The sequence below is a fragment of the Nymphalis io genome, chromosome 16 (assembly GCF_905147045.1).
Source record: "Nymphalis io chromosome 16, ilAglIoxx1.1, whole genome shotgun sequence".
Classification (NCBI taxonomy): domain Eukaryota; kingdom Metazoa; phylum Arthropoda; class Insecta; order Lepidoptera; family Nymphalidae; genus Nymphalis; species Nymphalis io.
In genome coordinates this window covers 1953256-2529971 of record NC_065903.1, presented here as the reverse complement: position 1 = coordinate 2529971, position 576716 = coordinate 1953256, and the positions used below count along the sequence as shown (strand labels likewise).

Sequence of the window (576716 nt, the reverse complement as noted above, 5' to 3'; positions counted from 1 at the left end):
TTCTCTCGGTCCTCCCACAGCCCCGATGCCCGGGGCTTGAAAGATAGGGCGTAACCCTGGGGCCATGGATGCGTAACGCGGAGGCCTCGCGTGTCTTATTTCAGACGGATGACGGCCGGGATAGCCTCGCGCTGCCGTACTCACTAGCGAGGAGTGCGGGGGGGGGGTATTACCTTTGCCCCCTGAGGAGAGCTCCGCCGAGCCACGAACGGAGCAAAGCACGGGAGAGGCCGCGGAAGCGTTATATCAACACGATCCCGCAGCATCTCCGATCCGTGCTGAGAACGGCCATCGCAGTGGTTTTAGTGGGTAAGAATCCCACATAACCTAGTCCCCCTCCCCATGGGAGCTGGGTACCTTTCGGAAGGTTTCCACTGCGTGAAAAAAAAAACAAAAATGGCCTTGCCTTTCACTTCGGAATAGACCAATACTAAGTATTACTGTTTGGCGGTAGAATATCAAATGAGTGGGTGGTACCTACCCAGGAGGGCTTGCAAAGCCCTACCGAAAAAAATATAAGCAGTAAATGATTACTACGAAGGTTTTTTTTTAAAGCCGATATGACCCGGTGGTTAGAACGCGTGAATCTTAATCGATGATCGAGAGTTCAAGCCCGGACAAGTACCACTGAACTTTCATGTGCTTAATTTGTGTTTATAATTCATCTCGTGATTGACGGTGAAAGAAAACATCGTGAGGAAAGATATCGTCAAATTCAAAATTTCTCATGAAAGAAATATTAAAAATAAAGATATGCAATTTTATATGCCACATCCACAAAGCTACTAATAAACCACGTATTACCAAAGCGAATTCAATCCACAAATAATTTCCGTTGCGGGACCAAACATGTGATTACTTGGAAATCATTACATCGTTTATTATAGATGTATATTAAGTATTAGTAAGTAATCACCCGCATGTTAGGGGAAGACGGTGGGTATTAGGTAAAAGAAGTGTCGTATGTCCGTCCATGGGGTTCAAGCTTCATATCCAAACCAAATAAAGCAAATATCACTTCGGTCTATCTATTTATTATAACATATAGTCCGTTGTCTCAAAGGTTTCCGGGTCAATCGATTATTTTCAAGCGTATGTACTTACTAATATTTGGTTCCTAGCAAGTTTTTGTTTAACTTACTTACAATTTCGTTATTGTTTATAATCCAAAATGAATAATTATACGATGATAATATTTGCACTTCAATATACATTAGTTCGTATGACAAAAATGTGATTGATTAAATTAAAAGATAATAATTAATGTTTTTATTTTTATTATAAATACAATACAAAGAAATATTATTCTGGACTCAGAGGCGGTCCTGGCTCACGTTCTATCCTCTAACGTTTATATCTTAGGTCAGTGCACTCCTAACGCTCACGCACTTAATATTGTAAGGTTGCAAACGTTGAACCTGCAATAAATTCAATAGTTAGAGTAACGTAGGATTATATAGATGTTAAAAAATTATGAAGTTAGTTTCGTTGATTTCCATGCAGGATGAATAATAATTCAATTTTATTTAATTATCTATGCAGTTTGATTGACGAAAAATAGTAACGAGTAAATTTCCTTTACCTTTACCTTACAGTAACAGCCTGTGAATGTACCACTGCTGGGCAAAGGCTGCCTCTCCCTTTTTGAGGAGAAGGTTTCGGAGCTTATTCCACCACGCTGCTTCAATGCGGGTTGGTGGAATACACGTGTGGCAGAATTTCAGTGAAATTAAACACATGCAGGTTTCCTCCCGACATTTTCCTTCACCGTCAAGCACGAGATGAATTATAATCACAAATTAAAGACATGAAAAAAGAATCTTCATCCCAAACCGGTAATTTTAAATTAAATTTAAACTTGTATAATGATGATTCAAAAGTGCTCGCATGACAATAATAAAAAATATCTTGATTTTAATTGATTTGTACTTATAACTCTACTGCTATCAATAATACATGAGTAAATTTATTTATCCTACCGGGTTTTATAGACGACCGAATACAAGCTGTCGCCAACATGAATCAACATATTAGTTTTATTGCGTGAATAATTGACAAAAAATACAACAATATTTAATTTTGATAAATGTTAACCACGTCATTACGCGCCTGTAATAGCAATTTGAGTACGATTTGAATTTGGTTTGGTACCGACGTCGAAAGGTTATTACGGAGAGGGACCGCGACAAATTGGAAAATTGCTCCTTAATGGCAATCAATAATTGTTTCATACCAGTTTGTCACACGTCATTGACAATGTCAGAAAATCGCATTGATTGAAACTTAATTCAATAGATTTCAAATGTGTTATGATTTGGTACAATAAAAATCAAAATATAAAAGTAAAGTAACAGCCTGTGAATGTCCTACTGCTGGTCTAAGGCCTCTTCTCCTTTTTTCGAGGAGAAGATTTGGAGCTTATTTTACCACGCTGCTCCAATGCGAGTTGGTGGAATACACATGTGGCAGATTTTCAAAATTAGACACATGCAGGTTTCCTCACGATGTTTTCATTCACCGTCAAGCACGAGATGAATAAAAATATAAACACAAATTTAGCACATGAAATAAACACAAATTTAGCATATAAACACAAATTTAGCACATGAAAATTCAGTAGTGCTTGCCCGGGTTTGAACCTACGATCATCGGTTAAGAACCACGCGTTCTATCTAACCACTAGGCCATAAAAATCAAAATATTCTCTTTATTCAAATAGACTCTTGTAATTGTATAAGCATTTCAATCTTCACATTACAGGATTGAATTGAACCTGACGCGATAGTGATTTCGAAAGTAGATTCTACCGAAAGGACAGGTAAGAAATTCAGTAGTTAGTCTTCTTTATAAATTAACATAACTATGTTAATTATATGCAATTAAATTATTTTTAATCTGATACGAAAATCGACGAATGCGAACTCTACTTTTCGTATATATTAATGAGATTTCAATTTATTGAAAGGCGTAGTAAGAGCCTAATTGACTTAAAATTAGAAATGTGAATATGAGTTTGTTTGTTACGCTTTCACGTGTTAGTAATTAACCGATCATTATGAAATTTCGCATAAACGTTTTCAGGGTATAAAAATGGGTACAGTAACTAGTATTATATAAAGTACAATTATCAGTAAGCATCGTCTTCACACCACAATACGACACCACTGAGCAAAATTGGACCAAGAAAATGCACCAACATATTCAGTTGACTACCCAGGATGATAAATAATTTATAATTATATATATATAGGCCTCTGCATCTTTGACAGACCATATATATATATATATATATATATATGGTATTATATATGTTATTATATATATATATAATTAATACACACAGTAGTTTATTTAGAAAAACGTATTTATAATATTCTATTAATTATATAACAAAATCTTTTTTTATTTCAACTATCCGTCGTTTTCACTCAGAGTTAAGGATTTTATCTTTATATTATACGTAGAACATTATTAAAGTTATTTACACCTAAGAATTAATAAATATAATAAAAAGATTACTTTTAGCTTACTTGTATGGTCTGGTATATAAAAGCTGTGGTATAAGGGGTACACTTATAGTTAAACTGTTTACAACAACGATTTTTCCTAAATTTTAAGAAAGAATTTAAGAATCAAATGTTAGAGTTATGTCGTCGTTCTGCTTTGATTCACGTGTTAAGCAACTGTGTACCTGCGTGGGTTTTTGAAAAACAATACATACTTTAGTAAGTTTTTATTACAAGTCAGTTAGTCAAGTTGAGTTCAGTCGTTTGTTATTTATAAAGAAAAGTGAAAAGTAGAATGCAATGAAACGTGTCTCTTGCTGAAGAACCGACTTAACACTCACTTCAGACGGTATATTAAACTTTATTTGAGCTTGATTCTCGAAAGTGCAACCCGATACCTTTCTCTGAATAAAATGTCTGTCATCAACATTTTTATTGAGTCAAGACGAATTATTTAAACAGTATATTTGTTTAATATAAATTTAAATCTAAATTAGAAAAAAAAAAATAGTAATTATAAAAATAGATTTTCAATTTACATATTCAAATCATCGATGTAAACGACTCTTATATTAATAAATTCTTGCCTTTATTTTGGTACAAGTATATATATCATGTCAATTAAACGTCAAGCTACCTACGAGATTGACAGCTTTGATAGAAACAACTATTTGCAATTAGAACCAATAATAATTATATTATACTGAATTAAGATATAATCTTATAATAAGTAATTAAGTAATCTTATAATAAATAGTTGCTTGATTACACCCCCTACTTGATATTACTCTGTTTAAGTGAGCCGATATTGTTTCTATGCGCCATTTTTTTCCATTATCGTGTTAACACAAATATGTCAGTATGTTATTCTTTTAAGAACAATCTACCACATGGTGGAGACCATACAAATCTACGATGAACTTCTTATTTATAACATTAATTAAAATCTTTTTCTATTAAAAAATAACTTATTTCTATAATTCTTATCTTAAAAACTCATGTTTAATAGCACAGATAAAAATTAATTTAAGTTAACTCATAAGTCGATTAACATAATGAATATTCAATTTCCAATTCGAAACATAAATAACTAAACAAGTACTGTTCTCGAAAAACATAATTTTAAGATTATTATAATTTCAGATTACAGATTATTAAAATCCTTACAGCATTAACAATGGTGTGATTACTATATATTTAATTGAAAAGTTAACGAACACACCTAGCGTGACAATATATGACGTCATCTTATTGTGAAAATGCTGTCATTACGGAGCAAATGTCGCTAATAAATCCGCAAGGCACTCAACTTTTAAAGGACTTATATATTACACCCACGCCCATTGACCGAGAGTCATTACGAGTTATAAATCTCAAACAGTTGGAGAAAGGGTAGTAAGGTGTCGCACTGGCAGACGACGGAACTCTATTGATTAGTTGACACCTAAAATATATATACTGGTGGTAGGGCTTTGTGCAAGCTCGTCTGAGTAGGTACCACCCACTCATCAGATATTCTACCGCAAATCAGCAATACTTGATATTGTTGTGTTCCGGTTTGAAGGGTGAGTGAGCTAGTGTAATTACAGGCACAAGGGACATAAAATCTTAGTTCCCAAGGTTGGTGGCGCATTGGCTATAAGCGATGGTTGACATTTCTTACAATGCCAATGTCTAAGGGCGTTTGGTGACCACTTACCATCAGGTGGCCCATATGCTCGTCCACCTTCCTATTCTATAAAAAAAAAAATATATATTCCATAATAATTGGTACAATTAATTGTAACCCCCTGGTAGGTACCTTCATCTTGTAAAAAAAACTTCATCTTGTTACACTGTTGTGGTGGTGAAAGTGGGTTAATCACAACAGGCACAAGAGACATAACATCTTAGTTTTCAAGATGCACCAGGTGTGTTGTAAGTAATGGTAAATATTCCCAACAGCGCTAGTGTATATGGAGATACTAGAACTAAAACATATATAAATTAAATAATTCTTAATACCTATATATTTTGAAATGCCAATGGCCGTTAATTGTGGGTTTTTTTTATATCGAAAATTAAGCAATTTATTTATCTATATAGGTGTCTTTTATTAAAAAACGCAATTTATCTAAAAAAATAACGATATTCTTTTGTAGCATATTTTTATTTTCTCGTGGTTTGGCTTTAACAGCAATATTCAGTATTGTTGAGTTCCAGTTTGATGGCCAGTGTAACTACTAGCACAAGGAACATAACATCTTAGTTGCCAAGGTTGGTGGCGCATTGGCGATGTAAGTAATGGTTGATATTATTTTGTTACATCGCCAATGTCTATGGGTGGTGGTGACTACTTACCATCAGGTGGCCCAATTGCTAGTCTGCCTACCTATTTCATAAAAAAGAGCCGATTGAAATTTCGTCACCCAGATATACCGCCTAATATACTGTTATATATATAGCGTATATATAGTATAGCGTCATGCTGTTTGCTCAGGGCATACGAGTTTTACCCCAAGGGCACGTCGATAGGTGTTTCCCAAACATTGTCTCACATATTTTGCAATTTGGTTCATTAGTCTGAGATGTTTGTTTAAACGCGTGAAAAATGGCGAGGGTGCACGTAAGATGTATTACGCCTACGAGCGGCTAGATCGCTTGGCTCAATGCTGATTATTATTAATTGCAGCTTATATTTTGCAATTTGGACCAAATGAAAATGTTTTTTTAGATATTAAAATATATTATTTAAAAAAGGCGAGTTTCAATACTTTTATTTTAAAAACTTCATAAAAGTAACATAAATTTTGATACTTGTAAATTGTATAAAACACAAAAAAGACGCACCAAAACTCTTTCCAGATAATGCGACTGAGGAATTAAGAGAGCACTTGTGTTTGCGCAAACACTTGTGAAAACATGTCTCGCGCTTTTGGTTAGTCTCCCTTAAAAAATGGCTGCCATCGTCAAAATCAGTCAGACCGAAATAAAAGTACAATTCCAAAACGAGACTAAAAACATTTGTGAGAAAGTTTCTTGAACTGTTAACAGTTTTTCACAGTTATACGTTATATTTTTTTTATAGTTTTCTATTAAGTGCATAGCTGCAGGCGGATAGTAGCTCTATACATTTACTCATTCAATAAAAGAGACGAATCTTGAACGATATATTTTATTTTCAATCAATGGATTCGCTTGCATCCTACATTTCTTTACTGCCTCATAGCTTTTACCCAGTGGCTAGATTTTCAGGATGGTTGAATAAAATTTATTGGATTCTTTGTCAAGTTTTTTACAGTAGAGGACAGAGTAAGAATGTTAGCATTGTTATAAACGACGGCGGACAGCATATTTTAAAGCGTTGATAACGTAACCGTAACAGCCTGTGCATGTGTCACTGCTAGGCTAAAGGCCTCCAAAGATTTGCAAAGAAATTAGACACACGCAGGTTTCCTCACAATGTTTTCTTTCACCGTAAAGCACGAGACAAATTATAATCACAAATTACGCACATGAAAATTCAGTGGTGCTTTCTCGGGCTTGAACCCACGATCCTTGGTTAAGATTCACGCGTTCTTACCATTGGGCCTTCTCGGCTATTCGTTACTTGATCACTACATATACACTACTATTAGAAATATAATAAAAAAAAAACTTTAGCAATAACTTAAAATTGAATTCGCTGTTCAACAAATCACTACAAGACCGTAAAGAGTTCAGGAGAAAGGCTTAACGTGTTTTATGAGGTACGGAAGTGTATACACTTCCAACTTCCAGACACCGAGCAGCTATTGAGAATTTTTCGACAGAAAAACTCAATGTGGCCTTATAGCCACTTGACCAACGAGGCTGTTAACCTCCTATAATAAGTGGACACTTAGCTTAAATATTTAATCATGTATTCTTTATTAAATGCAAGTTTATCATATATTAAATTGCTGGAGATCCCTCCAATAATTAAATAAATCAATCTTCAAGACAATTATATTGCGTCGCATGATGTTTCACCTCGTCGGTTCGGAAGTCAAATGAACCGCCATTTCCTTCCGGTTTTCACCTCCGTCTATATCACCTGTCAACCTTGTTATTGTTTCCTTTACAATAGTTAACATCACGTAATATTATTTACACATAACTTTTATCATTGCTTAATGAAAATAATTAAAAAAAAGCCAATATAAATACGAGTTGTCTGTTCTATTAATGCGTGGTTGAAATTCGAACGGTATGGATTTTAGTTTTTATTTTTTATTATAAGAAAACTTTTATCTTTGGTAGTATTTAATGTTATAATATACTTACAGGATTCCCAATGTGTATGTGAATAATTCAAATATGACAGACATCTCATTAATATAGATTATCATTTAGTTTCTCTTTAAATACATCTTGTTTTAGGATGTATTCTATTTGTATTAATCTTAATAAGACACATAAAAAGACAATACGGCCAACTTTTGTTCTGATATACTTTTAATGCCTGCCTTGTATTTTCAATTTCAGAATAAAATAAAACTTTACCTCTAATACGTTGCTAATAAATCCTCAATAGATGGCGTTGATTGATATTTGGTAGTTTCTAAATTACACTGGCTAGATTTTTTGTAATTAATATGTATAGTATCGTTTACAATTTCACCTTCGTATTTTCATTTAACCTCCGATCACAAATTTCGGAAAGAAATTATTGGCCATTACCTTTTATACACGAAATCTAAATATCATAAACCTACAGCGGTAATAATTAAACTTGAAACTTCACCTCACCTTTCATTGAGGTGAACACAAGGAAATCAACTAATTATAACTCCCCACTAGCACCTCGAATTTAGAACATCATAAACTTTCCTCGTACTGTGTTAACTGACTTCACTTGAAGCTATACACATTGCGAAAACGTATTACATTATAACCAATCTACCAACATTTTACATACACTTGTATTTGGCCAACATATGCCAACTGCACTGCCAATAGTTTGGTGGAATGTTTATTGTATAAATATGAATAGAAATGTTGGATGACCAATAAATAAATAAAAATATATCATTGTATTTTTATCTCATAAATATCTTTACGTTGTAGAATATATTGAAACTAACCTTTTATGATATAAAAGTTTCATATCAATAGGATTAGGAGTTTGTATAAATTCGATAAAATAACAAACATACGAGAATTTTCTTTGCATTATTAATATAACTTACACAGTAAACTAAGTAAAAGTTATAGTATACTTATAAACAAGTAAGTAACTTATCGGTTCATCTAAAGAAGCTATCGAACAACTTTGAAGTGATCTCGAAAATTATTTAATATATAAATACTCAAAGGCATATTAATACATAATAAAAAAAGATGTTAGTGAATGAGTCATGATGGCTCATTGATTTAAAGATAAATATTAATTGATGGTTCTGAGTGTATATCTCTGAATGTATATCAGTGAAGGAAACTCCACGGGTGGACGAAAATTTGCCGCGTCTTGAAGCAGCATACGAGAATAAACTGCAAACCTTCTCCTCAAACAGAAAAGGCATAGCCCAGCATTGGCACAATAACAGGCGGTCATTTTATATTATACAGTCGTAGTACCTTGACAACTATAAAAGCAAAAGTGATTTGTTTTGTTACGCTTTAACATTTTACTTTCAATTTCCGAAAATCATGAAATTTTGCATACACTTTGTCTGTTGTTTGGGTTGTAAAGGGCATACTCTAACCCCGCCTAACAATTGGACGAAGCTACGGGCGCAAACTAGTAAAATCTATAAATTGAAATAGACATACATCCACGTCACCTTCATTAGTCCGCGGTTCAGAACTAACCTAATACGTCGTTTGATACTTACGCCTAATTGGTCTGGCGGCTATAACGCATTAAATCATATTACGTGCTACTGGCCTCAGTGTAGCGTAAAATATCAATAGTGAAAAATTGTTAAAAACGTTTTAAAATTTAGTTATAAAATACTCAAGATATTAAAAATATAACGGTTAAAATTTATAGCAGCTGTAACCGCTTTAAATGGAAGGGAAATACGTTGCTAAAGTTTCTTTATAAGTTGGGCACTTTTTTAATTTAACGTGTTTATTCGAATTTTGAAAAAGATTAAAATCTTCGTAGCGATATGTTTAGTCGTTGAAAAAAGCGCATGTACATTATATATTGATATATACCGGATGTCATTAGACTGATAATTGTATTATTAACACATATTCTAAATTGTCATTGGCATTATTGGCAGTTTGGATTTATTTTATTTTAGTTTTGATTGCTACAGTGGATTTTTATTGTGTTTCTATATTATTTATTTATTTTTATAAAATAGGTCGATGGACGGGCAAATAGGCCACCTGACTGGATGTGGTTACCATCGCCCATAGAAATTGGCGCTGTAAGAAATATAATAATCCTTACAAGTTACATCTCATACAAAAAATATAAGTTTATATAAGATTTTTTATTTTAATGGAGAAGCACTGCACCGTATAACTCTTAGAGGTGACTTCATTTAATATTTAATAATACTAATGAATACAGAAATAGATATAAATTATGACAAGAATATATAAAGGTAACCTATTATATATTAAAGTAAAATACCACCTATCATCATGACCTTATTGAGGATTACCAGAATTGACACCTGACACGAACATTGACAAGGAACATTACGAAATAATTAGTTTCATTTTTGTATGCGTTTGTACCTTTTGATACTAATTTTATATAGTGTTGATAAATATAACATCGATCATACTAAGTTTATGTATCAAAGCTAAATTAAGCACCTAATGGTCAATTCAGTTTATAAATCAAGAAGGCCAAAAAAATATATAGATAAACTGTATGATTTACAAGAAGGAATTATCTGAAATTATAAATAGAACAGATGGATGAGGAAAATGTAAACCGTAGACCCTAAATAAATGACAATAGGGCAAACGAATGAATAATGCTGGTACAGATTATATAATATCATCTATTAGTCATATCGTACCCATTACTATATTACTTATAACAATTTCCCTATAATTTATTTAATAACGCCTAACTCGTTGGCTTAGTGGTTGGCTATAAGGCTGCAGATCCCGAGGTCCTGGTATCAAGCCCTGGGTTCACCAATAAAAAGTTATTAGGTTTGTCAGTCGAAGATTCTCAGTAGCAGCCCTGAGTCTGAAAGTTGGGAGTGTGTACACGTAAAGAAGTCCTGCACCTGAACTCTTTTTGGTTGCATCGGATTGCTAACCCATCGGATTATAAGAGGGAAAAGAGGCTAATCTCTCAAGAGATTGGCCGCCGTGGCAGAAATCGATCAAAGGAACACCATCTTCATCACTAACTTAACTCAAGAACAAAGTTAAATGTCAATCTATACATTACGTATTTACGTATTATTTTATGTAATAATAATAGTTCATATATGTTTTAATGGAATAATATCTTTGTTTTTGTGAATTAATCAAATTATAACAAGAAATAAACATACCAATATTGTCTCTTATATTCAATGGTTTATTTATATATTATAAGAGCAAATAACGTGTTTTAAACGTTATTAATGTCTTAAAAAAATATAAAAACAAACAGAATGCAATAATTAAAATTAAAAAACTAAATTATAAAACAAATTACAATGGAATAATTCTAAAAAGGTCAGGAATTCGCAAACCGCAACCGATCAAGCAATCCAACTAGAAGTTGGATAACCTTTTGGTCAAGTGACCAAAAGCTGTTACGTAAATAAATCATTAGCAACTCAACTACAATTGAGGATTTAAATACCGGGCAAGCGATAATTAATTTTCATTGGCATAAATTGTATTTATGATTCATTTCATTTTCGACGGTGAAATGAAGAAAAAAAATATATTGACCGCGACTTTATCCATGTATATAACATTCAGAAATTAGTTTCCCTATATATTGTTTTGTACATCCGACAACGTGTTTGCGAAGCTTAATAATGATCGGCCGAGTAGTTAATACGTGAAAGCGTAATAAACAAATACAGTAACAGCCTGTAAATGTCCCACTGCTGGGCTAAGGCCTCCTCTCCCTTTTTGAGGAGAAGGTTTGGAGCTTATTCCACCACGCTGCTCCAATGCGGGTTGGTGAAATACACATTTGGCGGTTTTTCGATGAAATTAGATACATGCAGGTTTCCTCACGATGTTTTCCTTCATCGAAAAGCACGAGATTATAACAGAAATTAAGCACATGAAAATTCAGAGGTGCTTACCTTGCTTGCCCGGGTTTGATCCCACGTTCATCGGTTAAGATTCACGCGTATACAAATAAACAAATAAATAAATAAAATCACTTTTGAATTTATAATATTAGTTTGAACTAAATACTGTCCGTACTAAAAGCCGTTAAACAGCCGCTAAATATTTTCCTTTTCCCATATAAAAATGATTGGTTTATTTGTATTTAATCTAGAAATCTGATGAGTCACTGTTTGTTTGTTTTGCGGACAGTGATTGATTGTCACTCGACCGATCCGATTGTGTTCGCAGATTCGCATTACACTGTGCCAAATGAATGAGTTTTATTTTATTTTCATTAACTCTGTTGATATTCACAGCTAATGTGAATTTCCATGATACATACGGATGGCATGATTAAAAATGAACTGTTATAAAAATACTTTTTCTTTATCGGATTTGGTAATACTTTTTTACTAACGCCAGTAGACATTGGCACTACAAGAAATATTGAACACAACCCTGAGATATCATGTCCCTTATTACACTGGCCCACTTACCCTTCCAAGCAAAACACAACAATATTTAGTGGTAGAATATGTGATAAACGGATGGTGTCCGCGTATAATGACTTGTCCAAAGCCCTACACTATATACAGACTCAATAAAAATGTAAATATAAAAATTGTTGAAGCAAACTAATTATAACTTGCCTTGAATGTAATTAATTAAAGTCCTTATATTAACTTTTAGCTTAACAAATTCATTTTCAATACACCGCGTTGAAATTAATTCAACGCTTTTTGCATTATATAAAATAAAATTCAATTATTATTTAAATTTTTATATTTTCATTGTTCTTTTAAGCTCTATCATTTTATTTTGTAAATATAGATAACATTTTGCCCATGATTATGGAATTCAATTATGAAAAGATGATGATGATAACGTTCTCCTGACCGATTTGGCCACGATTGTTATATATCTCAAGAAAGACTAGTCGACTACAAGAGAAACTTTATAGTGCACAAGTGTGTGCACTAACACAGATGTACTTTTTATTCCCTCACTCTCATATTGATTTGACGACAGGAGAGAGTTCAGGCGCAGGAACAATGACTTTTCGGACTCCGAGCTGCTATTAAAAATTTCTCGACGAAAAAAACCAAAAAAAATTTTCCTGAGATTTGTACCTAGGGGCTAGGACCTAAGGATCTTCGGTATTATAATTTGATATATATTTTTTTCTCGCATTGGTAACTTTCAAAAAGCTTTTATCCAGATTAGAAAAATCAAAAAAGGAAGTAAAGTTGTACGGAGGTATAATAATCCAAATGGACTTCATCGATACCAAACCTACATACTATTGAACAAATACAGTTAGTATAAAATTAGCACTTGCTCGAGAAAATATAAAAACTCTAACAGTTTCAAACAACTTTCAAGAACTTAAGCGTATAGAAATTCTTATAAAAATTTCCGTAGTTCAATGTTACGTGGAACATAGATTTTTTATTTTATAATATTGTAAAAAGAATAAGTGAATAATTCAACGAGTACGCTTTCAAATAAATTAAACAAGGGTTATTCTGTTAGATCTTTGTATATAATACGGTACGGTATTGTATATAGTAATACTATTAATAATATTATTAGTAATAGTATTCATGCTTATAGCGAACATAAGAAACAATGTTCTTTTGTTTTGTTTCGATGTACTTAAATATATCTTCTTTTAAGTTTTTTTAAGAATTTTTGAATTTGAATTCTTAAGAGTCGAGGTGGCTGAGTGGATAGAATACGTGGTTTGAAACCGAAGATTACAATTTTAAATCACTTAATTTTCATATGCTTAATTTGTTTTTGTTCATCTTATGCAGTGCGGTTAAGAAAAAAATCGTGACGTCCATTCCTATATAACACAGATTTACAATATACTAATAATAATATCCTCGGACATTATTCACACACGGCCTTCTGTTCCCAAACTAAGCAGAGCTTGTAGTATGGAAACCAGACAACTGGTATAATACATATACTACTTTTATTTTGTAAATAAATACTTAAGTAAATAATTACACCCAGACTCAGGACAAACAGACATGTTTATGCACACAAATGTCTGTCCTGGGTGCACATATGCACACATATATACACGCACCATCATTCTTTGTATTTTCCATATAATTTCATTGTTAGATATCCTATAGATCAAATTTAAAAGTAGTAAAGAAGAGGTAGACTTAGATACAGGTTTTTCTTGCCATGTTTGACGGTGTTGTAAATTGACGCATCAATTATAGAATCTTACAATTAATTTCAACGCGTATATTTTTTGTTTCTTACTGTTTTATAAAAGAAGACGAACAAATGGGCATGTAGGTAGTAATGGGCCTCTATCGCGAATAGACACTGTTCTTATAAAATAACATGTATCCATTACGGGACACCGTGACGCCGTTATATACTGAATCAGTGTATAAGTGACGTCAGCACATATTATGATTTCTCATTATATAAACGCTACGTTTAATTGCAAAGCTAGCTGGCTTTGGAAATGCTGAAGACAAATTGAGAACGCTTTTAATCGTATTCATTTCGTCAAGAGTAACCATTATTTGAGGATAGCATGCTCTGATATTATATTACCTAATTTATGTAAATTTTATATCTATATATATCTATTTATATATATTTTTTACACATGGTCGTGTGTTTCTAACGTAGGCAATTTAATGTTTGTGTTATAGGTATCAGCCAACTGATATTCATATAATATAAATTTAAATAAATGTATAAATACATAACACATACTAAATACATTATTACACCCAAACTCAGCGCGGAAATCGAACCTGCAACCCCAAAACGGAAACGCAGGGTCACTACCAACTGAAACAATAGGCCAGTAAAAATATGTTTGCTTAGATTTGTTGCGGAACTGTCCAGATAACCTGACACTACGTGATATCGTCGCCCTTATCCCAAGAGTGTGATTGTTTATGAAAGACTAGCTGTTTGCGCGATTTGATCCACGTCAAACGTAATGGGTCCATGGGGACGGGGCAGTTACGTGGTGTCTTTTTATGTACTTAACCTTTATTTTCAAACACAATATTTAGAATACCTTATAGACTAACAGAATATATATTTAAAAAATATTATTACTACATTATGTTTCCTCAATTGGTAAAGTTATTAGACTAATTCCAGTACCCCATGCAAAGTTCAACTGACGCTGTCAGTGTAATGTGAGTTTGGAGTACCTTTTATGACCCTCTGAGAATACCTTACGTCAGTATTTCGAGTACATACTAGTAGTATAAAATGTTATTTTATTAAGTAGCATGCTTGTTTATGATATATGGTGTGGGGGAGTGGTTATATGACATATTGCTGTGTGTCAACGTCAGCGATCCACATATATATATATATATATATATATATATATATATATATATATATGTCAAAGATGAAGAGAACTAAGCTTTTAACAAGATATGCTCACGGAGACGAGACTTGAAAATAGGTTTTGAGGTGGCTTTCCTTATATGCTCAGGTACTTTGTTCCATAATCGGACTGCTTGAACGGAGTAAGAATTAGAAACGAAACCAGAAGTATGAATAGGAACAGAAAGAAGGTAAGAATCGTTAGAGCGCAGCTGACGATTGTGATTATCGCACAAAAATTTGAACCTGCCTTTCAAATAATCAGGAGAGAGAGGGTCAAAGAGAATAAAAAAAAGAAAAGATATTAATCGGAAGTTTCTACGTTGTCGAATAGTAAACCATTTTTTTATCTCGATACTGAGAAATATGATCGAACTTACGAAGACAGAAGATGAAACGCAAAGAGTTATTTAAGAGGTGGTCAAGTTTATTCAGATGAATTTCGTTAAGGTCGGGATAACATACGTCTGCATAATCAATTATGGGAAAGACCAAAGCCTGCACAAGTAATACCTTAGTCTTGATGGGAAGGAAATTTCGAAGCCGATTGAGGCACCTTAACGTGGCTGTGATTGAGCGGCTGATTTCAGAGATATGCCCGGAGCTAAATGTGGAATCAATATGAAGACCAAGGTATTTTACATGATGGCGGTAAGGAATATCGATGTCTTTGAATAGAACGGGAGGCAAAGATTTTTCTATATGTCTTCATTTAAAATAATTCTTATGTAAATAATGGATATTTTTTGTAGCTTTATTCTAAATCTTACGATTGGAAGAGAGAGAACAGTATTGTATTTTATATTTTGTATAATTAACATATATGCGCGATACCTATTTACTCTAACGATCACTTTACAACGTGATTTATCTATACGGGATATTCGCAATATTGCCTCTAACCAGCATAGATGAAAAATTTTACCTCGAATAGTTAAATTTTGTATCGATTTGGCTTTAAATTGCTGAAATATACCGGCAGTATAGCCATGTCAAGCGATATGAAATTGGTTCCTGCTCTAAAACGAGTTTTTTTTTTACTATTTTTTGAATATTTACAATACAAAAGCAGACTGGACGGATAGTCTGACATTTGCGTCAGGAGAATTATGTACCTGCAACACTAGAATGGAAAACATAGCAGAAATTCTATCGACTATAAAACAAATATCAAAACAGTTAAAAAATATATATAAACATGGGCTATGGAACTTCGAAAGTGACGGTTATTAAAATAAAATTTACATTGCATTAGAGAACGAAGGTTGATATTATTATTATTTATTTATAAGAGAGTGTCATACCATATACCGTGACGGAATACGACTTTACCCCCCCCCCCCTCCAATAAATATTTTACATACAAATATTGATTATTTATTTATTTTGTAGAAACTTCGCTATATTTTCCTTATATACAGTAAGAAGGGTTAGTCATTATAACATGCATTATGCTTGTTGATTTAAGGATTGTGGTGGATTATTACTAGAAAGATACTAACAGTGTTCTTTATTCAAATATTTACTCTGAGCAGTTTGATCTAGCAAAGATATAATATTTACCAAAAATTAACAGTTATTGCGCGTAGTATGTTAACATTTTCAAACTTAATAGTGTATTTAAGAACATTGCATACGCTCGATTTGTATGATATAAACATATATATCGATAGATTTGACTACCTCGTTAAGATCTAGTGGCTAGCTTATAATGCTACAGATCTCGACATAACCCTGGATTCAATCCAAAGGTAGGCCCAATAAATGTTATTTTTTTCCTGAAAAGATATTGTCAGTAACAGCCCAAAGACTGATAGTTGGTAATGTTAAAACTTTCGTGCCTCGGAAAGCATGTAAAAGCTATTGATCCTACGCCTGAACTCTCTCCCCACATCAGATTATCTTGTGCGCGACGGGAATCGGTCAGGAGAACATATTATTGCATAATTGTCAAAAGTTTCAGTAAGTACTAAGTTTTGAAAGAACAAATGAATTATAACGTAATGGAATGCTCTTCTAGTAAACATTATTATTCTTTTATGTATACAAAAAAATAAAAAAGAATAATATCAAACTAATGATTTAGACGACTTAATTAAATTTAATTATATTAGTATTATATTATCTTAAAATATTCAATAGACCATGTCAATAATATATATTTGTAGATATTTGTATGTATGTTTATTGATTCACCGCCATAGATTACGTATTTAATCTCTCTCAGATTGGGTTGACTGCATGACAAGACTATATAGCCATAGCTCCCTTGTACAATCAACTATTAATTCGTTCTAAGCAATTTAATTACTATTATAAAGTCCGATTGTTAAGCTTAATATAAGATCTATTCTGTAAGAACATTTGAAACTAGCCGCAAGAAGAAAAACCGTTGAACGACAGAACGTAATATGAGTAATGTATAATTATAATTTTATTATTTATATAATTTTATTGTATAAATATAATAGTATAATTATTATGAAATTTAAAGCGTATGTTACCGGATCCGTGAGGATTAGTAATGAAGTGAGTTCAATTGCGTCGAGAGATAGCAGCGCTAAGCACTTTCTATCTTTCTGTATCTGCTTCCCCCTTCTTTCATAAGTCTACGCGTGCTGGCTCTTGATGTCACCGCTTTAGCAACTCTTTTCTTTGTCGCAATTCCAAAAAATGGAATTCCTTACCAGCTCACGTGTTCCCCTCCTCTTACAACCCGGGTTCCTTCAAACGAGGCGTGAAGTGGCATCTTGCGGGCCGACAAGGCGGGGGCGGCTAGTGCAGAACATTCTTCCCGTTTGGACTCTACTACCACTTACCATCAGGTGGAGTACAGTCATTTGCCCTACCGGCAAATAAAAAAAAAAGTTCTTACAGAATCGTCTGCACTACCGGCAGGTCCAGTAGTTAAGACTTTGACATAACTTAACGAGCATAACATAACTTTGACGAGCCGGTTGGCGCGCTTGGTATATACTTGCTTTTCACTCCGAATATTGTAGGCATTTGTGTGCATGAACATGTCTGTTTGTTCTGAGTATGGGTGTCATTATCTATTTAAGTATTTATTTACAAAAAAAAAGTAATATATGTAGTATATCAGTTGTCTGGTTTCTATAGTACAAGCTCTGCTTAATTTAGGATCAGATGGCCGTGTGTGAATAATGTCAAATACTAGGATATTATTATTATTATTAACTATGCATTCCATAATATATCGTTAAACTGTTAAGACTTATAATGTTATCATGTAAATCATTAACAAAAGAATGAAAAACAATATGAACGTACTTTTACACGTCATCGCCATACTCATAAGAAAATATTGAAAAAGTTCCTCTATGGATAAAAATAGATCTATTGGTAATTGCGTCAGTACGGTTGACCCAATTCCTAAATAAATATTAAGTACAATAAATTACGTGATCTATAAAAAAATAAGTAAATATCTAAAAAAGTATCTATAGCATTTTATGGAACTGTAGATAAGATACCAAAAATAATGAATATTATAATTATTATAGTTCTTTCTGGATAAGTTTCGAAAAATATAGATATTAATTTATGTATAACTTTAATTTATAAGATTAAATTTGCAGCCATTTTTAAATAAAATTTATATAGAATAACGCGGGCGTCTAAAGTATTCCATAGAAAATTTGCTAGCGAGAGAATTGCTACAATTATTATATTCGTGATAAGTTCATTTTTGTTAAACTCCATTACCGAAGGGTAACATTGAATTATTTTATTGAATTATCATGTAAGCCGATATCGTGATACTACCGTGATAATATTAATGGTGGTATTTTTTTCTGATACTATGGTTTGTTTTGATATTTTTTTTCACTTGTTGAGAAATATCTCGAATATAATACTTATTAAGTTAGTTTTTTTTTTATAGAATAGGAAGGTGGACGAGCATTTGGGCCACCTGATGGTAAGTGGTCACCAAACGCCCGTAGACATTGGCATTGTAAGAAATGTCAACCATCGCTTATAGCCAATGCGCCAATAACCTTGGGAACTAAGATTTTATGTCCCTTGTGCCTGTAATTACACTGGCTCACTCACCCTTCAAACCGGAACACAACAATATCAAGTATTGCTGTTTTGCGGTAGAATATCTGATGAGTGGGTGGTACCTACCCAGACGAGCTTGCACAAAGCCCTACCACCAGTTGTAACTAATATCATTTTTTTATAAAATAGTTAAGTTGTAACGAGCAGTAGACATGGGCGCTGTAAGAATTATTAACCTTTCCTTACACCGCCAATGTGCCACCAACTCAAGAAGTATGGTATGTACCTCGTGCTTGCTCACCCTTCAAACAAAAACACAAAAATACTAAGTATTGCTGTTTGGCGCTTTACTCTCATAGAATGTCCGAGAACGTCTAAAAGACCAGCGTTCTGACGTAATTTTCTTGTAACGTGTACAAAATACTGTGTATTAAATAAATGCTTACTAAGCTTTAACTGCGTTGTTAAAATGGATATAACAGTTCAATTAAAAGGCGGCCGAGCCAATTTCTCTTATCATAAATTACTGCTTGAATTAAAACAAATATATACATACAAAATGTACATTTATATATTACTATATTTCACCAGAACTATTTATTTACAGAATTTATCTGACACAGTTTAGGATAAACTATGTTAAAGTTTCAGTTATATTCACCCGCATTAGTGCCTTGTGAAATGAGGTTTCAAAGAAAAGAGTCTATTAATAGGGTTAAACTATGATTTTTTTCAAAATTCTGCAAATTGCATATTAATCTAATTCACTTATTAATTTGCATAAATCCTTATGAATGTTAGTATAACTAGAATAGAGATTAGGTAACACATGATATAATATACCAGTTACGAAGGTCGTGTAATGACGCGTTCGTGGAAACCAATAAGCTTTCGAATCAGGGTTAGAAAAATAAAATATTCCCTCGTATTTCATCCTTCTACCAACATCAACGTGTTAGTAAAAACAGACATAAGGACTACGCAAACATACAATATTACATTCAGTAACATACAACTTGTAAACTTTTCTACCTACGAATACATTTCTAACTTAAATCTAACTGTTTTCTTTTTAATTTCTTGTCCGTTGCTTGCAAATTTTGTAGGAATATAACTTTTATTTCATTCTCAAGTTGCAATAATGTGCATTTTCACACAGATTGTCCGTATTTACTAGATTGATGTTAACTGATTTTTCGGATCGGGATTGACCGTTGATTGATGATATGACCGTTTTTAGAGTAAAACGCATCAGATAATATGTTTACTAGTCACAACATCATCGTGTGTAAAAAACTAGCTCTGGCGAATAAAAAATTATAAAATTATTGTGTAAAACTAACCGCTTTGTGAATGTAGCCTTATGAGAATTACTTTTCAAAACTTACGAATTAAGGCCGGCTTACATCTGGCGAAATGTAGCTTAAAGTGATTTTTATTGCACATTATTTAGCAACATAATTACCGTTAATGGGTCAACGGATATTAATCTAGTATTTTTATTTGTAGCGTTCGATTTTTTGGTTTTATTTATTTTGGTTTTGATTATTGTACCGTGTCGTGTCAGTGAGAGCTGGATAATTATTTTGTTTAATATTCAGGACAATATATTATTGAAATTACTGACACAAATATAACCAAAATTTTACACATTCTTGGATTCGTATAATAATTGCCAAGAGTCGAAGTTCATTGAATTGCCTTACAATTTTCAACAACAATTTCTTTGATTTCGTGTAAGTAAGTAACTTTCTGAAGAATTACAAACACCTACAAGTTAAAATCTTATCGCATATACCTCTTTTCCTCTTTTTCTTCTATACCTCAATACCTATTCTTCATTATGTAAAGTATATATCCTATAAATTAAATAACCTATTCAAGAGGTATAAAAAAGACCTTTACCGAACAAATGATGATGTCCTTCTGACCGAAACTTGTGGAACACTATAGCAGGACATATTATAGTGCACAAGTGTGTGCACAAACACAGATACTATTCCCTCACTTTCATAATCCAATGGGACAGCATTTCGACAAGACCCGATAAAGTTTAGGCGTACTTTAAATGCTTTACTAGACATGGGAGTGAGAGTTTATACACGTCCAACTTTCAGACTTTTTTTTTACAATTAATAGGCCAGCGTTTGACCGTTGACTTGCCTGATGTTAAGCATCGACACGGTCTAAGATGTAGCACGCTTGCCTATAAGAAACCTGTTTACTCTGAATTTGAAGACACCAACATTGTACCTATCAGGAAATACGGACTCGGGCAAAGCATTCCATAGTTTCGCAGTGCGATGATGAGTGTAGACTCAAAGCGCTACTCCGGGCTGCTACAGAGAATTTTTGATAGATAGCCCCAATATTTTTTGGAACGGAGTTCTTTTACACGGCTTACGATAGAGTGAAACGGCAATGGCCCAAAATCAAGTCACATAAGGAAATTACGTTCATACCGGGCCTATCAAATGCTACAAAATGTGATGCGTTGGGCGTTCGAATTCAGTACTTTTTCTGGAGGTAGGACCTATCCCGAATTTTTGAGCCAAACCACACCAAACGATTGAGCGTGAGCTGTATAGTGCGGCTACCATTTTATTATTAATAAGTTTAAAAAAATAATATAAGTGAACTCAATCGAAATAGTTAATTTTATTTAAGTTACTTACCTAACGTTACCTAACAATAGGGCTACGGCTTACGACCCGCAGCAAGTCCCAGGTTCGAAGCTTCCCATCATAAACTTTGTTTAATGGTAAATTGCTAAAATAATAGTAAATTCCTTAAAGTCGGGGTTGCTATTATTACAAAAAATAGTTATTGAATTTAAAATTAATTCGTTAATGACATTATGACGTTATGTTTCACTTGAGAGAGTTGCAAAAAGGAAGTTGAGGCGCTTTTTGGTGGGACAAAAATACAGAAATATAATAAATTAAAATCACATTATAAAACACATTTTGAAGAGCACAATTTTTTATCAGCCCGACCTAATGTTAAAACCCAGAACCTGGGGATCTAAGGCGGTTAAACAAATACAAATGACCAGTAGACAAAAATTGAAATAATTTCATTTACATCATTATAGTATTTTTCATTTAATTTATGTGTCATTCGTGATCAACCTTAATATGATAGATATCTCCAGGAAAATAAAGAAAAATAAGAGTAATTAGATAATTAGTAATTCGTTATATCTGAATCAACAAGTGCGTTTAACATTTTATTCGCGTAAATCTACAAACAAGACAAACCTTAAATTTTCTTACGTCTTGGTAATAAGAGTTACATTTGTTTGAAGGATTGGTGAAAATAAATTTGTCACATTAGGCAAGGACACAATCGTCTGTGGTTGTCATGGCAACGGCCCCATTAAGTCCGACACATATTAACACAGATAGCTCGTATGTCGTAAATTCTTAATGTAAATCGTACCATGCAAGAAATTTGTTATAGGGAATCCAATTCTTATATTATTTCAAAAACCAAATATTGTACATTGGTTCGAGTTTGCGTTTTTATTCACTTAATCTTACTAATATAACTAATGCGACAGTTGAACAGTTTATATAAATATTTAGAAATTTTGCACACACGTTGCCAGGGATACAGAAGACAGTGAGTACTTAGCAACTGTCTCTCCTCCTAACACGTGGTTAAACCCTTTTGCGGAAACTAGTTTATTAATATAGCAAGGTCGAACCTCTGAATGAATTCTATTAAATTTGGCATAGAAGTCGATTGTCTCGTGGAACAGGATAATATATGATTGGTTTTTAATCACACACACAACCACAGTCATATACATACTTATGTTATACATTGTTGTATTTTTATTTATTTTTTAGTGTTTTTTTATTGAATTTATTTGTATCTCCACAGATATTGCGCGTGCATTTGGTGTATCTTTATGTATTAAATGTGCCTGCCTGCGTGCGTATTACCAGGCAGCGTCACACTGTTTTGATATGGTATTCATATTATGGCGTTTTCCGAATTTAAGCAAAACTTCTATTGTGAAACAAGCGCCTACGTAGTATGACATGTCTACAGATGCTAGTGTTTGCCGTGCCGTGGGCGTTCAGTGGATATTGTAACACAAAGGTACATTATTCGCATTGTTGTACTCCAGTGAGATCAAGCAGATGCAATTATATACACATTAGACGTAACAAAGGGCACACCTGCAGGCTTATGTATCGTAAGCAAAATAGAACCATAGGAAAATCTTAACCGAATAATTAGTTTAAATGCGACCTGCCCACGTTCCTTTAGGTACAAATAGTAATCGTTTGTATTCTTGGGAGAGTGGAGTTATTCTTGGGAGAGTGAACACCTATAGACCTTATAACAATTAGTACTTGTATATTGATATATTGTGTATAGTGTAATGTCAGTCCATGTAGTGTGTGTGACCGACTTTAGAAAGATGTTATAGTGTCACTAGTAGAACACAACACTAACTATTGCTGTTGCTTGCTAAAAATGAGAATTATTTCCATTGATGTTTTTGAACAAATATTTATAATGCTAATATTTATAATAAGAACATAAAACTAAAAAGGAAATTAGCATTTTAATTTCTAAGACATCATTAATTATGTAACAGCACTGGCCATGGGCGTTCTCCCTTCGAGCTTTTGTTAAATGAAACAAAAACATTAAAGTCTTAATAGCACCAAGAAAACATTTCGGGTCGTAAAAGGGAAGTAAATGTCGGCGCAAATTAATAGTAGTAATTCTTACGCACAATTCAATTATGTCCATTATGGTTTATTATTTAAAACATAATTAAATAGAGTAGTAAAAAGAATGTGTAATCCAATAAAAATATATTTTACGAATCTTAAGAATAATATTTACTAAACGTTAAGGTACTAGACGTTCTAATTTCATATTCCGAAATATATATAATTTATTTATGAATATCATGTTCTTTTCTACAAATAAAATAATTTTCTACTAATAAAGTAATTAATATAAGTAATAATCTATGTACGTGTATTAAAATATATACTTTATTCTCTTAAGTAAATTTAAACTGAATAATAGTTGCCTACAATCAGTTAGTATTTAAATAATTTTATTAAGGAAGGCAAGCAAATGGGCAGATGAAATCTGGTTACCTTCGCTCATACAAATGGATACTTTAAGTATAAATCACAATTGATAATCTTTAAGGATGTAAGGTGATATGATGTGCTATTCATGAGTCTCTAAAAACACTCGCTCACGCAACCTCAAAACACGAACACATTAAAATAAAGCATTACGGTACAACCACACCAATAGATTTTTTCCATTGTCTTTCTTAGCGATTTTTTCATTATAATAAACTTATTTCAGAACTGTTTTAGAAAAGTTCAAATGAAATATCAACTTGTCATTTGAATAATAATATTATTTTCTTTACAGATGGATTGGCTCGTTTCCCTACTAAGAAGACCCTTCTACAACTAAAATGCTGTCCACTTACAATGGCAGCTTCGATGATAATTCAATGATCAAATATGCGTCTGCTGCTATGAATCTGAACGGTACATCTTTCGTCGGGGGAGTCCTGATCTTGACAAAAACGCTAACAGGAGAATCAGTTGAAGTGATTGACGAACCTAAATCGAACCTAACAACCGATATCATCGATGTGAAAATTGTCCAAGTAGCTTTCTGCATTCTCTATTCCATAATATTCGTTCTTGGTGTGTTTGGAAACGTTCTGGTCTGCTATGTCGTCTTCCGAAATCGAGCGATGCAAACTGTTACGAATCTCTTCATTACGAACTTGGCTTTATCGGATATACTTCTCTGTGTTTTTGCTGTACCGTTGACTCCTATGTACACCTTTATTGGAAGATGGGTTTTTGGAAGACTACTATGCCATCTAATGCCATATGCTCAAGGAACTAGTGTCTATATTTCCACTCTAACTCTGACATCAATAGCTATAGACAGATTTTTTGTCATAATTTATCCCTTTCATCCAAGAATGAAGCTTAACACTTGCATATTCATCATAATATTTATTTGGGTATTCTCTTTAGTGGTCACATGTCCTTATGGGCTTTTTATGGGGATTCAGATAACAAAAAACAAAACATATTGTGAAGAGAGTTGGCCATCTGATAAGTCAAGAAAAATCTTTGGAGTCTTCACAACTGTGTTACAATTCCTTATACCATTTTTAGTTATAGCGATATGTTATACGTGCGTTAGTTTAAGATTGAACGACCGCGCTCGGTCGAAGCCAGGTGCTAAAAACACAAGAAGGGAAGAAGCAGACAGAGATAGGAAAAGAAGAACGAACAGGATGCTCATATCCATGGTCGCTATATTTGGCATATCTTGGTTGCCATTGAATTTAATAAATATATTTAATGACTTCTACGCTCAGATGACTGAGTGGAATTATTATTATGTCTCCTTTTTTCTCGCACATTCTATGGCAATGGCATCGACATGTTATAATCCGTTCCTGTACGCATGGTTAAACGAGAATTTTAGAAAGGAGTTTAAGCAAGTACTACCTTTTTTTGAATCGACAGGAGGTGTACGGAACAGCTATCACTCAGGAAGAATGCCTACTCATAAAGCTGATAAAATATGCAATGGTAATGAAACAATACAAGAAACTTTATTAGCATCTTCTTTCAATAGAGGACCATCAATAAAACAACGAATATTAGACGGTGGAAAAAAAGATAATGGTGTTGAAATTGAAAACATCTTATTAGAAGAGAAAAATATTTCGGCAACGTTTCAACCTAAGAATGAGAATATTAATTTGCAGTTAATAGACGAAGAATCGCAAATTAGTGAACCGAAGTAATTAAATCAGATTAAGTAAGTATTGGCATTTTTCCAATTAATCATAAAGTTCGAGAAAATTATAATATTTATAGTAATTATTGAAATAATTTCATTCCTCATCGCGGATTGCGTTATATAAAATATTACCAATGTTATATAATTTAATAATTGATAGTTTTACATAAATAAAAGATTTGCGTTTTTGCAAGCACTATGTTAGTTGTTGTTTATATGTATTAAAAGACATTATCATTATTTTAGTTAATTGGAAGATTATTTATTTTGAAAATAATAATCACAAAATAATATAAAATTTTATAAAATATTGCATTTGATGATAGTAACCATGTTTAGTAAATATTAAATGACTCAGTTTTCTTCTTGCTAACGTTCAACTAACGATCTAAGCGTTTTAACCTTTAAGCGCTTTTATAATTCTCGTTTTAAAAAAAAAAACGTAATTTTTCGTGCCTGCACTGAACATTTTTTAACATCAATGTATTTTATTTCACGATATTGTAATTAAGTATTTCAGCCTTTCCATTACTCTGTGCAATGCAATTACATCAACTATGAATTCGCGTACCGCAAAAATGCAGCGTACAGAAAATGCTGATTCAAATAAACGATGACAATATTAGTTTTTGATTCCAAATGATTCCTTTGTACAGCCTTTGTATACCATTAAGTAATAATACAAAATCATCCCGATTTAATGCTCCAACTGGTTAATTTTTTGCCGAAAGAATCAGAATATTACAAGAAACTTAAGTTAGTACCTATTCGTCGATTTCTCACAGAAAATACATTTAATGAACCCTGTAAAATAATTTATTAAAAAATGTAAAAATTAAACTATGATTTATTTGATTTTGATAAACGATTTCTCACACCATTGGAATTAATATGTAATTTCAACGCCTCACTCTCCTATTAAGCCAGAACAAAAAAATACAGTTGTTATTTGGCGATAGAATAATCAATGAATATTAAAGGTATTAAAAATTATATTGTAATATGAATATCTAATAAATATTAATTTTATTAAATTTCATAACAAACTCAAATGTTAGTTAATCTTTGAAACAAATTTAATCATAGAACGGTTCGAGCGAACAAATAATTGTAGAACTATTCGATTAGAACAATTAACAAAATCGTCGAGGAATACGATCCTTAAAATAATTTCAATTAGTGATTTTAACTATAATAAATAATAAAATTACTAAGTATATTTTCAACATTTCACACGTCAGATTCGTATCATTTTATATTTCATTGTTTTTTTATGTAAGACGTCGTAGTTTGTGATTAAATTATCTCGTTCACCGTAAAGGTGAAGGAAAACACCGTGAGGAAACCTACATGTGTCTAATTTCACTGAAATTCTGCCACATGTGTATTCTACCAACCCGCACTGGAGCAGCGTGGTGGAATAAGCTCCTAACCTTCTCCTCAAAAAAAAAAAGAGAATAGTCCAGCAGTGGGACATTCACAAGCTGTTACGGTCGTAGTATATATTGTAACACTACGATGTACAAGTTTTGTTGTATCATTAATCACAACCAATCAAAATCGAAACCAGTATCAATTATATAATTTTTAAAAGAGGTCAAATACCATATATAAGCTTAATATATAGCTTTTAACATAACTAAACCTTATAACGACTACTGCTACACATAATCCATCCACGTTCAATCGTTATGTAGAACAGTTACAATTCCTATATACGTCAATATAACTACGTGTAACCACGTGTGTGTTATACAAGCTTCTACAGACGTGCGGAATTGGCAAAGCCATGTTCGTTAGTAATGTGATACGAGATTTTAAAATCAAAATTCCTATGTTTAAAAATAGAATACGTAATAATAAATTTTAAGGATCGATTTTTATTTATCATTTGCCGATTCGATTGCTTTCAGTTATTAAGAATTTTCAATCTTTGATCTTAGTATCGTAATGTATTTTTTTCTATTCATTTTTACACAAATATTTTATATTTCCTTTAAGTATATCAATTTTATCTCATTATGACTTTTAAATTGATGCAAATAAATGCTAATCTCAAAGAACATAAAAAGACTAGGATGAATATTTAAAATAAACTGTTAAAGAGTAAACATTTTGTATTTTACCCAAAAACAAAAATGTGTCCTGGGAAACAAAACAGTTGGTAACTTTACTTTCAAAGTTCAAATCCTATGTAAATTAGGGTTTAATCTTCAAAACAAACATTTTCAATTGAACTAAAATTGGAAACTGGCATTAATTTGATTGAGTTTACATGTAATTATTGGTATTCAAAACATTTATAGTTAAATAACCAACTTGCTTATAACATTCCAAGTAACTTGTTCTAATATTGAAATTAGTTTGTTATTATTATTATGTTTTAATATGGTTTAATTATACTATTATATGTTCGCTCCAATAAGCGTAATTAAAACATGACTATTTTTATATAATATAAATAAAATATTAGAAAATAAACTTTATTTTTTAATTATTTACAAAAGGTAAGCAGAGTGGCAAATAGGCTATCTGATAGTAATAAATGTGTGTCTATAGATATTGACACTGTAAGAAATATTAACGATGGCTTACATCGCCAATGCGCCACCGACCTTGAAAACTGAGATGTTATGCCTGTAGTAACAATGGCTCACTCATCCTTCAAATCAGAACACAACAATACCAAGTATTGGTGTTCGGTGGTTAAATATGAGAAGAGCGGGTGGTACCTACCCAGGCGGGCTTGTACAAAGCCATACCACCAAGACGTATGCTTTATTTATTCAATATTAATCGCAATATTCAATATTTGTCGCGATCTCTGACTAAAGCTCAACGGACTCCCGCTATGAAATCACATCAATGTACAGCTTACTTGTTGTTATGTATCATTTTTACGATTTTTTTATGATGTCTCTTTATTTATTTATTATTATTATTATTAGTACCTTAGATTTAAGAAATAAGCACTCTAGTTTCAAAGATTAATTTATTTCATTCCATTCTTTTTCTTTTTTGATTATAATATACATTTTTTGTCGTTTCTGTTTCATTTGTATATCTTTAATTAAAATTAGTAATTAAAAATTGAGCGTACACAATTCCCTTAGCAATAAGATTTAATTTACAAATTAATTCATGTTTATTATATATCAGTTGAATTATGAAATTACATTGTATATACTTATTAAATATTTGCTTAGCTCAAAATATATGAACAATATAATATGAATATTATATAAACATAATCATTACATCAGACCATAATCGGATCTAATGGCAACGTAACTTAAGAATTGCTATTTATTAAATAACATTGTTACTCATTATGTTATTTAGTTGTACATAAATTAATTGATTATTATTTTACGATGAGTTACAATGCCACACGAAAGATGACAGAAATAAATTTGAATGAATCATGTATACTAATATTGAGATAACAGATGTTAACAAATGCGATAGAAACTCTGTCTGTGTGTTACCATTTAACGGCTAAGCCACGAAAACGATTTTAATGATATTTGATACAATGCAAGCTTGAACCCTAATGAAGGACATAGGCTTTCCGTGGGTGACATCTAGTTATTAATAAACGTGTTATAACTTAATGAAATTAAAAAACGTAAATAACGCCTTTAGATTGCTGATGGGCTTGTCTAGGTTCTGGAGTGCTTTAGGGATGTTTGCTGAAGCGAATATAGACTGTTTTTAAGCATTAATGTGAAAATGATGTGCATCCTTGGTTCGCAGGGTAAGGGCCAGCTCCAACAAAATCCTAACCATGATTTCTAACAGACGACTGTATAATTATTAACCGCTATTATAAAGTTTCAGCTGGACCATTAAATTTTATTAGTAGTAGATATTAGTTTTTTTTTGTAATTTTGTATATGAGTTCTTACTTAATTAATTATTTATAATAATTACTATTATAAATTATTTAACACCAAGGAAAATTTGTACGAGTAAAACACGTGATAATGTTAAGCCACAGCTTCACCTTTGCTATATATCCTATTCCAATCGATGGAGTAAAGAATAAAAAATTTAAATTTAATGAAATAAAAATATTTCTTGCTTAGAATATAATTATTATTAATACACTATTCCGTTTAACTATTGATATAATTTTTTATTTTACTTCCAAAGTTTCGGTAATAACAGCGATAACATTTAAAATAAATCCATACTAAATTACTCGCAGGTGTAGCAATAACTTTACAATTGATTGATCCTTGTTAACACTAGGCTGTTTGATCCTCCATTTACAAATTTTATTAGTTTAAAACAACATACCGTTAAGTTTAAAGTTACATAAATTTGATTTACTTGATTGTTGAACTAACAATCTTATAACTTGACTATCGAGTTTTCGTATAAATTAAATTTGGATACGATTATCGTAAGCCCCGAGGCTCGGTTTTCTCAATGAGGTAATTACATAGGGTTATTGGTTACTTTAGTTCACAATGGTTTATTTCAGTTTCTAACAGTACAACTTCCCAGAACAGCCTGAAAATGTTTTTGTTTTCTTTCTTCAATATTAAATATGTCATTTGCCGTTCTTACATCACCACCACCACCACCGCCGCCTATCACATTGGCGATCTAAGAAACATTAACTATTCTTTACATCGCCAATGCGCCACCAACCTTGGGAACGGAGATGTTTTGTCCCTTGTACGTGTAGTTACACTGACTCACTCATCCTTAAAATCGAAACACAACAATACTATTGCTGTTTAGCGGTAGAATGATAAGAGGGCGCTAACCTAACCAGATGGGCTTGGAAAAAGTCCCACCACCTAGGAAATAAATAGAATATTATATCATATAACGTATATATTTTTAAACTTTATTTTAAAAAATAAAAAACATTTTCAAATTCAATACTTTTTTCGTTAATTAATAGACTTGTTTATTAATTAACGAAAATAACTTGCAACAGTTCCGAAAAGAAATATCTCAGACCAACGAAGAATGTGGATTATATTTCTTTCATTAATTAAGTATTGTTTACACTGTATATAGTATATTTTTTAATAAATTGAATGAAGAAATAGCCTGTAAATTTTCTACTGTTGGGCTGAGGACTTTTCTGCCCTTGTAGATGGTTAGTGCTCTTTCCACCATGCTATACGATGCGGGTTACTCGTGTGTCAGTTTCTCCGACACATAGAAGTCTCTTGAAGATATTTTCCATCACCGCCGTCCGTGAGACCGTAAATACAAAGTCTTACAATTAATGACTTAAAAGAAAAGCGATTATATCGTTAAGTCTTTACATATTCAACTGCCAAGCGACAATACGTAGTATTGATGTGTTCCGGTTCAAAGGTTGAGTAAGCCATCGAAACTACAGGCACAAGGGACATTACATCATAGTTCCCAAGGTTGGTTGCGCACGACGACGACGACGAAAAAAAAAACACACGTAAGGAATGTTTAATATTTCTAACAGCACTAATATCTATGATGGTGACCATTTACCATAACTTGGCCTATCTCCCCGTCCAACTTCCTATTTTATAAAAAAAAACTTATAAATTATTTTTAACATATATTTTTGTTTCAGATACACCGCTATCATCAGCTCCAAACAACAACACAATACATACTAATATTGTTTTATAATAAAGTTAGTTTTCTGTATAATCTCTATAATATGTATGTATGATAAGTATTTGTACATTGTATAATCCCAATTATAATTATTATTGTATAATAATGTAATTTGAATAATTTTAACTGTCATAACTTTTTATTATGATATGAAATTACCTGCTTAAATATATTTGTAAAAGCATATAAGGTGATATGTAAGCGTTATATAGACTGCGCTAATAGTTAATATAATTCAATTTATATATGTGACCGTAAAATTTTATGTATCATTTGTTTATAATTAATTGAGACAAATTGTAAAATGTCGATAAAATTCGAACGAAGTGATTGCAATAAAAACAAAAAACAACAATAGCTTATTTATATATAATCTTTCGGGTGAAACACACTAATCTAACCTTGATTAGTGTTTTCATAATTTAAACAAAATTTGTATTTAAAATTTGTATTGTTATATTAAAAAAAATTTGCAACATTCATAATTTTTCAATTTTATTAAAAACTAACGATCGTTATAATTATCCGGTAACATATTATATATTGTGTCAATTTGTACGTTGAAATGTGATTGCTTCGCTTATTTCTTGAATTAGTTTAAGGTGTTGATGGATTATAAATATCGTTTGTAAATAAGTAGAATTATAAATGATATAAGAATAAGTTTCTTAGAGTAGAACTTGAATTAGTGTGCAAGTAGGTATCCAAGAGGCCTATTACTTAAATATACAAATTAAGATATTTCAAGTTTAAATTATAAATAAGAATATTTCAGTAATATTGTTTGTGTTTCTTGAATGAACTGTTGAGCCCAATTTTAAACTTGACTGCAAATTTATTAATTTTATTTGAAATTCTTAAATTATATAACAACTTTTTTTTAACTAAATAATTTAAATTTTTTTTTTTCAAATTTTTAAGAGAACAAACTTTGTGGATAAAGTGAAATACATACGAAAAAAAGTGTTCAATCTTGGTACGAAAAGCAATCGAAGTTTAAAATTCAGGTTTATTAAGAAACACAAAACGAAAAAATATTGCATCAATAAATTATAAATAAATTAATTGTACAGATAATCAATGTTAATTAGCTAATACTGTAATGTAAATAGATCATTTTCATTAATATTTAAATGACATTAATTCGAGTAATTTTGCTTATTCGCTTTACAAGGCTTATTAAAGTTAACAAATTAATTATTAGATGAATCTGTTAACATGTGAATGAATAAATGGCATTATTTTCTATTCGTTTGTATTATTTAAAGTATATTAGTACTTTTAATATACGTGACAGAATCATTTCTGTTAGATGCTTCGAATTATTAATATCAATATACCCGTGAAATTTGGGGAAAAATATTAACTAGTAAGATGGCAATCTAACCGAATTATTTAGTCTGTGGTAAAATAATCCTACAAATATAAATTACCTTCCAACATTTGTCAGTATTGATGGTTTAAGATAAATACCTGATAATATTATTTTGGACGTTTTCTACCATTTATACTGTAGGCGGATGTAATTGCTCACTAAACGTGAGATAAGGTGAGGTGAGGTAATGTATAACTTATTCCAATGGAAGAAATAGTAAATATAAACAAACATTAGATTTACGTACAATATGCGATATGCTAATAGCTCTGCACTAAATATTTATACTATTTCACTTAAATACTCCAGATAACAACTTCGCCGACATTCAAAATGCTATTTATTCGCGAGCCAATAATTAGTACCATATTATCATTCAAGATATTATGTTAATTCAATGTCAAAATTGTTTTGTCTTTAGTTTTCCAATGAATAGAATAGTAACATAGCATAGGCGGGATATGAAAAAATCTTGGGTTTAATAATGCCGGATAGCTTGTTAATATTTATTCAAACGATAAAGCTATTTCTGAGAATTCCAAGTGAATTTCTTAAATCAAATTGTTTCATTGATGATGACATTTTAGATGTATTTAGTCTCTGATAAAAAACGTAAGGCATGAATTACAGTCCAACAAATCTAAGGAATATTATACCTTTTTTAGTCAGATTTGGTATTTTTGGACTATATTAATTGCAACTCATACAATAAGTTAGATATCGATACCAGTTCTTTAACGTTGGTAATCAATTAGAATTTCAGCTTGATGAATATCTAAACAAATATCTACAGTGTTGCACAGCTAAAGTCATAGTTTGAATTAAAGTATTTATTAGAACTGCGAGGTTTGGCTATGATTGTGTCTAAACAGAATTACAAAACAGTAAAATAAACAAACAAATTTATTCAGACTTATTTAAAGGAAGCCTTGTATGGGTCCTCGCCAGCATAAATTTCAATTTATTACGGAATCCACGTTTTATATAACCATCAGGCTCTCTTTTTAAATAAAATTACAATATTTTTCCGTCTAATTAGGCAATAAAACTTTCACAAGAACCGATCCAGTGTTTTTTTTTACAAAATGACAATTTAGTTTTAAAATAGTATACACTAGTAATATCACTCAAAAATGAATCAAAAGTTCAACGAAAAAACTAAGCCGAACCAGTGTTCTATTTACAAAATAAAAATTTAGTTTTAAAATAGTATAGACTAGTAATAATTCGAGAATGAATAAGTTTGACTGTTACTCAAACGCTGGAACAACAAAGCTTGTATAAAACATCTTATTATAGCAAGACAAATAAAAATACATCATTTATACCTCGTGTTTCACGAAAAGGGTTGTTTAATAGTTTAGCTCGAAAATTGTAAGTTAATATTATGATTATCAACAAAGATGTTGAAGTTATTTATTAGCTTTAACGTTCTTAAAGTTAGTATAATGTCTTCATACGTAATAATTATCTAGAATAAGTTATCAAGCTTAAAGCTTAGCATAGCAAGCTTAGTAAAGCATATTACAATATTAGATAGATAAAAACAATCAACTGTATATTGATTTATGATTAAAGATATATTGGCGCTTCTTATGGGTAAGGCGCTGTAGTCGTCAATGCATAGCATGACGCTCTTGTACATTCATGTCCCCTCTCCGCCGAAAAACTCCACATTTGTGTGTGTGTGTGGCTCGTAGGATACAATACGACATTTCGTTATATTCAAATTCGTAAATATTTATTTTATCAAGTAAACTCTGTTTCTATTTATTATATAACTCCCAAATGAACGTAGCAAAGTAAAACAAAGTAACTTGTTTCCATATCTTCTATATGTTTTTTTTACAATTTTCTTTGGCCACCTGATGTGAAGTGGTCACCACCGCTCAAAGACATTGGCTCACTCACCTTTCAAGCCGGAACGTAACAATAATAAGTAATGCTGTTTAGCTCTAAAATATCTGACGATGATATTATTGGATGGTTTCGTCGCAAACTTTCCATACAAACGTTTAAAAAGTGGCGTTAAAAACCTTATAATGAACTCATCGCTTTCAAAGGTTAACTTCAAATATAAGAAACTTATGAATTAAATATATAACTCGGAAATTAACGTTGCTAAAATGAAAAATAGTATGTTTTATAAGTTTTGCATAATATTTATAAACCTTAGATCATATAGTCCTAGGTCAATATTTTCCAAAACAGAATAAACTATTACCATACGTTATATTAATATTATATAAAATCGAAATTCATAATCTGTTCAATATTAAATTCAACAGATATCAGTCGGATCTTTACCTTGAATAGTTCTAAATCTCAAGCGAAGTATTTCAATTGTTTCAGTAAGTAAATTGTTAATTTCTATCGACGTTATACTGTGAGAACTTATAAAAGAAATTCATTAAGTGAGTTATCGAAACAGAAGAACCTCTCACGATTAATTTTATATAATTCTTAAGTCGTTTTAAAACTTCAAAATTCACGTGCTGTTATTAGTTTTCAACATATTTTTTTTTTCAAAGGCTTTGGCTCGAAGCTCAATGATACCTAGTGGCTGTTCTATTTAATTTGCTTTATAAGGGTAAAATTAAAAATGTTTTATATCATTCAAATAGTATACTTTAAGCAAATAATATTTATACTCACTTTGGATTTTTGTTTTTTTTTCATAACTACTGAACCAATTGATGTAATAGATGGAAGGCTCACATTATTTTTGCTAAAAATATATTATATATATAATAAATTGCATATAAAAAAATATGCAATTTTTTTGATATAGCTAAATATGCTGATATTGAAGAAGTTCAGGTCGGTTCAGGCATCTAATTAATTGTAAGCAGTTTTAAAAGTGCATTAAAACATTTTTTTTTTTTCTTCCATAAGTCGACTTATGCTTTTGTTTATTTATTTTTTTAATCACATTAAATAAACGCATTTTAAATAAGTCAACGACTGAAGTTTTTACCATAAACTATACAGAACGACAATAAAAAAAAAAGGAATTTAAAAATTTAAAAAAGAATATAAAAATTTAAGCATGTTTATATAATAATAAGCTATTGAGTTGTTCAAATTTTATATCAGTATTGCCTTACTACATAGAAATGGGAAAAATAACATTACAAACATAAGAGCCAGAATGGAGAGAAACGGAATTTGCTTCCGACACTTGGCTTTAACATAATTGCTAGGAACTTGAAAATAACAACATACACACTACATAGAACAAAGTACAGTACAGTACAGTACAAAGTAATTAAATAAAATAGAATACAGTTCAACTTTCATTTCTTCTAGTAATGTTACCAAGCTAAATAATGACGTAACTATTTCCATTCTCTAAGCCTAATTAAAACATATGGAAGTAATGTATAAATTTAATATATTGTAATTTATTACTCTTTATACTATAATTACAAGCTCAATTTAATCGTACCTTAGGTCGGCTGGAAGACATATTTTATAAAGGTGAGCTGTCGTTTGTAACACACTTTTTTTTTAAGAAATATTTTTTTATAAGTTAGCACTCTTGGTAAGTCATTTCACAATATTATGTAGAACATTGCGTTTCTTTAAGAAAGGTACTTATATAGATGTACTTATAAGGCAAAACCTTATTTAAATAGGGAATTTGCGGCAAGTCGCTAGAGCAGTTTTCGCGATATACAAAGTAGATAATGTACGTATATACGTATATATATAAAAGTGCTCATTTAATATTCTAAGATTGTAAAATATTAATTTATAATTACGATTCTATTTTCAAAAATAATTAAATTAATTCAAAATGAGCGTCACCGTTATTCAAGGCCCGTTTCTCGAAACGATGCTGTTACGTTAACCCACACATGCAAGTTAACTGGCGGAAATATGTTACGCTTTACAACCTCGTTCATTTCGTTTAACTGATTCTTTTAAATTAATTACATATTCTTGCTGCTGTCATTTAATTTAGTTTATAAAATGTACTAATTTCCTGATAGTTACTGACAAACTACAATATTTATTTAATTTATTTAAAACAAAAGGAGCCTCTTCTGATTTTGAGGAACTGGAGGGAAGCTTAGAGCTTATCCCCACTGTACTCCTTTGTGAGAGTAAATAAAGACATTGTTATTTATATAATTAAACATACTATTCACCTCAATTATATTCTCAATACATTAAAGAGAAAAACGTCTACAAATCGCCAATGTGAAGTTTTGTTACCTCTTTGTTGAACTAATTATAGTTTTAATCTATTTGTAACATTCATATTATAATTTAAATATTTAAGTTAAAATTTATGAATATATAACAAAATAATATTTATATAATTGTTTTCATAGAACGCGAATGGTAAAGCAGTTAGACATTTTAACCGAAGGTGCATATAAAATCGTAGCAAGCACCAATTTTTTTTTTAAATTTGTAGAATAATATTACAATGCCAATACAATATTATTATTTTTTCATCAAAAAAAAAGCAATCGGGTAATAAATATATATATTAAAAAAAACTGCAGAACATTACAGTAATATATTTACGACTGAAGTATAATTTTTATGCTATAAATTACTTAAATATTACCGAGAAAATATTTTGAGAAAAGAGAAACGTTTTAAGCTACTAAGTAAGTAATACAGCTCATAGTTTTTAACATAGAAAGGTTCTGATCTGAACTGACTTCTTTATCACTTTTACCGTTTATTTAAAAACTACGGTACGGTTTCTCCCGTGCATTGTGTGATGTTATAAAGTCTAATCTATCTCATTGCCTCGTTCATCTAGTGGCTAGATATAAGGCCGCAGATCCCGAGGTCTTAATTTCAAACTCCGGGCAGGGCCGACAAAAAATTATTGGGATTTTCCGTTCGTTGGGATTCTCAGTAGCAGCCCGGAGTCTGGAAGTTGGAAGTGTGTACACCCGTGTCTTAGAAAGCACGTAAAGCCATTGGTCTTACGCCTGAAGTATTTTCGTTCGTGTTAGATTGCGAATAGGGAGTGCACCTGTAGTTGCGCAAAAGTAGTAGTTGCGTTCTTGTGCACTTTTATAGAACGTGCGCAGTTGGTGAATCTCTCTTAATAATCGCCCTTGCCGAAATCGATCAGGAGGACATCATTATGTTTTCAGGTTTTCTACCATATTAATAAAATTCATATTAACGTTTATGTATAATTAATTTTTGAATTTAGAATGGAATTTTGGAATCGAATTAGTATGTACAATTTCAGTGCGAAATATTTCGATATTTTTTTCATAATATTTATATTATATAACAGTGTTTTATTCACTCATGCCTTCATACAAATTATTTATATTGGACATTGTACAGTAAAGTAACAGCCTGTTAATGTCCCAACATGTGCTGGGCTAAGGCCTCCTCTCCCTTTTGAGGAGAAAGTTTGGAGCTTATTCCACCACGCTACTCCAATGCGGGTTGGTAGAATAAACATCTGGCATAATTTCAATGAAATTAGACACATGCAGGTTTCCTCGCGATATTTTTCTTCACCGTCAAACACGATATGAACTATAAACACAAATTAAGCAAATGAAAATTCAGTGGTGCTTGCCCGGGTTTGAAAACACGATCATCGGTTAATATTCACGCGTAACTACTAGGCCATCTCGGCTGTACCCCAAACCAGATATTCTTATCCAACTTTAAGAATATATTGAATATATATTTAGACCATACATAATACATTCAATCAATCAATCAATCAATCCATCAATCAACAGCCAATCGTTGTCCACTGCTGAACATAGGCCTATCCCAAGGTGCGCCAAAGCTCCCTGTCCTCCGCCTTCCGCATCCATTTGGTGCCCGCCACCTTCTTAAAGTCGTCGGTCCACCTGGCTGGAGGGCGCCCTACGCTGCGCTTGCCGATTCGCGGTCTCCACTCTAGGACTCGTCTGCTCCAACGGCCATCGGTCCTACGACATACGTGACCGGCCCACTGCCACTTCAGCCTGCTAATTTTGCAAGCTATGTCGGTGACTCCGGTTCTTTTCCGGATAATCTCATTTCTGATCTTATCCTTCAAAGATACTCCGAGCATAGCTCGCTCCATAGCACGCTGAGCGACTTTGAATTTGTGGACTAGTCCCGCAGTTAGTGTCCACGTTTCGGCACCGTATGTCATGGCAGGTAAGACGCATTGGTTGAAGACTTTCGTCTTCAAACATTGCGGTATAGACGACTGGAGGACTTGACGAAGGTTGCCAAATGCTGCCCATCCCAAGCGAATTCTTCGATCGGCTTCCTTCTCGAAGTTGTTCCTACCGACTTGTATTATCTGTCCTAGGTAGGTATATTCACTAACAACTTCGAGAGGTTTCCCCTCGACGTATATCGGTCCCGGCACGACATGCCTATTGAACATGACCTTGGTCTTGTCCAAGTTTATACCGAGACCGACACACCGGGAAGACTCGCCTAGGCTACGCAGCATTTCGGTGAGTTGTTCCAGCGACTCTGCTATGATGACGATATCGTCGGCAAATCGAAGGTGTGAGATGTACCGGCCGTTTACATTGACTCCATACTCAGTCCAATCCAGCGTCTTGAAAACGTCTTTCAACGCGTTGGTGAACAGTTTTGGGGATATTACATCCCCCTGTCTCACCCCTCTGCGCAGTTGGATCGCCTTCGTCTTACGATCCCCGATTTTGCTCAATCGCAACCTTAATGGCACAGGTAGTGGAGCGTCGGAGATCGCGTCGCGTCAGCGTTTTTATTGTTCGATTTAAGGCCTTATCTGACTAAAACGATGGTAGTTCTCGTCGTTTTCTCATGAGCTCGAATGTCTCAGCAGGGAGTTTTGGTGCGTTGTCTCTTCTCTGTGGCGGAAAACACTTGCGGGATGTGTTTTACAGCATTTTGACCAGCGTGTCAGTTTTTTCATCAATGCTGCTTACGGTTTCCAACGCGGTGAATTGATTTTGAAGTTCCATTTGGAACTTTTCGGAGCCTTGAGCAGCTTGTAGCATGGTAGGTCGGAGAGTAGACTTCATCATTCTCGATCTTTCGGCTTTGAAGTCGATATTTAGAGTGCCTCGAACCAAGCGGTGATCACTTCCGGTATTAAACCTGTTGATCACTGTAACATCTCGTTCGATAAAGTCTATCTCGTTCCTTGTCACGTTATCGGGGCTTCGCCAGGTCCACCTCCTCTGAGGCTTCTTTTGAAAGAAAAAATTCATCAAAAAGAGCCCCTGCGCTTCGCGAAAGCTTACCAGCATTTGCCCCCTGTGATTTCTGCAGCCCAAGCCGTAAGGTCCGACTTTCGATTCACCGCTATCTTGTACTCCCACTTTAGCATTAAAGTCTCCCATAACAACATTGTAGTGGGCCTTCGAGGTGTCTTTGAGGGCCTTTGCGATGTCCTCGTACATCGCTTCGAGCACATCATCAGAGTATGTCGAAGTTGGCGCATATTACTGTACGACCTTCTCCCTAGTACTCCCTAGTACCTGTCGGAAAGTTTTAGGACAAGGTACGCTACCCGGTTCGACACACTACTGATTTCCACAATGCTGCTAATGAGATCCTTTTTGACTAGAAAACTGACACCACCCTGGGAGAGGTTATCACCTTCGCGGAAGTAGAGTAAGTTACCGGACTCTAGGGTTATCGTGTCCTCCCCCCTGTCTTCGGATTTCAGATAACCCCAGTATATGCCAGTTTATATGACTTAACTCTACTTCTAATTCGGCGAGGTGATGGTCCAGCCTCATCGAGCGTCCATTGTACGTTGCCATGTGAAGTCGTCTTATATGGTAGCCTGCCGTGAACCGGTGATTCTTAGCACCCCCTGCCCTGCCGATACCGCGACCGCTACCTTGGTCGGGCCTAGCGGGCTTGCCGGTAACTGGGGGTTTTTTTTGGGCGCATCTGCCATTTAGGAGGGTTTGCCCATACTCGCCGCGCTGGGCAGGCGTGTTGGCGAGCGCAGTAGGCGGGTGAGATGTTATGGAGGGGGACGCTGCTGCCCATCCCCCCTTTTCCCCGTCCCTCAGTCGCCTCTTACGACACCCACGGGATGAGATTGGGAGAGTACTATTCTAAGCCGGTACTCCACGGGTCGGCATAATACATAGATTACACTTAATTATAATATGTTAATCGTGTATTATTTTAACGACGTTTACTTAACCACAGAGCACTAATTTATAAGGTGAGCACTAATTATAATTATAAGGTGAAGGTTTAGAGCTTATTCCAACACGCTGCTTTAACGGATTTGTGGATACATAAGGCAGATTTTCAACCGTCGATAGATAATAATAATAAGGAACTTTATTCACCAAACAGACATAATTAATGTACAAACCATAAAAAAAGTTAAACAATATGATTTTGACAATTGGGTGAAAAGGTCGTAGCCTCAGCTAATCGACGTTTCAGTCTACGTCTACGAGTTTTACTTATACAGTAAAAAGTAAAACTCATACTGTAAATGTTAAAACAAGATAAAATTATTTAAAAAATTAAATTAAAATGTACTTGTAACACATATCTTTATCACACAAAACAGATTAATTGAATGAATTATAAATACAAATTAAGCACACGAACACTCGTTATTGTTCCATTGAATACCTTCGGTTGAGATACAAGTGTTATAGCCATTGGAATAGAATAGAATAGAATATACTTTATAGTACACGAAAAGAGTTACCATTGGATCTCGTCTTTTAGGAAATCTTAAAACGCATATAAAATTACGCGTTTGTGACGCAATCGGTTAAGAAAATGTTTTACATACTCTTTAAGAGCATCAAAGTGGATTATAGTATGATTGAGCGTTTTATCAAAAGTTTTAAGTACAATTATATTTAAACTCCATACAATGCTTTCAACGTTTTGAAAACTGTATTCATTTCTAGTAACGGTAGATTACGTAAATAATAAAAAAAAACAATAAAGAGTAATGATGAAAGGATATGCAAGTATAAATTATTTTAAGTTTTTTACCGATCTTGAGATCTTTTACTATTACTATGATATCTAAAATTTAAACTCTTATCTCATAAAAGAACCTTCTGATTCCTTTTTTTCACTGTCTAGTGACGATAAAGAACTGCTTCAGTAATGGTAATGCAAAATAATTGTAAGAGAATATTTGCGGAATTTATACCCTTAAGCAACAACGGTTGCAACGACTTTAAAAAACGTGCACTGAATATAAAATGCCTCCCGTCTGTCTACCAAGCTGCACCATAAAAATACGTTTCGATACGTGCGTGATTCTTAATCTAAGATGTGCGGAGTACAAAGAGAAAAATATAACTCATTGGTCTAGACTAGCTTTTAGCAAACGTACCACTTGATAGTAAATGGTCAGCACCGTCCGTAGACAATAGTATTGACAAAAAAATGTAAATATCCTTTGCATCTTTACTGTGGCACCGACCTTTGAAACGAATATGATACGTGACTTGTGGATGGAGTTACATGGGCTCACTAATAAATCATTAAATTAATCATAATTCACATTATAAATACAATAACTGAACTGAAAGTCCCTTAACATGATGGTTTTATCACTAGGTTTTTTTTTGTTTTACAAAATATCCCACGAAATTAATTAATCTTTGGTAAAAAATCAGTGATGTATGCCCGAATTTCGATCTACTGTCATCCGCATATTTCGTCAATGATTTCATGGATCGTTAAGCTTTTAGTAATAATATGGGTTAATATCTGCGTGCAAGTTTTATCAATTCGAAAATTACATAAATTTGTCGAAATTATTGTTAAGCTTTTGAAAATAAGGATATACACTTAAAAATAAACTTTATTGTGTCGTCATAGACATCTGTTTCGCTTGAAATGTTATTATGTAAATCAATTTAGGCATCTATTGTGATTATCGGTGGAGTAGGGTGAAATTATTTACAATTTGATACGGCTGGCGCCGTCATGACTTCACTATGCTCGGATCACTTTTCATTTAACCCACTTTTCTGAATCTGATGTGATTTCTCGTTAAAGTGAAAGTTTTAAATAGGAAATTATCGATGTTCGATGAAGGTGTAGTAGATTTATTTTAGTGACAACTATAAATTAAAAAGAAAACTACGAGTACTTAACGTCTCTACTTTATTTCTTTCTCCACAAACTTTTGTGTCCGTTCATATGGAATCAATAAGGTTATGGGATGTTGTCACGAATTCATAAAATACCAGAGCGTTTTTTTTTTATAAAATAGGTAGGCTGACGGGCAAATGACACCTGATGGTAAGTGGTCACCACCGCCCATAGACATTGGCGCTGTAAGAAATATTAACTGCTCCTTACTTCGTCAATGCGCCACAAACCTTGGGAACTAAGATATCATGTCCCTTGTAACTCTACTTAAACTTATCCTATAAACCGGAATACAAAAATACTAAATGTTACTGTTTGGATGGTACCTACGCATATAACCGCAAAAATCCCTACCGCTAAGATCTTTGGCATTGTAACAAAACCAATAAAAATTGCACCTTATATATATATTTTCGAAGACCGTTAGCTTATATATTGATTGGTGGCCAAATATTAATCTTTATATAATTTAATTTGTCGTTTAAATGATTATAATTAAGGGCATATATCGCCATCTATCTGTATCATAAAAATTGTCATATATTTATTTTTTTGTTTTAAGTCATCGCTTAAATAATTTTATTTTATAATGTCTAAAACACGAAATTTATACTTCAATAGTAATTGGAAAATATTAGACCGTTATTTATCAAACTTTTAAGATTTAATTTGTAGAAGACTATTTTGATTGCTTGAAACTTTTAAATACATTTTTGATGTTTAATTTATCGTTAAAGTATTAAATTTACTTTGACAATATGCAAAATAAAATCCGTTAGAATTATTATCATGATTCTAAACCAAATTTAATTATTTTATGCAATAAATAAAACTTAATTCCATTTGAATTATGTACAAAGCTGGTAAACAGACTATGTTAAAATAATGTTTGTTCATATAATTTGTGTAAAATAAATCATCTCGACTTATGTAAAATACAATAAAATATTGACACATAATAAGCAGTAATTCAATTTTTCTTTAATAGAAGCTGTTAGTTGCCAATAATACGAAGGCCGTTTTGAATCGATCGGAAGGCAGGAAAAAGTCGGTTGCATTACTGGAATTATAAAAGGACGGTTTTGTGTAATTGACATAAAGTTAACTTAGTGAAGTTATTTTTTTTTTATTTAAAACTTATAATTAATTATTTTATCATTAATTTTGAACACATTACTATTTTCGTAAAATGTTAAATGAAATTATTTAATTTAAATCCTTACTTAACATTTTTGCATTGAAAAAATAACATAAAATATATAAATTAGAGAGAGATATATAAATTTGAATAAAGGAGAAATTATTATTTATATTACTGTATTATAATCAATAAAAATCTACAATACAATCTACATGTTTTGAGTTGAAAAAAGAACTTGATTCCTGACGGGGGTCCCCCGACCGCAAAATATTTTTTAAACATTTTTATTTTACTGCACAGTTATTACAATTTTACGGTGATGTATATTATATATTATTAATTTAAAGCATGTTGTAATAAGACCTTGCGGAGTGGCTTAGTCCTATAAGGATTTGCATAGTTTTTAAAAAAATATTGAAATATATCTCATCTATAACCTTATTCGTATACGTCCAAAATCGAGACAAGCACCTTTTATGTAATCTGTATCTGTTTACGTTGTTAGATGTATATAAATCAACGTTGTATTCTATGAAAAATGAAAAAAAAACCGTCCAAATCGTTTGAAAGGGTTTAGAAAATTAGTCTCTGTCGAAGCAAAAAAAAAAATCTATAGTGTTCATTAAGTCTGTTCTTTTGGTATGTTTCATTTTTTGTTGCTTTGTTTGAAAAATACTGATTCAAGATAATCGGATACAACGAATTTTAACAAAACGATACCGCTTAATATAATAGGTATTTTTAATAAAAATATTTTAAAGGAGTATTTTTTTATTATTTTTTTTTTTATAGAATAGGAAGGCGGACGAGCATATGAGCCACCTGATGGTAAGTGGTCACCAACGCTCTTAGACATTGGCATTGTAAGAAATGTCAACCATCGCTTACATATCCAATGCGCCACCAACCTTGGGAACTAAGATTTTATGTCCCTTGTGCCTGTAATTACACTGGCTCACTCACCCTTCAAACCGGAACGCAACAATATCAAGTATTGCTGTTTTGCGGTAGAATATCTGATGAGTGGGTGGTACCTACCCAGACGAGCTTGCACAAAGCCCTACCACCAGTAGATAAGCAGTAAATAAGCAAAATTAAATAATTTGATTACATGATTAATTGTTTTGAAATTATAATCCAAATCTAAAAGTACTTATTTTATTAACAAAATAATATACATAAGCTCTCACATGATTTCGATTTAAGCTTAAATATACAATGACGAACTAATAATTACTTTACACTTAAGTATTATATTTAAATAAATATATATTACCTTCCTTGCCTCTCATACACCAATCAATTTGCGCTCTAAGCAAGACAATAAATTACTGATCCCTCTGAGTTGTACTAAAATATACAGCAATTCCTTTACAGTGAAAGCAGTCAAACTATGGAATTCACTGCCTTGAGAAATTCGTCAAGCTGAATCCGTACATATCTTTAAGAGTCGTTTGCATAATTATTATTTATCAATATAACTATAGCATTATACGTATATAGTTATTTATTTCTTATATAAGTTTATATGTATGTATATATAAGTATATAATATATAAATATTTTTCTTTACAGAGGTTGCCTGGAAGAGATCACTGTAGGTCATAAGGCCGCCTTTGCTTGCTATATGTACTACTTGTTATTATATGTTTGTAAATTGTGTGCAATAAATAATAAATAATATATATAAATAATAATAGTAATAATGAATTAATGACTAACAAAATGGCCGTTTAAAATTAGCGCGCATCTTTATCTTTTACAACGCTCTTGTAGTGGTAAAGGAATCTCCTAACTGTATTATTATTTTGTTTTATTAAGAAAAAGTTTAACTCACTAATTAAAACGTTTTATGAAGATCGTAGAAGGTGGTTTGAGAGAAAAATGTTTCATGCATTGTTACAGTTAATTAAAATTCCTTTATTCAATTGACAAGCATTGCGACTTAGAAAAGAAAATAGAAAAAGCGGCATACTCAGTTTTTTTTGTCTAAAATAAAAGTAGGGTACCGAAAAAAAAGCTTGTTGAATGTTCCACATCTGGGCTAAGGCAGGAGGCCTTCTTTTGATAAAGATTTGGAGCTTAATCCAACACGCTGTTCTCATGCAGGTTGATGGATACATGTAGCAGAATTTTAATGAAATTAGACTCATGCAGGTTTTCTCACGATGTTTTCCCTAACTACCACGCACGAGATGTAGAAGATATAGCTTATAATAGGCAAGCATAAATTAAGCACGTGATAATTTAGCGGTGCCTGGGTTTGAAAGAATTTTTTCGTTTAATTTAATAATATAAATACTTTTTATTTTATTAAAAACAGCTATTTAGTACAAATATTGGGCTTTTGAATTAAGACCGTATATTTTGAAATAGTTATTTAAAAGAACTATAAATGACAGGCTTGTGTAATTTCAATCAATCAATCAATCAACAGCCAATCGTTGTCCACTGCTGAACATAGGCCTCTCCCAAGGTGCGCCAAAGCTCCCTGTCCTCCGCCTTCCGCATCCAGTTGGTGCCCGCCACCTTCTTAAGGTCGTCGGTCCACCTGGCTGGAGGGCGCCCTACGCTGCGCTTGCCGATTCGCGGTCTCCACTCTAGGACTCGTCTGCTCCAACGGCCATCGGTCCTACGACATACGTGACCAGCCCACTGCCACTTCAGCCTGCTAATTTTGCAAGCTATGTCGGTGACTCCGGTTCTTTTCCGGATAATCTCATTTCTGATCTTATCCTTCAAAGATACTCCGAGCATAGCTCGCTCCATAGCACGCTGAGCGACTTTGAATTTGTGGACTAGTCCCGCAGTTAGTGTCCACGTTTCGGCACCGTATGTCATGGCAGGTAAGACGCATTGGTTGAAGACTTTCGTCTTCAAACATTGCGGTATAGACGACTTGAGGACTTGACGAAGGTTGCCAAATGCTGCCCATCCCAAGCGAATTCTTCGATCGGCTTCCTTCTCGAAGTTGTTCCTACCGACTTGTATTATCTGTCCTAGGTAGGTATATTCACTAACAACTTCGAGAGGTTTCCCCTCGACGTATATCGGTCCCGGCACGACATGCCTATTGAACATGACCTTGGTCTTGTCCAAGTTCATACCGAGACCGACACGCCGGGAAGACTCGCCTAGGCTACGCAGCATTTCGGTGAGTTGTTCCAGCGACTCTGCTATGATGACGATATCGTCGGCAAATCGAAGGTGTGAGATGTACTCGCCGTTTATTGACTCCATACCTTTTTTTTTTTTTTTTTTTTTTTTTTTTTTTTTTTTTTTTTTCGGGGAGGAAAGGCATTTACGCCTGCCGCCCGGTCCGGGGGGACCGGGACGGGTATGTGGGACTCACAGGGCAGACGGCCCCGTCCTACCCACTAAAACCTCCCCGGATTTCCGCCTCTCCGCAAGGCAGCGGGGTCACGGGAACGTTGTGACTTACAACCGCAACCCCGCCAGCGGTCGTCGCCATAGGCGACCCATCTCGAGAGCGCGCCAGGATGTTAGGGCGCGCCTCCCTCCTCTCTGTGCCTCCGTCCTGTTACGTGACGGACTCCCCCGAGTCCGCCACTGGAGGCTGGGCGTCAGGGCTTGAAGCCCCGCGGCGGATCAACAGACTGGCTCCGCCGCCAACCACACCTTAACTCTGCGGCAGCGTCCGGCCTGCGAAGGCACGTCGCCGTCGAAGAGGTCTCCTTCTTCGTTGCGGGAGCGAGTCCACGTCGTCCTCCCGCTCCCGCTCTGCCTCCTCCTTTTGCGACATGACACATGCGCTGAACCGTGACACTGCCGCCCAGATCTCTTCGCTTCCGGCCATCTTCTCGACGACGGCCGGAAGCGACAGGTCCCCACCTACACATTGACTCCATACCTAGTCCAATCCAGCGTTTTGAAAACGTCTTCCAACGCGTTGGTGAACAGTTTCGGGGATATTACATCCCCCTGTCTCAACCCTCTGCGCAGTTGGATCGCCTTCGTCTTACAGTCCTGGATGTGGACAGTCATTGTAGCGGCGTTGTACAGACATCTCAGTACCTCGATATATCTCCAATCGATATGACATCTCTGCAATGAGTCGAGCACTGCCCAGGTTTCGATGGAGTCGAAGGCTTTCTCGTAGTCCACATATGCCATACACAGCGGCTGATTGTACTCTTCGGTCTTCTGCACAATCTGCCGAACAGTATGGATGTGGTCCACGGTGCTGTAGCCTGATCGAAAGCCGGCTTGCTCTGGGGGCTGGAACTCGTCAAGTCGTCTGGCGAGACGGTTCGTGACGACTCTTGAGAACAGCTTATACACGTGACTCAGGAGGGAGATTGGTCTGTAGTTTTTCAAGAGGGTTTTATCACCTTTCTTGAAAAACAGTACCACCTCACTCCCGCTCCACGTTTCCGGGGTCTTGCCATGTTGGATGACGGAATTAAAGAGGCTTGCTAGCTCTTTCAGGACCGGAGTCCCGCCTGCCTTAAGCAACTCTGTTGTGATTCCGTCATCTCCCGGAGCTTTGTTGTTTTTAAGCTGTTCTAGAGCCGCCCTAATCTCTCCTTGGTCAACGACCGGGAGCTCCTCGGAGTAATGGCGCATAAGAGGGGCGCGCTGGTCATCAATACTGATTCCCACGGGTTTATCCGATCTTGAAGAGAACAACTGCCCATAAAACCTCTCTACTTCTCCGACAATCTCAGGCCTAGAGGTAACGACCCCACCATTTTCAGTTTTAAGTTTTGTCAGACGCGGCCTCCCAAACTTGCGAGCGAACACTTTCGATCCCCGATTTTGCTCAATCGCAGCCTTGATGGCGCGGGTATTGAAGCGTCGGAGATCGCGTCGTGTCAGCGTTTTTATTGTTCGGTTTAAGGCCTTATCTGACAAAAACGATGGTAGTTCTCGTCGTTTTCTCATGAGCTCGAGTGTCTCAGCAGAGAGTTTTGGTGCGTTGTCTCTTCTCTGTGGCGGAAAACACTTGCGGGATGTGTTTTGCAGTATTTTGACCAGCGTGTCGGTTCTCTCATCAATGCTGCTTATGGTTTCCAACGCGGTGAATTGATTTTGAAGTTCCATTTGGAACTTTTCGGAGCCTTGAGCAGCTTGGAGCATGGTAGGTCGGAGAGTAGACCTTATCATTCTCGATCTTTCGGCTTTTAAGTTGATATTTAGAGTGCCTCGAACCAAGCGGTGATCACTTCCGGTATTAAACCTGTTGATCACTGAAACATCTCTAAATATGTGCCTTTTATTCGAAATGATAAAGTCTATCTCGTTCCTTGTCACGTTATCGGGGCTTCGCCAGGTCCACCTCCTCTGAGGCTTCTTTTGAAAGAAAGAATTCATCAAAAAAAGCCCCTGTGCTTCGAGAAAGTTTACCAGCATTTGCCCCCTGTGATTTCTGCAGCCCAAGCCGTAAGGTCCGACTATCGATTCACCGCTATCTTGTACTCCCACTTTAGCATTAAAGTCTCCCATAACAACATTGTAGTGGGCCTTCGAGGTGTCGTTGAGGGCCTTTGCGATGTCCTCGTACATCGCTTCGACCACATCATCAGAGTATGTCGAAGTTGGCGCATATACCTGTACGACCTTCAGGGAGTACCTGTCGGAAAGTTTTAGGACAAGGTACGCTACCCGGTTCGACACACTACTGATTTCCACAATGCTGCTAATGAGATCCTTTTTGACTAGAAAACCGACACCACCCTGGGAGAGGTTATCACCTCCGCGGAAGTAGAGTAAGTTACCGGACTCTAGAGTTATCGTGTCCTCCCTCTGTCTTCGGACTTCAGATAACCCCAGTATATGCCAGTTTATATGACTTAACTCTACTTCTAATTCGGCGAGGTGATGGTCCAGCCTCATCGAGCGTCCATTATACGTTGCCATTTTCAGTCGTTTTATACGGTAGCCTGCCGTGAACCGGTGATTCTTAGCACCCCCTGCCCTGCCGATACCGCGACCGCTACCTTGGTCGGGCCTAGCGGGCTTGCCGGTAACTGGGGGCCTTTTTTTGGGCGCATCTGCCATTAAGGGAGGGGTTTGCCCATACTCACCGCGCTGGGCAGGCGTGTTAGCGAGCGCAGTAGGGGGTAAGATGTTTATGGGAGGGGGGACGCTGCTGCCCATCCCCCCTTTTCCCCGTCCCTCAGTCGCCTCTTACGACACCCACGGGATGAGATTGGGGGAGTACTATTCTAAGCCAGTGCTCCACGGCTAGCCGGTGCTCCACGGCTATATATTGTGTAATTTATACATTTCTTATTACTTAGACTTTCACAGTATTAAAAACTATTCGTTTGACTATTTACTCAAATTACCTACCTACTTAATAATATTAATTACCTTTTGAGAACTTTGCTCTTAACAACAAATCACATCGCTTATGAGGTCGAAGTTTTTTAATTGTCACACAACTCTTCGTGAACTTAGATTTAAGGTTAACGTAAAAGGTTTTTTATTACACATAAAATTATTTTCGTAACGTCGACGCTTTTGTTAAAAGCGTGCAGTATAAGTTATAAGAACTAGCAGGTATTGAATATTAAGTGGTTCATGAAATTGAGAAGAAAAATATTATTAAGTGGCGTCTTCGTTGTAATTAGTACTTTTAGGTACCACCCACTCATCAGACATTCGCTTTGAAGGGTGAGTAAGCCAGTGTAACTGCAGGCGTAAGGGACATAATATCCTAGTTTTTAAGGTTGGTGGCGCATTGGCGATGTAAGGAATGGTTAATACTTCTTACATCGTTCATTCTAGAAAGTTGGAAGTGTGTTCACTCCCGTGCCTCGGAAAGCACGAAAAGCCGTTGGTCCTGCGCCTGAACTCTTTCCGGTCGTGTCGGATTGCCGTCCCATCGGATTATGAGAGTTAGGGAATATAGAGTGCACTTGTGTGTTACACTTTTGCACTATAATATTTCCTGCGTAGTTGGCTAATCTCTCTTGAGATTGGCCGCCGTGGCCGAAATCGGTCTGGAGGACATTATTATTATTACAAGGTATCATGACTCAAAACTGGTATAAGCCACCACCAATAATCAGATGACGGTTTTGTTTTAATAAATAAATAAAAAGATTTATTTACCCTCGCACAATACTTGATTACAAGGCAATATTAAATTCTTGTTTCCAGCACTCGAAGTGTCGGGTATCGTTCAATTTGTTTCATTCCCAAAAAAAAAACCTTCAAATTCAGTCCGTCGGATTAATTACGAGACGAAAAGGAATAAACAGCCTCCAATACATATATAAAAATAGACCTATATAAAACCTATCATAGGCTGTCTAAACAAATACCTTAAATATATTAGCTAGGTGCGAATATAGTTTTCAGTTTTCTTTTTAATTTATCTGCAAAGCAAAAGAGCCACGTCATTTAAATTTAGTTATTATTTATTAATACTTTTTTTTATTTTTTCTTATTTGTGGTGCATATTTAATAATAGAGGTTAGGCTAAGCGTTAATATGTATGTCAGTTATTAATTTATATATATGTATGTATACAGATTAATGATTGCCTGATAAATGATGCGATACTTATCGTAGTCGTACTATATTTCACTTGACTAACTGACTTAAAAACATTCGATACGTGCAGGTTTTTACCCGATGTTTTCTTCGCCACTGAGCCTCATACCATTATAGCAAGCACACATTAAAGCACTGGAAAATTAAATGGAGCTTGAACCCACGACCCTTAGTTAAAATTCACATGTTCCAACCACCGATCCAGCTGATCTCCTAAGCATATTTATTCTCATTTAAGTTTATACTTGTTTAAATTCTTGAATTCTATATTCGTATTCAATATTCAAAGTGAAATCATCTCAAGTAAGCCAAGATGGCCCTGTGGTAAGAACGCGTGAATCTTAACCGATGATCGTGGGTTCAAACCCGGGCAAGCACCACTGAATTTTCATGTGCTTAATTTGTTATTATAATTCATCTCGTGCTTTACGGTGAAGGAAAACATCGTGAGGAAACCTGCATGTGTCTAATTTCACTAAAATTCTGCCACATGTGAATTCTACCAACCCGCATTGGAGCAGCGTGGTGGAATAAGCTGCAAACCTTCTCCTCAAAAAGAGGAGAGGAGGCCTTTAGCCCAGCAGTGGGACATTCACAGGCTGTTACGGATTACGGACGGATTCAATATTCGTATAACAATGCCAAATTCATTAAGCAAAAGTGATCACAATCTAATCGCTTAACTGAAGCTTCTCAAAGTGAACTTGACAATAATTATTTGATATTTTTAACTTCGATTTCGTCTAAATTATTCAATTCAATGCATAAATTGTTAATCACGATAAAGATAAATGCAATACATATATGTCAAACCGCAAAACAACAATGTTACGTATTGTTGTGTTCCGGTTTCTCACAGCGCCAATGTCTATATGTCCACTTACAAGCCTGCAAATGGGCCACGTGATGGTAAGTGGACTTAGTTTCAATAAAAAAAAAACATTTTGGCCTTTCTGTTAGACGAAATCAACATGGCTTTATTTAGCCTGCTGTTCAGGGTTCGATCAAAGCATGTACAATTCCGTTCACTTGACAGAATTAAAACTATTTTGCGTCAAAAATATAATATGTAAGTAAAAACGTCGCACTCACATTGATCTTGAGATTTTACTCTTATTGATATTAACTTTAGTTTTTTATGTGTATTTTTTAACTAATAATAATTTCTACCGTATTTGACTGTTGTGTAACCTATCTCACGTAGTGTATCTATCATCATCATCAGATATTCTAACGCAAAACAGCAGTACTTGGTATTGTTGTGTTGCGATTTGAAGGGTGAGTGAGCCAGTGTAATTACAGGCACAAGGGACATAACATCTTAGTTCCCAAGGTTAGTGGCGCATTGGCGATATAAGCGATGGTTAACATTTCTTACAATGCCAATGTCTTTTGGCGTTGTTGACCACTTACCATCAGGTGGCCCATATGCTCGTCCGCCTTCCTATTCTATAATAAAGAAATCCTGAAAACCCATGAAACTATGTCACAATGTTGATATTAAAGTACGTGATCCATTAGCGCGAATACATTCAGTGATTTTTCTCATATTATTTTTCACATAATCTATATCAAAACTTCATTGTAGAAAAATACATTTTTATATAAAACAGAGGCTCTAATGCCATTGATATTTTTCTAATAATTGTCCTTTGTCTAATTTGAAAGACACATTATGAACAACATGTATCTCAGAGTATCTACAATAGAATGGTCAAAACTACTAAATCCAGAAAGTTGAAATTTGAAACATACGTATGTAGGTTTTATATATAATTGGAAAGGATATTTGCATATTTCAAATATACGGATGGAAAATGGAAATCGGTTACTTTGTATGAATTTTACCCGTACGCAGTTGGTAAGATATATAAGTATATATATTATATTCAATATTTCAAAGCAAATAAAACTAGATTATTTAAAATGAAATCAAGTATTTCAATAATATATTATCTTAGATCTAACTTCGTTTCTCAGAACTAAATTGATTTAATTCTGAGAAACTAAGTTAGATTTTCGTTCTAGGTGGAAAATTTAATTTAAACTATATAAGTGACATAGTCTAAATCTTAAATGGTTTTCGAATCCTATATCTACAAAATATTTTAGATAGATACAGAAATGAATTACATATTCTGTTCCAGTGACCAAAAAAAATTACCAGAAAATATGCTTGCTACCTTTGCGGTGCTTTATTGCTACGTTTTCAATTTAGAGTTAGCTAATGTTATTACAATTAAGATCAAATGAAATGTATTTATTCAAGTAAGCTTTACAATAAAACGTTTCAGTCAACTTACTTTAAAAGTAAGGAGTGCTGTAAGTCATTAGCTCTACTCAACCTCTCAGTATAGTTTGTAATTTATTTATTCAATGTGTTGCCAACTGCTGGCTTTGTAATTTATTTTTCTTAAAATAGTTGAGTGACTTTAGTGGCAACAGTTGCAGACTGACGTCATAAACTGATATTATAAATACCGTTAAAAACCTTCTTGGGGCTCATTCATTTTACTCATCTGCTCACTAGTCTGCGGTTTTTATAAAAAATATTAAATATTATTTTATATAAATATATCTATTTTTGTAAGCTTATCACAGTTTCGGAATGCGATCTCAATCGAGAAAGAACCGTAACAAACTCGAGTAGTTACTCTTTTAAAAAATAAAAAAACAGTTTTAGAATGTAGTTAGTATTCACAAATGTTGTTCCTGATCAGACTTGCATTGGAACCCAAGCTTAAATCCCATGGACGGTGGAAGAAGCCGTTTATATTTCTAACAGCTCGATTATATGCATGTGCAGTGCATGAGTACAAATAGTCACTTACCTCCGGTAACAAATTTGCTTGCTCGACTTTCTAAATAAAAAAATGCACAGCGTTATTATACCAAATAGTATAAGGAAGTGTTCCGACTGCCATGATAATCAAGTTTATTCATCCTTCTTATTATTTTTCTTTTGATCCAGTACTACTCTGTAAATTTCATTTAATTGCAACCGATTACCGCTATTTTGACGCGTGTAAAAGTGAGCAAACAGCCTGTGATTATCCCACGGCTAAGGTCTTGAAGTTTGAAGAGCTTTGTGCAAGCTCGTCTGGTTAGGTACCACCCACTCTTCAGATATTCTACCGTAAAACAGTAGTATTTGGTATTGTTGTGTTCCGGTTAAAAGGGTGAGTTAGCCAGTATAATTACAGGCACAAGTGACTTAACATCTTAGTTCCCAAGGTTGGTGGCGCATTGGTAAACGATGGTCAACATTTCTTGCAATGCCATTGTTTATGGGCGTTGGGGACCAATTACCATCAGATGGCCCATATGCTCGTACGCCTTCCTATTCTAATATAATAAAAAAAAGATTACTTTCCGCATAAACATAAACTCACTCTCTCATTATAATATTAGGATATTATGCTACTTAATAACATCTATTAAACGGAGAAAGCCTTATAATGACAGTAATTATTCATAATTAGATGGATTATAACGTATGTAGTTAAAATATTATGCCAATGAAATTGTTCCGATATGAAAGCACATTTAAATATTAATTACTGAAATAGGGTCGTTATTTCATTATCGCTAATAACATTATTTTAAGGACTTAAGTATAATTATGTACGTGTAATGACAGTGTGACTCTTTTCCCTCACTCTCATAATGTAATGGGACTGCAAATCAGATACGTGCAGTAAGGGTTACAGCGCAGGCGCAGACACGTGTAACAGTGCTAACTTCTAGACTCCGGGCTGCTACTGAGAGTTTCTGGACGTAGAAAGAAAAGTTTTCTAATAGCAGTACTAATACTCAGAACCTAATTGGTATCAGGTTGACGAGGCAGTCGACGTTATGTAAAAACACAGATTCATGAACAATATAATTATATAAATATTTGTAAATGCATATTTATAAGTATTATACTTATAAAGAAATATCACTATATTTACCATTATTTCTATCATTATGTATAGTGCAAACAATAAAATTCGATTACTTACAAGTTTACAAAATATGAACAAAAATTAATTCGCTTCATCTGAAACTACACGTCATAAAGGTCATAAATCTTTCGTTATCTAGGTGGAATACTCGACAATGAAGTTTCGCTTCCATAGCATTGTCGAGCCATAAAAAACTTAAACGATGAGCGTTATTTCCGTGTGACCCACTTCTGAATGTCATGACCACTAGAAGTTATTTTTCGCGATTACATCTAACAAAGAGTAATCTATCGAAGTTAACTTTGTTTCTATATGTTTTATTATTTCAAATTGTGTGTAACTGTGCCAGTAGTGTATGGCTTGCCCGCATAAACTGAGGCTATCCTGATTCCGCGTTTGTGTAATGTCTACTTTATAAGGTACAGATCACAAGGTCCTGTGTCAAACAACACGGTCGGGCAATTAAAAAAGTTATTGGCTTTTACACATGTAAAGCAGCCGCTCGTCCTGCGTTTAAACTCTTCCCAGTAGTGTCCAATTTGTTTTAATTATGAGAATGTCTGAGTGAAAAATAGAGAGAGCACCTATGTTTGCGCACACACTTTTTCCTCAAATCAACTAGGACATTATCACAATACATTTACTGTAAAGTTGCGTAATCTATACGACAAGTCAGCCAACGATAATCGCATTATGCCTTATTTACACAAACTTTATATTAGTATTTCGTACTAATTGTATAATGTTAAGCTGCCTAGTTATAAGTGAGAAGTAATCGCTTACAAGTTGGTATAAGTAAAAAGGTATTACTGGAAATGGAACACCGTCGCATTATTTTGCGTATTGTAATGTCATTTCAATTTGTCACTAAACACAGAAGTGTTTATGGTCAGCAAGTGACATGTGCTTAGTGAACTGTGGTGGGGGTAGTTGACGCTAAGCTCATAGGATCGAAATCTATTCATGAAAATTCACTTTCACTTTCACTAATACTAAGCAATGATTCAGTATTAAACCAAATGTTTATTAGTGTAACTGACAAATACTAAGCATTATTCTCAAAATAGTTACTATAGTATACATAAAATACTTACTTAAAGATTACACTGATGAAATAATAATAAAAATAATAATATAGCAAAATAGATTATTGGAAAGAACATGTTGAAGCTAAAATAATGAATAGACGGAAATCCAATTTCGTTCAAATAAATCGTAATCGCCGGGTTATTTCATAGAACGTGACGTTTTTGTATGACTGACTAGTAACTCGTGACGACAGAATAATCGAAAGTTCGAGAAGAAGTAAACGTTTACCTCAAAATTAATATATAAAATGGATAATGAGAGATATCGTGAGAGCTTTAAAGTTCTTGTTGGTCAGATTAGTCGGTAGCTACTTACTCATCGTAACACGTTTTCATCAAAAACAAACATACAAAAACAATTTACACAGAAGAAATCACCGAATTTGCTTTTATTGTGAGATTCGAGAAATAGAAAGAAAGAGAAACGCAACATACCGTAACAACCTGTGAATGTCCTACTGCTGGACTAAAGGCCTCCTCTGCCTTTTTTGAGGAGAAGGTTTGGAGTTTATTCCACCACGCTGCTCCAGTGCGGTTTGGTGGAATACACATGTGACAGAATTTCAGAGAAATTAGCCACATGCAGGTTTCCTTACGATGTTTTCTTTCACCGTAAAGCACGAGATGAATTATAATCACAAATTAAGAACGCAACATGGACAAGCGTATTATTTATTCATTTTTATTTATATAGATGAAATGTATTAATATTTTTATAAATGAAATCGATAAGTTTTATTTCAAGCTACACGAATTTTTTATAGTGTGAAACGTTGAAACTTATCGAATTATTTCGCAACAGTACAGAATATTAAGGTTAGAATATTAATGATAAAGTTTACTGCTGAAAATATTTATTTGTTAATGAATATTTTAGTGTAACGTATAATGTAAGCTTGTGATGAGTATTGTGTATATGTGTATTCTTAATAAAAAAATAAATAATCGTTTCATTGTTTTATTTAATTTTATGTAAATACATGTCGACTTTGTTCATACCTTTTTTTTTTTTTTTTTGGTCCGGGGGGACCGGGACGGGTATGTGGGACTCACGGGGCAGACGGCCCCGTCCTACCCACTAAAACCTCCCCGGATTTCCGCCTCTCCGCAAGGCGGCGGGGTCACGGGAACGTTGTGACTTACAACCGCAACCCCGCCAGCGGTCGTCGCCATAAGGCGACCCATCTCGAGAGCGCGCCAGGATGTTAGGGCGCGCCTCCCTCCTCTCTGTGCCTCCGTCCTGTTACGTGACGGACTCCCCCGAGTCCGCCACTGGAGGCTGGGCGTCAGGGCTTGAAGCCCCGCGGCGGATCAACAGACTGCCTCCGCCGCCAACCACACCTTAACTCTGCGGCAGCGTCCGGCCTGCGAAGGCACGTCGCCGTCGAAGAGGTCTCCTTCTTCGTTGCGGGAGCGAGTCCACGTCGTCCTCCCGCTCCCGCTCTGCCTCCTCCTTTTGCGACATGACGCATGCGCTGAACCGGGACACTGCCGCCCAGATCTCTTCGCTTCCGGCCATCTTCTTGACGACGGCCGGAAGCGACAGGTCTCCACCTACGGCCGTGGATAGGACCGCGCGAGGCTCCGCCCAAGCCGGGCACTCTACGCGCGTGTGTTCCGCCGTATCCACGGCTCCTCCGCCACAATGATTGCACTCCACCGTCGGCTCCCTACCGACCATCTCACACAGGTACCGGCCAAAACAACCGTGGCCGGTCAAAAGCTGTGTGAGGTGATACGTGGGTGGGCCGTGCTTGCACTCGACCCACTTCCTCAGCACCGGCCGAATGGCCGCAACGAGGTCCCGGCTAGCACCCAGGACACCCAGTCTCTCCGACCACTCGGCGAATACCCTCTCGCGGGCCTCCTCTCGCCACGTCCGAACCTCACGTGGGTGGGGCCGGTTATCCTCCGCTCTCAGTAACGCCTTGATCCGCCAATAGACCCTCGAGTTAGCCTCGGCCTCGAGGTCCCATGGCGGGCTTCCGGCGAGCAGGCACGCCGCAGTATACGACACCGTGCGGTACGCCCGAGCCGCTCTGAGTGCCATCGCTCGCTGCGGACGTCGCAGTGAGGCGACGTTACGGGCGCTCAGAGCGTCCGCCCATATCGGCGCCCCGTAGAGCGCCATCGAGCGCACGACGCCAGTGTACAGGCGCCTGCAGGAGCCTCCTGGCCCACCCACGTTCGGGAGGATCCTCCCTAGCGCCCCGGCTGCAGCCACCAACTTTGGGGCCAAGCGCCGGAAGTGCTCTTCGAACTTCCACCTGCCGTCGAGCACGAGTCCCAGGTACTTCATCGTCGACCCAACGGCGATGGAAGTTCCGCCCACCGTTATCGCCGCCCCCGGAGGTGGCGCGTTCCAAGGCCCGTGAAAGACGAGGGCCTCGGATTTGTTTAGGGCCACCTCGAGGCCCAACGCGCGGATTCGGTGGACTACGTGCGCCACCCCAGACTTTCCAACGCGGACGACTTTCCGTTCTTCCGTCAACAGTGGGCCGAACATCCCAACGAGCCGACGCAGAGACATCGAACCGAATATATCGGTGATCCGACAGTGTCTCCACGCCAGTCTCGACCCTCCAGTTTTGAGCACGGCGGGCCAGGGCGTTGGACGCGAACGTAACGTCCACGATCGATTCGCCCTGCCGCCGCACGCACGTGCTCTCGGACCCACTGTTGAGGACCGCCAGCCCCAACGAGACCGCCCACTCCTCGAGCACCTCACCCCGGGCATCGGCCACAGGAGAACCCCAAGCCGTTGATTTGGCGTTTAAGTCCCCCGCAACCAACACCGGTGCGGGCGCCGCTTGCCCGATCAGAGTCCCGACCTCTGCCGAACGAACGTACCCTTCAGGTTGCCCGACCTGTCGGCAACCTGCAGAACGACGTCGAGCACCTCCTTCACCGCCGCGTCCAGCGCGGCAGACGTCTGCGGCACGTCCACGGTGGCGCCGGGTTGGCGTTTCTCTGCTCGGGCCGCCCTTTCTTCAGTGGCCACCTTGGCCGCCGCACTGTACGCGGCCAGTGCGTCCAGAACGGGGCCACTTCTCGCCCTTCCGCCGACGACAGGCGGGGTCTCTTGAAGAGACCATCACCATGCTGGTGGCCGACGAGTCGGACTCTGAGAGTCGTTCCAATCGGACCACCAGTTCTTTACACACGCCAGGGTCTTTGGTTTCGGCGCGCGCCATCGGAGCGCCCGCCTCCACCGCCATGTTATCGTTGTCCATATGATCGCCGAGTCCGTTGTTGTTTTTGGTATTCATAAATTTTTCCATATTTAATCCCACGAGTATGGGGGAAATAAAAAGTCCACCAAGGCAGTGCCCCCTGTACCTTGGTAACCCTATATACACCGTGAGGTCGGGTGGTATCACGCGATCTACAAACTAATGTTTTTTATTGAGGTTGTCTCCTCTTGGCCCAGCCGGTTAAGGCAAGGCCCTCGGTCCCACCACGGGCTGCGAGACATGTCCACAACACCCGGATGGGGAAACGAGTTTGAGAGGCGGTGACCTTTTAGTCTATCCACCCAGCATCGATACCGACACTGGGCGAACCCGCCTCTCCCACCTCCTTTCTCCGGCAGCCCAAAAGACCCCGGAGACCAACTCTAACTCGACTGACTCCACCATTGGGAGTAACCTCCAATAAATAAATAGAAGACAGGAAAGAAAATAAAAGAAGAAAATAAAACAAAACAAAATTAACAAAAAATGAAACAGAAGAAAAGAAAACGAAACGAAACGAAACAAAACGGAAGAAGAACAAAACAAAACAAAGAAAGAAAGCAGAGAGCTTCTTCCTTCCACCTTTAATTTGCCACAAAGCCGCTCGCACAGTCCAGTCTGCTGAACAGAAAAGTACCAGGAACGGCCCGTGGCATTACCGTCGCGTCAGTCTCAGCCGCGGTCGACAGGCACTCCGAGAAAACATCGGATTACTTGTCGACCCCGTTGCCCAGGGTGCACCACGTGGAGGTGACTGACATGCACCCCACTTTGTTCATACCTTTTTTTTTTTTTTTTTTTTTTTTTTTTTTTTTTTTTTTTTTTTTTTTTTCGGGGAGGAAAGGCATTTACGCCTGCCGCCCGGTCCGGGGGGACCGGGACGGGTATGTGGGACTCACGGGGCAGACGGCCCCGTCCTACCCACTAAAACCTCCCCGGATTTCCGCCTCTCCGCAAGGCGGCGGGGTCACGGGAACGTTGTGACTTACAACCGCAACCCCGCCAGCGGTCGTCGCCATAAGGCGACCCATCTCGAGAGCGCGCCAGGATGTTAGGGCGCGCCTCCCTCCTCTCTGTGCCTCCGTCCTGTTACGTGACGGACTCCCCCGAGTCCGCCACTGGAGGCTGGGCGTCAGGGCTTTAAGCCCCGCGGCGGATCAACAGACTGACTCCGCCGCCAACCACACTTTAACTCTGCGGCAGCGTCCGGCCTGCGAAGGCACGTCGCCGTCGAAGAGGTCTCCTTCTTCGTTGCGGGAGCGAGTCCACGTCGTCCTCCCGCTCCCGCTCTGCCTCCTCCTTTTGCGACATGACGCATGCGCTGAACCGGGACACTGCCGCCCAGATCTCTTCGCTTCCGGCCATCTTCTCGACGACGGCCGGAAGCGACAACTTTGTTCATACCTTTTTTTTTTTTTTTTTTTTTTTTTTTTTTTTTCGGGGAGGAAAGGCATTTACGCGTGCCGCCACGCACGCCTTGCGCAGCCGACGGAGCTCCGGACGCCACCAGTACACCCGCCGACGTTGCGGGTGCGGCTTAGCCCTCGGCATCGCCGCGTCGCACACTCGGGACAGGGCGCCGTCGATCCGGTCGGCCTCCTGGTCGATCCGGAGGACCGGGTCGGAACCGGCCCCCCAAGCTTCGACGATGGCCGCCTCCTTCGCCAACTGTCCGTCGAGGCGGCCCAGGCACCAACGCGGACGACCTTCCGTTCCTCCGACAACAGTGGGCCGAACATCCCAACGAGCCGACGCAGAGACATCGAACCGAATATATCGGTGATCCGACAGTGTCTCCACGCCAGTCTCGACCCTCCAGTTTTGAGCACGGCGGGCCAGGGCGTTGGACGCGAACGTAATGTCCACGATCGATTCGCCCTGCCGCCGCACGCACGTGCTCTCCGACCCACTGTTGAGGACCGCCAGCCCCAACGAGACCGCCCACTCCTCGAGCACCTCTCCCCGGGCATCGGCCACAGGAGAACCCCAAGCCGTTGATTTGGCGTTGAAGTCCCCCGCGACCAACACCGGTGCGGGCGCCGCTTGCCCGATCAGAGTCCCGACCTCTGCCAGCATCTGCTCAAACTCGGCGAGACTCCGACTGGGCGAGGCGTAGACGGCGACGACCGTCACACCGCCGACGACGGCCAGCACGCACCCACGGCCCTGGCCACACCCTCGATGGCCGGAGCGCCAGCGACCGCAGGGGCGACGATGGCCACGACCCGTTCGTGGTCGGAGACCCAGTCGTCCCGCGAGGGAACGAAATAGGGCTCCGATACCACCGCCACGTTGATCTGCCACTCTGCCATGCTTTGGACTAGGAGGTCCTGAGCCCTGGCAGAGTGGTTGATATTGGCCTGGAGGCAGCGCAGGGCCATCACTGCGTGGTCTCCATCGGCTCCGCCTCTGTGCGTGGAGACGCGGCTACCGGGCCTTTCGTCGCCACCTTCCTTGTCTTTTCCTTCTGCGCGGCGCCCTTTCCGCCCTGGCACGACTTGCTGCAGGCGGCATGGGCAGCTGGCTTACCGGCCGCAGTGCAGACCACGCAGCTGGCTACGGCGGCGGAGCACTCCCGAGCCTTGTGACCGGGCTGACCGCAGCGGAAGCACAGACGGCTTCGGTCGACGTCCCGGTCACACTTTGCCCCCATGTGCCCCCGCTCGAGGCACCGGAAACAGTGCAGCGGTCTGGGGTCGAGCAGCATGACTCGCGCCGACACCCACCCGACCCTTATGCGACCTACCTCCACGACCTTCTTCGCGGCCGAAACGGGGCAGCTCAGCCACAGAGAGCCCGAGCCGCTCGAGCCACGAGCGATGATGCCCGCTTTAATGGCCCCGGTAGGGCAGCCGCCTTGTTCAGCGACCGCCGCCACGGCTTCCGCCACCGTCACGGAGTCGTCCAGGTCTAGTACCCTTAGTTCGACACACTTTGTGGGTCGATGGATCTGGACGATCTCCGGGCTGAGGGCCTCGTGGAGCTTTTCCGCCAGGGCATCCGCCGCCTTCTCGGCCTCGTTGGTGCCCGGCGGCACCTCGAGCATCCGCGCTCCCGTCGCCGCGGTCCGGAACCGTACCGCCGTCAAGCCGACCTCCCGGAGGCTGATCCGGCTTTTGGCCAGGGCCAGAGCCTTCTCGTAGCTCCACCCCTTTTCCTCAGCACCAGGCTTCAGCGTCAGCGTTATCGCTGCGGTGCGAGGGGGGCGGAGTTTCCTCCTAACCGGGACCTTCTTGGTGGCCCCGGAAGAAGTCGGCTTCGCCGCCGCTGGCTTGGCGCCCGTCTTCTCTGCCTTCTTTGGCCTGTTCCTAGCGACCACGGCGCTCCACGTGGCCGGAGTGGCGGCCGGCTCCGCTGACGACTGAGGAGCCACCCTCCTGGCTGCCGCCTCTTGGGCAGCCATACTTCTCTTAGGCCGCTTCGGCCTGACAGCAGCAGGATTGGCGGCGCTGGCCTCGACGCCCTCAGTTGCGTGGGAGGCGGCTGGAGCCTCCTTTCCCGCCGCGGCTACGGCCGCTGCCTGCGCTACCCTACGGCGGTCAGCAGCGAGTGGAGGCCGCAGCCGAGGCTCCGGAAGGAGGCGGCCCTCGAGGCCCTCGAGGCGAGCGTTCAGCATCGTGCTGAACTGCTCGCGGTTCGCGCGCAGCGCCTCCTCCATGACGTTTTGGAGGTTCGCCTCCGTCGCCGCCACCGGCCGCTGGCGCATTTCGGCGACTTCCCGGCGCAACTCGGCCAGTTGGCCGGAGAGTCGCGTGTTAGCCGCCTCCAGTCGCGCCACCTCCTCCGTCACCGTGAGGGCCCTTAGATCCGCCACCGCACCTTTAATGGTGACGGCGGCGGACTTCAGGGCCCGAACGAACGTACCCTTCAGGTTGCCCGACCTGTCGGCAACCTGCAGAACGACGTCGAGCGCCTCCTTCACCGCCGCGTCCAGCGCGGCAGACGTCTGCGGCACGTCCACGGTCGCGCCGGGTTGGCGTTTCTCTGCTCGGGCCGCCCTTTCTTCAGTGGCCACCTTGGCCGCCGCACTGTACGCGGCCAGTGCGTCCTCCGCCTCGTACCGCCGCTCCTTTGCCTTAGCGGCTTTTAGCTCCTCGCGAGAGCGCCCGAGGCCGACGTATTCGCCCGTCGTGGGCGGTCGACCACGCCCCCTTTTGGGGGAGGGCTTCAGCCATTTGCTGATGCCTGACCCCGAGAAGCCGCCTTCGCTCATACCCGCGTCGCTCTCGGAGCCGGAGTAGCTCTCCGGCCCAGGACGGGGCCGCTTCTCGCCCTTCCGCCGACGACAGGCGGGGTCTCTCGAAGAGATCACCATGCTGGTGGCCGACGAGTCGGACTCTGAGAGTCGTTCCAGTCGGACCACCAGTTTTTTGGACACGAGAGTGTCTTTGGTTTCGGCGCGCGCTATTGGGGCGCCCGCCTCCACCGCCATGTTATCTTTGTCCATATGATCGCCGAGTCCGTTGTTTTTAAATGTTTTGTTTTGTTTATTCATGTATAATCCCACGAGTATGGGGGAAATAAAAAGTCCACCAAGGCAGTGCCCCCTGTACCTTGGTAACCCTATATACACCGTGAGGTCGGGTGGTATCACGGGATCTACAAACTAATGTTTTTTATTGAGGTTGTCTCCTCTTGGCCCAGCCGGTTAAGGCAAGGCCCTCGGTCCCACCACGGGCTGCGAGACATGTCCACAACACCCGGATGGGGAAACGAGTTTGAGAGGCGGTGACCTTTTAGTCTGTCCACCCAGCATCGATACCGACACTGGGCGAACCCGCCTCTCCCACCTCCTTTCTCCGGCAGCCCAAAAAGACCCCGGAGACCAACTCTAACTCGACTGACTCCACCATTGGGAGTAACCTCCAATAAATAAATAAATGAAAGAAGTAAAGTAAATAAAACAAGAAAATAAAACAAAACAAAATTAATAAAAATGAGACAGAAGAAAAGAAAACGAAACGAAACAAAACGGAAGAAGAACAAAACAAAACAAAGAAAGAAAGCAGAGAGCTTCTTCCTTCCACCTTCAATTTGCCACAAAGCCGCTCGCACAGTCCAGTCTGCTGAACAGAAAAGTACCAGGAACGGCCCGTGGCATTACCGTCGCGTCAGTCTCAGCCGCGGTCGACAGGCACTCCGAGAAAACATCGGATTACTTGTCGACCCCGTTGCCCAGGGTGCACCACGTGGAGGTGACTGACATGCACCCCAACTTTGTTCATACCTTTTTTTTTTTTTTTTTTTTTTTTTTTTTTTTTTTTTTTTTTTTTTTTTTTTTTTTTTTTTTTTCGAGGAGGAAAGGCATTTACGCCTGCCGCCCGGACACGACCGGGACGGGTATGTGGGACTCACGGGGCAGAAGGCCATCGTCCTACCCACTAAAACCTCCTCGTTTCCTTCTCACCGCATGGTGGCGGGGTTACGGGAACGCGTTAGCACACCACCGCGACCCCACCTGCGGCCGTCGCTTTGGGTGAGCGACCCACCTGTTGTTTTTTATTGAGGTTTTCTCCTCTCGACCCGGCCGGTGAAGGCAAGGCCCTCGGTCCCACCACAGGCTGGCGCCTGGATGGGGAAACGAGTTTGAGAAGGCGGTGACCGAAGTCTGTCCGCCCAGCATCGACACCGAAACTGGACGAACCCGCCTCTCCCTCCTCCTCTACTCCTCTACTCCTGTCTCCGGCAGCCCGAAAGGACTCCGGAGACCAACTCCTCCTCTCTCTCTCCGGCGGCCCAAAAGGACCCCGGAGTCCTCCTATTTGCCACGGAGCCGCTCGCTGGTCAACTCTGCGCAACAGAGAAGTCCCAGGAGCGGCCCGCGATACTTCCGCCGCGTCAGTCTCAGCCGCGATCGACAAGCATTCCGGAAAAACATCGGATTGCTGGTCGACCCCGTTGCCCAGGGTGCACCACGTGGAGGTGACTGACATGCACCCCAACTTTGTTCATACCTTTATCAACGTAAGACAACATTTATACTAGTTTTTTGTTTTGTATTTAATGTCACCACAATGATTATTTTTTTTACTATTTTTTCCGAGCCGGAATAAACTTCAAATTAATTGCTTATCAGAAGTTATACTACAAATTTAATCAATTATTTTTATTTTATAAATAAGACAACACAATCCTTAATAACAACATTTTTCTTATTTTTTATTTCTTTTTTGGGTATGAGTTTGAGTATTTTCTTCATTTATAATAGACGAAACGAAACGTTTCTATTGGTTAGACGCGCGACTACAGCGCCACATGCGTTGAACTATTCACTTCAAATCGATATCCGAAATGACAGGTCGATATTTTACGCGCTCTCATTAAAAACTGTAAACTGTATTCTCTGTGAGTTCATACATCTTATATTTAAGTTTCTTTTTACATTTAATAGGAGAGCGTTTGACCGTTGACTTGCCTGATGTTAAGCATCGACACGGTCTCAGAAGTAAGCACGCTTGCCTATAAGAAACCTGCTTAAAATACGGACTCAGGCAAAGCATTGTGAACGACACTGTATGACAAGTGTGAACGACACTGCCTGGTTTCTTTCAGCAATTGGTAATCTATGGAAGACACGTACTGGGATCAGTCTCGTAAGCTGGTTGGTGCTGTTGAAGGTAGGCGCTTAAGCTAAATAAAAAAATTGTACGTAACACATTATTTGTTTTTATTCTGTTATGTAATTTTGTTGTTTTATTTTAAGTAAACAGATTAACCTAGATTAGATTTGACATTCTTCTGACATCAATCTGATTAAATTTATTAATATGTATATACTATATAATCCTTACTATACTATACGATACTTACAGTATAAATGCGAAAATGAGTTTGTTTGTTTGTGGGGAACCTACACACACACAATAAATAAAAAATAAAAATATATTTAAAATAATTAATATTAATTACGACGCAAACTCGAGTGGACGGCGTTGGTAAAAAGTACCGATGGCTTGTGCCTATGAGCCGTCCAAGATCGTCGCAGCGGGCAGTGATTTTTTACTTGCATTGCCCTCCACTAGTGATATATTTCGGTCGCGCTAAAATAATTATGTTCTCGTCTATGTAAACTTATGTTAATGCGATTCCGGATATTCCTTCTGTTCTGGTTACCGTGATTAACTTTATATGTTTGTTAGTGTTCTCCTGACTGTATTGTGTTACGAATTATATGTGTACGTCCGAACCAATTAGTGACTTTTATTTCGTCCCGTAGTGAGACTATCGAACAAATTATTAAGTGTTAGTTGCATTCGAACTGCCTTTACAATCAAATGTTACGATTTCACGTCTTAAATACTCAACCGATCATCATGAATTTACATACGTACACGTAGTGGCGTGGACGGAAAATGATTACTGAATGATTAAGGTTGCGTACAACTTTTGTTTTTTTTATTCACACACACTGAGTCCCGTCTTCGACCTTCAGACTATACGAACTTTAATATTTTAAAAATATATATCAATGAATATTCATTTTACACGTGGAAAGACGCAACGTATAGCTAGTTACATAGTAATATTATGATATCAAAGAAATGATTTTCTGATAGAGATGTACCGTCAAATGGAAAAGCAATATAAGTTAGGAGTTTAATGTTCCACTTTTACGAGCTCAGCCTTGTCTAAGATATTACGACCTTATACTGTTATTATAGAGTTATGAAAGAATTTAAATTCGTTCGAACTATCAGATAAATATATTAAAATATATATAAAATATAAATATATATAATATGTAATAGTATTTATAAAAAAATAAAATATTCACATAAATTAAATTTTGACAAATTAAAAGATGATTGTAAAAATTTAGTTTTAAGTGAGATATATAATATAAATAACAATCCAGATCAGTGCTTGAACATATTTATTAATCTTATACAAAACATTATGAAAAACACAATTACTAATAGACTTCCTCGAAGTAAAATAATTAAAAAACCCTGGATCACCATAGGCTTGCTGAAATGCATAAGATCTAGGGATAGAATGCACTACAAATTAAAGAAATAGGTAAATAATGAGACTGAGAATCACATATAAACGTTACAGAAATTTTTGTAATCAAATTTTAAAAAAATGTAAGATCGACTACGAAAGAAATGAAATTAAAGCCGCTGGAAATAATAACAAAAAAATATGGAACGTAATAAAAAATATTAATAACTTAAATAAAACGGCAAACCCACCTTTTGAACTCCTTAATATAAATAAAACAACCATGTATTCAGTAAACTCAGTAAACAAATACTTTGCAAGCATAGGTGCTGATCTGGCCTCAAACATACCAACCAACTTGACTTACATCTATAGAATCTATGCAAAACTCATTCGTTCTCTTAAGCACCACAGAAGATGAAATATGTAGACTTATAATCGACCTAAAAACAAACTGTAGTCCTGGCTGGGATGGCATAACGTCGAAGGTACTCAAATGTCTAATTGAATTTACTGTGACTCCACTGACCTACATTTTTAATAGATGTTTATGATGATATTTCGAAGTTGGGTCCATGCTGCTATTACTGTCAATGCTAAAGACAGTCTCACTGTAATTAAAACAAAATTGAATTAAAACTAGCCTTGCTTACCAAAAATATATACATTGAAAATAGCCTATATAAAATCAGTTATAGAACTGTATTGCTGACTAACCTACATACTGCATCCAAAATTTATTTATACTAAGTAAATGAAATAAGAAAGCAACAGGTGAACATAATGAAGATATAACAAGTGGTCCAATGAAAGTAAGCGGCACTACACCCGGGAACTCGTTATGATCGTACTGTAAAAAATAGATTATTATAAAAACACAGACAGTGCGCAACATACTAGTCCAAAATTAGAACTTCTTTTATACCTCTGATAAGTTTAGCCGATGATATAAAATATCATGAAATGCTTGAATATTAAAACTTTCCTCGACTTTTGTGAATGGACATAGTAGCACATGCAAGCTGGTGATAATATAAAGTAGCTCAACCATTTCTTTTTATTTATGAAAACTTTTAAATTCACAACTTAAGTCATATCTTAGATTATTTTCTATTCCCAGAGCTGTCTAATACAATACAAGTCAATTGACTATTCTCTAATATCAACGTTCATAATATATTGACAATTTATAATGACAATAACAGGTCATGATTAAAAACGTAGTTTTATTATAGTTTATTTACAAAAAAATCATTGTTTATTATATTCTACAGCGCCTACAAACAATATGTTTTAAGCTACAATCATTATAAAGTATAGAGCTGTGGTTAATTTATGGTATAGTCTAATTATTATTCCAAACGGACAATATTGTTATACATAGAGTATTTTTATTTATGAACGGTTTTGCGTTCAGTTTTTTTTAATGTTTAAGTGTGGTTATTTCAAATATTATAAAATTGAAGTTCTTGTCCCATATATATCTTGTGTAAGGTATTTACTTTTTTTCGCTACAATTATAAAAAATATTTAAGACATTATATTTTGGGCACCACTGTTTTTGATCAAGTATAACCTTGTAACTCTCAAGAAATCCATAGTTATACCCATTTTTAAAGCCGGAGACAGAAACCTTGTATCAAATTACCGTCCAATCTCGATATTACCGTCTCTATCTAAAATACTTGAAAAAAATATAAATAATAGACTTGTTAAATATTTGGAAGATAAAATTTAATTGCAGATACACAATATGGCTTTAGGAAAAGAAAATCAACCTCAGATGCAGTTCATTCTGTTACGGATTTCATAGTAGACAAATTAGACAATAAAGAAAAATGCCTAACTATTTTTATTGATCTTCAAAAGGCCTCGATACAGTCTCTTTTAATAAAATGATCGAGAAGCCAGACACTTTAAGGATTTGAGATAGCCAACTACAACTTTTACAAAATTATCTGCTAGATCGCTCCCAGGAGGTTAAAATAAATAACTAAAAATAATAAGTGATACGCGATAATAATAATAAGTGATACGCGAAATGAGACGAAAGCGACGAGTCACCTTCCGACTTTTGGAGAATACCTGTGTAAGATCGGACGAATCATCGGCGATGTGCCACCACCGTGGTGCGGACCGGGACATCGATCAGCATACGCTGGAGGGGTGCCCCGCGTGGAATGTGGAGAGGGAGATCCTGGTCTGCGAAGTCGGACAAGACCTGTCCCTGAGAGCAATCGTGTCGGCGATGCTCCGCAGGGAATCGGCGTGGAGGGCCGTAGCCTCCTTCTGTGAGACCGTCATGGTCCAGAAGGAGACCGCGGAGCGGGAACGGGAAAGAGCCGATCCTGCTCGGCGGAGAATTCTCGGCCCTCCAACAGCCCCTACGTCCGGGGCTTAAAAGATAGGGCGTTACCCTGGGACCGTGGATACGTGAGGTGGAGTCCCCGCGTGTATTATTCCAGACGACCCTGAGGAGGACGGCAGCTGGGATGGCCTCGCGCTGCCGTACGCACTTGCGAGGAGAGCTTGGGTAATTACCTTTACCCCCTGAGGAAAGCTCCGCCGAGCCACGAGCGGAGCAAAGCACGGGAGAGGCCGCGGATGCGTTATATCAACACGATCCCGCAGCCACTCCGATCCGTGCTGAGGACGGCCATCGCAGTGGTTTTAGTGGGTAAGAATCTCATTGTCAGAATTCCTAGTGCGGTACCAAAATGCCGCAATCCGAGACCTAACAATGTCGAAATAATCAGGTTATTATATTGCACTCTGATGCTACATGCACTTTTTGTGCCGTTGCACCATAGCTGACGCGTGTAAAAACACTGACAATAAGCTCGAAACAGCGTCACCTTTGCCTCAGACTATAACGCCCGAATTGACGTGCAATCATATTACACCGAACAGCCAAAGCCCTTCGTTCACGCTCTATGTCGAGGTTGTCGCGTAGACATAGCACCTCGTCTTATTTCTTGTCATAATTGTTACCAGGAGGGCTTGTCAATTTCTTGCGCAAAGCATTGGGAAATTAAAGCAGTTTGTTTTGCGAGACGATACTTATTCAAAGTAGAATCTTATAAGTGCCGGCACGGACAAGCTATACGGAAAAATATATAATATCTTGGTTGAGCGCAAGAAAAAATATCACAAAATGTAATCGCTGAATGTGGCGTGGATGTTAGATTAATCTTATATTTTCGCTGATAAAGCTGCGACTCGGTTTGATGTTATTAACCCAAAATGAAATCTAATTTCCTTGGATCTTTGTTTATCAAATAACGAACTAATGGAACTGGTCTGTATGTGACATAATCTTTGATAATTTGGTAAGCTAAAAGTATAGAAAATAAAAAGTAAACGTTTCGACTGTCAAATTACAATAAATTCGGAAGAAAAAATGAATTAAAATTTTACTCGACCTTTATATAATAATCTATCTAGCATTTTAATCTGAGCAACGTAAAGAAAGTTTATTTTATATATTTACTATGTAAATGTTGAATAGAGAACATAATTGAAAGTTAAAATAATTGATTTCAATCGAGCGATGGTTTTCCTGAGGGCATTTTTTCACTATATAAATTGCTTTTAACCGGACCACAAAATAAAAGAGGGTAATGTATTTATTATATTTATTTTATTTACTAATTGTTTTTTTTTTAATATTAGGTCCATAACATATGAAATTGGCGTCTTGTACGGGAGGAATATGAAGTCATTTTCTTTTTGTAAAATATATTTAATTAATCAAAGTATGCACCGTTCCTATCTATGTACTTTTGCCATCTCATAGGTAGTTAATTGATCCCTTTACTAAAAAAACCATGGGGGCGAGAATCAATAAACTCTTTGAAGGCGGTGTCGATTGCCGCATCGGAGTTGAATTTTTTCCTTCTAAGAAGTTTACCAAATTCCGGAAAAAATGGTAATCTGTTAGAGCAAGGTCCGGGGAGTACGGTGGATGTCGCAGACATTCCAATTGTAACTCATCTAACTTAGTGGATGTTCGTTGTACAGTGTGTGGTCTTGCGTTGTCGTGAAGCAGCAGTTGCCTAGAGCGGTTGACCAATCTCGGTTGTTTAGCAGCTAGTTCTTCCTTCATGGTTTGCAGTTGTTGATAATAGATATCTGCCGTTATCGTTTGGCCAGACTTGGTCTCCGGCCGTCCACGGGGTTGGTTCTGAAGGTCGAAATTTCCAGAACGAAAACGTTGAAACCAAAAACGTACCATGCTTTTTTTGCGACACCAGCGCCGTACGCAACCTTAATAATAATGAGAAAAAAACAAATGAACTACTGTTTTCAAAACTCAAATGTACCAGCTAAATGAATTTATAAATTTGAATTTGGAATTCTTAACCAAAGAGTAGATATTTCAGATCAAAGTGGTCAGTACGACAAAACGCTAATTTCATATGTAAGGACCTAATAAAACTAAGACTGTTACAGTTCACTAGCATCTACATGTAAAACAAGACTTGTTTAACTTTTAAATTAAAAAAACAATTAAAGAATGGCTTAGGGATCTTGATTATGAGGAAACTGAGCATTTGTTAGACCTAAATTAAACTTAAATAATTATATGTATATACATATATATATATATATATATATATATATATATATATATATATATATATATATATATATATATATATATATATATATATATATATATATATATATATATATATGTAGTCATATATGAATCCACACATAGCCCGCAACCTCACACCCAAACACACATCTACAGTCAAACTCTTAAACGCGTGCTTACATAAAATTAAATAGGTTATTTTCTTAGACTTTACTAGTAATTATAAAAATTGGCTTCTTTTGTTTTTTGTTCGGTATCATAAGGAACAATTATTGTAACAAAAATCTGGGAAGTAACTGACTTCCAAAACAGCGAAAACCTAGTTGGTACTCAGCTTGTATAAGAACTATAACGAAACCGGTGTTTAAATAAAAAAATTTTTTATTTACAAAATTGCTATTACGATTCCGATTACAGAAAAAGCAAAGATAAACAAAGAACTTTAAACTTAAATTGAAATGGCTTTTTCTTAAAGTTAAAGGTTAAAAGTTAAGGAGATGTTTTTGGTATTTTCGGAAGTGAAATTAAAGTGGATATAAGAAGAAGGTAAGTTGTATAGGGCTGTATTATAAATAAAAATATGTTAATCAAAAACTGTTTGTAGATCATAAAATAGCAAAACTTTCAGCAGTCACTATTCCTGCCATTGAATTGTAGTAATTACACGCTATAATAAAGTTTTCCAATTCTTGCGTTGGTTCACTTGAAAATATTACTAATGTCGTCGTGAAATATTACTAATGATACTTATTTATTATTCATAAAAAAACATTAATAAAATTAACCGGTGTATCAATAAACGGCCTTATTTATAAACTTTGCTTAGCGACTGATTGGTTAAATAATATTTTCACCCTTTTCTGTCACAACTGATTTGACATTCGAAAGAAGAAGACAGAACATCGTTTAAGAAATCACCCGCTAAACAACGTACATAAAAAGGGCGGAAGTCAATAGGTGATCTTAATTTATCTTATCTATTATATATATTCTTATTATATAATTCAAACTTAAAATATGGCGATCTGTCAATGACGTGCAGCCATGAGATGGCTGCCCCCTTTGACGTTTCACTAGAGTGGCATAACAAAAAGTATACATTCTCGTCTAAAAATTGATAGTGTCGATTAATGACGGTGCCACAATCTCGCTATCAAATTCATTTTATTTATATAAAAAATATTTTATAGGTCTTATATAACTACATGTCATAATGGGTTTCATTATGACATTCAGTGAGCGAATATGTGGACCTAATCTAATATCACAGGTTCGATTGATTCGTGTTGAAAAATGCGAAAACGTAGCGGCATTGTCACATGTTAAGGGCGCGCAAGTGAAATCTGAATCTTCTGGCATTAGCGCGCTCTTAATAGAAACTTATCACAAATATAAAATTCGCCATTATTACAGAGTAAATATTACCTCCTTATAATATTAATATATTTATCACCATTAAATGTATTGGAGTGCTATTACACGAGTTAATACAATAATGTGAGATCGAACGTCATGCGGCAGGAAATTTAATAAATTGAATATAAAAGTCGCGAAGAACGTTGAAATTGTCCCGAAGTGTATTCTAATATTGTAATAAAACCGTATATATGACATATCGTAATAGACATTTGTAACTTGAATGTCAAAATGAAATATTGACTTTTAAATGTTTTGCAGCTGGACACAACTGTCTTCTTCTATGAATATGTATGTTTCAAGGTTATTTAACAACGCTCGTGATATGTCATCCGATATATGGAATTTCGTAATAACAATATAAATTTCCTTGCGATTTTCTTTGTAGCAATTTGTGGTTACCTGATTGAAAATGATTAATGAATTATTATCGATTAAAAATTAAAATCCAGACAACAATATTTTGAAATTTTTATTCGATAAAACTATTAATAATGGTAAAGCTAGTTCACCGATGCTAATTTGTCAAAACACAGCTATTTTAACTCAAATAAATTAAATTTTAATTATTATTTAAAAAACTGACTATGCTGATAAAGATACGACACATTTAAATAACGACTATAAATATAATGCTATGATGACTCCGGCCTTCTCCTCAAAAGGGAGAGGAGGCCTTAGCCCAGCAGTGGGAGATTAACAGGCTGTTATTGTTACTGTACTGTACCGTTGATGACTCCGTGCTACTACTGAAAATTATTCGATAAAAAAATCCAATAACTTTTTATCGGCCGACCTAAGATTTCCTCCTGAAACCAAGACCTCACAATTTGTGACCTTAATCTGGCCACAAGATCGACGAGGCAAACATAATACTTTACCCAAGAACACGTATGTATGATAATTCGTGTTATAAAAATGGAAGTCGCTGTACTTATTTTTTTCGTTTCATTGTTTCAAACATTTCCAATAATTAATCTTGTAAGCCTACGGATCTAAAAGTAAATTATTGAGGGTAATAAATAAGCTTTTTATGTTTAAGCATTTTACTTTTTTCTTATACGTTCTATAAAATATCTCCAAGCGATCTGGACTGAAAAGCAATAATTTTAAGAGAATATTCCTTTAATGACACAATTAGTCTAAAACGTAACCACTAGTGCTGACATTTTGCTAGGGATTTCTAAGACATTGCCATCTCCAAAGGACATGGGCTCTTTAATATACTAAAGCTCTGTATAATTCATTGACACTGTCACACATTATGTTTTAAAAATATGGTAGTAACGACAAAGACATAGAAGACTAACATCACCAGTTAAAGTTTATAGTATTATTGTATTCCGGATTTAAATTATACAAAAGAGTAACTATTGAGTTCCTTGTCGGCTATTCTAAGTAGAATCTACATTTCAAACCGACGGTAGTTTTACATTTTTATGTAATAGTGTACCATGACGAATTAATAGTGCCTTTATGAGCCTTCTTGAATAAATAATATTGATTCCATTTGAATTAATTTGTAAACACTGTGCAGTGTTATTCTAAGATTGTCACTGTATATTACAGTATTGATTACTGCTATCATCGAATTACTCGCCGTCCTCCAACTAAATTGTATTAGTTATTGACGCTTAAAATAACGCTCGAAAGGCAATTTATTATCAGATAATTCTATTACTCTGAACAAATTAGACACGTTTTCATTTTAACGATAACATCAAATTTCCGTTTAATTTGACGATAACGAATTTGTTTTTTTCATTAATATGAATAAAATTGCTCTGTAATCTACTAACGCTATAATAAAGTGTATTGCTATTTTTATAATCAAATAACAGGTGGCCAATTCTACAAACAAATTGTCACTTTATCGCAATCGAATCGAAAAGTAATCGTGGACGTTCAACCATTTTCCTATTCTACTAACAAAACTAATTACGGTTCGATCGATGTTGGATCGGAATAGAATCGGAAACGTATCGTAGCCGAATATAAATTAGTAGAATCGAAATACATTATACATCTTTATATTTTGTTCATGACTTAATTTGCAGTTATATAGTTCAGATATTATGCAAAGGACGTATCGACAAAGTACTTTTTTAAATTTTAAATCAAGGTAAAATAACAAACAATGGTTTACAGATTCATTGGAATTACTCGCTCTCTTACTTATCTCTAGTATCACACCATGAAACTTAAAAAAAAAAGACAAAATGAAAAAAAGAATAAAAAATAAAAAAAAATTGTCAGTAGTTAAAAGAATAAAAAATAGACAATAGAAATAAAAAAATATATTGACAAACTTAATTCAAATTTCAATACAACGTCAAAAAAAATTGTTAGTGTGGTGGTAATTTTCCATAATAGTTTAATTAGGAGATTCCTTGACACATTCAACAGCGTTGTTAAAAAAAGACACGCGCTCTATTAAAAAAAAAAACCGCCATTTTGCTGGTGAATTCACATCAATTTGTAGGATTTGGTATTTTTTTTAATATGAATAATTTGAGGTTTTTTTATAAGGATGCTTAAAGTTAAATAATAAACGCAGGACTAAATTTAAATGCTTCTATCATCATAATTTTAAAATGTTGTGAAAATTAGTTAACAATTTATTAAAATATGCTTAATATTTATAGAACGGATGCTTCGTATAAGCAGCATATTATCTAAGCTATGCGTGAGGAACGTGTAAATGAGCTAGAGTGTACCGTTAGCATAGAAACACATGAGGTTTGTTTTTGTTTCATAATGTAGGTAAGTTTACATTATAAAAGTTGAATTTTACAAGGATAATATTCATATCAACTTTATCGTCAGTCTTTTCGTCACGGATACCGCAATGCTTGAAGACTAAAGTCGTCAACGAGTGCGTCTTACTGGTTATGACCTACGGAACCGAGACGTGGACACTGACGATGAGATTGGTCCACCATTTTAAAGTCACTCAGCGAGCTATGGAGAGGGCTATGTTTGTCTGAAATTTCTCTGAAGGATCTTAAATGTGGTGATCCGACAGAGAACCAAGGTTATCGACATAGCCCAAAGGATTAAGCTGAAGTGGCAGTGGACTGGACACATATGTCGCAGAACCGACGACTGTTAAAGTAGACGTGTTCTCGAGTGGAGACCACGTTGGCAAACGACCGTAGGACGCCCTCCTGCTAGGTGGAGTGACGATATACGAAAGGTGGCTGACAGTGGATGGAGATTGAGAGCTGAAGATTGAGCTCAGTGGCGTGCCATTGGAGAGGCCTATTTCCAGCAGTGGACGACAAAAGGATGATGATGATCAACTCTATTAGAAAACAAAAACACTCAAAATACAAAAACAGCTGAAATTTCAAGTATGTTTACTAATTGCAGCCATTTTTTTCTGGTTTTTAATGTAACTACATCACTTGTTTAAGAAATTGACAATTACATAGTTTTTTTCTTGTTCTATTTTCAAATTTAAATAGGCTTTTGGAATGGATAATTTTGGAAAATAAATATTATATTCTCGTAATTACATTTTTCAAAAAAGCCGAGATGGCCCTGTGGTAAGAACGCGTGAATCTTAACCGATGATCGTGGGTTCAAACCCGGGCAAGCACCATTGAATTTTCATGTGCTTAATTTGTGATTATGATTCATCTCGTGCTTTACGGTGAAGGAAAACATCGTGAGGAAACCTGCATGTGTCTAATTTCACTGAAATTCTGCCATATGTGAATTCTACCAACCCGCATTGGAGCAGCGTGGTGGAATAAGCTCCAATTCTTCTCCTCAAAAAGAGGAGAGGAGGCCTTTAGCCCAGCAGTGGGACATTCACAGGCTGTTACGGAATTACATTTTATAAAGTTTTTATAATTTAATCTTAACATAAACTCTAATTTGGATAGACAGCATCCATTAGGGCATTAAAAAAATGCAGGTTAAAAGATACGCCAACAGCACGAAAAACACGTCCGTGTAATTTATTTTACTAAAGAAAAATAAATACATAAATTCTATTTAGCTATTGAACAGTTTGTCAGCAGACACAGCTCTGTTATATTAATAATACTAAGCTATTGTCACTAAAGTCCGGTAATTATATTCAATAAAAAAAAACTTTCTTTTATATACAGTAGAATTGCTGACGTTAACGTTTTGTTTATTGAAAAACTAGTACCTGACATCATTATACATTCAACCTAAATCATTAATTTCACAAACGAGTTTGCAATAACAAAACAATTAATAAACTTTATGCACATAACATTATGAAATAAAAGCAATTATTTTTCATAATGCATATAATTTGAAAGAATGCCGCCGAATGCGTGAGTGTGTATGTGTGTTTGTTTAACCGGTTTGTCGCGAATATCCAGTACGCAAAATTTTGTGATTCGTTCAAAATTGCGAATCAAAGTTTTTATCACTTCAGGACTTCCGAATAGTTTCTATATACATATGTATGTATGCACGTATCGTACAAAAATCTAAATTAGACGTATATAGACGTATCGTTTATTTGAACTTGTGTTAATGCAAAAGTTATCTTAATAATATTACAATAGCTTTTTCTAAAGTTAAGTGGATAATACAGTTGTCGTTCTTTCGAAATTTAATTTAATTTTCCATGAAACTAAAACTATATTTAGACATTCATACATTGTATGAAACTCATGAGTAACTTAGAGTCGATCAAACGGAAACTATTAACTTATGTTGTAGTTTATCGTTAAACTCGAGAGCTGTAAATAACTCACGGATAATTTCAACGCTCAAGTCAAAGCTTCCTACGTTAACTTAATAGTTAAACAACATAATCACCTATACTTAGACTTAGCGAATACAGTTTCTTATGTTGGATAAGTTTTTTTTAATATAATTAAATAGCTACAATCATAACTACTATGTTAGGACACTTGTGCCTGTTATGACACTGGATCACTCACCTTTCAAACCGGAACACAACAATACCCAGTACTGTTGTTTTGCGGTAGAATATCTGATGAGTTATATCTGAGTTTACCAACCCAGAAGAGCTTGCATAAAGCCCTATCACCAGTAATCATCTTTTAAGATTCATGTATTCTAACAATTGGGCTGTCTCAGTATATTTTATATTACCTATTATATAATGTTTACTATAACGGAAAGCATACGTATATATTAAAAAAATTATTTCCTATTTCATAGGAGTAAGAATATTCTAGAAAAAGTTTACGTAATTTAATACACGCTGTAATACTTGCTCTTAGAATTGAAGTAGAAAGTAAAGTGCATTCATTTTATGCATACTAAGTAGGTAAAAAAATCTAAGAAATACTTTTTCTTACAATCATAAAGCAAAGCTCATTACTTTATATATCGGATAGTAAAGGAATGCTAATCAGGAATTTCCTAGATTTAGAGTTTTACATAAGATTAATATTTTATCTGCATACATAAAACAGGTACAACAATAAAACAGGTAAAACGGATTACAACAATACTAAGTATTACTGCTTAGCATATAGATTATAGCAGAATATCTGATGAGTGGGTGGTACCTACTTAGAGGGGTTTACTCAAAGCCCCCTAAGACCACCAAGTGTCAAAAATGCCGTAATATTTAGTATTTCAAAACTGCATCAAGTAATTAGCTAAACAACAGCAACTAGATATTATTTATAAAAGTAAATAAGATATTTTGTAAAAATGAAACGTAAATATAATAGTCGATAGTTACGGTCATATTTCAGAAATTAATGACGGTATTGACTTCCGGTTAGTGGCTAAAATATTAAACAAAATAAATTAGCCGAAAGTATTTTTTACATATTTGAGAAAACAAATGCGAAATAAAGCGACCATCAAACGTTAATAACCAATATACCAAGCGATTCTTTAGAACATTCTAGAATCTTAATAAATATAATTCAATGAAAACGACTTCGATATATATAAAAATATTATTTTTTATAATCATGGAAGTAAGGTTTGTTAGATTTTACTTTTGACACTACCCTTTAATATTTCACGTTATAGTCTCAAAGAGGGCCAGAGTTGACGTAAGTAAATAATTGTTCATATATCATTGAGGACACTGCGCCCGGCATAGAAGGAATCAAGACGGCACTTGGTTGCAGCTGTGTTGCAAAGTTATATATACTTATCGCTACCAGCTGTGGTAAACTCCACTTTAGACAGCGAAAAGTCCTGGAAGGCGATGATAACCTTTTTCGATTGTGTCATAAAGCAAAAGGAGCGGGAGAAAGATGAACTCGCAGATCCGATAATTAACTACTAACTACCTCCAACCTCCGGGCAATGAAAAGAGGGAGTTCATTGCCTAAAGTATAGGGTCCCCCAGGTCGAGAAATATGTGAGCATAACCGACACATCCCAACAAGTGTATTTAACATCGAAGGGTTCAACAAAAGAACAGCCACAGGTGGAGGCGCGAAAGAATACGCAAGCGTACCCGCAATTTCGCCTAGTGTGGATCACAGGACCTGACGAGAGCTCTTACGAGCCATGGGAGAGGCCGCGGATGCGTTATATCAGCACGATCCCGCATCCTCTCCAGTCTGTGCCGAAAACGGCCATCGCAGTTGTTTTAGTGGGTTTCTTACCCACTAAAACCCACATAACCCAATTCCTCCCCCCCATGGGAGCTGGGTACCTTACTGAAGGTTTCTACTACGTGAAAAAAAAACGTGTGGATCACAGGAACCGTGGTAGTTTAGTCGGTAAGAGTCCAACATAACCTTCCATGTATCATCCGATACAGAGGACACGAGGATTTCCCCACTATAAAAAAAGAAAAAGTAAATAATTGTTCATAGGTCATTGTCATTTTCCACCATTGTTGGCTTTGTGTATTGCCGAACAATAAACAAATCCGATTTTATTTCGTCCATTCTTATAGAGAATAAATATAAGTTGCATTATATTCGTTTCATTGTACCGTTTTCGATAATAAAAATAAGAGTTAAGTCGATCTCTTTTATTTCTTAATAAAAAGGACAAAAGAACTATGCACTAGACCTTTCCATCGATACTACGAGCTCTTTAGTTAGGTAAAAATATTTCTTTTAATAAATTGAGTTATTTCAAAGGGTACGTTTAGTTAGTTACAAACCTTAACCGTCAACAACACCTCTTAAAACTTGCTGTAGATACCATGTACTCATCATACTACGTGGTAAGACTTTGTGCAAGTCTTTGTAGGCTCCATTCAATCATTGGATACTCTAATACCATGCAACAATAATTAGTTCTTTTTTTTTTTGTAGTATAGGAAGGCGGTCGAGCTTATAGGCCTCCTGATGGTAAGTGGTCACCAACGCCCATAGACATTGTAAGAAATGTTAACCATCGCTTTCGTCACCAATGCTACCAACCTTGGGAACTAAGATATTATATACCTGGTGCTGGCAATTACATTGACTCTTCAAACCGGAACACAGCAATACCAAGTACTGTTGTTTTGCGGTACAATATCTGATTAGTGGGTGGTATCTACCCACACGAGCTTGCACTAAGCCCTACCACCAGTGACGTGTATACATATATTTAACTTTCTGGTTGGTATAATGGCTTGGTTGTGAATCCCAAGGTCCTGAGTTCAATACCCGGTCAATAGAAAGTTATTTTTTTGTCAATAATGTTTCAGTAGCAGAACAAAGTTTGGAAACTGGGACTGTTTACATTCCCATATGTCGAAATGAAGACTGTGGTCACAAGTATTCGATACTTGTGTCCCGTGCACACAAGTATCGAGATGTCCGGTAAGAAGGGTAGTGATATCAAGGCACTTGCCGAGTACACAAGTAGCACACTCGACTGGGACTCTAATATATTTTGACAAGTGGATACTTTTAGCACCCGGAAAACGGAACAGCGTGCCTAGTGTGTTTTTGTACTGATTCAATAGTGTTGAAGTTAAATGGCCACATTATTTTGAGTGAAGATATTAATTTCTTTTTCTTTATTTTTGTGTAATACCCGTGTGTTGCATATAATTATATATATTTAAGTATGTTAATCATGTTTTCTCAAATCTTTAAAGTGAATTGTATTCTATTTTTTTTTGAGATATAAATTGTTAAGCCGTAAATTTTTATAGGATTCCGATTGTTGTCATTAGATGGTGCTGTTTTCATTACATACAAATGTCAACGCTATCGAATAAGTAAAAAACTTACACGAGACACACTGAAGTGGATCCAACATAGTTTAAAGTTTAACTGGGTTAATTTCACCGCATAGTTTTATTATCTTCAAGTTTTAACATTGTTTTCTACTTGGTGTCGTGTTGGTAATATCTTGAAGATTTTATTTTTATACTTATTATATTGTAATAAATAATCTTCTTCTTCTGCCTAGCGTTGTCCCGGCTTAGTAATGCCAGGGTCCGCTTTCCTGGATCTACGCCTCCACTTTGCCCGATCTAAAACGTCAATAAATAATAGATATTGGTAATATATATAAATAATACTAGGTGGTAGGGTTTTGTGCAAAACTGGGTAGGTACCATCCACTCATCAGATATTCTCCCGCCAAATAGCAATATTCATATTGTTGTGTTCCGGTTTGAAGGGTGAGTCAGCCAGTGTAACTACAGGCACGAGACATAACATGTTAACTCTCAAGTGGGAAGTTGTGGGAGTGAGAGTTGGTGGTGCATTGGCGATGTACTAAATAGTTAATATTTTTTACATCGTAAAATATTTTCAATTGATCTTTGTCTTCATTTTCAATTGTATCTTAGCAGTATTCATTAGCATCAACGTTGTAATATAATTGTTATTATTTGCATCAAAAAACATTAATTTTTCGTCTTGAATATGTCATATGTTGGTACGCCTTTGGGTTAAAACCGACCCTTACACCACTCAACTACTGTTCTCTATTCTGCTGTTTGAGTAGCAAGAATACTATACATATATACGCTATTATAATAATGCGGTATTTTACTGCGATTCTTTAAATATATGGTTTCAAAGTAAACATTTACAACAAAGTCTTTAAATGAAACATTAAAACAATAATTTATTTTACAAAAAGTTCATTACCAAAGTTAATTGGATTACTCTCAATAGTATTGATAGCAAAATGCAGTTTTCTCTAATAACGGTGAAAGGACAATTTTATATGTTTATTTGTCTGAATATTACTGCGTCTGTAAACTAAACGCATTGATGAAGAGGGTAAAACACATTTGAACATACAGATGCATATGTGTGTGAGTCGGGTGTATGATAGCACAAGTTTAATAAAATTAAACGTTATATTATTGCAATAATTAAAGTTTTCTATCAATTATTGAAAATTTTTAATTCGTTTTAAATAAGTAAAAAGGTTTTACATAAGTTATGATATTTCTATATTGTATTCACAATTACCGTACCATTAATTACCATCCAGTCATCATTATAAATAAAAAGCAACGCTCTAGTTCTGTCACAGTGTAAAGATAAACTAAAAAAAAAAATATTAATGGAACTCTGTTTTATATTTATCACTGAACCAGAAACTCTTGCATACATATAATATACAGTAATAATATTATTTACTTATACTTAAAAACTAGAATACAAATTGTAATGTTAAATGGTTAATAATCTTTTTACACACTTTACAGTACTGAAGTACTGTATCGGTATTGTACTTCAGTACTGTAAATTGTAACGATAAAACAAAATAAGCTGTAATAAAGGACGACAATATTTCAACTTACCGTACCGTAACCGTAACAGCCTGTGAATGTCCCACTGCTGGGCTAAAGGCCTCCTCTCCTCTTTTTTGAGGAGAAGGTTTGGAGCTTATTCCACCACGCTGCTCCAATGCGGGTTGGTAGAATTCACATGTGGCAGAATTTCAGTGAAATTAGACACATGCAGGTTTCCTCACGATGTTTTCCTTCACCGTAAAGCACGAGATGAATTATAATCACAAATTAAGCACATGAAAATTCAGTGGTGCTTGCCCGGGTTTGAACCCACGATCATCGGTTAAGATTCACGCGTTCTTACCACAGGGCCATCTCGGCTTTATTTCAACTTATAAATAATTTATTATTATCATAGTTTTGAAGTATAACATCCCTTGTATGGAATTATAGAACTTAGTCCGCGGTATTAGAGTATAAAATTCATTGTTTAAAAATAACAAATAATTGGTTTAGATAATGAGACTTCAAAATAACTCGTAAAGCTTATTTTTACGTTAACAATTATATGAAATTTTAGACTAATAAAATATTACCCGTACGAAAACAGGACGCAATATCAGTTAACTATACAACCAATCGATTGACTTTATTGCTTCAGGCTGAATAAATTACAGGTTTAATTGAGTTCAGGACTCGCTACGCTTTTTGATTCCGTCGTCGAATTAACTGGTGTCGTTATTACGAGATTTGATTAAAAACATTTTTAATAAAACGGTAAAAACCGATTAAAAACTTTTTATAACAAAAATGATTAGATCGTAGATAGGTAAATATTTTTTTTTAAAAACTTTAATTTATTTTTTTATTACAGTTAGTTTTATTTTTCGTTTTCAATTTCTTTTTTTATTTTTTTAATAAAAAGTGATTAATATAGACTAAATTAATCACTTACCTACCTTATTTAGTACGTTGCTCAAATGAGACAGCGCTGTTAAGATGGAATATAAAGCAAATTGCTAATCTTTTATTTGATTTTTTATAGTTAAATTCAGGTCAAAGTTCTAAGATATCGCAAAATAATAACCATTTCTTACATCGCCAATGTCTATGGGCGGTGGTGACCACTTACCCTCAGGTAGCCCATTTGCCCATCCACCTGCCAATATATTAAAAAAAAAAAAAATATATTGTATGTATACTATATTATATTTGTCTTCCTCTGATCTTTTTTCTATTTTCTTCTTCCATGAGTGTATATTTTGTCTCTTTTTCGTATTCAGTATTCAGTTCAGTAACTGCCTGTGAATGTCCCACTGCTGGGCTAAGGCCTCCTCTCCTTTTTTTAGGAGATGGTTTGGAGCTTATTCCACCGCGCTGCTCCAGTGCGGGTTGGTGGAATAGACATGTGGCAGAATTTCAGTGAAATTAGACACATGCAGGTTTCCTCACGATGTTTTCGAGATGAATTATAATCACAAATTAGGCACATGAAAATTCAGTGGAGCTTGTCCGGGTTTGAAACCACGATCAACGGTTAAGATTCACGTGTTCTTACCACTGGGCCATCTCGGCTACGCTCTTTTTCGTAAAGATTTCTTTTTCTTTCAGTAACATCTAGCTTAAGTAGATAGACGGACATATGATATCACCCATACAAAATAATAAACAAGAAATATGTGATTTGTAAAAACTACAATTTTTTGGAATTGTATTCCAAAAAATTGTAGTTGTGCAATAGATAAGCGGCACCTAACGACCTATCTGCCAAACTGGTTTCACAGGAAACATCTAGCACGATTAACGTTGAGAGACAGTAAAATCTTGTACATAAAAACTCGGTGGTACTTTCCCGAACTTAAACCTAACCTAACATATCATAACCTCAGTTAAAATATATTTGTATTCTATTCTCATCATCACACATTATTATTAAAGCTACACTTCAAACATATATTGTCGCTTGTAAATATATATTTTAAATGAATTATTTACTGGTGGTAGAGCTTTATGCAAGCTCGTCTGGGTAGGTACCATCCACTCATCAGATATTCTACCGTATTTCTTACAATGCCATTGTCTATGGGCGTTGGTGACCACTTCCCATCAGATGGTCCATATGCTCGTCCACCTTTCTATTCTATAATATATATATATATATTTTTAAAAATGATGAAATTGTTAACATATATATATATATATATATATATATATATATATATATATATATATGTATATATATATATGTTTCTATATATGTTTCTGTTTGTATATATATATTCGTTTCTCGGTAAACGTCTGGATGGGGATTATCAATGATAATCTTATTGGGCCACATTTCCTACCTGATAACTTAAATGGTGAAAGTTATGAAAGCTTGCTTAGAGAAATCCTGCATGAGTTACTCGAAAATGTTTCGCTGAAACTTAGGCAGAGAATGATATTCCAGCATGATGGTTGCTCCGCACACTTTCGAATGTCCGTAAGACAGTGGCTAGACAGCAATTATCGTAATAGATGGATTGGCAGAGGAGGACCAATCCCATGGCCAGCGAGAAGTCCAGATTTGACTCCGATGGACTATTATGTCTGGGGGCATATGAAAAGCCTGGTTTATGATGTTTCACCAGTACAAACAATTGAAGAACTCAAAACAAGAATAATGAATGCTGCAAATTCTATTCGACATAGCTTGATTAGTGTTGTAGTAAAAAGTTAATTAAGAAAAAGAATGCGTATTTGTATACGAAATAGGGGATCTCATTTTGAACACGAATTATAAATAATAAACAGTGTAATTTCGAAAGTATGGAGTAACTAAAAAGATTAAGTATTTTGTTTTTGATTTAAATTCAAAATTGCAATGACAGCTCTGGTTTATCTCTCCTTTTTTACCTATTACCCCTATTAAAAATAATCTTTAACTACTTTGCATTGAGGTCCTTTTGTCTTTGATCCAGATTTAATTTCTTAACAATAGCATTTCTTAGAATTTCCTACCTGGTCTCTTTGTTATCTAATTTTCTCCTGAGTTTATGATTGTTACTGTACTTTTTATGTACCGATGGATAGCTAAGGAAACGCAGATGTTTTTAAAATGATCCGCACGATAAGAGCCATAGTGATTTTTACAAAAAAATTGCGAGTAACTTAAAGAATCAAAATTAAAAATCGAAAAGTTGTACAGTTTTGGATCTGTAATTTAAAAATGCTTGAAGATTGTTTTTGTTTTATAACTGGTTATTATTAACTAGGATGTACCCTAGCAAGAAATACAAAAAAAAATAGGGAAAATACGTTAATTTTTTTTTTATTGAATTTTAGAATCTTAAACATCCTTTAAATAAAAAAAATATTAAAAAATTAATAACTCGAAAACGATACACTTTTGCATGAGCATTTTGGGGGTCATTTGATAGCTATTGTCCTAAACTATAACCCTTTAAAAGGATCGTGACATATTACCCTGTAACCCTGTATATATATATATATATATATATATGTTAACAATTTCGTAAATATTTAAACCATTAAAGTAAAGTAGAAACGGTAGTCTAAAAATATGGTTTTGTTAACTAGCAAATAGCCATTTTAACTTTTAATTTGATAACCAGCATCTGAACAGCAATTTGACTAATTACAAGAATGACTGGGTTTTTGGTAAAAATTTATCGATTATATACGCATACTGCTGTTTGTCAATTTATAATTGACTTCAATCGATAGTAATATGTGAGAAATATGTATATAATGATAAGGAACTTTTAATAGACTCAACTGATTTTGATGTAAGAACGACTAAACGGTACCTCGGAATACTTTTATAATAATTCAGTTATTTGCTTTTGTATTAATTCAGTTATTTGCTTTTGTAATATTTAGCCATTTGAAGATTACCTCGGACAAACAAACAAGCTGACAGATAGAATTTTTTTATCTTATATAAAATATAAATCACAGAGCGATACTTCAATTTTATTTATTTGTATAGATAAACTCTTCAAACAACACCTACTGTCTTGGTCACAAAGAGAAATACATTAATTCTATGTCTAATTTTTTTTACTGTCATAATAATACAAAATTTATTTGCGGCACTGTCGGAAAGGAATGAAGTAGAAAATTCTGGTAAAGCCTTATAAAGCGGCTTTAATAAAAACGGATCTTAGAAAATCTTTGAAGATAAAATATAAAGCCTATTTATGATGGACACATCAAATATTAACAAGCGCCTTACTTACTTATTACCTTTAAATATTCTGTGATCATAGGACTAATATTATATACGTTCTTAAGTCAAAGAAAAACCTTTTTTAAACTGCGGTTGTCACGGGACGACCGGCAGATCTAGATGTTTAAAGAAATTAATCCTAATTAAATAAACCAATAAATTACACGACAGTTTTGCTTATGATGTTAGTAATATTGTCATGCGAGGTTATCAATTTTTACAACATACCAATGATGTGTATAGTATACGTGTAAGAACTAGATCTCAACAAGAAATCCGCAATGCTTGTAAAAAGTATTCAGTCTATCAGTTTCCCGCCATAAACAGTATCTGTCAATGTTCTTGTTGCCAGATTAAAAATATAGATTATTATTGATTAACATAAAAAATGACAAATACTCTTCAGTAATATTTAATAATAATTAGTATCACAACTAATATTATATATTACAATCTGACGTAGTCTTACAAAAATATAAGCTGGTCTGAAATAAGACACAGTTGTCAGTGTAACGTTATTTAATGTCCGATATAATCTTAATACAAAATCACACTATTAATGTCACATAATCCACTTTTATTCACTTCTTATTTGATAAAATTTTAAATTTTAACTTTTATACTGGTGGTAGGGCTTTGTGCAAGCTCGTCTGGGTAGGTACCACCCACTCATCAGATATTCTACCGCAAAACAGCAATACTTGGTATTGTTGTGTTCCGGTTTGAAGGGTGAGTGAGCCAGTGTAATTACAGGCACAAGGGACATAAAATCTTAGTTCCCAAGGTTGGTGGCGCATTGGATATGTAAGCGATGGTTGACATTTCTTACAATGCTAATGTCTAAGAGCGTTGGTGACCACTTACCATCAGGTGGCCCATATGCTCGTCCGCCTTCCTATTCTATAAAAAAAAAAAAAAAACTTAAGTAAGAGATATTAGATATGTTCTGTATCTGTTGGTTGTTCATCCAAAATTTTTAAGCCTCTTACCATGACAGTTGTCATCTCCCACAATGACAGTTAATGGACAGATGTAATTTTATTACAAGTCATATCCAACGGACCGATACAGATAATTAATAAAATGGTAACACAAGGGTGCGGTGGCAGAGAAATGGCATGGCGATATAAGAAAGAGTTATGCCGTTTGTCGCCAAGACATGCGAATCGGTCGTTAGTCCTTAAGGCGCGTCAATAAATATTTTACATCACAAAAGTTTTATTTTAATCCATATACTAAAACATATAATATGTTTAGTATAATAACAACCTGGTATGTATCAGCACCAAAAGAGTGCATTTTTTTAATTATATTATTAAATAGATTTAACTAAGGCACATTAAATGTGTGAGCCGGGATGGCCCAGTGGTAAGAACGCATCCACCAACCCGCATTGGAGCAGCGTGGTGGAATTAGCTAAAAAACCTTCTCCTCAAAAAAGGAGAGGAGGCCTTAGCCCAGCAGTGTAACGTTCACAGGCTGTTACTGTACTGTAAATTAAATGTAAATTTAAATAGAAATCAGACAGTGATTAACGAAATTATCATGGATTTTGTCATATTTATGATATAAGTATAAATTATACTTTTTCAAAATATGATTAGGCCATATAGTATTTTTTTTATTAATAAGTTATTTATTTAATGAGCGCCTTCTATCACTGTATACCTAAACAGTGTTTAAAGATTGTAGCTACTTAGGACCAACACAAAAACTATCACCAATTAACGTTCAAATTTCTTATAATATATCAAAGAAAATTAAAATGTCAGATTGAAATATTTAAATTAGATTCGACTTTGCTTGAGACTTGAGTCTTTGAACTTATTACGAAGCTCTGAAGCGGATGATAATTCTACTCACCCGTCATTTGCATCTCAGTAACACTAACAATGACATTATAAGATGGTTATCTTGTTACAGATACGTCAAACACAGACCCTTTAGCGTTGTTTCATTTTATATTGCACTTATAAATAACTTGATAATTTACATTTTTTGAAACAACAACCTAGGTACGACATTTATGAAGATAACGGTCAGGACTCCACATTTTCAAGGCAGCCATTCTCAAGGAATACTAGACATCAATGCAGGACAAGCAGGATGGAACGGCAAATGCGATAACTTCTAAAAAAAATCAAGTGCAGGACCAACACCATCACGTACTTTAAGAGAGTAAACACGCCCAAGGTACAAAATCCGGGCATTGAGAATTTTTCGCCAAAAACCAATAACTTATTTATAGGGCCGAGGTTTGAACCCCTGACCTCAGCGTCTGCTTTATAAGCTAGCCATTATATCAACGCGACAGTTGACTACATTATTAATAATAATATAAAACAAGATGTAAATCTAATGCTTTGAAATAAAAATTAAAAGAGAAAAACCAAAATAACACCAAATAAAAACGTTTCAATCTCTATTTTTTATTAAAATGTTGTCTGAAAAAGACAGCCCTTAATATTAAGATTAACGTCTTAAGAGCATTATTTTATATTATCTTTTTGTCTCTTTGTCTAGTTTAGGTTTTTATACAGTTATTTATATTCTTATAATAAAAAACGTATTCAATTTAACAACCATTGTGCGTTCTTTTACCAAAGGTCTATAACCGATCGTTTTAAGTTATTTCGATTTAAATTATTATTTAAATCGAAAAATATATAAATAAATAGATATTATTTATTTAAAAAATGTTTTAGTATTAAACTTAATTAAAAATAGCTACTGTATAAATTATGACCACACGGATTGCTAGCCGCATTTCTATGTTGAAATGTAATTCAAATTTTCTATGGTAAAAAATAACCAGCCCTACTATGTCACAACCAGTAGCGGCATTTCTGTATTATGTATCTCTGTATTTGTGAATAGAATCGAGTAACTTCTAATAATTACGAATCAAAAACTTGGATCTCATTTCACTCTCAGAGATCTGATCAAAGATCTATTGATTACAGGCGACCCGACATAATGAGCGCCTCAACTTGATACATTGATGCGATTCTGGGAGATATATGACGTCATTGATTATTTATTACACTTTGTGACGTACGCTGTACTGCAGCGCTTCCTCGTGTAGATTATGTCATACATTGGGTTTTAGGGTTTGTAAAAAAATAATACTGTGTTTAATTATAATGAAAATTTCACAACTCTTATATTAAAGCCGATTGCAACCAAGAGTGAATACAAATACTTTGACTTTGAACTAACGAGATATCATTGAACGAGTCATTCATTATGACTTCGAAAAAAAATTATATATCGGCGTAGTTTTTCCACTTAAATTAAAGTGAATATAAGTAGTAAGGTAGAATAATGCTGTATTATAAATATATTTTTTACCTTACATCATATATTTTTTATCGCATAAAAAATATAGAAAAAACCAGCAGCCGCACTCAAGTCTATTTATTTCCCGCGCAGTGTGTCATAACCAATACGAATACGTACCTCCCGCACCTAACCGCACTTCTTACCAGCTCAATCTAAGCTAGCTTAAAGAGTTATTTATCACTTTTAGGGTAAACATGTATAATATGTTATGAGTTATTATTATAATATATTTGAAGCTTTTATAATAATCCCTGTAAATCCTATGATATTTTATTGGTAGCAATTAATATTCTTACGACCTCACCCATGATTCTTTTTTTTAATACAGGTAGCTAACCTGGCAATTTTTTTATATATTTTTATATAAATGAGATATTATAATATAATCATGTTCGAGCCAGGTATCAACCGCCGTACTATATTACCTTCATTAGCATTTTTTTCAACTTTTTCAGATAGTCTCAGCCCGGCAACATCGATACTGTGCGATTAGTATATTCTGGGGTATTTTCAAATATTCCATTTTTTCAAAATGGCTTCCCAACAAGAAGGCAGATATTTATGAGCGCAAAACATACTCGTATTGTACAAAGGTGAAATCTCTATTCACTCAAACTCACAATCAGATGGGACGGCAATTACAACATCTAAAAGTACACTACTACTCATAATAATAATCGACATGCGACTTATATTCATGTTTCTTTTTGGAACAAAACAGATATTGACTGTTTTGTTTGTGTTAATAATTTTACTTTGTGGTAGGATTTTGTGCAAGTTGGGTAGACGTCATAAGAAATTCTACTACCAAACAGCATTTCTTATAGTAGACAATATTACAGCAGGTGGCTCACTTTCCAGACAGCATACCATCTATAATAAAAAAAAACTTAAATACATACATTAAAATTACATAGATCTCTCTTGCACACAGACACACACACACTAACGACCGCGTGTATATTTGCAGTATACAATTTGTTATAAAATAAATGTACTATACTTATCGGAATAGAAGCAGAGTGTAATTTTGGCATATACTTTGCAGCTAGTCACACGTCATCGAGAATTTTGCGCCTAACGTCATACAGTTCACCTGGTACGGTAATATGAATCGGACTTGGGTTGTTTAGCATTATTATGTACGCTAACGTAGTTAAATTTTTACTGCATTAATCTTGTATTCATTAGAAATAAGCTGAGTTGTAATTTGAATAAATAAATAAATAGATAACTATTATTGTAAACAAAAAAGTGCCGAAATAATACTAAAAATATAAAAGATATCATTTTTATAAAAATAAACTCAATAAATAAACATTAGTATGATAACAAAGGTATCAATAAAACTTATAATTAACTATTATATTATACAAGCTTTAAAGGCCTATAAAGTATGTATACGCTCTTCTTCAAGGTTCCCAAGTCATATATGTATGTTCGAAAAAACTGCTGGCTAATGCAGTTTCCATAAAGTGACCGTGCGAAAGTTCTCAAGGAGAAGGTGTGAAGCTTTTTCCACCACGCTGAACCCATACGAGTTAAATATGTACATATATGTAGAACTTTATCCGACTAATGCAACCTTCATTTCAAGTTTTTAAGCTTGATCGCCGATCGCAATATGAATTATAAACAAAAATTAATGTCATGAAAAATCATTGGTGCTTGAGCGGTTTTAAAGCAATCTTCGATTAAGATTCAACGTGTCAAGGTCAGTGTGGTTATGTTAGTCTTGATATGATACAAAGGAAAACGTAATAAATTTGCCTTATCATTAAGCCGGTATCAGAAAAGGTACGGTGAAAACTAACCCCAAATTCACACGTCTTATAAGATATCTAGTGTCTACATAAATTTACGAAAATATTTCCTGGTTCTTTATCCTAAAATATTTTTTGGTGTAAACGTGATGGCGTCTTTATTTGAAAATCTATAAAAAAGGAAAAATGTTTTGCCCTAGCAGTTATTTACGGCTTCGACGGTGTGAAACAAGCTTATCAATACTTATAATAAATCTAGAAAGCATTAAAGAAACAAAATCGCAAAAATATATTTTGAAAAATCGAATTGCTTATATGTAAAAAACATTAATATCTGTTGTTAGTCGCCGCAGCCTCGTAATGATGTTAGTTAAAAAAATCTCACATAAACCAGTTCCCACCCCAGAGGCCTGGGTGTCGTTCTAAAGTTTTTCACAGCATGAAAAAAAACGCTAGCTTACAATGTTTCAAGAATCCTGCGGTCCTAGTTAAAACAGCATCCACAATCTTAAAAGTTGGCAGTTCTTACACTTCCATGCTTCGAAAAGAACGTTAATCTTGAACTCTATCCAACCGCGTCAGGTTTGTCATCATCATCATCATCATCAGCCCTTCATCGTCCACTGCTGAATATAGGCCTCACCAATAGCACGCCACTGAGCTCGATCTTCAGCTCTCAATATCCTCCGCTGCTAGCCACTTTGCGTATATCGTCACTCCACCTAGCTAAAGGGCGTCCTGCGTTACGTTTTCCAAGGCACGGTCTCTTCACGGTACGGTACTCTACATGGTACTCCAGAACACGTCTACTTCATTGGTTGTCGGTTCTGCGACAAATGTGACCAGCCCACTGTCACTACAGCTTACTAATCCTTTGAGCTATGTCGATAAATTCGGTTCTCTTTTGGATTATATTTGTCAGCAAATCGCATTATGAGAATGGAATAAATAGCGTTAAGTACGTTATTTATTTGCGATATCACTTGTGCGCTGACATCATCATCAACTAATAACTATCTAGTAGTTACTGGTCTTAATATATTCTAAATAATAATTTTCTTATCCAACTGTCTTTAAGGTTTATACCTAGGTTTGGATATAATAATTTCCCAAGAGTCAGGGCGCTGTGACTTAAATATGACGAGACATCCTTAACACCAATGTGTTATAAAGATTTCAATGAGCAAGGTTCAAACTTCAATGTATTATTTTAAATGGATAGTATGGATAGTAAACAAACTTAACAAAGTGGTAACCATCAACCATAGACATTAGTCCAATAATAAATATTAATCTATTTTATATACGTACTTAGCTGTCATCCAGTGCTGATTAATACATTTTCAGCTTGTTGCATTATTAAGTTATGTTTAAAACAATATATATATTATATTTACATACACATACATATATACCCTTTTCTGTACCCCTTAGAATGTGTATGCAATATTTAACGATGATTGATTCCGTAGTAAAACGAGGAAGCGTAACAAACAAATAAATAAACTCACATTCGCATTTATAATATTGGTTAGAACGGTCTATTGTTAAATATAATTATTACACAACTTCATGCGATCTTATTATCTCCTCATTGAAATGCTTTATCTTTTTAATAAAACGTAATATTAGCTTTTAATGTGTCAAGCGCATTTGAACCTTGTTGTAAAACAATAAAATATATAATTTCATGGCAATAATATACCTTAAAGTATTTGAGCACTTTTGCATGTTTATGGTATCCTGGTAGCTCGTGTTTTGGTTTAAACGTGACTTAAAAACCTGGTACTTTTTTGTTCGTTTTCGTCTGAAGTTTTATAGAAAAAAAGCGTTTTGCAGTCGTTTTATCAAGCACCAGGTAAATTTAATATAAGGAATTTGGGTTGTCGTTTTCGCTGTTTTTGTAAGTTTTAAAAACATAAATTTTTCATAAAAATGTAACCAATGATTAAAAAGCGACCATAAATAAAAGAAAATCTAATTTTATTAATTAATAACTTTAAATTAATTTACCTAAATTCCATTTATATTTGAAATAATTTGGCCATTTAAAAATATATATCTTTGAATACTTATGTAATGTTTACCGTTTCATTTAATAAATGCTGTTATTATTATTTATAGCAGCAATGTAATTTTAAGTGGTGATACAATTTTTTTTGTCGATTTTTATTTATTAGTTTGATAGAAACATCTTCAAGATATGCCAGATATGGAAACAATAATAGCCTTAATCGGTTTTCCTCTGAAATTTGCAATAGACAGATTTATATCACTGAACTTCATTCGAATATTGATGGAAAATTATATAAATTCTTAACAATGTTAAATAATTTTAAACCAAACTAGTGAATCAATTATATTGTCTATTTTATTATTTTCACTACTCAAAAAAGTGAGTGCATATCTCTCATACGCTTATGAGAGCCTGGTATCGAATGTTTTGATTTAAACGGTACTTCGTAAATTTGTATTGCAAACGAATTTATAACCCGACCAAATTACTTTATCAATCGAATATTTCCACCAAAACAATATTTTTGTGCATCGTTATATTTACAAAGCTTCTCACAGGCCCAATTATAATTAGCTTTGTAAGTAATGGTTTGGTCTTAGGAGCGAAATTATTTTTCTAATTACTAAGAAACCCTGCGGTGGCAAATAACAATTGCAATTAGTATAACAAATAACAACTTAGGATTAAAAAAATACAAAAAAAATATCTTAAAAATTACGTTTTGACTTCATTCTATTATAAGCTTTTATTTACTTCTCTTGTAACTCTGTGTCGCATGTCTTACAACTGAATTTATATAAACTGTTCTCAATCAGCGTATTAAGGTATATTTTCACCCCTTTTGGTGCTGGTGATAATAAAATAAATTTTAAATAATATCGAGATTGGTTTAAAACTGCTATTATTTATAAATTTTAAATCTCTAATATAGTGAAAAGCCAGGCTTTCGTATAGCAGTGGACGGCAAAAGGCTGAAAAAAAAATAGTGAAATTCTTTTCACACAAAATTGTGTAATCCATCCATAGCTGCGTTATGTCGTTAAACAAACGTAATCGTTTCACCATTCGCATGCAGTACGCTGAAAGTAATATGGTTCACATACGTTAGCGAAGTAAAGTTAGATTACCCTATTATGACTGGATTCATTTGCGCTAAATTAACCGGAAAATTATTAATAATAACGTCAACGTATTCGATTTTTAAAATTCTATTCCGTTATGACAATTTTAGTATTATTCATATATCAGTAAAATTCTGAAATTAAAATATTGTGAGCGATTGTTTAACGCTATATTTTATTTGAATGTTTTGTTAAGTCGTTCGTGTATCAAATGAGAACGGCAGTACAAGTTTGTGACTTGAGATATTTTTCCGTTTATTTTAGGAAAGAAGCCTTGTAAGTAGAATTTGTGGTGGTTTTTTTTTAAATTCATTAATTTATATGGTCTTAGAGATTAATTTACATTACAGTTTTATTTAAAATAAATTAGTGATATTCAATGTTCGATTATCTATAATATCTGCTTACTAGTTTAAATATTGTATCTATCGCATCTATATAGCAAAACCGATTTCGAAATAATTACCGCCCTTGTATTTAATATACGTAACTTTTTCATCGCGTGCTGCCTCTTCATTATGCATTATTTACAATGCCGTTTTTTTGTTACCAACGCAAACAGATTGCGCAGAACATACAGCTTAGTAAAAAGCCAAAACTTCATTCAAGAAAGGCATTCTTTTTAGTAAGTTTTCAGAAATTTAGACTATGATACAGTAATTACCTACCAGTTTTCGTTCACAATGTTAGTGTATAATTAAAAAGCAGTTTGTTAAGTTAATAAAACAAATTATAATCGAAAAATCTTTTAAGTTATGACGAAAATAAATAAATAAAGTTTGACTACTATTACGCTTAGCATATTTTAAATGAACTTGTAGTTACATAATTAAAAGAAAAAAATAAAATTAATAATATATAACTTTTGGTTGGTGATATTTTTATAAATAAATAAATAAAATCTACTGAAACGAGTAATTTTATTTAATCCAATCAAGCTTAAATATATCTCTGACAAGACAAACAGCACTAAAAACGGTTGAAAAACAGATTATAAACAAAAACATTTAATATAAATCGCTGTCCATAAATTCTATGGGAAATTAATGCAAGCCGCTTTCATCCGTAATATCTCTATTAATCTTCATTTGAATTTTTCTCAAATAGATTTATTCCAGGGTAAATATTTTAAAAGTGAATTAATTTTAGAAAATAATGCACGAAATATTAAACAAATGGCACATATTATGGCGATAGAATATGATGAAGAGTGGTTCTTCACCTGAACGAACCAAAACCCTAACAAGATGTGGTTAGTTTTTTTTAATATCTCAAAAACTATAAATCAACTTTATTTTTCATAAGAATGTACTGAAATTTTGTAAAGGAGTACGTAACAGCCTGTTAATGTCCCACTGCTGGACTAAGGCCTCCTCTCCCTTTTAAGGAGAAGATTAGGAGCTTATTCCACCACGTTGCTTCAATGCAGGTTGGTAGAATACACATATGGCAGAATTCCAATGAAATCAGACACATGCAGTTTTCCTTAAGATGTTTTCCTTCATCGTCAAGCACGAAATTAATTATAAACACAAATTAAGCACATGAAAATTCAGCGGTGCTGGTCCGAGTTTGAACTCACAATCATCGGTTAAGATTCACGCGTTCTAACCACTAGATCATCTCGTTTTTTTTGTAAAGGAGTTCTTTAATCAAATAAACATATCGAAATAAATTATATTAGCCGCTCATGTACTTGAATATTTTCCATAAATAATAATTTCATATCGTCATTTATTAGTATTTGTATTGTATGTTCATTTCATTGTTCTATTTTTAAAAATAGGGGTCAAGTGTATCTTTTCTAAGTATTAACATAAGAGACAAAAGAACAATGTACGACCTTGGTTTCTCATATCAAGAGCTCTTTGGTAAGGGTCGAGTGTATTGCTTTGAAAAATTTAGATTTTAGTTTTCAATCAACTGTGACTGCTTCTATTATAGGGTTACGTTTAACAATCCGCTCAGTGTATTTCTTCAATAATATATACCATTTATAATAATAATATCTCATAATATAAAAACTGCAGGTCCGAATCGCGAAGTGTAAAAAGCAATATTTATCTTCTTAAAACATATCATATTATATATAATTCTATTGGTGTTATTTAATGATAATTAAAATAGCAATTTAAACAGAACCTTAATGCATTTTACCTGTAAAATCTAACATCTATACATCACTCTGTCCACTTGTGGAAAGTGTATGACAATCCCTTCAATAGTTCAAACAGACAGACTTGACGTGGTGCCTTTTTTGTAATATGTAGTGATTTTGATACTAGTGAAAATTAAACTAAATAACTGTTGAAGTTATTTTTTATAGTTTTTTTATATACACATATGTATGCTATTGTTATTTTTTCTATAGACACTTTACCGTAACAGCCTGTGAATGTCCCACTGCTGGGCTAAAGGCCTCCTCTCCTCTTTTTGAGGACAATGCGGGTTGGTAGAATTCACATGTGGCAGAACTTCAGTGAAATTAGACACATGCAGGTTTCCTCACGATGTTTTTCTTCACTGTAAAGCACGAGATCAATTATAATCACAAATTAAGCACAAGAAAATTCAGTGGTGCTTGCCCGGGTTTGAACCCACGATCATCAGTTAAGATTCACGCGTTCTTACCACAGGGCCATCTCGGCTTCAGACACTTTAGATACCTACAAATCACTCATACAAAGTTATTTTGTATGTGTTATAATTTTGACAGCGTTTGCTTAAAAATCTCCTGGAGTGCTAATTTTTTTAATATATGAAACATGTTACCGTACTCATTCCTTAAAAGCCGGCAACGCACCTGCAAGCCCTTGGGTGTCGCAGATGTCTATGGACGGTGGTAGTAATTTTCCAGCTAATGAGCCTACTAATTGCTTTTTCAAGAATCCGGAAAAGCTAACAAGCAAAGGTTTCACCTTTATTTTAACATTTATTATTATGATGATAAATCCAGGTCCGGATTTATGTCCAAGCCACGGATCTTGTGGCTGAATGGAGCCCCATTCAAAAATAATATGTATTTCCTCCTACCGCTTTTGGAGTGCGAGGGCCTCGAACTTCAATATATTCAATATATTTCTAGGGGCCTTGAATCTCTAAGTCCGGACCTGGATAGCTCTGGAACATTTACCGGCTGTTACGTTATTTATCAAAACCCAACCAGAAGAATTTCTTACAAGGTTATTAAAAAAATGACAGTTTATAAAGGCAAATTTTATATGACATTATTCTATTAAAAAAATATCTTCCGCTTATTCACGCATGCAAATTAACTCCGCATTTACAAGCATTACAATTTTATCAACAGTAAACAGACATAATTTTACTTAGAACGACGTACAATAAACAAATGTTTCGTGTTAATTTTTTTTCATTTGAATTTAGTTTTTATTCCCTGAACGATAAGATACTAAATGCCTTAATTATGTTTATAACGTTGGCCAATCTCTTGCTACCGATAATCGCTCCAGTTTTGAAACACGTTTTCATAAAGTAGTATTATAAAAATGATTACATTTTATGAAGCCTTACCATCTTAAGAAGTATTAATTAATATTACTTTATTATTAGGCTAAAAAAAATATTCCTTGTTTTTGTGATGCCTTGGGGGTAAGGTTGACTCGTAATTTGATATGGCGAATATCTCCACCGCAGCTCTCTACTCTTTTATATGTGAATGGCGCGTATATCTACTATAACCTGTAGGCGACCTAAGCACGTCCTACTCGATCCAGTCGATAGACTCACCGCTGCCAACATGCACTTGTTAGGGAACACAAACGACACACACTGACCCCGCCGGCGGGGTCGACGACCCTCTTACGTTACGTCCCGTCAACGCTTAGGCGTATGACGGCGCTAATAATGCACACGTCCCTCCCTCCCGATTTCAACGGAGTCCTAAGCTGAGGTCCGGCCTCACAGGAGGCACCCTTAGGACGTCCGTCTCTCTTGAGCCCTGTGTGGCTCCCAATATCCGGCTGAGTTCAACTCGCCCAGCAAGGCCAACAGTATTACTCAATGCGAAAAAAAAAATACCTACTATATACTTTGGCACTATACGTTATAATATTATAATAAATTCTATTCTAAATTTTTATATTTTACAACTGCTGGGTGTTCCGTCACAGGTACGAGTTAATGAAATATTAATATTCCTATTTATCTCTCCATTTAAATTTACAGCTGTGGTTAGTGGAGTGGAGGTAACAATAGCCCATTGGATCAAAAAACTCTACACTAACAAATTCGTGTAAAACAAATAGAGTATATATTTTTTTATTTCAGTGGCCTTCCTTGCCAACGTGTTTGGCTCACTGATATTGTTATTATAATAAATATTAAAAGAAGACACTAATATTGTAGACAATTGTTCTTCGTCGTGACACACTTTTCAGAGCAGTCGTGGTCGCCATGAAGTAGTTATGAATTATGTCGCAGATGTTATTCGCCTCACGAGCCTTCACCATATGTCCCTATTAGTGGTGATCCTGGTACATTAAAGGAAAGAACCGCCAACAGTTGTTTTTATTTGGTCGGTAATCGCATGGACGACCTTCCACGTGGTCTGGTGCCATCCATCTTGCCTTAAATGACAACGCGCTCTATGGAGCCATTTCCTTGCTAGTTATGGACAGTACCTAACGTTGAATTCTTAACTATATGGAATATATGTATATTAAACGTCGGATGGTAAACTTTTTAAGATAATTCAGCAACTCATAAAATATTTTTCATTTCTTTTCAATGGCTGTTTTCAAGGCCAAAATCAATGGAGACTTGCCAATTTTTATTGATCATCCAACGATTAAAACGAATCAAGTAAAAAAAATTTATGTAATAAAGGTTGAACTGGCAAATGGCTTAAGTAAGGTAAGTGGTGGTAGAGCTTTGTGACTGGTGGTAGAGCTTTGTTTACTGGTGGTAGAGCTTTGTGCAAGCTCGTCTGGGTAGGTACCACCCACTCATCAGATATTCTACCGCAAAACAGCAGTACTTATTATTGTTGTGTTCCGGTTTGAAGGGTGAGTAAGCCAGTGTAATTACAGGCACAAGGGACATAAAATCTTAGTTCCCAAGGTTGGTGGCGCATTGGCTATGTAAGCGATGGTTGACATTTCTTACAATGCCAATGTCTAAGGGCGTTTGGTGACCACTTACCATCAGGTGGCCCATATGCTCGTCCGTCTTCCTATTTTATAAAAAAAAAAAAAAAGTGGACACAACCTATGGGCTACATCTATCCATGGGCACTGTAAGAAATATTTTGTTGCAGTTGATCAACAAAAATTGGCTCGTGGGTGAAGATTGTGTAACTGCCGGAATCAATTTCTTTTATACGTCGAGTACTTGATCAAAGCGAATATAAAATAAAAATGAAGTTCAAATTAGAGAAAAACCTTCTCCTCTATATAAAGATCCAGAGATAAATCAAGCAAAAGAGACGCTAATTATATTAGCATAAAGTCATAAAATAAATTCAATCATAAAATAAATAAAATTATTATTAAGGCAATATTGAAGGCACTGACTTATGTCTTGACTGTATTTATTTATTAATGGTCAAACGAATCCTCCCACAAGAATTTGGAGCCAAGCCAATACAAGAGGAGTTTAATAAAAAGGCGGAAAGATTATATGGCAGTTGTAAAAATGAAACACCAAAACGAAAATTAATCATGATTAATGAAACGTATCATTTTATAAGTTTTTCGTAAATAAGCTATATATAAATATATAGCTAAATAATACGATAGGCATAACAGTGTTATATGTTTGGTTTTGTCTTTTTGTTTAGTTAAAAAATTACTGTAAGTCATGACTTCGAAATCGTTTTACTTAAATATATATAAGTTTTTCATAAAAATCACACGATTACATATTCAAATAGAAACGTAGAATTAAAATTTGTTGGATTCATATAATATAATATCATATGAATAGCAAAATATAAGCCAATTAAATTTGCAATCCTGAAACTTGTTTATAAAGCTGTCTAATAATAAAAACATAAGCCACATTAAAAATAATAGAGAGCCACACCAAAGGCACGTACAGCACGTCTGTGGAAGTTTGTTAGCTTAAAATATATGTATAAATACTATATATGAAGATAAACACCGAATTTCAGAATTTCGGAACGAGGGTTTTATTTATAAGTCTGTTGAAAGGTAACAATAAAATTATGAGCGTTATTTAACTTCGTTCAACAATAGACCGGTCGAAGTTACGCAACCTTTAATTAAATTAAACAGAACACCTGACGGAATTCGTGACATAGGGTAAACAATTAATTAGGAAGCTATTTGTTATTCAAATCATCTTTGAAGTAATTTAATTTTCAAACAAACGACGTTCAGAGTACGAAGATAAGCGATTTATAATGAAACCGATGCTCAGCCCCTTACTATATTCGTGATGACGTTATATGAGAAAATAATTGGAATAAACAATAATACTTTCGGCTAGTGTGAAGATTATACATTTACTGGTATATATATATATGTATATATATATATATATATATATATATATATATATATATATATATATTTAGTGGTGGCAGGGCTTTGTGAAAGCTCGTCTGGGTAGGTACCACCCACTCATCAGATATTCAACCGCAAAACAGCAGTACTTGGTATTGTTTTGTTCCGGTTTGAAGGGTGAGTGAGCCAGTGTAATTACAGATGCAAGGGCCATAACATCTTAGTTCCTAAAGTTGGTGGCGCATTGACAATTTAAGCGATGGTTAACATTTCTTATAATACCAATGTCTACGAGCGTTGGTGACCGCTTTCTTTCAGGTGGTCCATATACTCGTACGTCAACCTATATCATAAAAAAAAGATTCATATCTTTTATTCTACTTAAAATTCCGAATTCAAATGTATTTTATATAGTTATGAAATTTATTTTTAAAAATCTTTTACTTTAGCTTTTCTTCGTTTAATTTTTAAAATAATTTCGAACACAAATTAAATTGTGGTATCGACACAGAACAGATTACAGAATCTTCTTACAGAGAATAAGAGAGCTATCCCATTACATTCGTAGGTATCATATATATAGCCAAAATTTACCGCGGAATCCTTTTTCTTTAAGAATTTACCTCAGGAAGAAGGACAAGCAAATAACAATTACATACACGGCATTATATATATATATATATAATACTAGTTCATTTAAATCTAGTTCATCGTTAAACTCGTCGTTATTGGTTATTGATCGACCGCTATACCTATAATAATAGTTCCGAGCAATTAATCTTTTTCAATGAATATTTCATGTACAGTCATGGCTCTGTTGTCATGACGATATTTATGATCATTCTACATAAAAGCTTATTTGGGATAAGCCACGTTATACAGAGTTTGTGTACAGAAAAATAATAAATTGTACTGAAATATAAACTTAATAAAATTAATACCTTCCATATTATTTTGAAATAAATCTTTAAGCGCAGGCGGCATGGTGCACATGTGGATCTTATTGAAAGATTGTGGTTTTATATCCATACAAGTACCAATTTTTCATATGTGTTATTATTGCGCATACTATAAATTCATATCGTATTTGGAAAATAGAACATCTATTTTATAGTTTAGGTAGGCAGAAGAGCATATGGACCACCATTTGACGAGCCGGTTGGCATGGTTGGTGGATGCTTGCCTTTCACGCCGAAGGTTGTGGGTTCCATTCCCACCCAGGACAGACATTTGTGTGCATGAACATGTCTGTTTGTCCTGAGTCTGGGTGTAATTATCTATATAAGTATGTATTTACAAAAGAAAAATAGTATATGTAGTATATCAGTTGTCTGGTTTCCATAGTACAAGCTCTTTACTTAATTTGAGCTTAATTTGAGATCAGATGGCCTTGTGTGAAAAATGTCCCAGGATATTATTATATAGACCACCTGATGGTAAGTGGTCACCAACGCCCATGGACATTGGCATTGTAAGAAATGTTAACCATCGCTTACATCGTCAATGCGCCACCAACATTGGGAACTAATATATTATGTCCCTTGTGCCTGTAATTACACTGGATCATTCACCCTTCAAACCAGAACCCAACAACACCAAGTACTGCTATTTCACGGTAGAATATCTGATGAGTGGGTGGTACCTCCCCTTCACGGTAGTATGCGCAAGCGATCCTGTGGCGCTCCAACTTTAAGACGGAAAGAGTACCGCTGGTTTTTTAGTAGGTATTCCCATGTTCGGGGCGCACTCGGCACCTTGGACACCGGTGATCCCCACATACCCCCCCCCCTGTTCCCGTGGGGGAAACGCGTAACGCGTTTTTCCAGCGATAAAAAAGGGTGGTACCTACTCAGACGAACTTGCACAAAAGCCCTACCACCAGTATAAGATTTATTATATAATATATAAGATTTAATAATCTTCAGAAACCCTGCATTTATCGAAAGATATTGTGTCACATTTATGCATCAACCAACCTTTAGTGCTTCATATTCCAAAACGACGCGAGAAAAAAATAAAAAAATGCTAATGAAATATGACACTGTAAAATAATAAAATCAATTAATTTAATCAAAATATGAATGTTACAATCTCAAAAATAGGTGATTCAAGAAAAAACTAGCCCTTTACCTTCTCATGCCTGGTTTCTAAGGTACTTTTATAGACTATTTTTCTTTTCCTTAGCGTTATCGGTTGAACTTTTCTTCAACTTCAACTTTTGATAGTGCGTTTCAACTTTAACGACGTAATCTTAAGCATTGTTCGTTTAAGCTTAGGTTAACTTATTACTGATAGCCCCAAGTTTTTGGCCACATTGACATTTAATTTACCTCGTAGCAATAGAAGACGAATAGGTAATCTTTTACACAATAGGAACATGTGTAAAAGACAGGACGCAATGAGGAAAAATCACTTACATCCCGTTTATCAGATTTATACAATAGCATTTCAAAACTAGTAGCTGATTTGGATATTTTCCATAATAGTCTGGCTCAGTTGAAACGCAAAATTTTGAATTACCTAAATAGTTGCCCTCATTGAACTATCTTGCAATCGATCCAATTTCACTTATTATTCATTACTTATATAGAATTATGACCTTTTTTATTTTCTTTGTTAAAATTTTATGTAAGTTTATATAAATATTCATATTAATAATAATTTCACAATATCTTTATTTTAATGATGTTAATGTATTTATATTTTTATGGACTTGTTAACGATTAACTTTATTTACTATTTATAATGTGATGCTTTAACGAATGATGTGATAACCTATAATTTGTAGAACGTTGTCAAATAAACCTTTTCAACCTCTATTTAACTGTCTATCTAATGTATCTACTGTTGGTTGTCCAAAACAACATAAATAAATAAATAAATAACTTAACCGACAAATAGGTGCCATTGAATTTATTTGACGTTTTATTTTGTCACCAATATCAACTGCTATTTACGAGTATATCAATTTTCAGTAAAGAATAAAGGTTAAAATTATTAAATTTTTGCTTCGTTTCCCAGATTCCAGTACAGTCGACAAAGGATGAGGAACAATCGACACAAAAAAGGCGATGAATATCAAAATCAAAGCTCTCAAACAAATTTAAATTCCAAGCACAAAAACAGCAACAAAGACATTGACGTTTTACTTTCTATATTAATAAAATATTTTCGGTGACATACTTACTTTCAGAAAAAATATATTATTAATAAAACTAAGTACAAAACTTTGACGAGAGTCATCTTTCTTTCTCAGCTCATCTATTGGCATAATAAAGAACTGACTACTGATTTCATAGTTGTTGAATAACTCGTTGTTTATTCAGAATAGCAGTAACAATTAACCGACTTAATTAATCTTGAATTAATCTTATGAACAATTTTATTTAATCAATAGTTAATGACATTATAACTATGAACTTCAGAAACCGGGCATCATTAAAGTATTATACTTATACTTCTAAAATGTATACATAAACTACTGTCACGTAATTGATTTGAAACTTATTTACCCAAACCGCCTCGAATTCTGCTGGGAAATCATCCCTTAATATCTCATTAGTCATGTCTACGAAGTTACAAGTAGCTACGTTTTGGCGGCCTACGATGCTACGATAATAGTATAAAATTATGTATCAAAATTATTTATATATTGTTAGGTGCAATCGAATGAGAATGAATATATAAAACTTAGTAAATAAATATTAACTATTATAGAACCAATAATGACGTACACAAATTAAGCCCAGCCGTTTTATATTTTAATATCACAGCTTTAAGCTTAGGTCAATTGCACTTATAACACGAATTAAAGATTTTTTTTAATATATAAGCTAGCGCTTGACTGTTATCACACCTGATGGAAAATGATGATACATTCTGAGATGGAGCGCGCTTGCCTAGAAGATGCCTATTCACTCTAGACTTGAAGGTACCCATATCGTAGGTGGTGGGAAAAACGGAGGCCCAACCTGGGTATTCCAGATCTTAGCGGTGCGTATCAGAAACGAGGAAGCAAATCGTTTCGTACGTGTCTTAGATACATCAACTACGTATGGGTGCAGATCTTTACGATGCCTCGCAGATCTATGGTAAAATGGTGACGGAGGAACCAAATTAAATAGTTCCTGGGCACACTCTCCGACATATATTCTGTAGAAAACCGACAGACAGGCAATCTAACGAAGGTGTTCCAAGGTCTGACTCTTGCTGGAATCCCGTCAGGGCCACTGGCCTTATTCACGTTCAAGCAAGTTAGCCGCTAGCAAGTTAGCCTTTTCTGTTGCCGTGAAGTCCAGCGATCCGTCGGGCTTCAGTAGTGGAGGCAGTGATGGACGACTGAAGTTCGTCTCAACCGACTTGAGCAGGGACCAAAATGCTTTACTACCACGGGGATAGGAAGCTAATCTAGTCCCAAGGCGTCTAGTTTGATTGAAACGAGCCTTCTTGAGAACCTTCTTGTAGAACTTGGCAGCCGAGTTAAAGGCTCTCTTCTTAGATATAATGTCCGGAGCTTTGGTGGTGCGGGCTACTACCCACGCTACCACGCTACAAATGCTGAGTTTTTTTATTTAATTTGAGTATTTTTTATCAAATTGTCACTGCGTAGTGGTAGAAATTTTCTCATTTTATCTGTTGCATTTTTTCTTTTTCTCCAAAATATAACGCGTAATCTTAACCGATGATCGTGGGTTCAAACTTGGTTAAGCACCACTGAATTTTCATATGCTTAATTTGTGTTTATAATTCATCTCGTACTTGATGGTGAAGGAAAACATCGTGAGGAAACCTGCATGTGTCTAATTTCAGGATGTAATTTCGGATTTTATTAAGAAAGGAAGCAAGGATATAGAGTAGCAAAATCAAATTCATATTTAAAGCATGTTTGCGCAGTATATCGTAGTAAAAATGCTTACGTAACTTGTTGCTGTGAGACAAATTCGAATTTTGTGTACTTGGTAATATATCGAGGGTATTGGTAAAAAAAGCTTGTTGCCTGCCTATATGAACTTCCTTAATCACTTGAAAGTTTGCTTTAATCAACACATATAATAACGCAACAGAAAACGTGTGTATATTATATATTATACAGTAACAGTACAGTAACAGTAACAGCCTGTAAATGTCCCACTGCTGGGCTAAGGCCTCCTCTCCCTTTTTGAGGAGAAGGTTTGGAGCTTATTCCACCACGCTGCTCCAATGCGGGTTGGTGGAATACACATGTGGCAGAATTTCGATGAATTCGGTTTCCTCACGATGTTTTCCTTCACCGAAAAGCACGAGATGAATTATAACAGAAATATACACAATGATTATTATAACTATATTATACACAATGATTAAATTTATATGAGCGTAGGCGATCAAAAAAATGTAATAGAACACAAAAATGCATTATGTTTTAATATTGGTTGTAACAATATGGATTTTCAAATAGCTCGATACTTTTATATTTTATATATTTTCATTTAATTCGTAACATAAAAGCGCTATGGCAATCGCTACGGAAGTCAATAAAAAATCTAAATATTCAACTATTAATATTATTTTAAGAATATGTTTATATATAAAAGCCAACTTCAGTTAGTTTTCATTTCAACGTGTTATTATTCAAAAACAATTCCGGTCTATCGGGAAATAGTCGAAGAAGTCATTAGGTAGCGAATTACAATGCGCTACGATGTGCTACGAGATTATTTGCTACGAACTACAATAGGTAGACTACATAGCTCATTTCGCATTATTTTTGAATGAAGCATAACATTCGTATTTATTTTTAAAAATATTCCGCAGACACTGAATGTAAAATTCAAGATACTTTTTGTTAAAATATTTTTTTATAATATTTGTTATTTCGAAAGGTTTTTTAATCATATGCATGCATGTTTGAAAACAAATTTTGGATTAAAAATTATTTTATTTTGTTGCTGTTTACACTAAGGTTTTCTTTTATTTTAGTTTTTCTTTTCATTTAAGTTTATATAATTTATGGTATGTAACGAATTTGTTCTAGTTATGGAAGAGCGAGACCTGATACAGATATTTTATAATGTAAGAGAGAAATTAATATACTTATTATTATTTTATACCTTTAATTATTGATTTGTTTGATTGTGATTGAAATATTTGCGGTACTCTTTCATAGTTTCCGTGGTGTAGCGGTTATCACATCTGCCTAACACGCAGATAGTCCCCGGTTCGATCCCGGGCGGAAACATTACTTTTTATAATTAAAATCTCTCAGCTTACACCATCGTTTTTATTTGTTGTCTGAATCAGTTACAGGGCAGTTACGCCCAACTGGACACAGAAATCAGAGAATCGGATTTGTCGCACCTTGGGAAGACCTTTCTAAATATATAGCTTAACTACAATTAGGATTCAAGATCATCTGGTAAAGTCTAGCCTACATTAACAGTAATAATCCGGTCAAAAAAGACGAAAAAAATAGTAATAATCTTGCAATAATTCGCATCGAGCTGAAAATTTGTAAACATTATGACTATGTGTTTGACATTAATAACGGACTCTATTGTATTTAATAAAATTTATTTATAATAATTAAATATATATTTATATATATATACATGAATTTTAGCTTTGTGCACTTATCCATATACATTTTAATTATGCCAAATCTCACAACCCTCTAAGCTTGTATGCTTAAAAAGGGGTACCAAATTTTTTCTTCGCTTATTATTAAGATAGATTAAATAGTATTCATATAAACATATTTAAAACATAGAACGTTATTTCAATATTTTTGATTGTTACTTAAATATTACCTGAAACCTCCTATAGTTTCCGTGGTGTAGCGGTTATCACATCTGCCTAACACGCAGAAGGCCCCCGGTTCGACCCCGGGCGGAAATATAACTTTTGTCTATCAAATAATGTTAGTTTCCGTGTATTCATACTTTTTGTTCCAAAAAATCAATATTTGAGGATTCAGTCTCGTAGTTTCCGTGGTTTGGTGGTTATCAACGCTGCCTAACACGCAAGAGGGCCCCGGTTCAGGGCGGAAACTTACTAAGCCTTCATTGATAAAGTTTACTTGTACTCTCGTGACCTTTCATGAATAGTATTAGTTATATTATTTAAAGGTGACTTTTTTATATCATCTAGTAAGCGCTGTGTAGCGCTTAAGAATCAACCATATTCACAATAATAGTCTACGAAAAGACCAGAGGTCCGCTTACTAGCCTATCTTCGTTAATGATTATGACTTGATATATACGAGAAATTATTTTATAAATAAGACAAATATGTTTTTTATGTTGAGGTCTCTACTCATGGATTGCTAAAAGACTGCTATTTTAGCAATAAGACATTTTGTTTCACATTTTCCGATTTCGTTTTGTTTAATTAGTTTTTTTTATAAAGTAGATTGGCGGACGTACAATTGGCCACCTGATGGTAAACGGACACCAAATTAATTGTTCATACTTGATCAAAATGAAACATGAGTAATCTGAGCTGAGTTCGATAAAAAAATATGAGAAAGCGTGCATGTACTGAAGGTCATATAATAAATGTTTCTATTATAATATCTATAAAATATTAACTAATTACCGGATCAAAGTTTCACGTTAACTGTTACCAATATCGTTTTTGATATTGCGCATTAATTACATATAAAGCACCGCAGTACATAAACTATGTTCACGGGTAAATATATCTTCACTTATAGCAGACCAACGAATATATAATTACCATACTATTACAGTATGATATGGTATTTTTCACTGAAATTGAAAGGCCTTTAGCCCAGCAGTGGGACATTCACAGGCTGTTACGGGCTAAAGGCCTCCTCTCCCTTTTTGAGGAGAAGGTTTGGAGCTTATTCCACCACGCTGCTCCAATGCGGGTTGGTAGAATTCACATGTGGCAGAATTTCAGTGAAATTAGACACATGCAGGTTTCCTCACGATGTTTTCCTTCACCGTAAAGCACGAGATGAATTATAATCATAAATTAAGCACATGAAAATTCAGTGGTGCTTGCCCGGGTTTGAACCCACAATCATCGGTTAAGATTCACACGTTCTTACCACAGGGCCATTTCGGCAATTAGCCCAGCAGTGGGATATTCACAGGCTGTTTACGGATGGTATTTTTAGGAATCAGGATGGAAATAGTTTTTTTTATTAAGATAAATCAAAACTTGTACACAACAATAAAGTAAACGTATATCAACAGGTACAATTTACACAAAAATAGAACAAAGAAATCAAAATTGAGCAACTGAAATATTATTTATGGGATATCCACCACAACTGAGAGTTCAAGCAGAAGTGAGCCTGGCTGACTGATGAACAGCCAGTCCCATCCACGACGACCATCGCGTGATCAAGTAGAGCCACTAGGCAACGCCCCTTCGGAAAATATTGCTAACAGTAAAGTTATTACTGGCGGTAGGGCTTTGTGCAAGCTCGCCTGGGTAGATACCATCCACTTATCAGATATACTACTGCAAAAGAGCAGTACTTGCTATTGTTGTGTTTCAGTTTGCAGGATGAGTGAGCCAGTCTAATTACAAGCACAAGGGACATAACATCTTAGTTCCTAATGTCGGTGGCGCATTGGCGATGTAAGCGATGGTTAACATTTTTTACAATGCCAATGTTTGTGGGCATTGACCACTTACCATCAGGTGGCCCATTTGCTCTACCTATACAAGAAAAAAAAGTATTTTCTTGGTGCATTAGGTTCAAATCGTCTGAGTGTAGCACTCCATCCTATGATGGTTGTTTGAAGATATGAGCCTCATGAGCTTGAATTATTAAACCGTTTAACTGTAATATTCTGTAATAGCATTTGCTTTTAAGTTTAAACGATCCGAAGTAATTACAGCACAATAGAATTAATTATTCATTAATTACCATCATTTTCTCTTTGTTTCGAGTTAAGTATTCGCGTTATTTGGCAAATAAATCTTAATACAAAACAATAATATATTTATTTGCTCTAAATGTAGGTGTGCAAAACAGATGTTATAATTAATATTTTAAAAAGTTTAAAAATATATTTGTTTGTTAATTTTATATTTAATTTTATGCTTATATTGAACGATAGATAAATTAACGTGCTGTCGTTAGAGGGCGTTAGTAGCTACGACACTACTTAGTACTATTGTTGTAACTATCGTACATATGGCTTATGATATGTATTAATTGTTCAAATAATAAATAAATAAATGTTTGTTATCAGTGTACATTCTGCTATTAGGCATGCAAATTGCTAACACTATTTTTTAACCTTGCTACATCTATGTTTTATCTATAGAAAATATATAAAAGAATAATATAATATGCTTTATTGTACACACACACTAAAGAGTTACAGAATCAAACGGTTATAAACACAAAAAAAGCAATTATTAGTGAGTACAAAAAGTGCTCTTATCGATTAGAGAGCGATCTCTTCCAGACCTTTGGGCAAAGGACTTGATAATAATTATTAAAGCCGAAAAATAATAATCACTTATCAATAAGAATGAAGTTAATTGCTTTTTAAAATATTGTAATAATATTTTGATATATATAGCAGACATGCTATACATAATATATATTACCGAACCCCGTTCACCGTTTACCGAATAGTAGAACATGGGCAAATATTTTGCTAAGATGCGAATTACGTTTCAATGAAACCTTTTTTAATTTCTTGTCGGTTAGTACAAGATTTTTACTTATTCGATAGTGCAATTGACGTTATCTGTAACTTGTATGAAATGAAAACAGCGCCGTGTACAATAATTTTAATTCCAAATAAAAAACTCGCATACTGATCGCTATTTTTTAATTATGTACAAAATTTATCTCGATGTATTTCTTAATATTTTTTTTGTGCAGATGCATTCGCGAAACGGTTAAGCTTGTTTATGTTATATAACAGTTAATAATAAAAATCAGTTATATATTTTGTTAATGCACAATGTCGTATAAGTTAAAGATATATTTTTTTTGTTTTTCATCAATTAGAGTTTAACTAAGTGAGCAACAACTTTTTTTGCATGTTCATTTAGACTATAATTGGTATATATCCAAAAAATATCCAATTTATTTTAGTTTCAACAGGAAAATTATAAAATAAATAGCTGGGCTATAAACATTGAAACCTGTAAACCTTTACAGGTTTTATGAGTCTAACAATTTCCTGTAATGAATAAAGTGAAAACTGATATAAAAATGTCTTCTTTGCGTCCGTTTAAAATTTCAAATGATCGTCTTAAAGATTATCTTATTTCCAAGCAACGTTTTACTATCTTGTATTGAGTATTTTTAATTTCATCAAAATTAAACGTAAATTTGATCAAAATATATTTTTTGGATATCTAGTTTTCCCTCGATTCTGTATTTTCTCGAAAATCCCGAAATTTATGTCTTTATTCTTATCTAGGTCCCAGGCTAACTCTATGTCAAATTATATTCGGTTAAGTGGCTTAGATGGCCCAGTGGTAAGAACATGTGAATCTTAACCGATGATCGTGGGTTCAAACCCGGGCAAGCACCACTGAATTTTCATGTGCTTAATTTGTGATTATAATTCATCTCGTGCTTTACGGTGAAGGAAAACATCGTGAGGAAACCTGCATGTGTCTAATTTCACTGAAATTCTGCCACATGTGTATTCCACCAACCCGCATTGGAGCAGCGTGGTGGAATAAGCTTCAAACCTTCTCCTCAAAAGAGGAGAGGAGGCCTTTAGCCCAGCAGTGGGACATTCACAGGCTGTTACATCATTACATAAGTGGCTTAGTCGTAATATATAACTATAAGATAACAAAAATACACAACTGTATTTGCAATCTTTGCATTTTATAATATTAATCTACTTAAAAAAGTACTACTACGTTATTTATATTTATTAAAACATTAAAGGCTTATATATGTACACAAAATTTATATGTACACAAAAACAATACTTAAAAAAATAGCTACTGTACAAATCATGACCGCGTGGAATAGTGGCAAAAGTGTTAGCAGTATTTCTTCTTACAATCGCTATTCCGATCCTCTGGGTAAAAAATAAACTAGCCCTTATATATATATATATATGCCAGTAGAGCCAATAAGACGAGGACTTAGTGACTCACTTGTTTCAAAACTTTGTAGAAATTATTTTCAAAGCGAATAAAGAAGTACGTGTTTTTTAAGACACAATATCGTCGATAAAAAACTTTTTAACTCTACTAGGCGATTACAAAGTTAAAGTGATTGAGAGAACTATATAACATTTTTAACTATTCTATAACAAATAACAAACGCCGTCAATTAAAAGTTTTAATTACTTTTAAAAAAAGGGACTAGATTTTTATTTTCATGGAAGATTTTGCGTAATGGATTTATTCAATGACTCTTTGACGCATAATAGGTAAATTTTAATATAACGTGGAGTGGGCCAGGTATCTATCAAGCAGTTAACGATAAGAACGTGGTGTGGAGTTAACGATAACCACTGATACTAATTATTTATTTTACAACAAATCTTAAGCCCGCCTGGGTAAGTACCAGCCAATTATCGTATATTCCATACCGCTAAACAACTATTTAGTGTTTTTGTGTTTCAGTTTGAAGGGTGAGTAGGCCAGGCATAAAATATAATGCATGTAGTAGGTGGCGCATTGACGATGTATGGGACTGTTTATAAATCTTACAATGCCGAAATTGATAGGTAGTACTGACCACTTACCATAAGGTGGTCCACTTGTTGCACTGCCTATCTAATAACATAAATTTATATTAAATTAAATAAATTTAGAAGTGTATAGATAATACATTTTTAACGTTATACATTAACAACTGGTTGAATTTCTTATAGTTTGATGATTATAATCAAACTTTATACTAAAATTACCTATCTCAGTTGTTTCCTCATAACAACCGTCTCATCATTTCACTGTTATATCTCCGATTCATGAACACATGACAACTTACCCAGATTTGAACCCGTGATCGATAAACATTCTCGTATTATTCCTACTAAACCAATTCCAGTGTGTTAATAAATTTTACATTTACAAGTAAAAATAATCGTACAGATAAATGATAAATATTGTAAATGGACTCACTTCAATCAATTCATTCAATGTTGAAAACATTACACCCTTACTTTTTGTTCAGTCGAAAACGAAATCCGTTATTTGCACGTGAGTACACAGACGGCTGGTGTTGTTTATTTTTTTCAATTTCGATAAAACAATACAAGCAAACGAACCGTAGGATAAACCGTTCGAGGGACCAATTCGCTTTTGTAAACGCGTGTACCGAAACGCATCACGTATTTTAGACTGAATGATAAATCCTTTGTTTTAGTAATAGCAGTAGCGCTTGAAATACATTATAATACTTCGTAAAGTGTATCGTTACTATAAAAAGTTTCTAATTGACAATTAAAAAAGACAAATTAAATTAAGAAAATGAAATACGTCAAAAATCATATATAGTAGTAGTACAGTAGCAGCCTGTGGATGCCCCACTGCTGGGATAAGGCCTCCTCTACCTTTTTGAGGAGAAGGTTTGGAGCTTATTCAATTACGCTGCTCCAATGCGGGTTGGTAGAATACACATGTGGCAGAATTTCAGTGAAATTTGACTCATGATGTTTTCCTTCACCGTCAAGCACGAGATAAGTTATAATCACAAATTAAGCACATGAAAATTAAGTGCTTTTTGCTCGGACTTGAACACACGATCATCGGTTGAGATTTACGCGTTCTAACCATCTCGATTTGTCATTGAAAAATCTTATAATTACAAATAAAATATAATATAACTACATTTATAAAGTATTTTGTGTCTGTAATTCGCGACGAATCACGATAATGAAACGTCAGCAAGTGATATGCGACATTGACTATAATAAATATAAGATTTCAAATATATAAGCATCAAAATAGCATATCGTTTTTCAACATGTCATGAGTGAAATACGATGTGAATTATTACAACAATGCGTAATGCTTCCACCACACATTACGTACACTCCAGTGTGCAAAGTACCTCTTTAAAACTTAAGAGGATGTTTATTACCAGTATTGACTATCTACATATTAGCTTCTCGTTGTAGCGCTTTGTACAAAATGTATACTTCCCCGAAACAGTAGTACTTTGATTGTATTTCGGTTTGAATGGGGAGTGAGACAGTTTCATTTGTCTCTTACAACGCCAGTGTCTATCCTCCCTTTATTATATAAATACAATTTGATAATATCATAAAATGCACTGATAGGTAAAATAACAATTGGATTTTTATAAAATGTTTCATATACACTACAAAACTTGCTTAAGTCTACATACAGTCTACAATTTAATTTTTTTTTTTTATATTCGCCGGGAGGGCAAATGACTCTACTCCACCTGATGGTAAGTGGTAGTAGAGTCCAAACGCGACGACGGCCAGTACAGACGGGAAAAACGTTCTGCACTAGCCGCCTTCGCCTTGCCGGCCCGCAAGATGCCTCTTCACGCCTCGTTTGAAGGAACCCGGGTTGTAAGAGGAGGGGAACACGTGAGCTGGTAAGGAATTCCATTTTTTGGAAGTGCGACAAAGAAAGGAGTTGCCAAATTTCTTTGTTCGCGATGGAATTGATGTCACAGTTAGGCGGTGACATCGAGACCAGCTCGCGTGGACTTAAGAAGGAAGGGGGAAGCAGGAATTAGAGAGAATAATTCCTCAAAGCACTCGCCGTGATACAGTCGATAGAAAGCGCTCAGTGCTGCTATCTCACGACGCAATTGTAAAGGTTCAAGGGTGTTTGTGACCTTTACGTCGCCAATAATGCGTACGGCACGTCGCTGCAACCGGTCCAAGGCCTCAAGTAGGTACTTAGCGGAGCCATCCCAAAGGTGCGAGCAATATTCCACACAAGACCGTACCTGTGTTTTGTACAGCAGGCACAGTTGTTGAGGCGTAAAAAAGCGCCGCACCTTGTTCAGAACTCCGAGTTTCCGTGAAGCTGTTTTTATAACAGCCTCGATGTAATCCCTTGGACTAAGGTCGCAGCGAACGTCAATCCCCAGCATGGCGATTTTGCTTTGCATCATCAGCGGAGTACCACAGAGGGAGGGAAGAGGGGAAAATGTTGACTTTTTCGCCGTGAGAGCGCATACCTGTGTTTTCTTGGCATTAAACTCAACAAGATTATCATAGCCCCATTTGGCGATGAGCTCTAACGTCCTATCGAGTTCAATGACAAGATTTTCCCGCCTCTCCTCAGTTTCCGCCCGCCCAGCCACTGCGCGTCCGTGGTATCCACCATGCACTGTACTATCATCTGCATAGCAATGTATGTTCCCAAGGGAGAGCATATCATTGATATGCAAAAGAAAGAGTGTGGGAGATAGCACAGATCCCTGGGGGACCCCAGCAGTCACTACATAGAATTGTGAAGCGCAACCATCTACTAAAACACGAAGGCTACGCTTGTGTAGGAAGCTGGCAATCCGGTTGCATAGCTGAGCAGGCAGACCATATGCCGGTAGCTTGGAGAGAAGACTTCTGTGCCAGACCCTGTCGAAAGCCTTAGAGATATCGAGGCTGACAGCCAACGATTCTCCATGCTTGTCGATAGCTTCACCCCAGAGGTGCGTTACGTACGCTAGAACATCACCTGTGGACCGTTTTGGTCGAAACCCGTACTGACGATCATTAATCAGACAGTGATCTTCTAGGTAATGGATCAGTTGGTTGTTTAAAATCCGTTCCATCACCTTACAAAGTACTGAGGTGATAGCTATTGGCCGATAATTTGCCGGGTCAGACCGATCCCCTTTTTTGGGAACCGCTTGCACATTAGCTATTCTCCAAGCCTCCGGCACACTTCCCGAAGAGAGAGAAAGTTGGAACAGGCGCGTTAACACAGGAGACAGCTCCGCTGCGCACTTCTTCAGCACTATGGCTGGTATTCCATCGGGACCGCTAGCTTTCCGTACATCAAGTGATTGCAGCTCCGCACGCACATCACGTTGCCTGATTTTAATGTCAGGCATCGTATGGCCACATGCAGGTATTGTAGGTGGCAGTGCACTACAATCATCGATGACGGAATTGTCGGCAAAGAGTTTAGCCAGGAGATCAGCTTGCTCTTGTGGACTGTGAGCTAGCGATCCGTCCGGATTTCTGAGCGGTGGCAGCGAAGGTTGGCAGAAATTGTTTTGCACAGACTTGGTCAGACGCCAGAAGCTACGGGAGCCCCTAGGATGCGAAACAAGGTCATGACCAATCTGTACAATGCGCTGTGCATCCGCTCTCGTGTATGCCTTTCTACAGGACTTGGAATTTTTATTATAGTTTGCTTTCAGTGAGTCAATGTTAGATGCCCCGCTAATATAGCCGTTGATCCACTTGCGATATGCCGCCTGCTTAGATGATACAGCATCGGCACATTCACGAGTGAACCAACGGTTACGCGTACTCCTACTGACGAGATCTGAGCTAGGAATGTAGTATTCCATTCCCAGCATGATCTCGCCAGCAACAGCAGCGGCACTAGCTGTCGGGTCATTCCCACTGAAGCAACGTTCCTTCCAAGGGACCGACGCATAGTAATCGCGCATACCGTCCCAATCCGCCGACTTATAGTGCCAAACGCGACGTTTGCATACCGCTAGTGGCGGCAGCTTGGCCTGTGGCACTCTGGTAGAAATAAGGCTGTGATCCGAAGAGCCAAGAGGAGCCTGAACCATCACCTGATATTCCACCGGGTGAGAAGTCAGCAGAAGGTCCAGTAGACAAGGTGCTTGCCCATCAATGTCTGGGATCCTGGTAGGCTGATCAACCAGTTGGGTCAAGTCATGTGTGAGAGCAAAAGCATGAGCAGTCCTTATAATCCCCAACACAAAAAAAAACCTAAAAATAAAAAATCTAGTATTCTAAATACCGAACTTCGATAAGGATGGTTCTATCGATATCGATCTAGTCGAACCACTGATGGCTCTATTTATATATTAGGAAAATAAAACATATTTTATATATAATAGGAAGGCGGACGAGCATATGGGCCACCTGATGTTAAGTGATCACCAACGCCCGTAGACATTGGCATTGTAAGAAATGTTAACCATCGCTTACATCACCAATGTGCCACCAACCTTGGGAACAAAGATGTTACGTCCCTTGTGCCTGTAATTACACTGGCTCACTCACCCTTCAAACCTGACCAAAAAAATACCAAGTACTGCTGTTTTGCGGTAGAATATCTGATGAGCGGGTGGTACCTACCCAGACGAGTTTGCACAAAGCTCTATCACTAGTAGAAATAACATAAACACGATTAGCAAGCTCTACTTCTTAATGGAATTTAATAGTTTAGATTTTAAAATGCTTATATCATGTGTTAAACTCAATGGTAGAACCAACGCATATATTATTTAGAATAATCTAATATTTATTTAAGTTGATTATAAATTTTGTTTCAATGTTATTTAATTTCGTGATATTATTTTTTTTACAACTACCAACATTAAAAATGACTTTGGTATAAATAGCGATGTATTTACAATGAACGATTATAATTATTGTTGAACTTGAGCAGGTAACCACCCTGCTCAAGTTCAACAATAATCTCTGTCTGTTTAATAAATATTGTTTAAAACCACACAACACTTCTTTCGCTATGCTGGCCCACCTTCTGTTTCACATGTTACAGTCAGTCAGTTTACTAGCCGGTTCAATCTGCTATTTACTTGCAAAATTAGTTAAATATTAGTTTATCTTTTTACTTTTCTTGTAAATTAATAATTGTATCTCCTCAGATTTCAACATTCGTGCTATTTTTCGATTTTTTGTTACTTTGTGTCGTATCGTTTAATTTTCTTGAGTTTTATTCGTATTCTTATTCTAGTTTATTAAAATACAGCAATTATAAAATATCTATTTTGTACCCTCTAGTTGTACAAATATATAGTTCATCTCCCAGTAGAGGTATAGCATGGTCGTATTCTTACAGAAATATACACTACCAATGTATAGTTATAAAGGATCAAAAACACTTTTCAACATATCTTCAGACAAAAGTAGTTTTGATCGGCTAGAGTTATAACTGTAACATATATATGTCATGTAAGCAAAAAGCGATCAAAAGAAATCTCATCAAGCGCTATTCACAGCTGTCGACGCTGTTTTTCATCGGAAAGTTCACACATTTTTAGTGAGTCATGCAGATGAACAAATAGGTCATATGTGCAGCTTGTATAGGAAATTGGCTATAATATTTATCTATAATATATATAATAATATTGTTAATAAAATAAAGACTAAAAGGTATCTTAGTGTGTATAGTAATCGAATTTAAATTTGTATTTTTACCAGTTTCGAAACCATTTTAAAAGATATGTTACACTTATTTATTCCGGATATTCAGTTCCCCTCCTCTTACAACCCGGGTTCCTTCAAACGAGGCGTGAATAGGCATCTAGCGGGCCGGCAAGGCAAGGACGGCTTACTTGCCGTACATTACAATTACAATTACAGAATATTCTTCCTGACTGTACTGGCCGTCGTCGCGTTTGGACTCTACTACCACTTACCATCAGGTGGAGTAGAGTCATTTGCCATCCCGGCGCATATAAATAAAAAATAAAAAAGTTTAAAAGCGTGCATTGGTGACTTTAATTGCTATAGTGATCTTTTCCAGGTAATCCTACTGGCAGAAATAGGATATGAAATAGGGTAGGGCATATAGACAAGAAAAAAGTAACATTACACTATATAATAATTACAAACAGAATGATTGAACAAGCTGTCATATAATAGTTTTAAAAGTGGATGACACTAAGTTCGATAAATAACGAAGGATTTCTATGAACGAATTTATATACGAGTTCAATCTAGATAAAACATTATTAATGGTACTGAATTTGAACAAATCATTATTCAAAGTCACGATTCAGAACGGTGCTGGTGTAATAAAATACCCATATAATCCTTACATTCAATTTTTTTAATGAATAAAATTATATACATATTAAAATCTCAACACGTAATAAAAACATAGCGATTTCATATATTATAGTGCATTGCATTGTACGTATAAAAGGTAAACCACAGCTTTCGATCATAATTCTTTTAAATCAATCAATCAATCAATCAATCAACAGCCAATCGTTGTCCACTGCTGAACATAGGCCTCTCCCAAGGTGCGCCAAAGCTCTCTGTCCTCCGCCTTCCGCATCCAGTTGGTGCCCGCCACCTTCTTAAGGTCGTCGGTCCACCTGGCTGGAGGGCGCCCTACGCTGTGCTTGCCGATTCGCGGTCTCCACTCTAGGACTCGTCTGCTCCAACGGCCATCGGTCCTAGGACATAATTCTTTTAAATAACAACAATTATTCAATCTAAATCTGGGTAATGAAGCATTTACATTATTTATGTGTAAACATCTTAGCGCTCGGTACATAATAGGGGTAGCTAAGACTTCAAGCGTCAGACGAGTAAGTGAAAGGTTTCGAGCGTCAAATGAAGTCAGCGTAGGATTTGTTATTATAGGTACATAATAGGGGTAACTGAGACTTCAAGCGTCAGACGAGTAAGTGAAAGGTTTCGAGAGTCAAATGAAGTCAGCGTAAGATTTGTTATTCTAAGTGTGTTAATGTGTCCGTGAGATCCGTACATACAACGGTACATCAGTGGTGGGGGCTAAGTGAGACTGAGAGCTCACATGTCTACACATCAATTCTCTTGACATCTTGAGTACATTGGCACTCACACCATTTTTATCTATTTTTATTTCTAAATAAACTAACATAAATATCACATATAAAAAATAAAACAATACAACACTAATTGTATTAATGGTGGTAGGGCTTTGTGCAAGCTCGTCTGGGTAGGTACCACCCACTCATCAGATATTCTACCGCAAAACAGCAATACTTGATATTGTTGTGTTCCGGTTTGAAGGGTGAGTGAGCCAGTGTAATTACAGGCACAAGGGACATAAAATCTTAGTTCCCAAGGTTGGTGGCGCATTGGCTATAAGCGATGGTTGACATTTCTTACAATGCCAATGTCTAAGGGCGTTTGGTGACCACTTACCATCAGGTGGCCCATATGCTCGTCCACCTTCCTATTCTATAAAAAAAAAAAAGTATTCTTCTAATTGTAAGCATAGCATGCATATAAAATTAACTTTAAGACACAAGCAACTATTTCAGAATAAATTGAAATTAAAAATAAACGTACCTGTAGATACACTGGCACACTCACCCCTTAAACCGGAAAACAGTAATACTAAGCTTGGCGGTAGAACATATGATTATTATGATACCTACCAAGACGGGCTTGCACAAAGCCCTACCAACAAGTGAAATACATTTAAGATATATAAACATATTTTAATAAAAGTTAGCTTAACGCTTAGATCGTCAGATTACAGGGAAAAACTTATTTCCTATCGTTAATGGAAAACGCTTCTGGTAAATTTTATATTTTAAATATGTCCATCGTTTGGTTGTCGTTGAATATTTCAATAATATTAAACATAAATATGTTAGAATAGTTATATAATAGAATAAATAAAAATAGTTTTTTTGATATAATAGGCTTATTATATAATTGTGATATTTAAGTAACATAATATTCAAAAGAAATAAATTTATTATAATTTTTTTTTGTTAATAATAAGTCGAAATGGGTCGCATATATCGACGTACAACATCAGACGTACATCGACAATAAACGATATTCGATATACGTTTTTATAATTAGTATAAAAGCGTATTTTGACATAATACAGCTTATAGGAAATATACATACTCCCATGCTTGAAATACAAGCTGCTTAATAGGTACGCTTGGTACTAAATTTAATAACGTTGAATAAAACCTTAATTAATCCGTGAGAGAACGAAGTGTGATGTTTTTAACTTTAGATAAAATAAATAAATTTGAATTTTTTATCTATGTCCATCGCCATTCATTCCGTCGTTTCCTTTGAGAGCAGACGCCATTTTAACGCACGATTACATTAAACATTCGTTATATGAAAAAGTACCGAAGTATTTTTTTCATGTTTTTGCAAATATGTTTTAGAATTTTGATTTTATTTAACAAAACTTTTCTCGTAACTATTGTTGTATCTTTGATTAGATCTACACATTATTTTTCAGTTAAAAAACAATGAAGGATTGCTGAAATGTTTGTTTTTTTTTTACAAATCAACAATTTACAATTTTTTTAATTCAATATTATTAAAATTACTTTTTGATAGTATTACACTTACTTTTTAATAGTCGAAGTAAACTACCGCCGGTTCGAAAAAATAAAATATCCTGAACTGGGAAGAACCGGCTTAGTAGGTATTACTTTCTTACTAAAAACATAATCAATCAATCAATCAATCAACAGCCAATCGTTGTCCACTGCTGAACATAGGCCTCTCCCAAGGTGCGCCAAAGCTCCCTGTCCTCCGCCTTCCGCATCCAGTTGGTGCCCGCCACCTTCTTAAGGTCGTCGGTCCACCTGGCTGGAGGGCGCCCTACGCTGCGCTTGCCGATTCGCGGTCTCCACTCTAGGACTCGTCTGCTCCAACGGCCATCGGTCCTACGACATACGTGACCAGCCCACTGCCACTTCAGCCTGCTAATTTTGCAAGCTATGTCGGTGACTCCGGTTCTTTTCCGGATAATCTCATTTCTGATCTTATCCTTCAAAGATACTCCGAGCATAGCTCGCTCCATAGCACGCTGAGCGACTTTGAATTTGTGGACTAGTCCCGCAGTTAGTGTCCACGTTTCGGCACCGTATGTCATGGCAGGTAAGACGCATTGGTTGAAGACTTTCGTCTTCAAACATTGCGGTATAGACGACTTGAGGACTTGACGAAGGTTGCCAAATGCTGCCCATCCCAAGCGAATTCTTCGATCGGCTTCCTTCTCGAAGTTGTTCCTACCGACTTGTATTATCTGTCCTAGGTAGGTATATTCACTAACAACTTCGAGAGGTTTCCCCTCGACGTATATCGGTCCCGGCACGACATGCCTATTGAACATGACCTTGGTCTTGTCCAAGTTCATGTCGAGACCGACACACCGGGAAGACTCGCCTAGGCTACGCAGCATTTCGGTGAGTTGTTCCAGCGACTCTGCTATGATGACGATATCGTCGGCAAATCGAAGGTGTGAGATGTACTCGCCGTTTACATTGACTCCATACCTAGTCCAATCCAGCGTTTTGAAAACGTCTTCCAACGCGTTGGTGAACAGTTTCGGGGATATTACATCCCCCTGTCTCACCCCTCTGCGCAATTGGATCGCCTTCGTCTTACAGTCCTGGATGTGGACAGTCATTGTAGCGGCATTGTACAGACATCTCAGTACCTCGATATATCTCTCGATATATCCTCGATATATCTTTGCCGTGGAGTACCGGCTTAGAATAGTACTCCCCCAATCTCATCCCGTGGGTGTCGTAAGAGGCGACTGAGGGACGGGGAAAAGGGGGGATGGGCAGCAGCGTCCCCCCTCCCATAAACATCTTACCCCCCTACTGCGCTCGCCAACACGCCTGCCCAGCGCGGCGAGTATGGGCAAACCCCTCCCTAAATGGCAGATGCGCCCAAAAAAAAGGCCCCCAGTTACCGGCAAGCCCGCTAGGCCCGACCAAGGTAGCGGTCGCGGTATCGGCAGGGCAGGGGGTGCTAAGAATCACCGGTTCACGGCAGGCTACCGTATAAAACGACTGAAAATGGCAACGTATAATGGACGCTCGATGAGGCTGGACCATCACCTCGCCGAATTAGAAGTAAAGTTAAGTCATATAAACTGGCATATACTGGGGTTATCTGAAGTCCGAAGACAGGGGGAGGACACGATAACTCTAGAGTCCGGTAACTTACTCTACTTCCGCGAAGGTGATAACCTCTCCCAGGGTGGTGTCGGTTTTCTAGTCAAAAAGGATCTCATTAGCAGCATTGTGGAAATCAGTAGTGTGTCGAACCGGGTAGCGTACCTTGTCCTAAAACTTTCCGACAGGTACTCCCTGAAGGTTGTACAGGTATATGCGCCAACTTCGACATACTCTGATGATGTGGTCGAAGCGATGTACGAGGACATCGCAAAGGCCCTCAACGACACCTCGAGGGCCCACTACAATGTTGTTATGGGAGACTTTAATGCTAAAGTGGGAGTACAAGATAGCGGTGAATCGAAAGTCGGACCTTACGGCTTGGGCTGCAGAAATCACAGGGGGCAAATGCTGGTAAACTTTCTCGAAGCGCAGGGGCTTTTTTGATGAATTCTTTCTTTCGAAAGAAGCCTCAGAGGAGGTGGACCTGGCGAAGCCCCGATAACGTGACAAGGAACGAGATAGACTTTATCATCTCGAATAAAAGGCACATATTTAGAGATGTTTCAGTGATCAACAGGTTTAATACCGGAAGTGATCACCGCTTGGTTCGAGGCACTCTAAATATCAACTTAAAAGCCGAAAGATCGAGAATGATGAGGTCTACTCTCCGACCTACCATGCTCCAAGCTGCTCAAGGCTCCGAAAAGTTCCAAATGGAACTTCAAAATCAATTCACCGCGTTGGAAACCATAAGCAGCATTGATGAGAGAACCGACACGCTGGTCAAAATACTGCAAAACACATCCCGCAAGTGTTTTCCGCCACAGAGAAGAGACAACGCACCAAAACTCTCTGCTGAGACACTCGAGCTCATGAGAAAACGACGAGAACTACCATCGTTTTTGTCAGATAAGGCCTTAAACCGAACAATAAAAACGCTGACGCGACGCGATCTCCGACGCTCCAATACCCGTGCCATCAAGGCTGCGATTGAGCAAAATCGGGGATCGAAAGTGTTCGCTCGCAAGTTTGGGAGGCCGCGTCTGACAAAACTTAAAACTGAAAATGGTGGGGTCGTTACCTCTAGGCCTGAGATTATCGGAGAAGTAGAGAGGTTTTATGGGCAGTTGTTCTCTTCAAGATCGGATAAACCCATGGGAATCAGTATTGATGACCAGCGCGCCCCTCTTATGCGCCATTACTCCGAGGAGCTCCCGGTCGTTGACCAAGGAGAGATTAGGGCGGCTCTAGAACAGCTTAAAAACAACAAATCTCCGGGAGATGACGGAATCACAACAGAGTTGCTTAAGGCAGGCGGGACTCCGGTCCTGAAAGAGCTAGCAAGCCTCTTTAATTCCGTCATCCAACATGGCAAGACCCCGGAAACGTGGAGCGGGAGTGAGGTGGTACTGTTTTTCAAGAAAGGTGATAAAACCCTCTTGAAAAACTACAGACCAATCTCCCTCCTGAGTCACGTGTATAAGCTGTTCTCAAGAGTCGTCACGAACCGTCTCGCCAGACGACTTGACGAGTTCCAGCCCCCAGAGCAAGCCGGCTTTCGATCAGGCTACAGCACCGTGGACCACATCCATACTGTTCGGCAGATTGTGCAGAAGACCGAAGAGTACAATCAGCCGCTGTGTATGGCATTTGTGGACTACGAGAAAGCCTTCGACTCCATCGAAACCTGGGCAGTGCTCGACTCATTGCAGAGATGTCATATCGATTGGAGATATATCGAGGTAAAACATAATCAAATCATTACTAATTATTAAATCTTTAACCTTAGCTTATAAACATAAACGATCGCTGAGAATCAGAAATGGCAACTGATCAAATGAATGACCAACTACGAACGCTTATCACCTATCTTCAGTACTCCGTTATTGCGACGCTACTGCTATAGACGCTACGCTATGGACATGACGTGGATATGTTGCCAGTTTTCAGGTCAGGGATAATATCGTGTACTTTATCGAAAAAATATAACACATTCAACAATAATAATATGAATGATATTTAGAAAATATGGTTGAATGAACAGAAGACATGTTTTAAAATTGAGTTAAAAGTAGTGACTCCGCGACGTCAGTACATTATTTCTGAAGGTATTCGATTCTATAACAAAACCTGGCTAGTTGGTCAAACAAAAAATACGTGTGTTATTAAAAAAATATCTTTAAAATATATTTTTTTGATATAAGACAATTATCTATTTTAGTAGATAGATAGAAAATTTCGTAGGGATCTCTAATTTTATTGGAAAATTAATTGTAACTTATGTCACTCGCTGATAACGAAGCTTTCTATATGTGATAGAATTTTCAAAATCGGTTTAGCAGATTTTAATGTTCTCCATTACAAACAAACATAATAAAAATCAAATCTTATCTGTTTATAATATAAGTACAGAAAAGTATTTTCTTATATGGTTATGATTACTTGGAAATGAAAGTTGTCCCATAGGAATTGTTTTTGTTTTGAATCAGTCACGGAAATATGGTGGCCATTTGATCATTTCTTTAAGATTAGCGAAATGATATTGTTCATTATACCAGTCCCTCGAAATTAAAGAAAAATGTTTTTAGTCGAGAATTGTTTTATTTATTTAATACTTAATATACTTAGGTATTCAATAATAACAACGAAATAATTTTAATTATTATCCGTACCGTAACAGCCTGTGAATGTCCCACTGCTGGGCTAAAGGCCTCCTCTCCTCTTTTTTGAGGAGAAGGTTTGGAGCTTATTCCACCACGCTGCTCCAATGCGGGTTGGTAGAATTCACATGTGGCAGAATTTCAGTGAAATTAGACACATGCAGGTTTCCTCACGATGTTTTCCTTCACCGTAAAGCACGAGATGAATTATAATCACAAATTAAGCACATGAAAATTCAGTGGTGCTTGCCCGGGTTTGAACCCACGATCATCGGTTAAGATTCACGCGTTCTTACCACAGGGCCATCTCGGCTTATTATATAATTGATTATTTAGTGGTAGGGTTTTCTTCATGCCCGTCGGAGTAAGTACGACACACTTATATTCTACCGCCAAAAAGCAATACGTACGAGTAGTATTATTGCGTTTCGATTATAAGGATGAGTGCGGCAGTACTACAAGCACAAGACTCATTTGGTGACTCATTGGCGATGTAAGTGTCGGTTAACATTTCTTACAATGCTCATGTTGATTGGTGTTCACCCCATTACCATCAGCTAAATAAATAGGTGACTTTTTTGTGCTTATCTAATAAAACTATTATACCAATAGACATAAAATATATATACATATACCAGAAGATGCAGCGCATATAAGAACTATTAGTCTACTCTTATTGACGTGAACAGCGTGTATTTCATGTTCTTGTATGTAATAATTAATGTTATAAGAAAAAAACATATAGCGAAGTTAGCATTCGAATAGAAAAAAAAACATTATTCAGTTCACGTTCAATTACCGTTTATGAAACGAGGAAGAAACAACACGTAGACAGTGTGACAAATGTACACTCAATTATTTATTTTCTACTCACTTTAACAAGATCTTTTTACAGAATAAACGTAAGGCTGTCACGTTTTCAGTTCCATGATATTCTCATGAGTATAAAGTTATTTATGAACAAATTAAACGAGTTTAGAATTCTTAAATCGTTCCTGGTATTTATATATATAATCAAAATAATTATCACGTGTATCACTCAAGTAGGTAATTATTAAAAACAGAACTTCTTTTAATAAAAAGTTTTTTTTTTGTTTATTTCGTGTAAGTGAAAAATACTAAACAGGTTAGCATAAATTTGCAGCCAATCAAATAGAATCCGGTCATGCTCATCATAAAAATACATTGTCATTGAATCTGAAATACCATGTAACATACAAATTCGTAGGATAAGAGCTCTAATTCACTTTGCACGCAAATCACTTCAACAAACTAACGCACTGTCATTTCAAGCTACTATATTTTTTTAAAAAGAAATTAAGCAATGGAAAAAAATTATAGGGCCATGGATTCGAAGGTTATGGTAAGGAAATACTAAAGATGAAGCTTATCAGTTATCTATATTTATAAACCAAATCGCTACTCGAAGCGCTAATATTTTTTGCTATATCATAAACGTATAATAAACTAGATAATTTGTGTGAAAGTATTGTTTGTATGAGCTTTCATCTTTTTTTTATTTAATGGGATTACAAAAAAACGACTGTATGTACTCGTAAGTGAATTTGAATACGCTGTTTATTTTGATTATATTTTTTTTTATTTGAATTGAATATTTTTACAGATCGCATTTAAAAACAAATCATAAGATCGACTTCTTGACAATTCAATCATTCAACACGAAAGAGCGTCATTATCTCGACTATCATTCATCATTAAATTCGACACATTCAATACGACACAAATACAATATACATATATATGTTTTATTATATAGAATAGGAAGGCGGACGAGCATATGGGCCACCTGATGGTAAGTGGTCACCAAACGCCCTTAGACATTGGCATTGTAAGAAATGTTAACTATCGCTTACATCACCAATGCGCCACCAACCTTGGGAACTAAGATGTTACGTCCCTTGTGCCTGTAATTACACTGGCTCACTCACCCTACCTACCCAGACGAGCTTGCACAAAGCTCTACCACCAGCAAATACCGAGAGCACTCTCATTTCCATGTAATGTATGAAATATATGAAAATATGATACACACACCTATACACAAACATGCATACAGAAGATAATATTACATACATTTACACCGACAAAATAATATATTAATTTTCCTTAATCAAACAAAACAGAAAAAAGTTTTTATGACACTCAACACATAAATAAACATCTTTAATTGTTAAACAATTACAGTAATGAGGTAGTCTAGACTTAGGCAAACAGACTCCAGATGAGAGCAGCCATTGTAACTTTATACATCTCCCAAATTTAACACAAACAACAATTAAGTTATTGTTTCAAGTCCTCGTCAAAATTTGTTGTCTTTGAGTTTTGCGTTCAAAGTGAAAATATATGTAGACATTTTCAAGCCTTGCTAAATAAGTTTTACGTTACAAAATAAGTGCATTAGATGCTAATAAGATATCTCAATATCAATTTGTTATATATCATTGTACTGATTATTCTAGTAATCAATTTGATTAAAGTGTCTGCCTGAGTGTGGCGAATGGGCCATAGATGGTAGAAGATCACCACCAACCATAGACATTGGCACCGTTAGAAATATACCATTCATTCTTTACCTCGCCAATGCGCCTCCAACTTTTGGAACTAAGATGTTACTTCCCTTGTGCCTATAGTTATACTGGCTCACTCACCCTTCGAAACATAACAACGCTGAGATGGTGGCAACCGCATAGACGGGCTTGCATTGATCCCTACCACCAAGTAAATATTTATTACCGAAAGCAACTAAACAACTATTTAGCCAAGCTTTTAATATGAGACAGTTAGAACTCGTACCAGTCAGAATCACTTTTGACTGGCGACATTCTTTAAAGTGTATTTAAAAAATGTCATAGGTCATAGGTCGGGCAAGTTTTGCTTTTACCAGTAATAGTAGTTTTCTAACTGTAACGCGTATTTATAGCACGTGTATATTTAACAAATTAAAATTGTAAAAAAATGTACATATTGTTTATTTATTGGAACGAAAAGACTTGTTTCAAATAGGTGACGTTTAAATATCAAAGTTTTCGCGTTGTAGGGGTTATAACAATATCGCCGATATATCATACGTAGAAGAGCCGCGTTCTGATGCTAAGTTTTTATTTTAGATTATAAGCAATGTATGATTTGGTCCTATTTATTCTACTTCAATATTTAGTATTACTTTTCAAATTTAAGCTACTCACTGTAGAAGATACCGTCTTGTAACACGCAGAAGGCGTCCGATATGATCCCGGGCGGAAACATTGTTCGTGTCAATCGCTGCCTGTCAGTTGTAAGTATTTTTTGCTTATGAGTATGCTACATTTGATTAGTTTTCATATTTAAGCGAGTCTCTCGACGTTTCCGTGGTGTAGCGGTTATCACATCTGCCTAACACGCAGAAGGCCCCCGGTTCGATCCCGGGCGGAAACATTCCTTTTGTCAATCTCTGCCTGTCAGTTTTTAAGTTTTGTTGGTTCCCCATAAGACATATTCGATTAGTTTTTTTTTAAATTTGAGGTACTCGCTGTATAAGTTTCCATGGTGTAGCGGTTATCACATCTGCCTTACAAGCAGAAGGCCTCCGGTTCGATTCCGGGCGGAAACATTATTCGTGTCAATCGCTGCCTGTCAGTTGTAAGTATTTTTTGCTTCTGGCTATGCAATATTTGATTAGTTTTCATATTTAGGCGAGTCCCTCAACGTTTCCGTGGTGTAGCGGTTATCACATCTGCCTAACACGCAGAAGGCCCCCGGTTCGATCCCGGGCGGAAACATTCCTTTTGTCAATCGCTGCCTAACAGTTTTAAATATTTTTTGCTTCTGAGTGTGCTATATTTGATTAATTTTCATATTTAAGCGAGTCACTCGACGTTTCCGTGGTGTAGCGGTTATCACATCTGCCTAACACGCAGAAGGCCCCCGGTTCGATCCCGAGCGGAAACATTAATTTTGTCAATTTAATTAATCCCATTTTAAAATTCGAATCTCATTTCGATTATTATATTTATTTAGAATAGTACATATTTAACATACATATAATTCGTCACGCATTAACTTTTAAGGGCAACACGTTATTTTGTTACGATACGTTTTTGGTTACAGATCATAGTACCAATCTAAACACCTGATTGCTAAAGATCAAAATCTCCACTCTAATTAACACCAACCTTGGGAAAGATGTTATGTCCCTTGTGAATGTTATTACACTGCCTCACTCACCTTTCAAACCTGAACACAACAATACCAAGTACTGCTGTTTCGCGGTAGAATATCTGATGAGTGGGTTGTACCTATCCAGACGAGTTTGCACAAAGCCCTACCACCAGTAAATTCAGTTAAGTCATTATGAGGGATGGGTAATATTTCTTGCAGTGCTAATGTATGTAAGCGGTGGTGACCATTTATCACTAAGTTATCTATTTTTTATTCAATCTATTTATTTTAAATAAAAATAAAACATTTCATACGAATTTAGATATCGTATATTGGGACATTCTTCTTTGGGATAAACAGTGTATTATATGAACATTATATGTTAACTAAGCTAATTATGTTAATCCAGTTTTTTAAATAATCCAAAAACAATTTAAATTGCGTTTCATCGCCTTTACTGGCAGCAGGCTGGTTTTACAGCCCTGTTTTATTATGCGCTCAGATTCAAATGGGCAATGCTGCGACATTCTTGCTATCAGTCCAAGGGTTTATAATTGATATAACTACAATTAAGGGTAACAACCTCTTCTTCTCTCAAAGAAAACTTTTTTATATTATTCAACCATACTACGTCATTGCGGATTAGTGGATACACATGATGTTCGACTAACACAATATGTGGATTTTTTCTTTACGAGTCAGCACTTGATAAATTATATCACAAATCAAATATTTCATGTATTTGAGTCGAAGATTCAAAAACATTTTAAAACTGACAGGCATCGATTGACAAAAGCAATGTTTCCGCCAGGGTTCGAACCTGGGTCCTTCTGCGTGTAAGGCAGATGTGAAAACCTTTACACTGCGGAAACTTATACAACGAGTAGCTCAAATTTGAAAATGAATCGTATAATTCTTCTGGAGAACCAACTAAACTTAAAAACTGACAGGCAGATAAAAGCAATGTTTCCGCCCGGGATCGAACCGGGGGCCTTCTGCGTGTAAAGCAGATGTGATAACCGCTACACCACGGAAACGTTGAGAGAGACTCGCTTAAATTTGAAAACTAATCAATTATTGGATACACAGAAGCAAAAAATACTTATAACTGACAGGCAGCTATTGACAAAAGCAATGTTTCCGCCCGGGATCGAACCGGGGGCCTTCTGCGTGTAAAGCAGATGTGATAACCGCTACACCACGGAAACGTTGAGAGAGACTCGCTTAAATTTGAAAACTAATCAATTATTGGATACACAGAAGCAAAAAATACTTATAACTGACAGGCAGCTATTGACAAAAGCAATGTTTCCGCCCGGGATCGAACCGGGGGCTTTCTGCGTGTTAGGCAGATGTGATAACCGCTACACCACGGAAACATGAAGATAAACTTGCTTAAATTAGAAAATGAATGAAATATTGCAAATCCAGATTCAAAAACATTTTAAGACTGACACACATCGATTGACAAAAGCAATATTTCCGCCCGGGATCGAACCGGGGGCCTTCTGTGTTAGGCAGATATGATAACCGCGACACTACAGAAACCTCGAGAAAAGCTCGTTTAAATTTAAAAACCAATCAAATATTGCATACTCAGAGGCAAAAAATACTTAAAACTGTCAGGCAGAGAATAACAAAAGCATTGTTTCCGCCCGGGATCGAACCGGGGGCCTTCTGCGTGTTAGGCAGATGTGATAACCGCTACACCACGGAAACCTCATGAGAAACTCGCTTAAATATGAAACCAATCAACCATTGCGTACTCAGAAACAAAAAATAAAATACTTACAACTGTCAGGCAGAGATTGACAAAAGCAATGTTTGCGCCCGGGATCGAACCGGGGGCCTTCTGCGTGTTAGGCAGATGTGATAACCGCTACACCACGGAAACCTCATGAGCGAGTAGTGTATAATGTAGTTTTCTGTTAGTGAAAGTATTTTGAAATTGGTTCAGTCGTTTTCGAGTTTATCCATTACAAACAAACAATATTAGTATAGATTAAAAAAGGCAAACTGCCTTGTTTGTCTAGGGGCTATATATATATATATATTTATAAGACCGTTAATCCCCAAGTCCTGAGTTCACCATCAGGTTGGGCCAATAACGTGTTATAATTTTTTTCTATAAAAGATTTTCAGTAGCAGCCCGGAGTCTGGAAGTTGGAATTTTGTACACTCTCGTACCTCGGAAAACACATAAAGCCGTTGGTCCTGCGCACCAATTCTTTCAGGTCAAAAGGAAGTAAGCAAGCAAACAAATAAACAAACAAACAAATAAGCAAGCAAGTAACATTATAATATTCAATAGTGTTGACGGTAACTGCAATGTGTTTGAAATGAAAACAGAACCGTCTAGTAACTATAATCGGAGTTCTATACAAATGTCAGTTAACGTCAACGCTATCAAATAAATAAATAAAAAACAAACGTGGTGTTTGTTTTTTTTCAGCCACACCACTGTCGAGCGACTATTACAAAAACAGTATGACTTACTATTGCAACACAACATCAGGTTAACGGGATCTTAAAATAATTTTCAATAAGACCAGTTTACAATGATTACATTTCTCCTTTTCTTCAAAATAGCAATTACAATATCTCCGCATGCATTATCGTATAACAAACAACTGTTCCTTTTTATACTGTCAATTTTAAAATTAAAATAATATGTTCTAAATTTATTTATAAAGACTTCGAACCAAGAAGTATTTATTACATTAATAAAAATCTGTAATTAAATATAATTCAATAACTAGGAGAATTTTAAACAGGCTATAACGATTCTTTATAATTATTTACAAATATGTTGTTAAATAATATTATAGGTTTATACTATATAGTGCTCATAGCTAAGTTTTTTTTTTTTTAATTAATATAGTCAAACCTTATAGTCAAGGATGGAAGTATATAAAGCCTTTATTTATAGAGCTTTCGTTGCCAGTTTTAGAAAGTACTTAAACATTAAAAGTCAGATTCAGTCAACAATTCGACACAATTGTTTATTTGAGAAATTCTAACAAGAATATGTTCCTTCATAGTTCAGTTGGTTCAGGGATAACAGGGTACCGCTGGTTTTTTAGTGGATATTCCGATGTTCGGGGCGCACTCGGCGCCTTGGACACCGGCGAGCCCTACATACACCCCCACTGTTCCCGTGGGGGGAAAAAAAGGGATAAAACATTACGCACAAGATTGTTGCCAAATTTAATTATATAAGTAACTGAATTATCTTTATTTAATTAATCAGCCAAAATATCATTTTCTTTTAAAGCTTTTAATTTAAATATGAAACGTATTTTAATTTTAAGCCTAATAAAATCTTGCTAAGTTATTCTAATCTCACGCCCGTGTTGAAGTTTGTTTCTGGCTTTACTAAAGTCTGATCTTTGGATTTAAAAGATTAATATTAAATTTAAAGGATTTAATTTGTTTGAATAAGAATCAAAAACGTATTTTGTGCTTCATTAAAATATACAAGCGAATATTTGTCTAAAATTAATTTATATTATTAGCTGATGGAAAATCACTCCTAGCTAAACACCAACATGTTTGAGAGCAGCGATGTGTAAGGAGTGTCACTGATAGAGTATAATTTGGATAACAGTACAATATTTGACCTAATACTGGAAATCAGCATTTTTATTTAGTCGCTAGTGCGCCACCAACCCTGGGAACTAAAAGGTTTTATCCCTTGTGACTGCACTGCCCACTCACCTTTCAAAACGGAACACAGCAATACTAAGTATTGTTGTTTGTCAGTGGAATATGTTATGAGTCAGTACCTACCAAAAAGGGTTGGACAAAGCTCTAACACCAAGTAAACAAACTGTCATATTATGCGTTATAATAGTTTCCACCCGCGGCTCATCCCGCGTATGAGGAAGGTGCTAGGTAGACTATATCCTTTTCTATGCCCCAGACAACATTCAAACCGCCAAACCGGATAAGGTCCGAATGGAGAGGAGGCCTTAGCCCAGCAGTGGAAGCTGTTACTTACAACTATAATTATTTAATTGTTACAAATATCAGTTGCATATTTTTAATTTTCGAAACAGGAGCAACTCTTTGAATCGTCGGAAAAAAATAGTATTATCACGTTTAAGGTGTATATATTTTTTTAATTTGTTTTGAGGCCTTACCTAATTAAAGTATCAGATGCCATGTAACGCTTAGAATTATCTAACGTTACTGATGTAAGGTCTTACTGGAAGAGATCACTACTACGTGATAAGACAGCGTTTTGCATGATTTTGCATAATTCATTCATAATCTTATGTTTTTTCTATTCTTCTATCTCTTGTTTATGTTTGCAATAAAGATTATTATTATTAAGGTTTTTTTTTCACGTGGCTGAATTACACGACTCTTTTTTCATATACCATGTTAATTCATATTTATATTGAAGTCTTAAATATATATAAATAAAAATTTAAAATAGCTACTGCAAAAATTGTGGCAAGAATTCTCGCAGCGTTTCCCCTTTTATGTATTATACTATATTCTACATGATCCCCTCATAAAAGTCATTCTAAGCTTAAACGGTTATTAGCCAAACAAGGCTACGTGCTTGCCGTGTGACCACAAACACGTGTCCCTAACGCTTTACCCGTTGTTTACGTCACCTCGACTAACCAAGTTTCATATCACCGGTAGGCCGAAATAAGGTTAAAGCTTTATTTGTTTTTTCACTTGTTTCTTATAATTGGATCTGGAGATTCTATCTATATAGAAACTGTGTGTTATTTATTTATTTAAGGAAAACAACAGCATGATACAAAATATGTTGACATTAAAAATACAATATACAAACAATAGAGCCAATTACTGTTTTCCATTGAATTAAACAAACCTAATAATAGTTAACAGAAGTAGCAACACATAGTTTAGAAAAGTAAAATATAAATGTAACAAAATAATAATAAGTTAAAAATAAACAGTACAATTCGATTAGGTGACACAGACTATGTTGTGGGTGAGTGTGGCTATGCAATTATAAAATATGAAGGCGGATGAGTGGATGTGCCAACTGATGGTAAATGGTCACCATCGTGAGTTTGTTTGTCCTCCAATTCTTTCACGCAGCAATGGATCATGTTTTGCACAAAGATCGAGAAGTTTATGAACCGGAGAGTTCAAATCAATATTTCAATATTTAAGCAGTTACAATAATATTAATGAAGGGTTAAATGAAGTATAAAGAAAATTTGTAGACGGTAGGCTTATAATGATACATAATATTTGTAGTGCGAAATAATAAAAAAAAATGATTAGGTTTAATAAATTTCAAAAGGAAGCAATCCAAAATCTTACTGCCTTGACGTAAAATAAATCATATCGAATTGGGAAAGTCATATAGACACACTTAACTTTTTATCACTCTTAGAGTGAAGATTAAGTTGAAGAATGAAAACCTGAACCAAGAAAATTTAAACGTTATTTTAAATAGTAAGGTGGACATGGATGAAGGTGTAGATGCCGGAAATGGCATATAAGGTGCGACAATAATAAGTCATCTTAGATAATAATCTACGAATTTACTTAGACAAAATAAATAGGAGCGTAAAATGCAAATACATAAACTTCAATTCGCCACAACCGAAGAGAGATTGGATTCAGATCAAGACAGACTTAATGTGATTCCTCGGAAGTTTTTTCTAAAAACTATCAACTTCTTACCACCAGGCTGTTGGAATTTGTTTGATAGAAAAACTCAATGAGATTATAATGACCCAAGATTTCATAGCAGGATTTCAGATCGACTTCATTACGTCATAAAGTTAATTTTTCTCAGTTTCGAATATAAAGTTAAGTATTAGCGCCCTCTTATTCATATAACTTTTTGTGTAGCACACGAGTTTAGCTGCTCATATGTTTTATGCAACTGTTACTATCGATTTCTTGACAAAGTTATGGTTTCCGCCAGATCTCCATATGAGACAGACACTATTAAAATCACATAAAAACACTTTTAATGGGCTTCAACTCCGTAGGAGTATAATAATGACGTGTTGTATGGAATTTGAGAATTATATGGCACTCTTAATTGATGTTCAGCACAACTGTATGACATTATTAAAACTATTTTATTTTTATTCATTTTTAAATTGTACTTTTCTTATGTATAACAATTAGCTCTTTTCCCGCGACTTCGCTCGAGTCATAACTCAGAGTTGCTAAATACTGTTTTTTTCTTAAAAAATTTAGTATTTTCATATAAACTTTCATTCCCTTTAGTGCAGTAGTGAACATTAGGGGTTAAATTTTCAAAAAATTCTCCCTTTGTGCCTATCTACTGTATATAAAAAACTAGTATGCAAATTTTCATGATGCTAGCCCCAGTTGCTTGGGCTGTGCGATGATATGTCAGGCAGTTATTCTTTTATATGTATATGTATATATAGTTATTCTTTTATATACACCCAAAGATGAGCAGCCTTTACCTTTAAAATAGTGTTAAACGTTCCTTCATATATAAACACAATTTATTATGAAAAATAAAGATAATCAAATGAATTTAAAGTACGAGTAAAGGTAAAGGTAAATAATAGTACACAATAATAGTAATTGTAAGTAGTATGCAAATAATATTATGCATTACGCCTCGGGAAAATTTACAACGACTGAAGGTGCTCTCATAACATTGCTAAGAATTTATGTACACGATATTGTTGCAGGAATATTTTAAGCATAATTTATTGATATCGTTTTTTCATTTTTATATGCTTTCTATTTTTTATTATGATTCATAGTTTTAATCAATTTAAACTGATATAATATAAAACAGCTAAAATTCATTAAAAAAATTGGTGGCTTCAAAAAATTTTTTTGGTTTTTTAGATTATGCTACGCTACAAATTAAGTATAAAATAATCATATTATATACACAATACATTTAAATTAAATATAAAATAATCTTACTATATACACTAACAAAATTATTATAACGTTTATATACAACATGTTATTTTGAGCAGAGGTCATCATAAATTTTTTAGATTGCGAATTGTAATGATACATTTATTTATATACATGGGACAAAGTTATATAATATCATGTACATTGTATAAATAAACAAATAAACAATCCACTGAATGGTTTACCTACTTCAAAAAGTGACAACTGTTATTAATAAATATTGTTGTTCAATATGAAATACAGCTGTGTCTCGAGTTCAATTTGGATTATATGAAAATGAATAAGCTAGCATACATACTCCCCAGCCGTCTCGCTCTTTCTTGGTACTGGCTTATTCGTTTTCTATCTCAAAATATACTAAAATAAAGCATCGCTGTTCCCTCGATAATAGTTTATGTGCGATATTTTCCCATATAGAAGTGCATTGGGCTTTACCTTGCTACAAATATTGAGATATAATGTATATAAGCCTAGGGGTTTTTGCAATAAAACAAGTATAAAAATAATGTTTAGATCTTTTAAAGAAATATGCCACCTGATGGTAATCCTATGGTAAATGCGGTAATAAAACTCTAATAACCCATGTTCTAAATTGTTTCAACATTTAGATTTACAATTCCTTACTAGTTATTTTGCGAACTTTGCTTACACGTTGTCATACGCGATCGAAGCCACAGGCAGAATCTGGTTTATAATAAATGTAAATTAATAAAAATAAAACAGAATGAAAATAGAATCCTTCTATAATGAAATGTTGTTCTATGCACATATCAGATCCATACAATTTTTTGCCATCTCTGTTAAGTTTTAATGGTTAATGTCTTTGTTTATTTTACAACTTATTCTCTCTTCTTTTCTCTGCTTCTATTCTGTACTAATTATAAGTAGAAATTAAAAATTGGAGTCTGCGGCCTCATATCTAGCCACAAGACTACATATACACAAGCCACAAGAAGCAGTCACTTTGCACTTTACTGTACGGGCAAATAGATCGATTAGCGAATGTTTATAGCTTACTAATTAAAAATGCACGTGCATCAGAATGACTGTACAAAGTGACATATCAGTTTTAAAATACTACCAGTATTTAATACCTATGTAGTACTGTTGTTTAAATATTTGATACCTAAATCATTAACAAAAAATTAAATTTTAAAGTATAGTAGTATAATGTCCACACAAAGGCTCCGTATTATGCAATTGTTTTTACACAATCATTTAGCACCTATTTGATACCTAGGTATTGTATGTCCAGACATACATTTTTATTAGATCAATAACTCAAAAAATAAAGATTAGAAATAAAGTATATATTAAGCAATGTCGTACGACTCTGATATTCTATTCAATCGCGTAATATATTTTATTTGAATTTTATTATGGCTTCAATTGCCTGCAAAAATCATTTCATTAAAAGGAGTTCGATTACACGTTAGACTCCCACAACATTATTTACAATCGGTTACGTGATCGGCTTAAGAAAAGATGATTCCATGTGGCGGATGAAACTTCAAGTCATGGTTCCGACAATTTGCAGTGATGGATTATTCTCCGCGGGTATTCTTCATTTTAAGAGGAGAAAAGGTATTTGCTCAATAAAAGGGAATTTAATACTTACTTAATTATAGTGACTGACCGTCTCGTCGATCAAGTGGCTAGGACATAAGGCTCCGAGGTCGTAGGTTTAAATATCGGATAGGGTCAATAAAAGTAATAGGCCCTTTTAGTGTGAATAAATTCTCCATTACAATGCTATAATTTCATCCTGTCCTGCATCAAAATTATCTTATGTAAAGTTTGTAATTTATTTTCATATTATAAAAACGTTTGTAAGTTTGCATTTTATTATAAGTTTTGTTATCTATAACAAGATCATGCGTCCATAGTGATAGGATCCTTAGTCTTTTCGAAACATTTTAAGCATTTCTTGATAAAAACGTCAATGTGACTGGTATACTTAGTAATATTTATACTATAAATAATTAAGTACTATATTTATACAGTCATACTAATCTAAATAATTTAAATCACTAATTGGTAATAAAACAATAGACTCCAGGCCATTTCAAATTAAAAAATATAAATCTGTTATTGTGTATTACCTATGATTGTAAAGAGTACAAAAACATGTCCAGCTTAGTTCCTTTTGCTGGTTCTTTTCAAGTCTGTTCTTTTTAATTCCGAAACGGTGGTAGGTTTATGACAGTCAATAAGTAAATGTAACGCTTCTATATTGAATAAAGATTTTTGACTTTGACATGTCTTTATGGCTTATAATATAGTGTCGTCCGTTTATATTATTATTAATAATTATATTAATTTTGCATTAGGTGTATATAAAATAAAATAACAGCCTATAATTATAGCTATATGGCATAGCTAGGCTAAGGTTTCCTCTCTGTTTCACGAGAAGGTTTGGAGCGTATACAAGCACCATCATCTAATGTCGGATGAAGTTGTGCCGCGTGTGGGATAAACAATACATTTCCTCATGGTGTTTTCCTTACGAATTATAGACACAAATTTATTTACATATTTGTACTCTACTTAGCTTGTCTCGGCTTCTACGAGACTTACTATGTTCGTTAACCGGAAGTACATACTCTGCTTTCCCGCCTGTTTGTAATTATTTTGTGCTATCAGTAACAACTGTTCTTCAAGTATTTATTTAAATAACACGAGGTTAAGTGCCTGTTTGTAGAAAAAAAGTGTTTTATAAAACCTCTACTAAGACATAAAAGACTATGAAATACATTATATAGTATATGAATGTTTATTAAGTTATCTGTTGCTAAATTAATATGGACTTTCATTATAAATACATTAAAATTCAATACAAAATACATAATTTAATATTTACCAAAAAGAAGCGAAATATATAAATAAACAGTACAAAACTTTAATTATAACTAACGACTTTACAATCGTATCATTCTAGAATATCTACTTCACTTCCTGGTAATAAACTATCTCTATGCGAAACATAATACTTTATGGTTAAACAGTGTTTTTTAAACAAAACAGGAAGATCGACAAATGGGCCACCTGATGGTATATGGTCATCATCACCCTTAGACATTGTAAGAAATATTAGCATTCATTACATCGTTAATGCGCCACCAACCCCTTGTGCCTAAATCACCCTTCAAGCCGGAACACAACAATACTAAGTACTGATGTTTGACGGTTGCATATGTGCTGTGTACACGGACAGACGGGTTGCACAAAGCCATCAAGAAAAAGTAGAGTGAGCTAGAGTGAGAAAAAGTAGAGTGAGAGTGAGATAACAATTATTTGTATTTCAATATCTGATTTGTGTTAACAGGCACAAAATATAAAATTTTGGTATTGGTCACTGTTGGTGAATAAAAAAAAAATCTTAAGCTACTAATATCTATATATAACCAATAACAACCCTTCACCTTTTTTTCTATATGTATTTAATAACATTGATTGTGATTTAATGAAGAACACACAAACAAATACAGAAGATCATTTATAATATTAAATAAGAATTAAAATAACAACTTAAGGGGACAATTTAATTTATTCATAATATACATGATAAGTCATACAAATCATTTAATATATATTATTAAAACATCAAAAATTTTAAGTACGAAATCTTCTAGTACATATAATTAATGTATTGCTATGTTTTGAATCACATTTCTTTGACTTTCAGTATGAGATCAAATGAAGTTTTCACCTTAAAATTAATATAAACGCGTTAAAAATGATTTCTTATACAAATATATATTAGTTTCTTTTTAACAATAATACTTTTAAATGGTGGAAGTAATTAGTTATCTCTTTTACATAGAAATAGGAGTTTATTAATTATGTTAATATTTAAAAGTGATGACAATTAATAAATTAAACAAATATTTATGACACTAGTAGAAGTATTTATTAAAAAACTTTATTGATCAAATTATTGAACTTGTTTGTTTACATTCCTTTCATTCAATAATTATCATTCATTCAATTGCAGTTAAGTAAGTCTGATAAAATCGAGTGGTCACAAGTCAATTTTAGTTGATGATCTGCCAAATCAAGTGCGATTTGAATCTTTCAATGAAAGTAAAGCGACAAGAATCGATTCAACAAATATTTTATTTTTTTTAATGTTTTTTTTCTTCTATACAAATAGTAATTTATTTAACGAAAATTGATTCGTGTGAACCCACTATTAGTTTAACTCGTAAAATTCATGCGTAAAATCGGGAATAATTGATAATTTTTAATATGACGTTGTTCTATCTACTGCTACGTCTAACAATAAATCTATATTATGTTCGAGTTTAATTAAATATGGAATATTATTAACGGCTCATGTTCAATAAAAAAATTACCTTGAATTTAAGTTTCACTATTAGTAAAACATCAAACGATACGAAATGCTGATAATTTCCTGCATTGGGAATTGTACTCTAACTTCAGAAATGCCAAAATTGGCGAAATAAGCTCTTACTGTGAAATACAACAACAAATAGACCACGGTGCATTTATGAGATAAACTTCGTAGCTTTTGGCTGTAGGTATCTTTAAATTATATAATATTTTGAAAAATATTCACAGTAGCCTCCAGTATTGATAGGCTTAATAATATTCAATTATTTATATAAAAAGATAAGATGTATGTAAAATATTAATATTTCCTTAAAACATTACTTGAATATATAAATTACGTATTGTAAAATTAAATGTCTCACAGCACTCTAAGCAATACAAATATTATTAAAAAACATTTTTTTTATTTATTATATTATGTATCAATATAATTATCGAAATAACCTGTTTGCAGTTTTAACCCCCGACGTATGTGTCTGTATCTCTGTTTATATGTCTACATGAGATCGTAGCTCTCGAACGGATGAACCGATTTTCATTAAGTTTCTGTTAAAACTTTTAATTTGTTTTTTTTTTTTTTTAAATCGGGTGTTTTTTTTAATTTATTATTTAAGTTTTATTATAACATTAATGAATAAATTTAAAATGTGCGTTAGATATCTATTAAAATATAGTATAGTCCTTTCTTTCTACGTAACTAATAAATCTATGTGCGAGACAAGATAAGTAATATATTTAAACAATTTAAAATACTTAATCGTCTACTCTAATTTATAATTTCATAAGACAGAATTCGATTACTAAATACACTACAAAATACAAAACTACAATACAAACATCTACCGGCTTTAACTTTAAGTATTTAGGGGGTGTTTGTTTAAAGAATGCTGTCTTCATCTGTCGAATGTCAATTCTATGAAGTAAGAAAGAAATAAATCTATCTTTAATTTGTCTAATTAAATTAGCAGCCACACTTATATATAGTCTTTTCGCGCCTGTTCAGATAAACACACATTTATCTCTTTCTGTCATCAATGATTTGATATTTTAAAGAAAAAGACAAGGCATTATTTTACTAATCATCTTAAAATAAAAATAGTGAAAGACATTTATAAATATTATTTTATATTAATAATATAGAATCAAAAGTATTAACTTTTTAAAACTGTACTAACCATACAGTTTTTATAATTAGATAATTTTTCTTCTTATATACGTAACATAGATATTCTTTAAATTACTAAATTCGTGAACTATAATTCCACAGCTTCAAATACATTTATTTGCTTCAAAAGATTATTTATATTAACTGAAATTTTTAAATTAATTCTTAATACTAATACTTCTTAACTCTGTAACGAATGTTACAATAAGCGTTAAAAAAAAAAGAATCAAAAAATGAGTACTAAGTACAGACAGAAGACAACCTCCTTTTTGCAATAAAAAACTTTTCATTCAAAGGCTACTTAGAAGTTCGCATGCAAATTCGATATTTTTGTCTTCCATTTTGCCTAAATAAGTTATAACTATTCTTAATCTTGTTTAGACTATTGAAATAACATTTACATATGAATGATTTTTTATACATAATAATAATAAAATATCAAGTTAGTATGAGTAATAATAACAAAGACCAGCCTGCCAGTGCTATATTCTATAATAACTCACTTTTCTCACTTGTAAAAGGTCGAAAACCAACTTGAGTTGATACGTTATATTGATGCGTTTAGTAATTAACGGTTTTACTAATAAACATTGCGTAGCGGATGTTTAATAAAACACTTATTTCACTTTTTCTGTTGCTCTTATTCATTTGAAATTCGAAAGAAGAAGACATTGCATTTAACTAATGCAATGTCTATTTTTATAAGTGAATCCTAAATGATATGATTTTATTTATGACATATTGTCACTTTATGACACTTCTTAAATATATTCTGCGTCGAGTTTCCATTTTGTTCTTACTGAATATGAAAATTTACAATTGGAGACGATAAAAAAAATTTGGCAATAGTTAACGAATCCTATAATTCCGTTACAAGAAATTAATTTTGAAACAATTTTTATGACGTGAAATTAAGACCTTTTTAAAAATTAAAAAGATATAATATTTTTAATCTGATTGTAATATCAAAAGGACCAAAAGGTTTTTTATTATAGAAATCCGTATCAGTAATACTAGACTACGTAACTATTATAAACTTTTATGGACACGATTCAAGGTAAAGTGGCAGTGGTGCAGATTAAGGACCTATTAAATGTGCTTAAGTTATATTTATAAGAAAAATTATTTTCAACTACAAGAGGTCATCAAAATTCATAAGCGTATTGAAGTTTCCTAGTCGTCAATAAGACAATAGCAAAGATGTCCGGTACAAAAAATATTCTCCAAAAATATTTGCTTCTCTCGAGTCTTCGCTCATTGTCTCAAACTTGGGAACGTTGCCAGTGTCGCGCCTGAAAACAAATAATCTTAACATCTGTTACCATAAGTTTGAATATAGAACTTTTTGTAATACAACACTTAAAATTTGCACTTAATAAATTTGAAGCCTAATGCGTATTATTGGATGAAATGTTCAGCAAATAATAAATAATTGTGAAAAAGAGTAGATACCCGACTTATCTGGTATCTACTCTTTGCTTACATTATGAATACTACATTTACGTTCGCCTTACATTTGATTCATATTAAAAAATATGATTAAAAAATACTCGTAAGGACTAACTTGAACAAAATATAGTTTTAGTTTTTTTAATGAAAATTTTGATAAAGATAAAATTTAAGATTATCGTCATTCTTACCCATGAAACCAAACGTTAGAACTGACTTTGTGACGGTACATCAAAGGATTCTTCATTGATGAGCCTCAGTTTAACGGACTCTCGTCTCAAATTGTAGCTCGTAGATATGTGGCAATGTTTCACGTCCACAGTTAACAAATCTTCATTCAATTCGACCCCACTCTTCTCGACGTCTGCCGCAGCGCTCGGTTTCCTTTTATGTCTAAACGAAGGTACTCTTTGAGAACTCGACCCTACATAACTATCAGTTGCCGTATTCCCATTAAACGTCTTCTCCGATTGACACGCACCTAATTGCTCCATAGGAATATTGCTTCGTAATTGTACGTTTGTGTCAATACAGGGTATCAGCTGTTTAAACTCTTTTCTAAAGTTCTCGTTCATCCACGCGTAAATGAAAGGGTTGTAGCATGTCGATGACATTGCTATCACGTGACAAAGGAAAAATACGAGGAAATAGTATTTAGAGTGAATAGCGTAAATGTAATAGTCATTGTAAAGATTTGTTACGTTTAATGGTAACCAGGATAATCCAAAAATAGTAACCATCGCAATTAGCATTTGGTTTGTACGTCGTTTTCTATTTTTATCGAATTCCTCCTTTCTAGTATTCTTACTAGCGGCCTTCGCTTTCGCTCTGTCATTCAATTTGAAACTGACACATGTGTAGCAGAAAGCAATTACGGTGAACGGCAAGACAAATTGTAGGATCGACGTAACTGAGCCGAATATTCTTCTCATTCTTTCCGTTGGCCAAGTTTCCTCACAGAATCTTCCAATATCTAAATCGTAATAAGTCATAAATATCGCATAAGGAAGCGTTACTGTTATAGAAAAAGTCCATATCATTATAATGACTGTTATACACGTTTCGATTTTCATCCTCGGTCGGAAAGGGTATATAATTACGAAAAATCTATCGATCGCTATAGACATAAGTGTCAAAGTTGATATGTATACACTGCACCCTTGTGCGGAAGGCATCATGTGACACAAGAGTGAGCCCCAGCTCCACGACCCGCGGAATGAATACAAAGGAGTGAATGGAACTGCAAATATACACAATAATATATCAGATAAAGCCAAATTAGTTATGAATAGGTTCGTGACAGTTTGCATTGCTTTATTTCTTATTACGACGAAGCAAACTGTAACGTTTCCCAGCAAACCTAAGACGAAGATAATTGTGTAAATCACGCAAAATATTGCTTGGATCCATTTGTTATCTATGATGTTTTCGTAGCCTGGTATTTGTGGGGATGGTAAAGCTGCATTCGATTCATTTCTGAACTTATCTGTTACATTGAACGCGTAAGGATAATTGAGAGTTGTCTCATTCATCGTTTTAAGCGGATGAGTTTTCGCGTAACAGATGATAGTATTTTCTTCACTGACAGCTGCCAGCTTACGAGCAACGCTGAGGTTTATCGTCTGACCTGTAACAAAATAATACAATTCAAAACAATTCTATTATGTTAAGACAAAATAAAAACAAGTATACAACCTATATTATTGCATATTAATGTTTGTTAGCTTTCAGTAATAAAACTAACAAAGTTTCAACTCGCCTCCTTTCATGTGCTAATACGTAAACACATACTATATTTGAATTTAAAATAATTTCCATTCGCTTTTCTAATTAAATCATAACTTTTTAACCAAATAAAGTATCGTTTAATAATTATAGTTTTAACAAATTTAGCAGCCTTAAAAATATATAAAATCTACTTGAGCACCGAAAACACGGTGAGAATATAAGCATATATCAAATACGCCAAAAGTATGTTAACCAACCCACAATGTAGAGCTCAGTGCAATAAGTTCCAAGCCTCAAGAAAAAATGAGCTATGACTCAGCAGCTGGACATTCACAGATCATTAACCAAATAAATTAAATAAAACTAAATTAATCATCACATCATCATTATCCCTTTGTCATCCACTGCTGGAAATAGGCCTCTCGAATGGCAAACTGGATTAACTACTACGAAATTGTACAGCGGCGATTTAACTGAAAATGTATGCGGTCGAAAGAGATACTCGAGGTCTACCAGATACTAAATAACCAAGCATTCACACACATTCACGATCTTCAGCTCAGCTTAATTAATTTAAAAAAAGTAAAAAAGTAACAGCCTGTAAATGTCCCACTGCTGGGCTAAGGCCTCCTCTCCCTATTTGAGGAGAAGGTTTGGAGCTTATTCCACCACGCTGCTCCAATGCGGGTTGGTGGAATACACATGTGGCAGATTTTCGATGAAATTAGACACATGCAAGTTTCCTCACGATGTTTTCCTTCACCGAAAAGCACGAGATGAATTATAAACAGAAATTAAGCACATGAAAATTCAGAAGTGCTTGCCCGGGTTTGAACCCACGTTCATCGGTTAAGATTCACGCGGTCTTACCACTGGGCCCTCTCGACTTCGAATTAATTTAAAACCATAATTTATTTAATAGTCAATTATATAAATATATAAAAGATATATAGAATTTTCCTATATAATAGTTAAGCAAGGTTATAACTTATAATACTCCATTTGACCTCATCCGTCCACCATTCAAATACTGATGCGATATAGATACGATGTAGTAATGAAATACAGTTATGTATAGTAGCATTGAACAACTTCATTTTATTTACCTGACATCGTTTACTGTTTTAAAATAGTTTAATATTTATCTGTTTTAATTTCAATAAGCTGCAATACACAGTATTGTTGAGTTCCGGTAGGAAGTGTGTTTATATGGGGTGTGATGACCATTTACTATCAGATAGCCCTTACGACAGTTACTTCATAAATGGAGCCTTGATGTTCAATTTATAGTAAAGCAAAGACGAAATTATGCAATAATATTATAATTTTCTCTCATAATTAGCTATATATAGAAATATCCGTACTAATATTTTCTGTGTTAAATTTTACGATACCATAATGTGATGGAAAAAAATAAAAAATAAATGAAATTCACTTCTAAATTTAAAAAGAAAATAAAGATTATTTTTAAGAAATTATGACTATAACGCATAAACTTAAGCCTGTTTCATTATCCCATTGTGCTGGTTTTGACTTATATAAATTTCATGAGACGGCTCTAAGACATCATTCGCAGTTGATTAACGTTACCGAAAAACATAAATCATCGAACAAAGACCAAAAGTTGGTGGAGAAAATTGTTGTCTAACTTATAAATATAAAAATGCTGTCAGGCTTTATTGAATTACGAAGTATTCTTTGTAAAATGATCGTATAAACGTATAAAATATAATCCTATCCTATATCTATACATATAACAAAATTTGTAACTGATCGCCGTCTGTATATGAAAGATATAATAATAATAAAAGAAAAACTCAATAACTTTTTTATTGGCCCAGTCTGGGATTTGAGCTCGGGACCACCGGGTAGCCTTACATCTAGCCACTAGACCAACGAGGCAATCATAGAAAATAAAAGTAAAACTATTATAGGGGGCCTTTATCAACGCTCTATTACCCAAAACAATGATTGTTAGAATTGTTGTGTTTTGTGTGCGTACAAACGCACAGACTAACAGACAAATAGTAACAACAAACAATCAAATGTAATAAACAATCTAATAATCTTAGAAACGACTTTACTGATTTGGGAGCGGTTTTCGCTAATCTATTATGGCAAACTTCACTTAAAATTTAATGTTTTTGTTTTATTTCAATCGGTTTATATAAGTTATGACAATTTAAAGAATCACGTCGAACATTTGATTTAAATGCTATAACAAAACTGTTCAGTTGAATTGGCTGTAACTCTAGCTACCTAAAAATAATAAGTCTGTAAAATGATGTTGATTAAAAGTTTATAAGAACAAAACAAAGTTAAAAAATGGATAGTTTCAGAGATTTAGATAATTCCAATGAAAGTTGAGCTTAGATCTATATGATCAATCATATTAAATAGGGTTCAGCTTATGCTGGACATTCGTTGGGTTAACGCGTGCACGAGTATGTGTAAAGCGCGCCGATTGCCGCGCTTTTTGTCTATATCATGTAGTTAATTGCAGCGAACGCACGTATGTCGGAGACGCACGCTCCTGTGTAACAGAGACCTGGTAAAACTCTGTCTGTATTCGTTTGTAATACTTTTTAATTAAAAATTTAAAAAAAAAATATACATATTATATATTTATCATAGTACATATTAAAAAATATATAATAATATATACACATAATGTAATACACATTTCTTTTGTTTTTCTATACTTCATTCATTCATTCGATATTTTGCTATTGCCCTGCTATTCAGATTAAACAAAACTATTTAACTCACTAAAAACTTTATTTATCCATACTAATACTATAAAGCTGAATTGTTTGTTTGTGTTAACGCGCTAATCTCAGGTACTCGGTGATCGAACGAGAGTTCGAAAAATTATTTTATTGTTGGATAGCCCATTTATCGAGGAAAGCAATAAGCTATACTTTATAAATAACATCACGCTACGACCAATAGGAGCGGATTATCAATGAAAAATGTTGCAAAAACGGGGAATATGTATTCCTTTTGACAGTTTCCATTGCGTGCACTGCGTAAACGAATCAAGTTACACAACAATCATGTATGATGGAATTGTTCCTCTTGGAAAGTTCTAAAATAAGTTCGCAATAACATATGTCTATCATTTAAGGTTAACTATCCTTTTGTATGGTAATCAAATTTGTTCCAAAATAATGCATTATTTGCGAAGTCATTTTTATAAACAGGGCATTAATACTTATGAAAGATATCGAGATAAGATCATAAACAGTTTTTAGTACTTCTTATACTATTGAAATATTTCAACAGGTAGTTAAGTAGGTTCTTCAAAAATACTCATACTTAAGTATTTGTTATCGGTTTGTAAATAACTTACAAAGTATATAATTAAAGTTTATAGGTTAGGTAGGTATTTTGTTTCGTTTTTCTCATTATTTTGTTAAATTTAAAATTAGTCAGTTGATATTAAGTACTTATTTTTGAAATACACAAATTTATCTTTCAGTTTTAAAATGACACAATTTCCTGTGAAGGTATCGTTTGCAGTTACAATAAATAAAGCACACGACATTCAAGTATGTCGGAATTTTATTTTGCCCTATCTAGATCCGGGTGCGATGAAAACACATAAATACTATTATAATATCCCAATGAAAATAAAGTTAAAAATGTTGTATATATACTGAAATATTATAAATCTGCGCTTAGATTTCTTTGAGTTATACGCGGGTGTAACCGCGGTCACAGCTAGTCTACAATATAATTTCTGTGCGACCGACGAATACATTGATTGTCGGAGACGACCGCGGCTATTTGTGAATCTGAGAGATAAGACAAATTGCTCGTCCTCAATCGGGTTGACGAAAAATTTAATTAATTTATATTATATTTAATTTTGTTTATCCTATGAGAACTATGTACTGGTGGTAGGGCTTTGTGCAAGCTCGTCTGGGTAGGTACCACCCACTCATCAGATATTCTACCGCAAAACAGCAATACTTAATATTGTTGTGTTCCGGTATGAAGGGTGAGTGAGCCAGTGTAATTACAGGCACAAGGGACATAAAATCTTAGTTCCCAAGGTTGGTGGCGCATTGGCTGTAAGCGATGGTTGACATTTCTTACAATGCCAATGTCTAAGGGCGTTTGGTGACCACTTACCATCAGGTGGCCCATATGCTCGTCCACCTTCCTATTCTATAAAAAAAAAAAATAACGAATGAGAAGACACTATCGCATTATGATAAAATAAATATTTAATATAAATAATATGTATTATAATAATATCTGTTTACAAGTTTTATAAATTGTTTTATCCAAATATTACATGTCTAGGATATAAAAGGTAATTAACACAAACCAAATTGGTACGAAATTGTATAGAATTCGATCCAGATTGTGAGTAGTCTTTTATCATGCAAATTAACAGACCACGAAGTTTTAGATAGACTCCACGTACAGACGTTGTATACACGTATATATAGTTTTCGTTTGATTGCCTCATTGAACTAGTACCTAACTTATAAGGCCCTGAATTCGCGTTCAACCTCACGCCGGCCAATAAAAAGTTATTGGGTTTTTCTCATTAGAAATTCTCAGTAAAATCACAGCGCTAAGAATTTGATAGTTTTACATATACAGTCACGTGACTTTTCTCCGATTGTATCCATCCTATCGAACATGGAGATTGGAGGAAAAGCCTTTTGATCTTCAAACAATTCATTATCCGTCTGGTATACCACTCAGTCATCAGATATTTTACTGCTAAACACCAATTATATGAAAGTGATTGAAATTAATATATGAATTCATGTTTATATAACATAAAAACCATATCAATAAACAATTTGACATACAAAATCTATTGATATCTACTTTTCAAATATATATATATTTTTTTTGTACTAACAAGCTGAGCCCATGTCAGAGCTTAAGGGCTCAATATATTCAATAGTTGATTTAGCGCTTATGTTTTGTTGTATATGTTATGTTAACGCTATGTTATATTATTTGCTATAAGAGGTGGCTTATATATTTACGAGTAACTAAATATAAAATACAAAATACCGTATAAATAAACACAATACAATACAAATTACTTATTCTGATGACTAGTTATAAGGCTGCGGTTCCTGAGATCCTGTGTTCGAACCCTGAATCGGGTCCTTAAAAAACTATTGCATTTTTGTATTTATAAATACTCAGTAGCAACCCGGAGTCTGGAAAATGGCAGTAGCTACACTCCCGTGAAGCCGAGATGGCCCAGTGGTAAGAACGCGCGAATCTTAACCGATAGTCGTGGGTTGAAACCCGGGCAAGCACCACTGAATTTTTATGTGCTTAATTTGTGATTATAATTCATCTCGTGCTTTACGGTGAAGGTAAACATCGTGTGGAAACCTGCATGTGTCTAATTTCAATGAAATTCTGCCACATGCATGTATTCCACCAACCCGCACTGGAGCAGCGTGGTGGAATAAGCTCCAAAAACCTTCTTTTCAAAAAAGGGAGAGGAGGCCTTTAGCCCAGCAGTGGGACATTCGCAGGCTGTTACGGTTACGGTTACACTCCCGTGCCACGGAGAGCACGGAAAGCCATTGGCCCTGCGACTAAACTATTCCCGGTAGTGTCGGATTATGAGAGAGTGGGAATAGAGTTACATTAAAGTTTATGTTACATTAAAGATTTGGAAACCTTAAAAATTAAATAGCTATTTATTCACTATCTAGTTTTAACGTGTCATCGTGAGTCTATTTATATTTATATTCACAGTCCCGATAATGTCTATTACATTTACAAAAGTATTGGAAAGTTATAAGCGTATGCAAGATGCGTTTCTATAAAATACTTTTTAAAACGCAAAGCTGAAGTTATCAATATACTTGCAAGCACGTTTTCCACTATGAACTTGCGTCATACTTAGCCGAGCTCTAAATATAGCTTTGACATTATAAGGATCTGCTATTATTAAGTTATTTATAACATTGTAAAGTTATCAATTTATCTTGCCACTAATCAATTGAGCTTAGAGAGGGTACTCAAAGGTATAGAGATTATTTTAACCTTTAAGTACAAATAATATATATATATATATATATATATTCCACATATATTATTATATATATATTCCAATCGAAGATAATATACATATCCCATTTGAATTGCTATTAACTCTGCTATATAACGCATTACAAACAGTTATTGACTAATACATCTTTATTAACAATACACTAAGCGGACCCTGGCGTTACAAGGCCGGGAAAACGCTAGGCAGAAGAAGAAGAATAATACAATACTACTACACTTAAATACGTATATCCACTTTAAATTTACTTCCAAAGCTTCGATAACAACTTCGTTGACATTCGAAACGCCATTCTTTCACAAAACCATTATGGATTATATAATCTATGAGGATTATTGAAGATCTCAAAAAATGATATCATGTTAATAATGTCAACCAGATCGATTTCGACCACGGCGGCCAATCTCAAGAGAGATTAGACAACTGCGCAGGAGATATTATAGTGCACAAGTGTGTGCGCAAACACAGGCGCACTCTCTATTTCCTCTCATAATCCGATGGGACGGCAATCCGATACGACCGGAAAGAGTTCAGGCGCAGGACCAACGGCTTTACGTGCTTTCCGAGGCACGAGAGTGTACACACTTCCAACTTCCAGACTCCGAGCTGCTACTGAAAATTTTCTGTCAGAAAAGCCCAAAAACTTTTTACTGGCCCGACCTGGGATTTGAACCTAGGACCTCCGCGTCTGCGACCTTACATCAAGCCACTAAACCAACGAGGCAGTAAGCGCGTATCGCGTGTATTGCGCCTATTGCGTCAATTCAGTTGTTTATTATTTATGTTGAGTAAAGATTAGTTAAAAATGATGTTGGGAAACAAGAAGGCATAACAATAAATTCAGCGATTGGTAATTTCAAAAAAATGTACTACATAATACATAATCGTACATCTTGATAAATATCAAGATGTACGATTTGAAAATGTATTTCCATTAGATAATACATTTATTATTAAAGGTTATTATTAGTCAATATTAGCATTTAGCATAGTATAAGTCGAGCGGTCAACGTAAATATTGGGTCCTAACTATCCTTGATTTGCCTGTTTGATGAAATGATTAAAGTTAACTAAAATTTGAGTTAAAGTTAACTGAAGCAATAAAAATGGAAATATACGTATATGCATGCATCTGGCTTTGTATTTTATTATGAAAACGTTCGATTCGAAATAGTTTTTTTGTCTTGGAACAGCTATTAATTTATATAGTTACGCCTTTTTTTCTTCATGAAAGCCGAGAGGCGAGTCCCGAATTTGAAAGATGTTGTTAGGTGGAGCATTTAATATGGATGCAGCAGCTAGTTTAATATAAAATTAACGTTTTCTTTTAAAACGGTATACAACAAAACGAGACACTATATACTAAAGAAAAGGAAAGTCAAATAAAGATCATCCAATCAATAGATTCAATCATTAGATTTCTTTCGCAGTTACTTCGAGTATTCGAATGCTCAACTAAATTATGACTATCATAAAGTGGAGATTGGTTCCATCGCCAATTCACTTGGCATTGATAGCTTTAATAGCTCGATTCACCAGTCCAACTGGCAACCTTCCAACAACAATCGACCACATTTTCATATCTACTATCACCTTAACACAAAACTGTTGATTTGGATTTGTTTTCTAAAACTCCCATAGAAATTGAATCCTTTTTTTATTGAATTAAAGAACTCTAAACCAAAAAAGATATTAGAAAATGATAATATCAAACCAGATCTTATTCTAATAATTTTAAATTATTATTTTTGTTTCATAAATACATATGTAAAGTCTACACGTAGATATCCCACTGCTGGGCTCATAACGAGTTCAGAGTTTATTCCAACCCGCGGATGATGGATTTTATGGTGGCAAAATTGTTACGGCACATGTATATTTCTTAACCGATTATTAAAAAGACAAATCAAATACATTAGAGCTTTGTGCAAGCTCGTCTGGGTAGGTACCACCCACTCATCAGATATTCTACCGCAAAACAGCAATACTTGATATTGTTGTGTTCCGGTTTGAAGGGTGAGTGAGCCAGTGTAATTACAGGCACAAGGGACATAAAATCTTAGTTCCCAAGGTTGGTGGCGCATTGGATATGTAAGCGATGGTTGACATTTCTTACAATGCCAATGTCTAAGAGCGTTGGTGACCACTTACCATCAGGTGGCCCATATGCTCGTCCGCCTTCCTATTCTATAAAAAAAAAAAAAAAAATTAAAACTCAGTGATGCATGTCTGGACTTAATCTTTGATTTAAATATGTGATACGGAAATATGAAAAATGTATTTTTATTAATAACCTCCTTCTTACACTTTGTCTTTTAAAAACAAACTTGTCTGCTAAATCGCTTATATCGCTTGAATCGTTATATATATTTATCGTTACGTCTGTAAATATATTGGTTCTTTGTTTTGTATGATGTATTATATTGTATTGTTCAGATATATAATTAGCTTGAAGACGTTTTTGCATTTATAGTATTTTCATACATACAATGATTAAAGCCGAAATAAACCAGTTTGCACTAGCTAACACGTCCCACGAATACTCGCATATGTATCGTTGGAAGTGTAATATGATTTGACTTTGATTTATATCTACTAGTGTTTGACCGCGGCTTCGCTCGCGTGTTAGAAAGGAGAAGCTGGTGTAAGATATAAAAAAAATAACCTATGTCCTTCCTCGGGGCTTTAGCTTCATATTGAATTTAATCAAAATGAACCGATTTTGATTAAATTCAGAGGCGTGTAGTGGGTGTCAAAAGCATAACAGACAGACAGAGTTACATTCTTAATATTAGTATAGATTTGTTCAGTATTTGATAAATATTCCTTCAGTATTTGATAAATATTCAGTTGCCGTTCTAGATTGATTTTAAAAAAGTGAATACAAATATTACTCGCTTAATACGCAATTCACATACTCATATCATCTCATCATAAATATATAATATTTAGAATAACTAGACAGTTTTATACGAAACATTTGCATATAAAAGCTTTCTAGAGAACTATCAATTCATTGCTTTAGATTGATTTCAACCTTCAGACAAAATTGACATTTTTATATTTTGGTTGATCTATTTTTTTTTTCTCAATAAAATATGTCAAAATTTGGACAGCTACAATTTAAACATTTATTGAAGTATTTTGCTACTTTTAGTGTAAAAGGTTGTATGTAAAATTTCAGGCGTATAAGTATACTAGTTTCTGTCTGTGGTTTTTCCCGTGTGTGAGAGGAATACTATGAAGGGATATTATGGACCCTATGTCCTTTCTTACACCCCTGACAACGGCTATGCAAAATTTCGCGATAATCGGTTAAGTAGTTCAGAAGTTAACGCGTAACAAATAAGCAAACTCACTTCCACACTCATAATATTAGGATTAGGTTACTTTAAAGCATTCAATTCATAAACAAAACTGTATGCAATTTTTCATTGTTTTAAATTGTCACCGAATGTTTATATACGTCTGTTTGCAGCAGTGATGTGTTGCATATACATTTATTTAAAAATACCCTGGCTCCCTAAAACAGATAGACCCGTATCTCATTACTTTAAGAACAACAATTCTTTGAACAAGAAAACAGCGCCCTTATTTAATTTCATAGACAAATTTTCATATGGAATTAGTATATTTTGTAATCAAGCAAAAGTATAAACTCATTTTATAAAACATTTTCAAAATAATCACACACCGATGAAATATGACATTTAAAAAAAATAACAATATTTAAATTATCTTGCACTTGACAAAGTGCAAAATATTTTTAATACCTGATATAAAACTGTATATATTACAGAAGTGTTATTATTAACTCACACAATAAATTAGTAATAATAATTCACAATGTTTTTATTTTAGGTTTAAAGTTATTACATCTGTTTTTAATTTGTCGTAACGAAAGTCTAGAGAACACGTGTTTATTAATGACTTAGATCAATAAAAGTTATTTAGTCTTGTATGATAGACTAATAATAGATTGAGGCTAACGATTTAGAAGAAAACACACGCCTATAATATGCAATTCAATTGAAAACAGACTAAAAAATGTTGTATGTATCTACTGTTATAATATTTTATCTATATATTTCTGTTTATAATGAATCAAATTTAATTTCAAGCGGCGATCATATTTTACATAGTTTTTGAGGTTAGAACCATAATTACTTACATATTACACTCCATCCGAGTACTTTAAACACCAAAACCACATAACACACATTGTATTATTAACAAAAAATTTAAATAACGTATTACATTGCTTTTGAAATAAGATAAAATGAAATAAACAATATTTTTATTTACTAAGAGTTCGTAACGCAATGCCATGCGCGGGACGGGGTTGGCACATGCGCAGTAAAATATACCCAGGTAATTATTCCCGTTAAATTTCCGTTCCGGCAGCCCTGCATCGACAGCATTAGGGCTTGGCGTCTTTGATGTCGAATTATCGTGAGATGCATATATTTTTAATAACCTTTTTCGACGATACAAGCGCAAAGACTGATTATCATTTTCTTATAAAAACAACGAATTTATTAGAAATCAATGAAAACAATAATTTAGTAATTTATAGGGGTGATAGTTCCTTCTTAATATGAATCTACAATTCTCGTTGTCAGAAATTTTGTTTTCATAAATGTAATAATGAATCACATTTTTTTTAAATCAAAAACACAACATGTAAATTGAGTAGGGCTGTATTTCAATACTATCTGAAATACATCTTTTTGTTTTCAACCATAGGACTAGATATCAATCGTCACGTTTTTAAATTCAAATATCTCTATGATTTAAATATAATCCCTATTTTCCATTCTAGTGATAGTATTTACTAAGAATCTCTCTGCTTTATACGACTTTTCTAAATGTTTTGCCTAGTTTAAGTGGTTCGTTCTACTTCTTATTCTTAGTGGTAGGGCTATGGGCAAGCACGCCTGGAGTGGTACCACCCAATCATCAGTTATTCTACCGCAAAACAGTAGTACTTAGTATTTTTATGTTTCTGAGTGAGCCAGTATAACTACAGGCTTACTTACTTCCCACTTAGTTCCCAAAGTTGGTGGCGCATTGGCGATGTAAGGAAGGGTCAAAATTTACTTTTTGCCAATTTCTATGGGTATGTTCTTGTCTGTTCTTATTGAATTAATTATTTAAAAAAAAATCTATCGATAGTCTATGTACATCACACTGCAAAGTGTTTGCGTGTGCCATTGTGCAGCGGACGCGATACGGAAGCTGCGACAAATGTTTTCCGACACGATATTGCGCTATGATAAGCCCGTGTCCCGCTGTTTTACTTACATAATAATGGCGTCATTTATTTTTCAAATTCCATTTATTTTACTTACATTTTTTTAAATTCTTTTCTTCCCTCATAATTAATGGTCACTACCACCCATACAAACACTCTAAGAAATGCATTTCGATTTAATATATATATATATCTGCCATTTTAAAAAATAGCAATGGGAACGCCCATAGGCATTGGCAAGAACCACAAAGCAACCAGCTTTAGGAACTATGAATATGTGATATGTTAGATCTACCTGTCTACACAGACCTTTATTTTGGTGCCTTTTAATTTTGGCAATATCAGTTTATAACCGAGTCAGTGTAACTAACACACGTGACCTAACACTAATCATAACCAACGATAGCTTAAACGTGTATATTATATCAATCATAAAAATAAACATAAAGAATTTATTTGTCGTATTTTGTCTATATAACATGACGTTGCTCTTAATATACCGTTGCTTGTATAGTCGCCGTTGCAGCTCTTAGATAATATATAATTTATGTACAATATATATACAATATTTTATATAAATAGACTGGTGAGGTACAGCAAAGTAGTAAGTGGAAGCAAAATTCTATTTTCGGTATCAAATTCGACGTTTAATTTAACCTAAAATACATTTACGATTTCATAAGTATAAAAATTCAAAGAAAAACAAACGAAACGATGACAGTGAGGGAATTAGTAAGTCTTAAGTCGTTTAAATTACCTTTTTAAATTTACTTCACCACTACAAACAGGAAAATACACGGCAATGGCTCCATTACGTCACGATAACAGCTTGTCATTTTGAATGGAATGTCCCGGAAGCTTAAAGAACGCGTTAACTAAATAACATTGAAGATCTTAAAAGTCTTGCTTAAACATAAAATTGTAATTATTTTTAGCTTTAGTATTAAAGTTTATTATTCTTTTATTTTTATATACTTTTAAATATTAAACACACTAACAGATGGAGCACGTAAATATTCTACTGGTGGCCAATAGTTACCTCTCACTTGAGGAGAGCTTATTCCACCATACTACTCTCTTTCCCACATTTTCTTTAACAGTCGTTCAATCGTCAATCAATTATTCATCCAATAGTAACTTTGCTGTACATTGGCCTCTCTCAAGTGGTACGAAATCTTCAGCATTTAGTCCGATGCCAGCAGCTTCTTCGGGACATGGGAATTGCTGCATACCCTTGTCTTCTTAAGTCTTCGTAAGGTGTCCGATTTCTGTATGAAGATGCAAGTACTTTGAAATCGTTAATTTACAAGTAAGCTACCACTGGTTACCTAACTTATTTAAAATAGTATATGATATCAGATGAGAAACTTTCGATCATTTTGTTTTCCTTTACAGTAGTAGTAAGTAGTTACAGCCCATGAATGTCCCTCTTTTAGGCTAAGACCTTTTTTGATGAGAAGTTTTCAAGCTTATTCTACCACGCTGCTCCAATGCGGGTTGGTGAAATTAGACACATGCAGGTTTCCTCACAATGTTTTTCTTCACCATCAAGCACAAGATGATTATAAACACAAATTAAGCTCATGAAAATTCAGTGGTGCTTGACCGAGTCTGAACCCACGATCATTGGTTAAGATTCACGCGTTCTAACCACTGGACCATCCCGGCTCTCCTTTATAATTTTTTCCAAAAGCCTTTATCTGAAAAAAAAAGGATGCTGGAATTGTCATTCAAAACTTAATTGAAAATAAACTTGTTTTTAAACGTGACTATAGTTTCCGAAAACTACGATTACTCCGGTTTAAAACTTCCATAAAACGTTTTTAGCTTTAGACGACGATCATTTCAATTTATATTCTCACCTTAAGCAATTTTTATTGGATAATAATAAACAAACGACTTAGGAAGTGTAAAATTTATTTGTGTAAATAGTAAAGTAAAAGCCTATATCCTTTACAGGAGAACGCTTTGAGTGGGTGCGGACATATGGAACATGTGGAAGATTTTCTTCTTATATACAGGTATAAGCATTTAATAATTATAATTAAAAAGTGCCAAAACAAACGAAATAAAAATTTAAAAAATTAATCACATTTGAATATGAAGCCATATTTATATTTTTTTTCAAAAATATAATTGCCAGTGACAACGTAAGATTTAACGACTAACGACGACTAAAACGATACACTATACTTTCAAATCTATTCAGACTTGTAAAAGTTATGACGGAATAAAAAAACGCACTTAAATTCATACATATATATGTATATGATTTTGAAAACACTACACTCCTTTTTTGGGCATTCGTTTAAAAATAAATAGATTTTACTTGTTACCAAAACTTTGGAAATTAATTGCTTAGTTTTTAATTCAATGTCCCAAACAGATACAAATTCAAATTATTTTATTCAATGTCAAGTAGCACAACAACGTGGTAGCTAGTTGGCACGGTGGGGTAGTTATTGACTATCAATACGTATGTAACATATTGATACTCAAAAGAAAAACAACCACCGATTTGGAAAATACTCTGACGTAAGCTTTTAACTTTGCAAATGTGTACAATTTTCAATATAATAAAGAAATAGCCATATATTTATTAATAGTCTATTGATCTCATGGTGCTGATTATGCTAAAAATAGTAATGTATACTAGAGCAATGATCGTATTAAATAAAAACTGACAGCCTGTAAATGCTCTACTGCAAGTAAAAGCCTTCTCTCCCTTTGAAGAAAATTTGGAGTTATCTATATATACATATTGTATATATTTCAAGTATGCTTAGTACTAATAAAAAAAGAACGTTATATCAATATATCATAAAAACGATATTTATTACTAAAAAACCTTATACACATTTAAAATATAAATTTTTCTTCGAAGACAGTAACGAAAAAATTTATCAAGATAAATGCTTAAGCAAGAGACTAATCTCAAAATATATTTTAAGTAAGTTTCCTATTTTTGTTTTTTTTTTAGTTTCATAACGGCACTTTGGCATTACGTCTTGGTTGAAATATGAAAATTTATATAAAAAGACAATTATTATTACACAGGCTTATTATTGAATTCTCCTTAATATAGTGGCTAGCTTATAAGACTGTAAATTCCAAGGTTAGATTAGATATTTCCAAGGTTAGCTTTTTTCTCGAAAAAATCCGAGTAGCATCCCGAAGCATGAAAGTTCGCAGTAACCATTGTACCAAAGTTTGAACTGCCTCAGCGTTTAATCGCCGTCTCATCAGATTATGAGACTGACTGAATAGAGAAAACTTCTGTGTTTTTTCACATACTTGTGCACTATAATAACCCCACTTTAAATAATTAGTTATTTGACTACCGCCTTGTTGATTTTCTTACTTTTTTAATAAATATAGTCAAATAAAAACGATATTTTTTTACACATATAAAAAACAGTATTACCGTGGTCTTGATCATTTAAATATACATAACTAATTAATTTTTATGTCGTTTATCCTTAGAAATATTTTTATATTTACATGAGCCAAGATTAGATCCCAGGGCATACGAATAAAAATAGTCTTTTAAACTGGCCACTAGACTAAAGACTCTATTAGCTATACAACTAGATTGAAATTTGTAAATTATAAAATAAGGTACAATTTGTATGTTCTAATGATATCCATGACGAGAGGATTTGTTGAGGATAAATAATAATGTGTATTCTCTATTGAGCTGTCAAATACACCTGCAGCGCTGTAGCTATCCGACAGTTTAATCGTACGGGGATTATTAGCGCTTTTGTTTAATTTATATAAAATTATTGTGTCCATTTAAACAGCATTCGAGAAATAAATCCGACCGCTCGTGTACTCATCACTCATAGTATTAACGAGCGAAAGCTTGAACAGTAACAAGCAACTGATTTTTTTATATTTTTTGTGAGTGTATATATATATATTTAATTTCAGTCGGTAGATTATAAGGACTCTAAAATTGGAGACACCATTTTTGACCAGGCATTTATAAACCAGTGTTCTTGTTCGAATTGTCGATCTAGCAAAAAGTTTGCATCGCCACAACAGTACTAATTGCAATTAATATATAAATGTAATCAACTATCACGCTGTTTCTGCTTTAAATTTGTAATGTGTATTTTATTTTATTTTAATTTAGTATTTTATAAAAATGTCTGTATATATCTTGTAAAATATATTTAATAAAATTGTTAGACTTCATTTTTATTACATTATAATAAATACAGAATTATACAGTAAAAAAAAAATTCTCAGATATCGGTTATATAATTTAATATACATTTTTTTTATTTCATTCTAAATTGGATACAGTTGCTCATGTATGTGCCACATAAATTTTATTTTATTAATTCTCTTAATAGTATTAAGAGAAATAATTTCAAAATTAACTTCAAAAACCATTTTTATAATAATGTCGTTCTTTAAATCGTAATTACTTTCAACTCAATTTATATTGGAGACAAATAAATCACTCTCTCGAATGGTTTTTCTGGAAGAGATGGCTTAAAAGTAATAAGGCATTAGACCAAATGTATATGTGTTATATTAACTCTAGGAGCATCTGTATATATGTGATACAAAAAATGAAATCATGAAAATATACTTTATTCAAGTAAACAGTTATGAATCGTCATGTTCCAAAATTGAATGAAACTGTCAAAGACAATGAATTGTTTAGTATTTTTCTACTAATTAAATTACATATATATTTAAAAAACACAATTATAAATGCGGAATAAATTTATTCCGCATTTATATCAATAAATACTAACGATTTGATTAAGTTTTTTTTTAATTGAGATTTAATCCATACATTTATTCAAATAAATAAAATTGAGGTCTCATTTCAAAACAACTGCCCCTTTTAAAGTTAAAATGTAATGTTTTATGTGTATAATTTAAAAGGCACGTTAAAATGACTGATTGAAGATTTTTTTTCACAGACAATTACGGGAGCTTTGCTAGTTAAACAATAAAGTGTTTTTATTACTAATAAATACAACGTTTTAAATGTTATAATTGGTTTTATATTATGTACGAACTCAATTTAAATTGAATATTAACAATCTTAACCGACATCAACAAGCTTGCGGTATATCTGAAAATTGAAAGCGATTAATCAAAAATAATGGTCCAAGGTATCAACTGCAGCACAGTATGGAATAAAAGTTTTTTTTAGTCATTATTTATTTATAATCTATTGAATGGATTTACTTAATGCAATATGGCGTCAATATTTCACTGTTTAATGGATTGCTTCCACATATGCGCGTAAATGATTTAAACGTACAAACTTATCGTTTATTATATTAATTTTATTCCAAAGTATATATCATATACTGCGCAAAGTTAAGTTATAAATTTGAAAAAGGGACAATTTAATGCGAAATACTTTTATTAGGTTTTATTGCTGTTAATGGATACCCTATTATAAATTGCTTATTAAACTGTAACGCCTCCTACTGTATATTTTTTGTTATTCTTATTATTTTTATATACAAGAAATTCTTGCGATTTATGTTAAAAGGTTGGAAATACTTTTGACAAATTGCTAGTTAACATCCATGACGCTAAGATATTTCAAGAACAAACAAGTTGGAAGTGCATGAAGGGTGGAGCAAATCAAAGTTTGGTCGTAAGGTAAACTGCAAAGTTTGCTCGGTTTAAGTTAATAGCCACACTGTAACTCACTAACAGGAAGTTCTATAGGAGTTGAGAAAACATAATTTGTTTTGTTTTTTTACAAGTATATCCCGTGACTGTTCTAATCAGTGTTAATCATAATCATAACATTGTAATCAGTTCACAATTCACTGGTGGTAGGGCTTTGTGCAAGTTCGTCTGGGTAGGTACCACCCACTCATCAGATATTCTACCGCAAAACAGCAATACTTGATATTGTTGTGTTCGGGTTTGAAGGGTGAGTGAGCCAGTGTAATTACAGGCACAAGGGACATAAAATCTTAGTTCCCAAGGTTGGTGGCGCATTGGCTATAAGCGATGGTTGACATTTCTAAGGGCATTGATCATGGTCTAAGGGCGTTTGGTGACCACTTACCATCAGGTGGCCCATATGCTCGTCCACCTTCCTATTCTATAAAAAAAAATAAAAAATAAAAGCTAAAACCAACCAACGGTTATCGGCTCCATCCACTAAAAGTCACTTACATTTATATTACATAGCTTTTAAATTTTTGCTTGCCTTCCCAAAATAAATGCTGTACTGTGTTCTTCAATAGCTACCTCTTAATAAAAAAATATATTATATATCTTAATACCTTTTAGTTTCAATTTGTAAGCAAGGTTTTTTTCATGTATGTTTTGGGTAAAACGTTTTTATGTTTCTTCAGATACGGGTTTTGATTGTTACACGTTAGATATTTTGAGCATAAAATGTCACCAACGCAATGTTCAACGGGCGTGTCTAAACAATTACAGTTATAGCGACTTTTACTTTTTTGCAGGTTCTGTCGTGACCCCTTGGGCTATTGACGAGCCGGTTGGCGTGTTTGGGAGATAGTCTTTCACACCGAAGGTTGTGGGTTCGATTCTCACCCAGGATATTTGTGTGCATGAACATGTCTGTGTGTCCTGAGTCTGGATGTAATTATCTATATAAGTAGGTATTTACAAAAGAAAAGTAGTATATGTAGTATATAAGTTATCTGGTTTCTATAGTACAAGCTCTGCTTAATTTGGGATCAAATGACCGTGTGTGAATAATGTCCCAGGATATTGTCATCACTACTGCTGACACAAGCTTCACGCTTAAATATAGGGATAAATAGAAATATTAGTAATTCCTTAAGAAACGGGCATAGCATTTATTTAAAAAATAAATGTTTTTATTTTCTGAGCTGCAGTTGCAGTTTTTATTCTGTGTACATAAATTTCACAAACAAAGAAATAAGATTAGAATAACAATATATATCAGAAAGTAAACAGACTGTTGAAACACGTGCAAAATTGTTGTTTATTTGTTCTTAGTTGAAACATTCCGTTATATAATACGAACCATTCAGTAAAAAAATATGATAAAATATAATTTAAATTAATCTTACTAAGAGAAAGTGTTACTTTACAAAAAGTTTTTTATAAACAAATTCCTTTTGTTATTCTCATTAGTCTCAGTGAATACAAGAGGTTTTGTTTTAATATTAAAAAGCATACTGCACTTCTAAAGCTGCTTCGTTCGTACAGTGGCGGACCAGTAAAAATATATTGAGACATTCCGTTAAAAACGAGTACTAGCAGCTTAGCATAGTAACTCAGAGTTTGGAAGTTAGTAGTGTTCCAGTCTCTTGGAAGCACAATAAGCCTTACGCCTCTCAAGCCGACTAGATAGGTTGGATTGAAGCCACTACGGGTTATATGTATATGCCATATGCAAACCTATGTTTCCACAAACATTTGTTAAAAATGTCCATATATGTATATAATTATATTATCACATTCCCACTTTGAGTCACAATTTATTGTGATTTTAATTTCAGTACTGATCTCCAATTTAGATGTATACCTTAGCCAAAAACTGAAATAACTGCAAAAACCGCAAGTACATTCATTCACAGAGACATGCGCTGAATCTAAACCGTGTAAATAAAAATTGCGCTGTGATTTCTTAGAGCGGTATTCGCCTTATTTGCTCCTTTTATTTTCTATATGTGAAAATGCATGGCTTTATAACAAGTAAACAATATCTTCAGTGCAAGTGCTGTAAAGTGTAGACTTGCACTTCTTTATTAATCGTGTCTGGAACAAATACGCTCTAAAATAGTGAATGCATTTTGATTCAGTTTTCTCAAGAGAATACCATTTTTGATGGAAGAAATAAGTTATAAGAACTCGTGCTATTCGATACCTGTTTATCAATTATAGTATATTAAATATATCATAAAATAATATTATTTTGTCTTTATCAAGATATAGTATAGAAAACAACAACCTTTACATGTACCAAAGCAGGGTTTTTTCACCTGTAACCAAAGAATAAAATTTTAAGATATCACATAGCTTTCCTCACGATATTTTACTTTTAATTATATACAAATCAAAATTTAAAATCATGTTCGTTTGGAATGGAAGTAAAAATACATGCATTACTCGAGTGAAAAATGGACCATTGAGATTGAGTGTATATAGATTTAATAGATTTAAAAATACGTTTGCACTTTTAATCTATGGTCTAAGTGTTCAACTGCAAATTATACAAATATATAAGTAGGTAATTAACTAACATACCACAAACATACACCAAACACAAAATGACTTAAAAAAATAATAAAACACGAGCTAATACTTCCCTAGGTTTCGTTTCTCATTTACGTGTTTTATCTCTGAGCTATAGTTTCATTTCTTTGTCAACAATTAAATAAGTAATTAAGTGAAGTAGTTACAAAAAGACTTAAAAACAGTCACCCAACTGAAGTCTTTTTATGAAGACTATAAATATTTATAGTAATAAGGAAAATATGTTTATTTTTCAAAACTACGATTTTATTTAGAAACAAATTTAATGCTATATTAAAAAATGTAATTCGCATAACATCTTAGTTAATTATAAACATTCACTTGAATGGAACACCGATAAACCGCTGGATAACGCAAAGTTGCTAAGAAATGGACTTAGGACCACAAATTCGCTTTCGCGGCTTTAATTAAATAGCTTAACAGTAGCTAAGTATTGTAGAGAAATTCCTAATTATTGTTAATTTTATATAAAAAAGTGAAGTTATTTTTTGGCAATTTTTGGTCACGTCGGTTATTCTCAAGGAAGATTAAACAATACTAAACCGTACAGGAGATATTAGTCCACAAGTGTGAGAGGAAACAGATGGATTTTTATTTCCTTTATTATTTTTATTATTTCCTCCCTCTAATATTCCGAGAGGTTAATCAGACAGAACCGGAAAGACACCACGCCTTCGTATTTTCCGAGACATGTACTGCAGTATATATCATATCAACTACCAAATACCTAATTACTTTTAAACGGCTCTGGGGTTGCGAAACAAACCCACCAACGAAAGCAATTGTAAAATCTGTCGTAAAATATATCATCTCATATACTATTCCACAATATAAAACAGACGATTTCGCTTAATATGTTAGGAAAAATTTATTTTGAAATTCAACTAAATATTTCATTAATCAATTGTCGTACTAATCACAATAACAATAAAATACATTATTGTATACAAAATAACAGAAAAACTATGTTATGTATACAATCCTAGAGATGTACAAATAGGCGGTCTTATTGTTAGAAAGAAATTTCTACCAGATAAACTAAGATTACATGAAAAATATTACCACGATTAAGAAAGAAAGAGACAGGTGGCATGAATATACAGTTTTATGGAGATAAATAATACCTTTTATTCCCCATAAATCTATCTCTGTAAGATTAAATTGAAATTAACAAATGATATATCAAATAACAACAATTAATTAACGAAAAATTAACTAGTATGAAAGAACATTAAATAAAACGGCATGACACACCTAACGTTACTTATTGCGTCTAACGTTATTATTATGAAAATTCGAGGTACTTAAAAACTGGTGCAGACTGGTTTATTTCAGTTTTAGCCACTATGTGTACTCTTATAACACTACTAAAAACGCAAAAACGTGTCCAGGCTAATTTACCTGTACCTTTACTTAACTAAGTAAAGTAACTAACTGGGTAGAATATCATGATACACCCTTTCCTAAGTAAGTGTAAATAAATGCTACAAAATATTATATTTTTATATTTTTCAGGAACTTATAAGATTTGTAGTGCAATTCTGTGTCATAAGAATGTATACACGTAACTGCTCTTTGTGCATTGTTTCAATTTGTTTTGCAACTGCGTTAATTTTGTTCTGTTCATATCGTATAATTTATAAAATAATTTTATTTAATACTGGTTGTCATCCGTAGCTTCGTCCGCGTGCTAGGAGGAGGGGGGCAAATAGCAGCAAAAAAAAGCTTATGTGACTTGGGAAAAAGGACTGTTATAATTTACTAATACAAAAATACAAATACACACACAAACTAAAAAAGAAATTTAATGTTTGAAACTCAATATGTCCTTGGAAGACAAGTGACACGATAATATTTGCTGAGCCATCACTACGTAAGCCATTGTTTGTTCACATCGTTTGTAGAACAAGCATGTTTTGAAAGAGATTCACAGAATCATCGATAATAGTTACCGTCCAGTCGTCGGAACATATAAAGTTTGATTACAATCGTGGGCTTAAATCCGGGAAAAGCGTCACTCGTTTTCATGTAAGTTCTAAATGTGTTTTAAGGATGAACGTTCTGACAAAACATGCATACATTGGATGAAATTCTGCCACTTAAATAGACACCACCAAGTTATGTCGTGAATAAGTTTCAATTGTAATAGTAAATGTTATAAATTTATTAATTTGTTAAATCTCTTTTATAATTCTTATAATTAATTATTTTCCAAATAAATTATATTAATTTATTTATTGTGATTTCGAAAACTCAGTTTTTTTATTTATTAAATTATAACATTCATGTGTTTTAACATATAATATACATACAAAAAAATCGAATCTATAATTATTATTATATGATAATATTAAGATATATATATTTTACTTATGTATATATTGGTTATTAGCTTTAGTTATTATTTCAGTAGGTATCTAAAAATTGCACGTTTTCATCTTCATTTCTAAAATGAAGTTCTTTAGAATAAAGAGCTTGTTTTCTCTTTGCAGTTATATACTTTGACGCAGTCGAGTTTTTATTTTTAGAGAGCCAAAAGGCAGTATAACCCTGCAACACATAACAGGTCCATTGCCTAGGATTCCTTTCAGACAACCATTGGGTTAGGACATTCGAAAATTGATGTCACAGTATGTGAGTTATTATTTATTTATTTACTTGCCTATACACACATGCACAATTAAGCAAAGATCACTGAAATTTCATGTGATTATTTTTTGTTTATAATTTATCTAGTGTGTTGGTGTGTGTTGGTATCATCGCTCCATTGCACAGTATGAGACAATTTCACCGATGACTCCCACGATGTTACGACTGAGAAAATATGAAACACAAGCAGAGATTGTATGGGGTCATGAAAATATTGTTTGATTATAACGTAGTATATACTAATATTTTTCGTTAGTAGTAGTAGTCCCGAGTATTATAAATTTAACAAGCCCTTTCTGTTAAATTATGTAATGGCATATTGATAGAATTTACTAAAGCTTTGTGGCTTATATTAAAGAAAATATCATATTTATCACTATTCTGCTGTTTAAGCCAAATTCTTTTTAATATTTAAAATACTACCAAGTAGATTCTAGACTATATCCTAAAAAGCATATCAGTCTATCTCTGATTGTAGGGACTTAAAGTAGTTACTATTCATTTAATTTTTCCAAAAACGTTTTCCGTGTCAGCTTAAACAAATTAGCTCATTCTATTTAGCAGTTTTATTTGAAATATTTACAATACGCATGGGTTGTGACCTTAATATCGAAAAGTCAAATCAAAAGATACCACTTAGTTGAATTAGATGTACATCAACATCATTGTTTCGAATGATAAGTCAAAGTAATCTTTGATAAAATGTGTAAGTATGTGTGTAGGCACGATGAAAGTGAAATTTCAAGGTCGAATTTGATTTCAACCTTTGTATGTGTCACATTATATTCTAAATGTTGTACTTCCATCCATGTTCACATTCACAGACAATTTTTAATAAAGTAAATAGTATGTATTATTTAAAAACGAAGAGAAGTATAATCACAAGCTGTAAATGTCACACTGCTTAACAAAGAAAGAAGTGGTATGTCGCTCTTCTTAGAGAAAAGATTTGGAGCTTGATATGAAAAATCTATTGCTGGTCTTCGAAAGTAAGACCGACTCGTACTTAGTTGCTGTATGATATAAAAATAAGAAAAATAAATTTATTTTATTAACGAAATACGATGACGATATACACTCATCAGATATTCTACCGCAAAACAGCACTACTTGATATTGTTGTGTTCCGGTTTGAAGAGTGAGTGAGCCAGTGTAATTACAGGCACAAGGGACATAACATCTTAGTTCCCAAGGTTGGTGGCGCATTGGCGATGTAGGCGAAGAAAACTTGCCTTCTTCTTAATAAAGTCTTCTTCTTTCGATTGTCAAATCAATAATAACAGAAAAGAACAGAAGAACAGTGTTTCACTAAACAGTCGCTAAGCAACGCTTATAAGTAAGGCCGATAGATACAAGTATAAACGTCAAGTTCTCATACTTATACTGTAAAGAGGAAAGTTTTATTACTTTGTTTTTTTCCGGATTCACGTAAAAATACTAATCCATTGTTATAAAACTTTCACATTATAATACAAGGATGAAGTCTATTCACCCTTGTTTGCAGATTCATATGGACATGTAATATTAAATTCTTTCTATTTCCATTTTATATTAACAAACATATTCTGTCTGGAGGACTATTGATATTGATATTGATAACCATATAATAAAAAAACAATTGAGTTACTGTTGTTTTAATTAATTATCTGTTTATGTATTCTTTTGTTTTTTCGTTAAATAATTATGATTATAAAGGATGGAACTATCCTCCATAATTCAGAGTTTTCTAATATGATAGGTAGTGAAAATATTAATTGTGTAAAACATTTTATTGTGTCAATAATTTATTGATTATAATTTATTTTTTTAGTATTTTTAATTTAATCTTTAGATGTCGTCATGTGTAATTTCATTTTACACACTAAAATATAATATAATATAATCAGTCGGTACTGATTATATTATATTTTATTTTATTTTCTTTTGAGCCGGTTGGCGTGGTCGGTAGTTACTTGCCTTTCACACCGAAGGTTGTGGGTTCGATTCCCACCCAGGAAAGACATTTGTGTGCATGAACATCTGTCTGTTTGTCCTGAGTCTGGGTGTAATTATCTATATAAGTATGTATTTACAAAAGAAAAAGTTGTATATGTATATCAGTTGTCTGGTTTCCATTGCACAAGCTTTGTACAAGCTTAATTTGGGATCAGATGGCCGTGTGTGAAAAATGTCCCAGGATATTATTATTATTATTATAATTTTCATCATATCGGTATATGACCCCAAAACAAAATATATCTAGGCTCTATAAAGCTGAAAAGAGTATATACATATACATATATATATATATATATATATGTTTGAACGCCTTAATCTCAGGATCTACTGTTCAATAGATAGCCAAACAACTATATGAACACAAAACCACTGGTATAGGTCAGAAGTAAAAAAACTGTATTAATTTAAAAAACTTATAATTTAATTTAGGGAAAATAAGCCATTACAGCACTTTACGCTGAGCAAACATTTTAGATATTTGCTACGTAGCTACTCTTGTTTTATTTCATACTTCGACAATTTTGTTGTATTTAATTAAGAGATCCAAGTTCAGAAGCAAATTCCTAACAAACTTTATAACGAGATGCCATTCTCGTCGTAGCTGAAAACTATATACAATATATTTACAATGACCACTTACAAAATTACTATTATAGAAACTAACCTCCTACATACTACTAGTAAGTAGTTTGTGTATGTTTGTGTGGATGCGCTAACATAAGTTACCACAAGTGCACTAACACGCATGTTTCCACTATCCTACATTGGAGAAGCGTTGTGTAAAAAACTCGAAATCTTCTCCTAAAAATAAGCCTCGACCCTCCAATGAGATGCATGTTACTTTTTATCCTTAACTGTATTTTAATAATTCTCCAGAAGTTCTTCCAAAAAATTCGATTTCGATTCCGCTATAAATAGCTAAAGTTATATGAGTTTAAAAACTAATGGGAACCCTTCGTAGGACATCAAAGTGATGAAGGAACGGCCATAACAAATTTTCTATCTTATCTCGATCGGCTCTGAAGTATACGATTTGTCACTTTGGGCAAATGGAGCGAAAAATCGGGAACATTTTACATCAATCGGATTGGAATGATAACAACGCGAAATCATTTATCATTGTTGTTGTAAGTTTATCAGTAAATTCAGATACCTCTAAACAGAATTTGACTTTGATATTCAGTTGTTAAAATTTACCTCCGATAATTATTAATAACAATTATAAAATGTTTATGTTAAATCTCAAAATAATCGAGAAGAGCAATCAATTAATGAAAACGGATAGTTATTTTTCACTGTTAAATAAAAATTAAATTCTTACTCTTGGGCTAAAACCTAGCTCACATTGAGGAGAAGGTTTCGTATTAATTCAACTACGCTGCATCTGAGATGAAAGCACAAAAATAACTCTTTGCTTGCTTGAGTTTGAACCCACAAGCTTAGGTTAATATGCACGTATTCTTGTCACTGTCATCGACAACAGCATCTTACTTCGCATATAAAAAATAAAACTTTAATTCTGCTAATTCAGTGGTTTAATTAAAAAATAATATTAATATTGTATTAATTTTTAGCCACTATGTGTACTCTTATAACACTACTAAAAACGCAAAAACGTGTCCAGGCTAATTTACCTGTACCTTTACTTAACTAAGTAAAGTAACTAACTGGGTAGAATATCATGATACACCCTTTCCTAAGTAAGTGTAAATAAATGCTACAAAATATTATATTTTTATATTTTTCAGGAACTTATAAGATTTGTAGTGCAATTCTGTGTCATAAGAATGTATACACGTAACTGCTCTTTGTGCATTGTTTCAATTTGTTTTGCAACTGCGTTAATTTTGTTCTGTTCATATCGTATAATTTATAAAATAATTTTATTTAATACTGGTTGTCATCCGTAGCTTCGTCCGCGTGCTAGGAGGAGGGGGGCAAATAGCAGCAAAAAAAAGCTTATGTGACTTGGGAAAAAGGACTGTTATAATTTACTAATACAAAAATACAAATACACACACAAACTAAAAAAGAAATTTAATGTTTGAAACTCAATATGTCCTTGGAAGACAAGTGACACGATAATATTTGCTGAGCCATCACTACGTAAGCCATTGTTTGTTCACATCGTTTGTAGAACAAGCATGTTTTGAAAGAGATTCACAGAATCATCGATAATAGTTACCGTCCAGTCGTCGGAACATATAAAGTTTGATTACAATCGTGGGCTTAAATCCGGGAAAAGCGTCACTCGTTTTCATGTAAGTTCTAAATGTGTTTTAAGGATGAACGTTCTGACAAAACATGCATACATTGGATGAAATTCTGCCACTTAAATAGACACCACCAAGTTATGTCGTGAATAAGTTTCAATTGTAATAGTAAATGTTATAAATTTATTAATTTGTTAAATCTCTTTTATAATTCTTATAATTAATTATTTTCCAAATAAATTATATTAATTTATTTATTGTGATTTCGAAAACTCAGTTTTTTTATTTATTAAATTATAACATTCATGTGTTTTAACATATAATATACATACAAAAAAATCGAATCTATAATTATTATTATATGATAATATTAAGATATATATATTTTACTTATGTATATATTGGTTATTAGCTTTAGTTATTATTTCAGTAGGTATCTAAAAATTGCACGTTTTCATCTTCATTTCTAAAATGAAGTTCTTTAGAATAAAGAGCTTGTTTTCTCTTTGCAGTTATATACTTTGACGCAGTCGAGTTTTTATTTTTAGAGAGCCAAAAGGCAGTATAACCCTGCAACACATAACAGGTCCATTGCCTAGGATTCCTTTCAGACAACCATTGGGTTAGGACATTCGAAAATTGATGTCACAGTATGTGAGTTATTATTTATTTATTTACTTGCCTATACACACATGCACAATTAAGCAAAGATCACTGAAATTTCATGTGATTATTTTTTGTTTATAATTTATCTAGTGTGTTGGTGTGTGTTGGTATCATCGCTCCATTGCACAGTATGAGACAATTTCACCGATGACTCCCACGATGTTACGACTGAGAAAATATGAAACACAAGCAGAGATTGTATGGGGTCATGAAAATATTGTTTGATTATAACGTAGTATATACTAATATTTTTCGTTAGTAGTAGTAGTCCCGAGTATTATAAATTTAACAAGCCCTTTCTGTTAAATTATGTAATGGCATATTGATAGAATTTACTAAAGCTTTGTGGCTTATATTAAAGAAAATATCATATTTATCACTATTCTGCTGTTTAAGCCAAATTCTTTTTAATATTTAAAATACTACCAAGTAGATTCTAGACTATATCCTAAAAAGCATATCAGTCTATCTCTGATTGTAGGGACTTAAAGTAGTTACTATTCATTTAATTTTTCCAAAAACGTTTTCCGTGTCAGCTTAAACAAATTAGCTCATTCTATTTAGCAGTTTTATTTGAAATATTTACAATACGCATGGGTTGTGACCTTAATATCGAAAAGTCAAATCAAAAGATACCACTTAGTTGAATTAGATGTACATCAACATCATTGTTTCGAATGATAAGTCAAAGTAATCTTTGATAAAATGTGTAAGTATGTGTGTAGGCACGATGAAAGTGAAATTTCAAGGTCGAATTTGATTTCAACCTTTGTATGTGTCACATTATATTCTAAATGTTGTACTTCCATCCATGTTCACATTCACAGACAATTTTTAATAAAGTAAATAGTATGTATTATTTAAAAACGAAGAGAAGTATAATCACAAGCTGTAAATGTCACACTGCTTAACAAAGAAAGAAGTGGTATGTCGCTCTTCTTAGAGAAAAGATTTGGAGCTTGATATGAAAAATCTATTGCTGGTCTTCGAAAGTAAGACCGACTCGTACTTAGTTGCTGTATGATATAAAAATAAGAAAAATAAATTTATTTTATTAACGAAATACGATGACGATATACACTCATCAGATATTCTACCGCAAAACAGCACTACTTGATATTGTTGTGTTCCGGTTTGAAGAGTGAGTGAGCCAGTGTAATTACAGGCACAAGGGACATAACATCTTAGTTCCCAAGGTTGGTGGCGCATTGGCGATGTAGGCGAAGAAAACTTGCCTTCTTCTTAATAAAGTCTTCTTCTTTCGATTGTCAAATCAATAATAACAGAAAAGAACAGAAGAACAGTGTTTCACTAAACAGTCGCTAAGCAACGCTTATAAGTAAGGCCGATAGATACAAGTATAAACGTCAAGTTCTCATACTTATACTGTAAAGAGGAAAGTTTTATTACTTTGTTTTTTTCCGGATTCACGTAAAAATACTAATCCATTGTTATAAAACTTTCACATTATAATACAAGGATGAAGTCTATTCACCCTTGTTTGCAGATTCATATGGACATGTAATATTAAATTCTTTCTATTTCCATTTTATATTAACAAACATATTCTGTCTGGAGGACTATTGATATTGATATTGATAACCATATAATAAAAAAACAATTGAGTTACTGTTGTTTTAATTAATTATCTGTTTATGTATTCTTTTGTTTTTTCGTTAAATAATTATGATTATAAAGGATGGAACTATCCTCCATAATTCAGAGTTTTCTAATATGATAGGTAGTGAAAATATTAATTGTGTAAAACATTTTATTGTGTCAATAATTTATTGATTATAATTTATTTTTTTAGTATTTTTAATTTAATCTTTAGATGTCGTCATGTGTAATTTCATTTTACACACTAAAATATAATATAATATAATCAGTCGGTACTGATTATATTATATTTTATTTTATTTTCTTTTGAGCCGGTTGGCGTGGTCGGTAGTTACTTGCCTTTCACACCGAAGGTTGTGGGTTCGATTCCCACCCAGGAAAGACATTTGTGTGCATGAACATCTGTCTGTTTGTCCTGAGTCTGGGTGTAATTATCTATATAAGTATGTATTTACAAAAGAAAAAGTTGTATATGTATATCAGTTGTCTGGTTTCCATTGCACAAGCTTTGTACAAGCTTAATTTGGGATCAGATGGCCGTGTGTGAAAAATGTCCCAGGATATTATTATTATTATTATAATTTTCATCATATCGGTATATGACCCCAAAACAAAATATATCTAGGCTCTATAAAGCTGAAAAGAGTATATACATATACATATATATATATATATATATATGTTTGAACGCCTTAATCTCAGGATCTACTGTTCAATAGATAGCCAAACAACTATATGAACACAAAACCACTGGTATAGGTCAGAAGTAAAAAAACTGTATTAATTTAAAAAACTTATAATTTAATTTAGGGAAAATAAGCCATTACAGCACTTTACGCTGAGCAAACATTTTAGATATTTGCTACGTAGCTACTCTTGTTTTATTTCATACTTCGACAATTTTGTTGTATTTAATTAAGAGATCCAAGTTCAGAAGCAAATTCCTAACAAACTTTATAACGAGATGCCATTCTCGTCGTAGCTGAAAACTATATACAATATATTTACAATGACCACTTACAAAATTACTATTATAGAAACTAACCTCCTACATACTACTAGTAAGTAGTTTGTGTATGTTTGTGTGGATGCGCTAACATAAGTTACCACAAGTGCACTAACACGCATGTTTCCACTATCCTACATTGGAGAAGCGTTGTGTAAAAAACTCGAAATCTTCTCCTAAAAATAAGCCTCGACCCTCCAATGAGATGCATGTTACTTTTTATCCTTAACTGTATTTTAATAATTCTCCAGAAGTTCTTCCAAAAAATTCGATTTCGATTCCGCTATAAATAGCTAAAGTTATATGAGTTTAAAAACTAATGGGAACCCTTCGTAGGACATCAAAGTGATGAAGGAACGGCCATAACAAATTTTCTATCTTATCTCGATCGGCTCTGAAGTATACGATTTGTCACTTTGGGCAAATGGAGCGAAAAATCGGGAACATTTTACATCAATCGGATTGGAATGATAACAACGCGAAATCATTTATCATTGTTGTTGTAAGTTTATCAGTAAATTCAGATACCTCTAAACAGAATTTGACTTTGATATTCAGTTGTTAAAATTTACCTCCGATAATTATTAATAACAATTATAAAATGTTTATGTTAAATCTCAAAATAATCGAGAAGAGCAATCAATTAATGAAAACGGATAGTTATTTTCCACTGTTAAATAAAAATTAAATTCTTACTCTTGGGCTAAAACCTAGCTCACATTGAGGAGAAGGTTTCGTATTAATTCAACTACGCTGCATCTGAGATGAAAGCACAAAACTATAACTCTTTGCTTGCTTGAGTTTGAACCCACAAGCTTAGGTTAATATGCACGTATTCTTGTCACTGTCATCGACAACAGCATCTTACTTCGCATATAAAAAATAAAACTTTAATTCTGCTAATTCAGTGGTTTAATTAAAAAATAATATTAATATTGTATTAATTTATTAAAAAGACATGTTCCATCAATAGCAGTTCCAGCATTGGCATGCGATGCGCAAGCAAGGCGCAATCACAGTTTAATCAAAACTTTTCGAATCTTACGATCCGTAGAGAAACTGAAACGACCTTGTTTCTCTTTTCTGCGAGATAATAATCAATAACTTGTCCTCTTGAGAATTTTAAAAGTAAATGGAAACGGGTTGAGATCAGCGCATTTAGGAGTAGATATGACATGTTTCCAATTTAAACCTCGATCCAATATGGTTGTCGTATAATGGAATCTCTTTGTCTGATTTTTAACTTTAAAAAGGACATTATAAAAAATTTTTCTCGTATATATATAGTTAACAGATTCCTTGATCCATTCAACAGCGTTATTAAAAAAAACGCGCTCTAATTTTAAACCGTCATTTTGTTAGTGAACAGAAAAGTAAATTAATTAATTCAGTGATTTGTTGAATGTGTTCATATGTTATTTGGATTTTTAAGAGTAATTGAGTGAGTTATTTATATCAATTTGTATGATTTGGTGTTCTATTTTTAAAAAGACCAATTTCCGGTTTTTATAACATCAGTATAACTTCTGGATGTTAAATATATTGTTTGCATTTTATATATTAAATTTATTACAAACATAAAAAGGACTTTTTATTGAATAGGTAGATTGAATGGCAAATAGGCCACCTGATGGTAAGTGTTTACCACTACCTATCGATAATGGCGCTATAAGAAATATGAACCGTTCCTTGCATCGCCAATGCACCACTTTCTGAACTAATATGTTAAGTCCCTTGTGCCTGAAGTTACGCTGACTACAGTTATGTATATTGATTTAGCAGTTTTCTTTTATTCTTATTTGTCAGTATAAATTAAATAAGCAGTGCTGTTATTGATTTTGTTTATCATTGTTTTATTTTAATTAGTGATACTCTATTTTTTTATTTGGATTATAATTGGAAAAAAAATTACAATATGAATTTATTACTTATTAAATTTCTTATAACATTGTAATAAGGTTAGTGGTGCATCGGCAATGCAAGGAATTGTTAATATTTTTTACAGTGCCAATGTCTATGGGCGGTAGTGACCACTTACCATCAGGTGGTCCATTTGTCAGTCTGCCTACCTTTCTTTTTATATATTTGCCGGGAAGGCAAATAAATCTACTCCACCTGATGGTAAGTGGTAGTAGAGTCCAAGCTCGACGACGGCCAGTACAGTCGGGAAGAATGAAGCCACCCCCGCCTTGCCAGCCCGCAAGATGCCTCTTCACGTATCGTTTGAAGGAACACGGGTTGTGAGAGGAGGGAAACACGTGAGCTGGACACACCCATTTAAATAAAAAATAATACAAATTGTCTTATTCCACCATATGTAAAACGATTCTTTCTTAGAAGGAAAATACAGATACAGTCATTACCTACTGAGAGATATCTCCTATCTTTTGTTTATGCTCAGTTAAACAGTAAACAGATCAACCCTTTCTCTGTCCGCCACGATATTAACTTTACGGACGAATAACTAAATGAATGAAACCTTTTATATATTTTATTCATTTCAAATTAAGCCTTAATACCTTGAAATAGAGAATATATTGAATAGGTTATGGTAAAAATAGTTCAGGTCTACGTATAGTAATTGCGTTACGGCTGTATTGTTACGTAAATTACTTTTCCTCTTCTTTCCTCGTAATAAATTATTTATTAGTAATCAATTATTTTATAAAATATATCTATAAATAACGTGTTACGAACGCGATGTTGTAATATAACGCATATTTATATTAGAAAGTCAGTCTAGCAAGTAAGCCACTTGACGGTAAGTAGTGACCACTACCTCCACCACCTTACTTTCTTCCATAAAAACTGTCACTTTAAGAAGTATAAAACTGAATCAGGTGTAATATCTCCTGTTAACTCTGTATAAAAGTGAGTAATACCCACGCGTGCTCAAAGTCCTGCCAGTGAGTAAAATTTTGATTTAAAAAAAAATTTAATCAACTGTTCATTATGCTATTAAGCGTAAGATGAAATTTCTTTGAAGTTAATTACAACATACATAAACACGTATGTATTTGTGTACATACAACACGTAGATATTTTTCTAATAAAAAAAACTAAATATCGATAACGATCTTGGATCTGAAAACGTCTTTCAAATTTGGAATTCAAAAAATCCACGAACTACTTCTAAATTGTAATTTAGGAAGACTTACTCTTAGTTAAATTTGAACGGATTTTTATTAAATAATCAATTTCCATAAATTTATTGCTTGAATATTTTTAAAGATCCCCACTTAGTTTGGCTTACTGAGCACATACTACTATCGACTGTTTTAAAGTTAAAAGCATTGTTCGCAAAGTTTTAGACTAGAGAAATGTTCCCAATAAAAGTTTGGAAGGTTGCCAAGGGCATTAGCACTAATATACTGAAGAAGAATAGAGGAACCTTTTGAAGGATCAACTTAGATAATAATAAAGTATATATAGTCGAATTTTTACAACGCCAATATGTCGAGACAGTCCTGTGATTAGAACGCGTGAATCTGAGCCGAAGACTGAACGTTCGAAACCTGGCAAGCATCACTGAATTTTTGTGTGCTTAATTTGTGTTTATGCTCTTCAATCAAGAAAAACGAGGCGGTCCGTTTGTTGAATATTATAAAAAAAACAATTGTTTTGTATCGTTCGCAAATTATGCTGCGACGAATTATGCTTGGCAACGCCAAACCCAGTGCTTCTGGATCTTAGCCATATAAACTAGCCACGAGACCATCGTTCTTGTTGGTCTAACTATCCAGTCAAAATATATGCATTTATCATTCATAAATTTGATTATCATATTCTAATGTGTGTATAATAAATATTGAGGCATTGCCCTGTGAGGGCTGAACGCTCTGCAAACCGACCGTTAAGATTAATGATATGTCCACCATCATTAATCAAATCACGAATTGTCACAACGAAATTATCCCTAATCCTGACGACCAATTTGTTACCGGATTTTTATAAACGGATATCATTATAATAAAAAAAATAATTAATTAAAAAACCTCATAAAAAAAAAGCTTTCATTTAATCAATGAAACGAATAAAATTTAGTATAAGGATTATATTTTATTGTCACCAGAAAATTTGTTTGCAGATTAAGTGATTTAGTAAATTAGTTCCGTGATTAATTTGTAAGGATTGGGACCCATATTAATAGATGAAGTTTAATAAGAGCTTGTAATTAATGTCGAGATGGCCTAGTGGTAAGAACGCGTGAATCTTACCCGATGATCGTGGGTTCAAACCCGGGCAAGCACCACTGAATTTTCATGTGCTTAATTTGTGTTTATAATTCATCTCGTGCTTAACGGTGAAGGAAAACATCGTGAGGAAACCTGCATGTGTCTAATTTCATTGAAATTCTGCCACATGTGTATTCTACCAACCCGCATTGGAGCAGCGTGGTGGAATAAGCTCCAAGCCTTCTCCTCAAAAGGGAGAGGAGGCCTTAGCCCAGCAGTGGGACATTAACAGGCTGTTACTGTACTGTTGTAATTAAGGAAAAGTTATAGTTTGTTCGCTTTTAGTAAATGCTCATATGCGTTCATAGATTGGCGTTTAAAATAAATTTTATAAATACGCTCTATTCAATTTGCCAGTTCTTATTTGTATATCTACATATACTAGCGAATAATTTATGCGAGAACTTGTACAAAGCCCTACCATCTAGGGCATCATACTAGCACTCACTCATCACATATTCTACCCCAAAATCAAAACAGCAGTATTTAGTATTGTTGTGTTCTGGTTGTGAGAATGAGTGAGAAGTATGACTACAGGGACGAGGTGTACCTCGTAAACATCTTAGTTCCCATGGTTGGTGGCATTGGCGATGCAAGGGATGGTTAATATTTCTTAGAATCCCAATGTCCACGGGAGGTGGTGAGTACGTGTGGTGATTCTAGTAGTGAGTGAATATTTTAGTAATTTTGTCTATTACAGTCACCATAACATACAATACTAATACAAAACAGACAACATAATATATCTAATCTAAAATATATAATCTTTGACAAGATATAAAAAAATTACACTTCCGCCTCCATTTTCCCTGTTCATTAAAAGTAAATAGGTTTATAGTGTAGGATTTTATTAACTCTTTCCACAGCCAAGATGGAAAAAAGATCACTTTATAAACATAGCCTTAGGCATAACTCAAGCTCTTATGAATACCAATGAACTGGTCCAATAAAAGGAAAATACGGTTTTAAGATCACCAAGCATATTAACCTTTAAAGTTTTACAAATTCAAATAAATTATTTATTGTTTATTTTCTATTTCATCAGCTATACATAAATTATCGTTTCTAGTGTTTGATTTCATGGATATTTTTAACTCTGCAAAATTTAAATTTGCTCAGTTTTGCCAAGGAGGATAATAATATCTTTATAGAAAACCTATACCAATTTTCAGTTCCAGTGAATCATTGCAAGTTTACCACTATTTTTTTTATTTAGACCGGACTATTAGTGGTGCTTTTTGTCTTTCAATTTCGTTCTGCAAAAAATTAATATTTTTAATTTCTTATTGTTTATTATATTAATTATAATTAGAATTATATATAAGCTATGTAACGTCAAGCATCTAAACGTACATACTGAGAAAAAGAACTACACATTATTTTTTAAGAAAACGGTTGAATCCTTTTTAAAAAGTTGTGATAGTTTTTTCTATGCAGATTCTTTGTAGTTATATTTTTTATCTCAAACTTTTATTTCCTAATTCCAACGTTTACTGATACAACAACGGAAACGTGTTTGCGATAGCGGCAGTTTACTTTTATGTCCGCAGCATCAAAACGCAACATTTTCAAGAGAAATTACATTTTGAAGATATTGAAATTTCTAAATTTGCTTCATCAAGTAAACACGGATGTACATGTGACACAACTTCATGTGTATGGCACACATGTTTACTAGATCATGGTTCTTTAGGTCGTAACATTTCAGATAATGTAAATCATTAGAAAGTAACAAGAAAACATCTCTTTTTAGTATCATGAAATGGCCGACTTCCATAATGTCGCGCTGGGCATAAGTGCAACCCTTGATATTTTAAGGTTGACCACCCATTTAGGTTATAACTTGACGAAAAAAGTCACATGGAATGGTCCTTTTATTACAGAGTTACGAGGTAAAAAATAACTGGCAGTAATTTTCCGTTTAAAAACACGAAAGAGGAAAAAAAACAAACGCTTACATACCTCTCTGAAAAGTTTATATTTTTAACTATTCTCTTTTTTATGGCTTTAAGTGACGGTGCCTAAAATTTATTGTATTTGTGTGAAGTTTCGTAAGAATCGTAAAAAATCGAACGATTCCAAAATTCCGATTAAGATTAAGTAAAAATAATGTCATAATTCGCTTTTAACCTAAAATAAACTTTTCAATTGTACTCGTACTGTGCCAGGAGCTAGCGGTTTGTTGTAATATTTTTTTAAGTTGATTGTACTATATATACTTTTTTCTTTCAGTAAATTATCAGTATGTTTTATTTATTTTTTATATTTTCCGGGTGAGCAAATGACTCTACTCCACCTGATGGTAAGTGGTAGTAGAGTCCAAACGCGACGACGGTCAGTACAGGGAAGAATGTTCTGCACTAGCCGCCTTTGCCTTGCCGGCCAGCAAGATGCCTCTTCACGCCTCGTTTGAAGGAACCCGGATTGTAAGAGGAGGGGAACAGTTGATCTGGTAAGGAATTCCATTTATTTGGCGACAAAGAAAGGAGTTGCCAAATTTCTTTGTGCGCGATGGAATTAATGTCACAGTTAGGCGGTGATATCGAGAGCCAGCACGCATAGACTTATGAAGGAAGGGGGAATCAAGAATTAAAGAGAATAATTCCTTAGAACACTTGCCGTGATACAGTCAATTGATTGCAGCTCCGCACGCACATCACGTTGCCTGATTTTGATGTCAGGCATCGTATGGCTACACGAAGGTATTGTTGGTGGCAGCCCACTACAATCATCGATGACGGAGTTATCGGCAAAGAGCTTAGCCAGGAGATCGGCTTTCTCTTGCGGACTGTGAGCTAGCGATCCGTCCGGATTTCTGAGCGGTGGCAGAAATTGTTTTGCACAGACTTGCTCAGACGCCAGAAGCTAGCCGGGAGCCCCTACGATGCGAAACAAGGTCATGACCAATCTGTACAATGCGCTGTACATCCGCTCTCGTGTATGCCTTCCTACAGGACTTAGAATTTTTATTGTAGTTTGCTTTCAGTGAGTCAATGTATAATATAAATGTTCATAGCCATAGATCCGATTCGACATAGCAAAACTATTAGTATTTAGTATAGTATTTGTTTACAACTTACTATACTTACAATATAAATAACAAAAAAGCAAATTTCTAAAATGATAAATAACAATTAATTACTATGACAATACAATGACATGGTTTTGAAGAACCTCCGATTACGGGATAAGTAAAATAATATATTTTTTCACGCAATATTCGTCATTCATTAATTATATTTTTTTTTATTATATAAAATCGGTAAAATAGGCCACCTGAAGAAGTGGTTAACACCGGGCATAAATATTGACGCGTAAGAAATATTAACCGTTCCTTACATCGCCAATGAACCGAGATGGCCCCTGGGTTAGAACACGTGAATCTTAACCGATGATCGTGGGTTCAAACCCGGACAAGCACCACTGAATTTTCATGTGCTTAATTTGTGTTTATAATTCACCTCGTGCTTGACGGTGAAGGAAAACATCGTGAGGACACCTGTATTTGCCTAATTTCTCTGAAATTCTGCCACATGTTTATTCCACCACGCTGCTCTAATGCGGGTTGCATTACTAACTACAAAGTAACTACTACTACTAAAAAAATAACCTGTATTTTTTAGTACAAAGTATATTGAAATTTTCAGAATATTATCTTTAAATACAAGTATAATCTGATTAATTTTCCGTTGGATTGGACGATCCCTTACCAAATATTTCTGCTTAGCATAATGCTTTACCGGTTAGCATTGATGCAGCGCGTTGGAATAACAATACCATTCTTTTCGATGAGAAAGCGTTTGTTCAATAGAAGGACGATTTCAGTCGACAAAATTTCGATTGTCAGCAAAAGTTTAACCCATCAACTACAGTAGTGCCGTACGCCTTTGATCGTTTGTAAAGCAAGGGATCTGTTAACCACATTCGTGTGACGGGCTCACTTCAAACGTTGATTGAAACTCCATAAAGCAACTCTATTCGACTATCTTGGTCACAATTGATTTCAACTCGATGTTACAAAGAAACGTTTGATATTATGAAGTTTTTCAGCATGAACTGAATCAATGTTCTAGTCTGACATTTGTATTTTAGCTTACAATACTATATAGAAAATTGATTTTCTTTAAAATATTTCAAATATTGTAGTTCAAAATTACACTTGTAAGTGTAGGTGTAAACTTTAAAAAGATGGTTTTTATTTATTTATTTTATATTGTATTTATATTATATATTTGTAATTTACTGCCTCGTTGGTCTAGTGGCTTGATGTAAGGACCGCAGACCCGGGGGTGCTGTGTTCAATTTCCATATCGGGCCAATAAAAAGTTATAGGGTTTTTCTATCAGAAAATTCTCAGTAGCAGCCCGGAGTCTGGAAGTTGCAAGTGTACACTCCCGTGCCTCGGAAGGACGTAAAGCCGGTGGTCCTGCGCCTGAACTCTTTCCGGTCGTGTCGGATGGCCGTCCCATCGGATTATGAGAGTTAGGGAATAGAGAGTGCACCTGTGTTTGCGCACACACTTGTGCACGGTCTGGAGAACATTATTATTATTATTATTTGTAATTTTAGTATGTATCGATGTCATTTATGTCATATATATGTGTCATTTATATGTCATATGTGTATTTTATATTTTAATTTATTATTATTGCATGCACCACCTACCTCATATCCTATGACTAGTTCCTTACGCCGTTGGTTTCCTGGAAGAAATCGCTATGTAGCGATAAAGCCGCCAAAGTTGTAAGCTAATTAGATTGTATATCCACGTTTTATATAATAAATATTATAGAATACGTTTTATATAATATATATTAATATTTGTGCTGTAGAATAAAGTATATTCTATACCTAAACGCTTACAACAATACGTTTCTAATTTTAATCCATATTTACTTTCACTTACACGAAAACACAACATGTATAAGTAACAAAAAAAGAAATACGATATAACAATCGAACATTATACTGTTAACGTAGAATAAGTTGTGGAAAATGTTTTTACAATGCAATAATTATAACAACAAATGAAAACAATAATTCTACAATAATTTAATGGCCGAGAAATGAAAAAAGAAATGCTAATTTTTATTAGTACAATATTAATTGTTTATTGGCGCGACTTGTGATTTGTAGAATGTGTTCAATTATTTGATTTGGAATAATTGAGTGAGTTATTTACATCAATTTGTATGATTTGGTGTTCTATTTTTAAAAAGACCAATTCAACGCTCTTACAAAAGCAGTTTCACTTCTGGATTTCTTAATATGTTATAAATTGTACTAACAGTTCTTAATAAAATAACGTCTAATTAATATGTATCGTGCTTTATTTACGTAAATATTCTTATTTCTTGCTGAAACACAACTACTACAAAAACTTTTAAAGATAGTCTTAAGTTCAGCATTCGTGTGCCTTATTCAAATAATCCCAAGCGTATTTTTATAGAGTCTGCATTATCTATTCTATGGAACTTGGCATATTACCAAGTAATGCAGATGCAAAGCTGAGGATATTATGTACCATATATGGCTGCAATTGTGAAAATAGGACATATATGTTTATTTACCACGATACTAAAGATTAAAACTAAAGTTACGTTACTGTATGAAATTTTTATAATAATAATATGATCGTGCGATTTTGATATTTGGGGAGACTGCAAAGTGTAGGCCGTACCGTTCTTAATTTTAATAATTGAGTTATTTGGTCTGTTTTTTTTAATTTGTTGTGATAACACTGTTTAGTGTTACGTACATGATATTTATGTTTTCATAATTTTTATTACTTCTGTTTATTAGTTTGCGTATTTTATTATTATATTTAAAATTTGTATTTGTTTATATTTTCTCAGCTCATTGCGAGTTTGTGGATGCTGTCATAATTCCACACAATGAAATGTTTTCCTTAACCGATAAACACGAGATAAGGCACATCATAACTTACTTGCAACCTTCGCCTACAAATCATATGTTCTTACCACTTTTCCTTCCTCTCGGTCATCTTGGTTCACATCATTATTTTATAACGAATTATAAATCTAATATCATTGGTTGATAATCCAATTTTTTTAATACAAAAAGCTATTTCATAAAACCGTCCAAACCTAGAAATGTTCATATAGAACCTCTTTTACACGATATACCAGTAAAATTAAAAATTCCAGCTAATAAGTTACACAAACGAAACTGTGTTGAACAGGATTTACAAGTTCGTTTAAAAATGCTTCCCTAGAAGCACTTTTTTAAAACGCTTGAAACGATTTTAATTAACAAAAAGTAGGATTATTTTCGACTTTGTATCTGGACAAAATTTTAACAGTTTTATTAAAACTGAAACTGGATTAACTACTACGAAATTGTACAGCGGCGATTTAACTGAAAATGTATGCAGTCGAAAGCGATACCCGAGGTCAATATACTAAATAGCCAATCATTCACAATTTGTGAACACTCCAGAATACTAATTATCAACTTTAATCTTACAACATTTTAAACATTAATTTAAAATAACATTAACTTGTGTTTTATCGCGAATAACATATGAAATTTTTTTTAATAATTTAAAAAAAATAACAGTCTATATATACATCCCATTCCGGACTAAGGACTTGGGAGACGCTTGGGAACTTATTTCACCACGCAGCTCGAATGCGGTTTGTAGAATACACGTATGGCAGATTTTCATCTGGCATAGATTTTTGACGATGTTTTCCTTCACCGCTGCGCACGAGATGATTGACAAACACATAATTGGATGTATAGGTGCATGTAGCTTAAAATTTCTATAATAATAGCAAAGCCAGGCAGCAATACTTGGTATTGTTGTGTTCCGGTTTGAACTATGAGTGAGCCAACGTAACTACTCACACATGCACAAGTGGCGCATGGCCGTTAAGGAAGCTTAATATATCTTATAAGGGCAATGCTTATAGACGGTGTTGACCACTTATCAGTCTGCCTACCTATTTGCCTATTTGAAATATATAATATTTCACGATGTAATAATAACACTATCGTTGTATATAAACCATATATTCATTAAAATTAAATCAAAATCGAAATATTCAATGTTTCAAAAAGTTATATATTAATAAAGAAATAATACAATGATAATATAATTAAAAAATATATTTACATATGTCATAATTTCAATAAATAAGGACAATCAATGTTCTAAACAGTCTTCAGCTTGCTTCACTTGTTGGTACAACACTTCACTGTCACTTCTACGTTCTTTCCTCACTACCTCGTCCGTGAAGCCGAACTGATAGTTACGCGACATGAAGTGGAATACTGCTATCGAAGTGAACATCATCCCAGTGAAAATAAAGGATTGTGTTTCCTAGAAAATATGAAATAATGCTTAATAATGCGTATCAAGATCGTGAGCTTGATTGTATTATCAATCAAATCATTTGCAACTGACGTCTTAGCATAATAAATAATCCATAGCTCTTACGACACCCGTGGGTCGAGATAGCTTTATTGAATATCGAGAAATGCAATGCAGAAAATCTTGATGTATTTTATACCATACAACTGAGACGGCCTAGTTGTTAGAACGCGTGAATCTTAACTAATGACCGCGGGACAAACCCGGGCAAGAACCACTAAATTTGCATGCGCAATTAAGCGCATGCAAATTTACATGCGCGATTAAGCGCATGTAAATTTATAATTCATCTCGTGCTTGACGGTGAAGGAAACATCGTGAAGAAACCTGCATACGTCTAATTTCACTAAAATTCTACCACATGTATAGTCCACCAACCCGCATTGGAGCAGCGTGGTGGAAAAAGCTAAAAAATATCGATTGCTAATCTTTAAATGTGACCCCAAATAATCACAAAGATTTTTCAAACAAACAGTAAATACCAATTACTAGTGTTAAATTATAAAAAATCACCTGCTTATAATTAATGAAGAGTCTTGTTATAATGATTATTATAACATTTCCAGCCGCTTCTGTCAACAACCAAACGGCTGTCATCACCGCCTTCATGCTCTCCGGCGCCTCATTGAACGCGAATTCGTTACCCGTCACCGCGAATAACACCTGTCAATAATTTTTAAGTAAATACAAAACGCAGGTCCTTTGTCACTTTATGTATAGTACAATAAGGGACTTGTAGCTTTCCAATAATATTGTCAGGGAAGTTTTTATAACTTAAGGGTTACCAGTTACAAAAAAAATCATACTTTTAATATACATACTTGAACATTTATTATCGAGTTTTGTCTGATTGAATAAAATTTTCAATGTTTCCAATAAAAATACTAAGTATAAGTATTAAAAAGAGGCCTCATAGCTTATGATCATTCTTGATATTATCTTGTTGATAATATCTTGTAACAAAATATCTTTAACTTTTTTAAATATGTGTAATGTAAGTAAATAGAAATCCCATAAAAACATAAATGTGAAATGAGAGCCAAGTTCAACATTGTACAATTATGATATATGCCTTGGTTGTTGACTTCAACGACAAAAGAAGTGAGATCTAAATGGGTGCCATGTTTAATAGTCAGTCCTGAAATTTATTTATAACTACTTACAATGTCATTTCTTCTTATAACGTAGGATAATATATTGAAGCTAAAGGTCTGACTTGGCTAGTTTTCATCAAGTGATATGCGACTTTAACCATTATAATAATAACATATCAAGAATACACGCATTAAAATTGTATATCAACATAGGTCGGTTGTCAACACTTCACGGGTGAGTAAAGTAGTAGGTTATATAAACGCTTGATTTATTGAAATATACCTCTACAACCGAAAGGTAAATATAACATTTCGACAATGAGATCAACACGTTCGAAGATTCTATTGATCTACGGATAAGATGATTAACGATGTCTGAATATACAATGTGAATTCCACTTCATTGTTTTCTGTACAATTTTGAGTTCCAAGGGACTTAATATACTTAAAATTATTTAATACTAGTTTCTGTCCGCGGCTTAGCCTGCGTGCGAGGTGGTAATAATAAGACATATGACAACGTCTATGCAAAATTTCATGATATCCGGTAGAGTAGTTAAGACGTGAAAACGTAACAAATAAACAAATAATTAATTAATAAAATTAGTAGAAGAAGAAGAACATACTTCAATGATAATTCAATCTTTATAGTTGCTTCCGTAAATAAAACATTGTAATGGAAATATTTATATAATACGCACACAACATCTACATAATACACAAGAACATTCGTTATTCGCCACAAAATATTAAAATTGTAACGAATGGTTAATACACTTTACAGTGTCAAGTTGCCAATGTCAATGGCCAGAAGAAAGCACCTTTCCATCAGTATTTTTCTGCCTTTGAATTATAATTTAAATTGATATAAAATAGCTGTGCATTTTTGCTCTAATAAAACTGACAGACTGTGAATATCCCACTGCTGGGCTAAGGACTCCTCTCCCTTTTTGAGGAGAAGGTTTAGAGCTTATTCCACCACGCTGCTCCAATGCGGGTTGCCCGGCTAGGTCAGTCGGTAGAGCATGATACTCTTTCCTTTATAACGAAAAGATAATACAAAAGCGTTAGTATTAACTGTTCGACAAATTCTAGTCAATAGAATATGACCTCCGAAATGTATTAATAAGACGAAGTTTGCTACTGTACATTCCGAACACATCCATGTAACACAAAAACTTGTACACTTAACACCTTAAATATCTTGTGTACAGAGAAATTTTCCGTAAATGCCGTCTTAACGTCGACTTAAGTCGGTTCATATTCTGCCTGGATTACAGCAGGGTTGCCAAAATTTATTTTTTGCCGTGTTACCTCTTTAATTTTATGTATATTGAAACTATTATTTATCTAATTATATACTTTATTTGAAATATGTAGGCAGACTGACTAATCGACTACCTGATGGTAAGTGGTTACCACTACCCATTGACAATGGTACTTTAAAAAACAGTAACCTTGGGAACTTTTAATTCATTTTCGGGCAAGATAATCGTGTTTTCAAGTTGTCGATTAGTTATTTCTTTATCTAATAAAAGACATACGCAGTTACCCAAAGATATCGGGATATACTTATAGCATTTGTCATTTAACATACAACTGTCCTTCGTCGATTTAAATAACTGTTTTGGAGTTCTAAGTAAGTATCGGTTTAAATCGTTCCTATGTGAACAAACGATTTTTTTTATTGCAATTCGAAATACGCCTTGTAGACAAAGCATCAAATGTAAATAAATCATTTATTGTATCTATGTACAGACATTTTTATAATTATAAAATTAAAAAAAAGCAACGTAGACAAATAAACAAATCAATAACCGTTATTCAACAGCATTACATTTATTTATTGTCAAAATAGAAACTACCAACGTTTCGAAAAAAAAATAACCCAGAGCTGAGAAGAACTGGCTAAAGAAACCCAGTAAACGGATATTAATCGACTCAAGTAAAATGTTACCAGCCCTGAATTTACTTGTATGGTAGTTAAGACGAAGTTAGTCTGCGACATTTTATATCTGGATTTGGAAGCAAAGGTATATTGTTACTAGCTAGCTGTTTTATTAGTATTAATTATTTAATTATTCTATTCATTAAGTTGTTATTTTAATCATTTAAATTAATTACTTGAGCTTATTATTAAGCATATTATTAAGTTTTTGGTATGTAAATACATTTAAATAATTATTAACCCCGCATGATAATCAACTTTTTTATCATCTATATAGTCTTGTATTGAGTAAAAAGCCTCATTCATAAATCCTTTATTATGAGATTTAATTTTTTAATACGTTAAATATGTATTATCAAGTATCGATGTTTTTTTTTCGATATTATTTGTTGGTAGAACTGTCTGCATAACTTCGTTTTGTTGTTTTTAAATTTGAAGGGTGAGTTAGTCCCTTGTGCCTCTTACACTGGGTAAGATGCACAAGGTACATAATATCTCAGTTTTCAAAGTAGCGTATTAGAAATAAATTTAGATGCCAATGTCTATGTATGGTGACAGGACATCACGGCAACAGTCCACATACCAATTTAATATTAAAAAAACTTTCCCCGGTGTCTCTCCCCGAAAATAATAGTAATTTAGATAAGTCTCACCTCAGCAATTGATATGATCAGGAACTGAGGTAACAATAGCGCCATTGTTATGGAGTTCGGTTCCGTTATCGCTATTATTTTTGCTATCTGAAAATGTTACAAATTTCAAATGTGTTCCAAAATTATTTTACGCCAAAAATTATGATAGCATGACAGTTTAGAATTTTTTTAACAGCATGAAAATTAAAATGAAATATACGGAAAATCGTCATTTAAAAAATACTATGATTTAAAATATGATGCTCTTAGATCTTTTCATGAGTAATTAGAAGTTCATCTTTTTTCCGTGTTTGAAGTTAGGTGGGTTTCTGAAAAATGTTTCCGATGGAATATCCCATCGGGTACATGGCTAGTTTCAAATAAAGAAATATCCTCAATTCAATTTCATCGTTGTTCCACCAATTTTGTATCGTACTTTTACGTAAAACGCATTATTGAATATAATTTATCTATAAATAGTTAGTTACTTACATAATCACTGGTACCGTTCTTGTCAATCATCACATTATAAACACCGCCATTGTCCATCGACATCCCATTCATCACCACTTTATCTCTAACGCGTACAGAGTACACTGACATAAACACTTCCATTTGTACGCTCACACCAGCGTAAATGTACGCTTCAATTTCATTACGCTTCTCATTGAAGAGAGTTACGTTTGTTAAATCAACTCGATCAGAAACGAGAAATCTGTAAAATAAATTGTACGATTAAAATTTTGTAAGAGAAGGGAACGGAGGACACACTTATGCAATGGTTTTGGAAATTCAAATAAAAACAAAGACGGACGCTTCGCTTATTTCTGTATTTTTGATTGCTTAATAACTCTGTTCAATAACAAATACCAATAACGATATTGATAACGATACTAAATCAGCTGTCCCTTTTTAAGCATTTTGTAAAAAAATAACTACATTTATGAGTAAGTCGTAATACAAAACTACAAATAGAATACAAAAATAACTAAAAAAGTTATATTATTACCTAACAAACGGCAACCCAGATTTGCTTTTATCCACATTTTCATTGAATCTAACCATATTGTTACCATTTACAAAGAAAGATATCGCTTTATTCTCGTTCAATGTGAATATTTCATCCCTGTTCTCAATACAATCACCACTTAAGCCGAGTCGTATATCTTCTGTCCCTTTAACTCGCATGTGTTTATTTGTATAGTGCGATAGAGATGGAATGTTATAAATGATTCCTTGTTGATCACTGTGTATGGATATAGAACAGGGATTGCCATTGAATATACGTAATTGAGAATAACCAAGTTGAGGTAATTCTGGGTACGTAGTCTGAAAAAAAAGGAATTTAAAACCATTTATTCATTATTTATATACATACATACATACTTCACGTAAATAACGTGAAGTATGAATAAGCTTATAAAGCAAGTGACACAACATCTTTGTTACCGTTTCGTGGCGCATTAGCGTTGTAAGCAATGGTAAATATTTCTTACAGCACCAAATCCCTTTGGGCAGTGGTGACACACTTACCATCAGGAGGCCCATTTGTAAGGGCGCTTTAGGTAAGCAGACTTTATGTTTATAAAAAAAAGATTAGTATCAATTCACTAAATTGTCGTAAATATAAGAACAATTTTACAAATAATTCTTATATACTTTTAAATACTCTCTAAATAAATGTTCTATTAAAAGCACAAAATTTAAAATATAAGTCTATAAAGGAAACACACCTTGATATAAATCTCGACGAGAGCAGAGGCAATGAACGCGACGCCAGCTAGAACACCTCCCAATGTCAGTTTGTGAAGCGGATTTGTTAAAATATTACGTTTTTCTAAATAAGGGTAGATGTACTGAAACGTAATGGAATACAATACTTATTTTACTAATTTTATAAATTCGAAAGTAGCTCTGTCTGTTACGCTTTCACGGATAAACCACTGAACCGATTTTGATAAAACACTTCAAGCTTAATACCCAAAGAATTATATAAGCTATCTAAATCTAACACACACAAACATAAATAATAAAGTAATAAAATATATTTTGAAATTATAATATATATCTGCTATTCTTTTTGGAATATCCTATTTAAAAAAGAAATTGTAAAAACCACAGATACTAACAAACAGCAAGACATACTGATGTAGAAATTATTTTTATCGTTTTTTTTTTATTTATCAATTAATGTTACCTTTTGTGATAGTGGTATTATTATAAGTATGCATATAGGACCCAGCACTTGTAATTGGTCCGGCTTGATTGTCACGAAGCCAAGGCGACCATCCATCTTAGTAGCCTGAAGCGTCCATCTTGAACCCTTTAATAACATTTGTATAAATCGTATAAATTCTATAAATATATTCTTTGCATATGCAATTATCTAAGCAATGAATCCTAAATCTAAGCCTATGATGTCCCACCGCTGGGCTAAGGCCTCCTCTCCCTTTTTGAGGAGAAGGTTTGGAGCTTATTCCACCATACTGCTCCAATGCTGGTTGGTGGAATACAAATGTGGCAAAATTTCACTTGTATCCACTTATGTTTTCAATTCATCCTTAATTAGAAAAGTCTTTGAGAGTATTTATTTATATTGGGAAATACTTTCCAAGAATGTTATATAATACGCAAAGCAAATTTGAATTTCAGAACATAATATTAATTAAAAATCATTACCAATTTAATCAGTTAGTTTTAAGGATTTGTGCAACCTCATTTGAGTAGGTAGTTAGTTAGTAGGAATACTTAGTCTAGTCGTGTTCCGGATTTGACAGTTGAAACGTCGGTGTCGCATTGACGATGTAAGGAATGTTTTGTATTTCTTACATGCCAATCCGCCCCGAACCAATATCTATGGGTGATGGTAACCATGTACCAAGAGCTTGCCCATCCGTCATTCTTATTTTATAAATCCCTTAAGTATTAAGGAATTAAAGAAACATATATTAAATTTTACTGATTGAAAGCCATGCAATTCTGAATGCATCGCTAACGATGGCGAATTCAACCCCAAGACAAATATTTATTTAGACTATAATGAAGTTTGTCGTGGACTATAGTAATGTTTGCGCCGTGCGTGTTTCCATACTACGGCAACATGGTTGGTACCACCAACTCATCACATATTCTATCGTCAAACAGCAATAATTAGTGCTGATTGTGTTAATAATAATAATAATAATCTTTATTTGAAAATATAAGCATTACAGTATTTACACCAAGTCGCTTATATCTACACTAATTACTCAACATTTTTTAATTATTCATACTAATTTAACATAACATACTACAAGGATAAATAAAATAAAATTTAGTAAAACGGGTTACGGGTTACGGGTTGGAGGGTGAGTGAGTGGTAACAGGCACTAGGGACATATCATTTTAGTTTCCAAGGTCGGTGGTACATTAACAATGTAAGATAGTGACCACTGGTCTATTTTCTAATATACCTATTTAAATTAAAATATATCAGAATTAAGAGTAACAAAAGGCATATTAGATATACTAGGTATTAGGGTAATTAAAATTTCCAAAACTTACCAATTGATCAAGCAGCGCCCAAAAAACCGGCAATACAGTGAACAACGTCAGTATTGATAGAGTTTTCTTCACGTCCCTTATGTAACGCTTGTCATATCTGTGTTGCGTGCTGTCCAACCAATGAGAATGTTTCTCAGTTTTACCTTTTATTAGAGCGTTTTTAAGTCCCAACTAAAATTTAAATCATTACGTTCAACTAGTCTTTATTTTCATAGCTCTCAGTCCTTTGAAACTATGTTTTACCTCAAATTATTAATTTACTATAATTTTATTTTCTCTTTCCACATAAAAAATATATTTATTCTAGGAGAAATAAATGTAATATTTTCTTTACTTCATAAATTTACCAGAATTATCCATAATTAATGAAAATTCCTTTTTTATTTTCAATATACAAGCACTCCTTATTTATTATTGTAATTAAAAGGAATAAAAGTCTCCAACTCGAGATATAATTATTTTTCCTTTAAAATTAAAATAATATTTTTAGCAAAATTAAACGAATTAATTGTTTTGGTGCTTTCTTCAGTATGCAGTCCTGACCTTAACGTCTTCTTAGTTTAATTTTGAACAAATAATAAACTAAATGTAATCTTATACCTAAATTAGTTTAAATAATAATAATTTATGATATTTTAGTTCTAGCAACAAAACCATGATAAAAATTAACAAAGAAAAACAGCTCGGACACAGCATTTATACAGAATTGCCAATACACGTGGAAACAAATAATTTATCATGAACAAGCAAACAGGCTACAAAGCTGGAACAACATCTCAATATGTTTATTTATAGCCCGGGGGGTGATTGTGGAAGTGCTGTTGTTATCAATACATCAAAAGGGCTCAACTTATAAATGCGTATATACGTCGCGTGGTATTAACTGAATTTCGCACGCATTTTTTTTATGTTATTAACTTAACGTAAGCAAAGTCGGATAATGTGCGTTAGTTAAACAATATGTCAATAAAAAACTTCCGTTTCAGGATACTCACTGAAACGCATTTAACAAAGTCGAACAACAGGTTCCCTTCCGGTTTCTTCATGACGTATTTATTCTTAGCACTGACAAAAATCACTAAAGAAACAAACAAAAAAATTAAATATTCTCAAAAATTGTAAAATTTTACGTTCTTAACTGTTTTTAAGAATTTAATATAGGTACTCGGACTGGCAGATAGGCTATCTGATTGTTTATGGATCCCCGCCCATAAACATTGACACTACGAAATACAATCTATGGACCAACAACCTTGGGTACTAAGGCATTATGTCCCTTTTGTCAGAAGTACACTGGCTCACTCGTCCTTTAAACCGGAACACAACAACCTCTGTTGACTACATTATCGACTTAATTAAACCATTCATAAATAGAGATTTAAAACACAGATACTACATTTTATTTATCTTATTTATATACTCGTATATGTAAACAAATAGTTATATAACACTAATTTGAATAACCTAGCTCTTATCTTGTTTAAGGGCATCTATTCTCGTATTAATTCTGACAATGGATTTATTTGTTAGGTAAATAAAAATGTGACATATTAATAATTTGATTATGTTTACGTATATATATATAAAATATTTACATATTTATTAATAGTATATACATATATATGATAGTATTTTCTTGTATAATTAAGTTAATTGCGTGTAGGATCATTTGTTTACAATATAGATTTACAACTTCAACAACAATAATAATAATTAACTTAAAATATCGAATTAATTGTTTTTAAATTAATTTTTATTTTTAATTATTACTTGGTGCTTTGTGCGAACATATTTCAACCGCCAAACAACAATACTTCATATTGTTGTGTTCCGGCTTAAAGGGGCATAACATCATAGCTCCCAGTATTATTGGAGCATTAACGATGTAAGAAATGGTTAATATTTCATACAGCGCCAATTTCTACGGGCAGTGGTGACCTAATATCATCAGGTGGCTCCACATCACGTCTCTCCACTGCGGATTGGAAAAGGTATAATAGAATTACAACCGATGAACGAGTTTTTCTCATGATGTTTTCCTTTACAACGAAAGAAAATTATGAGCAGAATTATAAAAACTATTTTTTCGTTTGATGTTTTTATAAAAATCCAATCACAAATCCATATGTAGCAAAATTGCAGCAACACTGCAGCAGTCTGTTTCTTACTATTAAAACAAAAGAATTTTAAACTTACCAATGGAAACCAACACGATCACACCTGGAGCGCCAAACGCCAAGGAATAACAGTCCTTATCGCCAAAACAACGGACATCTGATCTTAATATAGGAGACACCGTTTTAGAGATCAAACTTCCAGTGCATATATTAAAATATAATATACTGAAGTACAACGCAAGTTTTTTCTCTTGCTGTGGGAGGATGAACTGGTCACCTCCGAAAGCGGTAACGCATGGCTTTATACCTCCAGTACCTAATGTTATTAGAAATAGGCCGAGTAATGTACATAATCTGTAACAAAGAATCTCTATTGATCGTTTATTGATCCTCTTTTATTATTACCTAGTTTCCGCATGCGTGTGGGGAGGGCAAAAGAGAATAAAGATATTATAAATTAATAATAAAACGGTTTTTTACACAAAAAGATAAAGGCACTTACTAAAAAAGTTTAGATAATTATTTTCAAATAATACTAGAAATAAAACTATGTAAAAATACAAATTAAGCGCATAAAACTTAAAACAATAATGTGGTTACAAATTTGTAAATATCCTAATTAATCGCGTTATAATTATCTCAAAGCGAGAATATTGCAATTTACCCAAAATTATTAGTAACACACACTACTTTATTTTGAAATACAATCTAATTTGGTTAACAAACTTTTAACAGTCGCGAAAACCATAACTATTTAAAAAGCTTTTATATTATTCTGTATACTGTATATACTGCTTGCCCGAAAGCTTTAAAATGGAAGTGTTCGCTTCGCATTCACGCGTCGCGGCGTTCCTCGAAAGTTGTCGGTTTTTAGTCCCGCGACAAAATATTCGCGCTGCGTTAAACTGTTTAACTTTGAACGAAACCTAAACGTTGCGTGTGTAGAGGGCTATATTTTTTGCGAAGAGACCACGGGCGAATCGCAGTTATAGCTCGCAGCATGGGTTAGTAAGCCGGCTTCTAGTTTATAAGCATATGCACACATTAATGTATATATATTTCTTGTAAATTATTTAACCATTATAAGTATAATGTATATGAATTAATTAAAATACTAGTGTGCGACATTTTTTTATTGTTACCATGCTCATCAATAACTAATTTAAAAAAAAAAAAAATTCAACCAAAGACGGTGCTAAAAGTCTTCCTTTTTATATTCTGAAAGACTAACGGTTTAAACTAACTTAAAAACGTTGGTTGGTGACTGTTTACACAGATTTCGCTCTTTCTGTCTTTATTGATTTGACATTCGAACGAGGAAGATACAGCATTATTTAACAAATCACCTACTAACCAACGCCAAGTAAGACCATTAAAGTCGACGAAATTATTATTAGAGAATTATTTATCTTAGAATATAAAAAGCTTTATAGTACACCAAAAGAGTTACAGAAAGACAGTTATAAACATATAAAAAACAATTACCTAATGATATGTTGTGATGTTTCTTTTAGTATAAACTGTTAATTTGTTTCGAAATTTAATTTAGTTACTAATTTTTGTTTCTATTTTAGTTTTTTATTTAAATATTTTTTATTTCTGTTTTTATTTTATTGTATATTTTGTTACCTCTTTTTATAATTCTTTTTATAATCGATTGTGCACAGTTAGTTTTAAGTTAATGTAAAGCGTGTTTTGAATGTGTGTTATGTACAACTGTTGGAGATCCAAATAAATAAATAAATAAATGCGGTCTTTCACTAAGAGAGCGATCTCAACCAGACAACCTTTGAGTAAAAGATATGATAATTAATAAAGCTTACCTTTTCGGTATTTCAAGGTAAGGTATTGCAGTTATAGCGACCAAAATATTCCCACCCGCGTAGACGAACATCAAGTAGAGGATTGTCCTGAAACATAAAAAATAACGCTTTTATATATGATTAAAAAGAGATTTCAAAATACAGATATCAGAATAGAATTTTCTGTAAAACTTCAGTATAACTAAACTTATTGCATAATATAACATTTTTCTCAACTATAAATTAAATATTAGGTGAAGAGTTTAGCCAGTTTCATGACAGGCACATGAGATATAACATTTATATGCTATGGTTGAAGGTAAATTAACGGTGCAATGAGTAGATTATACATCTTGCAACCTATGGACTTATCGTGTGGCCCATTAGCCCAACTACATCAATAAAAAAAGATGATGAATATTTTACTTGTACTCACCGAAATTTACCGAGATAGTTATCCGCAATTATTCCGCCGAGGATCGGGAAAAAGTATACGAATGTACTAAATACGTGATAAATTTCCGTTGCACTTTCATCCGAATATCCGAGTTTACTGCGCAGGTATAACGTGAGGAAAGCTGAAAACGTTTACAACAAAAACAAACATGAGAAAATATAAATTAGATTATCATTTTTTTTTCTTTTATATATCTGAAAACCGTATGTAACAGAAATAAAAGTGTACGTGTTATTCATATACAATTATATAACTACGTGTGAATCGCAGGGGAGAAGAATAGAGCAACCCCATCTCAACCGATGAGTGCCGTAAAAGGCGATGTGAGTTTTCGTTAAGTGCATCCATCAATCAAGAACGTTAGCGTTTCTATCAACCGCATGATGGGGATATATAGACAGAATGATTAAAACTATTACTTTTGATCTAACTCGAACCGCAATCGCGCAATAGTTAGACACAAAAATCCTCAACGAAGATTGAGAGCTCGAAGCTGTTCTTTATGTTTATAATTTATCGTATGTTGAAGGAAGGCATGGTGAGGAACTTTGCTTATGTCATATTCAATTTTGCCACATGTGTATCCAGTATCTATATTGGATCAGCATGAAATACATGCCTTCTCCTCAAGTAGAGAGAGAAGGGTTTGTCCAGCATTGGATAATTTACAGGTTGTTACATTTCATATACTCATACTATAAATTTTGCGTGATATTCTTTACTTTTTTAGGGAATTATTTAATTTTTTAATGGAAAAACATAAATTTTAACATACAATTAATTTCTATTGAAATAAAAAAAACCAACGCAAACTGGCTTGCATGATTTAAAGCGAGATTAATGTGCTGCCAGACTAATATAATGTAATGTTAACTGCACCCAATTAAGTAAATTAAACTCACCTTTCATACCAGAGTAGGAAAATCGTTCGCAGAACTCAGCCATTATTATTATAATTACTATTCGAGGAAAGCGATCACTTCCCTAAAAAATAAAATATAATCAATTTATATTACAACAACTAAGGTTTATTTTTAATATAAATAATAAATAACAAAAAGGCGCAACACAAGTAAAATATTAAAAAGACACTATTTTCGCAGCAGTATAATTATATATACCGATAGAAGATAGAACAGCCATATATTTCCGACAGAGTAGAAGCACGTGTCATGAGAGTTGACTATATTTTTTTATAAAACGCATCCATCAATCCCGCAACTACGTCTCTCGACCACCCGTAAGAAGAACCTTTACTAAAACAATTGTAGAGGGCTAGGTTCAGGCAAATATTATCCATGCAGTTTATCTGCACTAACCCCAAACACATAGAATAAGAGCAAACAAATGATGATGATGGTGATATGTAAAATAAATTTTCATATTAACATTCACCATCAAAAAGAATTGACTCTATAAGGCAACGACTCTAAAATACACTGACTTAAGAACATTTATGAGCTTCATCAGCCGTTAATATATTAGATAAAACCTGCGGTCTTGTGTTCGGATTGGATGTTCTTTTCAATGAGACTTTTTTTTATTTAGTCAGATTAAACTTTTTAAATTTGTAAATATTTAGAAAATATTTACAAATGAGTCTTCTCGATTGGGACATTACATGTTGATATGAGGGCAAAAAGCAAAAAAAAATTTACATTAGTTAGTAACTATAGCGTAACATTAGAACAAACATAAAAAACTTATAAAAACGATCACCATATTGTCAATCAAATGATTGATGATTTAATATACCTCCTACTAATACTCCTAAATCGACAATTACCGATAAATGATTAAAAAACTTACGAACTAAAACTTATTGGAATATTTAATTATTAAATTCACATTTCACTTTACATCACTATGAAAATTAATTAATTTAATGCTAACAGTTTTTCAAAATTAAATTACAAACCTCCGATCTCGTGTCTCCATGTTTCACATTCACAACATCCTTTGATGCTATCATTCTTAATACTAATAACGACTGTGATAAACTATGAATATGATAAAGAAAGACGCGAATATATACATTTCACTCAATAAACAAGACGCTATAAAATATTACATATCTTATTAAAACATACAGTTTGGACGGTTAAAGAAACAAATATATTAAGACAACGTTACTCAAAGAGTAAACAATAACTACATAAGTATGTATTGACAAAAAGAAAAGTAGTATATGTAGTATATCAGTTGTCTTGTTTCATTATCACAAGCTCTGCTTAATTTGGGATCAGATGGCCGTGTGTGAATAATGTCCCAGGATATATAAAAAAAAATGCGCATGAGATACTCTATAAGCAACAAATTATCGTGTCCTCGACATACACAGTAAGGTGAACACTGCCTACTTCCAAACTCCGGGTTACTACAAAACATTTTGAACCATGAATCCAGAATCTCAGAATCTGTAACCTTATGAATGTTATAAGCATTGTAGTCAATGTCACATATCACTATCTGGCATTACACGAACGAGTTCTACGTCTAGTTTTGAACATTGATCATTGGCATTGAAAACATATCAAGATCGTTACAACATTGTTTTGATATTAATACGATTGTTATTTGATTGCTACCGTTTTTAAGTATCACTACATATTATAAAAAAGTCCTCTCGCAGCCGCCTGTCTATTTTAACGTAATTAACTCTAAAACTACCGAACGGAGTTTCATACGGCTTTCACCGATGGATACGGATGGACCGAATAATGTATGAGGAAGGGTAGGTAGGTGTATAATTAATTAAAGTTTTATGTGAATGTGCTGAAATTTGATTTTTAAAAATTTTAGCAGTTAATTATACCGACTACTGTGCCAATAGAGTTATATTATTTATTACTATATAACCGTTTTTCATAGAGTATTATTCAACCCGTGCGAAACCGGAACGGGTAACTAGTTTAATATATGAACAACAGTTCATATAAAAATCAAGTAGTCATTTTGTTTGTAGGTAAATTTTAATGCCGTAAATATTATTTTAAACTTCAAACATTTGTTAGCATTTTGTGATAAGAAAAATCAAGACATATAAATAGAGAAATATTGTATTCGAAAACATGTAATGCACAATTGTATTATAAGGTATTTGGTTTATATTGGTAATATTTTCACTATTTGTTTACTTCTGTACTATGTGGCAAAAAAAAAGTTTCTTTCATCTTGACTATTACTCTACACTCGCCCTACATGATATTCATTCGTGTTTCATTAATGTTTCATATTTATCACAGTTCAGACCTTTATGAAAAGTTTTCATCTAATCGATTAAGAACAGGCCAATAAAAAGCTATTGGGTGTTTCTGTTTAGAAATTCTCAGTAATCAGCTCGAAGTTTAAAAATTGGCTATGTCTATGTATGAGTATACATTTTGTGCCCCAGAATGCCTATAAAGCCTTTTGTCTTACACCTGAACTGAATTTGTCGTTCTATCGGATTACGAGAGTGGGGGAATAGGGTTGAATCTATGTTTGTCTATGAACGTATAAATTATGATATCTCCTGAGCAGTAGGCTAGTCTCTTTTAAGAATGTCTGTCGTGGCTACATCATTCTGGAAGACGTGATCATCTAATAAACAATCATTCGGTTTTACCTTTGCAAGTGATATGATATATTACTTTCCATTTCATAATTATATAAAAATACGACATTATTACATCAACTATGAATTAAAATACCTTATCTACGAGGAGATATTTATAGACTTCATCGATCTTATTATTATTGTTTGCGTTACTTCGGAAACAGTATAGCCTTGCGCATTTACCTACAATTAACCAAGGAATAGAAAATAATACGTTTTATACATATATCCGTGCGAGGCGTATTTTATAACTTACTAATATTAGGTCCTTACATATGAAATTGGCGTTTTGTACGGGAGGAATATAAAGGAATAAAAACATTGGGGGCGAGAATCAATAAACTTTTTGAAGGCGGTTTAGATTGCTGCATCGGAGATGAATTTTTTTTCTTGTACGAAGTTGTCCAAATTCCGGAAAAAATGGTAATCTGTTGGAGAAAGGTCCGGGGAGTACGGTGTATACGGATGTCGCAGACATTCCAATTGTAGCTAACGTAGTGGTTGTTTGTTGTGCAGTGTGTGGTCTTTCGTTGTCGTGAAGCGGCAGTGGCCTAGAGCGATTGACCAATCTCGGTTGTTTAGCAGCTAGTTCTTTCTTCATGGTTTGCAGTTGCTGACAATAGATATCTGCCGTAATCGTTTGGCCAGATTTTAGAAAGCTGTAGTAAACGACACTGGCGCTAATCCACCAAACACGCACAAGTAACTTTTTCTGAGTCAATTTTCGTTTAGGGCAGGATTTGGCTGGGTCTCCAGAGTTCAGCCAATGCGACAAGCGCTTCCGATTATCGTACAGTATCCACTTTTCATCACAAGTAATTATTCGATTTAAAATCCCTTCATTATTGTGTCGGTTGAGCAAAGTAACACAGCAGTCGACGCGTGTTTGCAAGTTCGATTCATTCAATTCATGAAGTACCCATCGTTCAAATTTTTTTAATTTCCCGTTTTGCTTCAAGTGGATAAATACCGTTTTATCACTTACCCCTAAGCCTGCAGCTATCTCTGAAGTGCTTTGTGATGGATACGCTTCCACAATAGCCTTTAATTCTTCATTTTCCACTTTGGTCTCCGGCCGTCCACGGGGTTGGTTCTGAAGGTCGAAATTTCCAGAAAGAAAACGTTGAAAACAAAAACGTAGCGTGCTTTCCTTTGGCGACACCAGCGCCGTACACATCATTAATCCTTCCAGCTGTTTCTGAGCACTGGTGCCACGGTAGGACTCGTACTCGTAAATATACCGATATTTCAAGTTTTCCATTGTGCGGTAATAAGCGACGCCAAAGAAAAAATAATGAGGAAAAAACAAATGAATGACTGTTTTCAAAACTCAAATGTACCAGCTAAATGAATTTACAAATTTGAATTTGGAATTCTTAACCAAAGAGGAGATATTTCAAATCAAAGTGACGAGAAATCGCTAATTTCATATGTAAGGATCTAATACTATTTTACTGATTTTCCTTAAAAGATTTTTACAGAAGAGAGTCAGCAAATCTATGACATGAAATAAAATACTATTAAACAGTATAAAATTTTGACTTTTGCTAGTGACGATAGTAGCCTGAACAACTCTTTATATTGAGGTCTAAAAAAAAGTACAGTGTCGTCACTGGCACGAGCCTCAATGCACCTATGTCCATTGTATATTTGTACCTATATTTAAATAGTTGAATGTTGTACTACATAAAGAGGCACTTACTCCGTTAATTCGATCCGATTAATTGTAAATAATTGTATTTTTGATTTGAACTAGTTAATTTATTTCAATCGCTTTTACAAAATGGTTATGTAGTTATTTAAATAACGTATAAATACAAAGAATTGGCAGAAAAGTGATGATGCTGGAAGAAATTTCAGACTACAGTTACAGACTTTACCGCAAGTTATCTATTTGTACACATACTAATATTTAAGTAAATAAACGTCTGACGTGTAATTTAAATATTTATATAATGTCTTCATAAGCGTTCCCTATGTCCTTAACTAAATTTCATGACATTTAACTTGTAAAACAAACAGTAACGCTTATTCGCTGTAGTTCAATCTATTTGACATTCATCGATTTTAATGTAATACATGTGTAGGAAAAAATACGTAATTGAACATTCAAAACATATAAGTATATGTTTTATTATAAATGTAAATCGAGATTCAATTAATTTGTAAAATAATTAATTCACTATAGATTTAAATAAATACATGGTATTTTATTAGAAGTGCACCCTTCTGTAGGCGCGTTGCGCAGGCTTATCGAAGGGGCTATATATACGGGGTGCATGTCAGTCACCTCCACGTGGTGCACCCTGGGCAACGGGGTCGACCAGCGATCCGATGTTTTTTCCGGAATGTTTGTTTGTTGACGCGGCGGAAGTGTCACGGGACACTACTTCTCTGTTCAGCAGAGTGGACAAGCGAGCGGCTTTGTGGCAAGTAGGAGGACTCCGGGGTCCTTTTGGGCCGCCGGAGAGAGAGAGAGAGGAGGAGTTGGTCTCCGGGGTCCTTTCACGCTGCCGGAGACAGGATGAGGTAATAGTAGGAGGAGGGAGAGGTGGGTTCGCCCAGTTTCGGTGTTGATGCTGGGTGGACGGACTTCGGTCACCGCCTTCTCAAACTCGTTTCCCCATCCAAGCGTCAGCCTGTGGTGGGACCGAGGGCCTTGCCTTCACCGGCCGGACCAAGAGGAGACAACCTCAATAAAAAACAATCGGTGGGTCGCTCACCCAAAGCGACGGCCGCAGGCGGGGTCACGGTGGTGGGGTTATATATATTTGGGGCTTTGAGTCACCAACATGCTAATGTTAATCGTTGAAAGTACAAATATTTTAAGTATTGTGGAAATTAAAGAGGATACTAATTATTGAAATATATGTGAATACTAACAGTATATAGAAATAATATAAGTGAATTTTAACTTTAATATATTATATAAATATTTGGCATCATTTTCAAGAAAACACACAACTCAAAGCAATATCCATAGATAGGAAGTAATATCCATAGATAATACATATAAGTAATATCTTAAAATTTTAGCCATAAATCATAATTGCTCGGTACCTTTTAAGCTATTTTTTTATCTGCTATAAATAATAGTTAATATTATTTTATTACAATATTCTTTACACAGAAAATAGTCAATATCATCAGCATAATTGGCATTTAATTTCAAATATAAATAACTAACATCTTAATTATTAATTCCCTTTTTTTTCTTTTTATTATTATAAATAATGTTATCGTACCACTTATTATGATGAGAATTCAAGAACGTTAAACGAAACGTTTTAATATTAAAATTTAAACTTGACGACGAAACCGTTAACTATAATGTCAATCTAATGTCAGTTTTTACGTTTTAAACTTTGTTTTACTTTTAAAATAAGTTTTGCTTATGATAGAGATGTTCAATGTAGCTTATTATTATTGAGAAATAAAGTTATTTTTTTAATGTAGGTTAGTGAAAGTGAGGATATTACATTGTTACTATTTGTAAGTACCTTGTTTATAATATACCTTTTTATATTATATAAGATATAACATATAACATTCATATTTTTTTGCTGATTAAAAAACGGTTTCTGCTTTTTATAATTCAATAAACGTATTTTCTTTCAAATAGTATTATAAGAAAATAAAACTTCTAAAACGATTTCTGGTGTACCAACTTGAACGTGCGAAGCCTTTTTATTATAATTTATTAGATAAGTATTTCTGGTTGTGTCTACATAACCGGGAATATGATTCTGGAAGTTTTCCGAGATGTTTCGTTAATTAAAAAGAGAAATAATATATAACTATTTCTCTTCGTCAAAACTGCAATAAGTTATACGAAACTTGAATATATAAATTTTTCAGGAACTAAAATGTCTAGCTCAAGAAAAATATCACCAGCTCACTCTCAAGATGTTAACTCATCTCACACCCGCACGCCACGTCGTAGCCGAAGTGTGTGTTCTGCCAAATCTAACACATCATTACGTCTGACTGCTCTTATATCAGACTCCTTCAAATTGACACCCATTGCAAACAGACAATCTGTGCTAAATGATGACACAGATATTGAAATCCCTGGCCGTAAGTTCTTAAATATTGTAAGAATACTTTCGGGCAATTTAATAGAAGCAGGAATACTAACAATTTTTTGCAATATGTAATTTCACTAGGAGGTACGGCTTTGTGCAAGTTCATCTGAGTAGGTACCACCAGATATTCTACCGTCAAATAGCAATACTTAGTATTTTTGTGTTCAGACTTGAAGGATGAGTGAGCCATTGTAACTAGAGGCACATATGAACGTCTTCGTTCCCAAGTTTGGTGGAGCATTGGCGATTTAAAGTATGGTTAATACTTCTTCGCCAATGTCTATTGGTGGTGGAGACCACTTAGCATCAGGTGGCCCATTTGTCCTCTTACCTACAACATAAAAAGAAATATATACATATATATTCTCGACAACAACAACAACTTTATGTATATTCACAGACCTTTCATTAAAGTTGTAATAGCAACAATCATTGTATAAACACTTGAAGTAAAGGTATACTTATAACACAAATTTAAATGCTTCTTTATAAGGCAAAGTAGTTGTTTTTTAAAGAAAGATAGATATTTTTAACTTTGCTTGTTAATACATTTCTTATATTTAAAAAAACTTTATGACAAGAATTAAAACACAATACAGATTATATAAATGATACAATATGTGTCCATTATAATTTTTTTGTACAGGCATGACCCTCCTGATTTTAACTGTTACTAATTATAAATTCAGAAACAAAAAAAATAAAAATAATAATAATAGCATTAAATTAATTTTAGGAAAAAGTTGGTGGAGAAAACTGGGTGAGAATTCCAGAGATGTAATGGATGTTTTAGAAAATAGAGACATTCCAGAGTTTAATAATGTAGAAGATGAATTTGATGTTGAAATTTTGAGGTAAATGAATGTTTATATTATTTGTTCATATACATATAATTTGTCAATGTTTGTAGAAAGTGAACTTGTGTGATTGCCATCGGAAACTCTTGAGATAATTGAGTCAGTACTATGTCCATTTAGTTCTTACTATGTTGTACTTATTTAATATATATGTGAAAGATTTCACAATAATTGTCCTTCGGTATAAGCGTTATATTAATTAACTTAGTGCTATATTTATTAAACTAATGTACAGAACACAAGTTGTAATTTATTCATTTTATTTCAGCCAAGAAAAGAAGAATTACTCTATAGATTTACCAGAGAGTAGTGATGGGGAATCTATAAATAGTATTGTTATTCCACAGAGAAAACTTTTTACACAAAAAGAAAATCAAGCTCAAAAAAAATTTAGGAATATCATTGACAATAGAGAAACATTAGCAAAGCTCCAAAGAAGCCACATTGATGAAGACAAAGAAATTAAAATTGCTAAAAAGAATCTATTTAATCAGGCTCCTAGACTAAGAACAAAGCCTGCCTTTCCTGCTGCCTTACTGAATATATCATCAAAAACAGTTAATAAAACTAAAGAAATGCCAACAGCAGAGGTAAAAGGGCAAGTTCGAAACCTTTTTGGCAATCGACCTGGTGTCAAACGAAAGAATATGTTCGCTGACTTCATTGTATCCGAAAGCGAAGATGAAATTCCTGACATACAACCAAAAGTGTTTGGATTTCAAAAGAGCATGGGACAAAATCGCCGTGAAAGTTCTGCCTCGCATGGGATAGCTCATTCTTTAACAACAAGTATTGATCTTGAAATGGATGACTGGAATCTGCTTCCATCCTCGACTATGGTAGAAAATCAGCTCGAAGAAGCTGGTACAACACCAGTAAAGCGAGCAAAATTAAGCAAATTGTCTGAGGCAAAGGAGTCAGAAACTACAAATACCAATAGTACAGCAAATAAACAGTCAAACAAGTCAATAAATTCAAAGAATACTTCAAAATCTAAATTGAAAGAAGGTAATAAAAATTTGAATTTAACGTCGGAAATGAATAATGAATATAAAGAAGAGAATAATCAATCCATCAATAATTCAAATAACTACAGACTCACAAGGAATAGAAGCAAATCAATAAGAGAAAGCTCTTCCAATGAAAAGGACCATTCAAAAGTTACGAATAAATCAAAAAAATCACTAAAATCTATCAAAAGTATTTCAGATAAACGCTTAGTTCAAGAAGATCATAAGAGTCAGCATGATATTGAAAATAAAATGGAAACAAATTTAATAGACAATGAAATACAAAATCTATCAACCGAACATGTTCTTGATGCAGATGAGGAAGATTTTACGTTAGAGTATGAAAATGATGATGAACAAGTAAACTCAACCAATATGAACAAATTAGATAACATTAATGAAAAAGAAACTTACAATCAATTAATTGAGGGGGATAATTGTGGTAAAAATACAAATGCTCTAGAACATGAGATAGAAAAAACAGTATTAAGTAAAACTGGTGATAAGAAAGAAAAAAATGAAAAAAGCAAGACACAAAATGATAGAGATGAACAAGACGATGTCAACAATCTTATTGAAGAACAAGTGCAGCCCAATAAGCAACAAAATCAAAGTTTAATGAATAATTCGGGCAAAAATGAAAATGAGAGAAGAAATTATAATACAAATCAATCTCAAGATATAGTAAAACTTAAAAAACATACATTAACTGATGTCCAAAATAATTCTCGTGAATGTGAAACCATTAATATAAATGGTGATAATCTTCAAAAAGCTAAAAGTTATTCTAACAAAATTGTAGATATAGCTAGTAGTACAGAAATTGAAATAAAAGGTGAAGGACAAAACAAAATTAAACATATCTGTGATATGAACAAAACAAATAAAATTAACTTTGATAGTAATGAACAAAATGAAAAAGAGGTAGAGTCTAATCAAACTCTTTTCGATGAGCAAAATAATAGTGATCAATCTGAACCTGAGGAATCCAGAGGGGCCGAGGAAGAGGTATATCAATCTCTTAACGATGAGCCCAATGAAAGCAATGGATCTAACCATGAAGAATCCATAGCAGCAGAAGAAGAGAAAGAGATTAATGAAAGTCTTAACAATGAGCAAAATTATAGCGATGAAGTTGAAGATGAAGAGGTAGAGACTAATCAAACTCTCAATGATGAGCAAAGTGATAACGATGAAGCTGAAGAAGCTGATGAAGAGGTAGAGACTAATCAAACTCTCAATGATGAGCAAAGTGATAACGATGAAGCTGAAGAAGCTGATGAAGAGGTAGAGACTAATCAAACTCTCAATGATGAGCAAAGTGATAATGATGAAGCTGAAGATGAAGTTGGTGAAAGTGATAGCGAAGTTAATCAAAATGAAACTGAAGAAATTGAAGAAATGGAAATTCATGAAGAAGAAAATGAAAGCGAAACAGATGATCAAAACGTAACTGAAAACCAAGAAGTAAGTGACGAAGAAGATGACGATCAACAAAATAAAAGTAATATATCTCAGAGTGAAAACATACAAGAGGAAGAGTTAATGGAGTCAGAACAAGAACAAAGTGACGTTGATGATAACGAAGTAGCTGAAGATGAAATTATTCCTGATGAATCAGATGATCACGACACAAGAGGACGGCATACAAAAAAAAACGAGACGATTGTCAAATCACCCGAAGCAATCTTACACGACAAAATAAGTGAAATGGAATCTTTCACAGCCAAAGGTCACAATACAAGTATTAGAAAAACAAAAAGTATAATCAAAAATATAAACATAAGGCCGAGTCTAGCTCCAGTTAGGGAGAGTACGGGTTTAACTGAAGATACCAAAGATTCAAGTGCGGAAGGCTCGGGTTGGGATTCACATAGAACCACGCGCAAAACAATTCGACTGACTATGGGAAAAGATTTTACGCTCAGAAAATCATTACGAGCTTTAGTTATGGAAAAATCAGCTAAACGGAACACTGAATTCAATGATGTTTTAGCAGACAACACGAAAATACCTCAAGCCAATTCGACAGAACTGCCTGAGTTTGATTCCTATCAGGAGACAGAGCCCATGCACGTTGATGAGACACTCGAGGAACCTTCAGACCACGAAGTATCAGCGCAGACGAGACGGACCACCTTAGAATTGTATTTACAAAAAATAAAACAAGAAAACATGGAAAAAAAACGTAAAATGGTATGTTTTGATACAATGATATTGATAATTACAGTTACCATAATATAGTTAAACATTTTATTAAAACTCAAATAACAACTACTAATATTAATTAATCTACTATTATTAATTAGTCTCAGTAAAATTTTAAATAATTATCTAACTTTATTTTTGTATCATAATGTGTTACTTTAACTGACTGTAAATAGTCATCTGTGCTAAATAAAAATATAAAAATTATTTACAGGAAGAAGAAGTCAGAGCTTCTATTAAAGCTCCACCAAGAAACACATTCTATTCGTTCAAAATGCCTCTGATACCAGTTAAACGGATTAAAGTAGCCCATAATAAGCCAAAACCAAAACAAACAAAATCCTCACTGATTCCATTAAACATGTTACCACCAGAAGTATTAGAAGATATGAAATATAAACCACCAAAAAGATTCCAACCAAGCAATGCATCATGGATAACAAAAAGATTATATAAATTTATAGAAAATAAATTGGAACCAAAGTAAGTACTTATAGTATTTTTATAATTCGTATTTCTTAGAAATAATATAATAGAATTTAAAACAACTGCTTATTACTTTATATGGTAATGAATAAATTTTATAAAAAAAAATTTTAACTGTTACTTGGAAACATTTTTACTTATGATCATAATTTTTTTTTCATTTTACTTAAAATAATTTCAGATACGACTACAAAGCTCGTGTTCGCGCTGAGCGCTTTATGGAATTGTTGTACGCGTTTACACGCGAGGCGCGACAAGTCAGAGGTCCGAGCGAGCAAGCCGTGGACACGCTGAAGAAAGAGATGGCGCGCCTCGACATTATTAAAACGCACTTTGAATTTTATAACTTCTTCAATGATTTCATGCCGAGAGAAATACGTATAAAGGTAAGCCTACTGTATATTTTTGCTGAAATGCCAGCCAGCCATGGTGTTCACAATTGATGAACAATAGTTGACTATTTTAAACAGCTGTTTCTAAAGCATGAATTTTTTAATCCAAAAATATGCTAATAAATAATTTAATAACATAATGGCTCTTATAACCTTATGACAATTGTTTGTATTTGTTGACTGCCTCGTTAGTCTAGTGGCTAGATGTAAGACCGCAGACCCGGAGGTCCTGGGTTCAAATCCCAGGTCGGGCTAATATAAAGTTATTGGGCTTTTTTTGTCGAAAATTCTTAGTCCCGGGGTCTGGAAGTTGGAAATGTGTACACTCCCGTGCCTCGGAAACCACGTAAAGCCGTTCCGAATTCTTTCCGAACGTGTCGGATGGCCGTCCCATCGGATTATGAGAGTTAGGGCATAGAGTGCTCCTGTGTTTGTGCACACACTTGTGCACTATAATATGTCCTGCGTATTTGGCTAATCTCTCTTGAGATTGGCCACCGTGACCGTAATCGGTCTGGAGGACGTTGATATGGTCCTACCGGACCTACTGGATTACAAACCAATAAAATAATGCATAATCATGTTCCAGGTTGTTCCCGATTTGGTTAACAAAATATCCTTACCGAAGAATGGAATCTTCTCTGACATAATGCAATAGATATTTGTTACTTTAACTATATTATTTACTTTAATATTTAAAAACACCAGGCTAAGTTTTAATTTAAACCTTAAAATGTGAGAAAAAAAATTAGCATATCCAAAACAATATATTTATTATTTATAGAAATAATGAATATACTTAAATAAAACAATTAATTAATTAATTTAATGTGTAATTGTAAAATATTGTTATAAAATGTACCTGGAAAGGTTTTAGTGAAGTAAAATTCAATGATTATCTAGGACTTGTTTATTCGAAAATAGGATACGAATGTACACCCTATACAATACAACGGAGCACCATACACATACATACATCGTAATTACATAGGTACATATTGTGGGATTATTACAAGATTTATACATCCTTTATCATATGGCTTCCTTGTCAGATTATTAAAAAAATCAATATATCATAATTATTTTAATGTGACAATAACAAATTTTAATAATAATAATAATTACTAAAATGTCACAATCAAATTAAACATTAAAACACTTCATTTCTCATTCAAACTTACTGTCTAGAAGCGCCATGTTAGACCTCACGAAAATTAAAGCATAAATTTCTTAATATCTTATTATGAATAATAATAATAATATTGCATATAAAAATCATAAAAGATAATTGTAAAAAAAATAAGTATTGAATACATTGAATCAATTACATTTTTAAACTTGTTTTCTTTCTAAAGTTATGTTTGTCACAATCATAAAATACTTTGTCAGCTATTTTTAAAACACAATAGATTTAGGCACTTGGCTTAAATGTATCAGATAATTCATTCAATCATTAACTATTTCTCAAAGCGAAGCTTAGTAAATAACTTGAATTGCATCTACATTGATAGATATAAAATTACTTGATTATAGCAAATCTTATACAAAATATTTTCTAGGCAATGACCCAAAAATCTGTAAGAAAAATAAACATATTTACATATTGAGAGAAATTTAATTATTGTTTCAAAAGCTAAATGTATCATGTGATAATAAAATTCTACTTGTAAAGCTATGTGTTTTTTGAAATGACCATATTAATAATCTTATTATAAAGATACCCAAAATGGATAGACTATTTGCGGATCTATGTAAGTATTAAACAATTATATTAATAAATTGCACTACATTTTATAGTAACGAGTTAAACGACAAAAACGTATCAACATTCATTCTGTTCCATATTCTGAAGTAATTTATTTTAAATCTATTAAAATATTTTCATTAGTTATAGTAAATGCACAAAAATGTGTAGTCTTTAAATATTGAATTTTGTGACAAGTTACTTTTGTAGCAATATATTGTTAATGAAAACAAATAAATTTCAATCATATCTTGAAATTAATGTGAATTTCATTTCTATATTTTGTGACTGAACCATATAAAAACTTACAAAATACTACCCTAATGACAATAACAGGGATTAATATCGCCAATTATATTATACGATTAAATACATTTTCATACAAAATTGTACAAAATTGGGTAAAAATGACTTTGGCACTACTAAGACACAATTTCGAGGGTAATAAGTTAGTTGCCTAAATATGTATAAGTATGAACAATAAGTTAATAATATATTTTCAATAAAATCATTTTATGTATAAATTTAACGAAAGATAATTTTGATAAATGATTGAATAGGCAATGAATTTATATGATTACTGGAATTAACTATTAATTTGACTAAAGCTGAGATTAAAGACAAGCTTTTTTTATAATTCAACATATTAATCTAATATTCAATTAATAACTATTAACGGCAGTAAATATGATAAATAAAATTAATCAAAACTATATTTAAACTTATAGTTTGTAAACTTACAAGAAGTAGCCACAAATTAGAGAAATATTTTTGACCAAAAACAATATTATTATTTTTTTTTTCAAAATAAAACACATATAAATCAAAATTGAGTTTTGTAGGATTCTATTCTAAATTTAGTTGAATAAATAATACTTTTAAATGATTAAATAAAATTGTCATTCAATAATTTTATATAAGAAAAACTCATTAAAATAAGAAACAGTACCTTTGATAAAATTAAGCTTATAGTTTTTATAATATTTATATTTTAATAAAGCATGTTACAAAATTTTTTTCTCTAACATGAAGAAGACTCAAAAACAATCAGTATAAACATTAATTAATACTTAAATGTATAAATTAATAAAAAAATGCATATAAGAATGACTAACATTAATATAGTAAGTTTATAAATGCAATAATAAGCATAGGACAATAAACGAACGATAATCCAAAAGAGATCAATTATTATAATTAAATAAAAACGTCTATTATAAAATGATTGTTCGTAGCTAATGTAAGCATAAAGCAATACAATTTCGACGAAGACGGTCTGTCCTTAGGCCGAATATCTTTCAAACATTCGTAACATAATAATCGATAAAAAAAACTCCTTATTGTTTAATTAATAATAACGAAAAACCAGTCACATTTTTGTCGTTTCACGTGACAAAAAAAAATGTATGTGATCTTTATTTGTTCGATTTTATCTTATATATTAACAGCGGAATTTAATGAATCGATTTTACTCGATCAACTATTGAACTAAACGAATCAAATCTGCGATCTAATAACTGCCATTAAATAAGCTATTTCAATCGTCTGAACAGATTTTCAATCAAAAACCTTTCGACTTTGATCCTGTGATTAAAATGCGCGCCTCGCGTCTACCATTTTAATTTATTTTTATAAGTGAGTTGAACAAATTGGCCACCTGGTGACGAACATCGGAATCAAAAATAATATATCCTAGGTGACTGGCGATACTCACTCAAATATAAAAACAAGAATATAGAGTATTTGACGGTAGAATATCTAATGTTACCCCCTCAGGCGGATGCACGTAGCCTCTGTTCATTAATTGTCGGTGTCGAGGTGAAAGGATCTCGATTGAAGTGTGGACGCGGCTCTGTTAGCGCGGATGGCAGGGCAGCAGCTCAACGTAGTTGGCGGGGAACAGGCCGAACACCCCGTGCGGGCCGAGCCCCTGCCACCAGCCCGCGTCGATCTGCTCGATGTGGGTGATGATGTCACCCGGGTCGAACGTTATCTCGGATTCGTCCGCTGGAAACATTATTATATCGTAGCAAATTGTTCAAATCACGTTGTAAGTGTGTATGACACTGAAATCCTGCCAAACCATTAGACCTATCTGATGAAATTTTATGTGTGCTTGAGTGGGTCCATGAATGGTTCATGCCGGGTAGGTAACATTGGGATCGATTCATTTAAAAAATAATAATATTATTATTCTAAATCCTTATATCACTCATACGAAGTCTGGATGGGCAGATAATATAAATATAAAATGAAATAACCCACAGCTGGATAAGGGGTTGAAGCTTATTCCAATATTTTGCTGCAGTGCAGGCTGCTTGTCACATGTAGAACAGTTAAAAAATATTGATTAGAACTATATTTATATAATCTGTGTTACCTGCTTGATAGTCGTAGAGGGCACGCGCGGTGAGTCCGGGGTCGTCATCCAAATCCTCATATATGGTGCTCTCTTCCTCCATGCCCTCTGGAGAGACATCTGAAAATGAAAATTCTTGTTTTAGAAATTTATCCAGCTTTAAATATTATACTGTTTTTATATGAAATTTTTTTTTTTTTTGAAAAACAACTTTATTATTATAATTTTTTTATTAAAAAACCATCATATTAGATCAGAAACAAAATTTGAACGATAATAACTGCTATAGTGTAAAACTGTGATGCAGTTATTAACGCCCGCCAACAAATCGACAAATCTCTAGTTTGTAAAACATTTGAGTTGCACAAAAAAAATACACGATAGAATTCGATTAAAAGATTACAAAATTACAACATTTTAAACAAATTTAACGAATGACAACATTTAAGATTAAGACAAAACATTATGTGAATAAAAATTCTCATATTACTGATCGTGAAAATTTTCATATTATATATGATTGAAAGAGTTTTATTTAAATAATACAAATTCCTTTAATTTTTATCTTAATTATATTATATTTTAAAAAACAAAATATATCTCAGAAACAGGATTCTCTCAATTATTGTTAATAACAGATAAAAAATGACAAGCAAGCTTATCGAATATTCATCTCACCGTCTAGCGTTGTAGTTCCGTTCTCCTTCTTGTAGTTGACATTCTCGATGACCGTATTCTGTCGACTGAGCTCCCTCTCGTCCGCGTTCTTGCTGTACGGCGACCGCTTTATCGTACTAAACTTATTATCGCTATCGTCGTCATCGTTCTCATTGGAACTCGAATACGACGCGTCGAACATGTCGTTTTCTAGAATATTCTGTTTAATCATCGGCTCGCTCTGCTTCAGACCGGTATCCTTGCAGTTCTCTTGGTACTCCGAGTAGCCGATAGCGCTGAACGAACCGGCCTCGTTCTCCGTACTCGGGCTCAGATCCGCGGGATCAATGATTGGCTCGTATTGTATCTGGGACGGGCTCTCGAGGCTCATTTTTATTTTGTCTATATTTTTAAGCGGGCTCGTTTTAAGTTGATCCTGGGGCTCCTCCGCGAGGAGAGCCTGGATCGTTTCTTCTTCGGTCATCGGGACTGCGTTGTTGGCAGCCGCGATGGGTATCGACGTAGGAACTACGGGATTAGTGGTCACGGATGCCGGGGGCGATTTGGGATGACTCGGCGAAGCTGGCTGGGATGTGTTTTGCGAGAACGTGTTTATTCGTTGCGCTATAACCGAACTGCGCACCGGTTTCTCTGGTATCGAATTGGATCTACAAAAGTGTAAAAAGAGGCAATAAGGGCAGGCATGTCAAAAGTTACACCGAAATCTATTTATACGAGAATATAAACATCAATAACCTAAAAGAACTTAATTATTTTTCAGTGTAGTAAATGTAACATAAATATCGATATTACTTTATTTATTTAATCAAGGAAGACAACGTTATAACATGTACAAAAATATTTATCACATTAAGAAAACATCATATACCAATTAAGTCTTCACAAATAATTAAATCAAAATACATAACAGAATTATAACAAACGTATCGTAAATGACTTAAGTTCAGAAAAAGTTCGGTGCCCCCTGACCTGGCGGTGATCTGCCCCTGCGCGAGGTTCTGCTGGAACAGCTTCCGCGCGGCGGCGGTGGAGGCGCCGATGAGCTGGCGCGCCTCGGCCGAGCGCTGGCGCCGCAGCGCCTCGCTCGCGCTCAGCGCGCCCCCGCCCGCCCTGCCGCACCCACACGTTAACACTTGGCACCACGGCCCCTGGCCGAGGTTATCTACCGAGTGGCAGCAAACTCGGCAAGTTCGGGAAAGATATACGAATCGATTAACCTTAGCTTACATTGAGCTTAATATTACAAATAATTTCAAATTACTTTTGTTGTTCAGCGGTCGCTCTCTTAGCCGCCTCCAACGCGTCCCTTCTTTTGACGTCTTCTTCAGATTTCTTCTTTTCCTGTAAAAATATTTAATATAACTATTACATTTATACTATATCGATGTTATATAATTATAAATTAAGAACAGTATGGACTTTTTACATAACAGAGCTCATCGATATTTATTTATTGATTAATATTTATAAAATTTTCATTAAAGGCAGAACAATAAAAAGTATTATTTTTGCGGTACAGCACACACACACACACAGAGCCTGCACAAAGGTCAACAGTAAATAATAAATATATAATCTTTATTGACATACAAAGTTACAGAGCATAATGAAGTCCCTGATTTCTGAGCTAGGCTCAAAGACCTGTATTACAGAAATCAGTGTCCTCTCTCATATTTTAGTGACATATCGTTCTATGTAAATAAATGATAAATAATTATTTCTTACTGTATACTAGAGTGGAGTGTGTAGGTATGTGTGTGTTTTCATGTGTGTATGGGTGTGTGTGTATATTTGTAATTTGTTTCACAAAATATTATAGCAGTTACAGTTCAGTTTGTTCATAATCTAGTCCTAGTAGCCAATTTTTAATAATTACTTTAGCTTCACGATAACACAAGGGGTGTATATTTTTTATTTTATTTATTTTTCTATACAAATAAACTGCTTTAAAATCATGTTTGGCTGAAGCTGTTCGACATATAACAGGTGGACATACGTTTTTAATGACACGTTGTTTACTGTATTCGTCGGCACAGCAATTAAATGATAATAATATTAATGTATTGATACCGACCTCTTCCCTTCTCTTTCTTTCAGCTTCAACTCGTTTCTTCTCCTCTTGTTCTTCTTTTAACCAGAATTGGTCCCTTTCTTTGGAATTTATTTCTTGAACTGTAATGAAAGACATGGAATAAGAATTTTATAAAACATATTTTTAAATATTTTATTATTTCTTCGTAAAAATTTACTAATATTATTATTAATGCGATAGTGTTTGTTTTTCAACCAATCGTTATGAAATTTTGCATAAACTTTGTCAGGGGTGAAGAACAAGATATAGGGTACCAAACTTCCCCCCTCACCGTCACACGACCGAAAACTTGTATTAAACTTTATATTTAAAAAAAATCTTAATGAGACTTAGATATATAAGACGACATATAAATATTAGGCCGATATCTAAATATTAGGTCCTTACATATGAAATTAGCGTTTTGTCGTACTGACCACTTTGATCTGAAATATCTCCTCTTTGGTTAAGAATTCCAAATTCAAGTTTATAAATTAATTTAGCTGGTACATTTGAGTTTTGAAAACAGCCATTTATTTGTTTTTTCCTTATTATTTTTTTCTTTGGCGTCGCTTATTACCGCACAATGGAAAACATGAAATATCGGTATATTTACGAGTACGAGTTCTACCGTGGCACCAGTGCTGCAGAAACAGCTCGAAGGATTAATGATGTGTACGGCGCTGGTGTCGCCAAAGGAAAGCACGGTACGTTTTTGGTTTCAACGTTTTCGTTCTGGAAATTTCGACCTTCAGAACCAACCCCGTGGACGGCCGGAGACCAAAGTGGAAAATGAAGAATTAAAGGCTATTGTGGAAGCGTATCCATCACAAAACACTTCAGAGATAGCTGCAGGCTTAGGGGTAAGTGATAAAACTGTATTTATTCACTTGAAGCAAAACGGGAAATTAAAAAAATTTGAACGATGGGTACTTCATGAATTGAATGAATCGAACTTGCAAACACGCGTCGACTGCTGTGTTACTTTGCTCAACCGACACAATAATTAAGGGATTTTAAATCGAATCATTACTTGTGATGAAAAGTGGATACTGTACGATAATCGGAAGCGCTCGTTGCAATGGCTGAACTCTGGAGACACAGCCAAATCCTGCCCTAAACGAAATTTGACTCAAAAAAAGTTACTTGTGAGTGATTGGTGGACTAGCGCCGGTGTCGTTCACTACAGCTTTCTAAAATCTGGCCAGACGATTACGGCAGATATCTATTATCAGCAACTGCAAGCCATAAAGGAAGAACTAGCTGCTAAACAACTGCACAACAAACAACCACTAAGTTAGATGAGCTACAATTGGAATGTCTACGACGTCCACCCTACTCCCCGGACCTTGTTCCAAGAGATTACCATTTTTCCGGAATTTGGACAACTTCTTACAAGGAAAAAAATTCAATTCCGATGCGGCATTCCAAACCGCCTTCAAGGAGTTTATTGATTCTCGCAACTATGGTCTTTTTAGTAAAGGGATCAATGAACTACCTATGAGATGGCAAAAGTGCATAGATAACAACGGTGCATACTTTGATTATTTAAATATATTTTACAAAAAAAATGACTATATTCCTCCCGTACAAAACGCCAATTTTATATGTAAGGACCTAATATATATATTGAGTGAAATATATATGAATATTGGTAGGGGAATGAAATATGTCTCCCGAAAGATTTGTTTTAATTTTTTATTATGTAAGTAGGCGGACGAGCAAATGGGCCACCTGATGGTAAGTAGCCATCACCGCCCATAGACATTGGCGAGGTAAGAAATAATAACTGAGATGTTATGTCCCTTGTGCCTATAGTTACACTGGCTCACTCACCTTTCAAACCGGAACGCAACAATACTAAGTAAATCTGCTTAGCGGTAGAATATCTGATGAGTAGGTGGTACCTACCCAGACGGGTCTGCACAAAGCCCAACCACCAGGTATTGTACGATACAAGTTTGTATATTTAAGACACATAAATAATCATAATTAACGCATTAAAGACGCACTAACATCTTGACAAATCGTGAAAAAACATGTAATTATTAAAAACATAAAAATCCATATAAATTTATAACTGAAGGTACATTAACCTTACATTTTAATTGTCAACAATAGAATAATTATCACATAAGCCTACCTCGACGCAGACTTTTTTTTCTCTTTTTAATTTCCTCAGCCACTTTCCTCGACAGTATAACCTCGTAACGTTGAGATGACAACACGTTTGTCATTTCAATGTGTGTGATATGTCGGTGAAGCCACAGTCAACCGTGTCTCGGCCACAAATGTTGATGGATTGGAGAAATGTTATATGTTCTCGATTAGCACACAATGCATCAACATTTGTGTGGTCATAGCATTGTTATTCCGGGAATGGTAAACAATAGGAATCGATATTGTTAACTAATCATATTTTACTTTGAAATAGGTTTATTTCTGTACGGCGATATAACGACACATTCATATTTTCCTATTGTTTTTTTATATAAAATAATTTTGTTTATATTTTCTTTTCATTGTTTATTAATAATGTTTATTATGAATACCAATATGGTGAAGTGATGTTTATTATACGATTAAAAATATATTTTTAAATTCTTTTATCGGTAATATTGAATAGTTGTGTGCTCACTACGTGCGATCGGAAACGGAAGTGACTTTATTTGTTACATGTCAACTGCTCTACTCAACAACATGAAATTTTACATACATTTTCTCAGAGGTACAGAAAATGACAGAGGGTACTACTTGCCTCCGTCTCCCTCACGCACGTGCGTAGCCGCGGTATTTTGTTTATAATCTCGTCTTCGAAGGTAAAGAAAATATTGTGAGAATAGTTGTTTGCATGCAATTGTAGAAGTATATACAAATATATCCGCTGTTTAAGTGAACGTGGAATAGTTTTGTGGAAAAATCTCAGATACGAGACGTTTTCGAGGCAAGAGTGTTGTGACAGCAGTTGGACATTCAAAAGCATTGTTTCTTTGTCTTTTTTTTTATTTATTAGATTACTAGTTTTCGCTCGCGGTTTCGCCCACGTGGCAGACGGTGAGGAGGGGTCTTTCAGGCGATAAGTATAGGAAAGTAGCCTATTTCCTTCCTTGAGTTTAATTCCAATTTAATTAAAATTGCTTCAGTGATTTAGCCGTAAAAGCTTAACAGACAGACAATTTTGCTTTTAAAATAATAATACCGACTGCCTCGGTATTATTATTTTACGGCTAGATATAGGGCTACAGACTCCGAATTCTTGGGTTTAAACTCCAGGACAGGCCAAAAAAAGCTATTGGGTTTTTCTTAACATTTTGGAACAAACTGAAAGTACATAAAACCGTTCGTTCTGCGATTGACTTCCCGGTCGTACCGGAACTGTCGTTCCATCGGGATGGGACTCAGAGAATAGAGAGTGCACCTGTGTTTGCGTACACACTTGTGCACTATAATATATCTTGTGCAGTTGGCTAATCTCTCTTGAGTTTGGCCGCAGTGGCCGAAATCGGTCTGGACATTTTCATCATAACCGATTCCAATGGCAGGAGTTATAATAAATAAACAACTTTGACCTTGAAATGACGTCACGTCATTGGTCGAGATCTAAAACAATCTAATGGCGCTAAAAAACAGCGTTTTGAAATCAGCGAAGTTTTTATCGTAACTTTGGAATAAAATAAGTAAAATGTAATAGTAATTATAAATAAATTGCATGGAATATTTAAACCTAAGGTTTTTTATCTTTAACCTTCCCGCCAATACAGTATGTACATAGATGGATTACTGGTGGTATAGCTTTGTGCAAGCTCGTCTGGGTAGGTACCACCCATTCATCAGATATTCTACCGCAAAACAGCAGTACTTGGTACTGTTGTGTTGCGGTTTGAAGGGTGAGTGAGCCAATGTAACTACAGGCACAAGGGACATAACATCTTAGTTCCCAAGGTTGGTAGCGCATTGGTGATGTAAGCGATGGTTAACATTTTTTTACAATGCCAATGTCTAGGGCGCTGGTGACCACTTACCATCAGGTGGCCCATATGCTCATCCGCTTTCCTATTCTATAAAAATAAAAATAAAAGATTTTCGTCTCACCTGGATTAACTTTATGGTAGGCCGTGCCCACAGGCCCGCTCGGTGGTAGTTCCTCATGTCTGCTGGACTTGAAATTAAACGCCGATCCAGCTTTGGCCACCTTCTCTAAAATGATTCTTTCTTCTAGATCATCCTCGGTCCTTGCGTGCATTGTCATATGGAAACCAGTAAAGAACTGAGCTATATGTTTGATGTGATTCGCGCATGTACCTTTACGGACTGTAGGTGCACCTTCCCCCTGTGAAATGATTATCCAATGTAAAAATAACTCGAGATAGATGTTAAACTTTATTCTTTCTTTAAATAAATAAAATTTTATCTCGACCCTTATATTACTTTATTATATGCCTAATTATAATTATTAATCCTTATTTACTACTTTAGTGTATATAAATATATTTTTATACTATAAAATTATATTCATATGCTTAATTAGTCTTTATAATTTAATTCTTACATGATGGGGTAAGAAAACATCGTAAGGAAACCTTCATGTATCACTGACCAGAATCAGAACAGTATGAGGGAATTCTCCTCATGACTTTTGCCCAGGAGTATGGAATTTACATGCCTTTACTAAATAATATTTATCAATTATATGCAGTACTTGTGGTGTAGAACATGACATATTAAGTTATACAAAAACATCTTAGAATTCTTATCTTATCTACTTGCCTGCCAGTTGATAAGAACATATTTAGATATAGTGCCGTCGGGAAGGTCGACTTTTAAAAATGCATATTGTATTTTCCCACTGTTAAAGTCATCGATGAGTTCTGTAAGGCCTCCGTCACCTTTGCTGACAAATTTAAGATCATTTGACATTCCATCATAGCCAAATAATGCCCTGAAATAAAAAAATATTAACATTAAAAATCAATTAATGATGACAAATGCTTAGACAGTATATGTCATCATGGATTAAGATACAGCCTATTCATTCCAAGAATGAATAAAGATAAAAAAAGCTTGTAGTATGTGTTTACTTCTTTGTACATAATCAAAATAAAAAAAATCAACAGCCAATCGTTGTCCACTGCTGAACATAGGCCTCTCCCAAGGTGCGCCAAAGCTCCCTGTCCTCCGCCTTCCGCATCCAGTTGGTGCCCGCCACCTTCTTAAGGTCGTCGGTCCACCTGGCTGGAGGGCGCCCTACGCTGCGCTTGCCGATTCGCGGTCTCCACTCTAGGACTCGTCTGCTCCAACGGCCATCGGTCCTACGACATACGTGACCAGCCCACTGCCACTTCAGCCTGCTAATTTTGCAAGCTATGTCGGTGACTCCGGTTCTTTTCCGGATAATCTCATTTCTGATCTTATCCTTCAAAGATACTCCGAGCATAGCTCGCTCCATAGCACGCTGAGCGACTTTGAATTTGTGGACTAGTCCCGCAGTTAGTGTCCACGTTTCGGCACCGTATGTCATGGCAGGTAAGACGCATTGGTTGAAGACTTTCGTCTTCAAACATTGCGGTATAGACGACTTGAGGACTTGACGAAGGTTGCCAAATGCTGCCCATCCCAAGCGAATTCTTCGATCGGCTTCCTTCTCGAAGTTGTTCCTACCGACTTGTATTATCTGTCCTAGGTAGGTATATTCACTAACAACTTCGAGAGGTTTCCCCTCGACGTATATCGGTCCCGGCACGACATGCCTATTGAACATGACCTTGGTCTTGTCCAAGTTCATACCGAGACCGACACACCGGGAAGACTCGCCTAGGCTACGCAGCATTTCGGTGAGTTGTTCCAGCGACTCTGCTATGATGACGATATCGTCGGCAAATCGAAGGTGTGAGATGTACTCGCCGTTTACATTGACTCCATACCTAGTCCAATCCAGCGTTTTGAAAACGTCTTCCAACGCGTTGGTGAACAGTTTCGGGGATATTACATCCCCCTGTCTCACCCCTCTGCGCAGTTGGATCGCCTTCGTCTTACAGTCCTGGATGTGGACAGTCATTGTAGCGGCGTTGTACAGACATCTCAGTACCTCGATATATCTCCAATCGATATGACATCTCTGCAATGAGTCGAGCACTGCCCAGGTTTCGATGGAGTCGAAGGCTTTCTCGTAGTCCACAAATGCCATACACAGCGGCTGATTGTACTCTTCGGTCTTCTGCACAATCTGCCGAACAGTATGGATGTGGTCCACGGTGCTGTAGCCTGATCGAAAGCCGGCTTGCTCTGGGGGCTGGAACTCGTCAAGTCGTCTGGCGAGACGGTTCGTGACGACTCTTGAGAACAGCTTATACACGTGACTCAGGAGGGAGATTGGTCTGTAGTTTTTCAAGAGGGTTTTATCACCTTTCTTGAAAAACAGTACCACCTCACTCCCGCTCCACGTTTCCGGGGTCTTGCCATGTTGGATGACGGAATTAAAGAGGCTTGCTAGCTCTTTCAGGACCGGAGTCCCGCCTGCCTTAAGCAACTCTGTTGTGATTCCGTCATCTCCCGGAGCTTTGTTGTTTTTAAGCTGTTCTAGAGCCTCCCTAATCTCTCCTTGGTCAACGACCGGGAGCTCCTCGGAGTAATGGCGCATAAGAGGGGCGCGCTGGTCATCAATACTGATTCCCACGGGTTTATCCGATCTTGAAGAGAACAACTGCCCATAAAACCTCTCTACTTCTCCGATAATCTCAGGCCTAGAGGTAACGACCCCACCATTTTCAGTTTTAAGTTTTGTCAGACGCGGCCTCCCAAACTTGCGAGCGAACACTTTCGATCCCCGATTTTGCTCAATCGCAGCCTTGATGGCACGGGTATTGGAGCGTCGGAGATCGCGTCGCGTCAGCGTTTTTATTGTTCGGTTTAAGGCCTTATCTGACAAAAACGATGGTAGTTCTCGTCGTTTTCTCATGAGCTCGAGTGTCTCAGCAGAGAGTTTTGGTGCGTTGTCTCTTCTCTGTGGCGGAAAACACTTGCGGGATGTGTTTTGCAGTATTTTGACCAGCGTGTCGGTTCTCTCATCAATGCTGCTTATGGTTTCCAACGCGGTGAATTGATTTTGAAGTTCCATTTGGAACTTTTCGGAGCCTTGAGCAGCTTGGAGCATGGTAGGTCGGAGAGTAGACCTCATCATTCTCGATCTTTCGGCTTTTAAGTTGATATTTAGAGTGCCTCGAACCAAGCGGTGATCACTTCCGGTATTAAACTTGTTGATCACTGAAACATCTCTAAATATGTGCCTTTTATTCGAAATGATAAAGTCTATCTCGTTCCTTGTCACGTTATCAGGGCTTCGCCAGGTCCACCTCCTCTGAGGCTTTTTTTGAAAGAGAATTCATCAAAAAAAGCCCCTGCGCTTCGAGAAAGTTTACCAGCATTTGCCCCCTGTGATTTCTGCAGCCCAAGCCGTAAGGTCCGACTTTCGATTCACCGCTATCTTGTACTCCCACTTTAGCATTAAAGTCTCCCATAACAACATTGTAGTGGGCCCTCGAGGTGTCGTTGAGGGCCTTTGCGATGTCCTCGTACATCGCTTCGACCACATCATCAGAGTATGTCGAAGTTGGCGCATATACCTGTACAACCTTCAGGGAGTACCTGTCGGAAAGTTTTAGGACAAGGTACGCTACCCGGTTCGACACACTACTGATTTCCACAATGCTGCTAATGAGATCCTTTTTGACTAGAAAACCGACACCACCCTGGGAGAGGTTATCACCTTCGCGGAAGTAGAGTAAGTTACCGGACTCTAGAGTTATCGTGTCCTCCCCCTGTCTTCGGACTTCAGATAACCCCAGTATATGCCAGTTTATATGACTTAACTCTACTTCTAATTCGGCGAGGTGATGGTCCAGCCTCATCGAGCGTCCATTATACGTTGCCATTTTCAGTCGTTTTATACGGTAGCCTGCCGTGAACCGGTGATTCTTAGCACCCCCTGCCCTGCCGATACCGCGACCGCTACCTTGGTCGGGCCTAGCGGGCTTGCCGGTAACTGGGGGCCTTTTTTTGGGCGCATCTGCCATTAAGGGAGGGGTTTGCCCATACTCGCCGCGCTGGGCAGGCGTGTTGGCGAGCGCAGTAGGGGGTAAGATGTTTATGGGAGGGGGGACGCTGCTGCCCATCCCCCCTTTTCCCCGTCCCTCAGTCGCCTCTTACGACACCCACGGGATGAGATTGGGGGAGTACTATTCTAAGCCGGTACTCCACGGCGCCATAATTTGTACATAATATAAAATCAGAATTAAAAAAAAAGCTCAGATTCACATGTTCCATGTGATTTTCTAATAGCTCTACTATATTAATCAGCTTATTGACAATAATTCAACACTATTCCACCTAACTACTTATAATCACTTTAATTTTATTTCCAAAGTTCCAATTGGAACTTTGCAGATTCAATTCTCCATGTTGTCGGGAATCTATAATGTATATCAAAGATTATTTAGGATTTAGACCCATTCAAAGTCAAAATTGTGGTCTTTACTCATCTTGTGGCTGGAATCGGCTTTCATATTATGGCTACTACATCCATATGTACTAAACATAAAGCCATCTTTGTCACAGCAAATGCTGGACCATTTCAAATAAAACATCAAGTCATTCAAAAATTAAATAATTATAATCATTTTTTCATTATGATCCATCAGAGGTCAAAAATTTAAGACGGTGTCAATTTGCGGACATTGTGTTAAGTTTGTTTGAGTTTGAGTGCATTATTGCAGACCCGATTATGATACCGATGAATATAGAGGAATTTCAGCGCATGACATATATGAATAAAACCATAGATTTGTAACAATCATTAGGTATAATGTTACCATATTGAATAAACATTTTGACATGAATAAGAAACCATGAAGGAAACAAGCTTTTCATAAAATAAATAACATTTACATTAAAATATGTAACTTTATATGTATGTACAGTTTCGATGAAACTTCTTACATAATAATAAAATTGGTATTATTGGGGTTAAAAAAAAACTCTACTGAATTTAAAATAGCTCATAGAGGTGACATCATTTTATTTGTTTTAGAAATATTTAAAACAACATATTACAAAAACAAATTATAATCTTCATTCCGATATTTAAATAAAGAATATATATAATAATATATTTTGTAATTCTTAACATAGTAGCAAACAATTATATTAAGAAAATCTTCTGATACAATTAATATATTTTTAAAATTTGAGTATTTCATAAAGATATCAGTAATATTAAAATAATTTTATAACAAATATATAATTATTTAAAGTTATATATAATATCAAATAATTAATATATTTTATCAGTTTGCTTTATTTATAGCATCTTGCCCATTTTTATGATACTTTATAATTTTTTTCTGTATCATGCTAATTAATAAACATGTATATTTAAAATTGTCTATTAAATAAATTAAAAATAATCCATGTCTATTATGAAAAATTGTATACAATTTGTTATGTGATAACAAATATATACATTTTTTAATTATTATTGAAATCTCTATTAATAATAATATTTAATATTCATAAAATAAACAACTAAAGATAACTCGATATCTCACAAGGCATGAGATACGCGTGACCAATAAGAACAAATGTATTGGTAGTAAGTAGAAAGTTAGCTGTTGTATAAATATTGTATGATAGATAATTATTAATTATGCCACGTAATAACATTACATCCGTAAAATTTATTATGGGATGTTTATTTAATTTCACTAACAAGTAGGTCGGCAAATGTTAGATTGTTCTTACCAATTCGTCTCTGTTTTCTCATCCAAAACATCTTTCCACGCAGCAATGAGGTCTTGTTTATGTTTTTCTAAATTTATAGCCATTTTTCATACTTTGCAATAATCTTCAAAAGCACTAAACGGCGGAATTCCCAAGAAAATGTAAAACGCCGATGGACAGACTGACTCACAACAATCCTTTCCACAGATAATATTTGTAAAGTTCATTCAACTGTCAACGGATCATACTTCAAAATAAAATATTGTAATCATCTTCCACAGATAACAAAAATAAATAAATAATATGCATGCTTGGAATTATTATAAAGAAACGAAAAAATTTGTATTTATAAAATTTTGTATTTTGTTGTATTTAAATATTTTCTTAACATAGGTATTCTTAAACATAATAGACTATTAATTTATTTTGATTAATATGCGCCTGTTAATATATTTACCGTATTACATTATAGACAAGTTTTTGCTTTTATTCTTTTACTTATTCATCTAAATACATTTAATTTATGTAACATTACACTTTACTATTGGGAGAATTTATCCAATATAATAAGTAATTTTTTCCTTATTAATTTAGAACTTTTAAAGCTTCTCATGCGTGCGCAAACTTTTAACGCATGCCCTTTGCTTAGCCTATAAGCGCTTTTATTTGTTACCATTCTAGTCACGACAAACATCTCTCAGCGGGCAAACGCCGCGAACTCCGCTATGAATTGTTTACGGAAATAAAGTACTTATACACAAAGTTTTAAACAATGTGGGTGGACGTTAGTGGACGGGAAAGACAAAGTTATATGTCACAAACGAATGGTTCTTTTATTCCTGGGTAAGTAGTTAACGAAAGCTATAAAAAGGAAGCGAGAATACATTAAAAAATATAATAATAAAATACTTATAGTAATTTATTACTATACAATAGATGTATAAATTTTTACCGATGCTTTAAATTTTATTATAAGCCTCAACTTGTTTTTTTTTATTAAAATATTTTTTAATGAAAACAATGATAAATAAAAAATGATAAAATTAAGAATTTAATATCAAATTACTTACGTCCGTTTAAAATAAAATGATAATAAAGATATATTTTACGGTAAGTTATGATAAAGAAATATTATTTAAAGTATAAATAAGCGAAAAAGGTATATACATATATTTTTTTAATTTGTTCCCTGTTAAACGTATAAATAAAATATAATTTAATAAACCAGATGGTATTGTCACAAGCATCCAAATAATTTCTAAAATTTCAGCTCATTCGGTAGGTTGGAACTTTAGAGGTTTAAAATTCAGGAATAAGCATTTTACATACTAACAGGTAAAGCTTTTAAAAGGAAACCATTCTTGGCTAACTTTAGTGCGTGCCAATTTGCCGACCGTTTGCGTGTGCCATAGTCTATTGTCTGCTTTATCGTACTATTAAAAATGTTGCTATATACTTTTCAATATTAATTTTAAATTTAGGACATAATTACTACTTACTTTAATTGCATTTTGCAAGGTTAAAAAATATTGATAACCCATATTTTTACATATTATTATAGAAAACTATTTTGTACTCGTCTCATCTAAAAGTTCTTTAAAAAAATATTTAAAAAAGAAACATTTAAAAAAAACATAGTTAGCGACAAAAAGTACTATATAATTATATATATTATATAAACCACTACGTTAGTATACGTTCATTGCATTATTCCCGGCTGTTTTTGATTTTTCGTAGTATACAGGGCTGGGAAGTGTTTGAATTAGGTACTTATAATTAAAATATAAATTCTTATTTATCATTTGATAATGAGGTGATTCTGGTGTATTGGTGGTGGTGATTTGTAATTAATATAGGTACCAATTACCAATTAGGGGTGATCTTTGTTAAAGAAGGACATTTAAATATTTTGATTTTCTTATTTTAAATATGTGCGAAAAAGTATTTTCTTACTTTAGTTAAAGTAAAGCATGTATTCTGCCCAGCCCCGGCGGTTGGTATATTCTCTTTCTAAAAAACTAAACATAAAATAATACACTAAAATTAATTTTCTATAGTTACTGGATAGATACAATTGTGATTTTAATTAAATTGAATTACCAAAGTAACCAAACAATGAGATAACGTAAATGTTAACTAATACACGAATTCGGCATTCAGAGATTAGGAACATTAGTGGCTTCAGAGAAAATTAAAATCCCCTGTTAAATGTCATTTACGTTCAAGGTTTCGAGTGAATTTTAATTCTAATCTGACTACTTAGAAAAACCTATTTAGAACTAAGACCGACTGATTGAACTTGTGTTAAGCGATGACACACATTTGCTTAGTCAGTCCACTAACTTAGTATGAGAAAATAGTCGTATTCATTGAAAGCATTGTCGATATTCATATAATAGTTGTTACATAGCTTGCCAGCGATAACTTGCTATTTACTTATATTTTACAAAAGACCTCTAAGGTTTTATTCCGTAATATAATATGAACAATCTAGCCACCCTTACGTACAGGCGACCAGCTATACATCGTGTATTAATTTCTTCTGCGTTATTAGAATTATCTTTTAAATTTTCCAAAATAACACCTAACACCTAAGCAAAATAGTCGCTTTCGCTTGGTTTAAATAAGGATATATGCATATATATATTTCAATTATACGACTTTGTTAATAAATGTTACCACTTTTGCCATTAAAAGAGCTTCTTACTGACAATTTCCTCATCAACTCAGTTAAATATTTAAAACATCGTATTATTTAGCTGGAAAAATCCCTGTTTTTTATATTTGAGTAGGCAGTCTAGTGAATTAAGTCACCTGATGGTAAGTGGTCCCCACCGCCTATCGACATTGGCACTGCAAGCAATATTAACCATCTTTTTTATAGCCAATGCGCCACCAACCTTGGGCCTTGTCCCTTGTACCTGTAATTACATTAACTCTTTAAACCAAGACTGGTCAAATTTTTGATTAAATACTGAAACATAATTCATTTATTATAAACTTATACCTAAGCCATATTTTTAAAGGTTTGGCATTTGGCCTTGAGATCACCAACCTATTTATTGCCTAACTGCAAATGTCATATTTCATAGCTGTATATAAAAGATTACCATGACTATTGATACTCGCAATATTTGTCCTTAGCATCACCGTGCCTACGTCACCGCCAGGGTTGACATGTAAAATTATGATAGCTAAGATTACTCGTACGAATCCATAATTAAAACTACATAAGCATAAAATTGCTACATAAGTTTAAAATTTTTATATTTTAAACTTAAATTTAATTAAAGTTTGTTAAACATTTACATTTTACTATTGAACTATAATATAATAAATCTTAGTTCTCAAAGTTGTGTTGGTGGCGGCGATAGAAATATAAATAAAAAAAAATTAAAAATTTCTAACAATACCAAAAGTGTATATGTACCGTGGCGATGGATATTTGCTTTCCTATTTTAAGCAAAAAAAGCAATTTTCAATATGTTAACTATTTTTGTACTAAGTGTATATATTTAAAAGAATGAAATGATGATGAAGATGATTCCATAGCATGCAATTCTTTTACGCATTAAAAAAAAATTCTCGACACTAACGAAGCCCCACGAAATTGCCAGAAATTTAATACCCAGTAAACGGTAAACAGCAAACAGATGTATTACGAAACCGATCAAAATTAAATTCGAAAGGGGAAAGCTCTGATGGCACAAAGACAACAAACAAAGGCTATTCTATAACAATTCTTATAGATAGTGAAACTAAATCGCGCATTGTTCCCACGATCTCGATTCGCTTCAATTATTTGTCCAGGTGTAGTAATACATGTCTCGATTACAGGTTATATAAACCTGATCAACTGACAATTCACTTATTTTAAAGATTACCAATGTGTATTTTTAAGAAATTATTATTTTTTATATTCTGTTCCCTGTCAGATTAAATAACCGAAGGTATATTTATTTAGGTTAACATAATATTAAATATAGTTGGTGATAGGACTTTGTCACAAGATACTACCAATTCAATAGATCTTCTACCGTTAAATAGGAATTCTTAGTATTGTGATAGTGTTCCGGTTTAAAGGGTGAGTGAGCCAATGCAACTACAGACACAAGATACATAACACCTTAGTTCTTAAGGTTGGTTGCGCATTGACGATGTAAGGAACGGTTAATATTTCTTAGAGCACCAATGGCCAGACTATGGCCGACGATGACTATTTACCACCAGGTGGCCAAGAGCAAATCCCTTCCGCCTAGCAATTTAAAAAAAATATATATTCGGTCTTTTCTTTCTTTCCCGGTCATGTATCGAACACAATAGTGTTCACTGCCTCCTATATTATTCTTGAAGAGCCCCGTGTTCTTTCCATTGAGTCACCATGACTGCTACGGCAATATATAATTTAAAGTAAACAAGACATGTAGATGACAAATATATATTTTTTTAATTCACAAGTAGGTGATTTTTAAGTTTAGTCTGATGATAATAACTTAAAACAATTAAAGCGCTTGTGTAATAAATATAGTAAACAAACTAATGTAATTACAAGGACGTTTTTATATAGTAACAATTGCGCCTTAAGAAGCGGTTATAATATTTATAACGACGGCTTTGAACTAGTCAACGATGCTAGTTACGTTTGTCGCGTACCACCGCGTGCCAGCGTGGAAATGACCTTGACATATATTACAAAACCGGAAAATACCATCATTTAAAGGACAATCTAAATACCCATCTACAGAACTTATTCTAGGACGATAGAAAAAGCCACTCGGATATTTATTTGGAAACAAACTAGAAAACACATTTGTCGCAAGAAATTATTTCCTTTTTATTTATTTTTTGGACATTATTTTATGTATTGATTACGTATTGACGGTAATTTTAATTCATTTGATGTAGATAATTAATTTTTCATAAGTAAAAAATAACAGTTCAAATACCTACTACAAAGTGCAAGTTATTTGAATGTTTGTCATCATCATTTGATAATAAAATAAAGACACGCGAATAAAAAAAAATCTTTTATCCTTTATTTTTTTTTTTTTTTATAGAATAGGAAGGCGGACGAGCATATAGGCCACCTGATGGTAAGTGGTCACCAACGCTCTTAGACATTAGCATTGTAAGAAATGTCAACCATCGCTTACATATCCAATGCGCCACCAACCTTGGGAACTAAGATTTTATGTCCCTTGTGCCTGTGTGTGCACTGGCTCACTCACCCTTCAAACCGGAACACAACAATATCAAGTATTGCTGTTTTGCGGTAGAATATCTGATGAGTGGGTGGTACCTACCCAGACGAGCTTGCACAAAGCCCTACCACCAGTAAATAAAACCAGTATTATAAGACAAACGACTTTAATACCTTCATTTTCATACCTTGCTAATGAAGGATCGCCACCAGGCCATTTCAAATAAATCATACAACTTTATTATTATGTAATTTTAAATAAAAATACAGATAAAAAAATCCCTCTGAGTTATTTGGCCGGTTCTTCTCGGTTCGGTTCGGTTTAAGTTGCTTATTTCCGAACCGGTGGTAGTAGACTATAAGCCAGTGTAAAGCTTCTTTATTTTGAATAAAGATTTTACCTCTCACTTTGGCTTTCTATTGATCTTTATTCTTTCGTTTATTCTTTCGTTATATCGATTATTCTTTCGTTGCATTACAACTCAAATAACTCGTAATTTACATGATAACAATAGACATTAGATAAATATAGACTTAATGAAACGACTATATAACTTCAAGGCTATTAAAATATTTATAGCTTGACTATTGTAAATATTTATCCTTTTCAAATGATTAGCAAAATCAAAATATTTGTCCTTTATATTGAAATATGTACGCTCATACAAGTAGTTTTTAATATTTAATTTACTATATGAAATAAATAGCAAGCTACCACTGTTTCGTAATGTAGCTTCTATCGACAATAATCGACAAGAAAGTCTGTGTATATTTAAAGAAGTAAAAAGTATAAAAACTCCTGTAAATGACAAGCTAAGGCCTCTTCCTTTCGAGGAGAAAGTTCGGTTCTTCGTATATATGCATATATTTTCAATTCCATATATTTGAAAAAATCAATGCTTTTAAACATAAAATATGATTTGACATTATTCTTATTTAATATAGTTACTTCCAATTAATTGTAATTATTATATATACACATATATATGTATTATATATAAATATATATTTAACTGTTGTTTTGTCGTTAAGTTGTTGTGGTTTTTCTCTTTTATGTTTGACATTCTTGACTATAATATTACACTTTTTTTCTCCTAAATTATATTTCAATATTGTTCAAATTAACATTTAACTAAAATTATTATGAATACTAAGTACAATGGGTTCAATACCCGAGGCGGGAAAATACAAAGTTATTGGGTTTTTCTTTCAGAAAATCCTCAGTAGTAGCCCGGGGTCTGGATGTTGGAAATGTCTACACTCCTGTGTTTCGAAAAGCACGTAAAGCCGCTGGTCCTGCGCCTAAACTCTTTCCGGTCGTGTCGGATTGCCATCCCATCGGATTATGAGAGCTAGGGATTAGAGAGTGTACCTGTGTTTGTGCACACACTTGTGCACTATAATATCTCCTGCGCAGTTGGCCTCTCTTGAGATTGACCGCTGTAGCCTCAATCGGTCTGGAGAACCTTATATTTCCAAATATACCGTACATGTAGCAGATTTTCATGCCGGTTTCCACACAATGTTTTTCACGAAATGAAATATATACACAAATTAAACACACGAAAATTCAATGGAAAATTCTTGGCTCAGTGTATATAACGAAATAATATCTCTTATAATATTGTAACCTTGAATGAAAATCAAGTCATATTTTAACGTCACCTTGAAAAGAAAATTGTAGCTATCGATTAAATAGATCGCACTTTTCAAAGTACGTACACAAACTTACGTCAGTTCCATGCTACACGTAAATTCGTTGGCAATTGCTCATAAATCAAGCGTTACGTAATTTAAATAATAATTTAATATATTTTTCAAACTAACGTTACCATATTTCAAATTTTCAATTAAAAAGAACATGACTGATTAATTACCTCAAAATCGTTCCTTTTTATAACGAACATTGTACCTAATACATAATTATAAAATAACAAAAAGTAAAAATCGTTATACGTTTGCGATTAAAACAATACTTATATGAATTAAACTTATTTTATCAAAAACAATATGAATTTAAAATATGAATATGGTTTTCGTCCTAAATCCGGACCACATTCTGCTACAATTGACCTAGTAACTAATTAAAACGAATATCGATGATAATAATTTTGTATTGGACACAGTTTCACATAATTTATTATTGCAAAAAATTAAAACAATTCGTATTAACGGACTAGGTTATAATATATTATAAATTAATAACTTCCTACCTAACAAATCGGCAACGAATAGTAAAAATTGATAATTTTCGCGAATGACATGTGGAATACCGCAAGGATTCATACTCGGGCCTCTGCTTTTCGTACCGCTGAAATCCACATCAAAAATCTCCAAATATCTCAAAATAAACTGCTAAAAGTCCTATATAATATGACCTATCGCACTCCCACAGAAAATGTCTATAGCACAACAGAAAACTTGCTAGAAATCAACATAAAAATCGAATTACCCAAATTCCGAAGTAAGTATGGCATAAAAACTATATTATTTGAATTAGCACAGCTTTACAACTCATTACCAAAAGACGTTATAAATGAAAATTCAATCAATTAATTTAAAAAAAAAAACTAAAAAGTTATTTACGAGGACAAAATGTAGGCTTATACGTTATGTTACTTTATGTTTAATGTTATTTCCTAAGTTTAAGTGGACTTTGTTCTTTTTTAGGAAATAAATATCTTAAGCCTTAAAGCAATCGCCTATTAATGTCCTATTGTTGGGCAGAAGTCTTTTCCTCTGTTTTGAAAGATATTCCACTACTCCAACTCAGTTGTGTTCAGTGAACATGTAACTCTTGATTAGTTTTAACCCCTAGGCCATCACAGTTCTTTAATTTAAAAATATATCAAAAAAGTTATGTCATTTATAATGTCACGTTCTACTTACCCGTGTGATAAATCAAAGTCAACACTATTCGTTCTTACTTCTTACTATACTTCTTATTTATACTATTCTTCTTACAGTCTTCTTTTTTCACAACTATATAATCATTTAATAAAAAATATGTATAAATTTTCTCACTAGATACTCAGATCCGGACTTATAACTAGGCCTGTGAATTATAGGGCTAGGCACATAGGTCGAACATTGTATCAGCACAATGTATACCATGTCAGTAATCTCTGAAATCTAGCCTATATTGTTATTATCACGCATTAGACTTTGCAAGGCCGCACCGCGTTCTCGTTCCTGGTACCGCGCTTTCTTATTAACCCGCCCCTACCAGTAAGGGCTGTAATAAATAAATCGCTTCGAAATATAAAATCAACATATTCTTATATATATATTTTTAATTTTAAATACTTCTAAAATTTTAAAATAAATTTCAAAAATCTTTTCTATAAAACGAATACCATGGAATCCTTAAAAAGTTAAAAACAAGTTAAGTTTTAAATTTTGCCGTCGTATTTTCTTTCTTTTTCCTTACTTTGCTTAATAATCACAATGGTCTAATTTCCTAGAAAATTTTGTACGAATTATTAAATTTCTTTTATTATTATATGTACATATAAATTATTATATTTTATATAAAAACAAATAATGTTGACATACTTATACCACCTGAAACATTACCTACATTTCTATTCATCACTTAAAACAGTGAAACGTTTTGTGTGAAAGAGTCTTTAGCTTTTAAGCTAGCTAGTAGTTGAGTACAACTTCACCTACATTTTACAGATAAAAGACGCGCTTTCGTGTTTTGCACTAATTTATCAGGTGCGACTAACTTGTTTTCGTCGAATAACAAATATTTATGTAACTTCGTTAACTTTCAAGCAATACGTTTGAATAGCTTTGTGATTAATAATGTCTCTTCAAAATGGCGGTGCCACAACTATTACCTCAGAATGAGGATAATATGGAATATGATGCACTCCTACGCTGACTGACTGGAGAGAAAAATCGATTTTATTGTTATTTAATAAATACTTCTTGTGATATTTTCTCTCTAAAGTAAATTAAATAAATGTGCTTTTAGTATTAAACAATGTTTATATTATATATTTAAATATATTTTATATAACCGAGATAGCCTAATGCCTAGAAAACTCTATTCATAGCCAAAAAGCATTTAAACAGTTTTTATTATTATTTTTTTATAAATTATAATTCATATATTGCCCCGTAGTGAACGCAAACATGTGTTGGACAAAAATCTACCACATTTGCTTTGGAGCAACGTGATGGTATAAGCACAAAGCTCAAAATACCCCTTTACCCGGTAGTGTGATATTTAAAGACTTTTATCATAATAAAGACATCAAAAGTCCTTTAAATATAATGCATAGTACATGATATAATAATAGCCAACTGTGTCTACATTAATTATTTCGGTTTCCGTCAATCAATTCCGCGGGGCCTTGACAAAAGCTCGCGTGCCTTTCGCCCCTAACATGTACAACTGTACACAGATCTGACATTGAACTACACAACATACAATACAAAGAAACCTCATTAAATTTAAAAATATCTTTTAACCAACAAAAACGGTATTAACAAAGCCTTAAAGTCTGCTACACTTACAACAGATTGTAATCTTTTGTTAGTTGCTGCTGAATTATTTTAATTATAATTAATAGTTGAAAGTATTTTTGTATCTATTTGTTAACGAACTGTAATTGATACAGAAGAGGATTTGGTTTGGGCTGAATTAAAAGACCATCATAATTTTCAAATGATTGAGTTTTGGTTGACTGAGTAACAAGTATTTAAAACAGACAATATTTTGCATACAAACCTACTATTTTTATTTAACTAAGGTGTTATTTACCTCTTGTCTGATGTTACACTAGCTCACTCACCCTTTAAACCGGAACACAATAATACCTAATGTTGCTGTTTGGCGGTAGAATATTTTTTTTTTATATAGAATAGGTAGGCGGACGAACATATTGGCCACCTGATGGTAAGTGGTCATGGAAGTGCAGTTTGTACACACGGTGACATATGTATACCATACCACTGACATAATTCTCTAAATTTAAATTTAACTAAGTGAAATACGTACATTATCCAATAGGATTTCAGGGTGAGGCTATAAAATTTAGTGAAACATTTCTCTCTCCACGTGTGAGAGACTATTTTAAATGTGTTCATATGTATATATACACTGTAACAAATACATGCACACTTTAAGAATATATAGCCATTTACAAACTGCGGTTAGAACAAGAAGGATTGAATTTCGCTTGACGTAATATATCGTATCAATTATTTCAGATATTATGGTCATGTATTATTCTGTAGCAATTATTACGATTTTTGCGAGATAATCTTCATACATTGATGTCTTCCAAAGTAAATAAAACGCTTTATATAACGAGTACATATTATGAAGAGTAGATAGACACAGTATTAATAACATTTACCAATGAATAAATAAATTATTTTATTATTAATTATAATATATATTATTATATTATTTATTGATAACAGCCTGTGAATGTCCCACTGCTGTGCTAAGGTCTCCACACCCTTTTTTAGGAAAAATTTATTAATTAATAATGATACATGTTATTTACCTTGTGTCTGAAGTTACTCTGGCTCACTCACCCTTTAAACCTTTAAATTGATTTATATAAAAAAAAACTGCTGTGTCTTGCCAGTTCTTATCACTGAAATCTACATACTGAATCTTTGATAGCGAAATTGAATCTTGTGAAATGACTATTCTAAAGAGCCTATTTGGATAAAATAGTTATATCATTATATTTCAGAGTATTGCAAACCTTATGAATTAGTAACATTTAAAAATCACTGATAGCAAGACTTCATATAGGTAGGACAGACTCGTATCGGTTCCCCATCATCGTCATCGTACATCAATCATCAGCTATTCTACTGCTAAACAACAATAATTTATACCCTTGGATTCCGATTTAAAGAATGAGTGAGTAGGGTAATTACGGGCACAAAGAACATAATATCTCGGATCGGTAGAGAGACACACTTCTTCCATTGTCATCATCTATATCTATGAGTATATGGGCACTATAATCACAATTTGTTCTACACAAATGGTATAAAATCCAAAGTTATACCGATATTATTGATGCGAAAGTAACGTTGTCTGTTTTTTATGCTTTCTCGTCAAAACCACAGAACAGATTTTGATGAAATTTGGTAAGAAGCAAGCTTAAGCCCCAAGGAACTGGTGGTAGGGCTTTGTGCAAGGTCGTCTAGGTAGGTACCACCCACTCATCAGATATTCTACCGCAAAACAGCTGTACTTGGTATTGTTGTGTTCCGGTTCGCAAAGTAAGTGAGCCTGTGTATGACATAACATCTTAGTTCCCAAGGTTGGTGGTGCATTGGCGATGTATGCGATAGTTAACATCTCTTACAATGCCAATATATGGACGTTGGTAACCACTTACCAGCAGGTGGCCCAAACACGCGGGTGAAAACTAGTAATGATAATCTTAAATCAACCTTATAAACAACGGTCAGCCATTCGTAACTAAAAATAAAAACGAACTTAATCTTCTAAATATTGAATCCTGTATTCAACAATTGCTTATGTTACGAATGTAATGTAACATAAGCAAAAATTAACATTAAAGTTTTTTTATAAACTAAAAATTATAAACGATAATCCATTAAAAAAACTGATGTTATTAATAATTTGTTTTATCTGCATAATTCGGTGTGTCTTACAAGTAGAGTCTAAACTCTCAAAGTCTCAAGTCACCGGTAGTTATTCAACAGTAAACGTTGGATAAACAAACATAATGGCAGTCATTTTGTATCGTGTGAATGTTGCGATTTCCGCATTTCTTGTTTATGAGTAAAAGAACAATGGTTCGTTTCGTAATAGTACTTTCATTAGTTTCTGCTCTTCATGCCTTCAATTATAATCGACGATGTCTCCTTTTTCGTGAAAAATGTAAGTATATTTGTTTATCATACTAATATTATAAATGCAAAAGTAGCTATGTTTTTTTATCTTATTTCACCAATGAACAGTGCGTAATTAAATTTGACTTTGATAAGAACCCAAGTCCAGGACCCAAACCTGAGCGGTATAGCTAAGTGTATAAGGGCTACACTCATTGGTGCTTCAATAAAAAAAGGCCCCGCTCCGATATTGCTATATAGGAATAAGATAAGAATCAGTATTGCAAAAGAGAACTTAAAAACGAAATTGCAATGTTATTCATTGCAATTTTCTTTTGTATAACAATGAAGTTTCTTTTTACATTTATTCTGGTGGCCGCTAATCTTGGAGGCCATGGTGCACCGCACCGCATTGCCATATAAGGTACTTCTGTACAAACATAGATTTAGAAAATACTTCCACGCAAGAAAAATAATCTGTAACGAATACATTTAAGTATCAAAGGCCAATAAGTCTTTAAGCGTTACGTTAACATCTCATCTAAATCGTATACATAATAATGAGTATATACGAATCTATGATTACGTGTATAGATAAAAGTTATTTTTTATTTATAAGTATAATATAATTCATTTATAAAATATCAAATGTTCTACAATAAATTACAACCATAATTCACAATTCGTTTCGCTTTTTCTTTAATACCTATTACTATTTTCTACTTACTCCTTCAATATAAAACGTTATTATGTAATATTAATATATATATTTACTTCTATGCTCAATTACAGGCGTATCTCATTGTCCACGTAACATGTACCCTTATCACACGAGATGCGATGGACAAACTATGTCCCAACGAACATGTGAAACCCCCGTGGTTTATATCATAGGTATGATATAACATTTTTGTACATGTTTTTTTTTGATAAACATAATCGTAATTATTTTCAGTCTGTAGTTATTTAGGATTATTATTATTTACATCCAGCTTATAGCAGCATACAGCAGTTATATACAGCTATGTATTATTTAACTAAATTTTATACGTAACATATAAGTGTGAAAGCACTTCATAGTATAATTTTAGACGCTAATAATTACAATAATATAGTATAATATATATAATAATTCGTTTCGAAAAACCCTTCATAGTTAATAATAGAATACATATAAATAATTAAATTACATTATGTTGTTTAAGAATGAAAATAGAATACCGATACAGATCAAATTACATTGCAATTATATAAATCCAGTTTTAATCTTTTTTTCCTAGGGTATACTTGTGGCTGGTCTAGATGCGATTGTGTTGGTGATTTAATGCTAGATGAGGAAACAGGTTTCTGCGTGGAAGACAATGATTGCCAAATGTACCCAAGTAAAATACCCAAACTAAAAACTGTGACCGAGAGGAGGAGAAGTGGGAGACCGAGGTATCATTTGTCAAAGAGGATTAAAATAAAGGAAGATGAATTGACGGAATTAGTTTAATGTTTTATTTATAAAGGTTAAAAAATTATGTCAGTGCCAAGGTACTCATAAGAATTGATGTGTAAACATGTGAGCTTATGTACCGATCCCACGCACACATAACTTACAATAACAAATCTTACGCGGACGTCATCTGACGCCCGAAAACTTGCGCTAACGTCATCTGACGCTCGAACTCTCAGTTAGCCCCTAACGTGTATCGAGCGCTAAGATGTTTACACATCAATAAAATGCTGTTGAATGTTAGATATTTTACGTTATTGTTTAAAAATGTTTTGATTGAGTTTAAAAATTAAAAAACTGTTTCACAAAGTAAACATATATTAATTACATCGATTATTAAATACCTGTTAAATGTAAACATTGATTTTATTAAATAAAAAATCATAGTCGAATTGTGTTTAAAAAATATTCATACTAACCTTTTCTTTCTCCGATCAGTTTAAATTGTTTCCAAAAAGAAATAGATTAATCATAACTAATATGAGTATTGTTTAAAAATAATGCGTTAGTTTTTTTTAATGATTAATTAAAGTGATTATAATTGCCAATTTTTAACCGCAAAACTCATACAAAGGTTGGAAATCATAAAGGTTTTATAATATAGGTAGGCGGACATGCAAATTGACCACCTGATGGTATGTGGTCATCTCCAAAAGACATTGGCGCTGCATGAAATATTAACCAATGAAATACAAACCTTGAGAACTAAGATGTTATGGCCCTTGTGCCTATAGTGACACTGGCTCACTCACCGTTACAAGTACAGCGATACATGTAATTTGGCGATAGAATATGTAATCGGTACCCATATGGGCTTGCACAAAGCCTTACAATATAATAAGTAAACATAGAATCTTATCGTATCGTTCATAGATTTCTTTCAATCAATCAATCAATCAACAGCCAATCGTTGTCCACTGCTGAACATAGGCCTCTCCCAAGGTGCGCCAAAGCTCCCTGTCCTCCGCCTTCCGCATCCAGTTGGTGCCCGCCACCTTCTTAAGGTCGTCGGTCCACCTGGCAGGAGGGCGCCCCACGCTGCGCTTGCCGATTCGCGGTCTCCACTCTAGGACTCGTCCTCGCTCCAACGGTCATCGGTCCTACGACATACGTGACCAGCCCACTGCCACTTCAGCCTGCTAATTTTGCAAGCTATGTCGGTGACTCCGGTTCTTTTCCGGATAATCTCATTTCTGATCTTATCCTTCAAAGATAGTCCGAGCATAGCTCGCTCCATAGCACGCTGAGCGACTTTGAATTTGTGGACTAGTCCCGCAGTTAGTGTCCACGTTTCGGCACCGTATGTCATGGCAGGCAAGACGCATTGGTTGAAGACTTTCGTCTTCAAACATTGCGGTATAGATGACTTGAGGACTTGACGAAGGTTGCCAAATGCTGCCCATCCCAAGCGAATTCTTCCATCGGCTTCCTTCTCGAAGTTGTTCCTACCGACTTGTATTATCTGTCCTAGGTAGGTATATTCACTAACAACTTCGAGAGGTTTCCCTTCGACGTATATCGGTCCCGGCACGACATGCCTATTGAACATGACCTTGGTCTTGTCCAAGTTCATACCGAGACCGACACACCGGGAAGACTCGCCTAGGCTACGCAGCATTTCGGTGAGTTGTTCCAGCGACTTTGCTATGATGACAATATCGTCGGCAAATCGAAGGTGTGAGATGTACTCGCCGTTTACATTGACTCCATACCTAGTCCAATCCAGCGTCTTGAAAACGTCTTCCAACGCGTTGGTGAACAGTTTCGGGGATATTACATCCCCCTGTCTCACCCCTCTGCGCAGTTGGATCGCCTTCGTCTTACAGACCTGGATGTGGACAGTCATTGTAGCGGCGTTGTACAGACATCTCAGTACCTCGATATATCTCCAATCGATATGACATCTCTGCAATGAGTCGAGCACTGCCCAGGTTTCGATGGAGTCGAAGGCTTTCTCGTAGTCCACAAATGCCATACACAGCGGCTGATTGTACTCTTCGGTCTTCTGCACAATCTGCCGAACAGTATGGATGTGGTCCACGGTGCTGTAGCCTGATCGAAAGCCGACTTGCTCTGGGGGCTGGAACTCGTCAAGTCGTCTGGCGAGACGGTTCGTGACGACTCTTGAGAACAGCTTATACACGTGACTCAGGAGGGAGATTGGTCTGTAGTTTTTCAAGAGGGTTTTATCACCTTTCTTGCCATGTTGGATGACGGAATTAAAGAGGCTTGCTAGCTCTTTCAGGACCGGAGTCCCGCCTGCCTTAAGCAACTCTGTTGTGATTCCGTCATCTCCCGGAGCTTTTTTGTTTTTAAGCTGTTCTAGAGCCGCCCTAATCTCGCCTTGGTCAACGACCGTGAGCTCCTCGGAGTAATGGCGCATAAGAGGGGCGTGCTGGTCATCAATACTGATTCCCACGGGTTTATCCGATCTTGAAGAGAACAACTGCTCATAAAACCTCTCTACTTCTCCGACAATCACAGGCCTAGAGGTAACGACCCCACCATTTTCAGTTTTAAGTTTTGTCAGACGCGGCCTCCCAAACTTGCGAGCGAACACTTTCGATCCCCGATTTTGCTCAATCGCAGCCTTGATGGCACGGGTATTGGAGCGTCGGAGATCGCGTCGCGTCAGCGTTTTTATTATTCGATTTAAGGCCTTATCTGACAAAAATGATGGTAGTTCTCGTCGTTTTCTCATGAGCTCGAGTGTCTCAGCAGAGAGTTTTGGTGCGTTGTCTCTTCTCTGTGGCGGAAAACACTTGCGGGATGTGTTTTGCAGTATTTTGACCAGCGTGTCGGTTCTCTCATCAATGCTGCTTATGGTTTCCAACGCGGTGAATTGATTTTGAAGTTCCATTTGGAACTTTTCGGAGCCTTGAGCAGCTTGGAGCATGGTAGGTCGGAGAGTAGACCTCATCATTCTCGATCTTTCGGCTTTTAAGTTGATATTTAGAGTGCCTCGAACCAAGCGGTGATCACTTCCGGTATTAAACCTGTTGATCACTGAAACATCTCTAAATATGTGCCTTTTATTCGAAATGATAAAGTCTATCTCGTTCCTTGTCACTTTATTGGGGCTTCGCCAGGTCCACCTCCTCTGAGGCTTCTTTTGAAAGAAAGAATTCATCAAAAAAAGCCCCTGCGCTTCGAGAAAGTTTACCAGCATTTGCCCCCTGTGATTTCTGCAGCCCAAGCCGTAAGGTCCGACTTTCGATTCACCGCTATCTTGTACTCCCACTTTAGCATTAAAGTCTCCCATAACAACATTGTAGTAGGCCTTCGAGGTGTCGTTGAGGGCCTTTGCGATGTCCTCGTACATCGCTTCGACCACATCATCAGAGTATGTCGAAGTTGGCGCATATACCTGAACGACCTTCAGGGAGTACCTGTCGGAAAGTTTTAGGACAAGGTACGCTACCCGGTTCGACACACTACTGATTTCCACAATGCTGCTAATGAGATCCTTTTTGACTAGAAAACCGACACCACCCTGGGAGAGGTTATCACCTTCGCGGAAGTAGAGTAAGTTACCGGACTCTAAAGTTATCGTGTCCTCCCCCTGTCTTCGGACTTCAGATAACCCCAGTATATGCCAGTTTATATGACTTAACTCTACTTCTAATTCGGCGAGGTGATGGTCCAGCCTCATCGAGCGTCCATTATACGTTGCCATGTGCAGTCGTTTTATACGGTAGCCTGCCGTGGACCGGTGATTCTTAGCACCCCCAGACCTGCCGATACCGCGACCGCTACCTTGGTCGGGCCTAGCGGGCTTGCCGGTAACTGGGGGCCTTTTTTTAGGGCGCATCTGCCATTAAGGGAGGAGTTTGCCCTTACTTGCCGCGCTGGGCAGGCGTGTTGGCGAGCGCAGTAGGGGGGTAAGATGTTTATGGGAGGGGGGACCTGATTTCTTTAGGTACATCCAAATTATATCCAGTTTTTATGTACCTAAGTGTACCTTTGTCTGATATTTATCTAAAACATTGGGCTTAATTATTTTATCTGAATGAAGATATTTATCAAAATAAAAGGGTGGCTTAGGAGTACAATTATTTTACAGTCATCGTTTCATATAAATACAAATTTGAAATGTTTTAACACCGCCGTAGAAACTTGGTTAACGTTCATTTGGTAGCGGTTAGCTAGCAGTCGGCAAAATTGCTAAAAGGAATTTTATAATGTAACATACCATTATGTTACATCAATGTAATACGATTGTGTAACAAAATTACTAAGTAGGAATAACATTAAGAGATGACAGATATTTTTACACTATAATCTAATATGATGCATTCATAGCTCTCTGACTATATAACAATGATTTATATCCCTGCAATTAAACTGGTACCGTTATTTAAAACTACGTTCACTGAAAATTAAAAAGTTAAAATCCGAGATGTCATAGAGAATAGAATAGTCTATTCTGTAAGAGCAAACTCGAAACTCACCGCAGAAATCGAAAATGTCAGAAAGTGATATGCGACATTGACCAGCCTAATTATAACATTAAAATAATAGGTATCAGTATAATATAACCATAAGTCGGTTGTCAACATTTCACGGGTGAGTAATGAAGTGATTTCTTACAGAATAGCTTAGCTGGTGATTAAGATTCACCGATGATAAAAATCTGAAATCTCTAACTCTTATGAATTATATTATAATGCATCTCGTACTCGGTGGTGAAAGAAAACTTCATGAGGAAAACTGAAGATGTCGCCTAAGTCGGACACATACGTTTTGGCGTTCCGTCGTTTTGCAAAAAACATTTAAAGTTTTATGAAAAATATAGGCTGAATCGATTTGGGAAACCGGCTTCATTTTTTTATTTAATCTGCACATACTATTATCTATTAGATAATTGTGTTTGTACATGCATTTCAATTATTTGCAAAATATTTATTTCGATTGTTTTGATCGAAAAATATATTTAGAAAAGTAACAATACCTGTACATTTCAACATAACTATACCTAAGTATGGACTGTAGTGTTCAAGATTGAAGTTATTCGAAGATTGCCAATTTGCATATGGATGATGCAAATCAATGCAGATTTGACCCACGTAATACACATACTTGAGAAATAAGCGTTTGTAAAAATAACGAACATTTCCTCAAAGTACAGATGATAATGATAAACATGAATGATTGTTTTCCTGTTTACTTATTCAATCGTGGAAACGTATGTATGATGGTAAAATGGTCATTGTATAGACGGTATTCTTGTAGTGCCTGTGTACACAATGCGGTTACTTTTAGTACTATTTTTCCTACTGAAAGTAATCAATGCTTTATATTATGCTAAAATTGGAAATCCAGGATGCTTAATGTACAATCACACATGTAAGTATTTTTTAATATTATTATTAAATATTTGTTAAGTATTTATCTTAATTTACATAATTTCGTTCGATATGTCATGAATATTTAAATAGAAAGCTGTGTAATATGCCAAATCCGTGGTACCTTATATTTTTAACTTAAGTTTTTTTTTTCGATCAACTGTTTTTAGTTTATTGAAAGTATCCTTTTTAATCATGGTAATTGTGTAATAAGAAAACTAAAACGATATTGCGTTGTTATTTGTTCTTAATATCTACGCAAAATAACTAAATATTCCAGTCGGAAATGAAAAAAAAAATTTGCAAGATACTCTCATACATTGAAACTTAGTCCAACTTAATATACATATAGCTTGTAAAAAGTAAAATATTGGGGACAGCTTTATTTACATAAGGAGAGATAAATATTGATCGGAACTATGGATCGAATTTAAGGCACAGATACTACGATTTAATAGGGTTATCCAGCCTTCCTCTGTAAGAATTAATGCGTCATGATAAAAAATATATTATATTTATATTAATTTAATAATTCCTTCCAGGTGTAGACAAATGTCCAGAACATATGCACAGGGTAAACAGTGAGTGTCGACCGACGCCATCGCAGCGGACTTGCGACGAACCAGTCGCAACGTCTATGGGCATTATTTGCGACTGGTCTCGCTGCGACTGCGATTTCCCTTTTGTACTACATTTACAATCGGGATATTGCTTTGCATATGAAGATTGTCCTTAGTTATTATTATAATAACCTTCACAGCCTTCCATCCCGTATATAAAATTATACATCTCATATATTTTTATTCCTGTCTCCACTCAAACCAAACCAATCTTTTTTTTCATATAATTTTTTTTTATCTAAATAGACCTACAAGTACTTATGAAATGATGTTATCGAGAAGAGATTCCTTTAGTTAGTTATAAATATAAATTGATAATGACATATTATTATATAGTATAATAAAAAAGTGTTATATTTTAATTTGTTTTCTTTCCGTAAATAAAAAAACATCTTACATCCTTTTTTATAACTAATGTGTGGAGAATTGAAATATAGTTGTATTATTTGTTTAATATTATACATATTTTTTATTTCATAAATATAGAAATTGTATGTTGGTGTCACATCAATTTTTGAAATTGAATTTATTTCGTTATATTTGAAATTGCGAACGTGTGACATTTTCTGGTTTGATGGTTTTATCGATAACTTTGCTAGGGAATTTATTTTAACTCAACGTAAATTCGGTATCTTATGACGTATTTCAAATTCTCACATATTTTATTTTTAAGCATTAAATATTTATAATATATAATAAACAAAATGTTTTTAAGCTAAAAGCTATTTAAATATTATAATTATGTTGCTATATAAAAAAATAACCTTTTTACAACATAAATATACTATTTATTCAGAAATATGTTCAAGTTTTCTGTGTATAAATACACATACGAAGTCATATATATACAATAAATTCAAGATTACCGGAGAATTTAATACTATTATAATCTGAAATAGACCTAAAAATTTTATAGAGTTAAAACGTCATAATAATACTTACATATACAATAAACAATTTATCTCTCACTCTTTTCTTATTCTTAAGAAAATGTTGATAAACCAAAAACCATATTGATTTTAACATATTTTTGTAATTGTAATAAATTTATTTAAAAAAAAGGTAAATCCCATAGTCCGTTGATAAATAATTACAATATAAATAATTGCAAAGCAGTACAATTAAAAACATAATAGAACGACTAATATTAAGGACGGCAAAATATAATAATTAAAAAATAAAACTATATGATAAACCAATAATAGACGAAATCCCAGTCAATATTCATTTTTATTAAGTATGCTTTGGTTACAGATACACAGGTCATTGCCCTCTACTGAAGTTCCGCTACGGAAAGTGCTACGGCGACAACACGCGACAAATTCTGAAAGAAATACGGTCCAAGGGATTATTTAAGTAAGAATTACGATAAAAAAAGACGAATAAACGATAAATAAGTTAAGATTAGTACTCTCGATAATATTATCTACATTTTCTTACACTCTTATACTTTTTCGACAACCTTCTTATACAAAAGAAGATTAAAATAATTTTATGGCTTGTATTAAATAAATGTTTTGTACATAACATTGCTTAGTGATTATACTTTAACATATAATTCATCTTCTTCATCATTCTTCTAATACAAGTATGTGTGCAAGTTTTATTGTAATTATGGTACTGGTACTTACCGGTGGTAGAGCTTTGTGCAAGCTCGTCTGGGTAGGTACCACCCACTCATCAGATATTCTACCGCAAAACAGCAGTACTTGGTATTGTTGTGTTCCGGTTTGAAGGGTGAGTGAGCCAGTGTAATTACAGGCACAAGGGACATAATATCTTAGTTCCCAAGGTTGGTGGCACATTGGTGGTGTAAGCGATGGTTAACATTTCTTACAATACCAACATCTAAGGGCGTTGGTGACCACTTACCATCAGGTGGCCCATAGGCTTGTCCTATTCTATATAAAAAAATACTCTCATACTATAAATTACAAATTACGAAAATGCTACGAAAAACCCGTAGAGCCTCAGCAACCAGTCTTCATATTTTTTATTTTTTAACAATCATCAATATAATGTAGAAGAATAACAATTGTACGAATGTTATCAATATAATACGATTTTTTTAATCAATCGTTTTTATATATGTATATTATATTACTATTAAAATCGTACTTAAACGAATCATTATATTCGAACCAGTAAGCCGTTGAAATACCGCCCCGGTGACAACTATCAGCTAGACAACATGCCACGACGAGACACGCCAGCACGAGACCCGTACAACAGCAAGCATAGGCAGCCTGCCTACATGACCGGCTACACTGGATATGTACCAGGAATGAATTTCACGTAAATAATCTTACAATATTTGCTTGAATTTTTACGAATTTATGAAAAATGTTGATAAAAATCTTTGATAAAATTAGCTTGAAATTATTACCAAAATAACATTTTACAAATACGGGTACGAGATACCGTGAATACTTTCTCTACTTCGTTTCAATTAAATAGTGTGATGAATGAATGGTAAATTCTTACGAAATAGGTATATGAAAAACATTCATTAATGCCAAACATACTGAAACTAAACTATTGGCTGCTTGCTTGCTTAAGGTAAAAATAACATAGATACCTACATTCACATAACAAAATGCTAACGAGGCCCTAAACATGTGCATTATACAATTATAAGGTCTATTTATTAGGCCACATGTATATTCCACCAACCCGCATTGGAGCAGCGTGGTGGAAGAAGCTCAAAACCTTCTCCTTAAAAAGAGAGAGGAGGCCTTAGCCTAGCAGTGGGACATTCACAGGCTGTTACCAATACCAATTTATAAGGCAGAGGAACAAATTAACGACCTGACGTGTAAAGTCATCTACCAAAGCAATGTAAATATTTTAAATAACTAATAGTTATTGCTTTTGCAACGAATGTGCGTTAAGATTTAGTATGACAATTATTTTAAAATGTTAATGTTTATTTTATAGTCATCGTGTTTTGTTTATTCGACGGTAGCGTTACGTTTAATTAAGTCACATTGTCATGAGTGCTTTTAATAGCCTCTTTGAATACATTTATTTTTAATTCATTTGTTTATTTCGTTTGTTGTATATAAGATTTGTACCCACCCAGCGTATCCAGTAGCGTATTTAAAGATTTGGCGTTCTGGACACAAATAAAAAACCGTCTTTTAAATTAAAATAATTAAATTAAAATTAAAAAAAAGAGTTAAGTCATTCTAAATTTCAGTTAGAAGTGCTTCTTTTGAAGGAATTACTGAGAAATCTATTTACCCTACCCACGTAACCTTGTGTTAGTAGAGAAGACGACAAAATCCTAAGGGTCAGAAGCAAAAATGCAACTTCCAAATCATAATTTTGAGCTATTTAAGTTTAGATTTTTATATTTAAGTCAAATATTTATCCTTCAGGTATGGAAAATCTTACGGTCGAGCGGCAGATGACTGCATGGCAGACTTCTCCGCAAACCAACGAGACTTGCGACGTAAAGCCGACTTGAATCGGAGTTACATTCGATCGAGAAGCGCACCGAAAATGGAAACCGTGCATTCAAGAGACGAAATTCGACGCGATCTTAACAGATTCAGAGAAATCAATAAATACAAAGGTACATAGCATTTTACATAATCAATGACACTAGATATTATATATTTTTTTTTTTTATAGAATAGGAAGGCGGACGAGCATATGGGCCACCTGATGGTAAGTGGTCACCAACGCTCTTAGACATTGGCATTGTAAGAAATGTCAACCATCGCTTACATATCCAATGCGCCACCAACCTTGGGAACTAAGATTTTATGTCCCTTGTGCCTGTAATTACACTGGCTCACTCACCCTTCAAACCGGAACACAACAATATCAAGTATTGCTGTTTGCGGTAGAATATCTGATGAGTGGGTGGTACCTACCCAGACGAGCTTGCACAAAGCCCTACCACCAGTGGGCCTATAGAAATTTCATAATGTATATGTACATGTACGTAATGTATATATAAGCTATATACACTATGTGATCAGTGCAAAAATAATCTAGTTATTTGAAAACGAGAGCCGATATGCCGGTGGAGAATACATGTGGTCAGAATCGAAATACGCGAATCTGAGCAAACACTGACTTTTCACCTGCTTAATTTGTGTTTACATGCGGGAACCTCCATGTATAAGATGAAATTATGTGCTGTATTTATATACATACTCACACTGAAGTATCGTAGTGGCGTGGAACAAGCTCAAACCAAAGCCCTTCTCGAGCCCTTAGCGAGATTGGAGAAGAAATATGAAAATAATTGAATAATAAAATACTCCATGAAGCTCTACCGTGGATAGACGAAAAGAATAAAATAAAACTTACTTACTTAATCCGGTAATTCTTGCACGGACTCCAACCACTCGCGTGATTATATCCACGAGATTTAAAAGCAAATGTGTATACGGTTAAATGTTAGTATTTCTATGTAAGGTTGGCACATGATGATTACATTAATGTAATATTAGATGATAGATGCACCACACGGGGATCTTAGCAATAGGGAAGCTATTCTACCTTACCACAAACAACGACCTTATACAACATTAGTCGAGTATTAAAATATAAGAAAATATATTATAGGCAAGTGTAGGTATGCAATATAATAATTTTCTATCTTTAAATTATTTTCAGAGAACACAATATCACCGGAATTCCCTCCAATTGCTGGTTACACCGGTCATATCCCACGTATAAAAGGCTCGGAGGCTTCACTCAGCCAGCGATACCACTGCGCTGCGAAACGTGGCTTAGAGCTTATTCAGATGGAGAGAGATAAGATGAAGGAACTACAAAATGCAGATTCTAACATAAAAGCGATATTAAAAGATAATGAAAAGAAATACTCTTATTGGAATTGGGGATAGCATACGGGAAGAAGGATGTTCTTCACCAAGAATCGATGAACATTCTTCGGGATAAAATAATCAGTATTTTTGAATTGATAGTATTTTGTTGTGATTTCTCGATAAAACGCATATATCTCGCCTTGATCAATACCTTAGTCTAAAACTGTGCACAACTGCGCAGTTCTGAACTTTGACGATAAAATTTCACCTAAATTTTTTTAATAAGTCTATTAATGAATCACGGCGAAGCCACAGTTTTAAAATATTTTTCATTAAAGGCTCTTTATATAAATAATTAACCAGAATTCATGTCTTGAATAAAATTAAGGAAAAAATTGCAAGCAACTTGCGTTGCAAACCATAATAACATTATAGCCTATTTCAATCATAGGAGGAATTAAGACAAATAATAATTAACTTTGACATTATACTGGCATAACAAAATTGGCCAAGGCATTCGAGTCGTAAAAAATAGCATTTTGAATGTTGGCAATAAATAAAGAATATATAAATTAGGTAACAACATTTTGTAGTGCATAATATAACGGTTTTATGGTGAAGGAAAACATCGTGGGGAAACCTGCATGTGTCTAATTTCACAGAAATTCTGCTACATGTGTATTCCACAAACCCGCACTGGAGCAGCGTGGTGGAATAAGCTCCAAACCTTCCCCTCAAAAAGGGAGAGGAGGCCTTCAGCCCAGCAGTGGGACATTCAAAGGCTGTTATTATATAATACAGTTAACCAATTAGCAAATTGCATAGGATATGTAAAACTCAGATTTTTTTATATCTACTCCTTCTTCGAATAAAACTGACAAAGTGGTTTTTTTAAAATGTTTCTTCCACCAGTTATGTGTTGAAAAAAGATGAGCTTTTTACTAAATATAAAGCAATGTGCACAAGTGTGTAATGCAATTTTGAATATTACTACTCAAATTGTACTTACATAATATGTAAATACATGAAAAAAATAAAGCATTCAAAGAGTATAATACATACTTCAAATTTGTCAATGCCTTTACCTATTATAATTAAGTATTTAATTTAATTAAAAAAAAATAACTTTGTCAAATAATGCAAAAACATAATGTATTTTTTAAGCATGGATTTAAAATAAAAGGTAGAAAAATAAAACATTGCCATAGTAAAAATAGTTTTATTGAAAATGTTACTATTAAAATAATTTCTGTAACTTAAAGTTAAAATATTTAGGACAAGATTACAAAAATAAATTATGTAATATATGTCGTTTTAAATTAAGGTAGGACATCAAATAGGATAAACAATTACAATTCGTGAATCATACTTATGTAATATATTAATTAAAAGCACCTACAAAAATTGTCATAACAAAGATATATTCTCAGGTATAATTTCAATATAAAAAGTTTAATTTCATTAAAAATTGCACATCAATAAACAACATCATTTTATAATAATGTCTTAAGTATAAAAATAATTTTAACTTTCAATACATTCGAAAAAATAACAGCTATAATTTAGGAAACTTTTAGAACTGCTTCATTTTGAAAAATTACCCAGAAACATTGCATTAAAATTATTGGAATCAAAGATAATTTACTTAAAGTACAATAACTTAAATAGTAATATTTGTAAAAATATTTATGTCTCCTTCTAGCTTTATTTTGGATGTTGTTTATCTTTTGAGCAATTGGTAATGAAAATATATTACACATTGTAATATATTTAAAAAAGTAGTACAAGATATTAATATTACATTTATACAATCATAGCTTATGTTTCCACGAATTATACTTGTAAATAATTTAATAAATTTACTTAATCTAGTTTTAATAAAATAATTAGTCTTCTAACATGTCATGTTCAACATGACTATACAAAAATTAAGTATTATTATATAATAATAGATTTAAGGTACTTACAATAAGGCACATATTTGATAATTGCACCATTACATTTTTGGAATTAGTTTATTCGTTGTTAAGCCTATTTATTAACAATCTAAAATCTTAAAATCAACTTTTGGGTATAATTTCCACTATTTTACCTGATCTCTCATCCACACCATCTATTATAACTGGTGTTTCATCGACCGGTGTTGCCACTTTATTTATGGCACTATTTCTATCGCTGGCTAGTTCAAGCATCAATGTTTCCAACTTCTGAGCCTTTCTCGTTTCATTGTGAGTGATTAGTGCACAGAGATGTTCAGTAAGCAGTTCCTTTTTCTCTTTTTCTTTTTGTAAATTAATTTTAGCTTGGAGGAATTCTTTTTCAACTCTTAAATAATGTTTCCTATGAGACAACAATTATAATTTATTAATAAATGAAAAGTTATTTTTGTGTTATTTTTTTTATCAATAAAGACCAAAACTAAAAAATATATCAACATCACTTCTTCATAACAAAGTTGTGTTATAAGCTTTCGAAAAAGTGACACTTTTTCCATATACAAAAACAATTAAATTTAAGATGACATTTGGTTAAATTAAATGTTAATATGTTACTGGTTTTACTGGTGGTAGGGCTTTGTGCAAGCACATCTCTGTAGGTACCAACCACTCATCAGATATTCTACCGCAAAACACCAGTACTTGGTATTGTTATGTTCCAGTTTGAAGGGCGAGTGAGCCAGTGTAATTACAGGCACAAGGGACATAGCATCTTAGTTCCCAAGGTTGGTGGCGCATTGACGTTGTAAGCAATGGTTATTATTTCTTACAATGCCATTGTCTAAGAGTGTGGGTGACCACTTACCATCAGGTGGCACATTTTCTGGTCTGCCTACCTATAATATAAAAAAAAATGTAAATACTCACTCAGCATCCGAGTAACTGATGCATGCCTGGTCTATCTTCTTTCTCAAAACAGCAACATCTTGTGAGAACTGTCCATCCAAAATCTGCAATTCTTTTTTTATTTTTTCCAGCTTCACAACCTCCTCCTCTGTTTGTTTCGTCCTAAAAGTTACATAAACATATAACTGTCAAAATGCCATCCATTCATTGTGTAGTGGCAATATTCACCTGATAATAAATATCAGATTTTTTGTCTTCTAAAAATATATTAAGTTAAAATTACCATATTGGTTTATTTATAAGATAATAAAATTTATTCACCATTATTACACATTAAGATATATTTAAAATCTTCGAAAAAATAACACTATAAGATTATGGAATATTTTGAAATGAGAGACAGAATGATAAAAACTCTTGATATGTATTTTTATCAATTTCATTTCTCATTTGAAATCATTGATAAGTTTTAATCTTGAGTAGTTAGTGTGATAAAGTAAGTTTAGAGATATGAAAATAGGATAGTTTATATAAAGTAACTAAATCAGTCATGTTATAACAAATAATTAATTAATGAATAAATCCTATATTTTTTTTATTATTGTTTAAGTCTTTTAAGAGTTGTAATAATAATAAATTTTATGAACTACATAAAAATGGAATTAATAGTCTGGGGCATATTGTAATATTCTGGGACATTATTTACACACGGCCATCCGATCCCAAACTAAGCAGAGCTTGTACTATGGAAACCACACAACTGATATATAATTACAAAATATAATTACACCCAGACTCAGGGCAAACAGATATGTTCATGCATACAAATGTCTGTTTTGGGTGGGAATCGAACCCACAACCTTCGGCGTGAAAGGCAAGTATCTACCAACCACTCCAACCGGCCCCTTAATATCAAATCAAGTTACAAATATTTACAAATTAATCACACTTTTATACATATATAACAAATTGATATAATTTTATATTAAATTAATATATTTTTAACCTAACAATAGAAATTTAGTCACAATAATTACTAAATATTTAACATATATATTTGTTAAAAACATATAAATACCTATCAGCTAAAGCTTTAGCGAGCATCTCCTTCCTCTTCTTATTCTGTTCTTCCATCAACTTCTGTTTCAGCTGTAATTCTTCTAACTTAATCTTATGAGTAGCGAGGTCATCCTCTGTATAATTATCAACACATCTTACCACATCAGGGGCAACATTGGAGCTACTTTTTCTACTAGACACATTTGATTCATCATCTTTATTGTCTTCTATGATATTTTCTTCGATATCTTTGCTGATGGTGATATTTTCAACTTCATTATTATTAACTATATCAATGGTAGAGGTTGGTGTTTTTAGGCTGAGTTTACATTTGTCAAATGCAGTGTCCATAGCGTCATCTGAGCTTAGCTTTTCTATAGGCAATTTATATTGTGGTATTGGTCTTTTCAACTTGGAACCAATTTTATCAATCTTCTTAATATATAATGAATTTGCTTGTGAACCTAATAAATATAACATATTTAAATTTATTATAGTAAATAATACATTATTATTTTATGGAACTATTTAATGTACCTCTGAAATCTCTGGATAGATAAAAAATTATGAAGAATCAACTAGAATAAAAAATAAAAAGATGTTGTTATATTAATTTTTAACCCAAATTAACTAAAAACACTTGTTGATATTAAATAGGACTTATCTTGAAACAGCAAACATATTTTAAATTATCAGAAATTTACATCCTGTTTTAATATAATATAACCTACATGCAAAACCATTATATCATCCAAATGAATGAGTAATATGTATTATAATTTTTACACAAAGTTGATGTCATAGGTGAATTGCAGTCATAGATCACATTTTAATTTTTTATCACTTTATAAAAATCATCAATGAAGAAAATATAGTTTTTCCTTTCATGTCTTTTTTTTTAAACTTTAATTCCTTTGCGTAAAAAAACAACACAACATAAAAAAAGATCTTTTGCTAACCTTGACTCACCGGTTATTTCTTACCTACTACAACATATTAACAATAACTTTTGAAAGTTAACTTATAACAAAAACATTTTTACATAACATGAGACTTAAAAACGGTAAAAGCATGAGAAAATTTGTTATTATTTCCATGGGAGAATTAAATTTACCGCTGTTTGGACTAGATTCCGTCGTCTTCATTCGCTTTAGGTCTTCTTCGCTGAATCCAGTGAAGGACATGATGATTTATTTAATTCACAATTATTTCTTATGCGTCCTTTACTTTAATGCTATTTTTATTTTAAATTATAGTGATTCGAATGAACTGATGAATGCATTTAATTGAATATATAAATACTGAATTGAATACGTGTAAACTGTAAATATAACTAGCAAGCACCAACCTACTATATACCTAGCAAAACGAATTTTGACACTGACATTGACAATAAATAAAACGCCGGCTTGTAATTTGGATACAAAGAAAATAAAATATAAATTAGTCTCTCAGAGAGAGTGATATATTTTAAGATTTTAATTTCATTTAGACTTAATTAATTGTACCTATTTGTTGTGGAAAACTAATTTTTATCTGGAAAACTGTGAGAAAGTTACTCAAGTAGAGGCTGACAAATCGTAACTAGCATGACAAGGAGGACGACAGCTTCTGAAAGAAATGACATTGACAAGTCAGCTTATTGCTCTGTCAGAACATGGTCAAGTCTCATGTAAACAAAATTTTGAAAAAACACGTGCAATTGACAAATTGTAAAATAAAAAACACAACAGACCTTAAAAATTGATATTCATATTAATAAAAAAAATTAAAATGGGTATAATTTTAATTTTTTATTCAATTAGTAGCACTTTGTGTCAATAATATTGGAACTGATAATAAATTTTACATATTGCATTTCAGATATAGTGCTTAATAAAGTTCAAACCGTGGATCCAAACAACAGTGAAGCGGTAAAAGAAGCACTTTCAGGTTTTTTCCAAAATCTTATAAAACAAAAAGACTATAATTGCAACAAATGGTTACGCGAGCTGAAAAATGTTATAAACCGGTAATAAATAACCTCAATTGTTAAGATTTTTCTTATTTATTATATTAAAATATCAATTTAAATTTAGAATAAGATGGAGGCAGATTTTTACCTACAACATTTATTTTCAGGTTCCCCAAATATTGTATGCAGCATCGTAGCAACACAGAAAATTATTTAGCTGGTTTTATAAGCTCCAATAATTACTTTAATGTGATTGAAGCAGCAAAATGTGCACATGCCTTGCAACAGGTGATTTTGATCCAATTAAATATAAATTAATCTTATATTAGTTTTTATATATATGTATAACAACTTGTTCCTATATATATAACATTTATAGTCAAAGCTGTTTATTTATCTTTACTCCTCTTGTGGTTTTAATATGCTATATATGTCTGTATGAATGAAGAATGTATGTTTATGTAAGTAAAGTATTTATATAATTTATAAAGATTAATTAATTATTTAATATTATTACAATATTTGATTTAAGGTTCGCCCAACAAAAGAAAAGACAGCAACTCCAAAATCAAGTTGGAGAGATCAGATTGGTCTACTATGTAACGCGGCTCATACCCTCATTAGTGCAGTGTTCCCTAATGCTGTTGACATGTATAAGGATACAGAAATGGTATTAAAATTGATATAACAGTATATTATTTAATTTTCTATTTTTAAAATCCATGTATTTATTCATAAAAGTAACAGTAACAGCCTGTTAATGTCCCACTGTTGGGCTAAGGACCTCCTCCTCCTCCTACTCCTCTCCCTTTTAAGGAGAAGGTTTGGAGCTTATTCCACCACGCTGCTCCAATGCGGGTTGGTAGAATACACATGTGGCAGAATTTCAATGAAATTAGACACATGCAGGTTTCCTCACAATGTTTTCCTTCACCGTCAAGCACAAGATGAATTATAAACACAAATTAAGCACATGATAATTCAGGTTGAAAAATTTGGTTCTAACCACTAGGCCATCTCGACTCTCATAAAAGTAAATGATATCTTATTATTTATGTTATATATTAAATATAACACGTAAGTGGTTGTTACTTCTTCATATTTGTGTAATAAGGTTTACTTTGCTTGTCATCTATATATTAGATAAAAGAAAGATAAAATTGATTTATTAAATTTAAATTAAAATTTGAATTAAATTTAAATTTTGTATTACATATTTTTTTTTCACTTTTAGGCACAGACACCTAGTGCTAAATCAGCTTTGTCCATAGCACTAACAGATGTAACAAAGAATCTTAAAAATGTGAAAGACAAACAATCATTATTACAAATAAGGTTAAAAAATGTATTAGTCTTCATTCAAGCTATGTTGGTGTAAGTTGATTATATTTTCTATACATTCTAAATACTTAAGTTATAAATATTTATATACCCTAAAAAAATACTAAGTGAGGGACACTTAGTAATGGTTGTACTTTTTTTTTTTCACTTTTCTGGCGTGTATATACGCTATTTGAGCGCAAAATATTCAGCCAATGTCACGTATAAAATAGATGACACATATGATATGAGATTATTCGGTTTGGTTGTAATTTATTGAAGTAAATCAAACACTCTTCACATTTTTTTACTGCCGAATTTATTGCCATTTCTTCTATATCTATACTTTAAATATATTTTTATTTGAATAATAAGAAATACATATATTAATTCAATTAAGTTTAATCTTTTACAGTGAAATATATCCAGTAGCAAAACCAATACGTCCACAGATAATCTTAGATGTTATAGTTAGAGCTTTAAGTGTAACCAGTGGAATAAATTCGCAAGTAAATATTGCATCTGTGAAAACACAAGCTCTTAGAACTTTAGATGCCTTAATTGTGTGGTAAGTAATTTATGTCTTTTTATCTGACATACAGAGTAAATCTTTGAAGTCATATTTTTTTTTTTTTTAATAAAAAATGTTTAAAAAATCTAGTTTTGAAATTAGAACATGATAATAAATCAGAACTGAAAATGTAATTAGTATATGAATTAGCACCATAGTTATGTCTTATTCGAAATTCTGTTATTCTTTTTAATTTTGATTAAACTAATTTTTTTCTAAATCAAAAAGAATAACAGAATTTCACATACTTTCATATTACAAAATATTATTGGGCTTAAAGTTAAACTCGATTTCAAATCACAAAAGAAATTTTTTCAAATTCAGAAAATTTCTTTTTTATTATTTAGGCTGTATTTCAAATTATTTTATTCACCTTTGCGAAATAAAAGTTTAAATATCCAGTCCTTGTTGAGATTGAGATTTTAATATGATGTATTTTTTTTAGCTTAGGTTCAAACTTGATACCATTCTCACCATTATTAATAAGATGTGTGATGCAAACATTAAGATGGAGTTCAGATAATTCTATAGAAGACTACAGGTAAATATTATTATTATTATTAAAGTATTCTCAATGTTAATTAAAATATAATAGTAATTTTTTATTAAAATTTTCATGTTTATTTTAAAAGGCCTTCTAATTATAGCCTTTTTCATGTTATAATAATAATCTATCTCTAAATAATTGACCAAAATTATAATTTTTATTATTTATATACCACATGAATTCATACCTAAAGATTAGGGGTAAAGTCTCACTGAGTTTTCATGTTCTGAATTTGTATTTGAATTTGTATTTAGAGCTCGGCGGTAAAGGAATACAATGTGAGGAAACCTGCATGTGTCTGATCAAATTCTACAAGAGGCTCTAAACCTCATCGAGCCCTTTGACCAGCAGTAGAATATTAACCAACTGTTACTATAATACTATATAATATTACCCTGATAATTTGTTTCATAATTTTTATACATGTTTTAATTATTTCACAGAAAAGTAAGATCCACAGCATACAACACCCTGAGTAAATGGTTGAACATCCTACACGTTCATAGAACATCCGACAGCAGACACTTGTGGGAGGATGAGCTGACGGGACACATTGTCCACGACATCACGCCACTAAAGAAAGTTGTTCAACTAACCGTAAGTGTAATTAATTGAATAAAGATATTAAATAATGTGGAAAAATTAAATCAATTAAATATAAACAACTTATTTTGGAGTTATTTGTGAGCCAACTGACATTTTTTTAGTATAGATAATAAATAATAATTTATTTATTTACTTGAATGAGTGGACTAGCATTTTACAGAAAAAAAAAAATAATTTAAAATATAAAACTATATAATAACAAAATAATATCACATTCTGCATAAACCACTTTTAAAGGCAAGTACATCATTATTATATAACAATAGGTACAACTAGATTAATTTACATAACTAAATTTTAAAAATTGCATAATTATAGTTTTAGAGAAAATAAGAATAAGGTCAAAAACATATTACATAAGTATTAAATAAACATTTAAACTTATTTAAAAATCTCAAATTATTAATGTTGCATTGTATCTACATATATGAAACAGCATGCTTCGTAAAGAAATTCAAAAATAATTACTTTGAGACTAATCAGAATATTGTATCATTTAATACGAGAATCATGGGTAGGTACCACCCACTAATCAGATATTCTACCGCAAAACAGCAGTACTTGATATTGTCGTGTTCCGGTTTGAAGGGTGAGTGAGCCAGTGTAATTACAGGCACAAGGGACATAAAATCTTAGTTCCCAAGGTTGGTGGCGCATTTTCTATGTAAGCGATGGTTTCATTGCTTACAATGCCAATGTCTATGGGCGTTGATGACCACTTACCATCAGCTGGCCCATATGCTCGTCGGCCTTCCTACTCTATAAAAAAAAGTTACCCCAATAAATTGTATATGCCACCGTGTAAAACAGCTCTCTGCTCAAAGAGTTGTGACCGTATGGTAGTGAAAATTTATAATAAGTTGCATTCTGACGTTAATTATCTGCCTTATTTAAGATTTAAGAAAAAATTACATGACTGGTTGGTTGACAAATGTTTTTACGCGGTAAAAGAATTCCTGCAATAAATATTTAAATAAAGAATTATAATATAATGTAATGTCTTATAATTATATTATATGACTTGCAAATATTTTAACTTAATTAAGTTAAAATATTTGCAAGTCATGATTATAATGACTAAACACGTATATTATGTTTAAAGCAAATAAATGGATGAATTGAATTGAATTGAATAGAAACAAAAACAAATATAATGTAAATAATCATACATTTACTAATAATAAGTATAAGCTCCAAACTTTCTCCTCAAAAAGGGAGAGGAGGCCTTAGCCCAGCAGTGGGACATTTACAGGCTGTTACTTACTATACATTTACTAATAATTTAAATATAAATATTAACTTTTAATAACTGTGCGATATTCCTAGATGGGCCCTCAACCGACTAAACACCTCAGCAAGAAAGCAAAGAGGAAACTAGCGGCGAGTCAATTGCAAGAGAGCACAATAGCCGCTCATATGCCCGGGGAGAAGAATAAGATAGTTGTGTTAGTAGAATTAACATCTTTATTTTTTTATATATGTTTGACCACGCCTTGGCAAACGTAGCGTAGGACGCCCTCCAGCTAGGTGGACTGACGATATATGCAAGGTGGCTGGCAGCGGATGGAGATTGAGAGCTGAATATCGAGTTCAGTGGACGAGAAAAGGATGATGATGATGTTTGAATTTAACTTAACTCATGGTTGACTGAACTTGTTAGTAAACACATTTTATGTTTCACGACTAATGTATATTAATATTATAAATGCAAAAGGAACTCGGTATATCTGCTACGCTTGACTAAACCACCCAAAGTTGAACACAAGGAAGGACATTGGTTACTTTTTTTTATACTGATGACAATACAATCTTGTAGGCAAGAGTAAATTCTATTCGTTTTTATTTTAAGGATTTAATAAAAGCTTTTCTTGCGAAGGTGTGGGCTTAAACTCAGGCTGGCACAAGTGAGATTCCGTCTGCTTAATTTGTGTTTGTAGTTCATCTCATGCTTGCAGTATTAAATATTATCTTTAAGTGACCATTCCATTTGAAATATGAATAAATAATATTTCAATATATTCAGTTCAGATGAAGTAAACAATGAAGTGGCGATAGCAGCTCTGGAATGCGCCGAGATGTTCCTAACAGTTTGTGGAAGATTCTTAAAACCTGCAACTCATAAGGTAATACTAATATTTATATTTATAAATGATAGTATATATCTATTTGAGATTAATTTTATTCGAAACTGATTTAATCGTTTTTTTTTATAACAATAATAACAATGTCCGTTTTAATTATAATAATAATATCCTGGGACATTTTTCACACACGGCCATCTGATCCCAAATTAAGCTTGTACAGAGCTTGTACTATGGAAACCAGACAACTGATATACTACATATATTACTTTTCTTTTGTAAATACATAGTTATATAGATAATTACAACAAGACTCAGGACAAACAGACATGTTCATACACACAAACGTCTGTCCTGGGTGGGAACCGAACCCACAACCTTCGGCGTGAAAGGCAAGTATCTACGAACCACGCCAACCGGCTCGTCAGCCATCAGTTACTTCTCCAATCAAGCGTACAGCTTATCTTACTAAGTCGAACCTTTCGTTGACTTTTACATCACTAGGCGTCCCATAAACCACCGCTTTGAAAAACCTATTGATGCTTTACCATAGAAGTTGTCACATAAATTTATTTTTTCTTGGAGGAGAATTTTCTACTATGCACTTTATAGTCGCAAAAAAATGGCGCGATCAAACTATTGCTTGAGTATAGTTTACCGTGAGTTGTATCTTTAAGATAATTTAAACACTAAATTCAAACTAATACTTTACTCGCTAAGAGCATTAGCGAGTAAAGTATATTATTAAATCATATTGTTATAACTAATATTATATTTATAAATAATAATTACATTAACATATCAAACAATCAGCCAGACGTTTATTATTTTAGCTGATCCAAGAAAGCCTCGTACGTGAATGCTACAACCATACATCCTACACTGACGATCAATTGTTATATTTGCTGAGAGCGCTGGAAGCTGCTCGTAAGACAACACCCGTGACGGTACCCCCTCCCACACAGTACTGCCTACATTTGTATAGCATGCTTGTGAATATGCAAAATTCTGAGGTAAGTGTATACTTTATTATCAAAGACAATAAAATCTATTGAATAAGATGCATTACACATGCTTTTCGATTGTCAGTAAAATAATACTAGAGAGATACGAGAGGATCCAGCATGTTTCATGTGGTTCATAGTACTTAAGTACAAATGTTGCTACCATATAGAGTACTGCAAAAATTCTTGCCATTGTATAATAATTAATATGAAATTTTCAATTTTTTTTCTATTGGCAAGTAATACATAAATATCCATTTCGAATATTAACAATTAAAAGATAATTTTTTTTGTTTGTCTTAACATTCCCAGATAGCAAAATTCTGTACCCAAGCGCTACTGGACATACGAATGCACTTACATTGCTCACCGCCATCACTTAACTTTGCTTTAGAACAACCAAAAGAGACAGCAAAGGAAAACCAAATTAAGAAAAAGATTTCAGAAAAAAATAAAGCAGTGTTGGAGTCATTATTGGGGCCTGATAAGTAAGTGCAACTAAAAAAAAATTCATTAAAAAAAATATATATGTTTGTTAGATATACTTTAATCATTATTAATAAATGATTAAATAACTTATAACATATAAACTATTAACTTTTCAGAGTTCCCACAGCTGCCATTGAAAGTGAAATAATAACAATAGCTGATGAGCCCTCGAACAAAAGGCCTCGGTTAGACATTGATGAAGCTGATCAGATAAGTTTAAGCAGTGAATCCGTGAGATCAGTTGAAATGTGCGACGACTCTGAAAACAATGAAGTTGAGGTTGTTGAGTTAAATAAAAACGTTAACATAAGCAAAGATGCTGAACAAGCAATGGAAGACGAACAAAATGAAAAAGATATACATAATGCAAGTGATGTAATACAGGAAAATAATTCTATAGAAAATTGTCTTACCCAAGAAAATATTAAAGACATAGACACTGAACAAGATAAAATGCTCATTCATGAAGCCGCTACTCAAATGCCATTAAACACATCTAATGACACAATTGAAGAAGAAAAATCTCTTTCACAGGAAGTCAGTTATGATTATCCAAATGAAGGAACAGAAAATGTTAAGGTTTTAGAAAAAATGGATGATGAAAACTTACCCAGTACAAACGATACAGATGACATACAAATAACTTGCGGGCAAGTGGTTAGAGATACGGAAGATGTAGAAGCTGAAAAGAACATAGATGATCTTGAAATAGTTTCCAAAGTTAATGGTATACAAAAGGAAGATTTAGCAAATGGTGAGATCGTTGAAAATGCTGTAGTTGACACGGACACAACAGATGGTGCAACTTTAAAGTTGGCTACTAAAAATGATGGTATTTCTGTTGAAGATATGCTGGCTGATTTCGTCGATGAGGTTATTCAAGAAGCAGCTGAAACTTAATTTTTATTTAAAATATATATATTGTCGTTCATAGTGCCCAGAATAAACGCATTTAATCGCAAGTAGTCGTAATTTATTTTTGGTCACATATTTTTAAGGGAAACAGATTAATAAAGAGATGGCCCCTTTTTTTGTATAATTATTTAACTTGATGGAGTAAAAATGTGACAACCATTTCGAATTACAAACATTAGGTAGGGATTTAGTTATTCAATTAATTTTATGAAAATATATTTTTATTACAGAAAAATAGTATTGCTTTTTTATACAAAACAAACACTATTAATAAATTATTATTAATATCAATTACAATTAAACTGTAGCACAGTTAACAACTGCTTATGATCCTCTGTATGCGATATAAGCGCTATGAAAGTGTTTTTTTTTAATATAGTATATTAAAGTTGCAAATTTAGTAATTCCGAGTCTTTAATTAAAAAAAGTTTCGAATTAGGCAATACGAACAATAACATTATAATTCAAATGTTAAGCTTACTCAAAGATATAATATATCAAATTTTATAATTACCTTTGCCTTTACTGAGAGGAAGATTATAAAAAAAAATGACGTTTGTAATGTGACACTGACAATGATGTTATGATTATTTTGTAAATATAGAACAGCGTGTTAAAGTGAAAAATACAATCTTAATTCAGAAAATGGTTATAGCAATAGGATTCGAAGGAAGTGCAAATAAACTTGGAATAGGTATAGTGAAAGATGGTGAAATACTTGCAAATTGCCGACGAACATATATCACGCCGCCAGGTGAAGGTAACGTTTGTATTCTGAAATGATTTTATATGATTGTTTTGGAACGTTTGGAATTAGATTATCTTCCTATATAGTCATTATAATCTTAAAACTTCTTTAAACCATTTGAATAAATAAATTGAAATCATGATAATTTTTTTTAAATAATTAATCGTAAATAACAGTGATTTGTTAGAAAATAATGTCGTATATTTATATTATAAATGCAGGTTTTCTGCCTAGAGAAACAGCAGAACACCATCAACAGAACATTCATGAGGTTCTTCAGGAAGCACTAGGACAATCGGGGATAAAACCTGAGGAAATAGATGTTGTCTGTTATACGAAGGGCCCAGGAATGGGGGCACCACTAATGGTGTGTGCTATTGTAGCTAGAACATGCGCTAAACTGTGGAACAAACCAATTCTTGGTGTCAATCATTGCATTGGACGTATCCTTTTTAAAAATAATTTGATGAGTGATGTCCTACCTATGTTTTTATTTAATTTATATGTGGGCAGTAAATGTCTCTTTTGGTAGTATAATTGCCACTGCCACCCACAGACATTGCCAATGTAAAAAATATTAACCATCCCCAACATGCACCACCAACCTCTAGAACAAATTGTTGTATGCTTTTAAGAAATAAATATATCTTAGCAATAATTAACAGATATTGAAATGGGTAGACTGATTACAAAAGCAAATAATCCAACAGTTTTGTATGTTAGCGGTGGAAATACACAGGTTATAGCTTATTCTAGACAGAGGTACAGGATATTCGGAGAGACAATAGATATTGCTGTTGGCAATTGTCTAGATAGGTAAGAATATATCTCGCGATAAAACGTAAGTCAGTAAGTTTTCTATGTGAATATTTGATTCATGTATCTTAAATTGTTATAACTTATTTAAAGTTGAAAAAAAGAATCATGCAAATGCTATAATAAATTACCAATTTTTAACGTAATTTGTATTAATTAATTTTTTTTTTTCTATATTTGGTTTTTCTTTTATTCGCTGGTGAAGTATTTTACATAGGATTACATTCTGATACTTGTTTTGTCATTAGATTTGCAAGGGTATTAAAATTATCTAATGCACCCAGTCCCGGCTACAATATTGAGCAAATGGCTAAAAAGGGGAAAAAATATTTACATTTGCCGTATTGTGTTAAAGGTATACATTAATTTCATATTATCTACCAAATATATAAATAATTAAGAAACATAGAATGAGGTTAGTAATCTAAAGACTGAATATTTACATTGTATTTAAAATGTTGAAGCTGTACACACTTATACAGCCGGTCTAGTTGAATTTTTTTAAACTAAGTGAAAATAAAAACATTTGAATAATGTGTATATAATTATGTTTGCATTAACAGATTTATCTTTTTACTTTTACAAAGGTATGGATGTAAGTTTCTCAGGAATATTATCATTTATGGAAGACAGAATAGATGAATTATTAAAGGAATATACACCAGAAGATCTGTGCTATTCGTTACAAGAAACTGTATTTGCAATGCTGGTTGAAATAACTGAGAGAGCAATGGCTCACTGTGGATCAGATGAGGTAAAGTATAAAAAACTTAAGTTTTTTTCTAATTTTATTTAATTTGATTAGTCATAATATGAAACATACATTCCCATTTTTTCATTCGAAGGAAGGCATTCCCATAAATGGCTTTTCTTAAAAAAGTTTTAGAATATATTAAAGATAATTAACATGTACAAGAAATGAAAAGATGGTTTCAATTTTTAATGACAATATTAATATCCCTAATTTTTTTTTTATCTTACAAATATTATTACACTTTACATTTATTGCCAGGTCTTAATAGTAGGAGGAGTTGGATGTAATGAACACTTGCAAGAAATGATGGGAGTGATGTGTTCAGAGAGAGGTGCAAAAATATTCGCAACTGATGAAAGATTCTGCATAGATAATGGAGTTATGATAGCACATGCGGGTGTAATTGCATATGCAGCAGGCACTCGTATGGACTTTAAAGATACTACCATAACTCAGAGATATCGAACAGATGACGTATTAGTTACTTGGAGAGATGATTAAAAACTTATTTAGTCAGGTTTTTTTTTTATTGAATAGAGAAATTTAGAGGAAAATGTGTTATCTCTAAATATCTATTAAAAATAACTTAAGCGTAAAAGCATCATATCAGAGATTCAAAGAAGAGTTGATGCAATACATATATTTTTTTAAATTTCTCAATAGTTTCAAATTCAGCAGAGATAGTAGTAAAATAAAACCAATAGATTCTAAATCAACCATTATAATAGTGTTCAAAACAAAGAACTCAATTTAAACATATGATTCTTACATGCAACAAATAACATTTAAAAATAAAAAAAATATGGAATTATTTTAGCGAATTAAATAAAATATGTTTATTACTTTGCATTCATTAATAGTAAACTTAATAGGTAATTATTTATTGTCTTAGTAAAAAACCTAATAAAAAATTTACAATAAATTTAAATGTTTATACACTGTAATTTGGATCATAAATAATAAATGTTCATTTTGAACTATTACTAATTTTATAGACCATAAAATAACAAAAGCTGCAGTGTAAACACAGCCTCATTAAATACCTTAAACAAAATTATACTCTTAATGTATAATTTACAAATACATTCTGCTTAGACTTGATGATTTTTTTTTTATTTTTGATTGATATTAAATAATAACTATAGTATTCATTTGTAAATAAACATAATAAAAATTTTGGCACTTAAATCTGGCTAGTAATTTTGGCTAAATAAAACTTTAAATACATTGGGATTGTAACAAAGTATGTTTCAGATAAAAAATAAATAGATAACTTCGAAGTAGAAAAAACTTTTTACTTAAATAAGCAATGTGGTGAAATTAAAAAAAAACTTCAAATATAAGACCTTAAAACCTTTGTACTACACTCGTTTTTAGGTTGATGTCTTATAAATATCTTATTCTTCTAGTCACAATTTAATTTCATAAGCTGTTAGTTCCATGTAATCCTGTGTACATTATAATCCATGTTACCTGTAAATATAAACAATTTTTAGTATTTTATCAGATATTTAACAAAGTTTAATATCAATTATATAGAATTAGTCATCAATATTTAAATTAAAAATTTTATTAAATCATGCTCTTACCAAAAACCCAGCAAATGAAGTCATGAAACCTTCTTTCGTTATTTCCCACATCCCTCCAAATTCTTCTTCATCCACACTTTGAAAATTATTTACATAAATGTAAATCACTGCAGCATTCACAAGCACAAACCTAAAAAAATGTCATGATTATACATGTTGAAGTTTTATCATTTTACTTATTTATATGATTCCAAATTCAAATAAGAAGTTTAATACAACATTTATATCTTACAGCAATAATCCGACAAATCCTTTCAATGGCAATATACCCCAACACAATCCCAAAGCAATACCTATAGCTTGCCGCATCCAGTAGATCACGTCCAGAAACTCTTCCTATAAACAATAACATCACATTAAAGAAGTTATTTGCTTTAAAACATTCAGTCTCGTGATTATTTCAGCTAACCTTATCGGGCCATTCAGTGCTAGATGAAAAAGCTTTTTTCCAAACACATTCAGTTACTTTACTCCTTGTCAAACTATCCGATGATTTGTTTTTACTCGACATGTTATTAAGTTATGTTTTTAATCTTTAATATTTAAAATTTCATTTATAAATGCAATCATTAATCAATAAATAAATTCAATATCTTGAAAGTTACACGTCACGTCACTGTCAGTAGCAGCAATTGTCAAATCGAAAGACAATAGCATTTTGTACGAGGTTAAGTATGGTGTTGCCATTTATTGTCTCCTTATTAGTTTAGCATTAGAATGATATTATTATCATAGCTACAAAGCCAACGAAATAAAATTATATTTAAGAGTTTGCTTTAAAAAAAGTTATTTTTAGCTTTTATTTACCAAAAGTTTTAGAGGTTATAATTTTTTCGATTTCTTGGTTAATAATAAATAAGAAATGAATATAAACAAACTGTTTTATTTTATTCAAAATGCATTCATTTAATCTTAAGATCTAAAAAGTACTGGGGACGCGATTCTTCAACCGCTGCAACCTCTCTGCCTCCATTGCTTTTGTAATGTCCCAGCATTCCTTGTTCAAAGTATCATGACCTCTGGATAGACTTACTAATCTAGCCAAAACAAGCAGACGATGTAAATCATCTGCTGTTACAGCGTTATCTTCATCCGCTTTATTACGCATTTCTATAAAATCATCTTCAACAAACTGAAAAAAAAAACAAACAAATAGTAATGGAATGTTAAGTAAAAAATATTCCAAGCAAATTATTATTATGTTCATCTTTCTATCCTTTTATTAAGTCCATTTCATTTCACTCATGTTATTGAAGAATGTAGATGAGGAAACAAGGAGAAGGCAAAAATTTGTTCAAAGGATGCGTTGATATTTTTTATGATAATAAATAAATATTACCTGTAAATCTTCACTGATTGAATATTTGACAAGTTTGAGATTTGTCAAATAAGATCTTATAGTATTCATGATCTCTTCCTTCAAGTAGTATGTAGCAGCTTCGACAATAGCATCAAATATTTCAAGAGATGATTCCTCAGGTCGTAAGGAAATGTGATAGTCACTCTAAAAATTAATTAACATTTAGAGCCAAGTTGGTAGAAATAATTATTTTGAATGAAGGTTTTGGGTCGAAATTAAAATTGGGCAAACATCATTAAGTTTTTTCAGTAATTCACTTCATAGTCTACTTAAAAACTTGTCAATATCTAGAAAAGGGTCAATTTTCTTACCGGTAGCAGAGATTTGCCTTCAGATAACACCAGTACGGAAATGTCTGAATCAAACTCCATTTTGTAGTACTTGAAATCATATTCAACTTTTTGTTGTTTAATTAAATTACCCAAAGCTGTAATATTATTAACACCGGTAGCGTCTAAATGGCCTTGCTCCATCTTAGTTTCATCTAGGACTAAATGTGTGTGTTTACTCAGCTGAAGAATACCACTGGTCAATCTGTTGCAATCATAATCTTTTCTGAAATATATTTATAATGTATTAGATAAAACACAATTCACGAACACAAAAACGATTCTATGAATATAATTTACCAATACTGTATCAATGAATAAAAATAATACTTATACTAATAATGTATGAGAATCTATACATTATTGTACACAAAAAATTGAGTTGAATAATTTTTTATTTTGTTGTTTTTGCTTAATTCATTTTTTAATCAACAGTTTATATAAAATCAACATTTAAATGAAGATCATTTTTAATTTTCACGGTAATTCATACTATGTACCGTAACCGTAACAGCCTGTGAATGTCCCACTGCTGGGCTAAAGGCCTCCTCTCCTCTTTTTGAGGAGAAGGTTTGGAGCTTATTCCACCACGCTGCTCCAATGCGGGTTGGTAGAATTCACATGTGGCAGAATTTCAGTGAAATTAGACACATGCAGGTTTCCTCACGATGTTTTCCTTCACCGTAAAGCACGAGATGAATTATAATCACAAATTAAGCACATGAAAATTCAGTGGTGCTTGCCCGGGTTTGAACCCACGATCATCGGTTAAGATTCACGCGTTCTTACCACAGGGCCATCTCGGCTTTCATACTATGTAACACAACTACTAAAAATTCAAAAGTTTTTCTATCACCAAAAACAATTTAAAGGGTGAGTAAGTCCGTCACAGGAACAAGGGATGTAACATCTTAGTTGGCGACGCAATAATATATATATATAATAGTAATTCACTACATAAGAATATATCTCATTAGTTCATCCCAAAGCAAATGAAAACAAAAAAAGGACAGGTACAATTATAATAATTTTTAAATCTTACTTTGGTAATAGAGCGATTGTGTTCATGTTCTCTACAGTCAGAGGTAAATAGTAGCTTTTAGTGACAAACTGTTTAATAATGTTGTACAGCTGCTGGCCATAGTTGGGGTACTTCTGAGTCGGCAGGTTTGATATGTTCAAGCAGAATTGACCCAATGTGATTGTATCTTGACGGAGATATCTGAAACATAATAATAATCAATGTTACAACATACAATTATTTTTAAATTTTACGATTTAAAAAACACCACAAATTTTGTTCTTACTTAAAACTGTTTTTAGTTCATTTTTTAACCATGGTTTGTTTACTTTAAAATCCATTTTTTTTTAAATAAGGTAACAGTATTTTAAATGTAATCTTATAACATTTGGATTAATATATACAAATTGTTGTTTTGGCAATTTATAAATGACGCAACTAGCCTTCTTGTATGTTGGAAATATAAAGAAAAGCTAAAGAATGACTTAAAAAAAAAATTATACTTACACACAAGCTATGAGATGACATATTAAGTATTCAGCAGCTAATTTATCACCAAGCAATAGTTCTGTCAAGGCCTTCAGCAAGTGTTCCCTCGCTGTGTTTGCATCTTTGAGTACAGTCTCTGAAAGACACAACATTAGACTAAAAAATACTACTCAATTTAATACTACATAAATAATATAGCTTTCAAATATTGGTGGTTAAGTGAAAAATCTTTGATAATTTTTTTTCAAGAAATTTTTTTTTAATTTATTATATATAAGCTACAACATTGAATGATGCTAATTTTACTTTTAATCGTATGGCTTTGTGTAAGTCCTGAATACCCACCGTACCAACACAGCTTATAAATTATTCAACTTACAAACATCAATACTTTATATTGTTGTATTACACATTAAAAAGGGAATGAGTGTAAGAAATTAAAAGTGAGGTTTATATTTCTTATACTAAAAAGTGTTTATGGGTAAAGTTGGCAAGTTACTAACTAACCCATTTGCGTGTATAGTACTGCCCGAGTACTATACACGCAAATGGGTTAGTTAGTAAGACGAGTGGTACCTACCCAGACGAGCTTGCACAAAGCCCTACTGGTGGTAGGGCTTTGTGCAAGCTCGTCTGGGTAGGTACCACCCACTCATCAGATATTCTACCGCAAAACAGCAATACTTGATATTGTTGTGTTCCGGTTTGAAGGGTGAGTGAGCCAGTGTAATTACAGGCACAAGGGACATAAAATCTTAGTTCCCAAGGTTGGTGGCGCATTGGCTATAAGCGATGGTTGACATTTCTTACAATGCCAATGTCTAAGGGCGTTTGGTGACCACTTACCATCAGGTGGCCCATATGCTCGTCCACCTTCCTATTCTATAAAAAAAAAAAAAAGCTTCTGGTGCCAAATAAAAAAAAGTACCTTGACTAAACTTTTCTTTGACCAATGGATTACAATGGTCCAATTTCTTAACAAATACAGCATGCAATCTTGGCACCAAACTTGGTGGAGGATTGTGTGTTATTATCTCTGCATCTGTTTCACAGATGGGTTCCAAAAGGGAACCCTTGGCGGGTTGGAATTCTCCTGAGAGTGCGGGATCAACAGACAGGAAGCCAACTACTTCTATCATGTCATTTAATTTAAGATTTTCTTCATCGTCATAAACCTGGAAATAAAATTGATTCTTTTTTATTTCTATTTTTCATTACAATAATTATTATAAATTGACGAATTTTAAATGTATCTTAATTTATTTTAATAGTCATCAATTTTTTGTGATAATTTAAAATTAAAAATTTTTGAATTATTTTTCATACATAAGATATTTATCAGTATGATAAATAAAATTAATATTTTAACTTTTTTTTGTGTTATATAAATATTAGCCAGTGAGTATTATTTATTGTAATTATCTTCATAAGATGATGACACAAGCAGTAAAAGAGAATAAGTCCACTTTATTCCAATTAGGGATGTCTTTCACCCTTGAGAAGACTAGAAGAGAATCAATCAAAAATAAGAAAAAATTGTATACATTGTTTGTTTTTTGTTCAACGTTCAATTTAAAGGCCAAAATCCAAAAGAATATTTTTTTAGTCAATAGTAAGTGGAAAAAATAAGATCTAATGAGCTTATTCAAATACAACCAAACATAATTATATAAAATTTATATTACATTATGAAATTAAATGTACAAAAAATGTTTGGTATCACCTACCTTGATAATACAAGATTTGCTGGCTACATCTGGCAATGGAAAATTAAGTAAATGCTCCCTGGAAACCACATTTGAGCTATCATCGACCTCTTCTTTTGTCCTTCTCTCCTTATTTACCAGATCAACTTGTACATCCATTGCATCTGGATCATCATCACTTTCATCATATGATCTTTTCAATTTTGAATAATTTGAATTTAATCTCTTTGACGTGTTAGGCTGTTGCTCAAGATGCTTCAAATGATTTTGTTCATCTTCTAATTTTTGAGCCCAATCATTGAATCCTGGCATTGAAACTACAACTATTGTCTGTCTTTGTGCACTTTTTAAATTCTCTGTATAATTTACTTTTTCATTCTCCTAAAAATTAGTTTAATTTCATGACTGCACAATAAAATATATATTTTTATATACATAACATAACAACATACCATTATATTTGCTGTATCAGTGTACTTTCCAGATTTACATTTCACCTCATTTGTTTTTGTATTAAATACTTCGAATTGTTCAAAATAGAATTCAGGATTATGCATATCTTGAACCATCCCTCGAAATCGTACCATGGTGCCATCAGGTAGGTTGTGTGTTGCGTTCGAGTTTATTAAGGGTATCTAAAAGGTTATTCAGAGGTCATTTTCATTGTAAAAAAGCTCTTTTTTTCTATTTCATTTTCTTACCTTATACCAATTGGGCAGCTTTAAAAGTTTATCTTTCCATTCTTCTTCATTTATCATCCAAATACCTGGAGTGACAGTATCAAAATCATGCGAAAAATCATGCATTATATATATATTACAAAGAGTATTAGTTTCAAAACAAAATATCCTTATTTTTTTTTAACGTTACCACTAATGATATTTATAGTTTTTATAATGATATCATTGATTCAAGAAATGCATTTAATATCCTCAATAATTTATTATAAATATAAACGCGCGCGAAAAATTAATTTACATTATTTAAACGTCAGTTAACAAATTTCACTTCAATTTAATGGCTAAACATAAAATCGATATTGAAATCATTCACTCATTCAAGTTTAAAAATAATGAAATGACTTGGAAATAGTACTATATGTGTGTTTTCACTATTTTTAAATAATAAATGAAAATGTTTTGTAAAAAGTCGAAATTTAGCGTAAATTTATTTGCAAAATAATTTATATGTAAAAGAAAAACAAAATATTTTTTTATTTTTAATGGCCTCCAAAATACTTACCCTATTTATAAAATGGTAATTTTATAAAAAGGTTATTGAGAAAAGAATGAACATCACATTGGCTTACTTTTGTTATGAATTTATGTTAATGTAATCTACAACTTCAACATTAGTCTTTGAATTACTCCGTCTCTCTACTCTCGTTTTTTAATCTATATCTATACTCTCTCGTATAAAATAAAGCGCGTCGTCAACTGTATAGCTTGCTATTATTTTAAAAATTTATGATTAATATTACTTTATTTAATATATGGTAATATTAACTACTCAATAACGGCTTATATTATAACATTTATAAGTGAAACACTGGTTTTCTAAATTTGTAGTTGTTCATAAAGAACTTATATACTAAATCGTATACATTCATATTTCAACTTTTAAGCTACAAAATGAGTAAGTTACGCGTTACTATTATTCATAATTCCATATTTTCTGTACTTTCAAATACTTAATAATACTATTTTTTAAAGAGAAACAATAAACATTGCTTTGGTTATAAGTTGTCGGCAAATAACCTCAAATGTTTGATTCCAGCTATGGACATTCGCCCCAACCACACGATATACATAAACAATTTAAATGAAAAAATAAAGAAAGAAGAGTTAAAAAAGTCACTCTATGCAATATTTTCACAATTTGGTCAAATTTTGGATATCGTCGCAATGAAGACCCTCAAAATGAGGGGACAGGCTTTTGTAATATTCAAGGAAATATCAAGCGCTACTGTTGCTTTGAGAAGTATGCAAGGATTTCCATTTTATGACAAGCCTATGGTATGTAAATATTTTTATCCTACTATTTTTTTTCGTATTTTTGTAAAAATAAATTAAAACATTATAAATAGCTATTAATCATTTAAAATTTGGTTAACAGAGGATCCAATATTCGAAATCGGACAGTGATGTCATAGCTAAAGTCAAAGGCACATTCCAAGAGAGGCCAAAACGTCCCAAACTACCTAAAAGCACAGAAGATGGAAAGAAGAAGAAGAACAAGGATGCGAATAGACCAACTGTGCCTGGTTTTGGCCAGCCCAGTCTTCTCAACAATGTCAATGTTGAACAGCCACCTAACCAGATTCTGTTCCTCACCAATCTACCTGATGAGACATCTGAAATGATGTTATCTATGCTTTTCAACCAGTATGTTATTTTTGATTCTTAAAAAAGTTTATGTATCACTGTATGTATAATTTTAAAATAATAAATAATCACTTTTTTTAGGTTCCCTGGCTTCAAAGAAGTCCGACTTGTGCCTAATAGACATGATATTGCATTTGTTGAGTTTGCTAATGAAATGCAGTCTGCCGCAGCAAAAGAAGCACTCCAAGGTTTCAAGATAACACCAACTCATGCAATGAAGATTTCATTTGCAAAGAAATAATTTAGCACTTTTAGTACAAATAAAGATCTAAGTATTTTGAGAACTGTTTTGAGCATTGCACTAAGCCTGAACAGCTCTCTGGCTGTGACTAGTCATTAATTTTTTAAGAAAATTAACTTTCATTTACCCTGCATCCTAAACCTTTTACATTTTCTGACATATTTCAGTTTATTAAGTTTATAGTGTTACATTAAAAAAAAACATTTAATTTTTTCATTATAACTGATATAATTTAGGGAATGTAAAATAAGAAATTTGTTTTTGATGTGGTTAGTCTTCTCTTTTTAACAGTAATTTTGGAGATAATGCCTTTTTTTATGAGGTGTTGAAATTTCCAATATAATTTAAAGAGAATCTCATGATATAAAACAACTATAATAAAACCAATTTTTTTTTTATATTCGCCGGGAGGGAATACCTATTTCTAGTAAACATTCTTATCCATCATTTATTATATTGAAAATTCGTACGTTTTATGAATTTTAATTATAAATAGTGATTTTTTTTTTCTTCTGGCAACATATCGATGTTATTATACAATCAAGTAAAATTGTTCTTAATAATATACCCAACTAAGCCATGACAATATGTGAATTCCAAGTAAGAAAGAGATAAACTAGAACAGAGTTGCATACTTCACAACAACTTGCTTTATATTTTATTTTTAGGGATTGCGAAACTGTCAAAGTCAAACCCTAATGAATGAGTCTGACTGTACATTTGTTTTATTAACATACAAATAAACTATTCCTGAGATATATTTTTTTACATATAGCTAAAATAGAAAATATCAATACGATATTAACTTACAGTGAAAAGCATATTAAGTTACAAAAATATGGAGGATATTTTTCAGTGGTGTAGAGAAGGAAATGCCCTGCAGGTGCGCGTTTGGCTGGATGATACGGAGCATGATATGAATCAAGGGTAAGTTGAAGTAAATCTAGGTGTTATTTTAATTATAAAAAAGCCATCTGTTTATTTCTTATTTCCATAAATGGCGCATTACACCGTTCGCCCACATCTCCAAGGTCTAGTAAATTATGTCAGGTAAAGATCGGAATACTTGGAAAAATTAGTCACGTCTCTTATTACATTTTGCAGGCAATTTTAGAGAAGCTGAAGCTCTCATGAACAATAAATTGACTCCAGTAAAATTTCTTACTCTATATAATTGCCTTTATTTTTAAAAGCAAAAAAAAGTATTAATAATACTCAATTATTTAATTACATTTTAATAAAATAATAGTTTAATTATAGAGTTTTATTTGTGATTATAAATAATTATCTTTGTAGTGGTAGTTAATATGGAGTTATTGTTGAAAAAATTACTTAGTTAAATGTAAAAAAAAACAATGTATGATTTTACCATTGATTTTAATGTTCTAAATGCCTTTAATATGTTATTATTATATCTATGTATTCATATGAGTCATCTTAAACTGTAGCCAATTTTTCCTTATGTTTTCTGAATCCATATAATATTTAATTAATAAATATTTTCAAATAATCTCTTGAATATATACAGGAAAGCAATAATATCAATTCCATGATGTACTTTAAATATTGATTTACAAATGGAAAAGTAATTGTATTTATTTATGATTTTTATAGCTTATCAATAAAATAAATGAACTTTTAATATTATAATAATTTTATTAAAATAAATTTACATATAAAGGAGATAATTTTCAATAAAATTACATATAAGTTTGTGCCCATCTCTAACAAATAAATACAGCTATATAATATTATATATTTTTAGTTTTCTAGCAAGAAAACTTAGAATTTTTTTTCATACAACTTACTTTCTTTTTTATTGTAAACAATATAATAATATCTAATAATGCTTATATATAAAGTTGTAATAAACACTTTCAGTGATGATCATGGCTTCAGTCCCTTGCACTGGGCATGTAAGGAGGGTCATCTCAAGATAGTTGAAATGCTTATCAGAAGAGGTGCAAGGATTAATGTAACGAACATGGGAGATGATACACCCTTGCACTTGGCGGCAGCACATGGACACAGGCCTATTGTTCAATTGGTCAGATGGGTCAATTTCATATGACCATTCTGTATATTTTCATAACATTCTAATCATGCTTTTTACAAATAATCTTGTAGTTAATTGGAGCTTTAATTAATTTCTGCAATTTATTTTCTTATAAGAAGTAACCATCCTCCTAAATTGTTATAAGTATTTACATAATATTATGACATTATTTAATATATTTATTTCTATTTTAATTAATATTTAATAATTTGTCATTTAAAACATCACGCATCACGCAAATTATACAATTTTCTGAATACTGAACTGAATTAAGAAATAATTGATACAATAAAACCATAATTATAATTTTAGCTCCTTCAAAACAGAGTGGATGTGAATTTCACAAACGAACATGGCAACTCTCCATTGCATTATGCTTGCTTTTGGGGATACAGTGCAATTGCCGAAGATCTAGTTCTTGCTGGGGCTCTTGTGTCACTAGCTAATAAGGATGGGGATACACCACTGGACAAAACAAGAGGACAACTTGTACAGCGGTAAGTGGGAACAATTTAAAAACAGAATTATAACTATAGCCTGTTCCAACCACAAGAGAAGTAAACTCAAATAAATAACTTTGACACCGAATTGACGCGATCTCATTGGTCGAGATCTTAAACATTCTATGATATTTACTATAGATTCGCAAAAAAATGGCATTTTCAATGTTCGCGAAGTTGTAATCGGAACTTCGAAAGTTAAATTAATGTGGTTCTAACTAGTTAGGTGGAATGGTGTTGTATTATAAATGAATTAATATTAATATTATAATGAATTAATCAAGAACTGTTTGTAGTGCATAATACAGCAGTACAATTAGCAAATCTCATGCAATTTGTAAATCTTAGATTTGTTGTTTATCTTTATTCCTTCTCCGATTGGAATAGGGTATACAGTGTTGATACACAAAAGTGAGTAAATCTTTTTAACAACAAAATATGATCGTGCAACTGGCTGCTGTGACTGAAAACGGTGATCATGATCATTTCTCCCTTATCGATTCGTAGGTGTCCTAAAGACGTCCTTATCGGCCCCGATGATAATATTACATAGGCCAATAGTAACACGCTAGGTTACAGAATAAACACACACCGATTCCGCCGGTGGGGTCGACGACCCTCATTCATTACGCGTATGATGGCGTTTAAAATGCACACGTCCTTCCCTTTCGACTTCAACGGCGTCCTAAGCCAAGGTCCGGCCTCACAGGAGACGCCCTTAGGATGTCCGTTACTCTTGAGCCCCTCGTGTGGCTCCCAACATCCGGCTGAGTTCATCTCGCCCAACCCGCCCGGTGACGCTGTAGAGGCCATTAGGGCTAACAGCAACTAGACAGTTCGAAAAAAAAAGATGTGATCATGACTAGCTATAAGGGACATATTACAGTTGTTAAACTGTGAGTGCAAATACAGATGCACTCTTAATTCCTTCAGTCACTCAATTTGAAGGGTCAGTATTCAACATGACCGAAGAGTGTTCAGGAACAGAACCGAAAGCCTTCTTTCTAAATTCGAGTTGTTATTTGAAGACAGGAAAGCTTAATAGCTTTTTACTGACTCGTCCCAGGATTTGAATTTAGGATCTGCAATCTTATAAGCTAGCCACCAGGCCAGCAACTTTGTACTAAAATATATTATTTTTGTAACTTTTAGACTACACGAGATGGCTGTTAATCAAGGGCAAGATCTGAAGAAGATACAGTTCAAGGACCAGTCGTGGTTGGGCTTGAAGACAAGAAGCCGTGATGCAACTCTTTCCCGACATAAAGGCATTAATATCAACGAATTGGCATTGCACACGAGAATCGCAGTAACACCATCTGGTAAGATTTACTAAGACTAAAAATAAATTACCAGCATTAAATATATGGACCATCCAATATAAGTAAGTAAGTATTAATTTGCATTTTGGGCATTGTCACATTGCAGAAATATAAACCATTTCATACATTAAGAATGGAATCTAAGGAGTCGTTTCACTGGCTCACTACGCGTCAAACGGGAATCTAGCATAACAAAGTATGTTGTCATGTTTAATTTTCTAAATCTAAACAATTCTGATTTAAGGTGAAACATGGCGCGGCCGTTGGCAGAAAAACGATATAGTAGCGAAGATAATTGCAGTTCGTGAATGCACTCCCCGCGTGCAGCGCGACTTTAACGAGGAGTTCCCCAAGCTGAGGATATTTTCCCACCCTAATATATTACCTGTGGTACGTTGGCTGCGTATACTCGCTCAGCTTAAGAACACACTACCGCGTTGTCGAGTCTGTGGAGTTGCTATTCCCAGTATACTATACGTGTCCGCTGGCGCAGGTGGGGTGCTGCGTGTCGCCGCCGTCGCTGGTGGTGATCTCGCAGTACATGTCGTGGGGCTCGCTGCACGCGCTGCTGCACGGCGGCGCGGGCGGGCGCGTGGTGGTGGACGCGGGCGCGGCCGTGCGCCTGGCGCGCGACGTGGCGGCCGGCATGGCCTACCTGCACTCGCTGCAGCGCGACCGCGTGCTGCCCGCCTACCACCTCAACAGCAAGCACATCATGGTAACTTGTCACTTCCCGTGTGCTGGGAGTGTCATCGATCATAAAGTAATTGTAATCATTCGAAGCCGAGCTGTGTCACCGGGAAACGCAAATTCTCCCTTTTGCACTATAATACTAATAATATTGACGTGCCGGTTGGCGTGATTGGTAGATACGGCCTTTCACGTCGAAGGTTGTGGGTTCGATTCCCACCCACGACAGACATTTGTGTGCATGAACATATCTGTTTGTTATGAGTCTGGGTGTAATTATCTATATAAGTATGTATTTACAAAAGAAAAGTTGTATATCAGTTGTCTGGTTTCCATAGCACAAGCTTTGTACAAGCTTAATTTGGGATCAGATGGCTGTGTGTGAAAAATGTCCCAGGATATTATTATTATTATATTTTGTTCGCATTTAGTTGGTGTCGATCAATCAATGTTCATGCAAATTTATTCTTTCAGATTGATGAAGATCTAACAGCCCGTATCAACATGGCGGATGCAAAGTTTTCTTTCCAAGAGAGAGGACGTGTTTACGCACCGGCTTGGATGGCACCCGAAGCTTTATTAAAACCGAGTGCCAAAAGAAACTGGGAGGCCGCTGATATGTGGAGTTTTGCAGTGCTTTTATGGGAGTTAGCGACTAGAGAGGTGAGAAATAGCACATAACAACTTTTTGCAGCTAAAATACATTGTTTGCTAATGTAAAGAATTCTCAATAAATAAAACCATTTTGAAGGTCCCATTCGCTGACCTATCACCAATGGAGTGCGGAATGAAGATAGCTCTAGAAGGCCTCAGGATCACAATTCCCCCGGGTATCTCTCCCCACATTTCGAAACTCATCAAAATCTGTATGAACGAGGATCCAGGTAAACGACCATCATTCGAAATGATATTACCCATTCTTGAGAAAATGAAACGTTGAAAGAAGTTGAATGAGTAAAGAAATATAAGTTATAAAAATGCCTATTCAATTTAATATGAAAACATGAATGTGCTTTAATCGTTTTGTTGTATGTATGGTTGTTAAAATATTTTAATCAATGCAATGTGTAACACTATTTCTAACACGATATATTGTTTTAAAAATAACTTTAAAATATGGAAATGAGATCTAATGTACACATTGTAAGCAATGTCAATTTGTAGTTAAGGGATAAAAAACTCCCTAGTATTTTAATTAGTTTAAAAGTTTTTGTGACTTCTGTTTCCTCCATCCAATAAACGTGATACATAAAGTGTTCCTCTCGCATCAATATTTTGAGTTTTCGATAGATTTGATTGATTTTTACTTGTGGACATTTCTTTACAAAATCAAAGAACCAATATAATAAAATAAATAATGTCAATATAAATAAGACTAGCTCACTACCTGGTATTTATATATAAACGCATAAAAATATTCAATTGATTACCATTGTATTTACTCTGTGGAAAGTTGAAAAAAACTCAAATATCCACCGATATTTTTTAGTCTATTTACAGTCTGCATAATGCGTATACTATCGATCATTGAATATCAATGTTTAAGAAATATTTCTATTTATCTATTTTACTCCATTTTTCTAAACACAAATACATCTGAAATTGAGAAAAAACACCTTATAAAATACTTTACAAAATATTTTTAATATAACTTTAAAATAAGATAATTAGTTTTAAGATAGATTAACATCGTAAATGATCCAATACATTCATAATGTTCTGTTTTAATATTTATATACATTTTTTTTACAATTGATAACAATTAAAAGAATTCAGTTCTTGAAAAAAAAGATAGGTTTAAACAAAAAGGTTATTATAAAAATATATTTATCAGTTCTTTTAGTAGTAGTATAAAATGGATTTGCTTAACTTTTTTTCAAATTCAATTTAATAAAGTTAAACAAAACCAATTTTCAATATATTTTTACGTTAAAATAATGTACACATCAAATCGTTCAAAAGATTATATTTTTCTTTAAGTGCTCGAAGATTAATCTCCCACTAGTGCCATACAAGACTATAGTCGATTACAAAATGAAATAATGTACAGAGTCTATATTTAAATGCTTCACTGCACTGCCAGTATTTTTCGTTGTTAGTGTTTAGGTTGTGTTTTTATTTTTGTGATTTATATATTTTCTAATACGGTTATCCATTTTACAATTATACACAGGCATCATATAACTATTATTTTATCTTATGAATGTATTATAAAAAGGTGCTAGTTAAATAAATATGTTGATATATATTAATAATTTTTGAAATTTGTTCAATGTGCCTTATGATAATAATGATAACATATATAATATAAATACTATTTCTTTGACTTCGTAAAAATATATTTCAACTAAAATATTTAAATAATTTGTAAAAGAAAATGTTAAAACGTTAAATATTATACTAATGATTTTGGACTATTACAATTGTTTTATTTTACACCTGAAAAACAAAAGTGATCTTATCTATAACATTTATTCAAGCATTGTAAAACAGCCGTTGTTAGCAAAACTAAATAAGAACTAAACCTGTAATAATTAAAATTAATACAATAATTAAATATCAATTATTTAACAGGGGCGTAGCTCGCCCTTGTTGGGCCATTTCCTGGAGTCATCCGCGTTCGGTGAGGCCTTCTCAATTCTCACTGTTTATGATCTCCCTTGGTACATGACACATTCGCTCCATGATCAAGATCGGAAGTATTTAAATATACTTTATCTTCCCATTTACATAGTCATTTTGCCTGCGGCTCTTGTCCAATTTGAGATTTCAACACATCAAATAATAAAATGATAAATCATTTGATATTATAATTACTTATAAATTTTGTTTCAATTTATTATTTTGATGGAATTTCTAAATGTTTTTTATGGGTAAATCATTTTAGGGTCTTGCAACCCTGTTGCTTATCTAATGGAAAGACCATAGCTATTCTTATAACTTCTAATGTCAATAGTGAATATGTCTTATGTGGAGTCTGTGGTAATAGGTATTGACATTAATTGACAACATAACATCGGTCATCGAAATAAAGTGTTTTCAAGCCAGAAAAGGAAAAAATTTAAATTGCAAAGCGTATTTAAGCTTCCTACGAAATAATTTGAAGGACAATTTTGTTGATATTATTTTAAATGAATTAAAACTGTATTATTCGTAAACACTTTCTAATATGGAAGCGTACTTTAATTCGAACTTTTTACCAAAAATTATTGACGTTGAATGGAAATTAGAAGTGTTAACCAACACTCCTGGCGTCGGTTCTGATAATTTATTATACACAGTAATTTTAAAGACTGATGAAGGTGAAGATGTACGTTTTACATGTGGAACACAGCAACTACAAGATTTAGTGTACAAATTGAAAGACGTATTGCGGCATTGTGAAAAAGTTAAAAGTGAGCTTGGTTGATTTTTTTTTGTATATATTCAAGTTGGTATTGGTCTGTCACATTACGTGCTTGTTTATCGCAATAAAATCTAAGCTTTATATATGAACCATAAGTTGTTAATACGATTATTTGTAATTCATAGTTATTTCGTAAGTTATAACGATTTTAGTACAAAAATATAATTTAAGTAAACGTCTGATACTTTATGTTAAAATGTATATAAGGAGTAGTCGGTAAATAATAAATAAATTCCACATACACAAAATAATTTTATTTCAAAGATTGTGATATTAATCAACACTCAAGAGAACACATTACAGATATACTAAAAATGACTGAATATAAATGGTGTTGCATTTTTTATAATTATTTTTACTTTAAACCTACCATATTATATTTCTATCAGTAGTTACACTCTTGTTTTGAGATCTTAATACAATTTTAACATAGAATGGTAAATGTTCACTGTATATTTTCACCATGTTACATGATAGAAGTCTCACCTTCATTTACCAGCATAATTTGAAATAGGCTGTATCTTCTTATTTCTTGTACATATCTTATTTAACATTTGCACATTATTAGGGAAACCTCAACTTTACTTCCATTTACAAGAGTACAACGGCTCATCAGATACTTTTCAAAAAATATCTTAAAATATCACATATATCATCATCTACTCTACTCTACATTATGTAATGAACATTTGACAGTGATGTTATAATCAGACTTAGATGTTCTTATTTAAATATTAGTCTTATATTAATAATCGGACTTAAAAAATAAAATACTTTAGGCCCGATCTTTAAAACAGCTCATATTTATTTGAATAGAAAAATATTGTATTATAGTATGAATAATTTTTACTACTCTACCCTTTTGCTAAAATACATTAGTATGCTTATTATTAAGCTTAATAAACAATACAGAGATTGCATTTCTTTCAGTTTTTTAAGTTCAGTAATGATATTGTTATTGACCTATTGAAAAAAAAAACTAGATATAAAACAAACATAGATATAGCGTTCTTTACTGTTGCTGATTATAATAACCAGTGATAAAACAACAAAAAATAGTTTATAGTGGTAGGTAGAACTATACATACATTTAGTAATTTTGAATCATTTACTTTCAAGATCCATTATTTTGGTAATTGATAGAACATTTTATGAGTAAATTGGTATCATATAAAGCTAAAATAATTGCTTTTTACCCGGCCAATATTTTGCAAGTGGCATAATTTTTGTCCAAAAAAATAATTATTATATTACTTTTTAAGTTTTAACTTAAAAATGATTAGTAATTTTATATATAATTATTATAAAACATAACATTAATTGGTATAAATATTACAACAGACAAATTCCAATAACAAATTTGGAAGTATCACAAAGTCTTAAAGCATCTAAGGTTTTAGGCAAGTTAGTCAACAAATTGTATCACTAAAATATAAACTAAAAAAGCATTTGTTTAATATTTCATAGCCATTATATTATGTAATTATTTAATTTAATTATTTCTTATGTTAAAATAAGCTATTCATATAGCCATTAAACATGATGGAAATTTTTCTTTTTAAGGCTAACCAAATCTTTGCATTAAAATATGGTTGATATACAAAGAAATCTGTAAAATTCTGGAGTTTACTTATTATGTAACTAATATTATGAATAAATATAGAAAATAATCCTTACATATTAAACTGACATGTGTTGAACACTTTAGATTTTAAAATATAACATTATAAAAACTCATGTTTTTTTGAAAAAAAAACAACATTATTAAATTTTTATATTATATTTTTGTTAGTTACCATTGTTAGTGATTAATTAGTCATAGTGAAAAATATTCAAACTGCTCTTAACTATAGATAAGCTAGGGAATACTGGAGCGGCTTTACATTATTTTTAAACAGGACATAGAAATATTTCATTTTCTAACATATAATAATTTACCTGGACGATTTAATTTTAATGTTGAAATAGTTATTCCCTTAAATATTGCTTATATCCCTTTAAATATTGTAAGATAATTATTAACTTGGCTCAATAACTTTTATAGATTGTCTTTTATAGACGACAATCTATTGTAAGATCTATGGTAAGATGACCAATTTTTTAATCAATAAATTAATCAATACAAGAAGCTAGAGAGATCCCCGTTTTCACGTAATATAGGTATTTAATCATTACAGGACATACATATATGTAATATATTGTTATTACAAAAAAAAAACTAATACAATTTTATTAGGATTTATGCATGTATCTTAGCAGCCATCTAAAGTATATATAAGAACTATCAATGAAATCCATGTAAGAACAGCTTAATTTGGACATTTTTGTTACTGGCATAATTCGTAACCGTACTTTTTTTTTAATTCAATTTTTTAATATACATAGATCAACTATATTGTGATGGCAGCCATTGGTATAATTTTCATAACTTTGAATAATTTAACAAATCTTATATGATCTTATAAATACTAATAGGCTTTGTAATAATAAATTAAACAATTAGAGAGAGAAAAATTTAAGGAAAGCTGCCGGCGGCACGGGGTGCGGGGGCAGCGGTCCACCCGCCTCCTTTAGTCGTTCACGGTATTCTGGACACTGGAGAGATCGACATACAGTCTATTATTGTTTCAACTTGCCTTTGTTTAATCATATCATTCAAGAAAAATAGTTTTTTTTTATATGCGCCGGGATGGCAAATGACTCTACACCACCTGATGGTAAGTGGTAATAGAGTCCAAACGGGACGACGGCCAGTACAGTCGGGAAGAATGTTCTGTACTAGCCGGCATCTTGCGGTTCGCACCCGCAAGATGCCTCTTCACGCCTCGTTTGAAGGAACCCGGGTTGTAAGAGGAAGGGAACACCTGAGCTGGTAAGGAATTCGATTTTTTGGTAGTGCGACAAAGAAAGGAGTTGCCAAATTTCTTTGTGCGCGATGGAATTGAAATTGTCACAGTTAGGCGGTGACATCGAGAATCAGCTCGCGTGGACTTAAGAAGGAAGGGGGAAGCAGGAAGTTTCTACATTGTCTTTTAAACTGAAACGCTATATAAAATTCGGAAGGAATTTTATTTCGATCTAATATGAATTTATGTTTGTACTGAATGTTTCATTTTTAATTTATTTTAAATTGTATTCCACAACATAATATATTTTATAGAATCAGTCCGTGTGTGAGTCTGAGTTAAAAACATAAACCAGAGTCTCTGAATTATTACTTTTATAATATATAGCTTACAACTTTTAGAAATCTTATAAATAAAATTATTTAAATTTACTGTGTAGTTTTTAAAATAGGTAGGCAGACTGGCAAATAGGCCCGTGGTGATAAAACCAGGATGATGGTAATAGGTCATCACCGCCCATATACATTGGCGTTGTAAGAAATATTATCCCATCCCTTACATCGTCAAAGTTATCTTGTGTCAGTTACACAGACTAACTCACCCTTCAAACCGGAACACAACAATACTAAATGTTGATATTTGGCGGTAGATATATATTACGGGCAGACGGGCTTGAACAAACTTATAGCTAAGTAAATTAAGTTTGAAATGTTTTTATTAACTCACCTGATCGGCTATGCAAGGATGGCCCAGCGATCGCCAGAACAGGCACTTACAATGACGGCATAGAGACAAAGTCTCAGCGTATTGCACTTCTTCTCTCAATCCATATAGTCTAAAGCCAAGATTTGTTTTTATGAGCTCGAGGTGCTTTTCAGCGTTATAATACTAATATTATAAATACGAAGGTAACTCTGAATATCTGTTACGCATTCATGACTAAACCACTGAAGAAAGCTTGAACCCTAAGGAAGAACATAGGCTACTTTTTTATACCTGTCCCCGAGAAGCCGCAAGCGAAAGCCAGTTGAGATATATAAAATATTTTTATTGTTTTACTTAAATTTATTGGAAACTAAAACATTAAAACTTCTGAATAATCTTTCAACTCTGATATACGTGCAGCCCATATGAACAAATTTGTGCATGTGTACTTGGTCGAAATGTTCCATCGTATGGTTCAATGATGGTCCAGTTAGCGGGCTCAAATTCGAACAACCACTATTTTGTTTTAGGCGCGTGTAGTTGAAGGAAAACACCGTGAGGAAACCTGCATGAGTCGAATGAAATTCGGTATATTCAACCCAGTACTAGTATTGCGGTGGATTAGGATTCAAGCCTCTTCCATAGACGAGAAGGCCTGGCTGTTTTAGGCCTTTTACAATTCCTGTTTTTTTATTTGACTAATGTACTCAAATACTGTTTTATAATATAGCGTTATTTTTGTAACTCACTTTCTAAGCTGATGGAAGACTTTTTTCCAGTCTATATCTTTGTCATCTTCTTTGTGCAACGAATCAATCTGTTGCTGCGTGAAATGAAACTGGACAAGTTCACGCCAAAGGCGTTGCTCGGAACACACCGACGACATTACGGTCCACGCTGATGACGCAGCCTGTTTAAAATGACAAGTTAACTCTTAAACAAAATTAATTATGTACGAGTAGGTACAAGTTATAGTATGCTTTTTTTTAAATAATGAGTTAAAGCGCATCCATTTTGTCATTTTATCGACATCAGAAAAACCATGACATAAATTTTTTTGGAACTAATAAATAATTAATACAAGAAAAAAATATCTAACAACTCACATCTAAATCCCTGTGATCCGATATTCTCAACATTATTTCCCTGATACACTCTTCAGGCAAATCGTGAAGTTTCGGCATTATTTCTGGTCCCGGCTATAAAAAACATTACTTTTACGTAAAAAGGAACTGTAAGGATGAAGGAAAATAATGTTGCCCTACCAATAGAATATTTTCTTTAGGTACATATTGTTCGTAAGTTTAAGTGAGCCTCACACTGAGTCACACAACCAAGCGGGATACAAAGCGGTTACCTTGTTCTAATTATTTTTTGGTATTCAATACGATAAAATTCTAATAACTAAGACTCCCAGAAGCAAACTTTATCATCAAAATGTTCACGAACTGTAGATACTAGATATATGTGTTGATTTATATAACTTTATTCATATATAAGAGTACCTATATGGAAGTATTTCATGCGGACTCTAGGGCTATCTGTTATATAATTCTATGAAAATTGTCTAAATTTTTCTAATTACAGTATTACTCTCTTTTGTTTTACTATGAATTACTCGATTTTTCTTTAATATATGTATATACTCGTATAGTTCAACTGGCTCGTTAGTTCCTAAATGTCGGAATCTGTAGTGCGATTCTGTTAGAATTCACTTCATTGTTTACCCGTGAAATGTTGACCGACTCATGGCGATATACAATTTTGATGCGTGTATTCTTGAATCTATAATGTAATGCATCGCATATAACTTTCTGACATTTCAAGATCGATTTCTGCGGTGAGTTTCAAGTTTGTTCTGTAGCCTTAATGCATACACAAGCTAGCTACTCGTATCTACGTGAATACATCTACATGGCTTTACGTTACATTGAATCTTCTAAAATGATAAATAGTCATTGCAAAGATTTCGATTAAACAGTTGGTGTACTAAACCGAAGTAATTATATGTATGTATGCAGTTATGGAAATCATATCGCTTTTACCATACCTCCTGTATGCGAATGCTATCAGCGATGTGATAGATCCTGGCGATAGCATGGTCATGGTGTCCCCACAGAGCGCGCGAGCCAAGAGGTCGGCCCCAGCAGGCGCGGCGTTCAGATTCACGCAGCGCCGACAGCGCCACTAAAAGCGCTCGGAGCGCGTTTAGATTTTGCTTTGACTGCGCCACTGTGGAATTGTGTGCGAATATTTATTTATCCTAATATGTTTTTAATTTACATAAATATTATTTAACCGCTGCTGTATAATTCTAATTATTTGCGAATATTTAAAGCACCTATTTATTACAAATATCTTTTAATTAAAACAAAATTAGAACTTCCGTATTGAGCATCTAAGAAATCTTAGATCATAAAAATCTTACTAAAACAATTGAATTTCATGTACCTACTTTAGGTACCATGTAACAGAAGTTTGTGTCAGAATCACTTAAACGTGATATATAGAACTTTGCACTTATATTCTTCATTGACTTTGAAATAATTCTATCATGGCTTTTTCACTTTAAAAATAACAGTAACAAAAAATGGCTATTTTGTTACAAATCTCATAAAGTATACCTTGATCAGCGAGCTGTTCGAGCATGGAGAGTAAAAGTTTCTGTGCAGCTCCAGGCAGGTTCGTTAGCTTCTGCCCCCCTAGCAGCAACTCTAAGAGCGCGCAAATGTAATTAAATCTGCGTACATCACGGACGGCCGAAGAGAAATCTAACCGACGCACCGCCTCCGAGAGCCCGTTGAAGCCTGCAATCTATTAGGATTACGAGAAATTCTCTTATAATTACATCCATCCGTAGAGAAAGTATCAATAAATCACTCAAAACGTTTCATGATGTAAATAACAGTATTCGTATTTTAAACGCTTCCTAGTAAATTATGAGCCAACATTGCGCAGTGGAGAGTACATGTACATTAAAGATAGCTGGTTCTAATCAGGACAAACAATTTTGGGTTTTCAGTTTTATAATTCTTTAGTTTGAATGGCTTGGAATAAATTAAATCTCACTAGTAATAAGCCGTCTCCTTAAAATGAGATAAACCCCAGCGGTAGGAAATTCGGTTATATTACAGGCTTGTCGTATCTAAGTGTATATAATATAGAAGTAATTAATAATTATTAATTAATAGTTAATAAATGCAATTTGCTAACATTTGTATAAGTAGTTACCTCTCGGGTGCATTTGATAGTGATGTGACAATGTGGAGGAACTCTGGCGACGACATCGTCTGAACCTTTCTCTCCTTCTTCACCGGGTGTGATCCTGGAACGTATATTCTTTTATTTAGTATAGGTAGACGGACTGGCAAATGGGCTACTCATGCTAAATGGTCACCATCACTCATAGACATTGGCACCGTAAGAAAAATAAACAATCCTTACATCGTAAATGCACCTTGTGAACTAAAATGTTATGCCCCCTGTGCCTATAGTTATACTGGCGTGATCACCCATCCAACCGGAATACAACAATACAAAATATTGCTGTTTGGCGGTAGAATTAATGACGAATGGGTGGTATCTAACCAGAAGGGCTTGCACAAACTCCAACCACACCAGATACATTTATTTTACATACAAAATAAACAACCAACTGCTATGTAAATGGGGACCTCAATAGACTAAGCTCTGCAGTATTCGCTGTTAAGGAAATTATATTGACTGATGTAAATACGGCCTGCTTTATTTTAGTGACTTCCCCACTACAAGTATAATATGGCACTTTACTTTGGAGTCATTCAACCGATAGCAATAGGATCTTTGTCTTACCGAGGAGGCTTATTTGCTCAATTTAAAACAGGCACTACACAATCTTGACTGTCACTTAAAATATATTTCATAATGTGATGTAGGTATGTTCGTAAATATGTGGAAGATTTTAGAAATTGTGACATACATCGTATTGTTGTTAGAAAAAACTTTATTTTATATATATTTTAAACTTGTTAAGCTTTTAAGAATTATTAACTTATATATTAGTTAATAATTTTATTTATATGTTTTAACATGAATATGTTTCAATGTCCCAGAATATGTTCAGAAATGTTTTAATGGTAAAAAAATGTATAGTAACCAAAAATTGAGCGGTGCTTGCAAATAAGGCGTTAAATTTATGTTACATAACAGAAATTCCTTTGTTTTATTCATCATTCGAGCTGAATCCGATAAATTCGATAACATTTTGGGCATAATTTCATAAACATAAAACGATTTTTAGTTCTTGACGATGATAATGTAATGGAAATATTGGAAATGTATTAATTACTTCCAAGCGTACGATAAAAAAATCTCGGTATAGCTATCACAGGACAAGGCCAGACCCATAGGCGAGGGGCTTAGGCGCAAAATATTAAATAGATTATATTTCCATACTAGCAATACCAAATTTTATATATTTTTGTAAGATTTTCGTGTATCAACATTCAACATATCATTCTTTGTTTTAATTCATTATTATCATTATATTTAAAACTACAAGGTAAAAAAGTTTATCTAATATTTCTGTATTTTGACGACATCTGCAGCAATCAATGCTCTGCACCGGGGCCTTTATCCGACTAGCTACGCTACTGGTTCGATTCCTGCTAACTCGGCTAAAACAGTAACAGTAACAGCCTGTTAATGTCCCACTGCTGGGCTAAGGCCTCCTCTCCATTTTGAGGAGAAGGTTTGGAGCCTGTGGTTCCACCACACTGATCCAATGCGGGTTGGTAGAATACACATGTGGCAGAATTTCAATGAAATTAGACACATGCAGGTTTCCTCACGATGTTTTCCTTCACCGTGAAGCACGAGATGAATTATTAACACAAATTAAGCACATGAATATTCAGTGGTGCTTGCTCGGGTTGAACCCACGATCGTCGGTAAAGATTCACGCGTTCTAACCACTAGGCAATCTCGGCTTAAAACAAGCAATTATTATCAATGATTCTGCAAGGCTACGAAAGTATTACCGTTAAAACTTTTACAATCTCCGGATCGCTTTAGATTCGCTTTCGTTCGAGTCAATTAATGTCTAACTAGACCGACTCACGTAGAATTTTCCGTCTAATTGAACGTAATAAAAGTCTTTTGTTACAAGATTTAAAATTTCCGTATTTAGAAAGTTCACGTTACGTAATGAAAAGCTGTCGTTATTTTTAATGACTATATTGTACTGGATTTTTAAATAGGCTCACTAATTATTTCTTTTGCCTTTAATTTTAAAAGTATATAATTACTATTGTCTTGCGACGTACTTTTTTATTTAAATAGCTGCCCATGCCGACTTCGTTCTGATAAAAAACAATCCTGTAACTTAGACAAAGTCATATCTAAACCACCCAGGGACAAAACACAGACAAAAACATCATTAAAATCGGTCCAGCTGCTTAAGAGGCGTTCAGTGACATACACACGTACCTACTGAAGAATTACATATATAAAGATTTTTGAGTTAACCGTGTTCAACTCGTTATATCCGCGGTTTCATCTGGTTTCATCCGCCTGGTCTATACGGTTTACCGTATTGGTTGACGTTTATGATTATTGCTTCAATCATAAGTCCTTCCTTAATAAACTTTCTACAAGAACATATTTCAATTAGAAATTATAATTACTTAGATCAATGCGGTTTCCGCGTTAAACGTTTAAACTTTCCGGGGTAGTGGCATGATATTACACAATCTGTATCCTTTGATAGATTTTGAGATAAGCTTGTTCAAACGAACGTTTCAGTTTTATATATAATATAATGTTACAGAAGCAGATGTATGAACATATATATATATCAAAACTATTAATATAAATGCGTTAGTGAATTTTTTACTCAACTAATCAACCGATTATCATGAAACTGCATACACATCGTCAGGTACAGAAAAGGTCATCGGGTACTTAAGACCGTCCTTCAAAAACCACGGGGAAAAACAATTTTTAATACAGCGACTAAATATAAAGTGTTTCTTGTTTATTTTGCTAAATTAAACTGCATAGTTTTAATGGATTAAAAGCGTGTTCTGTTAATTAATATTTACTTGAAACAAAGAAGCAATATAGCTGAGCTGCTGTTAGGTTGTAATAATTGTGCTATTTTCATCTCGCTTACAAGAAGAGAGAGCTGGAATTAATTGAAGACTGTTTTAGTTAGACGTTTGTTTGTCTCTTTCTGTTTCCACACAAGACTGTCTTGCTATCTATATTTCAGATGTGCAATTGGGTTCGTTGACATCTGATGCTTCGTTTTAAGGCGGGTCTACATTAGCGAACACGTTGGCGGAGCGGTATTTCTTTGTTAATCTGAATTTGATTTTATATGTTTATTAACCTTACCCAATATTGTTTAGACTGTAACTAATAAGGTATTAGTGCATTTTTATATAAATGTCGACTCGTTTTTGACGCTGTATATATAAACACATTTGGTACCAATGGAGTAATTTATATGTTATTCAAATTATGAGAATCGGATTATTATTTATAATTAATATAAAAAAAATATTAAGTTATATCATTCCACGTTAGAACAACAATCTTCATTTGTTGCAAAACGTTTGGATACACGAACGTATGAAAGTTAGTGTCACATTACTTCATTAAAACTGGCAGCAATCATTTTAGCAAAGAGTTTCGCTATACTTAACGAAATTACGTTCATTCTTCATTACGTGAAGCAATGGCTGCAGCCATTAAAATGAAACAAGACGAAATTTAAAAATAGAACGGTGCATATATTGCGTCGGCATTTTTATGGGGCCTCCGTTTTGTCCGCAGATTTTATCTGGTAGTGATTCATGCTATTTTAGGCCATTCAAATGAAATTATATAATGAAAATTAGTTTGGATGATTGTTTATAGGTACGTTTTGAAATAGATCGAGATATATGTTTTTATATATATAAGATCATTACTATATTGCAGATTTATTTCGAGATGTATATTCTAATTAAGTACTAGTAAAATTATTAATCGTTGTGTATACGAGCGAGAAAGAGAAATAATGTATACGAGCAGTACACACTTTACTTGATTAACAGAACAACGTACAATACGATTTTGACAATATCGACTTTAACAGACTATAAATGTTTCATATTTTTGTGGTCTGAGTACACAGTAAATGCCGACAAAAAAAAAAAAAAACAATAGCCTATTTGTTTATATTTTAACAACGGTAAAAGTATTTGATAAGATTTCTTTCGTACTGTTGTTTAAAATGAAATATTTCTATAACACAGATTATATAGAAATAAAAAATCGTCTATTAAGTAGGTAGTGTGTTTATGTTAATATAATGTTTATATCTAGTAAACTGAATGTTTAGTAAATAACGCGTACATACGTGGTTAATAAATTTAGTATATATAACTTTGACTGCCCCGTTGGTCTAGTGGCTTGATGTAAGGCCGCAGACCCGGAGGTCCTAGGTTCAATTCCCAGGTCTGGCCGATAAAAAGGGTTTTTTTGTCAGATAATTCTCAGTAGCATCCCGGAGTCTGAAAGTTGGAAGTGTGTACACTCCCTTGCCTCGGAAAGCACGTAAAGCCGTTGGTGCTGCGCTTGAACTCTTTCCGGTCGTGTCGGATTGTCGTCCCATCGGATTATGAGAGAGAGGTAAGAGAGAGTGCACCTGTGTTTGCGCACACACTTGTGCACTATAATATCTCCTGCGTAGTTGGCTAATCTCTCTTGAGATTGGCCGCAGTTGCCAAAATCGGTTATATATAAATGTTTAAAATTATAATAATTCAGAATTTTTATGTATTGCGTTACATTGCAATGAAGAATATAAATCTAGCACCTATTTATATTACACTCGTTGTCGATAATCGAGTTTTTATGTTGCTAAAAATTTCATCAATTATTTATTGTATCCGCTAACTTTCAAACGTTATATTTATCACGCCATTCAATTCCATGCACATGTCTTGCATGTGTAGGATAGGAACCCTATGTATTTTTCTGTACCCCTTTCAAGGAGTATGTAAATATTTCATAATGATCAGTTAAATTAAGACCTGAAAGCGTAACAAACAAACAAACTAACTTTTGCATTTATAATATTAGTAAGTAAGGATACAGCTATTAAAAACACAACTTTCGCTGTTCACATATTAATTTATTTATTTATGTTAATATGAAAGTTCAATTTATATTGGTTTCGAAACAATAATATATTAAACACGATACCGGGTCGACACTCGACACCTTTACTACCGGTTATGAGGTAACAATTAGATAACCAATAACTTACGACTAACTTAACGTCGATTCGTACAAATTTATCATCTTAGTTTTTCTACAACAATAATTTTATGTAAATCAACTTTCATAATATTCGTAGACAAGTGAAATATTTTGAATTATGATGAACAAATAATATTATAAGATCTATTCTTTTTGTAATTAGTATGAATAAAAAAGAAAACATAAGTTCTCCTAACGAAGACTGTATTTTATCTTTGGGTGTATTTATTTGATTTAGCTATGTAAGAGCTCGTTCGTCTAATGGCCCAGTGACTTTTAAATCGGTTTTGATAAGTCACAGAGGTGACAAGATAGGTTCGGTTAGTAAATTGTATAAATCACTGGTTTACAAAATAGCAGCAGTGTTCACTTGTGCTCTATAAAATCTCCTGCGCAGTTTTCTAGTCTCTGAAAGTGGTTGCCATTTATGAAATAGTTCAACAACACATTATCTTCATTTAGTGTAAAGCCTAATTATTTTTTATCTTTTTCTATAATTATATTAGCTAACCATAAAATAAAAATTTTACGCCGTGCTATTTTTTAAACAAAGAGATATAAGCATTGGTTTTAATAATTTATAAAAAAAAAAAATTTAAAAGTTAGCTTTTACAAAAAAAAATTATGAGCGTTGAAATTCGAACGATCTCCAAGAGAAATACATAATTATTGATTTCACATTCAAAGCGAATGAAATTTTACGGGTACCGAACTCTCATTGTGGAATTCAATCGCGGATTTGATTGATTGTTTTAAATTTTATAGGTATTTATTAGCAGAGCGTAAACACGTAACCTCGTTTACATAATCGGTAAATAGAAAATTGCAGTCATTGCAGGTGTCGCAGACAGCAAGGCCGTTTTAATAGAAAAATTGATCGTTATCAGACTATCCTGTATCAATGTCACGGATAGCATAAAGGATCTGAAACATCAATTTATAATATGACTGGGTAACCGTCCAGAGAACAAATGGGGAATTTTTTTATGTTTTTTTTTAAATAATAAGAATAAGAAAGAGAGATACGTCATTCATACGAAGTCTTTATGTAGTAATTGCTCTGTTTTGGTTTTTTCTTGCTGATTTCGGCAACAGCGGTTATTCTTAAGACAGTTTAGTTAATTGCGCTGGATAAATTATAGTGCTTTGTGTGCGGATAGCGCAAATTCAAACACTCTCTATTCACTTATCTCCACGACCGGTAGGGACCTCGTAGTCTGCGGCCTTATAAGTTAACAACCAGATCAACGAGGAACTTAAACAACGTACTATATATTCCATATACATGCTGAAACTATCCTAACTCATATTATATATACGAAAGTAAGTCGGTTTATTTGTTTGTTAGCTACGCTATCACGTCTTAACTACAGAACCATTATAAAAATATACACGTTGTAATGGGTACATAAAAGGACAAACCTTCCCTGTAACATGCGCAGGCGGAGCCGCGTGCTGAACTATTAAATCTGGATACACGAAGACACAAAATGTATCTATTCATAATTAATATTATCGTCTAGCTAAACTATCAACGATTAAGTTATAAACATAAACTCGTAAACAATCGGTAAGATATTTAATGAAATCAATTGAAAATGCAGGAAATTCACTACAAGCGACAGAAATTACCTTGAAATTTAACTCTTCGCACCCAATAAAGTTTCATTTAACAGCAATTCAAAATTGTAATACTCTTCTAATCATGACCGCATCAAATTCAAATAAAACGCTGTTAACAATTTTCTCGTTAATTGGCAATTTTAATTATCTGGACGAAAAACGAATCAACCATTTTCCATAATAATAACGAATGTTGTGTAATTGAAAATGTGATTTTGTTACAGTTAATTGAGAAGGTATTTTATTCACAAAAAAACTGACATCTTTAAATTGCTTTCATGGTATATATAATAAACAATATTATTATGTATTTCGAAATATGAGCTAAACGAACTCAGGAACTCATTGTGGTTCTTTTAATTGATGCACCTTGATCACTAGTCACCACAGTGTAAAACGCGGAACCGCGTGCATAAAGCGAGTCTTAGCACTTGGGAAACGAGCCAAAGTGGGTCGGAAGAAGGTCCTTATTAAGAACACTGATATGCGGAAGCCTAGTTCTGTTTATTGTATATGGATCATTAAAAACCATGCCACAACCTGTGAGCCTATAGGCATATACGGCATGGTTTTCGGCTCTAACTACTCTATGTGTCTAGTGCAAGTTTTTTTTTACTTATTCGATAGCTTTAATGTTAACAGCGATTTGTATGGAATGTAAACAGCGAAGTTTAGTGGGAATAATCGGAATTCCAAAGAAATAGCAGTTAACGTTAACTGCCCCGGATTTAAGCCTAAATTCAAAAGGCACCGGCTTAGGTCCCCTCCAGTCAAAAAAAAAGTATAATTTTACTGTAAGCGTTTCGAAATGGGGTGTCAATGTCAAAAATGCCAAAGTGCCTAGGGCCTTCGATCTCTGTAGTAATTAAAGTAATCGAATAAGTAAAAAAAACTGCACTTGACACACTGATAAAAAGTATATAACACAGGTGGTACACAGTCACGGTAGCATGCGAAAGCGATCCCGTGGCGCTCCTCGTTAAGACGGAAAGGGTACCGCTGGTGTTTTAGTGGGTATTCCGATGTTCGGGGGGCACTCGGCGCCTTGGACACCGGCGAGCCTCACATACCCCCCACTATTCCCGTGGGGAAAACGCGTAACGCGTTTTTCCAGCGTTAAAAAAAAGACGGTACACAGTGTTTGTAAGTAGTTAACAATTTTCAAGTCATAGAAGCGAAACCGATTACGAAAGCCGTAACAATAACTAGTTGAGAAACAATTTTACTAAAATAACATCGAACTATACAACAAAGCTATTATGTTAGAGTATGGCTGATGACTTATTATTAATTTTGCGCACAAACTCTGGCACCACATTTTCTCTTCGAAATGTATTAACCCACTTTATAAGTAGTTTAATTCAAGTTTCTCGCTTAAACTATTTGGTTAGTGCGATCAAGCCGAACTTTATTCAAAAATATTGAATATGCTTTATTGCATATGGAAGAAGATAGCCAAATGATTAATGACGTAATCCTTATCGTATAGCAAGATCAAATCCGATCAAGAAATCGATTTTACGTGTTTAATTTGTGTTCAAGATTCGGTATACAGCTTTGTAGTGAGGCGAAATATCGTGAGGAAGCCTACTAGAATTAAATTCTACTCAATAAAAATCTCTACTTCAAGATTTAAGCCTGTTCCTTGATATGAGAGAAGTCTAATGAAGGTTTCATTGTTCATGATGATTGCAAAATATTCATACCAATATTACGTCGTAAAAATATATAATCCAATCTGTCAATTAAAATTAATCCGTATCCGCGTTCAGCTTTACATGAGTGAGCACAGTAGCGCCTTGAAATATGAGGCTTACGCAAACTGAAACGCTATTATTAATGTATTATGATATTGTATATAAAATATATTACATAAGAGTTATCTACATTGATTCTACACGACTAAAGTCCTCGATGTAAAATACTTAGCATTAAATACTTCATAAAAACGTGACAAGACCGAATAATTGCAATTACGATACTCTTGGAAAAAAATGAACAAACCTGACCAGTGGAGAAAAAAAAGAAGTATTTTAGGCATTTTTTACATTATTACTCTAACCTGTGTTGCTTTTGCAAACAGCTCAATTATATAATTTGTAATAGAAACGAATATTAACGACACTCGAACGTCGGTGTTTACCGACGCAGTTTCGGCCTTTTAACGCTGTTTCCCAGGAGGACAAATGTGGCGTCCCACAATAGGGCCTGTCTCTGATTTTAGGGAATCTGCATCGATACATCTCCTGGGATTAGTGGTTATTCTGGGGAACTCAATAAAAGCAGGAATGTTGTTAATTGATGGTAAACTTATGAGTATTAAATACTAATATGCAAAATATGTACATGACATTAGGGCAGCTTTATTTTATCAAACAAAACAAAGAAATAACGTTTAATGAGTATGTAATATTATGAACAATGTTGTGTTTTGATCTCAATATCTTCAAATTGATCAACTTTCAATGATTTACCACTTACAAACTTTTGTTAATCTCACAGTTTTATTAATTTTACTAAGTTTTTAATTAATTGGTCAAACGTTGTTGTCAAATCAATCTTTGGATTTATGTACCCTGGCCCTACGACGGGGTATAGTTTAATTAATCAATACCTCACACCTCGATTGTGAAGCGTTTTGCTAGTGCTCCATTATCGTCAGGCATTAAAATCGCGATTCACTAGTCTTTATTTTTTCCTTACATTTCGCAGAAACGCACGTAGTAATGTAAATGATATATACTTGCATAGTTTTATATAAGTAAACGTGTTACGTAGGTAACAGACTGTAATGATTCCTCTGGTCAAATGTGTCTTCTCAAGAGAAGATCCTCTTCAGAAGATCAAAGAAGGTTTAGAGCTTTTTCCACAAAGCTGCATCTGCAGTAATTTCTTAGACACATGCGGATTTCCTCTCGATGTATTCCGAGCACGAAAACAATTATAACCATAAGTATAAGATGTAAACTCAGGGTTGAACCCGCATTCACGGTAGCATGCATGTTACGATATTATATTATTAATCCAAATAATTAATTTTATTTGAAGGTTATTTTTTATAAAATGCATCATAAAATAACTATTTATTGATTTTCTATCGTAAGTTCAACTAGATTTTCAATGCTGAGTGCATACCAATGCACAAAATTTGATAACATAACTTTCAAGTTATACAAACAAATTTTGTACAAAAAAATACGGTAATTACGGAATTGTTCATGGTTGCATAATTTATTTTTAAGTCGGAATAATAATAACGTACCATTAATGTGTCTTGCTCTGATTCACCCTGGCTCTTTGCCAGGGACGGTTCATCACCCCTCCCTAAGCATAAACAGGTTTCATTCCCGTTTTAGAACGAAAAACGATTTCAAAGTATGACCTAAGAGCAACTTAAATGTCACTTCCTAATTTAAAATCTCATTCCAGTTTCGAACGTAAAAGAATTCCCGTGAAGATTCAATCCATCTATAATATTTATTTTTGTAACATGTTTTCGGTTTAGTTAAATTATTAGACAAACAAATATATGGATACAAAGTGCGTAGACTTGTTTAAAAATTTCAGAACGCTTAGTTCTACTTTATATTTTTTTAATTTATCATTTATGTGTGTAAATCAAATACGGTTAATTGATATATCACATGGCAACATTCATTTCAAAACATGTTTTTATATAAACTTGTCGAATGAAACTGACTAGTAATTGCCGTGCTCACTGACTAATAAATACATTAAGTTACGATACTCACGATACTTTTATAAAACGTTTATTGAATATGACTTTTACAGTATTTATATATAATACTCTAAAAAGTTTTTATTCTGTTATGTAATATAAATTATTATAATACACCTAAGCCGAGATGGCCTAGTGTTTAGAACGCGTGAATCTTAACCGATGATCGTGGGTTCGAACCCGGGTAAGCACCACTGAATTTTCATGTGCTTAATTTGTGATTAAAATTCATCTCGTGCTTGACGGTGAAGGAAAACATCGTGAGGAAACCTGCATGTGTCTAATTTCATTGAAATTATGTCACATGTGTATACTACCAACCCGCATTGGAGCAGCGTGGTGGAATAAGCTCTAAACCTTCTCCTCAAAATGGAGAGGCCTTAGCCGAGCAGTGGGACATTAACAGGCTGTTATTGTTACTAATACACCTACTAGTTATTATCTATCCGCTAAAATAAAAAAAAAACAAACATTTTTAAATTTTTATTTAGCGAACGACATAAATAGGTACGACATTGATTTTTGTATTAATTAGAAACTTTTTATCAAGGGACGCTTATTTTTTTTATTTAACAGATTTGAATATGTAAGTATAAATTAAAGCTATAGCTGATGTGATTCTGAACGTTCGCTTAGTGACGACAAAATAAACACTAGATTGCCCTTTTGTGTAATTGTTGATTTGACATTCAAAAGAAAATAACACAGCATTGTTTAATTAATCACCCGCTAAACAATAATAATAATAATAATATCTTGGGACATGATTCACACCCGGCCATTTGATCCCAAACTAAGCAGAGCTTGTACTATGAAACCAGACAACTGATTTACTACATATATATACTACTTATCATTTGTAAATACATACTTATATAGATAATTACATCAGACTCAGGACAAATAGACATGTACGTACACAAATGTCTGTCCTGGGTGGGAATCGAACCCACAACCTTGGCGTGAAAGGCAAGTATCTACCAACCACGCCAACGTTTGTAAGTAAAGCCGCTTATGTTTTTAAATTCAAAACATGCAATAACAGACCTTAAACAAAACGATTACAGATATAAAAGATGATTTTTTAATTAAATTAATGCCTTCCAAGCCTCTTTTAAAATAATACTCCACTCGGCTTTGCTACAATAATACACTTTCACTTGCCAACACTTTTACTTTCAACACGACAAAACTGAAAGGCCTACTTTATTATTTTTTTTTTATAATACGTGATCTTTTTAATTTAGTCGACTATTACGGATCGGATATTCATATTCAATTAATTTGTATTTTCAAGGCATATACAATACGGAAAAAATATACATTACTTAATTTAAAAAATATATTAAATAAAGTTTGAGTGGTTAATTTAACCACTACACAATTGTTTAAAGAAAAATCCTCCTTGTTTTAAATAAACAAACAAATATTATTTAATATTAATCATCATTATAGTTATTAGTCTGTGTGAGTGTTTGTGTGACTGTATGTGTTCTCCATCCTTAGTCCCACTTAATCCCTTCTTACCCAGTCATATCTAATTTTACCTCTTGTAATATAATCTTTACCAAATGATGACTGCGGTAACTAGCCAGGGGTTATGAGAGTTGTAGAGAAGTCGTTTTGTGTGCGAAAACTCAAGTGCTCTCTCTATCAAAGTTCGATGGAACCGTAATCTGGCAGCACCGCAGAGAACGGCTTGACGTATGTCTGAGGCGCAATAGTTTTAATTTATAATAGCAAGGCAACCAAGCAAATTAGCCACCTGATTGATGTTAAATTAAGAAATTCAAATGATTGCGCTGCTAACCAACTGACTTAGCAATTATACTGACTCATTCACACCTTAACTGGAACACAACAATACAATGTATTTCTTGTTTTAGGTATTATAATTGATAAGGGTATACCTAGAAAGATATTATTTTAGAACAAGTAGAATAAAGCTTAAAATGTCACTATATTAAAAAACTACTAGTTAAAGGTTTTCATATATATATATATATATATATATATATATATGCTTTTACTATTTATAGCAGTTCTACCAGCCAGTCTCCATAACTAATATATATGTACATAATATAGCTTATGTTCTACATAGGAAAATATGTCTAAAAGGATGTCATTTTTGTCCTTCTTTCTAGGGAGCTAAAGTATCTAAGGATGGAGTTGAACCCTTCTGATCTTTTGTGTTCGCCCCTTTCTTTAGCTACCCTAAACATACATTAATAGCTATTTAGGTTCGCGTAACGCCAGACGGAAAGTTACGAATATATAGGCATTACGTAGTACGCAAAAGGACGTAAGTGAATGTGTTCGGGGCCTGAGTATAAAAATAGATAGGATTTATTAACCTTTAAAATTCTTGTATATATATAGCTTAGTTATAAAAGTATTAAGCTAAATATGTCTACACACAATGTCAGATTTAAAGGTTTAAGGATCCGGGCAACGAAATGGCAAAAGGGTACATTACGGATATTTTTTTAAACAAAAACATACAATATGATTTTTGTTATATGTATAAAATTCATCTTATTTTACCCTTATTTAAAACAATCGAATCTGAATCTGTTATTGTTTCCTTTACATGAAGAAATTACTTTAAATGAAGGCACACATGCGGCTTAGTTATAAACTTTTTTTAGCGTGTTAGTTGAACAATGCTGCGTCTTTTTCTTTTGAATGTCAAACCAATAATGACAGAGAGAGCGAAATTTGTGTTTAAGTAAACGCTACGCAACATCTATATATAAGGTCGATAAAATTTACTGTTATAGAGATAAGAATCTGCCCTAATTTCGATCCGCATGAAGAAAAAGATACGATTTGAATAGCAATCCAGTACGAACGAAATAAGGCGGTACAAGACTTACGGCTTTCCGAGGCTACTCCGTTGAAAATGACATTACGTCCGGAGGATATTACTTTTGTTATTCAAATCACCATTATTAACCTACGGCAAGAGATTATTGGCTTAGTGGCTTCAGTTGTTAGATATAATGCCACAGATTCCGAGGTTCCGAGTTCAAACCTCGGATCGGAAAATCGGAAAGGAAATTATCAGTAGCAGCCGAATATGGAAATTTTCAGTGTTTACACTACCATGAATCGGATTTGCCATCCCATCGGATTAGAAGAGTGCATTTGTTTTAACACAAACACTTGCACAAAGCCCTACTGGTGGTAGGGCTTTGTGCAAGCTCGTCTGGGTAGGTACCACCCACTCATCAGATATTCTACCGCAAAACAGCAATACTTGATATTGTTGTGTTCCGGTTTGAAGGGTGAGTGAGCCAGTGTAATTACAGGCACAAGGGACATAAAATCTTAGTTCCCAAAGTTGGTGGCGCATTGGCTATAAGCGATGGTTGACATTTCTTACAATGCCAATGTCTAAGAGCGTTGGTGACCACTTACCATCAGGTGGCCCATATGCTCGTCCGCCTTCCTATTCTATAAAAAAAAAAAACTATAATATCCTTTCCCTATCCCCTTAAGTTGTCTATGAAGTATCTCTTGATAATGGACACATTGGCCGAAATGGTCAGGGGGACATCATCATCCGCGTAATAAGTATATCAAATAAATATGTGATTATATACTCTACGTCTTACCTATAATATAAAGTTGCCATGCGTAATACACTTGCACTTGTGTATACATTACATGATATATATTATAATATTATGCTCGTATTATCGCTGATTCATAATAAATATGGTGACATCGATAAGATATTCTAAACCTGATTTATTTAATAACGTTACCTACTTAGTTCCTTTTAAGAATATATTATAACAATTAACTACTGATTAGTTTATTTTGTAAGCATATAAAGATTCATCTAAATATTAAATAGAACGTTGCAATCAATTTTGACCTTAAGATATTGCACTTATCGTGCCCAAAGAAGTTTCATTAAGCATATAATTATATACTTAATGAAACTTCTGCATCTTCTTCTAACTTCTTAACAATTATCAAATCTTATAGAAATTCAAATAAATTTATTCGAATAATTTTAGACAAATTAAAAATTATGTGGATAATTGTATTCAATGCCAACTTATGTAAAAAAGAAATAATTGCAATTAATACCTATAAACGAATACGAAAATTATAATCTTAAGCGATAAAATTATTCACTTATAATTTAATCGTTATTTAGGTAACTTGAAATACAAAAAAATCCATAATACGCAGTAACCTTACCGTTTTCCGTTCCCTGCCGTATATCTCTGACCATGACCTATATAAAAGTAGTTCAGTAGATCGCTTACACAATGACGGAATCGGGAAAAATTGTATTTAAGTAGATTACGGTGAGGGTTGAGTAGCGATAACTCATGCCCTTGATGAAAGTCAAGGTACTCATTAAATTTGCAACGCGGTTATAATATTTAACATTAGTTAAAACCTGGTGGCAAAAGGTCAAAATGCCTTTTTGAGTAAAATGTAAATCAAATTTAGTCATTTGCCATTTATTAAAAAAAAAAAGTGGTAAAACGGCACATTACTAATACCACAATATTAAACAAAGGGCATAAAAAATATATATTATATAAAAAAAAAACCAACGTATGTTCTTTTTTAACGTCTATTGTTTTTATTCTTATTATCAAAAGTAAGGGTTATTGATATTGTCCTTTTTGGCACCAGGCCACAGAATCAATCAAACTCTCTTATTAAAAAAAACTTATTAATATTTTCACTACTGTCGTGCCTTGGCGGTTTTCAGCGCGACACAAAAAAAACAAAATTCCGCTAAATCCTTTGTAAGTGAATCTATTTCTAAATGAAGGTTTTCTTCAAATTTCAAGTCTCTATGTCTTATAGTTTAAATTGTGTGTTGATGGAGGTTGCGACATGGGGACCTCAACATTCACTGGTTATAATTATTGGCAGAGTCCAGAGATATCTTCTTGCCGAGTGTGATAAGCTCAGTGATAATCAATTTATAAGCATACATACATAAAAATTATTAACAGATAAAAGCCTCTTACAAAATACAAGCATATACTCGTATTATATAAAAAAAATATGTAAAAGTTTTTGTTTATTAATGCGTTAATCTCAAGGTCTACTAATACTTAATTCGATTTGTTGATATATCTTTGCGTTCGAATGCGTTTATTGAGAAAGGTTATGTCTTTTTGTACAATATCACGGCACGATGTGGGCGGAACTGCTGGTGCGGTTAAAATCGCGCGGAAACCCTACTATATGTTAAAAAGCGTTCAGTTAGAAGTAATTTTATTCGTTTTTTTTTTCGAATTAGAATTCCATATGCGACATATGAATACAACATCATTAAGTATATAGTTGACTATGTACTTCATTTGAGAAATACGGAGTTGCTTACCGATGTTTTTTTGTTAACATTTTTTTTTTGGTTGGTTAGCCATTGCACTTTCTTACTAATAATATAATTACAAGTTTGTATGTATGGATGTTTTATACTCGATTACAATCAAACGATTGTGGCGAACTATATTGAAATTTGGTATTAAAGTCAATAATATAGTGGTATTTCTATTTATTATTAAAATACATTAAATAAAAGAAAATAATAATTGCCGAAATTACTTTTACGATTTGTAAATTTCTACTTTTTTTTAAATTTTAATTCATATTCAGAATCGTACAAATTAACACTATTTATAAAACGTGGAAATATAAAACAGTAAAAATTTGGTAGGCAGATTTCAAATGGAAAAATGAATTTATGAATGCATATAAATTTAAGTTGTTTTTACATTCGGTCAGTTGCACATAAACATTTAACTAGGGCAATCTATTTAATAAAAATGTGAAGCATAAATTTACAAAACTGTCATGAATCTCTATTTCTGCAATTAATATATGTATATTCACACCTTTTTTTATACGGACGACTTCCATGGTTCCGTATTTGAATGCATTTGACATTATATAATATTTAACATTGTTTACGCTTACAAATCTATGTATCTTTATTTGAGAAAATTGGTTCACTTTGTAGGCATACAGTTAAAACCATGCTTAAACAACTAACTTAACAGTGATTGAATTGTTCTCTTAGGCTTATTTGCAATTTAAAAAAAAAATAGTTTAATACAAGACTGTACAGTGCAATACATTTGACTTTCTAATAGGAACGAATAAAAAAAGTGTTAAATACAGTTGATAAAAATATAAAATTTACTCTAATTTCCTGAAAACGTTTTCCGCCCTATAAGTCCCTTAAAGCTATAAGATAGCAATGCAATCTTATAAATTGAGTTAACCTTTTCGAAAGGCGCGTCCAATTTATTAGACAACTTTCAGGCGTGGCATTTTATTTACGTCTATGTATAAGCCATCACAATCTAAAAGCTTTTGATTTTAGTTTTTTAGTTTATTTTTATTTTATTTTCTTACTTAAGCAAGTAAAAAAAAAACAAAAATCCTATTAACGATAAACGTCATTTTTAGGTTTTCTTTTCAGTTTGTTCATAATTCACCGTTTACTACATAAATATAAAGAAAACAGTTTTATGATTTATGCCATTAAAAGTAATAATTGAAGTAAATATAAGTGAAAAGCCGATAAAATTTCTACAATATTAAAGTAACTAGCAATAAATTATCTTATACTTTGCTTTCTAACTTGGATAGAAACAACGTATTTAATATTAGACCTATTTCTGTAAATCTAGAGCGTATTGTGGGTATGGAATATGATTAACACACATACATATTGAATAACATCCTTTAGACATTGATTGGATAATTATTTCAGCATCGAAACGAATACACGAAGTGTCTTCCTTTAATTTTTAGTATATAGTGTATACAAAATACAATATATTCTTCGACCATAGACAAAATAAGGTACCTAAAACGTAATAAAAAATGTATCATTATGTGCGTACAAACTAAACAATTACCGAATTATGTAAAGACATTTTGTTGAATTATTAAATGCTGAGTATAAAATGCTAAAGTTAAAAAAAAACCATTGAAAGTTAATCTTTTGGTCTAAAAAAGGAGTTTTGATACGATTTACTTTTTTACAGTTTAAACAAAATAAAATCATAAAAAAGGTAATTATTATCCGTATTATTTGTAATATAAAATATTCAATTTCTATTCATATTTATTTATTTAGTGTTACGTATGGGAATACTTTAGCGCTATAACGATGTCCCTTTCTATACGACAACCAGACGTTTCCGTCAACGTTTAAAAATAAATCCTTATTCTTGTCAAGTGGCTAACAGGCTAACAAATTTATTTAGGTATTTGACTCATCATCCTTCCAATTTTGGTTAGGATAACTTAAAAAAAATTATAGGTCTTTAAACATAATAATACTTTGGTTAATTTAAAGAGCTGTATCCATTAATCTTGGTTATTGCCTTTTACGATAGGGTATTAATTTATGAAGGTCCTGTTTCACTTATCTTTATGTTCTGGCATCAATTTATAATATTTACTTATAATCTGTTAATCCAAAAGAGATATAGCAAGTTTTCAAACCCAAATCCATAGATCCATTTACATTTCTAAATACAGCCTTGCAAATGAAGAGATAATCTTTGTTAAAATTTAATGTTAATGTTCGAGCTGAAAGCTAAATATGCTAAAAATTTTCAGAAACTTGAAATTAAAATTGAAGGCTTTTATATGATATTTGTAAACTTAAGAAACATGTTGTAATTAGGCTTACAAATATCATATTTGTTAGTCAAAACCGTCATTTAATATTAGTTCTATTCGTGGTCTCTGTTTATAGTGCAGTTTTCCAATAGAGAACTAATTTTCCGTTCGTCCGCATTTCTATTAAGCGATTTGACCTATTCCTGATTATATTCCAGCTTGACCCATATACTCACAAAACATATTCGGTTCTACACGAGCTTATTTCAGAGAATCTATTTCCATACGCAATAAATTCTACGTATGTACAAAGTTTAGTCTTTATGAGCTTTTGATACGGTTTAAAATGTTATTTTATTACATATTATATTTTATGTTAATGTTTGTAGCTTTGCTTCGGTTTTCTTAACCCTTATATAATATATTTACATATTCGGAACAGTATAACAAACGGATATTATTATTTATGTAATGTGATTTATATGCTTTCTATTAAAAAAACGTAAAATTAATATGCGGATATTGCTCTCTGTAATTAAATAAACTGTCCGCTACCGTGGTCAAACTGTTAAATATACGAGTAAGTAATAAACATAAAAGCATTAAGAATGCTTGTATATTTCATTCATTGGACAATGATTAATTTTATTACTTGGCAGCCATAGATATTGACATACCTGTATATTATATGTATAGTATAAACAAGCGTAGACTGACACGGGTCTGAGTTAAAATCAATACCATACAACAACAGAAACAGCTGATCACACTACTCAATGAAAGTAAATAGGAAACACTCACCATTTTTGCTGATTATCATCTGCGCTGCTATAGTTAGAGATAGCGGCATATCTGTAATACAAAATACAAACAAGCTATTTCCACATTCGGTTGCAATGTTATAATAAATAAACAAGCATTAGAGCATTTTACTATCACTAATAATTGCGTTAGTTAGGTATTACACGGTAAAATAGTTCGTGCTTAGTTGCGTCGAACGGTGAACGAAATGTGAACAAAGGATAGTATTTGTTTTGCAATTATATCTCACCTTTGAGCTGTACATTCCAATACTTTTTTTTTCTCCCATCCTTCCTGGGTTTTGACCCATGCTTCGCCGGGTGATCGCCAGTCTTTCGAAATAAAAGGCATTATTTTCTTAACACTGATACACAAAGTTCTAAGAGCGTTAAGCTCGACACAGCGACCGATCGCTCACGTAGAGAGACGGGAATTGGCGTTCAGCGAATCTGTGTAAGTGAAAGAGAGGTTTTGTTTAGAAAGAGACGGATGCGCGCATGTCTCGTTATGCCAGGCAGTGGAACGTCACAAACAGCTGTTTTTTGTTGTGTTTATATTGTTGTTTCGCACTGTTTACGAGGAAAAGTTAACAAATTACGCAATTTAGTAAATTATTTCTCTTATTGTAACATAATGAAAGCTAGGAAGGAAAAATTTGATTCTCTTTTGCGGCTACGAATATGTACACTGTTTATGCTGTATTATTCTTCTCAGAATTAATTTTATTACGTAACGCAATGCAAGATATAGCAGAAACAGTATAAATTCACACTATTTACCAATAAAAGTGGATATTATTAATTAAGGTCAATAAGATTATTGTGTGAAAAAAATATATGCAGTTCTAAAGACCTGATTGGGGTAAATTACAAACTTTTATAAAAGTAGTCTTAAATAAATCTTAAAAAGCTATAAATAATATATTCGAAAATAGAAATTTAAATCCCCTTAATAAATCAGGTATAACCGTAAAATAACCGAATCAGTCAAAATATTTCGGTATAATCTGATTCGTTTGTAATATATGTTTATAATATAAATATAAATTAAATTTCAATTAAATTATACCATAACCTACCCACCCACGTAATATATTTTTGTAAACATTTAGTCGTTTGTTTGTATTAGTGTTGTAATTAAAATGCTATAATTGTAGAGTAATGAGTAAAAAAAGTCTTTGGCTAAATCGGAATGTCTAAACATCGGCAAATGGGTGCTTTAATTATTCTAGTAATTCTTAAAGAACTAGGTACCTCTTTGGTAGCAGATCCTGAGCCTAATCCCTTTGGTTTGGACCAATAAAGATTTATTGGGTAAGAAATTCTAAGTAGAAATTTGTTTTATGTTGTCATTGTCTTTACGTCAGTACCTCGGAACTTAGTCATTGATCCTGCGCCTAAACTCTTTCCGGTATCCAATTATGAGGGTAAGGAAAAAAGAGAGTACACTTGTATTCAGGTATGCATTAGAATTTCCTTCGCAGTTAGTTTTTCTCCTTTGACTGGTCGCAATGGCCAGTATGATAAAAAAAGTATGTATACCTACATAATATGAATGATGTATGCACAAATGAACTATAATAATATATTTCAATAGTAGTCAATTTACAACTTTATATAGAATAGATACATCAGCACACAAATTTCAATATTTTTATTTTTTTTATGTGTCCTTATATTTGTACCACGGATATTAGTTTGTATATGAATAATATTCTATTCAGAATACACTGAATTGATTTATGATTATTTAGTATTCATTTACATAAAACAAATAAAAAATCAGAACATTTTTAAATCGTAATATTTGATTATATAGACATGATCAAAATATATTAATTATGTGTAATACATACAATTTTGATAAAAAACATAATTTAAAATGTTTAACCATCGTTAAGTCTGTGTGAATTTGTCTTTTAATTTTTACCCTTGGTTTGTTTTAGACAGCTCTATACGGTTATTATTTATGAGTACCTACCTTAGTTATGATTTGTATGCACGTATAACATTACAAATTGACAATAATTAAGTGTAATATTACAAATTGACAATAATTAATATTAAATATTACAGACAAAATTGATTAATTCTAGAGGCACATTTTCCATTTATTTAGTTCTTGTAATTTTGTTTTTATATTTATATATATACCTAATATCCGAGGTACTATAGATAACGAAAACCCAAATTTATATAATTTGAAGTAACATTTTGTTTTGGAAATAACATAATAAGATTTCTTTGTCTTGTTGTCGTTTCTATCTATTTTTTCATGTATTTGACAATTGTAGTTAAACATTGAGAATGTAATCTTCGATGGTAATTTAATCTAAGACCGGCTTTATATCTTAGATTAAAAAAATATTTAGTAGTAAATCAAAACAATTTCGCAGAATATACATTTTATTTTGTTATGTAATAATTATTTAGCAAAAATATGACAATCTTTTTTTTTCTCTCTTTTCTGGCGCGTAACATAATCTTTATTATGCATTATCTGATATACTGAACTAATTTATTTTGGTCGGTCATAGGTGATCGGTTCAATTCGTTCACATAGTTATATATTATCTGTGGTTACTATTTGTTGCGATTGAGGTTAGGGGAACTATTTTTCTTGTCGTGATGGGTGACTCCAATTTAAACAATAAAGTTAAAACAAGCGGGCAAGATCCAGTGTTGAGGCAAGCAGAAATAGACTACATGAAAATTATTGAACAGAAAAATCGTGAGCGTGTGCAAAAGTTGCAACAAATTTCGAAAAAGAATAGAATTACTGGACTAGCTATTGGTGCCGGTGTATTCAGTATTTATATGTATTCTATCCTTGCTGTTAAACAGGAGACGTTCCTTGACGACTTTGAAGAACCAGTAAAAGTGCAGCAATAATGGCTGCAGCGAGAAGAGCATTACAAATTAGATTGCCTCCTCTACCTAGCATCAAAGATGTCATCAAATTGTATAAATTACGAGCTATACGTGAATTATCGCAGAATTTTCTTATGGAACCAAGGTTGATTGATAAAATAGTTAGAGCTGCTGGGCACATAGAGAATAATGTAGTCTGTGAGGTAGGACCAGGTCCGGGTGGTATAACAAGGTCAATCATCCAGCAAGCGCCACGGAAAGTCGTGTTGATCGAGAAAGATCCTCGTTTCATACCAACCTTAGAACTTTTAGCAGATGCATGCCGAGGCAAAGTAGATGTAGATATTATTACTGGTGACGTTTTAAAAACTGATATTTCACAATTTCTTCCAGAACATTCGAAACACGAATGGACAGATTCACCGCCACCAATAAACTTAATAGGCAACTTACCTTTCAGTGTTTCAACAATTTTAATGGTAAGATGGTTAGAAATGATTTCTAAAAGAGAGGGACCTTGGTCTTTCGGCCGGGCCAGAATGACATTAACATTTCAAAAGGAAGTTGCCGAGAGAATGACTGCCCGCATTATGGATAAGCAGAGATGTAGATTATCTGTTATGTGTCAGAATTGGTGTAATGTAAAATATAAGTTTGATATTCCTGGCGCTGCTTTTGTTCCTAAGCCAGAAGTAGATGTTGGTGTTGTCACACTGACTCCTATGAAGCAGCCTATAATAAATTTGCCATTCAAGCTCATTGAAAAAGTGGTGCGGCAGATATTTTCTATGAGACAGAAATATTCTATCCGTGGAGCTCAAACATTATTCCCAGAAGAAGTGCGTGAAGAAATGGCCCTTAGAATGTATAAAATGGCTGAGATTGATCCAATCACGAGACCATTTCAAATAGCTACAGGAGAATTTGGCAGATTATGTGAAGCTTATAGCGAAATTATCAAGATATATCCGGAATTTGAAAATTATGACTTGAGAGCTCCAAAGAAAAAAATAGACCAAGTTGAGGCAATGACATAATTATTATTTGTATATAGTAGCTAAAATAAAGTATTTCTGTTTAGTCAAAAATGTTTTATTGCTTTTTTTTACAATACATTAATCATATTTAAAATAACACATCAAAATGAAAGCAATAAATACACAATAACATTATTAGATTGTATTAGTTTTTAATTTTATTAGCGTCGATCTCATTCTTCATGTTAGCTAACTTAGCTAATCGCTCTTTGCTTTTCAAAACTTTCATGTGCTTATGAGATTTTAAATGTATAGAGAACTCCTTGTCGCCAATAATAAGCCTCTCACAAACCTGACAATAGTTACTTGAATGAACATTAATGTTAGTTATTTCTTCAGTTATCTTTTCCGGTTTTAGATGGTCATACTGGCATGGAGAATTAGTAATTAAGCTATTTATGATATGTATTGCTTTATCTTTAACTTCGTTATCCCATTGCGATGGATTTGTCGTATTTAGCTCATAAATAAGTGGAATCTGAAAAAGAAAATACTTATATAAGTGACATCTATCTGTTTATTAATAATTCATAAATGAACAACTATTCAACAATAGATGACGCTGTAACCATATTGTAATGAACATGGAAAGATTTTCGCTATTTGCTACTAGATGGCGTATGCTGATTGATAAAGTTCCGTAGTTACCTCTCTGGTAGGATGTTTTAAAAATCTGCCCTTAACCATTTTGTTTTGTCTTCGTGCATATCGTCTGGTCCCCATTTTCATATTTTCTATGCTTTCTCTTAAAAGTTTCTTGCCTTCTTCACAATTTTTTTTATCAGGTGGTAGCATTAAGTATTCATGAAACTCTTTGAAGCCCAATGTTTGGAAAATGCCTTTGGTGTAGTCTGGTGGTCTGAAAATGGATGAATAAATGTTATTTTTTTTTTTTAATTAATACACATATATAAAAAATAATTGCGATTAATTTAATTTATTTGCATTCAAAAAATTCATATTTCAAAAGTATTAAATTCTTTAATTATAACAACAGAAATTAATATTTATGCTAGAGCTGGGGAAATTATTTCAGCTTAGCGTTGAACAGAACTAAATCATTCTTAATGCAGAATGCATTATTTATCAGCCCCTTATTTATCCGCTAGAAAAAAAACGCAGCAATTTTGCTTCAATTTCAAAGTCTCAATACATCATATTACGAAATGCGACACGGATTAAGTGAAATTGCACCTTACACATTGAATTTAAGTTTTAAATTTATATATAAGCGAATGGGACCCCTCACATTTTCTTGAAATTAAGGCAATTAAAAAGGCAATATAATTTTGTGTAGCTTACGATGCCCGATGCGCTTGTGCATTTTTTCCTTAAAATTTATGGATAAACACCACTTAATTTGTTTTTGCTATATACTTTTATTCATCTGAAAGTAGCTGATAGTGGTGAACATTATAATTAGAATACTTTTTCTCTTATGACATAATGAACCCTTTATTTTATACGGTTTTTGTGAAACCGCTTTACGTGAAAATATTTTAAGCTCATTTCCTCTATGTATGTTTATATTTATGAGAAAATTAATTGGTTGTTTGATTGATCGTGTAGTTGAGTGAACTTCCATTGATTACTCGTTATGGCGGTTTTGTCTGTTAAAGAATAAATATTCTTTAGAACTAATCAGCGCATTTTTTATTACCTATTGGAGCATATTACCCTGGGCATATTAGGATAATGGGACCCCTATGAGCTTGATAGAGTACTATTTTCTTAGAATAGACAAATTATTTCAATTTTTTTTTATTTATAAAAAAAGTAACAATAAATAATGAATTAGATATTGCACTAATTCTGATATTAAAAATCGGTCTATTAAATATTTATGTCATAATTTTCCTATGGATATGAAACGATAACCGATATTTACGGTTATCGTTTCGTGATATAGCAGGTATTAGGGGGTTATCGATGGTTGGGCCCCAGGGCCCAGGCACGTGCCCAGAGTGCCCAGTGAAAAAGAGGGGCCTGGAACTAATTGTATTCGGTGATGTATCGACATTGTTTTTTAGAACTTGCTTTAAGTAGATTAAGCGGTTATAAGTTGAAGCCAATATAAATTTGATTTTCTCTACTTTTACAAAGTACTTTTTTTTTACAAAGTACACAGTACTTTTACAAAGTAGATAAAATCAAAAAAATCTATAAAAAACAATAGTATTTTTAGTTCGTATCTATATTATCAATTTAATAGTATCATTGAGTACTACAACACAAGAAATACACTCGTGCGTGTCCGTGACGCGGATAATTTTGTTTCGATTATAAAAACGAAAAACGATTCGATTCCGCGAAAAGCGATACCGATTTAACTACTCGAATCGATTTATTACACGTGTGGGTTTTCACTGCGGCGTTTTATCTGCAAAAAGTAAAAACTAACGTAAACATTGTGAAACAGAAATAGACAAGAATCAGAAATATAGAGAAAAAAAAATAGTCTATGATACGTCAGAGTTAGCTTATGTATAAGAAGTAATAATTAGAATTTAGAAAAATAGTATTTAACAAATAAAATAATATGTACTTTATTCCAAATGGAATGAACATTTATAATATTTTTTTGGGCTTTAAAATTTTTTGCCTTTTTATATATATTGAAAAAAAAACTTTTTTATAAGAATTAAAAATTTAAAGTAAACGGTCAAAAATTGTTCAAGATGAATATATACAATTAGTTTAAAATATAATTAGTTTAAGAGTTTGAAAGATTTGACCTATGCGGTGAGTATTCAATTTTATTGAAATAATGTACGTTTATCTGGACGTCTGTACGTCCTTAGTGATTGTTTTTAAATACTAAGATTTGTGAATGTGAGACCAGTATTGTGTGAGGATATAAGTCGCTTGATTTTGGGTGGCAGCACGCATAAAATTTAGTGTCGTCAAAAAATATTTTTTATTTTTTATACATGACTTACTATTTTTTAATATCGATATATTTTTAATATACCGCGTTGTTCATTAATTATAATAAATTATTTCAACCATAAAGTTGTTTAGAGAAAACAATATGTTACCGTATTTTAAGAATGTAACAATCATTGGGCGATATGGTATAATAGCCACGCTTAGCTGACGGATTGGCGATCGCAGTAAGTTGGTAATACTATTAAGAGAACTCAGAGAGACGCTGCTGCCTGTTCTCTGGTGTATATCCCCTCGGGTTGACTTCTACGCCCCCCACGAGATGAAATGGAAAGAGAATAGAATATAAATAAAATAGAAAGAGTCGTGAGAAGCCGTTGGATGCGTGCAGCGCAAGACCGGCCAAAATGGATATCCTTGGGGGAGGCCTTTGTCCAGCAGTGGACATCTTTCGGTTGAGAGATGAGATGATGATTTTAAGAATGTCGCTTGATATATATATAAATAATATGAGAAACTATTTAATAATCGATTTTACGCGATTAACCTAAAACATACACACGATTTGAAATACATAACCACAGCGCAGTATCGTTCATTGACCCCTGTATTTACATGTGCAAACTCATATGCAAACATCACGTAAGAGGCGGAATATTTACCTCGCGATTATCATATTTAGGTGTTCGCCTTTAAGTATATCGACTTAATATATAGAAAAATAAAATGCGTGTATAATGATTTGAATCTCATTGATCATTGACATGTGATTAAAAGTAAGCCATACATATGTATTGGATAAATAATGGAAAAATTTCCATTTTTATAAGCGTGTTCGATTTTTGAAGAAGATAGAAATTTTATCTATAGGCCGAAGAAAAAAGTTCAAGGTTGAATGGTTACGATGCTACGTTCGTGTTTTCTTGAGTTTTTACCCTAAGAAGTATCTCCCTAACAGGTAGGTTTTTAATGACGTAAAATCAATAAAAGTCCATTATATTTGCTGATTGCACTAAATAACCTTAGATTTATCCGAAAGAAAAAAAACTTTAAGAAATGTTTTGTTTTGCTAACCCTCATTTAAGCCAAAACATTGATCAAGGGATAAAATTTCCGTTTTTTTTCTTATGACTTTTAGTTCTGACGCAGGGCAAGATCATTTCCGCAATGTCACGAGCGATGTAGAAGACACGGAGGAGATTGATCGGTACGGTCGATGTGTCAGAATTAATTGAAACGACTGCATTAATACTGTTAACCCTTAAACAAAACCAAACAAACACAAATAATAAAGTTAAACAATAAATTGTCAGTATAATAAAAATACCAACAGGACAATTTTATTGTTATGTATTTACACAATCATTGTTCTTATATTCTTCACCTTCGAATGTCAAGTAAATGATGACAGAAACTATATAAGTGTTCAACTAAACTCCCGCTAAACGATGTTGAATAAGTAAGGCCGTTATTATATAATGGTTGATGCAAGTTTTAAAATGAATATGTTCTAGTATAAACGTAAATAAACAAAAACGCATATCGGTTCTCATTTGCACGCATCACGCAAATACTATTAGATACCTAAATATGTAAAATTTTTAGTATTATACAATTGTAGTTTAAGTTATGCTCAATGACAATTTAATTGTTTTAAAAGATAAATATATTCATCGTATATTATTATTTGTATATTAATGACATAAATATACAAATAAATAAATAACAAGACAGATACAAAAATTTACAAGCTAAAATCATTCATTCATTCAATAAATAAATCATTTAATCAAATTATTAAATTTCAGCCTTTGTTCAAGAGATTAAAAAAAACGATTAAAACATTGTAGAAAGGGTAAAAGTTACTTTTTAATCTTTAATTTTGTTTTAGTTTTGTGAACAAGGCCGAAGTTCATAATCTTTTCTCGTTTTGTTTTGTTTTGTTATTGAGCATTGAAATTAAAAAAGTCCGTTCGGAGTTATAAATACGGCTATTCTACCAGACTTTATAACACTTTATTGTTCCACAAGACACTGCTACTCCAATCAGTCATTTATTTTGATGTAAATGGAACAATTAATGAAATATTTCACGTATTTTATCTTCTCACGGTTTTCTAAAACTTAACAATAAAATCTCAATTTCAAATTATTATTTATTTTATGTACGAGCATATTTAAATGAAATAGAACACAAACAATGTGCCACTGATATTCTAAATTCAAAAAATAGTTTACATTCTATAAGCGTCACATTTTTTTTTAATTCAAATGTTTATATTCTGGATTAATTGAAGTTTTTTTATAAGTTAATGTAAGTACGATGCTCTGATATTTTTGCTTTCAATTTTAACGAAATATTAAATTAAAATAAAAGAGTCCCAATTTTTTCGTAATTTTTCCTCACTTCCGAGTGGCTACTGGGAATTTCCTGACGAAGACCAATAATTATTTCTCCAACGCGGATTGGTAGAAACACAACACTTGCAGGTTTTCTCACGATGTTTACCTTTACCGCCAAGCACGAGATGAATTGTAAACACAAGTCGAGCATATGAACATATTTTGTTGCCCGGCTTTAAACTCACTGCCTTCCATTAAGTTGCGGTTGCTCTAACTATTGGACCATTTCGGCTTTAGTAAGATATATCTTGATAGTATGTATGCGACAGTAACTGTCTGCCTGTTACTTCTTCACGGCTATACCACTGAACTGATTTTGATAAAATTTTGTATGATGCAAGCTGGAAACGATCGGAAGGACACACAAACAAAAGTCTATCGCGAAGAATGAATCACATTTCTTATAAAAACAGCTATTGTATGCTGTTATGTAATTTCTCGGGCGCTAGGATTTTCTTTAGGTCTTAGGGCTTCGGTTTCGTAATGCTCTTATTGGGGTCAGGGTATGGACGCCAGCACTAACAGTGGTTGTTAAAGTTGGTTTAATGAACAAATCGCCCCGCAAGGGGGAAAGCTTATAAGTTCTGATAGAGAAAAACTAGATATGCCGTAGCAAAGGAACCCTTGCACCCCAATATAAATTACATAAATAGAACCTATATGCGTTAAAATGTTGCACAGAAAATGCTACATATAAAACGTTGCACTTAAATTGATTAGATTAGTATATAATATAGGGTCAAGAAGGACACATAGTATCGCAGCTGTTCTATCTACTGAATTAATAGGTCATAAGACAATTAAATTATAATAAATAATACTGGTTTTCGCCCACAGCTTCGCCCGCCTAAGAGAATAATGGGAGGGGTTACGTGTTAGGTGTGTCCTTATATGTAACCCTGACCTCGTGTATGCAAAATTTCAAAGTAATCGGTTGACTAGTTGAGAAAACGTAACAAATAAATAAACAAACAATCAATCAAACTCATTTTCGCATTTATAATATAATTAATTATTATGAACTGTTATTGACACGTGCTAATAAGATATTAAATATTTAATCGAAAATTTTGTCTTCTTTCGATCTTTAAATGATTAGGCTTTAATAGTTGTCAATTCAAAATGTACTTATATACATATGTACAATTTAATATGACGGAGTTATTGAAATTATAATGTCTTTTCTAGATTATTATTAGAATAACAATTGCAGATCATTGGTAGCAATACGAGTGTAGTAACTTGCGGTCGCTACTGGCTAGTGGCTAGTGGTCGAGAACGTTACACTTCTGTAGCGGGACGCAGACGTCTTGAGACTTACACATTTATTAATTCAATTGACTAATGTTTTCTCTTATTGAACTACTATACTACTAACTAAAATCACATGTACAAAATTATAACTACAAAAAAAGTATTAAGTATCAGTAAAACTATGTTACTACTAAAATAATATCACAAGCTTTGATAGATTATAGTTAATAAACAAGAATAAATACCTCTTGATCAATGTTGATTTAAATGTATATTTAATAATATATATAATTATAAATTAATAATATATAATATAAATTGAAAAAAAAAACCAGGACCAAAGACAAGAAACTATCATGTAGAAATACCATGAAACCTGAGCCCTTTCCCGCAACCGTAGCAGATGCACTCGCGCGGCCGTTGCCCGACAGCCGCCATTTTTCTTCCTTACGCTTTTTAATTTTTTTACCCCATTGTTGTATGAGAATTATATTTTAGGGCTGTTTGTTTGTAAACAAATTTGTATATTTTTAAAATTAGGATATGATGTTAATCAGTTTAAATTCAAAACTTTTGGAAAGTATATTCAATATTAGCATTTTATATTCAACAGAAATTAAATAAAATTAAGAAATAAATGCTTGAATAAATAATATACCCTTAAGAAAAAAAAACTTCACATGGTTTTGTAGTGTCACACTGTAAAATTTAAAACCTTATTGGTGTAACAAATACTTTAAATGTTACCAATTAAAAAAAACAGATTCCGTAAAACCTTGTCTATAATTTAAATAATTGTTTCTTAGTCCAATTTATTAACATTGATTGTTGTATCACATTTTTATATTAAACGTTTTTTTTATTACAACGCTTGTTTCATTTTTATTTCAAGCACTAACAAAGGCCCGATCGATACGTTTAATCTGTTTAATTTCACGGATAATTTGCGAGTATCGAGCGCCCTTTGTCTCGTATATTAAGGTATTCGCCAACTGCTTTCGGTTTCATGTGTATATGTGTTTTTAGTCGCAATAGTATCGATTGGTTTTATTGCGTTGCATTGTCTTTAGCATATGTGAATTATATTATAGGTCGTAAAGCCCTGCTAATGATAATGACGGTAGGGCATTTTTTAACATCATAATTGTCGTGGTCGACGCCACATTTAGGGTGTAAAGATTATTAGATATTTTTGTGTCTTTGTTATTGGGTGGTGTTGCCCACTTATCTACTATTAATTACCCTTTTGGTCGTCTAGCATTCTTACAAAAATGCAATAAAAATCGGTTAATCCTTTTGGGAAAAACGATGCACAGATACAAAAATTACAATTAAAAAATAAAAAGATCTATGACAGCTATAATTATGATATGTGTTTAAATTAGGTATATATTATTTGTGGTATGCAAAATCCTTCGCCTCACCGCGTATATGGGCGTTTAATATCTATGTAATTAATTTTTATTTACGATTTATTTATGGCTCTACGGTGTATAAGCTTCGTGAGAAACTTGCGCATTCCTAATACCCAAATAAACGTTTTAAATCAAAGTATTTTTAAGATATGATAAAGACGAAAAAAGGCACATTTAATAGAAGAATAAAAATGGAAGTTTATATATGTTTAAGATGAATAGACTTCAACACCGATTGACAGATTATCATGAAAGTTGACGGGTATACATACTTTTCGCGGAGAAGGTTTTCATACCACCCACTTTGATGGAAATGGCCACTAGGGGGCGCTACAGTGTAACCTCATCTATACTGCGCAACATTTGTTAGGTGTTGCTACTAACATTATACATATGAATGCAAGTTCGAATATCTATGATATTCCTTGAATTGCAGATTAATCTATTAACGTTTTGATAAACATATGTATGTTTATCAAAACATTAATATATAATATGTTTGTATGTACAAAATAGCCATTTAATTAAAACGAATTAGTATATATTGACAATTAAGATTACAATTGATTATTAAATTATTTATATATTTTTAGAACCCGTATCCTGTTAAGAGTTTTAATAATGGCATTATCTTTAAAGAAGGTAATATTACTATAACTTTTTAAAATAAGCCTGAAATCCCTATATATTGGCGCACTATCCATAGAGCTATTGTTTATGACGTATGTTGATATATCTCAAAATGTCAACTAAATGTCAAACCATAGACAGTTTTTTTTAAAGGGCCGAAAGTGAAAGTCGTAGGTACTAACGTTCCAGCCCTCATTCTTTGCTTGTTGTGTCTGTCGTGGAAGTCTAGCAGTTCATCGATCAAACCCTGTTCCAGCATGGCGTCGACCCTCGCGTTCAAACGTTCGTCATGTACCGCCTGCAACAAAACATTATACATTATTTTGATTTATTATACAAATACAAATAATGTTAATGACTATTTACGTGACAAAAATTGATAGAAAGTAATATGTATGTCATTATTTTTCTTTTTAATTGTTTGTTATTTTAATTCTTTAATCGTAATTTAATGTAATTTAATAATATAACTACATGTTACAAATAAAAGAATTACTGTTATTATTACTATAAATACAATCTAAGCACTTAAAAATTCAGTTGCACTTGCTCGGTTTTGAACTCTGAATCATCGGTTAATATTCTCGTTTTCTAACCACTGAGACATCACGGTTCTACACGTTACGTGTCTTGTTTAGAATTCGTTATTTTTTAATTGTACGTATATATATTTAAATAGTTGAAGGTATGCGATAAAATTCCATAAATATATTTATTCGAATGATAAATTCCTTAATCATTAAAACCTTCGGTATTCGTTAACTCGCCTACAAATTATTCGTATTTGACGTCTGTATGTCACAACTAGATGTAATCTTCGACGAGGAATTCTCACAGTTATAAAGAAACAAATCCCCACAGTGCAATGACACATATTAAACTTTGTCGACCAATCATATTACTTTATATCGTCGAGTGAAAGTGCATTTTTTTATCTAATATAAAAAGGTTTACTGAAAAAGGTTTAACCATTTGTGGTATTTCTTGTATGTGTTATCATTATAAACGTGTCGCTTAATCGAGTTTGTCTCCGTCCAAAAAAAAATATTTAAAATTAAAGCTATGGACAATGTTATAGTTCATGACGTAAATATTAAATGTCGGATGGTAGTAGCCATTTTTATAAAACGTAATTATTTAATTGATGAAAGTTTACATTTTTTATTTAATAATTGAGTGTCGTATTTAGTTGTTATTAATATGAAAGATAATTGAACAATATTGATAATTATAATGATATAACGAATCATTTATCAAAATATTTATGTCCTTTTTCCTATAATCTAAGCATTTAGCAAATAATGAACTTTTACTAAATAATTTTAAAAGGCGACCATTTATAGTGTCTGTTTAAATCAATATATAAATTTTAATTCGTGTTGCCAGTTTGTTTAAAGCCTTAATTTAATGTTAGGCTGTATAGCCTTGTGCCAAATACTATGGAACGATAATAACAAACAATATTAAAACATTATCAGATTCGTAGATACATCTATTCATTGTTAAAACGCTTTTAGTATAAAATCAACTTATAATTAAGACTGTAATAGAAGAGAATATAATATAATTAATTATAGCCGTCTGTTTCACCCGCGTGGTGGGGAGGGAGGCAGATGCAAGGAAGCCTATTTTTTTCTGTACGTACACCTGATAACGTACTTATATGCAAAATTTCAAGATGATCGGTTGAGTAGATAGATGCGAATGCCTAACAAACACACTTTCGCATTTATAATATTAGGATGATATTTTGTAGACTTTTTTAATTTTTATGTTGAAAATTTCTACACAAAAATTTAAAACGCAAATACATTTTGTGATTACTGTTATAAATCAAACAAGATTCGATCAATAATGACACACGTGTGTAATTTGTGTTGTACATAATTATATGCGCCTCCGTACCTTTAATCGTGACCAGACATACATATATTGTAATATATTTATATTACAATATAATTTCCAGTTTGTTTATTTGCCAAAATAAATAAATAATTTAAAAAACTCCTTCAGTTTTTATTTAAATTTATCTTTGATTCATTTTCTATTTATTTTTATAAAACACTATTTTTTTATACCCAATTTTTATAGGCAAGGGTATGCGGCTATACAGCCTACTTCTTGATCGACTATACAAAGCACCGGTAATTAATCAAAAACTTTTATACACATACCGTGCACACAAATCGATTTTTAAATCTTTTTGAAAACAATTGTAGCACTTTTAAACTACGCTGTTAATAGTATGTACGTTTCAAGTATTAGAAGGTTTTATTAAATAAATAAAACTCCTAGTAATTTTCGGTATTGACAATTGTTAAACCAATAATTAATAATCGCATTGTATTTTATTCATATTATAAATTTTAAAATCTTTAAAATTAGAATGATAGTAAAAATATATATATTTTTAATATTGATTGACATTTCAATCAACAGCCAGTCAGAAAACTTAAGCTAGCTAATTCGAAGATCAATAAATATTCAGAAATCTTAGTTCTAGTCAATCGTGACTAGACTACACATTGCTTCTCGTTAGTTAATCAATTTTATTCAACATGCTCGTTATATATGATTAAATGCAATTATAATATAACAATTAATATTTTTAATACTTCATTATAGTTTGGGTACATTTAATGGATTATATGATACGTTTTCAATGTTCACTGTCAAATACCGATGTACGCCATTATATTGATAATTATTTAATGTAATCTTATTAAGGATTAATTAAAAGTATAAATTAGTGTTATTCGATTAATATATCATTCATAATGAATGAATGAATGATTTATTAAAATTCTTACGTTTTAAATTATACAGTTACAATGTAACAAAATTCCAATTTCGGTAACATTAATGGTTATGTTTATTTAATAATTTCTAGACATTTGAATTTATTAAGAAAAAAACATAGGTTATATTGTAGATTTTTATATATTTTCAAAAAAGTTTGCCTATTTCTTTGTTTATTTTTAATTTAAATCTTCACATACTTGCTGTCCGTGCCTTTGGTAAATTATATCTTTAATTGGTATTAATGTTATTTTATTGTGCCAGCGTGTTTTTATTGTCAGCCAGTACACCAATATAAGTTTTATGGTCGATAGAAATATAATATTCATTTGCGATATAAATATAGGTTTGCATTAGTCATTCAATTCATTGATTGGGAATGTGTGCCAGTTGACTTCTTTAAAGAGGTTTTATTTGTCTTTGTGTGATTATGGATTCCTTTGCTCGTCTGGATGGTATTCAGCCATTCTGTCCATAATCGGGTCATTTTTATTACCGTCCAAACAAAAAAAAAGAATATTCCAAATCGGTTCATAAATGATGAAGTTCTAAGACAACAAACTTTAAGTTTGTAAATACAAACGATTTCAAAACCTACTTCTTTTTTGAAGTTGGTTAAAAACACCCTTAACAATGTTTAGTGGTAGTAGGACTTTGTGCAAGCTCGTCTGGGTAGGTACCACTCACTTATTAAATATTCTCCCGCAACATAGCAGTACTTGATATTATAGTGTTCCGGTTTGAAGGGTCAAGTGAACCAGTGTAATTACAGACACAAGGGACATAACATTTTAGTTCAATTTAGTTTAGTAGTTTAGTTAATATTTCTTACAATGCTAATGTCTATAAGCTGTGGTGATTGCACGTCCGCCTACCTATTCTATAAAAAAAACACGAATTGTACACTACAAGGTGAAATTATCTAACGAGTTTTAGTTAAATTTCAATCTTTACTCGAAATAGAATACATGCTTCATCTTTAGAACAGCAACAAAGTTTTGCCTTTACGTATGTTTCGCATACCAATCGGTGCCGAATTAAAGCTATTACGCGATCGTTCAACTTGGTTTAGTTGCATACGAGACCGATTTAAATTCTAGACTCAGTCGATACCTGTCTCGGTCGGTCATTAATCTTCGGTTAAGACATAAAATAATAAAGATATTTAAAAATCGTGAAAGCATTTCTTATGTATCATTAAGTAGTAAATGTATTGCTACTTTTTAGAAGATTACTTGGAGTATATTCCACTAAGCTGTTCACGAATATACATTGGCGGAAATTGGTGCTTATAATATCCACAATTACTTAAATACTTATTGATTTCTTCTGCATTAGCGTTGACACTTTTGAACTATAAAATCTCTTCCGCAGTTTAGATACTCTAATGAGCTTTGGAAAGGTGGCAGAAAAAAATATTTCAGCATCATAAATATTTAAGATTTGCAACTAACTAGTGTCGCGGATAAAATTCTGACACATGTGTATCTGACACATTGGAGAAGCCTGTTGGAATAAGCTCCAAGTCTTCTAAAGAGGATACGCCTTGGCGCAGCAATAGTTGAGTTTATGTCTTCAGAACAGAACAGTGAAATATTTCTTTAAAATTTTTACGTTTTACAGTTAAACTAGCGAGAATATTATTAATATGTAAAGTATTAATTAGTTCAGGTCGGGCCAATAATAAGTTATTGGGTTTTTCTGTCAAAACTTTTCAATAGCGTTCCGGAGTCAAGATGTTGGAAGCGTGTACACTCTCGTGCCTCGGAATGCACGTAAATACTCAATGTCCATGTCCTGCGCCTTAACTGTTACCGGTCGTGTCGGATTGCCGGATCGGATTATGAGAGTTAGGGAATAGAGAGTGCACCTGGGTTTAGACACATATGTATATGTACTGCGCAGTTGGATTGTCTCTCTTGATTGGACGCCGTGGGCGAAATCGGTCTGAAGAACTATAATTATTATTATAGTTCAAATTATTATTATAGTCAAGATAGTAAAAAGTGTTGTAAGATATAAAATGAGTAGAACCTGGTGAACGTATGGAAAATAAAAAAAAGAAGTTTTAGGAGCCGAGAGTTGCCAGATAATTTTTTTTCATAATTAAATAGCACAATTACGTACGTAGTTAATTGTAATTTTTAAAATGTATCAACATATTAAGTTTATTCTTATTTTCTTCTTCATGCCTGCACGTAACAAATAAAATAAAACAATTTTATTTTCAAAAACACTTTTAATATAGGTTAGGTATTTATAAAGTATTTTAATCATAAAATATTTTTTTCTACGTAATTGCTATATTTTTCTACATTATACTTTTATATATAGTGGTATCGCGTGTGGTCGACGGTTGGTTTTTGTGCTTATTTATGGTACTGTACGTTTCGAATTAAATAAGTTAATCTCTACATTGCACGTTGATGGTAGTTATCTAGGAACGTAATTGCATCGGATTTGTAACTAGGGCCATATTCATACTTGCTTTAAGTATGTCAGTGTAATCTGTTTTTATTAAGTGATTAATGAAATTATATATTTGGTTAAATGTTATATTTACTACACAAAAAATAACCATCCTACCCGTAGACGCAATAAAACGAGGTGTATACAGAGACATATATGAAATTATTACAAGCGTGAGTAATTGTTTAGAGATTGAAAACGGTTAACTCAATTAAGTGATTTTGTGGTTGCGTGGAATTAAACGAACACTTTCTCGGGTGCCGTTTCGAGCAATCAATGCAGAATTAACAAGCGAAAAAATTCATCAGAAAACTTATACTAATAAACTATTAGCAAAACCGATATATTCTTTTTATTAACTAGATTTATGACAAAAAATTATGGCGTTTTGGCAAATGTCAACTCATGGTATAGCTATAGGCAGTGCAAGAAATAAAAACCACCCGGCGATGCTCCAGAGTATTTAAATTTGGGAGAGAGGTGGCGGTTTACATATACATGATCATATATAATTTTTTCAGGTCTTTACTATTTAAAATATAAATAAAAGCTTTAATGATACTGAACAATAAAAAAAAACTGACATTTATTTAACGAATTACAATGAAAATATCGTTACAAGTACGTCAACTTTTTGAATAGAAACTTCTTTACATTCATTATTTGCTGGTATGTATTTTAGTTATATAAATACAAAATACATATTGCTGCGTATATTTGTTTCAAGGGTGCCATTCTTTTTAATTACCTAACGTCTGCTCAGACTGGCCTTGCTATTAAAAAGTTATCAAGTGTTAGGATGTTATTTCATTTGTGCCTGCAAATACGAATTAGTACAAGGTACTGATATTTACTGATAGAATACTTGACACGTGAATCTGCCCTTCTCGGGCTTGAACTAAGCCTTGTCACAGCGGACCACCCGCCCATCAATTTTAATATACGTATATCGAAGATAAATATTAGCACAAAGAAAAAAAAATGCGCTCCATATAACTTTATGATTTATATTTTATATGTGCTCTTATAATCATAATTATTATCTGTCACGCTTTATAAATTGTTTTAAAAACGAATATAAAACGAAGGAACCTTATAAAATCGGAACCGTACGATTTGGCCGACCTTGACTTTGGATTTTTTCGACACTACTCATTCATTAAAATGCTCGGTTGGCGGTTACTTTAAAACAAGTGGTTTACTTTGACTTTATCAAAATAAAAAAAAAATAAGAATCGTAAGTGTATAAGAATAATTAAATCAAAATCGGTACATTATTGATTTCTAAATGTGACATCTCAATTCATGAATTCGGCTAAAATAATCCGCCTGTCAGTATTATCCAATTTTTTCTTGCCTTATTTGAAATAGGAAGACAGGTTGAAATGTGCTACCTGACATTCGCACGATAACAAATATAAATTATTTACACTGTCAATGCGCAACATACCATGAGAAATACGATGTTATATTTCTTATATATATGTAATTACACAGGCTCACTTACCCTTTAAAGTGCCGCTGTTTGTAAAATATACTAATAAAGCCATGAAATTAATGAATGTAGACAGTACGGTACAGTAACAGCCTGTTAATATCCCACTGCTGGGCTAAGGCCTCCTCTCCCTTTTAAGAAGGTTTGGAGCTTGTTCCACCACGCTGCTCCAATGCGGGTTGGTAGAATACACATGTGGCAGAATTTCAATGAAATAAGGCACATGCAGGTTTCCTCACGATATTTTTTTTCACCGTCAAGCACAAAATGAATTATAAACACAAATTAAGCAGATGAAAATTTAGTGGTTGCCCGGGTTTGAACCCACGTTTATCAGTTAAGATTCTCGCGTTATAACCACTAGGCTATCTCGGCTTTTTACTGTCACAACGCAGACGTGACATCATAAGCTATTAGTGAATATTCGGATAATTGAACACTAAAATTATGTATTTGATTTTTATAAACAGAAAACACTATTAAGATCGCTTATTCGTATTTTCTGTTGTTACATTCGAGTCTAGACTTTATGTTAATAACAATGAATACTTCATTTTAATTGTTGCTATGAATGAAATATTCTATACAATGTTTATTAATTAGATTCTTTGAGTTATATGACGGTGGAGTGTGTTACGAAAATTTATGTGTCTGTATACTTATTAGGTTAATAAAGATGATCAAGTGCAATATAATTGACCCCGAAAAGGTTCTTTATAACGTCGAGTGGAAAAATTTCGAAACGATTTCGCAAATCGTAAAATGTACGATAATGATTAATTAAAAATTCCATTGAAATTGATCCACTGAGACACTGCGGTATTTTAGATAACGTAGGTTTTTTTATTTTTTATTTTAGTGTATTTTGTGTATTATATAAAACAAATTAAAATCCAGCAATAAAGATACTTGATACATAGTTTCTTCGTCTTCAATTTGTTATATTTATATGTACATGAATTTTTTCTTTGCTAGATGGCTTTGTGCAATGGTATGGTAGAATTGCCAACCAGCATTACTTGGCTTAGGCTTCGGATTTATGCAAACCTATCTCGGTAGGTACCGCCAACTCATCACATATTCCACCTCCAAACAGCAATACTTAGGATTGTTGTGTTCCGGTTTGATGGTTGAGTGAGCCACAAGGGATATAACATCTTAGTTTCCAAAGTTGGTGGCGCATTAACGATGTAAAAATTGATTAATATTTCTTACAGCCAAAGTTCATGGGCGATATAAAAAATTACTAGCTGCGGTTTCTCCTGCGTCAAACGATACTGCTTGTCCCCCGTAGATCATAGCGTGATGTTATATATAACATTTCTCAATTAATGTATTATCTAGCCAGCAGTGGAATATTTATCAGATGTTACTTTTTCTATATTATAACTTATTATAAAATTAGCGAAGAAATCGAATATCGATAATAACAAAAATTGCCTTTAATATATATTTAAAAGTTTAAATAAAACCCAATATCGTATTCTGTATTCGTATAGCCACGCGTTAAAAGTACTGCAAGCGACATATTCTTAACAAAATTTTCTCTTAGCCTTTAAGCTAAATGAATGGCCTAAAGCTGTAGACATAGCCTCGGGTGATGTGGAGACGGAATTTCAAGATAGGACATGTAATTGAACGGTATTAGAATGATACCATTCCGAGAGGAGATCTTTTATAGAATTAATCAAATCATTTTTAGAATGAAAAGCGTTATCATTATGTTATGATATGGGTGTGAAATAATAGCTAATCGTTAATATTTATAAACGTTGATAAGCCGTTCTCTGACATACAAACATAAGACTCTACATTACATAAATATAATACAGACATTCTTTAACAACAATAGTTTTTTTGTTTTTTCAAAAAAAAAAAAACTATTTCGTTTGTAACTAGTTTGACAAGCGTTTTTATGCCCTATATCATCCGACACGACACCCGCGCTGTCGTTGATGGTACCGTTCAACTGCCAGACGCCTTCGCGCAACTGTCAAGAAAACTGTACAAAGTTTCAACTCAATCTGCCGAATGGCATACGGGATAAACCAATAATTATATATATATAATTGTTGTTATCTAAGCCTAAATAAGTCATGTATACTGAATAAGTCATTATTTTCTAATATACTAACATAAATTAACTTCAATTAAATTAATATCAAATGAAATTAATGATAAAATGAAATTATATTTATATACATATGTGTATGCATACAATATTTACATACGAGTTTATTTTTTATGTTATAGGCAGGCGGACGAGCAAATGGGTTACCTGATGGTAAGTGGTCACCACTGCCGAAAGACATTGGCGACGTAAGAAATAATAACCATCGCCAATGCGCCACCAACCTTGGGAACTGAGACGTTATGTACCTTGTGCCTCGTTATAATATAACACATAGAAGAGTAAAGATCATTTATCACTTCTATCTAAGCAAAGGAAAATAGTCATAATAAGGATGTAAAATACTTGATATTCAACAATATAAATAATTTTAAAAAAATACGCATAGTGTAGACCTAGCCGTGTTCGTCTGTAATAATCGCTGCGTCACAAGTACTGCGGCGGGCGAACGATTGCAGAACGCTTCGGGATAATTGAACAGCCTAGGGTAGACAGGCCCTTGCAAAATGTAGACAAATTCACTATTTATTTTATGTAAGCCCGAGTAATTTTTCGTGTGGCAAACATTTTTGTACTTAACAAAAACTTATACTTATAAAAGTTGGTTGGTGTAGATTTTTTTTACATACATAAATCATATTTAAAATAATTATAAAGTTAATAGTGTTTTATATAATACTGGTTTATGTGTGGTTTTAGTACGTAATAACTAATTTAATAATTAAGTTTCATAATAAAATCTTCATAGATTAAATAATCGTCAGAGACAAAAAAATATAACAGATTAAATCTGAAAATGTATACATTATTTTTCCCGGTCAACCTTAATGACATGAGACGTTCTATTTTCAAACTTCTCTTTCAAAACACGCATGTGATATGTGACATCCTTGTACACAAACATATACATGCATAACAGAGAATGCAACGTGTGGAATTTAGTAGAGCGACAAAAATAAGTTTCTAAATGGCTGTTGACGACATTTTGTCTTTAAAATTAATTAGTTTAAGGTTAAAAATCAATTTAATCTCTTTACTAAAGTCTTTACTAAAGCGAATGAATGGATAAAATTAAAATGGAATTGTTTTTCAGAGTTTAATACTTATATTATTTTCTCGCTATTTTGATAAATTAGTTTACTAAGATATTATTAATTGTTCAGATTAAACGACCAACGACCACATGCAGTATGGAATAAATCTATAATAATTTAACTATAGTTTCAACCTGTTCGTTATCAGGCATGATACCAGAATGTTCTAGAAGTACTTCGTTTTATATTACATATGGCATTGTCTGCGATACAGATGATACATTACATTACGTTTAAACTATGTTTTGTTGCGAAGTCAATCAATTATCATAAGTTAAGATTTAGTAAGCGTGTCTGTCGTTTTATATTAAGTAACATTTTTTGTTTCTTTTATTATCCTTCTACCCTAAAACGACTTTCGAATGTTTCGTTTAAGAGCGAATTAATTTACGTCAGTTTATAATTAGATGCAGTATTTAAAAATATAAATGTTGCAACGAATAGTATTTTCAATCTGACCGAATACCGAATATTCGGTCAGTTGCGTGGCCGTGTAGGTGATTATTCGGCGAAAATATTCGGCCTAATTAATAAAAAAAAAATTGTGCGCAAACTGCAGTATTGTGGAAAAAATATTTTTTTGCATTATAACTTATAATTGTGATGAATAATAAATAAAATAATATATGTAACACAGTAATTCAATATCGAAGTCAATAATATGAAATTAGGTTATTTTTAAAAACTTACATTTTTTGGTTTGTAAATAAAATAAGTAAATACTTAGTTTATTTTGTTAGCGTTTATTTAGTAATGACAGCTATAGAATTAGTACAAAGATTTAATTTTAATAGTTAGCTGCTTTAATTTATTATTTAAATATGTTCCTTTCATTTGGATACATAAAGCGAAAAATTACGAATCTTGAATTGGACACGTGGCAAAAAAAAAACAAATTTCGTTTTAAAAATTTCGATTTATTTGAATTTGGAATTATAGTTTTTATTAAATTGTTTATAAATAAATAAATGGCAATAGTCCCAAATATTTACTTAATTCACCACAGATAATGTTGCATTTGTAGCAAAAGCATATCGTCCAAAACTACAATTGGTAAACGAAAAGTTGGAACGTAACCAGCCTAATGATCTGACGATGTCAAAACATTACTAACCTAAGCTATACCACGAATAACTTTGATAGAATTTGCTAGGTAAGTCTAAAAACTTGTATGACAAAAAAACAAAAACGCTGATGAGTTTCAAGACAACACAAGAGATATCGTCTTGAAACATACAAGATACAACTAAATTTTTATATAAAGAGTATTTTTTAAATGTTCAATGAAATTAATTGTACAGCCAGACATTAATCCAATTTTTATTAAATCACCACCCGTGATTTTTCGATTTTTACCCACGGATTTTTATTGAATATATTAAAATATTGATATTAATCGCGACATACTTTGTATAATTGTATCAATTAATTATTATTACAGATAAAATCAAATATTTGAATTGATAGATTGTGAACGGAAGTAATACATTTTATATGTATCATACATATTTATTACATGAATATGTCATAATTAAAAAAAGTTATAAGTACTGAAAATGAGACGTTAATCTTTACACTTTTGATATTGTATAATATTTTGTTTATATTAAAATTGAATGTCTCATAGACGACTACTTCCTCCTTTTTATTTAGCAACGATTTCAAAGCATGGTTGCCGTCTGTCCGAGTGACCTCGAGAGCGGTCGTAAAACTAGCGTTAGTCTTACAATCCAGTGCTTAAGTAGCGCTGGATATAAATAAGTTTAATGACGTATGGCGACTCAAATGAGAAACGCAGCGCTTTTTTATAGTAGGCTTGATTATGTAATAATTAGATATGCTTACATAAATTAACCTTTGTAAATCATGAGTTAAAAACTTGAATCTTCATACTTAAAAAACGAGAAGCGAACCATTTCTGTTAAAGATATTAAACTGTCAAACTGCAAGAGATAATTGAGTTAGCTATCCTTTGGTTTTTTAGATGTAGGTAGCTGTTTCATTCACCTGCTGGATCGCAAATAAGACTGCAGATGCTGAGGTCTTATGATTCCAATCTGTTTAATATGTGCAGAGAAGTATTTTTTTTTGTCTTTTGTTTTTGGTACAAAATTATTTTTCAGTTTTAACTCAACCGTTGACAATTGTAAATAGAGATAATATTTTACAATGGTAACATTTGTAATAATGAAAGCGGTTTGGTATCACGATCCGGGAACGGGAAACCCGTTGTAGTGCATTACAGATATTGTTTATATATGTGTATATATATATATCACGGGCGTTAAATTGCTAGTGATATATATCGTACTAAATAGCCATGATTGCAGTAGACAGTCAGCTTGTAACTAGCTTTATACATAGACGTAGTTTCGGAATCGTGGAGGTATTAAAATTCAGAAGGAAGCCAGCTGCTCGCTGACCGCCCTTGACTCGGCGACGTCGGAGCGCTAATTGTCGACAGACCACGGACGTGTGATGTAGGCTTACGGAATTTTGCCAAATATATGTTGATAGACGTGACATAATGTACATTTTTAGCAATCGATTTTTTTTCGAATGACTATTTAAGATATTACCTATTCTAATATTTGAAAAGCGAAAGTGTGTTTGTTTGGTAAATCTTCTTGTATGCACCGACTTAGCGATAGGTCGAATTGTTTTTTTACTTAGTTTAGAAACTGAAGTGACATAGATTTTGCATCCTTAATATACCTGGGAAAATATTTAGGAGCGATGTAAAAACATGTTATTATATAAACGTAGATTTTTAATGTATATTTTCAGAGAAATAATAAAGTTTTTGTTAGTGAAATGAATGGCGATAACTTTTTTATTATATATTTCCAAATGTAATTTAGTTTTTATCATTACGACGAGTATATGGACATTGGCATTGTAAGAAATATTAATCGTTTCTTACATCGCCAATGCGTCACCAACCTTGGGAACTAAAATGTTATGCCCCTTGTGCCTGCAGTTACACTGGCTCACTCACCCTTCGACAACAACAGCAATACTAAGTATTGGTAACGGTAGAATATGAACGGTTGTTTAGCGGTAGAATGTATGACGAGTGGGTGGTACCTACTCAGACGGGCGTGCACATAACCGTACCACCTAGTCAATTTAATAAATAGAAATTTAAAGCCGATTTTATCTACGTCGAAAATAGCAGCAGAGATCAAACTTATCAGAGGCCCGTTTTTTCTAAAAAAGAACAGTAACAGCCTGTAACTGTCCCATGCTGGGCTAAGGCCTCCTCTGCCTTTTTGAGGAGAAGGTTTTGGAGCTTATTCTATCACGCTGCTCCAATGCGGGTTGGTGGAACACACATGTGGCTGAATTTCAGTGAAATTAGACACATGCAGGTTTCCTCACGATGTTATCCTTCACCGTCAAGCACGAGTTGAATTATAATCACAAATTAAGAATATGAAAATTCATTGGTGCTTGCCCGGGTTTGAACCCATAATCATCGGTTAAGATTCACGCGTTCTTACCACAGGGCCATCTCGGCTTTCTAAAAATATGTCATACGCATAAGGCCTGGAAGTTCAGACGCACTAAGATAAGACACAGTAAGTCACGTGGGCGGAACTAAGGTAGACGTCTTATAATAAATTATAATGAAAACTGGTGCCGCGTGTAAAATAGTCATTATATGATGAGTTGTTAGGTGCAGTTTTAATATTTATAAATATGTCTCATATACGAGTTCTAAGATCGTTGAATGTATGGGTACTTGTAATATGAATAGCTTTTGTTTATATTTTATGTCTGTTTATTTAATACATTTTTCAATTTTATAGCCGTAAACTATAAGACAGACTATTTAAATTTAGCAAACTTTGTTTGAAATAAAGGATTTAGCTTTTTGGATTGGATTTTTTATTTGTAATTTTTTTTTACAGTCGTATCTCCCAAACTGTTCATCTTACGTAAAATATACTTGATGTAGAATTCTATCAGCTTCAATTTTAAAAAGATTAATCAAGGTTTCGATAGCAGCGTCAGTTTTTGAGTAATAAACTCACCAACAGGAGTAATTTGACCAAATCCTTTTGCCTGCTCAATATATTTTGATTCGTTTGTTAAATATATTATGATATATTCAAAATTTGCAGACGAAATATAGTAACGCAAAACAATGACAAACAAAACCTTGTATTAATTGTATATGAAAATTGATTATTCACGTGACCTCTACGCAATTTCAACTAGAACCAGTCAGACGCGATAAATCGGTAATTAATTCATTCATTGAATACGGATGTACAGATACCGAGCACGCGAAGACATGTATATAAATAATATTAATCTGAAATTATTACTTTTTATACGTTTTTTTGGGAGGAATTTAATTATTTATTTAGTTTTAAACAAGTGGGTTATAAACGCTTGTCTTAAAGTTTACAGAAAAACTATTTCGATTTTAATTTCAATTTAAATTTTTTAATGGAACACCAGTGTTCGATATTCAAAATAGTATTAATTGTAATAAAAAAAATACAATAATAACACTACAATTTGAATATTTTTTTTTAATTAAGCGTACGCCTATTTTTATATGGTTAAAATAAATAAACAGAAAAGCGATTCAAAATCATCACGTATAAATTAAACTTAGACCTATGTTTTTTTAATATTTTTTACTGGAACAAAATCATTATGAACTATCAATGGACAGCATGGTTGACTGTTTTGATTTTTTTGTCAACATCAATGGAACGAAAAAAAAAAACAAGCGACGTCACGAGTTCGCGCCAAAACCCGAGAAGGCGTTGGCATCAACAAAAAAGCGTTCGTTCGCTTCTGACGAAAAAAACATGTGGGAACGGCCGAGCCATTCCATTAAGTTGTATTTAGTATTAATGTTTTAAGTATTCTTATAAAATTGTTTGTGGCTTTGCATTCGATATCTATCATATTTTATTAGCGATACTTAAAACGAATTTTATTAGCGATACTTTAAACGAATTTTACTGGTGGTAGGGCTTTGTGCAAGCTCGTCTGGGTAGGTACCACCCACTCATCAGATATTCTACCGCAAAACAGCAATACTTGATATTGTTGTGTTCCGGTTTGAAGGGTGAGTGAGCCAGTGTAATTACAGGCACAAGGGACATAAAATCTTAGTTCCCAAGGTTGGTGGCGCATTGGATATGTAAGCGATGGTTGACATTTCTTACAATGCCAATGTCTAAGAGCGTTGGTGACCACTTACCATCAGGTGGCCCATATGCTCGTCCGCCTTCCTATTCTATAAAAAAAAAAAAAAAAATTTAAGTATTTGTGAAACGAGTTTAATAAAAATAGAATACTAGTATGTTTCAACTTGTCTAGGAATAGAGTTGTCGGTTATTTCGCATATAATAGATATATAATTAATCTCATATATATTGTAAAGATGTTATTATTGCGTGGCGTTTTTGTTTGCAATACAATACAAGATTACTCTTTTATTGACATGGCAATAAAATTAGATAAATCTAGATATATACAAGTGTAAATTTATCAAAGTGACTAATAATATTCGATAGAAAATTCGCTTCTGTACTCGTCTAAAAAAATAAAAGATTTTTTTTGATTCATAAAACGATTCTTTGAATCGATTTATAAATCGATTCATTCATGTATATTTATAATCGATTATTATTAATAAAGGTATCGAATGAAACGTGGGTGCAAATTCGATCATTCAATCTATCAAATACTTGACTAATTGCGTATTGACGTCCACTTGTCGAAATAGTTTATCATGATTTTTTTTTATCGCAGAGGTCTTTGGACGTGAAGCTCTCGGTTCGTGGGAGTCGATATTTAGTGCTTGTAGATATTAGGTGCTCAGTTTATATCGCATTCGACGTTTTTTTAACACATTTCTATAAAATATTCAATAAATAATCGTATTGGGACATTTATTTCTTTGTTAAACACAAATAGAGTAATATAAGCGTTGTCGTGAAAGTTACGAATGTAAGGTTTTTTTTTATTTGAACGTACGATGAATCTTTTTAGACTTCATCGACCGTTTAAAATAAAATTTTGATGTGTCAGTGAAGGCTTTGAATGTATGCTGTATCGTTGGTTCTCTCATTTGCTATCACGTGATCGTACAAAAACTTAATTGCACATTACGTATAGATTTGAGTTTGTGTTATTTTTTTAATTTAGTTTAATTCGATAATGACCTAAACAGAAAGCATGAAGTCAAGTATGTTTTATGAGTTTAAAAAAAGCTTATTCCTAATTATTATTGTACTTTAGATAGGGAAAAGTGAGTTACAAATAATACTGGTTAAATGCAAATTCATCATTAAAAAAAAAAAAAACGTTTGTGTGCAAAGAGGTTATAATACAATTAATGTTTGTGTGCATGTGCGTAATATAAAGTACATTAGTATTTCTGACTGTCTTATTTGTCTGATGGCTAGTTTAAAGGTGCGCATCGCATAAAGCGCATCCCGTGGTCCTAGGTTTGAAACCCGGATCGCATGAATTAAAGTTATTGGGAATTTCTGTCAATAAATTTTAATTAAATGTAATTTTAATTCATTATATTATGTTTCTTATAAGCGTGCAGTTGGCTAGTTTTATTTATATATCTATATATTTAAAACTGGCCAAATAAAATAAATGAAACGAACGGGTAACAAACCATTTTCATCACTCGTCACATTTATATCGAGTATCAATTAATTCGATGTCGGCAAAGCGTTGACTGGGCTGTACCATCAATAACCGCTCGCTTGATTTATCACGCGACCACGAAATCTTCGCGGAGTTCATCATATCTTGACCTTTCGCTGTATGATCACTTTATCCTGCACCGTAAGTGAATGTACATAGTGTTACATATACGTTAGTGTCAAACATTTTTTTATTTATTTTATAATATAATAATAAAAGTAATTTTATCTTCATACATCTCACGTTATACTTATATGTGACTTTGTATTGACTTCAAAAAAGAGTGTTTCCTAAATGATATGCGGTGAGCACGTGATGTAGCAGTCGTGATGGTAAAGAGGTTAGAAGACTAGAATATTAACCGCTGATTCCAATTTCAAACCAGGGCAACAGCTCTGTATTGACATATGCTTCACTTGTTATATATTGATCTCGTGCTCTGGGGTGAAGGAAAACATCATTAGGGAACTTGCATGTGGCGGTTGATAATCCACTGACCCGTATTGGTGCAGCGTGATGGAGTAAGCTCCAATCCTTCTCCTCAAAAAGGAGTTGCCTTATTCCAGAAGTGGGACATTTACAGGCAATTTGTTTTATTTTTAGAAGTAAAATTAATTAAAAATATATTTAAGGTTTATTCAAATGAAAACTTGGCAAAAATAGATTCACTTACTATTTAGCTGATCTCAAAGTATACTAAAAATCATTTTGATTTGGAGTTTTATAGCATTGACAAAACCTTTCGAGCCTAATGAAAATAATTATTTGAATTAGATAACGCGAAACAGACTTTTTTCAAAGACGATGAACAGCTTATCAGCAGATCGTTAAAACTTTTTACTTTTCAAACTAACATTATTCTCAGACATGTTCGCTATTTATGAAAGCACTAAGGAATAGGAATTTAGGTTAAAGTAAGTAGGTAAAGATTATTTTTAAAGTTTTCACGGACGAGCGTGGTATGAGTCGATTGTAAATAACTGACAAAGGTCGCCACTTATTATTCTTAAGCTGTCATTATCGATGGTATGTTGTTTTTTTATTTAATAGAATATCACTTTTTTTTTAATTTATTAATTCGCAAAAAAACAAATAGTGGAATACAACATATTTAATTATTTAGCCATCAGCATTTTTTTTTACCTTTGATAGATTTTTGAAAATAATATTATATATATTATTTTGTGTGTTTTTTTTTTTTTTATATCGCCGGGAGGGCAAATGACTCTACTCCACCTGATGGTAAGTGGTAGTAGAGTCCAAACGCGACGACGGCCAGTACAGACGGGAAAAACGTTCTGCACTAGCCGCCTTCGCCTTGCCGGCCCGCAAGATGCCTCTTCACGCCTCGTTTGAAGGAACCCGGGTTGTAAGAGGAGGGGAATACGTGAGCTGGTAAGGAATTCCATTTTTTGGAAGTGCGACAAAGAAAGGAGTTGCCAAATTTCTTTGTTCGCGATGGAATTGATGTCACAGTTAGGCGGTGACATCGAGAACCAGCTCGCGTGGACTTAAGAAGGAAGGGGGAAGCAGGAAAAAAATGAATTTATAAACTCAAGCTAAGCAGTGTGCGCTTAGCTTGAGTTTATAAATTCATCTCGTGCTCGGCAGTAAAGGAAAACAAGGCGAGGGATCCTGCTTGTGTCACTATTTTATTAAACTCTAAAATGAAAATATTATGTCTAAATTAATTTTACAAAAAATTAATGTAACTAGTAGTAATGGTGAACTAAATACAGATAATAATAAAACGTTAAATCCAACAAATACTTGAATTTGTATTGAAAAAAAAAAAACTATTATCTGGCTGTATCCACCTAACATACGTACGATCCTCGGAGTAATCAATGTTAGTATTAACTTTTTAAATCGATTTACGTTTTACCTGTGACTAAAATTTCTGAGTAAAAAAAATCTCACTCAAATAATATTCTTCGCGAAATCATACCTGACCTACTATCATATAGCCAAAACAAGAGAGGGGCTAATCACGAAAACAAACATTCCGTTCCTACCATACCATATAGGTCACGTGTTAAAACCATCAATATTTATATGTCCTGGCCCTTTAGCCGTCAGGGCTCCGGGTCAATGGAAATAAACAAATACCCTTAATGGTTATGTAAATGAGAGTTCATACAATGCAGTCGGTATGAAAAAGCAACGATGCCACTCGTTCCCGGCTAACCGCTTTGACGGACATTGGCCTAAGTTAGGTGGTTTCAGCGATTGTCCATTTTGTCATATTTTGTTAAATTGATTCTATATTTTCGTTGACATATGAGCACAATCTTGAAATTCTGGGTTCAAATACCGGGTAAGAGTTTTGTGTCAAAAATTCCCAGTAGTCTGGAAGCTCGAAGTGTTTACACTACACTTGTTTTTGTATACAAAGTGCACCGTTTATGCCCAGTCGTAGTCAGCTAGTTTACCAGGAGAATGCTATTGCCGAAATTGGTCAGAGGAATATCATCTTGCGCGTGGTCAGTATATAAATTGATCAATCATATAATGCTCACTAAGGACAAAGACTGATTTTAAATATTAATTATATACATATACTCTTATTCTATCCGTGCGAACCCGGAGCTGCTACCGTTATAATAAGTTGTTTGTCAATGTTTCACTGCAAAAATAAATACAAATACCATTCCATTTGACTTTACAAATTAAAAAAAAAACGCCCGAAGGTCTTAAATTCTTCATTAAAATTTAGGTTAAAATGCGTTTCATGTGCCGGTACAACACATGGTGATGTATGATGACAGTAATGTCTACCGCCCCGTGAGGAGGGTGCTTTGAAATGTTTCATGAACCATTTTATGGCTTTTTCAGCGTTATATTATTTTTTTCTATACTCATTTTAATATGTTTTTAAGACCTCTTCTTACCACTGACCATTTTATATCGAGCTGTTTTTTATAAGAAATATTGTTAACATTAAATCAGTACAATTATTGTAGTTTATATGTTGACTGTTTCGTAACAGCTCATCCTTGAAGTGGAACAATAAGGTTTATTTGCATCTTTGAATCACGCATCATTGCTTGAATTTATTTGTTCGCTTGTGATTAGCTGATTGGTATGAAAGAGCGAGATAGATATAATACGTTGTCACGTCTTAAATATTCAAACGACTTTTGCATACACATTGTCAGGGATCAGATCAGAAAACCCACCAGGTACCCAATGTGGGTACTTAACCCGGGGGGTGGGGTGGTTTAAACGTTAGCGAAGGCGCGGACGGAAAGTAATTTTATATATTTCTTTATTTTAAACGTATTTATATAAGATCAGAAATATACGTAAAGACAGAGACAAAAGATAGTTAAAAACTCATAGCTCATCGTGTTAAGGTTCAACAAATCATTCTTGATCCTAGACTTCAATCCTGGTATAAGTGTATCTTTGTATACTTATATCACTGAGGCAATTTATATCATAAACGGCGTTGAAGGAAAACATCCATCAACCAGTCGAGGAGAATCGTAGTGTTATAATCTCCAAATCTCCTCCGCACCAGCCTTTGCCCGACATTGGAATACTTACGATACTTCAGTATTTTCATTACTTTATTCGTAATTTTTTTTGTGTAAATTAATTATTGTTGTAATAATATCGTATATAATAATGTAAATCATTCAACGATTGATAATCTGAAATAGAAAGTCATCGTTACACGGATGTCTCTATAAGTGACCATGTATATCGACGTTAGACAAAACTAAATGATTGCCAATTGTAATGACTATTAAACTAATTGCTGTGTTATGTAGTTAATGTAAATGTATGAATGATATGTACGACGAGATGACCCAATGGATAGAGACGAATCTTGACTGGGGATCGTAGGTTTAAATCCAAACAAGGTTATACATTTAATTAACCGACTTAAAAAAGGAATGTAAATACGATTATTTTTTATAAAACCTCACAATTCCGTAATTTATAAGATTTGAATTTTTTGTTTTCCAACCATAACCTTCCATATTCATCCCGATTTGTTCAAAATCCAGTTGGGACGCTGAGATCCATGAAGAATTGAGGAACCCCCTCAAATATTATAGCGATTTCGGTATATAGCGATTATAACAAGGCAAACATATAGCGATTTTGGTATATTATTTATTATTAACCAACAAAGAAAGCATCTTTTTTTTTGTTAAATATTTTATACTTATTATATTTGTTTGTATATTATTTATCAAGTGAATAAAAGGTCGGTAAGAAACGATCACGGTTCGGTTGAAATTCAATCACGTGTATCCACAATCTACAGCGTTATGATCTTGCCAATAGACTAACGAGGCACTTATTGAAATAATGATGATGGTAATACTACAGTTGATTCTTTTTATTGTATTTGATAGGCAGACTAGCAGGTGTGCAACCTGATGGTAAGTGGCCACCATCGAACATAGAAATATATTATATTTGTTTGTGTTTCAGAGTTTATCCTTACGAAATAAATGATAAATCAATTTTAAGTATTTTGATTCTATAAACTTCCATTTATATTTCACTTTGGGATTGTCAGAATATTAACCATTCCTTAGATCGCCAATGCACCACTAACCTAGGGACTAAGGTGTTATGTCCCGCTCAGTCATCCTTCAAACCGAAACAAAACAATACATAGTATCGCTGCTTGATAGTAGCACGTATGATGAGTGGATGGTACCAAGCCAGACGGGCTTACACCAAGTGAAGTGAAGTTAAATAAAAACCATAACAATATAAAAAAAAAAACATTCAACGTCATGAAAAATCCTGACTTTGATTTTTTTTTACTACGTGTATAAACGAAGCGGAAAATATTTAAACAAAACCTGTGAACGTCTCGACAAATAAAAATAATATAACACTTTAATTTTATACGAACAAACAGAATCTTGTAACATTTTATATGTATATACAAAACGAGAGTAAAAAATTAATTACAGAATCCATTTAATGTATTACTTAATAATTATCAGATAAAATCTTTGTAAAAACGTGTGATCTATTAAACATTCGCAGGTCGATAAACTCGATTGAATGAATTAATTTTCCAATCTTTAGATAGCTACATCACCTAGTTATATGGCCGAAGAGAAATACTAAACTTATTTTATGTGTAAAAATAGATTGTGTCGGCGACTTTGAAGTTTCGGTCGCTCGTGTTAATAGAGTACTTATACAAATATTTTTGTATAGATAAATATTTTTTTTCTTATGAAGCAGGTAGGCCGACGGGGAAACCAATAACTGTAACTGGTTACCACCTACCATATATATTGGCGCTTTAAGAAATATTAAACGTTCCGTTAATTAATACGCCACCAACCTTGTTAACTAAGATGTTGTGTCCTTTGTGCCTGTACTTAAACAGGCTTATTTGCCTTTCACACCGGAACACAAACTGTAGAATATCGGATGAGCGGATGGTACCTACACAGAGAGGTTTGCACAAAGCCATACCAATAACATCAGGTAAAATTATGTATTAGCTGCGGTATTAGCCGCGACCGTGGGTTGTAGCATGGTGTTGTAACGTATGTAATAGCCGTATTTTAGATTATTCTTCAGCTTAGTCCTTCTGACCAATGGCAGCTATGACGGCCAATCTCAAGAGAGATTCAATTGCACAGGAAATCATTATTATAGTGCACAAGTGTGCGCTACAGGTGCACTTTACATTCCCTCACTCTTATAATCCGATAGACGCCAATCCGATACGACCGGAAAGAATTCAGGTGCGAGACCAATGGCTTTACGTTCTTTCCGAGGCATGGGAGTGTACACACTTCCATCTTCAGACTCCGGGCTGCCTTGGGATCTGCGGTCATGTATCCACCACTAGACCAACAAGGCAGTTTTTTATATATATTAATAATAAAGATATTAAATCTGGAGAATTTGTAGGGTTGAAAGTGTTAATCTCAGGATATACCAATTCAATTAAAAATCTCTTTGATAAGCCGTTCATTGGGTTCAAATCTTGGGAAGCACCTCTAACTGTAATCAAATTGTTTTAATAATATTTAATCTCGAGCTCGGCGCGAAGAAAAATATCGTAAGTAAGCCTACATGAGTCGGTTGAAATTCTGCCACATGTGTTTTTTCCTCCTTTGGAGGGGAGAAAAAGTTTCAGTATTCTATTCTGCAGTCGGAGTTTTACGACTGGAACTTTATTTAACCATGTATAAATATAAATTGTTGTTCGTTCCAATGAACTCTTCAAGCATTAAAAACATTTTTGTTTTTAATTGTATAAAGCATTCGTGTTAAGTAATTACAACTTCTTTTCGAAAGCAAGTACGATAAATTAAGTTAAAAAGTAGGAATTCGTTAATTGCTTCAGAAAATGGTGATTATAGTAATAACTATGTACTCACGTGACTTTGTATGTTTCCGGAGAAACAAATACAATTATTACCAGCGATTAAATAGAAAGTAACCTTTATTAATAATCCCGTAATGTGACTAATAAAAAGTTATAAAAGGAGCTTACTTGAATAAAGGGGATATTGTTTATTTTATTTTGTTTGTAGTAATAAGAAAAACTAGATTTAGATTAGTTATTTTGTAATTAAAATTTACGCTTACGTTTTCGAAATACCTGACTAACTTTGCTGGTTTGAAGGGGGAGTGAACAAATTTAATTGCAAGAACAGAGGACACCACTCATACCCACATCTTGGACGTTGACTGTGTTTTGATGATGAAAACAACTGTTTAAAGTCCTTGCACTGCCTCTATACTAATCTATATTATCTCATCTATATCAATTATACGAATATTATAAATGCTTTTTTTTATAAAATAGGTAGGCGGACGAGCATATGGGCTACCTGATGGTAAGTGGTCACCAATCTCCATAGAATTGGCATTGTAAGAAATGTTAATCATCGCTTACATCGCCAATGTGCCACCAACCTTGGCAACTAAGATATTATGTCCCTTGTGCCTGTAATTATACTGGCTCACTCGCCCTTGCCGAGATGGCCCAGTGGTAAGAACTCGTGAATCTTAACCGATGGTCGTGGGTTCAAACCCGGGCAAGCACCACTGAATTTTCATGTGCTTAATTTGTGATTATAATTCATCTCGTGCTTTACGGTGAAGGAAAACATCGTGAGGAAACCTGCATGTGTCTAATTCCACGGAAATTCTGCCACATGTGTATTCCACCAACCTGCATTGGGGCAGCGTAGTGTAATAAGCTCTAAACCTTCTCCTCAAAAAAAAAAAGAGGAGAGGAGGCCTTTAGCCCAGCAGTGGGACATTCACAGGCTGTTACGGTTACGGACTCGCCCTTCAAACCGGAACACAACAATACCAAGTACTGCTGTTTTGCGGTAGAATGCGAAAGTAACTCAGGACTCTGTTTGTTACGCTTTCACGGCTAAACCATTGAGCCGATTTTGATGAAATTTGGTATGATGCAAGTTTGAACCCCAAGGACACCTTACTTACCCCAAGGATTTTTTTTTTCTAATGTTCGTCCCTTTCTCACTACCATGCGGGCAACGCCGCGGGCGAATACTAGTGTCTAATATTAGCGAAAGTGGTTAAGCAATACAAAAAAAACAGCCTTGCCAGAATAAAATTGTAATGTCAAGCTTTTGTTACGAAATATTTTCTTGTTTAAAAATACAAAATGAGTCGTTCTCATAACTTCTCGTGGGAAAGGCTCCGAGTTAATCATAAAATACATTATAAAATTGTTATTACCACATTTATAATATTTAATTCTATTATTATTACAATAGCACATTCCATCGAGCTGAAACACTGTTGACAGAAAACCGCCCGCCAGAGCCGTTGCACTATTAAAAAACATACATACAAGTATGACCTACCGTAATGCAGATCGGGTTATTATAGTTGCCATGTTCGGTTAAACGTAGGGAAAACATGAAAAAAATAAACGACAGGTGCGCATCTGCATATACAGGCTGTTCATAAAACGCATCCGTATGTGCAGTCAATTATCGTTTTAATTGGTATAATAAATCGAACGTGATACAGCTTAGCACAACGATTTTGTGTTGTTATGTTGTCATTATAATCATATTGTGGGAATTATAATTAATCGCTGCTGTCATTTTTTTATTTCTAAAAGATCTTAGATAAGTAATATAAATTATGATAGAATCTGTTTATAAACACAATACTTTTCATATGAAAAATATATAAAAAATTAATCCTGAAACGTAGATTGTGACGCTGCCTAATAATAAACACGCACATACTTTAAAATAACATTAAAACAAATTAAAGATAAGAAATACTAAAGGCATAACACGCCTGTTGAGATACAAATACAATAAATAATATATCTACAGAATACAATACATATATAATGCAAGGTTTGCCGCGCCGCTTGGCAATTGTTGTAGTAATATTATGTTCTCATGTTAGTGACTGGTTTCTTGATGAGAATAAAGTTTCTTTAACCCGATATATCTTCCACAATCAAATAATAAATATAAAATCAAATCAAATAATAATTCAACAATCGTCAAATTTCAGCCAAATTCCACAACATTCTAATGAATTAATTAGAATTGGAGGAAACCTTATGAAAATCCGTTCGGTATTTTTTTAATTTATCGCGTTCAGAAAGGCAGACATAGCAAGGTGACTTTGTTTTATAACATGTAGTGATACTAATTGACAATGAGACCATTTAATAGATTATATATTATATTTTCATTGCACACTTATTTCATTAAATGAGATAAACGTCATAGGTTAGACCATACATATTTACAATTTAGACGTAACATTTATCAACAAAACGATTGCCTGAGTCTGTATTTTCTGATAGGTACAACGTTGGTGTCTTTATTCTTTCTAGGCAAGCGTGCATCCTAGACCGTGTCGATGCTTAACATCAGGCAAGTCAACGGTCAAACGCTTGCCTAATAAGGGTTAAAAAAAAAAAATACAAGAACTTAGGTGTGTTGGTTTTATTATAACATTCATAGAATATAACAGCCGTAGATCGTGTCTTGTAAAATCAAATCACAAACGATAATCACATCAATTGGTATAAAATAATAGTCGTTTCGTCAAAACCCGAACAGCCTATGTAAGCAACAGGTGCACCATCGCGTGCCTCGGACAAAGGATGAGTCGATATCCTAAATTGCCTTAATAACCTCCTTGAATTTCATCGTATCAGACGATTGTAATGTACCAGCTGCAAAACGGTATTAAGATGTATTTAAATGATTTTTGTTTTTTTTTTTTTATACAAAGCAGTTTATATCGATACGTGTAGCAAATTTTGAATGATAACCACTCATTTTGTAATTTGTAGGTCATTGACCTTATAAGTTCATTAACCTTAAATATGATAAGGTAAGAAAAAAATCGAATATTTATGTTACCATTTCGATAATCCCAGTTTCTAGTTTAAATTGCATGGGCTTGTGTGAGTACCTTTAACACCAACAACCTGTTATGCTTTTATCGCTTTAAGTTCAATTTATGAAGAGCGAGCCGGTGTAATAAAATCCGCAACTATAGCAAAATATTATGAACGCGCATTCAGTAATATAGAGTTAATGCTTTTATAATATTTTTTTTCCATAAGGGCACAGATTATATCGCCAATGTCACGTTGTGTGACATGGGATGGTAATGATCATCCCCGTAAAAAAATTAAAGTCACAGTCCAAAATATTTATTAAATATTGAAGCGTCACACACTTGCCAATTGATCGTCAAATATCTATCACCATTTCCGAAAGAGATAACTGACATAAGAACCGGCAAAAACTCAGCAGGATATTTATTTTTAATTAAAAGTGACCGCTTACAGTCGAAGACCCTTTTTTAAAGGCTATGGATGGCATATAAAGGTTTGCTTTTTATACGTCACAAAAAAAGTTATATAGTATGACAAATTTAATACCGTTGTTTTATATGAGGCTTAGTAGTCAATAATTTAAACAAGAGTTTGGCCTATAAGTGTTATTAATTCAAGCTGGCAAAAAATTTTCGGAGTTTTTATGTGAGCAATAACATATTTCATCATCAATTTGCAAGACAAAGCTAGGCCAAAAAAATGATGATGACATATCTACCGCCAAACAGTAATACGGAGTATTGTTGCCTTCCGGTTACAATGGTGAGTGAGACAGTGTAACTACAGCCACAAGGGACATGACATGGTTCCCAAGGTTTCCAAAGTGGCGCATTGGTGATGTAAGGAATGATTAATATTTTTCACGGTGCCAATGTCTTCACTTACATCATGAAACCCCTGTCTGTGTAAGACTTTAATCCTAGGCTTAATCTAGTTCCAGTCGGATTGCCTTTCCATCAGACTATAAGAGTGAGGTAATAGAGACACCTGTGTTTATGCACTAAAATATCTCACACGCAGTTGGTAAGTCTTCGTTTAGGAAGCCGCCGTGAACGGTTAGCAGGATATAACCATTATCATAATTATATTTAGAACACGTTGAATGATCGTTTAATATAAACAATATAAATTGATAATAGCCTACAATTATAGTAATTCCTAATCATTTCATTGACTTATTACAGCGATCTGTTCAGCTGACAACCCCAGCACCTGCTAAGGGCGGAATGATCACAAAAAAAATATATTCAAAGACTATAAATAAGGAAAAAACTTTACTTTTTTATTTACATTCTTAACTAAGGTGTTACGAGAATTATTATCTTAATTAGGCTCTTTTTATAGATTTCTTGTTCATGCAGATGTTTTTTAATAAATGATCATTTGAATATTTGATAAATGAATTTTATAAAAAAAATGTTCTAATATAAATTGAAAAAATAATTATTCATGTTAATTCTACACAACCATGTTATTATTGTGTCTTTATTGATGAATAATACACATAACAAGATCAAGACGCTTCGCGATAATTATATATTAAAAAATATTCAAAGTCCAAACATTAATTCAGTTGTTCGAAGATTATGTAGTAATAATATTAAACACTCAAACATACAAACATTTAAACGATCATATTTATAATATTAGTAAGAGAATCTCATTAATCAGACTATATTAAATGTAATAATGAAAATATTTTGCCTCTCATTCTATGGTGACGTACAAAAACACTAATAGCAGAAGTAAAATTAAAAAGATAAAAAATAAGATAAAAGTAATAGTAATTACTTTACAAACCACGAGACAGAGTATTCAAACGATACTCATCGTGAGAAGATTAATGAGAAAAAAAATCAATATTTCCACAAATAAAATTAATAGTTCAAATTAAATTTAACCGCAATGTTATATTAACGTGTAATTTAAAAATAAAAAAAAATTAATGAGATAGCCGCAAATCTTCATAAGGAAAGGTTATTACGGTATAAACTTAAAAGATAAGTAACTGTCTGTTTATATAAAAAAAATATTTCTTAATTTAAATTACTTAAAAAGAAAGTCATATGTTTGACTTTCTGTCGTTGGTTACAAATCGATATTAAATCAACATTTAATCGAGGGGTATACTGCTGTTTATGCAATAGTCCTTTCTTAATACATAGGCTTTCAATTGCAAAGAAGTTTTTTCAAATCAGATTGGTAGATCCTAGAATTAGTGCGTTCAAACAAATATATATTTCAGCTTTATATACACTTATATTAATACCATATGCTGCTAGTATTCTTACCTTTCCCCGCGGTTATGATTTGTACAGCAGCTATTTGTAATTTTAATTAAATAAATTATATAAGATTAACTTTAGTTCATTCATAGTTACTACCGGATCGAACAGTAGATGGACCGAGAGGAACCGGTCTATTCCTCTACACTTTTCCGACAGGTACATAGAAAAATTAAATACCCTGCATGAAAATCAACGGATACTAACTTCACACTTCGCTTGTGTGAAGTGTGAAGTATACGTACGTAATACGCCTTATTAATCAAAGTTTTCTTAAACATTTAATTTAAATTTATTAAAAAAACAAAATAAACATTAATTTAAAGTGTTTGTTATTGCATATTTTAATTCATTAAAACATTTCATTAAAACAATAAACAGAATTTAATAGATAGCTATGCTCAGAAATTCTACCGTCAAGTTATTTTGTAATTATTGTGTTCCGGTACGAACGGCTAGCCATGATAATTACAGCTAGTTGTTGTAATAGTCTGTTAATGGTCAACAAAGGGCACAGGCTTTTAAGAAAAACAATTCGAAGCTTAAAGCTGCGGATTGGCTGGTACACCTTAGAATTTTATCAACATATTTTCTGAAAATATTTTCGCTTAATAAACAATTTAAAATTAAAAAAAAACGGTAGTTTTTTCAAATTTTAAACATACAATATAAATAGATATTTAGTATATAGTAAAATAGCGTATTTACAATGTTCGTCTTTAGTTGATCAATAAAAAAATTGAAGAGAATTGATATTGAATATTAATTAACCATAGTTAAGAGGTAGAAAACATTTATTAAATAGATTATTATTACTTTAATTGATTTAATAAATTGGTTTTAAGTCTGTTCAGACGGACGAAATCGTTTTAGATTTACCAACGGGAATGAGTAAAACAAACTTGTGGGAGCTGGAGTAAATTAACACATCGGATGTTGAATTTTTAAGCTCGATTGGATTTTCCATTAAAACCACATAAAATATCAAATTATAACTAGATCATATCTAGGTTTAATAAATTAACTAAAATGAATCCCTTTTTAATAATATCGTTTACTTACGAAATCATCATCATTAATTTTAATACCTAGTATTCTAATTAAAATCGTTGATTTAGATGCAAAAATATAATAGTATTATTTAAATACAGAATAAATAAATTTTATAGATAAAAAGAATAGATATAAAAAAGTTTAATACTACTAGGAAAAAATGTAAACATATTATGGTATACTTTGTTAAACATTGACATTTAAGTAATCGCACAGTACAAATATTTTTGCGGTGGTCTCGGCTATTCTGGAGACATTAACAATAAACGATAGCACATGTACAAGTGCGCTTGAAAAACATCACCCTTTAAAGAAACACATGAAATAACTATTTTGAACCGTACATCTAGGCATCAAGGTGCAGTTTAAATCTCGTTCAGTTGCAGATGTGAACACGTAGCACCTGCCAATCTCTGCGCGCGCGCAGGTGACCGCGTTGTTTATGTTTTTTTCACCCCTAGCTGCAAGATGGCGGCGGCTTCGATGCTTAAACGCTAATGACCTGACTTGATGGTAACATTTTAATGTTGCTTTAATCGTAATGGTATTTTTAATCATGTTTTTATCTAATCAAAAGGTTTTAAATAAAAAAAAAACTAACAATGAAATGAACACTAAAACGGTCAGAAGCGAGTTGAATTGCGGTTTAATAGTTTCGAATACGTTCACATTAACATATAACCTATATCGATATACCGACATTGATGGCGACAACGTAAAATATAGACGACAAGGTTTTTATTTATACACAATTTTTAATCACGAACATTTAAATTCTTTTGTAAAAAAAATGTTCAGAACAACAAAGCCCATGAGTAATATGAGTGAGCCAGTTGAAATTTACGTGTAATAAAAGTCAGTATATATAGCACACGATAATTGAAATTTGAAGTATATATACTCGTATGTATCTATTTTATTTTAATTTAATTGAATACTACCAATTAAAATCGAAGTGTACTTTATTCAAATATATTCTCACAAGCACTAAATGGTAGGGATTTTTGCAAGCTCGTCTGCGTAGGTACCACCGCAGCAGGTATTCTTCCGCCAAAAAATAATACTTAGAATTGTAAAGTTCCGGTTGGAAGTGTGAGCGAGCCAGTGAAACTTAGCACAAGGGACATAACATCTTAGACTCTAAGGTTGGTGGCGAATTGGCGAGGTAAGTAATGGTTATTATTTATTACGGCATCAACGTTTATGGGCCCATTTGTCCGTCCACCTATATATAATACAAAAAGGAATTTGAAATCGTCATATTACAAATGGTCTTATCATTCCAGTGCTCCGACCGTGCTCGAATGAGGTCCACTCGACCATCTTGGCTTATGTATTTGTTAAGAGTAAAAGAGTACCTGTTCACATTTAAGCCAGAGTATGACGGTTCCGTCTGGCCGTCTCAGCTGCCCTTCGTTTTCTTTCTGCTCGTCTAACAGTTCGCTATGTCGACGACCTGTTTTCAGCCAGACCTCGATTGCTCTGCAACAATATTAATAACATCTTGAATCCTCCTTATTTATAAATGTTAATTCTTCATCTTCGTGAGAAATATTTATTTAAAAATAGAATCATTTGAAATTAAAAGGTAGTCTCTATATATTGATAAAAATAATGTAATTTTGCATACATTAAATCTTATAATTGCAATAGATATAGACCTTACTATTCTACCCTATTCATTTCATTAAAATTAATAAAATATATCAAATATATTCACGAAAAAATTATGCATTTCTGGATTTGTTGTCGTTTTTGGATAATAGTTTAAGTACTGCACAAAGAACAGACAACGAGTTACTAGTACTGCCTTACAACATAAACGTAGGTACGAAACTCATTAGCAAGCATGATCCGTTTCTTTTGTGTACCATCCCTGAAGTGGTTCTTTAAAAGTCGTTAAAGAGCACTTGAATTAAGTCTACGAGAGAGCGCAATACAAGACACAGGCGTCTACGAGCAGGCGATTCTTGATACGGTATTTATTAAAATAATACAAAGAAATAACCGTTTTATTACGTTTACATAAAACGTATTTTCGTGAGTACTATAATAAGACTTGCGTCATTACTTTATGTTTCAACTTTTAAATCCGTTTTGGTTTTTATTTTGAAACTATTTAAAAATAAATATAAAGCAGTTACGTTCAAATAATTCTGAGAAAGACTTAAGTATAATGGCAGCTGTTACCATTGCGTATTTTTATTGACCACAATAAAATAGACAAGTAGTCATTAAAGGAATAATCGGTCAAGTGATGGTAAGGTCACTGTTAAGCACGAATAAAAAAAGATAAGTGATTGGTCTTATCTCTTGTTTTAAATTTGGTCTCCAATAAAATAACTGGTCTTTTATTTGAGAATCAATTTTCCAAATGAGTAAAGTTCGTTCGTTCAGTACTCGAAATTTGAAATTAATAATCATTATTGATTTTTTTAGGAAACCATAATTAAATAAATTTGCATGTTTCGACCATATCTTTTTCGACTCTGACGTCCTATATTTGTTTGGTAAAATTAATCACTTATGAAATGGTCTTTGGGTAGTTGGATTTTGAGATTTGCTTGCAAAGTTTATATTCTCTTAGAGGATTTCATATCTATTCAAAATAAATAAAATTGAAGAGTCTGTCTGTGATTTCAAATAACTGACACTTTCACTGTCGGTCTATCTGTTTGTCCGTGCTAATCTTTGAAACGGCTAAAATTACAAATTGAAATAACTGAATTATTTTAAGAAGTATTTCAAGGTTCCTTTTAGTCATTATTTCATCAAAATCGGTTGAGTCTATTAAAAGTTATAAAAAAATAAGTATTTTTGTTGTTATAATATATGTTGCGGCCATTAGCCCATAGAGCGGTGTGCCAAATACGTCAATTTCTGAATCGCGGTGTCCAGATTTTCCGGAATAGAGTGACCTTCTGCCATACATAAGAGTATTCTATTAACGACAGAATTCTATCGACTTTTTGTCTGATTGTTTTGAGTTTTTTTATGAATTTCAATATTACATTTATAATAATAAATACTTTGTGGCTTTTGTGGGTTGCAATGATCGGTTGTAATTTTATCTATTGATCTTAAGTTAGTATTTTAGTTTTGAATTTTATAGATTATTATTTTTTACTTTAAAGGTTACCTTTTCCTTAGTTTGTAGGGTTTAATGAAGTTTGCATTAGTTTTAACCTTATTAATAGTTTAATGGATAAATAAGATGGCCCAGTGGTAAGAGCCCGTGAATCTTAACCGATGATCGTGGGTTCAAACCCGGGCAAGCACCACTGAATTTTCATGTGCTTAATTTGTGATTATAATTCATCTCGCACTTGACGGTCAAGGAAAACATCACGAGGAAACCTGCATGTGTCTAATTTCACTAAAATTCAGCCACATGTGTATTCCACCAATCCGCATTGGAGCAGCGTGGTGGAATAAGCTCCAAAATCTTCTCCTTAAAAAGGGAGAGGAGGGCTTAGCCCAGCAGTGGGACATTCACAGGCTGATCCTGGTATAGTTTAATTAGATTAGAAGGGTTCTAATTTGTAGTATGTTTATAGAATATTATGCCAAAGATATGACTTAGCAAATGGAAATACCACACCTAATATAGTATATTATACATATTAGTATATATAAGGAGGCGTTAAAATAAGTCAGTATTTATGTTTGATTATTACAATAATAATTATCGTACTGATATCATTAATACAAAAGATTGTGTGTGTTATTTTAGTCATTTCTACTGGTGGTAGGGCTTTGTGCAAGCTCGTCTGGGTAGGTACCACCCACTCATCAGATATTCTACCGCAAAACAGCAATACTTGATATTGTTGTGTTCCGGTTTGAAGGGTGAGTGAGCCAGTGTAATTACAGGCACAAGGGACATAAAATCTTAGTTCCCAAGGTTGGTGGCGCATTGGATATGTAAGCGATGGTTGACATTCTTACAATGCCAATGTCTAAGAGCGTAGGTGACCACTTACCATCAGGTGGCCCATATGCTCGTCCGCCTTCCTTTTCTATAAAAAAAAAAAAAAATTTCTTTACGCTGTATCACAGGTAAAATTAATATATTTTGGCCTTTTATCCCGTTTAACTGGGTTTTCGATTAGCACGCGGGCGAAGTCGCTGGCCAAGCGCTGGTTTTGACTATAATTGCCATTTTTCAGTTCAATTTTTTAAATATTAAGAAATGTTTCTCGGAACACAACAATACAAAATATATTCGCTTTTTATGCAATTAGACGATACACTTTCGCAGTGTCGTTAGAAGGAAAACGTCTACGTGACTGCAATGATAAATCAATAAGCAATAACTAAGGAGTTCGTTATAAAAACCGATTGCTAAAGACGAATATTCAGTGCTCTGGTAGACATTAAAAAAAACAACAGGTAGGACAATGAACTCGCTTACATCATGTCAAGAAAAAATGGCATTAGTGTGAGGTAAAGATTCGCTCGTATTTCCATATTGCGAATTTATTTATTTAGATTTTTTTGCCTTTTTTTCGTAAAAAATGTAATCCTTTTTTATTGCTTTACTAATACTATTTTCCTCTTCAACTAAGCGTCAAGATTTTGAATAGTGGGTGAAACAGCAACATTCCAAGATATGAAATTATGAGGGACGAATTAAGCTATTGGAGTTGTTGTATTATGAAATCCAAATTGTGAAAAAAGCTAATATATGTATATAGTTACTAAATTGAAGGATGCCGGTTATAGCACTATTGATGGTGGAGGGGTGTTGTGCATTCGTCTGGTATAAAACGGTAAAGTGACAGCCTCTATATGTTGTATTGGCAAGAGACCTCTTCTTTTCCGAAGGAGACAGTTTTGGAACATTTAACAGAGTTGCATATTCCACCACACAGCTCAAATGCGTGCTCATGTATTTTATGTGACACAAGCATATTTCCCAAACTACTTTTTCCTTTACCATTGGACAGTAATAGAATTATAAACACAAATGAAGCACATGAAAGCTGTTGGTGCTATAAATATAGTATTTTATTAAATTTACCATTAAAACAACGAAAATAAACAGCTGGTTCCTATCCCATCTCCCTCGCATAAAATCCCAGCTTTGATTTTGGCAATTGTCAATAAAACCATTCATTCACGCTTTTGTTCCGTAATTTAGTTCATTCGTCTCTTGAAAGGCGAAAGAGGAAATTAGAACGATTTCGGCCGTCGTTCCCAGAGTTTCAACTAAACGTTTTCAATTAAAGTGACGTATATTGATTATGAGAATAATAAATCAATGTACTTATTTAGATCATGACATTGTATTCAATTATATCATTTATTTTCAACTTCCCGTTTGGGAGTTATTGTAATCAGTCCGACTTTCGGAAGTCCTTGACAAATCTTCTAGATTTGAGGTTACCCGAGTTTAATTCTGTATTTATTTTCTTAAATTGCTTTTAGGAAAATAGACGGGCAAAGGGGCTGACGGTAAGCGGTCACATTCACTCCTATTGACAGTACCAAGAATTATATTACTTCTTACATGGTATATCTCTCAAGTTTGTATTATATCTGTGTTCAATGATTTTTGGGGGCAGAATGGGTAATGCTGATGAGTAGGCTTACACAAAACCCTATACACCTTTGTTTTTTTATGAAGATTTCTTTGTTTAGCTGTCATCAGCGACAGGCATGAACTCTTAGATGTGCTGTATTGCACACACAGAAATTCAGCCGTATTGTATGAAATTCCGTACAAACTGTGAAAGCACTAGTGATAACAGCTTTGCGAGACTTTGATTATTGATTATATAATTAATAGTAGGATCTCTAAAAATCGCTTTATCAAAATATTAATAAAACTAAAATAAATTTTTGTTGGAGCGAAACGATACTAAAACACTCATCCACACACACAAATAAATTTATGTATGAATGATGCATATACATTTTTTATATTGTAGGTTTTATATCAATGGTACCTAACTTGAAAAGGAACACCTCCATTAAAATTCCATTATATCAACAATATAAAAAAAACTTTGTTTAAATTTCACTTAGAAAAAAATGGATTGTTTTTTTTTTATTTGTAACTATTACATATAGGCTCTAAACATTTATACGTGTTACTTAAAAAAGAATCGATATTGTTAAATTATTAAAAAATTTGCTACTTAATGAGAAATTGTAATTGTTTTTTGCTTAAAGTATCAGATTCTGTAATCCATTACAGTGATATTGGTCGCATAATTGTTTATAAATAAAATATTAAAAATGCGAATGAAAGTTGTGTTAATATGTACGTATATTTATTCTGTCTATTGACCGCCTCATCGGTCAGTCACTGGTTGACACTAAGACTGCAAATCTCTCAGTCCTGGGTTCACCCCAAGTCGGACCAATAATGAGTTAACGAATTTTTCCGTCGGAAAAGAGAATTTTCTATTTAAGCAGTGTTCCCACTGCCGTACCTCGGAAAGCACGTAAAGCTATTGTTCTTTCGCCATAACTCTTTCCGGTATTGTTGAATTTGCCGTTCCATCGAAATACTTGTGTTTGAGCATTGTGGAATATATGCTACGCAGTTGGCTAGCCTCTCATGAGCTAGCATTTTTTGTGACATTTGTGAACGCCTTTAGGGAATTATTGTTACACATAATTAATTAAATATTATTAAAAACATGACATAATTGAAAAGTACACGTGAATGTGCCAAATTACTACAGCTATCAGGCGATATAATATTAATTAGTTGAGACAGTGTTGTTCAACCTTTTCTAAAAGTATTGATATATACGTTTTGTTGTATATTTTACACAATGTGGTAATTGTTGTTGAACATAGGATTTCATGTTGCTGAATAGTTAGTTATATAAATATAATCTTATCGTGAGTTTTCAATAAGTACTTCTTAAAAAAGTTGCTTTATGTATTAACAATATTATATATTATAATATATGATGAATATTTTTAGAATATTTTTAACTAAAAACATTAGACGCTATATTTTTTTCAAAATGTTTGGTTCAAATTCCTTAAGGTTATCTTTAAAAAACGAAATAACGACTACTTTATTTTCTGTAGCATATTTTAAATGTGATGAAGTATGTATTCAACGAACGTTGAATTGTCTTTCTAAATAATCAAAATTTGTCAAATCAAATAGTTATTAATAAAAGATTGTCGGCCCCTGGTTTATGCCATGAAGTCATTCATTGGCCGCCTAATGAACCACTTCCTGTCTTAATCAGCGAACGAGACATGTGGTCGTATCTCAGGAACTCGAGAAGGGATCGCTAATTGTAACAATCAGGTTTACTTTGCGAAATTATTATACAATATCGATAATTTAATTTGTTCTCATGTTTTTTATTATTTTTCATCTGTGACAAAAGCCTTATTAATACTAAGGTGGAGTTTTTCTTTAATGAAAATATCTTATTGCATTTTTTTATAAAATATATAGTCGGCTTTGCAAATACTTTACTGGTGGTAATACTTTACTGGTGGTAGGGCTTTGTGCAAGCTCGTCTGGGTAGGTACCACCCACTCATCAGATATTATACCGCAAAACAGCAACACTTGATATTGTTGTGTTCCGGTTTGAAGGGTGAGTGAGCCAGTGTAATTACAGCCACAAGGGACATAAAATCTTAGTTCCCAAGGTTGGTGGCGCATTGGCTATAAGCGATGGTTGACATTTCTTACAATGCCAATGTCTAAGGGCGTTTGGTGACCACTTACCATCAGGTGGCCCATATGCTCGTCCACCTTCCTATTCTATAAAAAAAAAAATATTAATTAGTTGAGACAGTGGTGGTTGTGAATGGTCACCGTCACCCATAGATATTAGTTCTGTAAGAAATATTAACTATTCCTTACATCGTAAATGCGCCACCAACCTTGGAAACATATTAGTTCCCAATAACGAACCTTGTTCTTATAGTTACACTGGCTCACTCAACCTTCAAATAGGAACACAAGAATACTAAGTATTGCTGTTTGGACGTGAAATATGTGATGAGTTGTTGGTACCTACCCAGATGGGATTAAAGCCAAAGCCTAATAATTGTCATCTATTATGTATAGTATATATATTTAAAGTATTTATAAATTATTAAAATTTGACGCCATAGTGTCAAAGAGTACCTAGATGGAGTTAGTTTTTGTAATGTGCAATTAATTGGGGACGCTACTGTTGAATAAAATAAATAAAAAGTATGCATTTTGTAAAATATTATTAAAAATAAATAAGCCTTAAATGAATTCCACTTGGATATTTGTAATCTTTTGTATAAGTGGCAAATAAATTATCAATTAAAATTAAACAAGAAAAAAGCTTACTTCGTCGATTGAAGCGAACAGGTTGATCTTAATTAAAGAAATAGTCTGCGTTTTCACGTGACTCAATTTTGCTTATTTATTCATCTCCGGCGTTATTTATAAATATTGCTTTGTGATTGTTTAGTTAAACACTGATTTTTCTCTTTTGGTCATGATTGATTTGATATTCAAAAAAGAAGACACAGCTTTGTTAAGAAAATAATCATTAAATTAATAACATTTAACAAGATAAAGTCGCTGATGTTTCGTGAAAAATAAAAGCAATTATAAGAAAACTGGTTCCTATCGAAGAATTGTATTACCGACCTAGGTATAAGAAACATGCAATACATGAGTGTGTTTGGTGAAATCGCATTTGACCATCAACTGAGCCAGCAACCAATTTACAAGTTCTTACTTTTGTTACTATATATATTGTTTATACGTATTAATATTTAGATTTAATTGGTAAAATTTTTCTTTAAGCATTGTGATAATAATCCCGAGAGAAATACTCAAAGAAACTTTATATAATATAAATAATATTCAATAAATATAATATAAGGGGTATTTGTTTACGTTGAGATTATTAAAATTGATATAAATTATATTTTTTTTCTATTTTTCGCTAGTAAATGAATGAATGTTCATTTTGTGAGTTCCACAACTTTCGGCGTGGTTGGTAGATACTTACATCTACCAACCACGCCAACCGGCTCGTTGCAAATAAATTAACTATTATTATATTTGTGACATTATATTATGGTTTAGAAATGTGTTAGCAAGTAGTATATGTCCTGACATAATTCGGTAGCAGAGAATTAAAGATTAGACTTAGCAGTTTGTATTATAGTGCACAAATGTTTGCGTAAATTGCCGTGATTGTATCCGATGGGAATGCAATCAGCCATCTCATCATGGCTGTTCGTGTTTTCCGTGACACGTGAGTGTTAACACCGACAAATGAGTGCTAATCTCTCTTGAGATTGGCAGCCGTGACCGAAATCGGTCAGACATCATCATCGAGGCAGGGTGGAAATGACTCATGTTCTCGTAAATCGTATTAGTAAAATATATTTTGTAGGTACCTATCGAAAAAAGTGAAAGGAGAAAAAAGTGACATGAATATATAACATTTTGATTATATTTTATGCTGGACATAGACAATTAATTGATTGATGAAATTTGTTTATATACTTAAACTTTCGGTAGTCATTCCATTATATTCTGATTCTTGTTTAAATCGTTATCATGCCTTCTTTATAATTAGTACTCGTGTGAATGACTTGACTTGACGCATGATTCGAATAAAAAAATAAACATTTACTTTCATCTCAATATTGAAAAATACAATAAGAACGTTTTTTTCGACATTGTTAACACGTCAGGCATAGAAACAATAAGAAAAGCTTATTTGCTCTCAATTGTTAAGTTACCGACCATGGATATTTACAGAACCAACGGAACTGCCAATGTGTTGCTGGTCTTTTGGTATTTTAGGCATATATTGCGTATGACTCTTGAATAGTTCCATATTGTAATTTTGGGGAAACGTAGTTGGAGGACGTTGGTTCCATAGTTTGTCCAATCACTCCCAATATTTGAAAATGGAATTATTTTGTCTACTTTTTGTGACATAAGGTATATTTGATATATATTTTCAGAAATTGAAACACTCGCCTGTCCTTCCATTTTTTGCCGTCAATTTTGGGCTCAGCATGTTATGGAGCGTGGGCATTCCCCCTTTCCATTACAAGGCGAATTAGTCATAAGTAAATAGTAAAGGGCATCCGTAGGTTCATTTACGCTTTGGAATGCACCATCATACGTTTTCATACGTTCTATTTTTATCCTTATTACAATACAGTTAGGTTGATATTTAGTTACAGATCTTGTTTTCAACAATCAATTGCTTGTTACGCTGATCTACCTGCTTTTACGTACTCCATGATAGTTTAAATACTAACGCGTACTGTGTGTGATAAAAAAAAAACAAATTTTCTTGGTTTCGTTTTTTTAAAACAAACGGTATTATTACATTTTTCTTAACATTGATAAAATTTTATTAATAATAGTTTCCGGTATTAAATTAAAACAAATATTGTTATAATAAGGAACGAAAGAAGAAGAGAAAGATATTCCATGAGATTATAACAAATTAATAAAACACTTATATTTTATAGTTACATTTTATAGTTTTATTATTACAAAAAATGAAAGCTCATGTATTTTAAAATTCTATACATGATGCCCTATATCCTTAAGGTTAATGTATATATTGATAGCTGAGCAAAATGATAATATATAATATTATATATATATTCGCAATGTACTTTTTTGTTTCGCAGGAACATTTAATGGTTTACCATGACCTGTCATCACCTGCAGTATAATCGTTGGTTTATTGAACACCTGTATATAACATTTAAAAAAGTAATTTATTTATTCATAAGAATAAACTGTTTCCAAGGTTATAGATATTTTTAGAATTGCCAATTAATAAATTTAAATTATTAAAAAAAAGTGTGAAGTTAGCAATTGTTGACTTTCAAGTAGAATATATATGACTTTTATTGTGCTTGATGTTATTCAATAAAAATAGCTTTGTGTTTGAATAAATAAGCTTCATACCTTCTCCTCAACAAAGGGACAGGAGGCCTTAGTCTAGCAGTGGGACGTTCACAGGCTGTTACGGTAACATATCAACGCACAGCCATGAAAATGAAAATTTGCATATGGGTTTCTTTTACACAGCAGGTTAGAACTAAGGAAGGATTTTTGAAAATGTTACCCATAAGTGATAAACGGGATGAAATCTTCAATGAAAATCCTGTTTTTATAAAGAGAGCTATGGTACTCAGCAATTATGAAATGCGAAGCGGGTAACATGCTAGTATTTAATGAAATCAAAGTTATAATCTTTATTCAATATAGAAGCGTTACATTTGTTTATTGATTGTCAACAAAACCAGCGTTTCAGAGAAAAAACCGCAGAACCGAGACGAACGGGCGAATAAAATTCAAGTGGCTTTCTTTTAACTCTAAATCTAACAATTATGCTTAGCAATACGGTTAATAAACATTATATTATTATTTGAAATGGCAAAGAGGCGATCGTTTCATGCCCAAGGTGTGCCATTTCCTTATTTTTTTTAGCGGGTAGACTGGGAAAGGGCCACATGATAATAAGTAGGCACCACCGCCCATTGATTTAGCATCTATACTATAACAAATATTAACTGTCTCTTACTACTAACTAAGATGTTATGTCCCTTGTGACTGTAGTTATACTGGCTCACCCCTCACCCTTGAAACCGGAACACAACAATACTAAATACTGCTCTTTGACGGTAGTATGTAATGAGTGGGTGGTATTTAATACGAATGGTATACATACCAAATAAAATGCAAAATATTCGAAATATTATTAAAACGGAAACAAAACAAATTACTGGAAACAAATATAGCAGTTGCAACCATCAGATATTATTGTAACGATGTTTACGTATTTTTTATCCATAGGCCAGGGTGACAATTCTGAATCATTACTTTTAGCTATATAGATACAATCATATACAAATTTCATCTAATTACTACTAGTTAGACTAATTTATACTGCTGTTGGTTATAAACTCCTTCACACGGTATTATTATCAGACCCAAGTTTGTAATTTCGTCATGCGTCTCCGCGGTTTTTGATCATCCCATCATAAAGAAAAAGAGAGATGCCGTGTCTGCGTTCTCATTTTTCCACTACAATCCTACGTTGAGAATAACTAAAAGACGGCAATTTGAAAAGAGGATATAAATGGTCCAGCAGGGATTTGAATTATAAATTGTTTATAAATTTATTACGAGCGAAAGTTTAAGAGCTTAAGTATTATTAAGCAGCTTAATATCTCTACCCCGTGAACGTCACATCTTGAACAACATCATAGGTTATATATATTCAAGTCTTAACTCAAGTTTATTTTAAACATCGACTTAAATGTAACAATAATTTTATTTTCAACAAAAGCAATACTTTAATACTACGACAGAAGTTCCCACATAAATTCCGCACTGATTAACATGTATTCAAAACCCTTTTTAATTACTATAATTATAGTTTAAATAATTTACGCTAAACACCTTCCCATCTCACGTTAAATTTAAATAATCGTTTCACATTCGATTAATTTCGTTACGTTTTTAATATCAACCAGATATCAAGATTACATTATAATAATGCTAAGCAAAAACACATGTTACAATACACTGGGTATTGAAAATTATAGAACAAAACATTAAGTAACAAAAAATTAAAGAAAGGTCAATGACTTCGCGGCCTAAGTTGATAGACAAAAAATAATTATATCATAGTTCTGCGCACAAAATTAATTGTGCAAGCGGATAAATGTTAATATGCTTTAATGCAATTAAATAAAATTCAAAATGTCTTGAGCACGTTGTTCATAGTTCTGGTCCAGATTGTCACATGTGACGACTTGTCAAGTCGAGGTGGGGGATAATTAATGATCTGTCAGCGTCACCTACTGAAGGTGGACGGTAGAAACGAGGCGTGGTACCACGTAATGAATATAACGTGTTTATTGTTAGAAGCTTAAGCACACAGAACGTTTTGACCATAACTGGTATTTGTTTTACAAGTGGTAATTACGTTCATTCGAATTATAAATTATTTGCATAATAAAAAAATATTCAAAGTTTTTTCTTTTGCATGTGATTAATCGGTTTGTATTAAATTTTGGTGCAGAGTTCAAGGGTTTGTTTGTTGTTTGAAAAGAAAGAAAAGTCTACATTTATTTATAAAGTATATAACGGTTTGTTTTGTACATAAAGTCAATATAGCATTTTAATGAGTATTGTCGACTTATTTAATTTTACTAATTATTTAATTTTTTTATTGAATAGTTAGGCGGACGAGGCCATATAGGCCATCTGATGGTAAATGATCACCAACGCCCAAATACATTGGCATTGTGAGAAATGTTACCCATCGCTTACATCGATAATGTGCCACCAACTTTGGGAACTAAGATATGTCCCTTGTGCCTAATAATTACACTGGCTCACTCCATCTTCAGACCGGAACACAACAATACCAAGTACTGCTGTTTTGCGGTAGAATATCTGATGAGACGGGACCTACCCAGACGAGCTTTCTCAAAGCTGTATCACCATAACGTATGTACTTATATAGGTTTTGATTTCATAAAAACATACGATATATTGACGATATAATAATATAAATTTGGTATGTAGATCAAAAATGCTTCGAGGCAATTGTTTTTTTTTTTGATTGCTTGTTTAACTTTACATTCCCACTGGCTTTTGTTGATGTTACGATTTCAATATATTTCTTTAAGATATAAAATCGTGATGATCCAGTGAGTAATACATTATGACGTACTCGGTGTCGCAAAACATTGTAAATGAAACTTGTGTCGAATAAAATAGCAAAATTATGTCACATCTATGTACACAAAGCAAAAATACTCCAGAGTTCTACCACAAATATTCTACCACAGAATAAGCCTAATCTTCGGCTTTCCGCATAAAGAAATTTATTAACTCATATATACAGGTGTGGATTTACCTATAGGCCGAGTAGGCTTGGGCCTGGAGTAGGATGAGGAGAGCTCCGCCTAACCACAAGCGGAGGATAGCACGGGATAGGCCGCGGATGCGTTGTATTGAGTTCACTCAATCACTCATCTGCAGCCTCTCCGATTCATTCGGAAGATGGCCATCCGGTAACAATCCCACCTCAAGGAGCCAGATACCTTTTTAAAGGTTATCATTGTGCGAAGAACACAAAGCGCCTAGGGCACTACATTATATATAATGTATTAACATATGTATTGTTTTAATACATTATACGTATTAACAGAGCAGTGACAGTCCAGTGGTTAGAAGACGAAAATCTTAACCGATGATTCCAAGTTCTAATAAGGCCAAGCACCACTGAATTTTCATGTTCTTAATTTTTGCTTATATTATTTATCTCGTGCTCGGAAAGGACAAAACAGTAACCTCCTCAGCTTTGTATAAGCTCACAAAATTCTGTGCTTTTAAGCAACGCGACATGGAATACGCGTATTGGCGAAGTGTTTATTACTAACCAGAATTACACATAAACATTAAAAACTCGTTAGTCGAGCATGCTGTTCTGAAAATTTACATTATGTAAAAAACTTAGCGAATTCGTTCTTCATTCAAACTTGAATGGAGTATTTTAGACGTAGTTAGAGGTAAGCGTAAACGTATTAACTTATTACGAGTTCCGTATTGTTTGTGGATAGATATATTATAATAATGCGTTTTGTTTATTTATATATATTCTAATATATCATTGTTTGTCTTTGTATCATAATTTAATATTGAAGTCTTCATGGTGACTAAAATATAAATACAAATTACTCCATTTAAAGGCTCGACTTTAAAGAAAGCGCCCAGGGACTGTGTAAATTCAAAAAATATAAATGTTATGGAGAATGACATCTTTCAATCGGTGGTGGCTTTGTGCAAGCCCGTCTGAGTAGGAACAAGCCCCTCATCTGATATTGTTGGTCTCGGGTTTGGGATATAAAATGTAACCTATGCTCTTCTTGGGGTCCAAAATTGCCTCATACCAAAATTCACCAAAATCAGTTTAATGGTTTAGCCGTAAAAGCGTATCTGGGTAGGTACCAGCCACTCATCAGATACTCTACCGCAAAACAGCAGTTCTTGGAATTATTTTGTTTCGGTTAAAAAGGTAAGTGAGCCAGTGTAATAACAGGCACAAGGGACATAACTCAGTAGCGATGTAAGCGACGGTTAACATTTCTTACAATGCCTCTGTCTACGGGCGTTGGTGACCACCATGAAGTGACCCATATGCTCGTCCGCTTCCCTATTCTATATATAAAAAAAGATAGATAATGAAAAGACGATTCGTTCGCGGAACCCTAAACATATTCGTGTATTATTAATGATATCGTTGAGCGACCAATTCAGAGTAATAATGTTCTGTAATTAATAAGCCATCCGGACGGCCTGTGGGGTCGCGTGGATTATTTTAAAAGATTTGTCTCCGAAATATTACTAAGTTTCCATTGTCTTATGAAATCTATGAACATAAAGATTTAATACAAATAGTTTATTTTACTAATTTAACGCTTTATTATTAAACGCACTAGAATCAAAATAATACATATATGAAAATATTAAACGAGATGGAAAAAGCATGCTTATTCTTCAAGGATATTACGGAAATTAAGATTTTTAAATTAGCTATTTAACAGAAAAATATCTAAAGCAATCATTAAATTATAGATTACTTTTTATAATTATTGGAAAACAAAAAAACTAACTAGTGTTAACTTTATTGACAGTTACACTTTTCAAAGTCCAATAAAAACATTCTTTAGTGATAAAAATTTAAATCGTGAAATTAATATTTGTTAATGATCATTTTATATATAATGTTCGTGTATTGTCAATATATGTATTTTTCGTTTTATTTGATTGGTAAAAAATCCAACGTAGATAATAATTTCTATCCTCCGTCATATCTAGGATGAGTGTGTAATGAAAACAGTTTGTTATAAACGGAAGCTTCGCACATGTGTTTGCGCAGTGTGTGACAATATCGCAGGTGGCGGCCACACTTGCTATCATCTGATACGATTAGTCAGGCTGTGGGGCACTGCGGTCATTCTAGGAATCTGACCCATTTGGAGATTTAATTATCTACGAAATTAGTAAATAAAAACGGCAATTTTTACATTTATATTTATGTAGATTGCGATTTCTAAGCATGAGGTACTTGCTCATACTTAAACCCACTCATCATATATTTTACCACAAAGCAGTTCTGAATTGAAAAGTGAGCGCGCCAGTGTAACTATGGACACATGGGTCATAATATCTTAGTTCCGAAGGTTGGTGGCGCATTGGCGATGTAGTGATGGTTAATATCTCTTACAACGCCAATATCTACGAGCAATGGGGACCACTTATCATATTTTATCCCACGTAGATTTAGAAATAGAACTACAATAAATAGTATTTCAATTAAAAAATAATAATAAATATCTCGTAATTATTATTTTTTCAAATTAAGAACTTAAAAGTCAAAAAGCTTTTTTTTTTCAAAAAAACAATCTATGGCAATAATCACAGGAGACATTCTCACTAATATTATTTTTTTTTATTATCCATCAACACGAACATGGCAACACCATTTGATTAGCGAATATACCATCGCTAGATTACACCCCACTTATCCTATCCTACATTTAATCCTGTCGATAAGCGAGCAAGCAAAATAACCGTAAAACATCAAAATAACTTTCCGGTAATTACCAATGACATGAGCGGACAGGCGTAAAATCGATGCTAGCGTATTGTGCGTAACATTAAAATACAATAAAGAAAAATGAACCTTATATCAACTAATATGTGTACTCGTTGATTGTATTATCGTTTGACAATTGTGCAGTGTGATACCAACCCTCGGGTGGGTTGTATACAAAACAATACTTTTCTGCTTTTATGGTGTCGATATAAATTTATTACGTCACAAGCGAGACTGCGTATGTAATCGATTTGTCAATCGATTCGTACCACTAAATAGGATTTCGTTCGCACCTCAACGTCGCTTTTACGTTTCCGAATGACAGTTTATATTTGTATTGTAGGGCTATTGTGAGGACAAACTCGAAACTCAATGGAAGAAACGGTCGTGAGATGTCAGAAATTGATATGCGATATTGACCATTATAATTATAACGTTTCATGAATACACTCATCAATATAGTATATGGCCATAAGTCGGTTGTTAACATTTCGCGGGTGAGTGAAGTAGTTAGTTTTTACAGAATATTTCACTGGTGGTAGGGCTTTGTGCAAGCTCGTCTGGGTAGGTACCACAAACTCTTTAGATATTTTACCGCAAAATAGCAGCAGTTGGTATTTTTGTGTTCCAGTGTGAAGGGTAAGTAAAGGGTAACTTCTTAGTTCCCAAGGTTGGTGGCGCATTGGTAATGTAAGTTAACATTTCATACAATGCCAAAGTCTATGGGCGTATGTGACTACTTACCATCAGGTGGTCCATATGCTCGTCCGTCTTCCTATTCTATAAAAAATAATAATATCAATGTTGTATTGAAAATTGTAAATCCTCCCAATTGTGTTCGAATCAATTTGGATGTCTTCTTTCATCTTTTGTTTTTTTTCAGAAAGTATATATAATCTATAAGAACTTATATTAGACTAATATTATAAATGTGAAAGTAATTCTGTCGCTGTTACCTCATTGCGAAGCCTGGGTCCTGGATAGGGAGAGATATGCCTATATACTACGCGGCATAGTCGTTTCTAACAGCTAATTCATATTAAGCGGGAGAGTGTTTACGATAATATCTGAAACCAGTTTGTTTTTGAATATTTCTTTTTGCTATTGGTAGGCAGTTTATTGAGGAAGGTTATAGGCTATATAACTTAATGGTACCACTACACACCGTATGGAGCGATATAGTAATCATAAAGGTCAACCACTATGGCAAATATTTGTTTTTTTACTTCTACTGTGAATGAAACAAGCATGTATATAATGCAAGGTAGGTGAAAACCATCGTGAGGACAGTGTCTATGCTGACCCGTTTCGACGAAGAAGACCGGGGAGAAGGCTTCGGCGCTTATCACAACTTCTCTTCCCGCCGTAAGTGTCGCCGGGGGTAGGAGGATTTCTGTATTCCCTAGGATTTGGAGGCCCGCAGAGCAGGGCCAACCGTCGGGATGTCACAGCAGTATACGTAAGCTATCCCGTGACGTCCCCCAAAGAGACGGATTGCGTACCGATGGTTGGTTTAGTGGGTATTCCGGCGCCTTTAGCGCCGTCGAGTTCCACATTCTCCACTGGAGTTATAAAACTGGAGTGCTTGTATGTTTGGACGCGCTAATCTCAAAAAATACAAGTCCGGTTTGATATTATTGAATTATTTTCACGGTGATTTTTATTTGTTTTGTGTGCTTTCTTAACATTGTTATTATATCCTGCCGTTAAAAGATTATAGACTTAATTATTGATTGAAAAACAATATTAAAATATTTAAAAACGAAGACGTTCCTTTCAAGCAATCAGCAATTATTTTTAATCAAATGAAGATTATACGGATTTTTTTTAATCTATTTTTTAAAGTGGGCAACATTAAGTACTTCGAGTGCACCATAAAACAGAACGGTGGTCTTTAATTTAAAATGGCGGCAAGTCTATATTCACTATATTACCCTACATCAAGTACGCCATGACATTTAAAAGTTAATAATCATGCAATTTATTATTATTTATTACATCTGCTATTAAGTTACCATAACACAGGTCTTCGGAAGTCCTAGGTCAATGTCCGTACATCTGTTCTGTACAACGTCCGACTTTAATTACAAAAACGTATGACTTTATATTTTATTTATAAGCAATAAAAAACAGTAAATTACTTGAACAACAAAATTGTAAATAATGCTAGTACATATTACTTGATTACTTGGATTAAAAAAAAGGATCTTTTTTTAATTGTCAAATTTCTTTGTAAAAAAACAAATGAAATGTAACAAATGAAATAAAAAAAATTAAAGTTCATGTTTTATTTCGATATATTTAAAAATAGAATTTTATATTTCCTTTTTTAGAAGTGTCAATTTTTTTTAGAATTTTGTTCTAAGTTTTTGTTCGAGAGAGTTCCATAGAGAAATAAATTGTTACAAAATGGTGATTATTAAAGATAGATTAAGATTTGTGGACGCAATCGTAATTGTCTTATTATAAAGTAATAAATCAAAACCAAGAAGTTTTAAAGGAAGCAGACAGACACGTCGCATAAATTATTCATGGTGTCTTATTATGTGGGAGTAAAGGCGTGAGAATTAAAAATATCAATGGGATTGAAAGTACCATTCGAAAAGGGCCAATAATGGACTTCATTTTCGAATTTAAAACCAGTTTCTATATAAATAATAATAAAATTTTATTTATATAGTCGAAATAGCCCAGTTGAAGTAGACGTAGATTTTAAACGAAGATTAGAGGTTCAATTCCGGACATACACCAGCGAGTTTCATATGGTTAATTTGTCGTTATTATTCAAGGAAATCATCGCGAGGAAACCAGCATGAGTGCAAAAAAAATCTGCTAGGAGTTAGCGCCAAACGTTCTTAAGAGAGGCTGGCTGTCTTTGCTTACTAAAGGGATTTTTTTGGACTTGATAAAATAACATTGAATTTTATGTATGTAGATTTGTTTTTAAGTAACTGGTTCAGTTGAACTTATGATTTAACATTAGAACTCGTAATTATCTTTTTATTTTTTTACAAACGTTTTATAAAAAAAACATGTTTTAATCACAAAAAAAATTAAATGTTTAAGTACCCAATATAACGGCCGGTAAGCCAGACATCACATATAAAATTTTGCGTAGATAATAATAACTATGGTATTGTTTGGATAGGACTTATAATTATTTTCGTATTAATACAAGTTTGATAGAGAATTCTTTAAGAAATTAATATTATAATTGTAAATAAAAATATATATTCCATTAAAAATTACCGTTAAACGTTACAAAAACTTCTTGATCTATGGCAAGTGGGACCTTTCACTTAGCCCGCATGCAGTGTTCAATTTCAATTACCCGGCACCTTGAAGGAAAACAGCGGGGGAAAGGGAGGGCGGTACGTTTAAGGGAAGGTGAGAAAGGGATGGCAATGTAAACAAATCGTAGGGCCGTAAAAAACCACGCCATATGTCGTATAACATATGGCTGTGACCGCAATGCTGCGGTGTTGCCAAGTTACAGATTTTCCCGCAAGAGATGATGTATATTGCTTGATACTTAAACTTATCGTGAGAAGTTAAAAAAGAAAAAAACTCTTTTTTAACAAAAAAAAAGTAACACTCATAAATGGAATAATTTTTGCAAATATATATATATAAAAAAACTCTCATTTCATATATAAGTCCATTTTATTTCTATATTTTAAAATCAAATTTAGAAAAGCGTTCTACTTATTATATAATACAATTTATAACGTGTATTTCATGTGACATACAACCTGTTTCTCGTTGATGGTTTAAGTCAATGTTTTTATTATATTTAAAAGCTTGCAACACTGTTTTGACTCCACAGGTTGATTTGCTTACGTTGACGGTTGTCATTATAAGTGTATTTCTAAGAAAGCGAAAGCTGGTCAGACTTTGTACGCAAAACAAAGGGCTTACTTTTTTAAAACAAAGATTACGTATTCATGTTAAAAATACGTTAAAGCTTGTAACGAAATTGGTTATTTAAACTGTAATTTCGATTTATTTAAAATCGAAAATGTTAAAATGTATCTATTGTTCAGGCATGTAGCTCAAAACAGAAATATATATAGTCTCCAACCACAAGAGGAATAAACCCAAATAAAGAACTTTGACACCGACATCATTGGTCACCGATATCAACTGACGCGATAGCATTTGTCAAGATCTCGAATAATCTATGATATTCAATATGGATTCGAGAAAAAATGGCGTTTTCAATGTCCACGAAGTTGTAATCGGAACTTTAAAAGTTAAATTAATGATGCTATAACTAGTTAAGTGGAATAGTGTTATAATATAAACAATGGTAAATTAATCAAGAACTGTTTTTAGTGCGTAATACAGCAGAACAATTAGAAAATCGCCTTTACCTTTACTCCTACTCTGATTGAAATAGGGTATATATTGAAATACTAGTTGTTGACCACCCTTCAACCTCGTGTTGCGGAGAGGAGGCGTTTGTGTTAGGTTTAAAAAGTAGCCTATGTCCATCCTTGGGGTCAAAACTTGCTTCATACCAAATATCATCAAATCCAGTTCAGTAGTTTAGCCGTGAAAGCGAGACACACAGACACAGTTACTTTCGCATTTATAATAGTATAGATGCAAATTGACAATTTCGTTCACCTGACTCATTTTAACTGTTTTTCTATTCAATACAGCAAGAATAAAATATCTCGTCTTTTACGTTTTCGGATTAAAACAAACGGAAGGTTGTACAATAGCATCTATACCTTATCTTTATGGGAGAAGCTAACGCAAAGAGGAATGAAATAAGTATAATATAAGAGTATGAGCATCAATTTTAGAGTAACGATATCCGTTATGTTTAAAGTCGGAAATGTATCAGTAAATCGTCAACATCTCTTGTCGTTTTATTAAGCCGTATAAATGAAAGTAGAATTTAAGTACCTCAACAATACTGTTGTGCCTTGTATTAATATAATATAAAAATAAAACTATAAAATGTAGTGTAGAAACATCAAGGGATTCCCTATTGCACCATAAATGGAAAGTGTGTCACATCGAGCCCCCATGCTTATTAACATTGGTATTTTATCAATTATATGGAAACTCATAAATGAAATAGACACTTAAATTTTTATTATGGTTTAAAAATATTTGTTAAATAACTAATCACTGTACCACTGAATGTGTTGTATTAATGAAGATAATGATGAAAAATATGGCTGACTTGGACGTAAAAAAATTTGGTAATGCAGAATGTTGGAACAAACGATTGTTCACTGATAAACTGCAGCTTTATTTTATTTTTTCATTGTATAATTCATATGAATTTCATTTTATGCTCTTCAAATTGAGTAAGATGACATCACTTGAGAAGTGTTCATCGCCGAAATCCCTCCGGAGGATTATCGTATTGGTGGAAGGGCTTTGCAAGCTCGTCTGGGTAGGTACCGCCCACTCATCAGATATTCTACCGCAAAACAGCAGTACTTGGTATTGATGTGTTCCGGTTTGAACGGTGAGTGAGCCAGTGTAATTTCATGCACAAGGGACATAACATCTTAGTTCCCAAGGTTGGTGACGCATTGGCGATGTAAGCGATGGTTAACATTTCTTACAATGCCAATGTCTAAGGGCGTTTGGTGACCACTTACCATCAGGTGGCCCATATGCTCGTCCGCCTTCCTATTCTATAAAAAAAAACATGTTTTTGTAATACAATATATAGGGACATACATATTAATATCTCGGTTACAATGAAACCAAGATATACAAACATCTTGTCCCTCGGTGGTGATGGAAAACTTTGATGGAATACTCATGATAAATGTCTTTGTTGGATGAAATTCTGCTACGTTCTAACAGCGTGGTGGAATGAGCTCCAAGCCTTGGTTTTTAGACAGCGGTTGGACATTAATAGACAACTATTGTACTTTTATGTGTTAAGTATTAACACATAAAAGCGCGGGTAGTCTATCAGGATTAAACTACAAGAAAAAAACATAAATTATGAGTATTGGTAGTATGATAAGACAGTCTTGAAGCAAATCTATCTACCGTTTTTATAAATATAAACCTAAGGTGAACTAGTTGCAACAATTACGTAAAAAATCTGTAATTAATACCTTTCTTTATGAAATGCCGACGTAACGTGATCAGTTAAGTGTCATCTTGCAATGACATTATACTTTAAAGGCAATATATAAGAAATAACAAACAAAGTGATAACAAAACGCCTGTAGTAGCAAAAGGTATTAAGTAAACAAAGGGAAAAATAAAAAGCTGTCCTTTTAAAACTTAATGTAATTTAACTAATATTTTAGTTTAATTATAATGCGCGACAAATAACTTACAACCTGTGCATTAGTCGATTTTTCGGTAACAGTGCGCGTAACCATGGCAACGCCGCGTAATTTTCCCGCGCAATGGCTTGCACATGCGCAGTCAGTGCCGTGTTGAGGGGCTCTAAGTTGTAACTAATTTAAAAAAAATGAGGATAAGCACGTTTAATTCTTTGAATGTATAAAATATATAGCTTAAGTTGTGAAATTTATAAAACTAAAAATCTTAATACTTGCATGTGTATTTTTTAAAAAGTAAAAGTTTGTGGGAAACTTTGGTAAATTCAACTCATTCTCAACTACTAAGCTGGTACCCAAAACAGATTTGAATTAAATTTCGAATTGAGATAACTTATTTTTTGGCTTAATACTTAATAGGCTTACCTAACACATGCCCCTTCCCCTTACACGCGGGCAAAAGCTAGTAAATACCAGTAAAGTAGCTGTTACAGTAATTTTAAAGTAAGCCAAAATAATATTTATGATACGAGATAAACTTTTCCTTTATCGATAATAAAAATGTCCTTCTTCTAGATGATTCAACAAGCACGTTCCATTTGCGTACGGGCTGGTTAATGTATCTGTTTCGATATAACGAGGATATGCTAACATCTTAGTTCCCAAGGCTGGTGGCGTCTTAACGATATTGAAATGGTTAATACTTCTTACAGCGCCAATGTCTATGTGGTGACCATTTACTATCTGCCAGTCGACCTACCGATTTTATAAGTTACTATTTTACCTGTAAAAATACATTTGTCGAGCCAGTTGGCGTGGTTGGTGGATGCTTGCCTTTCATGCCGAAGGTTGTGGGTTCACTTCCCACCCAGGCCAGATATGTGCATGAATATGTCTGTTTGTCCTGAGTCTGGGTGTAATTATCTATAAGTATGTATTTACAAAAGAAAAATAGTATATGTAGTATATCAGTTGTCTGGTTTCCATAGTACAAGCTCTGTACAAGCTTAATTTGGGATCAGATGGCCGTGTGTAAAAATGACCCAGGATATTATTATTATTACAATTCACTTTTCAAAGAAAATTATTAGATAATATTATTTGTTTCAATATTATTATTATTGTTGTTGCTATAGATGAACATGGGATTAACAAAAACGTTTAGTTGATACTCAATTAAATATCCGTGAGACAAAGCAAGCTTTGTTGCGAGCAAGCCTCGTTATAAATAAATCGTATTTAAACTGATACGTTTCTTTGAGGAAAAACAAGAGAAAAACAAACGTTATGACACGTGCTACGAAGTTCCAGAGAGGAATGTTTAGTTAATATTATAGGATGTAAGGGTAACGCCACACTGACGGAATTAAAAAATACTAGTTTAAAAAAAAAAAAACAGTGAAACTTGTCAGTAAATTAGAGATAGAGTAAAGGTCGTTCGAGTTCAAGGTCGAATTTGGTAAAAGATCTTACAGACTTCTAACTAATTTGGGTACAACGTCTGCATGTAGCCGAGATGGCCTAGTGGTTAGAACACGTGAATCTTAACCGACGATCGTGGGTTCAAACCCGGGCAAGCACCACTGAATTTTCATGTGCTTAATTTGTGATTATAATTCATCTCGTGCTTGACGGTGAAGGAAAACATCGTGAGGAAACCTGCATGTGTCTAATTTCATTGAAATTCTGCCACATGCATTGGATATTGGATACCAACCCGCATTGGAGTAGCGTGGTGGAATAAGCTCCAAACCTTCTCCTCAAAAGGGAGAGGAGCCCTTAGCCCAGCAGTGGGATATTAACAGGCTGTTACTAGTTTGCATGTGTAACGTTACTGACGTGAAGTTTTAAATTTATAATATTGAGATGTACATAGTAAGATTAAATGAAGCTCTCTTTGGTTCAGCCCTATCTGTTAAGTTACTAATATATAATCAAAAGGGATAAAAATGTTTGTCAAGCGTTTAACATTTAATTTATATGATACCTCCAATGCAAAAAGAGGAGTTTTATAAATGTAACCGGTGTATTTGTGTGTCTGTCTGTAGCTAAGATAAGCCTATGAACCGATTTTGATTTATTTTTTAGCTATAATTAAAGAGAAATTCAGATGCTAACTTACAGCTGAGGTATCGTTCTTGAACTTATTGAAATGGTCACAATGAACAAGTTATAAAAATATACTTCTTAAATATAATATAATTCTCTTATATTTTATACTTAAAAATAATAATACATAATTCTTAAAACGTCTTTTGAGTCGAGAGTTTTTTAATTTTTCAATTATTTAGGTAATGTATAATTTTACACAAAGTACATTTATTAAATTCAAAAGACCTTGTCCTTTGTCTTATAATAAGGTATATTTTAATATTAAACCATTTTTTTATATAACGACATAAATGATATCTTTCGATTTTTAGGTTATACATTACTTGCTTACTGGTGGTAGAGCTTTGTGCAAGCTCGTCTGGGTAGGTACCACTCATCAGATATTCTACCGCAAAACAGCAGTACTTGTTATTGTTGTGTTCCGGTTTGAAGGGTGAGTGAGCCAGTGTAATTACAGGCACAAGGGACATAAAATCTTAGTTCCCAAGGTTGGTGGCGCATTGGCTATGTAAGCGATGGTTGACATTTCTCACAATGCCAATGTCTAAGGGCGTTTGGTGACCACTGACCATCAGGTGGCCCATATGCTCGTCCATTTATTTATTCTATTCTATAAAAATAAAAAAAAAATACATTTATAAGAAATAAACGTCATTATGTAACATAACATTCGATCGCATTGTGCCCTGAACCTAACCCGTTTTCGCGTCGTATGAAAAACAAAAGAACCGTTTGACCCACATCGACGCGGGCGGACGATGTATAAGCGTTTATATAAAGATATAGCATGGATCGAGAATACATCGGTCGGTAACCTACTGTCTATATAATGCATATGGAGATCATTTCACTTTTAAAAATCATTTATAAGATTAAATAAAATTTACACAATATATTGTAAAAACAAATAACACCCAATTTAAGAATAAATAAAAAAAAATTGTTGATTTTAAACGAGATAAATTAATTTAAATATATGTACGATGTATGATTTATAAGTAAGGCCTCCTCTCCCTTTTTGAGGAGATAGCTTGGAGCTTATTCCACCACGCTGCTCCAATGCGGGTTGGTGGAATACACATGTGGCAGAATTTCGATGAAATTAGACACATGCAGGTTTCCTCACTATGTTTTCCTTCACCGAAAAGCACGAGATGAATTATAAACAGAAGTTAAGCACATGAAAATTCGGAGGAGCTTGCCCGGGTTTGAACCCACGTTCATCAGTTAAGATTCACGCGTTCTTACCCCTGGACCATCTCGACTTGATTTATATGTTATGTAATTTAATCAATGAAACATAGTAACTAGTGACTTGCTGGTTCTTCTCGGTAGAATCTAGATTCCGAACCGGTGGTTTTACGCTTAACTTAATGTTGAAAAATAACTAATAATAGTTTGTAGTTTGTAAGAGCGTGTTTAGGTAAAGTGTATTTTGACTAAGTATTCAATTTTTCATTAAAGGTTTTTTATTCATACTACGCAAACAATAGTAGTCGAGGTCAAAGCGCCTGGTGGTACTCATCTGAGTCACATTTGCAACTTGGCTCATGTGTTTGTTGTCTGTAAACATATTTTGCCAGTTTGTTTTTGTACGATTTGTCGAAAACATACAAAAAACAAAATGTCGTCTTATCCCAAGTCAACATATCAATTATTCTACGAATAAACGAATAATTTACGTTATTACGTATATATTGATGAAGTATATAGATTTGTTTATTATTTTTATATTTATGTTTACAATAATTAAATATTTTTATATTATTTTTCTTATATATAAGTAACTGTCTTGATTTGTTTACATAAATTATCACTAATTTTCAGACTTTATTGTAATTTGTAATTTATCCTTACGAAGCCGACACACATTAGAGAAATCCGGCGCAGGACCAGAAGCCTCACGTGCCTTTAGGGACACGGGATTGTAACTCATGCAGTTTTTTTTTAATTTTGGGCTATCAATAAGGTTGTGAGTGATTATAAAAATCCAATAGATTTACTGGCCTTCCATGGGATTTATACGCAGATCATCTGAATTTGCCGCCTTATAACCTAGATAGAACCACAAAGCTATTAAACATGACACTATACCCATTTCAAAATAAGTTAAATTTTATAAATATTTCGACTAAATCAACCGCATCTTCGAAAGCGATTACGTGGGTATATGTGTTTAAGGTTAAGGACCCAGGGTAGTGTATCAAGGGCAGGTAGGACGTCCTGATAATGAGACTCCCGCAACGCCTCTTTAAACATAAAATAAATATTGTTTTGTATAAAATAATTCAAATATAATTTATTTTATATACATTATGAAATTTACATAGTAATTAATAATATTGTGAGAATTCTGGTATTGTAAACGAGATTGAAACATATATAAATAAGATTGCATGGTATAAATAAGATTGCATGGTAGGGGCTTGTACCACACACTCATTATATTGTACACTCATATTGTTCAATTGTTGTTTCGGTTTGAAGCGTGTGTGAGTAGTGTAACCATAGGTCCAAGGGGCACAGTATGTTGGTATTCGTCAGTGTGCCTATCTGTTTTAAATTATAAAAAAAACGTCATAACATTGATAATAAATGCAAATCAGATTATTAAATTGAATGTATTTTTAGATATTTTATTTTTTTGGGCCAACCCATTTCTGTGTTCCAACTATTTTTCTTCGTTACAAAGAAATAATAACACGAAACTCAGTTTCAATAATTACGAGAATAATTGTAATGTTAATTTCGTGGGCAACTCGGGCGTGACCAAAATATTAATATAGTAATACAAAGATTTTGCATATAAGAAGACCGGCGCCCTGCTCCCCCACTTAAGTTCCCCCTCTTGTGTTAGGTAAAAAAAACACGCTGTATATGTAATATAGGAAACTGTCCATATAATACTAGGAAACGATAATTAATTACCTTATGTTTTTACGTGCTTTCCTCTGCTAACCACTAAACTTATTTACTGAGAATTTTTTGACCGTGCAATTCAATAGTTTTTTCTATCGACCCGACCCGTGATTTGAACCTAGTATCTACTGCTTTATCAGATAGCTACTAGATAGAACGAGACAGAGGGATATCACTGTGTAATATTAAGTATGTAGATAAGCGGTACAAATGAATTGACCAATCATGACAAAAGTTAATTTAATATTAATCCCATATTTCCAAGTTCAACGAACCATTCTTATAATTAGCATAAAATAGCATTATATCCGTTGTATTATCGAATCGTTCTCTTCCTTCAATACAATTTGTCGTTGAACAATGACGAGCGATTCGACGAGACTGTGCCCGGGCCGCCCTTGTCTGCGAACCTACGCCGTCGTACGCCCTTTACATAGAGCAATGGAATAAAACACAGAACCGATGTCCCGTTTGTTGAAATGAAATCTTTACTTGTATTAATTAATCCTGTATGGACTACCAGCGATCCAGATTGTGTATTTAAATTTATCTTTCTTGGATTGTGTCGCCTGGAAGGAAAAGCTACATAAACCATAAAGACCACCTATTTTGCATCTGAGCAATTAAATTCAATTAAGCAAATAAAATTCAGTATAATATATCTTTATATATTATATAAATATATACATAAAGATATATTAAGATATATTATACTACATATATAAAGATATATTTTACTGAATTTGGTTTGCTTAATTGAATATAATTGCTTAGGACTAGATGCAAAATAGGTGGTCTTTATGGTTGTAAAAGTTCAATATATTAGTTAGGCGAACGGGCAATAGGTAACCTGATTTGACATTGGTGCTGTATGAAATATTAATTATTTCTTACATATGTAATGTGCCACCAATTTTATGTACTAAGTTGTGATGATCCTTGTGCCTATAGTTACACTTGATCATGAGATTAGACAGGCTCGTACAAAGTCCTAGCACCAAGTCAATTTATTATGTAATTTTTTTTTTTATAGAATAGGAAGGCGGACGTGCATATAGGCCACCTGATGGTAAGTGGTCACCAACGCCCATAGACATTGGCATGTAAGAAATGTTAACCATCGCTTACATCACCAACGCGCCACCAACCTTAGGAACTAAGATGTTGTGTCTCTTATGCCTGTAATTACACTGGCTCACTCACCCTTCAAACGGAACACAACAATACCAAGTACTGCTGTTTTGCGGTAGAATATTTGATGAGTGGGTGGTACCTACCCAGACGAGCTTGCACAAAGCTCTACCACCAGTAATTAGCTTATATAAATTTTAAGAATATAAATTGAAATTAGCAAACTTCAAGAGTTGTTCCTTAGTCTTTGCCAGTTCTCAGTACGCACGCACTCTTCGCCCTCTGCGTCTGAGGCAGTTTATTGATACGCAAATGAAATCAGTGACATTGCCCAATGTCGCCTCTGATCTATCAAACTACGACTCTAGGGAATGGATCGGTCCAGTTTACTTTACATAACATAATTTGCGACGCTTGATTTATACATGTAAACAAAAACTTTGAATCATCCAAAGACGTCAACGAGATCTTCGACCTTAACTACTTTAATAAATACAAGTGACATTTCAAACTTCTAGAAAGCTTTTTGAGGTCACAAAATAAAATTACGATAGTAAACGCCATAGCACCTTTGAAGCGACACTAAAACAAAAGAATACGAAGTAAAATGTGCAAATATTTGTCTACTCCGGGAGAAGAGATGTCAATAATACTTTCATTTTATAAATAAGTAGTTTCATCAAGAAAAAACTCACAAGTCATGTTATTGATATTTTAGAAGTTGGTGTTGATCTCTTCCTGAATCGTTTGTCATTCAATTTATATATAAATAAAGTTTCATGCGCTTTCGTGGATGACTTTTTTTTTATTAATCAATCCTTAACAAGTCTGTTTTTAATAGAAGAATAAAGTATGACAAAAGCAATATATACTAATATTATAAATGCAAAAGTAACTCTTTACTACGCTTTCACGACTAGAACACTGAACCGATTTTGATGAAATGTGGTGTGATGCAAGCTTGACCCCGAAGGAGGAAATAGGTTTTTTTTTTTATAAAAACCCCTATCTTCGTCACTAACACATCCACACTTACCTAACATGCGGCCGAAGCCGCGGGCGAACAGTAGTAAACAGTAAATCCCATCAAAAACATAAATGTGAAATGATAGCCAAGTTCAATATTATGATATATGCCTTGGTTGTTGACTTCAACGACAAAAGAAGGGAGATCTAAATGGGTGCCAAGTTCAATGGTCAGTCCTGAAATTTATTTATAACCACATAAAATATTTTGTAACAACTTAAAATATCATTTCTTCTTATAACTTAGGATAATATATTGAAGCCTAAGGTCTGACTTGGCTGGAATTATTATTAAGTACCTACTAAAACAGTCATGGAAGAACCCTATGTTCGACGGCTAGTTTCTATCAGCAATCCAAATTTTCGGAAGAATAAAATAAGAACTTAAAACTTTGGAACTTGCGAAGGCTATAATATTATTCGTATATGAATGTCGTCGTCGTATCTCGCGAGTCTAAATATATGAGCCAAATTTGACATGTTTATATGAAATAGGGTCAAAAGTGGCTGCAAATGGTTCGTGTAATATTACACACGGTGCTGCTCGCCAGTTCTGTTAGCTTGAACTTGGCTTGACACGCTATCGCGGGTCTAGATACTAACCTTAGTTGTGAATACGTCCAATTTTTTAAATATAACAGTTTTTTGTTGAGTCGTGTTTCTTAATAAAAAAATATTTACCTAACAATCTAAAAGCAACGTTATTTTATAATATACTTATCTCAATAATATATTATTCAAATATAATATGTTATATTTAATTATAACGAAATACCAACATTTATATTTTTGTAGCGTTAAAAATAATAATTAATATTTATTTAATTGTATCCTGTTATGTATTTGTAATATGTCAAATGTAGTAAATAATATCAAGGAATATTAAAGCGGCACAATTAATTATAAGTCGTTTTAAAATATAAACGAGTTAATTTCTTATCAGATATCGGTGCAATTTTAAATCTAAGGAATGCTTAATGCATACTAAACTATGCAAATGATGAAATGTATATATATTTTAAAAAAGTCGAGATGGCCTAGTGGTTAGAACGCGTGAATCTTAACCAATGATCGTGGGTTCAAACCCGGGCAAGCACCACTGAATTTTCATGTGCTTAATTTGTGTTTATAATTCATCTCGTGCTTGATGGTGAAGGAAAACATCGTGAGGAAACCTGCATGTGTCTAATTTCATTGAAATTATGCCACATGTGTATTCTACCAACCCGCATTGGAGCAGCGTGGTGGAATAAGCTCCAAACCTTCTCCTCAAAAGAGAGAGGAGGCCTTAGCCCAGCAGTGGGACATTAACAGGCTGTTACTGTTATATATATTTAGTGTCATTTAAGTTATATATATATAATATTTTCAATGTATACTTCTGGCGATTGTCAGTAGACTTGAGAATAGCGCCGAATAAATAATTAATTATTTTGGAACGAAGGAAAACTCCATAATATTGTTTTATTAGTTTGAAAAGTACTAGCCTGTAAATGTCTCGCATCTGGCCAAAGGCCTCCTTTCCTTTTGGAAAGGTTTTTGGAGCACCACCACGCTGCTACTGTCAACGCCGAGAATGAAATGATTTATGTACACAAATTAAGTACAAAAGTCAATGGTACTAGTTCGGGGCTGAACCCGCTATATTCGGTTAAGATTCACATGATTCAACCACTGAGCCATCTCGGTTCTTTTTCCTTTAAAATATAACACCTAAAATGACACAACAATTAATCTTGATAAATATAATTGGTTATCTTTAAAATGTCATATGTTACCACAGTTTATACAAAAAACGGTACATTCTGGAATTATATATTGTTAAAAGCTAACTTTAATACAATACATTATATTGTTCACTCATAGTGTACATTTATACACTACTTATGTATATTATATATTAAGTTAGACAATGAGAAATAAAAAGTTCTTTATATTCATTATATTTTTTGTTTTCTTCGAAACGAGTTTTGCAAAATCACCCTTCACCGAACGGAATAAAGTACAGATTGCTTATTGTACTTTGCTAGTTATGCAGACGGTCAGCGAACCGTCCCACCTGGTTAGGGTTGGTTCCTGTTCGTTATTTAGCGGACTTGTCTTCGAAAAAGAATCCCTCATGCCTACTACTTATTACTTCGTCAGATTTCAAATATGGAAACATTAAGAATATTATATTAATATGTAGAGGTCATGCAAAAATCGGACACAGATTTTGTGTATATATACGACAGAAATTATACAAAATTATTCTATTAACAATCGATAAAACTATGGAATGCTCTTCTCTTAATTATGAGGCTTTTATTTTAGATTGATAGATAGATAGATACTCATTATTTTTATTTTTATTTTTATAGAATAGGAAGACGGACGAGCATATGGGCCACCTGATGGTAAGTGGTCACCAACGCCCATAGACATTAGCATTGTAAGACATGTTAACCACGGTTACATCACCAATGCGCCACCAACCTTGGGAACTAAGATGTTATGTCTCTTATGCCTGTAATTACACTGGCTCACTCACCCTTCAAACCGGAACACAACAATACCAAGTACTGCTGTTTTGCGGTAGAATATCTGATGAGTGGGTGGTACCTACCCAGACGAGCTTGCGCAAAGCTCTACCACCAGTTTGCACAATATGATACTGATATTCATCAAATTGGTCGAAAAACATTTTTAAAATTGAGTTCTGACTTATCATTACATAAGAATGCGTGTATATGTATTCTTTATTTATGGCATGTACAAGTATTTATTAGTAAACACCTGAATTTGTCTGAATTAAATTATTAAGCCTGAATAAAATTCTTAAAAATTTAAATTAGTATATATACTTATATACTTAATATGTGTACAATAAAATGTTTACATAAATTAAATTATATATTGATAGGATATCCCGATTTCAAGTTTACCAATTATGGACGTCTAGCTCTTTCTCCTGATTAGTAAATTTAAATGGCAACCCTACACATGGCCCTATGCGAACGTTTTGAAGCAACTAGATCGTCCCTTTGTTGTCTGCGTTATTAAATACTTATTTCAATGTATTTGGAATTTCAGATAATATTTTATCAAAATACTTGGGTTCATTTTCAATTCAAAGCTTCTTGCATATTTTATCTTATTTATTTATTTATTTATTAATCCTTTATTGCACACACATTACAAACATTTAGTAACATATAATAGCAAGTAGAACATATAATATGCAAAGGCGGCCTTATCACTTACTTGATCTCTTCCAGGCAACCTCTGTAAAGAGAAATGTTTATGTGTTTTTAGCCAGGATCACTAATCGGGCATAGTGTGTGAATAACTTATACTTAAAATTTGTTGAGCTTAATACAAATATGTAATATACCAACCTACATACATATATATACATATATACATACATACATATAAACTTATATAAGAAATAAATAACCATATACATATAATAATACAACATGCTATAGTTATACTGATAGATAATAATTATGCAAACGACTCTTAAAAATATGTACGGATTATCTTACATATTTTATCTCACTCACATTGAAAATATCTTCAATTTGGAAAAAAGAGACAACGAAATTTTATTTGTTTATGCTTAATAAAACTGTAATGATAAAATTTTCAATTTAATTTCTGTATAGATTCCGATTTTGCAAGCGACTGATCGCCGTAGGGGTCGCTGGCTTCGATAGTTGTAATCACGGATTTGATGCGTGTGTGGGACACGACCAACGTTTGTAGAACCCAATATGGATGCTTTTCGTGGCGTGCTTGTTCCTGTTATGTTACAAGGGCCTTTACACAAGGGACCACAATATAAATTATTTATATTGTAATACTATTTATTTATGCATATTAGGTATAACTTTTTTTGAACATGTTTTCTAACACTCACGTCAAGTTATGAGTCAGCCAGTTTGATGGTCAGTTTTAAAACTCACCAGCGACAGTAGAAACATGTGACCTATATGCGATCATCAGGCTTATATATCTCCCATACAAGGTTGTTCCGCTATCTCGATGGTACGCCCATTTCCTGTATATAATTCGTCCTAAGTCCTTGGGAGTGGTGATAATTTTTCAGTAATCTCCCGTCCACCGCTCCCGGGACGTCTGATCCGTAATAAACGCGAGTTATAATAATATTCACGTCGTGTCGCCTAGGGCCGTCGATTTATGGCCGCATCGATTCCTCTTTTGAATAGCCATTAAAACGGCGGGATATGAGAAACTAATACATAAAAATAATTATCTTACTACTGTTATAATTGTGAGGCTATTTATTGTGAATAAATAACACGTTGTTGATGAAAAACACCTGTTATGTGACGTGCTTATGAGGTAGATATGACTCGTATGCCGTGACAGTAAACTCCAGGACGCTCTCTTAAACTGTCATGGCTCGGCGGCCATGACAGAGAGCGGCCTCTCTTCTCTCTTGTGCGGGCGTGGCGCGTATAATAAATAATTCGTCGCTATATATTATTATACTAATATTAATTTTATTTTATTCACGAAAACCTATGTTCATTTCAACAACCAATTAGAATAGTACTCCCCCAATCTCATCCCGTGGGTGTCGTAAGAGGTGACTGAGGGACGGGGAAAAGGGGGGATGGGCAGCAGCGTCCCCCCCCATAAACATCTTACCCCCCTACTGCGCTCGCCAACACAAACAATGGCAGATGCGCCAAAAAAAAAGGCCCCCAGTTACCGGCAAGCCCGCTAGGCCCGACCAAGGTAGCGGTCGCGGAATCGGCAGGGCAGGGGGTGCTAACAATCACCGGTTCACGGCAGGCTACCGTATAAAACGACTGCACATGGCAACGTACAATGGACGCTCGATCAGGCTGGACCATCACCTCACCGAATTAGAAGTAGAGTTAAGTCATATAAACTGGCATATACTGGGGTTATCTGAAGTCCGAAGACAGGGGGAGGACACGACAACTCTAGAGTCCGGTAACTTACTGTACTTCCGCGAAGGTGATAACCTCTCCCAGGGTGGTGTCGGTTTTCTAGTCAAAAAGGATCTCATTAGCAGCATTGTGGAAATCAGTAGTGTGTCGAACCGGGTAGCGTACCTTGTCCTAAAACTTTCCGACAGGTACTCCCTGAAGGTCGTACAGGTATATGCGCCAACTTCGACATACTCTGATGATGTGGTCGAAGCAATGTACGAGGACATCGCAAAGGCCCTCAACGACACCTCGAAGGTCTATACTACAATGTTGTTATGGGAGACTTTAATGCTAAAGTGGGAGTACAAGATAGCGGTGAATCGAAAGTCGGACCTTACGGCTTGGGCTGCAGAAATCACAGGGGGCAAATGCTGGTAAACTTTCTCGAAGCGCAGAGGCTCTTTTTGATGAATTATTTCTTTCAAAAGAAGCCTCAGAGGAGGTGGACCTGCCGAAGCCCCGATAACGTGACAAGAAACGAGATAGACTTTATCATTTCAATAAAAGGCACATATTTAGAGATGTTTCAGTGATCAACAGGTTTAATACCGGAAGTGATCACCGCTTGGTTCGAGCCACTCTAAATATCGACTTAAAAGCCGAAAGATCGAGAATGATGAGGTCTACTCTCCGACCTACCATGCTCCAAGCTGCTCAAGGCTCCGAAAAGTTCCAAATGGAACTTCAAAATCAATTCACCGCGTTGGAAACCATAAGCAGCATTGATGAGAGAACCGACACGCTGGTCAAAATACTGCAAAACACATCCCGCAAGTGTTTTCCGCCACAGAGAAGAGACAACGCACCAAAACTCTCTGCTGAGACACTCGAGCTCATGAGAAAACGACGAGAACTACCATCGTTTTTGTCAGATAAGGCCTTAAATCGAATAATAAAAACGCTGACGCGACGCGATCTCCGACGCTCCAATACCCGTGCCATCAAGGCTGCGATTGAGCAAAATCGGGGATCGAAAGTGTTCGCTCGCAAGTTTGGGAGGCCGCGTCTGACAAAACTTAAAACTGAAAATGGTGGGGTCGTTACCTCTAGGCCTGAGATTGTCGGAGAAGTAGAGAGGTTTTGTGGGCAGTTGTTCTCTACAAGATCGGATAAACCCGTGGGAATCAGTATTGATGACCAGCGCGCCCCTCTTATGCGCCATTACTCCGAGGAGCTCCCGGTCGTTGACCAAGGAGAGATTAGGGCGGCTCTAGAACAGCTTAAAAACAACAAAGCTCCGGGAGATGACGGAATCACAACAGAGTTGCTTAAGGCAGGCGGGACTCCGATCCTGAAAGAGCTAGCAAGCCTCTTTAATTCCGTCATCCAACATGGCAAGACCCCGGAAACGTGGAGCGGGAGTGAGGTGGTACTGTTTTTCAAGAAAGGTGATAAAACCCTCTTGAAAAACTACAGACCAATCTCCCTCCTGAGTCACGTGTATAAGCTGTTCTCAAGAGTCGTCACGAACCGTCTCGCCAGACGACTTGACGAGTTCCAGCCCCCAGAGCAAGCCACCTTTCGATGGCCGCTGTGTATGGCATTTGTGGACTACGAGAAAGCCTTCGACTCCATCGAAACCTGGGCAGTGCTCGACTCATTGCAGAGATGTCATATCGATTGGAGATATATCGAGGTACTGAGATGTCTGTAAGACGAAGGCGATCCAACTGTGCAGAGGGGTGAGACAGGGGGATGTAATATCCCCGAAACTGTTCACCAACGCGTTGGAAGACGTTTTCAAGACGCTGGATTGGACTGGGTATGGAGTCAATGTAAACGGCGAGTACATCTCACACCTTCGATTTGCCGACGATATCGTCATCATAGCAGAGCCGCTGGAACAACTCACCGAAATGCTGCGTAGCCTAGGCGAGTCTTCCCGGTGTGTCGGTCTCGGTATAAACTTGGACAAGACCAAGGTCATGTTCAATAGGCATGTCGTGCCGGGACCGATATACGTCGAGGGGAAACCTCTCGATGTTGTTAGTGAATATACCTAGATAGGACAGATAATACAAGTCGGTAGGAACAACTTCGAGAAGGAAGCCGATCGAAGAATTCGCTTGGGATGGGCAGCATTTGGCAACCTTCGTCAAGTCCTCAAGTCGTCTATACCGCAATGTTTGAATGTCTTCAACCAATGCGTCTTACCTGCCATGACATACGGTGCCGAAACGTGGACACTAACTGCGGGACTAGTCCACAAATTCAAAGTCGCTCAGCGTGCTATGGAGCGAGCTATGCTCGGAGTATCTTTGAAGGATAAGATCAGAAATGAGATTATCCGGAAAAGAACCGGAGTCACCGACATAGCTTGCAAAATTAGCAGGCTGAAGTGGCAGTGGGCTGGTCACGTATGCCGTAGGACCGATGGCCGTTGGAGCAGACGAGTTCTAGAGTGGAGACCGCGAATCGCAATCGCAAGCGCAGCGTAGGGCGCCCTCCAGCCGGGTGGACCGACGACCTTAAGAAGGTGGCGGGCACCAACTGGATGCGGAAGGCGGAGGACAGGGAGCTTTGGCGCACCTTGGGAGAGGCCTATGTTCAGCAGTGGACAACGATTGGCTGTTGATTGATTGATTGATTTTACCGAGCATCTCGCGACGACCACTTTTTTGTTAAGTTATTTTTAATTTATAAAAACTCACGAGCGTCCGCTTTAGTATAAATAATTTTGAGATAACTCGACAATGGGCTATCACTTATATAACGCCTTGATCATTCGTTTTTCAATTTTATAATTTTTTTTTTTTTTTATAGAATAGGAAGGTGGACGAGCATATGGGCCACCTGATGGTAAGTGGTCACCAAACGCCCTTAGACATTGGCATTGTAAGAAATGTCAACCATCGCTTATAGCCAATGCGCCACCAACCTTGGGAACTAAGATTTTATGTCCCTTGTGCCTGTAATTACACTGGCTCACTCACCCTTCAAACCGGAACACAACAATATCAAGTATTGCTGTTTTGCGGTAGAATATCTGATGAGTGGGTGGTACCTACCCAGACGAGCTTGCACAAAGCCCTACCACCAGTAAAATTAATCAAAGTGCTTAATGATTTATCTACTGAGCGGAGATAAAATTCTTTTATCTCCGCTCAAACCTCTGGAAACCTCTGGAACCTAATCTCGTGACTGCATTTTAATTATATTTTTTAATACTGAAAAATGCAAATTGAAACTATACTATATGCATATATAAATGTATACAATCATTTATTATTTTAACTGTGCCTACAATAATTTCTAACATACAACTTACTCACACGGCTGGAAGACATCTCTTATACGCTTACCTTTTTAAACATTTCTTGGCGTGAGAAATACGTGGCAGCTGAAATAATAATAACGTAATGTAAAAACGCCCATTTAATGGCTGAACATGTCGCGAAAATATCTTCACGACGCGGATTAGGGGCCGGCGGAGGCGAGGCTGAGGGCCCCGGCGATATTGCGCGGAGTGTGAGCTGAATTTAAAAATGCATTGTTGACGGGTCCTTTGATGTTGGGGACAAGGTTGAGCCTCTTACAATTTATAATGTGTATCTGCCTTTACTGTTGCTCCTCATTTTTACTGGTATTGCATTAAAAGTAATAATACTATACAGGTGTTTTTAATTAACTGATGACTTTCGTGGCAGTCGGTAGTAACAATAAATTTATTTTACAATGACGATTCTAGTAACTTACAATGTATGAAGTAGTATGAACCTATTCGAATAAAGTATATTACCGGCATATCTTTTACGCTTACGTATTGAAATGAAAGTGAACTATTTAATTATTTTTAAACTTCCTGCAACTATGTAAAAAAGTACGATGTGACCGAAATCAGACTAGAACGAAGCGAGTTCAGGACTAACAGTTTTACGGCAAAGCAAAGTAATACTGGCATCTTCCTAACTTGCACATTAGATAACAACGGACAGTTTATTAACATATTATTAATCTTATACGGCCTTACTTCTCTCTTTCTGTCATCTTCGATTTGACATTCGAAAGAACAAGATAGCTACGCTTACAGATTACTAATTAAAAAAAAATGATTTAACTTTGATAAAATTTATTGACTATTTTATGGATATTTATACCTCTAATATCTACTACTATATAACTGAATCAATTTAACGAAAGGGAAATTGAACTTCTTGAGAATTTATTGTTTTAGTGAGACACATGTCACCGTGTTTAGTTGTGAACGTGACGCACGTCGTGGGCGCGGTTTTATAGATGAATCGAAATAGACAACGAGCGCGAACTCCAGACAATATAATTCACGTTCAAGACAAATTGGTTATGTCTTAAAAATGGATTATATAATTAATATATCCTGACAGCTACTATTTGTGTTATTTTTTTGGCATCTGTTGTGGGGTTTGGCTTAAATTATCTATATTACATTCGAATTCGATTCTAAATTTGAATATTTTTTTCGAATTAACAATCTAGAGCACACAGCCCATCTTTAAATATAATAATAGTTTTCCAGTTTGCATCAAGGGAGATTAGCAAACTGCCAAAGCCAACCCAGGATCGGGTCCGGCTCTGCGGTCTTACATCTAGCCACTAGGCCAACGAGGCGCTCTTTAAATATATGTCATAGATTATTAATGGAAAAAATATAGTACAATATTTTTTCAGGTATATTAAATACCCCTAAAAGCTCATTTTATGTTATTTCTTTAATAAGAAATTAAGTTAAAAAAAGAAATAACCCAAGCGACGATTTGAATTAGATCATAAATAAGTTATTAATAAAAAACTTTAAAAAAAACATAATAATAAAAGTCAACACAAATAGTCAAGAATAATATCAATATTTTATTGCAATTAATTCTAAGATAACGACTTCGCAAGGCTCTAAAAGGATACGGAACACGGAAGTGTACCTACATTTGAATTACAATACGAAATTATACGTCTACAAACCTTTACTAATATATAAGGTTAATTTCATTTCTCATGTATATTATAATTGCGGAATTTACAATTTAATTACGCATAGTTGATTAGGCTACGGTGACATTAAGTTTTTTAAAGGTCTGAAACTTTGTCTGCGCATTTCATAGAAATACGGAACTAATACGCAGCTAGACAAAAACGATTAGATAAGACGGTGGATAGGTCAGTTAGTGATATTTATGTGCCGATAAAATATATAAAATACACATGCGACGACGACCATGTATATAAAACGAGTGGACTTTTTTTTGAAAACTATTCGCGGGTTTGGGTAAATTTTGATGCAAGAAAATTTCTTTTCCATTATTTTTAAATGTTAATCATTGCAGTTTAAAGTATAGGATGACTATGCAAGATACTGTTAGGTTTTTTTTTGTTACTGTGTAATGTAGAGTTGAGCGCGTGCTCTGTTTAGTGAACAAACGTAACACAATAGTCAGTTACTGCTAGGCGGTAGAATATGTGGTACCTACCTAGACGACATATTATAATCTAAAGTCAGAATGAGATTTGAACGAGATTTGAATGAGGTTTGAATGAGATTTGAATGAGGTTTCAATGAGATTTGAATGAGGTTTGAATGAGATTTAAATGAGGTTTGAATGAGATTTGAATGAGATTTGAATGAGGTTTGAATGAGGTTTGAATGAGATTTGAATGAGGTTTGAATGAGGTTTGAACGAGATTTGAATGAGGTTTGAATGAGATTTATAAAGTGGTACAGATTTGTTCAAGCCCATCTGGGTAGGAATCACCCGCTCATCAGATATTCTACCGCTAAACGGCAATGCTTAGTATTGTTGCGTTCCGGTTTGAAGTGTTAGTGAGCCAGTGTAACTACAGGCAAAATGGACATAAAATCTCAGCTCCCAAGGAATGGTTAATATATCTCCAATCGCCAATGTCTGATGACAATGGGCGGTTGTGAAAACTTAACATCAGGTGGCCCATTTGCCCGTCCGCCTACCTATAAAATAAAAAAATAACCAAAGACAAATTAAGACCACCACTTTAGGACAATTAACGTACGACTCGATTACCTTGTAATTTACATGTTTGGTAATATGGTAATTTGGATAAAACACTTTTGCCTCGCGATCACTTTTTACAACAGTTACAGAAACATATTACGTCCCATCATAAATCGGTGTCATAAAAGTCCGTCTACGTTTATTGTTTTTAGAATAAATAATTCTAAACGAATATAAAATATTTTATCCTTACTAAATATTTAGTAATTTTATATAAACTTGAGTAAATTATTATACTTTTTATTGCTAAATAAAAATGTAATTTATTTTTTAATTATAAATCCATGAGTATAAGAAGAAGTCCACGAATCCGCAAAAAGCAACAACCTGGATATTACCGATAACATAAGTAAATAAAAAAGAACTTAAACAATATTTAAAATTAAATTATCTCTCTTCATTCATTCTATTTGTATTTTTTTTGTATTACTTTGTTATAGTTTTATAAATTTTATTTCTACAGGTTAGTCATTTAACATACGAAGTTTTGTTTTTTGTTTTAATTCTTTAAGTATCTTTAATTGTATATATCTTCTTTAAGTATTTTTAATTTGTAAAGTCCTTAATTTTATTCAATTATCTGTTACTTAGTTATATAACACGGATGCTGTGGTTTCCTATAACTGAGGGAGCACATAGACTTATAACTCGTGTAATGTGTTCGTAAGACAATAACTGTTGAACCATAGACATGCAATTACGCTGTGGTATACTATTTATATATGAAGCGTTGCATACACATACGTATACTTACGTATATATTTATTTTTGTTTGTTAAACGTCGAACGTACAAAAATTACAACTACCAATTGTTGAAGTTGTAAGTCTCTTTATTGTACACAAATAATCATAACAGCAATACACTTAATAAAACAATGGAAATTACAAAGGCAAGCTTATCCCAATCTTCGAACATATGTCGCTAGGTCCAATTATTTTAAACTGATGTGTTTAAGTTAAGTTGTACTAATAAAGATAATAAAATTGAAATTAAGGTACTGAAATTAACTGAATTAGTAAAAAGCTCGTCTTCAGATACAACTCAATATACCGGACAAAATAAAAAATATATGAATTAAAGAAAATTAATACGTTTATTAAAAAAAAATAAAAGCTCATAATTAATCTCAAGACGCGGCCCCGACTGTAACATAACATGTAGTGGAACTCGGTCGCTAGTTCATAAAATGTTGATAATTTACGAGCCGTATTCCTAAAAATATCAAGCGTTATAAAATTAGTTGCGACACCGTCTGTTGCTTGGATATAAAACTGCAGATCAAACGCATGATATGTATATTAGTAGGCGGTCACAGTTCGGATATAGGGTAGAGATGTTTCATCGCCGAATTTGAGTTTACTGCAAGGTTCTTTAACGTTGGTATGACGTTACCTAAAGTGGTACCGCGCTGAACGCGTCAACCGGAAGAGTTAAGCGAAGGCCACCAATAAAGAACCCACTTAAAAGTAAACACTATCGAGACCGTAAATGGCGGGACTATCTTGAGAATTATCTTCAGAATTAAACAGAATCAAAACTGTATGGACAGAGTAGCTTTCTTCTACAGCGGAATTGAAATACTTTATAATGAACTGCTGTCTATTGGAATTTGAATGAAAAATATACTATATATAAGGCAAAGCTCTAACATGTGTATTATATTGAAAAGAATCGACATAAAACTTTACTGTTCCCTTAACTATATCCCTAACAGGCTGTTACTTTACTTTATACTTGTAAATATCCGCTTAGTTTGTTTAATCTATCGAGTGATATAATCTAGTAATATCAGTCTAGTATCTTGTTCATCACACCGAGTGTCACTTCAAAATAATGCACGGCATATCCGAAGCTAAAACAATAATAGAATAGGAATACAATTACACAAAAAGCTATTTATCCACTGTGACTAACGCTAATAGCTTCGAGTCGCGCCACGCCGCGCTATTCTGGTCTCGTAGCGTTGCGTAGGGAAATTCCTCTTGACCCATTCACCGTGCTTAGGCCAGCCGCCCACTGGTGGGAATAAATAATACGCACGTGCTCGCGGGCACGTGTCATTATTATATATGAGAGTTAGTGGAAATTCACTCACAATAGGCTATTGTGATTTTTTTCGTGACTTGAAGTGTAACAGTTAATATTGAACCGTTGGTAAATCTAAACTGAATTTCGAAATGAATTTATTAGCATATAAAATTATTCTTAGTCGCGATACGTTTTGAAATAACGACAAATACATAGATCGATAGATATATATTTCTATTCGAATACAAATTTTAAACCGCACAAAGACTATAAAGAGACTAGAATTGAAACACGTGATTGGGCAATCAGAGAGAGGTTTTATGTGCTTATAACTCATCTCGTGCTCAGTGATGAACGACAGCTCACGTATCGGATAAAATTTTGCTAAATATGTATCCAAACAGCCGCATTGGGGCCGCTTGGAAAAATAAATTTCGAAAACCAAAACTCAAGTAAGGAGACATTAGGCCAGCAATGGTCAACATTTACAGACTGTTACTCACAATGAGCACACTGAGAAACCTAAGTTTATAAAATAGAGCACTTAAAAGATATAGTTTAACGCAAATCGTCGTGAATACCGTAGAATAATGAATATAAATTTGAGAGCAAAAGTGGTATTTTAAGCGCTTCGCGTCCTATTTGCCCGGTGGTTTTGTGGAGTAGAGAATTCTTCACGATTTTTAAAATCTGAAATTTCTTAATTTGTGAATTGTAAAATTTAAAAATAATGTTGCGTTTGTAGAAAGAAGTATTTGTTCTAAAAGCCCGTTAAGATTTTATTTGAATATTATGATATTATTCAAGCAGACTGAGCGTGACTGAGCATTTTTAATTCGCCATGTTAAAGGATAAAATTCTATGTAGAATTTCCACCTGTTCGATGTAGACCGCACAGAAGCTTTAAGTTTTATTATATTATATTACCTATTATTATATAAGTTACTAGTAAGTGGAGCTGGAGTTAGGAGGCTAATATATATTTCCAAGGTAGTATTTAAGGCAACTTCTTATGCGCAAAACAGTTGTTTTATTATTATCTATCTAAGAGTTAGGACCGTGACAAAAGACACCGCCCTAGCCTGCAGTTGCTACACCCCCATAGTCTGAAGGTGAAAGCAGAAAGCGGACTATTAGCAATTCTGCAAAGCACGTCTTATTGTCTTAAAAACGGATGTCGGTTTGAAGCGTGGAAATTTTATTTATTACAAACTGAAGCTACGATTGAATAGTAATATCTACATTATATAATACCTTGTCTAGGTTCAAACCGGAACACAACAATACCAAGTACTGCTGTTTTGCGGTAGAATATCTGATGAGTGGGTGGTACCTACCCAGACGCGCTTGCACAAAGCTCTACCACCAGTATAATAATTAAGGAGATTAGAATAATGAAAGCGCTTGCAATCAAAACACGTAACATAAGTGAAAAAATGTTTGAGCCAAAAACGTTTCTCTAAGCGTTATACACTAAACAGTTGCAGACAAATTAAATTTTACTTTAAAGAACGATAAATTAAAAGCGTCTGTCTATGCAATTAAGATAGTATTTTTTCTTGGTAAATTAGATTGGATTTTGTTTAATTTCAATTTCATTTAAATTTTTCGATGTGTAAATTTCGCTTCTAGAATGAACTTTTTTTATTGTATTTGAAAGGCACCTGATGGGAAGTGGTCCAACGCCCATAGACGTTGATTTCGGCCAATTTCATGAGATGTTAGCCAACTGCGCCGGACATATTGTGGTGCACAAGTGTGTGCGCAAACATAGGTGAATTCTCTACTCCCTCATTCACATGATACAATGGGACGGTAATCCAACACGACCGGAAAGAGTTCAGGTGCAGGACCAACGGCTTTACGTGCTTTCCGAGGCACAGAAGTGTCCACACTTCCAACTTACAGACTTCGGGCTGCTGAGAATTATCGACAGAAAAACCCAATAACTTTTTATTGGCTCGACCTGGGATTTGAACCCACTAGCCAGGCAACGAGCCAGGCATTGGCATTTGATTTTAACATAAATATATAATCAGTGATAATTATTTATCAAATAAAATAACTACTAGTTGTGTTTTTGACTTGCACAAAGCTCTAACACCGAGTAAAAGTTCGCTTAGCTCATCCAAAGGATAACGACGTTTATATATTTTATATAACAGACAATCAAGCTCACTATTACATGTTATATGTTAAAATAAAACCGTAATTTGGAACTATGCCGATATTATGCAACTATAATCTGCTTAAGCTGACAAAAAGTCTAAGTTTTATTTGAACTAATAAATTTTTCAGAGCATTTTAAATTCCGTTCGAAATTTAAAAAAAATCTCTTACAAAATTTTTCGTTCCAAAATTAAACTTCGTTTTTTATTGAATTAATTGCATTGGTTTTTATTGTATTGATTACGTTGGACAATGTTCTTTTTTAAATTTTCATATAATTAAACAATGAAACTTTAATAAAATACTTATACTTACAATATAATTTTAGAACTATATATTGTAACTAGCGCTTTACCCGCGGTTTCGCTCGCTTTCAGCTGCTAAACACAATACTGATTACAATACATATATATGTATATATAAATTATATACATTAAAACTAAAAAAAAAAAAAGTTGCGTGAAAAATTTCTAATAAAGTTCATGACAAGAATCCCTATTAGCAGTACATAATATTATTATATTAGTCATCATATATCTGTCAGAAAGTTTTGTCTCTTTCTGCTACTGGACAAAGTATATCATATATTTTTATAAATGATATATAAAAGGAATAGAAAATAATGAACATATACGCAAGTATGTATGTTATTTAATTGGTAAATAATTTTAATAACGGAGTTTTTTGCCGATATTCTCAATGTAAAATAACGATTTACATGACTTACATTCTTGTCTTGTAGAATCTAGTTGTACAGTACAGTAACAGCCTGTTAATGTCCCACTGCTGGGCTAAGACCTCCTCTCCCTTTTGAGGAGAAGGTTTGGAGCTTATTCCTTCACGCTACTCCAATGCGAGTTGGTAGAATACACATGTGGCATAATTTCAATGAAATTAGACACATGCAGGTTTCCTCGCGATGTTTTCCTCCACCGTCAAGCACGAGATGAATTATAAACACAAATTAAGCACATGAAAATTCAGTGGTCACTAGACCATCTCGGCTATATTACTAATATAGTTGAATAAAGTAAACTATAGTACACTCACAAAAGAAATCAAATGAAGTCAATAGTTGTTTATTCAGGTCCCGTAACAGTATTGAGTTAAGTGTTAAGCTACCACCGGTTCGGAATGTCGATTCTACCGAGAAGAACCAGCAAGAAACTCAGTTAGTCTTTTTCATCCTTCTAAGCAACATTTTAAGTCCCCAAGGTTGGTGGCATTGGCTATGCAAGGGTTGGTTAGTATTTCTTACGGCGCCAATGTCAATGACTAAACTGTATTTTTTTATATACTATATTTAGTAGCTACGACACAGTATGATAGTAATGTAGTTACTATCGTATATATTGTTTTGACTGCCTCGTTGGTCTAGTGGCTTCATATAAGGCGGCAGACCCGGAGGTCCTGGGTTTCAGGGTAGCCAATTCCCAGGTCGGGCCAATAAAATGTTATTCTGTCAGAAAATTCTCAGTAGCAGCCCGGAGTGTGGAAGTTGGAAGTGTGTACACTCCCGTGCCTCGGAAAGCACGTAAAGCTGAACTCTTTCCTGTCGTGTCGGATTGGCGTCGCATCGGATTATGAGAGTTAGGGAATAGAGAGTGCACCTGTGTTTGCGCACACACTTGTGCACTATAATATCTCCTGCGTAATTGGCTAATCTCTCTTGGGATTGGCCGCCGTGGCCGAAATCGGTCTGGAGGACATTATGTATTGTTTAAAATATGAATAATTTGGTTGAAATAAATAAATAAAATAAAATAAATCACTCTAATCTACCTACTTATTATAAATAAAAATAAATACATTATAGTTATGTCATAGATTATTGTCCACAATAACTTGTTATTTTTATTCCATTTTGTCCCATTCGTTTTGTTTCATTATAATACGCAAAAGCGGTGACTGTACAATATATATATAATAGATTACAAAAATAGCTTCTAGGCCCAGTGACCTAGTAGAGCATAGAAGCGAACTAGTCGTAATTGAGGAAGAGGCGACAATTTATCGACAAACAGTCGCCTTTGTATTACGACCATGGCATTGTATTTATCTATAGGACATATTTGAAAAAAGTATTTATTCTATTTTTTTTTAATGTGAACAGATTTGTATTGTTTAAAAAATAAATGGCTTTATCATTGAAGATAGAGTTAATGAGAGAGAAAATATTATATGACTATCCCATATTTTAAATAATTAATCCATAAATTTAACTCAGCCTGCTGTAGAGCGAACTGTGCTCACACCGAGCACAGTTCGCTCTACATCTTTGAGGGATAAAAATAAGTTTAGAGAAGGATTAGAAAAAGATGGCTGATATTATGTCGAAGGACGATTGCCGTTGGAGCAGACCAGTCTTAGAATGGAGACCGAAATATATAGAAATAGTGATATAATTGTCCCAGTTATAAATAATTTATGGTCCTAATATAATTTAATAGTAAAAGCGATTTTATTTCGAAACAGTTTTCAAGGTGAAATGTGTTTAAACATAGGCGTTATATATTTCGACTAAAACTACGCATTATATATATATATATATATATATATATATATATATATATATATATATATATATATATATATATATAGACGCATAATGAAGTCGTTCATAAATGTTTATGGGAAAAAATATTATTATGTGCAAGGAGTCGCCGCAGATTGTTTAAAATAAAAGTGTTATTTTGTTTAAGATAATATTCTTATGAATATATATTTAAAAAAAATGACCGTCACGGGGTTACCCGGAAAAGCATCGAAATGAATGATTTTATAAAGAAAAATATAATCATACAAAAAATAATAAATGAATATGGACTGAAGTTTACACATGACCGTACCGTACCGTAACAGCATGTGAATGTCCCACTGCTGGGCTAAGGCCTCCTCTCCTCTTTTTGAGGAGAAGGTTTGGAGCTTATTCCACCACGCTGCTCCAGTGCGGGTTGGTAGAATTCACATGTGGCAGAACTTCAGTGAAATTAGACACATGCAGGTTTCCTCACGATGTTTTCCTCCACCGTCAAGCACGAGATGAATTATAAACACAAATTAAGCACATGAAAATAAAGTGGTCACTAGACCATCTCGGCTATATTACTAATATAGTTGAATAAAGTAAACTATAGTACACTCACAAAAGAAATCAAATGAAGTCAATAGTTGTTTATTCAGGTCCCGTAACAGTATTGAGTTAAGTGTTAAGCTACCACCGGTTCGGAATGTCGATTCTACCGAGAAGAACCAGCAAGAAACTCAGTTAGTCTTTTTCATCCTTCTAAGCAACATTTTAAGTCCCCAAGGTTGGTGGCATTGGCTATGCAAGGGTTGGTTAGTATTTCTTACGGCGCCAATGTCAATGACTAAACTGTATTTTTTTATATACTATATTTAGTAGCTACGACACAGTATGATAGTAATGTAGTTACTATCGTATATATTGTTTTGACTGCCTCGTTGGTCTAGTGGCTTCATATAAGGCGGCAGACCCGGAGGTCCTGGGTTTCAGGGTAGCCAATTCCCAGGTCGGGCCAATAAAATGTTATTCTGTCAGAAAATTCTCAGTAGCAGCCCGGAGTGTGGAAGTTGGAAGTGTGTACACTCCCGTGCCTCGGAAAGCACGTAAAGCTGAACTCTTTCCTGTCGTGTCGGATTGGCGTCGCATCGGATTATGAGAGTTAGGGAATAGAGAGTGCACCTGTGTTTGCGCACACACTTGTGCACTATAATATCTCCTGCGTAATTGGCTAATCTCTCTTGGGATTGGCCGCCGTGGCCGAAATCGGTCTGGAGGACATTATGTATTGTTTAAAATATGAATAATTTGGTTGAAATAAATAAATAAAATAAAATAAATCACTCTAATCTACCTACTTATTATAAATAAAAATAAATACATTATAGTTATGTCATAGATTATTGTCCACAATAACTTGTTATTTTTATTCCATTTTGTCCCATTCGTTTTGTTTCATTATAATACGCAAAAGCGGTGACTGTACAATATATATATAATAGATTACAAAAATAGCTTCTAGGCCCAGTGACCTAGTAGAGCATAGAAGCGAACTAGTCGTAATTGAGGAAGAGGCGACAATTTATCGACAAACAGTCGCCTTTGTATTACGACCATGGCATTGTATTTATCTATAGGACATATTTGAAAAAAGTATTTATTCTATTTTTTTTTAATGTGAACAGATTTGTATTGTTTAAAAAATAAATGGCTTTATCATTGAAGATAGAGTTAATGAGAGAGAAAATATTATATGACTATCCCATATTTTAAATAATTAATCCATAAATTTAACTCAGCCTGCTGTAGAGCGAACTGTGCTCACACCGAGCACAGTTCGCTCTACATCTTTGAGGGATAAAAATAAGTTTAGAGAAGGATTAGAAAAAGATGGCTGATATTATGTCGAAGGACGATTGCCGTTGGAGCAGACCAGTCTTAGAATGGAGACCGAAATATATAGAAATAGTGATATAATTGTCCCAGTTATAAATAATTTATGGTCCTAATATAATTTAATAGTAAAAGCGATTTTATTTCGAAACAGTTTTCAAGGTGAAATGTGTTTAAACATAGGCGTTATATATTTCGACTAAAACTACGCATTATATATATATATATATATATATATATATATATATATATATATATAGACGCATAATGAAGTCGTTCATAAATGTTTATGGGAAAAAATATTATTATGTGCAAGGAGTCGCCGCAGATTGTTTAAAATAAAAGTGTTATTTTGTTTAAGATAATATTCTTATGAATATATATTTAAAAAAAATGACCGTCACGGGGTTACCCGGAAAAGCATCGAAATGAATGATTTTATAAAGAAAAATATAATCATACAAAAAATAATAAATGAATATGGACTGAAGTTTACACATGACCGTACCGTACCGTAACAGCATGTGAATGTCCCACTGCTGGGCTAAGGCCTCCTCTCCTCTTTTTGAGGAGAAGGTTTGGAGCTTATTCCACCACGCTGCTCCAGTGCGGGTTGGTAGAATTCACATGTGGCAGAACTTCAGTGAAATTAGACACATGCAGGTTTCCTCACGATGTTTTCCTCCACCGTCAAGCACGAGATGAATTATAAACACAAATTAAGCACATGAAAATTCAGTGGTCACTAGACCATCTCGGCTATATTACTAATATAGTTGAATAAAGTAAACTATAGTACACTCACAAAAGAAATCAAATGAAGTCAATAGTTGTTTATTCAGGTCCCGTAACAGTATTGAGTTAAGTGTTAAGCTACCACCGGTTCGGAATGTCGATTCTACCGAGAAGAACCAGCAAGAAACTCAGTTAGTCTTTTTCATCCTTCTAAGCAACATTTTAAGTCCCCAAGGTTGGTGGCATTGGCTATGCAAGGGTTGGTTAGTATTTCTTACGGCGCCAATGTCAATGACTAAACTGTATTTTTTTATATACTATATTTAGTAGCTACGACACAGTATGATAGTAATGTAGTTACTATCGTATATATTGTTTTGACTGCCTCGTTGGTCTAGTGGCTTCATATAAGGCGGCAGACCCGGAGGTCCTGGGTTTCAGGGTAGCCAATTCCCAGGTCGGGCCAATAAAATGTTATTCTGTCAGAAAATTCTCAGTAGCAGCCCGGAGTGTGGAAGTTGGAAGTGTGTACACTCCCGTGCCTCGGAAAGCACGTAAAGCTGAACTCTTTCCTGTCGTGTCGGATTGGCGTCGCATCGGATTATGAGAGTTAGGGAATAGAGAGTGCACCTGTGTTTGCGCACACACTTGTGCACTATAATATCTCCTGCGTAATTGGCTAATCTCTCTTGGGATTGGCCGCCGTGGCCGAAATCGGTCTGGAGGACATTATGTATTGTTTAAAATATGAATAATTTGGTTGAAATAAATAAATAAAATAAAATAAATCACTCTAATCTACCTACTTATTATAAATAAAAATAAATACATTATAGTTATGTCATAGATTATTGTCCACAATAACTTGTTATTTTTATTCCATTTTGTCCCATTCGTTTTGTTTCATTATAATACGCAAAAGCGGTGACTGTACAATATATATATAATAGATTACAAAAATAGCTTCTAGGCCCAGTGACCTAGTAGAGCATAGAAGCGAACTAGTCGTAATTGAGGAAGAGGCGACAATTTATCGACAAACAGTCGCCTTTGTATTACGACCATGGCATTGTATTTATCTATAGGACATATTTGAAAAAAGTATTTATTCTATTTTTTTTTAATGTGAACAGATTTGTATTGTTTAAAAAATAAATGGCTTTATCATTGAAGATAGAGTTAATGAGAGAGAAAATATTATATGACTATCCCATATTTTAAATAATTAATCCATAAATTTAACTCAGCCTGCTGTAGAGCGAACTGTGCTCACACCGAGCACAGTTCGCTCTACATCTTTGAGGGATAAAAATAAGTTTAGAGAAGGATTAGAAAAAGATGGCTGATATTATGTCGAAGGACGATTGCCGTTGGAGCAGACCAGTCTTAGAATGGAGACCGAAATATATAGAAATAGTGATATAATTGTCCCAGTTATAAATAATTTATGGTCCTAATATAATTTAATAGTAAAAGCGATTTTATTTCGAAACAGTTTTCAAGGTGAAATGTGTTTAAACATAGGCGTTATATATTTCGACTAAAACTACGCATTATATATATATATATATATATATATATATATATATATATATATATAGACGCATAATGAAGTCGTTCATAAATGTTTATGGGAAAAAATATTATTATGTGCAAGGAGTCGCCGCAGATTGTTTAAAATAAAAGTGTTATTTTGTTTAAGATAATATTCTTATGAATATATATTTAAAAAAAATGACCGTCACGGGGTTACCCGGAAAAGCATCGAAATGAATGATTTTATAAAGAAAAATATAATCATACAAAAAATAATAAATGAATATGGACTGAAGTTTACACATGACCGTACCGTACCGTAACAGCATGTGAATGTCCCACTGCTGGGCTAAGGCCTCCTCTCCTCTTTTTGAGGAGAAGGTTTGGAGCTTATTCCACCACGCTGCTCCAGTGCGGGTTGGTAGAATTCACATGTGGCAGAACTTCAGTGAAATTAGACACATGCAGGTTTCCTCACGATGTTTTCCTTCACCGTAAAGCACGAGATGAATTATAATCACAAATTAAGCACATGAAAATTCAGTGGTGCTTGCCCGGGTTTGAACCCACGATCATCGCTTAAGATTCACGCGTTCTTACCACTGGGCCATCTCGGCTTTTTTTACACATGAACATATTTATTATTATATATTTCCCAGTAACGATATTTATCTGGACGATGTGTCGTCACGTCGCAGTTTAAACCGGCTTTAAAGTTATATAATTTCAATAGCCCAAGAACATTTACGTCGAACCTGCTAATGTCTTCCTGGTTAGCGTGTGTGAGATTTTTAGACAAAACAATATCATTAGCTACGTTTTTATATTCTATTAGTTATTATGTGAATACATAACGATTTTTATTATATCGTTCTGTTTATATTTAGCTATAACGAGTGTTTTTATTTTGTATTTATCTAAGATGGTCGTTATATCGTCGTAAACTATGACGATACATACTTTTTACTATTTAGAGTTATCTCAAGCTTTAATTACTGAGGTGAAAAATACCTTATGCTACCTTTATAAGACTGATTCTTCTTGGCGATAATTGTGGGAACTGTTCATAAAATAGAATATAAAAAGCAATATTTATTTATTTAAATTCGATATTAAACAAGTTTTTTTAGGACTTAATTGTTACAAATTATTAATAGAAAAAAATGTAGATTATATTTTATTGTATTATTAATGAACGAGGAAGCGATAAAAACATATTTGAATTAAAATATTTAATTTCTATTAAAATACTTTTAATATGACTGTGAATGTTTTAAATACTTTTTAGAGATTGACTTTAAGTTATATCGAAAGTAGACGAGACTTGGCACTAGATCGACGTGAAATTAACCTTCGAGATACCTTAATTATTGTTCTAAGACTATATATTTTATATTTGATTGTGCAATGTTCTACAAAAATAAAAAATACTATTGCTGTTGAAAAACTTATCATCAGACTAGGTTGTATGACTTACAATCTTTATGCGAATAAAAACTAAACGACAAAAATATATATATATTAAGACATTTCGTTTTATGCATTCTAACTTTTTGTTGAACCAAATAATAACTAATTGTCTTACTTATAATAGTTAAAGAATGCTGTGCTTTCTTCTTTCGAATGTCAAACCAATAATGACAGAAAGAGCGAAATCAAAAAGTGTTTAACTAAAAAGCCACTAAGCAACGCTTAATAATGAATTACAAAATTAATACTTAATTATTCCTTTATTGGAAAAAAAGAATATATAAATAACATTTACAAGGCAAGCTTTTTGAAACAAGAAAAATATAGCGAAATTCCAATTAAATTAAAAAGAAAAGATTCGAAAAGCGTCTGAGATGATTCATTTAAGATTTACTTTTACGTTCTCTTTCAAATCACATTCCTCTGAGTTTTCGTAGCTTAAAATAATTATTAAAATATTTTTATAATATAAATATCGATTCTTTATTTAAAACATTAGATAATTTAGTATGACAAATTACAAAGCCTACAAAAGACGTATATTTAATAGTGTTAACAAAAACTAATTTTTAGATTTGATCAGATTTGCAAGTGCAAAGAAATTTTCTGCGTTCGTTTTGTAATTGCTAGGCGGTACCATTATATAAATATGTAGAGCAGAGGAGCGGGTGTAAAAAGGTCTAATGTTTTATAATGTAAAAAATCAAGCCTTTGTCAATCTAGTTGGATTTGCATATAAAGAGGATCAAATCTTTTGTTTTCATTTAACTCTGTAAATAGACGATAATAACAAAATACAAGCTCAATAGCAGCAATAACCAATCATTTAGTTCTTAAGCTGATTAAGTAAAACTTGGTGGTAGTACCACCACCACTCATCACATATTCTACCACCAAACAGCAATACTTAGTATTGTTGTATACCGGGGTTAAGGATGAGTATGCCAGTTCAGGCACAAGGGACATAAATATGCAAAAGTCTACTTGCTAGTCTACCTGCCATATAAAAAACATCACTGACGATTTCACTTTGAATTTTATTTTGAATTTACCAATTTAGGTAAAATTATATATAGGTTTGGTTAGATTTGCATATAAAGTGGGTGGAATATTCCGTAAACAATACTTTGTTATTATGATTTCTATATTATACAGGTAGATAAAATAAATATTCTTGTATTCGCTTCTTATAAAAGCCGATGTAAAGCAATTGACACTGTCTCGAGTTCGTAAACATCGTAGAATTGATAAGATTTCCATAAAAAGCGGATGAAATTTAACAAGATCCATTACCTGTAATACTTTAAAAAAAATTAAAGTCACCATCTGTTTCACTTTCCATAATAATATAATAAATAGAGATCAGCCCCACGACCATGAGACAATCGTTGATATTTTGCTTGTAAATTATATAATCCTAATTCTTTTTAAGGTTCATTATCAGTAGTAACGGTTTACTTTATCTGCTTGATAACACTTAGACACCGTCTCTTAGATCTGAAAACCATTGTTTTTTTTTTTAAATTTGCATTTAAAACTTGTGAAACTACGTGATCGACGTGACATGCACAATCAGTTTGACACAGATTCTAGGTTTGTTACTAAGAGGTCTTCAAATAGTATGAAACGTGTCACGTGATCAATCTACCCGAGGCCTTAGACACAATAGCGAAGGCCTCGTGGCGACATCCTGTCCTTTGATTTGATATTACAATACTTCATATATATACCATTCATGGCGCGTAGGGCGTGACAATTAGCATATGCTCAACGATTTAGAGGATTGTGTCACAAATGTCCTATCCCGGTTTTGGCTGATGACTATAGGCAACAAAAAAACTATTTTAGTGTATTTTTTTACATTTATTTGATGAGCAATGTCCATGTTATATAAAAATCAAAAAGGGAAAGGAGGCCTTAGCCCAGCAGTGGGACATTGACAGGCTGTTACTGTACTGTACTTTTTACTCTACAATTAGTACAATAATTATCATATTAAAATTACGCGTTTATCATCATAACGACACGAGTCGATTATTACTAATAATTTCATTTCGAATCCATTAACGAATTTCGAGATTGTTCTTTTAGATAGCCGATAGTGAACCTTCAAATATATCTTCCATATTTAATACTTCAAATTTCTTTATCATTGCCAGTATTATTTAATTTTAAATAATTACATAATTATTAAATTGAAATTCGATGTTATCGTGTAACGTATTTAACGAAACGTTTATACGCAAATTGAATTTATACATTATCATAACCGAAATTTAATACGAACAGACGCAATCACTAACCAGACTTCCCCATATTAATATATTCGCTCACTGACCATGAAGATGTCTGATAGCTGTGTTAGATATAAAAAAAGAACTATAAAAATTCTAATGTTGTTTCCTTGCAAATTTTTAAGGACGTGTCAACGTACTCGATGTAAGGTCGAACCGCGATATGGCTTGAATGGCAAACTACAATTGGGCTATCAATGGCGCTGGCTGTTACTACGTCGATCCTGGCGGAAGCTCTTATCATACCAATGGGGCCAATGATACGTTGATGTAGATTTAAGATAGCATGATTAGCTTCCGAGTATACCGGATACTATTTCGTGTTTTATATTTTATAATAGATCAAGCAAGATGGCCAACGTTGGCGATGTATTGCTAACAAACATTGGTGATTGAGTTAGTAATTAGGAATTACTGGATACGACACAAAACCGATGTAATCGTGTAACTTCAGAACAGAAATGAGACAGGGTTAATCGCAGGATTGGAACATAACAAGCATACTTTACTTTACTTTGTACTTTATTGTACACCACACCACAAAGAGAAAAATACGGAACATGTAAAGCAAGCATACATATAGACAAATATCTGACCATTAACTAGATAAACATTACGACAGTTCTCGATGCCTTTTCGAAATCGTATAAACTTTTGAATATAATACTTCAATTGTTTATCACGTGACAATCGAATACTTGTGTCATTTCCATACATTCTGGCCTTTACCACAAGCTAAATCGACACTGTGACTTTACTGGAAGTAGGGCTTTGTGCAAACTCGTCTGGGTAGGTACCAACCACTCAACCGCAAAGCAGCAGTACTTGGTATTGTTGTGTTCCAGTTTGAAAGGTGTGTGAGCCAGTGTAACTACTGGCACAAGGAACATAACATCTTAGTTCCCAAGGTTGGTAGCGCATTGGAGATGTAAGCGATGGTTAACATCTCTTACAATTTCAATGTCTATGAGCTTTGGTGACCACTTACCATCAGGTGGCCCATTTGCTCGTCCACCAAGCTATTCTATTAATAAAAAAAAATATCTCTGGCCGCGAGTCATACTTACCACCCACTTGCCAGTCTGCATAATAATATAAAAAAGACGTTAAATCATGAGAAATAAATCAAAATATCGTTATTGTGTTACTCTAAAAAAAATGCCAAATCGAACTATCTAAGCTTGGATTCTAACAAATAATAAAGCCCATAGCTCGAAGCTAAAAAAAACTCTTGCGTTATAACAATATTTAATTCAATTACGTAGCTTCCCGCCCACCGTTTATCATCGAATTCGGCGTCGACCATGAACAAAATTTTCAGCTCGTCTGGCCTTGAACTAGTGAAACGCGGAATTGTGTCGTGAATTCGCGATAACGAACGATAAACAGTTGCTGAGCGTAGAATAGACCTACGAATTCCGTTGGAAAAATACAGTGCGCGATATTATATGTAAATACCTACCCTAACCCTAATTAAACTGCCTAAGTTTATAAAGCAGTACTTAATATTTAAACCAGTTATATATAGTTATGCTTACATGACAGCTATTTCGTTTTTTTTTTTTGTTAAATAACTATAACAGTACAATTTTTTTTTAATTCCATATGAAGCGATCGTTTATAATTTTAGAGAAATTGCTAACCTTGATTATAAATCCGTCTTGATTAAACTCGTGTATCAAACGAAGTTAAAACGTCATATGTAATTTTCGTCATACATCATTTTTTTATACTATTGACTTTGTTGTAGCTCACCGCTAGATGGCGCTGCAGCACATGAATTTCTAAACTGATCGCTTTCGCAATTTATATATCCATATAAATACAAATTGCCATTGCTTTCGGTTTAGGATAGTAGTAATATCCGTTGTAAGTGAACGTATATGTCGCGAATGGAGTAATTATGTTAAATTCAAGTTAATAACTATAGTTTCGGGGATTTCGTGATGAGTCTTTCAGTTGCATATCGCCTCATGGGATAAGGTCGCCTCTCCTTTTAGAAGGTTTGGTGCTTATTCCGTCACTCTGTTCTGATGCGAATTGAAGGATTCAAAAGAGGTTGCAGCAAGACGATATCACCAGTGGTGCGATTCGAACCCGCAATCTACGGCTATGATTCACTTGTTCTAAACACTGGACCAGCACGGCTTACTTGTATCTACTATATTATAGATTCACTATTCGAACTGTATTCTATTTATTTATATGAATAAAAAAGTGTAATAAGTACCGAATTGTACCCGAAATATCGTTAATATTTACATTATATAAGATTAAAACGAGATCGTGATTAAATATTATCAGCTTCCTTGTTGAATGCTGAAAAATTGACCCAGATTGGTTGCCAAAAACTTGCTGGATCCATTTGTATGTACGTATATCACGTTGATGGCCGATTTGTACACACACTTACAGAATAACTGGACAAAGACATAGATGTACGAGGTATTTAAAAAAAATAAATTGTTGAGGTTTATTTTAATTGGATGTTTCGTTAATGTAACGTAATATCTCATGATGATATTTGAATTTTCTTATCAATTATTATAAGATTTTCAAATGTACTTTATAATAATCTTTGTATTTTAGCATAATCCGATATCTTTTTTAAAACATTTATTTAAATTATAACCTTTTAGGATTGATATATTTAAATAATTGCACTTGGATCAAAATCAATTAATACAATTCGACTCTACTCTTATTATACATATCGCGCTCAAACTAAAACATCAAAAATCAATGTATACTTGAAATATATATATATAGATATATATATTTCATATTATAGAATAGGAAGGCGGATAATGGCGGATATGCTTGCATATGGGCTACCTGATTGTAAGTGGTCACCAACACCCATAGGCATTCGCATTGTAAGAAATGTTAACCATCGCTTACATAACCAATGCGCCACCAACCTTGAGAACTAAGATGTTATGTCCCTTGTGCCTGTAATTACACTGATTCACTCACCCTTCAAACCGGAACACAACAATACCAAGTACTGCTATTTTGCGTTAGAATATCTGATGAGTGGGTGCTACCTACTCTCCTTCTGCGAAAATGTCATGTCGCAGAATGTGGCCGCGGAGCGGGAGCGCGAGGAGAGTGCCTCCGCTGACCCGCTTCGCCGAAGAAGACCGGGGAGAAGACCTCGGCGCTATGCGCATCTTCTCCTCCCGCCGTGAGTGTCGCTGGGGCCAGGGGGTCTCTTACCCCTAGGATTTGGAGGCCCGCAGAAGCGGACCAACCGTCGGGACGGCACGGTAGTATGCGCAAGCGATCCCGTGACGTCCCCCGACAAGACGGAGTGGGTACCGCTGGTTTTTTAATTTCGCTGGGTATTCCGGCGCCTTCAGCACCGGCGAGTCCCACTTCCCCCCCCACCTCATGTGGGGGAAACACATAAATGTGTTTTTCCAGCGAGAAAAAAAAATGGGTGCTATCTACCCAGACGAGCTTGCACAAACTTCTACCACCAGTTATATAAATATATAATATTTAATATAATAAATGTATATCTCAAACGATTCTCAATAAGAATTAACTACCAAAATTGTTATAAGTAGACCATTTTTTTGCAACTAGGTGTATTTAAATTTAACGCTCTAACGATGCTGGTGTAAATGGGCTTTTAAACCAACGCTTAGATATTAAGAGTAACAAATAATTCGAGTATAAATTATAATCAATGGTATATAACAAAGCGTTGCCACTTTATTCTTAGTATTAAAATGTTTCGATAAATATTCATTGGCACAATTGTGAATACGTCTTTGTTATTTTAATATATTCATTGAAAGATTTCAAATCGATCTGTATTGAAGTAAACGGTTTCTCGAGGTCAATTACGTGTTTAGGGTAATAGTTTCCTGTTTGAAAAATGTATGTAACTGAGTGTGTAGTACTCAGTTAAATACAATTTTCAAACATAGTATATAAATTCAAACATAGAATAAGGCACAGCTGTATAAATAAAAATAAAAATAAAAAAATAATTTGGCACAGGTAACTAATAACAGACAGTAAAAGCAATATATTATTATACAAAAAATAAAGCTTGATAATAATATTTCACGGAGCACAGACAGTATTAGAGGGTCACTGAAGGTACCTTGACGTATCTGGTGTTACTATAATTAAAAAGTGTGGGTAATAATTAAATGCTATACGTGTTGTGATGGCCCAAACATACATTTGAATCATAGCACAAGTTAAACAGCCTGTGATTATCCACTGCTAGGCTAAGATCTCTTCTTTTGGGAAGAAGGAATGGAGCTTTTTCTACCGTGTTGATCAATGCGGGTTGGTGAAAAGAAATTAGACGCATTCAAGTTCGCTCGTGATGTTTTCCTTCGCCGAAGAACGAATTGGATTATAAATACCAATTAAATCGAAAATTCGGTGATGCTTACCTGGATTTGAACCCGCGATCATCGGCTAAAATTCACACGTTCTAACCACTTATTGATCCGATTGGATGATCTCAATCAATTGTCTTTCAAATCCGCTCTGAACTTTCACGTCCATTATACCTTCGTGAACCATTATTGATAAGGTTAAGAATCATCAAATAAAAGTTTATTCATTAAAAATAAAAACTTTTAATATCAAGCTGAGCAAGGCATGGGAAAGACGGTGCCTATACTCAAACGAATTAGGCGGCGCTTGCGTATCTGTAATGCTTCCATCCAAGATGGCTTCGCTGCTTAGTCGGGGCATTGATCAAATATGCTTCTATACATTTTAACTCCTATATACCTACAAATTCCTATTTATGGAGTGTAAAGTAATAATGGAGTTTAAAATTAAATTTTACAATTTTAATATAGACGATAACTATTAAAGTTGTTTTTGCTATAAACGTCTGCTTATCCCCTGAAGACATTTATTCCGATAGCACTTCAGAAGAAATAAATGAAGACCAAAAAATAGCAAAACCGCCTCACGAACAGTCGTACTTAAAAGCCATATTACAATACAAAATAAAAAAACAGATATAGTCTACAATTATATATAACAACTACGAACACAAATATGTATAAAGTATACATATTTGATTGTATATAATGACAATGGAAAAAGGCTCTTGTAACTATAAATCAAAATATTTCAAGTATATATGACGTCATCAGAAATAAAACATGGCGACCTTGTCATCATGAATAGCCTTTTGTTTTAGTGACTCTTCGAAACCGAAATTATTATTTCACTGCAGTTTTTTGTTAATTTTCACTGTTAAGTTGCTGATAATTAAAAATGTATTTTTAAATTAATCAGTTTTTTTAAAGTGGTTGCAATTCGGTTCGTCGGATCCGAGTGCCCGTGCCAAGAGATGTGAGTGGGTCCGCTGGCGTGCTCTGACGTACTCGACTGTTAACAGTCTGTTACGACTTTAATTTGCGCTCTGCTTTGGATTCAGGTATAATCTGATAGGTATCTATTTTTTATGTTGTTTGGCTTACTATTTCAAACTTAGCAAAGACAATCTATCTTTCCTGCGGTATTGTATCCGATAATGTCCTATATATCCATTAAAAATTAAAAAAATCCTATATAAACATTTTTACATTTGCTGCTAATAAAAGCCGCTACAATAAAAATCATAAATATTAAGACATTCGATTCTACACACTATTATATATAGATTTATAATTAAAATTATTATGTACTTTAATTTATATAAAACAGTTTTATAATCTATTCTCTGTAAAATATTAATTCCGTACAGTAACAGCCTGTGAATGTCCCACCGCTGGGCTGAGGCCTCCTCTCCTTTTTTTTGAGGAGAAGGTTTGGAGTTTATTCCACCACGCTGCTCCAATGCGGTTTGGTGGAATACACATGTGGCTGAATTTAGTGAAATTTGAAATACGCAGGAGATATTATAGCGCACAAGTGTGTGCGCAAACACAGGTGCACTCTCCATTCCCTAACTCTAATAATCCGATAGGACGGCAATCCGACACGACCGGAAAGAGTTCAGGCGCAGGACCAACGGCTTTACGTGCTTTCCGAGGCACGGGAGTGAACACACGTCCAACTTCCAGACTCCGGGCTGCTACTGAAAACTTTTCTGACAGAAAAACTCAATAACTTTTTATTGGCCCGAACAGGGAATTGAACCCAGGACCTCCGGGTCTGCGGCCTTCATCAAGCCACTAGACCAACGAGGCAGTCGAATTGCAAGTTTATGTAGTTCTGATGTGCGATGATGTATACTTTGTTTCGATATATAAAATACACACAACACAGACAAACGCGTGTTCGTAGATTTTATAGCATTACAATTTTTTAATAATACATTTATATATAATAATAATATCCTAGGACATTTTTCACACACGGCCATCTGATCCCAAATTAAGCTTGTACAAAGCTTGTGCTATGGAAACCAGACAACTGATATACTACATATACTATTTTTCTTTTGTAAATACCTACCTATATAGATATGATAATAATTATGATCATCACAAGCACACTTCGATCATAATTTTACTAAATAAATTTAACGTTAATCTACAACCGGTTCGGAATGCATCGAATATTTATTTTTTTTGAATATAAGTAGTTAAGTTAGAACTGTTTTGTCTTTGCCTATTATTATTATTATGTACACATATATTAATTATTATATATGTATATAATAATTATTTAATATAAACTGTATGAAATCATAGTTAATAGTGTGTTATACGTGCGAGTTCGCGTTTTACAATCATTCATCAAACGCCATCATGAATGCATCATAAAATATTTAAAAGTCCGTTTTCATTTATAAACAGGAGCATTGTTTACTTCGTGTGATCGTTGTGGGAATTTTCATGTACGGAACCCGTTTCCCGTCTGTTTTATTACGTTTGGTGTTTCCGGCATTCCGAATTACCCCAATTTGATGTTTGAAAACGAATATAATTTTAGTTATGTATATGAAAATGAGTGTTTTCATTTGTTTAATATCTGTATATAAAATATATGTTAAATATATTATTAATAAATTATACATGTGACAAGATATTTATTAAGCGATCTCCTACGTAGTGAGCTCCCGACGTCATCTGTTTTGATTTTACGGTAGCTTTTCTTTATATGTGCTTTAAAATATATTTTAATAATTACAAATACAAAATACCGAAAAAAAAAATGGTTAAAGATTAAATGTTTAAAGTAGGAAAATACAAAAATAAATTGCCTATATTTTAAACTCCTACCCAAACCACTGTAAGCATTTAAGAAAACCGTTTGTAAGAAATTTTTATATACCTTAAGGCAATGTCCTTACTATTTAACCACCAACGCACGTCTTTAATAATAAGACATACAGAATTGAAAATCAAAGAAGACGTTAATTTTATTAAATAGAGAGGCAAATGGGCCATCTGAGGGTCACCACCGCCACAGAGATCGCCAATGTCCGTGGCGGTGGTTAGCAGTAGAATATCTGATGAGTGGGTGATAGCTATCCATACGGGTTTGCACAAGCCATACCAGCAATCATCGATAGATATTCAATCCGTCAAAATGTCCTTCTGAAAAAAGCACATGAATTCATACAAATATAAATATAATCATATACATTTATGGGATTAGGAAAACGTGTTACTTATTACAATTTACATAATACACAATACACAATGTTATTTAAATAATTAGAATTTAGTTATTAGATAAGTAAATATGCGTCATTCTTTAGAGTTTATTATTTATCTCTCCCGATAATTTAATATAATTACTTATATCTCATAAAATACAGTTTATATAATGTATATATAAATTCTTTCGAAAGTGTATTTTTTCGTTAAAACAGAAAACAAATTGATCAAACTTAATATCACTCATCACGAGGTCTCCTAAAACTATGCGCCAGATTGACTTGAAATTTTTCAAAGTTACTCCTTCCCCGACGTAGACGCTCACTAAAAACGGATTTTACGCAAATCCTATTCAAAATACATTTTTCTTTTTAACCCGTGCGAAGCCGGAACGATTAGCTATTGACACGTATAACAATAGAAAGATATATAATAGATATATACAAGAGTGTTATTGATATGTTAAAATCGTTATGCACAAAAAAAAATAAGGTACTTGAAAGAACGAAAGCGCATAATAAGGTCAATCAATAGTTAGGCACCTTTTGAAAGTAATCAAAACTAGGGAGAATACATCTATAGCATAGCAACACCGTGGGGTGGCCCGCGTCGGCAGTTGTAAATCGTTGGTTTATTGCCACAGATACATGTAAAATAAATATTCCGACGAATTGGCGCGGAAAGAAGGAACATAACCGTTCCTGCCGTAGTTTACTTTTGTTTGTAGGTCAGTAACGTCAAAACAAATAGTTTTCGATGTATTTATTTCGCGTTTATCCAGCCTTGCCTTGGATAAAAACGGGCTATTTTTGATTATGACCAGTGTGTAGTGTGCCCGCCATTTTTGGGACCCGCCTACCTCGTTTTACGAAACCCTAAAAAATGTAATTAACTAATTAAATAGGTACTAACAAAAACAAACACTATTAACTACCTCTCATTAATTGATTCTACAGACAACCTGCAAGAAAATAGTTAATTTACGAACTATAATAGGTCATATATATTATAAAAAATACAACTAAAAATCCTCAATTTTATACTACATATTTATCGAGACGAAATCAGAGATTTAATAATACACAAGCACACACGCTTATGTACGAACAGATTATAAAATAATTCCGCTTAAAAAAAATTGTCACTTACAAAGGTTTTTTAAAAAGCTTCTAGCGCTCAGGTTATTTGCATATCTATAATATTATACAGTTATTAAAAACTTAAACAGGAAGGAACACTTAAACGATGTGACGTCATATTGAATAGTTGATGCGTCAGAAATTCTGAAACATATATTATGCAATGGCATTAAATTAATAACCTTTACGTTTGTGTATGTGCGTGTAACGAAATATACAAGACGTGTAACTATTTTATAATTAAATTAGGGCCAACGCTCATTGGCTGTAATTGGACGATTCTCACAAGTTGGATCAGAACTGGTGGCTCCGGTCACGGTTCTCGCGCTGGATAGATTGGCTTAGAGATATTACCTGACATTTTACTCATATTTGGTGAATGGGTGAACCTGTTGCTTTATTGGTGGTTACGCTTCGTAACCACTGTTGATTTGTATGATTTCCTCAACTTTTAAGGCTCTAATTAAGGAACTAATGCTCGGTTGAATATTGTGTCAACGTAATTCATTAAAAAGTTACTCTTGAATAACAACTGAGTACAAAATAGTTTGAATATTTATTTTCAAAATTCGAGCCTCGGCTTTGCGTTAACGGATAAGATTAAAATATAGTTTGAACGATTTTAAAAGTTTTATGAAAGCACTAGATTCCGTACTCGTGTGAAATTCTTAGGTATCCTATGTTCAAATCTGTACTCCTGACAGCGTGTATGCAAAATTTCATGATCAACGGTCGAGTAGTTAAAACGTGAAAGCGTAAGAACCAAATAAACAAAGTAACTCACTTTCGCATTTATAATATTGGTTAAGATTTGTTTTAATAAAATCTTTTTTGTATTTAATTTAGATAGTAGTATTATATCCAAGGGTTAATTTGTTTACTAGTTACCGCCCGCGGCTTCAGCCGGGCTACTGAAAATCCAATAACTTTTTATTAACTGAACTGATTCCAGAACCTCCGGGTCAGCGGCCTTATAACTAGCTACTAGACCAGTCAGTCAAGGAGGCAGCCATTTAGTCAATAGAGTACCAACCCAAGAGAAGAAAAGTAGATGCAAAAAAGGACGTTTTTGGTGTTTACAAACAATACATATTTGACAGAACTAAAAGACACACTTTCTATTTCGAAATTGCAGCTGATGACGGAATAAGCGACCAATGAGTGTTCAGCATTTAGCCAGATTAGTAATTTCAGAAACTAGAGATAAATATAATTTTAAATCCAACGCATAAGAAATATATAGCAATTTCAGAAATGTTAGATCAGATCAGAGATTGTTAAGAATCAGCGGCATTGTTTTACAAGGGCTTTAGGTTGAACAAATAAGATTATCTTATTTAAAATGCAAATACTCCGGAAATGTTGAATACTTGTAAAATTAAAAGTTTGTAATATTCAATTTATTACATTTTCTTTGTTTCATTATTTTAGCATCTATGGGTCCTTTAATTTAGTTAATTAAAAAAAAATACAAACTACGTACTCTTCTTTATAGCTAGTATTCTAATTCTCCACCCCAGAGAAATAGATGTGAATGAGCCAGCTTACCAACAGACACAAGGGGGATTACATCTTAGTTCCCATGGGTGGTGGTGCATTGGCAAGTAAGAGAATGCTTAACACATTTTACGGTGCTAATATCAATGGGCAGTGCTGACCACTTACCAATTGGCCAATTTGCTTGCTTATAATATTACTTCGCTCGCTATGATGTATTAAGATTCTAATCATCGCATTTTCGCCGTATATTTTGCATATCCCGAACTCTATGTATCTACCCAATACCTTATCTAGTTCCCAGTCTACCCTAATTAACACCTAATTTAATTACGCTCGGTTAATTTTTAAGTCTTAATAAACACTCAGATATGGTTAATTTCGCATTTATAATATCACCCTGACTATATACACCAATACTTTAAAACAAATATAACTTACTACAACGCAGAAAAAACATAGTCTGTTAAGAAAAAAGTAAGAAACGGATAGTTCCATATTTAAACATTTAAGAGATAAGGTTTAAAATTTATTCTTCCTGCTCATGCGCATATAAATGGGTTGATTTTTGACTTACTCATAAGTCATAATACGTTTGGAGGGAGATTAATTATTATGTATTAAGTTACATTATTTCATGCGTGGGGAGCTTTGCATAGTTAAAAAAATTAATAACTATGTATCATTTAAGTATGTTTATTCTGTGATATACGGTACGTGGTAAATGCTTAATTGGGGGTAAACAGTAGAATCAGTAGTTAAATCTGTTTAATTGGTGTCTTAAATGGCTTACATATTTAATAGGTTATGTTACAAATTCTGAGACGAAAAAATATTCAAAATTTTCATTCATATGTACTGTATATTATTTATATAGTTTTCGTTATCTATACTTCAACATAACAATAAAACATATCATGGTAATGGATTTCCCAATAGACTAAGCTTTGTAGCATTCGCGGTTAAAAATTGTTGACAGATGTGTATTTTTTTTTTATTTGCCATGAAGGCAAATCATTCTACTCCACCTGATGGTAAGTGGTAGTAGAGTCCAAATGCGACGACGGCCAGTAATAGAATGTATACGGCTCGTCTTGTTATTTTAGTTACTTCCATATTTACATATTTTTGACTTATAATTAAGGCTGATGAGTTTGTTTAAGCGACTGATCTCGGGAGTTTACCAGTCTGATTTGAATAAATAATTTTGTATTACGTAACCTATTTATTCAAAAGTATTATTAACTATATAACATAAAGCTGCTGCATGAAGCACGCGTAACACTTCGACCCCGTGGGTAGGATGGGAGCATCAAATTATTAATATTTAGCAAAATCGTATCAATAATTTTAACACAGACGTAGACATTTAAATGAAAATAAATCAGCCTAGACTTGAATGAAAATGAATTCCTAATCCAAATTTGAGCCAATTAAGGTACTATCTTATTTCTCTTTCCAATGGATATGATGTTTCAAAAGGATTTCTACAGACGCTGGTACATCAGCGGCTTTTTGTGATTTTGCTTGTTCGTCCATCGGATGATCTACCAACATTATTTTTATATCTAGTATTTCAATCCATTGTTTCTATGAACGGTTTTAATTAACTGTTACCTTATAAAGGATTGCAGATATGTAACCTTTGAAAGGACAAATTGATTCGGTCGCAATGGAAAAAACAAAAAAGAAATGATGCCGCTATAAAAGTTAAGCTGACAGACATGAATATTTACAGACAAAGTTCTTTACATAGGAACGAACGATGTTTGCATAATGCTCTGTTAATAGATCATACAATCTCCTTATACAGCTACCGTCCACGTTATTTCATTTCTATTAACGTTACAGTTGGTATCATTCAAGGGTGGATTATTTATGTATAGTAAGCATTCTCGAAGACATAACAATATTTCCTTGCCGTTGTCTATTGTAAATGTATATCCACTGAACACGTATCCAAGCTTGAAAACAATGAACGACCGACTCAGCCGCTAATGAGAAAAGTTGCCTTTTTAAATAAAGATTATTATGTTAATTATACGATTTTGTGCTCGACTTGTTTGTCGGTTATGACGTAGACTTGAGGGACGCAGGTGTGTTCCCCGAGCTTGTGGCCAGCGGGCTTGAACTTTACATTCTGTTTAGATTTTCTATAAAGATTATATATTTACTTAGAACGGTAGACTGTTTAATTTGATTGGATGTTAATTTTTTTTTGTTATAGGAAATTTTGCGTAAACCATTATTGGTTTAACGAATGTTTTTGAATTTAAACTTGGCATTAATTTACTCAAATGACATGTCTCTATTATAAACCGTCAAAAATGTCGTAAAATACAGTTTTCAGTATTCTTCATGATAAGGATTGTTTGTAATACTTTTTTTACAGTATATTGTATAGTATTTACTTGCTATAAACTTTACACTTATATAATTATTAATAACATTATCTTTCTCTTTCAATGTCATCGGTTAAAAACGAATTAAGAATATTACCGGAAAATGATTATTTAAGAGTATATTTACTTCCTACATTCTCTCACGTCTGAATTGACGGTTCGAAGCATGTGAATATAAATCATCGCCATTTATATGCTACAGTCAGAACTACGCCCCGGACAAAATTAATTTTAACCGAAGAATGTTAGTTAACAGTACCTTAAATTAAGGATATATGTTTTTGATTTGTTAAATTAGCAAAACAATACAGATTTAATACATTATTCAATATTTTGATTGAGTTAATAGTTTAGCAGACAGTATTCAAATCGAACTTTTAGGTTTGGGTAGTTGAGTTTTGTATTTCACAAATTATATTCAAAATTTAACAATATTCATAACTCTATTGCAGTGTATTCGCAGTAATGTAGAAGAAATAAAGACAATACAACTGTAATGAAAGTAGATGAAGGAATCTCGTGCAATCGACCTCGGGAGACGAAGTTCACAGTCAGCTCGTGACCGCGATATGCTTATGTTCTGCCGAAACATCGGATATATGATAAAACAGCTATGATGATGCAAACTGTAGAATTAGGTAAGTTTTATTTCTGTATATGTTCCATTCGAATGTATCTCAATGATGTAATTGTGCTATCTATAAGCATCTTTTTACAAGGAGTGGTCCTTGTACGGTTATATAATAAACATTTCCCTTTGACCCAATGTTTTCTACCTGATTGAAATTAATTTTACTTCATGGGATATTCTGTCGCCAAATTCTAAAGCAACAGTACTAAGTATTTCTTTTCTAGTTTAAGGGGTGAGTGAGCCAGACTAATTACATTTACAAGGGACCGTAACACCGTAACAACCTGTGAATGTCCCACTGCTGGGCTAAAGGCCTCCTCTCCTCTTTTACAAGGGACATAACATTTTAATTTCCGAGATCGGTGGCGCATTGGCGATGTAAGGGATGGTTACTGTTTCTAACAGCGCCAATGTATATGGGCGATGGGGACTCCTAACTATCAGGATATTTTATAAAAAAAAATTATAACTTAATTAAAGTTTAATCCGTCGTCAGTCAATGGTATTTTTGAACAATTAATAATTCTGAATGAAACATATACGTGAATTCATAAGACTTTTATAATTTTTAACATTTTGATAATATAAATGTTAACATTATGGTAATGATGGACGTGGAATGTTGATGGATGTGAGGATTTTATATATAAAATTAATTTCAAAAACACGCAGTACCTTCGCTTTTTAATTTACAAAATAAATAATTATAATAATATTATAAATTTATAGCCTTACTCGGGATCACCCTTGATTAAAATAAAATCATATTATATCGTTTTAATAAAAAATTAAAATAAATAAGTATTGTTTAATTAATGGTATTATTTATTGTTTTCATTTTTGTATAATTGAAATGGTTGATGGCGGATGAAAATACGCCACTTGTATCTAACAACCCTATTGGAACAGCGTGGTGGAGGAAGCTCCAATACTCCTCAAAAAGGAAACCTTAGCTCAGCAGTGGGACACATATTAATAACAATTTTGTGTTACATGGGAAGAAGAGAAATACACCAACCAAAAAAAATCCAATTGTTGTTTATTTATTTATTTAATACTTATTGGACAACATATAGATAACATAAGAGTAATAGGAACCAAACAAAGAATGGTGCGCAAAGGAGGTCTTATCGCCTATAGCGATCTCTCACACACAGCCTTGTTGTGTTGTTTCGAAAATAAATACATCATTCGTGCTATAGCCAATGAATGAAAATATTTAAATTTTATGTAAAATTAAAAATTACTCAAAGCTAGATTATGTAGATGATTAAAAGCACGAATTAATTTGTAAATTTTTTTTATTAAAACTTATACTTAATTTTAATGTACATTTCGATCTGTTGATAGCTTTACATTCGATTCTTCTATATACATATGAATAGCTGACTGATATGAAGGCATAGCCCAAAATACGGGAGCTAGCGCCATGAACAGTTGCATATGGATTCCTTTTGCATAGTAGGTTAGCATTAAGGAAGTATTTATGAAAACGAAGGTGTTAAAAGTGATAAAGGGGCTGAAAATTTGTATGAAAATCATTTTTGAAGAAAAAATGGAATGGTATTAAGCAGTTCAGAATTATGATGCGAGCGAAGCCGCGGGTAAAGCGATAGCCCTGAATAAAAACAATTTCAAATTACTTGTACCTACCTAATATAATAATATAATACCTGCCTACCTATAATAATATATACCTAATGTAATACCTGCATATTAAAATAAACATATTTTGACTTTTTATCAACAATCCTTGAGATATTAAAAACATAGTTTGTTTTAAAAATGTATACACATATATTCGTTTTAAATCACTTTATATGGAAACGTCATTTATACTTGTATTATTGTATTGAAATGGACCTAGAGGCCATCTTGGCCAGGGTTGCATGCTTATAAATATAATACCATAGATGGTAGGATTAGGGACATTAAATTTAATGTAACCAAAGATAAAACATACTATTTATACCCCGATTCATATCTAATGTTTTGTGTACAGTCAAATAAGAAACTGTTTTCGGAAAACATTTACGATTATATAAACAAATGCCGAAGATACATTATAAAAGTTACACATTATTGTCTTTTGTGTGAATTTAAAAAAATGTTTTTCAACAAAGTTGTTTTTACTCATTAAATATATATCCGAACAAATAGTAAGTATATAAAATATATTAATGTATTTTATGTATATTTTATATAGTATATACTAAATTTTATTATAATTTTTCATATTAAATAATTCTTTTTAATATTACTTATATGATAACTACTTGGATTTCTAAGTTTTTTGGGCGTAAAACTACAACTCTTGTCTCGTCTCCATGCAAATATTACTGGGCAAGAAATAATATAAACGAAGGCGGTTGTAATCCTCTCTTTATCTTTAGGTGTTATGAGCTCGCTGTAGGCAATTGTAACGATACATATTCATTTAATTTATTGAACACTGGCAACACCCACGAATCTCATTAAGGCAACATTGTTGCAATATTCCGCCTTTTTGCACAGTCGATGCAGTGCACGTCGATGCCAGTGCAATCACACGCGATCTAATATCGATATTTAAAATATTTATTTATAAATTATTGATCAATTATTATTGAAGACGAGATGGCCTAGTGACTAGAACGCGTGAATTTAAGCCGATGATCGTGGGTTCAAGCCCGGCAAAGCACCGCTGAATTTACAAGTGCTTAATTAGTGTATATAATGCATCTCGTGCTTGACGGTGAAGGAAAACATCGTTATGAAACCTGCATGTGTCTAATTTCACTGAAATTCTGCTACATGTGTGTTCCAGCAACCCGCATGGAGCAACGTGGTGGAATAAACTATAAACCTTCTCTTCAAAAAAGGAGAGGAGGCCTTAGCCCAGCAGTGGGACATAACCAGACTGTTACTGTAATAATGTATTTTTGGATAAGGTTTTGACTTTAAGAGATTATTGCACCATACCGTTCTCGCTGAAGAATTTCTTTCGACACTAGCCGCGATCTTTGCATAATCTTAATAATCTTATAATTAATAGATTCTATAAGAAAAAGCCGAGATGGCCCAGTGGTTCGAACGCGTGAATCTTAACCGATGATCGTGGGTTCAAACCCGGGCAAGCACCACTGAATTTTCATGTGCTTAATTTGTGATTATAATTCATCTCGTGCTTGACGGTGAAGGAAAACATCGTGAGGAAACCTGCATGTGTCTAATTTCATTGAAATCCTGCCACATGTGTATTCTACCAACCCGCATTGGAGCAGCGTGGTGGAATAAGCTCCAAAACTTCTCCTCAAAAGGGAGAGGAGGCCTTAGCCCAGCAGTGGGACATTAACAGGCTGTTACTGTATAAGAAAAAAAAGGAATGATTAAAGTAAGTAAGTAAAGTACAGGAATTATTACTTATAAGAGCAATGTGTGCTTAAAGTGGTCTTCGTGTTTATAGCAAGTACTTCAGAGTGACCTTTCAGTTTGACCTTTACATTTCCAGATGCTATGATTAATGAGGTATTGAATATGAAAACAAAGCACTTTATACTAGTCTTAGTTACTTTACGATTTATCTGGAAACCGTTTGTATATTTTGTTTAAATAATACAATTCATGATATAAGAGGAATTACGCGAAGTTCTCTGTTTAATCTGATTAGTGGCTATTTTCCGAAACGGTGGCAACGCACCTGCAAGCCGTCGGGCGTTGCAGATGTCCATGGGCGGTGGTAGTCACTTTCCGACATGTGAACCTCCTGCTCGTTTGCTCCCTGTTATATAAAAAAAAGTCATACCGATTGCCGTCACGGCAAACAAGTCGGTCTTACCGCCAAGGTTTCCAATAATAATATATCCTGGGACATTATTCACACACGACCATCTGATACCAAACTAAGCAGTTTATGCTATGGAAACCATGCAACTGATATACTACTTTTTTTTCGTAAATACAAACTTATATAGATAAATACACCCAGATAAATATTATACCTCAAAAAATTCAGGAATTCATCCCATAATTAGCTTGTTACATAACGAAACAAGGATTTCCAGATATGTATTTAGAACAAACAGCTAAACATACACTTAAAGAGTAATAATTAAAATGAATAGAACTTAAATTAAGTACCGTTTACATAAAAGTTACCACGACATAAAATTATAAATATCATTACATTTTAAATCTATGTCATATAGTTTAAGTTGCTCATTGGTCCGTCAGTTCACAATCTCTTGTATGTTATTAGCAAAATCCGGTTTCGTCCAACAATTCCAACAAATAATTGTCACGGTGGCTGGTTGAACGGTGCAGAAGTTAACCAACCTATCAACGCCATCTATAGTGTAAAAGCTATGCTGTCATGAAAGCACATATATGTTTTTATTGATACTAAATAAATAAATATCGTATTCAATTAGCTACCTAAGGAGTGTCACATTCGACGACGCGCTATTGCGTAATGTAAATCTGATTAATATCATTAAAATATTTTTAATTATTTTCAATAATAAAAAAATGCATAAGCAAGTTTCGAAGGAAAACATTATTCATTCATCATTAAAAAAACTAAGCAAAGTCAAAACAAAGTAAAAAATAACAAATCAGCTAGGTAATCTATCTATTAAAAAAAAAATGTTTACTTCGAATAACTAAGGCCCCGGCGAGATTCGAACTCACGATCTCCTGTTTACTAGACAGGCGCTTTAACCAACTAAGCCACGGCGCCTATGTCTTCATCGTCGAAATTATCGAGTACAACGAACGGAAAGATTATCTTATCACACAGACACATAAGCTTATAAAGACGTATTCCATACATACGTAGATATGAGCGAGTTAATGTTTTTGATTACATACTTGTAGCATTATTTATATAACCTACATTCGTATAGTATATACGTAACTTGAGTAAAATGATAGTACCATTTGAAACTTTATTCAATATATATGTACATATATCTATGCGTGCCAGGATTCTTCTATAGGCAAGTCAGTGACGTGGACAAAGAGGTACATAAGCACAGCTTATGTAACAACGTTATATAAATATTTAAATATATTTCTATAGAATAGTTTTAGCGTTTACCAAGATATCTACGAATTAGTTTGTAAAATCGTATTGAAGAACTTATAATGATATTTTTCCTATTTTATTTTTTATGGTTATTTTTTTTCCTATTTTTAATATGTTTAAGTTTTATTATATACTGTTTTTATAATAAGATGAGGATTTTATGTTTTTAAAGTAACGTCTTTCTAATTATTTTGTTTGTTTTTTTTTTTTAAATACGATCTACACAATTGTTAACAAGATCTCTACGAATTCGTTTGAAAAATACTATTGAACAACTAATAATGATATATTTTTTTTCTGTTTTAAATATATTTAATTTTTTATTATCTTTTTAAAATTTTATTCTCTTTTTAATTATTTTGTTTTTTTTTTTTTTTTAATTCATACTGTCACTGAAATAACTTTTAACTTAATTTATATTGCAAAATGGCGACTGTGGGAGAGCATATTTGAATAAACTTTATCTTTGTATTGATTTGCAAATAATAGCGAAGACGCTATTAGAAAACTAATTACGAAATCGAAAATCAATTTTTAAATCAAGCAACGTCAATCGGATTTGCTAACTCGATGGACGATGAATTATAATTTAATAAAGCCTACGCGGTTGTTTGAATATTAAATTAAAGACAAAATGTTATTATAACGGACGCGGGTGGAATTTGAAGATGATAACAATGAATTTATATTGTTCCATCAGCTTTATGAAGGCACGAGGCGTAATATGTTACTGATAATCGTTGTGCCTCACTGAAGCCGAGCTAAAGTACGGTCAGCAGGTTTTTTTTTTATTGGATTGTTTATGTAGACGCGTCTCGTGTCATTAATGTGTAAATAACGAGATTTATAACAGTTAAATAGTACAAGTGATTATATTTATTGTCTGTCTGTCTGTATTTATTGGTGGTAGGGCTTTGCGCAAGCTCATCTGGGTAGGTACCACCTACTATCATATCAGATATTCTACCGAAAAACAGCAGTACTTGGTATTGTTGTGTTCCGGGTTTTGAAGGGTGAGTTAGCCAGTGTAATTACAGGCACAACGGTCATAACATCTTAGTTCCCAAGGTTGGTGGCGCATTGGTGATGTAAGCGATGGTTAACATTTCTTACATGCCAATGTCTATGGGCGTTGGTGACCACTTACCATTAGGTGGCCCATATGCTCGTCCGCATTCCTATTCTATAAGAAAAAAATTTGGAAATCATTGCAAATTAATTAACCTTGCTGGTTTGTATAAATAGTTTGTATAAAAGTAAATAAGTTGAAAGTAATAAAATGAAAAAAAAAAAAACTGAGTATATAAATAGGATGTTTACTTAGTTGACACGGAAGTGCTCATAAAAGTCTGTTTATTTTGGTTAAAGAAATTTAAAAGTAATAGTTAATAAAGGAGTGCACTTTAAATTCGCATTTTAAATATCAACTTCGTATAAAAATAGCGTATCGCTTTTAATATATATAATAATAATAATATCTTGGGACAATATTCACACACGGCCATCTGATCCCAAATTAAGCTTGTACAAAGCTTGTACTATGGAAACCAGACAACTGATACACTACATATACTACTTTTCTTTTGTAAATACATACTTATATAGATAATTACACCCAGACTCAGGACAAACAGACATGTTCATGCACACAAATGTCTGTCCTGGGTGGGAATCGAACCCATAACCTTCGGCGTGAAAGGCAGGTATCTTACCAACCACGCCAACCGGCTCGGCTTTAAGTCAGTTATCAAAATTTCTCGATACAAAGTTAATCTTAAATAATAGCTCTGCTGTAGGGCGATTCTTAAGAACAAACTTGAAACTCGCTCAACGAAAACGGTCGTGAAATGACAGAAAGTGATAAGCGACATTGACCGTAACAATTATAACATTTCAAGAATACAAGCATCAAAATACTATATCACCATAAGTCGGTTGTCAACATTTCATAGGTGAGTTACTAAGTAAGTTCTGATAGAAAGCACTGCTGATCAATGTTCGGTTAGTAGTAGAATTGGTAGTAGTAGTTATATCCGACTAAAACTATTTGCAGTAAGTGTTTAAAAATGTATTATTTTTTTGTTTTCAGTACTTTACGACACGTTGGGCATGCGACGCACAGCGTGAGAACACGGCCGGCTAATTGTCCACGTTCACGATTTACGACAAACAAACAAACAATAGGAATTAACATGTACAGTAATTACGTATGTGCCGTGAGCTCCGGACGGACGGTTTGAATGCTTATTATAACTACTTTATAGCTACTTCTTCTTGTTTTTGGTTTTTTCTTTTCAAGACATTTGTAAATGCATTAAATTCTCCAATAATATTTTTTATATGTATGTAGGTAGGTGGCGAGCATATGAGCTCGATTGTAAGTGGTCACCACCGCTCAAAGACATTCCTTACATCGCCAATGCACCACCAACCTTGGGAACTAAGAAGTTATGTCATTTGTCACTATAATTGCATTGGCTCACTCAGGTTGCGATATATTAAAACGATCTTGGAGCCATGGTATTCGAGTGGATAACAATACCACATATTCTGAAGTGGCCGCTAGGACCCAGTGTAATAAAAATATAGCTAGTTCATGAGGCTGCAGATCCCGAAGTCCTGGGTTACGAAATGAACATTCAGAGTCGGATCGGATCGGAGTAAAAAGTTATTGGATTTATATCAATAAATTCGAAGAACATTGATGAAATTAAAACCGATAGCCTCCTGTTTAAAGATGGCAAAAAAATCTCAAAAAATTAACGATTTACTTATTAAGGCACAACATATACGTGACAAATAAAAGAAAAATATCTTTTGAGATAGTCACAACTGACCTAATAATCTAGGATGACGTCACGAATTCCGCGATATTAGCGCCGGCGAGCTTAGCAACAGCGTAGGCAGCGCCGAGCGTCCACTAATAAATAGCTTATCGCAGCGCTTCCAGCGCCAAAATATATAATTGAATTTCGCAATCGCACTATTTACAATGTTGCCAGTACTATTATCTCTATAAATACAAGTTCTTATTAAATATGCCTTAAGTGTAACAGTTATGTTAAGTAACAATATTCTATATTAAAAATAGAATTTAATTAATCAATTCAAAATAATAAGAGCATAAGCATAGATTTAGTTTGAAAGTTAGATGAAAAGTTTATAATAAATTAATGTATCGAAGGTAGATTGTATTTTTTGTTTTACACTTACCGCTATAAGCACATTGGGTCGTGAGCTTTCAGAAAGATTGCCTATTAGCGATGAAACGATTATAAATGAATTAAATGTCGTTATGGGCATTTCCGTTACACGTAGGACTAAAACATTTTGGGAGATTCGTTTCTGTTCGTCATAGAAATAACATTTAAGACTCATTTTCATTCGACTATCGAGCAACGCAAGGTAACAAACTGAAATTACATATATTTATATATATATATAAGTAGCTTCAGCCTGTGGCTTCATCCGTGTGTGAAGGTGGAGCGGCTGGTGTAAGTAGAAAATGAGCTATTTATATTCAAAATTTCATCCGAAACCGTCTATCCGCTTTTGTGTTATTGAGTAACAAACAACAAAACATACAAACTTTCACATTTAATGTTATTGATATATGATTACCAATGAATAAATATCTTGATATGTTGTATGTAATTCCAAATTCTGGTTTCACATACCAACGTCTATCACTAATATTTTCTTACATTCACTAAAAGGCAATTTTCTATAAATTTGTACTTTTAATTTTCAATAAGTATATTTTATTAAAGGAGATGTGTTGATTGTATAAACATATATAACAATTTGGAGTTTAAACATAGTATTGTATATTCTTGAAGTACTCGCGAACATATGTATGACGTCATCGGAAATATATTATAGCCGTTATATTGTAAAACCTGTTCCACACATTCGTCGTTTTCGTTTTTAATACATACATTGACGATGTGCCGACAATCGTGGAATCTGAGATGTTATGTTTCTTATCTTGTCTCTCATTAATCTGAATCGACAATCCTTTAAACCATGACATGTAAATAAAAACTAGATAACTATTGATGAATGGTAGCGGAATGATTAATAATATATATATATATATATATATATATATATATATATATATATATATATATATATAAAATAAAAGTTATTGTGTCTTTCTGTCGAATAATTCTCAGTAGCAGTCCGGGGTCTGGAAATTAGAACTGTGTCGTATTTGCCGTCCCATCGGATGATGAAAGGGAGTAGAGAGTACACTGTGTTTATGCACACACTTGTGCGCTATAATATTTCTGCGCAATTGGCTTTCTCCCAGTACCAAAGGAGACAACCTTTTTTTTTCATGAAAAAAATGTGACCATAACATATGTGAAATATCAAATTTGAATAATAATAATAAATAAATGTGGTCATACACTTTTAAATTTCTGTAGACAAAGTCTCAACGCGTTGAATTATTTATATATAGATGTTCATATTTTATATAATTTGTTAGTAAATAATCAAATTAATATTTTTTTTCAGCCTTTTGCCGTCCACTGCTGGACGAAAGCCTCCCCCATAGAGCGCCAACCATCCCGATCTTGGACAGTCCGCATCCATCCCGCATTTTACTATTATAAAGGCGAAAGTAACTGTCTACTTTTTGTTACGAAATCACGCCTAAACAACTGAACTATTCGAAATGATATGACACATAAAGTTACCTAGGGACCTGAATACTGATATAGACATGAATTATGGGATTTACGAAAAAATAAATTAGAAACGCATAGACAGAAACCTGGGAGATATGTATATGTAATTATATTTTTATTTATGATAATAGAATTAAAACTATGTGTAGAATTCTTGAGATTACAAAATCATAAAAATTAATAAATAATGCAACAGTTATTTCATCTTACGTGGCGCCATTGTGTACTTTGTTACTTGTACCAATAAAATAATGCTTATTCTTATAAAACACTTGAATAAACTTAAAATAAATTTAGCAAAAGACCTTAACACTATAGAAATAAAGACGAAATTTGACTGACTTAACTCTTTACCAATGATGCTAGTTCCCATAGCAACAAAAAATTTTATAGGCATTTAACGGGGTCAATGTTAGGCAATATTTTAACAATAAATATTAATTATGTTTCCCGTATAGCAACATTTTGTATTATTAAATATATATATATATAACAAAATAATTATAATTGGCAGTATGTGTGTAGCTAGTGTACTACAAATAAAAAAATATATATATATAAAAACGGCAATGTTTTTGAGCCTAGGTGAAATGAAAATAATAGTTTTAAATAGACGGTATTTAATTTAAATCATATTATATAACATATCATACGAATATTATATTTATAAAACTCGCTAAAATGTGAGCTTATAAATATTTTTTTAACTAAGCATAACACAAAATGTTTTTGGAAAATATTTTCACAAAGAAAAAAACTATTACTAGAATTACAAAAACAAAGGATAATAGGAATCAAATACATGAGACATTTAGAACAATCAATAGTAATTAATTAAATAAGGTTTTACTGATTTTTAAAAATTATTTTGAGATTTTTAGAAAATAATGGTAATTTTTTTAACTAAATTAACACTGGTTGAAAATTATTGAGCGAAAAAAACTACGCGATATAAAAAAAACAAAACACGGAAAAATGGACTCGTTGGATGGTTGTCATGGTGATTACAGGAAATCCAATGAAAATTGTAATAGAATTGTAAAATATTAATTATTATTAAATTATATTACAAGCTACGTGTTAAAGAGAATAAAATGTTAAAAGTATATCCTGGGACATTATATCCTGGGACATTTTTCACACACGGCCATCTGATCCCAAATTAAGCTTGTACAAAGCTTGGGTTATGGGAACCAGACAACTGATATACTACATATACTACCTTTATTTTGTAAATACATAATTATATAGAAAACACCCAGACTCAGGACAAACAGACATGTTCATGCACACAAATGTCTGTCCTGGGTGGGAATCGAACCCACAACCTTCGGCGTGAAAAGGCAAGTATCTACCAACCACGCCAACCGGCTCGTCAAACAAGTAAATGTTAAGGATTGTTTTACTGGAGTTTTTTTTGCAAAAGTAATAATTGAAACTACTAATAGTTAGTGTGCACTAGTGAGCCAGTGTAACTACAGGCACAATGGATATCTTCGTGTCAAGATTGGTGGCGCATTGGAGATGTATGGAATGGTTAACATTTTACAGCGCTAATGTCAAACCCACTTTGCCCGTCCGCTATAAATATATATTTTATAGTTTTAACTAATCCTCCAGCAAGTTTAGTACGATGAAAAAAAAACCTTTGGTTATTTTTTTGTTGGATTTTGACGACGTAAAATTGAAGCTTAGAAAAATATTCTAATATTATTATATATAGAAGGTACAGGTAAGATAAGAGAAAGAATATTATTATTGACAACACGGGATAATTCACTTGGCACCGTCTTATCCGATTATTGGATTGAATACAATACCTAACTACTTTATATGTAAATTTCATTTAAGTAAAGCGTTATAGTATAGAGATAAATTATTATTATTCTAGAATTCAAAGATATATATGATTCTAACTTAAGACAAGTTAAATCGAATCAAAATTCAAATAATATTTATTTTCTATTTATGATATACATGCCTGCCTCGTTGGTCTAGTGGCTTGATGTAAGGCCGCAGACCCGGAGGTCCTGGGCTCAATCCAGGTCGGGCTAGTAAGAAGTTATTGGGTTCTTCTGTTAGAAAATTCTTAGTAGCAGCCCGGAGTCTGGAAGTTGAAAGTGTATATACTCCCGTGCCTCGGAAAGACGTAAAGCCATTGGTTTTGCGCTTGAATTCTTTCCGGTCGTGTTGGATTGCCGTCTCATCGGATTATGACAGTTAGGGAATAGAGAGTGCACCTGTGGTTTGTGCACACACTTGTGCACTATAATATCTCCTGCGTTGTTGGCTAATCTCTCTTGGGATTGGCCGACGTGGCCGAAATCGGTCTGGAGGACACTACTACTATACATAAGCTTCATTTGACGAACCAATGGTCGAAAGAGACAAGTTTTACTTTAGACTCAACCGATTCTGATGAGATAAAACGATAACTTGGAATAGCCCTTTATTGAACGCCAAGGTGGCCTAGTGGTTAGAACACGTGAATCTTAACCGAAGATCGTGAGTTCAAACACGGGCAAGCACCACTGAATTTTCATGTGCTTAATTTGTGTTTATAATTCATCTCGTGCTTGACGGTGAAGGAAAATATCGTTAGAAAACCTGCATGTGTCTAATTTTATTGAAATTATATTTAATTCTACCAACCCGCATTGGAGCAGCGTGGTGGAATAAGCTCCAAACCTTCTCCTCGAAAGGGAGAGGAGGCCTTAGCCCAGCAGTGGGATATTAACAGGCTGTTATAACAACAACAGTCCCTAATTCAGTTATTTGCATTTGCAATTTTAGCCACTTTGAAGATTATTCGGAAAAAAAGACGGACATACAGACAGAAAAAATAACAAAATGGTTGTTTTGGTAACTCGCAAATAACCATATTAACTTTAAAGAGGCAGTTATTTTGAAATCACAGCCAGACACTTCAATTTTATTTTTTTGTATAGATAATATACATATATAGGATTTTTTTAAATACAAATATTGATATTTTAATATAATAATAATAATATCCTGGGACATCTTTCACACGCGGCCATCTGATCCCAAACTAAGCAAAGCTTGTACTATGGAAACCAGACGACTGATATACTACATATACTATTTTTCTTTTATAATTACATACTTATATAGATAATTACACCCAGACTCAGGACAAACAGACATGTTCATGCACACAAATACCAGTTCTGGATGGGAATCGAACCCACAACCTTCGGCGTGAAAAGCAAGCATCCACCAACCACGCCAACCGGCTCAATATATATATATATATATATATATATATATATACCGGCTCAATATATATATATATATATTGAGCCGGTTGGCGTGGTTGGCGTTATATATAGCCGGTTGGCGTTATATATAGATAAATAATGAGCAATAAACCTTTATAATGATAATATTAATATAATTCAGTTTAGTATAAGGCTTTAAAAGACTCACAAGTCAAATTTATCGTTAGTCGAGCGAAATATTTGTACATATTTTATGTCTGTATGTATATAGATACATTCTAAAGACGTAATTTAAATCCATTCCGCGTTAACATCGAATCGCTCTTAGTGTTTTCGAGATACGAGTACAATAAATTCTTTTACATACGCTGCAAACAATTCACATACAAAATGTTATGTACATCTTTATGTATATATCATACTTTACTAACACAATACGAACTCATAATATTACGAGTAGTTTTCCTACGTGTGCGGAGAGGGAGGATGTTTTGGGGAAAATTTTAGGAACCCAATGTCCTTTCTGCACACCTATGTTGAATAGTTAAAAAGTGAAAGCGTAACAAAAAATCAACGAAACAAACTCACTTCCACATTTTTTATATTAGTAAGGATAACGCAATTAAAAATAAAGAAAACTAGCCTATCAAAAAAATTCAATGTAAAAATGTACAGCCAAATAAAAAACAATTTTTTTTTATAGAATATGAAGGTGGCCGAGCATTTGGGTCACCTGATGGTAAGTGGCCACCAACGCCCATACACATTGGCATTGTAAGAAATGTTAACCATCGCTTACATCACCAATGCGCCACCAACCTTAGGAACTAAGATGTTATGTCCCTTGTGCCTGTAATTACACTGTTTACACTGAGGAAACTAATTTGTCAATGATAAATACAACCTCTAAAATATAAAATCAAAATTCATTTTGAAAATAAGAATATCTATTGAAACTGCATATACGCGTTAAATTATAATATACTTTGATTCGGTCTAAAGATTTGTTTTAAAACACAAAGTCAACGAGGAAACAATAAATTAAACCTAAATGTCAATCGTGAGCTGTCGTTACTACAAGTTTATCCTTTTAATGTATTTATATTGTATTAGTGAAAGCTCTCTAGTGAAAACTCTTTGCGAAAAAACATCCTTTCACATTTTTTTTCAGCTTATCGCTGTCCACTGCTGGACGAAAGCCTCCCCTAATAGAACGGCAACCATCCCGATGTTGGACAGCCCGCATCCATTCCGTACCTAGCACCCTTTTCAGATCGTCGGTTCACTTTGCCGTAGGGCCCTACAATACGTTTGCCTTATAATGTGACGGAAAAAGATACTAACCATTAAGTATCATACATTTAATATTTTACAATCTTATTTACCATGTTACCAATACAATACATGTACAATAGATAAGTGATTATATAATATTAATAAATTCAAATTTTATGTATTTTAATATTAGATATTCGTGCGTTTAACTAAATTAGATACAATAAGAAAATAACTAGAATTATCAACCGAATATATTAGTATATTACCATTGTATGTTGATTCGACCTAGTGACGCGGGTTATCGCGGCGCGAAATATAGATGAATGACAACTTAACAAGGTCAGTGTGACCATTCGTTGAGATGAATGCTTAATCATTTTTAGATAATAATGGTCCTGTTATCCTTATCTTATACACCAGGCATTGCGAATCAGGATAGAGCGGGATGACATGATTTCCCTTATTCAAAAGTAGACCGCTAAATAAGATTAAGGACATTCCTTATGACTGTACTTTTAAGTTGCTGTTACACTGGCTCACTGGTTTTACACCGAAACATGGCAGACAAGACAGTATTGTTGCAAAATTTGAATATGTTTTGAGGTCAATTTTCTGAAATAATAACATGAATTACACAACAACGTACTATTGTAAAAAGTTAAATTCCTTAAATAGAAAAACATAGTTGTTGATTTGATTACATATTCAAATATAACAAGACACATAGTCAAAACAATAACTATAATTATCCTCTAAAGCGAGGATAAATTGTTAAAAAAGTATATGTTATACTTGATACATCATAACGAACATATTTTTTTAAGCATTGTGGCTTGGAACGAAGCGAAGAGTTTATTCCAAGGTTATTGTATAAATATTACAGTTATTTTATGACAATTTCATTTGAAGGACAAAAATATTATTTAAGTGTATATTATTTATGATGGAAAAAAGATGAATTCCAAGCCGTAACATTAATTGTCTAGAGTTAATACTGGAGAAACAAGTAAGCGTCGCTATTTCTATCCTAATATTTTATTCTAGAACCTTCTCCGAAACGTGTTGCATCTTCTGGTATAGGTTTTATTAATATTGGTTCAGTAGTATTTCAGTTTGGCATAACAAGGAAACTGATCTTATATTAGTATATGTAACAGTCTGTGAAATTCCCACTGCTGGGCTAAGGCCTCCTCTCCCTTTTTTTGAGGAGAAAATATCGAGCTTATTCCACCACGCTGCTCCAATGCGGATTGGTGGAATACACATGTGGCATAATTTCAGTGAAATTAGACACATGCAGGTTTCCTCACGATGTTTTCCTTCACTGTAAAGCATGAGATGAATTATAATCACAAATTAAGCACATGAAAACTCAGAGGTGCTTGCCCGGGTTTGAACCCACGATCATCGGTTGAGATTCACGCGTTCTTACCACTGGGCCATCTCGGCTTTTTATTATATTTTTATATTAGTATATAGTTATATATAAAAAAGATATATTTCAAAACACTACCAATGGTTAATATTATTAATATTCCGTCCATCATTTCAAAGTAAACATTAAAGAACTTTACTCCTTTGATATATGTACGTATATATTAAACGCCTTAGCGTAAATATTTTGCAATTATATAATTAACTAATAACAACATTGTAAGCACACGTGTCCGTCTTAGTATTTCTTCATAATTGAAAGGAATTAATCTATTTTATTTGAACGTATAATATACATACAAACATTACTTACAAGGTCTATGGCGAAAAAAAAACCATTTTTTTATTAGGAAAGTAGTAATTTAATTAATTGATGACAAAAATACTGTCTGTTTGAACCTAAAACAGCTCATTCAGTTTATAATATAAAAGCTAGTTAGAATGTATTTGGTTGTCAATCAATATATATAATACTACTATCCATGCTATGAAACTTTCAAGCCTTATTACATTTTCTACAGCAAAGTAGTTTGGTATCAACTTTTATTCGAATTTTCCTTAAGCATAGTAGTCAAGTCGTTGACGGAATCGCAGCTGCATTAAGACACAAATTTATATAATATTTTGATAATTATTTATGTTACATTGTAAATTTGTAATCATATCAGTAATATATTAAATAATAATGTAAAGGAGCCACAGAAGAGTAATACATAATACAAAATGGCACAGACGAAAAATGTAGAAGAAAAATAAAAAAAGATAAATAGAACATTGCTTTTTTAATAAGTTATATAATAGTTTCCGGCCGCGGCTTCGCTCGCGTTCATGTGTTAGTTGCCCTTTATCCGAGTCTATCGATGACAGGTGTATGCAAAATTTCTTAACGATCGCATGACTAAACAGTCTTTTGCATTTATATATATATATATATATATATATATATATATATATATTATAATGCTCTCTAATGCCAATATATATATATATATATATATATATATTTGGCCCACCTAATGGTAAGTGGTCATCAATGCCCATAGAAATTGGCATTGTAAGAAATGTTAACCATCGCTTACATAGGCAATGTGCCACCAACCTTGAGATCACATCTCCATAGATAACATACCTATATCAATGGTATGTAGGACGTTGCAAATCCATGGAATCAAATATTTGTCTTAAATAATAATAGTTCCCAGAATCACCTAATTTGCAAATAAAATTTCAAGGCGAACATTAAATATTCGAGATAAGATACACAAGCGCTGTATAATATTACAATTTATACGCCTCGTACGAGATTGTCATAAAAAAAATATATTAACTCGATAGCAAGGTAAAGTCAACTTAATCGCTAAAGGTTTAACGTTTAAATTACATTAGATATAGTTAGATGATTTTATGAATGGGCGAGCGTGAATGGCGGACGTGACGTCACAATGGCGCGTCGATGCGCGTACGCACCTACGGGCTACGCCGTCAACATTACCTACTGTATTTCTGTATCTCATTGTTTACAACTGCACTTTTTGTAGTCCCACGATGCACTCGCGTGATTTAATCAATGAATAGTCTTAAGTACTGTGTAAACTTTCATGTTCTTGCGTTAGATAATTATGTAACTAGTCGTATTTATTATATAATATTTCATTAATGTACCTAAGTTCGGTTCGATTTCTTTTTATAATTCATATTTTGCTCAATACCTGATGTAACATGTGCCTTATAAATTATTATAAAAAAATTCATAAATTTATATATATGTCCATATATGTGTACATTTATGTAATATGATTGGAGTACTATGGAGCTGGTCGCTGGTTCTTCTTAGCACAATTTACAACTTGACTCGGTGGTAGGGTTTTGGGCAAGCCCGTCTGGGTAGGTACCATCCACTCATCATAACACATATTCGAGCACCGAACAACAATACTTAAAAGGGTGAGTGAGTCAGTGTATCTACCGGCACACGTGACATAACATCTCAGTTCCCAACCCAAGGTTGCGATGTAAGGGCTATATTTAACGGCGCTAATGTCTATGGGTGACGGTGACCTACCTCCTTTATATATTTTTTTAAATTACATTTCAAACTGGCCCTTGAGCCTTTTTATTTCAATTTACCTTTTAAAAAGACCATGCAAAAAGTGCTTCTACTCTATTTGGGAAAGCTTGAATCCCGAGCAAGGACATAAGCTAATTTTTTTAACACAATAGCAGAATAATATTTATTTTTTTTGAAATAACCTAGAGGCGATCGTTTCATTCCCAAGGTGTGCAATCATCTAAAAATTCATTGGTTGTGTAATATCTTTTAGCACACAAGCGATCCTTAACGATTCTTTTAAATTTCACAATTGAATATTTTTGAACGTTTTCTGGGATCCTGTTGCAAAAACGTATACATTGTCCCATAAAAGACTTACTAAACCTGTGTAATCTGGTACTGGTTGTAAGTTTATACTTGTTCCTGGTGTTATGAATATTAACGACTATCGCAATTCGACAACTCAGGTAGTGACCCTGTTTAGAAGTCGCCATTTAGGATTGCAAATTATCTTCTAGGTCATCAGAGCTCATAACCATAGTTTTATTGTTAACCTTAAGTTTTTATAATGTTTTATTTTGTAACGTCTGGGCACACCTAGACTGAACAACTTAATAAACTTAATAGACTAATGTATAAAATACGACGCCAACATTTTGCGTATATTTGATTGAATACGAAATCACAACTCGGTTAGTGGACGGCCTAGGCCGTTCACTTACCTTAAAGGCTAGCCTTTGATTGCTTCGTTGTTCTAGTGGCTAGATATAAACAGTTATTGTTTTTGCCACAGATTCTCAGTAGCAGCCCGAAGTCTGAAAGTCGCAAGTGTGAGTTGCAAATCCCGAAATTCGGAAAGGACCTAAAGCCGTTGGTCCAACACCTGAACTCTACCCGGTCGTGTTAGATTGCCGTTCCATCGTATTACGAGAGTGAGAGAATAGAGAGTACACCTGTGTTTGCGCACACACTTGTGCAGTATAATATGTCCTGTACATTGGGCTAATCTCTCTTGGTATTGGCCGCCGTGGCCGAAATTGGTCAGGATGACATCACCATCACATGTAATTCTGTTAGCGGTTCTGATGAAATCAATGTCAATGAACATCGTGATGCTAAGGTCAAATCTGCATATAGACACTGGCACTTTAAGAAATATAAACCACTTTTTCCTCCAAGAATGCGCCGTTAACCAGAGGGGAGGGGGATCTATGATATTATGTACCTTACTGTTTGTAATTACATTAGCCCACTCATCATTCAAACCGGAACAGCAATACAAAGTAGTTTCTTATCAGTTTCTTCAGCTGCTTGGAAGTAATTGAGTAATTGCTCATTAGATTCCAGAACAGTAAGTTTAGAATAAATTAATTTGCATATATTCATTCTAATAAATTTATAATTAACAACTTCTATATCTACTACTATGGTTTGAAAACTTTTGTGTATAGATTAGGGGTATTCGCCCGAACATTGCCAATGGACCGGTATATTTTGTTTAATCACATTAGTTTTGAAATCCAGCGGAGGAAATTTTGTTTTTTTTAGGTAATTTTAACAAGTATAGTGAGCCTTCCTACACTGGCAAGATGGGACACTTCTACTCCTTACGTCATCAATATGCCGCGAATAGTGAAATCTACGATGTTACATCCTTGTGCCTGTGTTACTATTTTAAAAAAAAGCAATAAGATAGTTAAAATCACTCAGACAGCCCGAGACGAAATCAGTATATCAAAATATATACACTTTTCATAGCATTATATAGTCACATATATGAAGATTGAACAACACAGAGTCCTCTGTCGGTACTCAGTTTTTATGACCTAAGAGAAGTGTCTGCTGAAGTCTTTAGATTCTAAATAAGACCAAGAAATAATACAAAAAGTATAAATGCACGCCTCTTCTCAATCATAAACTCAGATAAACATCATGAAGGACATTGCGAAGGGCAATCGAATCAAAATATTTATTCATACAAAATAACAAATGTTTAGAAATAGTGCACCATGAGTACAAAGTATACTTAGCGTAGCTTAGATACTTGCCTTTCACGCCGAAGATTGTGGGTTCGATTCCCACCCAGGACAGCATAAGCTTTGCTTAATTTGGAATCAGATGGCCGTGTGTGAATAAAAAGAAAATAAAAAAAAAACTATAAAAAACTATGTCGCACGTACTGATGTGGGGTTCGTATTGACGAAACTTTGGACTATTGAAATACCGTTTATAAATATATAACTAGTTTCCACTTGACTGGGGGGGGGGGCTTGTTAGATAAAAAGAGTATATAGAGTATAGTCTATGTCTTTCCTTGGGCTTCACACTTACTTCATACCAAATGTCAATAAAATTGGTTGAGTGGTGTAGCCGTGAACCCATGACAAACAAACAGACAGAGGTACTTTCGCAAATATAATATTAATATACATATAGATTAACACTGTGACAACAAAACAATAATAGAACCAAGATAGCACAGTAGATATTAACCGAAGAGTCATATGTTCAAATCTGAGTCGAAATAAATACTTCATATAAATAAGCAGCGTGATGTAATAAGTTTAAAAGCAAATCTTTTTGTAATCGGAAAGGACGGCTATGTCTAGTAGTTAGTCATTTACGGGCTTATATGGCTGTAAATTTTGACTAGTACGAGTTTTACATTTAATAGTATTCGTAAATACAGTTCTCTTATATATTTATAATATAAAGGACGCATTGCGTTGTCAATAATGAAGTTGTATAGCGGAAGTATGTTAATGTTATGATGAACTTCTTATCAATTATTTATAATATAATTACATTTGAACCGTATAATCACGAGAAATAATCTATTTCATTAAAAACTTATTTATTGCAAAGCTATTCGCGGACAAATGTTTCTTTCTCTGTTTATATTCAATACTTACATATTTTATTCTATTAATGATATTTTTTATTTAATGACTAAGTACGTTTAATATAAAAAATTTTTTTTATTTCAGTTACCTATACTGTATTAGCGCTTCAATCGAATCATAATTTAGAATTGGTAATACCAATTTTCAGTTTTCTTTGAAAAATGAAGGATTTTCATGCAAACTCTCATCAGCAAAGATAGGTTCATAACCAGGGGTTAAATATTCAAAAATGCTTTCTTAGTGCTAGCCTACTGTTTAAGAGGAACCCGTATAAAAAATTTCAAGGTGCTGGTCCCAGCAGTTTCGACTTTGCTTTGATATGCCAGTCAGTCAGAGTTAATCTTATACTATATATGTTTAAGACAAAGCGCCGACTAACTGACTTTTTTATTTTTTATATTATTTATTAATACACAGCTTAAACTATTCACATATTATAAAACAAAGATCCGCGGCGTCTGTCTGTACGCGATAAACTCAAAAACTACTGAAAGGTTTCTCATACGGTTTTCACCAATGGATGAAGTGATTCGTTACGAAGGTTTTTATGTATAATTCGTTGTGGTTTTGTATAAATTACCCGAGATATGATGAAGAATGTTGAAGATGTCGGAAAAAACTGGGCGCTTTACTGGCGTGCGTTGCGTAAATCAATATAGTTATACGTATTACCATCTAACCGCTTTAAGCAGACCTTATTTTACCGATGCGAAGCCGGGCCGGGTAGCTAGTATATATGTTTTGTAATCTAGATAATATAAAATATGAATAATATTACTAAGATATATTTATTTGAATTTTATTTGATTTAATAATTTGTATCGTGTTCAACGGTGAAGGAAAACATCTTGAGGAACCTTAGATGAAACCTACATAAAATGTGGCAGATTTTCATCCACCAATCCATATTGGAGCACCGTGTTGGAATGAGTTCAACAACGCCTCAAGAAGAAGAGGCCCTAATCAGTTAGAAGGTTTACTGGTTGTTAAAGTAACAGCCTGTAAACGTCCCATTGCTTCACTTCCTTTTTGAGGAAAAGGTTTGGAGCTCATTCCACTACGCCATGAATTTCAGTTAAATTAAACACGGGCAGGTTTCCGCACGAGATGAATTATAAGCAGAAATTAAACACGTGAAATATCAGTGATTTTTTTTTATATGCGCCGGGATGGCAAATGACTCTACTCCACCTGATGGTAAGTGGTAGTAGAGTCCAAACGCGACGACGGGTTTGAATTCTCCATTATCGATAAAATTTCACGCGCTCTAACATTTGGACCATATCGGCTTTTACAGGTTGTTACTTTATTCCAAATTTAAATAATACAATTACATAATCAAACCTGTATATTTTTAATTTAATTAAAGTTACAATATCATATATAATAATGTATACTATCAAACTGAATGAATGGAATGATTCATAGACTAACCCTGGAATGAGGACAATTGAATACATTTCCTTGTAGGGCTTACGTCATTCTGTACATCTGATCTCGTTATTGTATCTCTTGATGTATGAAATGACCCTTATATATTGATATTAACGAAGAAATACATATTACATACTGAAATATGTAATCATTTCAAATTAATCTTTATAACGCACTATATATAATAATAATAATATCCTAGGACATTTTTCACACACGGCCATCTGATCCCAAATTAAGCTTGTACAAAGCTTGTGCTATGGAAATCAGACAACTGATATACTACATATACTACTTTTCTTTTATAAATACATACTTATATAGATAATTACACCCAGACTCAGGACAAACAGACATGTTCATGCACACAAATGTCTGTCCTGGGTGGGAATCGAACCCACAACCTTCGGCGTGAAAGGCAAGTGTTCTACCAACCACGCCAACCGGCTCGTCTATATAATTCTAATTTTATATTTTATATTAAATCTATATAATTCTGTAGTTTGTTATATACCATATTGAGCTCTATAAATTATGTTCTATATTATTTGATAGTTATTAATCGCGTAAAATGTATGTGAGATGCGGATTAAATGTATTCGCTTGTCACATTTATAAAATCGTATAAATATTTAATGAAAGCAATAATAAATAGTACAACAGTAACAGCCTGGAAATGTCCCACAGCTGGGCTAAGGCCTTTTCTCCCTTTTTGGGGAGAAGGTTTGGAGCTTATTCTACCACGTTGCTCCAATGCGGGTTGGTTGAATACACATGTGACAGAATTTGGGTGAAATTAGACACATGCAGGTTTCCTTACGATGTTTTCCTTCACCGAAAAGCACGAGATGAATTATAAACAGAAATTAAGCACATGAAAATTCAGTGGCGCTTGCCCGGGTTTGAACCCATATTCATAGGTTAATATTCACGCGTTCTTACCACTGGGCCATCTCGGCTTATAATAATAAATATTCAAAATTATTTAGTATATAGTAAAGGTTGATATATATTTTTTTAATAAGTAGGCAGTCGGATAAATTGACTACGTGCTGACATAATTATAATCTATAATTTTAATGTGAAAGAAGGTAATCTATTCGTTTTTCATTATCCCATGATTATAGAAGAAAACATTTTATTTCTGTCTTTTTAAATTGCCTTATAAAATACTGTGTTAATCACCGCCCATAAACATTGGCGCTGTAAGATATAATAGCCATTCCATATAACGCCAATGCGCCACCAACCTTGGGAACTAAGATGTTATATCCCTTGAGCCTGTAGTTATATTGAGTCACTCACTTCAAACCGGAACACATCAATACTAAGTACTGCTGTTTTGCGTTAGAATATCTGATGATTGCGTGGTATCTACCCAGGCGAGCTTGCACAAAACCCTACCACCAAGTAATTACTACCACTATTTTGACTGCATTATCAACAAATACCGATTCAGTTTTTTTTTTATCTCAATTATATCTCCACAGTCTCGATCCGCAGTTTCGCTCCGTTAATTGCGAATTTGTACACTATATACATACAATATACATATATATGTAATTATATATGTTATTTTATATTAATCTTTATTAAAATATTTTGGTTCCTGACATTGACAGCCAATCCCGCACCGCGGAATAACTTAATTAACTACCACATGTCCCACGGATCATTCAGCTTCGAAAATACTCAAATAGTTCTAGCATTATCTTTGTAAAAAAAAAGACCTTCACTCAAAAGAAGCACTTAACGTTATCAGTTTGGGTATAATATAATATAACATATTTGGTATAATAATATTATGCTTTTTTTTATAGAATATGAAGGCGGACGAGCATATGGGCCACCTGATGGTAAGTGGTCACCAACGCCCATAGACATTGGCATTGTAAGAAATGTTAACCATCGCTTACATCACCAATGCGCCACCAACCTTGGGAACTAAGATGTTATGTCCCTTGTGCCTGTAATTACACTGTTTACACTGAGAAACTAATTTGTCAATGATAAATACAACCTTTAAAATATAAAATCAAAATTCATTTTGAAAATAAGAATATCTATTGAAACTGCATATACGCGTTAAATTATAATATACTTTGATTCGGTCTAAAGATTGTCTTGTGCCTGTACTTGCTTTTTTGATACTTTTAATTACTATTTCATTATACCATATGTTCATTAAATTTTAAAAGCCTTCTGATATAAACACATCATTAGCGCTACATTAACGTTAATAATATCGAAATGACACGTTAAAATTCACAATGTTTGGTGTCTGTATATAAATAGGTTAATTAATAAAAAAATATATTCTAGCACAGATAATTAATTTCCTTCGGTGTGAACTTGAAATTGCCTTAAATTACAACTTCGTGGGCCGCGAGTTTCCGGCATCGTATTAATGAGTCAGAGGGGCGTTTGAGATTAAAAAAAAAACAAAAACGAAAACGTTGTAATATAGCCAGGTCCTAAATAGGGATGATGACGGATTTTTGAGACTGCTTACGTTTAATTTAATAAAAAAATATTTTAAATAAAAACAAAAATTAGCTAATTTAATGTTCCTAATGTTGTAATGTTATTAAAATTCCCGCCAATCCGTTCCAAGCTGTCACTTGACTTTGATTACGTCACAGATTGATAAATAAAAAATAATTTGTTATCTGTCTTCTGTAAAAGTGTATTAATAATATTTTTTATTTTTTTATTCTAATTAAAATTCGTACCAAGAAATAAACAAATTGGGAAAATTTGGTTAACAATGGCTATGAGAGATCCTGCAGCTTTCAACTAAACAAGTTATTCCAAAGTACGTTTAGCTTGCTAATTATGTATCTCTTGATTGAACAATTACTGTTATACGTATAAAAATATTACAAATGATAGAGTCGTTTTCAAGTTTCTATACTTTTTTGTTACACAGTGGAAACCTTCAGAAAGGTACTTGGCTGCCATGGGGAACCGGGTTATGGTGGATTCTTACCCACTAAAACGTCTCCATACTAACCTAACATCCATTCCATAAAAGGATGTACTTTTGTTGTTAGAATTTTTTTTTATACAAACAAATTTCATAATAGTAAAGGAAATACATAATATTTAAGATGCAAATTATTTCAATAATCACCACAATTAATAGGACAGCTCGTCTCTCTGTTGAGTCTAACAATGACGTAACGCACTCTGATTGGCGTTCACAGTCACGTGATACTAGGCATTTTTTAAACGTTTTTGATTATATTAATTTTAATTACTACGCACATTTAAGCTTACAAAACATGATTTCATTCCATTATAATCTTCTATAGTATAAACAATACTTCAACATCGGTAATGTTTTGATTACTGTAATTAAATCTGTCACGTGGCCTCATATATAAATGCCGATTGTAACGGAAGCATTTCGCTTAATCTCAGTTTTACAGCTCGGCTTAACAGCATCTATTTAAAGAGGATTAGATACGATGTTAATGTTCAATAACGATGAGTATTTTTAAAGGATTACAATGACAATTTTTGAGTACTATTTGTTTCGTTTCGAATTAAACTTGTGATAGATTTCAGTACGGGAATAGCCTAAGGTATAATGGACGGAGTCAGCGACTGTAACATACTGTATGCCGTTGAGCTATTAAGAATAAAGAATCGTTATGAATAAAAAACTAACATAAAGTAACCAATTGACAATACTATGTCAAGTAGTTAAATAATGAACTACATTAATGTATCTTTAAATTGTGCGTCTTATTTGCTTTCAAAACATTTGGAACATCTGCATAACTCAATGATTTGAGGATCATAATTGCCCTTGTTATTACGCAAGGATTTGTCCTTGACACGCTTGAAGTCTGAGAGAGCCACGCCCCTAAATTGATGAGATGAACTCGCGGAGCCAGTGTTGGCACCAATGTTTATAATGTTTGATCAAATGTTGGAATGCGGATTAAATTTGAATAAAAGTAGCCAATTTACTTGTGTAAATTCAAATAATATAGTTAAATATATTTTTTATTTAGTTTTTCTCGTACAGCTTATCTGGTAAATAAGCAAATGTAAGAAAAAGTATTTGTAATGAGTTAATATGTTTTTTTTTTAATAAATACGTTGGTAGTTATTTATGTTAAACTTTATTCGTCATATAATAATCACGTAATAGCCAAAACCACATAATATAACAATAACATTTTTTTCGAATAAAACTTGCTGGCCAACCAGGAAAATATCCTAGCGAATACATTTCACAAATATTGGGGCCAGCCATAGAGCGGAATGTTATCTCGAAATGGTATGTATTTTATTTATTATTTGGGTTCATTTCGTTTTGTAAGAGCTTTTAAATGTAGATAAATGTCAACCCGCCACTATGCCATACCCTTAGCAATATTGCCAATGATTATATCTCACTAATGAAAACTTAATAAACGCAATAGGAATACACCTGTACGCATCTTGTTAATAAATTATCAAATACTAAATTCCGACTTTGACTTTGACGGCGTGTTATGGGGGGAGGAGATTTACCTACTAACACAAGAAGTGTTATATAGTGTAAATTATGAAAATTAATATAAATTAAAATACAGATTCGGTTGTTATAAAAATTCTCGTGGCAACTTATTACAATCGATAGAATAATTCCGTTGGACGCATGACATTTCCAAGAGCATCTGTTCAGTGTATCGTAGCAAATATTCCATAGCAACGGCTTGTACGCAATTATGTAGTAATTTATTCATGGCGGGTACGAGTCGAGTATTCCGCTGAAATAAATAAGGATTGTCGAGCGAGAGTCAAAAATATAAAACACTAGACGTTACCCGCCCGCTTCGCCCGAAGTCTCCGAAGAGAAACTTCTTCACGAGCGATTTTAGGATCGAATTTGCGGTGAAACGTTTACGCAACGTTTACGACGTAAAGTTTCTCTTGTAACACACGTAAAGAGTTAGAATCACTCCTTATTAATGTGGATATAAGACATAGCATATCAATGTAGTTATTCCGAGTAAGTGGAATACTAGTTTCAAAATTATCGAGTAACAAACATGCGAACACACATTTTTTCGTTTAAAATATCACCTTTGTCCACATAGAGGTTTTGTGTATTTCTCTTCATTAATTAATTCGGCTGTTATCAGTAATGAGCATTATATGAAAACACAATATAGTTTACATATATACTTAATACTATGTGATACATTCCGTTATTTTATATAAACGCTGCTTATATATTGCTTTAGAACAACACTTACAATACTCAATAGGTGGTAGGGCTTTGTGCAAGCCGGTCTGTTAAGATACCACTCATTTATCAGATTTTCCACCGGTAGTACGTATGTATGTAGTTAAATAATATAAGTAGGTATATAAACAAATATCTAAATATATTTGCCCGGGTAAGCAACGCTTTTGTTCTGTAAAGGGCAGCTAGTAACGAATAATTCGACCTCGAACCAATCCCAGCATAGCAACAGGGCTTATATCCACGATAACGACGATCAGACCAGTAAACGTCGCAGTCTGAGCTTGTATTTTATCTATATAATAAAACTTAATTCAATCGTCCGTCCTTTATTTTTATTTAAAGTATGTAGGTCACAGCTAGTTTCGAAATATAGTTTTAAAAATGCCCCGTGCACAGTCCGGCATACAGTGTGGGTTTGTTAATCCTTTTGACACTAATAAAGACAGTAGTATTGATGTAGACAAAGTTTTCTTTTATAAGATAAAAATATTTCATCGTATTTAATAAAATTAAAATATATTTTTACTAAAATAGATTTTTATAAATATTTATGAATAGTCAAGCGCTACCACCGGTTCTTAATGTGGATTCTAAGCAAGAAACTCAGTTGGTACTCTTTTAAAAAAAATACATAAATAATTTCTACGAGATTTCTTATACGAAGAACTTGATCATGTATTGTTTATATTATTACGCGTCAGACGAAATTAATGTATAGTCGGTATATACATTTATACGTGTGCGTTTATATGGAAATTTCTTTGTTTCTATCGATAATTCGTTTCGAATTTTGAAAATAGAGAATGAAGGAAACACAGTGTTGCTATTTTTTGTAGTTGTTGTCATTAAATTTCAACAAAAAAAATATATGAAATACTATAATCGCCTGCGGCTTCGTCTACGTCTTAGTTAGAGATGGGCGAGTATTAGGTAAAAAAGTAGCAATGTCTTAAGTAATGTCCTTCGTACTACAGTTATGAGGTATAGCTTGCTTCATATCAAATTTTATCAAAATCGGTTCTGTGGTTTAGCATTGAGCGCGTAATAATCCCCCTAATTATGATTAAGCACAAACTTTAGGTGTTAAAAAATTAAATTCGTATGAAATATGAAAAAACAAATGTGATGTGAATATTAAGCAAATATAAATAATCCCCCTATCTTGTTGCTAGGCTAAAACGCAAAGGTTTGAGCCGATCAACGCGAACAAGGGAAGCGGAAGTGACCGAGTTACGAATCATCTTTAATGCCACGTCTACACATGTGCCGAGATAATGACAACAAAGAGTTTGTATAACATCCAAACGATCAAAAAATTTTATTGGGGTTAAGGACAGATAATTAATAAAAAGTATTACGAAACTATTGCCAAAGTTTTCGTACCTAAATATATTATCAAATACATATTCACGATAAGAATTATTAAACCTGAGCTATAAGAAATTTAACATTTTTAAACTACTTTAACAAAACGGCGACTTGATAGCTGACGTATATATGACTGTGTCTATTCCGAGTTGGTGAAATACTAGTTTCAATGTTATTGCGCAACAAACATTTAAACACACAAATTTTCGTTTAAAAAAATCACTCTTATCCACATACATGTTTTGTGTATTTCTCTTGACTAAATAATAAGGTAAATTACCAGTAATTATAATCATATTAAATGACAATGTAATATAAATACTTAACACTGTACGATACTACCCATAACTTTATATAAACGGTTTAATTATTTATTAAAAAGTTTAATTTATTAAAGTACGTTTCTACGAATTTAGAAGACTTAAGCTCACACTCGTTTTAGCAATTAACAAAACAATATTTTATAAACAATGAAAAAAAAGTAACCTCAAATTTTATAAACATAATGTGTGCTATGGTTTTTGTATAATTATAGTTCGCGGCTGTTAGGTGAGGGATGGTTGTTGACCTTAGATTTAAGGTATAAAAAGTAGCCTATATCTTTCCGCGGGGTCCAAGCTTACTTCATACAAAATTTCATCAAAATCGGTTCAGTGGCCTAGCCTTGAATAAATATAATTCTAAGAAATGTCGTTATAAAATTAAGAATCGCGATCTTAATTATTTGTTTTTTATTATAATTTTTTTATATTCAAGCTAACACAATCATACAATTAGTTAAAATGTTGAACTAATTAATAAACCACAATTAAAATTATACATAGCAACAACATTTTTTTCAAATTAACATACATTTCAACCTTCCTTAAGCATAAAGAAACATCTAAATTGACATACAAAACTAATTAAAACATCAAATATATACTAATACACCCACACATACGTATATATTTATATTAAACCTCTTTTGTGCAACAGATTAAAAAAATCACCTTAATTTATTGGAATAAATCAATCATAGTATATTCGCGACGTAATAAATTCTAGAGAATTTACAATACAAACGGTTGACCCTTTTAAACAAAAAAAATAATTCCAATAGTATTGAACTGGTAGGTAAGGAAAAACTAGTCATCTATTTACATATACATTTACACACAGACAAGGCTTTTTGTTTGTGTTTGTGTTATAATATACGATAAATAATTCGGGGTTTATCGAAGGGGCCGCGTTCGCGATATAAATTGAGGTGTCCATGCGTTGAGAAAAAATCTATGTACTCACACGGAGAACAATTGATTCTTCTGAACTACGAACAGAGACAAACACAACACTTTTATAATAAAACATTTATATATATTATATTAAAGAAATAATTATTCTCATATATATTTTCATTGGGTTATCGCTATCATGTTCCTGTCTTATATTTCACTCTAAGTGACTTTGGATTTATAAAAAAATTTAAGCTTAGGTAAGTAAATAACAAGCCGTGTACATAGCAATATTAGTAAAACCCCTCGTTTCTTATTTAGTGGTCAGATAAACAGAATTAACACTCCTACGATTTTACGACTGGTCCTACAAATCTCTAAATTACTTCAAAGCCATTATATGAAAATATTTTAAAACAAAAAATTAGCATTTAAAATATTTACAATTTGTACGCATATTCGAATAGCTGTCCTTAAAACCGATACATTTCATGGTCACCCTAACGTTGGATACTCAGCCAAGGTCAGACCGCGCTCACACTCGCAAACTACGATATCCTTCGAAGCGGTCGTAGACCCACGGAAGTCGGCTCGACCAACGAAACACGACCCGCCGCCACCCGTACAATTCCCCTACAAAGGCATTACAAACCAAACGAAGCTCGAAGAAGCGGCTCCATCTGACTGGCCGACGGTTTTATGTCATCATGTCAAGCGACCTTCATTTTCGATGTTTATGTAAACCGCGTGAACAAGTTCCTATGACGTTACGGCATTATTATTTCCTATTATATTTAATACAAAGTTTCTGTTCCCGCGGTTTCGTTCGTTCGAACACAATATAATGTTTATAATTGCTATCTTCAACTGCTACACGTCTTGCCGTTTTTACTCCCAAAAATACCCGTTACAACCGGTAGTAGAGTTTTTGCAGACCCGACACACTGGGTATTCTACCATAGATTTAAGTTTTGTAAATACTTCATGGAATGTAAAATTATAGCGGCATTTGTGTTGACGAAAAAATCTTTAACGCGACATCGAAGTATTGTTTTCGCGCTTATCTGCTCATATCATGGAAAGAGACTGTATTTATATATAAGACATATATTCAGTTTTCATCTCATAGAAATTCTCTCATTTTCTGGGATAAAGACAATACAAATAGTATTGTCTTTATCCTTTATATTATTGACAAAGAGCCTAATGTATAACCAGGTCGAATTTCATGAAAATCTTTGCAAACGTTATTATCATGGAATATATATCTGGCCAATAAAAAAAATTTGAAAAAAAAGTGCAGTCGTGACGTGCTTCAATAGATTAGACCTGGAACGAATACAATGTATGCATTTAACTGGCTTTTAATGCTATCGTTAAATATTTTTAATTCATTGAATATATTAATTAATCTATTTAATAAGGCATTTCAAATTGAGTGAATGTGAAATTGGTTGTCAATACATTTTAAACTTTGAATAACCGATGTAATGTTTTATAAGTACCGGTGGTAGAGCTTTGTGCAAGCTCCTCTGGGTAGGTACCACCCACTCGTCAGATATTCTACCGCAAAACAGCAGTACTTAATATTGTTGTGTTCCGGTTTGAAGGGTGAGTGAGCCAGTGTAATTACAGACACAAGGGACATAAAATCTTAGTTCCCAAGGTTGGTGGCGCATTGGATATGTAAGCGATGGTTGACATTTCTTACAATGCCAATGTCTAAGAGCGTTGGTGACCACTTACCATCAGGTGGCCCATATGCTCGTCCGCCTTCCTATTCTATAAAAAAAAAGTTTATATTCAATTTGAAGTATATGCGAACAAAACAAAAAGTATAATTGCGAAAACGGTCGAAATAATATTCTCAACTAATTATAACCATTTACGACATTAAAAAAAATTATGACGTAGCTGAGATTTATATATTTAATTCGTTTCTATCCCATTGTAAATATATGTTTATGAAAAAAATCATTTTGGTATTATTTTACTATGGACTATTATTTATTTTAAATTTTAAACAAAATTTTGACATTCGATGGTATTACTACGAGGGCATATAAATAAAAAAATGCATTTGGGTTAGACAGCCTTGAAGCGACGAATGACTTAGATATTATTTCATAATCCTTCAATGAAATAATTGTTCATACAGACTATTTTTATGCAGAGTAAAGTAATTTTAATATTTTGTTGTTAATCTGTATTATTAACAAAATTATTATTATTATTAATTCGTTTTAAAAATTACAATTTAAAAATAAATTCTTATTGTATACAAATGTATATAGATCGACCTTTTATTGCTTGTAAACAGTATTTATTTACAACAACTATACATACAATAGACAATAAAACTTAATAAGTTTTTTAAATATCGTTTCTAAATTCAATTTGAATTAAACGATTAAATGTTTTTTTTTTGTATTATTTATTTTTGTATTACGGAACGAGTTAAAAAAAGTTTAAAAACAACCTTTAATTTAATTCACATACTTTAATAGTGTTGCCAACAGTAAAATAGTTAACGTAATTTCGTATCGTTTGTTTGAATATCTCGTATAAAATTCATTCATTGAATCGTTATTTCTTGTAATAAGCGTTTTATTGTTCTTTATTTTTACATTAAAAATTAATGTGTGACCAAACATAAACACGTAACTTTTTTTAATACGAAAACGTTTTCTTTTAAATATACAATATTCAAGTTTCAAATTCAATATTCGAAATGTATAATCTGAAATATCTGGTGTCTTACTAGTAAAACCTAAATCAGAGATGGGTTTTGGTAAACATATCAATTCTGGTATCGAACACAAATAAACCTTCGGTACCATTCCATTACCATAAGAGTGTTCCGATGAATGTTTTCTAGTCGGTAACATTTGTTTTCAAGTTTCAGAGTTATGTTAACCTTTCTGAGTAGATAACGTTTTTGGAAACAAAGTTGAAAATTAGGAATTGCAGATAGAGAAATAAAATATTTGTCATCAGAAAAACTGAAATATAGGATTTAAAAGAGTATTTCCTGTATTATTATTATTTTTAATTGTGTGATTTATCATATTTATTTTTAATATTATATTAAAAAAGTCACTTACCTGAGGACTTTACGTCGATTATTGGGATGAAGCCGTGAAGCCATTACAGGGTCTATCGCATTTAATCTCGCATGGATTTCTTCATTTGTGAATCCGCTTTCATTGTCTACATCTTCTTTTAACTTTTCTTTACTTATATCTTTGATTTCAATTATTTTTCTTACAATTGTATCTTTTTTTAAATCAATTTCAGACGTTGTTTCATTTGGTACTTGTATATTATCTGATAAATCATTGGTATTATCATTTGTCGTATCTTTAGAAAGTTTTTTTTGGCAATTTTCTCCACTCGTGTCTGTTTCGGAATAATCTCTCTTTCTTCTACTTTTTTCCCAAAGTAATTCATCTGCGTTATTCATATCTTCAACAAGTATTTTATAAACAATAGATTCTATGTAATAATTTGTACCGCCCACAATGATAGGAATTTTTCCTTGTTCTGTGAGGTTATCAATCTGAAGAGAAAGTTAAGAAAACTGAAAGTCACCAAGTAGTCCGGTGTTAGATACTAGATAATTTAGAATAGATTAATTTATATATATTGAGTTATTTATCGTTTGATAACAGTGAAATAAATAAATAATCAGAACAACGTTCTCCGAACTGAATTTCGGTCACGGAGGCCATTCTATCACTCGAAACTAGTTAAGTGCGCAGGGGTTATTACGCACTATAATATGGCTTATGTGTGTGTGTGAAAACATAGGTACCGGAATAATCTGAGGTGCAAGACCAAAGGCGTGACGTGTTTTTTATTTCTTCTTTTTAAAAAATAGGTAGGTTCCTTACATCGCCAATGCCCTAACAATCTTGAAAACTAAGTTTTGATATGCCGTGTGCTTATTATACTGGATCACTGGAACACAACAAAACTAAGTTTGGCGGTAGAATGTATGATGAGTGGGTGGTACCTACCCAGACGGGCTTGCATAAAGCCCTACTACCGAGTACTTATACATAACCCTACCAACAATTTATGAAAATAACCCTAATAATGAAAATATAAATATCAGAAAACGTAACTGGAAATCAATTACTTAGTCACTTGATGAAGAATTTTCGACGTACCAGCTACCATTGTTGGTGGTACCAAGGCCATTTGTACAAACAATTACAGACTAAATATATTAAATTATAGATATTATATCAAACAATATACATTAATTCTATCACGAGATCTGTGTCGCATTCCGCCGGCGTTTGGTACTGCTGAACAAACAGGACCATCTATTGTACGATGCTTGACAAATTAAGGCTGCCGGCGATTTGACTTTTTCCTATTAAATAAAGATCTTCTTTATCCGTAATATCGTGTTTTGCTTCTTTTTGTGATGCTGCAGAATAACGACGGTTTGAACTGTCCGTAGGACAAATTAAATCTTTATATTTTAACATATTTTTGTTAACTATGTTTGTTTAGAAAACGTTCTTTGATATATGTTAGATGAAAATAACCGATATGTCCTGTTTGCACATTAACATCGTGAAATACGAAATTGACTATGAGAATTCGTAAATTAGTTTCGTATTTTGAATTAACAAAAATATACATTTGTTTCTGTATTTCGAATATTACTCGGACAAGTAAAAAAGCCAATTCATTCGTAACACTTAATATTAAAAAGGATACAATTTTAAGAGCTCTATTTCTAAAGTCCACGACTGTGAACATCTGATGTGGTTCGAGTATGTCGAGTAGATGATGCGGTACCAATTCCCGCTCCTGATGAGAGGCCTTGGCTGTCACGATGTCCAGCCCTTTGTAGATCTGAAACAAATAATATAATTATTTATTAATTTATTTTTGCTACCCAAAAAAATTAAAACGATATTTATAATCCAGAAAACGTTATTAATGATACACTGGATTACTGGAACACAACAATACTATACTATACTATACATATATGTGTGTTTTTATTCTACAAATAAAAATAATTTAGTGTAGGCTAATTGTTAGAAATCTATAAATTATTATAGATCAAGCAGCAATAATCTTAAGATAGGACATATCTTAAGATATGTCTAATAAACAAAAGACCACCCATACCATTACTGAGCAATCGGGCTAAACATTGATTTCGTTCTGTAATACCCCAGCTGAAGCTTTGTCTGTTGCTAGAAGGTACACATTCCATAATGTGAAATGCTAAGATGTCTTTAATATATCCAGAAAATAGCATCAACAATATATAAATATATGTACGTAATATAATAATGAAGTCGGGAAGAAATTAGTAATAAACTATTCAGACAAACTATTGACATTAATAGCGAAATTTCGTCAGAATACATAACATTAATAATTAAAATACCAGACAATATTAAACGTGACCACATTATCTAAAGGGCAATAATAGGGCCCGAAGGTATTACGCGGGAATAGAAAGACGTGTTCTCTTTAAACGATCCGATGTGACAATTATGCAAATAGACTTAAAATGTATGAAATATATGTAACAGGGCCGCGACGGCTCTGAACCGCTGAATGATGTCACGGTGCTAAATATTCATGAAGCTATTGAAATTATAGTTAAGATTAAGTGGGAATATTAATATTAGGAGCATTTAGGTGAAAAGAGACCTGTACTTACGTTGAAACCGTGTCAAAGTATGTTTAAATTGGTGTATTACGGATACCTTGTTTATAAGTTCAACTCTTTGTATGCATAAGGTTGTATTTATTTTTATTCAAAATAAGCAGACTCTAGCTAGATGCCAGTCCTGTGTGATTTTTTTCAGAAATGCGAATAAGTCTAAGAAATACCTTTACAGTAATAAATCTTAAATTAAACTGCTTTTTACTTTTGCTCGCTTAAAAACGTTCTTTCATGCCTTTCATACAATGGTAAATATATATTTTTTAATATGAAGCCAGGGTTTGGTATAATATTTATTTTTATAATATGTATAATAAACTAATAAATAAATAATACAGTAGATAATCACATTTTTAGCTTCAACAATAGTAAATCTTGTGCTAAAAGTGGATACACGAACTAATTTAAGGTTCAGAATGAAACCTTTATTTTCAAATCGCTTCGTCCAAAGTAACAAAGTATACCTTTTTTATTGAATACAATTTACCAATCATACATACGTACATACAAAATCATACATACAAAATCAATAAAAATTATTGCCGCTAATAATATTAAAGCTGATAGTCGATGGGCATAAGCTGACGAACTTTTCTGATTAATTTTTTGATTGATCTATAAATTTATTATATGTAGATTCTTATTTTATGTTTAAGACCACGACACATACAACGCTGACAAGTTGAGTAAAAAAAAGCTTAGATAGCGCTTGAAACCCGAATAAAAATAGCTATTCCGTCACCAAAATTTTGTCCCCGGTAAATTCCGTAATTAATTAGCCTATAGGCTTATCCATGGTCAAGGTTATCTCAATGTCAAATTTATCGACGGTTTTTTAAATTAAATAAGCAGACAGACTGAATTAATTTACGTTAATAGAAAATTTTCTGTAAGGCTACTCTGTAAGATCAAACTCGATACTCACCGCAGAACACAATCGTGAAATGTAAGTACAGTGATATGCGACATTGCCTATTATCATTATAACATTGAAATTATACCATTACTGGTACTTAGCGATACTTGGTATTGTTTTAAGGGTGAGTGAGCCAATGTAACTACAGGCACAAGGAACATTATATCTAGTTCTCAAGTTGGTGGCGCATTAAAGATGTAAGTAATGGTTAATATTTTTTATTATTAGGTTGCCAATTTGCAAATCCGCTTACATATTTCATAAAAAATATAGGTATCAATGTCGCGTAACGTAAGTCGGTTTTTAACATTTCGAGTGAGATACGAAGCGATTTCCTACATATCATTAGGATATTAAAGTTCAATGGCAAAACAGTGTTTGTATCTAATTCATAATATGTATTTTTCCTTTACCTTATATTATTATGTCATAATATCGTTCAGATATGCTAAGTTTCATATAATATTTATATTTATGTTATTATAGGAGAAATCTTGCTAAGTTGTTTTTCCAATACACACAAATATTAACATCTAGGTATATAACAATTTAATGTTACGTAAAACAAAATCAAATTTATCGGTTTTGCGCAAATGAACCCAGTAATACGTACAAAAAAATCTTAATGAACCTCCGATAAGCTATCGCGGGTCAGGCGGTTGCATAAATACAAAAATATGGGCCTTCCGATTCGCCGACAAGATCAAATAAGTCACCTTGCTTAATTTATATTTTTGTAATCAACTGATGATGTCTCGGTGTATCATCGCTTTATACCTATAAAACCTATAAAAATTTAGTGATTTCATTTTCTCGTTATTATGATTAAATTCCTAAATTTCCTTTCCTGTGTTAATTTCATCAGGTTATTTTTATTAACTTAAAAATACCCACATATTAAAATCATTAACATTTCCTAACTATCTAAAACATAGTACTTAAGATGGAATGGCAAATTTAATTGTACATATAAACAGAGGTTCTGTTCACAAATAAGTGACTATAATACGTCTTATTGAGAATGTCTTTAAATCTTTTCCAATTGAAGGAGTAAAGATAAACAAACCTTAGATTGACACAGTCGATGCGATTTGCTAACAGTTCTGCTGTATCATACACTACAAAGTTTTTTAATTAATTTACCTTTATTTATAATACAAGACTATTTCACTTAACTAGTTATAACCACTTTAATTTAACTTCCAAAGTTCCGATTACAACTTCGTGGACAATGAGAACGCCATTTTCTCACGAATCCATAGTGAATATCATAGATTTTAGATCTCGAACAATGATATGGCGTCAATTTGATGTCAAAGTCTTTATTCCTCTTGTGGTTGGAATAGATTATAGATGCATTGTATTCACACAAACATTATCTTTGTTAGTTTATTTATTTTTATTTTTTATAAATTATTAGTTTTTTTTTTTAATTTATATACTAATAGAGGTTTTACTTTTATAATATTAATTTCGAACCATCGTCTACACGTTGACAATGTCTTATGTAAATTAAGAAACTTAGTTGGTATATGGTTATATTTCAAAATAATAACAAGTAGCTTAATTGATAAAACGTTTATTAAAATTAAATAATCAATATTGTCTGTTCGTTCAGTATAAAATTACGACGTCAAAATAAAGATGACAAAAACACTATTACATACTACTTATTTATTACAGTGTGGTAGTTATAAAAAATAAAGAGTTAAGAATAGTGTGTATTTTAAAGTTTTTTTTTCATTTGTTTCCTTAATTAAAAAAAAAAAAAAACAGTTGGCGCCACGGGAGCGGCAGATGTGTAACATTAAAATATACGTTTATTAAAATAATTTAAATTAATGAAAGCCAATAAATAAACATGTAGTGAAATAAATAATAGCATAGAGTTTCATTATTAAAATAAATATATTACAGCAATCAATAAATCAAACCACTCTTTATTCCAGTAGACTTATATGGGCACTTTTGTATTGCCATGATACAATATTGTTTTTTTTTATATAATTTATATAATCTTGTGTTAAATAATATGCCTTATTTATCAAAGTTTTTTATATGAGTTATAAATTTATTAATAGGTAAAGTTAAAAATAACCTAGGAATCTTATTATAGAAACGAATACCGTGATTTGTTGTCTTTGCAAAGTCGAAAAGTGTAAGTTTATTTTTTACTATTCGTGTTCTTTTTTTTTATAGAATAGGAAGGTGGATGAGCATATGGGCCACCTGATGGTAAGTGGTCACCAAACGCCCTTAGACATTGGCATTGTAAGAAATGTCAACCATCGCTTATAGCCAATGCGCCACCAACCTTGGGAACTAAGATTTTATGTCCCTTGTGCCTGTAATTACACTGGCTCACTCACCCTTCAAACCGGAACACAACAATATCAAGTATTGCTGTTTTGCGGTAGAATATCTGATGAGTGGGTGGTACCTACCCAGACGAGCTTGCACAAAGCCCTACCACCAGTAGTGTTCATACAATGATTGTCACTGTTTTATTAAAATGATCTATATTATTGTGAATATACATAATATAGCGTACGCGCACACAAGGGAGTAGTCCGGCGTCAGTGACGGCATAAGAGAACGTCATGAGTTGGGATCTTGTCTAGCCATCGGATCCTCGCATGGTTATGAACCAGTGTCTCGACAAAAGATAATTTGTGAATGAATATGACCTCAATAAGTCAAATCGTAGAAACGAGTTGATCACTAACAGCCACACAAGATTTTAACATAAATATTAGCATTGCAAAAACTGAACCATGACTGATAATTAAGTATAATTTTAAAGTTCACATTGGAAAGGCAGACAATATAACCTCTAACCCAGTTGGATGAAATTCGATTACGTTTTGTTTGACGTTGCCGACCGGAATGAGAAGTATGAAAATCCGTAAATGACCTTGAGTCAGCTCACTGTTTCAAGCGGGGTGGGGTGGTGACAGAAATTCATTCAACACATGACGGTTTCTTCAAGAGGTTTGCTTTCACCTCCGGACATTGACGAATAATACACATAAATTAAGCACGTTAATCTCATTGGAGCCTACATGGATTTGAACCGGTAACCTTTGTTTAAGATTCACGTGTTCTTCAAACTAGGCCATCTCGACACATGATTTAAAACATGAATTTGATATTTGACAAAGCCGTTGACAATAATCTTAAGAACGCCTTATGGTATAAATATATAAATATTAACCAAACATCATCAATGCGCCACCAACCTTGAAAACTTAGATGTTGTGCCTGTAAAAACACTGGCTCACTCATCCTTTTTTTTAACCCTGGAAAAACGTTTTACGCGTTTCCCCCCGGGAATCGCGCGAGTATATGGGACTCGCCAGCGTCCAAGGCGCCGAGCGCGCCCCGAACATCGGGGCTAATATCCACTAAAAAAACCAGCGGCACCCTTTTCGTCTTAACGAGGAGCGCCACGGGATCGCTTGCGCATGTTACCGAGACGCTGACTCACCCTTCACAAGCCTTCGGAACACAAACATTACTAAGTATTGCTGTTTGTCAGTATATAATTTAATGTTTTTTTTTTTCAAGTTTTTTGTGTATTATTCTACCATAACGCAAATGAAACCTTGGAACACCACTAGTTTTATATAAAATCCTCACCTCCGAATCGACCTCATTCATTTCTCATACACAACGATTATTATTTCTCGTACAATTAGAATATCTGTAGTAATTATGCATTTAATCAGAAGGGCAAGGGTCTGTTTTAATTTACTTTGGCCTCAAATTTAATTTTAACGGTTTCAAAGCGAATTAATCGTAAATTAGGTACAGTCAAACTGTTTGTGAAGGGAACTTTATCTAAATTTGAAGGTGATACCAATAATAAGAAAAACATTTGTATTTTTAATTTTCGTTCGTGTCTTCTTATTTAAATAAAAAGATACAAACGTCCCAAATGTAAATATTTTTTTGAAAATATATACTTTGAAGGGAAACAGTCAAATTACTGTAATTAGTAAAACAATATATTTTTCTGTCAAATGTCAAATAATTCATAACTAAACAGCCGCTAAGTTACTTTTATAAGTACGGCCGTTAATCATTATAGATTGTGTAAATGTAATTTAATGTCAACATAATACCAATCATTCGCATGCGCGTATCTCATTTATTAAAGGTCTTTCATTTCTCTTTCTTTTGTCTCTACCACAAGAGAAGAAGGAAATGTTACGTCATATCAGTGACGTCCATCATACCTATGCCTTTTCTTAACCAAAGCATTCATATCAATGCATACTCATTTCTTACTTTTATATATAACGTTTATATTAATTTATTTTTATTTGCAACAAACAGTTCATAAATGTATTAACTAATAAAATTTCCAATAATTTGTACATTAAGTCTTTTAGCAGTGAGATGGAAGCGCGATACAACATGATTATTTCGTATTACTGGAATGAATACCGTTGAGCTGAGCTGACCTGGCTCACGTAAATATTTCATGTGAGTGAGGTCGCTGGAAAAGTTGGTAAAAGAAACGACACTTAATATAAATATTTGGGTCAGTTTCTTTGTCTTAGCCGATTGTCGTGAAGTTTAATAATCCGATAGATCAAGACAAAAATGTTCATATATCTTGATTTCTACGTAAAGTAAATGGAGAAAATTATGTGGTAATTGTTTTAATAAGAGACTATACCATGACCATATCTATAATAAAAAAATCGTTTTTCCTGACTGACTGTCAACGCACAACTAAAACTACTAAGAATAGAAAGCCGAAATTCGAAACACAGTTTTATTTTATAAGGGGGAGAAATGGGGGGATAAACTTGTATGAATTTTAGCCGTACGAACTCGGAACAGGCAGCTAATAATATATCCAGTTGGATGGAAAACAGCAGATCAATTGACTCAATGACAGTAAAGTTGGTTCTGCGCCTGATCTTGATGCGCGTCATAACAACTTATACTCGTAAGAAAGGTGACAGAGTCTGCCAGTGTTTACACACAAACTAGGCGCAGTTGTCAATCATGCAGGAGGACATCATTATGATTACCATCAACGGTACGTTTATTACTTATAGACAAGCAATGTTTAGCACATGAGAAAACAGTTCATTTGAAACTGTTTCTATATTACTTTCATTGCGCTTAGGCAGACTTAAAAGCTGTTTAAATCAAATATTTAATGCACAAGAAAATTGCTCACAACTTGATACTAAATTCTAGCATAATCGCTTTAATATGTACATTTTTTATATGAATACATTTCGTTAGCGTATAGAGCTTGTAAGATAAATAAAATAAAATATATCATTTTATTATTCCCTGAAGTTTTCTTTTCTAATAATATATGTACATATGATAATCAGACTTATATATACATTACATGCATTAGTAAGATAAATCTTTATATATTTGACTCGAAGACACAATTAAAAATAATAAAAACTTTGTGGAATATATCTGTTAAAGTTCTCTATAAAACTATTTGAAATATCTGCATAAAGAGCCCCTTATAGTATTTTAAATATAAATTTCTATGTAAACATATGTTATGTAAACAAAAAATCGTATATACGTTGTATATAATACAATATTATATGAGTAAAATAATCATAAATAAATCCATACACAATCAGTATTTTTTAAATTAAGAACGCAATCAATAAAACGTATGTCTCTACGTCCGTAATGATATATTGCGCAGAAAGAATTCACCTTGACCGTCCACTTATCATGACCTATTGCGGTAGGACGAGGCGGACCACTCAAAGTGACCCCTGCTCCCATACATTATGATGCGCAATAAGTGTCTAATAATACCTAAATCTCGAAGACCGTCTACTACGTACAGTTTACTATTGAACAGAGGTCAACTTATTTTGGTCACTTCGTCAAGTGCATCCATTTTGCTTGGGCAACTCATCGCTTTATTTTTGAAAGCAAAAAAGGCTTTTCTTTATTTCATACTTTTATTTGACACCATAGGTGTCTGACGTGAGTATAATTTTGTTCACGATAAGATGTTTTAATTAATTACAAAACCTAAATAATAATTATTATTAGTTAAGATTGTTACCCTTTCACGTCTTAACTACTCAACCGATCATCATTAAATTTCGTATACCCGGGTACAGAAAGGGACATAAGGTACCTAATAGATGCCTCCCCTCCCCACCGTCACACGCAGGCGGAAACATGTGGAGGATAAAATAAATTTCCGTAACGCGTAACTTTATATTAATCGAAGCAAAATTTGCGAAATAGCAAAATTGAATCCGTTATCCCTCAGGAATTACGTCCCAGGTATCAATTATACTGTACAATTGTCTGAAGCCGCAGAGTTTTTTTTTTTTCATTATTGAGCCTGTAAGCCACTGTCCTATACTAATTTGACAAAGGAAAATTATGTAGGAATTAGCAATGAACAAGTTTCAATTGCAATGTCATGTAATTGTGCCAAGATATATTATTTTGTTCATGTTACAAAGGATTGAGAAAGCGTTTTTTTCTGGCAATAAATCGCAAAAATTCGCAATTTAGCAGAATTCTACTCCCGTAAGATACTTCCGCATCTGATTGCTATAATGTTATGAGAATTAGAAAGGATTCAGTTCAATAAGTCGGTAGGCATAATATAAATTTGCCATTGCAAATGATCCACATGATAGCAAGTGGTCACCACCGCCCATAGTCATTGACGCTGGAAGAAATATTAACCATTACATTGTTAATGCGCAACACACACATACTAACATATGCTTTATATTCTACCACCAAATAGCAATACTAAGTGTTATTGCTGTTTGGTGATAGAATATCTGTAGAGGAGGTCATTATGGTGAACATTACATAATTAAACTTGATACTTATTTGTTACAGATATACAATGTTGGTGTCTTCAAATCTAGAGTTCTTCATCAAACAGGTTATAGGCAAGCGTGCTACATCTTAGACCGTGTCGATGCTTATTAGGCAAGTCAACTGTCAAACGCTGGCCTATTCATTGTAAAAAAAAAAAATACACTGTGGCGTCTATGACAGGCAGAAATGATCATACTCCTAAGAGAAGGGGACACTTTCATTTCGGTCCGATTTTGTCCAAAATGTTTTATTAACGTATGATGTCGAGATATAATTTGCAAGCTGGGAATATTTTCTACTACGTAATAGCGCGCCGTGTCTATAGACAGATTTAAAATACTGTATTCTATCTTACGAAATATTATATGAGATAACCTTGTCCTATAAACATTTTGAAGGCGTTTATATTTTATTTATATGGCTATAAAATATTTAATTATTAATGCTTTTGGTAAAATTCCACTCGAATGTATTGTAGTTAAAGATGAAAAAGATAAATAATTATTTTAACAACAGATAATATTTAAGTTAATAAAGTCGCAGTAGGTAGTACATTCTTCATGATTTGCACCCACATCATATTGGTTTCATGTTATAAAGTAACGTAACAAACTGTTAATAAGCCACTGCTGGGCTAAGGCTTTTGAGGGGAAGGTTTGGAGTTCAGTCCACCACGCAGCTCGAATGCGGTTTGATGAATACACGTCAGATCAGATCTGATACATCAGATTAAAATCTGACGTTTTCCTCACGATGTTATCCTTCACCACGGAGAACGAAATGAACGATAAACACAAATTAAGCACACGAAAATTTCACCACAACCACCACCAGCTCCAATGAGATTCACGTGTTCGAACCACTCGGGTCTATTTTATAAAAAACAAAAATACCTTAATCATAATTTTCGCTATAAATAATAAAGTTTATATCAAGAAAATCATCAGGATACAGCTTAGTAATAAGAAACCGGAACGACGGGCATAATTTTCGAATTATCTTTTAGTGCCGAGATTCTTTTGGTATTTGATTTCGCTTAATAAAACTATGTTAATATAAATGTGAAAGTGAGTCTGTTTGTCCTTACACGCCTTAACGCCTCAAGCTATCATGAAATTAAGACTAAAATTTTTTTAAATAAAATATATATTATTGCAGAGGTAGTTTTAAATTTAATTGATAACGAACATGACGAAACCAAAGTGATTTTATTACCATAAGAAGAATATTTTGATTATTATTTTGCAACAAATCCTCATAACAGGATAGGGTTTCCTGAGATTGTAAGCACACGAGTGAGTAGTTCATTCATCATTATCTACTGCGAAAATCTAATACAGAACAAATGACTTTTATAATTTTCAAATCTTTATTATTACATTTTCCATGGCCTGTATTAAAGTATCAATCCGGGTTTCAATAGAACATCAAACTATTTATTATTCTTAATGTCAGATATTCTAGAAACTTCTAGAATATCTGTCAAGGTTATGATCTGATCAAACCGACTGAAATCTATACCCCAAATCTATAACAAAGTTTTTAAATGAGGCCTGTAAGTCTAAACTTCAGCTAATTCGGACAAAAATTGGAAATTATTCTTCGTATTATGAGCGTTATCAATTGCCAATATATTTTAAATTGTAAACAACTAATATATAAAACCCAATTATTGTTATAACTTCCTACGGATATGACGATATTGTCAACAGAATTAATTAATGAACAGGATTTGCCCAAGTTTAACAAATGTTCGGCGTTTATGAACTTTAGCCTAAATTTTATTGAAATTAAATTAATCGTACGCTTCGTCAATATTATATAACTTTGATGTCAACAGTATGTTACTAGAAATTCAAAATGGCGGACGCTATTTAACATATTTTAAAACATATTATAATTGTAACACGTTCGATTTTGTACTCTTATAATCTATAAAATTTTATTACGTGATTCCAGTTCTTTTTGTAATAAATGTTGATTAAGTATTTTAATATATTTTTTAATTTAAGATTTTTTTAGTCGTATTCATACAAACAGATAATCACAAACATTCTTATCGTATAATAAGACATATAAATGATGGTCTTCGTTATTGATAACGAAAATTTATTTAAAAAAAATTACCATAATTTGAAGAAATTACAAATAAATGATGTTAAAAAATTAAAGCGCGCTCAAAGAACACGTGACGACGGTAAAACATTTTTGTATACAACAAAATTGTACTCAAAATCAATATACTTGATGAGTATATATACATAACCGAGGAACATTTTTATAACAATTAAAAACAAAATATAACATAAATGCGCAATATTGATAACCTCTCGCGACGAATTCGTGTCACATGTTAAATCCTACGTTATCCGATAACATTGGTAAAAATTGCACGCACATTACTAGGTATTAACATTTTTATATTTATGGCTGTTGCTAACAGTACGAGGTGTGGCGGAGTTTGAGCGAGGCGGCAAGCGATTTTAAAACAATTATTATTTCTTATATTTATATATGGCGAAAATGCGTGAAATACATTACGGTCGTACGCTTAGTACGATTTCAAGGTCGACTCTTAAGCGCAACGTTACTACACGTAACGATGCTGAAACTTAAATTTTTTATTATTTAAAAACCCTTACAGAGAATGAAACAATGATTTACTATATTTAATACGATGTGATGATTAAAATTTAATATAAATCGTCATCATCATAATTTCGGTGTTTTAAAATCATCCGCTGTCAAACCGACAGCGACTGGCATTTAAAAAATTACAGATAACACATATCTGCCAAGGCCATCCACTTATCACAACGATTTTATACTATGACACACATTAAAACAGAAGTTGTACTACATTCAAACTATATAATACGTTTATTATCCCCACTATTTTCAATGACATATACCTTAACGTAATTATTTTACGGGTATTTTTTGAATGGCAGAGGTGTCGTGCGAAATACAGAAATATTCAATACGATAGACAGTTCCTTATCGAATGTTAAAGTAAAGTCAAACGGGTTTCTGTATAATTGAGTTTCTGATAGCACATATCGTCATTGACAAAATTATAACGAAGAATTCAGGTTTAAAAATGGCGGCGGCATTTTACGCGGCAATTTCTAATGTTAATTTTTTTTTTTTAATTAATAAAGTAAATAATTTATACTCTATGAGAAATCGTTTGAAATTTTAGCCACCGCGACACATACAAGTTGGTACAAAAATTTAATACAATAAAAATATCCTTACTTAATATGACAAATGCGAAAGTGAGTTTGTTTGTTTGTTTGTTACCCTTTCACGTCTTAACTACTCAACCGATCATCTTTAAAAAATTCCATAGAAGTGGTCAGGGGGTCAAAAGGTCTGGCGAAGCAGCGGGTGGACACTAGTATATATCAATTTCCATTCGCGTTGAGAACATTTATGTTTCTTAATAATTGTTGAACGTTAAGAGTACGAGGAAATCGTTCTAAAACATAACACATTTATCCTTTTTTATACTTATTGAAGTATTAACATAATACGTGCGAGAGGAAATTATATAAAATCATAGAGCAATAATAATTTGCGTAAAAATTATTTAGTTATGCCACGTTAACATCGCACCTTCGAGCACGCACCTTCGTACGCATGTACGAGTGCGCATGCGTGCAAGCACTCACATAAAAGATCAACCAAAGATCGAACGATTGATACGATAGACAATTTAAAATACTACATATATATACATATATATTTAAGACGTGACCCTTTCTGTGACATATCTAACCGCCACCTAAAAGAGGTACATTTACATACATTTTGTAAAATACTTACCTTTTATTTTAAAACTTTTATCTTGTTTTAATAATAACGTCCAACAGTACTTAACTATATATAGTATGATATATTATGCATATATTAAATGCGAGTTACAGTTTTAATACGTATGTATGAGGTTTGATTCGATTACAATTTAATTATTTTTTAAATCGACGTTTTCTATTAATGAATCAGTGGCTGTGATTAAAGACTTGATAACCGTGACAATCCAATGACGTTGGACCGCTTTCTCGTGTTTGTACAAAATTACAATTCTATGAAAACTTTATTAGGAACAGATAAATACTCGTTTTAACTAATAAATATAAAATCAAAACATCGTTTATCGTGTTCTTGAAATTCGCTTTTCTTTTCAACAATAAACGTTTTTTTTATTCAAATTTCTGTACGCAGTCGATTAAGAATTTAATGAAGGGTCGAAATATAACAATGAAAATAAAAATACTTGAACAACTGTTTAAACTTTGATGAGATGATGAGTATTTCCTGACATTGACTTAAAACTACATTCGTTATCTACATACAGACAAATTTACTAACATATCGATTTTATTCATTAACAGATAGTACTGAAGTAGGAACGATCCAGCAAATGTAGTGGCATAATGCGTTCGGGCGTTTGCCGCTTACTGTGGGCCGATGACGTCACCTGATATGAATGAAAGAGGCGCCCACGCACACAATGATACACATTAATGTTGAGTGCACACTATAAAACAAATAAATGCATTTACATTTAAATAATTAAAGATTAATTGATAGCACTTAAATAAATTAATACGTACAGTACATTCCCGCCACTTTGGGGTAAACAGCATCGGTCCCCGTCATTAACAAAAGTCCGGATCTAGTATCTGTAGTTTGCATAAAAGAGTAACAAGTGAGATACCGGTTTTTTCCGGTATAATCTACATTTCGAGCAAGTGGTTTGCGTTTGATTAATGCAACATTTTTAAATTACGATTTAAACGTGCCTGTAAGAGTTTATTTTAATAGAAAATATTTTAAATTGATTTGATTCACATTAATTACCAAAATATCTAAATAGGCATAGACAAAACATTTTAGTATCTTTGTCTCATCTGTTATTAACCGATATTTTTCTTTTAATAGATCAATACCTAGCTACCAAACAGGACATAATCGCTTTCATATTAATTGCATCAATAAATTATTATAAATTTATATGTTTTCCTCAAATTTTCAATAATGATAATGATAAAATTTCGAACACTAGACGATTTTGCTGTTTTTCCTGTATTATTTATTTATTTATTTCATTTTGTACATAAATTAGATAGACAATTAAATAGAGGTTGAAAAAGTTTTTTGACAAATGTTCTACTAATTTATAGGTTATTAAATCATTCGTAAAAGCATCACATTATACATAGTCATTGTATAAAGTTTATAGTTAACAATTACAAGTCCATAAAAATACAAATACATTAAAATCATTAAAAATATTTTAAAATTATTATTAAATTTACGATTGAATATTATCCAGTATTATCAATAAAAGCAAGCCGTCATTTCGAATCTTATTAAGTTCATATATATTAATCAAATTATAAACCGTTTCAAATATACGGTACACAAGTGTGTAACCGTCATTAATTCACGCACATTGACATGTAAAGTAATATTTACATGGTGTGAGTAATTTCATTGGGCGTATTTGAACCTAGAGCTGAGAGCAATTTTAATGAATGATATTACATCACGGCGTATGTAGACTGCGAATTATTATTGAACGTGGAATTTAACATATATATTTTTAAATTATATAACGTTTAAGTTTTAGTGATAAAAAGTATAATTTAACTCAAGTCAGGATATAAGAAGGGGAGAAGACGTCGGCGCTATGCAAACCTTCTCCTCCCGCCGTAAATGTCGCTGGGGCTAGGGGGTCTCTGTACCCCGAGAACCCCTTAGAATTTGGAGGCCTGCTAAGGCGGGCGGCCTACCGTCGGGACGTCACGGTAGTATGCGCAAGCGATCCCATGGCGTCCCCCGAAAAGACAGTGTGGGTACCGCTGGTTTTTTAGCCTTTAGCGCCGGCGAGCCCCACATACCCCCCACTTCATGTGGGGGAAAAGCGTTATGCGTTTTTTCCAGCGAAAGCAAAAAAAAAGGATATAAGCTACTTTAGTTTGATATCAATTGCTAAGCATTTTTAAGGAAAGAAAACTTAATTTAAAGGAAAAGTTTTAATTGATTCAATCAAAAATTTTGGACAGAAAAAAACTAATTAAAGTCTTATTATGATTATTATTTACAAGACGTACATAAAACCATACAATAATAATAAATAAATATTAGAATAATATATTATTATCATGAGATAGATGAGATAACATTGTTTACATGTAAATAGTATTATATAAGTAATATATCTGTATTCTTCTATACTAAATATGAGCCTGTTGGCGTGGTTGGTAGATACTTGCCTTTGCCGTCGAAAGTTGTGGGTCATCGGACCCACAACCTTCTGTGGAAACCGCGGTGGGAATCGTCCCACCCAGGTCAGACATTTGTGTGCATGAACATGTCTGTTTGTCCTAAGGACAAACTCAGGACAAACACCCAAGTGTACTTATTTAAGTAAGTATGTATTTACAAAAGAAAAGTAGTAAATACAGTATATCAGTTGTCTGGTTTCCATAGTACAAGCTCTGCTTAGTTTAGGATCAGATGGATAATGTCCCAGGATATTGTACATACATGTACATTTAGTGATCTATCTCAAATAGATAAGTACAAAAACTAGTAAGTAAAAGTGAAAATCTCATTTTATTATTGCGTAACATATAAATTTTATAAGTATTTCAAAGTAAGTTAAACTTACTGAGCTATTTTACTAAAATATAACAATATAATATTTAAGCCAAAGTAACGTTTTGAATTTATTAACGAAGTAGCTGTGTGGGCGGAAGTTTCTCGTATACGTTTAAGAACCATCCGACTAACGATCTTCCATATAATATTTCACCCCCTATTTACCCCCACTGAATGAATTTTTCCATTAAAAGTAGATGGATTTTGGATGAATACTTCAAAAATAAGAATCATGGTAGACAAACTTATATTTGACCTGCTTAAAGAATTAATTTTTAATAAATATTTTTTAGTTATTATCTAAATTACATAAAGAAGTTCTGGGCAACATTTCAAGCTTCTAAACGCACCACTTTAGGCTGTGTGTTGTACGTCAAACAGTCAGTTTTTAAAACTTTACAAAGTTAATTTAACGCTTTAAAACTTACCTTATATATAAATTAGTAACGATGGAAAAAACATGTTATTTTTAATTAAGAGATATCTAATCTTCGATCAGACATCTCATTAAGATCTTTTTAAAGCAATGATATTCAAATAGATAAGGAACAGCGATCAAGTAACGTTAACCATAGAACACAAATAGTGTCTACGTCATAACATATATCATGTTACATCACATACAATGCTTAACATTTATTTTACATTAAATTATATGACGCGTATTTTTTTTATTTATAATAGAATACGGACTGGTAAATGGGGCACTCGATGGTAACTTGCCACAACTGCCCATAGACATTGGTACTGTAATAAATATTAACCGTTCCTTACATAGCCAATGCGCTGCCAACCTGTTGAACTACAAAGTTATGTCATTCATTCAAATGTAAACAATTCATTTAACTGTAAAATGAGTTGAACTGTAAAGAAATGTTCAATTTGTCTATGAATACTAAAACTGACCAATCAGAAGAGGGAATTCCGTACGTGACATTTAATAATTTGCACTTATTTAGCTTTTTGGTGATTAAAGCACGGATTTATAAAATTAATACGGAGGTGCCGTATAAAACCTCACTTTGAAAAGTATTATTGGCGGCAAATTTTGCTAAGCATATTGCATACTTTGTAATTAAATATTAGTCAAAACAGCTAGCACTCAGAAAGTCAATTGTCACCATCACCCAATTATCTTGGTGCTTTTAGAAACACCATTAATGCTTTGGTAACCATTTTAAAAGTCAAGATTTAATAAGTGAATTAAATAAAATACCATATAGGACATATTTTACAAATAACAATCTCATTACAATTAGACCCTAAGCCACACATTTATAAACTTAGTATAAGTCTTGTTACAATGCTTTGTCTTTATCAAATTACTGATGAAAGAAAGGGAGAAATCGGTTTGTAATTCATCCGCTAAACCACGTCTATGAGTAAGACCGTAAAGGTAATTGTAATATATTTAATGTCATTTCTAACTTTCTCTTCATTCAATGTTCGGAGACGGCATGGCACGCAATACTAATGGCGTGCTACAAGTTTATGTGCCTTTTTATTTCCCTTAACATAAGGGAGACTCAACGTAATGGGGCACGAGCTGGGACTAAATTTGATTTAAGAATGTGACAAAAGAAAATTACCATTGATATATATGATTATTGTTATTTATTCTATCAAAAATAAGACTTTTTTTATTAAGGGCGCAAATGTCCAGTTGGCAGTCACCTCAACATCCGCAATGTCATGAGTTTTAGATATACGATGTTGCTAGGATGGAGATGGTTCAGTGGTTACAGCGAGTAAAACCGAACCGAAGATTCATTGCGAGACTTAATTGTTATTATTGTTACTTTAGATATTTAGGATAACATTAATTGATTGGTTTACAGATGTAAGTTTCATATAATTACATCTAAAATATAAGATGTTGATGATGATTGAGGCGCGGCAGATAATAATCAAATGACAGAACAAATGGCTGTCTGGGACGATTTATTATGTTTACGAAGAAAAGAAAAACATGAAAGCCGCCGTTCACCTTTGTGTAGAATTTCAAGGGCCTTCGGCAAACTTCTCGCTAATAAGAAAACATTATTTAACCGTAGTAAATTGATGGAATTTAGAGAAATGATGTTCTATCAGATTTTATTGATTCTAGAAATATGTGCGGATACTTCAACTTCTTGTCAGGTAGAAGTCACTTAAGAGTTTATATTTTAGAATCGAATCGCAATACCCTGTACTTTTGACTATCGATGTAAGGACGAGTAACGTAGTGTATACACAAGGGTCATAACCACTTTGTCGAACTCACGTTAAAACCAACGCCCATAGGTATTGGCATTGTAAGAAATGTTTCATCGCTTACATTGCCATGCGGCATCAACCTTGGGCACAACCCACAGGCAAGGGACATAGCATCTACTAAGATGCTTTATTACACTGGCTCACTTACCCTTCAAACCGGAACACAACAATACCAAGTACTACTGTTTTGCTGTATCATATCTGATGAGTGGGTGGTACCTGCCCAGACAAGCTTGCACAAACCACCAGTAAAGTTTTGTTAAGCCTTACGCAATAAATTTCTTGAATAAACAACTATATAGTGAATTTTTGAATGCTATAAAAATATAATTTCAAAATATTATGTTTATTTAAGGCAATATTAAATCACCTAGGTATAATTTACTTAGGTGCTCGGTCATACGAGAAAGTGAAGGCGCCCACAGCCGCCCACGAACGGAGCTTCATCTCGCCACGTCCTAAATATTAAGAACACAATGTCTGTTAGACATGATTCTTGTTGATAGATTAATATCATGTTTTTGGTTTACATAATTATAATACAATATTTAATTTTAAAGATAATAACGGTTTTATTTATAAATACTTTGTAGAGGGTGATTAGTAAGACAATGCGGTGTCTTCTTCTCTCAAATGTAAATTCACCGACTATAGAAAGAGAGAATCAGTGTTTAAGTAAACACTGTTTACAACGCTATTTTTATCTCTATACTATCACAATAGTTGGTCAATTAAGAACATAAAAATTCAAATATTTAAACCCGGACTCTTCGAATAAGATTCACATGTAACCAATGAGCAATTTCGGTTAATTATTTACAAGCAAATTTACAAAACGCTCCAAAGAGTTAATAAATAACGAGAACTCGTGTAGCTGTAAGTTGAAACGACAAAAAAAATTAGAAAGGCAATTAACATGACAATTATCCAAACAATGGTTAACAAATTATCGTCACACAAGGAAGTTCAGCCGCGATAGAACACCGCTTCCTGAGGCCGTGTGTATGGGAATTTGTGAATTATCCTGTATGTGTTATCGTACGATTGAATGTTTTGGTGCTTATCTCAGTGGGAAATATATCGAATTGTACGTGTTTGTGTAAGTTACGCGTCATTATAGAGTCAGTAACTCCTTTGTAGGCCAATGTACATATTTCGTACGACGACGTCCAAACTAACTGTTGATAAATAAATAAAAACAATTGAATCTATATATAGAACTTTAAAAGTGAAGAAGTAGAAGTTTTTGTGTAAATATTATTTTAAAATTATTACAAATATATAATACGAAGCATTTAGGGAATAAAACGATCGTCATCGGGCTGTTTCATACATATATTCTAAGCTAATTCAAAATAATCGCATTTTTTTCCAATGCGTAGGTAGTTATTCTTTAACATTTAATAAAAAAATATATATCATTTCAGTTTTTAATTTAAAACACTAGGATAAACAATTTGACCAAAATATAGTCATAGCAAATATACTTATTGTATATGATAAGTTGTAACGATACTCATATGTAAATTAAAATGCAATGGACCCAATATTTTTAAATTTATTTTTGTAATTATATTTTTGTACAAAAAACGTCGGTAAGTACTTACAATACGTCATGATATGGCTTATCATCGAAATTAATTGAGTGGTTTCCCAGTGATTCGAACGCAACAGATACATAACGATACATTGAGAGATAACTTTAGAAATTATTGCCTTAATTTGTTATACAAATTATATAAATATTTCTATTGACAAAATCAAAATATACTTTATTCAAGCAGGCTCTTACGTTCAATTTTGAATCGACATTATACAACTTAACATTCAATGTTTATAAACAAAATACAATTACATTTCCTAATTAAAAATTAACCTGCTGAAAAGGTCACATTAGAAATTAAAGGCAAATTCTTTCTAAAAATCCTTTTAACTCATACGATAGTCAATCATAAACATTTCAATCGCAATCGACTTCCAAATAGTTTTTATAAATAGTAAAACTCAACTGTGATTCGCCATATTTGATTTTACAGTGACGTCATAAAGCTACATAGTCATAAATCGATACGTACATATTATACATATTTCACAATACCTCATTCGTTGAAATCGATCGCGTACAGACTCGACATACATAGCTATTGTATATTTATATATTAACATACAAATAAATAAACATCCAAGCCAATTTGAACGATGATTAACATTAAATTTGACCATGAGCGTACAATACTTTACTACATTTATCGGTCACACGGTGTACCGCGTTACCTGAGATCCCCGTGCCCCATAACTCAAGGAGGTAGGTCATGGCTGGCGAAGGGCGAACCTGTTCTACTGACCTCCAGACGAAACGAAACGATGTACAATATGAATTGTTCAAGTTATATTCTGCGGATTGAATGCTGAATATGTTTTTTTTTGTATTTTGCATGATTTCAATTGTTTTCAATGAACGCAACTTAGGGTATTAATATAAATAAAAGTAGCGATGTAATATGATCACTCGCTTGAGTTGTTTATTAAGATATTAGGAAAAGAGGTAAAAAAATACTCTACATTTAATACATAATATTTATGTAAAACGTCACGCTTTAATTATTATATATAATATACATTTATGTAAGAGAGTAAAAATAAATATTTTAGTGTACATGTTTACATTTTAAGTATATACAATCTTATGTGTTTATAAATAGCCTGAGAGAAAACAGTTTAATACCTTTTATACCTGTGTCAATAGATTTTCTTTTTGTTTTGTAGCTATTCACGAGCTATTGTGATATAGATAAAAACATTTTTGAAATAGGAGTAGGTAATGATTACTAATAATTAGAAATAAATACAATATCAGTTTACTTAACCATAATACCGCAAATTAAATATACTAGGAATTGTTGCTGTGAAAAACTTAACTATCGATATGAGAAACGTACTTTATGGGCATGATTTCGCATTATAAAATCTATTAGGCGAAGTAAATAATTCTATATTATGTTATAGAAAGATTATGATATTTACAGGCTCTTTGTTACATTGTTACTTACTTTATTAAGAAAACGAGATACTGTTTCTGCAAATACTGTACTCATATTCTGAACTGGTGATATATTTACGTTTAATTGAAAGAATAAACTTGTAAAAACTAAATTATGCAATGCCTGAGAATTCTAAATCCGTGGATCGTATTTGAATCGCGTACAAATTATATGTTCGTTCCACTAAGCCACATGGGTTTCATACAAAACGAAACCTGTTCAATATATCACCCTTCAAGTCATGGCATTTATCTTCCATTCAGTAATAGGATGAAACCAATTGAACCGAAGCTTATCAAGCTTTTATAATAAATGCCCCTCGACTAAGCCACTATACCGATCGTAATAAAATTTGAGAGATAATTTGACATAGAAAAAACTGGATAAGGATATAATCATAAGAATTCCGAGATTCATGGAAAAATAAGGGGACCACAGGAAAATAAATTTGTGATATAATAATTTTCTATGTTTCGCAACGGTATTTCATAACGCCTCGAAGAAGCTGGTTGAAAAAGGACGGATTGCACGTTACAGAACTTCATCCGACACATATTTTCTTAAGATGTTTATTTAATTTTATAAAGAGTCTAATTTAAAAAAAAAAACAAGCTGACCAAAGACAAACATGAAACAAAAAATTGCGTATTAATATAAAATAAATTAACTGAACTTTGAATGAAATTGAACGGAGCTATTTATGAACAATATTACACTCCTACCAGTGTATCCTCCTTTGTGCAAGCCCGTCTGGGTAGGTACCCCCCACTCATCAGATAATCAACCGCAAAACAGCAGTACTTGTTATTGTTGTGTTAAGGTTTGAAGGGTGAGTGAGTCAGTGTAATTACAGGCACAAGGGATATAACATCTAAGTTCCCAAGGTTGGTGGCGCATTGGCGATGTGAGCGATGGTTAACATTTCTTACAATGCCAATGTCTATGGGCGTTGGTGACCACTTATCTGGTGGCCCATATGCTCGTCCGCCTACCTATACTATAAAAAATACTTTAGTATAATGACATTATAACTTTTAATAGGATTATCATGTACATTACGAATAAATTAAAACGCTACAATTCTGTACATGCATATATAATATATATGGTAAATTAAGATACGACATAGCGCATAAATAGTACAAAGTATTAATTTATTTTCCTTATGCACTTCAAATAGGTATTGCATTTCGGAGAACGGTCCGAATGGAATGCGGATTTGGTAGGTAAAGTTACCGTATCAATGGTGAACGTTGGTAAATGGTTCGTCCAACTTCGATTTTGATACTGATCAAAGTTAACAAACACTATTGATGTGCAGAAATTTTATAGGCAAAAAAATATTTTTGTATCATTTTAGTAAATCAGGTGAGCAAATTAGCCGCGTGATAGGAAATGACATTTTTCATCGGCCATACTGGTATACACTGGTAACGTACCGCCAAGTTTAACTATATATAATATACACACATACCATCATTACCAATATTAGTAGAAGCTGGAACCAATATCATTTTATGTAAAATTAAAAGACGAATTGACTAGTTTAAAGAAGTTAGAAAACTTTTTTTTATAATATATAATATAATAAAATATTCTCGCTAAGCAAAAACAGTGCACTTTAGAGGTTGAATATATTTCTAATTAAAACTTTTAAATTAATATTATCGCGAAAAAAACTATTATATCCACTAAAGTCAGGGTCAGACGTTAGTCAAATTTATACACAAGGATGATTTCAAGGTAAGGCGTATTAAAACAAAGGTGTAGTACACTGGAAATGACGTTAGCAGAATTCTACAATATACTGTTACTATTTCAACAAATTATACCGTTGTCTCTTTGAATACAACTACAATACAACTATCACACAAATTTGGACTATATTAAAAACACATAAGAGTTTATAATTGAATGGAAAAAGTCGCAGTTACGTCATTTCGAATTGGGGGATATACGAAATTTGTTTGGCATAAAAATGTAAGAATGGTAGAATTTTTGCAATGGGAGCAGCGTCGAACAATACCCGGTGTAAGGTTACGAAGTATGCTAGGGCGTAAGCGGTTTTGTAACAATAGTTGCTAGTCGCTTTCTTGTTAATAATAATAAAGCAAAAAAACACACATTCCTTGATTTGAAGATTTATTTAAACTTTAACTCTTGAAGGCATCGCGGCGCTCGTAGACAATCATTATTAGAAGGATACTTTTTTGCAGCCTCAATCTTTCACAATAGGTTAATTTTTATTGCGATCCTTATACTATATATGCGAAGTGAATTTGTTTATTGTTTTTGTTTACGCTTTCACGACGTAACTACACAACCGATCATGAAATTGTACATATACGGAGAAGAAACTAGTATACTAATAAGGGTCTCAGTAACAGCCTGTTAATATCCCACTGCTGGGCCAAGGCCTCCTCTCCCTTTTGAGGGGAAGGTTTGGAGCTTATTCCACCACGCTGCTCCAATGCGGGTTGGTAGAATACACATGTGGCAGAATTTCAATGAAATTAGACACATGCAGGTTTCCTCACGATGTTTTCCTTCACCGTCAAGCACGAGATGAATTATAAACTCAAATTAAGCACATGAAAATTCAGTGGTGCTTGCCCGGGTTTGAACCCACGATCGTCGGTTAAGATTCACGCGTTCTAACCACTAGGCCATCTCGACTCGAATAAGGGTCTCGCTTGGGGAAAATAAGTTGACAATGTGAAATTAATTTTCATGCAGGTATTATAGATTAATTTGTAACTAATAAAATATATTCTAAATTTGCTGCTGGATATCCTTAGTAGTTTTTATATTCCGATTCAATGAAAGCGTCGTTTGTAACTTAAGAAAAGACGAGTAGAACTTTCTAATCATAGGTAATAAAGATTTTTTCTCTGATATCCTAAAGTCATCTATTCCATACAGTTTTCCATTCCTCGCCCAAATAGTGGCATGCGATATTGTATGACCTTTTGTCTTCCTACCTCTAAAACAAATGTACTTAGCCACTTGCCTTTAAAGCTCATGTGTATCTTATAATAGTATTCGTTTTAATTATGATATTTTTACCGACAGTTCTATAGCCTCATTGAAAAAAGTTTAAAAAAACTGTTTAATATTTTAAATTATTTAGCTATTAAAAATCTTATAAGCTTAGGTCTTTGTTGCTGTCACAGACTAGACGCTTTTTTCGCACTTAATCAAAAACGCATGTCGTGTCTACACCAAGAGAAATGTAATCATTTGAATTTTCTGATTTTCATTTTGTTTTGTAGACCTTTGAACATAAAATAAAAATAAAAAATAAAAATTCCATGTATAAATAAATATATCTGCAATTATACAATATAATACAAAGCCTTGTTTCATGTTTTTCGCTGAGTGAGCGAGCTCGAAAAAATTCGTCGATTCCTTGAAATCGTATAATGTAACTCTATTCGCGTCTGTCCGTTTACTTTGTCTAAACAACACGATGTCTTCCCCATAATTTACAGTAACGCTAAATCTACGCTGACACACTCGATATACTCCGTAAGAAAATTTGTTCGAGCTGGAAACCCTAAATCTTGTTGATGGACATTACCTATCATTTCGGTTTGTTAACTTTTAATTAACCAAATCTTTATTTGTATAATATAAACACTATTTATATATAACTTTAAGCTAATTATGTTTATAAGATTGCTCATTATTTATTATTTTATTTAAAATGTATCTAATCACTGCGTTGCGGCTAGCATACGCAATAAGATTATTGCGGTTTAATCGGGATCAATAAACAGCGGGGGCAGTATCTATTAATTTTCATGTGCTTAATTTGTGTGTATACTTTATCTTGTACTGATTGGTGAAGGATAGCGTCGTTAGGAAACGTGTCGGATAAAAAACTTCACAATGATGATGAAGAAAAAATTCTAAATATCCTTACTAATATATTACAAGTGCGAATGTAAGTTTGTTTGTTTGTTTTAATGTACGCTTTTAGTTCTCAACTATTTAACCGATCATCATTAAATTTTATATACACGATGTCAGATAAAGAAAAGGCCATAGAATACCATAGAATACACGGGGCAGAAGCCACGGTCGAAAACTAAATTTAAATCAACTTATATTTACACTCAACCATTAGAAAGTTGGTACAACTTTTCTCTAACGTCACACGGTAATTGAATTCTTATTAAAAATATTACGTATATTTTATAAGTATAATAAAAATGTTAACCAATGAGCGTCCATACATATACCAAGTCAACGTACAGACGGTGCTCATTCGATTTCATTAAACTAATAAAAAGCCCCGGGCGTATCGCATTGAGACGAACCAAGCAATATCCGCAAGGAGAATTATCATTCAAAACGGTTAAGGGTTTCGTTGGCCCCTACCATCCTAACTTATGCAAGAAATTAAAGTTTAAAAAAAAAAATAGCAGCCAAAAGGATAACATTAGATACAGATGAGGTAGAATTTATCCAAATAAATTTTAATTTGAACCCACGATTGTTGGTTAAGATCTATTTGTTCTATCTACTGATACATCAAGGCTTCATGTAAGAAATTAAGATATTATAACTAACGATCCAATCACTTTTTAATAGATTAAGTAAGCTGACGAGCAAATGGGTAAGTGGTCACCACCGCCCATAGACATTGGCATTATAAGAAATATTACCCAAGCCTTACATTACCAATGCGCCACTTACCGTAAAAATTAAGATGTTATATCCCTTGTGCCTGTAGTTACACTGGGTGACTCACCCTTATAACCAGAACACAATACTAACTTCTGCTGTTTTTAAGTAGAACATATGATGATTGCTTGACACCTTGCACCATTTTACCAGGCTTGCACAAAGCTTACCACCAAGTTCTACATCCAGTAAATTTATTTATAAATATCAAGATAAATATACATAATAAATTGTATATAAAAAGCTTATATTTCGATAGTGACAGCGCCAAGGGGACTTGTTCACAATCCAAAACTTTGTAAACGATTATGTGCAAGAAAAACCACTTAATATAATGGACTATTCTTGTTTATTCCTTAAATAAAAAAAATCAAATTATATTTTATTTATCCCTAATAATATAAATGTGATTGAAAGTTCGTTTCTTGGTATCGCTTTTAATCAACTGTCAATCAGTTGGCGTATTTGGTGCGCGGATTATTTCAATGAAGATGGACGACCGCTTTATATTATGTACTAGCTGGTGCCCGTGATATCGTCTGCTTGAAAGTCGATTTTATAAAAACATGCATTTGCGTGTTCTGCTTTTTATCGCCTTCGTTTTACGATAACTTTTTATATGTATAGATAATAAAAATAATAATGTCCTCCAGACCGATTTCGGCCACGGCGGCCAATCTCAAGAAAGATTAGCCAACTACGCAGAAGATATTATAGTGCACAAGTGTATGCGCAAACACAGGTGCATTCTCTATTCCCCAACTTCCCTAATTCGATGGGCCGGCAATCCGACACGACCGGAAAGAGTTCAGGCGCAGGACCAACGGCTTTACGTACTTTTCGAGGAACCGGAGTGTACACACTTCCAACTTCTATTAAGAAATTTTCGACAGAAACATCCAATAACTTGTTATCGAATCGACGTGGGGTCGTAAAATAATGCCCTAGGGGTATAAAACAAAGACGAGGCAGTTTTGGGTACCAAATAATCTCCAGTTTTACCGCTAAACTGTACTCATTTCTTCCGATTTGAATTGTGTTTTTTTTTATATAGAATAGGAAGGCGGACGAGCATATGGGCCACCTGATGGTAAGTGGTCACCAAACGCCTTTAGACATTGGCATTGTAAGAAATGTCAACCATCGCTTACATAGCGAATGCGCCACCAACCTTGGGAACTAAGATTTTATGTCCCTTGTCCCTGTAATTACACTGGCTCACTCACCCTTCAAACTGGAACACAACAATAACAAGTACTGCTGTTTTGCGGTAGAATATCTGATGAGTGGGTGGTACCTACCCAGGCGAGCTTGCACAAAGCTCTACCACCAGTGAAGTGAGTGAGCTCGTGTAATTACAGAAGGATGAGATATTACAAATTAGGTTCAATATATAACCAGTTTATAGCCGGTAGGGATTATTTACTAAAATTCGGCGTATTTGCTCATCTTCCTTCGTAAATTTAATTAAATATATTAAATGAAATCCTTACATAATATTGTATATAGAACCACCAAACCGTTTCTTGAAATTATCTATTTATTTAAAAAGTGAAAAAAGTGGGTTTCTTTTTCATAAATTCTTTTACCCATTGACAACCATGGTAGGGGTCACAAGTTTCTTAAGCCGCACGCCAATACCATCGCCGTAATAATTTTAAAATGTTATAAATTTTAAATATATTTTTATCACCCTTACAAATATCCACCGGATCGCTCCAATTAGCGATAATTAGGATTCGTGTAGTAAATGAGATGCTTCGCGCAAGCTTCGTTGACGGATGTGATTTTTATTTTACTGATTTTAAAAGTTTTAAGTATTCGTTACGAAAATAAATCTTGAGCACTAATCTTATTTTTAAGGCACACTTCTGACGTCAACTAAGAGCTAGCATTTACATGGCTGAGTATTAGTTTCATAATATATGCTAGATTATTTGTTTTTTTTTTTTATATAATATAGGCTGCCGCTGACTTTCCATATATCGCCAATGCAACTAATCTTCAAAACTAAGACGTTATGTCATTACATAATATAGAAAATATTAATAAATGTCTAAATATTTATGATTCCCTTAATAAAATCCAACAGAAGATACTGAGTGTGCTGATTTTGTTGAAATATTTATCAATATTAACACACTCGGATTTGGTCGCATTACTAAATTACTTTGACACTTTGGACCCATTACACGAAGACGGCTATAATTCAGCTGAATTAAAAAAAAATCCTCATTGTTACGAATTTCAAATATGTAGTATCATTATGCTTGACATTACCATTATAACTGTTTCCACACCGCCATATATATAATGGGAATAAGGAAAAAAAATACAGATATACCCAGAGTGAGGAAACAACGGGATCTCTTATACACTTATATACCGAAACAAATATACAGTGTAAGGTCAACAACAGGATAACCGGATCTCAAAAACGATATTAAAAACCTCATTATATACGACCGATTAAAAATTAATTAGGGCTTATCATGAACTATGAACTATGAACCACAATTTTCCGGTCACAAGAACTACATCCAACTATTCGGGAAAAAAATTATAGATAACGAATTTGTTCGGTCCTCATTAAAATGTGCAGTTTTAACAATGAATATGATATTGCCATAAGAATATTCTGATCGCATTTCGGTCACCGAAAACGGCCCCGGTCAATTGCGAAATCAAATGTTATATCTAAACTCTCATAGCAAGATTACCCTATCGGAATGTGATCTCATCTTGTCTTCTTCGAGGCACGTGAATTTATGTAACAATATCGCCTTCTTCAGATTTTTTTGACAGAAAAACTCAATTACTTTTTACTGGCCCTACTTGGGATTTGAACCCTGGGTATTTGCATACTATTGAGGCGTAGAAACAACGATCACTTAATATTTGAACGTTGAATTGAAAATAATCCAGACAGGACTTGGTGTAGTGTTTCCATATTTAAACTTCCGTTTACGATGTCAGAAGAAAGAGGTTTATAATAAATATATCATGCTTATTGTTAATGTGTGTTCTAAATTTCGTTTCCTATTTATAACGGATTTGTTTTTCATGCTACGTTTCAAATCGGTTGGAGCAGTTTATGTCGAATATCAGTATTGAACTTTGGGTTATCAGTTGTAACATTTATTCTGCTGAAATAAATTTACACGATTCCAACTAACTAAAAAACAAAACAAACTTTAATTATACTTTTATTTATTTATTTTATTTTACTTTGATTTTGCAGTACTAAGTACTTCTTGGGGCGGTAGAATATCTGATGAGTGGGTGATACCTAACCAGACAGGATAGATTATACAGAGCCATACCAACAAGTGAATTAAATAACAGTAAAACTATCAAAGGTTTCAAATGTCAGAAGAACCGACAAGCTACTCCTTTCTACAAATCAAATTATTTGCTTGACCTGTTTTTATTTAAACTCTCCTAAACTCCAAATGTGAACAAAATCAAACATTTGTTTATGAGGAGTTACACTATAGTACACTTTTCACGCTATAACGAATGTCGAATGATTGTAAATTTATTTAAATATACAGCAGTCATCATCGTCAATTATACAAATATTATGAAAAATACTAAGAATTGTCGTTTTAGCACTAAATGTCGTCACGAAGAATTTAAACAGCGATCGTCAAATGTCAAAACAATTGTGACTGTCGTACGACTGTCACTGACTTTAAAAACGTACGCCTAATAATAACTGAACGTGATGATGGATGGGTAGAGTTGCGGAATTATAAATATTATTTTTAAAAAGGCAGACTAGAAATGAGGCGACTTTTACCCAGCGGCGGGACTTTTACGTCTAATTTTTATAGACCAAAAAATGTATAATTGTATTTGATTAAAATATAATTTAAATTATGGATAAGTGTAACTACTGAGTTTCTTGACGTTTCTTCCGGTAGAAATTTCAATCCAAACCAGTGATGGCATTTTATATTTTTATATACTCACAATTCATAAGTGCTTGCGGTAATTTGAATAAATTATATTTACATTTTTGATTTTGTAAAGTATACGGACTATTTCATGGACTCTGAAACTTTCGTCTATGGATTCGCATTGAAATACCTAAGAACTACTCCTCACACTTACAGTAAGCTGTTCCATTTCATCCATGGTATCCGAGGTACAATCCATAGTTATTCCACAAAGTACAAGGGACATACAATCTTATGCAATGCATTAATTGGCATTGACGTTGTAACAAGTCTTTCATATTTACACGGCCATTGACAACGCCAAAACGTTACATGAAGAAACGTAAAATTCAAATTTAACCTTGAAATTTTACTTCCATCGCGCCCGAAAAATTTTTTGTTTTATTTTAGTAACAGACTGTTAATGTCCCAGTGCTGGGCTGAGGGCTCCTCTTCTTTTCAGGGGAAGGTTTGGAACCCATTCCACCATGCTGTTTAACGTGTTTGAAACACTCGGCTCGGCTCAACCATCTTTAATATATGCAAGTCAAGCAAATAAACCGACGACATTTTACAAATAAAACCAGATAAACTTTTACTCAATATAGATGAATGAATTCAAATTATATAAATAATACATTTGTTTTTAATAAAATGCGCTCATAAAATTCGGTCATACAAGTGCTAACGTAGAATACCTAAAGCGTATTACTCAATACCTGGGGTCGTTGCACCGCACTGAGTTGTTTTGATTAAGTTCAACGATGCGCATGCGCTGCTGTTGTTGTAATTCACGTGGAGTTCGCAATTGGTGGCTTTTATTAAATCATCTTGATGATATTATGTATCTTGATGATATTTTTCTAACTTTTTTACAAAAAAAATATATATAAGGTCTTATATCTTATTAAAATTGTTTATTTATATTATTTATAAAATATTTATTTGCAAATTATATAAGGAATTATCCTTAACATATAATTGGACAACAAGATGAATAGAATTGTAGTACCTATTACAATGATTTAACAGAAAAATTAGTTCTGGCACATTACCATATTTATATAATAGGTACTTACAATAGTAAAAGTTAAACAAAAATTATGTTTACGAAATGTTATTAAATATATTGTAATTACAAATAAAAGTTTAAATATCAATGACTCGCACACATGCTAGACTCCTTGGTCCGTGTTCTGGCATAATTATTTTTACTATAAATAATAGCTATATGATATAGAAACGACATGCAATTTGACATACGCAACCACAACATATATATTGAAACTTTTGTATACAATAATATGATCGTAGTATTCCTGCGTTTTCCTTATCAAACGATATTTTACATTATCAACACTAAATAACATTTCGTGGATCCTTGAGAGTGATTCCTAATCATTCAATAAATATATAACAAAAACTGTAATATGACCGTGTGTTTATATATTTATGTAAATAATTAATTGTGACTAACAAAACAATATTCTATTTCACGTTATCGTTAAATAAATATTTAAAAAAGTCGCATCTTCAATCATGTCTTTCGTCATCAATGACGTTTTGAATTTCGACTTTTATTTTACAATTCTGTTACCACTGTCTCGTAAATGGCAACGATGCAAATCCCACAGCCTAAAATACCGCATTACTGGTGGTACAGCTTTGTGCAAGCTCGTCTGGGTAGGTACCACCCACTCATCAGATAATCTATCGCAAAACAGCAGTACTTGGTATTGTAGTGTTCCGATTTGAAGGGTGAGTGAGCCAGTGTAATTACAGGCACAAGGGACATAACATCTTAGTTCCCAAGGTTGGTGGCGCATTGGTGATGTAAGCGTTAACATTTCTTACAATGCCAATGTCTGTGGGTGTTGGTGACCACTTATCTGGTGGCTCATATGCTCGTCCGCATATATATATATATATATATATATATATATATATATATATATATATATATATATAAAAAAAAGCCGAGATGGCCCAGTGGTAAGAACGCGTGAATCTTAACCGATGATCGTGGGTTCAAACCCGGGCAAGCACCACTGAATTTTCATGTGCTTAATTTGTAATTATAATTCATCTAGTGCTTTACGGTGAAGGAAAACATCGTGAGGAAACCTGCATGTGTCTAATTTCACTGAAATTCTGCCACATGTGAATTCTACCAACCCGCATTGGAGCAGCGTGGTGGAATAAGCTCCAAACCTTCCCCTCAAAAAGAGGAGAGGAGGCCTTTAGCCCAGCAGTGGGACATTCACAGGCTGTTACGGATATATATATGTGTGGCTTTATATCTATGGTAATGTGTATGTGTGGGTTAATATAATGAAATCATGTAATTAAATTATTAAATCCACTTACGCCGTTATGAATGATTCTTAGAGCGACGGCGTAATTAATTATTAACAAAAAAAAAGTTAAAAAAAAGAACTAGAGTGATATATGCAATATAAATAATAAGCATAAATTGAATTACAGTAAGAGATGTGTGTCTACTTACATTTTCACGACCACACATACAAGTAAGAATGGCTTGCGATAAAAAAAGACAACTGAACAACAAGATATGACGCACAACGACGCTTCGGTAATTACATTTAAAAATTAATTTGCACCTTATGTACATATATATGTGTTTCAATGAATCTATACATTTATAATCTGTTTATATAATAATAATAAAACTAATAATAATAATATCCTGGGACATTTATCACACGCGGTCATCTGATGCCAAACTAAGCAGAGCTTGTACTATGGAAACCAGACAGAACCTTATCTGGCCGTCAAGTTAAGTCCACGCGAGCTGGTTCTCGATGTCACCGCCTAACTGTGACATCAATTCCATCGCGCACAAAGAAATTTGGCAACTCCTTTCTTTGTCGCACTACCAAAAAATGGAATTCCTTACCAGCTCACGTGTTCCCCTCCTCTTACAACCCGGGTTCCTTCAAACGAGGCGTGAAGAGGCATCTTGCGGGCCGGCAAGGCGGGGACGGCTAGTACAGAACATTCTTCCCGACTGTACTGGCCGTCGTCGCGTTTGGACTCTACTACCACTTACCATCAGGTGGAGTAGAGTCATTTGCCATTCCGGGGCATATAAAAAAAAAAAAAAACTGATATACTACATATACTACTTTTCTTTTGTAAATACATACTTATATAGATAATTACTCTTAGACCCATAGACCCGGACAATAAAGATACATTTATAATATTAATATATTTTAATGAACAATAAGGAAAAGTTTAGACAGTTCTCACAACATAGCGATTATGGTCTAGACGAGTCTTAGGGCGTTGTTAGATGGCCTAATGAACATTTTCTCTCCTCTAACATTGTAAAGAAGATCGGTATACGGCTCATGTCATACACCTCTTAGGTTACGTTATATGGGGGGCAAGTTCGGTTCATTCGTTAAAACGTCATAGATGAACAGTTACATTCGCATTTATAATATTAGTAGAGTTTATTTTTTTTAAACTACCTCTGTAGAAATAAGTCCTATTTATGGATAAGGTTAACCATTATAATTAGCTGTGCTGTACTGTGCCTACACTGTCTCTGAATACATGCTTAAACATTAAATATATTGAATGAAAACAATACACAGCGAGCGTTCAATAAACACATCGTATTTAATATTGTATGCGAGTAAAACATCACAGACACACATTCTAACACATCACAAACGTATTAGGTAAGACGTTTATTTTATTCGTCTACCTTAAAAGAAAAAAAATTTATTATAATTCACTAATAATATGAGTCAATGATATAAGCCGAGATGACCTAGTGGTTAGAACGCGTGAATCTTAACCGACGATCGTTGGTTCAAACCCGGGCAAGCGCCACTGAATTTTCATTAATTTGTGTTTATAATTCATCTCGTGCTTGATGGTGAAGGAAAACATCGTGAGGAAACCTGCATGTATCTGATTTTATTGAAATTCTGCCACATGTGTATTCTAGCATTGGAGCAGCGTGGTGGAATAAGCTCCAAACCTTCTCCTCAAAAGGGAGAGGCCTTAGCCCAGCAATGGGACATTAACAGGCTGTTACTGTATGAGTTAATGAAGAAGGTACTCAAAATATAAAAAATATATATATTATTAGAAATACATACACAATCCAGGAGAGATTATGATATAATCTTAATCGGATAAATACTTATGAAACAAATAAAACCATGTTTCGTATGATTCGTATTAAATCAAACTATTAAAAATTAATTAACCAACGATATTCCGCAGGTTCAGTACGCTAAATATTTCCCACACGGAAACCAGACAGACGTCTAAACCGGTTTTGATAATAACAATACCATTTAATACACCAATTACGGAGAGATTGTTCAATTTAATCTAATGATGGATCATTTCAACAATCAATTATACACGGAACAATATTAAACATAACAGATCAGTACGATTATATATTTTTACTTCATTATTTAATTAACTAGCTCAGTGTTACGACCTCGTCTTTGAAATTTGCCTATGAACCTCGTATAAACATTCCCAGACAGTATTAGGAAAAATAAGTTTCACCAAAATCGATCCGGTTTCTTAATTTAGCGCATATATGAACACTGAGTATTGTTTTATAACTATAGTTTTTAGTAAAATTTTAAATTTAATTTAGTTCAATGAATGAATGAATGAAATTAATTTTATTATTTGTAGTAAGACTTGAACAAGAGCTTTTTACAACAACTAATAGAATAGTTTTAAAAGTATCAAGATTATCTACCAAAAGTTGAACTACAATTTAAAAAAGGATTCTGAACAATGAGCTACTAAAACAAAACATAAAAGAGATAATTCAAAATTAAAAGAAAGAGTTTTACCCTTTGTCTAGTATATATATTAGTAAAAATCTCTTCATTCAATATCTAACATGGCGTTTATTATCGTAGCGTACGACTTAAAATCGAATACGACATAACGAATAAAGAAAGCTGTGAAACTAAACAATCAATTGTTTTCAAAACGATGGTTAATTATGACCTATTCGATACTTTACGACACGTAGTTAGAGGACAAATGATTTTGCAAATTACTAAACTGAACGCTTCGTGTTTCACGTGTCATTTAAATGACATATGGTCGATCTGTCAATCATTGAAACGGTTCTCCATTCATGTGTAATATAATCGTAATTTAAGCTGATGTAGTAATTTGAAGAACTATCAGTTTGTTTTTATCTGTATCAATTAGCTCTTTAAGTATACAATGATAACGGTGACCATGTCTTTGTCAAAGATTGCGGTCACAACGGACAATATCTATGAAGACCAGCTAACTTCGCAGGATGAACTGTCTTTTTTATTGCCCTGCTTTGATGTTTAAACCAAAGACCTGAAGCCTTATAACCCAGCCACTAGACAAACGAGGCCGTCAAATATTAAAAGTCTGGGTGGATATGTTTTTTTTTATTAAACGTTTAATATCTAACATTATTTTCATCAAAGAGCATATAATTACAATTTTCAGTTACATTATTTGTCTGATAATTGCTGAGCGATGCTGTATGTATTATCCCTTGGTATAGTTTAATGAAACATTTTCAGGGGATAGTCAAAATATATTTTTAATTATTTGGGTTGTAAATATCCAAGTAACCGCAGTTACTAATATAACGTATAGTTTTTAAATTATTTTGGCTTAAACATTTTTAAGTTTATCACTTACTACATAATAAGGACTACGTTCTAGTATTACGTAAGTATTATAATAGTAATGACACCTTGTGTAAATTCCACGTATAATAATAAAATACCTCATTCTCTACAAATAGAATGCAAATAAGATAAGAACGTTCCCTATCAACGCTCAAAACAGTACCGTTATCCTGCAGACACAGTAAAACAAAACTGTCCATTTCAAGAGGTCTGCAAAACGCAGGTAAAATTTAAATGGCGTCATTACATTTCAATTCGACAGGGTATTCAAGGAATGATTACACGACAAATTGAATTGGCTTGTGCCCTTTGCAGTTTCTCTCGGATATTGGGTGCATTTAAATAGGTAGGTTAGCAGTGACGTCAAGTCGCATTCCTTCGAAGAGGAAAATGAACGCAGCCAGTTCGCGGAACGCACTGTTGCACTATTTATATAGCAGTACAACTTTTTACTGCGGTCACAAGTTTATTTGCCAAGCAAAAGTGTGCTTTATTATAATTATTTTAAGAACTTTTTAGCGATGTTTGGGGTGAATAAATTGGCTTGTAAATGAGGACTTTACGCGGGAAATCGTAGCGCATTCGACGCCGGTGAGTCAACTTGTAGTATCGTTGTTTCGAATGCATTCGTGAGTGTTTCGCGAACAGAATTCAACGTCAAAACTTGAGGGTTTATCTTGCACTGTAAATAAATTAATATTCCGCATCATTTAAGTGCTTACGTGATATTTTATACAGTATTATATATTTTTTCTAATGGTTTCCAAATGGATGAATACTACCAGTAATCTACAAAGGCGGGCTCATCCTAAAAAGTAAAGTCCAGCGAAATATTGTTATAAATCAATAAGTATTTATTCGTACAGGATAGGGTTTCTAAATTTTTGTATTCATTCGACAAACAAATCGGACAAGCTATTGGTAGCTAATCACCATCGGTAACTGACATTGACAATATAAGAAGTTAATTCTTCTTTCCTCAGCTTTCAAGTACAACAAATACAAAGTTATGTTGGCCGATATAACTGATAGCTGATTGACACAACCCAGACGGTTGCACAAATAACTGCCAAGAGTACAGTGCTGCCAACATGCGCAAAAACGGCAATTGATTATACTAACAAATCTCTCAGGAACATTGCGTGAGGTCCACAACGTAAAAGGCTTAGCTGAGGAAGAACGAATATGGTAACTGATGCGTAATAATTACGTTTGCCAGTTACATAACAAGTGTACGAATAATTGAACGACAGACATAATTGTTATTAATGTTCCTTTTTTTTTATTTAGTAAGAAAGGTTTGCTCTGCACGGGGAGGATGATGCGTTTGTCGTGGTCTCGTTTGTGTTAGCATATTTTTCTGAACACAAGTTTTCGGTAGAGGAACACACATAGTAACATATTGTTAATACATTCATGTAAAGTCCTTATATACAGTCATTAACTTCATAATAATACATAAACGCAAGTTCCACCTCGTAACAGTCATATCTCAAGCCGATATCTGATTTAATGAGAAGTCATTAATATGTAAAACAACCAACTCATTTATGCAATATAAATACAATTACGTATATAAGAATGACACCTTAATATATTATATATTAAATCCTCAATTACATAAACAACTAATTAGTCGTCCCGGGTTCGCACGGGTTTTTAGTGAGCGTTTACGTAGGGGAAGGAGTAACTGTGACAAATTTCAAGATAATAGAGCGAATAGTTTAGGAGATCTCGTGATGAATGGTATTTCGCTTATATATAACCTTCTCCTCGAAAAAGGGAGAGGAGGCCTTAGCCCAGCAGTGGGACATACAAAAGCTGTTACCATACATAATTTTTTTTTTTATTATAGAATAGGAAGGTGGTCGAGCATATGGGCCACCTGATGGTAAGTGGTCACCAAACGCCCTTAGACATTGGCATTGTAAGAAATGTCAACCATCGCTTATAGCCAATGCGCCACCAACCTTGGGAACTAAGATTTTATGTCCCTTGTGCCTGTAATTACACTGGCTCACTCACCCTTCAAACCGGAACACAACAATATCAAGTATTGCTGTTTTGCGGTAGAATATCTGATGAGTGGGTGGTACCTACCACACCTGCACAAAGCCCTACCACCAGTGGTATATATATATATATATATATATATATATATATATATATATAATATACATGATATGATGATCACTTTACAGTTCTGGGTATGTACCACCCACTTATCACAAATTATACCACCAAACAGCAATTCTTATCGTTTTGTTCCGGTTTGCAGAATAACTGAGCCAGTGTAAATACATGCACAAGGGATATTACATCTTAGGTTGATGGCGCATTAACGATCTAGGGAATGATTAATATTTCTTACAGAACTATTAATCACAATGTCTATGGGCGATGGTGACCATATACCAACAGGAGACTTGTTCGTCCCCTTTCCTGTTTCATTAAAAATAAAAAAACCAACCAAGCAAGTAATGAAATAGTATGAAATAAAATTGCGTCCACACAATCCCACATAGACAAAGAAAGACAACAACAAATATTTAAGTAATTTAAAAAAAAACATGACATCACGATATAAAAACAAGCTATTTTCGGTTACTTATTAAAATTACACCTTTTAGATGCTCGCGTCGGTCGGTCGGAGGTTCAAAAGATCAAATATTGCATTCAATTTAGCGCATCCGAGAAACCAAAACAGAACCGTTTAGCTGTCACATAAATATGGCGCTAATCGTAAGCGAAATTCCATCACCTGACAATCAGATGATAACGAGTACTCTTTAAGCAAATGACATAAAACCGGTGTCATATATTCGCTTGAGAATTTACAAAGTTGCATTTTGTTATCTATGTTTTTTTATTTCATTAAGTAAATAATATATGTCAATGTTTCACAATAAATGCTCCACAAGATTTATGAATTTTATTTATCGACTTATTTCTTTGCAGTTTTGACAGCAACAAAACGTAAACACGTACTACACGAGAGGATGCCTTCAAGTGAAGCAAGGACATTATACATATAAGCAAAACATTTTTGAACGTCCATTACGTAGTTATAATTTATTTTTATCGTGTCTTATATATGACGATATACGCAAGGTGGCCTGCAGCGGGTGGAGATTGAGAGCTGAAGATCGAGCTAAGTGGCGTGCTATAGGAGATATGTATGTATGTGCCTTATATAATAAAAATATATATAAGTAATATACTGATGTTAGGGCTTTGTGCAAGCTCGTCTGGGTAGGTACCACCCACTCATCAGATACTCTACCGCAAAACAGCAATACTTGATATTGTTGTGTTCCGGTTTGAAGGGTGAGTGAGCCAGTGTAATTACAGGCGCAAGGGACATAAAATCTTAGTTCCCAAGGTTGGTGGCGCATTGGCTATGTAAGCGATGGTTGACATTTCTTACAATGCCAATGCCTAAGGGCGTTTGGTGACCACTTACCATCAGGTGGCCCATATGCTCGTCCGCCTTCCTATTCTATATAAAAAAAGTTAAAAAAGTAAAATAAATATACCAGTTAATATTATTAAGCTTTTTAAAATGACATGTGAGAACATAAAAATATTTTTGAGTCAGAAAAGTTAACTCTACACATTACGATGTTGCGTTTACATTTACCCTAGACAACTAATATCACCAAAAACAAAATAATTATGAAAGCTATCACGGCATATCTGGACGTAACTTTATATTAAGTAACTTTTTTTGTAAAACTGTTTTAATAAAGTGTTATTTGGATTAAAATCAGGTATATTGGAGTTTATGAATTGTGAATATTTTATACTTTAAACGGATTCTTGTATTATTACCTGAATTAAGTGGAACGAGACATCGGCGGTGAATATTATTAAGATTGTATTTTTTTCTTATCCAATTGATTTTTGTAGTAATAATGCAAATTAAAATATATATTTATTAAATTGGTTATATCCTTGTTGTATTTTATTAGGTTGGCAGACAGGCAAGTGGGCCATTTGATGTTAAGCGGTCACCACCGCCCATAGACGTTGACATTGTAAGAAGTATTTACTGTACAGCGGGTTGTCTCAGGATGTTGTCCTTCACAACAATCTCGAGGTTAATTATAAACACAAATTGAGCATCAAATCAACATTGCTTCTCCAGATTTAAGCCCGTAAACTTCGATTTAAATCCAACTGTACTAACCACTGGACCATACTTACAATCCAATCTCCATTAGTATTTTTTTATGATTTTTTTTCTATGAGCTTAATTGACACGAAAGCTGAAGCATCCTCATTTTAGATAACTTCATCAAAATGAAATATTTCTTATGGAAGGTATCAGCCCAGTCTATTATCACCCTCTGATCTACCGCTGATCATCAATGATACACTGTAATTGTGAAAGGTGACTTAACCAGTTCATGTAACACATGTTATAATAACTTACATCCTACGGCTAATAACCTCTGACATTGTGAACGCGCACGGTGACCACTTACCGTCAGGTCATTCGTCGGCTTCTCTTCTTGTCATCCATAGAACTCCAAGTCACGATAATTTCTTTATAAATCCACTTGTCAAAAACTTACCGACATATCAATCAACACGTTGGTCGTACTATGAATACATTCAAAATTACACGGATTACCTGAGGTCAATGGCTTATCTTAATTGAGGTTGGCTATGTAAACAAAATGACATGCAATTTCATACAAATGCGAACTCGATCCGTTCACATTTCTACGTTAGCATCGATGAAGTTTTTCGTTTTGTCGATATAAATTTGAGAACACTTAATCGTAATTTGACGTCAAAATGTACGTTGAATTCTAAGACATTGAAATTGGGATTCCACTTATAATACTCGTCTACTTATTAAAGGTAAAAACTCAATACAATATATAAAATAATACATATAACACCTTAAAAAAATCCACTGCATCAATATATACAAAACAAATAAAAATTGAATTGAAAACGGCAATTTAAAACGTCAAAACTCTAAAATAAATTATAACTTACTCAAACTAATAAATTGGTTACGCGCAGGCTCCACTGCGTTCGTGATTCGGGAGACTTGCCAGCAATATAATATAATATCATAATAGAAAAAAACTTTTTTTTTATGTTATAGGCAAGTGGACAAACAAATGGTCCACCTGATCGTAAGTGGTCATCGCCACCCACATTGGCGATATAAGAAATAATAACCATTCCTCACATCGCCGATGCGCCACCAATCTTGGGAACTAAGATGTTATGTCTCTTGTGCCTGTAGTTACACTGGCTCACTCACCCTTCAAACCGGAACGCAACAATATATATACTGAGTATTACTGTTTAGCGGCAGAGTATCTAATGAGTGGGTGGTGCCCACCCAGACGGGCCGACACAAAGCCCTACCACCATGTAAATGTCCCGACATGGGGCTCAAACCCGAGATTTAACCAATTCTTATATATATGTGTATTCTTATATAAAGTAGGCATAAAAGGTAGTCGCTAACCCAACGAGTCAGTACATATGCTGTATATATTGTATATACATCGCTTCTAGTTCAATAAGCATTTAGTCACCAGTTTTTCCTCTATTCATCAACATTTATCGTCACGCCCACATTTAATCATAATCACGACGGTACGGTACCTTTTTTTATAAACTCTCTGCACGATTGGAACAAAAAAAATCTACACCACCTAACACTAATTAAATTTTGCGTAATTTTTTTTGACGGGCCGCTTGGCGTGGTTGGTAGATACTTGCCATTCACGCCGAATGTTGTGGGTTCGATTTCCACCCAGGACAGACATTTGTATGCATGAACATGTCTGTTTGTTCTGAGTCTGGGTGTAATTATTTATATAAGTATGTATTTGCAAAAGAAAAGTAGTATATGTAGTATATCAGTTGTCTGGTTTCCATATTACAAGCTCTGCTTAGTTTGGGATCAGATGGCCGCTTGTGAATAATGTCCTAGGATATTATTAATATATCAATAAAAATATTCTTCATTCAAGGAGCTCTAATAAGTACTTTTGAATCATGATTTAATTGAATGTAAAGCTCCAACCGGTTCGGAATGTAGATTCAGAAGAACCGGTAAGAAACTATGTAGTTATTCTTTTTCTATAAAGAAATACACAGACATGTAAATCGTAAGTTTAGCTCTAATAGTTACGACTTTGATTGAATCGAAACATACAAACAGGCGAAGTTTAAAAAAAGGTTAATAATAATACATAAAAATAACAAACTGTATATTTTAACTGTATACTGTAATCAAAGCACACTTGAAATGATTAATGTTCTTGAAAAAAATAAGCACGTTAATTTTTAATAACGAAAAAGACTTGCTGACTATCAATAATACTCGTACTGAGTGCTACGTATAAATTAATTAGTTTTACAAATGTTTAAATAAACATGTGACACGAGCTATGGCACACTTCGCAATATTTTTAAAACCTAATTTTTAACTAAGCTAACAAATCCAGATTTCACACGACTCTTATTATATTAACATAGTAATTTGTTAATCTGTAGGTGCCCTGATGCTGGCTAAGGAAATGCATCGAATGAGGTTTGGAGTTTATTCCCCCACGCTACTTCTCTGCAAGCTGAGATTTAAGTGAGTTACGAGAATTCAATTCATAGAATTTGAACTGGCGATCTCCTATTGAGTTCCACTTTTTTAGCCACTGGGACTTTTAGGTATTAACCAAAACAGACACGTTGCGGGCGCTTTGTATTTTAATTCGCACGTAATATAAGTTTGCGCGTGGCTTTATACATGCAAATATCAAATATTTGCATTAACGCAGGCGTGACGTTCGCAGAATCTAGCAATGGGGTTCTCCCCATTACTGTATAGAACGTATGCTAATATACATCAATTAAAGCTAAGCCATTTGCGTACAGAATTGCACGGAATAGCGGTGTAAAAAGTAAGAAATCAATATATTATTGCCAGTGATCCGAATCGACTAGAATTACGTTAATAACGGAAAATATAACTTGCGTATATTTTGAAACTATACAAACATCATATATCCGAATTAAATTCCGCAAATAAAACTTGACAAGACAATCTTAGAACCGGTTTACATTATGTTGAAATGACATTTTTGTCGTTGGCCGAATATATTTTTTTATAAAATCTGAAGGTGGACAGAGAGATGGGCCGCTTATTGGTAAATATTATCCATTCCTTTCATCGTCAATGCTCCACCAACCTTGGGAACTAATATGTTAAGTCCTGTAGTTACTTACACACTACACCACACTGGCTAACATACCCTTCAAACCGGAACACAACGGTACTAAATGTTGCTGTTTAGAGGTTGAATTTGGGTGGTATCCACCCAGACAGGCTACCACCAAATAAACATTCATGGCAGCTACGTCATATAGCGGCGAGTATGCTAATAAAACCCGACTGGACATTCAAATCATGGCAGAACCTCTGATTAATGTTTCGTATACGATAGTTTTATCGCACGCCACTAATGTAAGTAAATAGTATAGAAATATATCCGACACATTTGTCGTTGAGATAAATGTCGAATCGATATAACGTGAACTAGCTCTTACATATTTAAAATAAAAAAAACATAAATTTTTTGCTGATGTCTGGTTGCTGAAATATGATTCGATACGTTGTGAGGTCAAAGACTCGGTACAAAAAAAAATTCCTTAATAAACAGAATAGATGTAAAATATTTTGTAAACAGATACCGGACACCTATCGACTATTGCAATGAAAATATAAATTGTTCACAATACCTGAAGGAAATATAAGGAAGGTCCCTTTTTTCCCAAAGTAACAAGAAACACGAACAACCGTATAGTATCTTCAAATGTTTATCATGAGCGGAAATCGAACTCACTAACGTTAGCGCAGGTGACAACATATTATAATAAAACTCGCTATGGTTACTTCTTATATTTTGAAGCAAATCTTACATATATAGCTAAAAAAACATTTTTTTATAGAATAGGAAGGCGGACGAGCATATGGCCCATTTGATGGTAAGAGGTCACCAACGCCCATAGACATTGGCATTGTAAGAAATGTTAACCATCGTTTACATCACAAATGAACTTTGAGAACTAAGATGTTATGTCCCTTGTGCCTGTAATTACACTGGCTCACTCACCCTTCAAACCGGAACACAACAATACCAAGTACTGCTGTTTTGCGGTAGAATATTTGATGAGTGGGTGGTACCTACTCAGCGAGCTTGTACAAAGCTCTACCACCACATATTATTCTATAGATAGGGACATAAGTTTAAAATAAACGACTAATTAAATTTATGTAACAGTATTTTCTATCGTCACCGCCTTTAAATGTGTGTACAATTTCAACTTACTCGATTGTGTGGAACCGGTTTAAAGTTCAATCCCACACATACTAAATAGTGAAATTAAATTGAATATTGTAAATGAAGCAGTTAGTTATATATAAATAACAAATCAAATTATACTTTATATATGTTGGCTATAACAAGCACTTTAAAATCGTAATTTTAGAGTATAATATTAATGTAAGTTACCGGTTCGGAATGTAGACTCTACCGAAAAGAACCGGCAAGAAACTTAGTAGTTACACTTTTAAAACATTTCAATTACAAATTTATGTATTTATATATATATGTTACTTGAAAGTCAACAGTACTAGTAAAAATATGTATAATCTTGTGTTGAGTACGCCTTATTTATTTATTATTTTGTTTAAAAAACGATATAATATTAATCATAATTAAACAAACATCCAGATCGCATTAGCGGGTCAATCTTGCCACAGCGGGTGGAGTGGGCCGCTTCCGGTGCAATGCGGTGCCCACGCTAGTACTATACGACACTAGGCACATTATTTTAATGCGAACTGTGAAAGGTCCGTGGGCATCATAGGATCGACGACCGACAGCCAATTTAAGCCTGTAAGATCTCACTTCATTATTCACCCGTAAAATGTTGACAAGCGACTTATGTTGTTATACTATTTTGATGCGTGTGTTCTTGAAATGTTATAATTATTACGGTCAATGTCGCTTATCACTTTCTGTCATTTCACGACCGTTTTCTCCGGTGAGAGTCGAGTTCGTTCTTACAGAATGGCCCCACTGAGTGCGATAAAACCGAAACAAAGGTGTACAGTTTTATTACGACTCATTATCAACCAGAGGCTTCGTCATCTAAGTCAAGTACGAGTGCGTCATTAGCCTAAGGGATCCGTTTGTTATATATTACAACCAGTTTTCGCCCACGGCTTCGTCATCGCTTTAGATCCCGACATCGTGTATGCATTTCATGATAATCCGTTGAAAGCGTAACAAACAAACAAACATTACAATATTAACGTAAAACTTATCAATATTACCCATTATGTACTTTTACCATATTAACATAATCGCGGCTAAATGTCTTCCGGCCCAGATCCAATCCGACACCCACGAACGCCTACTATATTTTCATTCAGTACACTGATTCACATCTCCCGTCCACTGGATGCATTGTACCGAATCTAATCATTATGCATTCTTCCGAATTAGATTAATATTATAAATGCGAAAGTTCAAGTGTCCATCTGTTTGTTCTCTTATCTTGACTAAGTTACTGAACCGTTTGTAATGAAATTTGATATGAAGATAGCCTAGGATATGGATAAGGGTATAAATAATTTCGTCACGGTAGCAAGCGATCCCGTGGCGCTCCTCGTTAAGACGGAAAGGGTACCGCTGGTTTTTTAGTTTGTATTCCAATGTTCGGGAGGCACTCGGCGCCTTGGACACCGGCGAGTCCCACTGTTCCCGTGCGCGAAATGCCTAATGCGTTTTTCCAAAAAAAGGGTATAAATAATTAATTAATTTAAAGCGTATCGAATCAGAGAAAAAAGTGCATAAAAATTATATCGTGTATGTATATTTTACTAAAAACGGTAAACATTACAATATAATAAAACCGGTTTAAGTTGCAATAATAATAATATTTATATCATAATATAATAAATAACGTAACGTTGTAAAACGATTCTATACTTAACAAAAAGATTTATCTTCTTCTTTCAAATGTCAAATAAATGATGACATTAACTGCCTCGTTGGTATTTTAGCTTGATGTAAGGCCGCAGACCCAGAGGTCCTGGGTTCAGTTCCTAGGTCGGGCTAATAAAAAGTTATTGGGTTTTTCTGTCAGAAAATTCTCAGTAGCAGCCCGGGGTCTGGAAGTTGGAAGTGTGTACACTCGTGTGCCGTTGGTCCTGCGCCTGAACTTTTTCTGGTCGTGTCGGATTGCCATCCCATCGGATTATGAGAGTTAGGGAATAGAGAGTGCACCTGTGTTTGCGCACACACTTGTGCACTATAATATCTCCTGCGTAGTTGGCTAATCTCTCTTGAGATCGGCCGTACCGTAAACCGTAACAGCCTGTGAATGTCCCACTGCTGGGCTAAAGGCCTCCTCTCCTCTTTTTGAGGAGAAGGTTTGGAGCTTATTCCACCACGCTGCTCCAATGCGGGTTGGTGGAATACACATGTGGCAGAATTTCAGTGAAATTAGACACATGCAGGTTTCCTCACGATGTTTTCCTTCACTGTAAAGCACGAGATGAATTATAATCACAAATTAAGCACATGAAAATTGAAATGAGCCGAGATGGCCCAGTGGTAAGAACGCGTGAATCTTAACCGATGATCGTGGGTTCAAACCCGGGCAAGCACCACTGAATTTTCATGTGCTTAATTTGAGATCGGCCGCCGTGGCCGAAATCGGTCTGGAGGACATTATTAAATGATGACAGAAAGAGAAAGAGAAAATCGTCGTGTAAATATTCAGTATCTATATTATGAATTATACTTCGTTTGCAATGCATAGCGTTGCACTTGCAGTGGACGACCGGCTGTACCTCGAACCGAGCTAGTTAACGATTCCGGCTAAAGCAAACGTTTAACGCCAGTTAATGCTAAAACAGTTTACTGAGCCGACAGTGATGTAACGTAGCGCCATTAAACAAAGTGAATGACGGCTAAGTAAAGAGAAACGGTCGTAGCGATGCACTTTGTTAGATTAACGCGATACCACATCGGAGCAGAACAATGTTCAACTGATTGTCTTTAATATGTCAATTGCAATGTAACTATATATCCTCAAGTAAAGGATTAAAATATATTAATTATATGAATAATCATTTGGAGCATGCTGTCAGGAAAACGGACTACCGGTCACATATTCCATTTTCAACAGACTAGTAAAGAAGTAATAGTGCAGTATGTGTGCTCATACACATGTGGATTCGCTATTTCGAAACTAGCACTATTCGATTAGAGTGAAATCCGACGTAACTGGAGAGTACAGGCGCAGCACCAACAGCGTAAAGGTTTTTCCATTTTTTTAAAGAAAATTTGTATCTCACTCCGAGATTTGATCCCAGAACCTCAGATCCAAATGGCCTTATAACTTAGCCATAGTACATAAGTGACATAACGATTTATACAAATAATACTAGGAATGTGTATATGTACATCTTGTATACTAGTAGAAAGAATGAGTAAATCAGTGGCATTACATCACAAAACACATACAAACTAACGACCGCACTTATAAACTTTGCTTAGCGACTCAGTTAACCAATGATTTGTCCCTTTCTGACATTACTGATTTGAAATTCGAAAGAAAACACGGCATTATTTAACTAATCACTCGCTTATCGTGTGTACTAACCTATAGATATTATAAATGCGAAAGTAACTCGGTCTGTTACGCTTTCACTTTTATGAAAGAAGCTTAAGACCCAAGGAAGGACATACTACTTTTTTATACTCAAACCCTGCCCCCCACCTCCAATCTGGCTGTTAGATTCCGAGATTGACAGCGCATTGTTTATCAATGTATTGTTCAAATAACACAGAAAAATATTTAAATTCGTTACGCCATTTAACATATTCTCACAAACATGCGCTAAACTTATCCCCGAAGCATGCAACATAATTAGTATTGACCAACGTCACTTCCGGATTCCCCGACATATTATGTACGTCTTGACGCCTATTCGTTGTCGGGTATGTGTAAACGAGCTTTTACAGGTTTACAGAATAGATTTTATTTATATCTTTATCGTTTGAAAAGACAACACGAACACACACGAATACGCAAACATACTCACACGTATATGTAATGTTTACTTGTGTTACATTCCACACACATGTAAAGACATTGTGCATTGTCACACATCAATAAAGGACATTGGTACTAATGTCTTAAGTATTTGCGTGTAGTGTATTTACAAATGTGTATATGTAATTGAATGATTATTTGTTTGTCCCGTCCATTTACTTTTTTTATAGTATAGGTAGGCGGACGTGCGTATGGGCCACCTGATGGTAAGTGGTCACCAACGCCCATAAACATTGGCATTGTAAGAAATGTTAACCATCGATTAAATCGCTAATGCACCACCAATCTTGGGAACTAAGATGTTATATCCCTTGTGCCTGTAATTACACTGGCACACTCACCCTTCAAACCGGAACACAACAATACCATGTACTGCTGTATTGCGTAATGAAAAAATCTATTATATATATAAAAGCATATTTATTATATTGTATATATGTGTAATATTTTTTTAGAAACAAAAATATCACTTGTTGGTAAGACTTTGGGCAAGCCCGTCTGGGTAGTTACCACCCACTTATCATGGATGTACGGGATGGTTAACAATGCTTATAGTGCTCCATGGGCGCTGGTGACCACTTACCATCAGGTGGCCTATTTGTTAATCTATTTAAAAAAAAAGATCTATTTTTTATTTAAAAGATACATAGTCATTTATTTTTTATTTTTTGAGCCTTTTAAATATTTTTTAATACAACTTTACATCAACACAAAGAGTACTTTTATACTATTTTCATATACGAAGTCGTCACGACTAAAAGTTGCGCTCTCAACTCGTTGCATAATATTTATCAAAATATTTTCTTAGTAATGAAACACTTCCGGATTCCCCGCCACATGACTAATGGTCCGAGGCGCTCCGTAGTCTGAGAAAAGTTAAAAAAGTAATAGTTGCCTAACAAGTCATCGGTTAACAAATCGCCTCACACTACCAATATTTCATGCCTTCCTAGTACTTATTTGTGGTACAAATTACTTTTAAAAATATGTTCACTATTTTAGGATATTATTGTTTAAAAAACATCCTTCATGGCAATGTCAAGATTTCATGCTTCCCTAGTAGTTTTTAGTTTTTTTATGTAATAATTAACTTGTAAAAAGTAAGGCTTAGTTAGTTTTATTTTAGGATAAAAAGAACGTTGTAATTAAATTTACACTGTCAAATTAATTATGCAACACTTATCTTTTTTCTTAAATTAAGAACTTTATAAGAAATACAAACAAAATATATTTTTATTTTCGAGATTGCTAGATTTTTTTTTTAAAATAATTTTGAAGATTATATAATAACGAAAAAAGATAAAATAAAACTATGAATTAACTTTGATTGACATTCCTAAGAATATTATTCTCAACGAAAAAAAAAGATGTATTTATTTTGAGGATTGAGTTTTTTAATATTCCGTCGAAGATAACATAGCCGTGAATAATTTCCTTCGTCCATTCAATGTTCACACACTTATTTATACGCACTAAAAGAACAAACTTTTACTAATATATTATAATACCAACAAATTACATTATTCTGAATTTGCTTTGTATAAATAAATAAAAAAAAGCATTTAAAGAATACACGCACCTAAATACCGTATCACCGTTAGTCGGTTTTCAAGCGAATTAGGTTTTTTACAGAATAGCGTTACAGCGATCGTTCGTTCACTTTATAATCATGCTTTCATCAATAAATGAAATATCCTTATTATAGTTCGAGAACATTCCAACAAAAGTTCCGTTAATACGTCGTAAAGCGAGCTAGAATACATCCGACTGGTACTGGCACACTTACTGGCACAGTTGAATTCGTTCACTTGCCCGCGTTAATCAATCTCGATGAATTCCAAGAAGTGCTAAGTACATAGAACGTCAAACAAAAGAAATGGTAGACGAATAAATAGATTCGCATTACAGTCGATCCACTGATGTATTCCTTCGATTCTTCTAGTCAAGAGCAATCAGTTAAATAGAAATCATGCGTTCAGATTTCGGTACGAAAGTATATTATACTTTTGAAAGACGGTATTATAATTGTTTTTTTGTACAGTAAGTTGGCACTTTGAGCTTTTTTATATTGCCCTAACACGACCAGTTTGTTTACTATGTTCAGCCTTTATATAACACAATTATTAACAAAAACAAAGCTTGATGTCGGATGGTAGAAACGATTAACTTAGTTTCCGCCTGCGTGTGATTACACGGAAGTGTAAGGTACGTCTGTAACCTGTAAGTGTAAGCTACTATGTTGTTTTCTGTATCACTGAAGACGTGTACGAAATTTTTCCTGTTTAAATTGTAACACCGATCAAAACAATGAAACCTTCAGATGTCTTATACAGAAAAAGAAAATCTACTCATTTTATAGCGTATTAAAACAAAATAGTTTAGTAATGTTATAGTAGGAGTAACAGCCTGTTAATGTCCCACTGCTGGGCTAAGGCCTCCTCTCCCTTTTTGAGGAGAAGGTTTAGAGCTTATTCCACCACGCTGCTCCAATGCGGGTTGGTTGTATACACATGTGACATAATTTCAATGAAATTAGACACATGCAGGTTTCCTCGCGATGTTTTCCTTCACCGTCAAGCACGAGATGAATTGTAATTACAAATTAAGCACATGAAAATTCAGTGGTGCTTGCCCGGGTTTGAACCCACGATCATCGGTTAAGATTCACGCGTTCTAACCATTAGGCCATCTCGGCTTTATTTATAGTGTATTCAACTATTGTATGCTATATGATTCCGGTGTCATTTCTGATGTTACCTGTTCTGAGATCAAGTGCATAGACCTTTAACACAGTCACTTAGTTACGGTTGCTTTGAGTCAATTGATTATTACATGTGGAATTTATGCAAATATCGTTTGCTGATAAATCTTTATATACATGTTAATAAAAATAAATTTATCAAGTGTTGAGTGATGTTGGGGGGTTGCTATGTCCGAAACGACATAGAATATAGAAAATTGTTGAGCTTGAATAAAGTTAAAATCTGTTTTCCTAGTCGGGGATAGAAACCATTAATTACGTGAACAGCAATCACGACTAGCATAATAATATTATACCATTTTTAACCAACTTCAAAAGAGGACATTTTTCAATTCGATTGTTTTTTTTAAATATATGAAGTATAACTCAGATATGGGATCAGTTTTTTTTTTAATTTTTTTACAGAGTCCATCAACTATGAAAACTAAGATGTTACGTCTTTGTTAATGTTTTTATTTTCCTTTTCTTAATTGTCAGTATTTAGTTCTAAATTTAATATAAATAGGCGTTAATTCTGTTTTACATTATTTCCAAAGTATATAATAATTTAATTCATGTGACATTAAAAAAATGTGCTAATAATTTTATTAAAATAAACTCATCAACATGTTAAAGCACTACGCGTGAAGCTAACAACGAAGTTTCTAGAATTATTATTACAGTCTATTCTGAGTTTTGAGATACCAACGCGAATATACGGATAAAAGTAAAACGTTAGCATCGTTAGTTATACTTCATACTTATTATGCTTTTTTACGTCTGAGAAACCTAAAATTAGTTCCGTATTAAGAGTTTCATTAACGAAAATTCAGGTCTAACTTCTTAAGGCTTTTTTGTAATTAAAGATTCTAATATCGAATGTTCAACCCGTGATTTATCACCACAGGGCAATGACCTTAGTTTGAAATGAGAATAAATTGAGGCTTAATTTCGACTCAGCTTTATCGTCGACTGAATATTCTTATGTATATATATTATGGCAGATTTACTATGCAAAAAATGAGGTACTGGATAACGGTACACTGGTTTTAAGCCTACTAATGAAATACTACGTCTACACATTTTTTGAGATGAAGTGAAAGGGAGCTCTATCCATCTAAAACCATTCAAAGGTCCAAAGGTGGACCTTGTAATTTGCGTCTCTTTAACCAGTTCTTTATCTTCTACATCCAGCGGTCTTCTTTCATCAGTTAATTAGATCCGTGTGCTTCATTTTCTGAGTTTTAGTCTCCATTTGCAGACTATTCTTGTTTATTCCATATGTTATCAATACTTCGAACAACGGGTCTGTTTATTACTTTACTTTACTTCAGCATGCTGACTCTGCGAGCTACGTTTTTGCTCGCATACATCACGCGTCTGCTTAATTACAGTCGACGTTACTATCATTTTGTAATTAGCCATCTGCTAATTAAGGGTCGTCTCTCCTTTGAAGAGAAGGTCAGAATATCTAACTTGCTACTCCACAACACATGTGTCTGTGTGTGTTCCATTGGTGATAAGAAAACCATAAGCGCGAAGTGAATCAAAGATCAACGATCGTTTTAAATCGAATATTGACATCATTACACGCAATCATGATTTCTATAGTAGTTATACAAGCTTTAATTTAACTTAAACTTTTAACCCACACACGCGTTTTAGTCGTACGTGTGGGTTAAATCTTGCAACTAAATCTTAAACCAGTTTTATGGCTGAAATTTTGCACACAATTTTGGCGCTGATGACAGTACAATCTAGCCAAATTTCAGACAAACTAAAGCTTTTTAATAATTTTGTTCCGCATATATATTTAAATAAATAATAATTATTATGAATACGAATTCTTATTTAGTAAATGTTATTCCATTGTAAAAATCGCGGACGCGAATCAAATAATCCCAAAGGTATAACAGTATCCTTGAACCGGATATAGAAGTAATTGCTTGTTAGACGATTGGTTAGTTTCGGCACCACCTAGCTATGCGATAAGATTGTGATGGGCGCTTTTTCTGTTCTAACGGTTAACATCTGTGATACGTATCAGTAAGAACAAAGCAATGAGATGTCATGTCCGATAGCACAGAGTAGCTGGCTTGTAGAGCGTGTACGTATGGTAATAATAATTAAAAATGTTAATTACCGTTATTAATTTCAGACAATATATGTAATGTATTTATTTTGCCTAACCAAACATGGTGACGTCATCGAAAACGTCATAATTAAACCGCGGCTCTTGATATTTCGTTATAGATATTATCAAATGAATTAGAAAATAATTATTTTGAGAGAAACTCATTACAAACGTTCAGTTTTTATTCCAGTCGTTAAAATATTAAAACCGTATTTTTATAAACCTTCTAATTTTATCCTGATGAAGCAGAAGACAATGAACTCCGCTTTATAAAAATAATTCTATAATTATTAATATAATACGTCTACAAAATTCCGATACCCTAAAATATATTCAGCATTTTTATGTTATAGGTAGGCGGACAGGCAAAAAAAAAGTATTCACGTATAAATTAACGACAAAATCTCTTTACACACGAAAAAAGAAATAATCATTATCAAAGTACAATATATTTAAAAAAAAAAATAAAATTAACCGCACAGATAAATACAGCAATCGGATTCATTCATATTATTATATTATAATTTATTACGAGACATTATTTTTAAAATTCATTTTAATTGCAATATTATCATTATCAGTAAGTTATGTATCTGTTCATATGTTATAGGCATATAAATAAATACATTGTTGAAGCAATAAAATAAACATAGCCTCTGTGCTTCGGTGACCTGTGCTTTATCTCGCAATAAGAGAGGATCCGGGTGGCAACTTGATCGCATATACAATACATAATAGATGTTTAGGGTTCAGCGCGATGATATATTAAGATACATTCGTATATTTTACTATTTAATATATTTAGAGCATGAGCATATTAATTAATAAGCCATGATAAAATATCTTGAAGTTTTATTTTAATGTTCTTCATACAAGATTTTTTTTATAGAATAGGAAGGCGGACGAGCATATGGACCAACTGAAGTGGTCACCAACGCCCTTAGACATTGGCATTGTAAGAAATGTCAACCATCGCTTACATACCCAATGCGCCACCAACCTTGGGAACTAATATTTTATGTCCCTTGTGCCTGTAATTACACTGGCTCACTCACCCTTCAAACCGGAACACAACAATACCAAGTACTGCTGTTTTGCGGTAGAATATCTGATGAGTGGATGGTACCTACCCAGACGAGCTTGCACAAAGCCCTACCACCAGTAATATATGATGTATGTATACGTAAATATGTATATAAATACAATGCCGCTTTCTCTCGATATAATCTACATTCCGTACACCAGTGGTAATTTTATCTCGTAAAGTAGTTTAATTGATTCAAGTATAATTTTATTGATCTGCGATGAGGCCAAAAAGTAGCTTGAAGCGACAATCATAGAAATGTGTTCATAAAATCAGTTTCGACAATTTAAAACCAATTTCTATAATTAAACAATATACACCACCAGTTTGCCACATGCTTTCGTATCCATGTCGTTTCCGTACCTGACAATGTGAAAAACAGTTAAGCGGTAAAAGCTTAAGGTGTAACAATCAAAGCAAAAACAAACAAACCCATTTTTCTATTTATATTAGTTAGGTTTGAAAATATAGCGAATTTCGTCCATTTTATTAACCTTGTCAGTGACGTCAACCCATATTAATATTTAGCACACAGCTGGAGAGTGTGTACCGCTAAACGCACTAACTTCAGAAACTATTAAGTCCTACATATTTGAATAATTATTTGTGAGAGATAATCCGTTTATTAAGGCTATATAACTTAACGCCACGGCTTTAAAGAGGGACCAGTAACCATAAACATCAACAAATATGGCGGACTGTACGAATCAGGCTTCTATAATTATTGTATTATTAAAATTTTACGCGATGAAACTGTCGGTCTAGTTGCGTATAAAATAGATATACTACCAAGAGTCTAAATATTCATAATTTATACATACCTTGTCTGTGTGTTGGTTGAAAATCGAGGATTCTTTAAACACTGGCTTATTTACCGATCAAAACGGTACACATCAATTCAAAGTACAGATGTTAGGCGACAGAAAAAGAGATGAACTTAACAATCATAAACATCTGCATTACGTTATAAATTGAACAAAATTACACTCTACCCCTTTCCCTTACACGCCGTCGTAAAATTAGTTCCACCGAATACCGCATAGCAAAAGGTTACATATAAAAAAAAAATATTCACACGCAAACATACGGAACTAAACACTTATAAAGAGACACACATGCATTTTTTTTTGTAACGCTCACATGTCGAGCACAGGCCGTTTGTTGCTTTTTTTTTCATTATAATCGATTGCCAAAAATAATTAGAATGCATGTTTTACATTCTTATCTGCAAAAAATATGATAACCTAGCGGTTACCAAACACTGACGGAGACGCTGGAAATCGGTGTCATTGAGAATTTAGTATATCTAGAATATTTATGTAGGCATCTGCATTAAGGCTACTATCGTGTTACTAAAAGAAACAAAAAACATTATAATTATGAGGACGAATATTTCAAATGTAACTGAAGTTACAATTTGTTTTAAAATATTCCGCTATGTAATATTACATAACTATAGCCTATTCCAATTATAGGATAAGTAAAGACGTACAAACCACTTTGACATTAGTTTGAGGTGATATCAATGGTCGAGATTTTGTATAATCTATGGTCGTTATGGATTCCTGAAAAATTTTTATTTAACAGTTGATGAAGTTGTCATAAGAGCTTCGGGAGTCAAATTAAATTAAACAGTGGACGGCAAAAGGCTGCAAAAAAATAATAATATATAAACCTAAGGTTTTTTATCTATACGCCTTCTATTGGAATAAACTATACTGGTGATGATGATGAAATTATTCTCAGTGACAACACTGTGATTAACCCTGTATGGCTTAGGTCCACTTCTTCAGCGACAATGTCTTGTCCAATATAACATAAACGATGGTACCCATCATCATACCTCAATAAGAAACTCTTGCTAATTTGTAAGTTAAGGTAAGTTTAGCCTAAATTTTTTTGCCGGATAAAATAACGAAAGTCATTATGGATCAAAATAGTAACTAATTAAAAATATTATATTTTCATTGATATTTGCTTTCTTGGTTTAATTAATAAACTGTCATTAAACAGAGATAACGTATGTATTTAAATTAATTGCAATGTAAATTTTACTACGACTTCCTTCCATCTAAGACTAAAATTAATTGAATTTTTAAACCACAAAAAATATGTTATTAATATTGAATTTTCACTTTTTTTGTTTGTTTAGAAATTATACGTTTCCCGTCCACTTTTTAGTTATTTAATCATTAAAGAATATTTATTTAATGATTCGTATATTTGAAAATTAAAAAGCTATTTATTATTCAAGGTTAATATTTTTTTTTATTATGAACTGAACATTTTTCCGCGCAGACAAAGGCCGTCATTCGTTGACAACGCAATATTTTTAATGCGCATTTCGTTAGACGGCACCGGTTTTGTGTTATTCAGACGATGATCAGAATTATGTAACCAAATTATTATTATTGCAAAATACCTGTCTTAAATTCTAAAATATTTAACAAAAAATATTTATTATACATTTTACAATAAAAGGATTAAAAAAAAACTTATTTTATTTTTCTTACTAGTTGTATAAATATTATACATACTATATTATAAATTTAATATTTAAATTTTAAATATGAGCTAGAATTTTTGTAGACGAAATTATATTTAACTTATATATGTATTTAAATTTAAATGCATGTCGATGTCATTTTTATTTACTTTAAGGATCCATAAAACTTAAAAAAAGTAACAAAATATTTCTAAGGTGTTTTTTTCTTACGTATTTATTATAGTATTTGTGCTTTAAATAGCACCTTACACATATTTATTTATTTTATTTTTCAGGCATCAACGCTCATACTTTTGGTACATGTTATTACATTAATATTACATAACATACATTAATAACTAGAATCACACTCACAATCACAAAAATAATAATTAAAATATATAGAACTAATAATTAACTAATTAATGAATGAGATAAAATAAAATAAAATAAAATTGATCATGTATGAGGCACATAAACCTTACTCATAAATATTGTACCACTCATCAACCTTCAAGAGAATCAGGATTATGTATGCAATTATCTATAAATCAACCAGTATCATATACATATAATCACAACATATTATTGTGTCAGGCTATTGGTCGTTGATAGTTAGAAAGTAGAAATTTGCAATCAAGAATCGCTCGATCATGTACACCAATGTGTGACATTGGCCTAAACCTTAACCAAAACATTGTCGCAACACATATTCATCAGCTGTCGGCGAAAACAAACACCGGGGCACGAAGCGAAACAATCCCACGCCAATAAAACTCGACTAATATAATAACATATTTCCCATACAGTAATTATTCAATTTCATTCGCCTAGCGGATGGTTTAATGCAGGTGTCAAAATTGCATTATAATTTGATTTATGTAAACAGATTAAAAATTATATATTTTATAACTCAGTTCAAATATCATTTGATTATCATTCGCAGTAAGCAATTCAGGCAATGAAAATGAGCATAAATCCTGATGTGTTCGAAATATAAATATTTTTTTAAATTAATAATACAAATTTATTATTTCACAATCCAGAACACGTTCGAATCTCCCAATATAAGTTCCAACAATAAGTCCGAAATATAATAATAAATTTTAAAATAAAGACATGTTTGAGAGACATAAAAATGAATGCGCGTCGAATGCATAACGCCGTCCTATTGACAGGTTGCGGTGACGTAACCATCAGTCGAAGCAATGCCAAGGCCCGTGTCGTTGACCGGCTCGCCGGCTTCTCAGTTAATTAGTAACCCTATATACATATAGACAATTGTAGACATTTCATTTGATGAGATTACGAGACAAAGTGATACTTCAATTGATTTATCGTGTAACTTAAAACAGAACTACTATTTTCTTTTTTTTTTTTTTGACGAACAACGCAAAAATTTGGCCCTAGTCTGCCTACATTATCAAATTCCCATTGAACTTAATTTAAGGAAATATCAACTTATTCATCTGCATTTTTATGTACTACTAAATCTAATTGAATTTAAGTGTTCATTATACTGAGGCTATTTGCCTATATGAACATAAGCCCATACACATGTATAGAAATTTCATAAAATACGTAATCAATTTTAGTTTTGCAGAGTGACGTCGTACAATGAACAGCAAACCAGCTTTTAGGCTACAGCAGAGGAAGTAGCCTCAACGCTGGGTCGAGTATTGTGACAATGAAAGTTATTTGCGCGATTTAAGTTTCAAGTTTACAACTTTAAACTAATTTTATCAACCATCATCTGAATTACCGTACCATAACGTACCGCATTTTTAAACGGGACAAATTCTATGAAAAATTTTAAAATGTGAACTAAATTAACTTATAAAAAATTCCGATTATTGTCACGAGACAGCGCTGTTTTCATTTCGTAAAAATCGCAGTAACCGTCAACGCTATCGAATAAGTAATAAAACTCGCACTTTGCACACTGTATGGACACTGGGACGACACAACCGGTTTTAAATAACAAATATCGTTGAAAACAAATGAATGCGTATTTCGAAAATTCATTCATTAACACCATTCATAAAGGTACATAATTATTTTGCATAGCATGAATAAGATTTAATCGTAATTATTATCATTATATTTCTCAATTTAATTTATCTATCTGTGATACTAACAAAGTTATTAATTAAATTTTTATCTTAATGCAGAGAAAAATTTTAAACAATCATTCTTTATACAAGACTTACATGAAATATTTAACAAATAATAACATCAATAGCTAAAATAAATGCAATTGATATAAAATTAATTATTAATGTACCGTTTTAATAATATACATAGAAAATATCACAAAAAACGAATCTTCAGTTTTAATCTAAAAATAAAGCTACCGACCACCCAGAGGATAGTTACCGAAGATTCAATCTCGTAACGGTCCGACGTTCGCTGACCGCGTGGCCACCGTCGTGTTAATCCGTCTTAATCAGCCTCACTACAGAGCGTTTACCTTCGGCTCATTTATTATGCAATTATATGCGTACTACATACCCACGGGCGGACACCGACGCAAGTCTCAAAATCGTTACTTTACATAGATAGTTATCGCGTCGCTACTTTATGTCTATTTATAATACTTAAAACAATATCGTTAGATTAATGTTAGATGTTTAAGCTTTTTAAAAAAAATCTAGGCAGATACATATGTTAGTATATTTAAAGGTTAATGTCCGGCTGTTGGGCGTTGATGTATTTGTGTAATGGTGAAGCGTATAGGCGAAAGATTTATACGTTTTGAAGGGAAACCAGGCCCAGTGGTAAGAACGCGTGAATCTTAACCGATGCTCGTGGGTTCAAACCCGGGCAAGCACCACTGAATTTTCATGTGCTTAATTTGTGATTATAATTCATCTCGTGCTTTATGGTGAAAGAACACATCGTGAGGAAACCTGCATGTGTCTGTTTCAATTTCCCTGAAATCTGCCACATGTGTATTCCACCAACCCGCATTGGAGCAGCGTGGTGGAATAAGCTCCAATACCTTCTCCTCAAAAAGAGGAGAGGAGGCCTTTAGCCCAGCAGTGGGACATTTAGCTAGCTTGATAAACTGAGATGAGATTCGTCAGAAGCTGTGTCGACACCTAACGTCAGGAGACAAGTGAAAGCTACCGTTGTCTTATATTCTAAAGTTAAATAGTCTAACGTTCTTGAGGAAGTTGACATTAAATTGCATGAGAGGCTAGCTAAAACTCTGATAAGGAGAAGGATTCATCAGCACATATTGGCAGGCACAAATTCAATACTAGCTTTTTAATGGCCGAACCCAGGATTTAGGCCCCCTTGCCTCTTGATCTGTAGTGTTATAGGCAAGCTACTATATCAGCAAGGCAGTCAACATCACTTTGTTATTATGAAATAACGAAATAAAATAAAACTTACTAAGAAACACTTATAAGTACCAAGGTTTTGTTGGCCATATCTGAAGTTATACATTTTAAATTAAAGTTATATTATATATAATCGTTATAAAATGATACGCAAATTATATAAACATTTTGTACAGAATTTCTTGTACATCAGAATTCTGAGCGAAACGCCTTCCTTAGAATACTACGTCGGTAAAAACTTTCTTTAATCTGCGCTGCACAGATGATACAACGCAAAATTAATATCGTGCAGTTAGGAGAACATAGACTAACAAAACACCAGACAACACAATTTATTTAAACGTTTAGAATTTAAACGAATAAAATGTTATCTACATTATTTTTAAGTTTCTATATCGTAAGCCGCGCTAATGACTTATGTAGCATGGACTTTGGTAACGTAGACGTTGTTTTTTATCCTTTACGTTGGACAAAAAATAGGATACCTATACAAACCTATCTACATATGCAAGGAATAAACTATTAACAAGCAGAGTAACATATTAATTCATTCTAGCAGTTTCCGCGTCATGCAAGAACAGACAACACGTTTAAGAAATATGTATCCTGTTTATTATTTTTAATCTCCGAAATCGAGACGTACGGCTAGATTTCGAATTTTCAATTAATTAAAACAGATTATGATATGATTATTAGAAATTGAAAATGCGATTTTGTAATTTACTTAAGGAATGCCTGCTGACGGTAAATATTCCTTCTTCCATAGACCTGTGGTGCAAGAAATACTCCTTACATCATCAATGCGCCGCAAACCTCTTCACCTAAGATGACGATCTCACTCATTCACTCCTCAAACTTAAAGCTAAAAAGTTTAGAGGTAGAATATTATGGTATCCAACATGACCCTACACAAGTCAACTACCAGTAAAAAATGGTCTCATAATTGAAAAGAAAAGAAAAGTCAAAATATGCGCATAACCCCACAGTTAGGGTGTTAAGTCAAATAACGTTAGGCTAGATGGATGGAAGGGGTGCATGTCAGTCACCTCCACGTGGTGCACCCTGGGCAACGGGGTCGACCAGCAATCCGATGTTTTTCCGGAATGCTTGTCGATCGCGGCTGAGACTGACGCGGCGGAAGTGTCGCGGGCCGCTCCTGGGACTTCTCTGTTGCGCAGAGTGGACCAGCGAGCGGCTTCGTGGCAAATAGGAGGACTCCGGGGTCCTTTTGGGCCGCCGGAGAGAGGAGGAGTTGGTCTCTGGAGTCCTTTCGGGCTGCCGGAGACAGGAGTAGAGGAGTAGAGGAGGAGGGAGAGGCGGGTTCGTCCAGTTTCGGTGTCGATGCTGGGCGGACAGACTTCGGTTACCGCCTTCTCAAACTCGTTTCCCCATCCAGGCGCCAGCCTGTGGTGGGACCGAGGGCCTTGCCTTCACCGGCCGGGTCGAGAGGAGAAAACCTCAATAAAAAACAACAGGTGGGTCGCTCATCCAAAGCGACGGCCGCAGGTGGGGTCGCAGTGGTGTGCTAACGCGTTCCCGTAACCCCGCCACCATGCGGTGAGAAGGAAACGAGGAGGTTTTAGTGGGTAGGACGATGGCCTTCTGCCCCGTGAGTCCCACATACCCGTCCCGGTCGTGTCCGGGCGGCAGGCGTAAATGCCTTTCCTACTCGAAAAAAAAAAAAAAAAAGCTAGATGGATGGAAGGTGGGGTGGGGTATGTAATAAAACGAAATAGGTAGTTACGGACGCCCTATATAAATATACGTCAACTAGTTTCATTCTTCTTCCTTCATTGTTTACAATTTTATTGGTGGTAGGGCTTTGTGCAAGCTCGTCTGGGTAGGTACCACCCACTCATCAGATATTCTACCGCAAAACAGCAATACTTGATATTGTTGTGTTTCGGTTTGAAAGGTGAGTGAGCCAGTGTAATTACAGGCACAAGGGACATAAAATCTTAGTTCCCAAGATTGGTGGCGCATCGGCTATAAGCGATGGTTGACATTTCTTACAATGCCAATGTCTAAGGGCGTTTGGTGTCCACTTAACATCAGGTGGCCCATATGCTCGTCCACCTTCCAATTCTATAAAAAAAACATTAAACTATTACGTATAATCAATAGAACACCTGGTGGTGGGGCATTGAGTAAAGATACTGGATAGGTAGCGTTCTCTTATTAAATATTCTACAGAGTAAATACAATCACAAGATGATCATCATCGTAGATTCCATGATTGACAACGCATTGCCGGTGCAAGAAAAATCCTTATCACTTACTTACATGACTAAACTCAAAATATTCTTTATTCAAGAAGACTCTTAAGCACATTTGATCGTCATTTCTATAATTGGAGTCTCTCTGTCTGTTTGACCATCTACCTTTATGTTACTCATTAATAATTAAAAAAGCGCAATTAAACCATACCACAATAATCGTTATTCACATTTTAATTTTGCAAACTCTGATAAATTTTGCACTGTTTTAAAGTTTGACATAGACTTATGCATTAAATTATCACCTTTATTCTTATTGCGATAAGAATTAACTTTCTATAGCGATGTTGGTGCAGATTGCTTTTACTGAACCGGTTATCATCTGTCTATCTCTCGTACATCGATATTATATTTTTGGCTGAGCATCTGTTTGCTTATTTAAATTATTATTAATTTAATACATTTTTGTAAGTAATTTCCATAACTTGATATCAGAATTCGACAAAAACCTGATTCAAAATTGGTATTTTTCAATATGTTCTATGATTTAACATTTTATTAATTAAGCATAGGCACTAATGTGACACACACACAATATACATACTAATGTCACTATGTCAGAGAGGCGAGGCAAACGACGTTTTTTTTTTTCATTTATATTTAATTACGAAGAACCAAATTATCGTTATGATAAATCAAATAAATTTGATATCGATAAATTATTTATGGCGATGAAATGTAACATTTAATTCTCAAGTCTATCATATCGGTTTCTCTGTATTAAGAAAATTATCAATTTTTTTAAGTAATAACTTTCATAGTATATTATTATTACTTTTGTGAACAGTTAAAACTTATCCAACAGTTTAAATATAAACAACCTGTAACTCTACTAATATACACTCAAAACAAAATCTTTCGATTGTAAAAAAAAAATATGTCAAAGAACATCTATGCGCTCAGGGCTATAAAACTAACGACATTATATATGAAAACATACCTTGTGAATGAAACTACAAGCATTAATGAATTTAAAAAAAAAATATGCCACTGTTATTCTTTCGCCAGGTCATTTCAGATTTAAGATATTTTTTAACAATTAATAAGGAAGTGTAATCGTCATATCTTAATAAGGCTTTGACTATGAATATCGATTTGCTGTTTCATATTAATGAAATAAAAAACTTCCACGACATCAAAACGTTAACGTATAACAATATTTCTCTAGTCAGCGACACAATAGCCAATAGTTCCAAGTATTTATTACACGAAATGACATCATTCGACGGATGTTGTTCAATTCGGAGCGACAGGAAACCAATCGCTCCCTCATTCAACCAGCGTACATGCTGCCCTTCACCTCACAAAGTCCGAGTGCTACGACCCTAAATCTTGAATTTGCATTACGATAAAGCTCCTGTCTCAAAGGATGTGCCGTATGAATGCAACTTTTATGCGACTCATACGAATTTTGAATGCGAGGATATATATATATATATTATGAAAGCCACGAAGCTGTTATAAAAATGTTCATCTATATATGAATATATACATCGAATAATTTATGGACTATTAATTAAAAGCTTATAAGCAACGTTGGAAATACATTAAGTTATAATATCTAATAATATTATTACTAGACCGTTATGTTGCGATTAAACTTACAAAAATCGTAATGTTTTTCATTCACTCTCACGGTTCAAAAGTTAAAAATCCAAAATCGCAAATACGGAATAGCTCTTATTTATATCAGCATAAGGGTCACTATCGAAATTATTTTGAAAGAGATCCATCGCATCTTTAATTACTTTAAAAGCTTCTCGGCTAAATAATACTTACTATAACACCGGCGTATTCTCTCAGATGTGAACTCATTGATTTAGCTAACCTCAAACTACCGTTGAATTTATAGACACCGTCGGCATTTCACTGTAAGGCTTACGACACACTGTCTTACCTCAAATTATTGCAAACATTATTCTTATAACTATATATATTCAATAATAAGAAAATATATTAAGAAAGGTTTGTTGGAGAAAGTTTATAGACAAGCTCTAAATAGTAATTATAATTAACTTGAATCTTCTAAGTAATTGCGTTTTATCCTAGATAGCATTAAGCATGTTATCATCTGAGCCGAGATAGTGGTTAGAAAACCTCAACCACATATTGCTTGTTCAATACAAGGCAAGCATCACTTAATTATCATGCTTAATTACCGCTTATAATTCATTTCATGTGTGCAAAATAACTGTTAATTTAATTGTTCGTAAAACAAGAAAAAGTTGCCAGAACATATAAATAACATTCATTAATAAATACATCGAAGAAAATCACACAGACCAATCAACCGAGTAATAACACAATTTTCAAAATTCGAACACTTCGGATCACTACACACTGTCACTCCTGTCAATTGCATCAATGTAAACAGGTCTTTATCATTACAAAGATGAACCATTACATTATAATCATAGAGCGGTCAACAATCCACGAACGCCTTGTTAGAACCTATTGACTGTATGAACACATCTTTATTGGAGTTTTTTTTTTTTGCTGAACTTGTTGACCTTAGTTAAGGAAAATATACAATTTCAAGTAGACTCTCTTTTACTGATTACGATTAGCGCGTCTTCGTCTTCGTCTGGTTTGATCATTAAATTTATAACTATTCTATGGGAAAACGTTTATTTCTTGCTATAATTTTTTTTTAATGTATAATATAAATTAGTTTCTTAATATAGTAAAAAATAGATTTAGTTCCTTCGTTTCGAAATGATAATAACACAAATTAAAAAAAAAGTGACTAATTCAATCACAGATTTAAATTTAGAACATAATAGAGAATTAAAAAACACAGGCGTAAATATCACACGCGTATTAACGGTCATTTATATCATCTTGTACATATTTCAACTTGAAAGAAACCATTCGAATGTTAATAGAAACCGGAGTTGCTACTGAAACCACTTTTGTTTTCAGTGGCCCAGTTGATGCTTATGCTAATGTGTAACATACAAATTTATTAGCTTGTTCCGGTTGGGATACAGTCTGTCTCGAGAGACGAGATGGCGCGTAAGACATATGTAAATAGTATGACAAACCGTGAATTAAAATCTATAATAATCACTGTATGAAAAAATAAATTTAAGGTAACTTAGTACAGTGCAGTACAGTAAAGTATACTGGTGGTAGGGCTTTGTGCAAGCTCGTCTGGGTAGGTACCACCCACTCATCAGATATTCTACCGCAAAATAGCAATACTTGATATTGTTGTGTTCCGATTTAAAGGGTGAGTGAGCCAGTGTAATTACAGGTACAAGGGACATAAAGTCTTAGTTCCGAAGGTTGGTGACATTGATGATGGTTGACATTTCTTACAATGCCAATGTCTAAGGGCGTTTGGTGTCCACTTACCATCAGGTGGCCCATATGCTCGTCCACCTTCCTATTCTATAAAAAAAAACAGCCTGTGAATGTCCCAATGCTGAGCTAAGGCCTCCTCTCCCTTTTTAAGGATTTTAAAATTTTAAGGTTTGGAGCTTATTTCACCACGCTGTTCCAATGCAGGTTGGTGGAATACACATGTGACAGAATTTCAATTCACCGGCAAGCACGAGATGAATTATAATCACAAATTAAACACATGAAAATTCAGTGGTGCTTGCCCGGGTTTGAACCCACGAGCATCGGTTAAGATTCACGCGTTCTTTCCACTGGACCATCTCGACGTACTTACTTAAGTTAACTTGACCCTTCAATATGTAGTATAATTATGTAATTCAACATATAACTTTAGTATTAGTATATTAAGTAATTACCCAGAAATTAAAAGTATATATATATTTATTAATAACAGGAAGGCAGGTGAACAAACTTTCCATAATGGTAAAAGGTCACCTTATCTTTAGATAGATTCGTTAACATCGTAGGAACCAATAAAAAATAAGCCTTAACATTCGTTGTATCTCTTCATTATTGGAACTGCTTATTATTGGTTTACTTGGCGAATATTGAACAATAGTCATTGCTGTTCAATATTTTGTATTATTGTGTTTCGATTTAAATTTGTGAAGGAGCCTTTACAGTAGCTCATACTTATACCTTGGTTGATGGCACATCGGTGTGTTATATCTTGCAGTGTCTCACCATGAAAACGGCTTACCAACAGGTGGACCATTGCTTCCTAGAATAATGTAAATTTTTTCGAGTCGATGGTTTCTAATAATCGTTTAAAAATTATACCTTTAACCTAAATCTACTTAGAAACCTTAAAAAACTCTATTCGTCATTAATATTCTTGTTATTTTTTTACCTTTTAAATTACTGTTCTTGTTCAGTTCACTCCATGTTTCATTGTAAAAGTGGAAACTTTGTTGGCTTAAAACTTATTTATTTTGTTATCAAATGTTTATGTATTATATAAAGCTGTATGTTTACCACTAAATATATTTCTGACGACCTACTTATTAAATTTTGATTTCGATAATTTGAATCTTTTGTGGTGTGGTTTAATTAAAACACGAATAATATTCGACCAAATAGAAATCCGCGTAAATAATGATTATGACGAATGATGTTACAATGAAGGCTTAACAATTATTAACAATAATTTTGATTATTCTAATATCGTATTATGAGTGTTTCGATTAATATATAGTTTGTTTTAAATAGCCTAGCAGTGTCAATATAACAGGAGACGTTCTCACTTTAACACGATCATCTTTGCTTGTACAAGTTATAATACAAGCGGAGTGCTAAGTAATTCCTGCGTTACTATTATGGCTTCTCTTCATAAGTAGCGGTTATTTTAATGAAAATCCAATTTGATTGTTTTGCGGTTATATTAACAACGTATTATATATAAGTTATTCAATAGCGAATCTTTTCATATATTTGGTGGTAGGCTATGGATACCACCTACTCATCAGATATTCTACTGCCAGGCAGTAATATTTTATACTGTCGTGTTTCGGTTTGAGGGATGAGTGAGCCAGTAAATACAAGCACAAGGGACATAACATTTCAGTTGGTAGCGTTGACGTTGGTGGTGCATTGTCGATGTAAGGAATGGTTAATATTTATTACAGTTTCAATGTCTATTGGGCGGTGGTGACACTTACCATCAGGTGGCGTATTTGACCGTACGCCTAGCTGTTTTATAAAATTATTTAAATTTCTTACATTTATTGTATTGTTTTTATTGGATTTTCTTAGTCAGGGACATAAGTAAAAACCTTAGTAGTACAAGTTCATTTAAGTATAACATACAACTTATAACCCCAATACTTCGTCTCATTATTTATATGCATGCATTATTTGTATCAGTAAACGTTTAAAATCTTAGTCCGTAGACAACCAATGAGCGAGAAACGTAAGTTCAATCCATTCAGAACTTGTAGCCTGAATCTTCAATACAACGATGCAGGACGTCTCATGGAAAAACATATTTTAAAACTTTGACTTACATCATTGAAAATTCAATAAAATGTAATTTTTCATACATACCAATAGTATGTAATTTGCAAGTTCGTAGTACTTATTGTTTATTTAGTTTTTACACCTAAACGGAACTAGTGAAGCAAAAAGTAAGTCTAAAGACTTGTATTTGTTTTATCTTTAATAGACATAAGTTTCATTTATATAGGAATATTTTGGACATTTCAATGTTAAATTTAATCATATTGGAGACGAAATATAAATAATTTTAAAAATGGTTTCTAATTGTTCGTGAAAATACGATCAGTTTGATGCTGTAAATAAATTTACATTATTATAATTAAATGAAATCGTGCATATAAATCGTATCGTTCGCGCCAAATTACTGTTACATTTCCATTAGAGTAGTCACACAGCACAATGGCATAATTACAAGTGTCCAACGACAGTTAACGACACTAAACAAGCAATTTAAGTACGTGCCAAAGGAGTCATAACCAAAGAGCCCTATAAATGGCGTTCGCCAAAACCATTTTAATCGATAAGTCTGTTAAGTCGCAATCAAGCCTAATTCACAGACACCGATCGTGATCAACGGACGCCTTTTACGATCAGATTTTCCACAAATATAACCTGTAGTACCGTGTAGGCCAAAGATCGACGAGGTATACCTGATGAATTTTAAACTTTATATCAATGTAACAAAAGTTAAGTTTATGCGGCCATATGTACAGGATTTTGACCCCATGCTCGGATTGGCATTCGTTTTAATTTGAACAATCTCAGCACCTGGCCAAATGGCATGACTAGTCCTTTTTAAATGAATCATTAAACCATTAATGTGTTTGACGACGCGTGATGCGCCGTAAGCGTTTAATGCTTTAAACTTTTGATATATATTCTCAAACAAACCACTATTTATCATCTAGATAAGCTTTTCTTATTTTTCCATTAGCCATACTTATTCCAAAACTACTGACACAAGTTTCTTAAGTAGAACAGTCAAATGAAGCATGTGCAAGTTTGCAGGTGAATTGACATCAATTAGGATTCGGCGTGTGGAACCGCGTCAGCTTTTAATGGAACCGTCTTCTTACTAGACGCGACGCATACTAAGTTAGATTCAAATTCATTCATCACATTTCATTGACGAGGCGTCTGATTTAAGGAAGAAATAAACGAATGTCGAATATTTAATGATGTACATACATAACTATTATTTTAATGTATAGAATTACTTATAAAGTGATCAACGCTGAATAGTGCGTAGTAGGTATAGAAAATAATAATTATCTAATTTTAAAGAATCAAGCAATGATTTCGTTAAATTTTATAAACCGCATAAAATGCAATAGTACGCATTCATAGCAAAGTTTACGTTGGAAATTTCAATACTTTTGTTTACATTGATTTTAATCTTAATAGGATCCAGAATATTTAAAGAATGCAGTTAACGCGCGTGTATTTTTCTCACCAGGTCGGGCACAAATATTTTTTGCGGATAGCGTTGTTTCCATACAATAATGCTTTAGTAAAGATTACGCTAAATACTTAGATATATTGGCGATCCACTCATGTTGTCTTGTTGCTCATTGTACGTATAAAAAGTAGGCACTAATAAATAAAAACCGACCACTAAAAATGTTTGGCCTTCAACTCATTCAGATCATTCACCTGGCTATCGCAAATGAATCTAACCACATTACTAGCTAGATTATCATTACAACGTCTGTCTGTACACAATTATTCATTCGGTCTCAAATCGATCCGGTTCTTATTTTACATTTCTTGAATATATTTTTGATGGCTTCATATCGGAACGCAACAGAGCGGACGAAATTGAATGAGCAAAAACTTAAATTGCGCTAATTAGCATTTCCACTAAAAGAATTAGTTTAAATTGCTTATGTATAGTATATACACATCTAAATTGAATTAAAAAATTCGCAAAATAGTTTTCATTCATTACAAATTTGAAAAAAAAATAACGGATTTTATATAAACTTTCAAACAAGTATGACGAATAAATACTTACAAAGCAATATTTCACCAAAAAAAAAATACTAAATATAAGTAACGAAGAAAAAGAAATGTAACTTTAAGTATTATATTAAGATTCGAACAACACCGTAAAACAATATAATATTACGCGAAGTTGGACGCGTGACTATTGCCAAATGGATGAGAGTAGTTCTAGGAAGTTATGGCGCATCGTGTTTTCCATCAACCAGCACCGTGTTCTCGATACTATGTTACAACGACACGGACTGATAAACGGCGACGGCTTCGAAGGCATCGAAGGTTTTATTTTGAAAAAAATATACAATAAAGTAAATGAGCGTATTATCTAAACAAAATGTTGCAAATATAAGTCCTTTATTGATGTTTTAGCATAACCACGTTATTTCTTTTAGCTAATTAAAATAAAAACATCATGACCGAATACATTATTTTTTATATAAAATAGACAGGGCAAATAGTTAACTTAATAGTAAGTGGTCGCCACCGCTCAAAGATATCGTAGTTGTAAGAAATATTAACTGTTCCTTACATCGCCATGCGTCACCAACCTTGGGAACTAAGATGTTATGTGGGTGACCTGTAGTTGCACTAGATCAGTCTCCCTTCAGACCGGAACACAGCAAATATGTACTGTTGCTTAGCGGTATATGTGATGAGTTGGTGGTACCTACCCAGGCGAGCTTGCACAAAGCCCTACCACCAAGTATTGAATTCGATTATGAAATAATTCTAAAACAGCAACGATTGCTATTTAGGGCTATAAGCGATTGGTCCTTTGTGTCAGCGGACAACGAATTCAATTCTATGAACGATAAATGTTTATATTGGCTATAAAGATATCAGTTGCGGTCTAGATACTTCGCGTAGGTTTTACAATTCAGTCAGTCTTCGAAAACAATTAGAGAAAATGATTTTGAAATCAATTAGAGAAAATGATTTTGAAAATGATCTTCAATTTTTTTTAGTTTGACTTACATACTCGTACTTATATCAAGATTTTTTTGGACGCATCAAAACGCTTTCCTTTGCCTCCGATTCTAATCACGATTATCACAACTAATCACATGAAAAACTCGGAACCCTGGACCCTTTGTTAATTTAGCTACAATATTAAAAAGTAATTTATTTTATATTTATATTAAAATATATAAATGGTAGATTAGTACGGAAATTTAGATACAATGTAAGTATGCCATGAAAACATGTTAGCACGATTGAAGATCAGAATGTTCCATATAAGGTATTCGAAGAAAAGCGAATGTCAGGCGCCGTCGACGTTTTAATCAGTGGCCCCGAAGCCACATGGGAACATTTGAATTCAAACGGTGCCCGCAGTTCGCAATTTCCTTATACATACTGCATTTGTATAGACAGATTCTTCATACAAAATAGAAGCTAGCTAGATTATTCGAATAGATAGAGGTTTGCTTTGAACTCAAGCTAAAACCCGTGCAAAAGTTACAGCATATATTTTGAAAATTGTAATTATAATATTTTTATATTATATAATCAATATCGGTTGCTTTTAACTTGTAAGAATTACTTGTTGAAAGTCTATTTGCGATTCTGTTTTCTTTATTTATTATTCAAAAACTTTGATTAATAAATGTTTAATTATGAAACATACTTTTAAATAGCATTTTGTATATCAGTAAAACATTGATGTATGATATACCATAAATGTATAATTTCATTTTACACAGCTAATTTAATAATTATTTTACATAATTTTAAATAACAATAGAATCTAATCTAATCTATCAAAGAATACAAAACAAACAAAAAACAATTAAATCAATTAAAAAAAAATAAAGAACGAATTTCACGCATCACAAAAAATTTTAAAAAGGGAGGAAGACACAAACGGGGTGCAAGAGTTGAGAATGTTCGCGAAATGGTCGCAGAATTTTTGACAATAGACACGTCGCTTATCTCCCCGTTCGCTCCTAGGGCACGTTACAGGATGTTTGAACTTTGAACATGCTCTTTATGGCACGTTTAAAAGAGGGGTGGCTTGTAACCTGTTTACATTCGGTTATTGAATCACAGTGTAAATTGTTTTTACTTTCACTTACCTTTTCTCCTCAAACGCTTAGGGGTTTAGCCTAACGGTGTGACATTCACAGGCTTTACTGGCTTTTACAATTCGAATGAAAGAATATATATTTTTGATTCGATATCATTTTACATACCAATAAACATCGAGTCCTATCAAGTTAATAAGAAGCACTGTTATATTAAGCACTATATTCAAAGGATATGCCTTCTTGATACCTGATGCAAAGCAATGCTATAAAAGTATTCTGATTATCTTACTATTCTATTCTTCCATCATTTATGGAAAATAATATGTAAATGCCAAGGCGCAAATGACTTTTGGTATGTTGGTATGAATAGAAAATATTATTTGAATTAAGTATAACGACATTCAAGACTATCTTAGCCATAACAACATGTATTCATTAGAAGAATTTACTGGTGGCAAGCTCGTCTGGGTAGATACCACCCGCTCATCAGATATTCTACCGCAAAACATCAGTACTTGGTATTGTTGTGTTCCGGTTTGAAGGGTGAGTGAGCTAGTGTTATTACAGGCACATGGGACATAACATCATAGTTCCCGAGGTTGGTGGCGGATTGGCGATATAAGCAATGGTTATATTTCTTACAATGCCAATGTCTATGTGACCACTTACCATTAGGTGCTTAGTACATATGCTTGTCCGCCTACCTATACTATAAAAAAAGTGAGTTTGGCGTGAGTGACTCATTAAGATTGATACCATTAAAATTAATATAAAATTTAATTTAATATGGTTTATCAATTTAGTGGATAATTATGTGACAGTTTAAATATTATCAAGTCTTGAAATAATTGTTGATATTATAAAATAGATTGTCGAGTACTCTTACTTTAATTATTCAAAATACTTTTTACTTACTTTTTGGATCCAACTTGTAGAGTGTCAATATGGTAGATAGGTTATCAAATTTATGGTAGTTTGCCGCTTCTTATCAGCAAACATTTTAACAATTAATCCGTTAGTTTTACTAATTGATAAAATTGTGAGAATTTACAATTTTATAATCCAGGACTTATTCGCTTTATTTGTATAACTTCTCATTAATTTTCATACTAATATTGAAAGAATTAAAATATATAAATTCGCAGAAAGCATGTTCTAAGGAAACTATTAAAATATGACACTATTTTATAAAATTTATTTAAAATAATATATATTCAACACAGGATGTTTGTAAACTTAATGCTGCTTTTTGCTTAGAAACGAGAGATGCATTTGATGAAGTCTTGAATCGTGATATTATTTCAGAGACGTTGCTAATTAGTAGGAGCTAATGTATACAAATTGTTAACAGAGATCGAGTGCGAAAATTAATTGTTTCTTAAATTCACGCATTGCGAATTAATAACCGCCTGTTAACACCGCGTGCCAAATTCACCCTTATCACTTACGACCTAAACGCGAATTCTTCGTGAACACGTCGACACGTGCAATTCCGTCACGTTTTCACACACGTACTAAATTCTTTGTAATTGATTTTATTTCCATTGATTCTGATAAAATGGTAACTACTACATTGTCATAAAATTATTTAATGTATTTTTTTAATAAAATCAACTAGGTAAACATGTAGCACACAGATAGCAGATTCGTTTAAATGAGTCAAATTTTCTCTTACATATATATTAGAATTAGAACTAAAGACGTAAAAGAAAATTAAAAATATATAAAAATCACAACTACAAAAAAATTACTTCAATTTGCCTGAAAACTTCAAATAAAAACTTAACAATGTAAAACAAACAAAAATAAAATTAAAATCAAACCATCTTGCCTTAATGAACCCAACACAAACAGAATCGTCAAAACCGATTAATAAACAAACTATACATATAAAGAGAAATTGAGTCGTTTTATGTTATAGCCATACAATTAATTGACAATGTTTTTGGAACTGGCAGAAAACCTTATCAGTAGATGGCAAATTTGCTTCTAGCCGTTCCAACAATTTATTACGCAATAATGGAGCATATAGTCAAATACAAATTAAGAAGAACAATAAATATGAAAAATAGAAGTTAAGCTAAGATACGCTGAAAAATAGTCGTAATATAAGAAGTTATATTTCACTTAATTTATTACGTTTTCGTTGAAACTGTTGTTTTTATCATATAAATTGCGATAATTGTAACAATGACCTTCAACCGGCAGTTTCGTACAGCAACGTAAATTGTATGCAAATGACTTAAAGCCCTAAGTCAGATACGACGCGACCTACAGCTGAATTAAGGTTGATTATTGAAAAAACAATCGTATTGTAACAAAATTTTAACAACTTCTAAAATGCCAAATAATCCGGAAAACTTTTTTGGTTTAACCTTTACCTCACAAGCAAACAAAATGAAGAAAAATGAATTCTTTGAATCAAATATAATATGAAAATCAGAGAAGAAGCGATATCACGGCATGGTTAAGAAAATACGTTACCACATTCTGATGGAGAACTCTTTTCTTGGTGGATAGGGTCATATGAGTGAGCCTTTAAATGTCCCACTGCTGGGCTAAGGCCTCCTCTCCGTTTTTTAAGGGGAAGATTTGGAGCATATTCCACCAAGCTGTTTAAATTCGTGTTAGTGAATACACATGTGGAAGATTTTAATCCAACACATGCAATCCTCATGACGTTTCCCTGCACCGCCGAGTATGTATAAATGGTGACTATATATTTTTTAATTTTTATTTATATCTGTATCGCAATATTAAGGACGGAGACTAAACAGCTCCAAAACGATATAGACGCATGTACTGACACCACCATATTAATATATGGTGATGTCACTGCATGCTTCTAACAATCTAATGAAATCTTGTGTGTCAAAAGTAGTTAAGGCAATTATGCTCCAGTTTATATATTCATAAATAAACAAACGTTATATGCAATATACTTATTACTCTTTAGTCGAGTAAATATCGGTTACGGTGATAACAGAAATCATTATTCCAATGATTAATACATTTGAGATGTTTTTGAACAAAAGTATTATTTGAATATCAAGCGATTCTTAACGCTCTTTATAATCTGGTCGCGGTGACGATAATATTTCAACAAGCCGAGAATCCTCAGCGGAACAATGCAAAGCAATTTCATCAAAATATTTTGCAGCAAATTACCGAAAACAATTTCGTTCAAGATTAATTACTCAATTTCGATGTGATGCTCGAATTACACGATGTCACCAAATAATTAAGGTAGTGTAATTACATTATTCGCACCCCATTTGACACTAATTCGATTTGCCGCCTTTATTTGACATCAGCAAGTTCAAGTGCGTAGGTTTTGAAGGTCAAATCATAATGTCACAATATAATTAGTGACTCTGTGGCAACCGTGTGTTCTGTCTCTTTATCTATGCATTTAAAAAAAACTGCAAGTTTTTGTGTATTTACATAAATGAACCACATCACAGCACGCATTAAATCACATTCAACTACGTTTTAAGCTTGTAGAGGTGAGTTCAATAGTGAGATTGATCCAGCAGTTTTCATATCGCTAGGCGACCCATATCTTTGAAATGTTGAGAGTTGAATAAAAACCAATAGTGTCCAATGCAAATATTTGATATAAATATTTGATTATATTATATGCGTAGGTATTACACGGTAACATCCGAATGCCTTTTTTATGGCACTCGGCATGGTGTAACTCGGGATCCAATGTAGTATATCATATATTACCCTAGGCAATGAAATACTTTACAGGTGGATATAAAAATAATGTTCCCATAATATCCAGCGGCAATATATCAAGTATGGATAGACATAATTCAAACAAAATTTAATTTAGAAAATTCATATATTAATTATATGTATATGTTTTTAAATACTTGCGACTATTTGAAAACATTTTTTTTTTGTTTCTAAGTTTCAAACAACCGAAACGGTTAATCAAATCGATTATTTCCACTAAAAATTTTAAATGTGCTGAATAATCGAAACCCTTCTATATTACCTCTTTAATATGCGCCTCCGCCGTTAACCCGTTACGTACCTCGATGGCGTTTTAAATCAAGGTAATTATTTTAAGCCCTAACATCCTACCATACGATTGAAAATAGTGCTAACATGTCAAAAACGACATCACAACCATTACTTTTTATTTCAGGGGAAAATTAATGGGGTTGTTTGAGGAGTATTATCATTGCTATGGGACCCTTTCTATTATGGTGTAAGGGTGCTTCACATCCGGGCATAAAATGACATATATCTGGCATGGAGAACGAGCTGAAAGGGCGTTGTCATTTTTTTTATAATTATATAATTTTAATAAAGTTTCGTTTGAATAATTTGAAGAATTGAAGATAGCGATTGTAAATACCACTGTATTGCGTATATCAAAATAGCAACAGATAAAAGTACCTGATTGGACGCTCAAAATATACGCTCAGTTATACTAACCGCCAAATTAATAAAAAGTTAGCCAAATGTCGAATACAAAACTAGTATATTATTTTCAAAAAATGTATCCAGTTCTTGGACATCAAACAAAAAAATCGGTCAAGCCATCGAGCCACACTTAGCCAAAACGAGCACAGGACCGTGAAGTGGCCACAGACAAGAGAAGGCCTATATCCAGATGTCGGTGAAGTCTGGATGCGAACGATGATGACGATTAATAATTAATTTAAATTTATTTATTTATCTACTTACCATAAAACACTTTTCTTAGTTAATGTTAACTTATCAGCGATCACGAGATAATTATAAAAAACAATACACATTGAGCACATGAAAAATCAGTGGAGCAATCTACGCCAATTGGGCCAACTTAATAATAATAATTTATATGAATACTCTAAAAAAGATATAAAATTTAATTATGTTAAATACTTTTTTCGTTATATATAATAAAAAATTCGAGATCAAATACCATGTCTAGCTCAACAGCGGAATCAGCGTGCAGCCTTCAAAACGTAAAAAGCGTAGCGTCATACCGGCTTCATAAAACTCGTAATGGCGTCGTATAAAACGGATATTTTGGCCTTGTCGGGTCGTTGCCGTAACCTAGGCCGACGTCACTACATATTCGCTCGGAGCATACATCAGTCTAGGCAAAGTTTACAATTGCGTCATGGTGAAGATTTAGTAAGTCGGAAGTTGGAACCAAACAGAACATGTGACATAACTGTGGAAATGTTTTACCAGATACAATCTTAAGCTTTTAATCGGTGATTTATTAAACGATTTTGTGTCTCTTTCCTTCGAATGTTAAGTTCAAGATTACAGAAAGAGATAAATCAGTGTTTAACTAAATAGCCGCTAAACAACGTTACAAGACTGTTACTCTATATTCTTGTAACAAATCTTACTTTCCATGTACTACTGTTCTGTTAATCTTACTGAACTGTTTGCAAAAGGATGAGTAAGAGCGAAGATATTATAGATTTATCTTGTTTAATTTTATGCATCTAATGCCTTCCGCATGCAGCAGTAAACAGAACATAACTCCAAAACTTGGCTAACGTTTTAAGATAATGGCACCTGGAGTAAAACCCTATAAAAACTATTTCATATCTCCCGACGTAAAAAGAGAGGTGTTATAAGTTTAACGTCTGTGTATCTGTGTCCGACTGTACATGATACGTACAGCTATCTCGCAATACTACAGATAGCTCGCAAGCGATTGGACTGATTTTGATGCGGTTTTCTCTGTTTGAAACCCGAAGTAATCGAGATGGTACTTAACTATAAATTGATGATCGATGATGATCATCTACTCGTTTCTTACTTGACAAACTATCACAGGTCTGATTTATTTCAAAATTGGGGCCCCCCAATGCGTCGACGCTTGTAATAAAATATTACTTGATACTTACAACAAAATGAAAGGACCAACAAACACATTTGATTTTTTTATTTTTAAGGTTTTTTGGGACGGGGTCTACTTACCTAAGTTTTTAATTTAATTTTAGTTATTAATCTCATCATGACTATATATCGGGCACCATCTGGCTCAGTGGCAGCGACAGCCGGTTTCAGAGATGCACGCGAATTCGATACTGCTCGCTATGGATATCTATATTGACTACACAAATACATCCCCACCAGGCATAGATGATCAATTAGGACCGACGATCCCGATTCCTGATTGTTACCAAACATTAACGGCACTACTTATTTCGTCACCGTAAGATTATTATAAACTATCCCTAACAATAAATAAGTAAGTCAGTGTAACTACAATCTAAAGTGACATAACATATTAGTTCCCAAAATTGGTGGCGCATTGGCTATGTAAAGGGGTCGTCAATAGTTTCATACAGCGCGACTATCAAATCGGCGGTGGTGACCATTCCAGACCAGTCCACTTACTTATTTTATATAAAAAAAATATCCACCCAAGTTAATTTTTAAACTTGATAACGTCTCATTATCTATTATAATATTCTAAAATTAGTAATTACAATGCATCACACTGAGCAAGTATCAAGACATTCAATCATTAATTTGCATAATTCTATATATTTCTATTCAGAATAATTACGTTTTGCAGACGGAATTAATTAAGTCTATAGCAGATTAATTAAGAACTTTTGATATGTACATATGTTATGTTAAATATCAAATTACAAAATTCCAAATAAAGTTCAGAATTAATTTTTAACAAAAACTATTTTTATGATAGCATTTGATTTGCTACAAATTATAATATATATGTAAATTTAAAAAAAGTCGAGATGGCCCAGTGGTAAGAACGCGTGAATCTTTACCGATGAAGGTGGGTTCAAACCCGGGCAAGCACCTCTGAATTTACATGTGCTTAATTTCTGTTTATAATTCTCGTGCTTTTCGGTGAAGGAAAACATCGTGAGGAAACCTGCATGTGTTTAATTTCATCGAAATTCTGCCACATGTGTATTCTACCAACCCGCACTGGAGCAGCGTGGTGGAATAAGCTCCAAAACTTCTCCTCAAAAAAGGGAGAGGAGGCCTTAGCCCAGCAGTGGGACATTTACAGGCTGTTACTGTACTGTACTGTAAATTTAAAAAAAGCAATATAAAACATATATAGAGCGGTAGGTTTATGAGACCCATAGGAGAGGGTACTATACATTCAAAAGTTTTTCTACCGTTTAAAACTGGCTCACTAACCTTCAAACCGACAGACAAATGGGATATAACATCGAAATTCTATGATTAACGATAAATTGACAGTGCAAGTAGTGATTCTTATTAGTCAGTGTTGATACACGATATGAACTTACATCGAATTGAATCATTAGGAATCAAGGAAGTACGATGACACTTAACATTTGACAGCTATATTGAAATTTGACAAATCCGAACGTCTGGCACGACGGTGACGTTATACGATACGTTTTGCTACATGAGTGTAAGAATTTTGTAGGAATCTCCAATCTCGGGATCAAACAAGCAACTATACTACTAAAAGCTTCTTGACATTTGACAGGTATAGTGACATTTCACAGGTATACTGACATTTGACAATACCACTAGACATTTGACAGGTATACTGACATTTTACAGGTATACAGACATTTGACAATAACACTAGACATTTGACAGGTATACTGACATTTGACAGGCACATTCAAATGCCACAAGCAAAACATAAAGAGGTTTACGATGATAAGGGTTTGGCGCTTTGTGCTGCATTGGTGTTCCGTCAGAACTAAAATGACTGAACTATTTTATAGAATATAGAACCATTTAAGTGAATAAAATTAAATAGAATATTTACCCAGGATAGCATAAAACCGAACAGTTTTCGTTTCCTGTCCATAAAACGAATGATAAAGACCGAGGAAATGAAAGAATCTATTATTAAAAGTGCACTTCTGTTGCAAAAACAGGCGGAAAAGATGTAAATTGTTTTTCTTATATATGTTTCCTCTATAACATTTTAATGGTTTAGTTCAAATGTTGAAAGAGACGGTGTTGCTATTTAAAAAAGATGATAATGACTTACTTGGTGGTAGGTTGCAAGCCCGTCTGGGTGGGTACCACCCACTCATCATATACTATACAACTAAACAGCAATTCTTAGCAATGTTGTGTTCCGGTTCGAAAGTTAATATTTCTTACAGCGCCAATGTCTATGGGCGCTGGTTACCACGAAAAATCAGGTACAATCTACTTAAAAAAAAAAAAAACCGTCATTTTAAAATGTGATTACTTATATCGTTAACGAATGAAATCAAATATTTTTAAAGACAAAATAAAAACAAAATTAAAAAATATTTATAATAATACATAATAGAAGAATAGCTAAATATAAATAAATTATTTAACAATAGTATAAGTAAATTAACAAAATGACCGAAACAAAGTAAAAAGGTTTTTGAAAACAACCACACACCATCATTCCGCTTACCAATCCTAGCTAGCGATATCTAACCAAGGCCATTGTGTTACGGGCCAGGCATCACAATGCGGGGTCAGGGAAGTCAGCAATTTCACTTTCGAATAAATAGCTGATGCCGTAACATAGTATTAGGGTTCACCGGACGGTCAACTGTGCCTTGCGGTATATTTGATGGTGTCTTTCGTTGGTGTTTTTTTTTCACATAATATAAATGTTTACGCTATTTACATAGCACATGATAAAATCGGGTAGTTTAGCTATTGAACAGATGTATGTGATATTTATATATATAACAGACGCTTTTATTACCTTATATATCTATATAAATAAAAACGAATTGCTGTATGTCTGTTCTCTATCCGACCTAAGCCATTGATCTGATTGCGATGAATTTTTTGAGTTGTTGATTGTTTATGAGTTGAAATTTTCTTTGTTTGTCTTTATATTAGTGTATTATGTAGCTCCATTCTTGAGAAGTCGGGATTACTAGTATGCAACAGTAACAGCCTGTCTGTCCCGCTGCTGGGCTAAGGCCTCCTCTCCCTTTTTGTAGTTTATTCCACCACGCTGTTCCAATGCGGGTTGGTGGAATACACATGCAGCAGAATTTCAGTGAAATTAGACACATGCAGGTTTCCTCACGATGTTTCCCTTCACCGTCAAGCTCAAGATGAATTATAATCACATATTAAACACATGAAAATTTAGTGGTACTTCATAATTATATTTGTGTTATATATTATATATACCAAATACCCGTTTACGTAATATACATAATTGGTTGACTAAAAACGATGCGAAACCAAACAAAAATCATTATTAGCAACACTATCTCGCCGCCCATCGATCAACGAGACAAATATTTGATCAAACGTTTGATCAAACCAAATAAATTGCAATAGTAATCGGTGTCCTCCCCTATGTCGTCCCTAGAACCGTAGGTTATAACCCATAGTGCTATCCCATAATTGTTATGGCGCATATTTTGTTATTCCCATAACAAAGTCAGGTGTCCCCTAAATTCCACTCAGAACTCGACTTCGTACTTTGTATTTTATTGCGCAGCTGTTGTCTTATTAAACTGAAAAAAGTTATAAAAACAAAATAATTTAACTTTCGAATTAAATATTGTTTCTGAAGAATATGGAGACAGTAGGGTCCAGTTCGAGTCTCTATATGTTTAACGTAATTATATCATTTAAATATATTTTATAGTCGATCTCGAGATCGTGGTTACATTTCCGTTTCGGATGTTCGGATTTCTGTGAATAAATTCAAACAATAACAACACGGAGTTCAGTAGTCAGTGTTTGAACTCTCATGCTCCGATTAGCACGTAAGGCGGCCGTTGATGATGTCAAGTTTGCACATCCCAAGCGTCCAATTACATATGTCCTTATAATGGATGAGTGAGATAAAAGTGCAACTGCAATTGTGTTTGCAAACACTATTGAATTATAATATCTCTGCGTAGTTAATAAATATCCCTTGAAAAGTTCGCCCTGGTCGAAACCAGATTAGGAAGACGTCATCATTCGTTGTATTTTTTTAATATTGTGCGTTTGGCATAATAAAATAGATTCAATCAAATCAATCCGAGGGTGCTGGAATAGCTGTAAGGGAAAGGGAGCTGTAATTGTTGAATTAATGACTCGACCGTTCGGGACAATCTTTTTTTTTTCTTGCAGTGGAAACCTTCAGAAAGGTACACGGGTCCTATGGGGGAGGAACCGGGTTATGTGGGATTCTTACCCACTAAAACCACTGCGATGGCCGTCCTTAGCACGGATCGAAGAGGCTGCGGGATCGGGATCGAGACAATCTTAAACTAACCTGACGTCAAGAGCGACCGGTCTTAAGTCTAACAAAACATTTTCTTTGCGGTGTTATTGAACATTCCGCACCGACCTCAAATTGGTTTAGGGCAAGCGGTTGAGGATGATGATTGAGTCACAGTGAGTAATCATGTGTGATTACAGGCATGAGACAGTGCGCGGATGACAGAACATCGGTAGTTATAATACGATCAACTTCAGTCTACTTCCACCGCAATGAGCAGGAAAGTGAGCAGCGAATAGTGCGTAGTTGAGCACGGAGCCGAGTCTATCGTAAACAATCTCTAAACGAAACTAATTTGTATTCGATGTATTACTACCTCTTTCTAAAGTATGGGGTTGAAAAGGGTAACATTTCTTTTAGTTGTATTAAGCTATGTTAAGTAGAATTAGTACTAATGACTTCAATTGCTAAACAATTATTTAAGTGAACATTTTAAAGCGCGGTGTGGATCCATTTTAGCGATGAAAGCTTTAACGATGACGACGAGAAAAAATGAAAATTTATCATATAGGTTTCAAGATATTTAGGTTTCCTCAATATGCTTCCTACACGAACCACAAGACGAATCATTAACGCAAATTGAGCACGTGAAAATTCAGTGGTCACTGAATGGATTAACACCGATATCTAAGCATAAGATTGCCATTCTATCCGGACCAGAAATTGAATTCATTTTACATGTATAAATATATTGCATATATATACTTGTATGTATTTCATGACATAGTAAACATAATGTAGAAATAATTACACAATCGGTGGTAACTTGATAGTGTTGACGTGAACAGTTGCAGTTTGAATGGATCGTATATATCAAAAGATTTCATTATCATTGAAATTATATTTAAATACGAGTTGTATTACACGGGCATTTTTCATGTACAGTCAGAAACAAAAAAAAAACATAATTTATGGACATATGAGAGAAATTAATTTGTTATAACTGTATGATGACGAATTCATATTGATCTTAAAACTACTATTTAACAAACATTTTCGAACCTTAATATAATTTATATATATATATATATATATATATATATATATATATATATATAATAAAAATACTAAAATTGTAAACAATAAAATACATGCAATTTATTAAATAATAACAATACGGTTTTACTGTTACTATTTTGCTGTGCCGATGTTGTTCATAATGACCTCATTATTATAACCTAACCTAACCACAAAAATACACATTGTGGAATGCAAGGGAGTATTATATACATAATATACAATACTTTATGAATTGAGTACCTACTGGGCTTTGATAACGTAGAGTAATGTAAAACCACCAATAAAACTAAAAAATAACTGGACTCAGTCTGTTGGCAATGATGATTGATAAGACGAAGTGTAATCGCCACACCGAGTCGCCGAAGATCGCGGATTCAAATCACTATTAATATTAGTAAAACCAGCTAGCTTTCAATTTTTTTTTATAAAATAGGAAGGCGGGCGAGCATATGGGCCACCTGATAGTAAGTGGTCACCAACGCCCTTAGACATTGGCATTGTAAGAAATGTTCATCGCTTACATCACCAATACGCCACCAATTTAGGAACTAAGATGTTATGTCCCTTGTGCCTGTAATTACACTGTCTCACTCACCCTTCAAACCGGAACACAACAATACCGAGTACTGCTGTTTTGCGGTAGAATGTCTAACGAGTGGGTGGTACCTACCCAGAAGAGCTTGCACAAAGCTATACCACCAGCAAATTAATTATATTAAAGTAAATTAATTATATATAATGTGATGGCAAAAAAATATACACCAGATCGGTTTGCGGCGACATATGTATTTATACAAACATAGATACACACTTAAAAACTGAGATTACAACAAAGTTCTTTAATATATTATTGCTTTGGACTGTACTTCATAGTTAATGCATTACATTCAAGTATAATATTTCATTTTGTTAATTGCTGAATAATTTCTATTTCAACTATGAATATTTCCGTACATTGTAAGTGCTCTTATATGATCTTACAATGTAACCACCTAACCTCCAGTTTATGGAGCGCTGATCAAATTCAAATTTACCATTCTTACTAAATATTGAACGCTGATTGGTCACCTATTGCGTCATCGCCTGAAATCGACCAATGACCATTGATCGAGGCACAGGAATATATACACTGACAACATCCAAACTTGAAGCATCTACTGATAACTTCTCGAAAGAAAAACTCAATATTAATTCATTGGCACAACGCGGAATTTGCATCTAGGACCTCTGAGTCTGCAGCCTTATAAGATAGCGACTAGACCAACGCAGTCATTGACATTTCTTACAAGACATAATAGATTGTACACTAAATAAAACCACAATTACTGGACATCATGTAATAGCTAGGATTAGCATAATCGCTCACCAAACCACAGCCATACATATGTACGTACCCATACGTGATCGGTTAACCAAATTTTAGATTTATTTCTAATTGTTTAACAACGCTCCAAAGGCGTTGGAGAATTTTCAACTTATTACATTATTATCAATGAGATGATAGATGTATTACTAGTTTTTTATTGTAACTTTGTCTGAGATTACTAATTAATTAACAAACTTTTATAAACATTATATGATTTTAATAGACAGTAAAGGGTTTATATAGTTCGATTTAAATTTAACATTTAATTGAATATTTTTGTTCCTTCAATTTTATTCATGGTCAGTCAAAACGGTTCAAATCGATTTAGTTTGTGCGGTTGATCGACTAAAATCGACTCGACTCGGTTTAATAGCTCCGAAAACGATTTTCAAAAACTATTCTATTGTATTGCGAGAGAATAAAAAAACAAAATAAAGACGTCAAATCAAATACTATAAAATAAAGTGAATTAAGCGGTCGATTACAACATATAAAAGACTTTGTCTGGTAATGTACTAAAAAAATTTTAAATTTAACAAGTACACAGTGTGAAATTTAACATCGCGTCATTATATCAGCTGAATATAACCGAAACCAGCAGGGTTATCGATTGTTCAAGCTACATTTCAAGCTATTCACTATTATATTAAGATTGGTACAATTTTTTTATAACGAATTCGTTTGCAATGCCTTTTTCTTTTTAGGATCGAACCAGAGACTTTTACATCGCTAGGCAGCCCGGAAAGATTGCGCTTTTTATACATATATACATACATATATGTAAACAACATGTACGCTTAATTGGAGTAAATAGAAATATTAATAAATCCTTAAAATAAATAAATATATACGCTGTATCCGCTATGCTTACGGATGGCAGAATTGTCTACGAGACGTAAAAAGCGACAATAAAAAACGCTTCGTAACATTTGAATTTTGCAAGTACGTGACGTAAGAACAATTAATATTTTAAAAATCACGTTACAAAACGGATTATATTAATCTACTTGAATAAAGTATATTTAGTTTTTATCCAATGTCCTATTTGAAAGCACAATCAATTTTCATTAAATTCCATATTATATTCAATAATAGGTACATTCGGAGAATAAATATATAATATATATTTCATTTACGACTTCCTTACAAAATGAAAGCAAACCCGTAGCTTAAACGAACAAGTGTTCCGCAATGATGACACTTATTGAATAAAAAAATATAAGATATTAACCTTTTTTATTAAAATTTAATATAACGTTGTAAGATTAAAAGGTGAGCAGAAAAAATCCTTATTAAGATTTTCCCCTAAAAAATTCTTAATTACAGAAAATATTGTTATTAAACCTAATGAGGTAAAATATAGGATTAAAAGAAATGTTTTCATTTGCCTCGCAAAAACCTCGCTGAATAAGTAATACAAAAGAAAAATCACCGCTTGTGATTAAAATCCAGCGAAAATACGATGCAATCAAAATAATAACACTGTATTAAGTCAGTCAAACAATATGGCCAAAGTTTGTTAAATAACAAATTGTTACTGACACGTACTGCGATTTTAGACGATTTAGTTTTTATGGACGTTATCTATTGTGAATGGCAACCCTGGGCCAATCACCGGGCGGAATATTTGCCGCGTTTTAATGCCAGTGACATCATAATATGCCAGCGACCTAGCGAGGCCGTCGTTTCTGCTACATTTGTGTTTGTTATTGCGTCTGATTCTTGTGTCATCGATCTTGTACATACATCATTAGACTTCAACGCTTGAAGCTCGAAATATCATTATTATGAATGAAACAGTATTTGACGATTTTTAAATCATAACTGATTAACTCATAAACGGTTAACGTTTCGTTCCCGCTCATTGTAATCAATTATCATTTATGATGAAAGTTTGTCTTTGATGTTTCGATTTTATTTCGTTCGGAAAACTGAATACAATAATAGAAATAATAAACACATAACTATAATATTTGCATCGTACTCATAAAGCAAACGAAATCAAATTATACATTTTTATTACTTTATCATAATTTTTCTTTCCCTTGGACAGTTTTAAATTTAATATATATATATATTAATATGTCAAATTTATCAATTTATATTCGTACATTAACAAGCAACAACTATTTTTTATGTAATATTTGCATAAGATTTTAAATCTATAAAACTTTTATATTACGTAAAGACATATATTTTAGGCAAGCAACCTTTAAACCTGATTAGAAACCAGAAATTCTATTTCAATTTATTGCCTTAGCTCTTACAATCTTACAATTAAAAAAAAAAAACATTTAATGAGTATTGTTTACAGCTCGTATATAGTAAATCTACATTGACGAACCAGACATCGTAATTGCAAATAAACACAATTAAAAATAATTAACTTACATAATAATAGCTTTTATAATTTATGAATCAAAATCACTGGTTCATTAATTTTTATTGCTTGGTAACTATAAAATAAAATCATATTGCTTTACAGAAATACGCTCCATATTTTCTTTAAAGAGATTATTATCACGGACAGACAAGTACTTCTATTATTAAAGTAATTAACTCGTATCAAATTTTAATTCGGACAACTAGATCTGATATGGAGGAACCATGGGGAGCCGAGTAAAGGTGGAAAAACTTTAACACACTACAATACCTAAATACCTACTTGGTCAAAATTACTACATATATACCTCGTTGGGATAATGGTTAATTCATTGTAAAGATTGGACCATTAAAACATTAACAGAATTTTATTTTAAGCAATTCGTAGCTACCCGGAGTTAGGAAGCGGTTACACTCCCGCGGAAAACACGTCACGTCTGATCTTTTTTCGTTTGTGTCAACATTTCCATCTCATTGTAGTATAAGAAAGAGCGAATAGAAACTAGGCGTACAATAGCTATCTATATCCTATTGCAATTTCAGGAGAAGTAAAAACAAATACGCTTTTTCACATTTAATTGGTGCGACGTCATTGGTCGATGATCATGAATAATCTGCGGTATTCATTATCAATTCGTGAAAAAGTTGCAAATTGAAATATCACCGAAGTTGTTACCGTAATTTTAGAAATAAAATTAAAGGATATAATAATTTAAGTGAAATAATTATAAAGAAAGTAGTTCAGTTTGTAGTGTTATCTTGTATTATATAGCAGAGCTTTTTTATCGCATGGTACTCTGTACTCCTTCTTGGTTTGGAATAGGCCGAATAGGCTATATATTTGCACACTTATTAAGGCTGTACAACTGTATGTCCTGCTTAGAGTAGCTACTCTTGGAGATCGACGACATACCCGAAATTCTACTTTAGTGACCTTACTATTAACATATAAGATTATACTGCAAATGACTTCTCTTCTATATATTTTCATGATAGGTAATATATTAAGCAGAATCTTGCCTTGCTAGGCCGGGAAAACGCTAGACAGAAGAAGAAGAAGAGAAGAAGATAGATAATATATACAAGTTATCTAGATGATTGGGGTAAGTAACAAAATAAAATAAATTGCTTTATAATTTCTAAATCTTTGTTCACATATTCCGATCTTCCTGCCTTATATATATACATAAGTGACAGTTCGTTTGGTTACCAATTAACAGCACAGAGAACGATAACATACAAGAGCTTACAAAAATCTTGAATTGGAGTTTTTGTTTGTACTCACAGTTACAGATATTTTAATTTTCCTCGTTTCCTACAATGACTATATATTTTATTATTATTACAAACTTATATCAAACTGGACGCTTGAAACATCGCAAGTCAATTTGAACCAGTTTTTACCGGATCAAGCTGGAATTTGGCACACGTATCTAGTTCCGACAACCTTGACCTGATTGTAGGCAAGGATGTGTTTTAGAAGGGAGCTCCTTAACGGTGACTAGTATCGACATTGAATACATTGCATACACAAATGTATATATGTAATAATGCATTTTTTTCTTAATATATATTTTTTGTGATAAAATGTTACAGGATTTCTCCTTATGATAGAAACTATAGGGTAAAATTTTGACGAGACCAAAACAGAATACTTAGAAGTTGTTTATGATTTATTTACTTATATCGACTAGCCAACAGCGTTTTACAAGCTCATAATACTGTGTAGTTAATTATGTGAACACAGTCCGAGAGAAAATCACCGGTTCGGGCGCTTTCGTACGATCACGAGGAAAAAACTGTAACAGAAGCACTAAAACTTTTATAACGGTGTTATTATAGATCTTAGAAATTCTTTTCTAAATTCCGCACTACATGGGTTTTATTCGTGTAATAAATCGTCTGTATGTCTGTGTAATTTACACACGCACATCGCGAATATATATAAATGTCAATATTAGATTTTACTGTTCATAAAAAAATAAATATATTAAAAAAACCATTTCGTTTTTATTTTCTTTTCGATCAAATAAGAACCTCTTAGAAGTTGTAAGATAAGTATTAATTTGCTAACAAGCTTTTTGAACAGGTGTAGCAATTTTCAACATTTTTAAATACTTCGTGATTTTATGTTAAAAATAATGCGAGAAATTCTAAACCGTAGTAGATACAAGTAGTATTAATTAGTTTTTTTATGCAAATGGTTTTGCTTCATATGCTTTATTTTTCAAGCGTTAATTGTCAATAATAAATAACAAAATTTACATACCTTTCTATGCATATTGAACTCGTTTTTCATGTAATTATCATATCATTGTATAGAAGGAATTCTAATAGGTCGCTCTTAAGGCTTTAGTAACCAATATCCACTCCACCAATAGAATAGTCTTGTTCAATTAATGTATTTAAAGAATTCGATCGATCGTCTACCTATCTATCTATTCTATACAATTGGTGTTTTCAGAAGGACCTTAGTGGGAAAATTAAACGTAAAATGTTACGTTTGCGTCATATAAATGTTCGAAAAATTCATCTGCAAAAACGTGCAACAACAATTAGCGTATGGTTATAGAATGGCGTTACTTTATACGTTTTTCTTGTAAGCAAACGTTATAGTTTGAGTTCAGTAAGTATGCCATTGCACTATCTTTACTCATGTCTAGACTGAGTTGACATACCTTATCGCCTGACTTCCTATTATCAGTAAAAGAGAGATTTTATGTACAACCCTTGCCATCTGACCTCATACCCTCAAAATTTTTGTATGCGCTAGTTAAATTAAAAATCTTTAATATTTTTTTATATATTCATTTATTCCAGAAGTTTCTATGATTGTGATGAAATAGTGCCAATTTTTTATTATTAAATTCGTATTCGAAGTTTTATGTAATATATTTGAATGTCTACGTTTTGAAAATTCACAACGATCTGAGGTCACTGAAGTCTATTTTTAGAAGCATAATATATTAAGCATAACTCTCACTCATAGGGGGGTATTTGCCTTAGTCTCTTAGTGCTCTAAGATCGGGATGGTTGGCGTTCTATGGGGGAGGCTTTCGCCAGTGGACGGCAAAAGGCTGAATATATATATATATATATATATAATATATTTACGTATATGAGGCAGAAGAAACATTTACAAACATGCACACTTAGAGTATATATATATATATATATATATATATATATATATATATTATAATCTATATATATATATATATATATATAGATTATAATATATATTATAATATATATATATATTAGAGTATATATATATATATATATACTCTAAGTGTGCATGTTTGTAAATGTTTCTTCTGCCTCATATACGTAAATATATTTTAAACAAATGAACTCGACCAATTTCATCCGCACTGCCAACTAGCCAATTTAAGTTTTAATTTTTTCTATAATACCTGATCACATTGTGTTCGGTCTAGAGATACAAACAATACAAAGATCTTCACAACCGTTTCTACCTCCACAATTGTTTACGAAACGAAATCGAAACTACAAACTTTGACTCAAATACCCGCGGTTATAATACTTATCTATCATTCATTATTCACTTTAGTAACTAATAACTATTTTCAAACTGACTTCGGACACGATTAGAATACGAGCTTAAGGTCGAATTTGAATGCACCGTTCCATATTTATATATTATCTTTTGTGTTTTATTTTTCGTAGCAAAAACGTTTACGTTTAATTTTTAAACAGTAATTCTAATAAGGTATTATTCCAATTAGAATCAACGCATGCCATATCTTTCAATTAACTCATCAAACCTGCCATTTTATCTCATTTTTTAAGATGATCAAAAGAAAATAATTATAGAAATGCCTCGGGTTAGAGAATGAAATAATTTCATTGTTTACCTATAGTTATACTCTGGACATAGCAGATACGTCAGTTTACGTATTCGGTACTATCTGGCACGTCTCTTGGTCACTAACCTGTCGTGTCTAGCTAGGAATCAGCGTGCGAGTATAATTAGCACGAGACATTCACTTCTCGTCTACTTTTTACTCATTTGGCCAGTGTCTTTTTTGCTTCATTCCCATGAAAGGTCACTCGCTGATTTTAGGCTGATAGATGCCAGGTGTCCGATCATTACCGAACTACATCGAACACAAAGAGTCATTTATTTACTATTAATATAACTCAAATATGTATGGAAGTGTATGCTTCGACTGATTTGAGAAATGTCCGATCGTTAGATAGACATAATTTTGTCGTATGAATTTGTAGGTACAATAGACGCAATGATACCAACCTTTTAATCCTGTAACATGATTTTAACAATATTTCATGTATCCGCAATTAATTATTTTGGTCTTATTACAGTGTCTCGTAAACAAAATTGGATTCCTTATCATTTTATACTTGCATCATGTTCAAACAAGTTTTCTTATTCTTTATAACTTAGGTTAAGTAGGCTTAAGGATTTTATTCTTTTAAAAATGTGTAAATATTTGATACGATTCATTTTAATTGTTGAATGTATTATTAATTCACATTAAAACTACGCCTTACACATAACCTACCAACCATATGTGAATAGTTTATTTCATTTACTTTTTAAAAATCCTGTTTAATCAATTTGTAATTGAAGATAACAAAGATAATTTCACTTAAAGTTTGCCTCCTGCACCAAACTTTACCTTATTACGTAATATAGTTAATATTAACAATGTTAAATAAAGCGTTACTTCATATTATTTTTGTCCAAACATCTGAACGGCTCCTATATCTAATTGTTATCAATTTAACGTACTAATTTATTCTTTGTATATTTATATACATTTCCATTTCACACAGCATTGCCACTACAATATCTAAGAAAACATATCTATAGCCTACCTTAGCCAATAGAGTATCGACTTTGACATCTAATTGTCTATGACATTCACTATGGTTTTTACTCATTCAGTTGGAATAGGTTTTTGAAGAAAATCTTATCTACGATAAATACCAGCCTGATTATATAAAAAGGGTTCCACAAGATCTTTTGACAGACTTTTGAGTGCAGGATTGTATTAAATATAAATCTGATCGGAATGTAGATTCCACCGAGAAGAAACGGCAAGACTCTCTGTAGATACTAAGATAGAAACTGTTAATGGTGATATCTCAAACGGTTTTATAGTCACATTAATTAAGTTTAATTGTTATATTTCTAACACACTTTGTTTAAAATGCGTTTGGACTCTACTACCACTTACCATCAGGTGGAGTAGAGTCATTTGCCATCCCGGCGCATATAAAAAAAAATATATATATATATATATTGGACCAGTGTTGTTATAACTGTAATATTAGCGCGCTACTCAACAATAACATTGCATAATAGAGATGAGCTTCAAATCAGCCAAGGGATAAAAAATCCCACGAACAACAATTTCAGCCCCAAGAAACGCAACTGGCACGGAACACAATCAATGAAGATGTCATCGTCGAAGACTCCTTTGGAAACTCACTAATAATACTAATATTATAAATGGGAAAGAAGTCGAGATGGCCCAGTGGTAAGAAAGCGTGAATCTTAACCGATGAACGTGGGTTCAAACCCGGGCAAGCACCTCTGAATTTTTATGTGGTTAATTTCTGTTTACAATTCATCTCGTGCTTCTCGGTGAAGGAAAACATCGTGAGGAAACCTACATGTGTCTAATATCATCGAAATTCTGCCACATGTGTATTCCACTAACCCGCATTGAAGCAGCGTGGTGGAATGAGCTCCAAACCTTCTCCTCAAAAAGGGAGACGAGGCCTTAGCCCAGCAGTGGGACATTTACAGGCTGTTACTTACTTACTAAACGGGAAAGTAGCTCTATCTGTCTGTTACGCTTTCACGGTTAAGCCACTGAACCGATTTTGATGGAATTTGGTATTGAGCAAGCTTGGACCCAAAGAAAGGACGAAAGCTAATTTTTTACCTAATACGAACAAAACCGCGGGCGAAAACTAATCCTAAATATATATGGATGACTAAACTGTCATCAATTGTCCTAAAATTTAAACTGTGACTCTGCCAGGTAATAAAAACATACAAGCATCTGAAAATAAATTAAATCCACACCATATGAGAACACACTAGGCACAGACAGCACGTCTATGGAGATACGATTAACGAAATATAAAAAAATACGAAAAGCAACATCGCTTGGTAGAGCGATATATATTGGCAAAGATTCTAATCAGAGCTCAAGAGATTTAACACTAAATTTTGTCATATATATAGATGATGTAAGCTTTGTATGAAGTAAATAATACGTATTACGAATGAATATCATATATCAATAAATTGGTAAGTTTATACTTCGGACACCTGTTTTTACAATCACTATCAGATGATTCATTGATGTATACATACATTTGCAGCGCTTTCTCGATTTAATTAAAAAAAATAAAATCGTAAAACTATTGTAACTGGCCACTAATAATATTTGAATTACCTCAATATAGTTTTTTAACAATCGATCATTAAATAAAAATTTAATTAGTTTACAGTTTCCAGCGCTGGTGCATCGCTTGATATCGCTGTATCGTAATACAAGAATGGGCGTAAAATATATGATCTCATCTGTGACATGCGTCAGAGTACTTTATTTAGTATAAAGTTCATAAATTAAGACTTAATAAGAATTGACCTGCACATGGGAGGCTGGTACTAGTTTTTCTCGATTTTCGGTTAAGGAAAATTCGTAGAATATTCAATTTTGAGAAACGACCTCGTCTCATCGTGATTGGCATTTAAAAATAGCTGATTTATCATAAATCTATGAAAGATACTTAACGAATTTAGGAACGCAATCGATGATTAAACTTATAAATATTTAATAAAGACTGCTTACTTAAAATATGTTTGTTATTAATTAAATATTAAAATGATTGTCTTGTGTGAATTGCAGGAATAAATTAAACCATATAACAGATTAAAAAAAATTAAAGTTTGCACAAACTTAAATACAACATTGTAGCGTGACATTGTATTGTCTACATGTATTGACACAGGGTGTATAAATAAGGAATTGTAACAAAAAAGCCAAGAGACAGAATCCACAACCTTGGCTCAGGCGGTACACTCACCGCATTTGGTAGAACAGAGGCACGGCGGGGTGGCGGGGTCCAACCTTGAAGGAGACGACGAACTCGCGCCGGAATGCAAACAAGACCTGCCAGCCACTTGCCGAAATTATACCGTATACGTAAAACGCGAAGATTAATTGTTACTAAAACACAAGTCCGTCTTCTAGAATGTATGTTCTCTGATACTATTTAAAAATTAATATATTATATATACTAACACGTGTATTCAAAGCGAAGGCTATATTTGTATCCGTATAGCACATCACGCGTTACCATCTCATTTCATCGCATATTTATTGTGTAATAAATTAACAATATACATTATCATTTGCAAAAAATGTATCGATCGATAGATTTATTTTTTAAAATTGGCGCTGTTTCTTTGAACACAAAATCATTCTTAACTAATTTGATAGAACTAAACGCCTCCAATTTCTTAAAAGCATCAGCTGCACCGCTGACCTACTTTTCTCCCTCCAATTTACCCTTCAAAGGATCATTTTATATAATACACGTTAAATACGCAATATATATACATGCTTTTTGCATGCAATTCCCTAACAAAGTTCGCTCTAAAACGGCTCTAAAACTAGGCATAATAGTTTGACCATCTGCCCTGTAATATCAATATAGATAGATAGATAAGTTCAACTTCTACACAAAATACACGAAACTAGCACATAGGTGTTAATGGTCCAGGTTTGTATCTGTGCGTAAATTTGGAGAAGTCACTCGTAATATATTCACATTGTCTCACTAAATGTTTGTTCCATTATCTGCCTTGATAATAGATAACGTGCACAGTAGACGCATGTCTCGACTTATTCCTAATAGGTATTAAATTTGTTACAAAACCTAAAACAATTTGCGAAAAAAAAGATTTTAAACATTATATATATATATATATATGTCAGTGATTATTACCAAACAAATTGTATATCGAGAGTGAATTGTGACTTTTGTATTCAATATTTCATTTTAAATTGCATCCTGTATTGTCTCTAAGCCTATGTTTATACATAACCGTCCACCATAAATTTTTTTTATAATTTTTCTTTTTTGTTTCAGAAGTATTCATTTTTCAAATTCCGCCCATTCTTCGTATAAAAGATTTTTTTTAAATATTACTATTATTTAAAGATATTTATTTAAAATATAAAAAACTTTGAAAATAGAACGTAATATAACAAACGTCACATTAAAGCATTGCCATACATAAAGTCACTGTATTTAATCTCATAGTTTTGCCTATACTGCGGCGGCAGCGACCTGTCCGAAGGCTATCCGGCATCTCAAGCCACATTATATAACGAGTAGACAAACTCGGACACTATGCGGGTGAAATTTAACTCTGACACGATTCGCAGACATTTCTCGATTAAAATGAACTTTTAATTAGTCTGATTTTATTTCGCGAGTATTTTTTTACTTTAATAAGGATATTACGATATATGTCTATAAAAAAAACCGAGATGGCCCAGTGGTTAGAGCACTTGAATCTTAACCGATGATTGCGGGTTCAAATCCATTGAATGTTCATGGGTTTAATTCCTGTTCATTTGAGCAGTTCCAAACCTTCTTCAAGAGGAGCCCTTAGCCCAGCAGTGGAACATTTACTTTTATTTAGTATATGTCATTATATATTAACAAAATATTTATTTCATCTCGTGCTTTCGGTGAAGATAGTTCAAATGTGACCCGTCTTATAGTTTTTCTATACTCATAGAACAGTTAAATATATAAACTGTTATGCATCCAGATTGAGAACGTGCAGGGAACGCGAGCAAGGTAAGTAAATACGCTCTCGCAACCTATTTAGTGCTGTATTTTTAAATAGCTTCATAGTCAAGGTTGAATGTTTGCAATGTTTCATCAAGTGAACCTAGAACAGAGGCGGAACCTATAACAATAATATCTATTTATATATATGGGTAAAAATAAATTTACGTCAGCTGCGAGGTCAAAGTACATACGGAGATAATTAATACAAATATCATTGCTATTGTCATCAGGAATTGACTTTGCTATCTCGAGATCCATTCCCCTAGTTTATCAAAGTAATTTTATAAAGACGTTAATTTTGTTGTTTGTTTCGACATGTAGTATGTTAATATGTTGCACAGTTTTGGAGATACCTACAGCTTAATATGTCGACGAAGTCGGAGAGAAAATAGTCGGTCCAGGCGCTTTTGAAGGGAACGCTGCCAAAACTATGACAGCATAAATCTATATTTTATAGATAACTCCAATAATCATTAAAATGTTTAAAGTAGAGGAAAGAAAACTACAACCGTTGTTTTCTTTAATTGCCAGAAGGTTTGAATATTTATCAATATAAATAACATACTAATTTCAAACGTTTTATGTAAATAAATATTGCCATTTGCCAAATATAGACCGGTAGTTTTAGAAATATTGCGACATATATTTAAATGAACGCATGAAAAAAATACGCAGTGCGTTTTGTACAATGCATTATCAGAAGCACATTACTCGCGATTAGATCGGTTCGCGAATGTTTATTCGTGTCTCCTTGGTTAAAATATATAGTAGTAAAACCCTTATTATATGCGTATGAAATCGGGATTAATTAATTAAAATCAGTTGAAGTATACAATCAAAAAAATACTTTATTTACGTTGGTTCCGATTGCAAGAGCTTATCGTCATTATTTCATGACAACTGTGTCAGTAGTATCCATTCTAACTCTCGGTACCAGTAGGGCTATTCTATAAAAAGAGACTCGAAACTCTCTGCAGAAAACGGCCGTGGAATGTCAGAAAGTAATATAAATAAAAAGCAACAAAATAGTATATCACCATAAGTCGGTTGTCGACATTTCACGGGTGAGTAATGAAGTGACTATCTAATACTATCTGATCTAACAGAATCGCACTATTGAGGTTAACCAATATCGGTTTGCAATTCATAGTTTTTGGCATATCGGTGTAATGCGTTCGGTTTCACGCAAAAATTAGTACTTAACACATTTGGCATTGAACTCTCACGATAGCTTTTAGCTTGGAGATTGTCACAGGGTATATAGGACATTTATATTTTGTATATATAAAATGATAAAATATATGATATCAACGTAATTGCCTAATTATTTATATTAAAAATGATTACAATATGATTTATAACCACAATGTTAATTTATTTATATAACCACATTATAATGATTTTAATAAATATGATATGTATATTGATGTTTATTTACATCAATATCTTGTTTTTTTTAAATAATTCAAATATACCTAAGACTGAAATTAAATTAAAAAAAAAGCAAATAACTAATCAACATATATTCTATAGATTCAATAAAACAAACAACTTTTATTAATTTACCTCGTTAACCGCGTCCACTCAACACAAATAAAAATTAATCGGTAAGTAAATGTAAATGTTACAGCCGAAAAGATATTAGCTTAATGGCGGGACATTTGTTTTTCGTTTAAAAAAATATAAATTCAAGAGCGCAGGTACGGAATAAAAGTGAAAATCATAAAAATGAGACTTAATGACCTCTACAGAAGCAAATGCGACAAGAGCGAGAAAATGTACTCCTTATTAAGTATAAGAATATAATTTGTTAAGCAAGACAAGCTGTTTTTTTGTTTTTTCTTACAAACAACCAATATTTTACAACTTAAAAATTTGTGTATTATTTAGTAGTTGCGTAACATGGCAATATTTTGCATTTTTTTTTTCAAGAACAATTACATCGGAAGTTAATGGCGTAGTTACACGCCAGAAAAGAGAAAATATATATATATATATCGGATGTTTATTATATGAATTGTATCAGTAGCCCAAAGGTCACTCGATATTGTTTTTAAAGTCGAGTTGTATCAGGACAAAGAGATGAATTAGACATACATCAAAATGATTTCTTAAAGAGATTCATAACATTTCACCATCAAACGAAAAGCTTTGTATGATTGTATTAAAATATTAAGGGCTATGTGAACCAGTACTTTACATACACACGATTAAAATTAACTGAGATAAGCAAATGCACAAACAAACTAAGATAACTAGCAGACACCCATTGTTACCCAACAATAAAGATTGCTTAATAGTTTATTATATATTGATTAATAGTTTGGAAAAGAGTAACTACTCAACTTCTTACCGGTTCCTCTAGATATAATTAATTAAATTATCTTTTTAATTTCTTTGAATTATAAATAAAATCTAATAATAGATATGTAGATTTCCTCACAATGTTTTACTTCACAGCCGAGCATGAAATGAATTGTTAACACAAATTAAGAACATGAAAATTCAGAGATGCTTGCCTGAGTTTGAACTTCGAATAATGGATACTAATAAAATTTAGGTCTTCCCACCACTAGGCCATCACATAAATTAATTTTCTGTAAACATATTCAATTTTTATATTGACAGAAACTATAATATTACCAACGGAATCCTCCAGTACAATGCACAATTAAATGCCAATTGAAACAAAAATATTACAAAACTTATGCAATTTATAAAATATCAAATATCACAAAAGGGGCAAAGCTTTTAATTGGTCACATAAAATATAAAATAGTTTCAATGAAATAAAACAAATCACAACAAAAACAATATGTACTTATTTCAATAACATTGTGCAATACAATCTGATTACACAATGTACTGCAAAATATTGCACAATCATAGTCAATAACTTAAATAACAATTAAGCGTTTGTACATAATTTTATTAACATAACAATTGGATTGAAAAATAAAAGGAATTTTTAGTTTTATTTCAATGTAGAAGGTCCAATTCTGCACATTTCGAATCGTGCAATTTAATTAATGCAGTGCAAGCATAGTAAACATAGAAGAATAAAAATACAGGTACAAGTTATATAGTAAAGAAAATATATATTTTTTAACGATTGTAACATATATTTAACCAAAAAAACTATGTACAGTCATTTTTATAATATATAAAATTAAAATAAAAAAACAAAATACACATTACAAATGTATAGCAAAAACACGCCTTCTCAAAGATTGTATCCAAATCGCTGGCACAATTGCCTCTCTGCACTGCTAGACTCAGCCTTTGGGCTAAATAAGCGCCAGCTTTTGGGTCACCAGTAAATAAATTAAATTATAATATAATATATTTATATTAACAACGCCTTGCCTTATTGTGTATTTCTTCTGGTTGCAGGAAATTGTGTAATCTTGCCTGAATGGCTACCAACCAGATATCAATTACTCTACCTCAAAGGATTGTGTTTGCAATTTTGTGCAATTAGCTAGTGTAATTACAAGCTTGACAGACCTAACATTGTGAACTGCGTCACATTCATAAATTAGGTTTATAAATTTTATATCAGTAGTAGTCTCTCTGTTGGCGAAGGTGATCAAGTGTTATTAGATTACACATATGCTTCAAGAAATTTAAAGAAACAAGTGTACTTGTGTAAAGAATGATTGAGCCTGGGTAAGATTGTTTAGCTTTTTTTCACTTTAAAAAAAAAAGTAAAGTATATTATAAAATGAGCCACTTTAGCGTAAAAAAAATAACCGATATATTACAGTGATAAATGAAGAATTACTGTATAACATAACAAAATATTTTAAGTAATTTGTTTTTTTTTTTTATACAATAGAAAGGCAGACGAGCATATGGGCCACCTGATGGTAAGTGGTCACCAACGCCCATAGACATTGGCATTATAAGAAATGTTAACCATCGCTTACATCGCCAATGTGCCACCAACCTTGGGAACTAAGATGTTATGTCCCTTGTGCCTGTAATTACACTGGCTCACTCACCCCTCAAACCAGAACACAACAATACCAAGTACTGCTGTTTCTAAGTCAGCTTCATACGCAATGCAAATTAAAGAGAAATTGTACTAAGAAAAATACATATTTACTATGTTTATTTATTTTTATTATCACAATCTTATAAGAATCAGATATCAAACAATCATCAGTGATAGATAAATAAGGTGATATTTGTAATGTAGTAAAAACAAGGCGTTATTTGTGTAAATTTATTTTATACTAAAATCGTCTCGCCAGGATTTTTCGAGAAAATTGTATAATTTAGACTATTCATAATTTTATTTATTATTATTGATACACAGTAAAAAGTGGTAATGTAATTTAGTTATTGTATACAGTTTTGTTATTCAACTAATATATTATGTTAAACTCATCAAAATAAAATTTTATTAAAAATTAAATTTTCATCAAATATAAGTATTTTTTTTATTTATTTTTATATGTAAGATTTACTTTCTTTAATTTGTAGAATTATTTACATATAAACTTTAGCAACTCTAGAAGAAAGCGACCAACAGGTGACTTAAGAGGTTATGTTTATACTGCAATTAATTTAAAGCATAATAAGAGTTCTATTTTCTTGTCACGTCAAGTTATAGATATAAGCAATCAGAAAGTAATATTTTGTTAAGTACTCATTCGCAATATACACGTAAAAAATTAGGATTCTTCAAGTAAACAAATGTTTTGAGGTTAGAAGACACTTACTTGCATTGAATCGGCACTTATTATTTCTGTTCCAAATTTTTGAGCTAATTCAACACCTAACTTAGTTTTTCCGGTCCCTGTAGCTCCTAATATTACAACCATAGGGATTTTAGACGATATCACAGACCTTAGGGCCATCACAACAACACTTGCACACACTTCACTCACTAACTAACTTCACGTTTATTTTGACAGATTCTCTCATATGGCGATACGTTCCATTTTTAGAAAAGGTCGTTCGTCATACAGCCAACTACTTATCATAGTATTTCACATGATCACTCTGTGTCACGTGTAATTATTTGTTTTGATAGTTAATATTACGCATCAAATGAATGTTGTTTAGTTGATATACAAAACAATAAACTTTCTCTATTTCTAAATCTACTGATATCGGTACTTAAATGAAATCCTGAATAGAACTAAATCTTATTTTGATAATAATAAACATTTTTAGTAAATTGCTTTAGTTTGTCTATCATTAATATCATCATTTCATTTCATCATTTAAATAGGAAAAAAATAACATTCGTTTATTCAAATAATTAGGCCATATAGGTTCTTATATTTGCAATTATAATAATTAAATTACTAAAAAATACCTAGCAAAACAATCATCATTAAAATATATTATTATAATACTTTGAATTATTGTTTATTTAAATCAATTTTTTGTTTCGAATATTGACTGCTTAAATTTGATATTTGCAAAAATATTTATATTCTGTATCGATTAAAATGTTTCAGCTTTCTTATAAAAATTATCAATAAATTGCTTATAATTAAAAGGGAAAAATTTAAATAAAAATCATAATTTTTTTTTCAGTCGAACTAAGCAGAGTTTGAGAAACAGTACCCCAACACGTACCACCCAGGTACAAAAAATCACAGAATCTGAACGTCAATTTAACCATCCCCCCGATATACCAAAAAAGTATAAAAATCACAATCTAATAGCCAACTGTTTCTGAGCTCTGCACATTCCGACTTATCATTTATTTTCATATTTAATGATTATCTTAAGGTTTTGATACACATAATTAAGGAACAAAAACCAAAAAACTTTTCTCCTCATAATAATAGTATCCAAAAAAACTCAGACGTGGTAAGTACAAATGTGTTTTTGTAATTTTAAACGCCGCTTCAAAGATTGCAAAGTGCAACATTAATGTTAGGCGGAATCTATTTTGCATCCTGCATTCTCTGTAGCGGCGTACAAGCAACCGTCGCCTGCGAACCGCGGGATCTCTTACGTCATCGTCTCCCGACATTTTTATACAAAAGAAAACCAATCGGTTTATAAAATCTCTACATCTCTCGACTGGTCCCAATCCGCAGACGACGGTTAGATGTTCCATCTTACATAAGGATACTATACAAAGAAAAAGTAATAAAAATTAAACTATAACATGACTTAATCATCCCAACCTTATTTATAAAATATACAAAACCAAAGTTGCTATGTATTTTTTTTTCTATTCATATTTTCCATTTGGCAGTGGTGGAAATGTGCCTTGTCACAAATAATGTGCATTGCTTTAATTATCTCGATCTGTCCTACCAAATATAAAGCTGTCATTTCTTACTATTATTATACCATTAACTTACTGACTTTTCCTTATGTAAACGTTATTTTCCATTAAACACCGTATGAAACCAATGTTATTTTAAAATAACTAAATCATTATTATCTTTATTATTTATGTCAAGATTAACAAAAAAAAAAAATTAAATGCAGGTACAACATTCGAGAATTCGTAACTCTCCAGTTATGAAAAAATTAAACAATTACTAGAAAAAAAAAACTTGTTTATAAAAAAGATGACATACATCTATGATCTAGTTCCTATTATGTACATTATACGCCTAGTGGAAGATAAACTGCGAATCTTTAACACGATAAATATAAACCTCCTCGTGTACCACTACTTTACTTATAAGAACAACACTATATCCCTACAATAATATTTCTCACAAAAAAATATTTCTTGCAACTAATTCGAGTATAAACCTAATATTATCTATTTATGTATATGTACATAGCAAGGCACATTCCGCACACAATTAAAGCCTTCAAACGTACAATTCTGCTGACCATGTGCATGATAAAACATCAACCTTTGAAAAGCCTGACCAGAAAAAAAACGGCGTCCATTATATATTTATAATCTATGCCAAATCCAGTCCGGCTCAAAATTAATATTTCCAGCCAGGCTTTCACTTTCAACTTTATCATAACTATCGCGAGTACATCACTAACTTACTGCAATAAAATATAATATAATAATAAAGAAAATGCAAATTTTCTATTAGTAGGTACTATGAGGAACTATTTCGTGGTTATTTTTATGTTAAAGCCCAATACGGGCTAACTGTAATCGTAGGTCATGATGTTATTATCAAAATACACAGTCTATTTTTTAATGAACGGACATTAGTCACTGAGATTATTATTTTCACTGAATCAAAGTTAGTAACTTAACTTAAGTTTTAAAAAAAAAATCCATTCTATTATTGCGTCCATATTAATATCCATATGGATAAAATATAATCTGTATATACTAAAGCAAAGTAATAATTATGATACATATACAATAGTCAATAATGAATGTGCAAATTTATTCACCTTTTAACGCGCATACTAATTATTTTCGATTGTCCATTTATTTGCTGTTTTTGTCAGTGGCATTACTATGAAAAAAGGCGCGAAAACAATTAGTCGCACGCCATTTTATTAAATATTCATTCATACAATAATATAAACCATGTGTTATGAAATGCATTTTATAAAGGTGCAATATTAACGAATAATAATTAATTATCTCAAAAATGGTCCAAGTTGTCGAAAATTTCACAATGATGTTTTATTTTACAGTGATTCTATGTTAATTGCGCGACATATTAAAAAAAAAACATTAAAAGTGTTAAAATTTACAAAATAACAAAAACACTACAAAAAACCGTAAGCGAACTAATCTAGGTGTACACTTATAATAATATCAAGTTAAAACAATATTGATATCACTACCCTGCTCTCGCGAATTTTAACGACGAGACGCGGGATAAAAAGAAAATCCTACGAACCGGGCCGAAAACATATATAGTGGCCAGCGCCTCTAGAACTTTCCGTAAAGCCAACAACAACTTTCTGCCAGCCTAACTAATAAATTCAAGACTATCGTCACTCTACCAATCTTATTTACAGTATTTACGAAGTGCGATTCAAAACGCACCGCTATTAGTGCACGGCCTATCGTTACTCCATCAAGAGAGGGTTCAGTAAAAAACACTAATCACTGTCGAAACATAAAATAATGAAGACATTTTTATCAACATGATTGTCTGTTTGCACTGTCAACTATAAATTACTTTTAATGAATTAAAAAACGTTTTAGAGGTAAAACCAGTCTACTAGTTCACAAAGCAGTCTGTAACTATTTAAGAAATTTACTGAAGACGTTGGATTTATAGAAAGCAGCTTTATGGCTCACTTTGGCACTGCAAAATGTCGTTTGAGCAAAACAAACCCGCGGTTATCGTGTCACGACTACATTAACGCGCATTCTCACAGAAGCAGAGTAAGCCGTACAAGCTGATAATATACAACTACAATACGACTCCGTTGCGAAGAGATCGATTGCAATCAAACGGCCACGACGACCCGATATCTTATCAGGGACATTTGTCGCAGTACCTATTGTACAAATCCTAACGTACGAATACGTTTTCATGACATAATAGAAAGTTACCAGTCCCTAAGAGTCGCGAGGAGAAGACCGGGCCTCTCAAACGAAACGGTCACCAGTGTTTCACACACGACGCTCAGTACGGGCGATAACGTGACGCTAACATCGTCCGCAGTTTTTTCAACTTGGCCACCAATTTGTTCTGCTGCTTTTTAAGGTACTCCCTCTCGAGCTCCTCGTCTCGTAGTTTGCGACAGAGGGAAGCGGCCTCTCGCAGAATCACTACTTTCGGCGCTCGCTCCTTGTCCCTAGTGGCAGGGATTTGCTTCTTTAGCTCATCGAAGAGGTTTTTGAGACCGATACGTCTTAAGCGTTCCATATCGTTATGGATCGAACGGCGCTCGATTTCAGGGGATTCTGCTTCAGAATCCGTGTCGGTATTAGAACGACCTCTTCTGCCGGGACCTCTCCGCCGTCGGGGAACTGAGGCCGATGGCATAGTCGTTGGTGGTATTAAACGTTTTCTAGCGGGTGGTCTCACGTTCATAACGTTCTCAACAGTACGCTGTATATGATGCCGTTCCTGGACGGAAGGCGCTCGTGGCAAAGAATCCACACGCAATTGCGATGTTGAAGCCAGTGGTTGTTGTGAAGTTCCGAGTGACACCACATCGATTTCCTCCTCTGCAACAATAGAGAATGGGTTTAGAAAAAAATCTATTTGTATAAGGCGTTATACATAAAACTATTTTAAATGATCCCCTAATGGTTTGTCGTTATTATTATCATAAAAATATCTTGAAATATACCTTGGTTTTATAAATAAAACCCGCATTAACCATTACATATCTCGCATACTTTCATTCATAGTGCGTTCATTACGTTCGCATCACCATAAAAGGCGGGCGATTGTCATAGCGGCGCCTATATAGATATACGAGTGCGGGACTAGATGTAGCCGAGGCGGGATGCGATTGCAGTAGTCAGGTGGCTGGGGGGCTGTGGGTGTGGGGAAGGGGGGAGGGCGTCGACCCCGTCGTACTACCGCAGCGTCTGTCGACATCGATCCAGACGCCTGACGTCACGCCTATTCGCGCCAAAACTAGAGCGCGTGCGCGGTTTCTGCCGCAGCGTCCACACTCAATGGACGTTCGGATATCAACCGGTGGACACGCTTTCCGGCATCAATTTAGCCGTATTGTATTAGTGCCCACTTCAGTTACTTTTTTTGCACAAAATAAGCTCTATTCCATGAAATATATAATTAATATTTATATTTACGTATATACATTGTTCTAATTAATTTATCCCGAAGGCTTTGGACTACGAAATAGCATAAAATAAAATGTATGTGGCAGACGTACGGAGTTGGTGGCGTCAATGGTAACTGCCTCAACACGGGCGCCTCCCTAATATTATTTACCTGCTTTTTCTAGAGCAAAAGCCACAGGGCTAGAACTCCCAAATGTACAGGATAATTATTGTTTGAATATAGATTAAATATAATATTACTGTATAGGTGTAATTCTATGCCAACGGAAACTCGGCCTGAATTCCGCAGTTTTGCAATGATCGCATTGCTGCGAAAATGCTGTCGAGGGCTGCATAAAGGCGACATTGTATATCTATGAATGACCGAGGCAAGTTGTAAGTGGGTAAAGGCATCGAGTTCGACTACGGATGTAGTAGAGTAGTCATTCGGCCGTATCGTATTTACTCTACGCTGTAAGTTTCGCGGAAATCATCGTATGCAACTGCATTATCCGGTTACTCTAACAAATAATTATGTCAGCGACTCATTGTGATTAAAGTCGCCCAACTCGGCTCCGCCAGTTAGGAGTCGTTAAACACTGGCCGAGAATTTCTGATTACATCCTAACTACTGAAAATAGAAACAAGTTACGTGGGCAGCTGTTCGATTACAAAACGGCGCACGATTCAGGGACGCACGTTTAATTTGCGAATACGCAGTAGGAAAAAACGCATAATCGACCAAAGTGACGATAAATTTACACACCAACGCGATCTTTTTATTTGATTTCCGCATAGTTACTCGTGTGCTTATCGCGGTGGCGCGTCGATCTAATTCTGTCCCGCGTTGGCGCCTGTCGTCAAACACGGCTCACATGACGTCTAAATGTAGGCGTAAAGGATCTATAGTGTTGGGAGTCGATTTTCTCTTTCTCTGGCGTCGACGCGATTAACGGACGCTCGAGAGTATTTGTTTCAGCTCTGCGTGTAAGCGATACGCCCTGTATTGTGCGCCAGGCTCCGGTCTAGTGCATATCTATTATATCGACATCACTCGAGATACGGCTCTCTGATCTACCGCCGCTTCATTTCTAAACCTTGCTACAGATAATCCGCTTTTTATTGTCTGCCGACGTCGAAAAGTGGTAAAAGCTGCCAGATTTAGAGACGAGCATCTTATTACAATCTTTGTACAGACTGTTTAGACTACACGGGAACATCAAGTTCTAAATTTAAGTTTAGTTACGGTTCGGCAATAAAATCTCGTTGAGGAGTTGCGTTTTCCGATAGCATCTTATAATGCTAAAAGATAAGTAAAAATAAACATGATCTCGAATGAATTACTCCTTTCGAATTCAGCTCTCCAACTCGAGATGTGATTAGTCACAATTTCTATGTACCGTCTGTCTTACCGTGAGAAATACAATGAGTCATAGATTCGCAGTTAACCGCATACCGTTTGCAACGAGACACCGTAGACATAATTAGTTGCAATAGTTCTAAACTCAATTGAACAATTAATGAGATGTTATCAACAGTTTCCTGAACAAAAGATGTGCTCGGCGTCAATACAACTTCCTTAATTACATAACACTTAACGAAACCAAATGTTTGCAAACAATGTTATTCCAATTACATTCGCGACCGAAAAGTTTGTTCAAGTTTCATTTTGCTTCGTAGATCCTAGAGCTTGAAATAGACAGAAGCCAGTATGAAATTAAACGTTTGCTCTGGATTTTTTCAGATTTTGTAAGCCGAGATGGCCCTGTGGTAAGAACGCGTGAATCTTAACCGATGATCGTGGGTTCAAACCCGGGCAAGCACCACCGAATTTTCATGTGCTTAATTTGTGATTATAATTCATCTCGTGCTTTACGGTGAAGGACAACATCGTGAGGAAACCTGCATGTGTCTAATTTTACTGAAATTCTGCCACATGTGAATTCTACCAACCCATGCGAGTTTGGAATAAGCTCCAAACCTTCTCCTCAAAAAGAGGAGAGGAGGCCTTTAGCCCAGCAGTGGGACATTCACAGGCTGTTACGGATTACAGATTTATAATTTTTTATTTGCATTGTCTATGAACTATTTGAATGGTTACCAATCTGATTGTCTCTGAAACAATTTATGCTATACTATAAATTATATCGCTGTAGAATGAAAGTTAGCGATCTTTGAAGATTGTTTAATTAAGCGAGCAAGGCGATTGGCGTTAGTCGCCATTTCGCCAGCTTTTAATGGGCAAAATCTCCCCTAACAACTTGGAAAATACCATTATAAGTTTAAAATTATAACAAGTCGCACTTAAGATTAAGGGGCTAAGTTATGGTGAAATCTTTTCGTTACAATTTGGATTGTTTCAATACGTATGACGTTCATGGCTGAAGTGTAAGGAAGGGTTAGGTTAGTCTCGACAGTGGTCGTGCTATCCAGAATGGAACGCTATACAATGATGTCGTCAGGTGTGACCTGTTAAGACGGAGGCCACACGCTCCGCTGGCCACGATCCGAGGCCAAGTTCACTGGCATTTGAGAGCGATAATTAAAAATTATCGTGACGCGCTCGCGGCTCACGCCATCTTATACAGGCTGTTTGATAAAGCCGCCGTATTTTGAAAAAAAAAAATCTATTTCGAGAGCTGCATCGAGACGGCCTAATGGACTTACGCTACAGACGGTTACGAGGAAATGACGTAGCATTTCTTAAAACTACAACAGTTTTCAAGTTTAGCTTTGATTTATCGTTTGACAACACGACGAACATTAAATGTATTTTGTAACGATTGCGTTAGAATTTTATACGACTGATAAGAATATTATGATAAAAGGCGAAACATCTGTCCTTGAGTTTTTATAACACTGCATTCACCTGATAAGTCGCTCCACGTTACTTATAATTTAATAACCACTTGTACGTGTATCTGATAGGATGTAGCCGATGCTAATTAGAATAAGAGAGGCCGTGCCGGTTCCTAAGCCGTTGTTTAATAATTATTATAGGAAACGTGCTCAATTATCTTTTTTCATTCAAGCGGAAACGTCTTATTTTTAATTAAAAGATAAGATTAAATTATAGCTTCCTCGGTGTCGAGAGACCTAAACGGCTCGCTCACACCCGCGCTAGTTTGCCATAGCGGACAGTCCGCCCATAAACGTATGCGGGGGAACTTTTAAACCGGCCTACATGCGGCCGTATAGGTATTTCTGGCATATTACGCAACTAAGAAAAGTCGGTCATCTCTGTTGTGCTAACTACTTGAGACTGGGTGCCTGCTATAATAGGCGGTGGTAATTTATGGCGAATCGATTGGTTTAATGCGGCCTTGACGAGGTTCGAGCGGAAGTTCATGGACGCGCGTGTGCGTAAAAACTTCTGTTTCGATGGGCCGATCCACCATTTATCATATAAGTTTAATAATTAATTCAAGATCATAGAATACAATAATATAAATTATTCTTTTGTGCCGAAATTCAAAATTCGATGTCGAAATTTACAAAGGACAAATTAATTAAAATAAATCTTTTTACTAAATGTAAAACAATAGTTTATGCACATAAATTGGCCAAAAGCGTTAATGACGAAAATCGCATACATAATTGTTAAATAAAATGATTTGTTACCAAGTTGATTTAATTATAATACGAAGCCTAGCATTGACATATTCAAATAAAATGTCACCGAGCGAGTAGTAGTAGTCAAGACATCTCATCTCGTCGACCGCAGTTATATTTCCGGATTATTTTTTATATATAAAACTGGTTAATCTTGCGTCATTAATAACCATTTTGGTCTCCCAAAGACCACACCCATTAACGATGTCAAATTATAATCAAAATTATCACTACGCATACATAGAATAAATATTTGATTTTATTGCCCAATTTATCTCCTATATCATCATCAGAAAACTTAAGAGAAAAATGTTTTAAGACGTATTAGTATTGCATTTTTGCGTTATAATTTATTCAAACAAGTTCGTGTAAACGTTCTACGTAGTTACAGCGTACTATTTGACGTACTAAAAATGTATTCAAGGAAAATTACCTTAACATAAATATACATCCGAAATAGCAATAAGCGTCTTAAGTTTCTTAAACAAACGCTAAAGGTGTTAAAGGTTGTAATGTCGTATCAATCAATGAGTCGCGAAGGACGCGACTAATTTATGTTGCGATGGAAAATTAACGAATACGATAAAACGTAATATTTTAATATTTCTAAAAACTAAAAACGTCGAGATCAAGGTGAATATGTTTATTATCTTGTTGCCGTGCCGGGTATCATACTACATACATTGGTAGTATATTTAAGACGTTTTTCTTGATAAGACAATACAAATTTATGTTAGTGTGACACGTTGTAATATTGTTATCGTCATTGATAGCTAGTTGATTCACGAAGGCCACGCAGAGGCCAATAAGGCATCGTCACTATTCAAGCAACTGTCCATCGATTCTACATTGTATTAATCGATTCCGAACGCTAACTTTAACACATATATATTTCGATTCACTCAATATACCGATTTTATGGATAATGCGAACGCCGGTCATTCTCAACGAACGAGTAACAGGAATTTCTATCTACAATCGCATATTGACCTAGTATTTCAAACATCTCGATCGCGAATCGACTTATCTACAGGCTGATAGGTTTCAAATATCTTAGTCGTACGATAAATGCAAGGTCACTTCCACTATATTATAATTCGTATCAACATTTTTTATATAAATTTAATATGACAAGCGAGGCGTGGTGAATACACTTATCAGAGCTGCGCGACAATAAAGTAGCAAATTAAAGTATTTTCGTGATAAAGCAGTAAAAATATAAAACGATACCATGAGGAATTTGTCACAGAGCCTATATATATTATGTTAGTATCTAAATCGGAGTTACATAATAAGAATGTTACTTGCAGTGTTAGTAAATATTGCGAGAATGTACGATTCGTATGTGTTGCAGATATGAATAGAACACACATGAGCCCTGCAAATGTGACAGGCAACTAGTAACAGAGTTAAGGCTAGCTTAGGCACTAAGTAATACAATATGTAGGTCACAGCTTGAAATACCTAATATAACCGTTCAAATTGCTTTAACTACGCGCCCGAGGCCATTTATTACGGTTAGCGAATTGATAAAATGTAAAATCCTATATTGAATAAGATCGATAAATACAATGGGGACCCAATGAGCAAATCAGATTAAAAACTTAGTTCCATCGAACCGTTACAACCGATTAGCCACTTCATTTATAACTATGTTAGAACAAGCCCTTATCTTAATAAAACACTCCGTACGTTTTTTCGAGTTAAATTGCAACACAAATGAAAAAAATGTTATGTCGGATTGAATATGATCAGGTGGGAAATAGCCGTTACAAAAAATTGGCAGTTTAATTCAATATTGCAATTGGAATGCTCGCGGCCCGCCGCTGATTGATACTGTTTGGGACAGAACCGGATCTCACGGCCTGAATAACCTTAAAGAAACTGACAATATCCATAAGTCGCCCCACTTATATCACCTACTTAACGGGAACGAGAATTTAAATATCATAAATCATGTTTGCGAACGCGCAATCTATCAAGATAGTATGCGGGTCAAAAGCACCTAGCGCTTATCAGTCCAGAGTCTATTAGGTTACCCGCGTTAATAATAACAGCGCCCCTGACGCCGCGTTGCGAAACTTTTACAGGAACTTTACTATTTTAAATAAACCGAAATGTTTAATTCTCAGAGAATCGTCGACGCAACGGCGTTCAACGTTTGTTAATAAAGATGATTTATTATCTAGCGCCCGGCGTTTAATTGTAGGTAAATAAAGCGCTGTAAAATCATACCGATAAAATGTACACGTATTTACAGAACATAGGTACTACAGCGGAAAAAATGTGATAACTTCGACGATACTCGCAGCGGTTACGCGCGATAATACAGCGCGTGCGTCGTAAAATTTCCCGCGCTCGCCAGACAGTGCTGTGGCGTTCCGGTTTTAATCGATATTCGTAAAGAATTGTAATTATGAACTTTAATGGATGTTTCCGAGATATAGCCGTCTATCAAATTGTCATCCGGACGGACTAGACATGGCAGTACCGCGTCTCAAACCAGTCCGGCGAGCCCTGAGCTCAACTTCAATGAGATTCCATTTCATTCCGTTGCATTCTTATACGAATAACGGATCGGACGAGCTGAGACATGCCGAGAATGCAAACCTCGATTTATTTATAACATGCAATTAGGTATTCGATTGCCTAGTTAAGATAATATTGAATACATATTAAAAAATATTGATGAAGTTATAAGCGATGTGCGGACATAAATCCATCGCGACCTTACGCTAAGCTATCAGGCATAGAGCTAGCGCAGAAACGATTATAACACAATGTTGTTGTAATGTTGCATATAATGTCTGCGACATATACGCCTGAGGTCGTAAGTACTTAAAATAAAACGCAAATTAAAGGCGCGTTACGGTATCACTCTTTCCATTATATTTCATGACTTTCAAATTTTTTTTAATGAAATTATCAGAATATTTTCTAACAAGACATTCTCCTATACAGCGATGCGATTGGATTTAACTATTTCAATGTACCCATTCAAGCGTGGCCGAACTGTTCCTGAGATAAGACTCAACTTTCCAAAGGCAGGTTTTAGTAACTTAACTGTTTCAATCAATCAATAGAATTATCGTACAAAACTGGAATCGAAATTCAAACGATAGATGTGAACTTTTGGGAGCACGTTCATCATTTTTATTGGTCGTCCAGACTGCGAGGATGTTAACCTTAACCCGAGGATTGGGATGCGTCAATGTCGGGACGTCCCGGTCGACGTTCCTGCGACCTCTGCAGTCCCGGGAAAAGGACGGAGCTGAAGTCGGTATTAAAACCAATTAAACAAGTCAATCTCAGGATAAGACGGTCGGGATATTAAGGAAGGTTGAGACGTTCAAGGTCGAAGGCGAAGGTTCCGGAAGCGGGTGCGTCTAGACGGTGGGACGGGGGGTAGGGAAGGGGCCGCGGTCGATACGCAGTTTCCCGCGCTCTTGTCGCGACGCCTGCGTCCTGAGACTCGCGACCCGCTCCCATCTTGCCGTATTCTTCAATCCCCAATTACTAGTTGGTACAACTTTCGTAGGGTTTGCTAGTAAATAACAGCCTTGCGCTTTGAAACGTTGCATGAGTTATTATTTGGCGAATATCGAAACGTCTTCGCTGATTAGTATGTCCAAACATAATTATAATTTATTTAATTAAAAACCGAGGTGAATAACTGACGAGTTAATTTAGAATTTGTAAAGCGGTAACACTGCGCTGTCAATAGATAGTGCGATTTTCGGTAAGTCAACGCGTCCCTGAAATGTACGCTACATTTAAATTTTAAATCCGACCGACATCGTTCTAACATATTAAAGCGACCGACATAAATGTTATAACATGATTTCGGTGTCATGATCGAGTTTTATGGATTCTATTGGATTACATCATCGTAAATTAACAATTATGATCAAATGCTAAGATTCCTTTAGACATAAGAAAACAAATAGAAAAAAAGTAGTACAATACCTGATTCGCACGAGTCAGAAGGTGTTTGAACTCCAAGGCAGTCGAAGTGCTGACGAGCGAGGGTGTAAGAGTGGTCCGCTGCGACGGCCGCAGAGTCCCGCAGCAGCCGGAGAGCGGTGCCGGCCACGTCCACTGCGTGTCGGAATTGCGGGTGCTCATCACCATCCAGCGAGGGAGGCGTCTCCGGCCGGGGTGGCGAAGTGTCTCGTCGCAGCAGACTCTGACCAGGCGTCGCGGTTATCAAATCAGACGGCACGAATGTATTGCTAGGATGCACAGAGTCTATACATGAGCCAGCCCACATGCAATCATGATGCACTATGTTGTCTTTATGCTCCTCTGGTGTCTCAGTAATCCTCCAATCCACGTCGCTATCTTGTAAGATGTTATTTAAATTCGCCGGTGGGACCAAGTCGAATCTTTCAGTTTCGTATTGCACTTGAGTCCAGAACTCCGACGTTTGAGTCAACTCCATTGACTCTTCGTCCAGCGTCTCCCATACGTCGAACTGAAGTATGTGGGCGTCGATTGGCGTCGACATTTTGTATAACTAAAGCCTAACTAGTTTTAAAGCTAAGACGAACTCGTCGATATCACAGTGGCCTCTTATCACAAGGACGATGCGCGCGATGGGTTCCACGCACACCGTCTGCAACAAAAGAGAAATACACTTTAATACAACACTGCTTCACTATGTTATCAAACTATTTGCAAAAAAAATTCAAAGTATTGACCACTTGTTATGACTGTCCTATTGTTCTAAGTCCTTGATGCGTAGTACGTTGTAAATTTTTAAAAAATCTGATTAAAAATGAAAATAAACACGAGGGGTGTTGACCCCTGTTATTTACAAACAGGATACACGCTAGCACTACTAGACAGTTAACTATGAACTGGTCTGTTTGAAGCCCGAATGTAGACTGAAGTCTGGATTGGGCCAACAACTGTTTTAAAGGGTACATCGGCCTTGAAGCATATCCCAATTCATACAACAATTAGCTATTGTCCCATGAACCCTCCTAAGTATTTTTTTTAAATTTTCTACCTGAAGTTGGAGGCGTGCTGATATTCCGCGAATTCGACAATGCTAGGTAGAATTTTTTTTAAAAAAAGGTCTTTTGTTTACAAGTATGTAATGGCGCGAAACTTGTGTTTACAAATGAAACGAACGCAAGTTGTAATTTTCCCGCTATTTTGTATTTTCCTTAGTAAATACATAATACATAATAATTACGTCCATAGCATTATGTATGCAATGCAGATATGTATATATTTTGTTCAATAACAAACGTATTGTCGTACATATACATATAATAATGTATTTAAACATTGTAAATATTAAAAAAATACACACTAAGTAAATTTGCGAAGAGTAAATTTAACAGCTAATCGATCGAGTGTCTAAAATAATTTTTATAACTTAAATTTGTATGTGCTAAAAGAATTATGTATTTTTGAAATAAAAGTTAATATCTTTATGATCTGTATTTTTTATTAATAATATCACCAGATTTATTAAAAGTAAAAATATTAAAATAATTTTTCAAACTGTATTTTCCTACTCGACCTATACAATTTATAGAATGATAAAAATTAATATTAAATAATTTCTCCAAAAAAAAAACTAGGAAATATTATGTCTTTACATATTTTACATTCTAAATATTCATAAATTAACACTGTTTGTGAAATAAAATAGTATTTAATAAAAATTAGGTTTTTTTCTTAATAATATTCTTTTAATTTCTTGCAACATTATGAAAATCAAGTTCTAGTTAAGTTTCCTTGGAATTTATATATTTTTCAATGTTTCACAATTCTTAATTTATTCATGTAAAATATATTTTTTTATGATTTTATTTATCTTTTAATTATATATATGTTTATAAATGTCAAAGATAAAATAGCGGCAAATTAAAAAAGTACCCACAGAATCAAGTAAAAATGTCAGTGGTTGTAAAATAACATTTGTTATTGCGAAAAGTATTTACTGCATTGCTTCGATACTAATGTTAGGAATTTGGATGCCGGCATTTCGCAGAAACGTCTACTGAGCGCGGTTCGAAGCCGGCAACGCCCCGCCACTCTTCTACAATGAATAATCTAAGTATCTACCCGTACTTAATTGAACAATCGCCGACTAAAACATTCGCATATAATCAAAATATTTTGCACTAAAACACTCATATTATTATAGTTTAGTATCACTCACCAGAAAGTTTGTGCAAAACGCGATCCGACCGCAGCCGGCGAATTACACAATTTTACACAAGATTCTTCAGAATCTTCGACAAAGTTTTTTCCGCACGCACTGCGTAACACTCACTGAGAATATGCGGTTGGTTATACAGTGTAAATTAAATACGGTACTTCTTCCGAGACCTCCGATTGAGTTAGTCAAACACTGAAACATTATTCGGGTGCGGGCCGGTTCTAAGGAGAGCCGCGCGTGCTTTTCGTGTGGCGCCGTGAACACGACTAGTTGGCGAGGCGCGAGGTAGCAAGCGAGTAGCGGTCGCCGGTCGGCGGCGCTCGGGCGCTGACGCGGCGTGTGCCCCGCGCCCCTCGCGTCCTCACGCCGCACCGGCTAATTTGATGCCATTCACGAATACTCTGAAAATACGCCGCGTCCTGCATCATATTTTCAATCCACTATATTCCTGATGAACCTTCAACAGATTGTAACACTAATTTGATAGGAATTCATAGTTATTATAGAGAGAATGAGACGAGTTGTCCGGCGTCTCGCGGGGAGGAGGGGTGCACGAAGAAGGAAATCAGCGCAGCGGCATTCGACACAGACGTATGGAATATAGATGTGTGTGAAGTTAGTCGTACGGACGCGGTTTCTGTGGGTGGAAAATCGAGCTAGCTAGGTAGGTAGCTTAGCTTCGCTCTTCACTCGGCCGTCGTTGCTCTTCGAGGGAGAGCGTACGTCGCTTTGTTTTTTCACAGCTGCTGATATCGAAGCCAGTCGGTCGACATTCCTAAGTCGGCGGCTTATGGCGCGAAGCAAAAATGCCTGAGTGGTTCTGATGAATTGCTAGGGTATTATTTATTATTCAGCGTCTCCGTAAACAATTAGTCGATGGTCAGAGGTATCCTGCATACTCAATGTCCACATAATTCTAATTTATTATATAACTGTGGCGACATTTTTGAATATAAGTTAAAAGTAACTTTAAAATTATAATTTAAGAAACTATATAAATTTCCATAAACATTGTCGCATAAACGTGTCTATGAGTATGTATACATACTCCTACATTTAGTTGTTAATTAATACTATTATCTTGAATGACGCTAAACTAAAATTATAAACAGAGATTTTAAAGTCTGACACGAAGTTATATTATTATTATAAATAGATTAATACATTATTTTGCGATTTAATCATAATATTTTTGTCTAAAGCATAATTTAAATTTTCAATGCAAGAAATATAAATATCCATATTTAATTTTGAATCTATGCGTGCACCCAATCCTACTTGCCCGCCAAAAGAGTCATCGACCCTAAATTCCTCACGTTGCATTCTCGCAGAAACAAAAAAAAATACGCTCGTCAACGACGTCAACTTTGCAAAATATATTACGAGTTACGACTAACGAAACTTTTATTTTGATGTCAATAATAACAATTAACAGCGATCGGTTTCGAATCTACCAAAGATAAAAGCTTTAATCGTATATCAATCTTTAATTAGGCAAAAAATATATAAATGTAAAAGGTTTTATATTACTTAATATATATAAGAAGCGTTAATAAGAAATATTACTGTATTGGATTAAGTTTGTAATATATCATCAAATAAAAAATATTGGGATAAGTACTACAAATATTTAATAAGGAATCAGTGTTCCGTTAACTGAAATAAGTACATAAATAATTAATTTACGATTTTTAACAATAATTGATTAGATCAAATATTTCAAACAAAACAGTTTTTTTATTATTTTATCTAGGTAGTTACACGTGTCTAACAATTACCTTCTTATAGGTAAATGTTTAGGATAATTCATATTATTAAAAAAAAAATCACAAAATTTTAAAACAGAATATTATTAACAAAACTGTTTCGAAACATTTAAATAATTTATTCCGAATGTTTCAAATTAATTTTGTTTTTATTTACAAATTTTTTTTTTATTGTCATTATCTGTTACTATGCGTGCCCCTTGTAGTGTAACAGCGTTTAACAAACATACTATTTGGTTTAAACATATCAACTTTATTAAATAAAATATGATTATCGCTTTTAAGGACAGTATATAAACGGAAGTGATATTTAATTATACTCGTTAGTATAAATTATATAAAATTTAACTTATATACTAGTCGGAATGGTGATGTATTGCAGTGTAGCAGTAGAACATGTGATGAGATGCCATGTAATATAAAAAAAAAATAACATTTATTTTGGACATCATATTGACCTACCTCGCAAGTTTTGTGGTTAGCTTATATTATATTTTATAACTTAAAATTAATATTTACTTTTATTTACAGATAACCAATATTAATTTTCTCAGTAGTAGCCAGAAGTTACGATATGTTAGCTGCAATACACTTACTTCCAAGGCAAATAAATCTGGGGTACTCGCGTTTGATCCCTGTTATGTTGGATGGGTTAAGGAAGTTGTATTTAAAAATATTTAAGGATAAAAAGCGAGCGGATTGCAATTATGCTTATGCTAACTTCACTTCTGTGAAATTTATGTTTTCGTTAAAAACAACCAGTTTTATGTAAATAATAATCATGGATGTATCGAAGTCTTTTCTCTAATCCAAGTACTTACATCTCTACAGAGCCGTAGAGAAATTAGATCAAGCGCCCCGGTAACCGTAACCCTTTCAGTGAAAGTACCCTTCAATTAATTTTACATTCATTCGACCCTCTTCCCCAACAAAAAATAGATGCAGGAAGTGAAGGACGCTGAAGCAAGCCGAGTTTGACAGACAATGTCTTGCATAGACGAAACTTTCGAGCGATTCACGTCTTTATTGATCACGGAATAGAGAATATGCTTTGTGGTAATTAAAAAATGTATTGTTATTTAAATAGGGCTGTGTCCGTTATAATCCGCTCAGCTTATGTTTATCTAGGGTTGCCGAAATATGTCACATAAAATTTGACAGATATGTTTTTATTGTGACGTATCAACTTGACTGCAAATTATTTATATTAGATCAAAATTACCTGTCGTAAATACGTTTTTTATTCAGGACAGTCGTTAAACGCGCGAAATGTTTTCATGAGTCAATTAAAAACCCGTCAACGGTAACAAAACATAAAATAGTTATTCTATAACTGATTAGCTGTAAGGAAGATTTTATAAGGCTTTAGATGTTTTCGTCATCTACCAAAATATGTATATTTTATAATTCCTAACAAGATAAAAGATAATTTGAATATTTCGGAATCATATATAGTCGAATGACATAACTATTTTTTTTTAAATTAAATCCTATTTATTTGTAATAAATTCTGTCATTTTGAATACAAAGCAAATTCTAATATTACACTGACATTGCGTTTGTTTCATTAAGTGTCGATGACTTTTTTTTTTTTTTTTTTTTTTTTTTTTTTTTTTTTTTTTTTTTTTTTTTTTTTTTTTTTTTTCGGGGAGGAAAGGCATTTACGCCTGCCGCCCGGTCCGGGGGGACCGGGACGGGTATGTGGGACTCACGGGGCAGAGGGCCACCGTCCTACCCACTAAAACCTCCCCGGATTTCCGCCTCTCCGCAAGGCGGCGGGGTCACGGGAACGTTGTGACTTACAACCGCAACCCCGCCAGCGGTCGTCGCCATAAGGCGACCCATCTCGAGAGCGCGCCAGGATGTTGGGGCGCGCCTCCCTCCTCTCTGTGCCTCCGTCCTGTTACGTGACGGACTCCCCCGAGTCCGCCACTGGAGGCTGGGCGTCAGGGCTTGAAGCCCCGCGGCGGATCAACAGACTGGCTCCGCCGCCAACCACACCTTAACTCTGCGGCAGCGTCCGGCCTGCGAAGGCACGTCGCCGTCGAAGAGGTCTCCTTCTTCGTTGCGGGAGCGAGTCCACGTCGTCCTCCCGCTCCCGCTCTGCCTCCTCCTTTTGCGACATGACACATGCGCTGAACCGTGACACTGCCGCCCAGATCTCTTCGCTTCCGGCCATCTTCTCGACGACGGCCGGAAGCGACAGGTCCCCACCTACAGCCGTGGATAGGACCGCGCGAGGCTCCGCCCAAGCCGGGCACTCTACGCGCGTGTGTTCCGCCGTATCCACGGCTCCTCCGCCACAATGGTGGCACTCCACCGTCGGCTCCCTACCGACCACCTCACACAGGTACCGGCCGAAACAACCGTGGCCGGTCAAAAGCTGTGTGAGTTGATACGTGGGTGGGCCGTGCTTGCGCTCGACCCACTTCCTCAGCACCGGCCGAATGGCCGCAACGAGGTCCCGGCTAGCACCCGGGACATAGTGTCGATGACCTCACAGAACGTTATATTTATATATTTTGATAGATTTGAGGATGTAGGTGATTTTATAAAAGGTAAATATGAAATAGTTACTTTGTTGTAGTTAATAAATAATACTAGATGAATATTAACTAAAAGAAAAAAAAGCAATACCATAGATTTAAACTATTATTTATCTGTGCTTTTTAACTTTATTTGATATTAAATATGTTAAATGAATTACAATTTTTCTTAAGGTTTTGTACTTTGGCTTAAGTAGTAGTTAAGTAAGATGTATGATATAAATATTTCATGGTAATCATAAACCATAACGAATTGGTAATACTTATGTCGTCAAATACAACCATTATTTTTACGATTTATGCCTATTGTCATTAAAAAAAAAACTAACAACTACTAATACGATTATTATTATTAAGCAACCCTAATTTTGTTTTTCACACCGACGTGTTATTTTAAATTTAGAATTTCTGAACAAATGTTTTTTTTATTATTAAACAGCATAATTCGCGCCAATGACTAGGGGTGCCTCTGTCAACCTACAAATTTGTCAGTATACTAAAGGGATTAAGCTCGTTAAGCGATAGAAAGTTACTAAGCCATTTTTGTCCATGTATTTGCATATGTATAGTATATAAAATACGAATATACATTTTATTAAATTTTATTGACATTAAAATTTCTTTTTTTTTTTTTTTATATGCCCCGGGATGGCAAATGACTCTACTCCACCTGATGGTAAGTGGTAGTAGAGTCCAAACGCGACGACGGCCAGTACAGACGGGAAAAACGTTCTGCACTAGCCGCCTTCGCCTTGCCGGCCCGCAAGATGCCTCTTCACGCCTCGTTTGAAGGAACCCGGGTTGTAAGAGGAGGGGAACACGTGAGCTGGTAAGGAATTCCATTTTTTGGTAGTGCGACAAAGAAAGGAGTTGCCAAATTTCTTTGTGCGCGATGGAATTGGTGTCACAGTTAGGCGGAAATTAAATTAAATTCAAAGCCATTTTTTTATTTCGTTTGTCTCTATACTATACTCATTAATTTAAGCTTAGCTGCTTTATATGGGATACCTATTAAGCCAGAGGTAAATACATCCTAAGTATAAACAAAAATACTCCCTATCAATATTTAACTGTTCTTTTTTATGTTATTGGTTGGCGGACGAGCAAATAGGCCACCTGATGTAAATTGGTCACCACCGCCCATCTACATTGGCGATGTAAGA

General features: G+C 33.6%; 18 protein-coding genes and 13 non-coding genes across 34 annotated transcripts; 15 read left to right on the top strand and 16 right to left on the bottom strand.

Moving 5' to 3' along the window:
• Positions 1-24639: 24639 nt before the first annotated feature.
• On the top strand, positions 24640-26004 carry LOC126774514 (prolactin-releasing peptide receptor-like). Its single transcript, XM_050496077.1, has one exon. The coding sequence runs from the start codon at positions 24640-24642 to the stop codon at positions 26002-26004; it is 1365 nt and encodes a 454-aa protein (XP_050352034.1).
• An 82724-nt stretch (positions 26005-108728) lies between these two features.
• On the top strand, positions 108729-108801 carry Trnav-aac (transfer RNA valine (anticodon AAC)). Its single transcript has one exon. It is a non-coding gene; the product is annotated as a tRNA-Val (tRNA).
• A 583-nt stretch (positions 108802-109384) lies between these two features.
• On the top strand, positions 109385-109457 carry Trnav-aac (transfer RNA valine (anticodon AAC)). Its single transcript has one exon. It is a non-coding gene; the product is annotated as a tRNA-Val (tRNA).
• Positions 109458-130387: 20930 nt separating this feature from the next.
• On the top strand, positions 130388-130460 carry Trnav-aac (transfer RNA valine (anticodon AAC)). The gene has a single exon. It is a non-coding gene; the product is annotated as a tRNA-Val (tRNA).
• A 102-nt stretch (positions 130461-130562) lies between these two features.
• Trnav-uac (transfer RNA valine (anticodon UAC)) lies at positions 130563-130635 on the top strand. Its single transcript has one exon. It is a non-coding gene; the product is annotated as a tRNA-Val (tRNA).
• Positions 130636-130731: 96 nt separating this feature from the next.
• Positions 130732-130804, top strand: Trnav-aac (transfer RNA valine (anticodon AAC)). The gene has a single exon. It is a non-coding gene; the product is annotated as a tRNA-Val (tRNA).
• A 96-nt stretch (positions 130805-130900) lies between these two features.
• Trnav-aac (transfer RNA valine (anticodon AAC)) lies at positions 130901-130973 on the top strand. The gene has a single exon. It is a non-coding gene; the product is annotated as a tRNA-Val (tRNA).
• A 1009-nt stretch (positions 130974-131982) lies between these two features.
• Trnav-uac (transfer RNA valine (anticodon UAC)) lies at positions 131983-132055 on the bottom strand. Its single transcript has one exon. It is a non-coding gene; the product is annotated as a tRNA-Val (tRNA).
• A 92-nt stretch (positions 132056-132147) lies between these two features.
• Trnav-uac (transfer RNA valine (anticodon UAC)) lies at positions 132148-132220 on the bottom strand. The gene has a single exon. It is a non-coding gene; the product is annotated as a tRNA-Val (tRNA).
• Positions 132221-132318: 98 nt separating this feature from the next.
• Positions 132319-132391, bottom strand: Trnav-uac (transfer RNA valine (anticodon UAC)). Its single transcript has one exon. It is a non-coding gene; the product is annotated as a tRNA-Val (tRNA).
• Positions 132392-132489: 98 nt separating this feature from the next.
• On the bottom strand, positions 132490-132562 carry Trnav-aac (transfer RNA valine (anticodon AAC)). The gene has a single exon. It is a non-coding gene; the product is annotated as a tRNA-Val (tRNA).
• A 267-nt stretch (positions 132563-132829) lies between these two features.
• Trnav-aac (transfer RNA valine (anticodon AAC)) lies at positions 132830-132902 on the bottom strand. Its single transcript has one exon. It is a non-coding gene; the product is annotated as a tRNA-Val (tRNA).
• Positions 132903-133004: 102 nt separating this feature from the next.
• Positions 133005-133077, bottom strand: Trnav-aac (transfer RNA valine (anticodon AAC)). Its single transcript has one exon. It is a non-coding gene; the product is annotated as a tRNA-Val (tRNA).
• An 11525-nt stretch (positions 133078-144602) lies between these two features.
• On the bottom strand, positions 144603-157098 carry LOC126774471 (prolactin-releasing peptide receptor-like). The gene is made up of 3 exons (XM_050496029.1): positions 157029-157098; positions 145260-146695; positions 144603-144911 (listed from the first exon to the last, which is right to left on the bottom strand). The coding sequence occupies exon 2, from the start codon at positions 146598-146600 to the stop codon at positions 145275-145277; it is 1326 nt and encodes a 441-aa protein (XP_050351986.1). The 5' UTR covers positions 146601-146695; positions 157029-157098; the 3' UTR covers positions 144603-144911; positions 145260-145274.
• Positions 157099-187826: 30728 nt separating this feature from the next.
• On the bottom strand, positions 187827-201727 carry LOC126774455 (peptide transporter family 1-like). 2 transcript variants are annotated; one of them, XM_050496004.1, is made up of 14 exons: positions 201656-201727; positions 200640-200721; positions 199717-199858; positions 199302-199388; positions 197558-197832; positions 196357-196439; positions 195362-195532; positions 194016-194141; positions 193552-193674; positions 192828-193147; positions 192311-192533; positions 191840-191926; positions 188658-188807; positions 187827-188093 (listed from the first exon to the last, which is right to left on the bottom strand). In XM_050496004.1, exons 1-14 carry the CDS (start codon positions 201707-201709, stop codon positions 187917-187919), a joined length of 2100 nt encoding a protein of 699 aa, XP_050351961.1. In that variant the 5' UTR covers positions 201710-201727; the 3' UTR covers positions 187827-187916. The 2 variants fall into 2 exon arrangements, with proteins under 2 accessions (XP_050351961.1, XP_050351962.1); XM_050496005.1 differs by having other exon boundaries at positions 201586-201657.
• A 4977-nt stretch (positions 201728-206704) lies between these two features.
• LOC126774450 (general transcriptional corepressor trfA-like) lies at positions 206705-213599 on the top strand. The gene is made up of 7 exons (XM_050495995.1): positions 206705-206827; positions 207194-207412; positions 208157-208274; positions 208546-211483; positions 211710-211978; positions 212163-212367; positions 212963-213599. The coding sequence occupies exons 2-7, from the start codon at positions 207202-207204 to the stop codon at positions 213029-213031; spliced, it is 3810 nt and encodes a 1269-aa protein (XP_050351952.1). The 5' UTR covers positions 206705-206827; positions 207194-207201; the 3' UTR covers positions 213032-213599.
• Positions 213600-214977: 1378 nt separating this feature from the next.
• On the bottom strand, positions 214978-229183 carry LOC126774466 (drebrin-like protein B). The gene is made up of 9 exons (XM_050496019.1): positions 229018-229183; positions 223993-224164; positions 223318-223555; positions 219229-219326; positions 218416-218495; positions 218124-218264; positions 217155-217801; positions 216498-216596; positions 214978-216124 (listed from the first exon to the last, which is right to left on the bottom strand). Exons 1-9 carry the CDS (start codon positions 229098-229100, stop codon positions 215973-215975), a joined length of 1710 nt encoding a protein of 569 aa, XP_050351976.1. The 5' UTR covers positions 229101-229183; the 3' UTR covers positions 214978-215972.
• A 510-nt stretch (positions 229184-229693) lies between these two features.
• Positions 229694-254354, top strand: LOC126774491 (protein FAM166B-like). The gene is made up of 5 exons (XM_050496052.1): positions 229694-229839; positions 249754-249855; positions 250645-250794; positions 251880-252076; positions 253132-254354. Exons 1-5 carry the CDS (start codon positions 229769-229771, stop codon positions 253362-253364), a joined length of 753 nt encoding a protein of 250 aa, XP_050352009.1. The 5' UTR covers positions 229694-229768; the 3' UTR covers positions 253365-254354.
• Positions 254355-254537: 183 nt separating this feature from the next.
• Positions 254538-258554, bottom strand: LOC126774487 (RAB6-interacting golgin). Its single transcript, XM_050496049.1, has 4 exons — positions 258303-258554; positions 257208-257652; positions 256151-256291; positions 254538-255626 (listed from the first exon to the last, which is right to left on the bottom strand). The coding sequence occupies exons 1-4, from the start codon at positions 258370-258372 to the stop codon at positions 255347-255349; spliced, it is 936 nt and encodes a 311-aa protein (XP_050352006.1). The 5' UTR covers positions 258373-258554; the 3' UTR covers positions 254538-255346.
• A 279-nt stretch (positions 258555-258833) lies between these two features.
• LOC126774454 (proline-, glutamic acid- and leucine-rich protein 1-like) lies at positions 258834-266722 on the top strand. Its single transcript, XM_050496003.1, has 13 exons — positions 258834-258965; positions 259052-259199; positions 259310-259430; positions 259675-259812; positions 260377-260516; positions 260878-261030; positions 261479-261574; positions 262024-262177; positions 263513-263631; positions 264210-264309; positions 265101-265280; positions 265584-265759; positions 265877-266722. Exons 1-13 carry the CDS (start codon positions 258962-258964, stop codon positions 266658-266660), a joined length of 2313 nt encoding a protein of 770 aa, XP_050351960.1. The 5' UTR covers positions 258834-258961; the 3' UTR covers positions 266661-266722.
• A 532-nt stretch (positions 266723-267254) lies between these two features.
• Positions 267255-270467, top strand: LOC126774485 (tRNA N6-adenosine threonylcarbamoyltransferase). The gene is made up of 6 exons (XM_050496047.1): positions 267255-267435; positions 267645-267866; positions 268089-268239; positions 268488-268594; positions 268827-268993; positions 269252-270467. Exons 1-6 carry the CDS (start codon positions 267321-267323, stop codon positions 269492-269494), a joined length of 1005 nt encoding a protein of 334 aa, XP_050352004.1. The 5' UTR covers positions 267255-267320; the 3' UTR covers positions 269495-270467.
• On the bottom strand, positions 270059-271205 carry LOC126774498 (respirasome Complex Assembly Factor 1). Its single transcript, XM_050496063.1, has 4 exons — positions 270992-271205; positions 270815-270918; positions 270583-270712; positions 270059-270466 (listed from the first exon to the last, which is right to left on the bottom strand). Exons 1-4 carry the CDS (start codon positions 271091-271093, stop codon positions 270416-270418), a joined length of 387 nt encoding a protein of 128 aa, XP_050352020.1. The 5' UTR covers positions 271094-271205; the 3' UTR covers positions 270059-270415.
• A 244-nt stretch (positions 271206-271449) lies between these two features.
• LOC126774463 (mini-chromosome maintenance complex-binding protein) lies at positions 271450-276476 on the bottom strand. Its single transcript, XM_050496017.1, has 9 exons — positions 276189-276476; positions 275940-276122; positions 275509-275868; positions 274710-274956; positions 273800-273917; positions 273314-273493; positions 272254-272497; positions 271922-272086; positions 271450-271714 (listed from the first exon to the last, which is right to left on the bottom strand). The coding sequence occupies exons 1-9, from the start codon at positions 276291-276293 to the stop codon at positions 271502-271504; spliced, it is 1815 nt and encodes a 604-aa protein (XP_050351974.1). The 5' UTR covers positions 276294-276476; the 3' UTR covers positions 271450-271501.
• A 432-nt stretch (positions 276477-276908) lies between these two features.
• Positions 276909-278216, top strand: LOC126774495 (U1 small nuclear ribonucleoprotein A). Its single transcript, XM_050496057.1, has 4 exons — positions 276909-277122; positions 277264-277502; positions 277603-277871; positions 277953-278216. Exons 1-4 carry the CDS (start codon positions 277119-277121, stop codon positions 278110-278112), a joined length of 672 nt encoding a protein of 223 aa, XP_050352014.1. The 5' UTR covers positions 276909-277118; the 3' UTR covers positions 278113-278216.
• Positions 278217-278774: 558 nt separating this feature from the next.
• On the top strand, positions 278775-285065 carry LOC126774470 (integrin-linked protein kinase). Its single transcript, XM_050496028.1, has 8 exons — positions 278775-279039; positions 279994-280159; positions 280481-280665; positions 281821-281990; positions 282235-282380; positions 282484-282708; positions 283155-283343; positions 283432-285065. Exons 1-8 carry the CDS (start codon positions 278951-278953, stop codon positions 283618-283620), a joined length of 1359 nt encoding a protein of 452 aa, XP_050351985.1. The 5' UTR covers positions 278775-278950; the 3' UTR covers positions 283621-285065.
• A 1305-nt stretch (positions 285066-286370) lies between these two features.
• LOC126774480 (F-box only protein 32) lies at positions 286371-312136 on the bottom strand. 3 transcript variants are annotated; one of them, XR_007669815.1, is made up of 10 exons: positions 311966-312136; positions 311716-311766; positions 292869-292962; positions 292262-292451; positions 291688-291869; positions 290744-290836; positions 290387-290547; positions 289659-289767; positions 288150-288681; positions 286371-288113 (listed from the first exon to the last, which is right to left on the bottom strand). XR_007669815.1 is itself a non-coding variant. In XM_050496041.1 (9 exons), the coding sequence occupies exons 1-9, from the start codon at positions 312064-312066 to the stop codon at positions 288586-288588; spliced, it is 1077 nt and encodes a 358-aa protein (XP_050351998.1). In that variant the 5' UTR covers positions 312067-312136; the 3' UTR covers positions 286371-288585. The 3 variants fall into 3 exon arrangements, 2 of the variants coding, with proteins under 2 accessions (XP_050351998.1, XP_050352000.1); XM_050496041.1 differs by having other exon boundaries at positions 286371-288681; XM_050496043.1 differs by lacking the exon at positions 311716-311766 and having other exon boundaries at positions 286371-288681.
• Positions 312137-314342: 2206 nt separating this feature from the next.
• LOC126774501 (cytochrome c oxidase assembly factor 3, mitochondrial) lies at positions 314343-314606 on the top strand. The gene has a single exon (XM_050496066.1). It carries the CDS (start codon positions 314343-314345, stop codon positions 314604-314606), a length of 264 nt encoding a protein of 87 aa, XP_050352023.1.
• LOC126774484 (dimethyladenosine transferase 1, mitochondrial) lies at positions 314606-315637 on the top strand. Its single transcript, XM_050496046.1, has one exon. It carries the CDS (start codon positions 314606-314608, stop codon positions 315620-315622), a length of 1017 nt encoding a protein of 338 aa, XP_050352003.1. The 3' UTR covers positions 315623-315637.
• A 100-nt stretch (positions 315638-315737) lies between these two features.
• On the bottom strand, positions 315738-556727 carry LOC126774468 (tRNA dimethylallyltransferase). Its single transcript, XM_050496026.1, has 7 exons — positions 556515-556727; positions 457238-457375; positions 455608-456062; positions 354949-355072; positions 324393-324508; positions 316271-316481; positions 315738-316100 (listed from the first exon to the last, which is right to left on the bottom strand). The coding sequence occupies exons 1-7, from the start codon at positions 556650-556652 to the stop codon at positions 315768-315770; spliced, it is 1515 nt and encodes a 504-aa protein (XP_050351983.1). The 5' UTR covers positions 556653-556727; the 3' UTR covers positions 315738-315767.
• Trnat-agu (transfer RNA threonine (anticodon AGU)) lies at positions 427214-427287 on the bottom strand. Its single transcript has one exon. It is a non-coding gene; the product is annotated as a tRNA-Thr (tRNA).
• A 601-nt stretch (positions 556728-557328) lies between the features above and the next one.
• Positions 557329-571520, bottom strand: LOC126774479 (myc proto-oncogene protein). The gene is made up of 3 exons (XM_050496040.1): positions 571242-571520; positions 569030-569678; positions 557329-560884 (listed from the first exon to the last, which is right to left on the bottom strand). The coding sequence occupies exons 2-3, from the start codon at positions 569568-569570 to the stop codon at positions 560337-560339; spliced, it is 1089 nt and encodes a 362-aa protein (XP_050351997.1). The 5' UTR covers positions 569571-569678; positions 571242-571520; the 3' UTR covers positions 557329-560336.
• Between the last annotated feature and the right edge of the window lie 5196 nt (positions 571521-576716).

What these genes read in the sequence shown, in the direction of transcription:
- LOC126774514 (XM_050496077.1), top strand. Translation starts at nt 24,640, where the DNA reads ATGCTGTCCACTTACAATGGCAGCTTCGATGATAATTCAATGATCAAA.
- LOC126774471 (XM_050496029.1), bottom strand. Translation starts at nt 146,600, where the DNA reads ATGAATGAGACAACTCTCAATTATCCTTACGCGTTCAATGTAACAGAT.
- LOC126774455 (XM_050496004.1), bottom strand. Translation starts at nt 201,709, where the DNA reads ATGATAGCATCAAAGGATGTTGTGAATGTGAAACATGGAGACACGAGA. An exon ending in AACTATCTCGGTAAATTTCG is followed by an intron (nt 199,389 to 199,716) that starts GTGAGTACAAGT and finishes TTTATGTTTCAG; the next exon opens with GACAATCCTCTACTTGATGT. An exon ending in TGATCATATCAATTGCTGAG is followed by an intron (nt 188,808 to 191,839) that starts GTGAGACTTATC and finishes AATTATTGACAG; the next exon opens with GTGTTATTCGCGGTGACGGG.
- LOC126774450 (XM_050495995.1), top strand. Translation starts at nt 207,202, where the DNA reads ATGTCTAGCTCAAGAAAAATATCACCAGCTCACTCTCAAGATGTTAAC. An exon ending in TTTGATGTTGAAATTTTGAG is followed by an intron (nt 208,275 to 208,545) that starts GTAAATGAATGT and finishes ATTTTATTTCAG; the next exon opens with CCAAGAAAAGAAGAATTACT. An exon ending in TGGAAAAAAAACGTAAAATG is followed by an intron (nt 211,484 to 211,709) that starts GTATGTTTTGAT and finishes AATTATTTACAG; the next exon opens with GAAGAAGAAGTCAGAGCTTC.
- LOC126774466 (XM_050496019.1), bottom strand. Translation starts at nt 229,100, where the DNA reads ATGGCTATAAATTTAGAAAAACATAAACAAGACCTCATTGCTGCGTGG. An exon ending in CGGAACTACAACGCTAGACG is followed by an intron (nt 216,597 to 217,154) that starts GTGAGATGAATA and finishes TTTCATTTTCAG; the next exon opens with ATGTCTCTCCAGAGGGCATG. An exon ending in CCTCTACGACTATCAAGCAG is followed by an intron (nt 216,125 to 216,497) that starts GTAACACAGATT and finishes TAATGTTTCCAG; the next exon opens with CGGACGAATCCGAGATAACG.
- LOC126774491 (XM_050496052.1), top strand. Translation starts at nt 229,769, where the DNA reads ATGTGGGTGGACGTTAGTGGACGGGAAAGACAAAGTTATATGTCACAA. An exon ending in AATGGTTCTTTTATTCCTGG is followed by an intron (nt 229,840 to 249,753) that starts GTAAGTAGTTAA and finishes CTTTGGTTACAG; the next exon opens with ATACACAGGTCATTGCCCTC. An exon ending in GTACCAGGAATGAATTTCAC is followed by an intron (nt 250,795 to 251,879) that starts GTAAATAATCTT and finishes TTTATCCTTCAG; the next exon opens with GTATGGAAAATCTTACGGTC.
- LOC126774487 (XM_050496049.1), bottom strand. Translation starts at nt 258,372, where the DNA reads ATGTCCTTCACTGGATTCAGCGAAGAAGACCTAAAGCGAATGAAGACG. An exon ending in GGAATCTAGTCCAAACAGCG is followed by an intron (nt 257,653 to 258,302) that starts GTAAATTTAATT and finishes TATATTTATTAG; the next exon opens with GTTCACAAGCAAATTCATTA. An exon ending in ATCAGTTACTCGGATGCTGA is followed by an intron (nt 255,627 to 256,150) that starts GTGAGTATTTAC and finishes GTTGTCTCATAG; the next exon opens with GAAACATTATTTAAGAGTTG.
- LOC126774454 (XM_050496003.1), top strand. An exon ending in TGTATAAGGATACAGAAATG is followed by an intron (nt 259,813 to 260,376) that starts GTATTAAAATTG and finishes TTTCACTTTTAG; the next exon opens with GCACAGACACCTAGTGCTAA. An exon ending in AGAAAGTTGTTCAACTAACC is followed by an intron (nt 262,178 to 263,512) that starts GTAAGTGTAATT and finishes CGATATTCCTAG; the next exon opens with ATGGGCCCTCAACCGACTAA.
- LOC126774485 (XM_050496047.1), top strand. Translation starts at nt 267,321, where the DNA reads ATGGTTATAGCAATAGGATTCGAAGGAAGTGCAAATAAACTTGGAATA. An exon ending in GTTGGCAATTGTCTAGATAG is followed by an intron (nt 268,240 to 268,487) that starts GTAAGAATATAT and finishes TTTTGTCATTAG; the next exon opens with ATTTGCAAGGGTATTAAAAT. An exon ending in TTTGCCGTATTGTGTTAAAG is followed by an intron (nt 268,595 to 268,826) that starts GTATACATTAAT and finishes ACTTTTACAAAG; the next exon opens with GTATGGATGTAAGTTTCTCA.
- LOC126774498 (XM_050496063.1), bottom strand. Translation starts at nt 271,093, where the DNA reads ATGTCGAGTAAAAACAAATCATCGGATAGTTTGACAAGGAGTAAAGTA. An exon ending in GCACTGAATGGCCCGATAAG is followed by an intron (nt 270,919 to 270,991) that starts GTTAGCTGAAAT and finishes TATTGTTTATAG; the next exon opens with GAAGAGTTTCTGGACGTGAT. An exon ending in GGATTTGTCGGATTATTGCT is followed by an intron (nt 270,713 to 270,814) that starts GTAAGATATAAA and finishes ACATTTTTTTAG; the next exon opens with GTTTGTGCTTGTGAATGCTG.
- LOC126774463 (XM_050496017.1), bottom strand. Translation starts at nt 276,293, where the DNA reads ATGCATGATTTTTCGCATGATTTTGATACTGTCACTCCAGGTATTTGG. An exon ending in TGTCATCTCATAGCTTGTGT is followed by an intron (nt 273,494 to 273,799) that starts GTAAGTATAATT and finishes ATTATGTTTCAG; the next exon opens with ATATCTCCGTCAAGATACAA. An exon ending in ACAATCGCTCTATTACCAAA is followed by an intron (nt 272,498 to 273,313) that starts GTAAGATTTAAA and finishes AATATATTTCAG; the next exon opens with AAAAGATTATGATTGCAACA.
- LOC126774495 (XM_050496057.1), top strand. An exon ending in CATTTTATGACAAGCCTATG is followed by an intron (nt 277,503 to 277,602) that starts GTATGTAAATAT and finishes TTTGGTTAACAG; the next exon opens with AGGATCCAATATTCGAAATC. An exon ending in TTATCTATGCTTTTCAACCA is followed by an intron (nt 277,872 to 277,952) that starts GTATGTTATTTT and finishes CACTTTTTTTAG; the next exon opens with GTTCCCTGGCTTCAAAGAAG.
- LOC126774470 (XM_050496028.1), top strand. Translation starts at nt 278,951, where the DNA reads ATGGAGGATATTTTTCAGTGGTGTAGAGAAGGAAATGCCCTGCAGGTG. An exon ending in AGAGGACAACTTGTACAGCG is followed by an intron (nt 280,666 to 281,820) that starts GTAAGTGGGAAC and finishes TGTAACTTTTAG; the next exon opens with ACTACACGAGATGGCTGTTA. An exon ending in AATCGCAGTAACACCATCTG is followed by an intron (nt 281,991 to 282,234) that starts GTAAGATTTACT and finishes TTCTGATTTAAG; the next exon opens with GTGAAACATGGCGCGGCCGT.
- LOC126774480 (XM_050496041.1), bottom strand. Translation starts at nt 312,066, where the DNA reads ATGCCTTTTATTTCGAAAGACTGGCGATCACCCGGCGAAGCATGGGTC. An exon ending in CGAACAGCTCGCTGATCAAG is followed by an intron (nt 291,870 to 292,261) that starts GTATACTTTATG and finishes ACAATTCCACAG; the next exon opens with TGGCGCAGTCAAAGCAAAAT. An exon ending in ATAGCATTCGCATACAGGAG is followed by an intron (nt 290,837 to 291,687) that starts GTATGGTAAAAG and finishes TGTTTTTTATAG; the next exon opens with CCGGGACCAGAAATAATGCC.
- LOC126774501 (XM_050496066.1), top strand. Translation starts at nt 314,343, where the DNA reads ATGGGTGACTCCAATTTAAACAATAAAGTTAAAACAAGCGGGCAAGAT.
- LOC126774484 (XM_050496046.1), top strand. Translation starts at nt 314,606, where the DNA reads ATGGCTGCAGCGAGAAGAGCATTACAAATTAGATTGCCTCCTCTACCT.
- LOC126774468 (XM_050496026.1), bottom strand. Translation starts at nt 556,652, where the DNA reads ATGGCCCTAAGGTCTGTGATATCGTCTAAAATCCCTATGGTTGTAATA. An exon ending in CAAAGAATGAGGGCTGGAAC is followed by an intron (nt 316,482 to 324,392) that starts GTTAGTACCTAC and finishes ATCCATTTTCAG; the next exon opens with ACCACCAGACTACACCAAAG. An exon ending in TAAAACATCCTACCAGAGAG is followed by an intron (nt 316,101 to 316,270) that starts GTAACTACGGAA and finishes TTTCTTTTTCAG; the next exon opens with ATTCCACTTATTTATGAGCT.
- LOC126774479 (XM_050496040.1), bottom strand. Translation starts at nt 569,570, where the DNA reads ATGTCGACGCCAATCGACGCCCACATACTTCAGTTCGACGTATGGGAG. An exon ending in TTCTGACTCGTGCGAATCAG is followed by an intron (nt 560,885 to 569,029) that starts GTATTGTACTAC and finishes CTATTGTTGCAG; the next exon opens with AGGAGGAAATCGATGTGGTG.